The 512,739-nt window shown below is 39.8% G+C and overlaps 5 protein-coding genes, 2 long non-coding RNA genes and 1 pseudogene across 36 annotated transcripts; 3 read left to right on the top strand and 5 right to left on the bottom strand.

The window, feature by feature from the left end:
• Window positions 1-59,735: 59,735 nt before the first annotated feature.
• Window positions 59,736-69,963, bottom strand: LOC101122110 (60S ribosome subunit biogenesis protein NIP7 homolog; annotated as a pseudogene).
• A 54,225-nt stretch (window positions 69,964-124,188) lies between these two features.
• NFKB1 (nuclear factor kappa B subunit 1) lies at window positions 124,189-249,218 on the top strand. Of its 6 annotated transcripts, none has more exons than XM_012179609.5 (24): window positions 124,189-124,606; window positions 152,055-152,100; window positions 156,088-156,163; window positions 160,484-160,521; window positions 165,076-165,174; window positions 197,597-197,745; window positions 210,124-210,287; window positions 212,279-212,437; window positions 213,779-213,883; window positions 216,021-216,112; window positions 217,788-217,926; window positions 223,928-224,071; window positions 225,978-226,067; window positions 228,057-228,242; window positions 229,734-229,875; window positions 233,160-233,274; window positions 239,099-239,300; window positions 239,908-240,077; window positions 240,398-240,500; window positions 242,313-242,437; window positions 244,185-244,251; window positions 244,578-244,750; window positions 245,566-245,737; window positions 248,293-249,218. In XM_012179609.5, exons 2-24 carry the CDS (start codon window positions 152,062-152,064, stop codon window positions 248,448-248,450), a joined length of 2,907 nt encoding a protein of 968 aa, XP_012034999.2. In that variant the 5' UTR covers window positions 124,189-124,606; window positions 152,055-152,061; the 3' UTR covers window positions 248,451-249,218. The 6 variants fall into 6 exon arrangements, with proteins under 6 accessions (XP_012034999.2, XP_027826653.1, XP_042107135.1 ...); XM_027970852.3 differs by having other exon boundaries at window positions 160,481-160,521; XM_042251201.2 differs by lacking the exons at window positions 124,189-124,606; window positions 152,055-152,100; window positions 197,597-197,745.
• Window positions 237,713-248,293, bottom strand: LOC114115280 (uncharacterized). The gene is made up of 4 exons (XR_003589661.3): window positions 246,950-248,293; window positions 244,440-245,358; window positions 242,286-242,519; window positions 237,713-241,233 (listed from the first exon to the last, which is right to left on the bottom strand). It is a non-coding gene; the product is annotated as an uncharacterized LOC114115280 (long non-coding RNA).
• Window positions 249,219-264,310: 15,092 nt separating the features above from the next.
• MANBA (mannosidase beta) lies at window positions 264,311-382,447 on the bottom strand. The gene is made up of 17 exons (XM_004009666.5): window positions 382,186-382,447; window positions 371,552-371,646; window positions 368,878-368,983; window positions 366,712-366,882; window positions 362,006-362,129; window positions 350,307-350,482; window positions 349,133-349,243; window positions 329,115-329,266; window positions 325,281-325,398; window positions 323,367-323,453; window positions 319,713-319,880; window positions 301,631-301,849; window positions 295,748-295,912; window positions 279,098-279,242; window positions 270,603-270,745; window positions 269,491-269,748; window positions 264,311-265,663 (listed from the first exon to the last, which is right to left on the bottom strand). Exons 1-17 carry the CDS (start codon window positions 382,360-382,362, stop codon window positions 265,439-265,441), a joined length of 2,640 nt encoding a protein of 879 aa, XP_004009715.3. The 5' UTR covers window positions 382,363-382,447; the 3' UTR covers window positions 264,311-265,438.
• Window positions 382,448-405,890: 23,443 nt separating this feature from the next.
• Window positions 405,891-473,345, bottom strand: UBE2D3 (ubiquitin conjugating enzyme E2 D3). Of its 25 annotated transcripts, none has more exons than XM_060416835.1 (11): window positions 473,056-473,345; window positions 459,813-460,182; window positions 432,451-432,605; window positions 423,457-423,492; window positions 418,642-418,705; window positions 418,522-418,553; window positions 412,721-412,798; window positions 411,708-411,813; window positions 409,359-409,452; window positions 408,886-408,935; window positions 407,278-407,382 (listed from the first exon to the last, which is right to left on the bottom strand). In XM_060416835.1, the coding sequence occupies exons 3-10, from the start codon at window positions 432,472-432,474 to the stop codon at window positions 408,887-408,889; spliced, it is 483 nt and encodes a 160-aa protein (XP_060272818.1). In that variant the 5' UTR covers window positions 432,475-432,605; window positions 459,813-460,182; window positions 473,056-473,345; the 3' UTR covers window positions 407,278-407,382; window position 408,886. The 25 variants fall into 25 exon arrangements, with proteins under 25 accessions (XP_042107128.1, XP_060272825.1, XP_042107129.1 ...); XM_042251191.1 differs by lacking the exon at window positions 473,056-473,345 and adding an exon at window positions 472,832-472,974; XM_060416834.1 differs by lacking the exons at window positions 459,813-460,182; window positions 473,056-473,345 and adding an exon at window positions 433,546-433,953.
• Window positions 424,436-431,742, bottom strand: LOC132659929 (uncharacterized). The gene is made up of 2 exons (XR_009600993.1): window positions 429,942-431,742; window positions 424,436-426,099 (listed from the first exon to the last, which is right to left on the bottom strand). It is a non-coding gene; the product is annotated as an uncharacterized LOC132659929 (long non-coding RNA).
• Window positions 450,359-451,766, top strand: LOC121815996 (sterol carrier protein 2-like). Its single transcript, XM_027970848.3, has one exon. The coding sequence runs from the start codon at window positions 450,407-450,409 to the stop codon at window positions 450,827-450,829; it is 423 nt and encodes a 140-aa protein (XP_027826649.1). The 5' UTR covers window positions 450,359-450,406; the 3' UTR covers window positions 450,830-451,766.
• On the top strand, window positions 473,130-485,800 carry CISD2 (CDGSH iron sulfur domain 2). The gene is made up of 3 exons (XM_004009661.4): window positions 473,130-473,301; window positions 483,019-483,233; window positions 484,701-485,800. Exons 1-3 carry the CDS (start codon window positions 473,199-473,201, stop codon window positions 484,788-484,790), a joined length of 408 nt encoding a protein of 135 aa, XP_004009710.2. The 5' UTR covers window positions 473,130-473,198; the 3' UTR covers window positions 484,791-485,800.
• Window positions 485,801-512,739: the final 26,939 nt, after the last annotated feature.

The raw sequence follows: 512,739 nt of genomic DNA, 5'->3' as shown, positions 1-512,739 counted from the left end.
GAGCCTGGAACCCTCAGCATTTTCTAAGAGATTAGCCGGAATTGCTTTTTTGTCTTACTTCTTAACGTCAAGAGAAAAAGGAAACCCAATCTGGAGCGGTGGTGGCGAGCTCAGAGCCGGCACTGCTCTACCCGGCCCTTCCTGACGCCGCACGGGATATCCGCAGATCAGAGTGAATTGTTTGTTTGTTCAGATGAGAGTTCAAGAAAACCCGACTTAGGTGTAAGGTCAACAAGTTTGTGCAAAGTGAACGCGATGTTTGAGGGCAAAGGTTGTTTCTGGTAGCTACCACTGTCCAGAAATAAACTGAAACCACGATTCACTGTGACTGAAAGACGGAAAGAGGAATTCAGAGTGCTGTTCTTGTATTTCACGCGGGAGAGTGCATGGCTTCCTAAAACTGCACGTTTTAAAAGAGGCACTAAATCCAGTCAAGGGGCAGGCTATCTCATTTCCCACGAGGAACTTGGTGGAAGAATGAGACATGGAGAGAAAATTCCAGAAGGATGAGGATCTAGGGGGACATATCTGCAGGACTGTCCCTATGGAGAAAATTTTGTTGTTGTTTAGTCACTAAAGTTGTGTCCAACTCTTCTGTGACCCCATGAACTGTAGCCCACCAGGCTCTTCTATCCCTGGGCTTCCCAGGCAAGAGTCCTGAATAGGTTGCCATTGCCTGTTCCAGGGGATCTTCCCCAGGGATCAGAACTGCATCTCCTGCTTTGCAAGCATATTCTTTACCACTGAGCCACCAGGGAAGCCCACGAAGAAGGTTTGCCTGTGTTCTAACCACAGAGCACGGAAGGCAGCAGTAAGAGGAAAAAGTTACCAAGAGGAAGATTTCTGCAGAAAATAAGGCACAACTGCTTTGGGAGGTAGTGATTTCCGCGTGATTGAAAGTGATTCAAACTCATGGGTATATAGTAGGATTCCTGCCTTGGAGGAATATCAACCAAATGATCTTTATGGTGTGTCCCTTCCAATTATGAAATCTGTGTGTTTGCTGTTACTAATTTACAGAATTACATTGGTGCCAAAGGCCAAATATTTCACCAAGGGCCAGAAGTAGGTTCATATTACACTTAAGTTCTTAAATTACACAACTGACGGGAACACTTCAAGATTTTTCTTGGATCCTAACGTATAGTTTGTTGCCCGTTTTTCCTTTTGACCCCAATAACTCAAGGTGATTCTTGGAAATCAGTGAATGTTCTAAATGATTCACCTAAACCCAGCAAGTTGTTCATTCCTATTCGAACTGCAGCATTGATAAGATGTTGAACTTTCCACAAACGTGAATGGGTTTCAAGTAATACAAATTTTATATTGTGGATTTTTAAAATAAAATTTTATTCATCAGCTATTTGGCTCTCTCTATATATATATATATACATATATATATATATATATATATACACACACATATACATACATTTTGCTTGGATGGGCTGGATGAAGCACAAGCTAGAATCAAGATTGCCGGGAGAAATATCAATAACCCCACATATGCAGATGACACCACCTTATAGCAGAAAGCAAAGAAGAACTAAAGAGCCTCTTGATGGAAGTGAAAGAGGAGAGTGAAAAATGTGGCTTAAAGCTCAACATTCAGAAAACTAAGATCATGGCATCCAGTCCCATCATTTCATGGCAAATAGATGGGGAAACAATGGAAACAGTGGCAGACTTTATTTTGGGGGGCTCCAAAATCACTGCAGATGGTGATTGCAGCCATGAAATTAAAAGACGCTTGCTCCTTGAAAGAAAAGTTATGACCAACCGAGACAACATTAAAAAGCAGAGACATTACTTTGCCAACAAAGGTCTGTCTAGTCAAGGCTATGGTTTTTCCAGTAGTCATGTACGGATGTGAGAGTTGGACTGTGAAGAAAGCTGAGCGCCGAAGAATTGATGCTTTTGAACTGTGATGTTGGAGAAGACTCTTAGGAGTCCCTTGGACTGTAAGAAGATCCAACCAGTCCATCCTAAAGGAAATCAGTCCTGCATATACATTGGAAGAACTGATGTTGAAGCTGAAACTCCAATACTCTGGCCACCTGATGCAAAGAACTGACTCATTGGAAAAGACTCTGATGCTGGGAAAGATTGAAGGTGGGAGGAGAAGGGGACAACAGAGGATGAGATGGCTGGATGGCATCACCGAGTTTGAGTAAACTCCGGGAGTTGGTGATGGACAGAGAAGTCTGGCATGCTGTGGTCCATGGGGTCACAAAGAGTCGGACACGACTGAGCGACTGAACTGAACTGAACTGATATACATTTTGCCAAACCATTAGTCTTACATGATGATAAATAGTAAGATAAATAATCAACCTGCTTGGCATCTTTATCCAAAACAGTTAACATAGTGTAAGCATGCTATAAAACAGAGTATTCAAAAAATGTTACTAACAACCAAATTGGTGAGGCTAATTTCTAGATCTAATGAAATAAATAGTCACCAAAATACTACTTAATGTTTTAGGGCCTAAAATATAGCATTATATGAACAATATCATTATTGAAAAAAAAAAACCTCCAATTTAAAATATAAGGTATAATGTAAAAACTAATTTTTCTTAGAAATGTGCTGTAAAGCTCAAATAATTTTAAATGATAATAATGAAGAGAGAGTGCCAAGAACACTGGCCAGGATGTAGAAAATTGTCTGGGAAACCTGGGAGAGTCATTTGACGCTCCTCTGTCCATGGAATCCTCCAGGCAAGAATACAGGAGTCGGTTGCCATTTCCTACTCCAGAGGATCTTCCTGACCCAGGGATCAAACCCAAGTCTCTGGCATTGTAGGCAGATTCTTTACCATCTGAGCCACCAGGAAAGCCCCATTTGACCTCACTGGGTCTCAGTTCCCTCATCTATGAAACAATAAAATTGGGCTAGAAGCACAAATATTCACTCCAGCTTTTTCATTTCTAAATGTCTAATTTAGAAGTCATCTATCGGGGCTGGTGGGGGGGGGGGGGGGGGGGGGGACATGAAACACCTAGAAGAGAAATAAAAGTTCCATTCTCCAATGAAAAGGGCATCTAACTTCAAATCTTATTACATTTTTCTTAGGCCAAATCTTTTGTTACTATTGCAGAAGAAGCACATTGACCACTTTTAAACTTTTCCGTGCATTCCTTTCCCTCTAGAAGGCCTAATGAGCAAACCTGGGAAATGGTATGTCCTTTTCCTTCTTTCCCCTCCTTTCTCTTCTTCTGGAGAAGGAATTGGTAACCCACTCAAGTACTTTTGCCTGGGAAATCTCATGGACGGAGGGGCATAGTGGACTACAGTCCACGCGGCTGCAAAGAGTCGGACACGGACTGAGCAACTTCACTTTCACTTTCTCTTCTTCTCTCTTCCAGTCCTAGAGAAGTCATCCTCAGGAGCATAGCATAATAAATAATATCTGTATGGAGGGCAGTCACAGTGGCCCAAAGAAGAGTGTTGGAACTCAAACAAGGGAAGAAGGGTATCCTAGTGGGAGGGAAATTCAGCGTGTGCATTTAGAGCCCAAGCAGGGTGACAAGGTGTCAAGATTGGGGGAGGAAACTAGAAACCAGAGGATGCCTTCCTAAGGTGGTAAGAGCATATTCAAGTACCCCCACACAGTATGTCAGCACCCAAATATGATGAGTGAAGCATCCTTTCCAGTATGATTCATCAGAATCCAAGCTGGAAAGGAGGGCTTTGACAAAAAGCAGTGGCATGGTGTGAGGTATCAAGATCAGAGCAAGAGTTATACAGCACCCTTGGTCAGAGTCTAGGAGAAAGAGAAGCTGTTGAGTGTAGAGTCAGAGCCTGGGTGGGTGAGGAGGGCATTCCTGCACAGAATGGCTGAGGTGGACAAGGGTGAGGAGGGAGACCCTGCCAAGCAGCCACACCAGGGTACCAGGGTCTGTGCAGTGAAGAGGGCAGTCTGACGTGGGAGATGTGATAGTGTGATTTATAATCAGTTCAGTCACTCAGTCATGCGCGATTCTTTAAGATATCATGGACTGCAGCACACCAGGCTTCCCTGTCCATCACCAACTCCCGGAGCTTGCCCAAACTCATGTCCATTGAGTTGGTGATGCCCTGCAACCATCTTATCCTCTGTTGTCCCCTTCTCCTCCTGCCTTCTATCTTTCCTCATTGGTCTTTTCCAGTGAGTCAGTTCTTCACATCAGGGGGCCAAAGTGTTGGAGCTTCAGCTTCAGCATCAGACCTTCCATTGAATACTCAGGACTGATTTCCTTTACGATTGACTGGTTCGATCTCCTTGCAGTCCAAGGGACTCACAAGAGTCTTCTCCAGCACCACCGTTCAAAAGCATCAATTCTTTGGTGCTCAGCTTTCTTTATAGTCCAACTCTCACATCAATACATGATCACTGGAAAAGCCATAGCTTTGACTAGACAGACTTTTGTCGGTAAAGTAATGTCTATGCTTTTTAATATGCTGTCTGGGCTGGTTATAGCTTTTCTTCCAAGGACCAAGCGTCTTTTAATTTCATGGCTGCAGTCAACATCTGCAGTGATTTTGGAGCCCAAGAAAAGAAAGTCTATCACTGTTTCCATTGTTTCCCCATCTATTTGCCATGAAGTGATGGGACCAGATGCCGTGATCTTAGATTTTTGAATGTTGAGTTTTAAGCCAGCCTTTTCACTCTCCTCTTTCAGCACCCAAGAGGTGCTTCATCAAGAGGCTCTTAGTTCCTCTTTGCTTTCTGCCATAAGGGTGGTGTCATCTGCACATCTATCTGAGGTTATTAATATTTCTCCGTGCAATCTAGATTCCAGCTTGTGCTTCTTCCAGCCTGGCATTTTGCATGATGTACTCATAAGCAAGGTGACAATATACAGCCTTGACATGATGTATAATAAGAAAAACATATTTGTCTTCATTTCTCTTTCTGGCACCAAGCTCCTAAAACCCTTGGAATTTCCTAGGTGATGCAAGTGTTAAAAAGGTGACTTTTGGACCCCACCTAAGGATGAGAAGAAAACCAGCCATGTGATGAGAGGGTCTGCACTTTCAGTTTCACCCACTTAACTTCTTGGGAGAGGAGAGCAGCTGGAGGTTGACTCAGTCACTAATAGTAAGTGGTTAAATCAATCATGCCTATGTAAAGAAGCCTTTGTAAAAATCCAAAAGATTGGATTGGGAGAGACTGCAGGTTGTTAAACACGAGGAGATTCACAAAGAGTGGTGCATTCAGAGAGGGAAGAAGCTCCACCCACTTTCCACAGACCTTATCCCATGCATCTCTTCCAGCAGGCAGTTCCTGAGTTACTTTTTGTAATAAATGGGGGATGTGTTAAGTGTCAGTTGTTAGCCAACCTTTTGCAACCCCATGGACTGTAGCCTGCCAGCCTCCTCTGTCCATGGAATTTTCCAGGCAAGAATACTGGAGTGGGTTACCATTTCCTTCTCCAGAAACTGGGGATGAAGTAGGCAAGATGTTCTCTTAAGTTCTGTGAATCATTAGAACCTCTGGTCTATAACCACTTTATCAGAAGTACAGGTGGCAACCTGAACTTTGCGACTGACATGGGTGAGGTGACTGTCTTGTAAGACTGAGCCTTAAACTGTGGGTTCTGACACTCTCTCTAGCTAGATAGTGTTAGCATGGAGTTGAATTGGAGGACACAGTGGTGTCTGAGAATGAACTGGGTACATGTGGAAACCCACCTCCCATTTTCAAATTTGGAATTTCAGAATTGTGGAAGGAAAATCCGAGAAGGAGGGAATCAAGGGGGAAAGAGATGGCATCTCAAATAGATTAGTTATGTAAAAAGAAATCCATTAAATAAATATATTAAAGATAATAGCAACCAGTTTTCTCACTATCAGAGAAGGAACTTGCAAACATCAAGATGGAGAAAACTAGGATGAGCCCAGGATGAGGTGTTGGAGATGTCAGCGTTAATTTGTGGTTTTCAGTATATAAACAAATCAAAACAGATATTGTTGTAAATAATCCCCAGCTCTGTCCATCAGGAGGGGCTGGAAATGGTGACGCCCTAATAACAATAAGCAGACCCAAGGTCCTGAGCTTGGCTTCTAAAAACTACGCCCACCAGTAGAAATCAGAGCTCCTTAGGAAAAGGAGTTGGTTCCAGGACTGAGCAGGCCAAGACCAAGATAAACCTAGAATCTTTTTGCTATGCCTGAGAACAAGAAAATGGTCCCAAAATGTAGGAAATACACCAAACGCATGGAACATGGGCGCAGCAGCACACACTCAAATGGATGGGTGCAGGAGAGGAATCTCTGCACTGTACTTGCAACTTTTCTTTAAGCTTGTAGTTGTATCAAATTGTTAATAATAATAAAATAGTAAGTATAAATAAGGAAAGGAGAACATTCCTGCAACAAATTACACAGAAATTAATAGTAAAATTTGATAAAATCCCAACTTGGTAATATCCCATACAATTAACAAATTCACTCCATACATATTTCTAGCCTCTGCATCACAGTCCCTAATATCTGGGAAAAGAAAAGTGAAAACATGCATTTTGTTTTACCTTTAAGAAGCCTGAGGCTTCCCTGGTGGCTCAGACAGTAAAGCATCTGTCTGCAGTACAGGAGACCCAGGTTTGATCCCTGGGATGAGAAGATCCCCTGGAGAAGGAAATGGCAGCCCATTCCAGTACTCTTGCCTGGAAAAGTCCATGGACAGAGGAGTCTGGTAGGCTACAGTCCATGGAGTTGCAAAGAGTCCGACATGACTGAGGGAATTTATTTTCACTTTTCTGTGCTATGCTGTGCTTAGAAAAAAAAAAAAAAAGAAGAAGCCTGTAGTTAAGGTTAGACAGAAAGGAGATGGTTAGTGTTATGGAGATGTTAAAAGTTGCAGAGGAGAGAGACTGGAGGACTGATACTGAGCAAATAATTCACAGAGCAGGGGACACTTGAGCTTGAAAGATCAGTAGAGGTTTGACAGACAGGGAGTGGAAGCACATTCCAGGACGAAGAAATGCAAAGTAAAAAGCTCCAAGAAACCTGAAGAGCCAGGAGAACTGAAAGAGGGCCTTTGGACCTGAAAAGTCTAGAGTAGGAACTCAAAGTTCCAGGGGATCAAAGATGTCTTTAGTGATGCTCCAAAAGATTCCTTATGGTCATCTGTGGTAAGAGTTCTCCTCAGGGAATTTAAACCTTCTATTTCCTGTATTATGAGCATCAAATATTATTCCTTCCTTCTTATTACAAACATGCCACACATAAAATTCTCAAATGGGAGCAAGATAATGACTCTGTCCAGATTGACCATTCAACCATCAATGCCATAGGAAATGTAGGTAGTAGTCAGATTTCTGCAAGTTTTCTCTGAACTTAACTCTTAGTCTATAAAATGGGAATTAATATCTGCTCAATCTATGTCACTGAATGTGAAAATCAGATATGGTAAGGTGTATGAAAACCCTTTATATACTTAGAATGTTGGTATTATTATAAGCTTTTTAAAATGGTAAGGTAATCTGACCTGTGTAACCAGCCTAGTGAACTGCTTTTGGGAAATGGACAAAAACAACTGTGAGCCTTGAAACAAAGACTACATTATACCTAACTAAATTCTTAAGGTACTTTTTTTCCCCCAATGAAAGTAAAATGCTAATCAGAAATGGAAAGAATCATAGGTATCGTTGACTCTAATCTAGTCATTTTCAAGTAGAGAAAGAAAACCTCAGGAGAGTTGAGGGACATGGTTAAGTATTATAACAATCAGCCTAAGCCTGACTGTTTTCATTTTACCACCAAAAGCAAACACCAGGCAGTGTTTGGAGAGCGTTACCCATGTGACTTTAATTTGAATAAGCAAATGAAACTGGAAATTATATCAGCCTATGTTCTTCCTGGCTCTGCTTCCTTCTAATGGACCAATATCCCCAGGCCTTTTGCTCCCATTTAGCTTAGTGCATTTACCGTGACCTCACCATGGTTTGTGTGCTTTATAATTAATTCCATACAATTTTTTGAAGATATTCCTAGACTTTTTGGAAAATGTATATGCACACTCACAGAAAGATGCTGAGTAAATTAATTTAAAAGTTAAGAGCAGAATGCGCTGTAAAACAATATGAACAACAGTGTGTGTGTTTATGTGTGCAGGTGTGTGTGTTTACACTTACAACATCAAACATCTGCGGGTTTATGCACCAAGCTGTTTACGTCTTCCTCTTCAACAGTAGGTTTGAGAAGCAGGGGATTCTGAAGGAAGAATAACACCTTTCTCTGGAGGGAAGAATGAGAGAAATGTATCTTTTTTTTTTCTTTTCTTTTTTGCAGTATTATTGGGTTTGCTTTAGTTTTTACCTCTTTTTAATTGAATTAAAATTGCCTTACAGTGTTATGTTGGTTTCTGCTGTCCAACAAAATGAATCTGCTCCATGTATACATATATACCTTCCTTTTTGGACCTCCCTCCCCCTTATCCCCCACCCCCGGCCCATTCAGGTCACCGCAGAGCACCAAGCTGAGCTCCTGCACTAGACAGCAGCTTCATACTAGCTATCTGTTTCACACACGGCAGTGTACGTATGTCAGTCCCAGTCTCCCAGTTCATTCCTTCCCCTGTCCCTGCCCATGTCCACCCATCCATTTTTCTATGTCTGCCTCTCTATTCTTGCCCTGTAGATGGATTCATTTGTACCATTTTTCTAGATTCCATGTGCATGTGTTAATATACAGTGTTTATCTTTTTCTCTGTACACTATAGAGTTTGAATTTTTCAAAAGTTGTACTTCACTCTTATAATTAAAAGAATAAAAACTGTCAACATGTAGAACTTTAGGCAGCCTCTAATGTAGGGACTCGGAGTTAGAACCAATATGCCTCTGTGAGCCCAGGGAGGAGAATCCTGAGTGGCAGATGTGCAGATGCGCAGATGTACAGACGCCGATGCTTCATCATCACAGAAAGCTAACAAAAATAGCATGGGCTTACAACAACAGCCCTGAAAGGCATCCATCCGGGTATTTGAAGGGTAATGGAGTCAGCTGAACATCAGGCACGAATAATTCTCCTTGGACCCAGGGCTCCCCATATCTCAATTCTCCCAACACTTGAGAGTCAGGGGCCCAATGCTGGAGTGAAATGGAGCTGTAGGAAGTAGGATCATGTGAAAACAGTTATGAATTTTGTTTTCAAGATAAGATCTGAGTACAAAGTCTAGCCTCAGGCAAATTTTTGGAATGCAACTTTGAAAAGGACCTCTGAGTTCCCAATCTTAATAACTGGACTCCCATCCTCTTCCCTTGCCCTCCCTTCCTTCAGATATTCTGTTTTCCACTCACATCAAATATCTCTGTTAAAATATCAAAGATTAAGAATTAAAAAGTGATAGCTGACCCAGGCATTATTTGCAAACTTTTGTATGCCAATGGTATCACTGGCTTACCTGGTTCACAAAGCATTTTTAACTTAAGAAGAGTTCAGAAGAGCCTATTGGATGTGAAGAAGGAAACAGAGCAAGTGTTCTCTCTTCAGTGTATGTTGGCACTGTGCTAAACTGCTTCAATCATATCCAGCTCTTTGCAATCCTATGGACTGTAGCCTGTCCATACTGGAGTGAGTTGCCAAGAGGATCACCCAGGGACTGAACCCATGTTCTTTCCCACTAGCACCACCTGGAAGCCCAGTGTGTGCACTATGAGGAGCTTAAATCTACCTAAGAATCCTGTTGACCAGTTTCACTTCTAGTCTTTTCCCCAAGGCTCATTCAGACCATGGGGATTCTCCAGGCAAGAATACTGGAGTGGTTTGCTAACAATCAAAAGAAAGGTGGGAAGGGGAAGAAGACCTTCTTCGTCTTTCTTGAGTAGATATCATGTCTCCATTATAAGTTCCTCCTCCAAGTCGAGAAGGGGGGTTTTCTTTTCCTTATAAGGTCAAGCTAGATCTACAAATCATTGTTTTTTGTTTTCTAATGTGTGCAGAAGCATATCCTGGGATCACTGATTTACTGAGCTCACTGGGCAGTATGTGAGTCTCATGCCTCCATTGTTTTATGGTTTAGGGGCATGTCTCATGCTTCTGTTGCAAGTTTTTGTGGCTAAGCAACCTGCTTGGTTTTGTGGTTAAACAAACCTGCTCTCTTAAGTACTCATTAACTTACAGGGGTCTCCCGTGTGTTTCATACTTACAATCCCCTAGTTGGTATGCTAAGTCACTTCGGTTGTATCTGACTATTTGAGACCCAATGAACCATAGCCCACCAGGCTCCTCTGTCCATGGGGTTTTCCAGGCAAGAATACTGGAATGGGTTGCCATGCCCTCCTCCAGGGGATCTTCCCTGCCCAGGAATCAAAACTGCCTCTCTTACACCTCCTGCATTGGCAGGCAGATTCTTCACCACTAGTGCCATCTGGGAAGGCCCCCTCTCCCACCAGTGGAATTAACTGTTTAGTCACCTACTTTCTCTCTTTACTCTGTCCCTATCAAAGTTGTATGGTCTCTTAGGGGTGCATCATAAGCTAACTCACCCCAGGTCTCTTGGCAGCTCAGTACCGAGGGATGAACAATGAAATAAGAATCAGAAAACTTGAGTTCTCATTTTAATTGAAACCACGCGAACAACTTTGTCATCTGGGTGGCTTAAGTCCCTTAGTTCTTCTGGTACTTCACTGCGGTCTTTTGATAGTTCACCGAGATAAACATTAAAGCAGTTTATAATCAACAAAGCCAAGGAAAACTAAAATTTCAAACCAGCCAAACCAGACTGAGACGTCATTTTGAGCACAGTTGACAGCATTGTGACAACCACTTGTTTGTCTGACACACGTAACAGTATCAAACAGGCCAGGTAGCTCATCTTCTATAGACCGGAAAATTACTTGTCTGTAGGACATGGTCCACAGAGCCCATTTTCAAAAACACTTTTTTGTTTTTTTAACTTGGATGGAATTTGTCATTTAATCATAGAAACGTTAATTTTTTCAGTGTGATTTCTTATTCAGATGCTTTTTTTGGTATGTTTCAGAAGGAGGAAAATTACTCTTGGCGCTCAATGAAAAATCAAGCTTTGGTATCTGTGGCTTTATACTTAATATGATCCATTCTTATGGGAAAGTCTTAAAGTACATAAAAGTACTTGGAATAAAAATGGACACAAATATAAAGCAAAAGCAGGATAGATGTTACAAGTAAAGATACTGATTTGAAAACAACATACTCTAATGCCCTGGGAATTGTAGAGAACTGTTCAGCTTGAATTGGGTTGGCCAAAATGTTCGAGTTTTTCTGTAACATCTTCCATAACATCAATATTTGTGAAGGAAGAAATATTCCTCAGACATAAAGTCTGATGCCACTGAGGAAATGATGGATTTACTAATGTCCATGGTTTTTTATGTTCCATGCACAAGCTCTAGAAATGCCTCATCTGGTACCTGTGTATTTCTTAAAGTCTATGGACAACTAATAAACCTTGGGTCTCTTCTAGGAACCCAGCCTACTTCTTAATCCAAGTTACCCGAAACATACTGGTACTGCCTTACAAGTGAAAAATGGACTTTCCACTGCAGTTTGGGAACTAAATTAGATATGAAAAAAATTCACATTAAAAGAAGCTTAAATATTTACCCAGGCAAAAACACTATGAGTCTTTCTACAGTTGATACAAGCAGGAATAAGTAGGTGCTTTATTCCGAAGTCCCAGGATGATTGCCTAGGTTTCTGTCATGTAAAAAAAAGAGAAAGAATTGCTATAATGGAGTTAATTCCAGGAAAATACAGCATTCAGATGAATTTTCTTTATTTTTTTTATTATCTGTCATTTCCAAACTTGAGGGAAGTAAAAAGAAAGAAGAAGGATAGAAGGAAATGCTCTAAAGTGGCCTGAATTTGATGTGTCACATACTGAATTAGGCTTCCTCGTGGCTCAGTGGTCGGAGAAGGCAATGACACTCCACTCCAGTACTCTTGCCTGGAGGGTCCCATGGATGGAGGAGCCTGGTAGGCTGCAGTCCATGGGGTCGTGAAGAGTCGGACATGACTGAGCGACTTCACTTTCACTTTTCACTTTTCACTTTCATGCATTGGAGAAGGAAATGGCAACCCACTCCAGTGTTCTTGCCTGGAGAATCCCAGGGGTGGGGGAGCCTGGTGGGCTGCTGTCTCCGGGGTCACACAGAGTCAGACTCGACTGAAGTGACATAGCAGCAGCAGTGGCTCACTGGTAAAAATCTGCCCTCAGTGCAGGAGACACAGTTTCAATCCCTGGGTCAGGAAGATCCCCTGGAGGAGGAAATGGCAACCCACTGCAGGATTCTTGCCTGGAAAATTCCATGGACACAGGAGTTGGCAGGTAATCGGGTCACAAAGAGTCAGACTTGACTGAGCAGCAGCAACACACTGGAATAAGTTCATTTCTTTGACATTTCCCATTAGTTTTATCTTTGAAAATGAAATTGCAACTCCAAATTGTAATTTCCAAACTAACTTGAGGGTTTCTTATACATCTTAGCTCTCATCCTCTTACTGTAGTTGTTCTTTAAATACAGTTTTCATTGTTTTAAATGTCATGAAAAAAATGTTGCTGATAAAGTCATAATTTTTTAAAATGAGGTTAAATTCATTTTTGTAAGAAACTAAATAATAATAATAATGCATAAAGAAAAGAGTTAATGCACAAAATCAGCTTGATAATCTCTGGATTATCGAAAATGTGAAATTTTTATAATGTTTTATATTTTCTAAATCTTCTGAAAAATGATTTCACAATCAAGTTATTACTATTAATTTTAAAACAACAATGACAATAAAATCAAGTTAGAACGCTAAGTAGAATGAGGATGCAAACAGCTTTTCATTGAAAACCAGTGGTAAAATGTAGTGAGACTTTCTTGCTCTCAATTTCATGCTTGTGGGATTTCCTTTAATTTGAGGACAGAACCTTGCTTTTTCCTAGTCTCTATGGTTAATTACAGAGTCACAGTAAGAACAAGAATTAAGTCAGCAAGCTCAATATCTAGTAGGGGAAAAAAAGTCCCCCAAGGCCAGAATTTTTATGCTCCATGAAACTTTCCAAGTGCAATTATACCCTCCTACATAAAAGGCAGCTTAAAACCTTAAAATACAAATGATTAAAATACAGTAAATAGTGAAAAACATGCTGGGTAGCTACCACTTTGCAAGTTTTTATCTAAAACATAGCATAGGATTAATAATTATTTTAGAAGATTTTAAACTAAAATATTAGATATGCCAGCAAATTTGGAAAACTCAGCAGTGGCCACAGGACTGGAAAAGGTCCATTATCATTCCAATCCCAAAGAAAGACAATGCCAAAGAATGCTCAAATTACTGCACAATTGCACTCATCTCACACGCTAGTAAAGTAATGCTCAAACTTCTCCAAGCCAGGCTTCAGCAATACGTGAACCGTGAGCTTCCAGATGTTCAAGCTGGTTTTAGGAAAGGCAGAGGAACCAGAGATCAAATTGCCAACATCCGCTGGATCATCCAAAAAGCAAGAGAGTTCCAGAAAACATCTATTTCTGCTTTATTGACTATGCCAAAGCCTTTGACTGTGTGGATCACAATAAACTGCGGAAAATTCTGAAAGAGATGGGAATACCAGACCACCTGACCTGTCTCTTGAGAAACCTATATGCAGGTCAGGAAGCAACAGTTAGAACTGGACATAGAACAACAGACTGGTTCCAAATAGGAAAAGGAGTACATCAAGGCTGCATATTGTCACCCTACTTATTTAACTCCTATGCAGAGTACATCATGAGAAATGCTGGGCTGGAAGAAGCACAAGCTGGAATCAAGATTGCCGGGAGAAATATCAATAACCTCAGATATGCAGATGATACCACCCTTATGGCAGAAAGTGAAGAGGAACTAAAAAGCCTCTTGATGAAAGTGAAAGTGAAGAGTGAAAAAGTTGTTAAAGCTCAACATTCAGAAAACTGAGATCATGGCATCTGGTCCCATCACCTCATGGCAAATTGGAGAAACAGTGGAAACAGTGTCAGATTTTATGTTTGGGGGCTTCAAAATCACTGCAGATGGTGATTGCAGCCATGAAATTAAAAGACACTTACTCCTTGGAAGGAAAGTTATAACCAACCTAGATAGCATATTAAAAAGTAGAGACATTACCTTGCCAACAAAGGTCTGTCTAGTCAAGGCTGTGTTTTTTCCAGGAGTCATGTATGGATGTGAGAGTTGGACTGTGAAGAAAGTTGAGCGCTGACGAATTGATGCTTTTGAACTGTGGTGTTGGAGAAGACTCTTGCGAGTCCCTTGGACTGCAAGGAGATCCACCAGTCCATTCTAAAGGAGATCAGTCCTGGGTGTTCATTGGAAAGACTAATGCTAAAGCTGAAACTCCAATACTTTGGCCGCTTCATGTGAAGAGTTGACTCATTGAAAAGACTCTGATGCTGGGAGGGATTGGGGACAGGAGGAGAAGAGGACAGGACTACAGAGGATGAGATGGTTGGAATGCATCACCGACTCGATGGACATGAGTTTGGGTAAACTCCGGGAGTTGGTGGTGGACAGGGAGGCCTGGCGTGCTGCAATTCATGGAGTCACAAAGAGTCAGGCATGACTGAGTGACTGAACTGAACTGAACTGAATCTAAAATATTACTAAATAAATACTAAAGCACCTAAATAAAACTAAAAATTTAAGCTAAAAGAAAATTATCGAAGATATCCAAAATAGGAACAAGTGGCTTCTCTCAGTTATTTCTCCCTAGTTAATCCACTGAAAGTTAATACAATGCAAGTTTTGGTCAATATTATGTGTAAGTTTTCAATCTTTCAATTTAGAATTGTTTTCTATTAGGTTCCTGCCTATTTTATTCATCAACATTTTTATCATTCTAGGAAATGAATTTTTAAGGAAGGCTTGGAAAACTCTTAGGACAAACTTGGAGCCAAGATAAACTTATCACCCAGACAATTCAGACAGAAAGTTGTAGCTCATATAAACTCTAGTGTCCTTTCTGCTCCTTTATCTTGAGAGAGGTTCTTAATGCTCTGTACTGGCCAACATTGGAGAGTAGGATTAGCAAAATGACTGGGATTAGAAAAGAAGGTGTGTGTGTGTGTAGCATTACCATCCTCATGCCCTGCACCTGGATGTGCCACAGATTTAAAAATTAAAGAATAGAGTAGGGAGTCATCAAAGATCAGATCAAATCAAAACTGCTTCTAGTGTAGGTTCAAAGATGCCTGGCTTTCAAAATTATTCAGTTCAGTTCAGTTCAGTCACTCAGTCGTGTCCAACTCTTTACGACCCCATGAACCGCAGTATGCCAGGCCTCCCTGTCCATCACCAACTCCTGGAGTCCACCCAAACCCATGTCCATTGTGTCAGTGATGCCATCCAACCATTTCATCCTCTGTCGTCCCCTTCTCCTCCTGCTCTCCATCTTTCCCAGCATCAGGGTCTTTTCAAATGAGTCAGCTCTCCACATCGGGTGGCCAAAGTATTGGAATTTCAGCTTCAACATCAGTCCCTCCAATGAGCACCAAGGACTGATCTCCTTTAGGATGGACTGGTTGGATTTCCTTGCAGTCCAAGGGACTCTCAAGAGTCTTCTCCAACACCAAAGTTCAAAAGCATCAATTCTGCTGTGCTCAGCTTTCTCTATAGTCCAGCTTCCACATCCATACATGACCACTGGAAAAACCGTAGCCTTGACTAGATGGACCTTTGTTGGCAAAGTAATGTCTTTGCTTTTTAATATGTTGTCTAGGTTGGTCATAACTTTCCTTCCAAGGAGCAAGCGTCTTTTGATTTCATGGCTGCAATCACTATCTGCAATGATTTTGGAGCCCAGAAAAATAGTCTAACACTGTTTCCCCATCTATTTGCCAAGAAGTTATGGGACCAGATGCCATGATCTTAGTTTTCTGAATGTTGAGCTTTAAGCCAGATTTTTCACTCTCTTTTTTCACTTTCATCAAGAGGCTTTTAGTTCCTCTTCACTTTCTGCCATAAGGGTGGTGTCATCTGCATATCTGAGGTTATTGATATTTCTCCTGGCAATCTTGATTCCAGCTTGTGCTTCCTCCAGCCCAGTGTTTCTCATGATGTACTCTCCATATAAGTTAAATTAGAGAACATTTATATTACTGTCATTTTTTTTAATCTAACACTCTGCTGACACTATCGGATTCAACATTTATAACTGAAGGTCCAGTGCCATCAACAAAAATAATATCTGCAATTACTCTCTCTATTCCACACTGACTATAAAAACAGGATCTCTCTGGGGACAATTTGGTCTATAGGGTAGGTCTGGGGAAAGCCTACAACAAAGATAACAGCATTCTTGCTTTATCATCTAGATTAATATGTAGTTGTCTAAATGCCATCATTTTCTTACAGTGTTATTTTCTTCATATAACCTTTACTATCTGACATTTTAATTCTAGCGGGTGAACATTTGGAACATTAACTCATTGCCTTAATCAGACAAGAAAGTTTTACATACAGTTTATATTCTTAAATATTATAGAAGTGAAGATAAATCAAAGGTAGGTTAAATACAGAAAAGTAAACCAGTTTTTAAAATATTGACTCATTTGTAACAAAAGTAACATTAAAATAAAAAATATTATACATTTTAAGTTTAGAATCTTCTTTTGATATAAATACTTATAAGGATGGTAAGGACTACTACCTACTAACAAATTGATTTATATTTGAGAAACTAAAACATAAAGACAATGCCTCCTGGACTGGGCTTCTGGTCAAGAAGCTGCAGTGTTTGATCAGCACATAAAGTTAGTTATAAGGAACCCAAGTGTGCTTGTTCACAGTGCATTTCTACTTACAACTCTTAGAGCTGTCAACATTGGTTTGATTTATTTATTTGTTACCTATTTGGGAAGGTTGGCATTCCTTTTATCATCCTAGATTCTTCTTAATAGCTAATTATTATTAAATATATATATATATATATATATATGACAAAGAAGTAGTATGGAGTGCCCTAAAAGTTTTAAATGACAATAAAGAGATTTTGTTTGGTTTGGTCTTAGGTCTCTTTGTCCTGTTATTGCTAACACAAAACTGATTATTGATAAACAGTGGTGTTAATTAAATCACTTAGTTTAGGTAAATATTCACTAATTGATCTTTAATCTATACTCTATATTTTAATCTATTCAAAAATCTATATTTTAATCTATTAAAATTTTTTCAACTATTCTTCTCAGCTTTGTACTGATTGCATTGCAGCATTCAAAGGACCTATTGACAATGTGCTATTAGCTAACCTCTAGACTACTATGAGAGGATATTTAATACTTTAAACCTTAATGGTATGTAGAAAAAGAAATTCTTTTGCCAGAAAATTTCTTTGTCAAATGTTATGAGGATTAAAGTAAATGATATATGTAAAGTACCTAGCATAAAGACATAGGAATATGTTTGGGTGCATGTGTGTGTTTCAAGCACCACACTACTTTCACGTGGACTGCTGCTGCTAAGTCGCTTCAGTCGTGTCCAAGTCTGTGTGACCCCAGAGACGACAGCCCACTAGGCTCCCCCATCCCTGGGATTCTCCAGGCAAGAACACTGGAGTGGGTTGCCATTGCCTTCTCCAATGCATGAAAGTGAAAAGTGAGAGTGAAAGTGAAGTCGTGTCCGACTCCTAGCGACCCCGTGGACTGCAGCCCACCAGGCTCCTCTGTCCATGGGATTTTCCAGGCAAGAGTACTGGAGTGGGGTGCCATTGCCTTCTCACATGGACTACAATTCCCTAAAACAACACTAATTGTGATTATTATATTGATTCAAAGTTCAAGTCAGAAATATTTGTTTCTTTTTTCACTGAGAAAATATAAATACTCAAAGGAAATTTCTTTTCCTGCCATCAAATCTGTGGTCCACCCTCACCTGAATTCCTAAACTCTTCTCTCCTGTTAGGGCAAATGAACTTTTCATCCTTTTTTCCCAAGACCAGCCTCCACTGGTACAGTGGTTCCCATCCTCTCTTGCTTACTCAAGGTCTTTGTTCCCACAATTATACCTTCTCTCTCCTACAACGCCATCAGTTTTTCTCTCTGTGCTACAGCATTCCCAAGAACAGAAAACATTATTTCTAATGTCTGAAAAGATCCTTTCCTACTATGTATTTCTCAGGAAATCAGTATATTTTGTATAGGTTGTATCATATTCCTCAGGAAAAGGTATGTTGAAGTCCTCCTAATTCTCAGTAACTCAGGGTGTGATCTTGTTTGAAAATAAGGTCATTGCAGATGTAATTTAGCTGGAGATGGGTGGGTCCCAATCTGATATGATTGGCATCCTTCCTTGAAGGTGGACATGTGAAGACACAGAGAAGAACATCGTGGGACAATGAAGGCTGATAGTGGAGATATGCAGCAGCAAGGTGAGGAATGTCAAAGATTATCAGCAAACTACCAGAAGCTGGGAAGATGAAAGGACAATTCCCCCTCAAGGTTTCAGAGGGAGTGTAGCCCCGCCAACAACTTGTTTTCAGACTTCTAGCTTCCAGAACTGCATGTGGGACAATAAATGTTTGTTGTCTCAGCCACCCAATTTGTGGTACTTCATTATGGCAGCCCTAGAAACTAATACATCATTTGCACATTGCACTAAGTTATTCCTAATAAGCCGAAAATATTATCTCTTATCACTTAACAATTCCCTTGACCCTAAAGCTAGCACTCTATTCCTTTGCTTCATTTTTATAGCAAATATCTTTTAACAGTTACTTTTAATTGTTGTCATCACTCACCCCACTCCCCCTTTCTCTAACAGTCATATTCTGGTCAGGATCCTCACCCCTTCCACTAGTCCCCAAAACCACTTTTGTCAAAGTAACTTATTGTACTTTATTTTTCTTTGAAACAAATGATGTTTATTTCTTAATTTTGCTACTTCCCATCTTCCTCACTGAAATCTAAGTTCCAAAAAGATGAAGAATTGATGTATTTTTTCACTACAGTGCCTTTTCACTACAGTGTATTTTTCACTACAGTGCAGGTCCTGGCACTTGGCAGGTTCTTAATGAAATTTTGTGGAACCATGCAATTCACTTGCTTTTAGATTATTAATTACATGTGATACATAAAATTTCCACTTGGATATAAGCACTCTATTTATGGATGCTATAAATTTTACAAGTATTTTGTTAAAACTTTTCAAGTATTTAAAGATTATCAATAAAAAAGGTTTTTATGTTTTGTAAGCATACAGAACATAATTTTTAATGTTTTATCCTAATATTTATCCCAAGGTAAACTGTTATGTCTTTATTTTATTTTATACTTTCCAAAGCTATCAGAAGATAATAATCTTCATATTCAGCCTATGTATTAAGGAAAGGGTTTTTTTTTTTTAACTTTTATCTTGCACATTTAGAAACTAAATGATTTGAAAACCAAAAGTCCTTCCTGTGATATCTAAGTGGGTAAATGATAAAATGCAAACTTTGGTAAAAGCTTTTCACTATCACATAAGTTTAATTCTTGTATCACCAACTCTATCTTATAATTTTATTGACATTTAAGATTATTATCTTAATATATTAAATGAAAAAATAACTTCCTGCTGGATATAAAGGCAATTTACAGATGAGGAATATTAAATCAGAGATATTATGCAAATGATACAATGAATGAATATTCCTTGCTTAATTCAAGGCTCTGAGGAGCAGCAGAAGTTTTACACAATGAATTGAGTTGAAAGAGAAAATTAGGCAGCACTATTAAATGTGCTTATAGAATGCATTATCTAAACATGAACAAGAATATGATCACATTGGTCCATGATGTGACAGTACACAGTAATAAAACATCTATATCCACATAAACTTGTCTTCCCATTTTTCCATTGCTCTCCCTATCAGTAGTAAACAGTAGCTCAACAGCCAGATAAGGCAGCATATTAAACACATTGAAACTTTGCTAACTGCTGATATTGGGGCTACATTGTTTCACTTCTTGTCAAGTCCTCCATAGAAGAAGAGCACTATGTATTTTATTCAAGCTATTTTTAGGAATAGAGTAACATAACAATATTATTTAATCATCCATGTATGGACACAATAACAAAAATTGTATTAAAACTGTTTTATCTATGAAATAAACTCCTTGACAAATATGTCAGTGTTCTGATTTCAAGAAGAAAATGGATTCCAGAAATTTCAAGACCAAAAATGATACTAGACTGAACATAAAAATATTTATAAAAATACATCTACCTGCTGTTTTATGGAATCTTATTTCAACCCTTTGTTTAACTTGAACTATCTTCTCTCCCCCCAAACTCCTCCTTACTTTCCAATCATTTTTCCCACCACTTCTCCCCCACATCCTGGACAAATGGAAGCGCTGTCTCTGCACTTATCTAAGGCCAGTCCTGTACATGAACTATGAATCCTTTCCTCTTCCTCCACCTCAGTCATTGCTCACCTATCGCCTCCTCTCTCTCCTCTACCCCCAGCTCGTCTTCCTTGTTGGTTCTTCCCAGTAGCACTGAAACCCATCCATTTACGCCATGCTCCACTGGAGCTACTGCACTATTTCACTCTTCTCTCAGCCATAGTTTTGCAACTTCTCTTCAATGATCAACTCATGGGCTCAGCGACCTCATAGCTTCTCTCTTTTGCTGTGTCTCTGAGCAGCCTTTAGCATTGGCTGCTTACTCTTTTCTGGAAACAATCCAACCCCCTTCTTGCATGAAGCCACACTCTCCTGGTCTCCTCCTACTTTTCTAAACTCCTTATCAGTCTGTTTTGTTAGTATTAAAGGTTAGTCCTGTTTGTGCTTGTGTTAATCCTGTTAAATGATAGTATCCCTTCAAATCCTGTTCAAGAACCTTTCCTTATTCCTGCTTCTTAAACAAGCTTATCTGTTCCCTTCCTGTCTATTACTACCTATTGTATGAGATGAATTGTGTCCTGTCAAAATTCATATGCTGAAGTCCTAACCCCAGTACCTCAGATAAGACTACATGTGGCAAATACATAGGGTCTTTAAAAAGGTAATTCAGGAAACAGAAAGAGAAATTAAGGAAACAATTCCATTCACCATTGCAATGAAAAGAATAAAATACTTAGGAATATATCTACCTAAAGAAACTAAAGACCTATATATAGAAAACTATAAAACACTGATAAAAGAAATCAAAGATGACACAAATAGATGGAGAAATATACCATGTTCGTGGATTGGAAGAATCAATATATTGAAAATGAGGATACTACCCAAAGCAATCTATAGATTCAATGCAATCCCTATCAACCTAGCAATGGTTTCAGAGAACTAGAACAAATAATTTCACAATTTGGATAGAAATACAAAAAAAAACTCAAATAGCCAAAGCAATCTTGAGAAAGAAGAATGGAACTGGAGGAATCAACCTGCCTGACTTCAGACTATACTATAAAGCTACAGTCATCAAGACAGTATGGTACTGGCACAAAGACAGAAATATAGATCAATGGAACAAAAGAGAAAGCCCAGAGATAAATCCACACACCTATGGGCACCTTATTTTTGACAAAAGAGGTAAGAATATACAATGGAGAAAAGACAATCTCTTTAATAAGTGGTCCTGGGGAAACTGGTCAACCACTTGTAAAAGAATGAAACTCAAACTCTGTGGGAGAAAGCGAGGGTGGGATGATTTGAGAGAATAGCATTGAATCATGTATATCATCATATGTGAAGCAGATCACCAGTCCAGGTTCAATGCATGAGACAGTGCGCTCAGGGCTGGTGCACTGGGATGACCCTGAGGGATGGGATGGGGAGGGAGGTGAGAGGGGAGTTCAGGATGGGGGACACATGTACACCCATGGCTGATTCTTGTCAGTGTATGGCAAAAGCCATACAACATTGTAAAGTAATTAGCCTCCAATAAAATAATTTATAAAAAAAAAAGGTAATTCAAATGAGATCACAGGGGTGGACAGAAACCAACATAACTGATGTTCTTATAAGAAGAGGAGACTCTGGCACAGATAGACACAAAGGAAAGACCATGTGAAGATGCAGGGAGAGGATGGTCAAAGAGAGAAGCCACACAAGAAATCATTTCTGTTGACGCTGTGGTCTTGGACTTCTAACTTCCAGACCTATGAGAGTTCTGTTGTTTCAACCCCTCAGTCTGTAGAATCTGGCTTTGGCAGCTTAGCAAACTAATACAAGACCTGCGAATTGGCCTACAGCTCCTAAATTCACTGGGCTTTCCTGGTGACTCAGATTGTAAAGAATCTGCCTGCAATGCAGGAGACCCGGCTTTGATCTCTGGCACAGAAAGATTCCCATTACTGTGGTATCAGGTCTAACCACAAAATTATATCCTACTGCCTACTGAGTCTCGCCACACAGATGTCTCAAAAATATTTCAAGAACTATATGCTGTTGCATCTAGTTGCCTGAACATAAAACATCTTCACCGTAGTAGACTCTACTTGAGCTCCAAGTCAAATCTGCTGATCCCACCTCTAACTCCAGTTTCACCTCAAGCAGTTCTCTCAGATTTTCTGCCTCAGGGTTTTATCCAAATTTCTAAGAACTTGTTCAGCAGCTATGAGTTAATGTCTCTGGAGTCAACAAACTAAAGAGATAGGAGAACTGGGGACTAGAGGCCCAGTCTCCAGTTTTCCAGAGAGACCCTGCTGCAAGATTTCAGTATGGTTCCTCACAGGATCCCCCCACAAGACTGTGCTCCAGTTTCTGCAGCAATGAAGAGCTCAGTGGTACACACTTGATTGATTTTCCTCCTTCCTAGAATCAGCTTTTCTCCTTTCCTGACTAGGTCTCTCCATTTCCTCACTCTTACTTTCTAGGATCTCCTCTAAATTAAACTTCCTGAACCCCAGTCCTTGTCTCAGACTTGTGTGTAGAGGAACTCACACTAAGACTGTCAATGTCATTCTCTTAGATCTCTCCTTTATCCATTTTATCTGGCCACCAATTATTAAATTCTGGTGATTCTACCATGGCTTTCAGGTCAACCTACTCTCCCAGAATAAAAGCCCATTGCCTTTATTCTGGGTTCGGGCCATCATCAGCTATGATCTGGACAATGCTACAGTCTTCTAACCTCCTTGCCTTGTGAATCACCCCTCACCAAATGGTTCTCCAGGGGAAAGTCAGTGTGTGATTTCTAAATGGACTATCTGATCCTACTTACTCATAAAAACCTTCAAACATTTCCCATAATCTCTAACATAATGTACTTAACATGATTTGCAAGATCTTTTAGACTTAGTTTTCATCCCTAGTCTCATCTCTCATTTCTCACTTAAGCTAGTCTGATTAAGCTACTTTTAGATCTCTAATTAGCCATGCGATCTGTCACCTCAGGGCCTTTGCATACTCTGCTCCTGCCTCTTGAAACGTCCTTCTCCACTCCTCATACCACTATCACTCATCTTTACCCTTCCTAGTTTAGTCAGTATTTACTCTTGAAAACATCTGATGTTTATTTTATTTTTTGGTGAGTTGTTTTTAAAATATGTTATGCTATATTTTAATTGCCTGTTTATATATTCAGATCATACACTCAGTTACACTATTTGAGGGCTTTTCTCCCCCTGGGTATGAAGTACATCACATATTTTAAGTATTCAATAAGTACTGGTAAAATAAATTAATTAATAAATACAAGTAACATTGTTAAATAATGTTATAAAATATTTTTAATAACAAAAAACTGGCAAACAAGTTTTCAGATCATATAGAAAGTGTTGAAGCAAACCAGAAGGAAGATTAATAAATAGAAACTCTATAAAAATCTAGGACAAAAGTTCTATCTTCAGAAATCTTTGACACCATTATTGCTGTAACTGTGGATACATGCCTACTCAGATTCTTTTAATCTATTACTTAGAAAGCAATTTGAAAAGTTTGTAGGAGAAAGAAATGGCAGCCCACTCCAGTATTCTTGCCTGGAAAATCCCATGGATCACGGAGCCTGGTAGGCTGCAGTCCATGGGGTAGAAAAGAGTGGAACACAACTGAGCGACTTCACTTTCACTTTAACTATCCTAAAAAATCTAATACATAATTTTCAGCGATGTTGGGCTTATTCTTCGCTAATTAAAAAAGAAAAGAAAAGTTTGTAATACAAAGCAGGCATTTTCAAATGGAAATTTAAATCAATCCCGCAGATTAGTGAATTTTTAAATAACTTTAAATGACATGGCTTTAATTTATGACCTCACCCAATGAAACAATAAGGTGCTGAACAGGACTAGCCTTTCAGTAAAGCTGCTGCTGCTGCTAAGTTGCTTCAGTCTTGTCCAACTCTGTGCAACCCCAGAGATGGCAGCCAACTAGGCTCCTCTGTCCCTGGGATTCTCCAGGCAAGAATACTGGAGTGGGTTGCCATTTCCTTCTCCAACGCATGAAAGTGAAAAGTGAAAGTGAAGTCACTTAGTTGTCCTCAACTCTTAGTGACCCCATGGACTGCAACCTACCAGGCTCCTCCGTCCATGGGATTTTCCAGGCAAGAGTACTGGAGTGGGTTGCCATTGCCTTCTCCACAGTAAAGCTGAGAAAGAAGTAAAATCTGTTTCAGGCCTTGGACTCCATGACTTATTCTCTTGATGCTTCCACCTCAAGTCTTGCTCTAAAATCAGCAGCCTGCTGTGTCTGTTCACTACTCTGTCCCTTGGTGAATGTAAGAATCTTGGCAGGATGTCCTGGTGAACTGCCCTTTCCAGCTATCAACCTTCTAAACATCATATAATCATCACCACTCCCCGTCTCTTGGCCTTGCTGGACAAAAAAATGCCAGCGCTTGAAACCATGAGTAGGAATTTCCAGTCAGCTAAAATGGAGAGGCAGTTTTCTTGGCAACTACCAGTCACTCTGGGTAAGTGGTTCCCATCCAGAAGCATCAAAAAGCCCTTCCTAGCAGGTACCCTATTATCAGGGCATCATTGCAGCCACATAATCCAGCTAAAGTTCTCTGCCGGAGACAAAGCTTTATTTCTCATCAGCCTCTTAACAATAATGCTTAGTTTCTCTCAAGAGAGAGACAGGGCACCACTGAAAAACCCTCAGTTGTACATATACTGCCATCACTATTTGAAAAAACTGCTATAGTAATCCATTTCTTAAAAACACTATATTTGAGACTGCTCAATTATTTTGATCCTCAATTTAGCAGGCAATAACTTAGTCACCAAAACTAAGTGCAGAGTTGATTCTAAGGGGTAGTTAATGATATCATACAAATTTCAAAACTATAATTCTTTCATTTATTCAACAAAAGTTTTTTAAGAGTGCCTTTTTTGTGCCTGCCAGGCACTTTTCTATGTACTGAAGGATTGCCTGTTTAAAAAAAAAAAAAAGAGCAAAATACTTACTTTCTCAGAGTTCATATTTTACAAGAGGAAGAATGAAATAACACATATAATTCATTTTTAAAAACACTCATATAATGAGTCATGGTATAGTTATTAAATATCATCTTCCCCCAAAATAAAATTTTGATGATTTGAAAATATATATACATAATGGTAAGTGGGGGAAAAACAAAGATACAAAACTATATACACTATATATATATATATATATATAAATATATATATATATAAATACCAAAGTTTTTAAATAATTAATACAGGCATATATAGACATAGATATAGGTAGATACAGATTAGGTTTTATAAAGTATAAATATACACTAACAGTTACTAGTGTTATCTTTGGCATGAAATTACCAAGAATATTTATTTTTTATATTTCTGATATTTTCTAAAATCTCATAATGAATACTCTTTTAATAGTAGCAAATGAATATAATAAATATTTTTAAATGCAAAAATATAGATCAAGATGAAACTTTATTCATAATTGTTAAAAGTTGGAGGCAACCAAGATGCCCTTCAGTACATGAGTGGATAAACAAACTGTGGTCGATCTATACAATGGAATACTATTCAGTAATAAAAAGGAATGATCTATCAAGCAATAGAAGTCATAGATGAAACTTCAGTACATACTGATATATGAAAGAGGCCCTAATCTGAAAAGGCTACATATTTTATGATTCCAATTATATGATATTCTGGAAAGGGTGAAATAGTCTGGAGACAGTAAAAAGATCAGTGGTTTCCAGTGACTCAGGTAGAAGGAAAGACGACTAGGCAGAGCACAGAGGATTTTTAGGGCAATGAAATTGTATTGTATGATACCTCTAACGGTGGATACATGTCATTGAAAAGTGAAAGTGAAGTTGCTTAGTCATGTCCAACTCTTTGACCCCATGGACTGTAGCCAACCAGTCTCCTCCATCCATGGAGTTTTCCAGGAAAGAGTACAGGAGTGGGTCCCCTCCTTCTCCAGAGGATCTCCCCAACCCAAGGATCAAACCCGGGTCTCCTGCATTGCAGACAGACGCTTTACTGCTTTACTATCTGAGCTACCAGGGAAGCCCAAACACGTCGTTACATGTTGTCAAAACCCATAGAATTTGCAACACAAGTAGTTAACCTTTATGCAACCTATGGATTTTAGTTAATAATAATGAACCAATATTGACTTATCATTGTAACAGATGCACCTCACATTAAGGATAGAGAAAACTGGGGGAATGGGAGGGGAATTATGGAAATCTCTGTAATTTCCATTCATTTTTCTGTAAGCTATTTTTTTAAGATATAGTCTATAATGAACTTCATTTTGACCTTCCAGTGTACAAAACCCTATATAAAATAATGGTTCCCAGATCTTAGAACTTCAGAGGCCTGTAAAATTTCCCAAAAAGAGTCAGGAAGAGACAAAGAGTTTTCCACTTTCCTTCGCCAAATAAACACATTAAATCTACATGTGTATATGAAATACACACACACTCACTCTTTCCATAATATCCCTTACAAGGGAAGGATGTTTTATCACTCAGAATGTAATTTTTCTTTAAATGCAATAAATTTCATCTTATGAAAAACCCACTCCATTTTGTGACTTCTCTAATTTCACTGTGCCCTTGTGAACACCTGACCCACATGTGTTGGGAATCCTTGGTATATGACCCAACGTTTTATCCAACTACAATCCAGGAATGGAGAGGAATATGGTACAAAAATCAAGACTGTTCAGTCTGGACTTCTGCAGGATGGAGAATCCATCTCCTGAAGTCAGTTATTATTCAGCAGTTGGCTGGTTGCATGTTCTCCACTGTTCTTTCTTTCATCATGATTGTGAAATCATGCAAAATGTTCAAATGCTAATGTCTTACAGACAGTGAATTAGTGGTCATTTGATTTGTTCTTGTCCTTAAAGTTCTCACATCTATGCCTGTGAAACAGAACAAAAAGCGTATCTTCACAGAAGAAATCTTCTGATAAAACCTTTAGACTATGGTTCACTGCAGAATCAATGAAGTGATGATCACATAGTGCCAGAGGAGGCAGGTGTTTTACTCACCAGTGACCTCAAGTAGGTACTCACTGCTCCTCGACAAGAAGAGGCTCAGAACTTTCAGATCCAGTCCCATGGTCCACTACTTCTTCCACAAGCTCTCATCTCTGGCCCAGGCCAGCGCATCACAAGGTGTGATTTAGCTAGAATTTACCTCTATCTAGGACAGGGAGTAGCAAGTGAGGAGCATCTGCATTGAGAGACAGGAGTCACACCCACCTATTAGTTATGAGTCATTTTACACAATGATAGGAAATGGCAAAGTTTTCTTCAGGGCACAACGTGCAGGGATATTTCTGATCCCACTATCCAGCTAAATTCTTTTGCTACTAGAGTCAGGCAAGTGGCGAGCATGAACACTTGCTCAGTTGTGTCCAACTCTTTGGTGACTACATGGACTATAGCCCATATCTATGGGCTATAGAGCCAGGCTCCTCTGTCCATGATACTTACCAGGCAAGAATACTGGAGTGGGTTGCCATTTCCTACTCCAGAGGATCAGCCCAACCTAGGGATTGAACCTGCATCTCTTGTATTTCCTGCATTAGCAGGCAGATTCTTTACCACTGGTGCCACCCAAGGCCAGTGTGGACTTCTGGAGTTATGCGAGCCTTTAATGGCAAACTCACACACAGCCTTCCCCTCTTCTTCAATCTCAAGGCAGTGAGGACAAATCCACTTTCTTCCTCTCACACTCACAACAGTGACGGAGTTGGGCTTCTCCTCAGCACTTGATTGCTATTCTGGGAAGAAAGCAGTGTGGCCATATCCATTCATCTGACTCCTTCTTTGTAGACTGAGAAAAAGAAAATGGATGACCTCATCTGGCCATTCCAGTTCCACAGAATTTACTCCAAATTAAAGAGAATGTTCAGTTACAAATTGTGAGGATCAAGTTGCAGGTAATACTTAATGCCTCTATGAAGCAAGAGAAAACTGATCTTTGCTTTAGGCATCCTTTCAAAGACAGGGAGCGTCATGCAACTGATAAAAGAGATCAGATGGGCTATGATATAGTCTAATGCACCCATTGTGTTCTATTTAAATTATTTGACTTCACTCACTGACTACTGTCTCTGCTTAGTTAACGTCTCAGATTTGGGGGTAAAATGGCCATATTCTACATACTGACAAACTGACCTGGTGCATAATAACCCTGCAGTGTTAATAAATGAGCCTCAGCCCAGACAACTCACGGAAGTACAGAACATACCAACACAGCAAAATTCCAGCTGGCAATCTGGGACTCTCACAGCAAACTGGAACAAGTCCTTACTTCTCCATACTCACTAATGTAGGCTTATGCCCTAAATCCCTTTCCTGATATGATTATTTTTTTTCAGTCTTCAGAACCACCAGGAAAACACCAGTTGCTTGACTCCTCTGTACTCCTAGCAAAATCACTCAAGATCTTTGAGCCAGCTTTCTTAATTCCCTCCGCATTGATTTGTTCCAACAGATAATTCTAGTGGGACTGAGTTTTGGCAACAAAAGACAGAGGACCCAGACTAGGCATCTTGCCTAAACCCGAGGACCAGAGTCACTTTTATTATAGCATTGACACATCTTGCTTTAAAAAAGGGTAAACCCCATACTCTCCCACCTTTCCTATTCTGATAATCCCAAACCTCCCCCTTTCTGGTCTTCTGTCTTCCAGATATACTTGTTAATATCTTATCTACATTGCTAAGAATGATGTGTTACTGTCCTGTTTGCCAATCCCAGGTTAACCTCCTTTCCAAATTCTTTCTTCTTCTTTCAGAGAATGCGCTGCTCAGGTCTTATCATAGCAGTAAACATTAATTTTACTTTGTATTTATTGTAGTAACCTCTAGGTAAAATGGTAAAGTGAGTTTTCTTTCTCAGAACCTCTCTCAACTTTGGTCCCAGGCGCACACTTCAGACTTCCATGTTTTCTCTATTCTTCCCTCTAATATAATTAACTTTCCAGAAAATAAATCATTCACTCTATGATATAGGATTGGCAAAACTTATCCCCTCTCCAAAGATGTTCGCTTTAACAGAGAACCAAAATCTCAATTTCCAGCTCTACAAATACAACATCTGTAAGAGGTCTTGGGGAAAGATACCTTTAAATCATACCCTTTAGGACAGAGTATTCATACTGGCCATAACATCCTACTTCATGAGTTAATATCAGGTTTTTTATCAGATAAAAGAGAAGCAAATAAAAATATCAAGGTCAGAATCACTTACAGTAAAGGCAAATAATGTTTCTTAGAATTTTCATTCCTGTTATACATATGTATGTATAACATGTATGTGTATATGCTGCTGCTGCTAAGTCACTTCAGTCGTGTCCAACTCTGTGTGATCCCAGAGACGGCAGCCCACCAGACTCCCCCGTCCCTGGGATTCTCCAAGCAAGAACACTGGAGTGGGTTGCCATTTCCTTCTCCAATGCATGAAAGTGAAAAGTGAAAGTGAAGTTGCTCAGTCGTGTTGTATGTGTATATAATTATATATAAAAAGTATAAAGGCATTTTTATGGTGTTCATCACCAAAAAATGGAACTAACATGTCTGGCTTACACCTTTAACAGGTGCTTCTGAAACTATCAGTTGCATAAAACCAACATTTTTCAATTTCCAGTCTCAGACCAACACTTAAAAAAAAATACAATAAAAATAAATAACTAGCAGAATAATATTAACACACATAAAATTACACTGTTACATTCCTATCTTCCTATCTTAACCATCTTTTCTCAATTGCTGTATTTATTTCATAATAGGCTGGTTAAGAAACAGTTTGAGGGCTGGTGCTGGCCTGCAGCCTACACTTTGGAGAGCACCGCTTTAGGATACACATTCCTCAGGTGGGGAGCATGTTTTGGTCACCTGTGCACCTCCTCAGATAGCACAGAGTGGGCACAGTTAGCACAGATTGATTGCTGGTTAAGTTGAGTCAATTAACCTATTAACAGATGGCAGCTTTAGCAGTAAATAACTCATTTACCCAGTGAAAAGACTATTTTTTTGCATTCAGAACTCAGGCAATAGAAACTGGCTAAGATCAGCTCATCCTAATCAGTAGTCTATGGCAGACATGGTTCATAATGATGATGTTAATTATTCTTCTACATTAAATGGCAATTATGCTTTTTTTTTCCATATCAGCAGTTTACAACTTACCTTCATTAATTAGAATGACATCACTTACAAAGTAAATAACATATGATCAAAACAAAGCCAAAATTAGAGATAGAACCATTTTAGCTCTAAAATGACCAAGAACTTCAGTGTTGAACTTTGATACACGATTCACAGATAATTTACAGAAAGTAGTTAGTGGTGTTGCTAAGACTAGCTCTATTTTTTAACGCAGAGGGGAATTTGAAAAATATTTTTTAAGGTTCCCTTCATTGAAATGCAGATAAGTATGTAAGTTGCTACCGGAAGTCTTTATAAGGAAGAGATTGAGAGATGTCTGAGACGTGAAGTCTAAAACTGGGCTAGGGCACCACTGGAGATTCCATTAAACCTTTTCATTATTGCATAGCACATATAGAATAATGATTTCAAATCTCAACAAAACTATCAGCTAGCCTAAAGAGAGGACATCTAAAAGGTCCTGGGGAAAGGATTTTCCAGACTTACGTGTGTTCCTAATCGTAGCTGAGGCTTGAAAAAAAATGTATGCTGAATTTACTTAATTCCCTTTTTGCCAGTGGAGTGTAGACAAAGATGCCTATGGTGTCCCTCTTTAAAGACGTGGAACAGAGATATGCTGGCTGCAAATGAGTCACCAGTCTGGATGGGAGCTACAGCCACAGTGCCCAGATTAGGGCCATGACCCCATGTCCTAGAATGTCTGGCCACCAAAGGACAGCCTTGTCATGGAAGCATAGTACTTTTTTTTTTTGAAGGTGAAGCTATTCTACTTCTTTCATAAAAGAAATAAAGTAAGATTATGTGAGTCAGATCAACATTAGAGCCTCACATATTAACTCTTAATCAGGTAACGCTATGATTTCAACTTTCTTTTATCCTACAATATAATACTCTGTAAGAAAGAATGTGTGAAGTAAAATGGCTACTCAAAAAATTTTTTATATAAAGATAGAAATTTCCATAAAGATGGTGACAATGTGTATCATGTCATAGTACAGACATACAGTGGTCATTTGTCTTGCTTTACAGAAAGCATACTGTGTAGAAAATGAGAAGCGCTAGTTGTATTAGCCAAAATACAATTATTCACCAACATTTTTATTGTGCCAGTTTGTTTCTCCCATCACACATGCACACACATACACACAAACACACAATTAAATCACACAATATAAAACTTGACAAAACAGCTCTTCCGTTTGAATACTAGCACAATTGCTAGCATTCCAGGTAAGAGAATTTTTCAAAATGTTTTACAAATTCCCTCCTACTACACATTTATAAAACTAATCACTCACCTTCAGAGGATATTATGGAACCAATTCCAATATTTTACTTAATAACAGGTGAGTAAAGAGCACAAATCAAAACTTTATCCTGTCATTCCTCTCTGAACCATGGTGCTAGGTAACCAATAGGTGAAAGAAGCAGCTCAATAAAAATACTTTAGCTAATAAAAATACTTTAGCCAAATGATAGAGCACCAGCCTTTTTGTGACCCACAACAAATGATTTGAGGCAATTAGTGTCAAGGTCTGCTAAAAGTCAGAAACACAGTCAGATATAACGGGTCCATTGAACTAAATCTGAGTCTGACCAAGCTCCTGGATCCAGCTGCCAATGTTCAGGAAATATGGAGGATAAACATGTTGAACTTCACCGTGAGAATGCAATCAAAAAAGTCCAGGCTGCAAGACACTTGAGTGAAATAGCCTAGGTTCTTCAACAAACTATAAGGCAGAGACGAGAATGGAGGATAAACCTGTAGATTAAAAGAGACAAAAGATACCAGTTTTTAATAGGCAAAATCAGCTACAGTATGATAATACATACTTAAGTGACAAAATCAAAAAGAGGGAAGTGATTACCTTTGGAGAGAGCGGCAGGTGTATGGGACAGGTCACCTGGAGGGCTTTCTGGAGTGGTTGGCATAACTTTATATTTTGACACAGGTAGTAGTTAAAACAGTATTTGGCTTATAATAATTCAGAGTTATACTATTCTTTTGTGTGGTTTTTCTGGATCTGCATTTTATTTTACAATAAAAAAGGAAAAATATATAAACCTTGTGATAGGAAAAAAGAACAGATCTGTTTGACACCTCATCACTCACTTGGAAAATAGCACAGAAGCTCACAGGAATATCTTCCCTGCATGATTTACAAGTATTACCTTCTCTAAAATGAAGGACTCTTTCCCGTAAGTAGTGCTTGAGTTTTAAATTCCTCACATATTTCCAAAGTACACAGCTGAAACTAGCCCTGTGGTTAGCTATCACATCTGAGTCAGATATCAGCCTTACGAGCAATTAAAAATCACACAAATATTTTACAGAAAGTCTAGGTAAAACCTGCCCCTAGTTTCTGGCTATCAGCTATGATAATGGCTTCCCAGCTTGTGTTCCTGACCTCTTAAAATCCTCTCCACATTGCAGTAAGTATGCTTATTTTTTAAAACTAAATGAGAATGGTATGAGCACTTAAGGAAAAAGCCAAGTGTTTCTTGTAAAGCTATACCTCGTCTATGACCCATCAATTTCATTCCCAGGGATTTGCTCAAGAGAAATGAAATGCACCCTGTGCCCATGGGTGCAGGACTCACAGATGCAGAGGGTTGACTGTTGTATACCATTGTGCCTAAGGGTCTTGAGAATCCATGGATTTTGGAATCCACAGGGCTCCTTGACCCAATGTCCAGAGATACAAGGGGACAGCTATATATGATTACAAAAACATCTGTACATAAATTCTCTTCACAACTTTATTCATAATTGTCAAACATTCAAGACAACCCATCGTAAATTGTGGGATAACAATAGAATACAACCCCAAAATAAAAAGGAATAAGTTACTGATACATGTAACATGGATGAATTTCAAAGACTCTCTTCAATGAAAGACACTTTACACAAAAGAGCACATACTGTATGAATATATATATAATATATGAAAACTTCTACAACAGGCTACACTACTCTATAGTGGAAAAATTGAATATAGTAGTTTTCTCCGGGGCAGTGGGTATGAATATTAACTGGAAAAAACCACAAGGTTCTAGTGTGATGGTAGAAGCCTATATTTCAATAGGGATTTGAGGTACACAGATGAAAGAATTTGTTGATGTCAGCAATGTATGTATTTCATTATATGTAAAATTTCCATCAAAATAAAAGGAACCAAATTCTGTCATCTGGGTCTATTTCCTTTGTCTTCCACTGCTAACTGATATAACTATGCCTAATGTCTTTTTGCAGTAAAAGTTTGAGGCGTTCTTCAACAAAGTTTTCAGTACTGTATGTAATCCTATCTTTTTGCAAGATTTGGAATTTCACTTTGCTAATGACTTGCCTTTTATCCTGGCATCCAAAAGTTAGTCAGAGGGTGATAGAGAAGGCAATCTGCTGGCTTCAAAATCTGTTAAAGGAAGGAATGTGTAAGGGGAGATTAGTTGTAAGTAGAAGTTCATTAGTAAACATTTTCATGTTAAGAGGACTTTTGCTCCTCTATGCAAATTTGTAACTATACTTGGGGGACCCCCCTTAATGAAAACTTGGAGAGCAAGCAAGAACTCCCTACATGCTTATCCCAAGTTCCTTTAGTGAATGTTATGAAGACTAATTAATCCACTTGGCAGAACGTTGAATCATGATTCTATTTGAGCAAGCAAAACTATTAATCTCCTTTAACACATGTATCTTTTATTATCAAATAATTGCAACTCTTTATTCAAAGTCTACTGATTTATGTGTTTGTATCATCTAAAAAACACCTTCACAGAAACACTAGAAAATTGTTTGACCAAATATCTGGGTATAGTGCCCTAACAAAGTTGACACATATAATTAATCATCACTGTTATCACATAAAATGTAATGAAATTTAATACTGTTTGGAGGATCAAAGGAACTTACCTTGAGTGTTAGTTAAGCTTCAATAGAAATCCACCTCCTAAAATTGTGTTATCTTAGATAACAGGTTTCTGATTTCTTAAACTCTAACAATATAAAGTTTGCTCTCCTTAGTGAGATTATTGTGAGCATTAAATGAGTTAATTAATAGTGTTTAACATATCATTGACTGCTGAATATGTATTATCATCATGACTTTACTTAAAGTATATCAAAATTTCTTCATCTATATTTTATAATTGAGTTGCTAAGTAATAGTTATAATAAAATTTTTTGTCTGTTTTCCCCTCAAATCACGTTAACAAATGAGCATGCATTCTTTAAGCTCTTTTACTAGAAGAAATATTATAGTATATAAAACTATCTGTTAAGTCGGCTGTCTGTTTTCTTTTAGGCCCCAAACTTCAAAGAATAGGGGTTCCCTGGTGGCTCAGACAGTAAAGAATCTGCCTGCAATGCAGGAGATCTGGGCTTGATCCCCTTGAGAAGAGAATGGCAACCCACTCCAGTATTCTTGCCTGGAGAATTCCATGGACAGAGGAACCTGGCAGGCTATAGTCCATGAAGTCACAAAGAGTTGGACATGACTGAGTGACTAGCGCTTTCTATTAATAAGCAACCTTATTAAGTATAACTGGTTTTATATGTGTCACTCCACCATTCATATCCTACCCGTGTTTGGATCTACCTAGTTTGGAATAACTTTAACGAGGATGAACATTATGAAAATTGAGCAATCCATCAACCATTCCTCTTAAGAATGTTTCTATTTTTAAACTGAGCTCATAGAACCACCATTGTTTCACGATAGGATCATCTGTCTAGAAAGGTTAACTATTAAAAGCAAAGATATAACTCTGTTGAAAAAATGATGTGATTTACAACAGCGATCTATGCTGTTAAGTAATAATCTTCACCATTTTGGAACTTTACATAGGTGAAATTAGGGTTATTTAATTAAGTAAAGGAGAAATATCAATAACCTCAGATATGCAGATGACACCACCCTTATGGCAGAAAGTGAAGAGGAACTAAAAAGCCTCTTGATAGTGAAAGAGGAGAATGAAAAAGTTGGCTTAAAGCTCAACATTCAGAAAACGAAGATCATGGCATCCGGTCCCATCACTTCATGGGAAATAGATGGGGAAACAGTGGAAACAGTGTCACTGCAGATGGTGACTGCAGCCATGAAATTAAAAGATGCTTACTCCTTGGAAGGAAAGTTATGACCAACCTAGATAGCATATTGAAAAGCAGAGACGTTACTTTGCCAACAAAGGTCTGTCTAGTCAAGGCTATGGTTTTCCAGTAGTCATGTATGGATGTGAGAGTAGGACTGTGAAGAAGGCTGAGTACTGAAGAATTGATGCTTTTGAACTGTGCTGTTGGAGAAGACTCTTGAGAGTCCCTTGGACTGCAAGGAGATCCAACCAGTCCATTCTAAAGGAGATCAGCCCTGGGATTTCTTTGGAAGGAATGATGCTAAAGCTGAAACTCCAGTACTTTGGCCACTTTATGCAAAAAGTTGACTCACTGGGAAAGACTCTGATACTGGGAGGGATTGGGGGAAGGAGGAGAAGGGGACGACAGAGGATGAGATGGCTGGGTAGCATCACTGACTTGATGGGCGTGAATCTGAGTGAACTGCGGGAGTTGGTGATGGACAAGGGAGGCCTGGTGTGCTGCGATTCATGGGGTCGCAAAGAGTCGGACACAACTAAGTGACTGGACTGAACTGAACTGAACATGGTAATAATATATCTGATCAATAGATGTTAAATTGATAGGTGAAGGTGGGATAAGGACTGGGAAGGTGGATTCAGGTTTTACCTGATCTCAAGGTGTCACCCCACAAATATTTATTAATTAAAATGAAAAAAAGCAATACTATAATAGAAAAACCAGACAGATCCGTCGTGAAAAAGTGATCAATGTTAACTCCATCAGAAATGGGACAATTAGCCACAGTGTGTCACCTAATAGGGTACAAGGACAATTACTTGCCATAGAATTACTGTTTTGCCTTGTTCATGTATAAAATATTTCTGTACACGAATAGTGTCAATTACACATTTGTCCAAGTATCATTGAGCATTTTAGAGGTAAAAAGATAAGGAAATTAAGTGACACTTTCATATAAATTTTTCTCATTTTTAAAAATGTGGGCTGTGTGTGCTGAGTTGCTCAGTCACATCCGATCTTTGCAACCCCCATGGACTGTAGCCCACCAGCCGCCTCTGTCCATGGGATTCTCCAGACAAGTACACTGGAGTGGGTTGCCATGGCCTCCCCCAGGAGATCTTCCCAACCCAGGAATCGAACCCATGTCTCCCACATTGCAGGCAGATTCTTGACCATCTGAGCCACCAGGGAAGCCATTTTAAAAATAATATGTGGTTATCATAGAAAATTAGGAAAATACAGATAAGCATAAAGAAGAAAAGAATCACCAAATCTCTCTCAATTCCCACACTGCAGAACCTTAAATTAGAAGTTGCAAATAAAAGACCCAAGGTACAAAATATATCAGATATAAAATTGAGTTATGAGACAAACCACCAAAATGAAATTTCAAAGGGAATATTCAAGAATTACATACACATTGGGCCTTCTTCCTGGATCAAAAAGAGTTGAAGTGGAGAGAAACATGTGAGGAAGTTTGCTTTGGGAAGAGCTTCTCAGACAAAGGTCACAGTGAGTCCATTAGCAAAGGTCATTATTCAGAGCCCTGGCTTAAATCACTTTCTATATCCTCAGGCATATTGAAGGCCTTCAGGTAATCATGACCCATAATTATGTCCTCAAAACCAAATCCCTGGGTTTAGTAAACTTCCCCAGTTGAATAACCTGTCTGAGCCAGACTGAAAAATGATAACCACCTGACAGTGACAGCTACTCAGATGCTCACTATTTCATGAGTTTGTTTCTGTAATGTTCAGTCTTCATGGAGGTAAACTGTATACTCTCCAGTATAGGATTTTGCTTAGTTTGTTGTGTTTTATTTGGTTTTGTTTTCGTACTGTGCAACATGGGGAAAGAGACAAAGAGTAAGCAAAGCCTCTTTCCTTGACTTTTTTTTTTTCACTTTATTTATTTATTTTTTTTGGAGGCTAAGTACTATATAATATTGTATTAGTTTTGTCATATATCGACATGAATCTGCCACGGGTGTACATGTGTTCCCCATCCTGAGCTCCCCACCCACCTCCTTCCCCATCCCATCCCTCTGGTTCATCCCAGTGTACCAGCCCCGAGCACCTTGTATCATGCCTCAAATCTTCACTGGCGATCCATTTCACATACGATAATATACATGTTTCAATACCATTTTCCCAAACCATCCCACCCTCGCCCTCTCCCACAGAGTCCAAAAGACGTTTCTATACATCTGTGTCTCTTTTGCTGTCTCGCATACAGGGTTATCGTTACCATCTTTCTAAATTCCATATATATGTGTTAGTATACTGTATTGGTGTTTTTCTTTCTGGCTTACTTCACTCTGTATAATAGACTCTAGTTTTATCCACCTCATTAGAACTGATTCAAATGTATTAATTTTAATGGCTGAGTAATACTCCAAAATCACTGCAGATGGTGATTGCAGCCACGAAATTAAAAGACGCTTACTCCTTGGAAGAAAAGTTATGACCAACCTAGATAGTATATTCAAAAGCAGAGACATTACTTTGCCGACTAAGGTCCATCTAGTCAAGACCATGGTTTTTCCAGTAGTCATGTATGGATGTGAGAGTTGGACTGTGAAGAAGGCTGAGAGCCGAAGAATTGATGCTTTTGAACTGCGGTGTTGGAGAAGACTCTTGAGAGTCCCTTGGACTGCAAGGAGATCCAACCAGTCCATTCTAAAGGAGATCAGCCCTGGGATTTCTTTGGAAGGAATGATGCTAAAGCTGAAACTCCAGTACTTTGGCCACCTCATGCGAAGAGTTGACTCATTGAAAAAGACTCTGATGCTGGGAGGGATTGGGGGCAGGAGGAGAAGGGGACGACAGAGGATGAGATGGCTGGATAGCATCACTGACTCGATGGATGTGGGTCTGAGTGAACTCCGGGAGATGGTGATGGACAAGGAGGCCTGGTGTGCTGCGATTCATGGGGTCGCAAAGAGTCGGACACGACTGAGCAACTGAACTGAACTGAATACTCCATTGTGTATATGTACCACAGCTTTCTTATCCATTCATCTGCTGATGGACATCTAGGTTGCTTCCATGTCCTGGCTATTATAAACAGTGCTGCAATGAACACTGGGGTACACGTGTCTCTTTCAACTCTGGTTTCATCAGTGTGTATGCCCAACAGTCATAAGGCACTGTCATAAGGCAGTTCTATTTCCAGTTTTTTAAGGAATCTCCACACTCTTCTCCATAGTGGCTGTACTAGTTTGCATTCCCACCAACAGCGTAAGAGGGTTCCCTTTTCTCCACACCCTCTCCAGCATTTATTTCTTGTAGACTTTTGGATCGCAGCCATTTGGACTGGTGTGAAATGGTACCTCATTGTGGTTTTGATTTGCATTTCTCTGATAATGAGTGATGTTGAGCATCTTTTCATGTGTTTGTTAACCATCTGTATGTCTTCTTTGGAGAAATGTCTATTTAGTTCTTTGGCCCATTTTTTCTATTGGGTCGTTTATTTTTCTGGAATTGAGCTGCATGAGCTGCTTGTATATTTTTGAGATTAATTCTTTTTCAGTTGCTTCATTTGCTATTATTTTCTCCCATTGTGAAGGCTGTCTTTTCACCTTGCTTATAGTTTCCTTTATTGTGCAAAAGCTTTTAATTTTATTTAGGTGCCATTTGTTTATTTTTGCTTTTATTTCCAATATTCTGGGAAGTGGGTCATAGAGGATCCTGCTGTGATTTATGTCGGAGAGTGTTTTGCCTATATTTTCCTCTAGGAGTTTTATAGTTTCTGGCCTTACATTTAGATCTTTAATCCATTTTGAGTTTATTTTTGTGTATGGTGTTAGAAAGTGTTCTAGTTTCATCTTTGTACAAGTCATTGACCAGTTTTCCCAGCACCACTTGTTAAAAAGATTGTCTTTTCTCCATTGTATATTCTTGCCTCCTTTGTTGAAGATAAGGTGCCCATTGGTGTGTGGACTTATCTCTGGGCTTTCTCTTTTGTTCCATTGATCTATATTTCTGTCTTTGTGCCAGTACCATACTGTCTTGTTGACTGTAGCTTTGTAGTATAGTCTGAAGTCAGGCAGGTTGATTCCTCCAGTTCCATTCTTCTTTCTCAAGATTGCTTTGGCTATTTGAGATTTTTTGTATTTCCATACAAATTGTGAAGTTGTTTGTTCTAGGTCTGTGAAAAATACCACTGGTAGGTTGATAGGGATTGCATTGAATCTATAGATTGCTTTGGGTAGTATCCTCATTTTCACTATATTGATTCTTCTGATCCATGGACACGGTATATTTCACCATCTATTTGTGTCCTCTTTGATTTCTTTCACCAGTGTTTTATAGTTTTCTATATGTAGGTCTTTTGTTTCTTTAGGTAGACATATTCCTAAGTATTTTATTCTTTTCGTTGCAATGCTGAATGAAATTGTTTCCTTAATTTCTCTTTCTATTTTCTCATTGTTAGTGTATAGGAATGCAAGGGATTTCTGTGTGTTGATTTTATATCCTGCAACTTTACTATATTCATGAATCAGCTGTAGTAATTTTCTGGTGGAGTCTTTAGGGTTTTCTATGTAGAGGGTCATGTCATCTGCAAACAGTGAGAGTTTTACTTCTTTACCAATCTGGATTCCTTTTACTTCTTTTTCTGTTCTGATTGCTGTGACCAAAACTTCCAAATCTATGTGGAATAGTAGTGGTGAGAGTGGGCACCCTTGTCTTGTTCCTGACTTTGGGGAAAATGCTTTCAGTTTGTCACCATTGAGGATAATGTTTGCTGTGGGTTTGTCACATATAGCTTTTATTATGTTGAGGTATGTTCCTTCTATTCCTGCTTTCTGGAGGGTTTTATCATAAATGGATGCTGAATTTTGTCAAAGGCTTTCTCTGCTTCTATTGAGATAATTATATGGTTTTATATTTCAATTTGTTAATGTGGTGTATTACATTGGTTAATTTGTGGATATTGAAGAATCCTTGTATCCCTAGGATAAAGCCCACTTGGTCATGATGTATGATCTTTATAATATGTTGTTGGATTCTGATTGCTAGAATTTTGTTAAGGATTTTTGCATCTATGTTCATCAGCGATATTGGCCTGTAGTTTTCTTTTTTTGTGGCATCTTTGTCAGGTTTTGGTATTAGGGTGATAGCCTCATAGAATGAGTTTCGAAGTTTCCCTTCCTCTGCAATTTTCTGGAAGAGTTTGAATAGGATAGATGTTAGCTCTTCTCTAAATTTTTGGTTGGATTCAGCTGTGAAGCAATCTGGTCCTGAGCTTTTGTTTGCTGGAAGATTTCTGGTTACAGTTTCAATTTCCGTGCTTGCGATGGGTCTGTTAAGATTTTCTATTTCTTCCTGGTTCAGTTTTGGAAAGTTGTACTTTTCTAAGAATTTGTCCATGTCTTCCACGTTGTCCATTTTATTGGCATATAGTTGCTGATAGTAGTCTCTTATGATCCTTTGTATTTCTGTGTTGTCTGTTGTGATCTCTCCATTTTCATTTCTAATTTTGTTGATTTGATTTTTCTCCCTTTGTTTCTTGATGAGTCTGGCTAATGGTTTGTCAATTTTATTCACCTTCTCAAAGAACCAGCTTTTGGCTTTGTTGATTTTGCTGTGGTCTCTTTTGTTTCTTTTGCATTTATTTCTGCCCTAATTTTTAAGATTTCTTTCCTTCTACTAACCTTGGGGATCTTCATTTCTTCATTTTATAGTTCCTTTAGGTGTAGAGTTAGGTTATTTATTTGACTTTTTTCTTGTTTCTTGAGGTAAGCCTGTATTGCTATGAACCTTCCCCTTAGCACTGCTTTTACAGTGTCCCATAGGAGAAGGCAATGGCATCCCACTCCAGTACTCTTGCCTGGAAAATCCAATGGATGGAGGAGCCTGATGGGCTGCAGTCCATGGGGTTGCTAAGAGTCGGACACGACTGAGCGACTTCGCTTTCACTTTTCACTTTCATGCATTGGAGAAGGAAATGGCAACCCACTCCAGTGTTCTTGCCTGGAGAATCCCAGGGACAGGGGAGCCTGATGGGCTGCCGTCTATGGGGTCACACAGAGTCAGACATGACTGAAGCGACTTAGCAGCAGCAGCATAGGTTTTGGGTTGTTGTGTTTTCATTTTCATTCATTTCTATGCATATTTTAATTTCCTTTTAGTTTTCTTCTGTGATTTGTTGGTTATTCAGCAGCGTGTTGTTCAGCCTCCATATGTTGGAATTTTTAATAATTTTTCTTGTGTAATTGACATCTAATCTTACTGCATTGTGGTCAGAAAAGATGCTTGGAATGATTTCAATTTTTTTGAATTTACCAAGGCTAGATTTATGGCCCAGGATGTGATCTATCCTGGAGAAGGTTCCATGTGCACTTGAGAAAAAGGTGAAATTCATTCTTTTGGGGGTGAAATGTCCTATAGATATCAATTAGATCTATTGTATCATTTAAAGTTTGTTTTTTCCTTGTTAATTTTCTGTTTAGTTGATCTATCCATAGGTGTGAATGGGGTATTAAAGTCTGCCATTATTGTTGTGTTATTGTTAATTTCCCCTTTCATACTTGTTAGCATTTGTCTTACATACTGTGGTGCTCCTGTGTTGGGTGCATATATATTTATAATTGTTATATCTTTTGGATTGATCCTTTGAATCATTATGTAGTGTCCTTCTTTGTCTCTTTTCACAGCTTTTGTTTTAAAGTCTATTTTATCTGATATGAGTATTGCTACTCCTGCTTTCTTTTGGTCTCTATTTGCATGGAATATTTTCCCCAGCCCTTCACTTTCAGTCTGTATGTGTCCCCTGTTTCAAGGTGGGTCTCTTGTAGACAACATATATAGGGGTCTTGTTTTTGTATCCATTCAGCCAGTCTTTGTCTTTTGGTTGGGGCATCAACCCATTTACATTCAAGGTAATTATTGATAAGTATGATCCCGTTGCCATTTACTTGATTGTTTTGGGTTCGAGTTTATAGACCCTTTCTCTGTTTCCTGTCTAGAGAAGATCCTTTAGCATTTCTGGAGAGCTGATTTTGTGGTGCTGAATTCTCTCAGCTTTTGCTTGTCTGTAAAGCTTTTGATTTCTCCTTCATATTTGAATGAGATAACTTGCTGGGTACAGTAATCTGGGCTGTAGGTTATTTTCTTTCATCACTTTACATATGTCTTGCCATTCCCTTCTGGCCTGAAGAGCTTCTATTGAAAGATCAGCTCTTATCCTTATCAGAATCCCCTTGTGTGTTACTTCTTGTTTTTCCCTAGCTGCTTTTAATATTTGTTCTTTGTGTTTGATCTTTGTTAATTTGATTAGTATGTGTCTTGGGGTGTTTTGCCTTGGGTTTATCCTGTTTGGGACTCTCTGGGTTTTTTGGACTTGGGTAACTATTTCTTTCCCCATTTTAGGGAAATGTTCAACTATTATCTCCTCAAGTATTTTCTCATGGCCTGTCTTTCTGTCTTCTTCTTCTGGGACTCCTATGATTCAAATGTTGGGGCATTTAACATTGTCCTAGAGGTCTCTGAGGTTGTCCTCATTTCTTTTAATTCTTTTTTCTTTTTTCCTCTCTTTTTCATTTATTCCTACCATTCTATCTTCTACCTCACTTATCCTATCGTCTGCCTCTGTTATTCTACTGTTGGTTCCCTCCAGAGTGTTTTTTTTTTATCTCATTTATTGCATTATTCATTATATATTGGCTCTTTTTTATTTCTTCTAGGTCCTTGTTAAACGTTTCTTACATCTTGATCCTTGTCTCCAGGCTATTTATCTGTAACTCCATTTTGTTTTCAAGATTTTGGATCATTTTCACTATCATTATTTGGAATTCTTTATCAGGTAGATTCCCTATCTCTTCCTCTTTTGGGGGAGGGGGGCGGTGGTGGGAATTTATCCTGTTCTTTTACCTGCTATATATTTTTCTGCCTTTTCATCTTGTTTATATTGCTGTGTTTGGGGTGGTCTTTCCGTATTCTGGCAGTTTGTGGTTCTTCTTTACTATGGAGGTTCCTCACTATGGGTGGGGTTGGACAGGTGGCTTGTCGAGGTTTCCTGGTTAGGGAAGCTTGTATCGGTGTTCTGGTGGGTGGGGCTGGATCTCTTCTCTCTGGAGTGCACTGAAAGGTCCAGTAATGAGTTTTGAGATGTCAGTGGGTTTGGTATGACTTTGGGCAGCCTGTGTATTGAAGCTCAGGGCTATGTTCCTATGTTGCTGGAGAATTTGCATGGTATGTCTTTCTCTGGAACTTGTTGGCTGTTGGGTGGTGTTTGGTTTCAGTGTAGGTATGGAGGCATTTATGAGCTCCTATCGATTAATGTTCCCTGGAGTCAGGAGTTCTCTGGTGTTCTCAGGATATGGACTTAAGCCTCCTGCCTCTGGTTTTCAGTCTTATTCTTACAGTAGCCTCAAGACTTCTCCATCTATACAGCACCGATGATAAAACATCTAGGTTAATGATGAAAAGTTTCTCCACAGTGAGGGACACCCGGAGAGGTACACAGAGTTACATGGAGAAGAGAAGAGGGAGGAGGGAGACAGAGGTGGCCAGGAGGAGAAGACAGGGAATCAAACAGGGAGAGAGCAAGCTATCCAGTAATCACTTCCCTATGTGCTCTCCACAGTCTGGATCCCTTAGAGGTGTTCATGGAGTTATACAGAGAAGAGAAGAGGGAGGAAGGAGACAGAGGTGGCCAGGAGGATAAAAGGGGGAATCAAAAGGAGAGAGACTGATCCAGCCAGTAATCAGGTCCCTAGGTGTTCTCCACAACCTGGAACACACAAAGAGATTTACAGAGTTGGGTAGAGAAGAGAAGGAGGAGGGAAGAGATAGAGGTGACCTGGTGGAGAAAAAGGAGAGTCCAAAGGGGAGAGAGCAATCCAGCCAGTAATCTCAGTCCCAAGTAAAAATGGGTACTGAAGTTTGGATTCTTAAAGGTACGAAATTGATAACAAATACCAAAAAGCAAAGATTAAAAATCTAGAGTAGAGGTTAGAGCTCAAAAATACAATATTAAAGGAAAAAACAGAGTCACAAAAATTATATATATATGAAGTTTGCTTTTAAAATTGGGTCTTTTTTTTGCAAAGTTATAGGTAGGTTATAAAAATGAAAATTAAAGGAGTAACAGAGGACTTAAAAATAAAAGATTGTTTTAAAATTTAAAAAATGATAATAGTGAAAATATATCTAGGACTTTCTCTGGTGTTGTGGACAGTGTGCAGTCAGTTCATTTTCAGATAGTTCCTTGATCCGGCTTACACTTCTCAAGATCTACAGGCCCCTTCCTATATAGTCGGTGCTAACTGCAGGGTTTTAATCTATTGCACCTATCACTTCCAAAGCAGTTCCCTCTGTTCGTTTTGGCTTCTTCTGTTTGCTGGCCTTTCAGTGTCTAATTTCGACCCTGACACAAGGGGGCGGTGGTGGTCACTTTTTTAGGCTCACTTGTTCAATCATGCTGTGGGGAGGGGGGGACACTAAAAATAAATTTCACTGGCATCTGTGGGGGGTGCTCCCAGTGTCTCGGCCACACTGGGTTTGCTCCTGCTCACAGCGTGTGTGCTTTCCCAGTCTGCCCGGAACTGTGATGCTGGCTGTGGGTTGAGTGTACTTTCCAGGTCTAAGCCATTCAGGTTCAGGTTCTCGGGGACGCCGCAAAGATGTAGACTTGAATGGGCCTGTGTTTTGTGCCCTTCCCCGGTCCGAGCAGCTCAGGTGACCAGGTGCTTGGCAAGCATGGTCGCTGCGACTTATCACCTCCCCTGTCCCTGCCGCTCGGTTTTCTGGGTGTACAACTGGCACGTCTTCTTCAGGTGTGCCATGCCGTGTGTCTCTCCTGGGAGCTGATCTCTGGCTGCGACCCTCCCGTCGGATGTCAACAGTGCAGAATCCCAAGGAGTCTTGGTTAGCAATGAAGCCTGCTTGCAGTTTGGTAAATGATGCCTCTCTGGGGCCGCAATTGCCCCCTTCTGGCTATGGCTGCCCTTGCCTGCCTGTCTCTGGCGGGGGATGGGTGGGTCCACAGCGGGCTAGCTCTGCTCAGTGCTTTGTTCTGTGAGCGGGCCTGGCGGTGTCTTAGGTTTGGGCTTTTCACAGGATAGCTATCCCACAGTCTGGGTTGCTATCTCTAGTTAGTTCCCTCAGATTGCCCTCAGGGCATTCAGACCTGGTCCTTACTCTAAGCAATGCAGCCCCTAAGCAATGCAGCCCGCGCCTCCCTGTCCAGTCCCCGCTTGCTAGGGGCGGATGCAAGCATCTGTGCTGCTTCTCCGCTGGGAGTTGCCTTTAGGCACGTAATCTGTGGGTTTTAATTATTTATTTATTTTTCCTACCGGTTATGTTGCCCTCTGAGGTTCCAAGGCTCACCACAACTTGCCAGTGAGAGTGTTTCCTGGTGTTTGGAAACCTCTCTTTTTTAAGACTCCCTTCCCTGGATGGAGCTCCATCCCTACCTCTTTCGTCTCTCTTTTTATCTTTTATATTTTTTCCTACCTCCTTTTGAAGACATTGGGCTGCCTTTCTGGGTGCCTAATGTCCTCTGCCAGCATTCAGAAGTTGTTTTGTGGAATTTGCTTGGCGTTCATATGTTCTTTTGATGAATTTTTGGGGGAGAAAGTGGTCCCCCCATCCTATTCCTCTGTCATCTTATGACTGCTCCACCCCACCCCACCCCCACCTTTCCTTGATTTAGCAGGACTGACAGACCTCTGACAGAACTCTGAGCTGGAGTCTACATTAGTGTGCTGGCAAACACCAGGGAAAATTTTGTGTTTTATAAAACTCAGCTGTCATTCTGTCTGCTCATGCCCTGTGTTTTCCATTCAGTAAATGGGAACTGACATAGTCGCCTACAAGAAGCAAAGAAAGAAGCAAGAGTCTTTATTGAAAGCTTCTCTGGAAAGGTTCAGCTTCTAATTCACTCCCCAGTATAAATTTCTGGCATATATATGCAGTACATTTAACTATTCAACACCTAAACCAGGGTTCATTACCTGCCTTGCTTTTCTTTAACTATTAATTAATTTTCTTTCTAGTTTGACTATAGTTCAAAGTTCTCCTCAAAGAGAATATCAGTCAACACATCACCTCAGAATGATCAGGTCTAGACTACTGGGAAGATATGGTCAAAGGCCTTTCAGAGATTAGATACACATCATCATTATTGGTTGCTAAGTTACCCCACTGACCCAGAGGAAGCTTGCCTTATTACCATTTCCCTAGAAAATTTGTCCTTCAAATCAAAAACCTTGCCACATCAGTAAGACTCTGGCCTCCAAGTTTATGGTCTTTATGATGAAACTTTCATCTCCCAGCAGCCTGTTGAGGTCTTGTCCTGCAACACTCAGCTTATTCTGAATTCTCCAATGAAGAGGCTTTTCACATCAGCCACTTTCTGCTTCTCTTTGAACCCCATGAAAAGGCCCTCAGCCTACCCCTTTATATGTTGAACATGGTACCACAGATTCCATTGTATGTATGTTTCTTTCCCTAATCCTCAATTTTTAGGTTTCCTGTTATATCTATTCCCAAAGTACTATTAAAAAAAAATAGAAACTGATTGTCCCATAAATAAATGAAAACTAACTGATCCAGAGCTGAACATCTTGTCCAAGATTGATTGATCAGTGGGCTACTGCACCAACATGTACATTTTATTACAAACACTCCTATCTCACAAATGTGTGTACACACCCACACAGACACATGCATATATCTTAAAGATGGAAATAATCTTGACAAAGGCGAGGTGTTGGCACTTGAAGTTAAGGTCAAGAGGACTGACATCTGAAAAATACCTACAGTGTACCAGCATTACAAATGGCATGCAATTCTTGAATCCTCATGACAACACTAGGAGACAGAGCAGCATTATCAAGGCCAGGCTGTGGGACAAGAATAGGCTGTCGAGTCCAATAAGTCTGCTTTGAATCTTTATACCCTTTCTAGATGCAATTTGTAACCCAGTCATGACTGCAGCACTTTGCCCTTAGCTTCCCGTCAATTCATGGCCCTGGAGTCTCTCAAACCACTTGTACATTACCTACATTTTAAATCTATCACTGGATATGGATATGGATAAACATTGTCCATTGAACAAAATATCACTCTAACAAAAAGAATGAATCTATATTCTACAGCAGGGCAAGGTAGGGATAATAAGCCTCTAAGTTGGTGATGGACAGGGAAGCCTGGCACACAGCAGTCCATGGGGTTGCAAAGAGTCAGACATGACTGAGTGACTGAACTGAACTGAAGTCACTACTGAGCATTACAGATTATCCTTGAATAAAAGAATATTTGTTAGAAGTCTTAGAATAAAAACCTTTTCTATCCTTTCATCACCGACACAATGGACATGAGTTTGAGTAAACTCCAGGATCTGGTGATGGACAGGGAGGCCTGGCATGCTGTGGTCCATGGGGTTGCAAGGAGTTGGACACGAGTGAGTGACTGAACTGAATTGAACTGATTCTTTCATAAACTGGTTCATTTTTCTCATTACATGTTTCCTTTTTTTTTCTTCTTAAACCATTTAAGTTTAGAGAAATGTAATAGATGTTTACTAAAAAGGTCTGGACCATATTCAGAACTTGTGCAAGCCTCAAAATTCTTAGTTTATTCAGTATGTGGAGTTCCACTATTGCTTAATTGCCACACCCTTTTCAAATTCTTCAGAGATCTGCAAATCTGAAGCCAATCAGAGATGGTTAATTTATTTTATTCAGTCCCAAGTGCCCCAAATAAAATTTTTTCCTTCTTGGAAAATTCACTTTAGGCCAGGTCAACACAATAATCAATACCCAACACACACATGCTTGACAGGCCCCCACAATCCAACAATTTGCTTTACCAGACAGGCCTCCTGCTTCCCCTTCTAGTTCCCAGAAGTCTCTGCATAAACTGTGATGTCTGTCTCCTCAAAACAGAAAAGGCACCACTTGTAGGACTTCCCTGGTGCCCAGTGGCTAAAACTCTGTGTTCCCAATGAAGAGGACTTCCACATGCCTCAACTAAGACCCAACACAGACAAATAAATTAATTAATTTTTTAAAAGAAGCATCACTTGTAAAAGATAACACAAGCCTGACTTTACCTAGTGGGAAATTAACATAATCAATGTTTTAGAGCTAAATCCCAATTTGGACACATATGTGGCAATTAAAACACAAAGATTGACACAAATGTCACTTGTCCTCACAATTCTCAATACTCTTCCTTCTACCTCTCCACCACCCCTCTCTTCCCTCCCTTGCACCCACAGCTCCTTCACTTCATGCCCACACAGATGTAGCAACCAGATCTGCAGTATCAAATCAACTCTTAGAACACTGAGACTCATAGACATGAAATGAGCTGTCCAAGGTCAACTGTGTAGGTAGTTAGAGAATCAAGGTTTAAACCCTGATCAAATCTTTTGCTTATGGATTAAAAAGGAGAGAAAGAAGGAAGGAAGGAAGGGAGGAAGGGACAGGAAGTCTGTTCTGTGTCTGGACACACATAGGACCATGTTGTTCCAAGTTAGAGAAGCAAGTGCTGGTTACTTACAAAACACCAGCAAATTTCCCATGCTCTTTTTACATTCTCTCTGCATTGGTCTTGGCCCCTGGGGTGTAAAAACCTCACTCATCCATCATCCACCAGTCAATTGTTATGGTAAAGAAAAATATTAGCCCACAGTGGAGGTGATATTTAGTCTGAGTCTTAAAAAAAATGAGTCAATATTTATGAGGCAATTGGGAGAAAGACATTACAGACATAACACTTTCAGTTGGTAAAGCACCTTCTGAATGTTATTGCATTTAATACTAAGAAAAGGAAGAGAAAAAAATCTCATTGTGAGATATATGAGATTGTTATTATTATCCCCATTTTAAAAATTAGGGAACTGAGGATTAGGCTGGATGAGTTAACACACTTCACATCCTCATGACACACTCATGTGTATGTGGAACACATTGGAGGAGAAACTCTTTTTGTAGTGTTAAAAATGATCAAAGATCATTTAGGTAATAAAACAAATTTTAACATTTCATGAAGCAAGCAGTCTCCATTCCCAAGGGTCCAGAGAACTGCACAATGGAGCAGAAGACAAGAAACTTTTATAGGATAAAAAACAAGGAACAAGGAAGAAAAAAATAGTAAATGAATAAGAAAAGAGGAAATAAATAATCTATAGAATCCAGAGTTAGCTTGGCATTTGGGGATTGGCTAACTGCATATACTATGCTTCTGCTCAAATGGAGCATTTACAGGCACAAAAAGTTTTCTAAGTTGTGATGTGCTGACTAGGCACCCCAGCTGGGAGTAGTTCTATCTTGAGCCTAAAAATGTATTTCAGTGATAAGGTCATATGGGTGAATGCCTCAATTTGGTGGGACTGGTGTCCTCATAAGAAGAGAGACAGACACCAGAGTTACAAGGCACAGAGAACAGGCATATAAAGACTCAACAAGAAGGCAGCCGTTCACAAGCCAGGAAGAGAGGTCTCATCAGAAAACAACCCTGACAACTCCTTAATCTTGGGCTCTCAGCCTCTATAGCTGATAGGGAATACATTTCTGTTGTTTAATCCACCCAGTCTGTGGTATTTCGTTATGGTAGTCCTGCTGCTGCCACTGCTGCTGCTAAGTCACTTCAGTCGTGCCCGACTTTGTGCGACCCCATAGACGGCAGCCTACTAGCTCCTCTGTCCCTGGGATTCTCCAGGCAAGAATACTGGAGTGGATTGCCATTTCCTTCTCCAATGCATGCATGCATGCTAAGTCACTTCAGTCGTGTCCGACTCTGTGCGACCCCACGGACAGCAGCCCACCAGGCTCCTCTGTCCCCCGGATTCTCCAGGCAAGAATACTGGAGTGGGTTGCCATTTCCTTCTCCAATGGTAGTCCTAGAAGACTAAAATCCTAACAGTACCCAAAGCTAGCCTAGGACATGGAGCATCAGATCAACTGCAGATGCGAGATCCAAGGAGAAACCAGAGTAGGTAACAGTGACTCTCCTTGGCCCTGACCCTGGGGTATGGTCCTATTACTAGAGTTTATAGCAAAACTTTGGAAGACAACTGATGAATAAAGTTGATGGCAGCTCAGTTATTTAACTTGTATATATTGAGCTCCCACAATGAGTTAGATATGAGGAATCCAGGGTATATTTGGATGAGATGTACAGGTAAACAAACAAATGCGATGCCATGGAAGAGGGGCTGTAATGAAGGCAGAGTGGATAGAACATGGAATGGGACCAGGATCATCTGGTTTTGAATTCCAGCTCTACTGTTTACTCTAACATTATGAACTGGACATATTAAATTACCTAGCCTCTCTGTCTAAGCCTAGATTTTCTCATCTATAAAATGAGTTTGATATACACATGGCATTGGAGAAGGCAATGGCACCCCACTCCAGTACTTCTGCCTGGAAAATCCCATGGACGGAGGAGCCTGGTAGGCTGCAGTCCGTGGGGTTGCTAAGAATCGGACACAACTGAGCGACTTCACTTTCACTTTTCACTTTCATGCACTGGAGAAGGAAATGGCAACCCACTCCAGTGTTCTTGCCTGGAGAATCCCAGGGACAGGGGAGCCTGGTGGGCTGCCGTCTATGAGGTCATACAGAGTCGGACATGACTGAGGTGACTTAGCAGCAGCAGCAGCAGCATACACATGGCATAACACTACTGAGAGAATAAATGAGCTATTTTATGTAGAGCCCATTTAAAGTATGTGACACATAGTAGATACTCAATAAAGTATATATATTATTATTTTAATTACATACAAAGTCTATTGAAGGCAATCATAAAAGGATTATCACCTTTACATAGAAAAATCAAGGAAGATTTGCTTGAGAGAGAGCAATATTTTAAAAGAATCTTGAAAAATGAGAAGGAGTTTACTTGGCTCACAGGGAAAATATATTTGTAAATGCAGTTCAGGTCCAGGTAAAGGTAAGAAGACATTTTAAAACTACAATTGAAAGTTCAGGGAACTGTATTTAATTTAACCCAGTTGACCTAGAGGTTAAGGGGATAGGGAATTAGGATATGATACTAACTGCATGTGATAGGAGGCTTCCCAGGTGGTGCTAGTAGTAAGAACCCACCTGCCAATGCAGGAGATGTAAGAGGCACAGTTTTGATCCCTGGGTCAGGAAGATCCCATGGAGGCGGGCGCAGCAACCCACTCTAGTATTCTTACCTGGAGGATCCCATGGAGAAAGGAGCCTGGCAGGCTACAGTCCATAGCGTCACAGAGAGTTGGACATGACTGAAGCAACTTAGCACACAGGCACACTTTGTGTGGTAGAGACACAAAGTAACAGTGACTTAAAGCTGATTTGCCAACAAAGGTCCATCTAGTCAAGGCTATGGTTTTTCCTGTGGTCATGTATCGATGTGAGAGTTGGACTACGAAGAAAGCTGAGTGCTGAAGAATTGATGCTTGTGAACTGTGGTGTTGGAGAAGACTCTTGAGAGTCCCTTGGACTGCAAGGAGATCCAACCAGTCCATTCTGAAGGAGATCAGCCCTGGGATTTCTTTGGAGGGAATGATGCTGAAGCTGAAACTCCAGTACTTTGGCCACCTCATGCAAAGAGTTGACTCATTGAAAAAGACTCTGATGCTGGGAGGGATTGGGGGCAGGAGGAGAAGGGGACGACAGAGGATGAGATGGCTCGATAGCATCACTGACTCGATGGACGCAAGTCTGAGTGAACTCCGGGAGTTGGTGATGGACAGGGAGGCCTGGCGTGCTGCGATTCATGGGGGTCACAAAGAGTCGGACACGCCTGAGCGACTGAACTGAACTGAACTAAACTGAACTGAAAGCTGATAGTTTATTCCTCTCTCACATAAAAGTCTGAACAGGTATGGTAACTCTACTCTGTAGAATCATCAAGGTATCTAGTTATTCTTATCTTTATCTTCGTCTGCAACATCCACATTCCAATCAGTGGAAAGACAAACAGAGGGAAGAGGAAAGAATCCCCATTACTTTGAAGAACAGAAACTCGGCGGACTTCCCTGGTGGTCCAGTGGTTAAGACTCTGCCTTTCAGTGCACGGGGTTCAGGTTCCATCCCTGGTTGGAAAACTAAGATTCTACGTGCCGTGGGACGCAGCCAAAAAGTGAAAAAATAAAATAAAGAACAGAAACTCAAAGTTGCACACATGCCTTCTAATCATATCTTCTTAACCAAAAATTAGTCATGTGAACATACATACCAAGCTGCAAGGGAACCCAGAAAATGTGATTTGTGTTGAGAAACCATTTTCCTATGCCAAAGTCTTCCTTGAAAAATATTATACTTCGGATCTGAAACTGCTCAAAGTTCACTATAAGAACTATGTTAATCATCAGTATTTCTGAGGAGGTTGGTTATTTTCAATACACCACAAAGTGTCTGCCACTAACGCTGGCAGACCAGTTCTCCCCAAACTGGCTTCTTTCAACATTACTAGAGCTTGTCTCTGATGTGTACACTCAGTAGCCTGCCCCTGTGTGATCTCCAATCTCCCACTTACTGTAAGGAGAGGAGGATTTTATTTCATTTGAACTTGAGTGAGAAGAGTAAGTTCCAGACTGGGTGTCTGAACAAAAATGGACTCCCCACTGAAGAGAAACACAATGCCTTTGGGCTAAGTTCTTCTAAGTTCTTCTAAGGTCAAGAGTTTATCATGCTATGGTTTTGTATCCAATTTATGGGGCTTGAAATTTAATTTTAAACAGATGAAGTACATTAAGATAGATAATTCACTTGTACCATAATTAATTTATAAAACCTGTCTCAACTAAGAGATGCTGATTTCTAAAAATCAGGTTTTTCAAACTGAAAAAAATGACTTTGCCCATAAAAAGATGTGTCAGATTTCATCAAATAAAGTCAAGAATCCAAAAGCTATAAAGTCAAGAATCTATAAAGCTAAATATAGCAACAACTACATTCATTATTTCTCAAAGAAAAATGCCCCCAAAGTCTTTAAGATGTGACAGAAAATCAATTAATAAATGAAAGAATTGTCCTAATTTCATTGCAATGCAGAATATCATCTAATGATAATGAAGTAGGTAATTGAGCCTAATGGTAATATCATTAATTAAAGAAATGTTTAATCTAGTATACTCAAGACCCTGTGTCCCGTGTAGTTGCTGCTACGTTGTGTTGTGGTTAGCCTCTCAGGCACGTCTGACTCTGTGACCCTTTGGACTGTAGCCCGCCAGGTTCCTCTGTCCATGGAATTTCTCAGGTAAAAATACTGGAGTGGGCTGTCATTTCCTCATCCCGACCAGGGATTGAAACTGCATCTCCTGCGGTAGGTGCTATGAAGAGTAAAAGATTTTTTTAAAGTATGTGACTGTATACCATTTTCTCTGTACCAAGAAAATGCTGTTTTTTCTTTTTCATAACAGAATGTAGGCCTATCCACCTAACTTGATGGCTTTCGATCTGTTTGCTCCCGTGAATCACCTAATAAAATGAAAATTTCAAATTAAAAAGTAAAAGAAAGAAAACTTTAAAATATATACACCAACACCCAGGTCACACAATGAAAACAGACTTCCTGTAAATGGAGCCCAGCAATCCAAGTGATTCTTGTGTTCAGCCCTGGTAGGGAACCAGGGCCCTAACAGGACTGAGCTCCTTGAGAGAAAAAAGCATGTCCTCATCTCAGCTCCTGACACATACTCAAACTTTCTATAAGTCGCCAGATGGATGGATCGACAAACACATGAAAAGCTAGTGTTTCCTGCCCTGAAGGTACTTATTATCAAGTAAGAAAAATATAACTTATACACAGATAGTTGTGTAAATTACAAGCCAGTAGATGTGGCATGATTGCCACTGTATTTCAAAACAGAGATTCTGATCTGAAAGAAAGCCCAGTTAAATGCATATAATGGAGCACTTTCATTTAAGAGCCAAACAAGAAAGGCTTCAGTTATGCTGCTGATTAACATCGAATTTTTGAAAAGAAGGGAGTCATTTTACAGATTGTATCATTTAAAATAAATAAAAAAGAAAATAACAATGAGGTCAAGCAAAGACTAAATCTTGGAAGTGAATTTCAAGGCTCCCTTAAGCCTTGTCCCCATATCAGCTTCCCTAGGCAGACTAAATGTTTGGTTTGATTTAGTTTGGTTTGGTTTTAGGATAACTTTCCTCCCCGGTTATGATTATTCCCAGGTCACCTGACTACTATACTCTCTTTTAATCTACAAACAGTGCTTTCATCCAGCTAGATAATCTAGTATCAGGATATTAATCCTTCTAAGGCCCTCAGCCAGCATCATTCTGAACTAACTCTACCACACCCAATTAAGTGTCACTTAGTATCAAAACTGAATCCTTTGATGCCAAACACTACTCATAAGGGACTGTGCAAATTAAATGACTCATCTTTAACAATTGGAGCATTTATAATCTATATACTTCCCAATGGAAATTAAATGAACAGATAAACTGTGGAAGCAAATGATATTTAGGCAAAAGTCTTCCCATCCAGTCAACTTGCGTATTTATGTTTGATGAGGAAAGAGAAAATTCTTACCACTTTCTTGGGGAGGACATTTTCAGAACAATTTGAAACTTTTTTTCAGCATAAAATTGCATAACAGTTAACTCAAAAACATTTCTAGTACAATAGAAAACAAAAGTGATATTCAATCAAATGCATCAGGCAGATAAAATTCAGGCACAGAAATGGAAAAGCTGGTTTAGAATTAGAATGCTATTATCTCCTAAGAGGCAGATTATATCTCCCATGTTTCTCAGCTTTTGGAAAGTGGGGCACTAAGTTTCTAGGGTCCTCTTTTGCTTGAGAGTGAGACAAGCCTGGGAAGTGTTCTAACTCCATTCAGACTCCTGACATGCAAGAACCAAGAGTGAAGGCCTGAAACCATACAGGAGCACTTTGGATGCAAGCATCAGGGCGACATCCTAAGCAGCAGAGCTGACACCTGCCCTTTTTATACCTTCATCATCACATGTGCCAACACTTGACCCAGGCACACACAGAAATTTGGTCAATACCAACACAACACTACTCATCTACTTGACCTTTCCTCCCTTTCCAGGAGTCTAATCTTTGCTGCTTCTCCTCCTTATTCACTGATTTCACAATCTTTGTTTATTTTTTTTTTCTCCTTTCTCAAATATTTAACTTTCTTTCCGTTTACCTCTTCTATGGCTTCTCAAAAAATGAGTCTCTAGCCCATCTTCTCTCCCTCTTTAGACTCAGATCAAAGCCTCCAGCTGCCTCCTAAATACCATCACTTGAATAGCCAAGTATCCTAAACAAAACTTGGTGTTACCTTACTCATCAAATATGCTCTTCATTCTTCTTCCTCCATCTCAGACTCATGATCTTACTGTCCATCAGGTGTTCTGTGCTAATGAGTAGCTGAGCAGTCTTGATTCCTCCTTAAACCCCTATTGCAGAATTAACCTCTGTCCTCTCTTTTGATCTAGTCACCTGGTGCTCACACATTCTCATCTAGGCTAACACAACCATCTCCTAACTGGTCTCGCTGCTGCTTGTCTTTCCACCACTCTTGAGACCATCCTTCTGGGTTTGTCTTCTTAAAGTACAATAGATCTGATTTTGTCATGATTCTACTTCTAAATGTTTGCTGACTCTTCCTTTCCTGTGGGATTAAGTCCAAAAACCAGAAAGGGCATGCAAAGGCCTTCCAATTATGACCCCAACCACTTCTCTAGCTTCACTCTGATATGCCTCTCTACATTCTCAAATGAATCTCTCTTTATCTCCCAAATTGACCATGTTCTTCCTACTTTTTGCATGTGTTATGCCCTCTGCATGAAATGTCTGGCCCTCCCCCACTCTACCTCTACCCCAACCTGGAGAAAAACTTCTATTTTCTCAATAGAAAATAATAATAATAGATCAAATGTCACCCGGCTAGAAAGGCTTCCCTGAGTTTTTCAAAGCCTAAAACTAAGATCATGGCATCTGGTCCCATCACTTCATGTCAAACAGGAGGGGAAAAGTGGAAACAGTGACAGATTTTATTTTCTTGGGCTCCAAAATCACAGCAGACAATGACTTCTGTCATTAAATTAAAAGATGTTTGCTCTTTGGAAGGAAAGATATGACAAGTCTAGACAGCATGTGGAAAAGCACAGACATCACTTTGCCAACCAAGGTCCATCTAGTCAAAGCTATTGTTTTTCTGGTAGTCACGCACGGATGGGAGAGTTGGAGCATTAAAAGGCTGAGCATCAAAGAACTGATGCTTTCAAACTGAGGAGCTGGAGAAGACTCTTGAGAGCCCCTTGGACAGCGAAGAGATCACAGCAGTTAATCCGGAAGGAAATCAATCCTGAATATTCATTGGAAGGACTGAAGCTGAAGTTGAAGCTTCAATATTTCAGCCACCTGATGTGAAGAGCTGACTCATTGGAAAAGACCCTATTGCTGGGAAAGATTGAAGACAAGAGATGAAAGGGACGACAGAGGATGAGATGGTTTAATGGCATCGCCATCTCAATGGACATGAGTTTGAGCAAATGCAGGGAGATAGTGAAGGACAAGGAAGCCTGGCATGATGCAATCCATGGGGTTGCAAAGAGTCGGACATGACTTAGCAACTGAACAACAGCAACCCACCCCACATCTGACTAGGCCAGACATAATTTCAAGAATCTAGGAAGCATTGACTAGAAGGAAACTCCCTGCAACAGATAGGAATCTTATCTAACTGGCTCACCAGCATCTAATACTTTGCCCAGTAAAGAGTCACTGTTCAACATATTTTTTAATAAGTGAATCTTGTATCTTCAGGCTTTAGAAGACAGAGACAAATAAATAAACAGTGTTGAAACAAAGTATTGCAGGGAGGGAGAATATTAGGAAATGAAACCAAAAAAATCATAAAAGCCAAAAACCTAGGCAGAGGGAAAAACTGGGCTTGAAGTCTTTCAGGGAGACCTCCTAGAAGACCAAATAAGAGATAAGGTTCAAAGGTTCAGGTGTGGACAGAGAGGGAGTGGTTATAGGTGCTGGGTGTGAACACCCAGACAGGTTGATCTTCTCCCCCGATGGCACGTGGTTCACTTACAAGCAGTGCCTTGTGTTGCAATTTATCTGTTAACATACCTGAAACACCCACCAGACAGTGTGTTCTTTGAAGGCAGCCACGCTACCTCATTCACTGTTGTATCTGAGCACCTGGTACCATGGCCACCACTTAGTCATGGTTTTACTATAATTCTCGCTGCTTTATAAAAGCTTAGGTATAATAAATGATTGTGCAGGGCCTGAATCTCACTGTTGTAAACACTAATGCAAGTAGACTCAGGGATGGAGAATCCAATAGTAGTATTGTGTTGGGTGAGATCATGGAAGTCATGATACCTGAGAAGGTTGCTTTTCTTAGCTTTATTTTTAGGGCAATAATCATAAACTTTGTGACCCAGGCCTATTTCTACCTCAGTTCCAGGGAAGTTTTCACTTCTAGAAGAACTGATTAACAGCATAAGCTAAATAAAGTGCCTAAGAAAGAATTCTTGCCATGATTTTTCAAGGTCTTCTCTGATGGGTGACTTTGACACTTATAATCTCTACTGGCACTCTATCGGTCTTGTCTGGTTAGACTCAGAATACAGTCAGCTCTATTTTTAACAGAGCAACTGTTAAAGGAGCAAAACAAATTATCAGCCTATTAGCTTTTCCATATTCTACTTTGATAAAATGCAAATATGAATTTCTCAAATAAACATTTCATAGTATAACTCAGGAAGTGACCACAAATTCTGTATCCATCTTCCCATAGAGAGGTGAGAACATGTGCCCACCCCCTGATCTTATTGGGCTTGTGAGTCTGTCCACCAACAGGGTAGAGAGCACATAATACCATATGATTTCTTCTGTTTTTTAACTGAAAGATTTTAGAGATATCACCTTTGGCATTTAAACTAAGCAAAATATTCACTAAAGAAGTTGCTTAACAATTCAGGTAGTTTAAAATTTTTTTGTCTGTGCTATGTTTTTCATTAAAAATATTTTAATAATTTTGGAAGGCATGGGGGAAGGATGGAGGAGCTGAATTACTATTTCAGGGTCTCTGATTAATGCGTTTTTGTTCAGTTCAGTGGTAAGGTAAGATTTATAAGAATATATATATATATATGTATAATTGAATCACTTTGCTATATAACACCTGAAACTAAGACAACACTGTAAATCAACTATAATTCAAAACAAAATTTTAAGTAAAAAATAAAAGATTTATAAGAGAAATTACATTTTAGAAAATCAAGGTGATAAAAGTAATATTCAGCCTGGGATCATACTATTCAAGAAAATGAAAGATTAAAAAACGTTTATAAAAGTCAAGATAATAAAATTATATTCATAACATCCTACTCATAGTAGGAAATACTTAGTATAAACATTATAAAAATAATCCTTACCATTTATTCAACACCTATCATTTGCCAGGCAATCATGCTTTAATGTCATGATTTCTAATTCTAAAAACTATCCTTAGGAAGACAATTAAGTTGTTTTTTTGAAACAGAAAAAGAAAATAAAGCTTATTAAAGTTTAATGACTCATCTAAGGCCAAACAGCTAGTAGATGTTAGAACTAGTGTTTGAATGCAAGTTTTCCTTCCATACCACACAGCACCTACCATAAAGAAAATCAGCTGAATGAACTTCTCTTATTATTTTATCCAAATTTCATTTGTAAAGTCCCTGATACAGTCTATTATTCTGATATGGCAATATCTATCTTTCATAGTATTAATAATTAATTAAGAAAATCCATCATGTTCTTACCCTGTGTTTGGAAAACAGTGTTATCACAAATAATAAGCTATTCTTGTCCTCAGTTCCAACAATTTAGAACCTGTTACTCAAAACAAGAAGCCCTTGGATTCAAATATAAAACACAGTATTCTATTTAGACATTCTTCAAGATGGTTGGATGGCATCACTAATTCAGTGGATATGAGTTTGAGCAAGCTCCAGGAGACGGTGAAGGACAGGGAAGCCTGGTGTGCTGCGGTCCATTGGGTCGCAAAGAGTCGGGCACAACTGAGCGACTGAACAACCACAAATTCAATTTTGCCACAATTACAAAGATCCAAAACTCCATTTCTGCATAATAAAAATCTAGTCTGCATTTGTCCTTAACAGAGAGAATATTAAACTAAGAAGCCCCTGAAGACGTCAGAGTGTCGATAAAATTCAACATGATGGTGGAGCTCACACAGACAAAGGAAACAAAGCCAGGCCCTTCCACACAGCCATACATCCTCAGGATGATTTCATTTAAACTCAGTGTCTCTTCATGCCACACATATTCCCCAACGTCTACTAGATGAAATACCACAATTGCCATGGGTCTACTTTCCTGCAGTCTTGTGTAGACTTCACTGCCACCTCAAAACCCAAAGGGATGTCTGCCATGGAGTATACCAGGACTTCCTGGTACTGAGAAATATTTTCAGTGATTCCTCCAAGTCCAGATTTCACAAGGTTCCCATACAATAAGGAATGTTCTGCTCCAGGCCTTATCCACACTTTATATTTGGCATAGGGTGCTAGGGAATCCAGAATTATTCTGTTAAAACTTGTAGGTCTTGCATGTCCCCAAAACACCAGCTGTGCCATTGGAGATACTGGCAGCCAACTTCAAGATCATCTCATTCACATACTATACTCGGTCCTTGTGTAGCCTGAAATGAGGTGCCATAAAGCCTGTCGACCATAGCTGAAGTCTACCGGATGTATTCTACTATTTTCTCAAATACTACATGGATCTACTCTTCAATCAGTACTCTCCTTAGTGTCCAGAAGGAAAAGAGAGTCCAAGTCTAGGTCTGTGGAGAGAATAGAGCACCTGAATTCAAGACCCATGGAGTTTCATATGTGCTAGTTGGTTTGTGAATGAATGAGCATGTAGAAATGTGTAAAAGGATATGCACCAGATTGTTAACATTTGTTGCTTGTGAGGATCCAGGAGATGAGGAGGACCTAGGTGGCAGGGAGAGGAGGTGACAAAAAATATTAAATGTTCTTTTTTTCTCTTTATACTGTTTCACTTTCACTAAACACATATTGCTTTTGCAATTTTTGAAGAGAAATTAAAGGGGAAATGTTGGGGTTTTTTTTTTAAGCCTTAGAACATGCCAACTTTCTTTTTCCTTTATCCCTGCAGCCTCCCACAGTGATGTCTGTTGATCTACTTCTAGAATTCTATACGCTGCAGCACATGAGTTAAATTAGAAGTGCTAATAAGGAAAGTGTGAGGTCATTGGCAGAGGAAAGGAGCCATTTTAAGTGACTAAGTATGATTCATTATACACAGGTTCAGTCACAGAGAACCTCTAGAAAGCAAAGTTTTTGTGCATAGCTAGTAAGTGGAAATTTAGAAGGCTTCTGGGTATTTATTTTAATTATCCACCTTTCTTGGAGGTTATGTGGAAAAATCTGATATGTACAGTTTGTTAAGTGTTAGGCAAACACCTAGTTAACAGCAGTCTTATTAAGACTGTTAGTTGAAAGAGACTAAGCTCAACAATATAACCAAAGTATAATTCCCCTTGCTGGAAAAAAAAAAAAAGAAAAACCTGAAAAGAGAAATATTCTGTGATAATTCTGGCCTCAATACACAATATTCCTTCCATGTAATAATCAGAAAGAGTTCATTTAAGGTCAGTTGTCTCTAAACACAAATTTGTATTTCTGGCAGATGTCCTCCAAAGGTTTAATTGGTTAATATCCAACAACTCTAAACAGCATGTCAGTCATTTTTATTAGTATGCAGTGCATTTCACAAGTCATTTTCCCCAAAAGGGTCACTAGAAAGCTGTTAAATTCAGACATTTTACAAATGGATTTATGAAATTTTCCTATGGGTAACTCTACTTTGAAAATTTTCCAGGTTAAAATTGTCAAAGTCATGGTCTAAAGTGTAGAACTTTGGAACTTTGCTTATTGATTTGCCCTTATCCTGGAGCAGACTCAGAATTGTTTTCTGAGAAAAATCTTTTATACTTTCCACAGTGCTCTCAGACCTCCTCTCTGCAGAGGTAGGCCAGTGCCAACTCAATACAAAGTCTAAGTTAGGCACCTGAATTTTCATAAGAGGACATTCTCTTATGTCTCTTTACTCAGATGATTTTTAAAATATATACATTTTGAAGTATATGAGTTTTTAAAATATATGTATTTCAACTAGTAACACTAAATTACTCCAAAACATTTGTCAAATAATCAGATAATCACCACTGGCCAACTTTTATCAAAAATCAAAGTGCACGATAAGTGAAGTAAATCAAAAAGAGAAAGACAAATACATGATATCACTTATTTGTGAAATCTAAAATATGACACCAATGAACTGATCTATGAAGCAGAAATAGACTCACAGATGTAGAGAATAGACTTGTGGCATCCAAGAGATCAAGGAAGGAGTGGGGATAGGGGCTGGGAGTTTGGAGTTAGTAGTTGCAAACTATTACATGTAGAATGGATGGGTCAGCAGGGTCCTACTTTATAGCACAGAGAACTATATTCAGTGTCCTGGGATAAACCATAATGGAAAAGAATATTAAAAAGAATGTGTGTGTGTGTGTGTACATATGTCACTTTGCTGTATAGCAGAAATTAACACAACATTTTAGATCAACTATGCTTTGATTTTAAAAAAAGTCAAAGTACAAGAAATAATATCCATGAAGGACACATTAAAGGGCATGAAGTTCACCCAGCCCAATAAATAATTACAATATTTATCCCCAGACCAATCTAGACATTAAGAGAGGTTATTTCATTGTTTTGATTTTTTTGTACTGCCCACTTACAGAGAATTGCATTTGCTACATTGTACTTTGGCTTTATGCTCTCAATTTACATTGAAGGGCACTATAGAAACAAAACTAGTTATTTTGATTTTAAGACTATTGTTGATAATATTTTCCTTTCCATCATTCCTTGTCTCATTCCTAAGAATTCCATGTTCTATTTTTAAGCATTCAAAATATTAAATTGCAGAGAAAATTTTCTCAAATTTCATAGCCATAAAAACATTAGTTTATTAAGTTTTACCCACATTTATTATTTTTTATTACTATTATCATTAGGACAGTATGTGATAATATCATCCTTTTAGTTTTGGCTAATCAGAAGTTCAGAACTAAGTATAAATATGTAGTTGTCTTTTAAGAGTTTTGTGGGAACTTGTGGCATATGTTTCTGTGTATTATTAACTTTTTTCTTTAGTTATATCTCATCATTTTGTTTGTAAATATGTCTTTAATCTTCATGTTATTATACTTGTGCAAACCAGTAAGCTATCTCAAATATTTTTGAAAGAAAGTAGGTTATAATTCTTTCTTTGTAGCTTATCTGGTAAAGAATCCACTTGCAATGCAGGGAACCCCAGTTTGATTCCTGGGTTGGGACATTCCCCTGGAGAAGGGATAGGCTAGTCACTCCAGTATTCTTGGGCTTCCCTGGTGATAAAGAATCGGCCTGCAATACGGGAAACCTGGGTTCAATCCCTGGGTTGGGAAGATCCCGTGAAGGAGAGCATGGCAACCCACTCCAGTGTTCTTGCCTGGAGAATCCCCATGGACAGAGGAACCCAGTAGGCTACAGTCCATGGGGTCACAAAGAGTTGGACAGGACTCAGCGACTAAGCTCAGCACAGATTATAATTTAATAAGTAACCATAATCCTGTGACTCAAAAACTTTCTAAAGAGTCTATGGGTGGTAGGATTTGGTAAGAGGCAGAATAGAGAATGCTGGTAAAGACACTGCTGGGTTGTTTATAACAGAAATTCCTGAAGGTATCACATGTTTTTAAATAAATGAAAAATTGCTGACATCCATGATCTGGTTTATATAAAAATTATAATGTAGGATCTTAATCTTAGAAACCAATTTATAGTTTTAGAAAAATGTTTCTGTTGAAACATTTATTTTGAATAATAGTTATAAAATATTCTGAAAACCCTAGTATTGGCTTGCTCAGAATTGTTAAGTTTCATTACCAGAAATGTGACAAAGAAACATTAATCCTAAATGTGTTTCTAAACTATAGAAAGTAGAAGCGGATAGTTGAGTTGCAAATTTCATTCACACTGTATGTATCTGTTATTTTGCTTCAGTTTAAAATGGTCTTGTTGCCCAGGGCCACTGAATATGATACAAACAAATGGAAAGGTATTCTGTGCTCATAGATTGGAAATATGAATATTGTTAAAAATGACCATACTATCCAAGGCAATCTACAGATTCAGTCCAATTCCTATCAAAACACCAGCGGCATTTTTTATAGAACTAGGACCTGCAGCCCTAAAAATTGTACTATAACACAGAAGGTCTCAAATAGTGAAAACAATCTTAAGAAAGAAGAACAAAGCTGAAGATATCACACTCCCTAGTTCTAAACTATACTGCAAAATTACAGTTACCAAAACAATATGGTACTGCCATAAAAACAGACACATAAATCAATGGAATGGAATAGAGAGTCCAGAAACGAATCCACATTTACATGGTCAATTGCTGCTGCTGCTGCTGCTAAGTTGCTTCAGTCGTGTCTGACTCTGTGCGACCCCATAGATGGCAGCCCACCAGGCTCCCCCATCCCTGGGATTCTCCAGGCAAGAACACTGGAGTGAGTTGCCATTTCCTTCTCCAATGCATGAAAGTGAAAAGTGAAAGGGAAGTCACTCAGTCGTGTCCAACTCTTAGCAACCCCATGGACTGCAGCCTACCAGGCTCCTCCGTCCTTGGGATTTTCGAGGCAAGAGTACTGGAGTGGGGTGCCATCACCTTCTCCGACAATTAGTCTACAACAAAAGAAGTAAGGATATACAATGGGGAAAAGACAGCCTCTTCAGTAAATCCAGTTGGGAAAACTGGACAGCTACATGCAAAAGAATAAAATTGGATTACTTTCTCTAACCATATATAAAAATTAATTCAAAATGTTTTAAAGACCTAAAGGTAAGAGCTAGAGTCATAAAACTCCTAGAAGAAAACATAAGCAAAATACTCTTTGACATAAATTGTACCAATATATTTTTTTTAATCTGTCTCCTCAGATAAGAGGAACAAAAGCAAAAATAATCGAATGTTACCTCATCAAACTTGAAAACATTTGCACAGACAGAGGACACAATCAACGAAATGAAAGGGCAACCAACTGAATGAAAGAAGATATTTGCAAATCTTATTTTTGATAAGGGGCTAATATCCAAAATTACAAAGAACTCATACAATAACAACAAAATGGGCAGAGAGCCTAAACAGGCATTTTTCCAAAGAAGACATGCAGGTGACCAACTGACACATGAAAAGATGCTAATCACTAATCATCAGAGAAATGCAAATTAGAACTACAGTGAAATGTCACCTCACACCTGTCAGAATGGCTCTTATCGAAAGAGACAAGAAATAATGAGTGTTGGTGAGGATGTGGAGAAAAAAAATTCCTTATGCATTGTTGGTGGGAATGTAAATTGGTTCAGTCGCTATGGAAAACATTATGGAAGTTCCTCAAAAAATTAAAAATAGAATTAGCATGTTATCCAAAATACCATCCCTGGGTATTTTTCCAAAGAAAACAAAAACAGTAGCTTGGAAAGATAAATGCAGCCCTATGTTCATTGCAGCATTATTTACAACAACCAAGGTTATGGAAGCAACCACAGTATCTCTCCATAGATGAATGGATAAAGAAGATGTGAGATATATATGTGATAAGGACAAAAGAATTTGCAGCTACATGGATGGACAAAGAGGGTATTATGCTTAGAGAACTGTCAGACAAAGGAAGATAAATACTATTTGATTTCACTTATATGTGGAATCTAAAAAATAAAACATGAACAAACATAGTAAATAAAACAGACTAATAGTACAGAGAACAAATAGGTGTTGTTGGGGAGGGAAGAGAATGAGTAAAATAGATAAGGGGTTTATGAGATACAAACTACCAGTTACAAAATAAATGAATCACAAGGGTGAAATGTATAACAAGGGGAATATAGTCAATAATACTGTAATAATTGTGTATGGTATAATATTGTAATATACTGTAATATTGTATATTGTGTATGGTGCTGGAAGGTAACTAGACTTATGGTGATTATTTGTAATGTATAAAAATATTGAATCACTACATTCTAGTGAAACTAATATAAATGAAACTAATATAATAGTGTAAGTCAATTATACTAATAAATCCAGAAACTAGGAGGAAAAACTGTTTTTTCTGCCTTGGAGACCCTATCATAAAAATAAAACCTGCACCAAAATCCACCAAACTTGTCATATCTGTACCTGATTTGAATTATGTAAAAGTGATGTTCAAGCAATCTTTACTGAAATCTTAGAAGAAAACAAAGGAAAGGAAAATAAAAGACAACATATACTTCTTGTGATATAATAAGAAAAATACATTACCAACTTTTAACAATACTAAATTAATACTGAGATGGCAAACATTATCATATGTTTTTTTGAACTATGTTGATTTTAAAACACCATTTAGCTTTTTGTTAATAAAAAATTGCCACAGAAGGAAACAATGTATGAACTGGAACTTCAGAAAAACGCAATCATGTAGAATTAAAAGTACTTATGACTAGTTTGCTGAAAATTTTAAGGATGAAATCAGCCTCAGAAAATAAATAACACTTAAAATAACTAGTAAAGCTCTAAGAAATTTATCTTGTGTCACATCTCCTTAAACTAGATATAATGAAATTTCAATGCTTTGAGTATCAGTTTGTGCTAATACTCAGTGAAAGAAATATTTTAAATTTTCCATTAACAAGATACTCCATATTTCACATGCATGCTCAGTCGTGTCCAATTCTTGGTGACCCCATGGACTAAAAGCACGCCAGGCTCCTCCATCCATGGAATTTTCCAGGCAAGAATACTAGAGTGGGATGCCATTTCCTACTCCAGGGGATCTTTCTGACCCAGGGATCGAACCCACGTCTCTGGCATCTCCTGCATTGGCAGGTGGATTCTTACCACTAGCGCCACCTAAGAAGCCCATATTACAGTATTCTATAATTTTTCACTTCCAAAGTTTAGTAAGAATTTAAAATTAGAGGGGAAAACAATTATGTGCCTGGAGAAAGATATCAAACTGTCCAAGATCATTGAGCATAGGCAGATATTTACACTGGATTAACCTCTGAAGTGGTGAGACAATAGCACATCCCAGCTACATTCTATTGAAGTCTTTCATATCACTTAAACATAGATTATTTTATTTGATTCTTATAATAGCCCTGTTAGATAATTAAGGTAAAGATTATTATTCTCATTTTTAAGATGGGGAAAACTGATATACATGGTAATTAAATCTCTGGGGTCCAAAATTAAAGGAATGATTTAAGCAGTCAAGCGTGTTAGTCACTCAGTCAAGTCTGACTGTCTGTGACCTCATGGACTGCAGCCCACCAGGCTCCTCTGTCCATGGAATTCTCCAGGCAAGAAATATTGGAGTGAGTTGCCATTTCCTTCTCCAGTGTTATGTATCAGTTCAGTTCAGTCACTCAGTTGTGTCAGACTCTTTGCGACCCCACGGACTGCAGCACGCCAGGCTTCCCTGTCCATCACCAACTCCTGGAGCTTGCTCAAACTCATGTCCATCGCATTGGTGATGCCATCCAGCCATCTCATCCTGTGTCATCCCCTTCTCCTCCTGCCTTCAATGCTTCCCAGCATCAGGGTCTTTTCCAATGAGTCTGTTCTTCACATCAGGTGGCCAAAGTATTGCAGTTTCAGCTTCAACATCAGTACTTCCAATGAATATTCAGGGTTGATTTCCTTTATGATGCACTGGTTGGCCCTCCTTGTAGTCCAAGGGACTCTCAGGAGTCTTCTCCAATACCACAGTTCAAAAGCATCAATTCTTCGGCACTCAACTTTGGCACTTCCAGCTTCTTCAACTCTCACATGCATACATGACTACTGGAAGAACCATAGCTTTTAAAGCAGAATACATATAACAGTATTTATTGAGCAGCTTTCATAGCTACAGTTTTTCTACTTTTCTGTTGGTGCTAAAAGGCAGTCTAAAATCTTAACCAAAAGGTGAAAGTAATTTGCTGCTTGAAAAATGTATCTCTCTATCTAACAATAGATAATAGAAAAACCTTTTCTTCTTCTATGAAATAATATTGAACTACTTGATCGGAGATCATGACCATGCAGGATAATGAACAGATTCAGGACAAATTTCATCTGACCTGCAGAGTCTTGGCTCACAGAAGTTTTACCTTAAAAAAGCCAGATATTTCCACCACCTCTTGAAATCAGAAAAATTGGCCACCCTTGATTGTACATGGTAACAATCAAATGTGGCTTCTCCCGTGGCTCAGAGGTGGCTCTCCTGCCTGCCAATGCAGGAGACACAGGAGATACAGATTCAATCCTTGGGTTGGGAAGATCCCCTGGAGAAGGAAATAGAACCCACTTCAATATTCTTGCCTGAGAAAGCTCATGGACAGAGGAGACTGGTGGGCAACATGTAGTCCATAGGGGTCACAAGAGTTAAGCACAACTTAATAATAAAGAACAACTACGACAACTAAATGGAGTTAAGCCCAGGTTTCCCCTTTTGCGAAAGCATGTACTTCTCAATTTTCCATAACCATACCACTCCATATTACTTACCAAAGATGTTTCACTAACCTGCATTATTTATTGCGTGAATCCTGTACGTGTTTTACTTGATGACCCCTATTTAATATCACCCATTTTAGCTCATCCATCCAGTCACTCATTCATTTTATTCAACAAGCATTTACTAAACATAGCTTAAAAGGAAAAGATGACTAAAACAAAGCCCAGGAGCACCATGATCTCATCATTTGATGAGCACTGTTTGCTATCTAGTCACTAAGCTGTGTCCGTCTCTTTGCAACCCCACCGACTGTAGCCGACCAGACTCCTCTGTCCGTGGGATTTCCCAGGCAAGGATACTGGAGTGGACTGCCATTTCCTTCTCCAGGGGATCTTCCCAACTCAGAGAGCAAACCTGCGTCTCCTGCTTGGCAGGTGGGTTCTTTACCACTGAGCCACCTGGCGAGGATGCATATACATAAACACATTATTACTACACATGCCATGGGACTCAGTCTTTGGACCTATTCTCCTCTATCCTTGTTCGTTCACTTGGTACTCTCACTCAGTCTTACAGCTTTAAAAACCATCTCGATGCTGATGTGCATCTCAGTATGGCCCTGAATTCCAGTCTCATCTAGCTGAATGTCTAATCAATAACTTCACTCAGAAATCTAATAGTCATTCATACTCCATATGTCCAAAACTGAACCATAATTTTAGCCTATAAAGCCTCTGTTGTTCCTGTCTCAAAGAACAAAAATCCCATTATTCTAGTTCCTGAGGCCAAAACCTTGAATTCATTTCATTTCTTCCCCTTCTCATCCATTCCATCAGCTAATAGTGTTCGCCCAGAGAAGGAAGCCTTCAAGTCTTCATGAAGCGACACCCGAGGATGAATAGGACTTAGCTGGATGAAAGAGGAAGTGAAGTGACTTCCAGACAGAGGGGACCACATGAGCACAGGCATAGAAGTGAGAGATAACAGGACATCTAGTAGGAACACCAAGTAATTCAGTGAAACCGAAAGGATATGGGAAGAGAGAGGCTGGAGATGGTTGTAGAGAGATAGGTAGGTTTTGGACATGGAAGGCCTTGTTTCCCATTTATCCTATCACCACACAATGCTATGTCATCAAAGCATTTTAGGCAGGTAGGACACTGATACATAAAGCCAGAGGATCAGGACCTGAACTGAAGCAGCAGTAATTTGCATTTAAACTTGGTAGGATGGGAGATTGGTCCAATGTAGGAGAGCAAAGAAAACAGTGAAGACAATTCTCATAATATGGCCCATGAATGGAGAACATTGGAGAAGTGGATTAGGGAAAGAAGATAATAAGTCAACATGCAGAAATGTTGAATTTGACGGCCCATGGAGCATCCATGGAAATGACTTAAAGAGCCGCATTCGAAGCTTAGGAGATATAGGCTGGAGATGTGAGTTTGAAAATCATCAGTGAATAAATGGTAGTTAAAACTATGCCAACTTCGGTAATTATGTCTCCTCAGCCAAGTGCCTTAATCTCTCAATGCCTTAGTTTTCTAGTCTTTAAAGTGGCTATCACACTTACTTTATACAGTCATTTTGAAAGTTACTTAAGAAAATTATTATACTTGCATTTAATTAGGACTTGATGTATGTTACTAGCTTAAACTAAATCAATTACTAAGATTACCTTGGAAGACCACGGAAAGACATGAATGCCTTTAAGAAGGCTTCCTCACTAAACAGTTACACATAACCAAATACCCAAAAAATTCTGCGCACCATTTCCGAAGGTTTGTAGACCCCTGAAGAACCCCAGGCTTAAAAGTTCTTGATGCAGAGTTAGAAGAGAAAAAAGTTGAGAATCAAACAAAGGAAAAATCAACATTTAAGAAATGAGCAGATTAAGAGAAGAACAGAAGGGATTACAAGAAAGCTACAAAGAGAACATGGGATGGTTTCAAGAAGGAGGCTGCAATAAATTCTCTCAAATTTGTCAAATAGGTCCAATAAGAGTTAAAATGATCATTGGGGTATTTTGTCTCTTTGTTTTTGAAAGATTGGAAGGACTTTAGGTTTGTGGGCCCAGGATGAAGGCCAATAGGAAGATTAAGGTGGAAGATGGGGTGTGTGGGAATGATTGAAGAAGCGATGTTCATTCAGTGGAGATTGGGAAGGAAGAAGAGTCCAAGGACTCCAGGAGAGGGTTTGGCTTTGAGCAGGAAGAGGAGTGTTGAGGTCCTTTAATGGACCGGAACCTGGTGGTCCAGAGTCAACAGTAAGAAAACGAAAGAGAGAGAGAAAGAAAGCAAGAAAGAAAGACATGGGGACCCAAGCTCTGATGGAGCAAAGGTATTTTATTAGCAGAAATGCAGGCTTGTATATCTTGAGTAAGATGATTACTCAGCTATTACACAGGATGAAATTTTATCAACAGCCACAATATGGATAGACTAATACATACAAGGTTGCTGATGCTGAAAAGAGTCACTGCATGTCTCATCCTATGACCTCAGTTCTGAGAACTGCGTGCAGCTCTACTCATTCTCAGAATAGGAACTGATAAGGAACAGAGAATCCTTGAGAAATAGAAAACAGCATGCAGGAATCCTCCTGCTAAGTGTTCCCTGACAATTCCCCCTTATTTATTATATTTGTAAAAAGGGTCTTGACTAACTGAGTTTGTTTAGTTTTAACAATTTTTGCATAAAGGCAATGGTAAACAGCAAATATAATTGTAACAAAAGGAAGGGGAACACAAGCTTGTATGAAATATGATTGACTGTAATGAAAGAAATAGTTACTATGACTACGATTGGTCTCTATGAAATGTCCAGTCCAAGCTCTAGCTTCTTTGGTGTTCGCAGCAAGTTTCTAGATGTCTCATTGTTTAGGCCCAATCTGTTTATCGAGGATGATTCAAGGACAAGGGGGTGTCATTCCACCATCAAGCCAGCCAAGAAGTCTTTTGTCATAGTAATATTCCATCATAGTATTAGTAACTTTTCACACTACTTGAGTAGCATAGTCATACATAGTACTGTTAATATCATCTGAGAAGTTAGATAACCACATACCATGGGGTCCCCAATTGACAACTGTATGATTAGCCATAAACATTAATTTTCCTGGTTTTGGAAATCCTGATTTTGGATTTTGGTCCCTTTTGATACCCTGTTCATGTCTAACTGTCTACCTATTTCCCTTCTCAGGCATTTGGGAACCCAGTCTCAGGGGAAAAGGGGCAATGACTGCTCTGGCTTCTTCAGGCTGTACAGGGGTGTCGTGGGGTTTTGGGTTTCTTTTACCTGCTCTCTGTCAGGGTGCATTAGCAGAGGGAGATAAGAGTCTATGGAATAAGGTGACTCATTTCATCATTGTCTAGGTGTTGGTCAGGGAATATTCTTGTCATACTACCATTTGGAGATTTGTTGTATTCTGGAAGAAACAAACTTAACAAGAAAGTTAGAGGTACATGGCCCAAAGATTAATAGAAGTAGAAAAGCTGCTCAGGGGCTACCAGGAGAGCCAGGACCAGACATTGGTTCATGACGTTAGTGTTTCTCTAGGTGTGAGAAGATGCAAGAATTTGGGCTCATAAAATCTTTACCTGAAAACATCTGACTATCTGAAGGCTGGTTCTTCTGGGCTTTTCCCAGAGCACAGAGTGCCTTATTTCTGATCTCCACCCTGAACTCCTTTCAGGGGGTATTGAAGGTCGGCAGCTTGCAGTGGTCATGATGTAATCTTTGTAGAGGCAGCTGGCAAGTACCAACTTCCAGTCAGCAAGATCCCTTTATAGCCACATATTTGACCACGTTTGGGGGGCATTTCATGGCCATTGTGTCCCACGGTGCTGGGAAGGCTCATTCCCAGGTCTAGGGAAGATTCCACTGATAGGCCACTCCGTGGGCTGTTATTGGACCAGGACTTGCAAGTAGCGAAAGTCTCTGGACCACTGTCTTACTAGCCTCTTGGTCCAGGAAAATATTCACTCTTGTTGCTTCTTCGCATATCTACAGTTACATTATTACAATCATTGATCTCATATGGACCTGCATATCAGCATTATATCACAGGTTCAGTCACGTATTTGTTAATGTAAGAAATTCTTCCGAAACAAGTGACATAGAAAACAATATAGCTATCGCTAGCAGTTATTAGTAAAGTCATAAGTCTTAAGAAACTTGTATCATGCCTAAAACTCTTTTCTATTTGCCACAAACCATTTTTACAATTTCTGTATTCATCACTTAATTTGTCCATTCATAGAACAGCCATCTACAAGCCATACTTATTTTTCTCTTAATAAAATGTACCACATATAGAACTTTTTTCTTGGGTTTCACTTTCCACAAACCTTTTTTACACTTTCTGTATTCATCATTTTATTTGTCCATTCATAGAATAGCCATTTATAAGCCATAATTCCTTTTTCTGTTAATAAAATGTAATTCCATATACTATACCTTTTTTACTGAAAATATGCATCTTACTTTCTTTCAGAAACCATGAACTGTTGTTTAGCTCATTTATAAAAGAACCTCAGCAATATTATCCAGAGACAAAGACATACATTGAGACATACATATATATCCAGACAGACAGAGATCACATAGCTTTCTGCTTTAAGATTTTAAAGGTCTGTTTGTCCGCCCCTCCTCCTTTTTTTTTTGGCTTGAAGTTATACTAATCTGTCTAAGGCTGACATCGCAGGCAAAGTGGTTGTCTATTTCAATAATGTGATAAGAGTTAATTACAGGCTTTTGCCTAGGCATGCTTTTGTTATATCAAGGTTGGAGCTGTTGGGTCAGGAAGTCCTGTGGGAGAATAAAGAGAAGGGAGCAACAAATAATTTTAGAAGTAAATCTAGTCTGATGCGAGTAAGAAACTGTTTTTGTAATTTATTTTGCACTAAAGAGAGTTCCGCTTGTGTCTCTTGAGAAAGTGAATGAGGGCTATTTAAATTAGGATCTCCTTTCATTAACTTTTTTAAGGTCTGTTAAGACCTCCATCACTTCATGGGAAACAGTGTCAGACTTTATTTTGGGGGGCTCCAAAATCACTTCAGATGGTGACTTGCAGCCATGAAATTAAAAGATACTTACTCCTTGGAAGGAAAGTTATGACCAACCTAGATAGCAAATTCAAAAGCAGAGACATTACTTTGCCAACAAAGGTCCGTCTAGTCAAGGCTATGGTTTTTCCTGTGGTCACGTATGGATGTGAGAGTTGGACTGTGAAGAAAGCTGAGTGCTGAAGAATTGCTGCTTTTGAACTGTGGTGTTGGAGAAGACTCTTGAGAGTCCCTTGGACTGCAAGGAGATCCAACCAATCCATTCTGAAGGAGATCAGCCCTGGGATTTCTTTGGAGGGAATGATGCTCCAATAATTTGGCCACCTCATGTGAAGAGTTGACTCATTGGGAAAGACTCTGATGCTGGGAGGGATTGGGGGCAGGAGGAGAAGGGGACGACCCAGGATGAGATGGCTGGATGGCATCACTGACTCGATGGACATGAGTCTGAGTGAACTCCGGGAGTTGGTGTTGGACAGGGAGGCCTGGCATGCTGCGATTCATGGGGTCGCAAAGAGTCGGACACGACTGAGTGACTGAACTGAACTGAACTGAAGAGATGCCATTTGTCAGATTTCTTTTTTATAACAAAAATAGAATTCCAAGGAGAGCGAGCAAGTCTAGCAAAGGAGAGACTTTTGGATTTGTGCCCACTGGCAGAGGAGGAGCATTTGGAACAGCCGGGGTAGGATTAGGAGGAAAGTTCTGAAATATTTTATGTTGTTCTAATTGAGCCTTTTGTAAATTTCATCATTCATATTCATATTCATTCGTTCTCGGAATAGGAACTGATAAGGAACAGAGAATCCTTGAGAAATAGAAAACAGCACGCAGGAATCCTCCTGTTAAATGTTCCCTAACAGAGGAGTACATTGTTCTTGGAGTATGAGGAAAGGAAGGAGGGAAATGCTTATATATTAGCAAGTATGAGTACAGCTATCAGCTGACAGATGATCTCTGACAGTTACAGATGATCACAGCTTTCTCAGCTAAATAAGGCTTGGAGAACACTGTGAGGCAAATGTTGAGAAGAATGACGGTAGAATAGTACTTAGGAATAGAGACCAAAAGGGATGGCAAAGAAATCTAATCAAACAAGTAAAAAACTCTTGCTCCGTGATAAACTGTAAGAACTTTAAAATCTTAATCATTATTATCAGAACATACCAAAAAATAGGTTGGCAATTAGTCCTCCTGTTTCACTAGCAATAGTATTTTGATAGGATCATTATAATTATCTCTTTACCCAGTAATATATTAGACTTATAAAACTGCAAAAGCTATAGTAGACATTATGGATGTATATCCATATTACGGTTAGATACATAAATACATAGATATTACATGATACTAAGCACCAAAATTTTATTTGATGTTTTCATGTGCTTAGGGTACAATGGCCAGGGGTTATGTTTTTAAACCTTGATTTGTTTCATCCTTCTCTTCCTTGTGTAACCATAAAGAAAGTCAGCTTATTAGACCAATTTCTTCAAGAATCTGCCTTTTATAGGTAATAGAATGAATTCATTTCCCATTGCTACTACTACAAAATTTGATGGCATCAAAAAAAAAAAAAAAGGGACCAGAACTATGCTCATATAATGAATTACAAAAATTTTCATAGTATCATTCTTGATTTTTTTTGGACCCAAACCATGTGTCACTATATAATGAACCATTATATCAGGCAGATGTTTTTGTTAGGAGGTAGGCTTTTCCCACTGGATTAATGCTTCAAGCAGAAGTTACCTTCACGCCTAACACCATTCTTTCTAAATACAAAGAGCCCTTGTTATCAGATAGTTTCACTGGACTTGTTTTTCTTTCTTCTTTTGGATGATGTGGAAAATGTGTTGCATATTGTCTTTTACTAATGTTTTAAACCTCTCTCCCTATGTTGAAATTGGTTTGGATTACATTTATGTGGCTAAAGGGGAGAATAGAGAGGAAAAGAAATCTAGTGTGAACTATTTAAAGCTTTAAATCTTCAAAAACCAGAAATTAAATCTGAAGTTGAGGTTTCTTATCACTTATGAGAGTTTAGTTCCAAAAATATGCCAGATTTTCTTAGAAAATATAATATTGATAATCTGGAAAAGGCAATGTATTTGTCACATTTAACAAACGCTTATTCATAGAGATAGAACTAGTCCATAAATTGAAATTTGTGGCTTTAATGTACTTGTCCATAGTGCCACCAAGCGGTTCTATCAGTTTAAAAATATTTATTTCTAAGCATAGTTATTCTTAGAGTTAGACACCAGGTGGCAGTAGATTTCCTTTTAAAGAGGCTTTGAGAACTAAGTGGCTTCCCTGTTGGCTCAGTTGGTAATGAATCTGCCTGCAATGCAGGAGACCTGGGTTTGATCCCTGGGTTGGGAAGAACCCCTGGAGAAGAATGCTAGCCACTCCAGTATTCTGGCCTGGAGAATACCATGGACTCTATAGTCCATGGGGTCGCAAAGAGTCAGATGTGACTTTCACTTCACTTCTTTTGTGCCATTATGAATAATGCTAAGAACGTCCATGTAAAAATTGTGTGAGCATATGCCTAATTTCTCTTGGGTTTATACCTGGGAGTAGAAATGCTGGGTCATGTAGTAAAGCTGTGTTTAACATTTTGAGGAACTGTCAAACTTTTCCATGGTGGCTGCATCATTTTACAATCTAATTTAAATTTTTTGAAGTTTCTGCTTTCTCTCCTTCCTCCATAATGCTTCTTATGCTTTTTTCCTTCTTTTCCCCAGACTGGCTATCACAATGTCCTATCCCCTGGGTAGCCCAAATAATTTCATTTATGGTAGTTTTCAGCTCCAGAATTTTTAAAAATAATGTTTATCTTTTTTACTGATATTTCTTATTTGTGAGATGTTCTCATATTTCCATTTATTTTTTTAGATGCAGTTTTCTTGGTTCTTTGGACATACGTATAATATCTGCTTTAAACTCTTTAGTTAATTTCTATATTCTTTATTATACTTTTAATAATCACTTCATTCTCAAAAAAAGGCAAAATGTTGAAATAACTGCTTGTTTCCTATGTTAATATGCCCAACCTAAGTCAACAGAATCTCACCAATATTCTCTTTCCTTCTTCTTATGTTTAGAACAGAAGAAACTTTATATATAATTACCAAGTAGGATTTAGAGGCAGAAAAAACATGAGAAATCTGTGCTGCCATTTTGGGTAGAAAAAAGAATTAAATTATTGAATGAAGTTAATTAAACCTAAATTATCCCTTCCCTACCCTTATTCTAATTCAACCCTGGTAGGTAATTCCCCCAACAGCAAGGGGGAGGACCAGGCCCACACACACACACAGCCTGCTGTATGTGGCAGAGCCTCAAATACAGCACACGTTGTGAGAGTCTGGGCACTGCTACTGGGGCTTGGAGGCCTGAGCAGGCTTCCCTGTCGCTAAGTTTAGCACAAGAGAGGACATTCCAGGCAGATCCTCCCCACTGCGCAACACTGTAAGGGCAGGCAATGAAAAGGGATAGTGGCAACAACACAGACCCACATTATAGCTTTCCCTGGATCCCCTGGATTGAATAAGGCCCAGGGTTCCTATGCGATGCAGAGATGACAATTTATCAGTGTTGAACTTCTTGTCATCACTCAGAAATGGAGAGAAGAACCAGATAGAAAATGGGAAAACACAGCATTTTAAAATACTAAGTGGAGGCAGAGCAGAGTCAGTCCCTCACAGAGATGACAACACTTGCAGACTATGACGTCCGCTTCTGAAACCCAGCTTGACCTACATGCCAGCGCCTAAGTGCTTGTGCAGTGTCTCAGAACCCACCACCCACAAGCACAGGCCAGCGTCTCCTAGTTTATTCAGACTAAGAGATGAAGACCCAGCAGAGGAGGAGAATCCTTTCCTCCAACCAGTATCAGTCCAGTTCCAGTCTGAAAACCTCCTCTGCCCAGGAGGACTGACTGTCATCTTACCACCTCTTTGACAGGAGAGGAGTCCACCCACAGGGTGTGGCCTGCCAACCTCCACAAAGCCTCACAATAAAACTGACTAACCACCTTTGTTCACCTTTATTCACACAGGAGACATACAAAACCAGTATATAAATGTGTGCTTTTTTATATTACAAAATCCTGTTGATACTATGAAACACAGCACGATGATTACAAAATGTCTTCCTTTTCAGATGAACACTTCTTGTCCTGATCTTTAGTTTATCTGACAGTGGTTCTGGGGAACAGCAGTGGAAAGAGAAAATAAAGCTTCCGTTCCCCTCTCCAGCACTGTTGAAAACTGTGTTTTCAAGTTTGTCAGTTTCTGGAGGTGTGTTCAGATCTTGGAATCAATGCTTCTTGAATTTAACACAGAAATACAGGCAAGTATCCTGGAAATATAACAGCTCCCATTGACTGACTAAGCCTTGGAAGCTTATGACAAAACGACTTTGATCTCCCCAGGCACGCCAGGATCTTCCCAGAGAGTGGCCTTCCCACAAATAGAGGTCAGTTACTATTTCCTTTGGGTAATTTGAACACTGCACTCTAAAAGATGCCCTGTTCTCAGGATTCAGGTACTAAAGCCTTTTGTGAACTTGGGGAGTGGTTTTATTACTTCTGTGAGTTCTGGCTTAATTATAACAATTATTTTGTTCATCTATACAAAAGGTCAAATGTCATCTATCTGCTTAATCAGCATTTCAGGAAATGAAAAGCCATTGCCTTTGTCAGACTGACCTGATGAAATATCTTGGAGGCATTCCTCAGTACTAATTAAAATAATAGACATTGTCACACGGTGCAATTATTTTCCAGAAAACAGCTGACGTGTACACACTACGCTTGGCGAAAATCCTGGCCAGTTTCGCAAGAATGTTTATTCCAGACTGAGATCATCTCTAAAAAAAGAGAGAGACAGACAGACAGAGGAAACAGGGATGAAAGATTGATGGAAAGAAGGAAGAAAGGAAGGAGGATTTCTTAATAATCAAGAGAGAATTTTAGATTTAAAGTTGCCCTTCACATTCTGACTGTATACCTACGTAATTCTATAATAAAACTTGGTTAATTACAGAAAGGACATTTTAGTACAAATAAATTTTATTAATAGCTTGAAAATCTATGAAGTTCAAAGAGTTATCAATAGATCACTTATTTTACTTTTTTATTGATGTTATTAATTTACAATATTATATTAGTTTCAGGTGTGCAATATAATGATTCAATATCTTTACAGATTATACTCCATTTAAACGTATTATAAAATATTGACTATATTCTCTGTGCTATGCATTATATCCTTGCATCTTATTTATTTTATACATAGTAGTTTTAACTCTTAATCACATACTTGCCACTCCCCATCCCTCCCCCTGCTGCTGTTAACCACATTTGTTCTTCATATTGATGATTTTGCTTCTGTTTGTTTGTTCATTTGCTTTATGTAATTTATTTTAAATTCAAAATACAACATTTTGCTATTCATATTTAAACAAAAATGTGTAAAGCTTAAAAACCTTAGGAAGCATAACATGAAATCATGAAAATAATTACATATAGAATAAATTGTCTGAGAGGTGAAACATTTCATTTTTACCAGAGAGATTCATTAATTTAAAATCTTCTAACCTCAAATTCACATTGAAGAATCATAGCATTGCATTTTTTTCAGACTTTAATAATTTCTACAGTTAGCATAAGTGACTTTAAGGAAGATTAATCAAAATCAAGCTATATTCAGAAGGTTCACGGAAGGGAAAATACAGAGTGAACATTTGCAAATAAAGACAAGCATTATGGAAATGAAGAGTCATGATGTACTCCATTCCAGTTTTGCAGATGTGTAGAACACATCTGTGAATCATTCACTTAGCCTTCAAACTGTATGATCATTCACACACTCAGAAAATGCTGGGCATTATCAAGTTTGGAGGAAGCCAGTGCTGACATGTTGATCCCTTATCTGGGAAGAAGGAATTATAAAGTTTTCTTTCTTTCAGACTTAATTTGCTCCTGATTTCTGAGTCTTACTAAAAGGCAAGGAGGATAAATTGTTTTTCCTTCACTTTTGATTCAGTCTGGAACTTTTACTGAAAAAGAAATTTTTGTTTTATTCTTGCCAGTCGTCTAAGAAGGAAGGTTTATTTTGAGATTAAAATGTATTAGCTGGTAATGATTTGGTTTAATGACAATATTGGGATTTGGGGTTCTGAAGGGAAAGAATTTATAGCTTTTTTCAAAATTTATTGTAGTCCCCATAATATCATTATTAAAACATAGCCTCCTTTTTGTTTATCTGCATTATTTTTCTGGATGTTGGCTTGTAGAGAACTATATTTGAGTAAAACTTGATAGTCTCTTATCAACAGTATAATTATATAGTGAATATCCCATATATTGGCTACACAGTTCGATTTGAAAGATCATATATAATTTTTAAGATTTCACGTAAAGATTGCTTTAAATTCTCATTCAACAAACCATGTACAAGAAATTCAGAGACAATGTTGAATAGTTAGACAAAATTGTGGGTTACCTGAATTTCCCACTTTATAGTTTCTCTTTGAGAAAGCTTTTAAATGGACAGGAAAGAGGTATTACTATCCATATAAAGGTATTTAGTAGGTTATAAAATAAGCTTTTCTTTTGTGAGTTTCTAATCAATATGACCATAATTGCTCATGGGAACTCTCCTTTAGGACTAAGTAGAATAAAATATTATTGACATCATGACATTTTCTCTTTGCCGTATTTTCATTGTCTGTGTCTGTGTGTGTGTTCAGTTGTGTCTGACTCTTTGTAATCCCTTGGACTGTGGCCCACCAGGCTCTTCTGTCTGTGGAATTTTCCAGGCAAGAATACTGGAATGGGTTGCCATTTCCTCCTTCAGGAAATCTTCCTGACCCAGGGATGGAACCTGTGTCTCTTGCATCCCCTGCATTGGCAAGCAGATTCTTTACCTCTGTGCCACTGGGGAAGCCGTATTTTACATTTTTTTCTATGTAAGATATTTTCATTTTACATAGAAAAAATTATTTCCATCACATTAACTGCAGTTTAAATAATTTTTTTTGAAAATCAGCTTTATTTTATTACTATTTTTATTTTTAATATAAATTTATTTATTTTAATTGGAGGCTAATTACATTACAATATTGTACTGGTTTTGCCATACATCAACATGAATCCGCCACGGGTGTACACATGTTCCTCATCCTGAACCCCCCTCCCACCTCCCTCCCTATACCATCCCTCTGGGTCATCCCAGTGCACCAGCCCCAAGCATCCTGTATCCTGTATTGAACCTGGACCTGCGATTCATTTCATATATGATATTATACATGTTTCATTGCCATTCTCCCAAATCATCCCACCCTCTCCTTCTCCCACAGAGTCCAAAAGACTGTTCTATACATCTGTGTCTCTTTTGCTATCTTGCATACAGGGTTATTGTTACCATCTTTCTAAATTCCATATATATGTGTTAGTATACTGTATTGGTGTTTTTCTTTCTGGCTTACTTCACTCTGTATAATTGGCTCCAGTTTCATCCACCTCATTAGAACTGATTCAAATGTATTCTTTTTAATGGCTGAGTAATACTCCATTGTGTATATGTACCACGGCTTTCTTACCCATTCATCTGCTGATGGACATCTAGGTTGCTTCCATGTCCTGGCTATTATAAACAGTGCTGCGATGAACATTGGGGTACACGTGTCTCTTTCAATTCTGGTTTCCTTTGTGTGTATGCCCAGCAGTGGGATTGCTGGGTCATAAGGCAGTTCTATTTGCAGTTTTTTAAGGAATCTCCACACTGTTCTCCATAGTGGCTGTACTAGTTTGCATTCCCACCAACAGTGTAAGAGGATTCCGTTTTCTCCATACCCTCTCCAGCGTTTATTGCTTGTAGACTTTTGGATCGCAGCCATTCTGACTGGCGTAAAATTGTACCTCATTGTGGTTTTGATTTGCATGTCTCTGATACTGAGTGATGTTGAGCATCTTTTCATGTGTTTGTTAGCCATCTGTATGTCTTCTTGGAGAAATGTCTATTTAGTTCTTTGGCCCATTTTTTGATTGGGTCGTTTATTTTTCTAGAATTGAGCTGCATGAGCTGCTTGTATATTTTTGAGTTTAGTTTTTTGTCAGTTGCTTCATTTGCTATTATTTTCTCCCATCCCGAAGGCTGTCTTTTCTCCCATCCAGAAGGCTGTCTTTTCACCTGCTTATACTTTCCTTTGTTGTGCAAAAGCTTTTAATTTTATTTAGGTGCCATTTGTTTATTTTTGCTTTTATTTCCAATATTCTGGGAGGTGGGTCATAGAGGATCCTGCTGTGATGTATGTCGGAGAGTGTTTTGCCTACGTTCTCCTCTGGGAGTTTTATAGTCTCTGGCCTTGCATTTAGATATTTAATCCATTTTGAGTTTATTTTTGTGTTAGAAAGTGTTCAAGTTTCATTCTGTTACAAGTGGTTGACCAGTTTTCCCAGCACCACTTGTTAAAGAGATTGTCTTTTCTCCATCGTATATTCTTGCCTCCTTTGTCAAAGATAAGGTGTTCATAGGTGCATGGATTTATCTCTGGGCTTTCTCTTTTGTTCTATTGATCTATATTTCTGTCTTTGTGCCAGTACCACACTATCTTGATGACTGTAGCTTTGTAGTATAGTCTGAAGTCAGGCAGGTTGATTCCTCCAGTTCCATTCTTCTTTCCCAAGATTTCTTTGGCTACTCGAGGTTTTTTTGTATTTCCATATTTATTGTGAAATTATTTGTTCTAGCTCTGTGAAAAATACAGTTGGTAGCTTGATAAGGATTGCATTGAATTTATAGATTGCTTTGGGTAGTTCCTCATTTTCACTATATTGATTCTTCCGATCCATGAACATGGTATATTTCTCCATCTATTAGTGTTCTTTTTGATTTCTTTCACCAGTGTTTTATAGTTTTCTATATGTAGGTCTTTAGTTTCTTTAGGTAGATATATTCCTAAGTATTTTATTCTTTTCGTTGCAATGGTGAATGGAATTGTTTCCTTAATTTCTCTTTCTATTTTCTCATTGTTAGTGTATAGGAATGCAAGGGATTTCTGTGTGTTGATTTTATATCCTGCAACTTTACTATATTTATGAATCAGCTGTAGTAATTTTCTGGTGGAGTCTTTAGGGTTTTCTATGTAGAGGATCATGTCATCTGCAAACAGTGAGAGCTTTACTTCTTTTCCAATCTGGATTCCTTTTACTTCTTTTTCTGCTCTGATGGCTGTGGCCAAAACTTCCAAAACTATGTGGAATAGTAGTGGTGAGAGTGGGCACCCTTATCTTGTTCCTCACTTTAGGGGAAATGCTTTCAATTTTTCACCATTGAGGATAATGTTTGCTGTGGGTTTGTCATATATAGCTTTTATTATGTTGAAGTATGTTCCTTCTATTCCTGCTTTCTGGAGAGTTTTTATCATAAATGGATGTTGAATTTTGTCAAAGGCTTTCTCTGCATCTATTGAGATGATCACATGGCTTTTACTTTTCAATGTGTTAATGTGGTGTATTACATTGATTAATTTGCAGATATTGAAGAATCCTTGCATCCCTGGGATAGAGCCCACTTGGTCATGGTGTATGATCTTTTTAATGTGTTGTTGGATTCTGATTGCTAGGATTTTGTTAAGGATTTTTGCATTTGTGTTCATCAGTGATATTGGCCTGTAGTTTTCTTTTTTTTGTGGCATCTTTGTCAGGTTTTGGTATTAGGGTGATGGTGGCTTCATAGAATGAGTTTGGAAGTTTACCTTCCTCTGCAATTTCTGGAAGAGTTTGAGTAGGATAGGTGTTGGCTCTTCTTTAAATTTTCGGTGGAATTCAGCTGTGAAGCCATCTGGACCTGGGCTTTTGTTTGCTGGAAGATTTCTGATTATAGTTTCAATTTCCGTGCTTGTGATGGATCTGTTAAGATTTCCTATTTCTTCCTGGTTCAGTTTTGGAAAGTTGTACTTTTCTAAGAATTTGTCCATGTCTTCCATGCTGTCCATTTTATTGGCATATAACTGCTGATAGTAGTCTCTTATGATCCTTTGTATTTCTGTGTTGTCTGTTGTGATCTCTCCATTTTCATTTCTAATTTTGTTGATTTGATTTTTCTCTGTTTGTTTCTTGATGAGTCTGGCTAATGGCTTGTCAATTTTATTCAACTTCTCAAAGAACCAGCTTTTGGTTTTGTTGATTTTGCTATGGTCTCTTTTGTTTCTTTTGCATTTATTTCTGCCCTAATTTTTAAGATTTCTTTCCTTCTACTAACCCTGTGGTTCTTCATTTCTTCCTTTTCTAGTTACTTTAGGTGTAGAGTTAGGTTATTTATTTGACATTTTTCTTGTTTCTTGAGGTATGCCTATATTGCTATGAACCTTCCCCTTAGCATTGCTGTTACAGTGTCCCACAGGTTTGGGGTTGTTATGTTTTCATTTTCATTCGTTTCTATGCATATTTTGATTTCTTGTTTGATTTCTTCTATGATTTGTTGGTTAGTCAGCAGCGTGTTGTTCAGTAAATCAATCGATTACAACTAGACTTTTATTAAGCTTTTTCTTTTTTTTTTTTTTCACTGTGCATTGTGCAGGATGTTAGTTCTCTGACTAGGGATCAAACCAGTGCTCCCTGGAGCATGGAGTTTTAACTACTGGACCACAGGAAGTCCCCTTTATTGTCATTTTAGCCCTCTTATAGTTAAAAGGAAAAAATATCTATGAAGATATACTTTTGATTGAATAGTTTTAAATAATGTGAATTTTCCCATCTAACCATCCTCTTCTTTGCGAGTGTGTTTCATCAAATTTTCTTGTAAATTTTCATGTGTTTCTTGTCTGCACCAGAGAGGTTAACCCACTTATATTCTTTGAGAAAGTATTAATGAAGGGTAGGAGAACTGGGTGAAGAAAGTCAAAAAGAAAAAGAAGAAATTTAATGCTAAAAACCTATTTGAAATCACAGCTCAGTGGCCTATCTCGATGGATAGAAAATAAAATTATTGACAGTATTAAATAATATTAAGGAGAAAAAAATATAAAATGGTGTTTTTAAGACAAAGCAATAGACTGTAACTGCAGAATGTTTATATGCACAGATAAATTATTTTAAATAATAAAAAATGGTTTAATATTTTTTAAAAAATTGATAAAACCAGAAAGGATCAGTATTACAGATGCAAAGTTAATATTACAAATTTAGTCCTTCGATCCAACATTTCCTGAACTCCCTATTACATGTCACATGCTTTCTTAGCTGCTGGAGGTGCAAGAGGAATAAGATGCTCTGACCTCAGGAGGTGAGGGCTTCCCAAATGATGCTAGCTGTAAAGACCCTGCCTGCCAATGAAGGAGATGTGGAAGACATGGGTTCAATCTCTGAGTTCAGGAAGATCCCCTGAAGAAAGGAATGGCAACCCACACCAGTATTCTTGCCTGGAGAATTCCATGGCCAGAGGAGCCTGGAGGGCTACAGTCCATGGGGTTGCACTGACTCAAACATGACTGACCCAACAGCACCCATGCACAGGATGTGACGATTTACTGGAGAAGACACAAGCAATCAGAATACAGTGTGATCTCTATGATTGTGAAAGGACAGCAGTTGGAACTCTTTCATTGCAAGTGATTGAAAACATAATTCAAACTGGCTTACTCATCTCACATGCTAGTAAAGTAATGCTCAAAATTCTCCAAGCCAGACTTCAGCAATACGTGAACCGTGAACTCCCTGATGTTCAAGCTGGTTTTAGAAAAGGCAGAGGAACCAGAGATCAAATTGCCAACATCCGCTGGACATAGGAAAAAGCAAGAGATTTCCAGAAAAACATCTATTTCTGCTTTTTGACTATGCCAAAGCCTTTGACTGTGTGCATCACAATAAACTGTGGAAAATTCTGAAAGAGATGGGAATACCAGACCACCTAACCTGCCTCTTGAGAAATCTGTATGCTGGTCAGGAAGCAACAGTTAGAACTGGACATGGAACAACAGACTGGTTCCAAATAGGAAAAGGAGTACATCAAGGCTGTATATTGTCACCCTGCTTATTTAACTTATATACAGAGTACATCATGAGAAACGCTGGGCTGGAAGAAACACAAGCTGGAATCAAGATTGCTGGGAGAAATATCAATAACCTCAGATATGCAGATGACACCACCCTTATGGCAGAAAGTGAAGAGGAACTAAAAGCCTCTTGATGAAAGTGAAAGAGGAGAGTGAAAAAGTTGGCTTAAAGCTCAACATTCAGAAAACGAAGATCATGGCATCTGGTCCCATCACTTCATGGGAAATAGATGAGGAAACAGTAGAAACAGTGTCAGACTTTATTTTTGGGGGCTCCAAAATCAGTGCAGATGGTGACGGCAGCCATGAAATTAAAAGACACTTACTCCTTGGAAGAAAAGTTATGACCAACCTAGATAGTATATTAAAAAGCAGAGACATTACTTTGCCGACTAAGGTCCACCTAGTCAAGGCTATGGTTTTTCCTGTGGTCATGTATGGATGTGAGAGTTGGACTGTGAAGAAGGCTGAGCACCGAAGAACTGATGCGTTTGAATGGTTGTGTTGAAGAAGACTCTTGAGAGTCCCTTGGACTGCAAGGAGATCCAACCAATCCATTCTGAAGGAGATCAACCCTGGGATTTCTTTGGAAGGACTGATGCTAAAGCTGAAGCTCCAGTACTTTGGCCACCTCATGTGAAGAGTTGACTCATTGGAAAAGACTCTGATGCTGGGAGGGATTGGGGGCAGGAGGAGAAGGGGACGACCCAGGATGAGATGGCTGGATGGCATCACGGACTCAATGGACATGAGTCTGAGTGAACTCCGGGACATGGTGATGGACAGGGAGGCCTGGCGTGCTGTGATTCATGGGGTCGCAAAGAGTCGGACACGACTGAGCGACTGGACTGAACTGAACTAAGCAATAAAGTGAGTGAAGTCGCTCAGTTGTGTCCGACTCTTTGTGACCCCATGGACTGTAGCCTACCAGGCTCCTCTGTACATGGGATTTTCCAGGCAACAGTACTGGAGTGGATTGCTATTTCCTTCTCCAGGGGATCTTCCCGACCCAGAGATCAAGCCCAGCTCTCCCACATCGTAGAGAGATGCTTTACCATCTGAGCCACCAGGGAAGTCAAGGAACTTAAAATTGGTTCACATAACCAAAATTGAAAGAGACAGAGTGGTCCATAGAGCTGACATGTAGCACATTCCAATTAGAGGTGAAGTGATGTCACCAGGACTGGCATGTGCTCCTCCCTTAATCCTCTTCTGCTGCTGCTCTTAAGTCACTTCAGTTGTGGGTGACTCTGTGCGACCCCATAGACGGCAGCCCACCAGGCTCCGTCATCCCTGGGATTCTCCAGACAAGAGCACGGGAGTGGGTTGCCATTTCCTTCTCCAATGTGTGAAAGTGAAAAGTGAAAGTGAAGTCACTCAGTCGTGTCCGACTCTTCGAAACCCCATGGACTGCAGCCCACCAGGCTCTACGTCCATGGGATTTCCCACACAAGAGTACTGGAGTGGGGTGCCATTGCCTTCTCCACTTAACCCTCTTCCACCCTGCATTCTTCCACCCTGCATTTGTTCTCAAGCTCTAGTGATGGCTCCTGGTGATTCCCAGTTCATGTTTTACTATGAATTCTTTAGGTAAAGTGGCTTTTTATTACCCAGTATTAATGAAAGAGTAAGATTTGTGAATTTAATAAGATATCTGTATTTTGTCTTTCTCTCCTTCCCTATTGGTCCTGTACTCCTGCTTCCTGGGGTCATATTTCTGAGTAAACTTCATGTACATAAGCCTTCATCTTAGGCTCTGGTCTGAAGAGACTCAGGCTATTAGCCCAGCACACAGTGACCCTAACTGCCTCTGACCCTTTGCAGGAGACTTCCAGCTACCATGATTCCTTGTACTTCATAGTCACTGTCCTTTGGTCACAGGCAAACCTAAGGGCAGAAACCTAACAGCCAGGTGGGGCCTCTAAGAATCTTCCCCAGGAGTTTGAAAATGGATTGAGAGAAAGTTGTTCCCTCGATGCGGCAAACTGTACCTAATGAAGCTTGGTGGTTTCCTTCCTTCCTGTGGTGTGCTGGAGCACACTTGCAAGAGCTGATAGTTAATTTTGCCCAGCAGCCTGTTGAGACCTGGAAATATGCCATGGTGAGCACATTTCATTATAAAAGTCAGCAGTTCTATAGTCTGGCCTTTATTGCCCCACAGAGCCAGCTTACCGTCACACCACGGCTTCCTTCCTTATGTTTTCTAACATTTGAGAAATATTCTTAAGGATCCAATTAGAGGTGAAGAAATACAGACCAAGCATCAAGGTCAGGCAAAAGCAAGTAATTCCCAAACAAAGAATGCTGATAACTTGTGTTGGGAAACACAGTTTTCATCTGAGTGCTCTCCTAAAATGAAGACCCCTGGTCCCACAGAGCAGCTCCACTTGATATTCTCACCCATTAGCAGGCTTAGAGCTAAATTGGCCTACAGAGACAACCCTTGGCCTGGCCCGGTTATTACCAGGAGACACAGGGCAGGTGGCGACACAGGTCCACAAATTAACAAGCAACAAGAGAGACGGGCGACAATGCCGCCCACATTGTGGGCGCTGTGACCTCAGCGTATGTGTCATTGATCGATGTCACCAGTAAGATAAACCAGTCCTCCTCCTGTAAGGAAGAACATGCCACAGGAAGAAAACAAAGGATAAACCTGTTTCCTCCAGTACTGCTCCCTTCTGAGGAGGAAAGGAGAGAGGGGTCTGTTCCACAATAAGAAGGTGAGCAGCCATGCTGCAGCTGTGGTTTCTGCAGTGAGATCTGAGGAGCAGAGGAAGCCACAGCTGACAAGAAGATGGAGCCTAGGATGGAGAGCACTGAAGCTTTAGGCTCTTGCTGACTCAGTTCCTTTGGGAGATCTGGCAGATAAACCTCCTAGTATGACACAGATAACAATATCTTGTTAATGTTGGCCACTACTTACTTATTAATGCCAGCCTGCTACTTCAAAGATTATGTTTTAAAATTTAGTCACCACCCACTAGTAAATATTTAGGCTCCTTTCAGTTCTCTACTCTAGCAAATACGGACAGACAGAGTTAAAGAAAAATTATCTGACACTTGTTAGAGCAGTAAGGACAAATTTATCAAGACACCTGCAATAGTGAAGACCTTGTGCTCAATTCTGAATACAGTAAGGACAAGTGGGGATTCATGGCTGAGAAGCAGGGTGAGGGGTTGATGGATGGAAAAATTGCTAAGAGGAGACTTCAAGGGTAGGGGTATTCTTGCTAAACTCATCCAACAGATTTTTCCCTAAAGGCAGGTCAAGGGATTATACATCAAAGTTAGGGCGTGCAGAATCTGATCAGACATCACAGATGATTAGATATCAAGGATGAGGCAATTCTTGCCAAACAAGGCTGGACAGGAAGTTGACCTGCCATGTCCTTGGCCATGGAAGGCCAGGGTCAAAGCTTGGTTGAGAACAGGGTTCAGGGGAGCCTGACTGAAGCTTGATCAAAAAAGAGAGTATTTAGGAGACAGGGGAGAGATAATTTTTTTATTAAAACAAATTCCCAATAATGGACTTCAGTCAAAATACATGAATTTTTATGATTCTTGTTACACATTATCAATGGCTCTTTGAAAGAATTACACTTACAACTACCTGCTCATTTCTCAAAATTTTTAACAGCATTTTCTTTTGATCAATTCTTAATATATGTAAATATCTAAAATTCTTCAATCATCCTGGGAAAAAAAATCTATGGACAATCATCTCATTTTGTATTTTATTACTAAAATTTAATGTTTTCCCTTGTTAAACCTGCCTTTTGGAGTTGTGGTTGGCATCTCTATGACATCTCTATGACAGCGATCATGTTTTCTTTTTTTCTGAAGTACACACTGGAATTTATTTCAGATGAAATGGTTTCTACTTTCCAACCACTTATTCCATTAAATTCTTCCCTGGAGAATTCCAGGGACGGGGGAGCCTGGTGGGCTGCCCTCTATGGGGTTGCACAGAGTCGGACACGACTGAAGTGACTTAGTAGCAGCAGCAGCAGCATTCCATTAAAACCTAGATCACTTCTACACACAAAGAATAGCCTCTTAGTATCAATATTTGCATGACTTTTTTCTCTCTGAGTCAATCAGGAACAAGGTAACTTCTCAGCCACAGTCCATTGTTCAAGGGGGTTTTCTGCCCACTTAATTAAACCATTCACTAAGTATTTACTCAGCCATGTTCTTCATTGAGCTCTCTTCCATATGCCTTACATGTAAATCACCTTGAAGCAACATAGAGGATGCAGGTTTAGTAAGAGTTCTTAGTATCTTTATGGGCAATAACGTCTTTGAATCTTCTCTGTTAGAAAATACAAACAGTTGGGCGCACTAATGACCATGCCTTCTACCTACACAGACAAAACCAGCATTCCATTAGAGGGTTCCACTGGGAAGTTCTGCAGGATGGAAGAACAAGTTACCCTGTGCTTTTTACTGAAATACCTCCGCATTATCTCCTCACAGCTGAGAACTACTGACTGGGGCAAAGGACACGTGACTCATCGGAAAAGCTAATGACAGTAGGTTACATTTATTGAACCCTGTCCATATACCGTGCTCTGTTCTAAGTCCTTTTCATGTGCTTAGATTCAATGACTTCAAAATTAAATCAGTGAATGACCTCTAAACCTATGAAATTAGGGTCATAGTATCCCACTGTGCAATTATGGAAACTGAGGAACCGAGAGATTCAAAATATTGCCCATAGTCACATAACAAGAGGCAAAATTGAGATTCAAGCCAGGCCTGATTCCAGACATCAAGCTCTTGGATGTCCAACTCAACAGATAATTTTCCTCAGTGATACTAATATCTATGTTCATTGACTTTATTTAGACCTTTAAAAACAAATTCATGAATTCATCCCAATTGGTTCAGGTACTTCCACTAGTTTAGAATCCAATGTCCTAATTTTTTTGTTTGAGAAACTCTAAACACTTTAATTGGAGAAGGCAATGGCACCCCAATCCAGTACTCTTGCCCGGAAAATCCTATGGATGGAGGAGCCTGGTGGGCTGCAGCCCATGGGGTTGTGAAGAGTCGGACACAACTGAGCGACTTCACTTTCACTTTTCACCTTCGTGCATTGGAGAAGGAAATGGCAACCCACTCCAGTGTTCTTGCCTGGAGAATCCCAGGGATGGCAGAGCCTGGTGGGCTGCCGTCTATGGGGTCACACAGAGTTGGACACGACTGAAGCGACTTAGCGGCAGCGGCAGCAGCAGCAAACGCTTTAATTCTTTAAGCTTCAAAGTTATCTTAGGATTTGTTTACAAATTCAGCCATACATTTTGTAATTCTTAGATGTCAGGAAAATCCAGTCAGTTGTTCCTAGACTGAAGCACTCTCATTTGCTATGATGCTCTAACATAGCAGCTCTGCCATTCCTTTTTCATGTAATTCTTGGGCATTCCTCAATATCTTTATATATTTTTCTTAAGATGCATTGACTAGAGCCACAAAAAGTATTATAGACTTATACCTTAAAGGGATTTGTTGAAATGCAAGGGAGTTTTATTTTGTTTTTTTCTGTGTCTTTGATGATGAATCTTCTTGACCTTCTTGGCAATGGGGATCCATTTTAGCTCTTCTTGGAAATCCCTGTCTCCAAGATCATAATGGAACATGTAGAATTGTGGTGCAGCAGAAAGAACTCTAGCCTCTAGGTAGGCAGCTCACATCCAACTTCTTGCTTTGATCATTTGTAGAAGTGTAATTGGGGGAACTAGGTACCGTTGACCCTCGAACAGTGCAGTGGATTGGGGTGCCAACTCCCCAGGCACTCAGAAATTGATGAAAAATTTATAGCCACCCTGCCCTCCCTATCCTCCGTTCAGTTGTCTCTGTGGTTCTGCATAAGCAGATTCGCCACCCTCAGGTTGTATAGTCCTGTGTATCTACTATGGGGGGAAAAAAAATCTGTATAAGTGGACCCACACAGTTCTAACTCATGTTGTCCAAGGGTGGTGGTGGTTCAGTCACTCAGTCATATCTGACTCTTTGTGACCTGCAGCATACCAGGCTTCCCTCTGCTTCACTATCTCCCGGAGTTTGTTCAACCTCATGTCCATTGAGTCGATGATGCCATCCAACCATCTCATCCTCTGTTATCCTCTTCTCTTCATGTCCTCAGTCTTTCCCAGGATCCAAGCATCGGTTCTTCACATCAGGTGGCCAAAGTATTGGAGCTTCAGCTTTAGCATCAGTCCTTCCAATGAATATTCAAGGCTGATTTCCTTTAGATTGACTGGTTTGATCTCCTTGCTATCCAAGGAACTCTCAAGAGTCTTCTCCAGCACCACAGTTTGAAAGCATCAATTCTTCAGTGCTCAACCTTCTTTATGGTTCAACTCTTGCATCTATACATGCCTACTAGAAAAACCATAGCTTTGACTAGACAAGCGTTTGTTGGCGAAGTGATGTCTCTGCTTTTTAAAACACTGTCTAGGTTTGTCATAACTTTTCTTCTTTTAATTTTTCTTCTTTTAATTTTATGGCTGCAGTCACCATCCACAGTGATTTTGTCAATCTTCCCATTTAACTAGGATCTTACATGTGCGCTTAGTCACTCAGTCATGTCAGACTCTGTGACCACATGGACTGTAGCCCGCCAGGCTCCTCTGTCTGTGGAATTTTCCAGGCAAGAATACTGGAGTGGGTTTCCATTTCCTTCTCCAGGAGATCTTCGTGACCCAGGGATTGAACCATGTCTTTTGTGTCTCCTACCTTGGCAGGTAGATTCTTTACCACTTCACCACCTGGGAAGTCCTGTTCAAGGTGCTGCTGCTGCTGTTGCTGCTGCTGCTAAGTCACTTCAGTCATGCCCGACTGCGACCCCAGAGATGGCAGCCCAGAGCTGTATTATAACTTCAACTTCCTTTCTCATGAAATGGGACAATTGAGGAGCAACTTTATTATGGTGATTAAGAGCACATATATTAGAGCCAAACCACCTGGTTCAAAACCTAGACTGGTTCCCTATGAGCATGACCTTGGGCAGTGTACTCCACCCTCCTGTGTCTTAGTTTTCTCATATGGAAATGAAAATGATAACAGTCATACCTACTTTCAAGCATCAAATGGTTATCACAAACATCAGATATATGTAAACAACTTTGATCCTAGAACATCATCTAGGCCAATATATGCTAGTTACTGTTAATCACAGAATATTTTAAGGATTAAGTAGGAATAGGTAATGCCTGAACTGTTAGCAAGCACCTAGACATTATTTCATTCCTGTCCTCGGCTGCATTGAGCACTTACCACATGCAAGGTATCATAGGAGGCTGCATGCCAACCAGCAAAAAAAATCAACAAGTCACTGTCCTCGCTAATCATGTTCCATGACAAAATGAAACAATACACAATAAAATGAAAACTAGCATTTACTGGAAACCTACTATTGTGCTGGCCATCCTCTAGGCCAGGGAAGTATATACCTTAAAGACTAGTCGCTGTCCTCACGGAGCTCTCAATCTAGGATAACAAAGAGCACGTTATTTTCATTAAAACAGAGCTCAAACCTTTGCATTTAAAAAGTGATCACAGGTCTGAGGAGACCAGTGATGTCACAAGACTTGAATCTGTCTGCCTCCAAAGTCCCAAGCTCTTTCCAGGATCCTGTTTAAAACTGCTGACAAACAGATAATTTCTCCAAAAAGTGACTCGTACCAGGACAAGACCTGTGCATGTGTTGGCAATTTAATGTTGCCAAATGGATTCTCTTTCTCTGATCACAGACCCCAGACATTCATATGGCGAACGTCTTTGCTCAGGCAAAGGATTGCCTCACCCAAGCATATCTGCACCTGGCACTGACCCAAGCTGCTTTGTATGCTAAAGCTAACTTTGAAACTACATGTTTAAGATAAGCATCTCATTAAATTGAAAAGTAAAATAATAACTATTGTGACTGCTTCCCTATGCTAAAAATCTTAACAACTCTAGGCAAACTAAAAACAGCCAAAGTTGTCTTCTAATAAAAACTAAGCTGTTGAGTTAATGAAGTGAAAAGCAAATAACAATTAAATTAACAAGTAAAAAGTCCAACCCCCTCTAAAATTTGTACATGTAACTTCAGGAAAAAAAAATTTGAAGACCTGACTTGTGATCATTGTTTTCTCTTTCAGGAGTGGTTACAAATATTTTGTTGCTGGAAGTCTTCCCTTAAATTTGTGCCAGTCTGCAGCACACTGAACAAACATTATTTTAAAAGAAGAAAGCTGTTTAAGTTGCTCTATTTTAATAGACAACCATGAGTTCATTAATGTAAAGTTTTCAATCAGATGGCCCTAAAAGGGAGTTTCCCTTATAGAAAGCCCCCCTGATTCACAGTTCAGGAGAAGGACTTCACACAGTTTCTAAACTTGAGCAACTCTTAGACAAGAAAGAGGGAAATTAAGATGTGAAAACTTATTTTGCATAAAACTCAACTAGAAAGCAGTGTAAAGTCCAGTCATAGAATGATTTTATTTAGGTAAACAGAGACCTGTGGAAGAAAAGGGATTCTATAGCTACGTGGAAACAATAATGGGGAGTAAAGTGCTTTAAAAGCATTGCTTCCTGGACTCTAATATACATACATCTGAAGCACCTAAGGAATCTTGTTAAAATGCAAGGTCTGAGGTGGAGTCTGAGATTCAGCGCTTCTCTCAAGCTCCTCAGGTGTTGCCATCCATCCTGATCACCCAAGCACACTTCGACCCACAACGTGTACAGAATCTGCTTTTTGTAAAGGCCATATCCTCTGTTAAGTTTAAACAGAATCTTATAAATTAATCTGAAAAGTTCAGTGTGTGTGTGCTCAGTTGTGCACGACTCTTTGCGACCCCATGGACTATAGCCCTGCTGGGCCTTCTGTCCATGGGATTATCCAGGCAAGAATACTGGAGTGAGATGCCATTTACTCCAGGGGATCTTCCCAACGCTGGAATCGAACCCTCATCTCTTGCGTCTCCTGAATTGGCAAGTGGATTCTTTATCACTGTGCCACCTGGGAAGCTAAGAGTTCAGACACTTGTACAGATAAAAAGTTAGGAAGTAACCATTTATTCAGTCACCGTTATTGAGTTTTCTACATCCCAGGTCTTACGGTTGTTGTTGTTCAGTCACTAAATCGTGTCCAACTCTTTTGTGACCCCAGGGACTATAGCCCACCAGGCTCCTCTGTCCATAGGATTTTTCAGGCAAGAATACTGGAGTGGGTTGCCATTTCCTACTGCAGGGAATTTTCCCGACCCAACGATCAAACCCACATCTCACGCACTGAAGGCAGATTCTTTACCACTGAGCCACCTGGGAAGACCCAGCCCTTAGGGCAGGTCCTGGGAATTCAACAGTAACTAAATCCAGTGCCTTTAAACGTATTTCAGGAGACTGAATGCAAAAGCAGATATAAGCATCCAGTCATCCTCATTAAGTCAGACATTAAAGAGATAGCAAAATTGTAAAATATCTCACCAAATGTAGCTTTGTTTGGAAAATATACTTATTTTACATAAATGTTATTTATGTTACTGTGTAATAGGTTCATTTTTTGAATAAATAAGTGTGTTCTTAAATTTTTAAGTGTCTTTGACAAATCTACTTTTGACTGTTCCCCAGAAAGAACAAAAGGAATGTGGATTAAAAGACTTTTCATCAATCAATAAATAAATGACCTTTCATAATTCACAAGTCAAAATGAATCTATCCTGGTCCTTGTGTTAACTTTTTGTTGACATAATATTTTTAGGAATCCTGCCAGATTGTTTAGATGTCAGATGTTGAAAATAATTGGCAGTTTAATGCCATGAACTAGGATTGCTCTGTTTTGTATGAACTAGTAATATAAATTGCAAGGTGCTTGTATGCATGGCACAGGTTACTAGCAACTACATTATGGCAAGTTTGATAGATCATATCCATTAAAATTAAAGCAAATAAGTATAGTTATGTGGCAAGAAAATTTTTTACCTTAGTTTGGATTAATATGTGCAAGTGCTCCAGATTAAAGTCCTGGTTTCTGCCTCAATTTTGTCTGTACAGTATAAACAATAGGAAGGCTTGTACTCATCAAAGGCTTCACTGTTCTTTCATAAGCATCAGGTACTATGGCTGCTGCACGTTAAATGGCAAAATAGAACCACCAAGTAGGTTTTCAAATTCCATCAGGTTGAACATGTTAGAACAGATGACCTACCCAAACTCCTTCTGTTCTATCACAAGCAGCCAAAACTGGATGACTCTAAGCAAGAAGAGAATGGGCGGGTAAAGGGCCATGTCTGAGGAGTGCAGAGGCAAATAGCATGGGAACCAAGGGCAAGTCTTTGTTCATCAGGTTTCACCTCTTCAAAAGCTGCCAGCAGGTGGCAGCATTCGTCACAGCTGGTTGGATTGTACGAATTAAAGCAGTTTCCCAAAGGGAACCTGTGCTGCTGCATTAGATTTAGAGGGGCAGGGTGGTAATAAGGATAAAGCGACAGCAGTCTGTTTAGACTGAACAGGCTTGGGGACAATACGATAACGTAATTTTGTACTCAAAAGTGAAACAAACGTGGTGTCTTAGTTGTTTTTATTTTAATTAGTTAATTCATTTATTCTCAGATGCTCTGGGTCTTCATTGCTTCCCGCAAGCTTTCTCGAGTTGCGGGGAGTGAGGACTAGTCTTTGTTGCGGTGCGTGTGCTTCTCGTTTCAGCGGCCTCTCTTGTTGAGGAGCAACAAGGCTCTAGGCGCCAGGGCTCTAGTAGATGCAGCCCACGGGCTCAGTAGTTGCGGTTCACTGGCTCTAGGCACGCAGGCTCGGTAGTTGTGGCCGGCCCATGGGTTTTGTTGCTCTGTGACATGTGGCATCTTCCCCCACCAGGGCTCGATCACGTGTCCCCTGCGTTGGCAGGTGGATTCTTTACTGCTGAGCCACCAAGGAAGCTCTCCTTTTTTTTTTTTTTTTTTTTAACTGAAGTATAGTTGATTTACAATGTTGCAGGTGTATAGCAAACTGATTAATTTAAAAGTATATATATGTCAGATTATTTTCCATTATAGGTTATTACAAGATAGTCAATATAGTTCCCTGTGCTATAGTGGAGAAGGCAATGGCACCCCACTCCAGTACTCTTGCCTGGAAAATCCCATGGACAGAGGAGCCTGGTGGGCTGCAGTCCATGGAGTTGCGAAGAGTCGAACATGACTGAGTGACTTCCCTTTCACTTTTCACTTTCCACTTTCATGCATTGGAAAAGGAAATGGCAACCCACTCCAGTGTTCTTGCCTGGAGAATCTCAGGACGGGGGAGCCTGGTGGGCTGCCATCTATGGGGTCGCACAGAGTTGGACACAACTGAAGCGACTTAGCAGCAGCAGCGCTATAGAGTTGGTCCTTATATATCTAGTTCATATATGTGTGTGTGTGATAAATCACTTAGTTGTGTCCGACTCTTTGCAACCCCATGGACTGTAGCCTGCCAGGCTCCTCTGCCCATGCAATTTCCCAGGAAGGAATACTGTAGTCATTGCCATTTCCTTCTCCAGGGGATTTTCCCCACCCAGGGACCGAACCTGGGTCTCCTGTATGGCAGGTGGATTCTTTACCATCTGAGCCACCAGAGAAAGCCAGTTTATATATAGTAGTGTGTATATGCGGAGAAGGAAATGGCAACCCACTCCAGTGTTCTTGCCTGGAGAATCCCAGGGACGGTGGAGCCCGATGGGCTGCCATCTGTGGGGTCACACAGAGTTGGACACGACTGAAGCGACTTAGCAGCAGCAGCAGCAGCAGCAGTGTGTATATGTTCAGAGAAGGCAATGGCACCCCACTCCAGTACTCTTGCCTGGAAAATCTCATGGACGAAGGAGCCTGGTGGGCTGCAGTCCATCGGGTAGCAAAGAGTCGGACACGACTGAGCGACTTCCCTTTCACTTTTCATTTTCATACATTGGAGAAGGAAATGGCAACCCACTCCAGTGTTCTTGCCTGGAGAATCCCAGCGTCGGGGTTGCCTGGTGGGCTACCGTCTATGGGGTTGCACAGAGTCAGACACGACTGAAGCAACTTGGCAGCAGCAGCAGCAGTGTGTATATGTTAATCCCAGATTCCCAATTTATCCCTACCCTCCACTGTCCCGTTGGTAGCCAAAAGTTTGTTTTCTATGTCTGTGAGCCTATTTCTGTTTTGTAAGTTCATTTGTATCTTTTTTTTTTTTAGATTCCACATATAAATGATATGTGGAAAGATTCTTATCTTTCATAGGGTGTTCTTTTAGCAAAAATCTTGGCTAGTGGGAATAAACAGAAGTTGTTGAAATTTTCAAAGGAAAGGAAGAGGGACCCAGGTAGAGAATAGATTTGAACTGAAAGACATATGACTAAAGTGTAGTTCCAGAACTGTCTCCATGAACAATTTGTTTCATACGTTGTATTTGTAGAGGTTTCCCTTTGTGCCAAGCACAAAGTGAAAAACCTAAATATTAATTTCCTTTTCCTAATTTAGTCTCATTACCACAGGAGATTTACTCCAGAACACCATTCCTTCACCAGCCTTTAGGAGCTCTATTTTTTTTTTTTCTATTTTTGCTTTTATTTATTTATTTTTCTTTTAAATTTTAAAATCTTTAATTCTTACATGGGTTCCAAAACATGAACCCCCTCCCACCTCCCTCCCCATAACATATCTCTGGGTCATCCCCATGCACCAGCCCCAAGCATGCTGTATCCTGTGTCAGACATAGACTGGAAATTCAATTCTTACATGATAGTATACATGTTAGAATGCCATTCTCCCAAATCATCCCACCCTCTCCCTCTCCCTCTGAGTCCAAAAGTCTGCTATACACATCTGTGTCTTTTTTCCTGTCTTGCATACAGGGTTGTTATTGCCATCTTCCTAAATTCCATATATATGTGTTAGTATACTGTATTGGTGTTTTTCTTTCTGGCTTACTAGGAGCTCTATTTTTGCTTCTCATGCTTTTCCCATAGGAAAATCATTACAAATATAACGACCATGAATGTCTGGGAAACAGTAGCAGACAAACCTGGAAGACAGTCAGTAATGAAGTGCTTCTTGCTGAGCATGGTTTCAAGCCAACAATAACTCTACAGAACAATCACATTTATAATAATCATAAATGTAATTATTCTAGTTGCCACAGCCCCAGATCAATGTTCAATTTTAAAGGCTTCTCTTATCGTTAATTGGCCTCTTATGCTTCTATACAGAAAGATATTCACCATATGTATCCTTGCTTTAATTTCTGAACAGAGTAACTTAGAAAAAAGAAATTCTCAACTTAAAAAAGTGACCTGTGTTTATCTTGTTGAGATACACAGTTAAGACTTGAGGACATGTAGATTAGGGCCCTACTATTCTTCCCCTTATCATCTACCTTACCATTTATGTGTAATATTTTTATTCTAATAAAATAGACATCAAAACTTTAAAGACTAAAATTTATTCTGGGTTAATGTCTCCTTTTTTTGCAACTTATGAATCCTTCATCTAGAGTGAACTAAAAATGAACAAACAAGTGAATCATTCATGGTTTGGAATGACTCAGAATTCTGAAGAATAGACAGGTTAATTACTATATATTACTTCCCAGAACAAAAATGTGCAAGTTTGTGACCCAAATGGCTTTATAAAAATCCACCAAATTCTACTGACACTAAGGTTTCAAAAGGGAACTTTTGAGCTAGAGGGGAAATGTAGAGATAATGCAATCCAACATTTTTACATGGCAGATGAGACATTTTAAAAAGCGTAATCAAGAATATTTATATTTTTAAGTTTGAAGAATGTAATTTTGGAGTAGTCATGACTATATATATATATATATATATATATATATATGAAATTAAAGTAATTAGTTTTGAAGCCTTCCTTCTTTTAGGAAAAAAAGCCTTTGTTGCTAACCATGTAAACTATGAATTCCAAGCAGCCATGTGTTTCATTACATGAAATGGCTGTTTCATGAGATCTTATCTGGCTCAACCTGGCATACGTTTAACAATAACAAGCTTACAAAGAGAGAATACTAACATCAATGTACCTATGTAGTTTGAAAAGAGAATAAAATGCTTAGAGTGGTACAAGTATTTGGAAAAGAAAGGAGAAAAATATGGAAATGGAATAATATATGTTTGTGGCAACAGAAGTGCAAGTAGAACCCTCCTATGTCACTTATTAGAAATTAAATACTGATTCTAGTTATTAGATATTCAATATTAGAGATAGGGATGGCATTTTTCACATAATCAGAACAAATAATTCTAAAATTAGTATGAAAGCACAAAAGACCACAGATAGCCAAAACAATCTTAAGAAAGAAGAACAAAGTTGGAGGTACCATGCTCCCTGATTTCAAACTATACTACATAAGTATGATACTGACGCAAAACCAGACACATGGATCAAAGGAACCGAATACAGAGCCCAGAAAAGAACCCACACTTATATGGACAACTGATCTATGACAAAGGAGGCAAGGATGTACCGTGGAGAAAAGACAGCCTCTTCAGTTAACAGCATTAGGGAAACTGGACAGCCACACACAAGAAAATCAGACTAGATTATATGCACTATATACAAAAATAAACTAAAATGGATTAAAAATGTAAATGAAAGCCTTGAAACCATATAAGAAAACCTATAAGAAAACATTAGCAGTATGCTCTTTGACATCAGTCTTCGCAATATGTTTTTGGATCTGGATCCTCAGGCAAGGGCTTCCCTGGTAACTCAGCTGATAAAAAATCTGCCTGCAATGCTGGAGACCCTGGTTTGATTCCTGGGTTGGGAAGTTCCCCTAGAGAAGGTAATTGTTACCCAACCCAGTACTCTTGGGCTTCCTTGGTGGCTCAGACAGTAGACAATCTGCCTGGAATGCAGGAGACACAGATTGGATCCCTGGGTCAGGAAGATTCCCTGGAGAAGGAAATGGCAACAACTACAATATTCTTGCCTGGGAAATCCCATGGACAAAGGAGTCTGGTGAGCTACAGTCCATGGGGTCGCAAAGAGTCAGACACCACATAGCGACTAGGCTGCTAGGGATGTAATGCATAACATGGTAAACATAATTAACACTGCTGTATGTTACATATGAATGTTGTTAGGAGAATAAATCCTAACAGTTCTCATCACAAGAAAAATTTTTTCTTTTCTTTTGTATCCATGAAAGCAGATAGATGTTCACTGAATGTATCATGGTAATCATTTCATGATGTATGTAAGACAAACCATTATGCTGTACACCTTAAACTTATCCAGTGCTGTATGTCAATTATATCTCAATAAAACTAGAAGGAAAAAAGAAATTAGAGGGAAAAAAAAGTACTTGTGTGTTTTGTGGGTCACCAGAAGGAAGTTGAAGAGAGAATTTTTCTGGACTTTAAGAGGCAATTTCAATTTGCCTAATATGCTTCTTCCCAACTTTCCATTAACATACCCATGAATATAGTTGATTTTGTTTATAAACTCAAAGGAGTTCTATAAACACAGATGATCTTATTTCCCCCAAACAAGGGGTGCAATTTTTCCCTAAAGATAGTGAAGGGAGATGGGTTGCACTAGATAGCAAACTCACCCTCTGAACCCAAACCAAACATTCCTGAAGGGGATGGGGGTGTACTTCTGCTTCATACTCAAGCTAACTCCACCTCTCTTCAAAATATAGTAGCAGAACATGTGCCCATTCCTTATACCCATCAACGCAGAGTTGTCTGACACCCTCCTGCACAGGCTAGACCACAGTGAGAGAGTGGACCCCAAAGTGAGATACAAAAATACACATATTTAAGATAAAATGTATTTGTATGTTTTAAGGTATAATGTCTGTAAAAGGACAATTAGCATTTTCACATTATTAGTTAGCTTTTTCTCTTTAGAGTTACAGGACTTTCACCTTAGCATTCCCTAGTAACTATTTTGCTGGGTTACAAAAAAAAAAAAAACTTGGAGTAATAACAGCTTCAACCCAACATAGAATTTTATGGTAAGACAATAAACAGGTTTGTAAGTTAGTCACATCATAAGATTTTACATCCAAAAATGCAAAATTCTGAACCTGGGGGAAAAGGAGGAGAAAGAAAGGTAAAAGGAGCAAGATTATATTTATAAATATTGTCCTATAGCTAATAAATTGAATGCAAAAGCACAAAGAACCCTGGAAATCAAAATTGGATGTATTTCTAAAAATAGGGATAAATGTTAAACTAACTCCCTGAGCCCCAGTTTCATGAACAAAGACTGAATTTGGGGTTGGGGACTGGAGTTGAAGAAGAGAAGTTCTGCTTTCCCAAGCTCCTTTCAGCATGTCCCACAAGTGGGATAGAAAGCGAGTTTAAATTTTAGTCACAAACTCAAAGGTATCAGAAATCCAACCTGCTTTATTTTTACACAAATCAACTTCATGTTTATTTCAAGTTCCCATTCCACCAGGAGCCAGGTTGTTTATTGTAGCACCAAGGTAAGAGGCAGGGTATCTGCTCTTCAGTGTCAGCCATCCACGGGAGTAATCAGCTGAGACATCTATCATCCAACCTGGTCCTTAGGGCTTGATCATCATTAGTCCAAACAAAATGCCACTGAGATGTCACCCCATTCTATGGCAAGGGCGCTCGGCTCACTTTCTATGATCCCTGTCATCCTGGACTCATTGATCAGTCTTTCCTTCTCTCGGCTGTTGCCAGCTCCCAGAACTCTGCTTATAAGGCAGTATCCAAGGGCCCTGTACAGAGCTCCAGCGATGACGGCTCCTCCACTATTTCTCGCTCTCTTTCCAACTGTAGAAATATTTTTCTGTCCTCTATGGAGTTGGAGAAATACCGTCAGTGCCCAGATATCTTCTCTATATCTTAATATTTCTCTAACCACTCTAAGCTTTTCAAAGATAAGTTAAAGAACCATAAGAAATAAATTGCTTCTTTTTACACTGAGTCAAGTAATGCAAAGTGGTCTAGACCTTTGAAAGATTAACCAAAGAAAGAAAATGACAGAAAGTATGGGTCAGATGGAGGAACTGTCTCTAAAATTATATCCCCTTAGTACTAACATTTTGATTTTTTGTTCACTTTAGATTCTTTTTTATCCCTTTATCACTGGTGAAAGATTTCTAATTTCCATGTGGGACTTTGTATATCCTTAATCTTTTAAAGTTAATTTCTAGGACAGCTACATTTTAGAGGATGCTTTCTTTAAAAGTAATGTTTCAAGGACTGAAGTGAGGTTGTTGTATAACTAGTAAATTATCTATTTTTAAATGTGTACAACCCATCTCATTTCCAAAGATTATGCACTATTAATCTATTATTAATTTTATTATTCAAATTCTCTTATTCTTTAAATGCCTGAACTATGTTGTTAAGAATCTTTTCAATACAAAAAACAGAAACCCAATTCAAACTAGCATAATGCATTAAGAGAACTGGTGGGCTAATATAACTGGGATTTCTAAAATATAAACTTCTTGAGCAAAGGCTGGGTCTAGGGGTTGCAGTGATGGAATTGGTACTGTATTTCTTCATCCCTTGGCTTTGCTTGCCTGTTTTCATTTGTCAGGCCAGCTCTATCCATGGGGCAACGAGATAGCTCCTGGGAAGCTTATTGGTCCCTGTGTGCTGTAATCACAGGAACAGAGACTCTTTTTTTCTCCCAGCAGCATCAAGACAAGATAAAGGACTCTGATTCAGTTTAGGTAAGTTGCCCACTTAGGCCCAATCTTTAAGTCACACAGATAAACCACTCTGATCAATCAGTTTAGGTCACACATCATCTCAACTGGGATTTCACAGAGGCAAATCTGAGTCAGTAATTGCTTTGAGAGTAATTTATCAAGGACATGCTTCAGAGAGAACAGTAACAGCGGGGAAAGCCATATGGGAAGAGGAAGAACCCAACAATACCCAAAGCTTGATAAGCAAGCCCAAGATAAATTACACCTCAAAGTTTTTCCTCCTCCAATGAAGGAGTCAAAGTCTAGAGAGGCCGTGGAATGTTCAGGCACTTTCAGCTCTCCATGTAGACGAGGCAGCTCCAGTGCCCAGAAGCCCTTTTCTGAAGGGCAAAGCTTTAGCCACTAAGCTCATTAAAGCTGGGGAAGGGCTCACAGAACTGGTTTAACAAAAAAAGGCAGAGCAAGCCAAAAGAACCTGAGTGGGGCATCAGGCATTTGCTAAATGTGCCCAGTCCTGTGATAGCCAAGATATGGCCTCTTGACCAACACCACCAAAGCAATCTGACCAGTGTGAGCAGTTCCCAAAAGAAATGATGTGGGGCAGACACAATAAGTGACCGTGCTGTCTCACGAAGCCTGAGATAGCATTCAATTTCCCTGCAACTATAGTAGTTCCGTATATTCCTTTTTCTCCTAATAACTTTTGACATCAATGTTAATCCTGTTTCAGCCCACAGAGGATTAAGATTTTTTATAACCTGGTTGTGCAGTGTAGTGCTCATGATAAAAAATGACCTTCTTTTTAACCTTTTAATATTTTGACCATTGATGGCTACATCATCTGAAATTAATTACATCACTTTTTTCAGTCGCCTTATGAATCTTCGTTTATCCTCCTACTAAAATTTATGTTTTTGCATTAGAAATACTCCTTGGGAACAGCACAGAGATGCTGTTTTAATCTCCTTATTTGGCAAAACTTTATTTTAATTGGGGAGCATAACTCATTTAAGTTTGTTATCAGAATTAATATATTTCATATATCATTTCAAACTATCTTGGGTTGTATGTATTTTTTAGGCTTTTGTACCACTTCCTCTCTTTTCTGTCATTTGCTGTTTGGGTTGATTTTATCTTCTATAGATTTGGAAGGTTTCAGAGCCCGGTGGGCTGCAGTCTCTGGGGTTGCACAGAGTCGGACACGACTGAAGCAACTTAGCAGCAGCAGCAGCAGCAGCAATCATGTTGTAAGTTCTACTGATATTCGCTATCTAAAAGTCCTTTTCTATTCTTTACTTCTTTTCACTTACATTTTTTAAAAATTGAGTATTTCTTAACCTTCTCCAAGTTCACATTCTTCTAACTGAAGTTTTTATTTGTATTATCTGGACACTTAGTCTCACATTATTGTGATTTATTTTTATATAATTTTTATATAATTTTTACATTAATTTTCTTTAAGAAAAGCTTCTTACATTTGCATTCACTTTTTAATGACCAAACATATAACAATTATTTAAACTTAGTGTGATGGTTTAGTTTATGTGTCAACTTGACTGGATAACAGGGTGCCCACATATTTGGTTAAATTATTCTAGGCGGGTCTGTGAGGGTGCTTTAGATAAAATTAATATCTGAATCAGTAGACTGAGTAAAGCAGCATATTGTCACCAATGCAGAGAAGCCTCAACCAATGCACTAAAGACCTGAGCAAAGCAAAACGGTTAAGGGAAACTTCGCTCTCTACCTGACTGTCTTCAAACTGGGACATCAGTCTTCTCCTGCCTTAGGACTCAGACAGGGACTATGACTTGCACCATCAGCGTTCCTGCTTCTCAGGCCTTCACACTCAGGCAGGAACCATGCCATTGGCTTTCCTAGGTCTCCAGCTCTGACTGCAAGTCTTGGGACTTCTCAGCCTTCATAGTCGCATGAACCAGTTCCCCGTGATATACAGATACATTGTATGTATACATGATATACAAATACATCATGATATACAATGTATCTGTGTATCATGGGGAATACAACATATGTTATTGGCTTCCACCCACCCCCAGAATGTTTCTCTAACACATTTGGTCCCCCTATCTCTTTAGGCTAATTTGCATTCTCTTTTTCAGATTTATGTTGCTATTTCATAGAAACTAACTTTCTTGGCATTTTAATGACTCTGTTAAAGATTTTTCCAAACTTTCTCCTGGTTCTGGTAGTAAATCATTTTGAAAATATTCAACCCTTCTGTATCTTCAAGAGAAAAACAAATGGCTTCTTCTTGTCTTTATTTTCTTAAAAGCGCATATTAGGGGCCTTGCTAGTGGTCTAGTGGTTAATTTGCCTGCCAATGCAGGGGACACAGGTTCTATCCCTGGGCTGGGAAGATACCACATGCTGCAGAGCAGCTGAGCCCTTTGTACCACAGCTTGTGAGCCTGTGCTCCTCAAGGAAGAGTAGCCCTTGCTCAATGCAACTAGAAAAAGCCCGTAGGCCAGCAACAAAGACCCAGTGCCACCAAAAATAAAATAGATAAATAAATCCTTTTTTTTTAACACACATAATTTTTTTTCTTTTCCCTCTCTAATTCCATTGAAAGAGGAAATGCAATTTTCACTAGTCATTATAAATGCCAATTGTCAGAGTCCTACTCATTGATAATCCTACCTCAGTTTCTCCTTTGGGGTTAATCAAATTCCCTTCTTGGGGTGTTTCTGGGAAGCTGCTTGATATGCAAATATACTGTTTTTATTTTCTTATTTTACGGGTCTAAGTCAGGTCCTTCAGAGTACCAATTTCACTGACCCTCTCATCCCAGAGAACACACACAATCCACAGCTCACTGCTCTCCCAATATCTACCCTAACTACACTCATTTCCTTTCAGGACTACATTTCTCTGTGTACAATAAACCAGTACTATTCTCGCTGCTCCTCTGCCTGTAACAATCACCAGAACTCCACATATCCTGTCTCATTGTTTCCAAATGGACATGTAAAGGTTGCAGTTTCAGACTGGATGTATAAAGACAGGTACCAATGGGACAGGAAGGAGGTTGGGATCACGGTAGGAACAATGCTCCGAATGCCTCAAAAACAGCACCTGGGTTATAGAGGAACAGTCTTTTCCAACTTTTATCCATTGATACAGAACCTAATTTTTTTTTTTAATTTTGAGAGTGGAGCAGATGGTACTTTCAAGACAGTAGGTTTATTCCATCTCAAGAAAGAAAAAGAATAAAAAAGAGACAAACCAAAATCACCCACTTGACCATGAATTCTGAGCATGGCTAAATGATTGTCTCTTTGAAAAACCTTTAAAAAGCTGTCAGTTTTAGTTTTCATTTTTATGAGCTTTCATCCTTTTTCTATCTCTTCTTAAATGTTTCTGTGAGGAATTGAGAGAATTACTGAAACAGGACCTGCTAGTCAGATGTCATTTAAATTTAAAACTCTAGTTCATATTTAAGGCATTCCTGAGAAATTAATTTACTGTATTTCTTCTTCTCCTTATTATTGTTGTTTGTTGAAGAGCAATATTAATACCTACTGCTTATTGAGTTTTATTATCAGGCAGGCTCAACGGCAGGCACTTTAGATATCTAGTTCTCATGACACCATAATTACCAATAATCTCACTTTTCATAAAGAAATTGAAGGTCAGTGAGTATAAGTAACTTGCCCAAAGCTCACTGTTAACATCTTGTAACACAAAGTTTCATAGTCAGATGGCTTTGACTCCAAGCTCCATCCTCTTTCTTTAATTCACAATGCCTCATCTAGCAGAGGATCCTATGGTTATACGAACACAGCCACCACTGCAAAAACTGGGCTTTTTCCTGAATGTAAATTTTAGCATAAATAGTATAAAATTTTACAAATGGCCCACACAAATTGCGAACAAAGCTCACTAGTAAGATATCTATGGGGGAAAAAATGAGAAATCAATTGATGGTTCAACCAATTAAGGTAAATCAACACAAAATTTTTGATCTGGCAGTAATGGCTGCATAGAGAAATGTTTGACTTAAGTCTGTGATGCTGGTTCTGATGGTAGAGATAGTACTTTTTTAACATATCACGTCATTAAATGAGTTATTTCCTGTATTCGCTTCCTTCCTTCAGCAGGATTTAAGCTTGTTGATAAAAAAGATGCTAATTGTTTGAGAGAGTACAGCTTACTATTCACATACATTCAGTTAAAGCCCGGATTTAGAGTTATTGGGAATAAGTTATTGAGTCATCTCAGCAAAACCATAAAATAGGTTATTCTTTAAAACAGCTGATTTTTTTAAAAGCAGCTTTTAAACTCCTTACTACTTCTTTATTATTAGTTTTTAAAATCTTAACTCTAAAGAACCTCTAAAGTATTGTTGTAAAACTTTGAATTCCATCTTCAAATATTCCATTAGTGCTTTGTAAGGCAGGGGCGGGGCGATTGGAAATAAATATTCCACTTAAAATGAGTACAAACATATGTTGTTCTGAGTTACAGTTGCTTACAGTGTAGCAGATCTTCAGAGATTAAGGAATCTTGACTAGTTAAAACCTCTTATTTTACCCACGGCAAACTATAATCCAAAGGAGTCAAATAAAAGTATCAAAAATAAAACTGGGATATCATTACAGACTCTGAAGACATCAAAAGGGGATAAGGACACAACTCTACATACATAAATTTGACAACTTGATGAAATAGATCAACTCCTTGAAAAATGCAAATTACCTCAATTCACCTACCATGAAAACAGATAATTTGAATACCTGTATAATTATTAATGAAAAACTTTCAAAAGAGAAATCTCTAATCCCAAAGAATTTCTCTGGAGACTTCTACCAAAAGTTGAAAGAAGAACTAACATCAATGTTACACATTTTTTCCCCCCAGAAAATAGAAGAGGAATACTTTGTAATCTATTTTAAGAATCTAGTATTACCCTGGTACAAAAAAAAAAAAAAAAAAACAGACAAAAACAGTACAAAAAGGGAAAACTCTTTTTCATAAATGTAGAGAAGAAAATTTTACCAAAAAGATTCAGCAATATCTAAAGAGAGTTATATACCATCACAAAATGGGATTTATCCGTGGGATCCAAGTCTTCTTCAATATTTAAAAATCAATCAATGTAATCCACAATATAAAACTAAAGAAGAAAAATCACATGAATATCAACTGGTGCAGCAAACACATTGGGAGGGGCTTCCCTGGTGGCTCAGTGGTAAAGAACCCAACAGCCGGTGCAGGAGACACGGGTTTGATCCCTGATTCAGGAAGATGCCACATGCTGTATAGCTCTAGGGCCTTCGAGCCACTACTGAGCTCACATGCTGCAAGTACTGAAAACCAAGCGCCACTGCCTTGAACCCGTGCTCTGCAACAGGAGAAGCCGCCACAATGAGAAGGCAGAGCCTTGCCAAGAGAGGAGAGTCTGCTCACAGCAACTGGAGAGAAGCCTGTGTAGCAACAAAGACCCAGCCCTGCCAAAAGGAAAATAAATACATAAAAATTTAAAAAGCACTTGGAAAAATCTAACACCCATTAATGGCTTTTAAAAAACTCTCTGAAAAAAAAATAGGAATACAGAGAAGTTCCTCACAGTGTCAATCAAGAGAGTGATCAGTTAGTGTTCATCAGTGAGTGTTAATCAGTTAGTGACCAAGACGGTCAATAGGAAACCTGCAACTACCTTGATACTTGGTGAAAGATTAAATGCCTTCCTCCTAAGAGCAGGAGCAAGGCGAGGTCCCACTCTCAGCACTTTTATTCAACACAGTGCTTCAAGATCTAGCTGGTGCAATAGTTCGAAAACAAATAAAATGCAGGCCAAAAGGAAGAAATAAAATTGTCCCCATTTGCAGGTGACAGGATTGTTTACATAGAGAATTCAAATGAATCTACAAAACACTCCTAGCACTAAAAATGGAATTAGTAAAGCTGCAGGATACAAGACGTACTTTTAAAAGCCAACTGTATTTATAAATACTAGCAATGAACACATGGACATTGAAATTAAAAATATAATACCTTCTAAATCACTCGAAAAAGTGAAACACTTAGGTGTTAATCTAAAAAAAAATACATACAGGGCATGTATTCCTGAAACCAAAATGCTGGTGAAACAAATCAAAAAGCTATAAGTAAAAAGATATATCATGTTCATGGATTGGAATTCAACTGTATGTCAATTAACCCGAAATTAATATACAGGTTTAAAGTAATTCCTATCAAAATGTAAGCAAAAATTATCCTACAATATAATGAAAAGACAAGGAACTGAAATAGCAAAAATAAAAGGACAAAATATTGTCCTTTTAAAAATAACAAAATAAAAGTAAAAAAAACATATGTGGAAAGACAAAAGAATTAGAATAGTGAAAGTATACACAGTTTCAAGGTATTTTATAGCTAAAGTAACTAAGGTGATGAATTATTGGCAGTAGTGTAAGCACACAAGTCAATGGAACAGAGAACCCAGAAATAAATTCACAGAAATACGTCCAGCTGATTTTTGACAAAGGTGTGCAAGCAATTCAATAGAGGATAGACAGTCTTTTCAATAAATGGTGCGGGAACAATTTGACACGTACAAGCACAAAATGAACCTTGCCTTAAGTTAAAAATTAACTCAATATGGATCATGGACTTAAGTGTAAAATTTAAACTGTAAACTGTTTTTAAACATAGGTGAAAATCTTTGGGGATCCGAGAATAAGCAATGAGGTCTTAGACTTGACACCAAGAGCACAGTCTATGAAAGGAAAAAATAATACATTAGACTTCACTAAAATTAAACCCTTTTATTCTGTAAGACTCACTTAAGAATGCCTGGAAAAATATTTGCAGAACACACAGGCAACAAAAGATGACTGACTAGAATATATAAAGAACTCTCAAATCTCTAAGTAAACAAACAATCCAGTTAGAAAATAGACAAAAACATGAACAGGAACTCAACCAAAGAGGGTAGACAGATGGTAAGTAGGTATAATTTGAAAATACATTCAATTTCATTAGCTCTCAAAAATTTGTATCAACTGAAACCACAATGAAATATTGTAACACACCTATGAAAATGGCTAAAACAAAAAATTGTGACAACATCAAATGCTGGTGAGGGTGTGAAGAAATTGGATCACTCAGGTATTACTGGGTGGAATGTAAAATGTTCAGTCACTCTGGAAAGCAGTTCAGCAGTTTCTTAAAAAGTCAAACATGCAACTACCAGATGACCCAGTAATTACATTTGTGGGCATTTATCCCAGAGAAATGAAAATTTACTCTCACACAAATACTTATACAAGAATGTTTATAGAAGTTTTATTTGCAACAACCAAAAAGTGGAAGCAATGAGTAGACAAGCTGGAACATCCACACCATAGAATACCACTCAGCAAAACAAAGAAATGAATGATGGATACACACAGCCAGCTGTATAGTTCTCCAGGAAATTAGGCTGAGTGGAAAAAAGTAATTCCAAAAGGTTACATACCGTATGATTTCATGTATATAATGTCCTTGATGTAAGGACATTATAGAAATGGAGAACAAATTAGCAGTTCCCAGGGACGGTGGAGCCTGGTGGGCTGCCGTCTATGGGATTGCACAGAGTCGGACACCACTGAAGCGACTTAGCAGCAGCAGCAGGGGTTAAGAAGATACGGAGGAAGGAGAGAAGTGGATGTGGCTATTGAAGAGGAATATGAGGGATCCATATGATGGAAATGTTCTGTGTCTTGACTGTAAAATTACTATAATTTTGTAATATCATACTATAGTTTTGCAAAACATTACCATTGGGAGAAGCTGGTTTAATAAGTACATAAGATCTCCATACATTCTTTTTTTACAACTCCATGTGAATCTTCAGTTTTCTCAGAATAGGAAGTCAAATTTTTTAAAGAAAGATAATAAGGAAGTATTACAAACAACTTTATGATTATAAATTTAACAACTTAGGTAAAATGGCAAATTCTTTGCAAGACACTAAGTATCAAAGTGTAATAAATAACCTGAAGAATTCTCCGTCAATTAAAGAAATTGGATATGTAGTTTAAAGTCTTCCTAAATGAGAATTCTAGGTCCAGAAGTCTTAACTGATAAAGTTTATTAAGCATTACAAGAAGTACCAATTCTACACAAATATACAGAAAAAAAGAGAAGGGAATGTTTTTCAACTCATTCTGAACTGGTGTCATTGTCCTGAGTGAGAACCAGACAAGAAGACACTACAAGAAAAGAAAAAAACTATATACCAATATGGCTAATAAGCATAGATGCAAATATCCTATATAAAATTTTAGCAAATTGAATTTAGTATATATAAACAAGATAATATATAATAACTGAAATTCAAATGTAGGTTCATTTAACATTCAAAAATCAATCAATGTATTTCAATATATCACTAAACTAAAAAAGAAAAAATCATCATCTCCATTGATTCAGAAAAAGCATTTGATAAAACCCAATATTTATTCATGCTATAAAATATGCTCAGCAAAGTTGGAATAGAAAGGAACTTTCTTAAGATGTATTAGAGTATATCTGGAAAACCTATAGCAAACATCAGAAGTTGTAAAGGCAGTTCAGTGGAGGAATTAATCTTTTCAATGAATGATCCTGGAAAAATTGGGTATCCATTATATTTTTTAAAAGGACTATATGTGTAACTTAAATAACAGATCTAAAATTAAGGCTTCACACTACTAAAGTTCTGGAAGAAAACAAATGAAAGTCTAAGTCTGAATTAATCAGAGAGTTCTTTGATATAACACTGAAGCCACAATATAGTAAATGAATAAATAAATAAGACTTCAACACAATTATAAACTTCTGCTGTTCAACAGATGAAAAGATAAGCTTCCAAGTCTAGAAAGAAAGAAAACATGTATCTGATAATAGACTTTTATCTGGAATATAAAACAAATTCATAATTCAATAATAAAAAGCAACACAGTAAAAATGGACAGACTATTTGAACATTCATTACATCAAATGAAAAATAAGCATATGATAAGATACACTTTATAATTAGACATTAGAGTAATGCAAAGGAAATTTTAATGAGATAGTACCACACATAACATTTAGAATAGTTAAAACTAAAAAGACCAAGTTTATACCAAATGTTGCAAGAGTATTATTGAACTAGAATTCTCATAAGCTGCTGATGGGAATTTAAAATAATATAACTTTTTTTGGAGAACAGTTTGCAGCTTCTTAAAACTTTATACATATGCCAAACATATGCTCTAGCCATTTCATTCCTGGGTATTTACACATGAAAACAAAAACTATGTGTATATATCTACACCTGTAGTTATATACAATGTTTTAGCAACTTCATTTGTATAGCCCCAAACTGGAAGCAACCCAAATATCCATCAACAGAGGAGTGAATAAATAAGTTATGATATATCCATACAACAGAATCCTAGTCAACTATAAAGAGAAATTAACTACTAATAAACACAACAACATGGATAAATCTGAAACATGGATAAATCATCACCACTTGATTGTGGTGATGACTGTATAGTGTATACATATGTCAAAATTTATCAAATTGTATACTTTAAATATATGTAGTTTAGGTGCCTATGTAGTTAGTTGTGTCTAATGCTTTGTGACTCTTTGGACTGTAGCCCGCCAGGCTCCTCTGTCTATGGGGTTTTCCAGGCAAGAACACTGGAGCAGGTTGCCATTTCCTTCTCCAGGGGATCTTCCTGACCCAGGGACAGCACCTGCATCTCCTGTGTCTCCTGCACAGCAGGCAGATTCTTTATGGGTTAAGCCATCAGGAAAGCCCTTGTGTGATTTTACTGTATATAAATTATAACTCAGTAAAGCCATTAAAAAAGAAATATTTGCATTACCTAACTCTGGACAATGAGAATTAAAGAAAAACTTGCTGAAAGCTTCTGAGAAAATTATTTGATCTTAAGGAGCTATAAGATGTTTCTCTTTCACCCTCCCCCTCCCCACCCCCACCTCGATGGCTCAATGTGAAAAAGAAAGTATGTTGTCGATATTATAGCTAGAAGCCATCATTTGACCAAGAAGAAAGTCAGCGTGAGGAAATTGCTAACCCAGACACAGAAAAGCAGAAACAAATGCTTCTGAGAGGAACGGAAGAAAAATCGTGATTGCATTAAATCTGAAGTCCGTACCTAAGGATTTTCAACTATATGACCTAACAATATTCCATAATTGGTAAATTAGTTTTAGTCAGGATTCTATATCTTGCAATGAAAAACATCCTAACCAGGATAAGCATATTCTCATTTGAGAACCATATTAGCAATTAATAACAATGCAATCAGATGGAATTCTATTCTTGGTATTTAATTAAATTACCTATATATTTTAATAACCCTCAATATGTGTATCTACTGTGTGTAAGGTTTATAGGCCCTACAATATAGGAGATATCAGGTGTTTATATCCTCCCATCATAACTTTTTCCTCCTTTTGACAACAACACTCCAATTTTCCCTTAGCAAACTGCTTCTCTGGTGCTCTTAGTTCACATTTTTCAGGTGAGATAAATCCTCCTTGTCACTAACAGGAGACATGTGATTCAAATGCATTGTGAGAAAGACTGGCAGCTGAGCCCAAGTCCCCAAATTTCACCTCTCAACCCCCTCTCTCAACTATTTCTCCTAAGAAAAAATTGGAGCAGGTAAGTGGGAACACCTGAATAGGGTCCTTGAGGTCATACGCTCCAGGGTCCCAGAAAGGAAAGACACTCTCTTTCACCTGTTGGTTCTTGTTGTTCCCTGTTTAATCACCAAGTCATGTCCAACTCTTTATCAACCCTATGGACTGTAGCTCACCAGGCTCCTCTTTCAGTTCAGTTCAGTTGCTCAGTCGTGTCCGACTCTTTGCGACCCTATGAATCACAGCACGCCAAGCCTCCCTGTCCATCACCTACTCCCGGAGTTCATTCAGACTCGTGTCCATCGAATCAGTGATGCCATCGAGCCATCTCATCCTCTGTCATCCCCTTCTCCTCCTGCCCTCAATCTCTCCCAGCATCAGAGTCTTTTCCAATGAGTCAACTCTTCGCATGAGGTGGCCAAAGTACTGGAGTTTCAGCTTCAGCATCATTCCTTCCAAAGAAATCCCAGGGCTGATCTCCTTCAGAATGGACTGGTTGGATCTCCTTGCAGTCCAAGGGACTCTCAAGAGTCTTCTCCAACACCACAGTTCAAAAGCATCAATTCTTTGGCACTCAGCCTTCTTCACAGTCCAACTCTCACATCCATACATGACCACAGGGAAAACCATAGCCTTGACTAGATGGATCTTTTTTGGCAAAGTAATGTCTCTGCTTTTTAATATACTATCTAGATTGGTTATAACTTTTCTTCCAAGGAATAAGCGTCTTTTAATTTCATGGCTGCAATCACCATCTGCAGTGATTTTGGAGCCCCCAAAAATAAAGTCTGACACTGTTTCCACTGTTTCCCCATCTATTTCCCATGAAGTGATGGGACCGGATACCATGATCTTCGTTTTCTGAACGTTGAGCTTTAAGCCAACTTTTTCACTCTCCTCTTTCACTTTCATCAAGAGGCTTTTTAGTTCCTCTTCACTTTCTGCCATAAGGATGGTGTCATCTGGAGGTTATTGATATTTCTCCCAGCAATCTTGATTCCAGCTTTTGTTTCTTCCAGCCCAGCGTTTCTCATGATGTACTCTGCATAGCAGTTAAATAAGCAGGGTGACAATAGACAGCCTTGACGTACTCCTTTTCCTATTTGGAACCAGTCTGTTGTCCCATGTCCAGTTCTAACTGTTGCTTCCTGACCTGCATATAGGTTTCTCAAGAGGCACGTCAGGCGGGCTGGTATTCCCATCTCTTTCAGAATTTTCCACAGTTTATTGTGATCCACACAGTCAGAGGCTTTGGCATAGTCAATAAAGCAGAAACAGATGTTTTTCTGGAACTCTCTTGCTTTTTGGATGATCCAGCGGATGTTGCAATTTGATCTGTGGTTCCTCTGCCTTTTCTAAAACAAGCTTGAACATCTGGAATTCACGGTTCACATATTGCTGAAGCCTGGCTTGGAGAATTTTGAGCATTACTTTACTCACATGTGAGATGAGTGCAACTGTGCAGTCATTTGAGCATTCTTTGGCATTGCCTTTCTTTGGGATTGGAATGAAAACTGACCTTTTCCAGTCCTGTGGCCACTGCTGAGTTTTCCAAATTTGCTGGCATATGGAGTGCAGCACTTTCACAGCATCGTCTTTCAGGATTTGAAATAGCTCAACTGGAATTCCATCACCTCCACTAGCTTTGTTCGTAGTGATGCTTTCTAAGGCCTACTTGACTTCACATTCCAGGATGTCTGGCTCTAGGTGAGTGATCACACCATCGTGATTATCTTTACGGCATGCATAAAGACAAGTTCCCAGTTTCATGGTTTCCAATGAAAGACTGTAGCATGAAACCGATGAGTCCCTCTAGGAAACAGCTACACATTTCCAAAGCTTCAGCTAGATGTTAACAGATGGCCAGTGGATTCACCACCAGCCCACAAGAGCGGAAGCTTTTCCCTTTGTCAATCTGCCACTGTACAAAAGACCCTAATCATTTGACCCGTCAAATAGGTCAGTTCATGCAGAGCCTGAGGACTGAGCAGGAAATGGAAAATAAGATCTTGCCCTAGTAGTACCAGCAAGCCAGAGGAGAAAAACCAAGATAATGCTTCAAACAGGTGTTTCGTTGAAATAGAACTGTTGAAAGAGTCAGGTGAAATTTTTTTTTAAGTAATAAATTATTGAAGATATAATTAAAGGTTAAAAGATTAACAATTAAATACAGGATAGATGCCATAACTCAAGCAGAAAATCACTTTAAAATGTATAATAGCTACCTGTTGCTGTTCCTGATTGAAGTAACCAAAATGAAATAAGTGATGGAAATAACAGTGATATGCTGGTTAACATATTTTAAAAATCAATGCATTGCTGAAGTTTTGTGAAAGTCAGAAGCTCATACATTTCTTAAACTGAAAGCAGGAGGGAACAGCTGAAGAATTGCCTGGCTAGTCATTCTCCCTGTATAAAAAGAGAAGAATTCTCTCCTGAGAATTAATAACCACTCACACTGTAGGTAGTTGGTGGTCAAGAATACTTGAGTAGGGAATTTTAAGTGTTACCATGTTAATAGAAACGAATAACTCTTTGGAGTACTCAGCTTCAATTCAGCCTTCAAAGAATTTATTAAAATAAAGTTTCAAGAAATATAATTTATTATTTAAAACTCAGTTGATTTATTTAACATCATAGGAGATATATAGTTGAACAGGGAATTTGTGAACTTGAAGATAAATTTAAAGAAATTACCCAGAATTCAATTCAAAGATAAAGAAATGCTGAGTTACAGAAGTTAGAATAGTAAAATCTAACACATGCTTAATTAAATTTTCCAAAAGAAGAGACTAGAGAAAATGGAGGAGAGACAACGTTGCAAAAGATAATGGGGTCAGAATTTTCTAGAATTATTGAAAGATATTAAATATTTACTCAGATATTAAATCCTGAGATCCAGGAAGTGCTATTTAAAAAACAAAAACAAACAAAATCCAAGTGAGGCATATAAAAGCAGACCACAGCTACATCTGTCACAAGGAAACTGGGAAAAACAAAGAGGCCAGAAAAGCAGCAATTAGACTGATCCAAGCTGACTTCTGAAAAAGCAAGAATGAAATAAAAGTGGAATAACATCTGTAATGTAAAGAGGATGTGACTCCTAATCTAAATTACATAGGCAGTGAAATAGTCTCTTAAGACAATGACAAAATACAGATGCTGCTAAGTCACTTCAGTCGTGTCCGACTCTGTGCGACCCCAGAGACAGCAGCCCACCAGGCTCCCCTGTCCCTGGGATTCTCCAGGCAAGAACACTGGAGTGGGTTGCCATTTCCTTCTCCAATGCATGAAAGTGAAAAGTGAAAGGGAAGTCACTCAGTCGTGTCCAACTCTTAGCAACCCCACGGACTGAAGCCTACCAGGCTCCTCTGTCCATGGGATTTTCCAGGCAAGAGTACCGAAGTGGGGTGCCATCGCCTTCTCCGCAAAATACAAATATTTACCATCAAATGGTAATAAAGGTAATTCTGAATTATATGATTTGCTACTTGAGTATAGCCAAATGAGAAAAAGAGTGACTCAAATTGGCAGTGGTACTAACTTAGATAGAACTGCATCTCCATTCCAGAAGCTGAAGAACCAGTGTTGCTATTTTATAAGGTGACATTTGAGCAGAGGCTTGAAGGAAGGGAGGGGAGTAAACCATGTGGATATCCAAGGCTGTTCCAAGCATGGAAAAGAGTATTTGCATAAGCTCTGGGGCAGTAGGGGAGTCTGCTTGAGGTGTTCAAGGAGCAAGCAGACAGCGTTTCCTGGACCAGAGAGAGTAACCAGCAGAGTTGTAGGGGATGATCTCTGTAAGGATTCTGGTTATTTGTGCTGAGTCACCAAAGAAGCCACTGGAAATTTTCAACTGAGATAAGACTTGATCTAACCAGGTAGATAAAAAGCTTTAGAAACAATTTAGGTTCAAATCACCAAAAATTGTTCTTCTATGGACTAATGTAATCTGGTATTCAGGAGGCCTTCTGCTGATCCTGTTTGATGTAAGAATAGAATTTAAAATGGAGTAAATAGCACCCATGTGCTACAGAGTAGACACTCTTCCCTGTTTATAATTTCCTTCTAACAAGCTTTAAAAAAGAACTAGATTGCTGAGTGCCTAAGGTCACACTCTATGACAAAGATGGTAATGTGTTCTTTACAGCATTTCCATCCTATAAACAGGCAATGCATCATGCTATGCTCCACAGCCTCTCTTTGTCCCTGTCAGGATGGATTAACTACAGAAGGAGCTTACATGCCCCTTTAGAAACTGACCAGTTAAATTTTTTTATTTAAAAAAATATTTATTTATTTGCTTATTTGGCTGTACTGGGTCCTAGTTGCAGTACTCGGGGCCTTTGCTACATGTGAGATCTTTCGGTTGCAGCAGGTGAACTCCTAGGTGCAGCCTGGGAACTCCCGGTTGCGGTATGTGGGATCCAGTCCCCTGACCAGGGCTCAAATCTGGGCCCCCTGTACTGGAGGCGTGGAGTCTCAACCATTGGACCACGAGGGAAGTCCCTAAATTCTTTTAAAATAGTGGTGATTTTGGATTTGCATTTTGTCACTCTGCGCTTGTTCTCCAGTTCCACTCTCTACTTCCTGCCATCCTACTTTGTGATTCTGGCTTCCAGTGGGCGTCTCTTAATGGGAACCACTGGAGGCGTAAATGGTGGAGAGAGGGGTGGGGTAATGTACTCTCCTGGCCATGCGGGGACCTGTCTAGCTCATTTCTCTAGTGAAGTGCCCTGCCCTTTTCTAAAACTCCTCCTGTAGCTGCAATCTCTTCTTTGGTTCCAGGCACTGCTCTCCCTCCATGCCCCTTCAGGCCTGGGAGTGTAAAGACTCCCTGTTCTTGTTAGCCCTGGGATGCCATTCTTTGTTGGTTTCCCTTAACTCTGCTCCCACCCCTGAAAGTAATTCCTTCAGCAAAGTCTTGTTAATGACTTGTTGATGGTGCCATCTGTTTTCTGTCCATACAAATTGCTATATAGAATAAGTTCAACTAGTTATATTTATTACCATTGATTTTCCTTTTATATACTTTGCACTTTATGACAAATTTTGAAATTTTCACATTTTTTTAAACTTAAAATTAAACATTGACTCAAAAACCATTTACTTGATATCATACAATTCAATACAATGAACTAAATGCAATGACCCAGGAACTAGAGAAGCAAATAAGAAGAGTATCTTAGGCAACTTTGGGGTTCAGAAAAGATTGCACTGAGAAAGTGAGTAGGACTTGGTCACCACACAGCCTAGGGCTGCCCCTTTCTACTCAAGAATTGGGGGTCTCACTGCCCTATAACTTCAGGACCACCAGGGTTAGCTGCTCATAGTCTCACTCCAACCTCTCTTCAAGGTTCCCCTACTTTAGCAGTTCTAATGACATCTACCTATGACCATGTGGGCACATAGTCAGAAAAATTTAGATGTTAAGATTATGTAAGTGCTGCTATAATGATTTCTTTAATGAAAAGAATGTAATTCTAAAGCATACTGAATCTAAAACTTAAAAATAATTGTGAAATTGTCAACAGAGAAGCAGCATTGTTTGAATCTGTAATTCAGCAAGTCCTGATCCTGTTGTTGTTGTTTTAAGTATTGCTGCCAAAGTGATGAATGTTGATCTATTATAATGGGCATTATTATGACAATATCTTTCAGATTCCTATAAAAACTTGTCAGGAGATATACGTATTCAAAGGCATATTTATCCTATTAAAGATATATGTGTGTGTGTGTATATATATATGCATCAGATCGTTACTTATGAGTAGCTCTGACAGCCAGATATAGAACCTTCCAGAAGACAGAAACCCCTTCCATATAAACAAGTAATTGGCAGCAGTCTCAAATCAGCCAATCTGGTTTTATTCAAACCAATTTTGTAGGCTTCCAGGTGTCCTGACCAATCACCTTGGTTTACTGGAGACTGAGGGGTTCCTGAACAAAGTGCTTTCTGTGCTAAAACCACGATGGTACTGGGCAAACTGGGATGATTTGTTTCCTCTAGTTCTGTGTCCTCATGAAGGTCAGTAGAAGATATTTCTGTTTTGGGTTGAATTGTGTCTCCTGCCCACTCCCATAATTTGTATGTTGATGTCTTAACCTCCAGCAGCTCAGAATGTGACTGTGTTTGGGAAAGTCTTTAAAGAGCCAACTAAGTTTAAATGAGGTAGCTGGAGTGGGCCCTGATCCAATATGACTGGTGTTCGTACAATAAGGAGAGATTAGAACAGACATACTAAGGGACCCATGTGTAGACACAGCGAAAAAAAGTTCTCTCTAAACCAAGGAGAGAGGCCTTAGAAAGAATCAACCCAGCTGGTACCTTACTCTTGGATTTGTAGCCTCCAGAATCAGGAGAAAAACCAATTTCTATTGTTTAAGGAACATATTATATGGCAGCCCTAATTGAAATCACAGTCTAATAGTTATTTTTGACTGTGCATTTCGACTGACAGTTAGAACCTAATCTCCCCTTCCTGAGAGTTTCTCTTCTTCTCAGGCTTCCTCCTCACTGTTCACACAGGAAGACCTGTCCCCAGAAATTCCTTCACCTAGACTATGACCTCCACACTTCCCACTTCCCTTTTCTTCTAGCTCCTTGTTCCTTCATACTCCTCTTTTTTTTTTTTATTAACTCCATAACTCATTAAACTATTTATCAACCCTTCCAAACTTCCTTTAACCCTGGCACTCTGTAAGTATTAGTCACATACGTGAAAAATGACACTAGCTTCTCTTTCCGCCTTTCTTTATCCTCGCTCCAAATTCTTCTGCATTTATTGTTTTCCTGTCTCCATTTCCCACTCCCTCGTCAGCCCCCTATAACCTGGTTCCTGGCTCTCATGATTATATTGAAACTTTAAAGTAACCTAGACTGCAACCATGGGTATCAGTGCCATTTTGAAAATATTATAATGAGGTCTCCTTTCCTTCCAAACAAAGTAGAAGGTGGTTTCTTTCCTTAGCTGCATAAGCATTCCCTGAAGCCATGCTTGGAATTTCATAATTTCCCAGTAAACAGTTTCTTCTTAGTCTGACCTTTTAGGAACTGTCTGCAGTATCTTACACTGTTGAACACTCTCTGACCCTTGAAACTCTCTCTTCTCTGGTTTTCCAAGCCTTCTTCCTACCTTCAGTGGCACCTGCGGAGTCTTTAAGTGTCTCTGTCTTTGTCTCCTCTTGCTTGCTATACACACACACACCCACACACACCAACTCCAGAAATAGTTGCTCATCAAATTTCTGTTCTTGGTTCTCTTCTCTTCCAGCTCTCTTTGGTCACTAATGTTTTAGAAACACACTCATGACAACCACCACCACATCTTTGTAGTTATCTCTTGATTTAGATCACCAATCCTATGTCTCTCAGAGCACTGGGCTTGAATTTCCAACTGAATGTTAGTCACTGCCACATGGTCTCATAGAGCCTATTATGATTAACATGACGAAAACTGAACTCATGTTTCCACAGATTCTTTCTCAGTTATGATGTTACCATTCTAATTACTCAGACTAGAAAACTCAGAGCTATCTCAGTGTTTCTCCCACTTGACCTGCATGTATTATCTGTAAGCACATCCTATTGACCCTAGCTTCTAAAATCATTTAAATCCTTCTCCTTTTCATTACCTTGGATAGTTTAGTGCAGCGATTAAGAGCATGGATATCAGCAGCAAATCAACTGAATTTGAATCCTGATTCCCCTACTACTACCTAGGTATGAAACCTTAGGAAAATTATTTGATTCTTAGACTGTAAAAATAGGCATAAAAGGAACCTATTTCATATGATTGTTTGAGTTAAATAAGTTAATACATGTGTGTGCGTGCTAAGTCATTTGAGTTGTGTTCAACTCTTTGCAACCCTACGGACTGTAGCCTGCCAGGCTCCTCTGTTCGTAAGATTCTCCAGGCAAGAATACTGGAGTGGGTTGCCATGGCCTCCTCCAGGGGATCTTCTTGACTCTGGGATCGAACCCAAGTCTCCTGTGTCTCCTGCACTACAGGTGGATTCTTTACCCACTGAACCACCTGGGAAGCCCTCCCTAATACATGTGTAGCAAAGATTAATTGGGTGCTCACCCAACCTATTTCCTTTTCCTAAATACCCAGCAAAACTATTTCCTGGGTCCCTTGCGTTAAAGCGGGGCCATGGAATATGAGCAGAAGTGTTGTATCACTTTCAATCAAAGGGAGCTGAAAGAAGACATGCATTTCCTATGCTCCTTCTCTTCCTTCTCTGAGGCAAAAATTGGAAGCAACACATAATAATGGAGGAGTTAGATGATGGGAGGATTCTGAAGCGTTGAGTCCTGTCTGGAGGAGAGCTGTCCCTGTGTGCCACCACCCAGGAGCTTCTGCAGTAGATTGTGAGTGAGTGAGAAGTGACATTTTAAAGTTTTACTGCGCTGAATCCCTGAGATTTTGGTTTAAAAAAAAATCTGATAGTCTTATTCATCCCAAACATCACATAAATATGCTGGAAACAATGCCACAAATAATAAGCACTTGTTCTACTGCTACGATATGAGGTTGAGTCCAAATCATCTTTCACTTAGATTATGAGAGGATCTCATAAAATAACTTTCTAGCCTGAGTAGTTTGTTTATTTAAGGTATATTGTGCCATGGAAGTCTTTGTTTTGCCCAGTTACATTGTTGGTAAATTCCAAATGATTAATGTACAGAAGCAAAAGACTATTGTGTTCCCCATAAAGAGGTAAAGCAGTGATACTCCATTCCTTCTTTACTGCCTCAAAGAAAAGGATCTATGATGCCAGGACTTCTACAGCCTATTTTCCACAATTTGTCACTTCTCTCCCACCACCTGCATCTTAGCCTCCTAAAAGCAGAGGTCAAGTTACCTTGGGTCCAAACCCTGACTCTCCCATATTTTCTCCTTTTCAGGTCTCTCCATGTCTGGGATATACTCTTATGACCAATTCTTTGGTGAAACAATGTGTATAACATTTTAAAGAAAAGAATAATTAATCTTTAAAGACATTTACTATTTATGGAACAGATTTTATGCGCTGTGAATGTGCTTTAGAAAGGTGATGTTAGAGCTGAAGGAAAGTTGTTATGGTTGGTCCCAAGGTCACCGCAGATATTCACTCCAGACCCAAACAAATGGATCTCTACTCCTCTGCCAAACACTCCATCAAGAAGACTCTTTTCGTTTTCTTTAATGTTGAGTTTTTTAAAATTTGGTTGTGCTGGGTCTTAGTCGAGGCACATGGGATCTTCAATCTTTAGTTGTGGTATGTGGGACCTAGTGCCCTGATCAGGAATGGAACCCTACAGCCTTCCACCCTCCTCCCCCTCTTCCCCGCCCCTTTGGGGGGGGGGGCGGAGTCTTAGCCACTGGACCACCAGGAAAGTCCCAAGAAGATTCTTATAACCTGAGAGGGCAGGAGGGAAGGCAAGGAGTGGGCTCCAAGGGAATATTGCTGGTGCAATTTAATGCCATAGCAACGCTTGGCCTGGTGGTTCCCTGATTCGTGATGTTTTAAAGTTCAATTTACACGGTTATCACTAAATTCAGTAATGAGATAATTAGCTCTAAACTATTTCAGCTCAGTTTCTTGTTTGTCAGTTGAGGGGAACTAATCTACCCCAAGGGATTCCCTGCCCGCACGTAGCACAGGGCCTGGCACGTAAAGCTCAAAAGCTAGTGAATGGTGATCACTGGGAGGCCCCTCTGTGACTTCTATCATCGATCTCTCCAGAAGAAAAAAAGAGACAAATTTCCCATTTGCTGGATCAGTATTTCTTTATGAGCTTGTGAACCAAAACCATTTCTACCATCATCACTATAATTCCACCCACAGTGATTATCATAAAGGCCTGACTATGCCCTGTAATTGGAAGTTCTGAATAGCTGTCAAAACCAGGAGATTTGAGACCTCACCCAAAACCAATAGGTGTTCAGACTTTCCTGGACAGAAATCAGTTAGTTATGTTATAGACATTCCAGTTTAGTCTGTGAAGAGGTTTGAGAGTAACTGAGAGCACTTAAATGGAATATACCGATGAGATTTATTTTTATACACAGCATGCTTGGCCCCATGCCGACCCATCATCCCCTCCAGATGCTGGGGCCTGTCCTCAGGGGCTCTGGACCGCTCAACTCTGGACAGCCGCACGGCCGCCGCCTCCGCGCCTCCCGCTTCTCGGGAAGACTCGGCCCCGCAGGCGCTTGCAGGGGGCGTCCCCGTCCGCTTCTGCCCTCGGGGCTCCGGGAGCGCCGGCGGGGAGCCCGGGCGTCCCGCCCGCCGAGCGCGCGCCCCTCGCCTGCGCCCCGCAGCGGTTCAGGGGGCGCGCGCCGAGCGCGCAGGCGGGGCCGGGCCGGGGTCGCGCGGCCCCCGGGAGTGCGGGCTTTCCCCACCCCCGGCGGCGACCCCACCTCCCGCCCCCGCGCCTTGAGCGCGTGTGTCCGTCTGTCTGTCTTCTCTTTCGACGTCAGTGGGAATTTCCAGCCAGGAAGTGAGAGAGTGAGCGAGAGAGAAAGAGAGAGAAGTGCACCCGCGAGCCGGGGCAGGAAGAGGAGGTTTCGCCACCGGAGCGGCCCGGCGACGCGCTGACAGCTTCCCCTGCCCTTCCCGTCGGTCGGGCCTCGCCGCCGCCGCCGCCCTCGGCCTGCGCCCAGTCGCCGGCCCGGCCCCGAGCGCGCAGCGCAGCCCCGGCCGGAGCCGCCGCGGCCGGGAAGGCGGCGACGCCGCGGCCCCGCAGCCCCGCGCCCGGCGTTCCCTGCTCCCGCGCTGCGGCCATGGCGCGGCGCTGACCGGCCCGGCGCGACCGCGCGCCCGCCTGCCGGCCCGGACCCGAGCCGACCCGCCCGCCGCCCGGACCCGCTCCGGCCCCGGCCGGCCGCCGCCGCTCCGTCCCCCGGCCCCCAGGCCCGCGCCGCCCCGGAGCGGGAGCCCCAGGCTCAGGGAGGCCGACGCGGACCTGCCAGCAGGGTAAGCCAGACTCGGGCACGCGGGGGCCGCGCCGGCCCGGCTCCCGCCGCCCGCGCGCCCCGCACCCCTGCGGCCCCGCTCGGACTTCCTCATTCCTGCGCGAGCCGTCCGGCTAGACCGCAGGGGAGGGTTGACAGCGGTGGAGAGGCGCATGGGCTCGGCGAGCCGGGGGCCAGGCACATCCGGACCGAGCACGGGCCGGTCGGCCGGAGGGCCGCGGCTGCTCGCCCGGGCAGTCCCTTCTCTGTCCCTCCGCCGGGCGGGAACGGGAAGCGGAGGGGAACTCGGGGAAACTTTTGTTTATAGCCACCCTCACTCCCTGCCGGCGGGTGGCTTGAGGATTAGGGTGCGCTTGGGCGCGGAGGAGAGAGGGGGAAGGTGGTTGGTGCAGTGCCGAACCAGATTTCACCTAAGGGCGTTTCACGAAATGAAAGCAGAAGTGCATGTCAGTCCTTTCGGCTGGGAAAGCCCTCCCCGCTCCCCCAGATTGACCGGACAGCCTTATTCCAGAACTCCTACTTCCTAAAGAAGCCCCCAGTTCCCTCACACTCTCTCGCACACCACCCCCCCCCCCCCCCCCCCCAACCAGGATAGATTATATTCACCTACTATAGGACCTGTGTGTACCTTTCAAAAAATGAGGGCCTGGTACTGATCCTACAGGGACTAGCATTTGAAAGCGAAATACCCACTTAGGACGCTTTTGAGACAGTCTGATTATGTAAAACACTTGGACCATGTGTTGTGCATAACTTCTAAAACAAAAATGATATAAGCAAAGCTATTGTGACATTTTAAAATAATAAATTTTAAAAATAGCTGAGTTTTCGTATACAATTTTGAGGAAGAAGTCAAAATATTATCTTTCTCATCTTCAGAACTTGTCGGTAGACGCGCTGTTCTGAGCATACAGATGACTGCAGTAGACCGTGTGTCTGGAAATGCAGAGTATTTTAACCAATAGAGTAAATGTTCAGATTGTGTGCTTTTAGTCTATAGGTTGAACAGTAATGAAATTACCGGGAGTGTTGTATGAGAATCAATGCTAGGTAAAATTTCTCATTAATTTACTGTAGTAAATTAGGAGAGTTGCTTGTAGGATGATTGGTTGGTTGGTTGACCGTGTTGATTATCAAGATTTAAGATCTTTTCGTGGACTTTGTTAAGTAGGGTTTTTTAGCATTGCAGCTAACTAAATAACTATATTTAACTTAAGGGTTTTGTTATAAAGCCCGTAATCTGTGAAAATGACTATGGTATTACTAAAACATTTAATAACTCTGGCATAGAAATGGCTCCTCTACAAACTAGTGATCTTTAGTAAACACTGAAGCTTAGGATTGAGGTAGTCAGTGCTTATTTTTCTGGCAAAATACCTCAGTTGAATATTCCTGAGTAGTTTAAATTGCATTTGTGTTTGCTAGAACTTTTAAAAGGGGATCTGATTAAAATAAAGCCCTCAGCTGAAGCATGTTGTTTTCCTGATTTTAACATTGTGCTTTCTAGAGATGAGTCCTTTTACTGTTTGATGCGCTAAAGAAATCATATAAATAACTTAAAGCAAAGCATTTTTTTTGAGCTTATAAACTGCAGAAGATAGGAAATAAAGAGAGATTGATTTATCATGTAATTAAATTGCTAAAGTGAGAAGAAATAAAGCAAGCAGAGATCTCCTGAATTTACTTATCTGTATTGACATACCTGCAACTCCTCAAAGCCCTCTAGAGCTTATTTAGATAAAATGTCTTCCTAAGCCACGGCCTACTGGGCAAATGTGAACACAAAGAAAGACTCATTATGTGTAGATTTAATGCTGGCAGTGAAATACTGCTTGCTGTGAACAGAAAACCACTTCTAACTTTGAAAGACTTTTTCAGGAAAATGCCCTAATCACATTAGGGGTTGGTGGCATTTGAAAATCTGTTATCTTTGTTTTAAACTTTCAATTTTATCTTATGTCCTGCAGCTGGCATTTACATGGGCTAAATAAACGCCCCTGTTTTTCAAACTCGTTAGTAAATACTGGAGTATAGGTACAAAAATAGTTGTTCCCCTTTGTAAGCACTCCTTTGATCTTTGCACTTCCTTCTTCTACCTCTTAAACAAGATCGTCTGTAATGACTGATTTGCCCTTAATGAAAGCTCAGTTGGTCTGAAATAGGCAGAACTTTAGATTTAGTGATCACAGTCCTCATATTTCTCTTGTTAGGTTCCTTGGAACAAATTGACACTAGTTGAGAAACTGGTATCTATGGAGCTTGTTTTTACTACTGCTTTCAGACTTCCAGATAACTGATGAAGAAAGTTACTACCTTAACTTAACTTTCAGGGATTGCTCATTGTGGTAGATGGAAGGCCTTGATAAGGAATTGGCAGCTACAGGAATCTTGGACTATCATTCAATCAGCAAGCCCTTATTTTTACCTAATTTATGAGAGGTATTCCCCTGTTCAGAAGAGGTGAAAGTTCTGGCTTCTGGGGGAAGTGGTTACTTCATAACCTTCAATTAGTTTGAACTTGGGAGAAGTAAGAACAGTAGTTGATATTTTGAAACAATACATTTAAAAAATGATATCTGACTTTCTGTATAAATTTTTTATAAAGTAGTCAAAATATCTTTTTTCAGAACTTATTAGTAGAAGTGCTGTTCTGAGCACAGAAATGACTGCTGTAGAAAGTATATGTGGAAATGCAGAGTAGTTTAACCAGTAAGAGGGAATATTCAGGTTATACTCTTCTAGTCTACTATTAACTAGGAGTGGATGCTTAAGAATCAATGGCTATGCAAAATTTTTATTTCCCTTTTAGTAGGGAGGTTGTTTTGTTTGGCTGATTGGTTTTCTGTTCATACGATAAATTATATAAAGGTGGCATGATTTATGTTTTAGGAAGAGAAGGAGGAAGGGAAAGAACAGAATTTTCAGGCCAGGAGACACTTTGAAACGTGCTGCCGCTGTACCTATATATGTTCCATTCAGAGTTAATTGACGGCTGCTTCTTGATGACCAGAAAACCACATTGAAGCAGTTTACCCTGCGTTCTGGGAATGACTTCTCATTTGCTGTCTTGTATCTCCCATAAATACTAAATTCCCCTAGAGTATTCTTAGAGGTGAGCAAATAAGTCATCAGAAATATACCCAGTTGACCCTGTCACTGCTTAGGAGACTGAGAGTTTTTAAGACAGAGGCATTCATTCATGTTCAGAGAAAAAAGTTGGGACTTGCGACATAGTTCATCAAGTCAGTTTAGTTCCTTGAGCATGATTTTTGTTTTTTCCTTTTAAATCAAAAAAGATTAATATTTGCAACCAGATAATCTAGGGGAGTTAGTAGTTAACATAATATTACCAAGACACTTATCTTGGCAATATTTCATTAATTAGTATCCAGTGCCTCTCTGTTAGATGAAAAAAAGTAACATTCTTTGCACAATGATGACATTGTTTCATACCTTTGGTGTCTGTTGTTTTAGAGAGGGGTCCTGAATGCAAATTAACATGCTTTCATATTTTCAGATGAAGTTGGTAGACCTACTGTTGAACATCAACTAACAGCTTAGAAAATAAGTTGTGAAGTGAAATCTTATTGCTTGACTAAAATTAAACCTAAGCAGTTTTACACAACAGTGAGACACAGTATGATTTGTTAAAGAGTATAGACTCTTCAAGATTGTAGATTATGGGTGAAAATATTTGTTACATTTAGAATATTAATCCTAAAAAAAATCATTGTATTTTAAAATTTTAACATTGTATTTTAAATTTTAAAAATAAATTAGTTTATTATTCTCTTATATTTTTTACAGTAACTGATCAATTTAATTATCAGTAGTACAAGTTTCAGCTGCATTACTTTCTTGCCTATTTGATAGTAGAATAATGAAACAGATGGTTTAATTCCCCATTACAAATTGGCTTTTTACTTTTCATTTACATCTCATCATTAGGCCAAAAATCTTACAACCAGCTTTTATTCTGACCCATAAGGGGTACTTTTTAATAAATTATTGTTCTAGTGAATTTCAAATGCTCTTTGAATATGAATATGATATATAAGAAGTAAGAATTAGTTTTTTACTTCTTCCCAGAATGCAAGGTAAAATAGTATAATTTTTGTTCTTTGCAGAAAATGGCTGCCTTTTTTTTTAAAGAAACAAAACAGAGCAAAACTTATGGGATTCTTTCATTCAATAAATAGTTGTTGAGTGCTTTCTATGTACCAGCAAGTGCAAAGTGTCAGATATTTGCCAGTATAGATTGGATATAATTTCTTTTTAGTTGGAACTATGGGATTTTTATTTTCTCAGATAGTTATTTTCCTCTCCTTTTTAACGAATAAGACATAAAGAATTTTACAAAAGCTCCATCAGTCAGAATTTTTTTTTTTTTTCATAACTTCTGGGCATAACACACAGAGCTAAAATGTTGTCACAGTCTTCACTGTAGGAATCAAAAATTATATGGACAGTTCAAACATTTCCTACTGGAAAATAAAACTTTGAGTTTTTCTTAGATTTAAGCCTTTGGATACATGAGATTCATTGCATTAGTGCTTGTACATGAAATTTTTAGTTTTTTGCTAACTTGGACTAAAAAAACCCAAAATGTAAAGTTAAGCATTCATCTATAGTAAGAGTTTAATTAACATTAAGGAAATAATTGCTAAAATGAACTTTGTCAAAATAATTATTTTACAAAATTATCATTTTTATTATTATTAGTTATTGCGTAGTTTTACTAAACACATCAAACTATATTTCAGTGTCAGGGCAAATGTATCCTTCATTTTTATCTCCATAAATCAATTCTAATGATATTAAGCATGAAAGAATAAAAATTAAAAGTGATGACAGATTCGCTAATCTATTCGTTGGTTCTAGGTTCAAGCCTGCAGTTCATTTGAACAGTGAAAATAAATTGCTTAATTGTCTTGGAAAATATGTCTTCCAAGACAAGAATTTTAGGAATGGAGAAAATGACTCTTTTTTTTTTTAGTGTTTTAACCTGAATCCCTGACTCATGTTTTATTGATGTTTTAAGAACTTTGTCTATTAGTTCTTAACTTAGGTGTAGGTTTGTTTTCTAAATTAACCATTTATTGGTGTTTGATCATTAAGACTTACAAAGAATGTATTTTTCTTTAAATGGGGGCTAGGTGTGGTCCGATGGAGAAGGCAATGGCACCCCACTCCAGTACTCTTGCCTGGAAAATCCCATGGACGGAGGAGCCTCGTGGGCTACAGTCCATGGGGTCGCTACGAGTGGGAGACGACTGAGCGACTTCACTTTGACTTTTCACTTTCATGCATTGGAGAAGGAAATGGCAACCCACTCCAGTATTCTTGCCTGGAGAATCCCAGGGACGGTGGAGCTTGGTGGGCTGCCATCTATGGGGTCGCACAGAGTCGGACATGACTGAAGCGACTTAGTAGTAGTTAGTAGTAGTAGTAGGTATGGTCCTGAGATCAGAGGAAAAGAATCCCTAAAACTGTACAGCATCTGGTGTGATGCTGTTGATATAATATAAGCACCTGTGTGACTTACAAAGTTAGAGACAATATGGAAGGATGGAAGGCAGATGATTGGCTGTTCATATAGAGCACATTTAAAGCAGAGAGGAGAAAACATGAAGTTAATAGAAGTTAAATTTAATATTGAAAATTTTGGCCAAAACAAAGGATAAGGAAAGTATAGATAAAGTTTTGGGGAGAATCCTCTATGAAATTAGATCTTGAACTTTATTTTTTACTTAAATGTAAAAAATAAAAATAATCTAGAAAGTGAATCAGAATTCCAGAGAAAGGGATAAATTCTATATATTATGGATGAGAAGAGAAAGGTCAGAATGAAAGGAAGAAGGGAAAGGTTGTCCTTGAAGAGAACTTTTTTGTAGATATTTCGCTGTGGCTTATCCTCCTTTTGATTAATTGAAATCAGTGGTCATTTCTCCCACATTCTGAAGTCAGTTGTGTTAAGCAGACCTCAGTACATGTGAGACATTATAAGCAAAAGCATGGTTTTTGACAACAGTTAATGGTACTTCCTTGCTCCTGTGCTATGTCATACCATTCATTTGATATAACGCCTTTATGATTTCTCCATGTGTTTACCCAGTTTCCCATTTTAGACATTTAACTAAATGTAGCAAGCACAGTGGTCATGTATGGATGTGAAAATTGGACTGTGAAGAAAGCTGAGTGCTAAAGAATTGATGCTTTTGAACTGTGGTGTTGGAGAAGACGCTTGAGAGTCCCTTGGACTGCAAGGAGATCCAACCAGTCCATTCTGAAGGAGATCAGCCCTGGGATTTCTTTGGAAGGAATGATGCTAAAGCTGAAACTCCAATACTTTGGCCACCTCATGCGAAGAGTTGACTCATTGGAAAAGACTCTGATGCTGGGAGGGATTGGGGGCAGGAGGAGAAGGGGACAACAGAGGATGAGATGGCTGGATGGCATCACGGACTTGATGGACGTGAGTTTGAGTGAACTCCGGGAGTTGGTGATGGACAGGGAAATTCATGGGGTCGATTCATGGGGTCGCAAAGAGTCGGACATGACTGAGCAACTGAACTGAACAAGCACAGCTTGGAACATTTTAGTATTTCCTGACTATTTTAAAACATTGCCTTATCAGTCATTTACCTTGAAGTTCTTTTCCTTGATGGGCAGGGAAAGTTTCCAATTTCTCTTAGAAAATCTACCATGATGGTCAAATAGGAATTAGTCCAAGTTGAAATAGATTCCTAATGGGGGTGGTGCCACTTGGGGAGCACGTGGCAGTTGTGCTATTCTTACTAAGTATGTGTTAAACTGAAGGAGTCCATTCATTCAAGGCAGGCCGCAGAAAATAATTTTATTGCTAAGGGACTTAAGTATCATTACATGGATGTCCTCATCAATATGCCAATATCAAATTTATCATCATTTCCACCCACCAAATTGCTTTTCCCAGCACGTTAGGGAATGCAGTTGTTGGCCCACTATGGCCCACTCAGTAGGTTTCCCATGCCAGAAATCTAGGAACCCATTCTTCATGAACACTCACTTATTTCTTCCAGTACCTCACCAAATTCTATCAATTCAGACTCCTCTCCTCTCCGGAATCCATCCCTTCCTCACTGAATCTCTAGCTTTCGTTTTTGCATTGTCTCTTGATGCATAATCTTCTGCTTCTAGTCCATCCTTCATTTTAGCATAAAAGTCAGCTTTCTAAAGGGTGAGTCTCATCATATCTCAATCTTTGTATTTCTGAAATGAATCTCCATTGTCTTCACAAGCTGATTCCTGCACCCCTCACCTGAAAACTCTACTCCTCCTCCGTCCTCTGTTTCTCAAGTCATCCAGATCACTTTTCAGTTCCTGTCCACCATGTTTGCTCACTTTGGATGCCTCTGCATATGCATTCGCTGGGTGAGGAGTACCCTTTCCTTCCTAGCCACTGTACTCGCTACGCAGGCTTCAGGCATCATGTACACATCACCATTTCTCTGTGCCTTCTCTATCCATTCTCCCTGACCTCCCTATAAAGTCTTTGGTGCTCCCAGTCCATGGACTCTTGACTTCCTATACTTTCTAGGCAGAAGATACCTTGACAGCAGGGATTTCATCTTGCTTTTTATTTGCACAGCACCCGGTAAGTTTGCTGATTGAATAAGTAAATAACTAGCCAAATATTGGTAGACTGCTATTGACAAGCTGTGTGATTTGGGGCAAATTAATTTCTCTGGGCCTCATTTTCTCTCTTCAAAAGAAAAAAAAAAGGTTAGACTAAGCATCTCCTCCCTCAAATTATTTTTTTCTTGTAATAGTACTGTTGGAAGATTTCCAATTTTCTTGCTTTATTGAGATAGGTCAACTTAAGGAAGATGCATGTGAGAAGGTACAAAGACAATTCTTGATTATCATATGAGGATAATATGAGGAGCTCTCTATTTTTGTATTCTGAGTTATCATTTATGGTCCCAGTCCAGCTTTTTCCTGACATTCAGGTGTTCTGGAGTTGCATCTTTTTGTCGTTAATTATTCTTTACTCAATGTTCATATCACCAAAGAAATTGAAGGCAAAGGTGACACAGAAATTGAATGTAAAGTTCAGTATTTTGATTCTGAATTGGTTCAAGGTCTCACTAATTATAGCTATATTTGGAGGAAGAAGATAGGTAAGTGGTAGTGGTATGAGCTGAGTCCTCATCTTTCATAGCAAGAACACAATGTCTGAACTTGATCAACTAAGAAAAAAGATATAAGCACGGTGTTTGGAGATATGAAAAGAACACCCAGGAAAACCAAAAAGAGGAAGTTAAGAGCGTTGAAAAGTAATCACTCTGAAAAAGAACTTTTACGTTTTGTATAAGCTCTTCCACTTGTGTGATGTAGAATTTCTTTTTAACCATTAATTCTTTTGAATATATGTTGAGTCCTTCCTACGTGCCAGGTACACTGGGAATGTAATGTTGAACAAGACAAATACATGACTCCATGGAGCTTATTAGATCATGTAATGTTTTCATTAAAAAAAACTTTTTATAATAGTTTTTTAGAAATGGGAAAATCACATAACTAAGAAACTGCCCAAACCACAAAAGTATGGATTTAATGAATTATCTCAAAGTAAACACATTTAATGTTAAATAGAACATTACCAGCACCCAAAAGCCCCCTTTCTGCTCCTTCTTAGTCAAGATTCCTACCCTTCACTCTCATTTAAAAGGTTTCATTAATGACTGTTGGATTACATATATGTTGATTCCATGACTCATTCATCCACATACAGTTGAGAGTTGACTGAATGATTTCATTAATTCCAGGTGCTAACAGTGAGATTCACAAAAGTTGCGTTCTCTTATGGTTAAAAGCCCTATAGGCAGTTCATTTTAGATTTTCCTCACTAAACAAAACATATAAATAAAAACGTAAAGCAAATCACATTTTCACACTAATTTGTCATTTATGAGTTTGAGTAAATATTTTGTTTATTGCCATGTATTCAAGATCACTGACAGAGACATGAGAGAAAGAAATATTTGCATCAGATCTTTTCAGACATAGAAGAGAGGGTGGTTAACCTTTTTCCCCTCTGCTCACTTTATACACTGGCATCTGCATATATTGAAGGGTTTATCTACGGGAGTGGTCATTGTGAAAAGGCCTTCATATCAAGACTCTAGAAGTGAACAGTCCCCTGTATAAGGCCTGATTTTGGTGCCTGCAAGTCATTATGTGTATATATGATTTTTTTTCTTTGAGGAAACCATTTTCTCCCTCTAGGAATATGCAAAGAAGCATGTATTGCTGGTTCACATGATGAATCCTTGTCTCTTAAAACATAAGGGACATTTTTATTGATATTGGAGAATTAGTAAAAAATGAAAATCCAAACTAAAGTTATCAGATTTAAGAGAATGTGATCAGTTTCTCTATATTTGGTCAAAAGAATATTTTTAATGTCTTAGGAATTCCCTGGCGGTCCAGTGGTTAGGGCTCCATGCTTCCACTGCAGGGGGGCACAGGTTTGATCCCTTGTCTCACTAGTTGTGGGGCTAAGATCCCACATGCCACACAGCATGGCCAAAAAAATGAAAAAACAACATTAATCTCTAATTCGTAATCTGTGAAGTCTCCTCCTCCTCGATTTGCAAATGTAAATACTCCATAATAGTACTCAAGACAAAGGCCATACATGAAATTAAAATTTGGTCATACTCTATTTTTATTATAATTTTAGTTTTTTAGAGCAGTTTAAAGTTTACAGAAAAATTGAGGGGAAAAACAGGGATATACCATATACTGCCTGTCCCACACATGCATAGCTTCCCCCATAATCAGTGTTTCCTACCGCAGCAGTGTATTTGTTGCAACTGATGAACCAACATTAACATATCATAATCACACAAAGTCCAAAGTTTACATTATGGTTCATTCTTGGTGTGTGTGTTCTGTGGGTTTGGACAGGTGTATAATTACAAGTGTCCATTGTCATGGTACATACAAGAGTATATATTTCACTGTCCTAAGAAGCCTCTGTGCTCTGTAGAGACATGCATCCTGCACCCCCATCATACTCTAGTTTCAGGGAGGAAGAAATCTATAGAAATAGAAATGTGGAAGCAAAAAGTGCAGAACAAAGTCCAGTAAGTCAAATCCCTTTTTGATGCCGCTTGTATGAAAGACCTTAAACTTTGAGTAAGTATGTTCAGTTGGTTTTAATGTGGAAATGGTAGCAATATTTCATGAGTAACTTCGGTTATAACATGAAAGGTTTTAGATAATTTATGATAATTTTTAGAGAACTTCCCTAGCTACCCAAATTTATTTTCGCCAGATTTTATCCTGCTATAGTGCAAACAAAAAGAAATGTTACTAGAATGGAATCTGCCATTTGATATGTGCTTAGTCACTCAGTCGTGTCTGACACTTTTGCGACCCCATGGACTGCAGCCCGCCAGGCTGGAGTGGGTTGCCATGCCCTCCTCCAGCCATTTGATATACCTGACATTTAATTATAATATTCAAAAATGTCCAAAACATCTTTGATCCTATGCATTTCAGTCATTTATGATTAAGAAAACACCATAGGCAAAGATTTGTTTCTTACAGAAAGCGTTGGAATTCATTCTAGTCACTTCTCTCAGAAAATCCTTGTCCCCCATGATTGCAGTGGACAAGATACAGTGAGAATTTAGATGCTTCTTTCATACAGGGGAATGAGGTTGTATTTACTATGCTTATTGATTCTAAGGCACACCTCCAATATAACATCTTGAGTTAATCATATATATTTGAAGATTTTCTAGATATCTTTCTGTTCTTCGTTTTTAACTTAGTTTCATTGTGTTCGAATAATATATTTTGTGCGCTTTTGCTTCCTTGAAATTTACCGAGACTTATTTTATGATCCAGCATATAATTTATCAAGACTTGTTTTATGATCCAGCATACAGTCTTGGAGGAGGCAACGGCACCCCACTCCACTACTCTTGCCTGGAAAATCCCATGGACGGAGGAGCCTGGTGGGCTGCAATCCATGGGGTCGCGAAGAGTCGGACACGACTGAGCGACTTCACTTTCATTTTTCACTTTCATGCATTGGAGAAGGAAATGGCAACCCACTCCAGTGTTCTTGCCTGGAGAATCCCAGGGACGGGGGAGCCTGGTGGGCTGCTGTCTATGGGGTCGCACGGAGTCAGACACGACTGAAGCGACTTAGCAGCAGCAGCAGCATAGTCTTTCTTGGTGACTGTTCCGTGTGCACTTAAATGGGTATTCTGCAGTCATTTGTTGAATATTCTATATAGTATATGTATTTAGGTTAATTCAGCTCAAGATGGTGTTCCTAAATTATGAAAATTACTGATGTTCTCTTGATTTGCTTTTATCAGTTACGGAGAGAAGAGTGTTAGAAATCTTAACTATGATTGTAGATATTGCCACTTCTTTTAGTTCTGGCACTTTTTACTTCATGTATCTTGAAGCTCTGTGAATATGTACATATACCTTACAATATTACTTCCCAATGATGATCTGACTCTTCATTTTATGAAATATTCCTCTTTGTCCCTGGTAGTCATTCTTCTCTTGAAGTCTACTGTATATGATATTTTAATACAACCTGCTTTCTTGCATTTAGTATTTCCGTGGTGTAGCTGGCATAACTTTCCATCTTTGTACTTTTAAACTCAGTCTTTAATACTGAACTGTAATTCTTTTTAATTTTTTTAAGTTGGAGGGTAATTGCTTTTGCCATACAACAACATGAATCAGCCACAAGTACATGTATGTCTCCTCCCTCCTGAGCCTGCCCCCACCCCTCTCTCCAGCGCAGCCCTCTGGGTTGTCACAGAGCGCCAGGTTGAGCTCCCTGTGCCTATAGAGCAGCTTCCCGTTAGCTGTCTGTTTTACACATGGTCGTGTATATATGTTGGTGCTCTCAAGTCATCCCACCAGCCCCTTCCCCCACTGTGTCCAAAGTCTGTTCTCTGTGTCTGCATCCTACTTCTGTCCTGCACCTACGTTCATCAGTACCGTTTTTCTACATCCCATATTTATGTGTTAATACACGACATTTGTTTTTCTCTTTTTGACTTACTTCACGGTGTATAACAGGCTCTAGGTTCACCCACCTCACTAGAACTGACTCAAATGCATTCCTGTTTATGGCTGAGTAGTTCCATTCTGGTATACGTATACTACAGCTTCTTTATACATTCATCTGCTGGTGGACATCTAAGTTGCTTCCATGTCCTAGCTGTTGTAAAGCGTGCTGCTGTAATTCTTACGCAAACTTATACCTGAGTCTTGCTTTTGTGTCCAGCAGACAATCTCTGTTTTTGTATGGTTGACTCTCGTCTATTTCTATTTAATGTAATTTTTGATATGGTTGGGCTTGAGCCTATTGTCGAGGTTAATTGTTATCCATCTGTGCCAGCTGTTCTTTATTCTCTTTTTCCTCCTTTCCTACCGTCTTTTGAATAAATCAGGGTTACTTTTAAAGCTCCATTTTTATCTCCTTCATTGGCTATTTTTCAAGTGGTGGCTTTAGGGATGATAAGATGCATGCTTGAGTCTACCGTGAAGGAGTACTATAACATGTCACATATAATGTAAGAATTTGATAGTGGTTTACTTCCATTTGTCCCTCTTCCCTTCTATGTTGTTACACGGCTTCTGCAAAGGTTATAAACCCCAAAATGTAGTGCTTCTTTTGAGTAACAAACAAGAAAAAAGTCTCATCCTTATGCACCTATTATGTACATCTGGTGATTTTTATTCTCTCATGTAGGTCCAGGTTTCTATCTGGCACCATTTCCCCTTAGCATGAAGAACTTTCTTTAGCATATCTTTTAGCGGACCTGCTGACAACAGATTTTCTCAGCTCTTGTTTATTTGAAAAATGTCAATTTCACTTTTTATTTTTAAAGGATATTTTTGCTGAATGTAGAATTTTTCACTGATTTGGTTTTTTCCTTTCAGCACTTTCGTTATTGTTTCTGATGAGAAGTCAGCTATCATACTTACCATTGTTCCTTCTTGTTGTCCCTGTATACTTTTAGAATTTTTTGTATCATTAATTGTTAACAGTTTGGCTATAATATGACTGACCATGGTTTTGTCCATGGTTTTATCCAACATGGGGTTTTTTGAGATTCTTGAATTGTGGATTCATTTTTTAAAAATCAAGTTTGCAAAGCTCTCCACCATTATTCCAATATTTTTTCTCTTTTCTCATTCTGGGACTCTAAATTACATATATATGAGACCACTTCATGTTGTCTCATAAGTCAGTGAAAGTGTTTTTTTCTGCTTTTTTTCTCTGCTTCACTTTGACTAGTTTTTTACTGACCATTACTCAAGTTTATTGATTCTTCCTTCTACATTGCTCAATATTCTAATTCCACTTAGTGAGGTTTCATTTCAGTTTAGGATTTTATTGATCGTTTTTCTGTTTTAATAGTTTTAATTTCTGTGCCGAGGTCTCCTATTTATCCACTCTATCCATGTTTCCCTTTACATTTTTGAACATACTGCTATTGGCAGTTTTTAAGGCATTTGCTGCTAATTTCATCATTTGTGTCATTTTTCCTTCTGAGTCATATTTTCCTACTTTGCATATTTTGTCGTACATTGCCAACACCACATTGTAGAGAGTGTGGATCTTTGTTTTCATTTAAAGGTTGTTGAATTTTGTTGTAACAGGCAATAAATTTGCTCATGGATCACTGGGTTTTATTAAGATGCGTTTAGAGTAACTCTTATTCTAGGATATGTCCCTTACTCTCATTGCATGGTCTTATGAGGTCACAGCTGAATGTTAGATTGTTAAATGATATCTCTTTACCCTAGATGATTGGAGCTTCAGAGTCTCTCAGAAGTTCCAGGAACTTCTGGAATCCCAGTTCAGCTTATTCTTGTTTCCCTTGTCTGGATTTGGGTCTCCAGCAGCTGGTTTCTAGCAGACTTTGCAGAATCTTGTCCTGCACTCGCACAGTTTAGTATTTGGCTGATGCCCAGAAGTGACTCCTATGCAGATTTATGAGCCTCTTTCTCTGTGTATCTCTCCTTTCTGAAACTCTCCCCAGTGAGATTGCTGCCCTCTATTTGAGCTCTAGTTCCTCATGTCATAGTTTGGAACACACCCTCAGTCAAACCATGAATTTGGAGCACACCTCAAGTGTTTCCATTCTCTTACAGTATATTGTCTTATACTGTCTCTTGTCCAGTGTCTTAAATTATTGCTTTAGGTATTTTGTGTAGCTTTTACATTTGATTATGGCAACGGGGGAAAGTTTAGTAATTGTTTCTCTGTCATGACTGAAACCAAATGTTCACATTTGGACAAATCTGAAATTGCATTGTTTATTTCCATTAATGCAAACTTTATTTTTTAAAATATTTATTTACTAATTTGGCAATACAAAGAAGCAGAACTCTCATCTATTTTTGTTGTTGTTGTTGTTTAGTCACTAAGGCATGTTCGACTCTTGCAACCCCTTGGACTATAGCCCGCCAGGCTCCTCTGTCCATGGGATTTCCCAGGCAAAAATACTGGAGTGGGTTGCCATTTCCTTCTCCAGGGGATCTTTTCAACCCAGGGATCAAACCTTCTCCTGCATTGACACGTGGATTCTTTTACCACTGAGCCACTAGGGAAGCCCATATCTATTTTTAGGTATCTATTAAAAAAAAAATAGAATAGTATGTTGTCAAATGTGAAGTAATCAATACACAGACATATTATAGCCCTTAAACGTGCACTGTAGCACTGTAGGTTACAGGGGAAATACAGGGTTTCTTGGCAAAGGTTGTATTTGAGTAGAAGCTTGAGAAGTAGGTAATATTTAAGTAGGAAAGGAGGTATTTTAGGATGCAGGGCATACTGTGAATGAATAACACAAGATAAAAATGATCAAGGCATTTAAAATTTTTTTGGTAATTTTTTGGTTGTGCTAGGTCTTCGTTGCTCTGCGGGCTTTCTCTAGTTGCATTGAGCTGGGGGCGACTCTTCAATTGCTGTGCAAGGGCTGCTCATTGCAGTGGCTTCTCTTATTGTGGAGCAGGGGCTCTAGGGCACATGGGCTTCAGGAGCTGAGTTGTGGCTCCCAGGCTCTAGAGCACAGGCTTAATAGTTGTGGTTCACGGGCTTGGTTACTCCAAGGCATGTGGGATCTTCCTGACCAGGGATCAAACGCATATTGCCAGCACTGGAAGGTGATTCTTTACCACTGAGCCACCAGGGACACCCAACAAGGCATTCAAAAAAAATTTACTTATTTTTAATTGATTGATGGTTGTTTTATAATATTGCTTTGATTTCTGTCATACATCAACATGAATTAACTATAGGTGTACATATCCAGCAAGGCATTTTTGAATGATCAGTCTGCCCCTCATAGAAGGTTTTGGTTAGGATGTAGGGAAAACCCTCAATCACTCAGCATATTGTATGATAAGCATTACCTCTTAAGCATTAAGAATCTGTTAAGGTGATGCTTATAGTGTGATATGGTGAATGGCTGACTACTTTCGACTTTGTCTTTTAAGAAATAAGGCAATAATGTGAAAGATGCTTAAGGAAGAAAAAACAGCACAATAAAGGACAATAATGGAGGCTATCATTGTCATTCAGAGGTGAGGTGGTGAAAGTTTAACTGGAATGTAACACTGAAAGGAATGTGGAAAGGAGGGGCAGATGCAGGAAATAATACAGAAAAATCAACAGAAATTGATTATTAACTAGATATGTGTGAGATAGGCAGAGGGAAAAGGAGAAAAAGTTGATTGATTTTTGCCCCTGAGTGCGTGAGACAGTGATATATTGGTGAAAACTGGAAAGTCAGGCGGTGGGGCTCATTACCCTCAGTTCAGTTCAGTTCAGTGGCTCAGTCGTGTCGGACTCTTTGCGACCCCATGAATCACAGCATGCCAGGCCTCCCTGTCCATCACCAACTCCCAGAGTTCACTCAAACTCACGTCCATCGAGTCCGTGATGCCATCCAGCCATCTCATCCTCTGTCGTTCCCTTCTCCTCCTGCCCCCAATCCCTCCCAGCATCAGAGTCTTTTCCAATGAGTCAACTCTTCGCGTGAGGTGGTCAAAGTACTGGAGTTACAGCTTTAGCATCATTCCTTCCAAAGAAATCCCAGGGCTGATCTCCTTCAGAATGGACTGGTTGGATCTCCTTGCAGTCCAAGGGACTCTCAAGAGTCTTCTCCAACACCACAGTTCAAAAGCATCAATTCTTCGGCGCTCAGCTTTCTTCACAGTCCCAACTCTCACATCCATACATGACCACTGGAAAACCCATAGCCTTGACTAGATGGACCATTTTTGGCAAAGTAACGTCTCTGCTTCTGAATATGCTATCTAGGTTGGTCATAACTTTTCTTCCAAGGAGTAAGCGTCTTTTAATTTCATGGCTGCAGTCACCATCTGCAGTGAGTTTGGAGCCCCCCAAAATAAAGTCCGACACTGTTTCCACTGTTTCCCATCTATTTCCCATGAAGTGATGGGACCAGATGCCATGATCTTCGTTTTCTAAATGTTTCACTCTCCACTTTCACTTTCATCAAGAGGCTTTTTAGTTCCTCTTCACTTTCTGCCATAAGGTTGGTGTCATCTGCATATCAGAGCTTACTGATATTTCTCCCGGCAATCTTGATTCCAGCTTGTGCTTCTTCCAGCCCAGCGTTTCTCATGATGTACTCTGCATATAAGTTAAATAAGCAGGGTGACAATATACAGCCTTGACGTACTCCTTTTCCTATTTGGAACCAGTCTGTTGTTCCATGTCCAGTTCTAACTGTTGCTTCCTGACCTGCATATAGGTTTCTCAAGAGGCAGGTCAGGTGGTCTGGTATTCCCAACTCTTTCAGAATTTTCCACAGTTGATTGTGATCCACACAGTCAAAGGCTTTGGCATAGTCAATAAAGCAGAAATAGATGTTTTTCTGGAACTCTCTTGCTTTTCCATGATCCAGTGGATGTTGGCAATTTGATCTCTGGTTCCTCTGCCTTTTCTAAAACAAGCTTGAACATCTGGAAGTTCACAGTTCACATACTGCTGAAGCCTGGCTTGGAGAATTTTGAGCATTTACTAACATGAGATGAGTGCAATTGTGCAGTTGTTTGAGCTTTCTTTGGCATTGCCTTTCTTTGGGATTGGAATGAAAACTGACCTTTTCCAGTCCTGTGGCCACTGCTGAGTTTTCCAAATTTGCTGGCATATTGAGTGCAGCACTTTCACAGCATCATCTTTCAGGATTTGAAACAGCTCAACTGGAATTCCATCACCTTCACTAGCTTTGTTTGTAGTGATGCTTTCTAACGCCTACTTGACTTCACATTCCAGGATGTCTAGCTCTAGGTGAATGATCACACCATCGTGATTATCTGGGTCATGAAGATCTTTTTGTAGAGTTCTTCTGTGTTTTCTTGCCACCTGTTCTTAATATCTTCTGCTTCTATTAGTTCCATACTATTTCTGTCCTTTATCGAGCCCATCTTTGCATGAAATGTTCCCTTGGTGTCTCTAATTTTCTTGAAGAGATCTCTAGTCTTTCCCATTCTGTTGTTTTCCTCTATTTCTTTGCATTGATTGCTGAGGAAGGCTTTCTTATCTCTTCTTGCTATTCTTTGGAACTCTGCATTCAGATGCTTATATCTTTCCTTTTCTCCTTTGCTTTTCGCCTCTCTTCTTTTCACAGCTATTTGTAAGGCCTCCTCAGACAGCCATTTTGCTTTTTTGCATTTCTTTTCCATGGGGATGGTCTTGATCACTGTCTCCTGTACAGTGTCACGAACCTCTGTCCATAGTTCATCAGGCACTCTATCTATCAGATCTAGGCCCTTAAATCTATTTCTCACTTCCACTGTATAATCATAAGGTCATACCTAATGGTCTAGTGGTTTTCCCTACTTTCTTCAATTTAAGTCTGAATTTGGCCATTGCCTTCTCCCAGCCGTACCCTAGGAATGACAAATTTGGTGTTAAGTAGTAGAGAGTTCAGAGAAGGCAATGGCATCCCACTCCAGTACTCTTGCCTGGAAAATCCCATGGACAGAGGAGCCTTGTAGGCTGCAGTCCATGGGGTCGCTAAGAGTCAGACATGACTGAGCGACTTCACTTTCACTTTTCACTTTCATGCATTGGAAAAGGAAATGGCAGCCCACTTCAGTGTTCTTGCCTGGACAGTCCCAGTGATGGCGGAGCCTCGTGGGTTGCTGTCTATAGGGTCAGACAGAGTCGGGCACAACTGAAGCGACTTAGCAGTAGAGAGTTGGGCTTCCCCAGTGGCTGAGCAATAAAGAATCCACTTGCCAATGCACAGGATGTGGATTTGATCCCTGGGTCGGAAAAATCCCCTGGAGAAGGAAAGGGAAACCCACTCTAGTATTCATTCTTGCCTGAAAATCCCATGCACAGAGGAGCCTGATGGGCTACAGTCCATGGGGTTGCAATAGAGTCAGACACGACTTAGCAACTAAATAACAAGAAGTAGAGAGTTAAAAGGGTTAAAAACATTATTAATTTGTTTTATAATGGGTTCAGTCCCTTTTTTGTGAAGATCCCCTGGAGGAGAGCATGGCAACCCACTCCAATATTCTTGCCTGGAGAATCCCACAAACAGAGGAGCCTGGTGGTCTATACTCCATGGGGTTGCAAAGAGTCAGACACAACTGACGCGACTTGGCACATAATGGTATCTGCTTAAAGCTAGCACCAGTTTATTAATATTTATATTTTGAAGGTTTCAACAGTGCTAATTTTATTTCTGCTTATACTCTGTTGGTTTTGCCTATTGTCTTTGTTCCTTTTGTTCACTTGGAGACTGAATAGGCCAACAAGTAAAATGAGTACAAAGGGGGTGGTCTAAATAAGACCCTAACAAAGTGTAACTACCAAATTACCAAGATAATCTACCTAACCGATGCCCCACATGCGCTCCGTTTCCCATGACCTTAATGCTGCATTGCTTTTGCCTGCCCTCCAACTTACTAAACTGTTGCATTAGTTAGCCTTTGCTGCGTAAAAACAAAATATTACCACAAAGCTAAGATACAAGCATTTGCTATTTGTCTCAATCAGTGAGGCTGTCCAGGTCATCTGCGGATCTCTGGAAACTTTTGGCTGCTCTGCTGGTGCTGTGTGGTCTAGGGGTCCGCAGCCTGCATGTCCCCTCACTGCTCCCTGTGTGGTCTCTTCTCCTGCACTGGGAGGGCCCACGCTTACTCACAGGGCAGCTGTGTTTAAAGAGAGCAGGATGGTCATTGCAAGGCCTTGAAGTCTGCATTTACAGCTCACACTTCTGTCTACTCTGTCAGTCAGAGTAAGTAATAGACCTATCAAGATTCAAAGGATGGAGAAATAGATTTTTCTTTTTGTCAAGTGGAGTTGCAAAGAATTTTTGGTCATTGCTTTCAATCTGCCACAACTGTCAGCTCTCTGAGTACAAGCACCGCATCATTCTTGTGTACTTTGGTGTTTTTGGCAACTGACACATAGTAGGCCTGAATGTTTTTTTAATAAATGACTAAATTAATGTAGGGAGGAAGCATTCAAGGAGCATTTCAATGGACCTTAATTTTATACTTTCATCATACCATTAGTGAGAATGGTGTTTTCTATGGGCATGTTTCAGAGAGAATCTCTTTATTCTCCTTCTAGCCTTTGAACTTGATCAAAGAAGATGTTTAAAGCAAAACAAAGCAAAAGACAAATACCATTTACGTTAATGTTGTCTGGTATTTTTACCTTTACTTTTGTCTCGGAAGAACTCTCTAAAGTACTGTCTTGTCCCAATCCTGTTCCAGCCTTCAGGCTATACTAAGGGTAGACTGCCTCCAACCTGAACATTCGGGATACCTGGAGCTAAGATGCTGTATTAAAGTTGTGAGACCGGGAGGAAAATTACTTCTCCTGCTTAGAAAATGATTGAATCATGGTGGAGTCAGATTAGCTGGCGTTACTCTGTCCATCTAAGGGGATGCCTTCCTCTCTACAAACCTCAGTATTCCCATCTGGGACAGTATTTCTCAGAATTATTTTGAGAGTTACGTGAAATATGTGAAGCACTAGCTCTCATCCCTTACTCATGACAGGTGCTCAGTAAAGTTTAGTTCTTTCTTCATGTGAAGCAGCTCACTGTCATGACACAATGCCATGCATCTGGGTTTCTCATCCTTGGCACGGTTGACGTTTGGGGTTGGATATTTCTTTATTGTGAGGGGCTGTCCTGTGCATTAGAGGATGTTCAGCAGCATTTCTAATATCTACTCACTAGATACCAATAGGACCACCTGCCAGTTGTGATGGATGAACATGTCTACAGCTATTGCCAAATATCCCTGCAGGAAAAATGCAAACATTTTTTTCAGCAGTGATACGGATCAGGAGGGAATGTGGCAGTATATCCGTAAATGTAGGATGGGAAAAAAAATAAAAACACTTGTTTCTTCTCAGAGTGCCTAAAACTTTTACTGCCTGTTATTCCCATCATTTTTTATGAACATATTGTCTACTGCGCTACATAAAATGGCTAGCATTTGCTGTGTCACTGACTGTACTAGTAAGCTTTGCAGGCAGTAATAGTTGAATGTTGTGTCACACTGGCATTCCGTTGCGAACAAGGACCTTATCTTATACCAGCTCCAAGCATAATGCATTTGTACTTACTGGGTAGCTAGTCTGCATGTTAATTGGTCACATTGCATCTAACTCAAACAGTAGGGAGCTGAAAATGAAATAGAGGAGTGGAAAAATGTAGAAAATGAGTTTATATTTTCTGAAAATGTCAGTTCAGTTCAGTCACTCAGTCATGTCTGACTCTGCAACCCCATGGACTGCAGCACGCCAGGCTTCCCTGTCCATCACCAACTCCCGGAGCTCACTCAAACTCATGCCCATTGAGTCAGTGATGCTGTCCAACCATCTTATCCTCTGTTGTCCCCTTCTCCTCCCGCCTTCAATCTTTCCCCAGCATCAGGGTCTTTTCAAATGAGTCAGTTCTTCACATCAGGTGTCCAAAGTATCGGAGCTTGAGGTTCAGCTTCAGCATCAGTCCTTCCAATGAATATTCAGGACTGATTTCCTTTAGGATGGACTGTTTGGATCTCCTTGCAGTCCAAGGAAGTGCTCAGCTTTCTTTATAGTCCAACCCTCACATCCATACATGACTACTGGAAAAACCATAGCTTTAAGTAGGTGGACCTTTGTTGGCAAAGTAATGTCTCTGCTTTTTAATATGCTGTCTAATTTTGTCATAGCTTTTCTCCCAAGGAGCAAGTGTCTTTTAATTTCATTCGTACTTACTAGGAAGTTGTACTTACTAGGTAGCTATTCTACATGTTAATTGGTCCCATTGCACCTAATTCAAACAGTGAGTGAGTGAGTGAAGTCGCTCAGTCGTGTCTGACTCTTTGCGACCCTGTGAACTGTAGCCTACCGAGCTCCTCTGTCCATGGGATTCTCCAGGCAAGAGTACTGGAGTGGGTTGCCATTTCCTTCTCCAGGGGATCTTCCCGACCCAGGGATAGAACCCAGGTCTCCCGCATTGCAGGCAGACGCTTTAACCTCTGAGCCAGTAGGGAGCTAAAAATGAAATGGAGGAGTAGAAAAGCAGAAAATGAGTTTATACAAATTGAAATGTGGTAGGACACAAATATTTATTCTTTTTCAAAAACTCAAAAAATCAGCTATTCTGAGAAAAGTAAGCTCACCACTAACTTTCATCTTCACTATCAATATATGGTCAGAAGATATAAATAAGTAGCCCCTTTAAAGTTAATTTTTTTCTATTTATTATGAAGAAGAGTCCAGTAGTACTTAGTTTTTGATTCATTCATGTTTTATGTTTTATTCATTGTAATCATTAATTGTTAAAGATGTCAGAGTTAAACTTAAAATTCAGGACAGGGTTTTATTTTCCTTTTTTTTTTTGCTATTAAAATATGTATTTCCAACTACATAATTAAGTTAGAAAATTAAAACAGAAATTTATACTTAAGGAGTAAAAGTCTCTACATTGCTATGTATGGGTCTGAATTATCATTTTAGCAATTATGTAACATGTAACTGGATGAATGTAGCATAATTATAATTAACGATCTCCTATCAAAGGACATTTAAATTGTTTACAGTTCTTTGCTGCAGCTCAGATGGTAAAAAACCTGCCTGCAATGCGGGAGACCTGGGTTCAATCCCTGAGTTGGGAAGATCCGCTGGAGAGGGGAATGGCAACCCACTCCAGTATTCTGGCCTGGAGAATTCCATGGGCTGTACGGTCCATGGGGTCACAGACAGACATGACTGAGTGACTTTCACTTTCACTTCACTTCATAGTCTTGTAATCTTTTTTCACACTTGCCCATATGATTCTTTAGTGCACATTTCTGGAAGCGGAATTGCAGAGTGGATGTTGTTGTTCAGTCGCTAAGTCATGTTGGACTCTGGACTGCAGCCCCCAGTGGGTGATGCTGTCTGAGCATCTCATCCTCTGCTGCCCTCTTCTCCTTTGCCTTCGGTTTTTCCCTGCATCAGGGTCTTTTTTCAGTGAGTCGGCTCTTTGTATCAGCTGGCCAAATTATTGGAGCTTCCGCATCAGTCCTTCCAATGAATATTCAGGGAAGCTCTGATTTCCTTTAGGGTGGACTAGTTTGATCTCCTTGCAGTCCAAAGAGCACTCAAGAGTCTTCTCCAGCACAACAATACGAAAGCATCAATTAATTCTTTGGCGCTCAGCCTTTTTTTACGGTCCAACCCTCACAGCCATACATGACTACTGGAAAAAACCATAGCTTTGACCATATGGACCTTTGTTGACAAAATGATATCTTTGTTTTTTCATACACTGTCTGGGTTTGTCATAGCTTTTCTTCTAAGAAGCAAGCCTCTTCTGACTCTATGGCTGCAGTCACAGTCCACAGTGATTTTTGAGCCCAAGACAAGAAAATCTGTCGCTGCTTTTACTTTTTCCCCTTCTATTTGCGATGAAGTGATGGGACCGGATGCCGTGATCTTAGTTTTTATAATGTTGAGTTTGAAGCCAGCTTTTTCACTGTCCTGTTTCGCCTTCATTAAGAGGCTCTTTAGTTCCTCACTTTCTGCCATTAGAGTGGTATTATCTGCATATCTGAGGTTGTTGGTGTTTCTTCCTGCAATCTTAATTACAGCTTGTGCTTCATCCAGCCTGGCATTTTGCATGGTGTACTCTGCATATAAGTTAAATAAACAGGGTGACAGTATACAGCCTTTTCATACTCCTTTCCCAATTTTGAACCAGGCAGCTGTTCCATGTAAGGTTCTAACTGTTGCTTCTTGACCTTCCTACAGGTCTGTGGCATGAATAGACACTCTTATTTGAATATTTCACATTATATGTAGTACATATATAATGTTTCATATATGTAGTATTATATCTTGCAGCATGTTTCCTCCAAAAAATCCCTCCATGAAAAGAAGCTCCAGTATATTCTTTCTTTTTATTAATTAAGCATCCAACAGAGAGATGATGAAAAGTCACTCTTTTTCTTGTAATTTCATCCAAGATGAGGTAGTAAAATTACATCTCAATGGTGTCTATTATGACTGAAAATAAATTTGAAAGTGGAGTCACTTTCTATCTCTGATTCCCAACCACATCTTCTGAATGGCATCGAAGATTCCGTTTTTCAAACTGCAGATTGTGAAGTCATTTTAATGGATGTGAAAAATTGTCATTAATTTTTAATTAAATCAAATAGAATGTATTTTCTTACAGTGGGCTCTGGTCAAGGAGTGTGAATATATCTGATCCTGGAAAATCCCCCTGGTTACAAGGAAGGGAGTGCCACCAACTCTACCCTTAATGATCCAACCCTGTACCTTGGTTTTGCAGCCCTAAGAACTCCTTGTGCTAGCCTCTGATATCGGTGGTGGAATTGTCAGAGATGTGCAGAAAATAATCCATTAGGCCTTTCATGCAGAACTCACCACATATTCAGAACTTTACCAGTTATAACATTAGCCTCTCATGTGAGAAATACGAGCAGTTCACTGGGGGAGATATTTTATTTATTGCTAACCAGCTACATTTTCTATTTCCCTTTCCATGGTGTGAAAATGTTCCTGAAAGCTCGCTGTTGAGGGAGAGAGATGCAGTTTAGGCCCATCTTCTCACAGTCAGTTCAGTGTCTCCCTTTCTGTTTCAGAGTCCGTCCTCAAAAGCACAGAACTGTGTGCAAAGGGAAAGTGAGAGGAAGGGCTGGGGGAGCAGGAAGGAAGTAGGGACTTTCCCTGGTCTTTCCTAATCCTTCAGTTCCAAAGGCTTAGTTGGTGTTTCAGAATTTTGAAATAAAACCTGCTCTTACAATTAATGCAAATATTACTCAGTGATTCATCCTTTCCAAATAATTCTTGGTTTCATTTGACATTTTATTTTTAAATCATGAATTAACATTGACATCACTCTCAGGGTACTGTTACCTCAGCTCTTCACAGGGAACTGTCTTACAAAGGCCAAGTTCAGATTTTAACCATCATCCATATCTCTTGGGCTGCTTTTGGGCTTTTAAAACTATGATCTTTTGGTACAGGTTCGTACATAAATCATAGGGAGGATATTGGAGGGAGGACTCTTATGTAATTGGGTGTTTTTCCCAGTGATTTGATTTAGAGATCTTTGAGATTTTCACTACAGTGGTGATCATGATAATAACCCTGCGTCATTTCTAATCAAGTAGATTTAGTTGCATTTTTAGAATTAGGGTCAGGCCCACCTTACATTAAACCACCCACAGGTTTAAATATATATGTAAAATCAGTGTAATCGAGATTCTGAACAGGTTTTGTCAGTTTAACAAACCAGCAGCCTCCTTTTGCTTTTGAAGACTGTGGGCTAAGATTAGAGGATTCAGGTGATGAGCCCACATTAAAGGCAAAAAAAAAAAAAAAAAAAATTGGTCTTAATATTTTTCTTGGAAGCTAAGGCTTCTGTGGTGTTCTGAGAATAAGAATTTTTCACATGGAATGTTGTAACCAGTGTTAGCCATGTGTTTCAGTGTAAGGCTATTTGCAATCATTCTTTTCTTTTTAATATTTGTTTATTGAAACTCTTGGTTGCGCTGGGCTTCCCTTGTAGCTCAACTGGTAGAGAATCCGCTTGCAATGCGAGAGACCTGGCTGGGTGCGATCCCTGGGTTGGAAAGATCCCATGGAGAAGGGAATGGCTACTCACTCCAGTATTCTGGCCTGGAGAATTCCACGGACCGTGTGGTCCATGGGGTTGCAAAGAGTCGGACACGACTGAGCGACTTTCACATACTTGGTTGCTCTGGGTCTTGGTTGCAGGATCTTTAGTTGTGCCATGAGGGATCTTTTAGTTGTGCTGTGTGGGATTTAGTTCCCTGATGAGGGATTGAACGTGGGCCCCTACACTGGAGCATGAAATCTTAACCTCTGGACCACCAGGAAAGTCCCTAGTATTCTTTATGTAACTGAAAATCATGTTACTGAATCTTTAATTTGAATATATATGGAACTCCATATTAAAACTTCCCCACGTACGAAAAGAGTTCTGATGTAGGTGACTTGTTCTTTGAATAAGCATTTGTTAGCTAACTAAGATATTCCGAGCAGAATTCTATTTCTTTCAAAGGTCCATCCCCCATCACAATCTCTCATATTGCAGATAAGGAAACATAGGACACTGTAGGTTAGTTATATATCCACAGTCACACACCCAGCAGTGGCAAAACTCTTGAATTTCAAATGACTTAATTCTTCACTGTATCAGGTCAGTTTTCCTCCTTTTAGCTGGCCTTAATCAACTACAGCTGTTTGTAATTTGTTAGTTTCTTGTTTTCAACAAATATTTTTCCTGCAAATCTGTAGGAGTTCTTGCTGTGTAGAACTCAGAGCTGCTCTTTCCCCTTTGTTGAAGTTGGGCGTGTTCTGCATCCCACAAGGAGCCCTCCAGTGCCTCCTCGACCCCTGCCCAGTCACAGAGTGCTGTAGTAGGAGAGGATCTCATTGGAGATTGGAGTCCTCTTTCGGGGATTTTGGATTGTTGAATGATATATTCGTTAGAGTGCAGGCTAAACCATTTTAACAAAGAGACCCGACAGTAGACTGGGTTAAGCAACAGGGGAGCTGATTTCTTTTCTCACATCACCATCATTCAACTGCCGTTCATCATTATGTAGGTGGCAGAAGCCACAGTGGGAAAGAGAAGAAACAAAAACACGGAGGAAGGATGTCAAGAGCTTTAAGCCCAGACCTGGAAATGGCACACAGTAAATAGTTCTGACATGCCACTGGCAAGCGTTTCTTCAGATGACCGTCCCTAACTCCACAGGCATATGGGGTATACTCTGACTGAGTGTGTTTCCAGCTACAAGTCTATTACTGTGGGAAAGGAGAGGACAGATTCTAGTGGGCTGCAGACAGCTTTAGGGCAGTGCCCATCTCAAGTGCCCTTGAATGCTTTATAGACTTCATGAAGAAAAAGAGAAAAATTAGCCTCAAATTAATACTTACTTTCAACTGTGTGTTTTTAAATCTTCTAATTTTTTCAGGGAATATATGTAAAATTTGGTCTAAGTAATTTTAACTACAGTTAACTAAAGTTAACCTATACATGTTTAAAATAATGATGAGTACTTCTTACGAAAATCCAAAATGATGTGTGATTTTAAACACTTTTTAAATCTGGTCATGTGGCTCTTCATTTTTGTCAGGACCTTTGGGTAATAGAAGATGTCTAGGGCCTTTGATGTATTGACATCTGGCTGGGTTGAGTAAATCTGAGACTCTAGCCTTGATAATAAAGGCTCCTATGTTCATGCCTTTTGATTGCACACTTCATATCAGTGTTTCTGTACTGCTCTGACAGTGAGAGGAAGTGGCCTGAAACAGCAGAGAGTTCTAGAGGACAGCGCACTGCACACTGCGGCTGTCCTTCCCTCGTGCTGTACAAAGCACTGACCAGCCCTCCGACAGCCAAATGACTCCCTCTGAGTTTCTCAACTCAAGTGGCATGTAGAAAGTGGGGAGATAGTTCCAGGACCATGACAGAATTCATGAAGGGTTGGAAAATAACCTACACAAAGAGCTCAGTGAATCTTTGAAGTCTGGATGGTAACAAAAAGAAATGGCCTCTAAGAAATCTAATGGCATGATTTCTGTACCGAGGATGAAGGCTAGCTGTACCAAACTCCAGGACACTGTTGTGAGGTTGGCATAAGCGTTGTGGGTTATGCGTAAGTGGTAATTCCTTGATTATGCAATCTTTCTACTGTTAGACTTAGATTCCCAAGAGGAACTACACAGTATTTCCTCCTAAGGTCTTTAAAAAAAAGGGGTGGGGGGAAGGTTATATTTGGTCTTACTGAAATAATACAGTTTACTCCTTCATAGTGGAATTTTTAAGGTTTATTCCAGTCTTAACAGTTCGGTTTTGTATTCTTTTGATGCACAGCTCCAGAATGGCAGAAGACGACCCATATTTGGGAGGACATGAGCAAGTAAGTAGTATAATAATCTTGCTAATAATTTTACAACAACAGTATAAACAACAGTAACTATCAGCAAAACTCTTAAAAGAGGTAAAAAATTTCTTTTAAACTGTTTTTCTTGTCTATTTACATAAGGTCTTAGAGCATTTACATAAGGTCTTCGAGGACATGCCATGTAAAACAACAGTATCCCTGCTGTCACACTCTTGTAGCGTGAAAGTTATACATGCTACTGGTCAAATGATAGCTACTAAGTTTGTTGGGGCTGCTGTAACATTACCACAAACTGGGTGACTTAAAACAACAGATATATATTCCCTCTCAGTTCTGGAGGCAAGCAATTCAAAAGCAAGATGACAACAGGACTGGTTAGTTCTGGAAGTTCTGAAGGAGAACCTGTGCTTGTCTCCTAGCTTCTGGTGGTTACTGGAAGTCCTTGGCATTCCTTGGCTTGGAGCTGCTCCTCTCCAGCACATTCCTTCTTCTCTTTGTCTCCTCTGTATGGAGATTTGGGTATGGAGATACTCAAACCTCCCCGCTCTTTTCTCTTATAAAAGTATCAGGCAGTGGATCGAGGGCCCATTCTTCAGGATGACCTCATCTCAACTTGATCACATCTGCAAAGACCCTGTTTTTTAAGTAAGGTCACATCCACAGGTAGTAAGAGTTAGGACTTGAACATATCATTTTGGGGGGAGGCCAAAGTATTTATTTAAAACTCATCTTAAAAAAAATAAAATAAAACTCATCTAATGAGGAGGCAGATTGGTATAGTGAAAAGGAGTTAGAATTCAAAGATCTTAACTAAGTGCTGACTGCTCTTAAAACTTGAGGAATCACTTAGCATCCCCACCCCCACCACACCCCATGCTCACATACAGGGGTGTTTAAAAGACTTAATGGGCAGTGAATGTGCTTTGGGGACATGGAACTGTTCATTACAATTATATTAGCAATTATAAAAGGATACTAGTGTCATTTTTTTTTTCTCCTAATGTCATAACTTGAAAAATTTCAATTTCAAGCCTATAGAAATGTTGAATAGTCCAGCAAATCTTTATTGGTTGTTAATATTTTGCTCTATACATATATATATGTGTGTACACACACAGAAAGGAATTTATGTATAGTGTGTGTGTATGTGTGCATATATATATGTAATGAACCATTTGGAAGCAATTTTCAGACTCTAGGGTAATTGCAATGGCAATATTAAGGGTATTTAAAATAGTGCCATGTATTCACTCATGATCTATTTATTGAGACATCACTATGTACCAGAACACTGGCTAAGGAAGGGTACAAAAATGTGACGCATTTCAGGACGCTGCCGTTTTTCTAGTAGGAGGGACAGAGACATGAATAGTTTCCCTGTGGTGATGAACACTGTAGTAGTAGTCTGCGTGCAACAGGACACAGATGTCGAGAGGGAAGAAGGGCATGGTTATGCAGACGTTCCAAAGGCAGTCTGTGTAAGCAGATATTTGAAATGTGTAGTTTGCTAGGCTAGGCAAAGAGAGGGAGCAGTGGGTACCAGGACATCTGGTCCAAATTTCATAATCATTTCACACTTTAGCCACATTTAAAAAAAAAAGTATTTCCCAAATTTATGCATGCGAAGAATCAGTCAGAAAGCCAAAAGTGAAATATTTTTTGAGGGATCTAGTATTACTTCTTTAAATAAAATACTTATGTCACATTCATTACTCTTCATAATGTTCTCATTGATTTAGAAAGAATGAGTATGCATTGCTTTTCATATTAAGATGCTGCTTTTGAATTTTATTGTATAAATGATACAGATAAATCTAGCAGCGTTTTCTCTGATTACAGCATGACAAACATTTGGCTACTCATATTATCAAAAACCTGTGCTTTACCTTTCACTTTTAATATGCTGTCTCTAACAAAGGCAAACACTAACCAGCATTAGGGTTGGTTGGCTTGGTTTTAAACCATGCTTTCCTGTCTATGCACAGGAAATCCTATCAGCAAGAGACAGTCCTTTATGCCACACAAGAGTAAAACCTGCTGAAAATTGTAATTTCGAAAGCTTTTCTTTGTGGGCATTTTTGTCAGCACCAGAGGTGGGGACATGTTCTGATATTTCCATTTTTAAAGAGAGAGGTCCTTGAAGTTTGAGTTTTTTCCCCCTTGTCTCAAGATTAATAATTTATATTTCCTAAAGTTTATATGTCTTCAGTGAGATCCTCAGTATTTTAATGTGTTCGGGGGTTTACTCCCCACCCCTGACCTAATGCACATGTAAGCTGCAGCAGATACCCCTGCTTTGCTCTCCTTGTCTGAAGTGGGGCTGTGCTCTCCTGAGATCAGAGTTTTGCCCTTTAACCAGCCATTTCCCGCAGGACCACAGGAAAGGTTTTTGTTCTGCTAGATCATCTTTTCTGCTCTGAGACTGGTAAATTCTCGCTATAGGATGGGGCCCATTTTTATAACAACACGTTTTTTCATTCCTTTATTTCCCTTTCAGCAAACAGTGAATAGTGTAGATGAACTTTACTCCTGAGCATTGATGTGAAACACATTTATTGCTCCTCAGTTGAAAATTTGCATACCTCACGACTGGATCTGAAGTGTTCTTTGTTTAAACACTGTGTTTCTTAGTCTTGATTTTAACTAGACATACTATTGATAGATTCTTAGGTACCCAAGAATGTCCAACAATATACTAGTAAAGAAAAGGAGTGAAATGTTGGTGTTTATTTTTAATGCCTGATCCAGCACATTTACTGACTAACTAGTGTATTATAAAAACTAAAGTGTGTTTGATTTCTGTGCTGTCCGCAGACATTTCATAGATGACTTATTTAGACTGAAATACGAAACTCAGAAATACAAATTTTAAATCCTGAATGAACTAAGTAGGAAGGAAATGTTACTCTTGGGATAAGTCATTTTTAGTAACATTTCAAGATAGGTTATAATTCAATCACAATATGTTGTTTACCCACTGTATTGATTTTCTGGTGCTCCTGTAACCAATTGCCACAAATTTAGCAACTTAAAAAACACAAGTTAATTATCTTACAGTCTAGAGGTCAGAAGTCCATAATCAAGGTTTGGCAGAGCTGTATTCCTTCTGAAAGTTTTCCTTACCTTTTTGAACATCTAGAGGCTGCTTGCCTTTTTTGGCCTGTGACCCAACCCCTTCCATCACTTTAGCCTCCTATTTCCATTGTTACATCTCCTACCATTCACTTTGATCTCTTGCATCCCTCTATCAGGCCCGTCCTGGATAATTCAGACTAATCTTCCCATCTCTGTATTCATTTGTAAAATCCCTTTTGCTATAGGAGACAGCATTCCAGGTTCTAGGGGTTGGGATGTGGGTGTCCTTGGGGGAGCTGTTATTCAGCATATCAAACCCACTAAATTCCAGGTATTTTCATTATACTAGGTAAATAAAGATGAAAAAAAAAAGATGAGGGAGCTCAGTGCTCAGTTAATCTGCTTTTTGGACTAAGTTATATTCTGAATTTTTCTATAAATTGTTCCAAGGCTCTCACTGTCTGAATCTTTCAGGATTTGCAGTTGGATGCTAGAGGAGGAGTTTATTTTCCATTATAAAAGAAATACAGATTTCTAGGATTATATTCTCATGTTTATATTGCTAAGAGAGTAAAAGCTTTAAATCATTTATTCAACAAATATTTAAGTACCTACTCAAATATACACTGGACCCTGCAGATATACTAGTAAGCACACTACACTAGGTCCTTATCTCCATGGACTGCACATCTGGGTTGTTCTTCTGAAATCCCTTTGTCACACAACCATAGCCCAACCCCATGTAAAGTTCTATACACACGAGAACTTAGTTAGGTTTCCTGAGCATATTTTTAAAATTCTGCTTTGAAATATTTTCAGGTTTTTGTTTTTAGTTTTTGTTCCTATAATTAAGTTTTAGGTTTTTCAAGTTTTTAATACAGTGGTGGGAAAGTAATGATTGAAATATTTAAATTTTCCTTTTTGTAGATGTTTCATCTGGATCCTCTGAATCATACAATGTTTAGTCCAGAATTATTTCAACCGGAGATGCCACTGCCAACAGGTAAGAAAATTCTTCATCTCTTGCCTATCATTTTGCTTTTGCTTTTTCTAAAATTTGATTTTTTATACACTCTTTTATGAAGTCAGTGAGTTACCTAGAAAGGAAATGGTGATTTATGTTTTAAAAGTCAGTTTTCAGTATACTTTTTTGGACTACATTTGCACAAACATGTTTGATTCCAGTTACCCATTGTATCGGAGAAGGCAATGGCAACCCACTCCAATACTCTTGCCTGGAAAATCCCATGGACAGAGGAGCCTGGTAGGCTGTGGTCTGTGGGATTGCTAAGAATTGGACACGACGGAGCGACTTGACTTTCACTTTTCACTTTCATGCATTGGAGAAGGAAATGGCAACCCACTCCAGTGTTCTTGCCTGGAGAATCCCAGGGTTGGGGGAACCTGGTGGGCTGCCATCTATGGGGTCACATGGAGTCAGACACGAGTGAAGCAACTTAGCAGCAGCAGCAACCCATTGTATACTGATAATTGTTGCTAATATCTGCTAGCACAGCTCAAAAGGAACTTTTTTACTGTGTGGGATTTTTTTTCCTTTCACCCAATCTTGGTATCTCTGGGGTCTTTGTAACTCCTGTTTCCTTTGCCCCAGGCACATGAGGCAGTCTCAAGTCTCAGATGTATTCCCAAAACACTTACTTGAGTACCTATTGAGTGCCAGCTAATATACCACACACCGGGAACATAAATTGTACAAAAGTCATAAAAATCATCTTAGTAGAAAAATTATCTTTTTAAAAAAGTTCTTGCTTTATGTTCTGACCAGTTGGATAAACTCATAATAATCATCTATCCTCTTAACATGACTGTTAATTAGCCCCATCAAGAAGTTGATTTTTTTAAAAAAAATGAATGATTTTTTAAAAATCAGTCTCTGTTTTTATTGCTTTTTATGTAAGCTTGCTGTGATAGCTCTTTTTATGTATTCCTCACATCTCCAGAGGGACTTAACAGATGTTCAAAAGCTGTGTGAGTAAATTTTGGAAGTTGTATAAAAGAGAGTTTTGTAATTACTGAAGTACATCAGATATTCTATTTACCATGGACTTGCTTATCCTCAATGGGAGACTTTGTGCGGTTTGTATCATTGTCATTTAAAATTGCTGTTGTTACTTTGTACTTACTGTTCATTTTTTAAATCAGGTGTTTTTTTTTTTTTTTGCATTTTTACATCTATTATTTCTAGAAGTTCATGCAAGGGGAAAAAATAAATCTGCTAAATCTTCAGCTTCATTAGCTTCACTAAGTGTATTGCTGAGGCCTTTCTTTACCCCACAGATCATAGCTGAGATGTCCTCAGTTGTCCAAAATAAGCTCTAGATCAGCTTCCTGTGAACAACTAAATGTCTTGGTAGCTTCTGTGTTTTCTGTGAACTTCTTATTCTGGGGATCAAAGTCTTTTTCTTGGTTTTGATGCTTTATTGAAAACATAAAAGTTACTGCCTTCAGGAAACATATACTTTTCCATTTAATGGCTTATAGATGCCAAACAGTATCCTGATGCAAAAGATTTCCTAATGTTTTTATTTCCTCAAACTTATGGAGATAGAAATACGGTTATCAAAAGAACCAGCTCAGTAAATATTCTGTAGTCAAAGTTTCATGTTGTAGGAATTATTTAGCCATAACATTAGAAAAAGGCTTCCCAGGTGGCAGTCGGTGTAAAGAACTTGCCTGCCAATGCTGGTTCGATCCCTAGATCAGGAAGATCCCCTAGAGGAAGGCATGGCAACCCACTCCAGTATTCTTGCCTGGTTAATCCCATGAATAGAGGAGCCTGGCGGGCTACAGTCCATGGAATTGCAAAGAATCAGACATGACTGAAGCAACTTGGCATGCATACAACATTAGAAAAACTTATACAGCTATACCTCAAAATTGTATTCTCCAGTTATTACCTCATCATTTTTTATTGTCACATACACGTTCCCTCTGCATTGCAGTGGCAGAGTTCAGTTTTTTATAAACCAAGATTTGTGGAGGTTTTATTCACATTTTAAAGGAATAGAGAGGTTATATAAACCAATATTAACTTGTAATTTTCATATGAACTGTTTTATCTTCTCTATTTCTTGAAATCTAAAACCATGCTACTTGTTGAAAACTCTACGAGTTATGGCACAACTGCTAGGTCTGTAACATCATGCGGTAATTTAAATTACTCTACACAGTAGGGTGTCAATTCATGGCATGGAAATGCAGCCAAAGAAAATTGGCATTAAAGCAAATATTTGCATAGCAAATCTCATTTTCTAGTTGATTTAACGTTTGAGTGTATTTCCTGAAAGAGAAAAATGGTCCCTTTTCACTAATAGAATTACCAAGCCTTAGTATTTCATGTATTTAGAGGAAATTAAACCATACAGCAAAAATAATAACAAAATTTCAAGTATTTTTCGAAGAGTTACTAAGAAGGGAGAGACTTGAAGTCTGATATAAATGTGCTCCAATTCCTCTGTATTTTCCATGATATCCAAATGTTGCTTCATTTTTTTTTTGCTTAAGTATATTTGATTTACAGTGTTGTGTTAATTTCTGCTCTACAGCAAAGTGATTCAGTTATACATATGTATACATTTTTTCATATTCTTTTCCATTTTGGTTTATCACAGGATATTGAATGTAGTTCCCTATGCTATATAGTAGGACCTTGTTGTCAAATGCTGCTTTCTTAAAGACTTTTCTTCTTCATATGTTCATTTAGTTCTCTGGAGAGAATGTTTATGAGTAGATTTGTTGAAACGTTGTATAGACCTTATTAATGTGAAAATATTTATGTTTCTAATCAGTTTTATCTCCTTAGAAATTAAATTCTAGTCATTTTTTTTGGAATTTTAAAGTTCTAACAGTTTCTTTTCTAAAAAATAGTTGAATATGTCTAGGAACTAATTTCAGACAAAAAAAGGAAGATAATTTACCTAAATTCTATAGCATTGCTCAGTCCCTACCCTTTTTCTTTTCTTGTGTATGTTTCAGCTCAAATTCAGTTGTTTTTCAACTGACTTCCTTGTAAACTTATTGAATAATAACAGGAAATAATTATACCTTAGTTTCCTACAGTTCTCTGCCTTATCCTGATTCATCATAGTGCTGAAAATAAAAATAAATCATCTCAAGTTATAGTTTATTTTTAATTTCAACCTGAAAGTTTAGCTCTTCTTCGTAAATTTATTTATCTAAAATAATAAGTCTTGAACTTCTGGTCTAGAGACAGTGAAGATTGAAATGGACACAGAAGCATCCTCCTAGAATTTTTTTAGTACCATTTAAATTTACATTCAAACAAGTGAGAAACACTATGAGCCTCTGTGTATCACAGAGCCTATGGGTTATTATACTTTTAACATGACATACAAACCAGCTGGGAAGCTTAGGGACTTTATCATATTGAATAAATTTGTATTTATACTGTCAGAGGTTTTGATTTTTCTTTGAGTTTCTAAACTCAGGTATAGTCAGGCTATCATTAAGCTTCTAGTAATCTTCGTTCTTATTAGTTGGTATACATCCATCTAAATTATTTTCAGAATTTTATAAAATGCTTATTTTGGAACAGAGTTTATATGAAAGTACAATATTCAAAAATTTTACCCAGACATCAAAAGCTATGAGTTAATAAGAAGAATCTACCATGTCTGATGGACCAAATTAAACATGGGAGAGAGGAGGAACAAGCTAGCCAGTTAGGGAATGAGGGCAGCACTTGTGGATTCAGGTATTGACCGGGAACCCAAACTTGGTGTAAGGAAAAGCAGAGAGCCTGAGATCATCATCTGTGTGTTTCACACGTGTAGGTTGCCGGCTCAGCCTCTTGTAATTTCATATTAGGCACATTTTCTTGTGAATGGAAGTCAGTGTGATGATGTGATGGCAAAAGAAAATTTCACAGTGACCAGGAAGTGGTTGTTGCTTTTAATTGGTATTTGTGTCATTATTAAAAATGCTTTGTTAGTAGACATGATTGTGAAGGTTGTTGACGTCTTAATTCTTGCCAGACGTCACGCCTTTTGTTGCGTTCTGCGAGGTGCCATCACCACTGAACAGATGTCTAGATGGTATGGTTCTCTCTGATGGTGTAAAACTGTTACTAAATAAGGATAAATTTAATAGTCAAAAGAAGATATGCCTTGTGGAATTTTAGCTAAAACATTTATTTGAAGCCTCTGTTTAAAAACATAATCAATTTTTTTACTTGCTTTGTATATATATACACATATATATATATATATATTTTTTTTTTTTACCAAATTTGAGAAGCCTCACAGTTTCTTTTGGTTTCTGTTTGTTGTTTTGTTTTTAGCAGATGGCCCATACCTTCAAATATTAGAGCAACCTAAACAGGTAAGAAGATAAAAGGGGTGGGACTTTCTCTTTAATTGTTAGATCCATAAGTCTTAATAATACCTCCAGCACTGAATAAAATAGTAAATGAATTTTACAAAGGAAGTAGCTTATCTGGAAGATCAACAACCTGCCAAATTATGTAACAACTTTATCATCCGCTTTCCTCTTCTCTTAGTCATTGTTTAGAGTGTCCTGAACCTCAGTACATAGTTCTATAAAACTTAAGTATTGATCCATGGTATCCCATGATCTCCAACACTTTGACTTACCAGCCACTCCTAGAAGAGATGTAGGTTATCTCCACTTGTTTTCATGTGCGAGGAAATACACATACACACAATTCATATACACTGAGTCAGGTGCTTCCACCATGTCCCTGCACGTCAGTACTTCTGAGTCTTTCTCCATCCTTAGGAGCTACCGCCTTTGCTATTTGGCACATGTAACCTAAGATACTAAAAGTACCAGTGGAGTATAGATAAAGTCCTAGAATAGACAGTCAAGTTCTCTCGGGTGTTAACTTTAGATCTAGCCTCTTTGGAGTCAGGAGAGGAGCATTTTATTTTATCAGGCCCTTCCCTGGCGGCTCAGACAGTAAAGAACGTGCCTGCAATGTGGGAGACTAGAGTTTGATCCCTGGGTCAGAAAGATCCCCTGGAGGAGGGCATGGCAGTCCACTCCAGTATTCTTGCCTGGAGATTTCCATGGACAGAGGAGCCTGGTGGGCTACAGTCTGTGCGGTCGCTGGGATTTCACTTTCTTCTTATTACTGTTATTTATAGAGGATACCTGGGAATTGAAATGGCTTCCCTACCATGTCCCTGTGGGTAAATAAATATTTATTAGAAATTGGATGGGACCAGTGGTATGAAAGAGGCGGGAAGAGACTCTTTAATATCTTCCCATAGTCATTAGGGGATGAAGTAATGGTATAGTCCTCTGCAGAATGAGGACAAAGCTAGCAGATCTCTGACTGGATATGCATATTTTCACAAACGTGTGAGACTGAGGATGCGTGTGCCTGCTTTCTTGCAGCTATATTACCCAGTACTTTTCCTAAATGGTTTTAGTAGCTCAGGCTAGTAAGCGTAACATTTTTGTATTATGTAACACTTAACAAATACTAACTAGGTCAAGATCTTTAAGTATGCATGTGGTTACTGTAATCATGGTATTACATATGTATTTGGGTTTTGGTCAGAATATAAAGGATATCAGTATCTTATCTATGACCAAATAGACTACACTTACGAGGTTGACCTTTGATAAAAGTTTTTGGTGTGGGGACTGGAATACCATATGAGACTTTGGGACATTGTTTTCATGGCTCACAGGTGCCACACCCTGACTCCACAGGCTGCCGACATGACTTTGCTTTATGTCCATTCCCAATTCCCTATCAGTGAGTTCTCACAGGAGGCCACCAGTTTTCTCAAAGGACGCTCCCAGTGGAAGTTTATCCCCTAGCATCCTGTGCAGTGTTACCTGGCCTCCTGGGAAATTTCCGGATAATCCGTGAAACCAAGAAATCAGCTAAAATTTATTTGCATACTAGGCAAAATGTGTTTTTCAAATATTCATTTTCATAAGCATAGCACTACCATAAGGTTTTTAAAATGAAGTTTCTTACTATGGGTCAATAGTCATAAGGAAAAATTGACGTTTATGATTTATCTGAAGGATGAGTTATGTAGTTTCAAAATTTAATTCACTGTTGGTGGATGTGTTAAAGCTTATCTGAGTAAATCAATGTGCTTGCTTACCAAACTGTAATATTGTGATGTCTGACTCCAGTGAAAGTAAGAAGGTTGTATTGAAGTCAGACTTTCTGACCGGATGGATGGAGCCTTGCCTTTGAGGTTGATGACTCATTTTAAGCAAGTGGAGTTACTGAGATGAATGGCTGTGGATTGGTAAACCTTTAATCTCAAAATTTGAGAATCTGAAATGCATCCAGACTATGCATTTGAAGACATCCTAGTTTCCTTAAAAAAAAAAAAAAGATAATTTTCTATCTTCAGGTTATAAATTCCTTTGCATAGAAGTTTAGATACTTTTATCCAACTATGAATGATATATGTTGTTTTTCAAATGATAAGCAAGGTATTAAGACAGGTCTCTTTACTCATATTTTACTGAACACCACTCCCAATAAGATATAATAATAGTATAAGTATATATTTCTCCAACTGTCCTAAAGTAACTTTATGATTAAAGATAATGAATGACTTGATTGTTTTAAAAATAAAATCTAGAAAAATTTTCTTTTTTCTTTGGAGTCTCTGCCACAATTTTCCCTAGCTTTGACAGAAATGAGTCATAGCATAGACTACTACTAATCTTTAGGGTAGCTAGTTCTGTTGCATATTATTAAGTGCTAATTATCTAATATTGTTTAAAAGCTGAAGTTGTGTTTAAACCGATTAGCAGTCGAGTAATCCCTATTTTATGGTTAGCCAGTTCTGGAGGCTGACTGTTGCTTTTTCATGCTTTTAGAAATTTCATTTAATTATTGAAAATACACTAACAGCCTTTGACTATAAAAGGTATAGAGCTGAATTTGTAACTTATTTTTTAGTTCGAATTTTTGAGAAGCAAAACGAGGAGCTGCTGCTGCTAAGTCGCTTCAGTCATGTCCGACTCTGTGCGACCCCATAGACGGCAGCCCACCAGGCTTCCCAAAACAAGGAGAGTCACCTTCAAATCACTAATCTTACCTCAGAAGGCTTTCCAGGTGTTGATGTTTGGGGTCACCTAAGGACCCCTTTTCAAGAGTTTTTTTAGGTCCCACTTTAATGAGTTTGGAGAAGGCAATGGCAACCCACTCCAGTACTCCTGCCTGGAAAATCCCATGGATGGAGGAGCCTGGTAGGCTGCAGTCCATGGGGTCGCAAAGTCGGACACAACTGAGCGACTTCACTTTCACTTTTCACTTTCATGCATTGGAGAAGGAAATGGCAACCCACTTCAGTGTTCTTGCCTGGAGAATCCCAGGGACGGGGGACCCTGGTGGGCTGCCATCTATGGGGTCGCACAGAGTCGGACACGACTGAAGCGACTTAGCAGTAGCAGCAGCAGTTAATGAGTTGATCATATACCCCAGACCCATGTGTGACATAAGGTAGCTTCCTCCCCTAGGGAATTTACGTCTGGTCTCACTGGTCCTATAAAAGATACTTTAGACTGGTCCTCTTTGGAAATTAGAAAAGTCTCACAGAATTTAGAAACAATTCCAGGTGCTTTCCCTGAACCTCTCAGGCTGTTTTTCAAGACCCTACGGGGCATAGTGAAATGAAGTACAGTCTAAGGAGGGCAGAAATTTTACATTGATCCATTAGCTCAAAGCCGTCAAAACCTGTATATTCAGTGAGCTCCACTACCCAGTGTGCAAGATAGAAAGCCCCCACTAACAAGTAGTGGTGTGCGGAGCTTCTGAGGGCCTAAGGATCTAGCACTGTTTATATGAAGTCAGTCCCACAATAAAGTAAATGAAAGGTGAGAATGTTCCTTAAAGTATATTAACATATTCTTTTCGTTAAAGGGTGTATTTGAGAAACAGAAGACCATCTGGTCAAGAGACTGTATAAACTACTAACACTACCACAAATTGTTTGATATCTTTATAAAGCTGAGTCTTTCAGGAAAAATGTTGAAATCTCCCTTCATATGATGATGAGAGCCATTCTCATAAATGTCCTTGTTTTATTTTTGGTATGCAAATATGCACAATTACAACTGTTAGCTTCTTAAGTCATAAAATGTTAAAACTGGAATAGACCTTGAATGTGGTCTGATCTTCTTACTTGAATTAAAAAAAAATACATGGAACTCATATGTTTATCAGCCCACATAGTAAAGGCTTCTTGCTAATTCCTAGTTGATATTACTGTGTCTATAAAAATTCTTGAGTTAATATATAAAGGGACTCTCTGGGTTTGGATTCTTTCAGGTCAATTAATATATCCAGCTTGAACTTGATAGTATTAACAATCCTAAATCGAAACTTCTTACCATTTGAACTGTTGAGAGTTACTGATCAGATGTGCGGGCTTGCATAGGCGGTGTTCTGTAACCCTGATGGGGTATATTTAACAAGACATTTCTGTATTCCCTCCTGAACCAACTGTCATCAGAGTAGGTAAAGGAATGCCTTTAAATAAGAGTCAGAGAAGCTTAACTTTGAGTCATATGGCCAATTTCAGAGCTTGGCAGAAGCAATGTGAGATGAGGAAACTCTGATGCAGGCAAGCTGTAGCATGTCGAGTCCTTAGGCCTAAAGTCTGCAGCAGTTTACTCTCCACATAGCATAGGAGGAGAGCTTCTGCAGGGCCAGGGACCTGGCTTTTAAGCCACAGCTCAGGGCCCAAATATCAGTTAACACCAATATTCATGATAAGGTTATGGGGAGAAGTGGTTCTCATATACAGTCCTCTTTCACAGATTGTGTCTCCTCTAATACACACAATAATATAAAATTTGGGTGTAATTTTGTCCCCATAAGTTTTTAGTAAGTATTCCTCAGACTTGCTCACCTTGTGTTCACCTTTGCAGAGAGGATTTCGTTTCCGTTATGTGTGTGAAGGCCCCTCCCATGGAGGACTCCCTGGTGCATCTAGTGAAAAGAATAAGAAGTCCTACCCTCAGGTCAAAGTAAGTTTGTGATGTCTTTCCATGTGAATTCGGGAAGATTTGGTATCCTCAGAGCAAAAGAAAGGAATGCTTTAAATAACTACTGTATGTCTCTGCTTATAAGCTGAAATGTTCACATGATTATTTATAATATTTATGTAGAAATGTGTCTCGTAGCAATAGAAGTGACAGATTCTAAAACTGTTAATATTTCCACTTAGTACAAATTATCTCAACATTAACAAAACTTTTATTATTTCTTGGTTATCTTAAAAATTTGTTTAGTTGTATACTTCCTAAGACTTGTAAAATGCTTTGAAAGAGTGCTCAATTTCAGCTCTTTAGAGATCTAGCAAAAAAATAAGACTCAGATGACTGAGTGTGTGGATTATATAGTAGAATACCTCAGATCATGAATTCTGATCCAGACTCTGCTACCAGCTGTGTGCCTTTGACTGAGTTATCCAACACTTCTGAACCTCAGTACCTGGTTGTGCAAAATGCAGACTTGTTAAGGACCTGTGCTTTGTCGTCTTCTAAAGATTGAAAGAGAAAATGTATCTCAGTGGTCCAAAAGGGCCTCTGCTTGAGCAACTATTCGTCTGCACATGATGGTCCTTGGAACATACTGCTTCATGACATGCTGTGGTGGGCTTAGCTGAGCTTTTTCTACTTCTTCAGGTTCTTTTTCTTTCTTTGTATTTAATTGAGAATATCATCCGCTGAGGTAGCTTGGGTTTTTTATTTTTGTAATGTGATGTCATGTTTAATAGACTGATTGCTCACGGTTTTGCAGGTAAACCAGTCAAATATTGCAGTTTCATCTTTTGTAAACATTTTCATTTGTACAAGACAGACCTTTAGTAAAATTGTGATATCAAAGAAATTGGTCTTTGGTTTTGCCAGCTTTGCATTTTGTTTCCTCCGTCTCCTCATAGCCCACTTCTAGGCCCAGGCCTTTCTAATTTCTTACCTCTGGTCCAAAACAAAGCCCTTGATTCTTTACCTCTTGAGTAATATTGTAGTATTAGTCCTATCCATTGTGTTTGCATTTTAAGTCTCCTATCCGAGCTCTTGTGTGGAATGAAAGATGTGTTTCCTGTTCAGGATTATTAGTCAAGATAAATACAGGTTTAGCCACAGATTTATGGTCTCTGGTCCTTTAGAATCTGAATGAGGAAATAAGAACAGCAATAAAACAAGGGGATTAGCATTTATTAAGCACCAAAGATTTGCCAAGTGCTTTACATACATTTCGTCCTTGGAAGGAAAGTTATGACTGAATTAGACAGCATATTAAAAAGCAGACATTACTTTGTCAACAAAGGTCCGTCTAGTCAAGGCTATGGTTTTTCCAGTGGTCATGTATGGATGTGAGAGTTGGACTGTAAAGAAAGCTGAGTGCAGAAGAATTGATGCTTTTGAACTGTGGTGTTGGAAAAGACTCTTGAGAGTCCCTTGGACTGCAAGGAGATCCAACCAGTCCATCCTAAAGAAGATCAGTCCTGGGTGTTCATTGGAAGGACTGATGGTAAGGCTGAAACTCCAATATTTTGGCCACCTGATGCGAAGAGCTGACTCATTTGAAAAGACCCTGATGCTGGGAAAGATTGACGCTGGGAGAAGAAGGGGACGACAGAGGATGAGATGGTTGGATGGCATCACCGACTCAATGGACATGGGTTTGGGTGGACTCTGGGAGTTGGTGATGGACAGGGAGGCCTGGAGTGCTGCAGTTCATAGGGTCATAAAGAATTGGACACGACTGAGCAACTGAACTGAAACTTACATACATTATCTTTTCTATCCTCATAACAGCCCTGGTAAGTAAAAAGTCTTAATACCTGTGAGGAAACTGAGGCTCTTAAAAGGGAGCCTTGTGGTCCTCACAGGACTGGTGGCTTGTCGTCCTACAGCAGACTCTTGCTCATTGAACTGTCATGTGGAACATGTGCATTTGGGAGACTGGAAGCAGAGACCTAGGGAACAGGACATGGGAGGATGGCAGTAAGAGAAGACACAGAATTGTAACTCTGGGCAACAAGAGAGAGGAGCTCAGGAATAGTGGGTACTGATATCAGGGAGTCAAATCTAATACGTGTTTTTAACACGTGTCTGTGTCTCCTGTATAGAAATACTGTATGTGTTCATATGTGTGATACATATTATGGGCATTGACACTGATTATGATTGTAATTACTGAAGAATTAGCATTAAGAGTAAAACTGGGAGTTTTTTTCTGGACTGTCTCTGTACAAACAAATATAAATTACAATATTGTCAAGTGTTGACTTGTATTGCTGTAGTCTTTTGTAACTAAGTAACAGTTCTTGATACTAAAAGATACATAGTAGTAACTTTGTTATAGATATGTTACCCAGTGGAAAAACTTTATATATACTATTATGCTCAGCCTTTATACATCCTTCTCATGTAGTGGTTGATGCCTCACATTTACAAAATAGTCTAGAAATAAAACAACCTAGTGGATATTCGATGTTCTTCTCAAATCATAGTTTATATATCAAGGAGTTTAATACTTATTGGGAAATCTAGATATGTAAACAGCTAATACTAAGGAAGTCAAAATATAAATGTGTATGATTAGTCATTATTGACCTTCAGCTGCAGCTTCACTATTTCACCCAATTTTTTTTTAATTCACTAATTCAACATATATTTATTAAGCATTTAACTCAATTGGAAGAAAACATAGAGCAGTTCAGAGAGTCTGTTACAAACTATCATTGTTCTCTTAGCCTGTCATCATTCACTGAAAGTTTGTAATAGTTAAAGGAAGTAATCTTATTTATCATAGAAACTCTTAATCAGAAGAGCTGATATGGGGAGAAGAGAGAGTCAATCACGAGGTAGTTTTTCCAGAGCTCTTCTTCCAATATCACTTTTAATAATCTTTTTTACAAAGGATAGTTAGGGTGAACTTTTGGTTTACAAAGGGATATAAATACCTCCTACATGTAAAATTAAGGCAAAGGAAGGAATTTCTCTGTGTGTGTCTCTATCAGGAGGATCGTCACCATCATACATGTGTCTGCAGCAGTTCACTAAGCACCCGCTCCATGTGACGCTGCAAGAGAAGTTGTGTGACAGATGCAGCTCAATCAGGGTTTCTCACACTCATCACTACTAATGTTTTGGGTGGGAAGACTTCATGCTTTGGAAGGTTTCCTGGTTCATTGGAGGGTATTCAGCAGCATCCCTGACTTATACCCACTAGATGCCAATAGCAGCGGTATAGTTGTGACAACCAATGTCTCCAGACATCGCCATATGTCCTGGGGTGGGGGGCAGAATCACCCGGCTTGAGCACCACTGATCTAGATGCAAAGTCTAATCAACCTTAACCCTTCTTCTTTGCATACTTTTCTGCTATATAAGACAGTAGCTCATAGGTTATATGAGAGGACTTCCCTGATGGCTCAGATGGTAAAGTGCCTGTCTATAATGCGGGAGACCCGGGTTCTTGCCTAAGTCTATTATTTTGCAAACATATATACTTTTCCTGATTATTAGATGTTTATTTTCAAGATGATGATCATGGTGACTCTATAATTTCTTCTAGAATGTCTGAGTTAGTGTGCCTGGATATTAAGGAGAAAGAGAGAAAAGAGAAGAAAAAACATATCCTAAACATTCCGTATCCTATGGTAACTGCATACCCAACATAGGAGTTCTGTTGGTTCTCTGTTGTAAACTGTTACAGAAGAGAAAGTGAAAGTGGAGGTGGTGTCAGTCAAGGTTGTAAACCTGTGTAGCCGCTGTGTGAGAGCAATGAGAACATCTGTGCAGTGGTCCTCAGCCTCCCTTCCCATAGAGGCAGGTGTAATGGACAGTGCCCCCACACTCTTCCCCAAATCCCATTTCTGCAGGAACTTCAGAGGGAGAGCATTTACATCTGCAGGAAGGAAATGATACTTCTGAAATTTACATATGATACATGTTTATTAAAGTATATTTGTTCAGGCTGAAGAGTGGAATGTTCTAGGCTCTGCCTTTTCCTCCTCTGCAGGTTCTTAGCTTCCTCTCTCTCCTCCAGCCTCATTCTTTCTCTTCTCCTCATGCCTCTGGGAAACATACCACGTCCTGGAGAGGCCCCTGGAACACTGGTGGTTCGCATGCCCTCGGTCTTACATAGGAGCAGTGAAGTGCTGACGGCCAGCCCCAAAGCTATGGGGACTGGCTGTGGTTTGGGGGCTGCAGACCCCTAGCTGTGGTTTATAGAACTTGTAAACATATAACCTGCTTGGGTCTGTCTCTTGCTGATTGTCCAAATATGGTACCTAAAGTTAAACCATTTTAAAACCAACTCTAAGAGCCTACTCCAGTTCTCCATTTGCTACTGGAATTTTGTCCCATGCTTAAAACCCCATTTCCAGTAAGCTGGGTATAGGCTGGGCTTGGACACACTCTTACTATGTTGAGATTATTTCTAGGATTAGGGCTATTGAGCCATCCGGTGTTCTGCATGTTTCTTTCATGTCAGAGGATGCCATTTAGCTTATTTAGCTTTCAAGAGTTTTCACATTCTTTTTAAAACATTGTTTTAATTATAAAAAAATTACATGTGTATAGACCGTTTACAAATTGATGTAAAGGACACCATATACCACTACCTGATTTAATAGCGACAGTCATCACTCAGTATCCTGGAGGATTGTTTCTAGGATCCCCACAGATGCCATAATTCATGGACGCTCAAGTTCCTTTTATAAAATGCAGCAGTATTTGCATATAATCTATGCACATCCTTCTGTATGCTTTAAACCATCTCCAGATTATTTTAATGCCTCATACAATGTAAATACTATATAAATAGTTACCAGTGTGCAGCAAATTTATTTTACTTTTTGGAACTTTCTGGAATTTAAAACATATTTTTTCCATCTGCAGTTGGTTGAATAACGAATGTGGAACCTGAAGATACAGAGGGCCAACTGTATTAACATTTTACCATATTTGCTTCTGATCTCTTGCTAAAATAAAACATAGTTATTGCTGAAGCCCCACCCATTGATCACTTTTCCCTGTTCTTCATAGGTAAATCACTGCTGCTCTGAACTTTCCATCTCTGATAGAAATTTTTTCTGGTTTTAACTCAAATTTTCTATTATACCTGGTGGCTTTTTTTTTTTTTTTTTTCAGGACAAATAAGAGTTAAGACTGGGATCCATTGAAGATTAGTATTCACTTTAATTCTATTAGAAGCTCCCTTGGTGGTTCAGATGGTTAAGAATCTGCCTGCAATGTGGTAGACCCAGGTTCCATCCCTGGCGGGGGGAAGATCCCCTGGAGAAGGAAATGGCAACCCACTCCAGTATTCTTGCCTGGAGAATTCCATGGACAGAGGAGCCTGGTGGGCTACAGTTCTTGGGGTTGCAAAGGGTTGGACATGACTGAGTGACTAACACTTTCACTTTGATTCGATTGATTTCTTCTTTATTATTCAGATAAAATTTATCCATTGACAATGTGGAATTTATTCTGACTCCTACAGGAAGAAAATAATAATATTCAGAGAAAATCTAGGGAGAATATGCAGACTAACTTGCATAAATATGTGAAAATAGAGATGCGGAAACATGTATCTTGCCCCCTTTAAGGGAAAGCTTTCCTGTTGTTAAACATTTAATAATCTATTTTACAGTCCTACCAAGTTCTCCTTTAAAGTTTCCTCAGTTCTAATTTCATCGTGGAGCTCCAGATGGGAGAGGCTGGCAGAAAAGCACAAGTGCCTTCCTCGAGGCCAAGCCTGTCACTGCCTGTTTTTGACTCAGCAAGGAGTGCCAGGGAAGGCTCATTTCCCTCTTTCCCGAAAGTTATTCATGAGATTTTTTTTATTATTATTTTTTTTATTAACCAAACTACCTTCCTCTTCACAGAGGTGGAAAGTTGCCAAGAGGAACAGCCCCACGGGGCTTCAGAAACCCTCACTGATTCTCTTCCAGAGTGGCCAGAAAGCCCCCATCCTCAGCCGATGTGACATCCTCCAGCTTGGCCTACTCCAACCAGAAAGCTGTCAGTGACCTTGGTTCTAAAATACGAGTAGCTGACCAGTCGGTATTCTTATTTTCTCTTTAGTTATAAATATCAAATGCAGTGGACTACAACTTGAAACACAGCTGATGTAAGTGTAACTATTTTTAATCAAATGTTTTCTGAAAGCTGGTTCTCACATATGTTTTCTTTCCGGAGTGTTTCAGATTAAGCAGAAGGCAAGTATTGAAATGTTTAGATCAACAACAGACAATGTTTATTGTCTCCCTGACCCCCACGATTTTTTTTTTTTCCTTCTTAAGTCTCCACTCTCGGTGCCTCTCACTTTAAAATCCTAAATGTTAAGTTTCTGTCAAGGTCAGATGAAGACTGGCTGATCTCTTGTGGCATTTAGGGATATCATGTATCCTTGTGTAATCTCCCTTTCCTTTGTATGGACTTGTCTGGTTTAGGAGGTTTGCCATTTTAAGTATCTCTTTATAGTGCTAGTTTTGAATAATTTAATCTGACTCAGTTACTAAAAACAACAGGGACAAGGATCACCAATAGTCAATTAGGTTTGCACATAAAACTTCCTTCATAGCATTTATTAAAATTTCCATCAGTATCCCTAAGCTGTTCACTACTTGCATATGTTAAAAAGGAAAAATAACCGTATCCCCTAGACCAAGAGCCCTGTGCTCTGTATATTGAAGAAAAGCACTTTGTAACCTGGATCCCTTTTACTGGTTTCAGAGGGATTTGGAGCTTCTTAATTTATATGCAGAAATTTATTGGGTTGGCCAAAAAGGTTCATTCGGGTTTTTAAACCCCAAATGAACCTTTTTGGCCAACCGTGGGTGTGGGTGTGTGTGTGGGTAGGTGTGTGTGTGTGTGTACACACACACATTTCTGGGGAGATAAATATAACTTTCCATCAGATTTTCAAATGGAAGGATTCAAATACAGTTAAGAACCAGTGCTGCAGAGTACATATCACCTTAGCTTTCTGACAGTGGTTGATTTTAAAAATTGCTAATAAAAAAGATATATAGGCTGTCTTAAAAATTTTTTTTTTAGTTTTGTACTTTTTAAAAAGTACATTTTTGTATTTTTACCTGTTCTTAGTGAGTGAAAACAATTAAAGCTGGTCAACACAAGACCCAGGAAAGCCTCCCTTCACTTTGGGTATCAGGTGGAGAAGCGAGGACACACAGCAGCAATAGCCCTAAACGGGAGTAGGCGTCACTGCTTTTCCTTTCTTGCTCTTCCACAGAGATGCTGATTAAGCATGAAGTTAACCATTAGTGGTTGAAGCCAAAAGAGAGAAAACAGTTCATTTAACAAATATTTATTGAGCACTCTGTGTCAGGTCCTGTCTTGGCAAGCAGACAGAACTCCTTCCATGTGTAACCATAACCTAGACTTCTGGATATTTTTCTTTCAAAAGTTTTTCACTGGGCCTCCAGAACAAAATATTACCTTGTAGAATGTTTTTAAAACAGCCCTCTTGGAGAAGGAAACGGCAACCCACTCCAATATCCTTGCCTGGAGAATCCCATGGACGGAGGAGCCTGACAGGCTACAGTCCACGGGGTGGCAGAGTCGGACAGGACTGACGCGACTGAGCAGGCGTGCACGGAGCTCTAAGATGTTTCAGGATGTTGCATGATGACTGCTTTTAGGGTCTTTTTTAAAAAAATAAATATTCCTCGAATTATTAACAAAAAAATAAAAAATAAAACAGCCCTCTAAATTTATGGTATGTAGTCATAGTCTACATTATGAACTAGAGAAAGCTACTCATGAGAAGAAACTTCTAGCACAAATCATAGCTGTGAAACGTAACTATTAGGAGTACAGTAAAAATGTAACTATTAACCTAATAGGCTCATTGAATTTACAGACAGTGTGACCCTTAAGCTCTGTTTTGGTCCATCACCCCTTGGTGACCTTCCTTAGTTGGCTATTCCCATTTTTCTCTCATCCACTTTTCCTTAAATTCATGGTTGTTCCTGGGACCATTATTTAATCAGAAGCAAATCTCGGATGGCTTCTTCCAGCCCCAGGGGTTGAAGATTAGGTAGCCTTTTTTCATTACATTTAAGAATTCAGCTCTCATCAGGTCACATACTGGTAATTCTTCCTGATAAGGAAAGAACATACACAAGTACTATGGCCCCCAAAGGTGTAACACCTCCTCCTCCACAGACAAGCCGAGTTTCAACTTGTCAGCAGATCTAGAGCTGAGGCTGTGAACTACCGTGCTGTCACAACCTCTCACCCGCCAGGTGGATTTCAGGCCAGAGTCCTCTAGTCTCCATTCACCTCGCCGAGCTCTCGTGTGGGTGGACTGCAGACTTTCACAGATAATGCCTCTCACCCTTAGGTCCCCATCCACCCAGAAGAACGACGGTAAGGATGGCTTGCTGTGCTTATTTACATCATCTCATTCAGTCATCGCAGCCCACTGCAGTAGGTTCTGTGATCCTTATTTGGTAAATGAGGAAGCCAAAGTCCACAGAAGTTAAAAAGCTTACCCTGGTCTGAGGCATGGAGCCCAAGGTTTCAGTTCAGATAGTGTGATTTAATAGTCCAGACTCTTCACCATCATGGGAATACTATTAATTATAGGGGTTCTTTAAATCTGTGGTTCTCAACCATGGATATGCATCAGAATCACCCAAGAATATTTTAACTGCAGAGATGTCAGGGGCCCACTCCACTCATGCTAAATCACTGTGGGTCCATCAGTATGATAATTCTGTGATAATTTCTAAGGACTCATGTCATACAATGACAAGATACAACAACAGGTGAATGAATAGGTCAACATGGTGTAACCATGGAATAGAATACTGTTTAAAAAATCATGAGGATTGCACAACATGGGAAATACTTGAGACCTATTGTTAAGGGAAAAATCAGAATTCTAAATTAAAAATATCACTGAAGTGATTTAACTCAGTGAATGAGTTAAAGTTAAGATTAGAGACAGGAGAAAGAATTACCAAATTTAAAAACAGAACTGAAGTAATTTCCTGGACTGTAGCACAGAGAGAAGGAAAACTTGAAAGAAAGGGTGAGATACAGATTACAAAGAAAGAGTAAAGCTGTCTAATTGAAGTCCTGAAGGGAGATAAGAAAGCTGCACATTTCTGGTTCTGCACCTAGAGGTTCTCGTCTAGGGTAAAGTTCAGGCAGCTTATGGACCATACTTTTAGGTGTTTTTTAAGTATTGGCTCTGAAGTCAGTCAGTTCATAGCTGAAAAGATGTTGATTCCTAGCTTTGCCATCTATTGACAGTGTTATTGATATTTAACTTGGCCAAGCCTCAGTTTCTTCATTTGTAAAGTTGAGATAAGTAATACCTGCTTCATAGGATATAAGTATGAATTGAGTTGTTTAGTGTATGGCACAGAGTAAACACTTAAAAGTGATCGTCAGCTTCTATTTTTTGTATTCCAAAATACATTAATTTGAGTATTGAACGACAGTTTTGCTGATTGGTTTATGGAACCATGGAGCTACACAAAAGCTTCACCAGTCCACTAATTTATTTTCAGCACAACTTCACTAATTAATATTGCTTCCAGTCTATTTATGCCATGTCCTTCTTTCTAAAGTTAGGAAGGTGGGAGATTGAAAACAGATGCTATGTCAAAAGCTTGCTTTTAAATGTTATGCATGATTTCTTATGAAAATATTGATCGGTAGCAAGAGGCCAGAAAGGAATTTATCAAATTCTTTTTAGATTCTTTAACTGTGTTCTCTTAGGCATTATGCATCTGATAATTTGCACAAGTATTGTTTTAGTTTCCTAGAGCTGCCATAACAAATTATCACAAATTAGGTGGTTTAAAGCAATAGACATTTACTCTCTCACAGTTTTGGAAGCTAGAAGTCCAAAATCAAGTTGTCAGCAGGGCCAGGCTCCCTCTGAAGGCTCTGTGGAAGAAGCCTTCCTTGCCTCTGTAGCTTCTGGTGGTTGCTGGCAATCCTTGACATTCTTTGGCTTGTAGTGGTATCACTCCAGTTTCTGCCTCTGTCTTCCCCAGACTTCCCCTTTGTCTTTCTGTGTCTGAATCTCCTTTTCTCCCATAAAGACAATAGTCATTGTGTTTAGGCCCCACCGTAATCCAGTCTGATCTCATCTTAATTAATTATTTCTGTGAAGACCCCATTTCCAAATAAGACCACATTCTGAGGTTCTGGGTAGACTTGAATTTAGGGAGGATAATATTCAGCCCATTACAAGTGTCTTATGGCATTAAGCTTATAAAGCAGTGGCTCCGAAAGTCTGGGATAATGACCATTTTAGGCCCAGTATGTGCTGGGAGAGATATTCTTATGTATCCGCGGTATCTCTTGCGTGCACGGCTTCAGTCGTGTCTGCCTCTTGGCAATCCTATGGACTATGGAGCATATCCGGTTCCTCTGTCCATGGGATTCTCCAGGCACGAATGCAGGAGTGGGTTGCCATTCCCTTCTCCAGGGGATCTTCCCAACCCGGGGATCAAACCCACATCTCTTATGTCTCCCACATTTACAACTAGTACCACCTGGGATCATTATTATTAAAAATCTTTCAAGTTGCAAAGTTTGCCAGTATTTTGAATATTCTCTAACAATAATTCCTGTGATCTCTGTCCATTGAGTAAATGGTGGACCTTAAATACAGTTGTGCCCTAGTAAATGCTTAACAATTGACTGTCCAGGAAAAAAAAAGCAAATCGAAACAAAACCCTGATTTGTAGTATTTGTTAATTTTCTTGATGTAAATACTTACAGTGTGATCACTTTCAAGCTATCAACATAAAGTCAACTGGTTTGCAAATTTTCTGAAAATTTAACAGTTCTTGTGAGTTGGTCAAGCCAATTCTAGCATACCACTGCAAGATTTCATAAGCAAAGCAGATATGAGATCACATCCTGGATATTAACCTAATGAGCAATAGTCATATCGAGAGAAGATAATAAATCGCTTCATGTAAGATTCTTTATTCATGTGTTAGTTACATAATACCTAGGGACTTTGCAGAATCTGGGTAAACCCATTGAGTTGCTATATGACATCTGTCGTATGGTAGTTAAATAGAGCTGTGGTTTAGTGAGCAAAATAACATACTTGAAAGCAAAAGCTAGATTTTACTTGAGATTATATGATTTACAGATAGTGTGGCCTCCAACAAGTCACATAATCTCGTCAGACTTTATTTTCCTCATTTACAAAATGAAAATTAAAAATACCTACTTTGCAGAAATATGAATTGTATTAGGGTTAAGTGATTGTCATAAATAGCACCTAGCCCGGTCGTGGCACATCTATAGCATTAAGTGTTCATTCGGGACATTTTATATTTTTAAGAATAAATATGATTGCTAGCACCATGAAGGGAGGAGTTGTTGTTTTTTTTCCTGTTGTGTTTACTGCTGTATGTTCAGCACCTGGAATAATACGTAGTATATAGTAGGTAGCCAGTAATTATCTGTATAGTACGTGAATCGTCAATGCGCAGGAGATGCTAGAATTACCTTTCCCAGACTATCACTAGTACTATCATAATTCTGCTAAAGAAGAGACAAATAGTCTATTATATAGACATAATATTCACAGGTTGTTATTGGAATACAGTCTTCAACCAGCCTTCACAGCTCGCCTCCGCCTGCTCTTCCGTCTTGTTCTTCCTGTCTCACCAGCCTGCTTTTCCTTTTCCTCCCCCACTCACCTGACTTTGGAATCCCTCATCCCATGTCCCAGTCAGTGAGTTGGAACACTAGAACTTAGACCCTGGGCATGACACCAGACTTCGAGGTTGAAATGGGGCTTTGTCTGCCTCAGTTTCTCTATTGGAATCTTTCCATGGCTGTGAGAGAAAAATCAACGAAAACTAAGCAGCAGATGGTAACTTATTTGTTTAAAAAGTTGGAAAGTCCAAAGGAAAAGCTAGCTAGCTTCAGAGCCCCCTGGATTCAGAGCTGACACTGTCATTTGGCTTCTCTCTGCTGCTCAGCTCTGACTTCCGTTATTCAGATTTCCCTCTTCATCTCTGCAAGGCGGCCACAGCAGCTGTCTCAGGCTCACCTTGTTAGGGCACCAGGTCCTACAGCAGAAAGTGTGCTTTCCCGGAAGCTGAAACAGGTTTAAGGGGTCCCAAGTCAAAGGTTTCTAGGCCCTCATGGTCTGCCTTGTTTCATAGCCCATCCCTGGAGGTCACACCTGGGACAGAGAGAGTGAGGCAAGGTGATTGCATTAATAACCATTCGCAACCTCCACCCTCTGGATCTGGCAGCGGAGTTAGCTGCACCTCGGACATGTAGACAAGGTGGGAGGTGGATCCCCAAGCACGACATATGAGTACTGGTAAACTCCAAAGGGGGAACCAAAATAACAAATAGCAATCATTTCTCCCTGCCGTGAGCAAACTGAGACATCTAAACCTCCTTTATTCCGGAAATTGTGTGATCGAGTGTGCTCCCTCACTGGAGAATGTCTAGTCTGTGTGCCATTCCTGTTGTTTCATTTTTTAAGAAGTTTTTTATTTATTCATAAGTGTCACATAGAAATTAATAGAAATTCAAATAATACAAAGATACATAGAGTGAAAAGTAAGCGTCCCTTCTTGCTATGACCCCTCTCCTCCCCAGAGAGAAGCACTGCTTTGAATTTCTTTGGGTAAGCTTCCAAAAATATTCCATGCATACGCAAGTCTATGCGTATGTATGTTTATGTGTGTAAGCATGATGTGTATACGAATATTTGTAAACTATACAGCATATTCATCTATACACATGCCTATATTCTGTTAATCTATAAAACACTCTGCCCCTTGCTTTTCTCACTTAATGAGCTTGGTAGGACATTCCTCAGCAGCTGATAGATATCTAGGGAAGTGATAGAGTAAAATGATTAGTAGCAGACTCTAGAGCATGCTGCCTTGGGTTCAAATCCAACTCTGCCCCTTATTGTTTAATCTTGGACAACTTGGTTAACCTCTCTGCATCTGTAACAAGGGGAGGTTGAGAGTCCTTGCCTCCCAGGGTTGTTGGAAAGATTAAGATGAGTTCGTGTATGTAAAGAGCAGTGCCCAACGCATGGTAAGTGCTCTGTGAATGTTAGCTGTGGGAACCGACCTTATTCTTGGTGAGGCGTTCCATTCATCATACACTGCTTCTCACGCTGCCTTTGTGCATGTACCATCTTTTGTAGTCTATGAATCTGTCTGCTTTCCTTTCTTATGGTAAAGACAAGCTCAAAAACCTACCTGCCCTGATAATCCTACTTGATCCTGATTTTTCCCTGACTCCAGGGTCTTTCTATTTTTTAAATGTATTTTGTTATTAACTTGACTTTCAATAGCCATGAAGTTTTTTCTGAGAGTGTTCTTTATGAATTGTGGGGATGTTTTGTCCTGAATTTAATTTTATCTCTTTGGAATATTATTTCAGCTCCTTGTCATGTCATTTATTTCTTATGTAGTTTTCTGACACATTTATCAGCAATCACTCTTTCAGAAATCTGCTTGATTTGCCCTCACTTCTCCAGCTGAGTTAGTTGACCTCTGAGTGTTCCTCCGTAATCAGCCTGTGAAATCTTTGAATGCATCCACCACTGTTCCTCATATTCATTTACTTACTTGCTTACATGCCTGTCTCCCCACCTCTAGACCTTATTTCTTGAGGACAGGCACCACGTCTTATTTCTTCATGATATTCTTCTATTGGGAGATGTACAACAAATATTTACTGAATTAAACTGAGTTCTCTTTCGTTCTTTGGATAGTCCATTGTTGCTCACTGATTAGAAGCTTAATTAGAAATAGAAAGTTAGCTTGTTTAGTTAAAAAACGTTTAGTTAAAACTTGACCAAGAAGGGTTTCTTTCTCCATTGCCTCCATCTTATCCCTTTATATAATGTAGATATGCTGATGACTCTAAATTCTGTTATCTAGCCTAGACTTCTACTCTGAAATCTAGGCTCCAGGCTTAGATGCTTGATTGACATCATTTGGATATCTGATAGTGAACAAACTGAATTCTGAATCTTCCCTACCAATCTGCTGTTGCTGCTAAGTCGCTTCAGTCATGTCCGACTCTGGGCGACCCCAGAGACGGCAGCCCACCAGGTTCCCCCATCCCTGGGATTCTCCAGGCAAGAACCCTGGAGTGGGTTGCCATTTTCTTCTCCAATGCATGAAAGTGAAAAGTGAAAGTGAAGTCACTCAGTTGTGTCCAACTCTTGGCGACCCCATGGACTGCAGCCCACCAGGCTCCTCCATCCATGGGATTTTCCAGGCAAGAGTACTGGAGTGGGGTGCCATCGCCTTCTCCACCCTACCAATCTACTCCTCCTAATATCTCTCCTTTCTCAGGAAGTGGCAGCTCTATCCTTCCAATTGCTCAGGTCAGAAACCTTGGAGTTATCCTGAACTACTCTAACCCATTGGGTCATCCTGTTGGCAGTGCCTTCAAAACTTACCTAGAGTCTAATCACTTGTTACCACTGTAGCCACCCTGTACAAGCTACCATCCTTAACATCTCTTCCCAGTGGTCTTAGCTTCCATGGATGATTCTTTGGTGAATCGATTGTTATCAGTAGTTGATGATTACAAATTTGTGATTGTATATTTATATCACTTTGTTTCATTTTTGTTATAGAAATTTTGTTAGCTGAAATTCTCTGTTTAAAAAGAAATTGTGTTTTAAAAAAAACAAAAACAATCTCTGTTCTTCATATTCCTTTAAAAACTTTACTTAGCTTCTCTAGATACTGATGGATTTTTTGTTGTTGTTGTTTTTCAGTGTATTATAAGCCACTCCTGTCATTATTTATTTTGATGTTAGAATTGCCTGACTCTTAGCCAGTAGGAGTCTTTCATGCTAGCTTCTATATCCTTTTAACATGTCTCTGCTCGATTTTGAATATTTCCTTATTTATGAAGTAATATGATACTCTCAGTTCATCCTGTACTTTTTCTGCCCCAGTCCTGTAATCAGCCATCTCTCCAAGAAGCCCGGGTTCCTTTTATTGGAGAAATTTCTTCCAGTCTGTTTCATTAGGCAGAGCTCGAAAACTGTGTTTTTGTTTGTTTGTTTTTAATCTTGAATTCATACTGATACCTTTAAATTCCAGTCTGACATTGTGGGCTTCTTCCTTTCTTCCTCTGCTCCATATTTGTATTGCCTTTCTCCAATAATGAAAACCCTAGCTGCCAATGATATCCGCATACCCACGCAGTTTGCTCAGCCCTTTGATGCATACAGAATAGCTTCAGAATCGCTATACCAATATCAATTCTAGCTATGAACTTACTAAATATAGTATTTTTTTGAATAGTTCTTCTGACCTTCAAATATATTCAAGAGAGGGTAGTTAGAGTAATATGTTCAGAAACTATTAGGATAATTTTTTCCTTCTATGTAGCTACAGTGCCGTTAGAAATATAGTTAGTTAAATTTTTTGTTTTTGTTCAGTTTCAGGGATTTCCCATCTTACTGATTTAATTTTATTTTTTCAATATCAATATTTATCAGTCTCATATTTAAATGCGATTAACTAGACCCTTTAGAAGTCATTATAACGTCATTGTGTTATTACTTTTTAAAATAGTAACAAAGGAAAGGGATCGGTCAGAGCCTTGATTTAAATTGTACTCTGGATTGTTAGTTCAGAAACCTGAATGCATCTAAGCCTAGGACATTCCATCTATAGATTTTATAGCCGCCTTGACCTTCCGCCTTCCCCCATATTCGTGGAGCACATGTCCTGTGCCAGGCACAGTGCTGAGCTCTTTGGCCGCATGCTCGAATGTGGTCATCTCTGCCCCCGGACCTATGTGAACAGGCAGGGAGCAGTTCATACAGGCACATACAAGATGATGACACAAGTGTTACTCGGGACTCGCTGGAGGAGTGCCTCCTCAAAGGGCGTTCCGGGGTGTGTGGGTGGGTGGGTGGGTGTGGGTGTGGGTGTAGGGGTGTGTGTGTGTAGGGGTGTGTGTGGGTATAGGGGTGTGTGTGTGTGTGTAGGGGTGTGTGTGTGTAGGGCTGTGTGTAGGTGTGTAGGTGTGTGTGTAGGGCTAGGAGGCCTCCTCAAAGGATGTTCTGCAATGTGTGTGTGTGTGTGTGTGTGTGTAGGTATGTAGGGCTACACACTGTAGGGGAAGTGCACCTTTGCTTTGAGATCACCTCCTGGCTAGGTAGCCTCAACTTCTATTTTTGACAGAATGCTCATGGCATTTGAAAGATGTGTTTTCAAACTAGAGACCAGAGAGCTAGGTATCCATTTCAGGCACCTTAGTAGGAACAAATCACACCAGATACATCTCACTGTTTTCTTTAGCAGGGTTTCTGGGATGGTGTAATACTGAGATGTTGGAGATCTCTGGTTTGGTACTTAGGGGTTAACAGTATTTCTCATGTTGGTGACGTCAGCCTGGAGGGATATTTCTGGCCTCAGGGATCTTTCTGCAGCTACTTCAGTGTATTTTATCATTGTCTTCAATGGATGTTTTATCAAATTTGCAGTGACATGGAGTGATAGATAAATAATTTAAGTTCAAATTCATTTTGAAAAGCTGAGGCAAAGAGCTACATTCTTTTTTAATATAAAATTTATTACTTTTAAGTTTTAAAATTCAGAAATATATTTCAGCATCCATATCTCCATCAAAACAAGGCCTAACTTTCTTTTTGTTGTCATACCTCTTTTTTAAAAAAATTATTTTTAATTGAAGGATAATTGCTTTACAATATTGTGTTGGTTTCTGCCATACATCAGCATGAACATCAATAGGAATACGTATGTCCCCTCCCTCTTGGCCCACCTACCCCATCCCACTGAGCACCAGTTTGAGCTCCCTGAGCCATACAGCAAATTCCCACTGGCTGTCTGTTTTACATGTGGTTTATATGTTTCCATGTTACTCTCTCCATTCATCCCACCCTCTCCTAGGGCTAACTTCTTAGGCAATTAGGCTATTCTAAAAAGCTGAATGCCTCCAGAAAACAAACTACTCCAAGTACAGGGTGGGAGGGATATGCGCGCAAAGAAATCTAGAGGTTTTAGTTAATTCAACGTGAGCCAACAATGTGGTGTGACAGCCAAACAGGTAATTCTACGAAGGGTAGGTATTTAAGACCAAACAGCGATCTCACTCCTGTGCCAGGGAAGCTGTGGACCCTGCTTTGCGCCACCATTGTAGAGAAATACAAACCAACTTGAATGTGTTCAGAGCAGAATGGTGACCGAACCAAAACCTTCCTCAAAGTAAGGCAGTCACTGACCATGAGAATACTTAATAGCCTGGCAAATTTGATTGTCTTCAAGTATTTGGACAGCTGTCATAGGAGAGAAGGATGAGGTATGTCCCGTCTGTCCCAAGAAGATGTGATAAAAAGCACTGGGAGGAGCCCTGGGAGAGAGAGGATTCTGCTGTTACTGAGAGTCAGAGCTGCATGAGGATGGAATGTATAGCCTCAGGATGAAGTTCATTATCACTGGACTGGTTCAAAAACGAGCTAAAATACTACAGAGCAAGGAAGCACCTTATGTTAAGATGCTTAATGAGAAGTAGATTCCTTTTTTATACCTTTCAAAAGAGTTTTTACTTAATAAATTGTACTTCATGATAAGGGAAAAATGAAGATTTGATTATAGGGAAGTTATAATTTTTTGGCAAATCTGTAAAAGTAATAGAAATTAATTGCTTGCAGAATATTTTGTCTAAGTATAAAAGTATATGATTTATTTCATATACTTTGTGTTTTAGTCTGCATAGGCTGAACAATATAAAGTTACCGAATGGGAGGGTTTTTAGCAGGTTTAAAGTACAATCATTTTTCCAGATTGCTGGCTGATGTTATCCTCAACCATGTTAGAAATTTTGGTGTTTCTCCCTTCCTCCTTTTGCTTACATCATAGTATGTAGATGGTACAATATGTTGGTTAACCTCAGTCTGACACTTATATCGAGTTTTCTCTTTTGCCCCATCAGTGTCTGGGATGTAAATTAACCAATAAAGTGACAATAAGAAATCAGACAGAGAAAATTTCCCATTTCTACTCACTTGTAATTCTCCTAATTTTGTAGGGGTTTTCCACAGGAAATCACAGAAGAATAGCTGAAATGCTTTATCTTATGTACTTTTCTTCTGAAGGAGCAGTTAATTGTCTTCTTCGCAGAGTGGTCTAAATTCTCGTACCAGGCAGCTGTGTTTACTATAGTACAAATTAAATTCTCTGCTAAATGATGTCTCTAAGTACTTTCAATCATTAAGAGCCAAATTATTTAGTTACTTCTCTACCCAGTGGATTTCAGTGAAGGTGATATGATGGGTTTTCTAAGCAAGAAAAATATAACATGAGGATATTTATATGCCTTTAAACAGAAAGAAATCAGTGATATTTAATTCCAAGTAAATTTGAATATCACAGAGTCAGAGGATACTCTTAATTATCTCAAATTAGGTTTGTATCAAAGACTGTGCTGAGAGACTTTTGGCTATTTTAAAAGACTGTTTAGAACTTACGTTAATAATTTTTGTCTTCAAAGAATAAATCCCCCTATTAAAATCTTCATTTTGCACATACTTCAGCTATACCTTACATGTTATCTAATCCTCCTAGTTATTTTTATGTAGTTTGTAAGAATTAAAAAAAAAAAAAAACTTTAGTAGATTAAAATTTTTCATTCTGTCTTTGTTTGGCTTGTATATTTCTCTCCCACCCACTACTTGTGTAATCTAAGCATTTTTGACCTGTCCTCAGGAAAGTCAGTCCTTTATTACCAGGATTTAACTACCCAGGGCAGTGCCCTCCTTGGATTTACTGAAACTAAATGCTTTGATTACTCAATTTCAGTTTTAATGAGAAAAGTTGAAATCTTTGCCTAACATAAAGGTTTTCTTTGTCTCTAAATTTTGATTTTCATGCATTCAGAGGCCCCATTACAACAGGTAATTTGAGTGTTGATTGTATGTTTTCTCAGTTTGTAATTGTGTTAAATGTATCTAAAATGTTCACAGTTTTACAAATTAAGCTTACCATTAGGGTCCTTCCAACTCAGAAATTCTGTGGTTTTAAGCTTTTATTTTTTTTTGAAATGTGTTTGAAATATTTCAGTTAGAAAATGTGATCTTTGCTTGTTGTCCTGTGTGTCCTCTCCCATATGACTAGGAATCATAGAATTTTAGAGCTGGAAGATGTATTAAATGTTATCTTGTGATTCTACACATGAAGAGTTCAGAAGCCCAAAGAGGCTAGGGGACTAACACAAGGTCATAGCAGTAACTGGCAGCTGGAACTCTGGCCACTTACTGGAGCACTAAAAATTAACGCACATGTTTTTAATCTGAAAATGTTCAGACTTCTGGAGAATATTCTTCTACAAATTTAATAATTTGAGGTATTCTTTTACAAATTTAAGAATGTTGAGGCATTTATATTAAGCACAATTTATTACTAAATTCTATAAACAGTACTATCATGCCTATTGTTTTCTCCAAACCTGGAATCACACTTGAAAATAAATTACAACTTGGAATAGGTTAAAGAGTCTGGATTTTACACTCCTGGGGTGTTTTTCAGTGACTTAGAAGCATAAACTGATGCCGCCAAGTTAGGCCCGTTTTCAAGTGGAAGGATTGCTGATGGGGAAAGTTCCCCTCGTGCAGCTGCCCTGGCAGTTGAGCTGAGATGATGAATATGAGATCAGCTCTCCAGATTACCTGGGACCTATGGCCAAGACAGCAGTTCCCCTCCTCCCGGCCTTGTGTCTAGTTTACCTGGAACCAGCCCCTGATGGTTGTCTTCTGCCCATCCTGATGCCTTGGCCAAACCCCAGCACCGTTGTTGAATTGTATGGTAGGGTTAAATCCTCACTGAGAATTGAATGTATAAAAATTAAAGATGTTTTTGGGCTTCCCATGTAGGGCAGTGGTAAAGGATCTGCCTACCAGTGCAGGAGATACAAAAGACATGGGTTTGATCCCTGAGTCAAGAACATCCCTTGGAGAAGGGAATGGCTACCCACTTCAGTATTCTTGACTGTCCATGGGAAGTCCCATGGTCCCATGGACAGAGGAGCCTGGCGGCCTATGGCCCAAAGCATGCATGTATGTATGTGTGTGTGTGTGTGTATATGTGTGTGTGTGTGTGTATATATATGTGTGTGTGTGTGTGTGTATATATATATATATATGTGGCATATAGTCTGTATATGGAAGTTAGTTTTCTCAGGGGAGTACTTCAAAAAATAATCCTCTTAGAAATAAAAATAGTTTCAGGGTTAGGTCTTCCTGATTGTGGTTTCAAGCCAAGAAGTCAGAAGAATTTCCAAGTTAATCGACTCCACGCACTCACTTTTTGCGAGGGATTTTTAGAAACTTCTCAGGGTAATTCCTCACAGTTGTAGTAGAGAGATGAACTGTGTCATGTGACTGTAACCCTTCAGCAGATCTTAAGGCAGGACGGCCTGGTGGGCTCTGCTGTCAGCATCCTTACCTAGTATGGCCTGAGAGGTGTCAACCATTTGGTGTTCCCTCTTCTTCAGAGCAGCCTGGAGCCAGTGATGTGTTCAGTCATGAATTCTTTGAGCAAATACTGATTAGTTTCATCCTGGGGGTTGGGGAAATAGAAGAATCTGACAATGCCTTGATCCTAAAAAACCAGTCAGTTTAATGGAGGACCTAAGATATGGCCTTAAATATCTGAAATATGATAATATTGTTTTATTCACCATTACAGAACTAGCACCTATAGCTGCTGTGTAGGAATTGCTGAATAAAGCAGTATTTTTCAGATGAAAGAGTGAATGACCTCATAGCCTTAAGGTTGAAGTGGGCAGAGAAGACTTCAAGGCAGAGATTACATTTGGGGCAGGATCCTGAGGGAAAGGTAGAAACTTGAAAATGTGAATCTAATTAGGGAAAATAGCAGAGGCAGAAAAGTGAATGGCAAAGGCTCAAAAAGAGACATCGCTGAAGTTGGGAGGGAATGGTGAATAATTCTGCTGGAATGAAGAGTAACACGAAAGAGAAAGATGGGGATGAGGCTAGAGGTAAGATTGGACCAAACTGTGCAAGGCTCAGGAATTTAAACCACATTTTGTAGAAAGTGGGGAAATTGTACAAGTTTTAATATAGAAATGGTTTGCTATAATGAATACTGTGCTTTAGGAATGTAAATCTGGTAGAAGTCTCCTGAGGGATTGGAAGGGAAAGGCACAGCGACACCACTTGGGAAGAACTGCAGTGATTCCTCATGAGGTAAACTCGGATTCAGGGTGAGATAGATAAACTAGAGCAATGAGGATAGAGGGAAGGGGCAGAAACCAGAGATTTTCGAGCGAGCCACCTGGCTGAATCAGTTAATTCAGTAACTTATTAAATCTAGAAGACAGCAGATGATAGGAGAATTTTGGTGCAGTTGCTTAGAAGGTGGTGGTTTCACTTAATAGGAGGTGGAAAAAAAAAAAAAAAGGAGGTGGAGTAGGTTTCAGAAGGAAGGCCATTCATGGGTCTTCAGTTGTGGTCAAGTTGATTATAAGTTATGGACAGGAAGATGCCCTGCAAGCAGCTGGAAATGTTATAGGTGTTGAAAAAGAAAGGGCACATGGGATTTAAATTGAGGAGTCATCTGCATGGAGTAGGTAACTAAATCTAGGAGACTAACATAACCATGTGAAGAGAGTGATTATGGTAAAGATTAGAGATGGACCAACGGCATACCTCTGACAGATCTCCTTGTGAGGAGGAAGAATGCTTTAGCAGAAGTGTCTAATGCAGTGAGAAGGGAACATTTTGAGGAGGGAAGGTAACCCTTCAGAGAAGTCAAGTGGGATGAAGAACAAGAAATGGCTGATGAGTTTGGAAACATGGAGTAAATCATGACCTTTAGGCACTTATTTATTTGAGTCATAAAAGGATTAATTGCTAAAGGTAATACTACTATGTGGAAGACCTGGGTTGGGAAGATCCTCTGGAGAAGGAAATGGCAACCCACTCTAGTACTGTTGCCTGGAGAATTCCATGGACCAGAGGAGCCTGGTAGGCTACAGACCATGGGGTCGCAAAGAGTCGGACATGACTGAGCAACTTCACTTTCACTTTTCAAAGGTACTGCAGATTAAGTTGGAGTTTCAGCATTGGTGATTAGAGCTTTTCTTGCATACTTGATAAGAAAAAAGAATGGCACTCAAGCAGGGAACAGTACTTTTTAAGAACATGTCTTATTGAATTATGGAGAAGATCAAATGAAAGAATGGTTCTATAGCTGTAGGGCCTGGCCCATAGATTTCAGTAAATGCTAGCCTGTACAGTTGTCATCATGATTATCAGGAAATGCATTGTTCAGAATTAAGGGAGAAGAAAGTATATGGTTTGTGGACTAAGAGTAAGGGTCCTTTGGAGAGGGAAGAAGAAGTGTGATTTAAGGAGATCTTGAGTAAGTATGGTGTTAAGTGCAAAAGCAGAGTGGTTAAAACCTAGAAAAGGGAACAGACCTACACTTCTCTGAATTGGGAGCAGATAAGGAAAGTAATAGGGACATTTTGCTCCTGTGACAGACAGTGAGGAGAAGAGAGGTTGGAGAGCCTGCCATGCAATGCTGTCCACCTTCTTGTTAAATTCAGAGGAAGTCTCCACTGCGGATGTCTGCTTATGGCATGAAGGGACAGAGTCAGGGTCACTCTCATACGCTCTGCATCTGCTGGGAATCAGGTGCTGCATTAGATGCTGTAAACTGCTTCCTTTAATCCTTGTGAAAAGTCAGACATTAGGGATTTGTATTCACGTTTTACAGATGAGAAAACACGTCAAAAGGTCAAGTAACGTACCCAGGATGGCATAGCTAGGAGAGGGAGGAGCCAGGATTCAGAGCCCTGTCCTTCAGACTCCAGAGCCTGTGCTCTTCATTGAAAGGGAGCCCACTGGTTTGCTGTCTTGTAGATGCGGACCTGCACAGCTTTACGATAAGGTTCTGTAGGCTGTTTATTCCTGTCAGTCACCATAGTGAATATCAAAGAAAGGCCTTTCTTCTTTGGGGAGTGCATGACTGTGAAACTGGGGTGAACCAGAAATGTGAATCCTGGACCCCTGAGTGCCCTAGTATGGCGCGGAATAAAGTGTGTGAGTTTAGAATCCTCAGCACACCAGGTGCCAGCAGTTAGGGTGGGAGGAGGGGTGTCCAGGAGGGTGTGTTAGACTGTAAGAAGAGTGCTGCTACCCTTGATTTTCCAACAAGAGGATCAAAGAGTTACCTTCCCTTCTCTTTCCCACAGCTGCCCGTCCCTGCGCCTCAGCAGTCAGAGTCCTGTGACCACACTGCAGGCCCAGAGCCCACACCCCAACACCTTTCTATCTACTTAGGCTAATGTTCTGTCCTGATGTAAATAGTCACATTCTCATTTAAATAGCCTAATGAGAGGGTGCACCAGGATATAGCCAATTTGGGGGGAAGAGATAAAATAGAATATAGTTTCCCAATTTCCATCTGTCACCTAACACACTCTTGTTTTAACATCTCACCTTCCGTAGATAACATTTTAGGTCTCTTATTTAATCATGCATTCACTAAAGAATTATTTATTGAATTCCCACAATATAATAAACGTTATTGTAGGCACTGGGGATGTGGCACGGAAGAAACCATTGTCCCCACTCTTACACGGCCTCTGTTCTAATGGGGAAGTTAGGCAGTAGTCATGTAAGGTGTATATTCTATTAAATGGTAATTAGTACAGAGAGAAATGTAAAGCAGGGGAAGCAGCAAGGAATTCAGGAATGGGAGTGATAGACGTTTAGATAAGGGTAGGGTGAGCCATGGAAGCTCGCCAGAGAATGGCATTTCTGCAAATCCTGAAAAGAAGGATACAGGGAAGGAGTGTTCTAGGCAGAGGAGACCGCGAGTGCAGAAGCTCTCAGGTGGAAGCTGAGCTCGCAGCAGGTTATGTGACTGCCCAGAAGTAGTAACAAACCAGAGCAAAGAGGAAGTGGCTTCACATGGCCCAAGGACTGTGCGCTGTTGTAAAGGCTTGGGCTTTTCAGATGGAAAGCCTTTAGATGGTCTGGGCCTTTTGTTTTGTTTTGTTTTAATTTCTTGCCATGGAAAAATTTAATCATATATACACAAAATACTGTAACGAGTCCTGCTGACGACTCATTCAGCTTCAACAGTTTTCACTTTTGGAGAACTTTGAGCAGAGGTGTGTCAGGGTTTGGCATGACCTGACTTGAACAGGATCACCCAGAAGAACAGGCCGTGGGGAAGTGGGAGAGGCACAAGAAACATAGGAGCAAACCTTAGGAAACTAATCATAGTGGGCTGCTGCTGCTGCTGCTAAGTCGCTTCAGTCGTGTCCGACTCTGTGCGACCCTGTAGACGGCAGCCCACCAGGCCCCTCTGAGTGGGCTAGTCCTCCATGAAACCAGGGAATAGTGGAGACAGGAGAAGTGGTTAGTTTGGGGATATCTTTTAAAGATCTGACTACTGCTGCTAAGTCGAGTCAGTCACGTCTGACTCTGTGACTAGATACCATGTGTTTTATGCTTTGTTCAAAAAAAGAATTTGACACTGTACATAGTGCAGCAACAAGGGTAAGGAGATGTAGAAAAAAATAATACCAAAAGACGGCTATTTTAAATTTTATTTCCTATTTAGGAATAAACCAAATTTATAAGCCAAGCCAGCTTCCCCAAAAAACTGGCCTATAAATGAAAACACCTTGGAGACACAGTTCATCCATAAATTAAAAACTTTCTATTCTTCTCATATTATTTTGTAACCATGGATAATTGGGCTATGAAAAGGGTAAGCATTTATTTGTAATTTATTAATGAGGTAGTGACACCTATTGAGGCACAAATCCCCAACCATTTCTGGAGTTAGCAAGTGTCTGGATTTCCAAGTATGATTTATAACAACTATATCTGATGTAATGAAACTGAAAATTCAAATAAAACAAACAAGAAACCAGAGGTCAAAGTATGACCCAAAAAAAACCCCTCAAACTTTCTGAGTTTTGAATAGTGATTTTATTCTACTTCCCTTTGTAGTTGATGAAGCCCTCTTTGCCCATTTTGTTGTGTTTAATGGCCCAGTTTGCCCTTCTAATCTCAGGCAAACATCTAAGGGATGTATGCTGGTCAAACAAGTAGGGCAAATAAAAAAGGTGAACAAATGTGAATGAATTAATGCAAATCCAGTAGCACCACTCAGGAAACAGCCGTGTCATCAACAGTGAGTGGGGCAAAGAGGATATTTTCATGTCATTCAATCTTATACGAACACTACAGCTACATTCAGGAGAATCAGGATGAATTCCAAGGACCTCTGGGTCTTGATTCTCTGACCTTAGGTTATGTCACTCGTTAATCTCTCTAAATTTCTGTTTTCTTATCTGCAAAATGGGGATGATAGTGCCCAAGTCTGTTTACTTCATGAGGTCTTTGGGAAACCCAGGAGAGAAGCAGCCCCTTTTTATTGAAAAAAAAAAAAAAGAGAGAGAGAGAGAGAGAGAGATTGGTGCTTCCATGGGACCTGCCATATGCCAGACACTGTAGTTCTCACAAGAGCCCTCTGAGGGAGGTCCCATTATTGGCTCATTTGTAGGCACTTTCTGCTCAGAGAGGTTATTTAACTTGAGTAACCCCACAGAGCTGGAAGAAGAAAGAGCTGGAAGAAGAAAGAGCTGGAAGAAGAAAGAGCTGGGATTTGGTCCCAGATTGGATCAATGTGAAACCCCCTGGCTTAAAAAGAAGGAACTAACTTTACTAAGCATCTTCCTACTCTATGCCAGAAACTATTAGATATGGTTCTGTACTATCTGTTTGATGAAGTCTATTCTGTACTTCCTGTGTCATCAACATAGAATAAGTAATAACGAACAATAAAATCTAACTATTTTGCATTACTAAGAGGAGGTAATTATGAAAACAATATTCTTTTCTTTCCTCCTCCTGTTCTTCTTCTTCTCCCCTTCCTTTGCCTTCCTTCTCCTTTTTCTTGTTTATAATATGACTTGCACTCGAACAGAGGAGAATCAGTATGTGGTTTAGTAATGTCTGTGGCATGATTTTGTTTATGAAAAAAGGCTTACAAGGGGACAAGTGCACTTCTGCCGTCTCACAGCTGTCTCTGAGACCTTCTTTCCCACAATACACACCAACAAAACCAAAACAGGTTTTTCAGGGATAACTGTTGTGTAGCAACACTGTGCTACACAAAGAGATATAAAACATTGGGCTCACTAGACATATAGAGAAGAAAAAGCAATTAAGCCAAGTGGAAGCCAGTGTAATGGAAAATATGAATGGGCTTTGGAGGTGGACAGACCCAAGTTCAAAGGGCTGCCCAATTACCCCAGTTACAGGAATGGCGGCAGCTTATGTCACCTTAACGGGGCTCAGTTCCCGCGGCTGTGGAATGCGGTAGCACTACTGACCCCACGGGGCTGAAGTGAAGATTGGACGAGATAACAAGCCCCCTTCGCTTCCATAAAAACAGAAAGTGAGAAAGTATAGATGTATGTGCTCTGGGAACAAACAAGCGAGGTGAAACAGTAATTCTTCAGTTGCCAATAGATTTTATCATCTTCTTACTGCAATAAGCGATGTTTTCCTGCCCCATTCCATCACATTCCCCAATAAAGGACTAAAGTGGTGGAGTGTCATGGAAGATTCAGATTTCGGCTGGACCTTGGAAGAATGGGTGATTCTAGAGAGAGAAGAGAAGGAAGGGACATCCCATGTGATGGGAACCACGTGGAGGAAGCCCTGAGAAGTGGTAGCAATTATGACTGAGGAGCTGAGGGGCAGACTCTCATCCCAGAGCTTTCCTATGTGCCCTTCTTCCTGCCAGGAATGCTCTTCTCAACCCCTGCCCACCCCATCCCTTGTTACATTCTTACTCTTCTTTCAGAGTTTGGCCCTTACTACGCCCTCTCACCAGGTCAAATCTCTATTCCTTTGGAAGTGTTTCATAGTTATGTATTTATATTTATTTGTGAGAGTTTTTAATTCGTATCGGTCCTGCTCTTTAGCTTCCATAAGAACAGGGGTTGTGTCTGTTTTTTACTCAACTGTGTATCTTCCACTCCCTGACCTACTGCAGTGCATGGAGCATAGAAGGGGCTTAATAAATGCTCACTGAAACAATATATACATTTTGGCTATTGGTGAGGTAATAGGCTGGATAGGAGATAGGGTTTATTTTTGAGACTGCTAATCCTATTAGGTGCCAAGCTCTTAACTCATTTAATCCTTAAAAAGCAATCCTATGAAATCAGATGTATTGTTACTTTCCTTTTAAAGATGGAGAAGCTGATGTCCAGAGACCTTAACCATCCTTTCCCACTGGCCCAGCTAATAAGTGACAGCAGAGGGACTTTGCGCACAGCAGCCTTGCTTCAGAGCTCTTGGATTTAACCGCATTGCTCTGCTGCTCTAGCAGTAGAGGCCAAAGTTAGATACACGAGACAAGTCAGGGTAGGTTTCTCTTTTAAAAGTGTGGAATTTTCCCTCTTCCTCCTCTCCCTCAAGTATCATCATTATCACCACTTCATGAGAAAAACTCAGAAAAGAACTACATCATGCATGACATCTCACATTCATATTGACTCTACATTCTGCCAAAGTGATATGTCCAGATTAACTCAGTACATAAACTGGACCTTTTAAAATCTGATTCTTAGAAACTTGTAGACCACGTACCTTAATCGCTGTTAAAGAACCAGTATGTACTTTTCCAGAGCATGACAGAGTTAGTTGCTTTAAATGAAAGGAGGTGATTTGACTAAGTTGGGTATTATCTGAGACCCTTGGTTTCTGTTTCTTACTCAAAAAGCAGATCTAGCCTGTGGCCAGCAGTATGTATTGAGTCATAAAGCTTCTGGAAGAAAGGCTTGATTTCATCAAGGAAACCGAGGACTCCTGAGTACCTCCAAGAATGATAGCTGTTACTACAATAACATAGTTATTACTTTAAAAAAGCCCAACAAAATGTGTCACCCTGGGAAAAAAGACTTAGCCTAGAAATCGAAGTAGCTGGAATTGGTCATTTATTTAAGCCACCTGCCTTTAAACAGAATTTTTAAAAAATCACCTCACAGCAGTTGTACTATTTAAAGATCTCTGGGTAGAGGAATACATCACAATAATAAGATAGTGGTTAACACTTGGATACTGCTGTTACATACTAGGCAGAGGTCTTAAAGATTTTTATATGTGTCAATGTATATAATCCTCATAGCAAACCTGTGAGGTCCAATTATTATCCTCATTTTACAGATGAGGAGCTGGATGCTGCCCATGGTCACAGGGCTTGCAGATAGTGGCACTATCTTCAAACCTAGCTAGTCTGTTCATCAAGTACATGCTCTTGGAAGCTTTCCTCTAATTGAAATCTTAACTTGTATTTAAGCCATTCGTGTTTATTAAAAGCCTGCTATACTCAGACTCTCTGAAAAATAACTCATCCTTTCTGGCAGATACAGGTGCTTTGTATAAACTTAATTTTCAAGGGAACTACTATGCAAAGAAGTAGCAGACTGAATAAAAAGAATCAGATTCTCCCCAGAACAAATGGATTTCTGAGTCAGTTGAAATAGCTGTCAGTCACTGTGGCATTTTATGAAGTATTCCCTCCCCTAAGGTGGAATTCCATTGTCTTCATGTGCCACAGAGCCTGAAAATAGTATTTTTTTGTGTGTCCCCACACTTCAGCTCTCTTCTTTCAGTTGGCATTTTGGAAAGTCCACAAAACCCAGGGCCCTCCCTGTCATTGCCTTGTGGTCTGTGTAAAAAACCAGATGATGCCATGCTGGCTTGAGTTCTTTCAAATGGATCAAACAGCGCATTAGTCATTGGCAAATTTTTCAGGCCCTTTACCTCAGAGACTACCCAGTTCCTCATTCTTGCCACCCTTCAATCATGAAGTAATAGCAAGAAAAAGATGTGAGTACTTTTTGAGGACACCTCCCACCTCTTTCCTTCAGTGCCCATGACTGATTCCTTCATCATGGTAATGTTGAAGACATCCAAAGTGATAGGGCTTAAAAAAAAATTTTTTTTTAAATTATGAGAGTATGATAACACGTTTACAGGAGACTTGGAAAATACACAGCAAAGTTACATGTAGTTCCACTATATATTGCAATTATTTTTTAAGTAAATAAGATGTTTTTAGTTGGAGTTTTAATATCAAACTCTCAAAAATTAATAGGATGAATATACAGAGAAGTAGAAGGTTATAGTAGGCCTGAAAAGCACTGTGAATTCAACATAATTAAGATTTATACAACTTTTCACACAACGGCAGGATACAAATTCTATTCAAGTTCCCTTGGACTATAAACTAGGAGACCCAGGAACACATCCAGAGATATAAGACCAGGTGCAAACAGTTGATGGCCTAATGGTATTGAAATCATGCAGAGTCTGTTCTTTCATCACTGTGGGATTATATTAGAAATGAATATCAAAAGATATTTGTAAATAATCCCCATATTTTCTAGTGCAATTTGACTTTTACCAAGAGAGATCTTTGACTTAGCTATTGAAAGCCTCAATAAAGGTAGAAGATTGAAAAAAAAAAAAACAACAGAGGGTGATTGCAGAGATGAAAGATTTAAATGAGAAATTAATATCAAAATGAGAAATTTATATCAAAGATATGTTTAAAATCCCATGTATTTGGAAATGAAATGTCCACTTTTAAAGGACAGATGTATCTAAGAAGCCAAAACAAGGAAATAGAAAATATTTGTAATAGAATAAAGATGAAAAGAGAATTTACCAGGATTTGTTGCATGCAGCTGAAGCTGCTCAAGGCAATTAAATAGAATGTGGAGTCTTGAATAAGGTATGAAAACAATTAATGGGACACTAGCATAAAATTTTGTGAAATTTGAACAAAATCCGTACTTTAGATTGAGGGCAGGAGGAGAAGAGGCAATAGAGGATGAGATGGTTGAATGGCATCACTGACTCAATGGACATGGGGTTGAGCAAACTCCAGAAGATAGTGAAGGACAGGAAAGCCTGGCATGCTGCAGTCCATGGGGTTGCAAAGAGTTGTGGACATGACTTAGAGAGTGAACAACAAAAGTTAATAATACTGTATCACATGTTAATTTCATGGTTTTTTTTCTTTTACAACATAGTATTTCTTTATATTCTCAGAACTGGATTAGAGGTTTTAGCCTTGTTCAGATTTTTTTAAGATCAGTAAGATAATAAACTTTCCAGACTTTTAGCAGTAATACTAGATGCTAAAATACATGGAAGTTTATTGAAGTTTTGAGTGAATGTAAATTAGAATGTGTCGTTGTATTTGAACTAAGTTGTGATTGGGCTTTAATTGCTAGATCCCTTCTGTGTCCTGCTTAAGTGGCAAGCCTACCTGATTTCACCCAAGTGAAGCGTTTCGTCATGCCTTACACTGTTGCATTCCTGTGCTCAGTGCACTTAAAAGTGAAATTACATGGTCTATTTAATGCTCTTTCACTGTTCATTTACTGCTAAAGAAGTCCCTGTGGAATATGCCATCATAACAAAGGCTGATTTCAGATGTCGATACTAAGACACAGAACTGGCATCAGCAACCCAGGGAGTATGTAGGGACAGCAGCCAACTTTGGAGCAAACCCAGAACTCTTCATTCCCTCTATCGCCCCCAGGGTACTTTCTACCTGTTATAAAAGGGAAAGCACTGAGTTCATAATTGGTTTTATGCCCAGGGGGCTTATTTAAGTGCTTACCTGTTAAAGAAATTATTTATTTGTGCTTCAAGGGGGTAAAAACCTAATTAATCCTAAACATGCTTTGTGATTAGCTTGCTCTGCAAGGACTGGAGGCCTTTCTCGCAGATCGCCTTGCTCCTTGGAAAGGGTTGCAAAGCAAGATTTGCAGCACTTCTGAGCCAGGGTTCAGGCAGACAGGCCCTGTATTTCCAGTGGAGCTACACTACAGACCCACAGGCAGTCTGACCTTTGCTTAGAAAGGGAACTTCTTTCTCCCAGAAGCGTCTGGGGCATAATCCCAGCTCTAATCAACTTTTCCTCAACCCTGCAATGGGAGATTAGATTGGGAAAAAAAATCTGTACTGAAAAACTTCTAACAAAATCATGCCTCAAAGGAATGTAAATCTATGAGATGGTATTTATAGTAGAAATAGATGAGTTGAAAGGGATTTGGTCCTTTTCCAAGAAATTTTACTAGCAAGTATAGGTTCTTCCTCAAGTTTATATCAGAAAGACATCATTCAAGGACCCATGGCCACATGAGATTTGTGTCTCCTTAGCTTTTCATCTGAGCTAAGGGCTGCTTGTGCAGATTAAAATATTTCCAATAATTGCATAGTTGGGAGATCCTCACTTTCAGTCATATGCTTCCTTAAGAAGAGATAATATGAGTTAAAGAGATGGAGTGACCAGCTCTTCTCAATGTTAGACTGAAAGTCTTACACCCCAGGAAATGTTCTTGGTCCCAGGCAAACCAGGATGGCTGATCACCCTTTGAGGAAACAACGCATTTCCAAGTTTAGGTGAATTTATCCCAGGATTCTGACTTATAATATTCAAGAATGTAAAAATAAGGTCATTGATGTTTTCTGTTAGTATGATTTTAGTGTTGTGGTTGTCTCAAGGAAAGAATATGTGATCTACTGTAGGAGGCTGGAGGACCAGCTAGAGGAGAAATGGTGCCCAAGCTCTTGTTACTTAAAATGTCATCATCTCCATAGGATGTCCTTTCTGTTACTGTTGTCATCATTTTAAAGGTACAATAAAAATACAAATTACTTTAAATGGAGAAATCTGATTTTATAAAACAAGAGCTTAAACCGGTGTCAGATCTAAGGATTTGTACTTAGGGAGCACACTTTTTTTAAATTGAAGAGACAGATCACTGCAGGCCATGGGCTTGGGTGTCTATGGCCAACCCTTGTGGCCTGGTCCCTGGGTAAGACTCTCTCCTGCCTCATCTCATGGCAGATTAGGAAGGACTCTTTCCATGCAACTCTTTCCTTCTCTTGATTTCCATCCGTCAGTCACTCCCAGTACCGTTTTCATTGATCTTGTACTCAGCATTTATGACCTAAAATGCAGTGTGGGTGCAGATGAAAACGTGTTCTTGGTTAATGGGAAGAGGGTGCTTAATGGCTACACAGCATCCTCTGAGATGTGCTCTTCCTTTCAACTTTAACAAGATGTATGTATTTTAAATGGTCTGCTTCTTGAAGAGTATCTTTCACATCCAAAACAAATACCACTCGTGTTTTATTTCCATCCCATCATTTGTTCATCACATATGTTTTCACAACCAAGCTGTGGCTGTATACGTACAGATAGGCTAATTTGATATCATACTTTTTCTACTTCCTAGCTTGTCTTAGCGTTTTCCCATGTTGTGATATAGTCAGATATGCTAACTTTGAAATGTGCTTCTTATATAGATCTGCAACTATGTGGGACCTGCAAAAGTTATTGTTCAGTTGGTCACAAATGGAAAAAACATCCACCTGCACGCACACAGCCTGGTGGGAAAACATTGTGAGGATGGCGTCTGCACTGTGACAGCCGGGCCCAAGGACATGGTGGTCGGGTAAGTGAGGGTGTGTGTTGTTGTAGAAGGGAGGAGCAGATCGAACATGGCACCTGCGGACTTGGACCGGACAGGCCTTTTTCGTTAGGGGTCTTTTCAAGACCCTCAGAGAGTCTTAGAATATGAAAATCTGAGCTGTCACTTGCACTCCAGGAGTAAGCTACCCACTTGTCTGAGACTTTCCTGAGACATTTCACTTTATACCTGTTGTCCTGGCCTAATTATTTATAGCACCCTTTTTCATTCTCAAAAGTACCCCAGATTGGATGATGAATTATACAGTCAGTTGACCTATGAGGCATTTGTGCCACTTTTAGCAGTGTTTTCCTTCTAGAAATAAAGATATGGACAAATTAGAAGAAAACTAGCTATAGCAGAAATCAGTACTTTATGGATGATTTCATACCCTTGATGATTCATTTAATGAACTATTAACTATAGATTTGCATTGTGAACATTTTGTGCATACAGTGGGTTTTATTTCAGTTCTGTGCTGCTATAAAAAGTATTCCCAGAAATGATATGACACATAAGAACTTAATTTCCAAAATATACGAACAACTCATTCAACTCAACGTCAGAAAAAGCAAACAACCTGGTTGAAAAGATGGGCAGAAGACCTGATAGTTCTCCAAAGAAGACATGCAGATGGCCAACAAGCATCTGAAAAGATGCATGATCTGGCTAATTATCAGGGAAATGCAAAGCAGAACCACAGTGAAGTACTACTTGTACCTACAGAATGGCTATCATCAAAAAGAATACAAAAAACAAATGCTGGTGAGGATGTGGGAAAAAGGGTGAGAATGTAAGTTGGTACAGTCACCATGGGAAACAATATGGAAGTTTATCAAAAAACTAAAACTAGAACTGCCATATGACCCAGCAATTCCACTCCTGGGTTATGTAAAAACAAAAACACTAATTCAAAAAGAAACATGTATCCCAGGGTCCATGGCAGCATTATTTATAATTGCTAAGATATGGAAACAACATAACTATCCATCAGCAGATGAGTGGACTATGAAGATGTGCTGTGTACACACACACGCACACACAATGGAATGCTACCCAGCCATAGAAAAGGATGAACTTTTACCATTTGCATCAACATGGATAGACCTGGAAGGTATTATGCTAAGTGAAGTAAGTCAGACAAAGAAAGTCAAATACTGTGTGATATCACTCATATGCGGAATCTAAAAAATAAAATAAACTAGTAAGTACGACGGAGAAGGCAATGACATGCCACTCCAGTACTCTTGCCTGGAGAACCCCATGGACAGAGGAGCCTGGTGGGCTGCAGTCCATGGGGTCGCGAAGAGTCAGACACGACTGAGCGACTTCACTTTCACTTTTCACTTTCATGCATTGGAGAAGGAAATGGCAACCCACTCCAGAGTTCTTGCCTGGGGAATCCCAGGGACGAGGGAGCCTGGTGGGCTGCTGTCTATGGTGTTGCACAGAGTTGGACACGACTGAAGCGACTTAGCAGCAGCAGCAGCAATAAGTACAATGACAGAAAAACAGACTCACAGTTATAAGAGAACAAATAAGTGATTATCAGTGGGGAGAAGGAAGAAGACAAGAGGGAGGGACAGGATAGGGGTAGGTATAAAATAAGCTACAAGGATATATTGTAAAACATGGGGAACATAACCAGTATTTTATAATAACTGTAAGTGAGGGCTTCCCTTAAGGCTCAGATGGTAAAAAGTCCACCTGCAGTGTGGGAGACCTGGGTTCAGTCCCTGGGTTGGGAAGATCCCTTGGAGGAGGGCATGGCAATCCACTCCAGTATTCTTGCCTGGAGAATCCCACGGACAGAGGAGCCTGGTGGGCTACAGTCCATGGGGTCACAGAGAGTCAGACATAAGTGAGCAACTAACACACAACACACACACAACCTTAAAAAAATTTAATCACTATATTGTAGACCTATAACACATAATATTGCAACCATACTTCAATTTTTTGGAAAAGTGTGCACAACCAAGAATTACAAGTTTGCTTTGGCTTTCAGTAGACTTGAAATGTAAATACAAAGTGACATATCCACTTAAGATTGGTCAGACAGATAAAACAAGCCATTTTTTTCTTTTTTAAAACAGTCTTCTGGTGGGATCTTTCCAGACCATATATTGAACCTGTGTCTCCTGCATTGGCACGGAGATTTTTTATATTGAGCCACTTAGCGAAGCCCTGAAACAAGCCATTTTTAATGAATGAAGTATTACAGAAATAAATTCAATTTCAAAAGAAATTTTTAATTCAATTTGTGTAATTTCCAGGAATATCTTTCAGGGCTTCCTGATACTGGTTTAAATAGTTTATGTTAAAATCCCATTTAATCTTGACTATTCACTCAAAAGAAAAGAATTGTTTAAATGAACTGTAATTAAGCTCATGGTAACATTTCAGGCTTTGAATTCCGATCAGGTTTCAAGTTGGTTGGTATTGGGGAGGTTGAGCTTTCATGTTCCTGGGTATTTCTTTGTTTGACTGTTAAAATTTTCAAGTGTGAAAAACCTAGAGAGAGAGCTTTCTTTTAAGTCACTAAAATCTGATTCTTTTGATGTCAGGGAAAAAAAAGACTCTAGATTGGAGGAAGGAGCCTAAATTGATTTGAAAAATTCAACTGTGCTTTAAATGAACTTGTTTCAACATCCTCTTAAAAGACTGGTCTGTTTCCTGTAGTGTGTCACAGTTGGTTCATGGTCTGTTTTGGAATACCCTTACAGTTCCTGACTGACCTCTGGAGAGCTTTGAAACGCAGGGTAAATGTCAGAGTTTCAGACAAATCGGTCACTTAGTATCTCTGCAAATTTACTCCGATAGGCTATTGTCAGTTTGAAGTGTTTATTCTCTTTGGTCCTGTTTAATCTGTGTGATAATCATATGCTTCAGAGGAAATTATAGATGAAGTTCCCTACTAATAATGTTTGTTATTATAAATATTCCAGTATGTTGTCTGTAATTTGGTGTTTCTGTGGTTTGCCTTAGTAGTCTTTGAGGATTTTAGAAGAAACTAATACTTATTTAATTTGGGTCCTACAGCAGCAGTTAAAGTAAATTCTCTGTCTCCAAGCAAAGTGAGGAAATGCGTTACTTACTCTCTTTTAGTGCTGGCATAGCGGGTTTGATAGTTGGAAGAATTCATTCAACAAACAGTTTGAGCATCTGAACTTATAAATATGGTCATAGAGATGTCTGGTCATAGCTCTGTAGGATTTTTTTTAATACTGTGCAGTTTTACTAAAAATGAAATCAAGAGCAAATTCCCATTGGCTATCTGTTTTACATGTGGTATTATGTTTCCATGTTACTCTTTCCATACAGCTCACCCTCTGCCTCCTCCTCGCCCCCTGTGTCCGTAAGTCTGTTCTCTATGTCTGTTTCTCCATTGCTACCCTAAAAGTAAATCCATCAGTATCATCTTTCTAGATTACATATATATGCATTAGTATACAGTATTTATCTTTCTCTTTCTGACTCAGACAGGGGCTCTGTAACCATCTGGAGGGGTGGGGCAGGGAGGGAGATGGGAGGGAGGTTCAAAAGGGAGGGGACATATGTATACCTATGGCTGATACTTGTTGATGTTTGACAGAAACAACAAAATTCTGTAAAGCAATTATCCTTCAATTAAAAAATAAGTAAATTTAAAAAAATGTAATCAAGAGGATGCTATGAGAGTTACGTTAGATTAGGGTGGTGGTGGTGGTATTCAGTCACTCAGTTGTGTCCGATCCTTTGTGACCCCATGGAGTGCAACATGCCAGGCCTCCCTGTCCATCATCAACTCCTGGAGTTTACTCAGACTCATGTCCATTGAGTCGGTAATGCTATCCAACCATCTCACCCTCTGTTATCCCCTTCTCCTGCCTTCAGTCTTTCCCAGCATCAAGGTCTTTTTTAATGAGTCAGCTCTTCACACCAGGTGGCCAAAGTACTGGAGCTTCAGCTTCAGCATCAGTCCTTCCAATGACTGTTCAAAGTTGATTTCCTTTGGGATTGACTGATTTGATCTCCTTGCAGTCCAACAGACTCTCAAGAGTCTTTCTCCAGCACCATAATTCAAAACCATCAATTCTTTGGCTCTCAGCCTTCTTTATGGTCCAACTCTTACATCCATACATGACTACTGGAAAAACCATAGCTTTGACTATATAGACCTTTGTAGGCAAGGTAATATCTCTGCTTTTCAATACACTGTCTGGGTTTGTCATAGCTTTTCTTCCAAGGAGCAAGCGTCTTTTGAGTTCATGGCCGCAGTTGCCATCTGCAATGACTTTAGAGCCCAAGAAAATAAAGTCTGTCACTGTTTTCATTGTTTCCCCATCTATTTGTCATGAGGTGATGGGACCAGATGCCATGATGTTAGTTTTTTGAATGTTGAGTTTTAAGCCAGCTTTTTCAGTCTCCTCTTTCACCTTCATCAAGAGGCTCTTTAATTTCCTCTTCGCTTTCTGCCTTAAGGGTGGTGTCTTCTGCATATCTGAGGTTATTAACGTTTCTTCTGGCAATCTTGATTCCAGCTTGTGCTTCATCCAGCCCAGCATTTCAAATGATGTACTCCACATATAAGTTAAACAGGGTGACAATATACAGCCTTGACGTACTCCTTTCCCAATTTTGAAAACTCCTTTTCCAATTTTGAAACAGTCCATTGTTCTATGTTCCATGTAGATTCGGTAGCCTTTCCTGTTCAGCGTGCTGTGAAACCTTGGTACTCCTTTCATAATTTGACTTTTAACAGAGCAACTTTTGCTTAGAGTGTTTCCCAAAATACAGTGTTTCCTTCATGATTCATTTGTCTCACTTATTTTTTGTTAAGTTTCTAATATGAGAACCTGTCACATTTTAGTAGAAAGAGTCTCTAGTGGTCTGGAAACCAGAGTTCTGTTTGCAGTTCTGTCACTTTCCACTGCAGGACTAGGGGTAATATGTATGACCTCTTGGGGACATTAATTTCTTCTCTTATGCAGTCTGAGAGTTAGGCCACAGAATCTATCTCCAGGCGCTTAACATCCAAGGTCTATACTGAACTAACATTAGGTAGTCTTATGAAATAACATGAGCCGACTTGCACATGAGTATTTAAAGGATGTCATCGATTATTCTTATTTAGTTCTAACTTGTAGGTAAGAATAGCACATAGAGAAATTTAGGAAGATAGCCAGAGTTACTCCTCAGACTTGTCAATACTAGAAATGAAAACCCTGATAAGCTGTTTCCAGTGGAACAGTTTAGGTTAAAAGGATAGATTCATAAGCAGGACATCAATCCAACATAATCAAAAATGACATATGGAAAATGACCCTGGGAGGATAAATAACCTTTATTACCAAAACCAAATTATCAAAGCCAAAAGAATGACCTTTCCTTGGAGTGTTTCTCTTAACTCTCAGCCTGAGTTCTCAATAAAATTTAATTTCTGTGTTCAAAGGTATTTTGTTACCTATATTAAAATATTCATGTTTTAGATAACTAAGTCATATTATATGTTTGATTGCTTTAATGCGGAGGGGTGAGTAACTTTTTAAACTAACTTTGATTTTGACTTTTTGTCAATATTTCCTACTCCTTTAGTCAGCCCTTAGTGCTTATCCTCATAAAAATAATCTTAGTTTGGTGTTTTATTTTCAATCTTAAATATCAGCAGTTCATTTCAACAACATTTTCGTTCTCTGAAATATGCATTCAATGGAAACTGTTACTTGACTTTGCTTTAAGCCACCTTCCTCACCAATAATCACCACACCCTCTGCTTGCTTCCTGGCAGCCCTGATTTAGAGAGATGTGAAGTTTTTTTCTTTTTTTTTTAAACTAATATTTCCAGCATATACCAATGGCAAGCTCTCAAAGTAGATATATAGATATAAAACGCAGAAGAGAAATGAGGCGAAGTAAGGCAGACCACATTAAACTGCTGTTTTTGTAGATCCAGAAACAGTTGACTTGGCTGGTTCATATGGTTCAACCTTAATACACAGAAACGGAGCTATTTGGAGAAAATGGACAAGATCTAGACTGAGATTGGTAGTATCCAGTTTCCAAGCTTGGGTGTGTATTGTGAGTTGAGTTGGGCTGCTTTTAAGTCTCTGGCCTGCTGTGACATTATTTTAGAGGAAGAAAGGCCAGATGGAGGAGCTACTTTAGAATCCCAGTGCAAGGACTTGGGGATTTGATCCTAGCGAGAGGGCAGAGGCAGTTCCCAGATGATTATATTGATAGAAATGTCTGGCATAGTGCAGATTTCAAACTTGCCTGCTAAATAAAGTCACCTTTGATCACTTTTTACTGATGCCAAGCCCTGTGTTCAGAGATTCTGATCTCATTGCCTGGTCATCGTGCAGAGCAGTGGTTCACAAACTTTAGGGGCCATCAGAATCACCTGGAAGATTTCTTGAAACATAGATGGCTGAGGCTCACCCCTCAGAGTTTCTGGTTCAGTAGGCTTGGGATAAGGCCCAAGAATAAGCATTTTAATAAATTCTCAGGTAATGCTGCTGGTCTAGAGAGTACACTTTGAAAGCCATTTATGTATGGCATTTTGACTAAGAGGCAGGATTGTAGTTCTAGTCCAATTAGCAGTGATAACCTTTCTTCATTAAATTTTTGAAATTAAATATTGTAACATTCACTTTTTAAAGTGTACAGTTCTAATTTTGATAAATACTAGTGTAATCACAGTCAAGGTAGAGAATAGTTTCATCACCTCCTGAAAATCACTGTGTGACCTTTTAGAGTCAAATACTTCTCCAGCTCTAGGCCCTGGCAACCTCTGGTCTGTTTTCTACCCCTGTAATTTTGCCTTTTCCATGATGACATACAAATGCAATAATACAGTGTGTAGCCCTTTTGAATCTGGCCTATTTCACATAGCATAATGTATTTCAGATTCCTCTAGGTTGCTGTGTACATCAGTAGTTTATTCTTTTTAATTATTAGGTAGCATTACATTGTTGTGTTGTATTGGTATATCAGTTTGTTTATCTACCTGTTGAAGAATATTTGGTTTGTTTCTAGTTTTTCAGAACAAAGCCACTTTTTTGTGTGAACAGAAGTTGTAATTTTTCTTGGCTTGGGCAAATACTGAGGAATGGAATTGTAGGGACTTGTGCTAAGAGTTCACTTATCTTGATAAGAAACTCCCAAATTGCTTTCCAAAGTGACTGTACCATTTTGCGTTCTCATTTGTTAACATTTATGATCCTCTCAGTTTTTTCTCGGAGAAGGCAATGGCACCCCACTCTAGTACCCTTGCCTGGAAAATCCCGTGGACGGACGAGCCTGGTAGGCTGCAGTCCATGGGGTCGCTAAGAGTCGGGCACAACTGAGCGACTTCACTTTCACTTTTCACTTTCATGCATTGGAGAAGGAAATGGCAACCCACTCCAGTATTCTTGCCTGGAGAATCCCAGGGACAGAGGAGCCTAGCAGGCTGCCGTCTATGGGGTCGCACAGAGTTGGACACCACTGAAGCAACTTAGCAGTAGCAGTAGCAGCAGTAGCAGTTTTTTCTGTTTAATGAGCTAATAGTAATAGTATCTGATCTCATTTTTATTTTGCATTTTATTATAGAAATTTCCAAACATATACAAAAGTAGAAAGATTAGCATGATGAGCCTTCATTGTACCCATCACTCACCTTCAACAGTTAATTATTACATGGCCAGTCTTGATTTAAATACATTCTTACCTAGGTAGCTTGGTTATTGATGTCTGATTGGGTTCCACTGTGGTAAGAAAGTATTTGGTATGAGTTGACTCCTTTTAAATGTGTTGAAGCTTGTTTTTTGGATGGAATATGGTCTGTCTTGGTATATGTGTTCCTTGTGCACTTAAAAAGAGTGTTTAGCGTGATCACTTTGAATGCATGTTCTGTAAATATCAATTGGGTTGTTTGTTCAAGGCTTTTGTCTCTTTACTAATTTTCTCTCTACTGTTCTATCAATTATTAAGAGTATTGGAATCTCTGACTATATTCATAGATGCATCTGTTTCTCTTTTCAGTTCTATAAGATTGTGCTTCTTATGTTGTGAAGCTCTTATTCGATGTATTAATGTTTAGGATTCTTATGTCCTCTTAAGAATCAGTCCCATTATCATTATCCTTTTTTATTCCTGGTAATATTCTTTGCTCTGAAATCTACCTTGACTGAGACTAACATAGTTACTTCAGCTTTCTTTTGAATAATGTTAGCTTGAAACATTTTTCCTATCTGCTCAGTTCAGTGTTTTTGTGTCTTTATATTAAAAATAAATTTGCACTACATATAGTTGGGTCTTTTTATTCAGTCTGACACTCTGTGTCTTTTAGTGGGTGTTAAGTGATTTTTATTTAATATGATTACTGATATGGCTGTGTTTAAATCTACCATCTTGCTGTTTGTTTTCTGCTTATCACATCTTTTCTTTGTTCCTTTTTTCCTCTTTTTCTGTCTCTTAGATTACTTGATTATTTGTTATTTCATTTATCTCCTTTTAGGTTTATACCTATTTGCATTTGTTAGCAATCTTTTTATGTTTATACTATACATCTTTAACTTACTGTAGTCTACCTTCAAAAAGCACTATACCTCTTTACTTACAGCATGTTAACAGTATAACAGTATAACAGTATAACATTTTTCCTCTTTTGGCCTTCTTGCTATTATGTCATATATTTTATATCTGTATATGTTATTAATATAAATCCCACCATATATTGTTTTTTTATTTTTGCTTTAAGTTATCAATTACCTTTTAAAGAAACTTTTAAATAAGGAAAAAAATATTTTATACTTAACCATGTATTGACTTTTTTTCCATTTTTTTTTTTAACTACTGGTGTGCCGCGAAATTCTTTCAATTTGTACATCTTAAAGTCTTTATTTTGCCTTTGTTTTTCAAAGATATTTTTGAGGAGTGTAGAATTATAGGGTTTTCTTGCATGTCCTTAAAATACACTGCTCCACTGTTTTCTGGCTTTCCTTGTTTCCGAAAAGTCTCCTGTCATTCTTCCATCTTTATTCCTCCGTACATCATGTGTCAGGGTTTTTCTCTATCAGCTAGTTTTCAGCAATTTGATTATGTTAAACTTTAGTGTCATATTCTTCGTGTTTCTTGTTCTTTGTGATTTATTGAGATTCTTGAATCTCTGGGTTTCAATTTTTACTGAATTTTAAAACTTTTCAGCCATTATTTTTTAAATACTTTTCCCATACACTCCTGTTTTTTTCTCCTCTTCTAGAACATCAATCTCATGTATTTGGCCATTTAAAATTGTGCCGCAGCTCATGAATGATCTGTTCTTTTTCAGTTTTTTTCTGTTTCATTTCAGATAGTTCTATTACTGTGTCCTCAAGGTCACTAAACATTTTGTCTATGGTGTCTAAATTGTTCAGACAATGTCATCTAGTGTATTTTTCTTCCCAAACATTGTAATTTTCATCTCTACAGGCTTTTGGGGGAATCTTGCAAATATTTTTGAGCATTGGGATAAAGTTAAATTTGAGACTAATTTGGCCCTTTCTAGACTTACTTTTAAGCCTTTTTTAGGGAGACCAGAGCAGACTTTAATCTAGGGTTAACTTGAAACCATTACTAAGGCAATGTCTTTCTAACTGTCCACTCTAATCCTTCATGCTTCACGAGATTTCTTGGACCGTTCTAGCCCTGTGTGTGCCCCAGGAGGAGCCGCATCTGTGCTTTGATGGTTCCTTTCCCAGCTTTGGGTCATGTCCTTGCACTCATGCTCTAGGTGTCTCTCTGTGTGGAATTCTTTCCTCACTGGTGTCTGCCCGTGAATTCTATCCTCGTTGGTTTCCTGCCTCCTCAACTCAGGGAGATCAGCAGGCTTAAATAGAAAGCTGCCCCTCCCTATGCTGCAGCCTGGAAGCTCGCTCTAGGTATTAGTGCAGCATAATTTGCAGACTCACCTTGTTTGTCTTCCTTTCCTCTAGGTTCACTGTCCTAAGCCATCTATTGTCCAGGATATGAAAACTATTTTTTGTTGTTTAGAGTGAGAAGCTTAAATGGTCTTTGGTGCTCTACTGTAACCTAAAGCAGAAGACTGACTTCTGTATTATTTCATTTGTTACCAGAGTAAATCCATTTTTCATGTAATAATCCTGGAGAAGGAAATGGCAACCCACTCCAGTATTCTTGCCTAGAAGATTCCATGGACAGAGGAGCCTGGCTGGCTACAGTCTGTGGGGTCGCAAATAGTCGGACACGACTGAGTGACTAACACTTCATGTAGTAACAATGATGTCTTTTCCACGGGGATTAAATTAGATAATATACATGAAAAGCCCTTTATAGACGGTGAAGTGTAAAGTGGTACACCATCTTTGTCAGTGCTGTTACCTTGGCATTAGCCTTGTTTTGCTGTCGTTACAGATGTCCTGAATAGTAGTAAGGACTAACAGGCCAGAATATGGAGGCGCTCTTTCTGAGAATCTGACTGCTCCTCCTCACTTACCAGTTTGTCATAGTGCATGTTTTTCTGTGCTGGATTAATTCCTGCACTTACTCATCCAACAGACATTTATTAAATGCCCAGTGTCAAGCACTGTTCTTGGCACCAGATACCTCTGCTCTCCAGGAGGGTATATTTTGTATTTTCTTTTCTCTGTGTGTCTCCGCTGTCCTACATTTTTTCATCACTGTGTGGACCCCTGTCTCGTTTCGTATCTGAGCCTCTGTCTGAGTGTTCATCTCGTTCTGCCTTTACATCGTGTATTTTCTTTGTCTAGTTTATCTGGCTTCCAACATTATCTTATTCTTTATTTCATTTGATCCAGTTGTCATAATATTTCTATCTTTCCTTTACTAATATTTTTTTTCCCTTCCAAGTAAAAGCCAGAGAAAAAGAAGGGCCCTTACAGAAGCTTACAAGACTTTAAAAGATCTGTGCCCCGCTTATTTCTTTGAACTTCTCACATATAGCTGTATGTGCTCATGACTGCTTGCCTGTCTTAACTCCAGCCACAGTGGCCTCCTTGCCATTGTTGTCTCGTCGGCCAGCCATGGTCCTACTTCAGGGTCTTTGCACTTACTGTTCCTTCCATCTTAGACATGCTTTTTCTACATATCCATGTCCCAACCCACATTTCCTTGAAGTCTTGGCTCAGTTGACATCTTTTCAGTGAGGCCCTTTCTGGCCTCTCCCTATTTAAAAAAATATTTTTTTAATTTTTAGAAATATTCTTTTTATTTTTAGAAATATCCCTTTTATTTTTAGAAATATCAGTTTTGCTGTGTCCAGTCTTAGTTGCAGCATGTGAACTCTTAGTTAGGCATATGGGATCTAGTTCCCTGACTAGGGATAGAACCTGAGCCCCTGCATTGGGAACTCAAAGAGTCCTAGCCACCAGACCACCAGGGATGTCCTGTCTCCAAAATTTTAAGTGTTATGCCTTCTACTTCTATCCTTCCTGTTTCCCATTCCTTCTTCATGTTTCTTGGTAACACTTTTTACCTTTTAAATTATAAAACTTACTTGTTTGTTTTCTCTCTGTTGTTGCCCTGTTTTCTCTCTGTTGTTACAGCAACATATGAACTCTATGAAGTTAGGGATTCCTTGACTGTTGCCAGAAGCACCCAGGACACTGCCTGGCACTAGGGAGCAAAATAAATATTTGTTGAATGAGTCTCCTTGGTACAGTTTTTTTTTTTTTTTTTTACTTGTTATATTAGATTTATTGAACACACTTCTTTGTTTCATGTACTTTATTTTAAAAAGTGAATTACTTGCTGGAGCACTTCATATGTTTTCTTAAAAATCCCTTGGATTGCTTTAATGAGCGTATTTTGTTCTATAGATATGTAACCTTTGTCATATAAAAGCTTCTCTACCCTTGATTACAGGTGAACCTCAAGACTGAATGCATGTGGAGAGTAGACATTCTAGTGATCATAAATAATTCCAGCCTTAGAGATGGCCCAGAAGGAGATGGGGTTCTAGGTAGACTTTAAATCCCGTCAAGGCCCTAGGATGATCCACAAGGGAAAAATAATCTTCCAAATATAGTATTTCACATATTATTTTTTTAAAGTTTGTAAAGTTAGTATATCTGGAATTAAAATTTCCTTTTATACAACTCTCCTAGAAAATACTTTAAAATGAGTCTAGGTGAAACTTTCTTATTAAGGTATGTATACCCCATAATTTGCAAGTCTAATAAGCTTTGAAAACCAGAAGATTTTTCTGAGTTTACCACAGCCTGATTTGGTGGCAAAACCCAGCCTGACCTGACGTGCAGCTGGTGATAGTATGACTGAGGGTCTGTGCCTGTTTTCTCAATCCGCTTTGTTAAAGCAAAACAGGACTCTAGTCTCTGTCTGCCTAACTTTTGGATGTTGTTGCCGTTACTGTTTTTCCTCCAGCTTTGCAAACCTGGGTATACTTCATGTGACAAAGAAAAAAGTATTTGAAACACTGGAAGCACGAATGACAGACGCCTGTGTAAGGGGCTATAATCCCGGGCTTTTGGTGCATCCTGATCTTGCCTATTTGCAGGCAGAAGGTGGAGGAGACCGGCAGCTCACAGGTGAGTGTCCCTCCCAGCCTTGGTCCTTTGAGAGCTCTGGTTCTCCCCCTGGGTGTAGACCTGGAGCTCATCTCACCCTCAGTCTGTGCCCCAGGCTGCTCACACCCCGTCACCACTCAGAAACCTCTGATGGCATCTTGCTGCTTCTAGAATAACCTCTGTACTGCCATAGCCGAGCATACCAAGCCTGACTCCAGCCCCCTTTCCAGCTCTATCTCAGGTTCCACCTGGTACCCACCTCCTCCCATCACCCCCTCAAACACTGATGCACTCCTGCCTCTGCCTAAACTGCCACCTTTCCCTCTATAGCCTGTCAAAACCAGTTCAGAATTCAAGATTCAAAGAACGCCTCCTTTGTTTATAACTCCTCCAGCTCACCTGATCATGAGGAATCTTCCTTTCTTTGTGCTCTCAGGCACATTATAAGCTATCTTCTATCATAAAGAAATGCTGTGATTTTATACTTTCCTGCTGTTGCTTGTGTTTTTTCTTTCAACCCCAATCTTTGTCCCTCGACACGTGCCATTTTGCTTCTCTGTGTTGTCCTTCCATCGAGCCATCCTGCCACCAGTTCATACTCAGGTGCTCCAAAAGCAGGCATCCTCCTCCCATCAACATGTTCTGTCTTCTGATACTCATCCTTGAAACCTTCACGCCATCTTTGAGGCCCCCTCCTCACCTCTGCTGCCTCTTCATCCAGTGTGTGATCCGGCTCCTCTGTGCTCTGTGGGGTTCCATTCCTCATGGCAATTTTTTGTTGCCCTCTCTGTCCCTTGCTACTTCTAATCTGGTTTATGTCCTCTGACCAGACGGATCTTACTACAGCCTGCACATCACCACTATTCAGGGTCTCCCTGCTGCCTACAAAATCCAAATTCCGGACCCTGGCATTTTAGGCATCCTGAGAGCTGGCCCCAGTCTGCATTTCCAACTGTCTCCCACAACACTCCTTCTTGTCAAATTGAACCACTCCATACAAGCACCATGATTTCTCTCTTCCTCTCCTTGGCACATTCTTTCTCTTCCTGGGATGTCTTTATTCATTCTGTTCCTGAGTTCAAGTTCTGCCATCCTTTCAAGATTCAGGGCAATGACTCTTCTGCTCCAAAGCCTCTGGATTCTCCCCTCCTTTGAGGTTTTGTATCACTTAAACTGTAGCTCTTTTGTAGTAAGTACTCTTCACTTGAATTATCACCTCTTATGATATTATAAGTTATGTACAGTCATGTCCATCAACAAGAAAGCTCCATCAGGGGGAAGGAGCCAAACGCAGTTGAGTTACTCGGCTCCTTAACTGCACGTTTTGAGTCCTACTTGCTACTGTGGTGGGCACCATGGGATGAATACAGCTTTGGGGATATTTAATTTCCTTTGTAAATGTTTGTTTTATTTTTTAATTGGTGGAAAATTTCTTTACAGTTTTGTGTTGGTTTCTGCCGTACACCAGTGCAAATCAGTCATGATTATATACATAATCCCCTCCCTCCTGAGCCTGTCTCCCCTCCCTGGACCCTCACCCCTCTAGATTGTCACAGAGCACCAGGCTGGGCTCCCTGTGTTCTTTAGCAACTTCCCACTATCTGTTTTACCCATGATAGTGTATATATATTTATCAGTGCTGAAATATTTAATTTCACGTTCCTCAACACAACTGAGGCATAGTCAGCTTACTCCTCTCTATTTCCATCACACCCTTTGTGTCTTGGGAGAGGTCAGGGGATAATAGGAAAGGAATGAGGTCATTTGTCACATACAGGACAGTTTTCACTGTGATCCAGAGACAATGCAAGCCTTCTTCTGATGCCTTTATGTTTGGATGACATAGATAATTCTTAAAATTTTATTAGCAATATGAAGAATTTCAAAAGAGACAAATGACTTTTACTTTAAGTTGACATTCTTAATTGGGGCTTTATAAAAGCACTCAATCTAAAATGTTCATACTTAACGCCTTTCCCTGGACATGAACAGCCTGTCTTGTCTGGTCCTAGATCGGGAAAAAGAAATCATCCGCCAGGCAGCTCTTCAGCAGACGAAGGAGATGGACCTCAGCGTGGTACGGCTCATGTTTACAGCTTTCCTTCCAGACAGCACCGGCAGCTTCACGAGGCGTCTGGAACCCGTGGTGTCGGACGCCATCTATGACAGCAGTGAGTACTCGACTCCTGACCTGAGGCAGCTTGCTGCAAAGTCAGGAACAGACTTCCATCCCCTTCCTGGCAGTTACTGCCTAGCTCTGATTCCTGGGCAAGTAACTTAATCCCTTGGAGCCTCACATTTATCATCTGCAAGATAAGAATACAGAAATCTAGCTTTAAAAGTTGATGTCGAGATTAAAAGTGAAATATGGTGAGGTGCTCAAAAATCTCCTTCCTTGTGTTTGTTATAGTCTTTTACATGCAATGCCAAATTTCTTATTATTTATGAACTCTTTATAATGAGGATATATTGCTAGTACTCTTAGATGGGAAAAATAGTTGGGGCTCTGAAGAGAAGTTAATAAAAGATAACTCTTATACTTACCCATTTTCATTCTTACTTGTTACAGCTTTATCCATTTAGGAACTTCAAGTTAACTAAATGAGCAGTACAGATATTTTGATGTTTTGTGGCTTCAAAATTCTATTTCCATCTGTAGTTCCTGGAGTTTTTGAAGAGTTTTACAGTGGTCTTTGGCATTTGCCATGCAGATTTCTTATTTGGTATGCATGGGATTTATTAAACAGATAAATATTTCCAAACTGTCTGTAAGGGCAGTATTTAGGCTCATTAAAAGGTCATAGAGTTTAGTCTAAGAGAAAACTCCATGCCCCAAGTACAGCAACTAACTGATTTCTCTAATTTAAACAGGTTTAAAGGGAAGTGAAAGCTTTATAAAATATTGTAGGCTCCTATACCAAAGATCACTTTAAAATGCAGCTGTTAGAGTGAGAAAAAAAGGAAGCTTTTATACTATTACCACACAAAACTTTTATGTCTTAACCACACAAAATTCTAATTTAGGAAAAGGAAATATAATATCTTCATTTTTCTTTTCTGTAGAATAAAAATTAATAGTTTTAGAATACTGTACTTTTCCTAAATTTCTAGGACTCTTGTAAATGGTATATCAGTACCATGGATGTAAGTTTGGGGTTAAAGTCTTGACCTAACTGAAATTGCACACATCCTTTAGCTTGGAACTTCCTGAAACATCAGAAAAGTTCTTTCTCTTTCTCTATTAATGTCTCTTACTGTGTTCGTGGGAGAAATGAATACTGCTCCTTTCTGCCTTATCTATTTTGGGGATAATGAATGAGCCATGCCCAAGCAGTGCTCTGAGGATTTCAGAAGGCACTTGTTATCCATATTTTTGTAATAGCGATATGAGTGAAAGCATCTGTTTGAACTTTCTTTTGGTTAAGTATGCTTTGGTTAAGGTCCCTCACAGGAGGTCAGCATGTGCAGCTGAGGATAAATCATGACGTCTGTTGTTTTTCTCCTGTGAACAGAAGCCCCCAATGCATCTAACTTGAAAATAGTAAGAATGGACAGGACAGCTGGATGTGTAACTGGAGGGGAAGAGATTTATCTTCTCTGTGACAAGGTTCAGAAAGGTAAATACATGCTCTGATCTCAAGATGTGAAGTGTAATTCTGAGTGTGTTTGTGAGTCACTTTTTGGCAGGGAGCCCAGTAACATCTCTCTTCTGGCAAAGAACTCCTTTTAAAAATTTATACATTTCATCTCTTCCAAAATTAAGTTGTCCATAGTTATTTTTTAACCCAACTAATTCATTTAAAATTTTCAACAAAAGTGAAGTGAAAGTCAAAGTCACTTAGTCATGTCCGACTCTTTGCAATCCCATGAACTATACAGTCCATGGAATTTTCTAGGCCAGAATACTGGAGTGGGTAGCCTTTCCCTTCTCCAGGGGGTCTTCCCAACCCAGGGATTGAGCCCAGGTCTCCCTTATTGTAAAGAGAAATAAGAAAATAGTGATCATTGTAGTCAGTGATATTTCAGTGCTTTTATGCTTTAAACTTTGATATGTGAACTTTAAATTAATGAGTAATAGCCTATGCTTCACACACACACGCATGATGAATGTTTTACATAGTGTAAAATTGTTAATTTTTTTCTCTTACAGTGCTTTGTTGCAACACTGAGAGTTTCTCTGGATATCTTCACATGACACTATGATGTCATTTAAGAAAAAGAAAGAATAAGGGCCATAAGAAAAGTCTCAGAGCATATTTCTCTCATAATTTTCACTTTCAGAAAAGGTCTTGGCATTTATCTCTCACTAGATATGGCATAAGATTTATAAGTTAGGAAAAGCAGAAGGAGATTGTTATTTCTCAAGCTTTACTCATTTTTAAAATAAAACCATAAAAGGTATACCATAATAAAGATATACTCACTACAAGCAGTTACCCAGCTGCTTACTCTGATGAGCATTTTCAGAGTAAGCAGCTGTATAACTGGAAACTTACCTCCTATTTAAAGAACTATGGCTTTAAAAAAAGAAAATTGTCCTTTGAGGCCAAATGCTCTGAGATAAAAAGTCAGAAAAAATGAGATCAGATTTTAAGATAAAGGTGTATGTCTTTGTCCCCAAAATGTTTACACTTTCTCTGCAGATTCTGGTATCAGCTTTCTTTTAACCAATTCTATCCAAGTAATTATGCATTTCTAGATTCCTGGGTGTGCATACTATGAGTAAACACAATCTAAGTACCTTTATTTGTAAATGTGACTCTAAGTCATCATCATTACATTGAAATGGCTAATTAAGAGAAGTTTTATACCCAGCTTAAAGAATCTGAATAACTAGGTCCAGGGTGGTCCTATGAATGTCTTACCCAACCCTAATATTTCTAAAATTCTATTTAAATAGAAATATACATTTAGTTTTTACAAGTCAATAATGTATATGCCTCCCTGTGAATGAGGACGTGAAGCCAGGGAGATGCCAACCTGAGTTATATTGTCATATTTCTGCAGGAGTAGAATCCATGACTGAAGTGTGAAATTAAGACATTCTAATTTAACCCAAAGGGTCTAGACCAACACATAATTTAGCAGTTTCTCAACAGGGACTACTAGAATATTGTAGAGAGGTAGCATAGTAGGATGTTTAAGAGCCTGGGGTCTGAACCTTCAGTGTCCGTGTTCAAATCCTGGTCTCTCCCCTTACTAACTGTTCAGCCTTAGATAAGTTACTTAATCTCTTTGAACTCCAGTTTCTCTTCTGCAGAATGAGGATATTAATAGTACATTTGCATCACAGAGTTGAAGATGAAATCAGTTAATATATGCATATAAAATCACTTAGAACAGTGTCTGCCAAATAGTAAACTTTATATAAGTTAAATATTATGTAAATCTGCATCAAGGTGAACCGTCTTTTGGGATTCTGATATTCTTCACTATCTTTCATGTTCCTGGGGAGTGAATTGGTTTAGGGTTGGAGAAGTGGGAACGTCGAAGATTGATTAAGAGAAAACTCAGATTGAATAGGTAAATCTAGAATTCTGTCCTTGTAAATGAAACTTGGGGCCCATTACTATGGTGACAAAAAAATTTTACTCAAAATTTTAAATAAATTCAGAAGTCTATTTTATATGAATTACTTTCAAAAAAAGGTTAAGTACATAGTAGGTAGACTCTAGAACCAGCTTTATTTTTCATCACATTTACGAATGCTATTATAATGTGTGAAATTATACACCTGAACGTGACTGTTTACAGATGACATCCAGATTCGATTTTATGAAGAGGAGGAAAATGGTGGAATTTGGGAAGGATTTGGAGATTTTTCCCCCACAGATGTTCATAGACAAGTAAGTGGATGATGATGGTACGGAAGATGATACTATGTTTTCTGCTTTGTTGAAATTCAGTACTTGGATCCCAAGAATAAAAAAGGAAAAATGATAAGTATTTCTTTAACTTTCATCAAAGAGCACTATGTCTTGGAGTTGTTCCAGAAAAGCTACCTAGAATTATGGGTAAAGCTCTGTCAGGATCTGATCGCCTAGATGCAAGGCTGTGACCCTCAAATCCTTAAGTAGACATGTGTTATGTATTTCACCGGTCTGTTCAGACTAATAACAAAATATCATAGACTGAGTGAATAAAACAAAAGCAGTTTTTGCTTATGGTTCTGGAGCCCATAAGTCCCAGATCAAGGTCTGACAGGGTTGGCTCCTGATGAGGGCTCTCTCCTGAGTTGGCAGACAGCCACCTTCCTGTTATGTCCTAACATGGCAGAGAGAGAAGAAGCTCTCTGGTGTCGTGTCTTTTTATTTTTCTCTTTTTTTGCTGCTTCTCCTTTTAAGACCACTAATCCTATCCAATCAGGACCTTACCTTTGTGACATCTTTTAACCTTACTTATTTCCATAAAGGCCCTGTCTCCAAATACAGCCACACTGTTGGGGCTTCACCATATGACTTTGGAGGAAACACAGTTAGTCTGTAATGGTATTCTCCCAGAGTAACCTGAGGAGACTTGTTAAAAGGGTATTCTAATGAAAAGTGTTGACAGGAGGAGTCTTCTAGTTGAGGCTGATATCATCATGATAAATTAAGATCTCCCAGGAACATTTGAGTATATGACAAAGAGATGAAAATGCTGAATCCTCAGCTTAACAATTACTCTGAGTGATTGAGGAATACAGTTTTCACACACACACAAAATGGAAAAAATCCAAGTGCCCATCAGCTAGTGACCAGTTAAGTCAATGTGAGGGGATATTGTACAGTTATTAAGAAAGCATGAATACTCTACAGACTAACGGAAAGGTCTCAAAGATACAACACTGAAATTTTTTAAAAGATAGATATGAAACAAAGTGTATATAAAAAAAGATTCTGTGTTCATGTTTACATAGCATAAAGAAACTCTGGGAGGTTCTGTGCGTAACTGTTAGATTAAACGTTAATTTTGTGGATGAAATACAACTAAATCTGACTATTCTTATACTAGCAGATATCAAGGAGGCTGTCTTAGAGGTGTTACAGATGCCCTGTGTGTGTCTAGAGCCTCGACCATCCCCACCTCACAGTTGCTGACCCAGTCACAGTGTCTCCCTTAAGGGTTTAGTTTTTCGCTGTGGTTGTTGGCTGGCCATCCTCCTCTCTCTCCTTCCATTATGTCTTTATGATATTGCTGTAAATAATCTTGGAGGCTTTTAAGGCTAATTTGGAAAAGAGGATGTATGCAATATATTTTATTCACATGGTTATTTACACTGAAAGACATTTGAAACTTTAGACAAGTGAACTAATGAGGATTTGCAGTACATTGGCATAATCTTATATTTCAATTTCACATTGGCAATATAATAAAAATATATGGGTACAGAATTCCAAGGTTGTAACTTTCTCTAGGGTGTTGTATTTTTTTTTAAGACACTGTGTCTAAGCACTGGGCATAAAGAATGTGTTTAATGAGTACCACTGCTTTAAAAGAAATGTAGTCCTACTCCAACATTTGTATCTTTGTATCCTGCAGTTTGCCATTGTCTTCAAAACTCCAAAGTATAAAGATGTCAACATTACAAAACCAGCCTCTGTGTTCGTGCAGCTTCGGAGGAAATCTGATTTGGAAACTAGCGAACCAAAACCTTTCCTCTACTATCCTGAAATCAAAGGTAACTCGGTTATTTAAACACTTGCACTTGTTCCAACAAGAGGACAGGCTGTTGAGAAAAGGTCAGGCAGTCACCTCCTTTGACCAGCCTCCTAGTAACTGGTCCTTGGGTCCATGGTACTTCTTTTTAGAGAAGAAAGAAGTAATATATGATTTTAGGGTCATAGAATTAAGTCTAGCCTTTTAAAATAATGTTATTCCCACCGAGTTTTATATGAGGTTGAGCATTTAAAATTTCGCTTTGAATTTGAGAATCTATCATTTATTGAATAACTCGGGGGTTAGGCAGTTGAGATGAAAACGTAAGCCTTGCTGTATAGGAGAATCAGCCACTGGCCTCACTGAGTCACCGAAGACTCAGCCACCATGCAGTGCAGAGCTATAAAAATGGTAAGGCAGCTCTCTGTTCCTCACAAAGGATGCCTCAAGGAGAGAAAATAGTCTCCTTAAATTGCTATAATGCAAATTATTATTTTGGTAATTCTGAAAGTAAAACAGCCATGAAAATATAGGATAATGCCAAGGAGAGAGAACCCTAGATTTTGAAGAAGCCACAAGAAGAAAGCTTCTTCAAGGTCATGAAAGTTGGGCATGTCTTTCAGTAGTTGAGTGTGCCACCGAGAAGGAAAGGGTTTCCCTGGCTTAGGAACAGTTAGTGTGTGTTCAGAGAAAAGTGAGGCTAAGGTGCACCCAGATGGACTCCTGAAGGAAGGCAGGAAGGCAGGGCCAGGCTCTAGGGTGCTGTGATTGGAGCCTACAGAATTGTGCTTTGAAATGGGAAAGGGGAAGGACCAGGCCAGTTTAGATTTAGAATGATGCCTCTGCCTTCTCTACATAGACCCTGAAGACACTGTCTGGGCAGCAGTGAGTCAGAAGAATAATGCAAGAATCCAAGTAAGAAAGGGAGAGGTTAGTGAAGGTCTTAGTCAGTGATGATGTCAGGAGGACCCAGCTGTTGGTTGGGGTAAAAAGTGAAGGAGAAAATCAGGAGTCATGGATGGTTCTAGGAATCCTCGCCTGGGAAGATTGTGATGTGGATGAATTGATGAAGGATCAGCGGAGCAGAAGTAGATTTGGGTGGGCAAAGGCAGAGGTCAGTTTAAACCATGTTGCATTTTAGGTTCCTGTGGCAGATTCCAAATAGGCCGTTCAAAAGACAGGACTGGAATCCAAGCAGGCAGAGTGGGAAATTCAGCCATGAGAATCCTCTCAAAATGAGTATAACAGGCCCCACGAGTATTTGTTAACCTGGAGTTCACTGACTCCTCTGCAGGTCCATGGCAAGAAAAGTACTTTAAAACAACTGGGTTTCTTTATAATCCTATTCTGTATTTTAATACTGAAAATTATGATCCTAAGAAGAGATCGAGGCTGCAAAAGAAGCTGTGGCACAAACAAAATTAGCAGGCCTGGACTAGGGGAAGTGAGAGTGGGGAGGGCCGAGGCACCCAGGTCCCGGCTGAGGCTGGAAGCCGCAAGGTGCAGCGCAGCAGTGCACCGGCCTGCTGACCCTGTGATAACAGCATGTGGTGGCTGACCTTCTAAGAGGGCTTGCTTCTCCTAGAATTCATGTTGTGGTGGGAGCATTTAGAAAATGGCTCCGTGCATTCTTGTTTCTTTTCTGAGCTTGTGACACTGCCACAGATGGGTCAGGTTCATAGTGCATTTTGTTGATGGTTTGAAGACACTGTCAGCAGAGACGACTTTTTTATCTCCACATAAAATTTCGTGTGAAATTCCAGTGTATAAAGCTGAGCAGCTCTGTGTAAAATGAGGTGGCAAGCCCTGCCCACTTGGCTTCCCCAGGAGTGGTCACCTCTCCTTACTTCCCCGCTCTGGATTAACATCCTTCTATAAAAGTAGACACAAAACAGAAACAGGGCAAATTTTTTGGAGTTTCTGAGGGGGAAAAAAAAATAGGTTTCTTCCCTTACAACATGCTCAAATTAATGCCAATTTTTCCAGTACAGAGAATTAGTTAAATAAAGGCAACTCAGATTATCTACCCATATATGAGCCTAGAAATATTCAAAGCTGAACTTGGTTTCTAGGCTGCTTGAGTCTTTTTCCCAGTGGTATCTGTGCCTGGATACAGCAGGGGCACATCAGACTATTACTCTCATTGCTACTCTATTATAGTAGGAGCTATCTTGGGTTGGGGGTCTCCTGAAAGTTCAAAACTTCACCTCTATATGAGAAGCACTTACCTTCCAGGCTATCACTGACTAAAAACCCCATCTATACAAGTAGTATAAAAAGAACCACCTAGAAAAATGAGAGTTAATAGTTGAGCTCCACAGAAAGGCCAGCACGTACTGGGATTGAGTTGTGAAATTCTGTGCGTGGTCTAAGTCACTTGAGTCGTTTTCAACTCTTTAAAGACCCCATGCACTGTAGCCCGCCAGGCTCTTCTGTCCATGGAATTCTGCAGGCAAGAATACTGGAGTGGGTTGCCACGCCCTCCTGCAGGGGATCTTCCCAGCCCAGGGACTGAACCCACATCTCTTGTGTCTCCTGAATTGGCAGGGGGGTTCTTTACCACTACCACCACCTGGGAAGCCCTGTTGTGAGATTAGAACTGTTTTATTGAAGATAACAAATTACCTTAGTCTGTAATACCTTCTGAATTATAAAATCCCAGGTCGAAATAATCACAGGGGGAAATAATCACACCAGACCTGTGACTGGCCCGAAAAGTAGCAGGCAATTTAGCATCAGAGTAACTGTATGGAAATGAATCCAACTGTACAACCCAAAGAATCACTGTCTTCATTTCTCAGAAGTCATTCAACATACCTTCCACTGCTCCCAGCTCCTGGAGTCACTGCCTATCTCATTACCTCGTTTTATATTCTTCACTTATTTTTATCAATATGTAATATTATCTTACCTATTAATCTATGTGTCTGTTATTTGTACTTCTAGTAGGAAGAATGTTCTTGAGATCACAGATTTGGTCTTTCATATTTATTGCTGCATCTCAAACAATATATGTCACACAGAAGATGTTTATTAAATATCTGAGACCTAAGCTACTGATTGACCCACTAATTTGCCATCCTTATCCAAAACACTAGTAACTTGTTGGGTGCCACCAAGCAGGACAATAGACAAAGCAGTATGTAATACTTCTCGTTGCAGAGAATCATCCAGCCCTGAACTCCGCATCTTTTATGGCCACTGACATTGTGTCTCATTAAAGTGTCATGCAGATGGTTGGGTCCAAGGAAACAATCAAAATAATCATGAGAGGGATGGTTGGCAAGGGAAGAAGATAGTTGAGGAGCCGTTGTACAAAAGCAAAGAAAGACCGAAATGACTTCTCAGTCTGAAAAGATGGGGATTAGGAAGAAATAGGATCGTAACCTTTTAGTTACGAAAGGTATGGTCAGGGTAAATGCAGACATCTTTCTTTACTAGCAAACTAGGACCCAGAAAGCAAGAATGAGGTACTTTGAAGGCACATGCACAGCAAAAGGTGGTAGAGGCTAAAAGTTGTACCGACACTTTGTGAACTAAGCTGTTACCTTAAGCCATCCTTTATTACAGGAAGTGAGGATGTGTTAGAGTGTTTCCCAAAGAAGTGATGACATAATGGGCTGCTCAGTAGACGTCGTATCTGATCTGCACTCTGCCCTGACCTCTACAAGTCCCTTAACATCCTAGCTTTGGCTTCCTCTTCTGTAAAGAAGAGCTTGTATTGAGCCCTTTTAAAATAGGTTGATGTTTCATAGTACATCCCATGGTCCACCGTCAAAAACAGACCACAAGATTGAGTGAACCCAGTGTGAAAGTCCCTATGTTCAAGTCCATGGAAATTCAGACTGCAGGTTCTTTTATTTTAAAAAAGCTTGTTGTGGAGTTTCTTGTCCTTGACATCTTAATGACTGTAGCACAGTTAATATTTTTTAAATTGACTCTTAAAAGTTCCCATTTTACAATGATGTAACCAGTGACTGTCCCTGTTGAATACATAGCAAATACCAAATGATCTTTTTGCTAGAAAGCATGTCAGTGGATATTTATTTCTGAAGATGAATGTGTTGTCTGGTTTGCTCTTGTATTTCATATTACTGATGAACAAATATCTCATGTAAGATCAACAGTTTATAGGATGAGTAATAATTCTGTTAGTCATGATACAAATAAATTTTGTAAATCTGTCCAAAACCTTTTAATAAGGAAAATGTTCAAGTTTCTCCACTTTGAAGTCACCCTTTTCTAGTGGGAGCATGTTTTTGTCAAAGTTGACCCATGCTGGCTTTTGTTTTCCTGAGTCTGGACAGGATTTGTTTTTAAAAGATGATTTTTTAAGTATGCCTTGCTACCCTACTTTCCCCTGCTTCATCTTTCAACTGCCCTTAGATGTTCACAAGATAATCAGTAAACAACAGTATTCTTCCTAGCCCTGAGATGGCTGAAACAACCACAGAATTAGAAATTTTGAAGATCTTTCTGAACATAAACAACTACCAGAACTGACCTGAAGAACCAGAAATAGGACAATTGTTAAGTATTGCACTGCTGACTGAAAAAAAAAAAAAATACCCTATTAAACAAAATCCGAAAAGCTTCTTTTACTCCTTTGTTTCAAAAGAGAGAACGCAGGAGGAAAAAAAAAAAAAATATATATATATATATATATATATATATATATGTAGTGGGAAAATCAGAGAAGGTAAAGAAAGGGAAACAGAAAGAAGAAACAAGAATGCCGTGATAAAAAAAAAAAAAAAAAAAGAATGCCGTGATAGACCACAAAGGCGCTTGCAGAACTCAGGGGCCATGGGGCTGGTGAGGAGCGAGAGAGAAACAGAGCAATCACACAAGGAATGAGGGGGGTAGGGCTAAAGAGCATCTAGACCTGGACAGTCAGAAACCTCAGCGGGCATCACTGTATTTCAGTCAAGCAGTGGTCTTAAACTTTTTCGCCTCACGTATTTCATGAGTCACCAGTGGCGACAGATCCCTCTCTTGTTGTCTTTCTGGATCCACCCATTTTTATTCTCGTGGTGACCACCAAGGAGCAGCTGCTGTCACTTTCTGTGCGTGCTGTCTCTGCTTTTCACCTATGCACCGGTGCCAGACTGATCTTCCTAAAACACCACCCTGTCCACAGCGTCCCCAGTTCAGAAACAGTGCATGGCTCTCCTGCCTGTAAATTAAATCCCTTAGGTTCACAGTCTAAGTGCTTGACAGTGTGGTCCCATTCAACCCCGATTCTCACCAGTTCCTTGTAGAAAACTTCCACGTCAGCTAAACTGATGCCCTGTGTTCTCATAAGCGTGCAGCGTACATTGGTTCCTTTGTTTCTTTCTCTGTGCATCCCCTCCCCAGAGCATCTTCCCTTTGCCCCCTCCTAATGGGAGGTTGATTCTGGAAGCCTTTCCTGAATTTCCAGCTCATGGGTCCTCCCTCGAAGTCTTCCCATAAACTCCTGGAACCCTAGTTGGCACCATGAATTTAACGTACATAGTATTATGGTGTCCTCTCTGTCTTTCCCCTAAACCTTAAAATTATATTGGAGGATTCTTGACAGCAAGGGCATGATGTCATACTTCTCTTTATCCATAGCACTTAGCTCACTGTAGATGCATAATAAATGTTAGCTGATTAGTAACAGTTGTTTTGTATGACCATGTGAAAATGTTGTAATGTTGTAATGTAATGCAGTAATGTTTTTCTCATTCAGTTTTTTCAATATCTTCATCTTTTTTGGGGAGTCTAGTGTCTCACTAACTTGAATGACATGGGGCACTTAATCTATTCCAGAGAGAATTGGGTGTGTGCTGTTCTGTGGTCTCTCTGAGGCTAGTTCTTGGTCTTCGTATTCATTGGAATAAATATAATGCTTCTTGAAATTTGGCATCTCTTCCTCCTTGGGTGTTTTCTGTTTCCCTTTAAGATGTTTAAAAATACCATCAGAATCAATATTCTTTCTGTGGCTAGTAGTGGAACTGAATCAATCTCTTCTCCTTTGGTTTCTCTTCCTTTAAATACAGATAAAGAAGAAGTGCAAAGGAAACGACAGAAGCTCATGCCCAATTTCTCGGACAGTTTTGGCGGTGGTAGCGGTGCTGGAGCCGGAGGCGGGGGCATGTTTGGCAGCGGCGGTGGAGGTGGGGGTGCTGGAAGTACCGGCCCAGGTATGAACCGAGGCTGTTCTTTCACATCAGAGACGGTGGATTTCCTTCTAGATTTCCTTGTCTATGCATTGAGTATTTGTGACATTATTGAACATGATTGTTATTGTTTAGGGTCTGAGTCGTGTCCGACTCTTGTATGACCCTATGGACTGTAGCCCACAAGGCTCCTCTGTCCATGGGATTCAACCCAATGGGGTTGCCATTTCCTTCTCCAGGGGATCTTCCCGACCCAGGGATTGAACCCATGTCTCCTGCGTTGGCAGGCAGATTTCTTTACTGCTGAACCACCAGGGAACTCCACTGAACATGATGTATTAACATTCATTACACTTTCCTAGGACTTCTCTGGCAGTCCAGTGGGACTGGCCCTGCAGGAGGCATGGGTTTGACCCCTGGTCGGAGTAAAATCCTGCATGCAGTGCAGCATGGCCAAAAAAGAAAAATTTCCCAGTAAGCTTTTTTCAGAGAAACACATGTTGAATTTATAGTATGTAGATTGGTTCAGTTCAGTTGCTGAGTGGTGTCTAACTCTTTGCGAATATGTAGATAGATAATACCAAAGACTGTAAGAAGAAAAAAAAGTCATGAAGTCAGTTATCCAAAGAATACCTCTTAACATTTTGGTATGTTACCACCTCATGTTTTTTTGAGAGGCAGAGGAGGCGGATACGGTTGTCTTGGTATTCTTTGGAAACATTGAAAAGGTTTCATTTTATATTTATGCTATACTGCGGAGAAGGCGATGGCACCCCACTCCAGTACTCTTGCCTGGAAAATCCCATGGACGGAGGAGCCTGGTGGGCTACAGTCCATGGGGTCGCAAAAAGTTGGACATGACTGAGTGACTTCCCTTTCACTTTTCACTTTCATACATTGGAGAAGGAAATGGCAACCCACTTCAGTGTTCTTGCCTGGAGAATCCCAGAGATGGGGGAGCCTGGTGGGCTGCCGTCTATGGGGTCACACAGAGTCAGACATGACTGAAGTGACTTAGCAGAGATAGAAAGGTTGAAAACATATAAAGTCCTGCCATTATAGGTTAGCTATTTATTTTTTTGTATATATATTATATATTTATACATTTCTCCAAGCATAGCTGTGTTCCTCATTGTATATATTATTTTAATCCATTTAGTCATATGACCTATTCATTATTCTCACATGATTGTGTATAGAGTTATGTATGCTGTTTTTTCCTAACAGTTTAACATAAGCATTCTCCATGGTTATATAAATTTTACATAAGCATAAAAATTATGATTCATAATATTTCATAATGATTCATAATATTTCATCAAGTGAACAAACCATAGTATAACTTACTTGAACATTGTTTCCTAATTTTTTTAATATGAAATGCACTGAACTCCTCTATCCACATTGCTTTTCTTTTATTCCAGTTTATTTCTGTAAATTAAATTCTTTGAAGTAAAATTACTAAGTCACAGAGTATGACTGATGCCCACTGCCACCCCAAAGAGTTTTACCAGCTTATGCCTCCACCAAAAGATGCAGGAGAGTGACCAGTGGGGGCGTGTTTCTGTTGAGGAGTCAGTAGATGTATTTGGGTTGGTTCAGTTTTTTCTCTCCAGAGGTTAGTTCACCGTCTTCTGTGTCCACCAGTCTGAGTCTGGGTGGTAGCCCCTTGCCGTTAGGCTCTCCCCACCATGCGAGAGTGGGAGGCCTCAGATATGAACTCCTGCACACTGCCCAGAACCTGGCTTCTGGCCAGAATGGAATGTTCATGATCCCATGACCCCCCGTGACACGTCTTACTAACTCACAACAGAAGCGACGTGTCAGGCGCACGGAAGCCTGTGCTCACCGGATGGGGGGACACTAAGGTCTGCTGAGGCTTTTTTTTTTAATTGTCGTGAGGTTTCATTTGTTACATCTGCCATTTCAGGGTATGGCTTCCCCCACTATGGATTCCCCACGTATGGTGGAATTACCTTCCATCCTGGAACCACTAAATCTAATGCTGGGATGAAGCATGGTAAGTAGCACTTTTTTTTTTTCCAATCATTACTTACACAACATTGTCTTGAAAAAAACTGATAAATGCAAATAAGACAATAACTTCTTTCCCCCAAACTATTATTTCCTGTGGAGAGTAGAAATTATCTTCCTGATGCTCTATTTATATTTATATATTTACTTTGTACATGGCATGAACAGGGGAAAGAAAAGAACATTAGGAAGGAGCATAAACAGACTTACCTAAACAACAAACATAAAATCACCAAACTTACCGATTCTCCTTGTTTATCAAATACTACACTTTTGAAGACATTTAGAATTTTATAGGGGAAAAAAAAAAAGAATTTTATAGGGATGGTCTTTTCTCATCAAATGTGCCCGCTAATTAGCAGTTGTTCATGTGTTCATGCTTCACGTTGCCTGTCCATTCCAGTGTTGTTGCTGTTCATTCGCCCAGTCGTGTCAGACTCTTTGCAACCCCATTAACTGCAGCACACCAGGCCTCCTTGTCCCTCACCATCTCCCAAAATTTGCCCAAGTTCTTGTCAGTTGCATTGGTGATGCCATCCAGCCATCGCATCCTCTGACACCCTCTTCTTCTGCCCTCAATCTTTCCCAGCATCAGGGCCTTTTCCAATGAGTTGGCTGTTTGCATCAGATGACCAAAATACTGTAGTTTCAACTTCAACATCAGTCCCTCCGACAAGTATTCAGGGTTGATTTCCCTTAAGATTGACTGGTTGATCTCCTTGTAGTCCAAGGGGATCTCAGGAGTCTTCTGCAGCATCACAGATCAAAGGCATCAATTCTTTGATGCACAGTTTCAGTGTACCTATTGAAAAAAGAATACAAAAAGGTCTTTTTGTGTGTTCAACACCTGTTGGACATGTCAGATGCTTTTACATGTTTTAATCGTCTTCTTGATTCCACTGTAAAGAAAATATTAGTTTCCCCATTTTATAGAGAGAGCACATCAAGGTTCACAGATGACCATTCACTCACTGAAGGTACCTATTTGTTAGTGGCAGAACCAGAATTTGAACCAGGTCTGCCTGTAAAGCCTCAGTGCTCTCAAAGTAGCTGTCAGAGAGTATAGTAGGACCTGAATGAGGATGATCAGAAACTGCACAGGATAGCTCCCACAGTGAAGGATGTGAATTTAGACCACATCTTCATAATTTGCTTGAGCACGGGATGGGAAAAATAGCTGCTCTGCTTTCAAGAATTTTAAAAATGCCACTTCCTTGTAATTCCTAGAAGAGCTTTACTTCATTTTCCTCCTTTCCAAATAAACAGGATAAGATGTACATTTTTAGAAGTGTAAAAACATGTTTTTTAAGCTCTTAAAGTTCTCATCACAAGAAAAGAATTTGTAACTCTATATGCTGATAGATGTTAAACTAGACTTACTGTAATGATCATTTTGCAACAGATACAAATATTGAGTCATATTGTATATGTAAAATTATTACAATGTTATATGTCAATTACACCTCAATTTTAAAAAAGTTTTCCGGAAGTGACTTTAAAATAGCTTCAAACTGGGTTACTTATGACCATTTTTTAAACAATTTTTACCCATTATGATTTATTCTCTGCAATATTGTGTTAAAGGGTTCAGTGATTTGCACTCAGAAGTTATATAGCCAAGAGGCAACCAGGTATAATACAAAGAATGGCTCTTAAGTCTTTGCACTGAAGGCTATACAAAGTTTCTTTCTTCAGGAAAATAAGAATGAAAATAAACAAACAAAAAAAACAAATAGCTCCCTAGGTCCCACAATTTCAATAGAAAATAACATCAACAGTTAGTGAAATTGTAGGTGTTAACATATCCTGGAAAACAGATCATTTGAAAAGGAATTTTAAATTAACTGTTTTTCTTTTCCCTTGGCAGTAAACCTGCCTCTACCTTTGGCTGACCTTTGCTGAAACAGTGAATTATAACTGAGTAGATCTTACTGAGAAAAGGCTGATTTTTTTTTTTTTTTGGCTTTTATCTTAGGAACCATAGACACCCCATCTAAAAATGACCCTGAAAATTGTGGCAAGAGTGATGACAGAGAGGTGGTAAATCTCTCCGAGCAAGTAACAGAAACCACAGAACGAGATGGAGCATCCTGCACGGGGGGCACTGCCGCTAACCTGACGTGCTCGGTAGGAGTAAGAGAAGAGAACTGCAGCTTCCAGGGTGAGCGAGCTCGTGCAGGACGGAGGACCGCGTGGCACTGGCTGGCGAGGGCTGAGTCAGGTCTGGGTGGAGAACCTGTTCCCAGAAGACAGGTTTATCTTCTGTCGACCTGAAGACTAAAGATGACACGTCCACATCTGGTTCTGTGTGCTCTCCGGAGCCCTGTATGCCTTTTGAAAAGCCCGCCGGGTCACTTTATTCACTCTGGGGTTTCCATTTGCCCAGTGTTATCTCTGGCAATAAAGTACAGACATTTACATATGCTTCTCCCGTCATGTCATGCAGTTTTAGGGTATCAGGAGAGATAATCTAGATCATTTCCACCGCAGACAATAGAGAGCAGTTGGCCTAATTTTGACAGTCTCCCTTCTCTGCCTGTAGCTTGACTTGTCACACTGAGGTGGAACTGCCTGAAAATAGGAACTTTTCCCTTTATGCTACTGCCTTCTTTGGAGAATTAGGATTAGGAGGGACAGTGCCTATTTGGAACCAGTACCCATTAGGGTATGAGTCACGACTCTAGGTCATCCCAGATTATGCTTGGAAGACTTTTTCTATAAGAGAAAGATAGTGAATAAGTAGAATTGGGGGCTAATAGGGTTTCTGCTGCATATTCTTTTTTTCTTAAATGTACACACCATGCTTAGCTAGGGGGCCATAATAAACAGGCCACACACAGGATTTGGCCTGCAAGCCACAAGTTTCCTCCCACTGACCTTCAGGAAACAAAGTTTACAAGAACACCAGTGGCTGTAAAGCAACTACACCCCAATAAAAATTAATAAAACAAAGTCACAGACGATAAAAATAAAGACCTAACACACAAACACCAGTGGCTCAGAGAGAGTCTGTCTGTGGCAGAGACTGGTTTTTGACACTTCCTGCCCAACAAGAGAGTCATTTAAGATTCCAGTGAAGGATTATTTCCCCAGGAGATTGCTTCTTTACAATCGTGGCAAAATCCAGTGAGCATTATTTGGAGATTGATTATTCCCCTTAAAATACCAGACATTTCTGAATTTCTTTTCCCCAAAAAAATTGTAGACAGATTTTTTTGAGATCAACCTCTATATTTGTCAGTGAGCCAACATCCACTTGTGCTTTTTGCAGTGGACACAGTCCAAAAGCACTGAAAGGTGTGTGTGTGTGCACGTGCTTGCTCAGTCGCATCCGACTCTTTGCAACCCCATAGACTGTAGCCTGCCAGGCTCCTCTGCCCATGGGATTCTCCAGGAAAAAGTACTAGAGTGGATAGCCATTTCCACTGCCAGGGAATCTTCCCGGCCAAGGGATCGAACTTGTATCTCCTGGGTTGGCAGGTGGATTCTACCACTCGGACTACCAGGGAAGCCCCTGAAAGGAGCATTTTCCACTAAATCAATGTGTCTCAGGGTCTCAGAATGCTGATGCTGACGGTGTTGGCCTCAAGCATGCCATTCCTGTAGAGCAAGTACAGGAAACTCAACTGTGACTGTGATCATTGCTTTGCAGATAACCTCTTTCTGGAGAAGGCTATGCAGCTGGCCAAGCAGCACGCCAATGCCCTCTTTGACTATGCAGTGACAGGAGATGTGAAGATGCTGCTGGCCGTCCAGCGCCATCTCACTGCCGTGCAGGATGAGAACGGGGACAGGTAAGTCAGGACTTTTGTAAACAAGGTGTTTTAAAGGGACAAAGAGAAAAGAATTGTGTGCATGCTGGCTAGAGGTGAGACAAATTGATTGAAGTCACTGAATCCTGCTACTGAAGCATTCCCTCAAGAAAAAGAATGCACCAGTAAGGCTGAGTGGTGTCATCTGCTTCTCTATCCTGTGGTTCCCACCTGTTGAGTTCTAAAATAGCTGGTTACTCATCCAAGAGTACAGCACTCTGGGTTAGAAAACTAAGATGTGGGTGGCAAATGGTACTTTTTGAAAAGCCCTGCTTCATTTGTTGGAATAAGATTTAGAATACTATCTAATAAACATTTTGTTTATTGGAATATTTTTGTTTATTGGAATAATGTAATAAAGTTTGGTCTTACCACATGTCTAAAGTGCTTATTATCCCCACTGCATACCTGTGGTAACAGTAATCTCAAGGAAAAGCCCAACAGAGACCAGCACAAGAGCAACAATGACAAAATGATTGAGAGGCCATCATCATTCTCTCCTGGTGGGCAGCTCCTTCTCTACTGCCTGTGTTAATGGCCACCAGTCTGTGACTGGACCAGACTCTTCTGCTCTCACCCACGTGGTGTGGGAGTCCGCCATTCCACAACCATGCTTCCCCCTTCTGGTGTCGCAGGGCTCATAAGCGCAGGGACACCTGGCTTTTTTCTAAAACAGTTCTCCTCATCCTTTCACTGAGACATCTAAAATAATCTCAAAAGCCTATAAAAATAGCACGCGACAGCAGCTCTCAAGTCCAAGTCCAGTGGTTTGCTCAAAACCTTCCCCAAAATAGCATCAACAGTGAGAAATCCTTCTCTCTGGAAGAGCTCTTGGGTGCTGTGTCTTAAACCTAGTTTAAACACTGAAGCAAATGCTTTAGGAAAGTGCCAACCTCAGGGTTTCAAAGAGAGACCTTTGTTCTCATTCCTTGCAGTGTAACCAAGGATGTGGTGTAACCACTGGCCTTGTTATACAGTATGGGAGGAACCAGCACAGCCATCGCTGTGTAATGTCATCAACAGCAGAACGTGTTTTACAGGGTTAAACAATCCAGTTAGCATTCAGTAGCATATAACCACAAGAGAAAGCAGTTAACCAGGACAGGACAGCAGTACTTCAGATGACATTCTTAGGGACCAGCTGATGAGCCTAAGAAAGGTGAGCGCATGTTAAGTTAGAAAGGGACCGCGGGTGTCCGAAGGGAGGACTGTGCAAAGGGATACAGGCACACGCATTCAAGTGGGGGCATTGAGGCGAAGGTATGAACGGATGTGAGGACCTGGAAGTATATGGAGAGGCTGGGGACAGAGCCTTCCCTGCCCAGGCAGGAAGTGAATCCTTAGAGCCCCCTCCCAGGTCCCCAAACACTCTCATGCAAGCACGCCCTCCCTCCGGACTCCCCGCAGCTGGAAGCCAGACAGGTGAGACTGGGGAGGCCAAGGAAGAGTCCTCATAAGAGTGCAGACAGGAATAGCATTGAGTCTTCACAGCTCAGGTCCCTTGTTTTCACTGAGCGTACTGTATTCGGCTATTAATCTGAATCCTGTGGCCATTAGTCATCACAGAAAATACAATGAAAAAAAAAATTCTGGTACTGGGGAAATTCCCATAAGGGTGTGAAAATTTATGGGGGAGGGGGAATGTACTTCTGCTATGAAATGCTGAGCTACACATGGAAATTTTTAGGCAGTTTTTGAAGTACGACCTTTTTCTTGGTATACATACATCATGTCTGCATCAGACTTCAGGACCTTTTCATCCGTCGTCTTTCAGTCCTAAGTTTCAAAAGACAGTACTGAAACCCTGAGATAATTCATTTAAAAATCTCTCTCAAATCATGATGCCACTATGTCAGTGTTAATCCCACGTAATACACACTTGCTATTGCCAAGAAAGTGGCCTGAGGAAAATGACCCCTGCCATGTTTAGAGAAAATGCACCCTGTGCTCAAATCCCGTATGTGCTGCCACCACGGGATCCTCCGGGTGTGCGCTGCACCGGGATCTGTCCATACCTCGGAGGGTTCATCATCCGGGATGTTCACCACCACCCCACAGAGCAGCGCACACGTGCCCCTGAAGCAGGAGACCTTAAGGAATTGAGGGATGGCTTTGGAGCAAGACAGTCATGGACGTGATATATGACCTGGATTGAGTTCTCTTATACCCATAAGTCTCAGTTTCATCACCAAAAATAAGGATAATATTACCTACCTTGTAAGACTATGATTAATATGATAATGTATGTCAAATGCTTAGTGTAGTCTGGTATTCCTCTAAACAAACAGTAGCCATTTTTTATTCTTGTGTCATTTCCAATTAGTTTTAATAGTAATTTTTTTAAACAAATTTTGTTTTTAGGAGTGATGCTTGGCACCTGCCAATATTTGCAGCCTCATTACTGTAAGCCCTCAGTTTGTTCGGTCATCCTTATTTCAGTGTCTAAATTGTGTGCCAGGGCTGTAAGGCTGACCCAGAGAGAACCAGCCTCCAAGAGGCTCAGAAGACAGAGAGAGAGGACGTACAAAAAACTGTAGTTGCTCAACCAAACAGAAAACTTGAGTGGGGGACAGCTTGCTCTGCCTTGGAAACTGAGAAAGTCTTCTCCAAGGATGTGAGTTTTGGACTGGCGCATGAAGGATAAAGAGGCACTGTTGAGGCAGACAAGAGGAGCAAAACCATTCCAGGCAGAGGAGAGAATTCAGGGGAGAAATACAATCACATTGTTCCTCTGGAGGTTTGCTTCAAGGCTTCTTCCTATAGTTACAAGTCTAACTCCACTCTCCCCTCTTGGGATCTAGGAAGTTCTTCAAGAGCCACCACTTTGTATTTTGGAAGAGGGGGCAGGGCTAGGTGAGATAACTACGTTTTTCTGAACAAATCCTAGTTCAGGCATTTAACTCATCATCTGTGTGTCTGGGTAAGTCAGGGAAAAGTTAGAGAAGAAAATGCCCTGAAACCATAGCACAGAGGCAGGGCTAGGATTTGAACTTGGAGACTTCTCTGCCTCAAAGTCCAGGCTTCTTTACACATCAAGGAGTCTGAACTGAGCCCCCAGAGACCAGGCAGGCTCTGTAAGTGAGCAGGCAGTAACACACCCACCTCGGGTTCAGGATGTTTCATAGATTCCAGACATTTGCGCGCCAAAGGAAACTAGGTAGGAGAGCCAAATTCAGTTTACAAATCTAATCCTATCGTGGGAACCTGTTTTGTTTTTTTTTCCATTAACACTTTAGCTGATTATTGCCACTATATTTTTATTCCAGTGTCTTACACTTGGCAATCATCCACCTTCATAATCAGCTTGTGAGAGATCTGCTGGAAGTCACATCTGGCTTGATTTCTGATGAAATTATCAACATGAGAAATGATCTCTACCAGGTAAGCAGAAATATCTAGGAGAAGACTGAAGAAAAAGCCATGGTGTGTACCTGTGCTTGTGTGTATATTAATGGTAACATATAATGTTAATAGTAGCAAAAATAAAACAGTGTATCTCTGTACGTAATAGCAAAAAAGCCCATTACATAGGAATGTTCTTTTATGAATGAGGACCCTTTGATCTATGGGTATAATAGCAGTCACCCCACAGTGAAATTGAGCATCCTGCCGAGAGACTGCAAACTTGAAGCTTCAGAAACTTGCCAAAGCAGACAGTCTACTGCAGGATAAATACATCATCCGTGTCAAGAAAAAATAGAATTGAAAAAACTTTTCAGTTTGAAAAGCCAGTGATTTACAAGAAGTTTGAAGTGTGCTGAACAGGTTGACAGCATCTAGATTAAATGGTTGTCGAATGAAGGGGTGCTGAGTCAAGAATAAAGAAAACTAAAAAGGTTGCTTGAGAAGGAACAAGTGTCTTTCAAAAAACAGAAAATTCAAAATACAAAATAATAATAATAACATTCAAGGTGAAGTAAACAGGGAACACTAAAGAGATTTGCCCAAATCAGATTCACACAGAAATTAGGTAGACTTAAAAGCAGGCTGAGGAACTCTTGTTACAGAGGTCATCAAGTATCTCAGAGAGTAGAGCTGACTGGAGACCCAGTGAGGCTGCCTGGTGGGTACACGCAGATTTCCGGTGAGGGAAGGAGACTGCGGGCGTCAGAAGCAAAGCTGGGACGCTGGTGTAGGGAGCCGGCAGACCCTGGCCAGCCTCCCAGGCCAAGGGGCCACGCTGGGAGGAGGTGAGTGGGGTCTGCACCCTCCCTCTCCCCCGGTGCTCTCCCTTCCCGCTGCCTTTCCCCGGCCCCACCAGCCTTCTCTACAGCCTCCTGGTCTTGTGCCCTTCTCAGATTTTCTGTTTTCTCCTTCCCTTCAAGACTCAAAATGACTTCCCAGTCCTCCTGGGCCTCCACGGCATGCCCAGATGCCTGACTCAAGCCTATCCCTCCCTCTAAAAATACAGACACCCACCATGTACAGATATTTATACAGTAAAGGTGCTTGTTCCAGTTCTTAATTTTTAAAGCAGTGATGTGAGTCGTTATGTAAAAGCAATAGCACTGAAATGTTTACATGTAGCTCCCAGTAGATCTTTATCTGTGAATAGATGGATCAGGTTGATCTGTGTCTCCTGATAAGGGAAAGTAAGTTTCCCATTGGATATTAAGGCATTAGGCCACGTCTTTGGCTGTCATGCTTAAGATCGAAGGGAAAATGAAGCTGGGGAATTCTTCACTGACTCATAACTAGGAATGAGGTCTAATTTTAGGTATGTATTTAAAGGATAGCTTCTTCACATTTTCATACCAGTTTGGGTGTTGCTGGTATTTGGAAAGTCACTTGGCCCATAAAGCTTGAGTCTCTCAGGCTTTAGGACCGACTCTTCCTTTCACCATCACAAGAATACAGATAAAACTGGAAATGGGACCTTGTACTTCTCAGTCCCCCTTTCAAAGAGTGCTTAAGTTCAGTGCCTGTATGTCAGATTCAAGGAATTGTTTTTCTGTTTATAAATAGGACCTGCAAAGGACTCTGCACAACAGGCTTAGTAGTTATGATTTATTATGTGCCAAACTCCTCACTGTATCATTCGGGTACACCTATTGAGACTGTCCACTGTGCTGGGGACAGAACTCTGAAACCACCCCCTTTGATGCTTCCATGCCTTCTGATGTGGGGACTCTTGGGGGCATGCAGGTTCACTTCCTGCACCCGTTTACCATCATTTTCATTAATGGGCAATGATTTGGGACCCCCTGGCTGGCCTTTAAGGTGTCAAACACACACCCAGACTTTTATTTGGGAACTAGAAACCCACTAATATTTAAACTTTCATTTTTCTGTTGTAAAAGTTCTCTGTTAGCTATTCTTGATGGGAAATTATACAGTTCCCTAAATAATTTGGATTATTTGGCAATTGTCTGAAACATGCTCCCAAAATACCTTTCACTAATCTTAGTACATTTCTGTGGCCATCTGTCGTGACCAAATCTCTCTTCCACCCACCCTCTAGAGAAAGCTGCACTCAAAATAATATAAGTACATAGGGTTAAGATTTTTCTGAAAATATTTCTGAAATCTTTTCCTTTTAAACTATTTTCTCCCATTCCTCTGCTTGCAACATAAACAACCACTCTAGCTTGATACCAATTTTATTTGCATATGTTTCCTATAAAACCTGAGTGTGGGGTTTGTGCATGTATTTTTTGTTTTTAATTATCATATATATGTTTGCAGTTTTTAAAATAGTATGTAAGGCTATGCATTAGAGAATCAAAGTTACCCTGCCTAGCAGCATACAAGTTCTCAGTCCCACTCCCAAATATAAGTATTTCCCTAGGTATTTGCTACCTTAACATGCATACTTTAAAGTAGACAGATATTTCAATATACCTTTTCAAAATTTATTTTTAATTGGAGGGTAATTGCTTTACAGTGTTGTGTTGGTTTCTCGTGTATAAGAGCATGAGTCATCCGTAAGTATGCGTGTGGCCCCTCCCGCCCAGCCTTCTACATTGTCAGAGCACCAGGCGGAGCTCCGTTACCCCACAGCTTCCCAGTAGCCGTGGTTTACACATGGTGGTCTGTGTGTTTCAGTGCTGCTCTGTTCATCCCACCCTCTCCTTTCCCTGCCGTGTCCACAACTCTGCTCTCTGTTTGGGTCTCTCTTCCTGCCCTGCAAAGAGCTTCATCGTTACCATTGTTCTGGATTGCACATGGATGCATTAATATACAATATTTGTTTTTCTCTTTCTGATTTCACTCTGTACAACAGGCTCTAGGTTCATCCGTCTCGCTAGAACTGACTCAAATGTGATCATTTTTATGGCTGAGTAATAGTCCATTGTATATATGTACCACAGCTTCTTTACTCATTCATCTGTTGCTGGACATCTAGGCTGTTTCCGTGTCCTAGCTATTGTAAATAGTGCTGCAGTGAACACTGGAGTACGTGTGTCTCCATAGTGACTGTATCAGTTGTGCAGGAGCGTTCCCTTTTCTCCACACCCTCTCCAGCACTTACTGTTTGTAGATTTTTTTGGAGTACATGTGTCTCCGTAGTGGCTGTATCAGTTACATTTCCCCAGCAGTGCAGGAATGCTCCCTTTTCTCCACACCCTCTCCAGCACTTATTGTTTGTAGATTTTTTGATGATGGCCATTCTGACCAGTATGAGGCAGTACCTCATTGTAGTTTTGATTTGCGAGTGATGTTGAGCATCTTTTCATGTTTGTTGGCCATCTGTCTGTCTTCTTTGGAGAAATGTCTGTTTAGGTCTTTTGCCCGTTTTTTGATTGGGTGGTTTTTCTGGTATTGAGCTGTATGAGCTGCTTGCGTATTTTGAAGACTAGTCCTTTGTCAGTTGTTTCATTTGCAATTAGTTTCTCCCATTCTGAGGGTTGTCTTTTCATCTTATTTATAGTTTCCTTTGCTGTGCAAAAGCTTTTAAGTTTAATTAGGTCCCACTTGTTTATTTTTGTTTTTATTTCCAGTATTCTGGGAGGTGGGTCAAAGAGGATCTTGCTGTGATTTATGTCAAAGAGTGTTTGGCCTGTGTTTTCCTCTAAGAATTTAATAGTTTCTGGCCTTACATTTGAGTTTGTTTTTGTGTATGGTGTTAGGAAAGTTTTTTCTTACATGCAAACCATGGTGTATTATACATACTGCTTCTGCTTTGCAAAAAACTTCCTTAAATTTTTAATTTTAGATTCATAGGTGGTTGCAAAAAATGTACTAGGAGGTTGCATGTACCCTTTACCTGGTTTCCCCAGTGATAACATCTTGTATAACTCTAGTCCAGTATCAAAGCCAGGAAATTGATATAATCCACAGATCTCACTTGGGTTTTGCCAGTTTTACTTGCTCTCGGGTGTGTGTTCATACAGTTCTTCGTGCATGTATTTTTAAGTTGCATGGGTGGCTTTGTCCTACGTGTCACGATCTCTCTGCCTTCACTGTTTGTGGAATTTATCCATGCACCTCTGTATACAACTAGCTCATTGCTTCTACCCCTGAAGAGGATCCTGTTGTGTACATCTTCGATCTGTTCTGTACCTGTTTCCCAACAGTTGACACTTAGCCAGCCTCTCACTTCCTACCTCCAGACAGTACTTCGGTGAAGAGTCTCACTCACATGCCCTTGTGGATTTGTGTCCCTCAGGCAGGAATTGGGTTGCTGGGGTGTTTGTTTACTTGGCTCTGCAAAATGTCTGCCTAAGTCCACATGCCAGCAAGCATGGTATTAAAAGTTCCTAGATTCCTACATTGTATAATTACTTTAAGATATAATCCTGGGGTTTAGGATCTAAAATATCATAGAAAACCTTCCATAAGACCATAGAGAGAAAAAAACAACAACAACAACAACTTACCATTAGTAAAAAAAAAAAAAAAAAGTTTATTAAGAGATTTTTGTATGATATGAAAATTATATTAAAACTACAGATAATGTTAAATCTCTGAATGGTATAATGTGATTTCAGGTCTTTTTTCCAATCTCATTCTCTTTCCTTTCCTCATCTCCCCAAATGACATATCTGATTACTAAACACAGTTTATTTTTTATTTTGAGAGGAAAGCTCATGGCTATAATGTCTAAAGTTCCAAGGACATGATTCATTTCAAGCCAGGCTATAGTTCTAAACGATGAAAAAAAAAAGGGGGGGGGGGCGGGTAGGGCAAAAAGAGAGTAGAAATGTTGGGGAAAAAAATCCTGTTTTGTTTCTGTTATATTAAATAATCACTGTAATGACGCAGCACAGTATCTTTCATCCCATTCTCACCTCGTGTGCCCAACAAGGATGTTGGTGGTCCACCTGCTGTCACCACTACGGCCAGAAACTGCTTACTGAGAAGGAAAGTGTAGGCAAATTGTCCTTAGAGAGACTGGATTTCACAGGCTGCTGTGAAATAGACTGATCTGTATAAAAATATACTGCTGTTCTGGCAGTGACCTAAGTTCTTTGAAAGATACTTTCTTGAGTGTGTTTGTCTTACTCATCTCGAAAATGCAGTTTTCAAAACATCTCATTTGCATTCACTGAGGTGCCGCTTTGTGGGCAGGATAATCAAATGGACTACTTATGCACCTGTTACGTGTCAGCAACTTGGCTCGTTTGTCCATCTGAGCCTTCTTTGTGAGGTGGCTTTCTTGTTCTCTTATGCCTTTGAGAATCCTTTTATAAAGTGTGGTGGCAGAATCCTGTTGGTTGGTCTCATGGATCTTGTCCCTGGAACAATATTTTTTAATTTACTGATTTTTTTTGCATGTCATTATAGAATGACAGTGTCTTTGTCAATTGGTTTCTGCTGGGTAGTTTGTTTAAACATTTTCAGTAAAACCATAAGTTGATTTGGTTCGTTAACATATGATTTCTAAGGTGAAGTTAAGACTCCTACTAGAAATTCAAGAAAACCAAATTTACTAATAGGAGTTAACTGTCAAAAATCAATTGACTGCAGCCAGAAACAAAGCTATTAAGAATTGTAAAAAATAAAAACTTTTTAAAAAATAAAAAGAATTGTAAATATAAAAAGTAGTTTTGATAACTGACTAAATGTCAGTCCAATGTATATTTATCATTAGCATATGATATGGAATGGAGAGTAATTCATTTGCACAGGTGAGAACTTAATCTGGGAATGAGAAATGGGCCCTCAGTATGATGCCACCTGTCGCAGTCACAACTAAGCCAATGGATTACACGTGTCTGTGCCACTGACCAGTGTCACCTCCTGCCTCTCCTCCACTCCCTAGACACCCCTGCACTTGGCAGTGATCACCAGACAGGAAGCTGTGGTGGAGGACTTGCTGAGGGCGGGCGCTGACCTGAGCCTCCTGGACCGCTTGGGTAACTCTGTTTTGCACCTCGCTGCCAAAGAAGGACATGATAAAATTCTCGGTATTTTACTCAAGCACAAGAAGGCAGCACAACTTATTGACCACCCCAACGGGGAAGGTAAGAGACAATCACACATCGTGGTGTAACCTCTGTCTGCTTTCCAAACAATAAGTAGCTACCAGATAAATGTGCCTATTTGATCTGCACCCCAAAGTGCTTTCCTTAACCACTGGGAATTCATCGTCTCTCATGGAAATTTCCATTGCTGGCTGCAGCTAATTCCTTTAAAGATGATCTGGAATAGTTAGTAGGAGGGAAAAGCAAGACCTGAGCAAACACCATTCTGGATATGTATAAAAAGTATTAGCTGCTCAGTCATGTCTGACTATCTGCGATCCCATGGACTGTAGCCCGCCAGGCTACACATTCTCTAGGCAAGATACTGGAGTGGGTTATCATTCCTTTCTCCTGACCCAGGGATCAAACCTGGGTCTCCTGCATTGCAGGCAGATTCTTTACCACCAGGGAAGCCCCCTCAATATGTAGAAAGCATCCTTTATTCAGAGAATGTTTATGTGCTCTCATTGTCTCTAGAACACAAAAGGAGTCTGGGGTTTACATGCAGGACAGCTGACTTACAGCACCTATAAAGACTGGAGTAGAGACCCATGCTGACCCCCAACAGCCTTGCCTCCCCGTGACCATCCCTATGCTTGGGCCGTAGGTCTGAATGCCATACATGTAGCCATGATGAGCAACAGCTTGCCGTGTCTGCTGCTGCTGATGGCTGCGGGGGCCGACGTCAACGCCCAGGAGCGGAAGTCGGGGCGCACGGCCCTACACCTGGCTGTGGAGCATGACAACATCTCCTTGGCTGGCTGCCTGCTCCTGGAGGTGAGGGATGCACTTACCTGCCTTCTCATTCAATTCCCAAGGGTATCTGGGAAAATCTTTTCAAAGAACAACTTGGCTAACAGCTCATCTCCCTACCGTCGGCTCTACCTGTGTAGTATCTACTGGAGGCTTCAGAATAGCCGCTCAGGCCCTCCAGTATTCCCCTGCCCGGCATCTCTGAGGATCTCTGCACTGGCAGAGCCTGCCTAGAATACAGCTGGGCCTGTAGCATGACCTGGAGAGCCACGCATGCAGGGGAGGTGGGGACAGAAGGGCGAGAGGACCTTGAGCTAACCGTTTTCTGTGTGGGCGGATTTTAGGGTGATGCCCACGTGGACAGCACCACTTATGACGGAACTACACCCCTGCACATAGCAGCCGGGAGAGGGTCCACCAGGCTGGCGGCTCTTCTCAAAGCAGCAGGTAAGGCAGCCTGGTAGTCAGCCCTAGAGAATGTCATCAGGAAGGCAAACCCAGACTGCTAGAGCAGCCAGGCCGCCTCCTTAACCTACGGACGTGCTGCAGAAAGGCACAAATAAATAAAAGTGGCTGCAAATCCCACTTAGCAGCCATGAAGGCTCTGTTTGTATTAGTAACCCTGGGTGCCATGCTGATGGTCATGTTAGTTTTTACTCACCTGTTTTGGATTTGGATTAAGTTGAGTCCCATGACAGGAGATCCTAAGGTTGAACTGAATTCCTTGTAGAATTTGGAGCAGTATCAACCTTAAGGTCCCATCACAGGTCCTCAGAAGGAAGCGTTTATTGGTATAATAAAGCACTTGAAGACTTCCATTTGTAAGAAAGGTCTCTGAGAAGCCAAAATGATAGGGACAAACACATGGGCCGTGTGTCAAGTGCTGTCATGTACCAAACCCTAAAAACTGCTAGCTTCTGTTGGGCTAGGTATTTCACACTGTCTCATTTAATCTTACTTAATCTGCAGTGACCCTTTGAGACACATCCCATTACTATTCCCATTTTATAGCCAAGGAAACAGACTGGTGAGACTTTTGCATCCCAGTTCCTGGACCCCAGTAAGGGGCAGAGCTTGAGTCACATCTTGTCACCTTGAACTTCCAGACTCTTCTCTCTCTGTTTCTCTCCCCTGCTTGGCTCAAGGATGTAGAGTGTTATTCCAATTCAACCCTTTCATCCTGTGAGATAAAGGAAAATTATTCCTGCTCATCTTTGAATCTCCACTGCCTTCTACATTTAGAACCTCAAAAATGTTTAATTGTAATTGGTATCTCAAGCCTGTCCTGGCATATTTGATTTACTTACAAGGTTATTGTTTTTAGAAAATAAATGCCTCACCAATTCAAGAAAATAGCAGATTAAATACCTTCTTTAAAAAAAACACAACTGAGACTAGGAAAAATATAAGAACCTTTTCTTTGGCACCGTATTTTTCTGACATCATATCCCAAATAAGCAGCCTTCTCTTTTCTCCTTCATCAAGCTGAACATTCCCATGAACAAGAGACGGTGATTGTAGTGTTTATGGTTAGTTTGGGGAGTCACTGGTTATGATAATAAAATGCCTTCAGACTAGAAGCTATGACCTTTCAATAACTACACATCCTACCAGAAGGTCTTCTTGGTGCTTTGCATTTAAGGATCAGTGCCATAACCCAGGAATAAAACACAACAGGTTGGCACTAGACAGAAAGCAGCTTTGCTCTTTTGAGCAAACAGGTGAAGACACAGAAACACGAGGTGCCAGGCATCAAGTTGAACACATGGGGCCTTAAGCCTAAGGGTGTGCCCTTGTTGTTTAGTCGCTAAGTCATGTCCAACTCTTTGTGACCTCACGGACTGTAACCCACCAGGCTCCTCTGTCCGTGGGATTTCCCAGGCAAGAACACTGGAGTTGGCTGCCATTTCTTCTCCAGGGGGTCTTCCCGACCCAGGGTTGGAACCTTGTCTCCTGAGCCACCAGGTAGCCCCTATAAACCACCGTCCTCAGTCCTCAGGTTAAAGGTGCATCGCTCACAACTATCCTATGGGGTCAAATGTGAGCGTCAGTCCAAGTCTGTGTTTTTGACAGTATCCGTGGCTATACAGAGCTATCATTGGTCACCTTTACAGTCAAGATATATTAGAATTTAAAGGCAGGTTTCTGGATATTTTAGTGGAAATGTATTTTATATATTCATAGAATCTGACCCCTGTGGGAAGTGAGGAGCCGAGAAGATGTGGGTTTTACCTAATGCTGTGTGACTTGGCTCCACAGGAGCAGATCCCCTGGTGGAGAACTTCGAGCCTCTGTACGACCTGGATGACTCCTGGGATGAGGATGGAGAGGATGAAGGGGTCGTACCAGGAACCACTCCTCTGGACATGGCCTCCAGCTGGCAGGTGAGCCCCGCTCCACCAGCGTGTTGGCTGCCTCGGAGGCGGCAAGTGGTCTTCCTCAGTCTTTATTCCCCAAAGCCCGCACCTGGTATTTTTAAAAGACAGGCTGCTTGTCACGAGCTGTATTTATCTTGAAAAGCCTATCCGCTAAAGATCTAGGTCAGCAGAGTTCTGAACATAAAAGCGTATGCCTAATCAGATCAGAGTTAGATGAGAGAAACTCAGAATTCACAAAGCGTGTTGCCCATTCTGAACTCAGACCAGAATCCTTCCCATCTGAGTTTCTGAAGCCAGGATGCACGGCATGGTTGGCCTGAACTTCAGTAAGTAACTGCTGAACATGAGACGAAATGGGGATTCTTCTGGGGGGTTTTCATCAGTGGAAACAGAAAAGACTTAAAGCCTTCCTCAGAACTCTGCTGACCCAAGATCTGAAGGTGAAAGCGGTTACCAGGTCCTTGGGCTCAGGGAGGGGAGCCACAGGAGGAGGTGGGCAGCACACATCTCCAGCCCAACTAACTGAACTCCTGAGGGGCAGGCGCTGCTCCCTGGCAGAAACCGCCTCCCCAGGGCCCGTGTGGCGTGAGCTGAGTAACCCTGCAGAGAGCCCACTGCGTTGAGCGCCTGGTCTTCCCAGAAGCCTCACCACAGAACACAAAGATAAGCCACTGGGTGACCCGGCATGGTCCTCACCCGGGCCAGTCAGCCAAGTGACTGCAGGGAATGCAGGAAAGCCTCCATAGCTATGGAGGTTTCTTTTTCCTTTACATGTTAACTTTTATTGGGGGTATAGTTGATATACAGTGTTGTGTTAGTTTCAGCAAACTGAATCTGTTACACGTATGTCCACTTTTTTAGATTCTTTTCCCATGTGGTTCATTACAAAGTATTGAGTAGACGTCCCTGTGCTATACAGTAGGTTCTTATTATCTTTTATCCCAAGACTTTTTTGCCCCCTCAGTTAAAAGGTGAATGGTGGCACGAGGCTATCCTCAAGCCTTGTGAACATTTGTACACCTCAATCTGCTGCTGCTGCTGCTAAGTTCCTTCAGTCGTGTCTGACTCTGTGTGACCCCATAGACGGCAGCCTACCAGGCTCCCCCGTCCCTGGGATTCTCCAGGCAAGAACACTGGAGTGGGTTGCCATTTCCTTCTCCAATACATGAAGGTGAAAAATGAAAGTGAAGTCACTCAGTCGTGTCCAACTCTTAGCAACCCCATGGACTGCAGCCCCCCAGGCTCCTCCGTCCATGGGATTTTCCAGGCAAGAGTACTGGAGTGGGTTGCTATTGCCTTTTCCATCAATCTGAGCAAGCTTAAAAAACTGCTTCTCATGAGTCTTTTTACCAGGGAAGAGGGGCAGCCAGACAGTACAGCTTCATAGCACGACTTGGGGTCAGTTCTTGCCCTAACTCTCAGGGAAACGTCATTTACCATCGACTCTGACCAGCACGTGGCTGCTTGGGTGGCCTGGACCTCCTTTGTCCCTCAAAAGGGCTGTGGCCTGGTTCTTTGTGAGGCTGGGTGGGGTCTTCCTATGTGGCTCAGACAGCGCTTGTGGGGCACAGCCTCCTGGGCCCAGAGCCCCAGAGGGCAAACAAGTCTGCAGGCCAGGGCACCGACACCCCTTCCCACTCCATCTTAGTGGGGTACAAGCCCCTCCTGAGGAAGAAGGGCTGAGTTCCTTACCACAAAGCAGCTGATTTCCCTGGTGGTCCCTGTAACATCCCCATGTTTTTCTTCCCAACAGGTATTTGACATATTAAATGGGAAACCCTATGAGCCAGAGTTTACGCCTGATGATTTGCTGGCACAAGGTGAGCTATGGGAGGACCAGGTGCCCTGAGCCAGTGTCACCTCCATCCTGACCCTGAAAGGGGCTGAGGGAGAGCCGGCGTTACCCAGACTCTGCTGTGAAAGGCGGGGGCTTCTCTCAGAAGCAGGGGGTCCTACCACGGAGAAGGTCCAGCTGTGACCTACCACAGCGTGGGCTGTTCTTGCTCACCTGGGTGGCTGCTGACTCTCCGGTGCAAGAGCTCGACTGCTTCCCTGGGGTGGGAGGGGGAGCCGTGTGGCCGTGACCCGTCCCTGTGAGAGTCTCTGATCAGTTAGGATGGTCATGTTTCTTCTTGATCTCCTTTAGGAGACATGAAACAGCTGACTGAAGATGCAAAGCTGCAGCTCTACAAGCTGCTAGAAATTCCTGATCCAGACAAAAACTGGGCTACTCTGGCACAGAAATTAGGTCTGGGGATACTGAACAATGCTTTCCGGCTGAGTCCCGCTCCCTCCAAAACCCTCATGGACAACTACGAGGTAACGTATCACCTTACGTTGTCCCTGTAGTTCAGTCGCTAAGTCACGTCCAACTCTCTGCGACCCCCTTGGCTGTGTTTATCTGACTGTGTTAACATTACCGGCCAGAGCACAGCCCCTTCCCCTCTCCCTTAACTCTGAGCAATAAAAGCTTAGTCACTCCCCAAGTCCTGGGAGGGTGGCCCAGGCCAGGAGGAAACCCACCTTGGTTGTATTCAGATACTTTGAGGTGTGCTGCAGAAATGCTACTTGGAGGGTCAGGATGGTCACAGAACGCCGCTCTCCTGAACAAAAGACTGTGGCCCACATCCGTGCCCTCCTCCACCCCAGCACAGCCCTTGGTCTCATGTGAGCACATCCCGGAAGCAGCTCTCTGTGAGGTCACTCCTAGCAGAGCTGTTATCTGGTGATGCTTCTAATTTCTAAAATAAATGCTGAAAAACCGCAGGGTGAAGTTACTTTCCATTGAAAATTCCATCATTGCTCATCTCTCAGCGGTCTTCAGAGCTTCAGGGAGACTATAGGTTTCACTCTAGAGCTTTACTGCCTCGGCAGTCTCTCTGCTCACTATGAAGTGCTTCTCTGTGATTTCCTGAGTGGTCTCTGAGCTGAAACAGGAAACTTGATTCAAAGACCATGTTGAGGCTCCCTGCTTTCTTTTTAGAGGCTCTCCACCGACCTTCCATGCCCCCTGGCTATCTCAGTGGAGGAGGCAGCCTGGCAGGGGGACAGGGTGTGGTGTCGAGTTTACAGCCTGCCTGCTTATTTCCTGCACAGGCTGGAACATAGAAGCACACTCTTCCTTCATTTCTCAGGTCTCCGGGGGCACCATAAAGGAGCTGGTGGAGGCCCTGAGACAGATGGGCTACACCGAGGCCATTGACGTGATCCAGGCAGCCTTCTGCACCGCAGACACCAGCCCGGCCAAGACCACCTCCCAAGCCCACTCGCTGCCATTTGCCCCCGCCTCCACAAGGCCACAAATAGGTAACGAAAAACAGACAGAAAGCAGTTGAGACGTGCCTCTGGTCTCTGGGGGTGTGGCCTGTCCTTCTCACCATCACTCCTGAACACACTGTCCCCGCGTCCATGTCCCTCTCAGACCCCAGGTGCGTCATCCCCCCCCCCCCACCGCTACTGCTCAGGGAGGGGCTGTCCCCAGCACAGTCACCTTGACACACGAGTTACTGAGGTCCGCAACAGACGACAAAAACACCACGATACTGGTGGTGAAGGTAAGCTCAGTTTCTCTCACTTCTTAAATTTATGAGCGGGATGAGCAGACCAATGTCTGTGGAACCAGGACTAAGCGCCCCAGACTGTGGGCTAACACCCCGATGTTTCCATCAGCTGCTCAGCGTCCTCCCTCCAGGGGTCCCCTCATTCCTGCTCCCTCAGCTGCCTCCCCCGCCAACCTCCACAACACTGACCTGTCACCCTGCCTAAACACATAAGCACAAGAGTCCTCCATCTCGGCTTCTCCTTCCAAACTGCCAGCACATCTTCCTGCTCCTTACTCACCCAGTGTCCTCGCCTCACTGCACTGAGAACACAGAAAGAGCTGGAACTCTGGTTTTGCACCAGCAAACCCCCCAGCCCACCCCTCACCTGTCCAGACACTCCTGATTCTTGCCTCTCTCACGTGTCAGCCTTTTCTCCTTCCCGACCGGATCCCCTGGTAAGTAGGTATGGTTCCCCTCATCTTTTCAAAGTAAACAGAAAACAAACACTCCCTTGATCCCCAGCTGCAGACCAGTTTCTCTGATTGAACCAAGCTTCCTCAAGGTCTGTAGCTATTCTTCACACCGCATGACGTCCTTCCTTGACCCTCTGTGGTCAGTTCCGCCTGCCCCTGCGGCGGGAGTCCTCTCACCACGAGGACCCACGTCCACTCAGATCTGCTCACCACTCTTCTCAGCTGCCCCCGGGCACAGGTGACCACCGCCTCCTGCTTCAGGCCACCTGCCCCACGCCATGCCCACCCCCACCTTGTCTCAGCCTCCAGAGCCCCCTCCTCACGGCCCAGGGCTCAGACCCCCTCACGCCCAGACTCAGCACTGCCACGGCGCTCGTGGGCAAGGCAGTGCTCCAGGAGGCCGCGACGCCGTGAACACTCCCTGGTCCCAGCACCTCCCAGCGCTCCCTCCAGCCTCCTCCTCTCTGTGACCACCACCCTCGACCCGTGCCCCCATTTCTTACCTCATTTCTGCGGCAGCTCCCAGCTGGTTTCCAGTTTCCAGGCTGTTACTCTGTCAGCACCTACAGTCCATTCTCTACACACAGGGAGCGTGATTCCCTTTAAAAATGCCGTGGCTCTGGTTGTGTGCGCTCCTCTTCAGGCATCCACTCAGCCAGTCTCCGCTGAGCGCATCCTGCCTGCCCAGCACTGTTGCGGGCGGTGGCGGCCCCGGGCTTGTCTGTCCTCTCTTTCCTACGTGGTGTTCACACGCCCCCTCCTGCTCCCTGCCCTGTGTTCCTTCCGCTCCCCCAGCTCGCTGCACTGATCCAGGCCCAGGGCCTGTGAGCCTTCTCTTCCCCTTCCCCGCACAGGTCCTTACTTGGCGGGCTCCTTCTTGCCACGCGTTTCAACACCAGTGTCTCCTCGTCAGGGTGGCCGTCCTAAGGGAGTGAGGACAGGTGTTACACACCCTTTAGAAGAGAGCAGGGTACCCCCAGAAAACCACCCTCATCTCCTGTCCATGACCTGATGCTCCTTCCACACTAAGAAGTAGGTAAACACTTCTATTTTAAAAAGCATCAAGCCCTCATTTTATAGTTATTTTAAAAATACCTCACAGTTCCTAGCACACGACAGAAGCCCATAAAGACTGATCGGTTGAATAAATCCATCAGTAACCATGGCCTTTTCACTGCCGTGAAGGTCTTACTGTTTCAGTGCTGGAATTTAACATACAAGGAGCCCTCTGACTCGGGTATGGTAGACTTCTGTTTTCCCTGGTCACTCTCTCCCGACAGGAAATCATTCACACTCTTCAGCTCCCTAGAGACACTTCTCAAAGGGAAATCAGACCTACCTGCCTAGTAGAAGCACATTTTCACTTTTTGGTTTTTTTTTTTTTTTTGCTACCAAAATGTTCCTGAGGCAGTGTATGGTGTCGAATAGCATGTGCAGCCCAGAGGCTCATTTTTAGCTCCTACTTCTGTCACCAACTTATTTTGCTTACATTCAGCAATTTCCTCTGCTATACAATAGGTAGTAGGTGGAAAAATAACGCCTAATTTCTAAGAAAAAAAGTACACTTTGAGTCAAGAAAATTCAGAAAGGATTCTGACAAACACAAGGCTAGATTGTAAGAAAGAGAGGCAAAAACACTTGGCTGATTCTGATGGTTTCACAGCCTTTGTATCGCTCGGTGTCTTCTGCCCCACCCCACTGTGTGGGTTGTGGGGATGAGCGGAGGCCCACGACGCAGCCCACGAGCCTGCCTGACGCACGGGGAGCCCCGCTGGGGTGGAGGCACCCTGCAGGCCGGCCTGGCCACGTCGGGTGCAGCCCCGTGACCCATGCTTTCTCTCTGCAGACGAGCTCCAGGACGACAGCATCTGTGACAGTGGTGTGGAGACCTCCTTCCGCAAACTCAGCCTCGCCGAGTCTCTGACCAGCGGCACCTCCTTGCTAACTCTTAACAAAGTGCCCCATGACTACGGGCAGGAAGGACCTATAGAAGGCAAAATTTAGCCCGCTGGCAGTTTCCAACACCGAGGAAACCAAAGCTCGGAGACTCCGCCGTGTCGCCCGGAGGAAGGAGGCGCACTCAAGGGTGCTCCGAGGAACACAGGCTGGCCTGGAGCACCCTGGATATAGTTCCAGGCCTTTTACACGTGGGTTTCTTCTTTGGTTCTGAAATGAATTTTAGCTCAGCTGACGGTTGGGCTGATGCCCCGCCGGGAGAGCAGTAGCTTGTCAAGCTTTACCAGCCGCCTTCTGTTGCCATTGCTGCTGTCCCTCTGCTGCCCGCCCTCTCATTACAAGCTGTCACCCCCGCCTGGCCTGCCTTCCGGCTGCCCACAGCGCAGGTGTGCACTCAGATCAAGGCTTATGGAAAGGGATGTCACCTTGCACCTTGGTATGACTTTAAAAGACTCACTGCGACTTCCCTGGGGGGCCCAGTGGTTAGGACCTGGCGCTTCCACTGCAGGGGCACGGGTTCCATCCCTTCTTGGGGAACTATTGATAAGATCCTGCAAGCCAGGTGGCAAGAGAAAGGAAAAAAAAAAAAAAAGCTCACTGCTTTTTCTAATTGTGTCTGTGATTTGAAAAAGGAACATGTACATGGCAATATTTAAACATGATTACAATCAATGCTGAAAATGGTATTTCCTCCCTTTTCTGCATTTTGCTATTGTAAATATGTTTTTTAGATCAAATACTTTTAAAGGAAAAAATGTTGGATTTATAAATGCTATTTTTTATTTTACTTTTATAATAAAAGGAAAAGCAAATTAATGACCTCATCTTGTTTGATCTCTATAAATACTTTTCTAAGATTATACTTTATAATCACAGGATCACTGTTCTCAGATTCACAGCTCACTCTAGAATCAAGTTTTTGATCCAGAAATGAATAACAACAAAAATTATCAGAAGTGTTTCAACTGGAGATGAAAGCTTTCGGTTTGTCAAATCCTTGCTAGGCTAGTTTTATGTAGGCCATATCACCTCATCTTCCTCCATGTCAAGCACTGTTCTTCAAGCCTCTGTGTTCCCCATGCCTCTTGTGATGAAGTCCTGAGACATTAGCACAACAGAGGCCCTGCGACAGGAAGACTTCCAGCGAGAATTTACCTTATATCTTCTGGATCTCATATCTGCTGAACAACCCGCCGCAGCTTCTGTAGCCCTTGCTGTCTCACTTTGCACTTTTATGCCATGGAAATGCTTCTTTTCTTCAACGTCGTGAACCAACCTCTTCTAGCTTCAGACTTATTTTCTGCAGCTTGCCTCACCTCTCTCGTCTTTATAGAATTGGAGAGTTAGGGCCTCACTCTGGAACAGACTCTGGCTTAAGGAAATATTGTGGCTGGTTTGCTCGTCTACCCAGACCACTACAACTTTCTCCACATCCTTAATAAGGTTCTTTTCACTCTCATCATTTGGGTGTTCGCTGGAGCAGCATTTTTCATTTCCTTCAAGACCCTTCCCTCTGCATTCACAGTTTGGCTAGCTGGTGCGAAAGGCCTAGCTTCCAATCTGCCTTGGCTTTTGATGTGCCTTCCTAAGTTTGGTCATTTCTACCTTTTGATTTAAAAGGAGAGGCGTAACTTTTCACTTAAACACCTACAGGCCACTAAAGGGTTCCTAATTGGCCTGATTTCAGTATTTTGTGTCCCAGGGAATAGACAAGCCCTAGAAGAGACAGTGACAGGGAACGGCTGTTTGCCGGAGCAGTCGGCGCACACACACCATTTATCGAAGTTTACCAACTTGTATGGATTGCGTGCAAAGCAGGAAACCCAGGTTCGATCCCTGGGCGGGGAAGATCCCCTGGAGAAGGGAATGGCAACCCACTCCAGCATTCTTCCCATTGGCTATAGGGCATGGAATCGGAGTCAGACATGACTGAGTGACTGACCAACCAGCAGCACCACTGACTTGTAAGGACGTGGTTTGTGACACTTCAAGACAATTACAATAGTAACATCAAAGATCACTGACTACCATACCAAATATAGTAATAATGGAAAAGTTCACAATATTTCAAGAATTACCAAATTGTGACAGAGACATGAAGTAAACAAATACTGCTGTAAAAATGGTGCTTGATAGACTTGCTCCACACAGGGCTGCCACAAACCTTCAGTTTGTTAAAAAAAAAAAAAAAAAGAAGGAAATGCAATATTAGCAGAGCACAATAAAGAGAAGTACAATCAAATGAGGTATGCTTATATTCCAGTTTTGGGAAATTATTTTTCTAAAATAAAAATAGCTCTGAGTCTCCTTAACTCTCCAACACCAAGCATATGCCTCCATTCCTCCCCCAGTTCCATGCCCCTGTGACAGATAGTTCTTTTCCAAGTGGCCGTGACAAGGTCACCAGTTTTGCCGTATCATGCCGACACTCCTGAGAGGTGAGGCCTGTGTTCTGAGGGGCGAGGCCAACGTTGCTTCCCTGCATGTCTAGCCAGGCCTGTGACAACGGCAGAAGTGATGGTAAGTGACTCCTGAGGTTAGGTTAAGAAAATGCAATACAGCTTCTTCCCAGAATCTCAGGTCAGGTCTCATCCTGCTGGAAGCCAGTTAGCACGCATGCTCTGAGGGAGCCAAGTGGCCATGTGGGGAAACCACCAACAGAAATGGCAGACGTGTGCAGGAGTGAAGCTTTGAGAGGATCCCAGCCATCAATCAACCCTGAATATTCACTGGAAGGACTGATGCTGAAGCTGAAGTTCCAATACTTGGGCCACCTAATGCGAAGAGCCGACAACTCACTAGAAAAGACCCTGATGCTGGGAAAGACTGAGGGCAGGAGGAGACGAGGGTGACAGAGGATGAGATGGCTGGATGGCATCACCGACTCAATGGACATGAGTTTGGGTGGACTCCAGAAGCTGGTGATGGACAGGGAGGCCCGGCATGCTGCAGTCCATGGGTTCGCAAAGAGTCGGACTCTGTTGATTCAGATGACTGAGCAAAAGCAGCAGCAGTGGAGCCTTCACGCTGCCTCAGGCAATGCTGCCCGAAGAGCCCAGCCCCAGAGGCAGATTCACGAGTAAATGAAGCAACAAGCTGATGTTTTAAGCCTTAGGTGTGAGGTGCTTTTTACTGTTCCAACAATTCCCGTACCAGGAGGTCACGTTAAAGAAAAGCTGACTCCAGGAGGAACAACGAAGAAACACGCTGGAAGTGAAAATAGCATTTCCCTTCTTTAACAAGAAGCCCTATTTCTGTTCCGTTCCTTTCTTTCCTCCCAAATCACAGTGGTGTCTTGAGTGTGCGTGCTTGGACAAAAGGCCACCAGGGCCGCCTGTGCCTCTGAGGAAGGCGCGTGTCTCGTTCTGGCCCAGCAGATGGGGGTAAACAGCAGAAGCAATGCAGCAGACAGGCGGGGAGCTACAATGGGCCTGAAATGAACCTTCCCCAAAGCCCGTCTCTCAGCAGGAAGCCATTCAAAAATAGCTTCCTTAGAGGCTTCGTCATCTTCTCAGCCTTCTACACCCTGCAAGCACAGCCCAGATCTTTTCAGGATCTGCAGTCTTTGTCTTTTGGCAGCAGAAAGCCAGGCTGCTGCCCGTTCACCCGCCCGAGTCCCCTGTGGTACTTGGATGTGGTGAAGCTGTTCTTGGCACCACCATGGAGAATAGCCCCCACAAACCCACCTTCTGCTTCTTAGCCAGAATAAAGAGGCAAAGGAGACAAGCAGATTTGAGCATCTGTGATCCGTCAACCCCTTTGCTGTAACGAATTCTAGTCATAATTCTCAAGACATCCCTATGGGTTCATATTTAACCCCAATTTTACAATGAAGAAACAGATAATCTGAATATTAACTACTCACCCCAAATTCAAATCCAGGTATATCTGATTCCACAGGTTATTCTTTAGCCATATCTGAGTCTGAAGTATTTTGAAGTCCTATATTTAAAAAAGGAAAAAATACTTACAAGTACGTATAAAAACAATGGAATCATAATGTCGTACCCCAGCCAACATGCAAAATGAACCTAGAGTACCCCTAAAAAGATATGTTGATTAAATGTTCACATGATTTCATTCGCCCCATAATAATAGGCTAAACTGCTTAAATATGAATTATTCATTGGTGGGAGGTCCCTGGGTTGCATATCTTTCTCCTCATTTTGTGAGTTCTTGGGGGACTTCTTTCTGAACTGTGCTTTCCCAGGTAATGGATTTAAGGAGGCATTGGAGTCAAAAGAAGATGTAACTATAATTCTTTCATTTTCTCAAGGCTGGACAATATCTTGACGATCACCTAAGTAAATTATCCAAATTGCCATCTTTTTAAAATCCCTATGATGTGATAGCACTTCCTTCCTATAATCCTCAATATGGCTGCTGCTGCATTTCAACACCAATTCCCAAGGCTACATGTTCCCAACCATTGGTTTTCTAGGTTCACTCGTTAGCACAGGGGTTGGGGGAGATACTGAGGAAGGGCTCATCTTAACCCGAAAGCAACATCCCCATCTCCTTCCTAAGCCCCAGCCCCTGCATCCCCCCCGCCCCATCACCACCTGGGCCCTAGCACCAGGGGCCACGTTACCGTTCCCACTGGTGGGGATGTACACACTCATGTGCTCATGGACCACTGGGCAAGTCAGCCCAATGCCAAAGCAGCCCTTGGCTGTCTTCTCCTTCCCAGTTTTGCTCTGGGAAGGTCAAAGCCATCACTTGGCCTTGACTGCTTTCCTGCCTTGCCAAAAGCACATCTTGAATGATGATCTACACAGGCACACAGCAAATGCGCTGGGGGCCATTGTGGTTCTGAAAGGCAAAGAGACTCCAAGTTTAAAATTTCAAGGAGGAATGTGTGGTACATCTGAAACTAATACAACATTGTAAATCAACTACACTCCAATAAAAATTAACAAAGAAAGAAGTGTGGGCAGTAAGTCACACGCGCCCACACGTCCACCCCTCTTCAACAGAAGCAGCTGTGCTGGACCAGGGAAGACCCGCCCTTGCTCCCTCCATCACCAGAAGGTTGGCCCTTTCTTCAAGTCATGCAGTAATGTTGTTTCGGTCTTCATCACTCTCTGCTACTGTGCCGTTTAAGAGCTCATCTGACTTCGCTCCCAGCAATCAGCTACTCTGGGGGCTTTGTGCCAAGTTTCCATAGATCCATAGCAGTTCAATTATGATGAAAAATCATTGAGATGCCACCCGTTTGCCAAGGTAGCAACAATGAAGGGAAATGAAATAGACTGAAAAACAGCAGGAAGGGTCACCCTGCAGGTCTGACCCTGGAGATGAGTCTCTTGGATGCCCTGCCTCTGAGCCCTGGAGCCAGAGGAGCTTCAACAAGGCTGCTCTGTTCTTTCTTCCGCGATCCCTCCCTCCTCCCCGCTTTCTCTCTCTATTCATCCTTCTTTCTGCTTCTCTCCCTCCCTCCTCTCTCTCTCTCAGCAAAGCCTCCAGCACTCCAGGGCACTGGCAGCTGGTTCTGTGAAGGCTGGACAGGGGACGGGGTGAGAGCAGAGGGCCACAAGCCCTCCCTGCCTTACTCTGGGGAAGCCTCCAGGAAACCAGCATCCTGACCCAGGGTCCCCCTCCAGCCACCACCAGCTTCATTTCCTGTGCACAAGAGGCCTCTGCTGGAAGAAACAGAACTTTGCATGATCACCCAACAGCTGGCACGCCTCCTGCTACTCAACTTTTTTTGTGTCAGTAAAACTGGAAAGAGGCTTACCAAAAGAAGGAAATTTAGAAACGTCTTCAGTTTACTGCCTGTTGATTTCTCCTCCAGTTCGGGTCACAGAAGTCTGATGATTACTTTCCCTTGGTAGAGGAGACTTGAACTGTTCTTTTTCTTTCATCCCCCAGGCCTGATCATTCTTTGAGGAATAATTATCTTAAGCCAGCATTTATGACTCACGTACCCATCCTAGGCATTGTACATCCTTTATTTTTTGTAATCATCACAACTCTATAAAACAGTAATTACTGCTAACCTCATCTTAAAGATAAGGAAACCAAGGTTTAGAAGTTAAGTGGTCTGTCCAAGTTCAGTACACGTTAGAGCCAGACTCGCATCCTGAAGGTTTAACTTCAGAGCAAGAGCCCACACTGCCCTGCCCATAGGCCCACCTGCGCCTCACCCCCAAGCTCTCCTTTGTCCACAAGAATGCTTTTGATGATAAAATCAGAACACCTGACTACAAGTGGATTCAACAAACAGGGGCTTTCTTTTTAAAAAAAAAAATATCATAGTAAAAAAAAAAAAAATCATAGATCAGAGTTCTACATTTTACATGGAATCTTGTCTTTTTTAATTTAGTAAGTAATTCAACTTTGTAAAAAACATTGCGTGGGCCTGCAAAATCATCCGCTGGCCATGTACAACTTGTGCATGGCCCAAACCACACTTTCTGCAATTGTGCCTTCAAGATGATCAGGCGGGGTGATGAGCTGCCAGTTCTGAGGAGGAATCAAGGTATTCACATCTCTTCTCTTCCAGGTGCCACTTCCGCCCCCTCACTCCCTCGGGCTCCCCTCCTCAATGATGCTGTTCCCAATGCCTGAGCAGGTGCCCATTTTGCCCACCTCCAAAGGCTTTCTTTGATGACTTAACATAGAGGCAATGATAATGATAAAAACATTTGTTGACTAGCTATTGTGTGCTCTCAGTATCTATACATCATCTCGTTTAGCCCTCACAATGAACCCAAGTAGTCTGATTATTATTACCCCGTGTGTACAGAAAGACCCAGTAACTTATATGCAACGTCAAACAGTCCACTAACGGTAGATCTGGAACTCAAACATATGTACGTGTAATTTCAGAGCCCATAACCTTTAACTGTTGCAACAACTAGGATGCTTTTGATTAAAACTCAGAATACCTGACTACAGCTAGATGAAACAAATAGGCCTTATACTTTTTAATAAGACCAGAGTGAGATGATTACAAGGATAGTTCAACATCTCAGACATTCCCTCTGTGTCAACCGTAATCACTGGGACTTCCCTGGCGGTCCAGAGGTTGAGAGTCCGCCTACCAATGTGGGCGACAGGGGTTCAGTCCCTGGCCCTGCAGGATTCGACACGCTGCAGGGTAGCTAAGCCGACGCACCACAACTACTGAAGCCCGTACACTCTAGAGCCCGTGCTCTGCAAAAAGAGAAGCCACCACAATGAGAAGCCTACACACCACAACTAGAGAAGAGCCCCTGCTTGCCGCAATCAGAGGAAGCCCGGGCACAGCAAAGGACACCCAGTGCAGCCAACAATAAATAAATAAACATTTTAAACATATTATTTCCTCAAGGACACAAAAAGGTTGCAGAAGCTCCAAGTATCAGGTCCTCACACAGCAGCTTCTCAGTTTCAGCAACAGCCAAGGATTCCTGCACAGGTCTCTTTCTTATCAGCCAGGAAACCTTGCCCGCCCCAACTCCCCCCCCCCAAGCCCCACATTAAGTATCACTTTATGTTTCATTTGCCAGAATTAAGTCACATGCCTAACCCTAGGTGAATCACTGGCAAACGAGAATAGGATTAGTATAACCAGTTATGACTCAGTCCCTGGGGCTGGACGTGTAGCCACCTCTATTAGTAGAGAAGAGGACGCAGCTGCAGAATGGCCTGCCAATAACGTCTGCTCCAACTACAGGGAGCATGTGAACTGTCTCTCAGGATCCAGTAAATTTTGCAAAAGCCGTAACAAGTAACCATGACAGAATAAGAACAGAGGGTTGTTCCCACATACATTACGAGACAGGAAGGAGTAGTAGCTTTCAACCGGAAATTTCCATGATCCCGACATCCCATTTCCCCAGATTTCTAGGCCACTTTGGTGGTGGTGTCATCCTTTGTACTCACTCATTGCATACATGGCACAAGCTGGTGCTCAATAATCCTGTGCAAATATTAAAGCCTGACCTAAGGAATTCAGCTGCATCACTGTTGCAAACTTTTATTTCCCATGGCAGGATTCAGTAACCCACGTCTAAAGAAAAAGAGGAGAGACAGTTATAAAACATAATACAGTGATGTGATGCCCTTATTTCTGCAAAGCCTGTTCCCTGTTTGGCCCCTACGCTGAGAGATGTCATGGCGGCCAAGCTCCCTTCAGCTTCTTGATCACAAACTTAAGAGACCCGCCTAATGGACCACCTAGTCCTGCGTTTCTTCCTTCCTTGTGCATTAATTACAGTGACAATCTTGTAAGACTCCTTTCTCAACTGACATTTTTTTCATTTTTTTTAATTTGCTTTTTTAAAAATTTTTATTTAATTGGAGGATAATTATTTTATGATATTCTGATGGTTTGTGCCACACACCAATACGAATCGGCCATAGGCAGACGTGTCCCCTCCCTCCTGAGCCCCCTCCCTCCCTTCCCACCCCACCCCTTCAGGTTGTCACAGATCACGGGCTTAGGGTGCCCTGCGTCATACATCAAAATCCCACAGGCTATCTGTTTTACATACAGTAGTATAGAAGTTTCAATGCTATTATGACAAACTTTCAAAAAACTTTCCTTAAGTATGGAACAAGACGGCCTTATCCAACATGCTCCTCCATCAGGGTCGTGTTAACCTTAAATGAATTGTCACCAGCTGAAATGACCTTATCTCTTTACTTGCTTCTTGTCTGTCCCCCGTTACAAGGACAGTCCATGACAGTCCAGACTTTCCTGCTTTTTTCATTGCAATATCCCTGAGGACAAGGTCAATGCCTGCTCAGTGTTTCTTAATAAGGGCTTGGTAAATGAATGAACTGAAGGAGGGCATGGCAACCCACTCCAGTATTCTTGCCTGGAGAATTCCCAAGGACAGAGGAGCCTGGTGGGTGGATACATTAAGTTAAACAGTCTTTACAGTCAGAATATAAATGTGTCTTAACAGTGGTTTGGTCTGTGGCTTTAACAGTTTTGTACCACATCACTCTGGTACCTTCCAATAAGTCAATTAGAAAACAGGCTATCTTCTCTTCACTTGAAAAAGTTACAAAATGCCATTTCTGCCTAAAGCTTTTAAATTTATGCTCTTACTGAACTGATAAGACTGTGTGAACAGTCAAGGCAGACTCGGGAATATTTTGAAATGCATTGAATTTCCCACACAAACAATGCTGCCTTGTTTCTCTCCCTAAATCTTACCAAGTTGGAGGATAAGTTTCAAATCTGGGAGCCAGAGATAGTCTCAGAGAATATTCTGTCTCAAGTCAGTGTCAGTTTAGGAATGCTTGGGAAATATATCTATTTCTCCTGAAGTCCAGTACACTTTCATTCCAATAGCAAACAAACTCTTCCTATTTCTTTTCCAAAGCCAAGTAAGTGGAAAAAAAACAAAAAACAAAAAACTGAGAAGAGTTACAGTGAGTGTGATTGAGAAAATTATCATTTTTATTGTTTTCTTCACTTTAAAATGGGAAGATGGAACCCCATGAGCTGACTGCTCTCCACCTTGCTCCCTGGAATGTGCTCTGCAACCACAGAGCAGAAGGATCTGAGCCTGGTCTTCCCATTCCATTAACACTTGCAAATCCACCAACAGAAGAGGCTTCTCAGAGATCCAAAGCCCAGAGTAAGTACCTCCAATTCTATTTCAGCAAATGTGGCAAAACAAATCTACTAAAATGGTAGAAACAACTGACCTCAGTGCTGCACATGAACTGTGGAAGAACACTGTGGACATAGCTATTTTCTTACAGAAACGGTATGTATACACATTCCAGCACATTTCTCTCCTCTTATAAACCATTGTTGGCAAATATTTATGTCTATTCATTCATTTATTCTTCCTTGATAAATTCATTCATTTCTGATATCTTACCCCTATCTTCTTAAAAAAATTTTTTTAAGACATTTGCCTTGAGAGAGGGATTAAGATGGTGAAGTGGGGGGACCTGGAGCTTACCTCCTCCAACAAACACGTCAAAAATACATCTACGTGTGGAACTCACAGAAAACTGGGAACTGGCTGAAGAAATCCTTTACAACCAAAGCTGCTAGAAAAATCTCCATGTAACTGGGCAGGACAGAAAGGAGCATCAGGCCAGGACGTGTGCTCCCGGGAGATCTGTCCGGAGGAGAAGGCGCGCGTGGCAGGACCGTTGCCCTGAGGAGTGAGCGGGTTGGCTCACTACCTGGGCACCCCAGTCCTGGGCTCCTGCACAGAGGAGACAAGCTCTCTCGCCCATCAGGAAATGTGCTGAGACAGACAGAAGGGCTGGAGCAGCCTAGACTTTACTTGTGAGGAATGCACGCATGTGCAGACCTGCTTGCGATCAGGGCAGAGAGAGCCTTGGCCTGCAGGTTGCCACCTCACCACACATCCCAGCATGAAGGGTCAGATGACATGCCCACTCCATACCACAACCTGGCATGCGATCCGGGCAAAGATTGAGTCTAGATACACAGAGACAGGCTAGGGCGCCTGCAGCATGAGCCAGGTAGAATCACCAAGACCACCGTCAGCCTGCACTCCGGGGTGACGGGTGCAGCCACGACAGCAGCAGCTACGCTCTGAATCTTGGGCAGACAGGCCCAAGGAGCACGCAGGAGTCGTTTCCCAGAGAGAGCACCCTGGTTCCACCCACTTCACCCCGTGGCTTAGCACTAGACCTGGGGCGGACAGGTCCGGGGAGAAGTCTGCCACAGGGGCAGCCCTCAGGTAGAGCACACTCACCTCAATTCCATTCCTGTAGACGGAACCCCCCGACTCCCAGCCCCAGTTTACTCCTCAGCACAGCCTAGCGCTAGACCTGGGACAAACGCAACAGAGAAGGAGAGGTGACCTTGGGTCGCTTTTAAGCAGAACCATGGATGCCTGCACAGGCGGCACGTGGGGCCCCTGTGAGCACACAGGCCTTGCTGCAGCAGGCATCTTCAGGGCAGGGCACACACAGGGGAGCCTCAGGGAACCAAGCCTCAGGGCTTTGATTGCAACAATCATTATATGCCAATAAACTGAACAACCTAGAAGAAATGGACAAGTTTCTAGAAACTTCAGTTCAGTCGCTCAGTCATGTCCGACTCTTTGCAACCCCATGAATCGCAGCACGCCAGGCCTCCCTGTCCATCACCAACTCCCAGAGTTCACTCAGACTCAACGTCCATCGAGTCAGGGATGCCATCCAGCCATCTCATCCTCTGTTGTCCCCTTCTCCTCCTGCCCCCAATCCCTCCCAGCATCAGAGTCTTTTCCAATGAGTCAGCTCTTCGCATGAGGTGGCTGAAGTACTGGAGTTTCAGCTTTAGCATCATTCCTTCCAAAGAAATCCCAGGGCTGATCTCCTTTGGGTCTAGAAACTTACATCCTGCCAAAACTGAGTCAAAAATAATTTGAACACACTGATAACTAGAAGTGAAACAATCTGTAATTTAAAAAACAAAACAAAAAACCCCATCCCTCCAAACAAAAGTCCAGTGCCGGACAGCTTTACTGTGGTATCCTACCAAATAAACAAAGAAAAACTTATACCTATCCTACTCAAACTGTTCCAAAAATCTGAAGAGGAAGGTTCTTGTTGTTCAGTTGCTCAGCAGTGTCCAACACTTTGTGACCCCATGGACTCCATTATGCCAGGCTTCCCTGTCCTTTACTAGCTCCTAGAGGTTGCTCAAACTCATGTTCATTGAATCACTTATGCCATCCAACCATCTCATTATCTTGGCCCCTTTTCCTCCTGCCTTCTATCTTTCCCAGCATCAGCGTCTTTTCCAATGAGTCAGTTCTTTGCATCAGGTAACCAAAGTACTGGAGCTTCAGCATCAGTCTTTCCAAAGAATATTCAGGACTGGTTTCCTTTAGGATTGACTGGTTTGATCTCCTTGCAGTCCAAGGGATTCTTAAGAGTCTTCTCTAGCATCACAGTTCAAAAACATCAGTTCTTCAGTGCTCGACCTTCTTTATGGTCTAACTCTCACATCCATACATGACTATTGGAAAAACGACAGCTTTGACTATATGGACTTTTGTTGGCAAAGTGATGTATCTGCTTTTTAAAATGCTGTCTAGGTTTGTCACAGCTTTTCTTCCAAGGAGCAAGTGTCTTTTAATTTTATGGCTGCAGTCACCATCTGCAGAGATTTTGGAGCCCAAGAAAATAAAGTGTCACTGTTTAGAACACTCCCAAATTCATTCTATGAAGCTACTATCACTATGACACCAAAACCAAAGACATTACAAAAAGAAAACTAAAGCCAATATCTTTGAGGAATATAGACACAAAAATCCTCCACAAAATATCAGCAAACCAAATCCAACAATACATACGAAGGATCATAAACCACGATCAAGTTGGATTTGACAAAATTCAACATCCATCCCTGATAAAAAAAAACTTTCACCAAAGTAGGAGGGGAGAAATTTCAACATAATAAAAGCCATTTACAACAATCCCAGAGCCATCATAATATTTAACGGTGAAAACCTGAGAGCCTTCCCACTAAGTTCAGGGACAAGACAAGGATATCTACTCTTACCACTACTACTTAGCAAAATAAGGTAAGCCCTAGCTACATCAATCAGACAAGGAAAAAAAAAGGGCATCAAAATTGGAAGGGAAGAGGTAAAATTGCCACTATTTGTAGGTCACATAATACTCTATGTTGTTGTTCAATTGCTCAGTCATGTCCAACTCCCTGCGACCCCATGGACTGCACAATGCCAGGCTTCCCTGTCCTTCACCATCTCCCAGAGCTTGCTCAAACTCATGCCCATTGAGTCAGTGATGCCATACTCTATGTAGAGAACCCTAAATTCTTCTAACAAAGACTATTAAATGAATTCAGCAAGGTAGCAGGATACAAGATTAACATACAGAAATCTGTTGCATTTCTTCACACTAATAACGAAATATTAGAAAGAGAAAGTTAAAAAAAATACCATTTAATATCCTGTCATAATATCAAAAATATCAAAATCCAAAATACCTAGGAATAAACTTAATCAAGGATGTAAAAAACCTATACACTGAAAATTATAAAATATTGATAATGAAAACTGATGGTGATTCAAATAAATGGAAAGATAATCCATGATCTTGGATTGGAGGAATTAATACTGTTAAAATGGCCATACTACCCAAAGCAATCTACAAATTTAATGCAATCCCTATCAAAATACTCATGATATTTTCCACAGAATCAGAAGAAATCCTAAAATTTATATGGAATCACAAGAGATCCTGAATTGTCAAAGCAATCCTGAAGGAAAAAAAAGCTGAAGGCATAACCCTTCCGCACTTCATACTGTACTACAAAGCTACAAAACAGCATGGATTTGCCACAAAAACAGACATACAGGTCAATGGAATAGAACAGACAGCCCATAAATAAATCCATGCACCTATAGTCAACTAATCTATTAACACAAAAGGAGTAATAATATAAAACGGAGAAAAGAATGTCCTCAAAAAGTGGCGTTGGAAAGCTGGAAAGCTACATATAAATCAATTAAAATTAGAACACACCCTCACACCATATACAAAAATAAAATCATTTAAAGATCTAAATATAAGACATAATACCATAAAACACGTAGAAAGGAACTAAGATTGGTTCCCTAAGCAAGGCAAAAGAAATAAAAGCAAAAATGAACAAACGGAACCTAGTGAAACTTAGATTTTGCACAGCAAAGGAAATGAACAAAATGAAAAGATAACCCACTTAATAGGAGAAAATATTTGCAAGTAATATGACCAATAACTGGCTAATATACAAAATATATAAACAGCCCACAGAACTCAATATCAAATAACTGTCCAACCAAAAACAAGAAGACCTAAACAGACATTTCTCCAAAGAAGACATACAGATGCCAAAAACCACACACACACACACACACACACACACAAATGCTCCACATCACTAAGCATTAGAGAAAGGCAAATCAAAACTACAATGAGATTCTCACTTCACACAAGTCAGAATGGCCATCATTAAAAAGTCTACAAATAACAAATGCTGGAGAGCATGTGGAGAAGAGGGACCCCTCCTACATTTTTGGTGGAAACATAAATTGGTCCAGCCACTATGAAAAAAAATATGGAGATTTATTTTAAAAACTAAAAATAGAGTTGCCGTACGATCCAACAAATTTTACTCCTGGGCATATATCTGGCAAAAACTCTTAACTGAAAAGATGCACTCACCCCAATGTTCACAGCAGCACTATTTACAATAGCTAAGACATGGAAGCCACCTAAATGCATATTGACAGGTGCACAGATAAAGATGTGGTATGTTTATATTGGGTTGGCCAAATGTTCACTCAGGTTTTCCTACAACATCTTACAGAAAAACCCGAATGAACTTCTTGGCTAATCAGATACAATTAAATATTACTTGATCATAAAAAAAGAATGAAATAATGCCATTTGAAGCAACGTGGATTGACCCAGAGATTATCACACTTAGTGAAGTAAGCCAGAGAAAGACAAATATTATATCCTATTACTTCTTCTGGCATCTTAAAAAAATAATTGAATCTATGTACAAAACAGGAACAGACTCACAGACATAGAAAACAAACTTGTGGTTAGCAAAGGGGGATAGGAGAGGGAAGGACAAAGCAGGATGTGGGATTAACAGATACACATTGTTATATATAAAACAGATAAGCAACAAGGATTTACTGTATAGCACAAGGAATTATATTCAATATCTTATAATAATCTATAGCAGAAAATAACTGAGTATATATATGTGTGTGTCAATCACTTTGTAGTACACCTGAAACTAATGCGATATTGCATTAACTATATGTCAAAGTAAAAAAAGAAAGAAAAAGAATCTGCCTTCATTTGCTTCATTTTCACCCTTGCTTCACGTACTAACTGGGTGATAACGATGTTTTAAAAGTACAACCATCACTTAGCATTTATTTTGTTCCAGACCATATCTGTTTAATCTTTACAACTACCTTTGAAGGTCAGAGATAATCATCTCCACCTAACAGATGAGAGAACTAAAATCTAAAAGAACAAGTGGTTGCCCAAGGTCACAGAGCCAATAAGCCTCAGAACCTGGATTCCAGCTCAAGGCAGGGTGGCTGGAAGCCCCGCCCTCTCTAGACAACAGGTCGCACCCAAGATGGTGCTTCCATTCACAGAGCCTTCACTAAGTGTCCGTACTGGGCCAAGCCCTTGAGCCACAGTTTAAATTTATTCTTCAAAACACACTTACAAGGTGAGGGTAATTATTCCTATTTCACCACAAGAGGACCGAATATCGAGGTTAAATTACTTGAGTAAGGCTACAGAGCCAGAAAGGGCAGAACTGCAATGTAAATTCTGCCCATCAGCTTCAAAGCCCAACTCACAGGGCACCTGGAACAGGAAAATGCTCCAGTTAATGGAGAGGAGGGTGCCCCCTGCCCACCCAGCAACAGTGACAAGAACGTGATATAATATTTACCAAGTAAGAATCTTCTGGGTTACAGTCCTAAGTCCCAGTCTTTCATACAGCTTAAAAGCTATATGAAATATATTATATATATATATATATATATATATATATGAAAAGCTGTATATAAATATATATTTTGAAATAACACATAAAACGAGGGAACTCTTAGATACTGAAGGAGAGGAGTAGGTTGTCTGCATTTATTTTCTTCTTAGTCTCTGAACCCTGGCCAAAAGTTTTTTAGCTTTAAAACCAAAATATTACCTATTTAGTCTTGATTCTAAAGCCAAACTCTCACCTCCAGTAAATTCCATAACCAATTACTTGATTCTTCATCTAGAAGACCCTTCAAATATCCTGGTCTAGATTCTTCAAACTCTCCCAGTTTATCAAGTGGACTAAAAACCTGACCAGCACTAAATGGAAATTAATGCCTTGCGTGATACTGGGCACAACTGAATGTTCATGGAATGGGGAAATAAGTCACAGACGGAACACCAAATTGTCAATGCAATTTATATAATCTTAAATTTTTATATATTTCAAATTTACAGAAAAGTTGCAAAAGCGGAACAAAAAAATTCCTATACACCTTTACTCAAATTGACTACTTATTAACATTGTGCCCCTTGCTTCACTATCAATGTAATTTTATAAACAGGATGATGATAACAAAATGATTTCATAAGCAATTATAATTAGTCAGTGTTTTTTAAAATGGTTCAATCTCAAGTTAAGCGGAATACCACTTTGCTGCCAGGCTTATCACATGCAAGTCAAACCATAGCCTTGAACTGGAAAGTTCACTGGACTTAACCAAATCTGAGGCCCATACTTAATACAGGTGACCACTTACGTCAGGACACCCAAAAGTTTCCAACGTGATCAAGGTGATGTCCATTTCAATGTGAGTTTTTTTCCCAAAGAAGAATCACTAATTGCCATTGAAAAAATAAATTATTATTGTTAAAACAAATATTTTATTTTAAAAAAAAACTCACAAATGAAAAAAGACTCCTACTCAAAAAGTAATTGAATGGCAACAGTCAATCCCACCAAACTTTCCAGCATCAACAACCAATACGGCTACCATCCAGACATCTCTTTCTGTTGCAGCATCTGAATCTCTATTTCCTCTGGAAATAATGACAAAGCAGTTTCATTTCAATCGTTTGGTTATTTCTCAAAGCTAACCCGAGGGGCCAACATGCCCTCACAACCTTCCACATATGATTCCACAGATACCACAATGGTTATTACTGTGATTCCTTTAAGGGCTACCTGGGAGTATACCTGTAATTCTCTTAAAGGGCTACCTGGTCATGTTCCTGTGATTCCCTTAAAGGACTGCATGTAGACAGGACCTCCTTTGGGGGTAGGAGAGACAGTTAGGTTAGAACTGATTCATGTGGTGCGAAAGGTGCGAAAGGAAGAGCTAAAGACAGAGCCCTGGTGCAGACGGAACAGCACCCAGGCACAGCTTTGTTGACAACATCTCCTGAATACACACAGCCTTCCCTGGGAGAACCAAGTGGCTAACTAGACACCTGACAGCAAGCAGATGCATTTCCTGGCTTCTTCAATTTGTTTCTAGTTGCCTTCAGCTCTCGAAAATACAACCTGGATTCCCTCAGTAAGTATCAGCCAGTGAAGTCACATGAAAAGATTGCTCCAATTCACTCTCGCTGGTGGGTTTCCAAGGGTAAAAGAATACAGTCCGTGTCTTCTCAGTCATGAGGAAACCATTGTCACTGAATCTCCCTGGGATGCTTCCTACATCCAACCAAACAAAGGGAGCAACAGCTGAGGTTTTCAGATCAAAAACAAATGTGTTCCCTTGCTGCGAGATGGTGGCCTGAAAGAAAAAGATAAATGAAGTGAAGATGGACAGCAGAGCTCTCTGTTCTACGTGGCTAACACAGAGTGTACTGCCTTCAACTTTGGTTCTATTACTGCTAAAGTCATATATTCCATGCACTGTGTCAGATGCTAAAAAAAAAAAAAAAAAATGGAAATTTACTGAAGGCTGTGGAAAATCACCAAATTGTAATCTCAAATCGGGGTAGAAACATGTGATCTCCTAAGATTCAGGAGAATATTTCACAGGAAGCTCAGAGCTTTGTAGCTGTTTATCTTTTCCTCAGGGTCTCATCAAGAGAGGCACATTTCTGCAGCAGGACTGGTGATTTTAATGACTTGCTCCAAGATCTGTCCAGAGCTGACTGTGGAGCACAGCCCTGGCACCCACCTTTTGGTCTTATGAGGAGACCCTGTGGTCCAGACAGCAGCCAGCCAGGCATCTCCAGAAGCTATCCCACAAGAGCTGGTGCTCTTAATGCATCGTGGGTAAAGTCACTTTATTAGCACCTCAAACATGTGTGAATCCCACAAAGTATAGCAAAAGAGAGTGCAGCGTAAGTCTTGTCACCCATCAGCCTCTTGGCACAGGCTGACAGTGAGGACAGCTGCCCCTTGGAAAGTGGGGTTTGTGAGCCTCTCTCACTGGGAGTACACAGCTGAGTGCCTGGTAATCAGGCCATGCATTGGTCACAAACAGAACTCTTCAACATGCATACATGCCATGCCATGGGCTTGACATTATAGGCGACATGTGACAGAGGGCACATTTTACTATCTATAACTTAGCCTGCTACATCACGCAGGGCTCTGCATTATCAACAAGAAATCCCACATTGGTAGGCTTTCCCTAGAGGCTTAGCCAGTAAACAATCTGTCTGCAATGCAGGAGACCTGGGTTCCATGCCTGGGTCGGGAAGATTCCCTGGAGAAGAAGATGGCAACCGACTCCAGTATTCTTGCCTGGAGAATCCCCATGGACAGAGGAACCTGGAGGGCTATAGTCCATGGGGTGACAAAGAGTCGGATGTGACTTAACGACTCTATCACCCCCACCATCACTACTTTAGTAGAAACAAGAAATTTAGAGAGAGCCACCTAATACACTTTAAGTTTCTTTTCTTGCTTCTACCAAAGTAGTGATGGTGTCAAATTCCCAAATCATGTTGCCCACTCATTCCAATGAAGACCCTAAAGCAGCCACAGGCACACAGTTCATGTGGCTGGCCCTGGCCGCTACCAAGGCTGCAGGACGGCCTCAGCTACTCTGTTTCAAGGGCAAGGCCAGAAGGGACATTGGCACCCACTCACTCTTGTTGGTGCCTTCTTCTAATTGGAAATTTCACTTCTGCATTACCTGACAGCAGGGCATGGAGCTCAAGCTTATACTCTGGCTCAAGGTCCCTGGAGATGCCCTAGGGGATAGAGTTAATGCCTGGCTATGTTAACCCTGTGACAATGTGAACTATCATTACTATTATCGTTGCTACTGTTATTACATCTCTTTAGGATGTAATAAGGATCCCTTTAGGATGCGAAGTATCACTGAAATACAACTGAGATAGGACAGAGAAAGAAGGCCTGCTCCTTTCCCACTCCCAGCTGTCTCAAGGTAATGGAGACCTAGATGAGAAAAGAAGAGATTTCAAAATCTTGTCTAGAGGCTACAAAATTGTCCAGTAATAGTTTTGTACTTTTTTCTGGAAAGAAGCCATGTAAATGTATGTCATTTCCTTCATACCTGCTCTACAAATAAGTTAGATTTCATTAAGGGAACATTTTACTATTAACTAGGAAGGAAGCTATGTTTTCATTTCAAGGACTGAGTTTTGATATTTCTAAACCAAATGTAAAAAAATCCTCTCAAGTCTTTACAGTGAAGTCTAAAATAAACTTATAATTGGTTAAAAATAGAGAATGAAACTTTCTAGAAACATATTTTCAATCACCATGTGGGGGTGGGGGAAGGAAGGAAAGGTTTTCAATCAACTAGATAGATTCCATATTTTCTGGCTACACAATTTTTATAACACAGCCTATCCTGATCATCCTATTTTTTTTTCTTGACAATGATAAAGAGATCTGGTGATTAAGCAACTTGAAAGTAATAAATCAGACTGGAGAGTGAAATTTTTTTACATTTATAGACTCTCCTTAAAAATGCAAAATGAAAGGTGCTTTTAGTATGGCTGAGTCCCTTTGCTGTCCACCTGAAACCATCACAACATTGTTAATCGGGTATACTCGAATATAAAATTTAAAAGTTAAAAAAAAAGACACGGAGAAGATTTAAATGCATGTTGTTAAGTAAAAAAATCAGCCAATCTGAAAGAACTACATACTGTATGGTTCCAACGATATGACATTCTGGGAAAAATAAAAATATGTAAACTGCCAAAAGATCAGTGTTTCCTGGGGACTGAGGGGAGGGAAAGATAAAGGAAGGCTTTCCAGGTGGCTCAGCAGTAAAGAACCTCCCTGCCAATGCAGGAGACATGGGTTGGATCCCTGGGTCAGGAAGATCCCCTGGAGAAGGGAACGGCAACCCACTCCAGTATTCTTGCCTGGAGAATCCCACGGACAGAGGAGCCTGGTGGGGTTGCAAAGAGTCAGACACGACTGAGTGACTGGGCACAAGCAAAGATAAAGGAGGCAGAAAGCAATGGACTGTCGAGCAGTGAAAGTACTCTGTATGATACAGTAACAGTTGTTACATGTCACTGTCATTCAGCCACTCAGTTGTGAGGAAGAGGGGGTTGCCATTTCCCTCTCCAGGGAATCTTCCTGACCCAGGGATCAAACCCATGTCTCCGGCGTGGCAGATGGATTCTTTACCACTGAGGCCCACATGTCACTGTACATTTGTCAAAACCCACAGAACACACAACAGAATGCGTGTGCCCTAGTGTAAATTATGAGCAGCGGCGACTCTCTGGTTGCAATGTGAGAGCCTCTCACTGGAGCGACCAGACCCCACTTGCTGCAACTACAGAAAAGCCCGTGCAGAAACAAAGACCCAGCCCAGCCAAACGATGAATAAACAAACAGCTAAAATTAAAAAAGTATTAAGTGAAAGTGTCAAAGCTATCACACATTGTTAATCAACTATACTCCAATATAAAATAGAAAGTTAAAAAGAGAGAGAGAAGAAACCATTTGTTAAATTAAAAAAAAAAAAAAAAAAGAGTGCTTTTACTAGGCTCTAACACTTCCTGGCTACAGACTGAACAGTTACTTGGGCCCACTGAACAGGCTAGTGAAGGAGTGCCCAGTCATGTCCAACTCTTTGTGACCCCATGGAGTGTAGCCTGCCAGGCTCCTCTGTTCATGGGATTCTTCAGGCAAGAATACTGGAGTGGGTTGCCATTTTCTTCTCCAGGGGATATTCCTGACTCAGGCATCAAACCCATGTCTCTTGTACCTCCTGCCTCGGCAGGCAGATTCTTTACCACTGAGCCACTTGAGAAGCCCCCAAATGGGCTTTCTCACTTACAAGTGCAGGTGGTAATACTTCAGGGCTGGTGCAGTAAAGCGCCCAGGTCAGAGCCTGGAACCCAGCTCAGGGGCAGTCTGTAGGGAGGATCCTGCTGCCCCGCCCTCCGCTGCACCAGCCTGACAAGGAGAGGTGATGGAACCACCGGTGTCACAGGCATCGTAAACTTTGACAAATGCTGAATTTGAAAAAAAATTATTTGCTCTTTGCTTCCAGTGGGAAGGGGAATCAATCTTCCCCAGGTCCCAAATAAACTCAGTACCAAGGGGAAATTTTGCAAAACAGCAGGATAGCCCTCAAAGCCACAGCAACCCCAGACCACTGGTGCTTACAGTGATATTTGCCTTGTGGAGCCCCTTGGCATTCTTCAGTGAGGACAGGAAGTGATAGTTGATTGGGCTCAAGAGTTCCCCGTCAGTTGACAGGTAAAAGGAAACCACACAGCTTTGTCTCGTACATCCGGGACATCCTTTTAACAACTCAGGCACTGGCTTACTATAGAGGACAACAGACTCCCCAGCTTTCATCACAAAAGGGTTCGTCAGCTCAGAGCATACGAGCTCCAGGGAACTCCAAGTGTGGACTCTCACCTGGGGAGAAACAAGACAGAGGAAAACCAGACATTCTTAGTTCCTAACTTTTTTTAGAGAATAAGAGTAGTAATAATAGATGGAAGTCACAAGAGCAGAACTGATTAAGAGACTGTGAAACCTGAGTTTAACCTCAGCTCTGCCAAGTACTAGTTATGTAACTAAGATGTGAATTCAACTGCTCAAAGTATCCATTTCTTTATACATAAAGTGAGAACAACAAATAATAAAAAGCAGTAACTTCACCGGCGGTTGTGAGAATTAAATAATCTATGGAAGGCATAGGAGCTCAGCCATTGTAATTATTCCAAAAACTTGACCTATTCTCAATGTCCTCCCAATGGTAGCCACCTAAGACTTCAAGTTTCCATCCTCTCTTTTTACCTAACTTTGTTTCAAATACAACTTCACTTTCCCACATTTACATTTTGTATAATTTTACTGATTTCCACTTTAATATACTGTTTTAAATGATTTCTTTTTATAAAGTTTAGGCTTTTTCCAGCTTCTCATGATTATAAATAATCTTTGATTTAAGTGTCATTTTACAGTTTACAATTCACACTCATCTAATCATTGTATTCACTATCCACAGAAATCCTCTAAAAAGGCACCTTGGTGTCATTTTACAGATGAGAAAACCGAACCAAGACATTAAGGTCATAGACTAAACAGCAGGATTTTGTCCTGAATATAGATTTTCAGATTTTAAAAACAGCCCATTTTCTGCTACAGACATTAGAAACACTTTGAAACAAATTTCTCTTTTTTCCAAAAATAACAGAACCAAATAATGAAAACAATCTAAAATTCTCCCTCTACCACAGAAAGAAAGAAAAGTCCAAGCAACTTACAGTGAGCATCATCTGATGGTCTGAGGGAAGGTCTGACACGCCATAGATGAAAAGCACATCTTTATCCTCAAAACCCACCGGTAACAGAGGGGCGAAGAAACGCCGAGCAAAGTAATGAAGCATTTTCCACTTTCCTCCATACTCTAAAAATAATCAGGTGGGTTAGGAGACGGGCAGGGTCAAGCAGTGAGAGTCACGTCCACATGGCCCAGGCATGCGACCTGTCACATTCTGGGCATTGAGCGTGGAAGAAAGCTGAAAGCAGAAAGAACCCGTTTTGTGGAGCGCAGGGAGCAGTTTGGACATCACCTCATGTCAGCCTCAAATCTGGAGGAGGCAGCCATTACCATCACACCCTTCCAATGAGGAAATGGAAGCTCAAGCACTTAAGTCACACATGTGATTCCTGGCTGGCACTTGCTCATTTGCAGTTCTGCTCCCAGGAGATCACGGCACCAACATTCCTTTCTCCTACTTACACATGAAAAAGGGAATCAGGAGCATTGGCAGTGAACATCTGTTACAACTCTTCATTTATAAGAATTACTTAGAGGAAGTACTATTGGAGAGGCTGGACAAGACGGTGGAGTAGGAAGACCCTGCGCTCACCTCCTCCCGTGAGCACACTACAATCACAGCTATTTAGAGTGCAACTCTTTATGAGAAAGACAAAATCTAGCGGAAGAGATCATTGACCACTAAAGATATAAGAAGGGACCATAAGATGCGCAGGAGGGCATAAGTTACGTAGTCAAGACCCACACCTCAGGGGTGGGCGAACCACAAGTGTAAGAATAACTACACTTGCTCCTCAAGGAGTCTGAGTCCCACATAGGGCTCCCCAGCCCATGGACCCTGCCCTGGGAAGACAAGTGCCTGGAAAGCTTGGCTTTGAAGGACTGCAGGGATTAATTTCAGGAGTCACAGAGGGTTGGGGGAAACAGAGACACCACTCTTAGAGGGCACACACAAAATTTCACACCCTCTGGAACCCAGGGCAGAAGTGGTCACTTGAAAAGAGCCCAGGTCAGACTCATTTGCTGATCTTGGAGGGTCTCCTGAAGAGGCAAGAAGCAACAGGACTCACCTTGGAGGCAAAGGCACTGGCAAGTGCCATTTGGAATCCTCCTTCTAGAGAATTAGCACCAGGATCCAGCCCCACCCACCAACTTGTCTGCACCAGTGCTGGGACACCTCAGGCCAAGCAACTGGCTGGACAAGGACACAGCCTCACCCTAAGGCAGACAGACTGCCTTAAGACCTCCTGGGCCCAAGGCTCCTAAGGTCACAGTCCTGTTCACCAGAGGGCTCAGGCCCCAGTGCTATCAGCAGTGTACAAGCACTAGCCCCCCAGGGACATGCAGCCAGAAATCTGGAGACCCACGTTCCAGCCACAAGCCAGCCAGAACCAGCCCCCAAATATTCTGGGCCTTGGCATCACCTACTGGCCCCAACTTCACCCAGCAAGGGGCAGACACCAGCCCCGGGACCACTGCAGCCCTGCAGCCTACCTTGCTGGGACATAACCAACACGGCAGATTGGCACCAGCCCAAGAGCAGACCAAAGCAGCTCTGAGAAACCTTAGAGTCCTCAGCCAGCTGCCCTGGGACCCAGCCCCCCTCAGTTAGCTGGTGGGTCAGCTGGTGCTGGCCCATTTGGGATACCCTAGAACCTGTGCCAGCCATATTAGGAACTGGCTCCAGCTACCAGTAGGGGAAGACTAGACCCATGAGCCCCAGCCCTGTAACCACTCCCCTGAGAAGCCGGCTCTGACCATTCGTGAGCAAGCAGTAGTGCAGGATCCTCCAGGGTTCTGCAGCCAGCAGCCTCATGACCTGGCCCCACCAACAAGCACAGGGCAGGGCCTGGCAACCAACTGGGCCAAGGGCCAGCCACATCTCTCAGACCACGACAGTAGTGGGTCCACCACACAGAAAGACCCATGCACCCCACATAGGGGTACCCCTAGAGCATATAGCACCAATGACCAGAGAGCAGTGAGCTGCTGGGACACACAATATATCTCCTACAAAAGGCCACCTCTCCAAGGTCAGGAAATGTAACCAACCCACCAGATGCAGAGAAATAAAAAGAGCCAGTTAGGCAAAAGGAGGTAACCAAGGGACATGTTTCAAACAAAGGGAGGAGATAAAACCCCAGAAGAAGAACCAACTGAAGCGCAGATAGGCAAACTACTTGAGAAAGAGTTCAGGGTAATGATCACAATGATGATCAAAGAATATGGGAGAAGAATGGATGAACACGGTGAGAAGTTTAACATAGAGTTAGAAGATATGAAGAACTAAGCAGAGATGAAAAATACAACTGATATGAAAAATACGTTAGAAGAAATCAACAGTAGATTAAATGATACAGACGAATGGATCAGAGAGATGGAAGACAGAGTAGAGGAAATCACTGACGCTAAACAGAAAAAGAAAAGATTAAAAAGAAAATAGAGTGTAAGAGATCTCTGGTACAACATCAAGGGCACGAATATTCACATTATATGGTCCCAGAAGAAGAGAGAAACGGACAGAGAACGTATTTGAAGACCCAATAGTTGAAAATTTCCTTAACTTGGGAAGAGATGTAGACATTAGGTCCTGGAACATAGGTAGGATCAACCCATAGAGGTCCACATCAAGATACACCATAACTAAAATGGAAAAAATTAAAGTTAAAGAAGGAATATTAAAAAACAAGGGGAAAGCAACAAGGTATATACAAATGAACTCCAGTGAGGCCATCAACTGACTTCCAGCAGCTCTGCAGGCCAGATAGGAGTGTACAATAAATTTTAAGTGATGAAAGGGGAAAACCTACAAACAAGAATACTCTACTCAGCAAGACTTTCATTCAGATTTGATAAAGAAGCCCCAAGGTTTGCAGAGAAGCAAAAGCTAAAAGGAGTTGAGCACCAGCAAACCAGCTTCATAAGAAATGGTAAAGGGATTTCTCTAAGTGAAAAAGAAAAGGCCACAAACAGAAACTTGAAAATTATGAAAGGAAAAAGCTCATTAACAAAGGCAAATATTAGGTAGTAAATCAACCATTTTCAAAGCTATCAGGAAAGTTAAAAGAGAAAAGCGGTAAAAATCATCTATATTCATCATCAGTTAAGAGATACACAAAAAGATGCAAAATATGAAACTAAAGACAATAATCATGACAAGGGTGGGGGAGTAAAAATGCAGGTTGTTAAAAATGCTTAAAATTAAGAGATCATCAACTTAAAATAATCACATAAACTGCTTTACACTATATACAGATTGCTATATATAAGTTGCATGGTAATCACAAACCAGAAATCTACAATTGACAAACATCAAAAATAAGGGAATCCAAACATAACTAAAGATAGTCATCAAATCAACAGGGAAGGGAAGAGGACAGGAACTAAAACGAACTACAAAAATCACCCTCAAACAATGAACAAAATAGAAGTACATACCTATCAGTAATTAAATGTTAATGGACTAAATGCTCCAATCAATAAATGCAGAGTGGCTGAATGGACACAAAAACAAAACCCATATGCTACCTCTAGGAGATACACTTCAGATCTAAAGACATACACAGAACTGAAAGTGAGGGGATTGAAAAAACATATTCCATGCAAATATAAATTAAAAAAAGCCAGGACGCCAATATTTATTAATATATCAGACAAGATAAGACATTAAAACAAAGACGTGATAAGTGACAAAGAAGGATGTGATATGATGATTAAGGGATAAATCTAAGAATATGTAACAACTGTAAAAGGATATGCACCTATATATAAAAGAGTGCTATATACATAAAGTAAATATTAACAGACATAAAGGGAGAAATTGACAGTAACATAATAAGAGTAGGGGAATTTAACACCCCACTCATATCAGTGGACAGATCATCCAGATAGAAAATCAGTCAGGAAACACATTAGATCAAATGGACGGATACAGAAAATTCCATCCAAATCAGCAGAATACATATTTGATACAAATGTACAAGGAACATTTTCTAGGATGAGCCACATGATGTACTACAAAACAATATTCAATAAATTTAAGAAAAATGAAACCATATCAAGCATGTTTTTCAACCACAATCCTACCAGACTCTTAGAACCCAACCACAAGGGAAAAAAAAAAAACTGGCAAAAACACTAACATGGAAGCTAAGCAACATGTTACTAAACAACCAATGGGTCACCAAAGAAACTCAAAGGATCATCAAAATACTTGGAAACAAATGAGAACCAAAACACAATGACCCAAAATCCATTGGATGCAGCAAAAGCAGTTCTAAGAGGGAAATTTTAGTGACACAAACTTAGCTTAGAAAACAAGAAAAATTACAAATAAACAACCAGACCCTACACCTAAAGGAACTTAGAAAAAGAACAGCAGGGACTTCCCTGGTGGTCCAGTGGCTAAGACTCTGTGCTTCCAACGCAGGAAGCCCAGGTTCAATCCCTGGACTGGGAACTAGATCCCACTTGCCTCAATTAAGATCCAGAGTAACCAAAGTAATAAATAAATATTAAAAAAAAAAAACAGCAAACAAAACCCAAACTTAGTAGAGGGAAAAATGTAATAGAGACTTTAAAAAATAGAAATGATCAAGGAAACCAAGATCTGGTTCTTTGAAAAGATAAACAAAATTGATAAAATTACAGCCAGACTTATCATCAGAAAAAGAGGTCTAATCAATAAAGTCAGAAATGAAAGAGACACTACAACTAAAACTAAAGAATTACAAAGCATAAGAGACTAGTATGAACATCTCTACACCAACAAATTGGACAAGCTAGAAGAAATGGATAAATTCTTGGAAACATATAACCTTCCAAGACTGAATCATGAAAAGATTAAAAAAAAAAAAAAAATCTGAACAGATCAATCACTTCTAAGGAGACTGAATCAATAACCAAAAACCTCCAAAAAATGAAAGTCCAGGACCAGATGGCTTCACTGGTGAATTCTACCAAACACTCAAAGAAAAATTAATACAAATCCTTCTCATTTTTTTCCAGAAAATGAAAGAAGAAGGAATCCTTCTGAACTCATCCATGCGGCCAGCATCAACGTGATTCCAAAACCAGGGGAAAAACCTTATGATCATCTCCATGTATGCAGAAAAGTTTCTGAAACAATTCAACATCCTCTTATGATTGAAACAAAAACAAACAAATTCACAAAGTGGGTGCAGAGGGAACATGCTTCAACATAACAAAGGCTATATATAAGCAGACAGCTAACACCATACTCAGCAGTAAAAAACTCAAAGCACCTCCTCTAAGATCAACAAGACAAGGATGCCCAGTTTTATTCAACATAATACTGAAAGTTCTAGCCACAGCAGACCAAAAGAAAAAGAATTCAAACTGGAAAGGAAGGAAAACTGTGACTCTTTGCAGATGACGTGATTAAGAAAATCCTAAAGACACTATTAAAATCTAGTAGAGCTCATCAATGACCTTGGTAAAGATGCAGAATACAAAACTGACCTACAGAAACTTGTTGAATTTCTATATACCAACAACAAACTACAAGAGAGAAATTAAGGATGCAACCCCATCTACCTTCACATCAAAAAGAATAAAACGAAAGTGAAAGTATTAGTCGCCCAGTTGTGTCTGACTCTTTGTGACCACATAGTCTGGCCATGGGATTCTCCAGAAGAGAATACTGGAGTGCGTTGCCATTCCCTTTTCCAAGGGATCTTCCCGGCCCAGGGATCGAACCTGGGTGTCTTGCATTGCAGGCAGATTCTTTACCATCTGAGCTATCAGGGAAGCCACATCAAAAAGAATAAAATACCCAGGAATAAATCTAAGGAGGGAAAAGACCTGTACCCAGAAAACTATAAGACACTGATGAAGCCAACTGCAGACAACACAAACAAATGCAGGGATAGTCTGCTCAGGGACAGGACTCACGCTGTTAGAATGGCCATCTACTCAAGGCAATCCACAGAGTCAATGCAATCGTATCAAAATACTACTGGCATATTTCACAAAGCTACAACAAATATTCCTAAAATTTGTATGGAAACACAAGACAAATCAAGATCGACGGGAGAAATATCAATAACCTCAGATATGCAGATGACACCACCCTTATGGCAGAAAGTGAAGACGAACTAAAAAGCCTCTTGATGAAAGTGAAAGAGGAGAGTGAAAAAGTTGGCTTAAAGCTCAACATTCAGAAAACGAAGATCATGGCATCTGGTCCCATCACTTCATGGGAAATAGATGGAGAAACAGTGAAAACAGTGTCAGACTTTATTTTTTGGGCTCCAAAATCAGTGCAGATGGTGACTGTAGCCATGAAATTAAAAGACGCTTACTCCTTGGAAGGAAAGTTATGACTAACCTAGATAGCATTTTCAAAAGCAGAGACATTACTTTTCCAACAAAGGTCCGTCTAGTCAAGGCTATGGTTTTTCCAGTGGTCGTGTATGGATGTGAGAGTTGGACTGTGAAGAAAGCTGAGTGTCGAAGAATTGATGCTTTTGAACTGTGGTGTTGGAGAAGAGTCTTGAGAGTCCCTTGGACTGCAAGGAGATCCAGCCAGCCCATTCTAAAGGAGATCAGTCCTAGGTGTTCTTTGGAAGGAATGATGCTAAAGCTGAAACTGCAGTACTTTGGCCACCTCATGTGAAAGTTGACTCATTGGAAAAGACTGGGAGGGATTGGGAGCAGGAGGGAAAGGGGATGACAGAGGATGAGATGGCTCAATGGCAATTACAGACTTGATGGACGTGAGTGTGAGTGAACTCCAGAAGCTGGTGATAGACAGGGAGGCCTGGCGTGCTGCAATTCATGGGGTTTCAAAGAGTCGGACACGACTGAGCAACTGAACTGAACTGAAGATCATACTCTTATACCCTTTTTGAAAAACACAGAGTTATTTAAGGGAAGAGTTATAAGCCCGAGCTCTCCCATTTCCTGAACTGAATTCAACTTTAGAAGACACCACCTCATTCACAGACATGAAGCAGAGTCAGGCTCCTATTGTCTCTGAAAAATATCTCTCTGTCCAGTTTAAGCATCCCAGAGAGGCTATTGCGCTAGCATCTACCCCTGCTGCTGCTGCTGCTAAGTCGCTTCAGTCGTGTCCGACTCTGTATGACGCCATAAATGGCAGCCCACCAGGCTCCCCCATCCCTGGGATGCTCCAGGCAAGAACACTGGAGTGGGTTGCCATTTCCTTCTCCAAGGCATGAAAGTGAAAAGTGAAAGTGAAGTCACTCAGTTGTGTCCGACTCTTCGCGACCCCATGGACTGGAGCCTACCAGGCTCCTCCGTCCATGGGATTTTCCAGGTGAGAGTACTGGAGTGGTTTGCCATTGCCTTCTCCGATCTACCCCTGATTCTCATTTAACACCCTTTCTCTGGTTGATGTTGATAAAGAGGCTGATCAGGGAAACCTGACCAAGATTGCAGTTCCCCCGCAGGAGACGATGAGCATTCACTGAAACATGTGCGGAAGAAACCCCATGATCTGTGTTCACGGCTCAAGAGCCTCACCCAGCGAAACCACCCTTTTATTTTATGACTTTGCCTCATTTTCGACCCAAAACTTGTGTTCATATCATTAACTGAACTTGGCTTCAATCACCTCTGGTGATTCATTACTACGCCTTAATTTTTTTAATGCACCAAAATAGACAAAATAATTCAAACTGCAAGTACCATGTCAGTCATCTCACCTGTTGCTCAACTAAACAGGTCCAACTGACAACCCTTCCTACTTGTACTTCTGACTCGTCTCCCCTTCCCCTCAAGAGACAAACACGGCAAAATAAACATGATCGGGTGAACTTAGAAGGGAAATCAGTAGTAAAGGGACATTTTTAACACTGAGCTGGGTCAGACTTTCCCACAGTTGAATTCTCCTAAATAGAAGAAGAGGTGTTTATGTCAATCTCCTTTTGTCCTGGGAAGTCCTCTTAAATCAATTCAAAATTCTAAGCAACAATTAGAAGACACGTGGCTGAGAGTGGGGCTTCCCAGGTGGCACTAATGGTAAAGAACCCACCTGCCCATGCAGGAGATGTAAGAGACACGGGTTCGATCCCTGGGTAGGGAAGATCCCCTGGAGGAGGGCATGGCAACCCACTCCAGGATTCTTGTCTGGAGAATCCCACGGACAGAGGAGCCTAGCGGGCTACAATCTATAGCGCCATACAGAGTCGGACATGAGTGAAGCAACTGAGCACGCACACACGTGGCTGAGATGTTCATGCACGAATCTATCCCCTCGTTTGCCTGCTTTTGTGACCGCACAGAACAGCACTCACAGTGAGGCTGCCTCTCGGGCTCCCCAAAGATTGTGAAGGTGGGAGAGGTGGCTGAAGGTCAGAGGCTGGCAGCTGAACAGCCTCTCCTGTGCGGAGTCCTGCTTGGGTTCACTGGACCCTCCAGCTCTGTGCTGTCTCAGCGCCTCTCCCCACAGGTTTGGCTTCTTTTCTCACACACACACAATGCTAAAACACTCACCTAGAGAAGACCAGGAAGGAGCCTGCCAGATGTCATTCAGCTGCCAATAAAGCGCCCCCATGGTGTGCCCTTTTCCATCCACTATCTCGTTGCGACTGCGACGGTAGAATTCAGTTTCTGTTTTGACACACTGGGCCTGCATCACCTGATTCAAGGGAAAATGGTAAAACACAGGTGTTTTCCAATGAACTCATCTATGGAACAGAAGCAGACTCACAGATACAGAGAACCGACCTGTGGCTGCCAAGGGGCGGGGGTAGGGCTGAATTGGGAGTTTGGAGTTAGTAGATGCAAACGATTACATTTAGAATGGATTTAAAAACAAAAAAGCCCTACTGTATAGCACAGGGGGCTTCCCTGGTTGCTCAGACAGTAAAGAACTTGCTTGTAATGCAGGGGACCCAAGTTCAATCCCTGGGTCATGAAGGTCTGCTGGAGAAGGGAATACCTACCCACGTCAGTATTCTTGCCTGGAGAATTCCATGGACAGAGGAGCCCAGCAGGCTACAGTCCAATAGAGTCACAAAGAGTTGGACACAACTGAGCAACTAACACAACAATAACAAGCACAGGGAACTATATTCAATATCCTGTGATAAGTCATAACAAACTATGAAAAAACATATATATGTATAACTGAATGACTTTGCTATACAGCAGATACCCACAACATTGTAAATCAACTACAACTCGATTAAAAAAAAATTATTCAAAAAGAGAAGCTTAATTCATTGCCAGACAAAAACAAAATCTACACGTGTTTTTGTTTGAGGTAGGCTGTCTCGATCTGAGAAAATAAGAGGCTTGAAAAAATTGGGGAATTTAATTGGCATTCTATATACCATTATTATACTAGATCTGGGACCAACCCTATGAGAAGCTCTTATCTATAATGGCTAGGTTTGGGGGGCGGAGAAGGCAATGGCACCCCACTCCAGTACTCTCGCCTGGAAAATCCCATGGACGGAGGAGCCTGGTGGGCTGCAGTCTATGGGGTCGCTAAGAGTCAGACACAACTGAGCGACTTCACTTTCACTTTTCACCTTCATGCATTGGAGAAGGAAATGGCAACCCACTCCAGTGTTCTTGCCTGGAGAATCCCAGGGACGGGGGAGACTGGTGGGCTGCCGTCCATGGGGTCGCACAGAGTCAGACAGGACTGAAGCAACATAGCAGCATAGCAGCAGGTTTGGGGGGAAGCATGGTGTTTGGTTTATCATAACTATGGGTAATCATGGAAACAGGATGGTGTAAAAGTTCTCTGCCACTGATAGTGGGGGCAATGACAGAAAACAAAACAGAAAAAATGGAGCAAATGCTTTATGTAGTCAGACACTAAGTTTCAGGCAGTGAGCAGTTTTACTAACACGTTTGTGGCTATTGGGAAAGGCTAGCCACTCCAGTATTCTGGCCTGGAGAATTCCATGGACTGTATAGTCCATAGAGTCACAAAGAGTCGGACACAACTGAGCAACTTTCACTTTCACTTTGTGACTATTAATACTTCGTTTAAAAAAAAAAAATCTGTAGGAAAAAAACTTTATTATGACGGATATTATCAAATTCCTAACCCCTTTTTGCTAGTCAAGCAACTGTTTTTATATCATGACTTTGATCATGTAAAACTTATGAGTGCAAGTCCTTCGTCATAGCAGAACAGATGGTAACACTGCAACAGAGAGACGAGTAAATTTAGTTCTTGTTTAAGAGGCACAAAGAGCTTCATATAGAAGCCTTAATCACTGTCATCATCACTGAAAACCCAGTCTCCTTTACTGCTGCTGTTACGGACACTGCAAGTATCACATCTCTTAGCTTGGAGCTGCAGTTCGGATGGGCTCACAAAGAGAAGGTCAGCAGGCTCAGAGGCGAGGTCACCAAGGAGAGCCTGGACAGAGAGAGCTTCGAGGAAAAGGACAGTCTTAGAGTAGGGCCTGGGATTTCACAGAAGAGGAAAAAGAGGGATGCACATGTGGCCACTGGAAGACTAAGCTCAGAGGCCTTCCTAAAAAATGAGAAAAGCTCCAGTGAGGGTAACACCCTTAGACAGAGGAGGGCTGGCTAGGGAGGAAGTCACAGATGAAGTCAGAATTTACATGAGGCAGAGCTGTAACACTCCAGAAGCGTAAAGCAAAGAGAAACCCAATGGCTATTCAATAAATATCTAATAAGTACCTACATTACATGTTACATGCTGCTAATGGTAACCCACTCACCCAGCAAAAAGAAACAGCCCACCCTCCTGGAGCTTACTGACTTGTATAGGAGACAGGCCTTACCCAAAGAATCACACAACTATATGGAAACTTTGAACAGTCATGAAGGCTAAGAAAGAGAGGTACACGATCTTAGGAGCCTGAACAGGAGGGGAAATGGGTCTAGCTGAGCAGTGGAACTGGCCTCACAGGAGAAAGAAAAAGAAAGGGGGCAGAATTCTGCAGCCGGAGGGGACACGCATGATGAAAGGAGGATGCACAGCAAAGAACTGAAAGACAGCAAGGCAGCCTGAGCCCAGAAAGCTGGGAGCAATGGAAGCAAGCCTAGTGGGGTGCAGGGGCCAGAGCTGGGAAGGTTTGGAATGCATCCTGAAGGCCAATGGAAGTCACAGAAAGCTTTTAAGCTAAAGGGTGAAGTGATCAGACCTGCACTTCCAGCAGGTGACTCTGATCACTGAAAGCAGTCAAGAGACTAAAGTAGATTAGGGAGATAATTTAGAAATCTATTACCAGCTTCTAGGCAAGAGATGATACTGGCTGTGAGCAGATAAAGAAAGGCCTTTCCCACTCAGGAAGCATACCATTGGGAGCACAGCGATGATAACAGGCAAAGAACACTCCAGAGAGAGTAAGAATCTCACAAAGAGAAGGGGGAGGGTACCAGCTCAAAAGGACCACAGGATACTATCTGAGCATATCAGTCTATCACTAAGTCAAGGAGTGAAATAGGAAAATAGGCTGAAGGGCTATGGTCTATGACGGTCAAGTTATTCTGCAATTATGAGCTAGGCTGGGACCTGGGACCCTTTCCTGGAGTACTGGCTCCTGAACAAATGTCTTCTCAAGCAGAAGAATACAAAGAAACAATAAGGGACTAAAACCTACCTCACACATGCACAGCTGGGGCAAATCGTGAACAATAAGATACAAAAAGGCCACCAACCAACTATCGTTTCTGAGATGCTGGGAGGAAAAGCAGGGTACCACACATGATCTCTGCACACAGCACCACCACGGGGGTGGGCAGACCACCTAAACGATGCCTCCCGCCCAACTCACCAATCGGCCTCCATCCTCACCCACATTTTCGGAGCCAGGGAATCAAGGGCACCTGTTCCTGTTTTCCCCTCCCTCATGCTGCAGCACAAATCCCAAGAGAGCCTTGCCTGAATTCTCATCCGACCCCATCAATTTCTAGTGATTAAAGAGTTCATACCCAGGTGAATAACAGCTAGACTTAGGATGTCTGTACAAGTTCCTTATAAAAAATAAGGATCTTATCTGAGCTAAACTAAAGAAGACAGAGTTACCTACATCGAGGCCTGGAAAGTTAGGCACAGAGAAATCAAGTTCCTTCATTAAATGTCCACATGTTTGTTGAGTTATCAGAATCACTGTTGCAGAAAAATTTTTAGAAAGGTCAGTGAAAATAAAGCAGGCAAATGAAATCTCAGTAGAAATAGGGCCGCACCAATTATAATCCATGCCCCCTACACATCTTACATCATCACATCAGTATGGAGAGCAATCTTGGTATTTGTTTTTAAAATTTGATAATATCTTACTTGGACCCCCAAATAATGTCCCCACCAACCAAGTGAAAATTGTTCCCCTGGGCACAAAATCAACCAGCCCCTGCCCTGCAGCATGCACACCCGAGGCTCTGAAAGAGCAGCTTCTTGTTCTCCTCCTGAGATTCCTGAGCAATCGTCAGAGGCTTTATGGATGGTGTGTGAAGGGATCATGGGAAAACATAAGGAAGGCTTCATCACACCAAAGAGTAACACGTAGAGAGAGGTAGTCTGGCCACCAGACAGTCCAGAAGTTCTGGCCTAGCCCCGACAGGCTGAGCGCAAGCATCAAATGGCAACCGTGGTTACTTTGCTTTGGGTGCTGGCCTACAATTCTGGAACCCCCAGGACCTGAAGTATCTTCAAAGTGGGGCCATTCCTGATACACCAAGGGAGCCAAAGAACTTGCAATATTCTGCTATGGGACTTCATTCCACGTGGACTCATGAGCAGAAGGGAAGGAGGCGTGTCATTCAAGAAGTTTGGGACTAGAATCTCTTTCCTTGCATCCAGGTTTATAAAACAGGGTGAACAGGAGAAAAGTGAAAACCAGAATTTTGAGGTGGGAAACAAAACATCAGTGTATACGAGTAGGAAATCAGGTCATCTCTTTCAGGCAAAAATACAAGCTTTGAAGACAAAGCCATACTCATTGAGACAGTCATGCTCATGCTTAGTTAGACCTGATCCAAAGGACGATTAGATGCTTTACTGATGGCTTTGGTAGAGGCGACCTGCATTTTCTTCAAGGTGAATTTAAGCTTCTTTTCAGCGGGGGAGGGGGAATGCAAAGAGCAACAATTTTTTTTTGTTTTTACAACAATCCAAATTCCTTCCTGATCTTTGTTAACATGTATTGTAACTCATTATATTGTAACATATTGTAACATATATTGTAATACTTTGGCCACCTGATGTGAAGAACTGACTCATTGGAAAAGACCCTGATGCTGGGAAAGATTGAAGGTGGGAGGAGAAGGGGACGATGGGGGATGAGATGGTTGAATGGCATCACCGACTCGATGGACATGAGTTTGAGTAAGCTCTGGGAGTTAGTGATGGACAGGGAAGCCTGGCGTGCTGCAGCCCATGGGGTCGCAAAGAGTCTGACATGACTAAGCGACTGAACTGAACTGATTGTAACTCATATGCATTTACAGTTTTGTATTCTACTCAGTTAATTTTCATCTATGTACACTTCCATGATACACACTGGCATTTTCTATATATCTCTGTGCTTTAAAAGGTTATATAGTTATAGCTTGAGGAATCATTCTCCAGTGATTAATAGGCATTTGAATGGTTTGCAGCTTTTTCTTTAAATACAAGAACATTTTATGTTCAAATTAATCTCTTTGCTTCTTGTGTTGTCAATATATGACAATATAATGTCATATAACATGTCACTATATGACAAAATAATACGACAATACAATGTCAATATCATGTGTCAATATATGACACATTTTAAAGTCCTGGTTGCATGCTGCTCTATTATGTTCCAATTGAAAGATCGCCATAAGTTGGTAGCCTGCAGTCAGGGCTCAGCCCACACAGGTTTTAACTGGCTCACAGAGCAGGTGCTTCTTGTGTCTCATTGTTGTCGGTATTATAGTTTAGTGTCTTAAGTCAGGGCCTGTATGCTCCATTTTGCCATAATCCCCAATATTCACACTCTCATCCATTTAAGTTACCTGCCGGGCTCCTACAAACATTTGAGTTTTCAGTCCCTAAATTACTCCAACTCTCAGAATCAGCTGCAAAATATATTTACTTCTGTATATCTAACCATTTCCGAGCTGTCATTTACCTTGTCTGGCTTAATAGGTAAGTATTAGCAATCCTTTTATACTTAGAAAAAAATTTTAATGCAAGCAGACTCCGAAGCCTTGCTAGGAATGATAGGAAAAGAGCACTGGGCAAGCCCTACCTCATGGCCGATCACACCAGAACTTGATGCGAGAGTGACAACCAAGGCTCTTCCGGGCCCCGGGTTCTGTCCTATGCGCCCTGGAGCACCCTCCACAGACAGCTGGTGCCGTGCCTGGAGCACGGATCTGGGTTTACCCATACCAGCGGGTGCCAGTTAGGGCTAATGAATGACACCTTTGTTCATAAAAATGCCAAAGACCATTGCCCACTGTCCCTCTTAAAGGGAAAATGTACAATCCTACTTGCCTGGAGAAAAATCACTGCAACTGCCTCTTTCCCTTCAAAAATTGTACCCGTATTTATACATTCGTGCATTTTTCTCCTAAAGAAAACAGTCTTTACACATAAGAAGGATAAATGCTTAGTCATTTCGTAGGTTACTCAGTCCCACTGTTAGCAGACAAATCTTATTTTAGTTTTAGAAATATGCCTATTTTCAGCAGCTCGCTTGATTACACTTGTGAAATCGTTCTCCTCAGAGAAACACGGCATGGGGAAAAGGAACGGGACCAGGACACCAAGACCTAGGTTCCAATTTCAGCTATGCCACTGTGAAAAAGGTTGCTGTGTATAAAACCCCGTTCTCCCCTTCCTCCAGATTGGTAGGGTTATACCTGGGTTACATGCTCAGAACCACACCTCTGCCTTTGGAACTAGGAGTAGCCATGTGACAGGTTCTCCTGATACAACGGTCTTTATATACTGTATTTACTTAAAGTTATCTTGACCATAACAATCTTCTTATAAAGCCACTTTTAAACTGGATATAACTCATGCCACACAACTTACTCTTTTACGGTTTACAATTCATTGGCTTTTAGTATAGTCACATGCTGCGCAAATCTCACCACTACATAATTTCAGAATATTTTCATTATCCTCCCCCACAAAACTCTGTGCTGGTTAATACAAGTGTTATTCCCGTATTATACTGCTCATTCTTCCCTCTCCTCTACTTCTGGAAACCACTCATCCACTCTCTGTCTCTATACATTTGTCTATTCTGGACATTTCATGTAAGTGGTATAACACAATATGTAAGATACAATTTGTGACTGACTTCCTTCAGTTAGCCTAAAGTTCCCAAGGTTCACCCACGCTGGACTAGGTACCAGTACTTCAAACCTTTTTATTCTGCTGGATACTATTTCATTGCATGGATATGCCACACTTTGTATATCCACTTACTGGTAAACATTTAGACTGTTTTAACTTTTCAGCTATTATGAACTTTGAGGCAAAGCTTTTCGGGTGAATAGGTTTTCCATTTTCTTGGATACATCCCTACAAGTAGAATTTCTGAGTCCTATGGTAATTGTTTTAACTTTTGGGACACTGAGAAACTTTTTTACAGTAGCTGTACCATTTTATTAATACATCCCCACTATCAAACCATTTGAGGTTTCTAATTTCTCTAATGGTTATAACTTTATGTGTGAATCTGACTGGGTTAGGGGATGCCTACTCAGGTCACAAAGGGTCGGACTGAGCGCACACACACACACACACACAGAGACACACACACAGAGACACACACACAGCTGGTAAACACTATTTTCCATAGACGAAGAAGCTTGTCCTCACGAATGCGGGTGAGTGTCATCACAGGCGGCTGATGGCCTGAACAGAACAAAAGAGTAGAGGAAGGTACATTCTCTCTCTTGAGCTGAGGCAGTTTCTCTAACTCTCCAACACTGGAGTTCCTGGTGATTGGACGCTGAGACTCCAGATCTTACTGCAACGGCGCCTCAGTTCTCAGACCTCAAGCTGAATTATACCATAGGCTTTCCTGGTTTTCCTTCATGCAGATGGCAGACTGCAAGACTTTTTGGCCTCCGTAATCATCTGAGGCAATTCCTGTAATAAATTTCCTCTTTTATATATCTATGTGCTAAGTCGCTTCAGTTCTGTCCAACTGTTTGCGACCATATGGACCCACCAGGCTCTTCTGCCCATGGGATTCTCCAGGCAAGAGTACTGTCGAGGACTGCCATGCCCTCCTCCTGGGGATCCTCCTGACCCAGGGATCAGACTCAAGTCTCTTATGTCTCCTGCATTGGCACATGGGTTCTTTACCAGTAGGGCTACCTGGGAAGCCTCTATCTATCTCTATGTATCTATTTGGTCTGTTTCTCTAGAAACACTGACCAATATACTTAACCAATATTTGTCTCTTTTTTCTTTTTTTTTAAATTGCAGATATCCTAGTGGATATGAGTGGTATCTCATGTGGTTTTGATTTGCATTTTCCAATGGCACCCCACTCCAGTACTCTTGCCTGGAGGATCCCGTGGGTGGAGGAGCCTGATGGGCTGCAGTCCATCAGGTCACTAAGAGTCAGACACGATTGAGCGACTTCACTTTCACTTTTCACTTTCCTGCACTGGAGAAGGAAATGGCAACCCACTCCAGTGTTCTTGCCTGGAGAATCCCAGGGACGGGGGAGCCTGGTGGGCTGCCGTCTCTGGGGTCGCACAGAGTCGGACACGACTGAAGCGACTTAGCAGCAGCAGCAGCGCCATACTGTGCATCTCCTCATGTACCTACTGGTCATGTTCACTGGACAAATGTCTACTCAAATATTTCACTCATTTGTATATTAGGTTGTCTTCTTCATTACTGTGTTGTAAGAGTTCTTAATATGTTCTGGACATTAGACCCTTATTAGATACATGACTTATAAATTTTCCCTCCCATTTCATGGATTATCTTTTCACTTCTGTGATAGTATCCTCTGACACACAAGTTTTTAATTTTGATGAAGTCCAATTTAACTTTTTCTTCAGTTGCTTCTGCTTTGATGTTATATCTAAGAAACTGTTACATAATCAAAATTCACAAAGATTCATGTGTATATTTTCTTCTAAGAGTTTCATACATTTGGATCTTTAATCCATTTTAAGTTCATTTTTGTATATGGTGTGAGGTAGAAGTCTAAATTCATTCTTTGACATGTGGTTATTCAGTTATTTAAGCACCATTTGTTCAAAGCACTATTCTTTCTCCATTTTATCATCTTAGCATCCTTGTAGAAAATCAATTGACCACAGATGTGCTGATTTTTGGACTCTCAAGTCTATTTAATCAATCTATGTGTTCGTCCTTTGTCAGTACCATAGTGCCTTGATTACAACGGTTTTGTAGTAAGTTTTAAAAGCAGGAAGTGTGTCTTCCAAATTTGTTCTTTTTCAAGATTGTTTTGACTATTCTGAGTGCCTTGCATTTATATATAAATCTTAGTATCACTTTGCCCATTTTTCCAAAGTTGGTAGCATAAGTTTTGATAGAAGTTATGCTAAATCTGTAGATCAGTTTGTGGAGTTCTTAACAGTATTAAGTCTACCAATCCATTAACACAAAATATCCTTCCATTTCCTTAATTTCCATCACTAATGTTTTATAGTTTTCAGTGTGCAAGTCTTATATCTCTTCAGTTAAATATATTCCAAAATATTTTATTCTTTCTGATACTGTTGTAGATGGTACTGTTTAATTTCACTTTCAAACTGCTTATTGCTTAAAATACAACTGATATTTGTATATTGATACTATATCCTGCAGAGTGGCTAATTTACTGGTTCTAGTAGATTTTAGGTAGTTTTTATGGTTTTCTATATATAAGATCATGCATCTGCAGATACAGTTTTTACTTCTTTCTTTCCAATTTGGATGCCTTTATTTCATTTTCTGGCCTAATTGTGCTGACTAGATCTCCAGTACAATGTTGAACAGAAGGGACAAGGGAAAGCTTCTCTGTCTTATTCCTCATTTTAGGGAGAAAGCATTCTTTCCTCCACTATTAAATTTGATATTAGCTACGGGTTCTTCATAGATGGCTCTTTCTCAGGTTGAGGGAGCTCCTTTCTATTTCTAGTTTGTTGAATTTTTTTATCATGAAAGGGTGTTACATTTTGTCTAGTGCTTTTTCTTCATCTATTGAGATTATCATTATAGAGTTGTTTTTTCTTCCTTCTATTAACATAGTGTATTATATTGGTTGACTTTCATATGTTGAACAAGTCTTCCATTCCTGAGATAACTCCCACTTATGACATATTAACCTTTTCTATGTTGCTGGATTTGAATTACCACTATTTTGTTGATTTTTTTTTCTGTCTACACTCATCTCTAGTGTTAGTCGCTCAGTCATGTCTGACTCTTTGCAATCTCATGGACTCTATGTAGCCTGCCAGGCTCCTCTGTCCATGGAATTCTCCAGGCAAGAATATTGGAGTGGGTGGCCATTTCCTTCTCCAGGGGATCTTCCTGACCCAGGGATCCATCCCTGCATTGCAAGCAGATTCTTCACCATCTGAGCCACCAGAGAAGCCCATAAGGGTACTCATTGGCACACACTTTTCTTGGTATGTCTTTGTCCAGTTTTGGTATCAGGAGAACAATGTCTTCACAGAAAGAGTTTAGGAAGTGACTTTGCCTCTTCTATTTTGGGGGAAATTTTTGTGAAGGGTTGTGTTAATTCTTCCTTATGTATTTTTTAGAATTCACTTGTGAAGCCATCTTTAAGAGAAGCCCTTTAAGTACTAACTCAACTTCTTTAGTTGTTAAAGGTCTATTCACAGTTTTTTCTTAAGTAAGTTTTCATAGTTTGTGCATTTCTATGGATTTGCCCATTTCATTTAGGATATAAGACTTGTTGTCATACAGCTGTTTATAATATTCCATTATCACCCCCCTTTTTTTTCTCCAGTAAGGTTAATAGTAATGTTCCCTCTTTCAGTCCTGATTTAGTAAATTGAGTCTTCTCTCCCATCTTCATGACCAGGCTAGCTAAATGTTTTTCAATTTTATTGATCTTTTCAAACAATTAACTTTTGATTTTGTTCCTTTTCTCTATTGTTCCAATAAGGGCTTTTTTAATATGTTAAATGTCTGATGTCCGCTTTACTTAACTGCTGAAAATTTGACATGATAATTCAACTAAACATCTCAGTAGTTACAGAATTTCCCATATCTCAGCTGTAGAGAGATTTGATAGTGTAGTTTAAAAAGCAGAAACCCTGCTTCATTCATTGCCCTGAAAACTTGGGAAAAATACTTAACTGTTCTGAGCCTCTGTTTCCTCATGTGTAAAAGGAAAACAGTAACAGAGATGTCTGGAGACGTTGTTCAAATTACATGAGAAGGTATACAAAGCAGCTTATGCCTCAGGGTCAAGTATTTCAGTAGACATGCAAAGAAGCTGATTGTCTGCTTGATTGTTAAATTACATGATGCATATAAATACAACATACTAGTGTGTGATACGCGGTTAGTAATCTTACCTTCATTCCCTTTCTTTACCCACCCTACCCCTAACTTTAGAGTTCAGCATGTTCTGGATCCCCACACCACATTTGCTTACGAAAAAGGAAACTGTTTCAGAGTAGCAGGTATCATCAACCCCTGGACCTATGGCATAGGCTGTTTTTTACCCCCACCTTTGTTCTTATGATCAAGTCACTTGCAACGTAGTAGATAAAATGGATCCCTAAAGTACATCCCCAAACTTCTAGCGCTCATTACATGCTCAATAAATACGTGAAGAATAAACGAAAACACTAGAGGGGGCTATAAGCTAAGGGGTTAGTGAAGACAGCCCACAGGCCAGCTTCTTCCCTAGCTGGCTAGCAAGAAACCATGGTGGTCGAGTAAGTCACCTAACAGATTTGTTAGTGTAGACAGTCCCCAGACTAAGCAGCGAGGTCTGTGTGACACAGCTTAAGAGAGTGTGCCTAGGTGTGTAGGTTATTTGGAATACAACAGGTTAAAGTAGGAGAATGAAAAGTAGGGCAAGATTATTATGGAACATTAAAAGAATTAAAGAGGTAAGAGCCTAAGGGATGCCTTTGTGGTTGCAAGATAAAGAGAAGCCAGGGAAGGATCTAAATGTAAAGAAACTTATTGCACAGCTTTCTCAGCCAAGAGTTTTCTGAAAGTTGCATACAAAATAAATTCCTTAATAGAATGTCTTAAAAATTGGCACGCAGGCAAGTACCCTGGTTCTTCAGAACAGTATAACGGATTATGAGAATAAGAGCAAGAGGTGGGAGCAGGAACAGAGAAAATGGACCAAAGAAAGATTTACTTTTTGTACCTACACTAAAGATGACTGTTCTAATATGAAAATGATAAGGAAAGAGAAACTTGTTAACAACATTTCCTAACATTTCCTGTCTATACTCAGTCGAGAAAGTCCAACACTAAGGACAAACAAAAAAAAAATCATAATTCTGATTTCTTTCATCTCAGATCCATCAAGTGTCAGAAAGTCTCAAGGTAGAACCAACAAGTCCAGTTCCCAGCCAATGCCTGATAGGAAGCTCATACTTACAGGATCAGACAAAAGTCATCACCAAGAAGAACCACCAACACATAATCCCACTGGTGGCTCAGTGGTAAAGAATCCACCTGCCAATTCAGGAGAGACTGGAGACGTGGGTTTGATCCCTGGGTCAGAAAGATCCTCTGAAGAAGGGAATGGCTACACACTCAAGTATTCTTGCCTGGAAAATTCCATGGACAGAAGAGCCTGGCAGGCTATCCATGGGGTCACCAGGAGTCAGACACAACTGAATGACTGAAAACACACTCACACCCCAGCCCCCAACTGTGTACCTCCAATGCTCATGAGTTTGGAAATAACAATTATTTCTGTTAGTTCTTTGAATGTGTTTTGAGGAAACAGAATAAAGTAACCACAGTAAAATGAACAGCTGGGAGGGGGAAAACCAGCATGAAAACAACAGCTGAAAAGGTTCACACATAACACACATGCACAGGAATAGGGACCATCCTATTTCAAATATCAAAACTGAGATAGTTTTATAGAATATTGGCTATGAGAAATTAATAAGGATGAACTACGCCGCTTTAAAAGGGACAAATATCTGTACCACAACTTCTTTATCCATTCATCCATCAATAGTCATCTAGGTTGCTTCCAGGTCCTAGCTATTGTATATAATGCTACAATGAACACTGGGGTACATGTGTCTTTTTGAATTATGCTTTTCTGGGTAAGTCAGAAAGAGAAAAACAAATATTGTATATTAACACATATATATGGAATCTAGAAAAAAATGTTCCTGATGAACATATTTGGAAGGCAGGAATAGAGACGCAGACTTGTGGAAACAGTGCAGGAGAGTGTGGGATGAACTGACAAAGCAGCGTTGAAACGTGCATCACCATGTGTGAAACAGACGGCTGGTGGGGAGCTGCCGTGGAACACAGGGAGCGCAAGCAGCGCTCTGACAGCCCAGAGGAGAGCGATGAGGGCGAGGGCCGCAAGGCAGGGAACACGTGTATACTTAACGGCTGATCACACTGATGTACGGCAGAAACCCACACAACATTGAAAGCGATTATCCTCTAATTAAAAATGTTTACAAAAGGAGAGGGTATATATGTATACTTACAGCTGATTCATGTTGTTGAACAGCAGAAACTCACGCAACATTGTAATTATCCTCCAATTAAATAAACAAAACTATCACCAAAAAAGGGACAAATATCAACAGAGTCCTTAAACTTGTGTTCTGTGAAGTAAGTTTATAAATTAAATATCACATGAGCAAAACTTCTTGAACTGATAACAGTTGAAAAGTTAAAATTCTCTTCATCAGTTTGTTCCAAAAAAGAGTATTGTTTTGGCTGCCAGTTTTTTGTTTCAACTTCCATCCAGGGTTTTGTGTTTTTATACAGGAGAAAACTGATGAGAATAAGCTTGAATAAAAATTGGAACATCCTTAGATGCTGACATGCAAAAATTAAAATGTTGAATACATTACTTCAGATCAACTCATATGATTGTGATTAGGTTCTTCCCTTCTCTCTCAGAACTTGAAACAAGTTTAGCAGAAATATCAGATAAATAAGCAGTTGCTTTCAAATAGTCTTACACGGTTCATTCACAGGTTCATAAAGTAAAATAGGCAAATGTAAATATTAAGATGAAAATATTGTCTATGTATACCCGTGGCAGAGTCATGTCAATGTATGACAAAACAAATACAATCTTGTAAAGTAATTAGCCTCCAATTAAAATAAATAAATTTATATTAAAAAATATTGTCTAAAATCCAGGTTGTTCTTTTCTTTAGGAATTAAACATAACACGGATGTAGACAGCAGACACGAGGAAGTGGGTGGGAAGAAGGGGGTGGTGGGATGAACCAGGAGATTAGGTTTGACGTTTATACACTGCTACTGCTAAGTAGCTTCAGTCGTGTCCGACTCTGTGCGACCCCACAGTGTGTGTAAAACAGCTAGCTAGTGGGAACCTGCTGTATAGTACAGAGAGCTCGGCTTGGTGCTTTGTGACGACCTAGAGGGGTGGGATGAAGGCGGAGGGAGGTTCACAAGGGAAGGGATATATGTATACACACAGCTGATTCACTTCATTGTACAGCAGAGACTAACAGCATAAACCAATTATACTCCAAAAAGAGTCAAACATAAATTTATCACATAACTCAGCAAGTTTACTCATATATTTCTACTCAAGATAAATGAAAATATAGGTACAAAGATGTGTATGCAAATATTCATATTAGTATCACTCATAATAGTTAAAAATGGAAAATAACCCAAATGTATATCAACTGATGAATGAACAAATAAAACATGATCTCCATACAACAGGCTATTATTCAGCAAGAAAGAGAAATGAAGTACAGATACACGCTATAACATGGAAGAACTTCAAAAACATGCTCGGTGAAAGAAGCCACGTACCAAAGAGAGGTATTATACAGTTCCAGCTATACGAAATGTTGAGAAAATAAAATCTACCAAGACAGAAAGCAAATTAATGTTTGCTGAAGACTGGAAGTGAGAAAGGAGAGTGATCACAAATGGGTAAGATGGATCTTTCTGGAGTGTCAGAAATGTTCTAAAATTGGATTATGGTGATGGTCACATGACTTAACAAATATACCAAAAATCACTTAACTGTACACTTAAAACAGCGAACTTTATGGTATGTCAATTTATATCTCAACAGAGCCATTGGGAAAAAAATCTAGTAAGGTGCATAATATAATATGAACAGATTTTCAGCGTATAACTCGGTGAATTTTAACATATGTATACACCCATGTAACCAACACCCAGAGAAAGACACAAAACTTTTTTAGCATTCCAGAAAGTTTCCTTGTACCCTTTCCTAATCATAAGGTACCAACTTCCTCCACAAAAGCAGTTACCACTAATTTGCTGTATATCACCTTGATTCATTGTCCACAGTGAAATTTCAATGTTTCTTCTGCACAACATAACCTCTGTGAGATTTATCTGAGTTGAAGCTGGTATCAGTAGTTTATTCTTTTTTTATTGCTGAGGAGCCCTGATACCTCACAGTTAGTAAAGAATCCGCCTGCACTGCAGGAGACCCCGATTTGATTCCTGGGTCGGGAAGATCCCCTGAAGAAGGGAAAAGCTACCCACTCCAGTATTCTGACCCGAAGAATTCCACGGACTGTGTAATCCGTGAGGTCACAAAGAGTCGGACACAAGTGAGCGACTTTCATTCCACTGTATAAATATTTCACAATTTGTTTGTAAGTTCTTCTGTTCAAGAACATTTTGGTTGTTTCCAGTTTGGGGGAATTATGAATAAACATGTAATGAACATTATTTTAGATGTCTGTGACAGACATATGCACTTGTTTTTCTTGGGTACACAACTATAAGCAGAAATGCTGATTCAAGGAGGAAGCAAATGTTTAGCTTGGGTACAAACTGCCTTAAAATTTCCAAAACTGTTTAGACAAATTTCCAGTCCTACCAACAATGTCTGAAAGTTCCAGCTGTCCCACCTCCTCACCAACAGTTGGTATTGTCAATCTTTCTAACTTTAGCCATTGCGCTAAAATTACATCGTGTACACAGTGTGTAGGAGTATCCTGGCATGGCTCTAATTTGCATCTCCTTAATTAAGAATGAAATTGAGCGCATTTGCATATACTTTCTGACCATCTGGTTATCTTGAAGTGCCTGATCAAGAACTGTGTCCATTTTTAACAGGTTACCTTTTTCTTATTGCTTTACAGAAGTGCTTTATTCTAAATATAAATCCTTTATCAGATATATGTACTGTAAACATTGTTCCCCAATCTGTGGCTTGCATTTTCTCTCTCTTGATGGTGGCTTTAATACACAAGTGTATAATTTTAACGAAGTCCAATTTATCATTATTTTCCTTCATAGTGTTTTTTATGTTCTGTTTAAGAAACTGTTTGCCTATGCCAAGGTCATGAAGATAATCTGCGGTCTCTCCCAGAAGCTTTACGGTACTACTTTTCCCAGTTGAGTGATCATTAATTAATTTTTGTATATGGGGGTCGTAGCTCATTTGTTTCCCATAAAGGTAGCCACTTGATACAGTACTGTTTGTTGATAAGACTATCTTTTCCCACAGATTACAGTGGCATATTGCACCATTAGTCAGATGGCTGTATCGTACATGAGTCTGTTTTTGGTCTCTCCTGTGTTCCATTTTCCCATTTTATCCTTGGCAACTGCTGCTGCTGCTGCTGCTAAGTTGCTTCAGTCGTGTCCGACTCTGTGCGACCCCATAGACGGCAGCCCACCAGGCTCCCCCATCCCTGGGATTCTCCAGGCGAGAATACCGGAGTACTTTAGACTTAATTATGGAACCTTGATAGTAATCTTGGACTAGGGAATACTTGAATACATAATTTGTTATAGAATTCTGTGAGCTGTTCTTGTAAGAAAGACAAATGCCAAAATTTTTACTATTTCAGGTTTTACCTGTCATCATATCTCTATTTTGAAGAAGATAATTTTTTTTTTAAATCAGCAAGATGAAAAACCCTGAATATTTTTAATCACAAAAGGCCTACAAACTCTACAGGATCTCTTACGTTAAGTGCAGGTAGCTGTTGAAGCCCAGAATGAAAATGGCTTACCTGAGTAAGATAAAGAGTGTCTTTGAACCTGCGTAGTTGATCTGCACTGTTTGGGAGCTTGAAGTGAAGTTCAATCTGCTGAAGCATTTCACTGTTACCATTAATCAAATGTTGCCGATGAAGTGCAAAGCTGCTTTCATAAGACCAGTCCTCTTCTGAGGAAACCTTTCGAGTAAAGAATAAGAGATTCAAACTGGGAAGTTAGAGGAGTGAAACTACCCTTTTCCAAATTCCTGGCAAACTTGAAAATGATACACACTGGAAAAGAGCTCTGGGACCAACCTCACATTTTAGGCATCATATTTGTTATTAGTGCAAGAGTAGCCCTATTCTATTTGCTATTTCTATCAAAAGGCTTCTCTCATCAAAACGTTTGGGTTTTTTTTTAATATTCTTTATGTACGTTTTAAAATGTCATCTCATCAAAGCATAGAAACTGTCAAAACTGAATAATAAACTGAAAATAACATTCTTTTAAAACTGTCAATTCTTTAACAATAATAAAATATCACCAGTAAGATGATAATTGCTCAGCATATACTCATTTGTTTCTCACTAAATATATTATTTGATACATACACATTTAATTTTGATATAGTTGAAGATACAAACCAAACAATGATACTTTTTTCCCCTAATAATAAAACTTTTTTTTTAACTTATAGAATCTTTCTTTTCCTTTGAGAAGCTATCATCAGATCAAGTAAAAAGACAAAAACAAATACCACACATTAGTAATGTACCTTTTACGGAAAAAAAAAGCAATAGTTCTGGCTTCTAGGCCTGTGATTTAATGAACTGTTAGCATGTGACAAAGATGTAAGACAACTGGTGGCTACATCTGAAAATATCAGAACTTAATTTTAACCCAAGCTATACAGAGACTGAAAAAACATGTTCTGCTCCACCCTGAAGACACCCTGAAATTTAGAACACTTAATAATCCCCGTTCATCAGATGACTTATGATTCCCAGTGATCATGCAATGCACAGACCAATCCACTTGAAAAGGAAATAGTTATTCTTTAGGAATTTATTTATACCAAAATACATGCAATGTACACTGGCCATACTTTAAGGAGGGTGTTTTTCCAAATTGAATTAATTTTTGGAAAGTGTTACCACCAGGCAGTTTAGAGAACACTCATCACTCCTATTACTTATTTGAGACAGCGGTATTAGCATTTACAGTCATCCTGTACACATCTGAGATGCACAAGGCTTTACCAGCAGTAGCTTTTCCTTCTTTTTATACTTCCTCCTTTTCAAAGTCGGAAATTTCTCCAGGCCTTTCATCCCTCTGACTGCTAATAATCTGAATATATTCCATAATCATAAATCGGATCTGTTATGTGGGAAGCTTTCTACCTTCTGGTGGCTATGCTTTGAAATTCTTGTAAATTTTATCTGTAACGATGCTACAGCCAGAAAACAAGCCTTTACTGCCTCAGTTTCTGTGGGTCAGGAATCTGGGCTCAGCCTAGCACGGTGCCTCTGCCTCTTCCAGAGGCTGCCTTCATCTCAAGGCTCCACTGGGATGGAGGTGGGGAATACTGCCTGGAGGACTGATCGATCTATCTGACTGATATTCTAAAGTTCTGAGCACATGGTGGATAAGCAGTTACTTATTCAGTGAATATCCAGAGTAGCGGTTCTCAATTCTAGCTGCACATCAGAACCCTAGGAGAGTTAAAATAAGGAAAGAAAAGCTCACCCGACACCTTAGAACAAGTGAATCCAAGTTTGGGACAGGGGGTGGTATAGGCCAGGCGTTAGTTTTTTAAAAACGAAACAAACCAAAGAAAAACATCTGAGAGTGATTCTAATGTATATTCAGGGTCTACATCTAGGGCAAAAGTGTCAGATACGCCTCTAACTGCTTTCAAAATATTAACTCACTTAATCATAACAACCCTATGAGTAAGTACTATTATCACCCTGTTTTACAGAATGAGAAAACCAGGCACAGAAAGATTAAGTTACTTGCCCAAGATCCAAAGCTAGTTAGTGTAGTCTAGCTCCAACTTTCATTTAAACCATATGGCTAGCGTTGACTGTATGAATAGTAACAAGAGCTTACATTTTAAGAGCTCATCACTATGTATCAAGAACTGTGCTGTGTTTCAGTGTATTGATTTAGTGTTTACACACAATCACACAGCACGCATGCAAATCTGAATGTGCGCACACACAAAAAACAAACACTCCTTGAAGTATCTACTACCATTAACCCCAATTTACAGAGGAGAACATTGAAATTCAAAAAGAATGAATGATCTGTTCAAGGCAATATACAAGTATAGAAGTTCTAATATACAAATGCTGATCAGTTCACTACAAAACCCAGGATTAGATCTGATAGAGTGCCTGAAGAACTATGGATGGAGGTTCGTAACACTGTACAGGAGGCCATGATCAAAACCATCCCCAAGAAAAAGAAATGCAAAAAGGTAAAATGGTTGTCTGAGGAGGCCTTACAAATAGCTGAGAAAAGAAAAGTGAAAGGCAAAGGAGAAAAGGAAAGATACCTCCATCTGAATGTAGAGTTCCAAAGAACAGTGAGGAGAGATAAGATAGCTTTCCTAAGTGATCAATGCAAACAAACAGAGGAAAAAATAGACTGGAAAAGACTAGAGAGCTCTTCAAGAAAATTGGAGATACCAAGGGAACATTTCATGCAAGTTCAGTTCAGTCGCTCAGCCATGGCCAACTGTTTGCAAACCCATGGACTGCAGCACAGCAGGCTTCCCGGTCCATCACCAACTCCCAGAGCTTGCTCAGACTCATGCCCATCGAGTTAGTGATGCCATCCAACCATCTCATCCTCTGTCATCCCCTTCTCCTTCTGCCTTCAATATTTCCCAGCATCAGGGTCTTTTCCAGTGAGTCAGTTCTTTGCATCAGGTGGCCAAAGTATTGGATCTTCAGCATCAGTCCTTCCAATGAATATTCAGGACTGATTTCCTTTAGGATTGACTGATTTGAGGACAGAAGATGAGATGGTTGGATGGCATCATCGACTCAAAGGACATGAGTTTAAGTAAGCTCCGGGAGTTGGTAATGGACAGGGAAGCCTGGTGTGCTGCAGTCCATGGGGTCGCAAAGACTGGACATGACTGAGCGACTGAACCGATCTGATCTGATCTCCTTGCAGTCCAAGGGACTCTCACCCGTGGCAGATTCATGTTGATGTATGGCAAAACCAATACAATAATGTAAAGTAATTAGCCTCCAATTAAAATAAATAAATTTAAATTTTTAAAAAAAAGAGTTTTCTCCAACACCACAGTTCAAAAGCCTCAATTCTTCGGTGCTCAGCTTCCTTTATAGTCCAACTCTCATGTGCATACATAACTAATGGAAAAACCATAGCTTTGACTAGACAGACTTTTGTTGGCAGAGTAACATCTTTGCTTTTTCATATGCTGTCTAGGTTGGTCATAGTTTTTCTTCCAAGGAGCAAGCATCTTTTAATTTGCAGTGATTTTGGAGCCCCCCCAAAATAAAGTCTCTCACTGTTTCCATTGTTTCCCCATCTATTTGCCATAAATTGATGCGACCTGATGCCATGATCTTAGTTTTCTGAATGTTGAGTTTTAAGCCAACTTTTCCACTCTTCTCTTTCACTTTCATCAAGAGGCTCTTTAGTTCTTCACTTTCTGCCATAAGAGTGGTGTCATCTGCGTATCTGAAGTTATTGATATTTCTCCTGGCAATCTTGATTCCACCTTGTGCTTCATCCAGGCTGGCATTTCTCATGATGTACTCTATATATAAGCTAAATAGGCAGGATGACAATATACAGCCTTGACGTACTCCTTTCCCGATTTGGAACCAGTCTGTTGTTTCATGTCCAGTTCTAGCTGTTACTTCTTGACCTGCATACAGGTTTTTCAGGAGGCAGGTTCTCTTTCAGAATTTTTCACAGTCCATTGTGATCCACACAAAGGCTTTGGTGTAGTCAATAAAGCAGAAGTAGATGTTTTTCTGGAATTCTCTTGCTTTTTCGATGATTCAGTGTATGTTGGCAATTTGATCTCTGGTTCCTCTGCCTTTGCTAAATCCAGCTTGAACATCTGGAAGTTCACGGTTCGCATACTGTGGAAGCCTGGCTTGGAGAATTTTGAGCATTACTTTGCTAGAGTGTGAAATGAGTGTAATTGGGTGGTAGTTTGAACATTGTTTGGCATTGCCCTTCTTTGAGATTGTAATGAAAACTGACCTTTTCCAGTCCTGTGACCACTACTGAGTTTTTCAAATTTGCTGACATATTGAGTGCAGCACTTTCACAGCATCAAGTTTTTTCATGCAAAGACGGGCACAATAAAGGACAGAAATGGTATGGACCTAACAGAAGCAGAAAATATTAAGAAGAGACGGCAAGAATACACAGAAGAAGTATATAAAGAAGATCTTAATGACCCAGATAACCACAATGGTGTGATGACTCACCTAGAGACAGACATCTTGGAGTGAGAAATCAAATGGGCCTTAGGAAGCATCACTAGAAATAAAGCTAGTGGAGGTGATGGAATTCCAACTATTTCAAACATGGAAACTTATATTACCATGGGGGGGTGGGGGGGGGGGGACAATGGTGGGACTGCTGAGAATAGCTGCCACCCAGACCTCACTGCCTTGTACAGCATTGTGGCTGTGTTCCCCAGGCCCCTGGCGGCTCAGAATGCCTCCCTTCACTTCAACAAACTTAAGTGGCCAAAAAGAACTATGACCTGAGGATCCTAGAGCAAGCCAGATCCCAATAAATGGAAAAGAGAAGGGACCATCATGGCAGTGGTCGGGGCAAGGTGGAGGGGGTCGAGGGGCCCTGTCAGACCACAGACAGAGGCAGAAAGTAAGATAAAGTCCACAGACAGACACTGAACTGGAGCCTAAGGCAGTGGGGATGAAGATGGAAACAGACACACCAGCACTGGACTTTTTCCCACTCCCCTGCCAAGGGTCCCTCCTTTTCCCTGGTTGGCCCATGTCTGCTTCCCCCTCTTTCCTATCCTCTTCTATCATTTTTTATCTCTTCTTGCACCATGACATTAATTCATATTTTGGATTCATAGGGGAGGGTCCCATACTCCCCCATTCTCCTATTTCCCTTACCATTCCAAGCTCCCTTTTCTTTTTTGGTCTTTATAAATATATTTATATGGACAGAATTAAGAAAAATTGATTTCCCCTCTCATCGTATCTTGTCTCCCCAAGCCCCACAGAGCTTGAACTTGGGCCTCCTTCCACACCCCCAGAACACTTGTATGTTGTTTGAGGTTTGTGCTGCATTAACAGACACAGTATTCAGTTTCACATACAGATGTTTGCTGGGTGTATTCACTGTAACTTTTTTATTTAATCTGATTTTTTGTTCCTTGGTGGGTTCTTTGGGAGGCGGTTGATTTTGTTTTTAAATATAAAAAAATTTTCTGTCGTTGGAAAAAAAAAGGAATGCTACAACATAATAACATCAGACAAAGGCTTACTTACTCATTTCTCTTACTATAGCAAACTATCCAGTTCTGAGTATCCATAGATAATAAAAACAGTTGTAGGACACATAGAAAGTAGTAAGTGAAAGTAATTTTTGCATATTTCACATAACAAATAAGGCTTAAGTAATCACTGGCTTCCCGTTAAATTTTTAAATGCTCTCGAAAGAATGTAAATAAAAGCAATATGAAAAAGTTATAATCTACAAAATGATGACTATAACAGTTTAGTGCCCCAAAAGTTAAGGATAACTTTTCTATTATCTTCTTCCTAAACTTCTGTTTAAACAAGAAGTAGACTTCATTTGACTTTCTGAACCATGGTGACGAAGTGGCATATGCCCATAGTCTACACTTCTGAATCCCTGGGAAATCAAAGATGGCTTACCTTTTCTAACGTACTGAAGGAAGGCCAGGACTGATATCCATACTCAGATACAAATCGAGCTTTGGGGAAAGTTCTCCAATCCCAGCAGTCACTCATATAATCATAAAAATGTATGTCCCCATAATTCAGGTCATAGGGGTTTGGAGAGAGCCAACCTTCTGCAGTGGTTTTCACCCCATTTGTAGGACTGGATACGATAAAAGGACGAGTCTGGTCTCCCTGAATTCAGAAATAAAATGGTTTAAAAGACAATATTTTAACCCAGTAAAGTGCAGATCACTTACTTCTTTAAAAGTATTATCAGGTCCCCGAGATGCCAAGTTGTTGTCCTTTAGCCAAGTAGCTAATGGAAAAATGATGGAGCCACCTACATTCTTTTGCATTTGACAGCCACCAGCACATTTCTGCTCTGTGCCAATCCTCCATATCTCTCTTTTGTTTCAATTTAGCTGCACAGAATCTTAGTTGTGGTATTCAGGCTCTAATTCTCTGATCAAGCATTGAATCCGAGCCTCCCTCGAGCTCAGTCTTAACCACTGGACACCAAGGAAGTCCCCCTTCATAACCTTTCATAATACTGCTGCTGCTGCCAAGTCGCTTGCTTCAGTCGTGTCCGACTCTGTGCGACCGCATAGACAGCAGCCCACCAGGTTCCCCCATCCTTGGGATTCTCCAGGCAAGAACACTGGAGTGGGTTGCCATTTCCTTCTCCAATGCATGAAAGTGAAAGTGAAGTTGCTGAGTCGTGTCCGATCCTTAGCGACCCATGGACTGCAGCCTACCAGGCTCCTCCGTCCATGGGAGTTTCCAGGCAAGAGTACTGGAGTGGGGTGCCATTGCCTTCTCCGTTTCATAATGAATTATAGCTTATACCTCACAGCAGCTGTTCCTAATCTTTTCCAATCATGTCTTACCTATACCTGACCTTCCCCATCATGGGTAGTATACAGTCTGGTACAGAATTCTGGCACTAGTGACATTTTGAGCCTAATAAGTTTTTGTTTTGTGTGTGTATGCTGTGAGTGGGGGAGGTTTTATATCAATACACTCTAAGATGTTGAGCAGCATACCTGACCTCTACCTACTAGACACCAGAAATACCTAACCCCCACTCCCCCCTAAAAATTCTACAGACATTGCCAAATGTTCTCCTGTATCTTGGGAACAAAATCACTTCCACTTGAGAAGCAAAGGTCTAATGGTTTAGAATGGGCTATTGATTGCTTCCTAGCCTTTTGGCTATAATTAAGTGTAGAATGGAATACGGAATCAGAGGAGCATGAGTTTAAATCTCAGATTAGAATCATATTGTTTGGGGACAGGTCTAAGCCTCAGTTGTCCTATCTGTAAAATGGGGATAATAAATAGTACTTCCGTCATCCGGCTATTGTAAAATGGTAAAAAAAAAAAAAAGGAAATGCGTGGAAAAGATGGCGAAGGGTCCACTGAAATCCATGTTTCCACTTCTGTAATTTGGAGCTGCCTGTAGGAAATTGTGACGGCACAGGAGCAGCCTAGAGGAGCTACCCCACGCCCGAGGTCGGGGCGGTGGCTGAGAGGAGCTACCCTACATCCAAGGAGCAGTGGCTGCGCAGGGGCAGGAGGGCCGACAGGAGCTACTCCACGTTCAAGGTCAGGAGGGGCGGCCCTGAGGAGATACCCCACGTCCAAGATAAGAGAAACCCAAGTAAGACGGTAGGTGCTGCGAGAGAGCTTCAGAGGGCAGAAAGCATAATCACAGAAACCATATCACTGAATCCATAATCACAGAAAACTAGCCAATCTGATCACATGGACTAATGCCTTATCTAACTCAATGAAACTAAGCCATGCCCTGTGGGGCCACCCCGGATGGGCGGGTCATGGTGGAGAGGTCTGACAGAATGTGGTCCACTAGAGAAGTATTCTTGACTTGAGAACCCCATGAACAGTATGAAAAGGTAAAATGATAGGATACTGAAAGAGGAACTCCCCAGATCAGTAGGTGCCAAATATGCTACTGGAGATCACTGGAGAAATAACTCCAGAAAGAATGAAGGGATGGAGCCAAAGCAAAAACAATACCCAGCTGTGGATGTGACTGGTGATAGAAGCAAGATCCGATGCTGGAAAGAGCAATATTGCATAGGAACCTGGAATGTCAGGTCCATGAATCAAGGCAAATTGGAAGTGGTCAAACAGGAGACGGCAAGACTGAACGTTGACATTCTAGGAATCAGTGAAGTAAAATGGACTGGATGGGTGAATTTAACTCAGATGACCATTATATCTACTACTGCGGGCAGGAATCCCTCAGAAGAAATGGAGTGGCCATCATGGTCAACAAGAGTCTGAAATGCAGTACTTGGATGCAGTCCCAGAAACAACAGAATGATCTCTGTTCGTCTCCAAGGCAAACCATTCAGTATCACAGTTATCCAAGTCTATGCCCCAACCAGTAACGCTGAAGAAGCTGAAGTTGAGTGGTTTTATGAAGAAGACCTTTTAGAACTAACACCCAAAAAAGACGTCCTTTTCATTATAGGGGACCGGAATGCAAAAGTAGGAAGTCAAGAAACACCTACAGTAACAGGCAAATTTGGCCTTGGAGTACAGAATGAAGCAGGGCAAAGGCTAACAGAGTTTTGCCAAGAGAATGCACTGGTCATAGCAAACACCCTCTTCCAACAACACAAGAGAAGACTCTATACATGGACATCACCAGATGGTCAACACCGAAATCAGATTGATTATATTCTTTGCAGCCAAAGAAGGAGAAGCTCTATACAGTCAGCAAAAACAAGACGGGAAGCTGACTGTGGCTCCAATCATGAACTCCTTATTGCCAAATTCAGACTTAAATTGAAGAAAGTAGGGAAAACCACTAGACCATTCAGGTATGACCTAAATCAAATCCCTTATGATTGTACAGTGGAAGTGAGAAATAGATTTAAGGGACTAGATCTGATAGACAGAGTGCCTGATGAACTATGGATGGAGGTTCGTGACACTACAGGAGACAGGGATCAAGACCATCCCCATGGAAAAGAAATGCAAAAAAGCAAAATGGCTGTCTGGGGAGACCTTACAAATAGCTGTGAAAAGAAAAGAAGCAAAAAGCAAAGGAGAAAAGGAAAGACATAAGCATCTGAATGCAGAGTTCCAAAAGAATAGCAAGGAGAGATAAGAAAGCCTTCCTCAGCGATCAATGCAAAGAAATAGAGGAAAAATAATAAACAATGGGAAAGACTAGAGATCTCTTCAAGAAAATTAGAGATACCAAGGGAACATGTCATGCAAAGATGGGCTTGATAAAGGACAGAAATGGTATGGACCTAAGAGAAGATAAAGATATTAAGAAGAGGTGGCAAGAATACACAGAAGATCTGTACAAAAAAGAGCTTCACGACCAAGATAATCACAATGGTGTGATCACTCACCTAGAACCAGACATCCTGGAATGTGAAGTCAAGTGGGCCTTAGAAAGCATCACTACGAACAAAGCTAGTGGAGGTGATGGAATTCCAGTGGAGCTGTTTCAAATCCTGAAAGATGATGCTGTGAGAGTGTTGCACTCAATATGCCAGCAAATTTGGAAAACTCAGCAGTTGCCACAGGACTGGAAAAGGTCAGTTTTCATTCCAATCCCAAAGAAAGGCAATGCCAAAGAATGCTCAAACTACCGCACAATTGCACTCATCTCACATGCTAGTAAAGTAATGCTCAAAATTCTCCAAGCCAGGCTTCAGCAGTACATGAATCATGAACTTCCAGATGTTCAAGCTGGTTTTAGAAAAGGCAGAGGAACCAGAGATCAAATTGCCAACATCTGCTGGATCATGGAAAAGCAAGAGAGTTCCAGAAAAACATCTTATTTCTGCTTTATTGACTATGCCAAAGCCTTTGACTGTGTGGATCACAATCAACTGTGGAAAATTCTGAAAGAGATGGGAATACAGACCACCTGACCTGCCTCTTGAGAAATCTGTATGCAGGTCAGGAAGCAACAGTTACAACTGGACATGGAACAACAGACTGGTTCCAAATAGGAAAGGGAGTACGTCAAGGCTGTATATTGTCACCCTGCTTATTTAACTTATATGCAGAGTACATCATGAGAAACGTTGGGCTGGAAGAAGCACAAGCTGGAATCAAGATTGCCAGGAAAAATATCAATAACTTCAGATATGCAGATGACACCACCCTTACGGCAGAAAGTGAAGAGGAACTCAAAAGCCTCTTGATGAAAGTGAAAGAGGAGAGTGAGAAAGTTGGCTTAAAACTCAACATTCAGAAAACTAAGTTCATGGCATCTGGTCCCATCACTTCATGGGAAATAGATGGGGAAACAGTGGAAACAGTGTCAGCCTTTATTTTGGGGGGCTCCAAAATCACTGCAGATGGTGATTGCAGCCATGAAATTAAAAGATGCTTATTCTTTGGAAGGAAAATTACAACCAACCTAGACAGCATAGTAAAAAGCAGAGACATTACTTTGCCAACAAAGGTCTATCTAGTCAAGGCTATGGTTTTTCCAGTAGTCATATATGGATGCAAGAGTTGGACTGTGAAGAAAGTGAGTGCTGAAGAATTGATGGTTTTGACCTGTGGTGTTGGAGAAGACTCTTGAGAGTCCCTTGGACTTCAAGGAGATCCAACCAGTCCATCCTAAAGGAGATCAATCCTGGGTGTTCATTGGAAGGAATGATGCTAAAGCTGAAACTCCAATACTTTGGCCACCTCATGCTTAGAGTTGACTCATTGGAAAAGACTCTGATGCTGGGAGGGACTGGGGGCAGGAGGAAAAGGGGACGATAGAGGATGAGATGGTTGGATGGCATCACCGACTCGATGGACATGAGTTTGAGTGAACTCTGGGAGTTGGTGATGGACAGGGAGGCCTGGCATGCTGCGACTCATGGGGTCGCAAAGTGTCAGACACAACTGAGCAACTGAACTGTAGGAAGTGGCTTCCTAACCTATTTGAAGTCTGTGAGACTACATTCTCATTCTCTTCCCCAGTTCACAGGCAAACGCCTAGGAGATGGTGATGGAAGGAGTCTGGGTCTTGAAAAACAGGAGAGCTGCCTGCCCATTAGAAACAGCCATTCTTCAGTGTTACTGAGTAAAAAAGAATCTTTTATTACATAACCCACTAAAATGCTGCAGTTTGTTATAGCAGCCAGGATTTAATTATTTAATCCAGTGTCTAGAGCTCCAAATGTTTTAATTATTGTCTCACCTAATGAACTGACCTCCTATTTCAGTGAGAAGAATCATTCACTTAGCAAGTCTCTCTCAAATGTTTACTGTGAGTCAGGCTGTTTTCAGCAAGAAAGAGAGAATCTATGGCAATGTCAAGTCTGAACGCATCAAATCTCTGCTGAGCATTTACCATGCACCAGGCATGCAGTTTTTGTGATATACTGGAAGTTCAGCAAGGACCAAAACAGACATGCTGACTGCCCTCTTTTTAAAGAGTAGGCTGAGGGGGCGGTCCTAAGACAGCAGACGAATAGGACGGGGAGACCACTTTCTCCCCCACAAATTCATCGAAAGATCATTTGAATGCTGAGAAAATTCCATGAAACAACTTCTGAATGCTGGTGGAGGACACCAGGCACCCAGAAAGGAAGCCCATTGTCTTCAAAAAGTTGTAGGGCAAAATATAAAAGAGAAAAAGAGACACAAAAGAGTTAGGGATGGACACCCATCCCAGGGAGGGAGTCGTAAAATAGGAGAAGTTTCCAAACACCAGGAAACCCTCTCACTGGCAGGTCTGTGGGGAGTTTTGGAATATCAGAGGGCAATATAACCGGAAGGAAAATAAATAAATAAATAAAACCCACAGATTATGCACCTAACCACAACTCCCAGTGGAGAAGTAGTCCAGACGCTCGCATCCGCCACCAGCAAGTGGAGCCTGAACTGGGAGGTGCTGTCTGCATTGCTTAGAGGACTGGGCCTGAATGCCCTGAGGACAATCTGAGGGAGCTAAGGTGAGATAGCAACCCAGATAGCCAGAGAGAGACGAAAAAAAAAAAAAAAAAAAAAAGAAAGCCAGAGAGAGAGAGAGAGAGAGAGAGAACTTTCCCGCAAAAAGCTCTAACCTAAGGCACTGCCACTCACAGAACAAAGGACTGAGCGAATACCAGAGGAGAGCTAGCCGCAGCAGACCAGCCCATCCCCCACGGGAGGCAGGGAGGCAGGGAGGCAGGTGGGCGACAGCCAGAGCCGGAGGGCAAGGGGCAAATCGGCCCCAGAGAGGGCATCCTCTACTGTGAGCAGGCTCCCAGTTGCTACCCAAGTCTTCCTGGGATCCTGGACGGTTGACATCCGCCAGAGGGGGTGCAGCCATAGATCAGCTCCCCAGAGGAGACACACCGCACACCCGAGACAGCGCTCCCACTGCGCACCCAGGAAGCCCAAGAGGCTGGGATGGGGGAGGTGATTAGATGCACCGCCCACCTGGGGACTGTGTGATCACCAAGCACTGATCTCCTGAGCTGCTCAGACCTGGGAAGGGCACAAAACGCAGGCCCAACTGAGTCTGTGCCTTTGTGGAGTACCCAAGAACCTGAACCTGAGCATCTTAGACCTGGGAAGTGCACACAACCCACGGCCCACTTTAGGAAGTTCCCCTGCTGAGCAACCTGGAGCCTGAGCAGTGTAGACCAGGAAAACACACATGCCATGAGCGGGGGCAAACCCAGTATGGCCCAGACACTGTGAGCACTCCCTACACACACCAGTGATATTTGTTTGCAGTGTTCCTCCCTCCCCGCAGCACAGTTGAACAAGTGAGCCTAAATAAATGACCACCTTTGCATCCTTGTGTTGGGGCGGAAATTAGACACTAAAGAGACTTGCAAACAGAGGAAGTCAAAATAAACAAAGAAGAGGGAACTGCTTTGGAAATGACAGGTGCAAGAGATTAAAACCCTGTAGTTAGCATTGACTACATTGGAAGAGGCCTATAGACCTTGAGAACAAGTATAAGCTAGAACAAGGAACTGTCTGAAACTGAACTGACCCCACACTGCCCTCAACAGCTCCAGAGAAATTCCTAGATATATTTTACCATTATCATTAAAAAAAAATTTTTTAAGTTCTTTATCACTCCTTTAATTTTCATTTTTAAAACTTACCATTATCTTGAAAATAAAAGGACTCTATTTCTAAAGCAAATTTCATATATATATATTTTATAATTTTTGCAATTTTTTTTAATATTGTATTTTTTAGAGTCTAACCTCTACTCTAGGTTTTTAATCTTTGCTTTTTGGTATTTGTTATCAATTTTGTACCTTTAAGAATCCAATCTTCAGTACCTATTTTTACTTAGGAGTGTGATTATTGGCTTGATTGCTCTCTCCCCTTTTGACTCTCCTTTTTCTCCCCCAGGTCACGTCTATCTCCTCCCTCCACTTCTCTTCTCTGCTTAACTCTGTGAATCTCTTTGGGTGTTCCAGAACATGGAGAACACCTAGGAAACTGATTACTGGCTAGACTGGTCTCTCTCCTTGTGACTCCCCCTCCTCTCCTCCTGGTCACCTTTATCTCCTTCTTCCCTCTTCTCTTCTCTGTGTAACTCCGTGAACCTCTCTGAGTGTTCCAGACTGTGGAGAGCAAATAGGGAATTGATTACTGACTAGGTTGCTCTCTCCCCTTTTGAATCCCCCTTGTCTCCTCCTGGTCACCTCTATTTCCCTCCTCCCTCTTCTCTTCTCCATGTAACTCTGTGAACCTCTCTGGGTGTCCCTCATTATGGAGAATCTTTTCACGATTAACCTAGATGTTTTATCATTGGTGCTGATGGAGAATTCTTGAGGCTACTGTAAGCAGAAGACTGTAAACCAGAGGCATAAGGCTTAAATCCAAAACTTGAGAACACCAGAGAACTCCTGCCTCCAAGGAACACTAATTGACAAGAGCTCAGCCAAAAGCCTCCATATCTACACTGAAACCAAGCTCCACCCAAGAGCCAACAAGTTGCAGAGCAAGAAATACCAAGCTAATTCTCCAATAACACAGGAACATAACCCTGAGTATTAAAATACAGGTGGCCAAAAGTCACAACAAACCCACAGACACCTCAAAACTCGCTACTGGACATTTCATTGCACTCCAGAGAGAAGAGATCCAGCTCCACCCACCAGAACATCGACACAAGCTTCCCTAACCAGGAAATCTTGACAAGCCACTTGTCCAACCCCATCCACAGGGAAGAAACGCCACAATAAAGAGGAACCACAAAATTCCAGCATACAGAAAGGCCACCCCAAACACAGCAATATAAACAAGATGAAAAGGCAGAGAAATATTCAGTAGGTAAAGGAACATGATAAAAGTCCACCACACCAAACAAAAGAGGAGGAGATAGGGAGTCTACCTGAAAAGGAATTCAGAATAGTGATAGTAAAAATGATCCAAAATCTTGAAAACAAAATGGAGTTACAGATAAATAGTCTGGAGACAAGGATTGAGAAGATGCAAGAAAAGTTTAACAAGGACCTAGAAGAAATAAAAAAGAGTCAATATATAATGAATAATGCAATAACTGAGATCAAAAGCACTCTGGAGGGAACCAACAGTATAATAACTGAGGCAGAAGATAGGATAAGTGATGTGGAAGATAGAATGGTAGAAATAAATGAAGCAGAGAGGAAAAAAAGAAAAAAGAATTAAAAGAAATGAGGACTAGGTCAGAGACCTCTGGGACAATGTTAAACGCCCCAACATTCAAATTATAGGAGTCCCAGAAGAAGAAGACAAAAAGAAAGACCATGAGAAAATACTTGAGGAGATAATAGTTGAAAACTTCCCTAAAATGGGGAAGCAAATAATCACCCAAGTCCAAGAAACCCAGAGAGTCCCAAACAGGATAAACCCTAGGCGAAACACCCCAAGACACATATTAATCAAATTAACAAAGATCAAACACAAAGAACAAATATTAAAAGCAGCAAGGGAAAAACAACAAATAACACACAAGGGGATTCCCATAAGGATAACAGCTGATCTTTCAATAGAAACTCTTCAGGCCAGGAGGGAATGGCAAGACATACTTAAAGTGATGAAAGAAAATAACCTACAGCCCAGATTACTGTACCCAGCAAGGATCTCATTCAAATATGAAGAAGAAATCAAAAGCTTTACAGACAAGCAAAAGCTGAGAGAATTCAGCACCACCAAACCAGCTCTCCAACAAATGCTAAAGGATCCTTTCTAGACAGGAAACACAGAAAAGGTTTATAAACTTGAACTCAAAACAACAAAGTAAATGGCAATGGGATCAAACTTTTCAATAATTACCTTAAATCAATAATTACGTTAAATATAAATGGGTTGAACGCCACAACCAAAAGACAAAGACTGGCTGAACGGATACAAAAACAAGACCCCTATAGATGCTGTCTACAAGAGACCCACCTCAAAACAAGGGACACATACAGACTGAAAGTGAAGGGCTGGAAGAAGATATTTCACGCAAATGGAGACCAAAAGAAAGCAGCAGTAACAATACTCATATCAGATAAAATAGACTTTGAAATAAAGGCCATGAAAAGAGACAAAGAAGGACACTACATAATGATCAAAGGATCAATCCAAGAAGAAGATACAACAATTATAAATATATATGCACCCAACATAGGAGCACGACAATATGTAAGACAAATGCTAACAAGTATGAATGGGGAAATTAATAGTAACACAATAATTGTGGGAGACTTTAATACCCCATTCACACCTATGGATAGATCAACCAAACAGAAAATTAGCAAGGAAACACAAACTTTAAATGATACAATGGACCAGTTAGACCTAATTGATATCTATAGGACATTTCACCCCAAAACAATTAATTTCACCTTTTTCTCAAGTGCACACGGAACCTTCTCCAGGTTAGATCACATCCTGGACCATAAATCTAGCCTTGGTAAATTAAAAATTTGAAATCATCTCAAGCATATTTTCTGATCACAATGCAGTAAGATTAGATGTCAACTACAGGAAAAAAAACTATTAAAAATACAAACATATGGAGGCTAAACAACACACTTGAATAACCAACAAATCACAGAAGAAATTAAAATATGCATAGAAACAAATGAAAATGAAAACACAACAACCCAAAACCTATGGGATTCAGTAAAAGCAGTGCTAAGGGGAAGGTTCATAGCAGTACAAGCATACCTCAAGAAACAGGAGAAAAATCAAATAAATAACCTAACTCTATACCTAAAGCAACTAGAAAAGGAAGAAATGAAGAACCCCAGGGTTAGTAGAAGGAAAAGAAATCATAAAAATTATGGCAGAAATAAATGCAAAAGAAACAAAGGAGACCATAGCAAAAATCAAAAACTAAAAGCTGGTTCTTTGAGAAGATAAATAAAATAGATAAACCATTAGGCAGATTCATCAAGAAAAAAAGGGAGAAGAATCAAATCAACAAAATTAGAAAGGAAAATGGAGAAATCACAACAGACAACACAGAAATACAAAGGATCCTAAGAGACTACTATTAGTAACTATATGCCAATAAAATGGACAACTTGGAAGAAATGGACAAATTCTTAGAAAAGTATAACTTTCCAAAACTGAACCAGGAAGAAATAGAAAATCTTAACAGATGGACTCCAAGCATGGAAATTGAAACTGTAATCAGAAATCTTCCAACAAACAAAAGCCCAGGACCAGATGGCTTCACAGCTGAATTCTACCAAAAGTTTAGAGAAGAGCTAAGACCTATCCTACTCAAACTCTTCCAGAAAATTGCAGAGGAAGGTAAACTTCCAAACTCATTCTATGAGGCCACCATCACCCTAATACCAAAACCGGACAAAGATGCCACAAAAAAAGAAAACTATAGGCCAATATCACTGATGAACATAGATGAAAAAGTCCTTAACAAAATTTCAGCAAACAGAATCCAACAACATATTAAAAAGATCATACATCATGACCAAGTGGGCTTTATCCCAGGGATGCAAGGATTCTTCAATATTTGCAAATCAATCAGTGTGACACACCACATTAACAAACTGAAAGATAAAAACCACATTATTATCTCAATAGATGCAGAGAAAGCCTTTGACAAAATTCAACATCCATTTATGATAAAAATCCTCCAAGAAGTAGGCATAGAAGTAGGTCATAGAAGTCAGGAACAAGACAAGGATGCCCACTCTCACCACTACTATTCAACATAGATTTTCAAGTTTTAGCCACAGCAATCAGAGAAGAGAAAGAAATAAAAGGAATCCAGATTGGAAAAGAAGTAAAACTCTCACTGTTTGGAGATGACATGATCCTCTACATAGAAAACCCTAAAGACTCCACCAGAAAATTACCAGAGCTAGCCATGAAATTAAAAGATGCTTACTTCTTGGAAGAAAAGTTATGACCAACCTAGATAGCATGTTGAAAAGCGGAGACATTACTTTGCCAACAAAGGTCCAGCTAATCAAGGCTATGGTTTTTCCAGTGGTCATGTATGGATGTGAGAGTTGGACTATAAAGAAAGCTGAGCACCAAAGAATTGATGCTTTTGAACTGTGGTGTTGGAAAAGAGTCTTGAGAGTCCCTTGGACTGCAAGGAGATCCAACCAGTCCATTCTGAAGGAGTCAGCCCTGGGTGTTCATAGGAAGGTATGATGCTAAAGCTGAAATTCCAATATTTTGGCCACCTCATGAGAAGAGTTGACTCATTGGAAAAGACCCTGATGCTGGGAGGGATTGGGGGCAGGAGGAGAAGGGGACGACAGAGGATGAGATGGCTGGATGGCATCACCGGCTCAATGGACATGAGTTTGGGTGGACTCCGGCAGTTGGTGTTGGACAGGGAGGCCTGGCGTGCTGCAGCTCATGAGGTTGCAAAGAGTCGGACATGACTGAGCGACTGAATGGAACTGAATAATTATGTTTAGATAACATTTTTAATACTGAATATAAATGTTATGAGACCCAACATCCATTCTCCTATTACTACAGTCCCCTCGTCTTTCTTTGTGAACCTCATCTACTTGATTCAATTTTGAAAAACAAATTTGGCTGCTCTAGGAATGAGTTAACCCAATTCTACTCCTGGGCAACAGGTGGTAGTTTAATTGCTCAGTTGTGTCTGACTCTTCGTGACCCCTTGGACTGTAAACTTCCAGGCTCCTCTGACCATGCAGTTTTCCAGGCAAGAATACTGGAGTGGGTTGCCATTTCCTTCTCCAGTGCATCTTCCTGACCCAGGGATTGAACCTGCATCTCTTGTGTCTCCTGCATTGCAGGCAGATTCTTTACTCACTGAGCTATCAGGGACCAATTTTACTTGGGAATATAAAATTTAAAATCCTACCAAAATCTTAGCAAATCAAATTCAGCAGGGAAAAAGAACAAGGTGTTATAACTAAATAGAGCTTGACTTATGACTAGCTTATCATTAGAAAATTAATTCTCAGTAGTCACTATATTGGGGCTTCCCAGGTGGCACTATTGGTAAAGAAACTGCCTGTTAATGCAGGAGACATAAGAGATGCAGCTTTGATCCCTGGGTCGGGAAGATCCCCTGGAGGAGGGCATGGCAACCCACTCCAGTACTCTTGCCTAGAGAATCCCATGGACAGAGGAGCCTGGTGGGCTACAGTCCACAGGGTCCCAAAGAGTTGGGCATGACTGAGGTAACTTGGCACATGCACAGTCAGTATATTAGTATCTTAAAGAACTAAAAGGCGGGGGCAGGGAAAGAAGCAGTGTGTCAATTAAGTCATCTAATACAGACATTCTCAGCTTTGGGGATCCATGAATAGGCTCCAAAGAGTTCATGACAGCCTGTGATTCAAAGTGCAATATTGGTGTACATGTGGTAAGTTTCACAGACGGGTTAATTCTCAAAGAAGTCAATTCATGAATCCTTTCATATGTTGCAGCATTACTAGGCTGCACTAAAAAAAAAAAGTACAGAAAAATACACATCAATATTCAAACTCTTGCGTTTTTAAAATAGATTCTTAAAATTCTACTTCATTAAAAAGCATGACAGTGTTTCCCTGATGGCTCAGTGGTGGAGCGCCTGTCTGCCAGTGTGAGGGACATGGGTTTCATCCCTGATCTGGGAAGATCTTACCTACCTCGGAGCAACTAAGCCTGTGCACCACAAGTACTAAGCCTGTGGTCTAGAGCCTGAGGGTCGCAAATGCTGAGCCCACATGCCCTAGATCATGTGCTCAGCAACAAAAGAAGCCACCACACTGAGAAACCTGTGCACCCCAAGGAAGAGTAGCCCCCACTTTCCACAACTAGAGAAAGCCCTCAGAGCAAAGACCCAGCACAGCCAATAATGAGTAAACAATTAAAAAAAAAAGCATGACAGGCACACCATTTTTACTAGGAACCTAGAGGTTATCATACTAAATGGAATAAGTCAGAAAGAGAGAGACAAATATCATTATATCACGAGTATGTGGAATCTAAAATACAAATGGATGTATCTATGAAACAGAAACAGACTCACAGATATAGAGAGTAGACTTGTGGTTGCCAGGTGGGAGGGGAGGTAGGAGAGGAAAGGAACAGGAGTTTGAGATTAGCAAACTATTATATATAGGATGGATAAACAATAATGTCCTACTGCATAACCTGGGAACTATATTCAAGACCCTATGACAATCCATATGGAAGAGAATATGAAAAGTCATAAATATTATAGATATAACTGAGTTGTCTTGATACATGGAAGAAATCAACACAACACTGTAAACCACTATACTTCAATAAAATTTTTTAAAATATCCAACAAGTGGAAATAAGACAAATGCCCATCAACTAATGGATAAACAAATATGGGATACCCATATAATAAAATGCTATTTGACAATAAAAAAGGAATGAAGTACTGATACATGCTACAACATGGATGAAACTAAAATATTTTGCTAAGTGAAAGGAGCCAGCCACAAAAGACTGCCTATTGTGTGACTTTACTTATACGAAACATCCAGATAGGCACCTCCATAGGGAAAGAAAGCAGATTAACATTTGCCTGGGAGAAGGCGGAGCAGAAATCGGGAATCAGTGTTAACAGATACAGTATATTTTAGATAGCGATGATAGTTGCAAATACTGAAAATATACTAAAAACTACAGTCGAGTTCATGTTATGTGATAAAAAGCAAAACCTTTCTGCCAGTGACATGGAGCATATGGAAGAATTGAGTTTCATTGTTCTGAGCCATGGAAATTTGGGGTTGTTGTGTTATCACAGAATACATTAGCCTACTTTAATAATGTAGCCAATAAATAGACATTTCCTCTATCTACCTACAAATTAAGTCAGAAAACCCATGCCCTCTCGAAATCTCTAGAAAAATTCCATCATCCTACATTCATCAGGTTATAGGCCTCTGTATCAAAGCAAACTTGGTTGGATATGAATCTCTATATGTGACCGAACATTACTATTTCAAAGTGTCATGAAACTCAGTGAGGGCCTTAAAACCTTAAAGTACACAGTAGATATAGGAATATAAAACTGCAAATATTTGTTAAATGTTTCCAAACATTTGGTTTTATTTTCTATGATTTTACTTTGTCCTCCTATTAGACAACAAAAAAGGGAAGATTAAATGCTGGGTAATTGCATTCTTATATGTCAAAAAAATTTCTTTTGCTATTTTGAAAATTAAACATCATTCAAAGAATTATAATGCCCTTAATACTAGTGTATAAGCATCAGTACATCACATTTAAAGTGAATTAAACAATGATCCAACTTAAAATTACACAGGGTGGTAGAGGATATATTGTATATATATCTGCCAAATCACTTTATCATAAAGTGATTTCCAAATGCATCATTTCTTCTACTTTCAAAAATCCTATCCATCGAAAAGTTCTATTATCACATCTTTCATTCAGATTTTCCTAATTATTATCATGGATGTTTTGTTAATTGTGTGACCTTACATGTGATCATTCTATGTCTTATTTTTTTCCTTCTAAAGCTCACAGGAAGATTTCTTCTTAGACTGTATGTAGGTAGTCAAGGACCTTAGGCTTACAGAAATTATATCTTAGAAAACCAATATCATGTCTCAGATTTTGAATGTCTTGAAATATCCATGCCAGTGTTATAATTGTCATTCCCACCAAATATTGGGATTCTCTATATTTTCCATTGCTAATCTACTAATTGTTGTGGTAGTCCTTCGGTGGCAAAGCAAATCTAATGGGATATTTAAGTGTATAAATTTTTTAAAAAGGCAGGACAGGCCCCCCATTTTTACTACAATTGAAGGTTTGGGGCAACTGTGCCTCCAGCAAGTCTATCGGTGCCATTTCCCAACAGCATCTGCCCATTTTGTATCTGTGTCACCTTTTGGTAATTTATACAATAACTCCAACTTTTAAACTATTATTATGCTTGTTATAGTGATCTGTAATCAGTCATCTTTGATGTTATTACTGTAATTGTTTTGGGACGCCACGAACCCCACCCACATAAGATGGCAAACGTAATCCTTAAGTGTTGTGGGTGTTCTGACTCTCCACTGGCCAGCCATTCCCCCACGAGGGACTGAAGAAACCAGCCATTCTCTTCAGGCCTCCCTGTTCCCTAAGACACAACAATACTGAAATTAGGCCAAGTAAGTGTTCAAGTGAAATCAAGAGAACATGCCGAAATCAAAAGCTAGAAATGATTCAAGTTAGCGAGGAAGGCATGTCAAAATGCAAGACAGGCCAAAAGTCAGGCCCCTTTCACCTGAGGCCTATTCACTTCTATTCACCAGCCAAGCTGTGAATGCAAAGGAAAACTTGAAGAAAATTAAAAGTGCTACTTCAGTGAAAACATGAATGATAAGAAAATGAAACAGTCTTATTGCTGATATGGAGAAGTTCTGGATAGATCAAAACAGCCACATACTCTCTTAAGCCAAAGCCTATTCCAGAGCTGGGCCCTAATTCTCTTCAATTCTATGAAGGCTGAGAGTGAGAGAGGTGAGGAAGCTGCAGAAGAGCCTGAAGCCAGCAGAGGTTGGTTCGTGAGACTTAAGGAAAGGAGCCATTTCCATAACATAAGAGCGCAAAGCGAGGCAACAAGTGCTTGATGTAGAAGCTGCAGCAAGTTACCTAGATCTAGCTAAGATCATTTTTAAAAGTGGCTACATTAAACAACAAATGCTCAAGGTAGATCAAACAGCCTTCTACTGGATGGAAATGCCATCTGAGACTTTAACAGCTAGAGAGCAGAAGTTAATGCTGGCTTCAAAGCTTCAAGAGACAAGACGACTCTTTTGTTGGGAGCTACTGTACCTGGTGGCTTTAAGTTGAAACCAGTGGGTGGTGCAGTGGTAAAGAATCTGCCTGCCGATGCAGGAGACACAAGAGTCTCAAGTTGGGAAGATCCCCTGGAGTAGGAAATGGCAACCCACTCCAGCGTTCTTGCCTGGAAGTTTCCATGGACAGAGGAGCCTGGTGGGCTACAGTCCATAGTGTCACAAAGGGTCAGACACGATTGAGCACACACTTGCGAGCTCACACACAAACACACAATGCTCACTTACCATTCCAAAAATCTGAGGTCCCTTTAGGATGACATTCAATCTACTGTATGCTGTGCTCTATCAACGGCACAACAAAGTGTGGATGATAGCACATCTGTTTACAACATGGTTTCCTGAATATGTTAAGCCCACTGTTGAGGCCTACTGCCAGGAAAGAAAGATTCCTACTCACTGACAACACACCTGGCCACCCAAGCGCTCTGATGGAGATGTGCAATGAGATTAGTGTTGTCTTCATGCCTGCTAATACAACACCCATTCTGCAGCCATGGATCAAGAAGTAATTTTGACTTTCAAGTCTTCTTATTTAGGAAATACCCTTTGTAAGGCTAGAGATAGAAATTCTTCAGACAGATCTGGGTAAGCTCAATTGAAAACCTTCTGGGAAGGATTCATCATTCTAGATGACATGAAAGAACATATATAAATCATGGGAAGAAGTCAAAATGTCAACATTCCGATGAGAGTTTGGAGGAAGTTGATTCCAGCCCTCATGAAAGACTCGGGTTCAAGACTTCAGTGGAGGAAGGAACTGCAGATGTGGTGGAAATAGCAAGAGAATCAGAATTAGAAGTGGAGCCTCAAGATGTGACGGAATGGCTTCAATCTTGTGATAAAACGTAAGCGGACAAGGAGTTGCTTCCTATGGATGAGCAAAGAAGTTGGTTTCTTGAGACGGAACTTACTCCTAGTGAAGATGCTATAGAGACAATTGAAATGATAACAAAGGATTTAGAATATCACATAAGCTTAGATGATAAAGCAATGGCAGAGTTTCAGAGGATTGATTCCAATTTTGAAAGTTTTACTTGTGGGTAAAATGCTATCAAACAGCTTTATGTGCTGTGGAAAAACAATTCCTAAAAGGCAGAAATCAATTGATGTGGGAAACCTGATTGTTTCATTTTCAAAAACTGCCACAATCACACAATCTTCAGCAACCACCATCCTGATTAGCTGGCAGTCATCAACATCAAGGCAAGACCCTCCACCTGCAAAGAAATTAGAGCTTGCTGAAGGCCCAGGTGATTGTTATCATTTTTTACCAAGAACGTATTGTTTTATTAAGTTCTGTACATTGATTCTTAAGACATAATGCTATGACACACTTCATAGACCACTGTATGAACATAACTTTTACACGCACTAGGAAACCAAAAATTCATGTGACTAGGTTTACTGCAGTACTCTCTTTATTGTGGTATAGGGAACCAAATCCACAGTATCTCTGAGCTATGTCTGAATTTTTTTTTCTTTGAAGATTTTATTACTTCTGGCATGGCAAGCATGAGCACAGCATTGTATCGATTCTTTCTCCCCAATATCCCGGTTCCTACTGGGATGACACAGAAGGATTCATTGAGTGCTACACATGTACTAAGCTGTGTTACACTGAGTTTGGGACTCCACTGCTTTTTTAAAAATTGTTTTTGGTCACACTGAGAGGCATATAGAATCTCAGCTCCCCGGCCAGGGATCCAACATGCAGCCCCTGCACTAGAAGCATGGAATCTTAATGATTGGACCACCAGGGAAGTCCATGAACTTACTTCTAAGACGATCGTTCGGATGTTTTTCACGTACAGCGTCACGTAGTCCTTGATGTAGGTATGCAAGTAGCCGGGCTTTGTATCATACCAACCCATCATTAGTGCCGCTTCATTTTCATTATTCCCACTCCACGTGATGATGGAGGGATGAGATTTCAGTCTCCGGACCTAAAATTGAAGCAAACATAAAACAATTTTCAAATGCTCAACATTAAAAGGCTCAGAGTTATAATTATTCATAAAATTATAGCCATTGCCTTTCTGCCTGTATATTTTTACATGTCAGAAAACTCATCAGAAAATGAGCAGTAATGTTACATGTGGGAAGACATTTTAAGAAACCTCTGACATTCTTTTTATCTGCATTTTATAAACATTGATAAAATACGGTTCTTCTTCTCTTTTATAAAAACTGATGAAAATATAATCCCTGTTACTAAAAGAGAAAAATAAATCAACTCATGATTATCTGACTCACCACAAAAAGGTTCTAAGAAATACAAAGGGCAAGAGACATTACATTACAGAGGTTAGTTTCTCAAAGGCAAGTTGGAGTTTTTGAGGAAGAAACAAATAAGACAGAACAAGCACTACTGCTGAGAGAGGGACCGAAGTCCCACACAGTCTGCAGCAAGATCAGAAAACCATCAGGACAGGCAGAGAGGGCTTTACAAAGCAAGTGAGTCCCACAAGAGAAGCTGGAATTTACAAAGACATGAACATTCTAAAGGAAAAAAGATTAAGACATCAAGAGTCTGTCCTCTGAAAACTGTGTCATATCTTAAGACTGTAGCCACTTGATGGGAAGAGCTGACTCATTGGAAAAGACCCTGATGCTGGGAGGGATTGGGGGCAGGAGGAGAAGGGGACGACAGAGGATGAGATGGCTGGATGGCATCACTGATTTGATGGACATGAGGTTGGGTGAACTCCGGGAGTTGGTGATGGACAGGGAGGCCTGGCATGCTGCAGTCCATGGGGTTGCAAAGTGTTGGACGTGACTTAGTGGATGAACAGCAATGTCTTAAGAAATCAACTAAGGTTAAGTCACTGAATATATCTAAATACAGAAAAAGAAACTGAGGAATCTGAAAACCCTTCATGATCTGGGCTCACTGTAGGCCAGCCCTTCCTAGAGGTGAAAGGATTCAGTTCTTCTGACCCACTGGAAAATAAGCCCAGCAGAAGAGGGCAATTAAATCTCTTTGAGAACAACAGAGTGAGTCAATGGTCAAGAGAAATTCTTTTGGAACACGTTTTAGCAATATAACCTCATTGGTATTCATAGCTTCTCTTGCACTGGAATGGATGATTACATGATGCGTTTCGGATGATGTTCTCACTGTGGTCTCCACTCAATATGCTAAGTAATCCGCATGTGAAATAGAGATGTATTAAGAATACCTTAAAGCGATATATATCATTTAAAAAATGAAAGTTTGTGTTTTTTCTAAACTAATCTTATAAACAGTATTTCCCTGTTTGCCTCTGGAAATACTGTTTATAAGGTAGCTTCCCTGATAGCTCAGTTAGTAAAGAATCTGCCTGCAATGCAGGAGACCCCGGTTCAATTCCTGAGTCAGAAAGATTGCTGGAGAAGGGATGGGCTACCCACTCCAGTATTCTTGGGCTTCCCTGGTGGCTCAGCTGGTAAAGAATCCACCTGAAATGCAAGAGACCTGGTTCGATCCCTGGGTTGAGAAGATCCCTGGGAGAAGGGAAAGGCTACCCACTCCAGTATTCTGGCCTGGAGAATACCATGGACTGAATAGTCCATGGGGTCACAAAGAGTCAGACACAATTGAGCAATTTTCACTTTCACTTTTCATATACAGGTAAAAGAGGGCTATGACCAACTGTGACAGGCATGCTTTTGGTACTGATGAAAATACAAATACTGAAGAGACAAAAAACTTCAGTGACTCTATGCTGCACACACCCTTCAAACTGACCTAGAATTTTATGGTGAGCTTTACTTTAAAATTTTAATAAACGCTGCACAAAAAGTTCTCTTTAATAATACATAAAAGAACTGAAAACGCTTAGATATATTTTCATTGTGTGAAAGAAAATTAAAAATAAAACTGAAATGTTTATAACCTATATAACTACAATTAATATTTTAAAAGTTATTCATTCATCATCCACCTATACATTGGATGAATAATACAGCTGGGTCATGGGGGAACTTGCCCTAAGCCTCAGGGAGATTACAACCTTGATGGAGTGACAAAACATTGAACAAGTAATTTCAAGTGTGATGTATGTCACAAAGGGAAAATGACCTAACCTAGACTTGCAGACATAGAAAGTTTCTTCCCAGAGAGTCATGCCCAAGGTAAGACGAGTCAGAAAAAGAACAACTGAGATCATCACAGGGGAGGGTAATAGGCAAGGCATTCCAGGTCAGGGAAAGCACGGGGAATATGGTATCTAACAAGGCTGGGGAGACAGGCAGAGACAAGACAGAGCGTGGTGAGGATCTTTAACTGTATCTAGAGGGCTCTGAGTAAGGGATGATTCAATGCCCACTTGCTAAACTTAAGAAAAAACAGGCACAGAAAACAAACTATGACACAGTGAATTATTATTATAAGGCAATCACACTTGCAACATCATCCCGACTAAGGAAACTTCACCACACCCCAGGCGCCCTCACGTACCCCTTCCTAATCCTAGTCCTTCTTTCCTTCCAAAAGTAACCACTAACTTGAGTGTCATAATATTTTTTGCATTTCTTTTGGTTTTCCCCACAAATATACATTCACAGACACCAATAATGAACTTACAGATTTTAACATACTCGGTGGATTTCGATCCACTGACATTCTTATCCTTACTGAATTTCAAATTGTCCCACTTTTGGTCGGTCAGTCTCATCAACGTTCTTTTCACATTTCTTTAATAGCTTCCTTGTTATTTGTATGCCAAAATATTCCAGCATCATCTAGTATATCTCCTGTTCCAGACCTGGAACCAGCCATTTCTCTAAGAACCCTTCTCTCAGCTGGAAAGACTATTTCAATACAAGGATGCTCAATCTGACTAGGCTGTTCACTGTTTTTAAGATTTTTCAGTGAATAGAGTTAGGATACAATCATTTCTTTTCATTTATAGATCTATAAATATAAGGTATTTATATGTGGAATGCAACAGAAATCAAGGAGTTAAGAATCAAAATTTTTGGCCTGAGAAATTCAAAGACTGGTATTGCCATTTATTGAGGTGGGGAACCCAGCAAGAAAAGCAAGTCTGGGGAAGGTAATATAAGTTTGGTTTAGACATGTTACATTTGAGATTCCTATTACACCTCCAGGTAGGGGTACCAAGCAGGGAGCTGGATAATAAGAACCAGGAATCCAGCAGAGAACTCAGGGCCAGGAATAAATCTGACAGTCATCCACCAATAAGTGGAATTAGAACCATGAGACTGACTCTTTGAGCGATTCCATCCAATCACCTGGCTGATTTTTTTCCCCCACAGGATTTAATAAAGAGAACAAAAAGAAACAAAGAGAAGAAATTAAACACAGCATTGTAAATCAGCTATACTTCAATGGAATTTAAAACAAGAAAAACAAGGACAGGTTTAACAAAAGGCAAAACTGAAACGTAAGGCTTTACTTCTTCTTGGAATATTATGTAATCACATACCTGGTGAGTGACTTCTTCTCTCACGGAGTCCATGAAATCCTGATCGGTTGGGTAAAGCGCACAGGCAAACATAAAATCCTGCCAAATCTAGCAAAATGAGAGGCAATACAGTACTTCCATAGATTTCACTGCACAGAAGGAAATTCTTTGTCCTAAATCTTGGGCATTATCTTTCATGTAAAGGAAAATCAACTTAGCCTGATGTGTGTGACCATTTTAGCAGCACAAGGCGTGACGCACTAGGAAACCACTTTACAAAATCACCAGAACTGTAGGGAAATCTGAGAAGAGAAGATGTTACGTGGGCAGAAAAGTGAAAAAAAAAAAAAAAAAAAGGAATTCAAATAAGGAAATACTGCTTGTGTTGTGGAGAATATGAAATTCAGTAAACATTTCTCCCAACCTCTCATTTCTAATTCATTCTAATTTTCACCAGGAATTTGGTTTTGAGAAATGGCCCAGACTGTTAAGAAACGTACTTTTTTTAAAAAAATCAAAGAATTAACTTTTCATGGCCACAGGGATCACTTTATGGACATTTTAGAGAGGAAACCACGTAAGTACAACTGGGTTTCCCAGGTGGGGCTAGTGGTAAAGAATTCAGCTGCTCATGCAGGAGATGGTAAGAGAAATGAGTTCAATCCCTGGGTTGGGAGGATCCCCTGGAGTAGGAAATTACAACATACGCCAGTATTCTTGCCTGGAGAATCCCATGGACAGAGGAGCTTGGTGGACTACAGTCCACAGGTTGCAAAGTACCAGGCAGGACTCAGGATGCACCCTTCAGGGAGGCCACAAGGAGCATGGTTTAGAGCACAGCACCATATCTTTTGGCCTGAGTCAGAACTTCAGTTCCACCATATACCCACTGTGTGAGTTTGGGAAAGTTAACCTCTCCACATGCCAGTAAAAGGGGGATAGAGAACAGCAGTAATTACCTCATATGGTGGGCATGAAGATGAAATAAAATAATAAATGCAGAGCACTGAGAACAATGTCTGGAATATTACAGAATATTGACACATCATGACCATCGGCATTATCAATATTATTAAAATTACTACTCTTCTATGAAGTGCTTTATATTTTAGAACTGTAAGACTCGAATTAAAAGAACATATTTCCTTTGCTTAACCCTCACCAATGCAAACTATGTTCAGAGGTACTTAATGACAGTATTAAGCACATCTTTTAAAATGTAATCATTTTCTTCTCTCTGGGTCTTGTTAGATCTCCTTAAAGTTAAAATTTTTTAATATTTTACTTTCCTTTCTATGCTTAACCTCTTATCACAAAGAGAGTTACAAAGAAAATACAGATATATGCTTAGATATAATCAATATGCAGAATGTCTATTATTTTAAAATAATCAAATAATTATGATATTTGCTATCAATTATGGCTCTGGGTTTGCTAGATGGCATTTATTTCTCTGCCAAAAAAAAAAAAAAGTGGAGCATCATTCTTGGCTCTGAGAAAAGAAGGAATGGGCTATGATACCACTTATATGTGGAATCTAAAGTATGACACAAATGAATTTATGAAAGAGAAACACAGACATAGAAAGCAAACTTATGGTTATCAAAGGGGAAGGAGGTGGGGAGGGATAAATTAGGAGTTTAGGATTAGCAAATACAAACTATTACATATCAAATAGATAACAAGGACCTACTGCATAACAAAGGGAACTTTATTCAATATCCTGTAATAAACCGAAATGGAGAAGAATATACATATAAATGTATAACTGAATCACTTTGTTGTATACTTGAAACTAGCACGATATTGTAAATAAACTGCACCACAACAACAAAAAAAACAAAGGAATGGGCAATATCACCCACTTAGAACACTGGAGGTCAAACTGAGGATACGGTAACATATCAACAAAATGGTGAGCTGTCAGCTACGTACCATTATTCCTAGTTCATCACAGAGTTCATAGAATTCATCCTGCTCATAAATTCCTCCTCCCCAAACCCGGAGAGCATTCATGTTAGCATCCACAACAGACTGCAAAAGGAGCCGTAACCTACAGAAAAAAATTTTAAAACAAATGCTAATTTAAAATCTTGGGAACATTAAAAAAAAGAACAAAATTTTAAGAAATATGCTGTGGTTGATAAACACATTTCAAATAACTGTTAGAAGAACACATTTTAATTATGATGGTTTGGATACAATACACCGTGAAGAAAATGAGACAAAATTTTATACACATTAACTGTAATTGTAATTGACTTCCCTTATAGCTCAGATCATAGAGAATCCATTTACAATGCAGGACATCCAGGTTTAAGCCCTGGGTTGGGAAGATACCCTGGATAAGGGAATGGCATCCCACTCCAGTATTCTTGTCTGGAGAATTCCATGGACAGAGGCTCCTGCAGGCTACAGTCCATGCAGTCACAATGAGTTGGACATGACTGAGCGACTAACACTTTCACTTCACTTTCTAACTGTAACCACATAAAAATAAACATAGAAAAATTACGAGTGATATCTTTTCTTTGCCTGCTCAATTTTCAGTCACGCTATTACACTGTTTTTAAAATTAAACTTTTGTCTTCAAGTTATTCCTGTTGTAAACCTTAGAAACTATGTGTTCATTTTATACAACCATTTCAAACTGTAAGACAAAAATCAGAGTTTGAATATTAGTTTCTAAACAGTGGAAACAGTGTCAGACTTTATTTTTCTGGGCTCCAAAATCACCACAGATGGTGACTGCAGCCATGAAATTAAAAGACACTTACTCCTTGGAAGAAAAGTTATGAGCAACCTAGATAGCATAGTCAAAAGCAGGGACATTACTTTGCCAACTAAGGTCCATCTAGTCAAGGCTATGGTTTTTCCTGTGGTCATGTATGGATGTGACAGTTGGACTGTGAAGAAAGCTGAGCACTGAAGAATTGATGCTTTCGAACTGTGCTGTTGGAGAAGACTCCTGAGAGTCCCCTGGACTTCAAGGAGATCCAACCAGTCCATTCTGAAGGAGATCAATCCTGGGATTTCTTTGGAAGGAATGATGCTAAAGCTGAAGCTCCAGTCCTTTGGCCACCTCATGCGAAATGCGAAGAGTTGACTCATTGGAAAAGACTATGATGCTGGGAGGGATTGGGGGCAGGAGGAGAAGAGGACGACTGAGGATGGGATGGCTGGATGGCATCACGGACTCGATGGACATGAGTCTGAGTGAACTCCCGGAGATGGTGATGGACAGGGAGGCCTGGCGTGCTGCGATTCATGGGGTCGCAAAGAGTCGGATACGACTGAGCGACTGAATTGAACTGAACTGAGCTCACCCTCATCCTTTTTTTTTTTTTTTTAAATAATTCCTCCAGTCCAGTACCCCCTTATCTAGTAAATTTCCTTCCTGCTCTAATTCCTATTTACATCACCTTCAGGAAAGCTGAGAAATTTGCATCCACCTTGACAGCATGTACCTTCCATTTCCAGAACAGCACCCAGAAGGGAAGGAAAAAGTCCAATAACAGTCCAATGGGCCCAGAGCACTGTGCTCCTAGCAAAGACGCCCATTGCAAGTTCACTAACTGACCCGGTTGTGCTGTACAGTCACCACCAAAACCTACCGGGAGCGGAGTGAAAGTGTTAGTCGCTCAGTCGTGTCTGACTCTTTGCAACCCCATGGACTATAGCCCACCAGGCTCCTCTGTCCATGGGATTCTCCAGGCAAGAATATTGAAGTGGGTTGCCATTTCCTACTGCAGGAGAGCTTCCCAGGTGGTGCTAGTGGTAAAGAACCCTCTGCCAATGCAGGAAATGAAAGAGACAATCCCTGGGTTAGAAAGATCCTCTGGAGAAGGGCATTGCAGTCCCTTCCAGTATTCTTGCCTGGAGAATTCCATGGACAGAGGAGCCTGGTGTGCTACAGTCCATGGGGTCACAAAGAGACTGAAGTGACTTAGCATGCATGCACTCCAGGGGGTCTTCCCAACACAGGGATCAAACCTGGGCCTCTTGCATTGTAGGTAAATGCATTTGAGCCACCAGGGTGGACAGGAGACAGCAAATTTTCCATGCCCTATCTGGAGAATGATTTTATTTTCATATGAAATTCAAAAATATTACACATTTTAAAGTAAAAGGATATTACTATAAATACAACTTTTGGCAAAATTAGAGTTTACTTATACCAACCACATCTACATTCTAAACATGATATACCTCAATGCATATTTGTATAATATAAGTAAGTCCATCAATTCATGGCAAATAGATGGGGAAACAGTGGAAACAGTGGCAGACTTTATTTTGGGGGGCTCTAAAATCACAAGGACTTCCCTTGTGGCTCAGACAGTAAAGCGTCTGCCTACAATGCGGGAGATCTGGGTTCAATCCCTGGGTCGGTAAGATCCTCTGGAGAAAGAAATGGCCACTCACTCCAGTACTCTTGCCTGGAAAATCCCATGGATGGAGGAGCCTGGTAGGCTACAGTCCATGGGGTGGCAAAGAGTCAAACACGACTGAGTGACTACACTTCACTTCACTTCACTTCAAAATCACTGCAGATGTGATTGCAGCCATGAAATTAAAAGACACATACTCTTGGAAGGAAAGTTATGACCAACCTAGACAGCATATTTTAAAACAGAGACATTACTTTGCCAACAAAGGTCCAGCTAGTCAAGGCTATGGTTTTTCTAGTAGTCATGTATGGATGTGAGAGTTGGACTATAAAGAAAGCTGAGCACTGAAGAATTGATGGTTTTGAACTGTGGTGTTGGAGAAGACTCTTGAGAGTCCCTTGGACTGCAAGATCCAACCAGTCCATTCTAAAGGAGATCAGTCCTGGGTGTTCACTGGAAGGGCTGATGTTGAAGCTGAAACTCCAATACTTTGGCCACCTGATTCGAAGAGCTGACTCATTGGAAAAGACCCTGATGCTGGGAAAGATTAAGGGCAGGAGGAGAAGGGGATGACACAGGATAAGATGGCTGGATGGCATCACCAGCTCAATGGACATGAGTTTGGGTGGACTCTGGGAGTTGGTGATGGACAGGGAGGCCTGGCGTGCTGTAGTCCAGGGGTCGCAGAGTCAGACACGACCCAGCGACTAAACTGAAGTGAACTGAAATGTGTTTATTTTCACCTAACAAAGCTTATTTTTACTATTACAAAGATTGCAGTTTATAAATCTAATCAGGAAATATTTTCTTGTTAACTTCTATTCTCAGAGCTTCAGAAAAATGCTTTGACGATTTCTTTAGTTCTTTTCATTAAAGTATAATAAACGTGAAGAATGTGTAAATATCTTAGCATGAAGAAGTAAATAGTTTTGATAAAGCATTGCATTACCAAATTTACCTTTTTTTTTTTTTTTTTTTACCATTTTTTTTGGTAAAGCATACCAAACAAACAAACAAAAAAAACCCCACGGTATTCTTAAAAAAAATTTTTTTAAGTCAACATTAATCATTTTTTTTTCACAGAGGCTAACTATCCAAGATGCACATAGCCATTTTCTTGTTCCTCTACAAACAATTTGTAAAAATTAGATAGTTTCCTCAGTCTCAAATAGTTTAGCTATAAGATGGCCTATAGCTCATAAGAATGAAATGACTTAAAAATTTTTTCCATTCTAGAGTTTTCATCATCCTAGAATTATATGTTACCTCTTGGTTCCTTCCACCCGAACAACAACAACAAAAATTAAAATGAGTAGCTCTTAAGCTCTGCGGGATTGATAATAATAAGAGGAACAAGAAATAAAAGATGATAACTTACATGTCAGAGGTTACTCTATCCTGGAATGAATCTGCAGGGATCCAATTCGAGCCTTTCAGAAATATGGGCAGTCCATTAATTTTGAAGTAGAAACTCAGACCAGGAGAATTTCGTATGGGCTCTTCTACAAGTTCCACTGTCCTAAAATAAACCTATTGTTAACAGAATTAAATAATGAATATAAAATTTAAAACATAAGCATATGCCAAAACCAAACTATATTATTTACTATAGCCTTAAAAAACTAAGAGTTTTTTTTTTAAAGTAAACTTCCGAGCAGTTTATATGAACATAATTTAGTGTTAATTTTCTATCCGTTTGAAGCACTTTGAAAGAGCATTTTTAAGAAAAAATATATATAAATTATTGCCAGATTCTGTTATTTCTCTTTGAAAAGAAAAACACAAAAACCATTAAAGAGTGAAAATATATTGTAGTCTTTCCCATGAAGTAGCATTTGCAATAACTTCAAAAAATATATATTTGAGATAACATTTCAAAATTAAAAGAAAAATTGATACTACTTCACAAAAGTGGGGGAGAAAATTCATCAGTTAAGCAGATACACCTTTGAAAAACACATTCCCATTTCAGTGCTGCTAAAATCTGCCAAAATGTGCACCTTAGAATCAAAGAAAGACAGCACAAGGTATTTCATTATTCAACAATTTTCCATCTTTGGAGCTCAATATTATAAAAACCATTTTGTTTAATGGACAATTTAATCCTAACTAATTATCCATCAAACTCAGTGTCTGAGAGAGCACAAGTAGAGAGACTGGAAATGTAAGTGATGTTTCAACTGGAAGAAGGGACGGAAGCACAAAGTCCAGTTATCATTGCTGCATGAGAAGCAGCTAAGATCTTTGCCCCAGAGACAGTCCAGCCAGGTTTCTCCACAGTTAAGCATGAGCAGCAAACTAGAAAATATTGCATTCTTATCCAAATCTTCATTCTTTCCAGCCATAAACTGGATCAAGGAATGCGGGAGATAGTTCCATACCAGTAAAACCTCATCTTGAAAACAAAGATTATGCATTTCTTCTCTAACTAAAAATAATAATAGATCAGCTTATTTCATGTGGTAAAAGTGCCCACTGTTCTTCCACTTTCTGACACTTACCCTAATTAATATGACATAACAAAAGATACCAGAGTTAACTTTGTAAGAAGACACAGAACAAGGCCTTGATGAGGATGATCTTGACATAGAATTACCACATTTGCTTTAGGATGCAAAGATGTTCTTTTAAAAAATGGTTATTTTCAGAGGTAACTTTAAAACATCTTGATGGTAGTTTCAAACATCTAGAACAACAGTTATTTAAGTGTGACTAAGGAACTGGCAACCCACTCCAGTGTTCCTGCCTGGAGAATCCCAGGGACGGGGGAGCCGGTGGGCTGCCATCTATGGGGTTGCACAGAGTCGGACACGACTGAAGCAACTCAGCAGCAGCAGCAGGGGACCATACGGGATCCCTGGGAACCTTTCAAGGTGATCTCTGAGTTCAAAACTATCTTCACAATAAAGCTAAAACATTGTGTGCCTTTTTCACTCTTACTCTTTTGAGGGGACAGTGGAATTTTCCAGAAGCTACAAAATGTGTGACAACATCATTCTGACAGCTAATGGAATGCATGTTTGCATATTCCGGCGTGTTCTATAGCAGAGGTTGAGGGTAAAAAGAGGTGCGTTTTCAGAGATTAGCTCAATGTGTTCTCAGTACTAGTCTGCTCTTACCAGCAGCTGGTGGTTATTCCTGCTATAATCTCTGTAGCCTCATTACTGTTCAATAAATTCTTATTTTTAAAGCCAAAGTTTTCCCTGCAACTTATACAGAAACACAAAAGGACAAGGTACCTTTTGTTAACTTGTTCAAGTAATAATTTTTAAATTTTCAAATAAAAAGAAATTTTGATTTTTGAGACTCATTTAATATATTTCATCTCATTCTAAAAGAAAACTTATTTATAAGGTTTTCCTAATTATTATCTTAAATTATTGTCTTAAAATGGGACTGGAAGATTAACATTCTCACCTACCACCACACTGTCTACATTTAAAAGTACTGGAAAAAATAAAACTGACTTATCAGAGAGTCTTCTGACTCAAGGAAGGGAGGAATCTACTCCAAAGAAACTGAGAAAAATAATAAATAAGAAACGAGATTGTGATGAAAGCCATAGTCCCTTCAACTTTATAGATGTTAATAATTTATCTTACAGTGCATTACGCAATTGGAGAAGGAAATGGCAACCCACTCCAGTACTCTTGGCTGGAGAATCCCATGGACAGAAGAGCCTGGCGGGCTACAGTCCATGGAGCTGCAAAGAGCTGGACACAACTGAAGCGACTTAGCACGCACACATTACACAATAGAACATTTAAATAATAATAATATTTATGGTGCCAGTTACATTGTAGTATCATTTTGAGACCAATCAATCTAAGTATAAAGAAAAAGAAATTGAATATTTTAAACTTAGAAGTGATAAGCTCTTCTAAAGGCTAATAAGACATTCTTTACTACACTGTAGTACACTGAAAAATATTATAATATGACATAAACAAACTAGAAATGAAAAAAGCCACTAGTACATCTCATCGGGTTGGTTATCACACTGCATTTGCTAGAGAAGCGCACGTGCTAGCTAAGAGGGTTTTACAGAGGGTAACATTGCTGGTGCCTTGGCAGAAACCAAGGCAGTGTCTCCAGGTTGTGCTGGTAGTCATTTTCCTCACCTTCATGCATTTATTGGTGGGAGAAGCCAGTTTCACTTAAGCACATCCTTGATACAGCAACAAAAAATCATTAATTCTATTAAATCCCAATCTTGAATACACATCATTGTAGTAGTCTGTGTGATGAAGAGATGAAATGGGAACTATGTATAAAGCATCATGCAGGATGGATGTCTTGAGGAAAAGCATCTGGGCCGCAGTTTGAGTTGTAAGCTGAATTAGCCATCTGGTTCATAAAGCTTTATTTTAACTTGAAAGAACCACCAGACAAACTACGTTTATTCAGATTGGTGACTTGCTAGACATTTTCTTGAAAATGACTAACTGAGCCTTGTCATTTCAAGGCAAATAACAGTTAAAAATTAGGATTTAGGAAAACTTGTACCCCCTACCAAGAGCTTGAGAACTTCCCAATACTTGAAAACATTTCAGAAGTTATTGACTGTGATATTAACAAATGTGAATGTGATTTTATATATTGAAATGATTTAACATCTGGAAACATTTAAAAATCTCCAGACATCAACATTTTTCAAATAACCCATGCATTATATTACAATATCATACATGCATAAAAGACCCATCACAACACAAGCCCAGAAATAAACTCACGCGCCCATGGTCAGTTACTCTTTGACAAAGAAGGCAAGAATATACAACGGGAAAAAGTCTCTTCAGCAAGTGGTGCTGGGAAAGCTGTCAATCAGTGCCCGTAAACCAGTGAAGTTAGAACACACCCTGGCACAATACACAAAAATAAACTCAAAATGGCTTAAAGACCTAAACAGAAGACCTAACACCATAAAACTCCTAGCAGAGAACACAGGCAAAACATCCTTTGACACAAATCACACCAAAATTCTCTTAGGCTGGTCTCCCAAGGCAATAGAAATAAAAGCTAAAATAAACAAATGGGATCTAATCAAATTTACAACTTTTTGCATAGCAAAGGAAACCACAACCATAAACAAAACAAAAAGAACCTATGGACTGGGAGGGGGGGAATGTTTGCAAATCATGCGACTGACAAGGGATTAATCTCCAAAATTTACCAACAGCTTAGGCTTCCAGGGCTTCCCTGGTGGCTCAGACGGTAAAGCATCAGCCTGCAATGCGGGAGACCTGGGTTCAATCCCTGGGTTGGGAAGATCCCCTGGAGAAGGCAATGGCAACCCACTCCAGTACTCTTGCCTGGAAAATCCCATGGACAGAGGAGCCTGGTAGGCTACAGTCCATGGGGTCGCAAAGAGTCAGACACACTGAGCAACTTCACTTAGTACTTCATGCAGCTCAATATAAAAAAAACCAAGTAACCCAATCAAAAGATAGCCAGAAGACCTAAATAGGCATTTCTCCAAAGAACAGATTCAGATGGCCAACAGGCACAGGAAAAGATGCTCAACGTTGCTAATTATTGGAGAAGTGCAAATCAAAACTACAATAAGATAACACCTCATGTCAGTCAGAACGGTCATTGTTAAAAAGTCTAAAAATAACAAATGCTAGAGAAGGTATGGGGAAAGGGAACTCTCCTACACTGTTGGTGGGAGAGTAAGTTGATGCAGTCACTATGGAAAACAGTATAGAGTTGCCATATGATCCAGCAATCCCATTCCTAGCGATATATCCAAATAAAACTATAATTCAAAACGATACACGCAACTCTGTGTTCCTAACAGCACTATTCACAATAGCCAAGATACAGAAACAACCTAAATGTCCAACAGAGAAATGGATACAGTAGATGTGGTATATATACAATATGGAATACTACTGGAATGAGAAAAGCTACTCACTGATGCAGTGAGTCTGTTTCATAGATAAGTTCATTTGCATCACATTTAAGATTCCACATACAAGTGATATCGCATGGTATTTGTCTTTCTGACTTACTTCATTTAGTATGATAATCTCTGTCTATCCATGTTGCTTAGTACTTCATGCAGCTCAAACAAGCCTCCAGTTCTTGGTGAAAATGGTTGGGACAGTCAACCTCACTATTTTGATTTCTTCAGGCAATGTAAGATCAGCATTTCTTGTTGCTTCTCCGGGGACTCTTCTTCAAACTTGGGAGTTTTCTTTTCCTATGTAAATGTTCATTTCTTCACAGTTTGTTTTTGCAAAATAGCCTTCAAATTTTTTAAGAGTTTTAAAAGCTTGGAATTTCAACGTACATTGTTTAAAGCATACATATTTGTATCTGATTAACATCATCTAAAATTCTACACTAAGGACGGAAAAAAATTCAGAAGAGAAAAGCCATACTTAGCAGAGGACACAAATGAGCTGATTCATACATGTCCACATTTTCTTTGACTCACACGGGACTTCAAAGCCGAGATTAACTTTTCAAAATTCAGCCTTCTGGTGCCCTAGCTTCGTAACGAGCATTCTTTTTGTCGAGGAAAGACTTTCTGCAGCTTTTGTCAATGATGCATTGAGATTAAAAAGAATGAATAAAAGTTTTCCAAATTTCCAGAAAACTTCACAGATGAAGAGATATTTCTGGGCTTTCCTGATGGCTCAGTGGTAAAGACTCCACCTGCCAATGCAGGAGACGTGGGTTTTGGTCCAGGAAGATCCCCATGCCTCAAAGCAACTAAGCCTGTGAGCCACAACTACTGAACCGGTGCTCTAGAGCTGCAAGCCACAGCTACTGCAGCCTGCGTGCCCTAGAGCCTGTGCTCCCCAACAGGAGAAGCCACCACAATCAGGAGCCCACGCCCTGCAGCTAGAGAGGAGCCCCTGTTTGCGAGGACTCGAGAAAAGCTGATGCGGCAATGAAGACCCAGCACAGACAAAAATTAGTAATTTTTTTAAAAAAGAGATGTTTCCAAAAGAGCCAATTCTGCAAGTTGCAAAGAATGATTTTCAGGAGGCAGAAGTAAACTTTGGGATTAACCTCCTTGATTTTTGTATGAACTCCACTGTCGATACTGGCCACACATGCAGTACTCTTATGGAGCTAACCACGATGGAGGGTTATAAAAAACGATCCAGGTGTTTTAAGATACCTGTTAGTACACAAGCAGTCTTTCCATAAATAGAAGACTACTTCTTTATTTCAGCTCTATCACCTTCTCTATGGACATAGCTGATTAATTCACACATTTGATCTCTGTATGGAGCATCTGGAGTGCTACCAAAAAGAATTCCAAGTTACTTTGGGGTTTTTTTAAAAACTGCCACCACTGATGTCACGTTTTACTATGATTCCTTAGTTTTAAAACAATTATCTAGTAAAAAAAAATTTCAATTCTAAAGATATTAAAATTAGTAAAACATCTCTCTCATACGCACTCAGTCGCTTCAGTCATGTCCGACCCTTTGGGACCCTGTGGACTATAGTCCACCCGGCTCCTCTGTCCATGGGATTCTTAAGGCAAGAATTCTGGAGTGGGTTGCCATTCCCTTCTCCAAGGGATCTTTCTGACCCAGGGATCAAACCCACGTCTCTTTCGTCTCCTGCATTGCAGGCAGATTCTTTATCCAACGAGTCACCTGGGAAGCCAACATTTCATATATGAACCCAAATATGCACTTACCAAGCAAAATATTATATATTACACATCATATTTCACACTTTTGTCTATTTCATGTTTTTTTTTTTTTTAAGAAAAGACGTAAGTTTTTCAGAACAGTTTAAGACTCACAACAAAATTGAGAGGAAGGCACAAAGCTTATCCCCTGATCCCATACATGAATATCTACCCCCATTATCAACATCCTCCACCACAGTGGCACATTTGTTACAACTGATCAACCCATACTGATACCTCATAATCACCCAAAGTCTATAGTTTACATTAGGGTTCACTCACAATGTTGTACATTCTATGAGTTTGGACAAATGCATAATGCATGTATCCATCACTATTACGGTGTTAGACAGAGTGGTTTCACTGTACCAAAAAGCCTCTGTGCTCTACCTATTCATCTCTCCCTCCACCTCCCAATCTGTAGCAATACCACTGATCTTTTAACTGTCTCCATAGTTTTGTCTTTTCCAGAATATCACATAATTGGAGTGATTTCAGATTAGCTTCTTTCACTTAGTAACATGACTCTCATTCTAAGGTTCCTCTTGAAATAACTTGCTTGACAGACTTTATAATATCCCAACACTTACTTTAATTTTTGTAATTTATTTGAAGTATTCATTAATTTTGCCTCATATTATCTCCCATCATACTAAAACTATTTGCTCCAAAGTTACTCCTTTTAACAACAACAAATTTCAGATAAGATATTCTTTCCTGTCCAAAAGAAATACAGTCAGCACTTTCCCTTCCCCACAATGCCTGCATTCTTTTTAAGACCCAGTGCATCTCTGCTACATGGGCTACAACCAAAATCTGTAACTTCCCCAAGGCATTCTGAATGAGACTGTGCTGCTGTCTTGTGACCTGTCCAGTAAACATAAAAATTAAAATGCATATGTCTAAAGTCGATGGAAGACAAGCAAGAAAGACATAAGCCTAACAATATGGATTTCAATGAGATACTTTAAAAATATGAAAATATTTTTGCATAAAGCAAGCCCAGGATAACAATGAAATCATCAGGAAACATGAACAATAATAGAGAGCCAATAAGGGAGGGCCGGAAAGCCGGGGATGAGGGGAAAATTCCTCTCTGACACAGTACTGAGTGTTAACAAGCATGTGAGCATGCTGAGTAAAGGTGAAATACAAACACTGTGGAATACAGTTTAGCACTCTCTGTAAAAGCTATACCCACGCATACCCTAGCATTCAGCAATCTCACTGCCAGCAGAAATTCTGGTGGGGGAATACGTGCTCCGAGGGTCATACAGTAATGTTCATAGCAACATTATTCAGAAAAGCCAAAAATGGAAACTACCAAATCTCAACAGCAGAAAGTGTAACACAATGAAATATTACAAAACAGAGTGAGTACACAAACTAGGGTTACACACCACAACATATCTAAATGTCACAAATATAATGTTGAGCCAAGTTAGCCAGTCACAAAAGCATACAAATGATTTAGTTCCATGGAAACAAAACTGAAAACCAGGCAAAAATAAATTATAGTGTTAGAAGCCAGTTGTGGATCCACAAAAAGGAAAGAGGGTAGTAATCAGGGAAGCTGGCTAGAGCCGGGAACCTCTGAGGTGCTAGTAATGCTCTTGTTCCTTGGTCAGGATGACAGCTACATGGGTGTTCAACTTCTGATCATTCATTAAGCATTTTACTTATGTTCCGTTTCTTTTCTCTTGTGTGTTATACTCTGCAATAAATAAACACAGATCCCAGTCTGACACATTCCCACCAAATAAAGGCTGGAAAGAACTCAGACTAAGAGACTCCTGCCAGGAAACAGATTATGATAGCAAGTAGCAGTCACATCTCTTCACTTGCTAAAATACTGGCAAGTTTGAAAACATTAAGAAATTTGGGACTGGCAAGAAACTGAATTCCCTGGAAGAACTACTCTAGAAGGAAACAAGGTGAATTAGGTATCAGCTCTCTTAACCACATTTGGCAATAATTTATACTTTTAATCTATATTTCAGATGCCAATATTGATTTCTGAAATTTGCAAAACAGCTCAAATTTTTACATCATTCTGATTTCCTCTTGTGAGCAATTATGGAAGTGTGGGAAGGCATTAAGAAATCATTCAACTCAACTTCTACCACCCCAGTCAAATGGTCATAAACACTCTTTAAAGTTCCCTGCAAATGAGTTTGGAGTTGCTCTTCAGTTACTCATTCTAGCATAAACAGCCTTGACTCTGGTACAGCCTCTCCTGGGAGTAACCTCGACCTCAAACACTCCACTTCAAGCTCTCGTCTTCCCTCAGGTCGGTCCTATTACAGCTGAATGAAAAAATACCATAAATAACAAATGAAAGAATCATCTCGCCTTCCAGTTACATTATCTCTTTCCTTTATCCTTTCCTCCTCTAATCACCTTCACAGCTCTCTTCTGAATCTAAGGAGCAAAATTACAAAACTGATTAAAGTGTTATTGTTATGATTTTAATGAGCTAAATAAAATAGTACCTTGACTCCTACATGACACAGAATTATCATTCCCCTAACATTTCAGAATAAGAAGATAACTTCAAAAATCACAGAAGAGAAATATACTGAGTTTTGGATTCAAGTCTCACCTAAACTTTAAAGTATTGCTCAAATATAAATATAATTAGCATGTATAAAATCAGGGTAGGCAGAGGGTTCAGAAAACTATTTTAAACCTACCACATACCTATAGTGAAAGTGAAGTCGCTCAGTTGTGTCCAGCTCTCTGCGACCCCATGGACGGTAGCCTACCAGGATCCTCCGTCCATGGGATTTTCCAGGCAAGAGTACTGGAGTGGGTTGCTGTTTCCTTCTCCAGGGGATCTTCCCAACCCAGGGATCAAACCAGGGTCTCCCGCATTGTAGCCAGACGCTTTACTGTCTCAGCCACCAGGGAAGTCCGTACCACATACCTATAATGGCTTGCAAAACACCACCAAACCAGCCTAAAATGTCACCATCAGAAATCGGTAGTTCTAGGATAGAAAACACAGAGATACGCCCATGCACTTTATGGTCAATTATTCTATGACAAAGCAGGAAAGACTAAATGATGTTGGAAAGACAGTCTCTTTGACAAATGGTGCTGGGAAAACTTGACAGCCACGTGTAAAAAAGTGAAATTAGATCATTCCTTAACTCCATACACAAAAATAAGCTCAAAATGGATTAAAGACCTAAATGTGAAACCAGACAAAATAAAACTCCAAGAGGAAAACATAGGTAGAATACTGACATAAATCACAGCAACATCTTTTTTGATCCATCTCCCAGAATAATGGAAATAAAGGCAAAAATAAACAAATGAGACCTACTTAAACTCAAAAGCTCTTGCACATGAAAGGAAACAATGATCAAAATAAAAAGACAACCCAGATTGGGAGAAAATATTTGCAAATGATGTGACCAATAAGGCATTAGTCTCCAAAATTTACAAACAGCTTATGATGCTTAATAGCATCAAAACAACCCACTCAAAAAAAAAAAAAAAAAAAAGGCAGAATACCTGAATAGACTTTTCTCCAAAGAGGACATGCAGATAGCCAGTAGACACATGAGAAGATGTTCAACATTGCTAAATGCAAATCAAAACTAAATGCTAAACGCAAATGCAAAATGAGATATCACCTCACATGGGTCAGAATGGCTATCATCAAAAAATCCACAAACAGCAAATGCTGGAGAGGGTGTGGAGAGAAGGAACCCTCCTGCACTGCTGGCGGGAATAGGCAAACTGATACAGCTACTATGGTGAACAATATAGAGGTTCCTTCAAAAGCTAAAAATAGAGCTGCCATATGACTCTGCAATCCCACTCTTGGGCATTATCTGGAGAAAAACATGGCCCGAAGAGAGATCTGCACCCCAGTGTTGGTTGCAGCACTGTTTACAGTAGCCAAGACATGGAAGCAGCCTAAATGTCTACCAACAAAGGGATGGATAGAGGAGAGACTGTGCATATATGCAGAAGGAAATGGCAACCCCCTCCAGTGTTCCTGCCTGGGAAATTCCACAGACAGAGGAGCCTGGCAAGCTACAGCCCATGGGGGCACAAAGGGTCAGACGCAACTGCGTGACTAAGCAACCACAGCACACTCAGGAGATGCACCATCGCAAGTTTAGCTGCGTAATGATCAAGGGGTGAACGTGTCCAGGAAGCAGGTGGAGGAAGAGAAAGGAGAGCAGCCTTTTCATGCCCCTGCCCTGTCACTACCCATCTCTCTTCCCCAAAGGTAACAATTAACCCGGGTGCTATCATATGACAGATTTTTTTTTTTAAGGTAAACTTTCATTTTCTTAAATTCAACATAATTTATTGGGCAATCATAATATGCCTGGTGCTGAGGAGACAGGTAGTGAAAGAGGAATCCTGCTCGTGGAGCTCACACTCTGCTGAGAAAAACAGAGCAATTCAGTAAATCAGTAGTTACAAGTGTTCACCGTGCTGAGTGTTATGAGAGCAGAGGAATGAGGCTATGGGAGCTGACATCAGGGCACCCTGGAAACCAGTCACTGGGCTTCGGGATACAGTGAGGGGAAAGGGCAAACAGTGCAAATGTCCTATGGATCAGAGTGCCAATTAGGGCTTTGCTTTCAGCTGTATAAACATTAGGGCCACTTCATTCTTCCCGAAGTTAAGAAGTATATGGGATGTGTGATGCAGAGGGGAATATACTCTCACTGGAGCTGACTCCAAGTTACCAAACTGTGTATGAGGCTCCAGCTAACTGAGAGGAAAGACATGTGAAGTGAACATACTGAAAACATTGCAAAATAAAATTTCTCTCTACAAGAGAAAAAAATAAAGATATAGTACATATAAACAGTGGAATTACTCAGCCATTAAAAGAGAATGAAATAATGCCATTTGCAGCAACATGTATGGACCTAGAGAGTGTCATACTGAGTGAAGTAAGTCAGACAGAGAAGGAGAAATACCATACAATATCCCTTATATGTGGAATCTAGAAAGAAATGATACAAATGAACTTACTTACAAAACAGAAAAAGACTCGCAGACTTAGAAAATGAACTTAGGGTTGCCAGGGAAGGGATAGTTAGGGGCTTTGGGAAGGTCATGCACACACTGCTGTATTTAAAACAGATAACCAACAAAGACCTATTGTACAGCACATGGAACTCTGCTCATTGTTATGTGCCAGCCTGCATGGGAGAGGGGTTTGGGGGAGAATGGAAACATGGATATGTATGGCTGAGTCCCTCTGCTGTTCACCTGAAAATACCACAACATTGTTAATCAGCTATATCTCAATATGAAATGTTTTTGGTGTTAAAAAATTAAAATTAAAAAAAGAAATCAATAATTCTTTCAAAGTGAAGATACTGTGACTCTCAGAAAAGAGACGCACAGTTTTCAACCCCAGTGCTGCCTCACAGTCCTATCACAGTGCCTTAGCTCTCTCCAGCCTTTTCTTAAGTCTTCGCTTTCCTCAAATATCTAGCTTGGCCTCCATTACTTGAGTAACTTAAGTAGTTCATTCCCTGACGATGGCTAAAATTATCTATATTCCGTTGACTTTCTGTATCTTTAACCTAGATCTAATTCTTAAACTCTAGACACACATAATGAAGTGCTCATCAAATATTATTGTGGGGATATCTCTCAATCACTCCACACAAAACACCTGTAACACAGAAATAATTTTCATTTCATCTCATCTTCCAAATGTGTTCTTCATTCTGAGTCTTTAACAGAACTGCCACCTGACATTCAGGTGCACAAACCAGCAAATTAAGAATCATTCATAAATCATCCTCTCCTATCTCTATACATCATTAAGCCTCCTAAATTTCTCTCAAATTTTACCTCCTAATCTCTCTCAAATCTAACTCCTCAGCAGTAGTCATCTTGTGCCTGAGTTACCACCATAATCTTCTGACTGGCCTCCTAATCCTGTCATTCTTCCAATCTTATCTACATAATCTACATAAAACAAGTATGATCACTGCTCTCCCCTTCAGTTCAGTTCAGTTCAGTCGCTCAGTCATATCCGACTCTTTGCGACCCCATGAATCGCAGCACGCCAGGCCTCCCCGTCCATCACCAACTCCTGGAGTTCACCCAGACTCACGTCCATCGAGTCCGTGATGCCATCCAGCCATCTCATCCTCTGTTGTCCCCTTCTTCTCCTGCCCCCAATCCCTCCCAGCATCAGAGTCTTTTCCAATGAGTCAGCTCTTCGCATGAGGTGGCCAAAGTACTGGAGTTTCAGCTTTAGCATCATTCCTTCCAAAGAAATCCCAGGGCTGACTCCTTCAGAATGGACTGGTTGGATCTCCTTGCAGTCCAAGGGACGCTCAAGAGTCTTCTCCAACACCACAGGTCAAAAGCATCAATTCTTCGGCACTCAGCCTTCTTCACAATCCAACTGTCACATCCATACATGACCACTGGAAAAACCACAGCCTTGACTAGACGGATCTTTGTTGGCAAAGTAATGTCTCTGCTTTTGAATACGCTATCTAGGTTGGTCATAACTTTACTTCCAAGAAGTAAGTGTCTTTTAATTTCATGGCTGCAGTCACCATCTGCAGTGATTTTCGAGCCCCCAAAAATAAAGCCTGACACTGTTTCCACTGTTTCCCCATCTATTTCCCATGAAGTGATGGGACCGGATGCCATGATCTTCGTTTTCTGAATGTTGAGCTTTAAGCCAACTTTTTCACTCTCCTCTTTCACTTTCATCAAGAGGCCTTTTAGTTCCTCTTCACTTTCTGCCATAAGGGTGGTGTCATCTGCATATCTGAGGTTATTGATATTTCTCCCGGCAATCTTGATTCCAGCTTGTGCTTCTTCCAGCCCAGCGTTTCTCATGATGTACTCTGCATAGAAGTTAAATAAGCAGGGTGACAACATACAGCCTTGATGTACTCCTTTTCCTATTTGGAACCAGTCTGTTGTTCCATGCCCAGATCTAACTGTTGCTTCCTGACCTGCATACAGATTAATTCCCATCTCTTTCAGAATTTTCCACAATTTATTGTGATCCACACAGTCAAAGGTTTTGGCATAGTCAATAAAGCAGAAATAGATGTTTTTCTGGAACTCTCTTGCTTTTTTGATGATACAACGGATGTTGGCAATTTGATCTCTGGTTCCTCTGCCTTTTCTAGAACCAGCTTGAACATCAGGAAGTTCACGGTTCATGTATTGCTGAAGCCTGGCTTGGAGAACTTTGAGCATTACTTTACTAGAGTGTGAGATGAGTGCAATTGTGCGGTCGTTTGAGCATTCTTTGGCTCTCCCCTTAAAACCCTTCAAAAATCCCCAATGTCCTCAGGACAGTCTAATTCCTTCATATGGCTTACTAGGCTCCATGGAATCTTGCCCCAGCCTACCTTTATATCATCATCCTATTCTACCTCAGACTCAAACACAGCCACACTGAAATTTCTTTCACCTCCACAAACACACAATATTCCTTCAAGACCCTGGGTTTGACATACTCTTGCCCTCTGCCTCTTTGCTGTACTGCACAGTTGAATTCTACTGTTCCCTCAGGGCACAGATCACCTTCTCTGCAAGTCTGTCCATGGTGGCCCTGCCCTGTGCTCACACAGTGCTCTATATTTCTCCAGAGTGCTTATCGTACTTTATTGCAATTGCTTGTTTAAATATTTAATTTCCCAGCTGAATTATTAGTTTTACTAAAATCTCAGAAAGAAATGGACAGGGTGTCTTATTCACTGTTCTATCGTCAGAGCCTATCAAAGTGGCAGGAACACAGTAGATGATCCCTAAGTACTGAGTGAATGAATGAGCTTCAAAAATACTCTACAGCAGCCCCAGCGAACAGGCACACTGCACAAACATGCATTAACACAAGGAGTGAGGCAATACTTATTCCTTTACTCCTGTAGCTCATCAGTTGAAAGTGGCATCTTTATATTAATAAACAATAATGCAACCATATTAGCCTGAACTGAAATAGACTTATATCCAACACACACAACAACTCAGAAGTTCCTTTTCTTTTTCTTTGGTAAGGTGGAATGACTCATTCTTTTCTACCCTTTCATAAAGATAACTCACAAGAAACTCAACATGGGAGAGCACACATGTCTTCTGTCAAGACAGAATGAGAGGGAAAGTCTTGGCTCTTTAGGTAACTCTAGGACATGCTTCCTGTAGATATTATGGACACACACACACACACTCACAGTGCCTCAGATAATATAGAGCATAACTAAACAATCACAAAACAGAAAAGGAGCTCCTGAAGGGTAGAGCTCCAAACTGAGCTTGGTATCTGGCCCACAGAAGAGGTAATACATGTTGATGTATAAAACCAATACAATATTGTAAAGTAAAATAAATAAATTTATATTAAAAAAAAAATGGGAGGTGACACCAGAGGACAACCACAGCCAATGCCAGTCGCAAACACCAAAGGCTGATGTCAGGGGAAAGAGAAAATCTATGGGAGTAATTAACACCACTTACTATACACTATCCCAAGCCACACTGAAGTTACCTCATCTTTATTGTCCCAGCATACATGCATGAAAATGGCATTTGAAGGACAATAAGTAGTCTGAAGCTAATAAATACCAAGCAATCCCTAGTCCTGGCAGGACCTAGTCATTTCTTTAGACCAAAGTCAAATTGCGTCCTTCAATATCCTCTATCTGAGGTTACCATACGACTTATTTAAAGATTTGGAGGCAAAATAGATGGTTATTCCTCCAGAGGAAAACACTTTTATTGCATTTTTTATTTATTTATTTTTAATTGAACGATAATTGCTTTACAATAATGGTTCGATCTCTGCCATACAGCAGTATGAATTGCATTTTGCTTTAAATTCCGGTCCCAGCTATATTTGGAGCAGGGTAAGATTGATCCTTCTCGAGAGGTACTTCAACAGCATTACTTTAAAGTGCAAGGGCTGTTTATCCCCACTGTCTTCTCTAGACAGCTCCATGCCCAATCTCAACTCAATTTTCGAATATTTAAAGTAACATGAAGATGCATTTTATGCATAATGACTTAGAAGTTTTAATCCCAAAGCAGAACTGAAACATGTTACTTTGGAGGAGGGATCCTGAAGTTCACCTATCATTTTGCCAGTCAACATCAGAGAGGTTTGCTTTGCAACCGAAGATGGAGAAGCTCTATACAGTCAGCAAAAACAAGACCGGGAGTTGACTGTGGCTCAGATCATGAACTCCTTATTGCAAAATTCAAACTTATATTGAAGAAAGTAGGGAAAACCAATAGGCCATTAAGGTATGACCTAAGTCAAGTCCCTTATGATTATACAGTGGAAGTGACAAACAAATTCAAGGGATTAGATCTGATAGACAGAGTGTCTGAAGAACTCTGGACGGAGGTTTGTGACATTGTACTGGAGAAAGTGATCAAAACCATCCCCAAGAAAAAGAAATGCAAAAAGGCAAAATGGCTGTCTAAGTGTTAAAAATAGCTGAAAAAAGAAGAGAAGCTTTTCTTTTTGAATTCCAGGAAAAAAGGAAAGATATACCCATTTGAATGCAGAGTTCCAAAGAATAGCAAGGAGAGATAAGAAAGCCTTCCTCAGTGATCAATGCAAAGAAATAGAGAAAAACAATGGAAGGGGAAAGACTAGACGTCTCATGAAAATTAGAGCTACCAAGGAAACATTTTATGCAAAGATGGGCGCAATAAAGGACAGATATCGTAAGGACCTACAGGAAGCAGAAGATATTAAGAAGAGGTGGCAAGAATACCCACAAGAACTAAACAAAACAGATATTAATGATCCAGGTAACCACAATGGTGTGATCACTCACCGTGAGCCAGACATCCTGGAATGTGAAATCAAATGGGCCTTAGGAAGCATTACTATGAACAAAGCTAGTGGAGGTGATGGAATTCCAGTTGAGCTATTTCAAATCCTAAAAGATGATGCTGTGAAAGTGCTGCACTCAATACGCCAGCAAATTTGGAAGACTCAACAGTGGCCACAAGACTGGAAAAGGTCAGTTTTCATTTCAATTGCAAAGAAAAGCAATGCCAAAGAATGTTCAAATTACCACACAATTGCACTCATCTCACACGCTAGCAAAGTAATGCTCAAAATTCTCCAAGCGAGACTTCAACCATAGGTGAACCATGAACTACCAAATGTTCAAGGTGGGTTTAGAAAAGGCAGAGGAACCAGAGATCAAATTGCCAACATCCACTGGATCATCAAAAAGGCAAGAGAGTTCCAGAAAAAAATCTACTCTGCTTCATTGACTACAGTAAAGCCTTTGACTGTGTGGATCACAACAAACTGTGGAAAATTCTTAAAGAGATGCAATACCAGACCACCTTACCTAACTCCTGAGAAACCTGTATGAAGGTCAAGAATCAACACTTAGAACCAGACATGGAATAACAAACTGGTTCCAAATTGGGAAAGGAGGAGGTCAAGGCTGTATATTGTCACCCTGCTTATTTAACTTATATGCAGAGTACATTATGAGAAACGCTGGGCTGGATGAAGCACAAACTGGAATCAAGATTGCCCAGAGAAATATCAATAACCTCAGATATGCAGATGTCACCACCCTTATGGCAGAAAGTATAGAGGAACTAAAGAGCCTCTTGATGAATGTAAAAGGGGAGAGTGAAAAAGTTGGCTTAAAACTCAACATTCAGAAAACTAAGATCATGGCATCCAGTCCCATCACTTCATGGGAAATAGATGGGGAAACAATGGAAACAGTGAGAGACTTTACTTTTTTGGACTCCAAAATCACTGCAGATGGGACTGTAGCCATGAAATTATCAGACTCTTGCCTCCTGGAAGAAAAGCTATAACAAATCTATACAGCGTATTAAAAAGCAGAGACATTACTTTGCTGACAAAGGTCCATATGGTCAATGCTATGGTTTTCCAGTGGTCATGTATAGATTTGAGAGTTGGACTATAAAGAAGGCTGAACACTGAAGAATTGATGCTTTTGAACTGTGGTGTTGGAGAAGACTCTTGAGAGTCCCTTGGATTGCAAAGAGATCAAACCCAGTCAATCCTAAAGGAAATCAGTTCTGAACATTCATTGGAAGGACTGATGCTGAAGCTAAAGCTCCAATACACTGGACAGCCGATGCGAAGATCTGACTCATTGGAAAAGACCACGATGCTGAGAAATATTGAAGGCAGGAGGAGAAGGGGGTGACAGAGGATGAGATGGTTGGATGGCGTCACTGACTTAATGGACATGAGTTTGAGCAAGCTCTGGGAGAGGGAATCCCGGCATGCGGCAGTCCATGGGGTCGCAAACAGTCAGACACGACTGAGCAACTGAGAAGCTCAGAGAGGCTTGAGGATACAAAGCACATCATGAGAGGGGGGTGGCCTGATGAAACTACATTTGACGGTCAGAAGCTTAATCCCCTCCTGCCACTAGACTCTTTGAATGATAACAACCAGTTTTATATTCCCCAGACACAAGACTGGAGAATGTCCTCACTGGCAAAGCTAAACACACAGATACAGACACACAGACACACACACAGAAGATCTATACACACATGGGCATCACCACATGATAAAGCTGAATTTCCACCTCAATACTGAACACTGAGGCTCACACAGGTCTTCTCGTCTGCATTTTTGTGATTTAATCTTCAGAATAAATCCATAGCAAGAATAACTGACACTCCAGGAAAGTCTCTAAGATAAAAGAGCCTAAAACAAGTAAAGAAATAAAGGAATGTGGAAAACAAAAATGCAAAGAAAACTTCAAAACTAATAATTAAAATTCTCAGAGAAATAAGAAGATACTATAACCGTGAAATATAAATATGATGCATTTTTAAAATATCAAAACTGTTTAGAAATAGTTAAAGTGATAACAAAATATATGTAATTTTAAAACATAAGATAATCCTACTGTGTAGCACAGGGAACTCTGCTCAACATTATGTGTCAGCATGGAAGGAAGGGGAGTTGGGGGGAGAGTGAATACATGTATATGTATGGTTGAGTCCCTCTGCTGTCTACCTGAAATTATCACAACATTGTAAATCAGCTATACTCCAACATAAAATGAGAAGTTTTAAAAAATTAAGATAAAATCAAGTAAATTTCCCAGAACACAGAATAAGACAAGATGGGATAAAGAAGGGGATATCTAAGAATAATTCTCACTCTAGGAGGTCCATTCTGATTAATAGCTGTATCAGAAATATAAAACAAAACCAGACTGAGTTTCAGGATCAGAAGAGCCCACAAGACAACCAGCACAACAAAAACAAAAATCCACTCATTTTCGAATTTTCAAATACTAGATAATCAAAGATAACAAAATCCTAAAAGCTTCCAGAAGTAAACACAAACAGATCTATATAAGAAAACAGAGATTAGAATGTAATTACACTTTATCTACAACACATTCTCAGGAATCTACTGAAGAAAGTGTTTTAACATAAGTGGAGGGTCAAAAAAAAAAAAAAGAGAGAGAGAAAGAAACATGGGTCTAAAGAATCAGGATTCTATTTTTAATCTAAGAGAAAGATGAAGGAAATACTCAGAACTCCTAGAAGACAGATGAAGGGAATTTCTAGAATGATAATAAAAGGAAGTTGCAGTTAAATAGAAGGTCTAGACAGTAAATAAGCAAGATCAGGGAGACGAGAAAATGGCTCTAGGAGACAGAGTTTCAAAATATAACAAAATTTAAAAAAATAATAATAATAATGAACAATAAATAGATTACCAGTGAGTGTGACTAAATTTAAAAGGTATATTCGAGAGTTTGTACATGATTTAAAGGAAGTAAAAAAGAAAAAACAAAAACTGGAAACATGAGGCAATTATTTACTGTTAGGAAAACAGAAAATTGCACAAGAAAGAAAATATAATTCCAGGACACCATGTGGTTCAAGTTTGAAGAGAGTTTTCATAACATAATAGTATAAACACTGAAAACTGAGTTAACAAACAATGGGCATATGACTACATTGGGAGGGAGACGGAGGCAAGATGGTATATTGGGGGCCAAGGGGGGTCATCAGAGAGAATCATATAGGTTCCTCATCCTCTAGGTCTGAAGTCCATAGATAACATACCAAACTGAAAAATTAGGAAATACTGGTAGAAGCAGGTTATTTGAGGAAATGAAAGTAATCAGCAGAATATACAAGTAAAAGTTAAAAAGTATTGATTCTGAGGAGTAGGAAACAGAAATAGAAAGGGTTGGATGGACAAGGGATTCTATTTTTCACATGAAACTTATAGTTAATATTTGAGCTGTAAAATTATGTATGGCTTCCCTGTGACTCAGCAATAAAGAACCCACCTGCCAATGCAGGAGACATGGGTTCGATCCCTGGGTCGGGAAGATCCCCTGGAAAAAGAAATGGCAACCCACTCCAGTATTCTTGCCTGGAGAACATCATGGACAGAGAAGCCTGGCGGGCTACAGTCCATGGGGTTGCACTGAGTAAGCAACAACAATAAAATTACATATATCTATTATGTTGGCATAAAGCACAATTTAAAGCACAGTAGAATATAAAGAAAACAACGTGCAATGTCTGGCCCATTAAAAAGACAAATACACATATATTAGAAGCTTTTAAATGCATATGACTATTAGTAGCAACTATCTCCAAGTGGTGGGGTTACAGAAGTTTTGTTGTTTTCTTCTGTTTCTATAAAGATCTGTATTGCTATTTTAACAACAAAAAAAAATACTTTTTTCACAAAATATCTTAAAGTATTTGCTTACCTTAGCTGATTTTTCAAAACGTAAGCCTCCATCCAGCTCAAAAGTAACTGTCATGTTGTACCCAGTCTGGTTTCCATGTCCATGAGGCCACCAAGTTTCTACAATAACAGCCTTTTAAAGAAAAATATTAAGTTCGTCTAAGTAATCTGTGGCATATTTTCAGCAAAATAATACAGTAATTCAGAGCATCACAGCAACTTCTCATAGTCAAGCACAGAGCAATATCAATCTCCCTCCCTGTTTCATGTCAAATTATACCAATCCATAGATAACAAACATTTAAAAAACATGACATGCTGGGAGTTTAGCATGGATTAATTTATATCAAAAGGGAGGAGAAAGAACGAAAAGAACAAAATAATGTGGGCATTCAGAAAAACAAGTCTTCCCATCCCAACACTCAGTTCAGTTCAGTCACTCAGTCGTGTCCGACTGCGACGCCATGAATCGCAGCATGCCAGGCCTCCCTGTCCATCACCAACTCCAGGAGTCCACCCAAACCCATGTCCATTGAGCCGGTGATGCCATCCAACCATCTCATCCTCATTCCAACACTCAGTTGACATTTATTCTACATTCTTAACATTTAGAATTGGACTTTGAGGTGAACTCTTCTTTCAAGCCCACGACTAGAAAAGTGTTTTGAGTTCTTACTTTATCTGAACAGACACTGAATGCTGATTTGCTCCATCCTTTTCAGCTCACAATTGTCAATTGCAAGAAAAGAAAATGAAAAAGAGAAAGTAAAATCCAGTCCATTTCTACTCATGAAAGATTATAAACTGAGAATTAGAATTCTGTATTCAGAATAAGCACCAATATTCAAAATAGTTTACCAGTACCAAAAATAATCACAGCATTCAAATATGATGGTTAGGATGCATTTTGGATTTAAGATACTGCAAATACTGCAGAAAAAATAAACTATAACACACCTGACTTCTTGAGAGGAGAGGATGCCAAATTAATCACATAACCTCCATTGTATTATTCTTAAAATTGGAAGAAATCATTCCTTAGCTAGCACACACAAAAAATATATAACAGGTTAAAAGTAAAGGAGAAAATGGAAAAGGCACATTTTCCCTTAACATTCAGTTCCTTTTTTCTAAGCATTTCTTTTGAACAATATTGCTTTCCATCTTGTAGCCTCTCAGAAAGTGCTGGCATTCACCTTGTCGATTTTCACAAAGAGCTTAACAGTCCTTTCCCCATGTCGAAGTTCAATGTTGTTTCTCTGCTGTATGTTTAATTCAGGGATGGCTACAATCGCTTCACCAGAAACCAGCTTTGAACTGACAACATCAAAAGAAGACTCTATTTTAAGATTCCATGTCTCCATATAGTTATCTAAGGTATAAAAAGAAAAAATATATACATTATGTAGAATTCTTTGAAAAAAGACCAAAGCAGCTTCTAAACTGTAAGTGCTCCACAAATGCAATCATGATCAAGAGTTCAGTGAAAACTGTTTTAATGTTTAATCTTTCATTCTAAAGAAGAATAACCAAAGTTATATTTTTTGTATATACTTCTACTCAAAACTATTACAATCGTAAGTCACAAAAACTTTATAAACAAGGCATAAGTAGAAAATCATAAGTGAAAAGATAGTATAAATCTTTCAAGATTGATAAACTCTTGCTTTTTCCTTTTTGTAAAGTAAAAATACTAAGGGTTTTTAAGCCATATAATAAGTTATAAACTTAGTTGTATTAGAATTAATCAGATGTGCAAAAAATAAAGATGTATTTTAAATGTAGATTATTAATCCAAGAAATAGAACCATCTATATGCCATGTACTTTGCTGAGTGATAGGACTTAAATAGCAACCAGGGTAAACAAACATGGCCCCTGCACCTATGAGCTAAGAGAATAACGGGATATGGATAAGCACAAAAGTGTGATAATGCAAGAACAGGAGAACTGAAAGGTTATCCAGAAAAGTATTCATATTCCCTTTACCACATTTGAATCATTTTTAAATGGAAGCACGCACTCCAATCTGATCCAAAGCTATTTATTTTCTAAAATATCCCTAAATCTTTGACACTTGCCTCACCTTTAGCTCCTAATCATATTGCCTCTGGCTTCCCTTGTGTGCATACTAAGTCACATCAGTCATGTCTGACTCTGAGCAACCCTATGGACTGTAGCCCACCAGGCTCCTCTGTCCATGGGATTCTCTAGACAAGAATACTGGGGTGGGTGGTCATGCCCTTCTCCAGGGGATCTTCCAACCCAGGGACTGAACCCACATCTCTTACATCTCCTGCACTGGCAGGCACGTACTTTACCACTAGTGCCACCTGGGAAGCCCTTCAGTTCAGTTCAGTCGCTCAGTCGTATCCAACGCTTTGCGACCCCATGAATCGCAGCATGCCAGGCCTCCCTGTCCATCACCAATTCCCGGAGTTCACTCAGACTCACGTCCATCAAGTCCATGATGCCATCCAGCCATCTCATCCTCTGTCGTCCCTTCTCCTCCTGCCCCCAATCCCTCCCAGCATCAGAGTCTTTTCCAATGAGTCAACACTTTGCATGAGGTGGCCAAAGTACTGGAGCTTCAGCTTTAGCATCATTCCTTCCAAAGAAATCCCAGGGCTGATCTCCTTGCAGTCCAAGGGACTCTCAACAGTCTTCTCCAACACCACAGTTCAAAAGCATCAATTCTTCGGTGCTCAGCCTGCTTCACAGTCCAACTCTCACATCCATACATGACCACAGGAAAAACCAAAGCCTTGACTAGATGGACCTTAGTCGGCAAAGTAATGTCTCTGCTTTTGAATATGCTATTTAGGTTGGTCATAACTTTTCTTCCAAGGAGTAAGCGTCTTTTAATTTCATGACTGCAGTCACCATCTGCAGTGATTTTGGAGCCCCCCAAAATAAAGTCTGACACTGTTTCCACTGTTTTCCCATCTATTTCCCATGAAGTGATGGGACCGGATGCCATGATCTTCGTTTTCTGAATGTTGAGCTTTAAGCCAACTTTTTCACTCTCCTCTTTCACTTTCATCAAGAGGCTTTTTAGTTCCTCTTCACTTTCTGCCAGTAAGAAAGCCCTTACTATCTCTTATTTCAAGAAATAACAACATTTACTAAGAACATACTATGACCTAGGCATTGCATTATGACCCCAACATGTATTAACTTATTTAAGCATCACACTATTGCTATAAGGTAAATTCCACTATTACCATGTTATAAATGAGAAACCCGATTCAGAGAAGTTAAATAACTTACCCAAGGTCCCACAGCTAGTAAGCAGCACAACTTGGATGTGAACCAAGACAGTCTAAAACTAGAGACTGCACACTTAACCTTTAAATGTGGCCACTCTCACCCAAATAATTTCACCCGAACCATATCTTAGTGGTGTTCAGGATTTCTACAGTGGGGAGAGGGTTTTATTATATAGAAGAACATGATGGCAAGCTATGCCAGACATCAAATATGTCCTCTGGCTGAGTCTTTGACCAAAACAGCACACATTTGCAAAACTGCTGAAGTGTGCTGCCAGATCACCTAGACTACTTTCTAATGTGTTTCATTTCTCCAGACCACAGGCTGCCAAACTACAGTCTGTGGGCCAAACCTGGACTACCTCCTGTTTCTACAGATAAAATTCCATTGGAACACAGCTGCTATGGGTTGAATTGTATCATTTCTCCCACCCAGACTCCATGTGTTGAAGCTCTAACCCTTAATGTGATTCTATCTGGAGACAGGGTCTTTCAGGAGGTAATTATGTTAAATGAATTAATAAGGCTGGAGGTCCTATTCCGATAGGAAGGTAGCCTTACAAGAGGAGAAAAAGAGCAATTTCTCTCTCTCCCTCTCCCCCTCCCTCCTTCCCTGCCTCCCCCGCTTCATGTCTCTCACCCCCTTCCCTTTTGCTGTCTCTCTCCCCTTCCATGTCCTTCCCTCTGTGTGTCTCCCCCCCATCCATGGCTCTCTGTCTCCCACTCTCTCCCTCTCCCTCCCCCTTCCTGTCTCTCCCTCCCCGTCTCTCTCCCCCTCCATCTCGCTCCTCTCCCCGTCTCTCCCTCCATCTCCCCCCTTCCCTCTCCCCCACCACCACAGGAGAACATAACTAGGAAGTTTACCATCTACAAGCCGGGGAGCAGGCTGTCGCCACAAACCAAATTGGCCAGCACCTTCATCTTTGACTTTCCAGCTTCCAGAAGCACGAGAAATCAGTTTCTGTGGCTGAAGCTGCCCAGTCTTCAGTATTTTGTTCCAGCAGCCCAGACAGCACCCATGCTCCATGCTCGCTGCTCACAAACTGCTCTCAGTTGCCTTCATGCCACAAAGGCAGAGGTGAGTAAAAGCAACAAAGGCCACATGAACCTAAACACTAAAATATTCACTACCTGACCCTTTACAGAAAAGCTTGCTGCTCTCTCTCCTAAAATATATCCCCCCAAATGCCATTCTAATCTTTCTTTAACATGTGTAATGACAAAAATTCCCGCCTCCCTTTTTTCAGGCCTTGACTAGTAGTGAAGCACAAGCTGGAATGAAGATTGCCAGGAGAAATATCAACAGCCTCAAATATGCAGATGGCACCACCCTTATGGAAGAAAGCAAAGAGGAACCAAAGGGTCTCTTGATGAAAGTGAAAGAGAGTGAAAAAGCTGGCTTAAAACTCAACATTCAAAAAACTAAGATCATGGCACCCAGTCCCATCACTTCATGGCAAATAGATGGGGAAACAATGGAAACAGTGAGAGACTTTACTTTTTTGGCCTCCAAAATCACTGCAGATGGTGACTGCAGTGATGAAATTAAAAGATTGCTTGCTCCTTGGAAGAAAAGCTATGACCAATGTATACAACATATTAAAAAGCAGAGATATTACTTCGCCAACAAACGTCCACTGAGTCAAAGCTATGGTTTTCCAGTGGTCACATATGGATGTGAGAGTTGGACTATAAAGAAGGCTGAACACTGAAGAACTGATGCTTTTGAACTGTGGTGTTGGAGAATTCTCGAGAGTCCCTTGGACTACAAGGAGATCCAACCAGTCTATCCTAAAGGAGATCACTCCTGAATTTTCACTGGAAGGACTGATTCTGAAGCTGAAACTCCAATACTTTGGCCACCTCATGCGAAGAGCTGACTCACTGGAAAAGACCCTGATGCTGGGTAGTATTGGGGGCAGGAGGAGAAGGGGACGACAGAGGATGAGATGGCTGGATGGCATCACCAACTCAATGGACATGAGTTGACTAAGCGCTGGGAGTTGGTGATGGACAGGGAAGCCTGGCGTGCTGCAGTCCATGGGGTCGCAAAGAGTCAGACAGGACTGAGCAACTGAACTGACCGACTGACTAGTGGAGTCATTCTCTACACTGATCTCAAATCCACTTTTCCTTCCACCTACGGGTTTCAGTTCTGCCCTCTAGGCCCCTCCTACCAATCTATAACCACTAAGGTCAAGCAGGCTCTTCAGCTGTTTTCTATCACTTCTTCAACAGGGAATCTGCTGCTTGTAACTGCTTCCAGCTGTAACAGTAACTCCCAAAGGTTACTGTCAAAATTGCCCAGTGTCTACTGCTTCTAACACAGAAAGTTCTAAAATAAACCAACACACCTCTGGAGCTCATCCCATTATTTTCCTTGAGTGCCACGAAATGAAAAAACTAAGGCTGAGAAATTAAAAACCCAACATGAAGAGTTACAAGCCTCTCGTCATTACCAAACCCTACACCAACACATTTTGCTCTCATCTTCCAAATGGAGTACCACCCGTCCCACCAGAAGTCATGGAAAATTTCAGTAGTTTAGGTTCACAGAGCACACTTAAACAATAATTTTCTGTTATCACCCGGTCTCTTCTTTCCACGGGCTAATTTTATAATGTATAATCTTACATCTAGTTAAGGAACGCTCCCTCTTATAAATCAAGACCCATTTCTAGAACACAACTTTCTAGCATATCTCTTGTAACTAACAAATTATCCTTCCCTATAGAATACCTATCACCCCCAGCTCTCCTGAATCTGAATGCAAGATCATTTCAAAACTGGACAAAGTACTAGATGGAATAAAGAAGAAAGGTTAGTACATGATTCAAAATCCCCTCCCAGGTCTCCTTCTCAGTTACATCAAGTTTTGCATCGTTCCTCACCCTGACTAATCAACCCTGGGCCCAAACAGGACAGGAACTCATCATCCGAACAGGGTGGAGAACAAGCCAGCATGCCCGCTCTCTACAACCAAGGCCTTCCCTGGCCTGCAGCCTCAGCAGTGTCCTAGCGGATGTTCCGTTCCCCGCACAAGACACTGCAGTTAACAGTTTGCTCCACACAAACTCAACCAGACAGGCGACCCAAGACATGGCAGAGAACACGTTTCTGGCCAGTGAATCATTCTCAAGTTCTTCAAAGGCTGATTCAGTGTGAGGTTTCTTAAAACAACGAACCAACCAAATCAGCATGAGTCTGACTTGAACAGGAATTTGCAGAAAGGGTGACCAACCACACAGCCCAGATTAATGTACGCTGCTGCTGCATACAAGCAATCTTCAGGACAACTCCAGTGCGTGCAGTTGTGGCCGATACACTAGCCTTTGAAGCTGTTTATGGGATTTCCTTGATGGTCCAATGGTTAAGAATCCAACTTGCAATGCAGAGAATGTGAGTTCAATCCCTGGTTAGGGAAATAAAATCTCACATGCCACAGAGCAACTAAGCCCGTGAGCTGCAACTACTGAACCTTTGCACTCCGGAGCCCACGTGCCACAACTTGAGAGTCCACAACAAAGACCCCCCATGTCGCAACTAAGACCCACTGCAGCTAAATAAATATAGCCATATATATATACATATATATATATATATGTATATACTTAAAAGTCTAAAATGTGCCAGCTCCTTTTACACTCCATGTAGTACACTTTTTTGTCAAGATGTGGTCAGGGGAAAAAAAGCTTTATTGGGTTGTCTAAGAGGAAAAAAAAAGAAAACAAGTCATGGAAGTAGAAAAATAGGAAGATGGCTGAATTACCTTAATTCAAACAGACAGAAGAGTCTAGTGAGTGACAGTCCATGGGTCGCAAAGAGTCAGACATGACTCAGCAACTGAACACACACACACACACAAGTGCATCTATAAGGACCAGAAAGACACTCTCTGAACTACACCTGAAGTCTTGCTTCAACTGATTGTAATTAAGCCTCAAGTATCAACATCTTCATTTAATCATGTATCTAGCTTCAAAAAACCTGAGTTCTTCCACACATAAGCCCTCACTGGGTTATAAAGAGAGCTGTAATTTACAAACATGGGGAAAGAACCTGTGAAATGCTAGAGGCAGAGGAAACACGCTGATCTACTAGTCACTTTGCAGACATGGTATCTGAGGCCTTGACTGCAGAATTAGCTCAAAGTTCCTGAGCCAGTGGACAGGACGAGGGCCCAGGTTTCCTGACCCCAGTGCTCTCCATTTTGCATGCCTCTCCCACAGAGGTGCCTATCAAAGAGAAGCACACTAGCACCCTCGCATGCACACACAGAAAGGAACTGAACAATGAGGAAAAACAAAAGCAAATGTGCTTTTTGCCCTTCAGAGGCCTAAGTCCTAATAGTAAATATGTGACATGGGAAAAAAAGCACTTCAGGGTGTATAATAGAATGTTAGCCTCTGAATATGAGAGTCTTTGTTAAAAAAAAAAAAAAAAAGGAAAAACACTGAAATCTACAAACATAAAGGCTGTGTCTGACCCTCCACCAAGTGCATAATTACATGGTGCTCAGATCCTGTATTTGTCAGAATACCATCTTTGTAATCTAAACCACGTGACAAAGGCATGACACTAGTTATGTGGGCATATCTGCTGAACAGTGGAAATATACTTCTTGAATAATTACTGTCTGTGAATCTTGACAGGCACTATAAATTACACTCCAAACACAAAGAGCAAAAATGTTGGATCTACCCAAAGAAACAAAATATACGCAAAGGGTCTGGGTTAAGAATACAGGATGGCATCTGGGAGGGTTAAGAACCAGTAGGGACATGGAAGCACGCTCAAGTTAGCATGGGATGGATCAGCAAACGTTGGTAGATTGCTTATGTAAAATGAAAAAGATGCTTAATCTCACTGAGGAGGAAGCTCCTCAAAGATGGCTGCATTCGTTAGCCCTGCTGAGCTCCTCCCAGCTTCTCTCCACCTGTGAGCTGCACCTTGCATCTTTCATAGGTGATGCAGAGCTGCAGTGAACAGGTAGTCTTGTGCACCTGAAGGAACACCAGTGACAACAAGCCTCAGAATGTTTAACTTCAGACATAGGATATTTTCCCATCCTTCTGCTGGTATTACAGGACAGACTTCAGTAGCTGCTTTTCCAAGAGCTATACAGCTTGTATTCCCCAAAAAGCAGGCTTACGTAGTTACAATAGTTGTTTTCCCCTTCTTTGCCAAGCAGCAAGATCTCCTTGCCTACTCAGCAGGACAAAATCCTCAAAGATGATATCAAGACAAAACAGGCACAAAGCAACATCTTCCCCCACCCCAACACCAAACAAGGATAAACTGGTAAGTTCTAGAGAAGAAAAAAATTGACTTACCCAGCAAACATCAGAGGAGGTTATTCAAACAACCTACCTACCCATAAATATATTTCAAGGCTAAATACTGTCATTTTATGGGTAATGAAAAGTGATTCAAAATGAACGCAAGAAAACACATGCTTGCATTCGAAAATGTATGCTTTAAACAAGGCACTAAGCAAGCCTGACAGGTTTCTCAGCTTGGTCAGTGGTAAAGAATTCACCTGCCAGTGCATGAGATGTGGGTTTGATCCCTGGGTCAGGAAGATCCACTGGAAAAGAAAATGGCAACCCACGCCAGTACTATTGCCTGAGAAATCCCATGGACAGGGGAGCTTGGCAGGCTACATAGCCCATGGGGTGGCAAAGAGTGGGACACAACTTACCTACTAAACAACAACAGAGCACGATGGACGAATCTTTGCTACACTGTAATATTATATGCTCTGGAGAAAGCTGTAAGCAAAGGGCAGCAGTGACCTTCGATACAGGCCTCTGTTAGGCAGGCTAGAGCCTAGCTAGGAGCTGGGCCCACTCCTCCAATGCAAAGGCTAGGTCTTCAAGAAAGAAGAGATGGGGTGTGGTAGGCTGAGGCAACAAGTAAATGTGGATAGGTTTGGGAAGACAGTGTCTCTGAGGAATGGAAGTGCCCAAGCACAGGTCAAAGACCCACAGCTCACCTCAGCTCCAGAGGAAGACTTACATGTGCAAAAAAAATCTCTGCACTATTTTTTTCTAACTGTGGTAACAAAAGATTAAACAATGAAGTGTTTCATGAGAACATTATATATTTGGACTTAAAATGTCTACATAACCTTATGGAAAGTTCATAAAAGCAAACAACCATCCCTCCCTAATAAATTTTAGGGCCTAATAGTCGGGAAGATCCCCTGGAGAAGGAAATGGCAACCCACTCCAGTATTCTTGCCTGGAGAATCCCATGGACGGAGGAGCTTGGTGGGCTACAGTCCACAGGTCACAAAGAGTCGGACACGACTGAACGACTTCACTTCACTTTATGAACAATTTACATCAGGTCACAAATATGAGATGATCAATATATGAATATATGTCTCTGTCTCTCTCACACACATATATATGTATTCAAATAAATATTTTCTAATAAAGTTTTAAAGAAAATCATATCAATACATCAGTATCTCTTCAAAACTAGATAAATAAGAGCCTAAGAGACAATGAGAGCAACTCTTGTTTCCCTTTGACCTCAGTGTTTTTTTAAATACAAATTTGTTTTTATTGCCTTAAACATTAAGAATACTTGAAAATCATTTAGGAAGCTGAGGGAAATCAAACAAATGACCAAAAAAGTGCACTAAGATCAAAAAATTAAGAATGTAGAAAGATACAAAAATATATATGTGTGTGTGTATATATATATATACATAAAGAAAATTAATTAACAAAAATTTCAAGTTAATTTTTAAAGTCTAATAGCTTTTTTCTGTCATACTTGATACAATTAAATTGGAGAACTATGGTTGGTCATTTTATCTTTAAGGGTAAGCACACTAATTTTAAATAAAGAAATAAATTGAATATTTGGAAAAGCAAAAAGTTATTTTCATCTAGCTGCAACAGGCAGAGAGCAGAAAGTGCCACAAAGTCAAAGTAGTTTAGCCTTTCATAATAAATTGACTGAAATTACTAGATATTAGTTTATTTGCTTTCTTCCCTTATTATAGAGACAATATAAGCTCAATATATACATTTATAAGAATTAAATAGAAACTATCTGTAGTATTAGTATATAGAGTATATAATTAGTATACAGATTAGTCACTGCTTGCATTAGTTTTGATTAATTTCATTTCACACTTCAATTTTAAAAACGAATACGGTATTTGATTTTAAATAAAAATGATGTGTATATACTTTAGATTCTGAATTACTCCTGTTAAAAAATGTTTGGTAACTCTCACAATCCTGCTTCAAAGTGTGTACAAAATAAATGCAAGAAGTATCCAAAATATATTAGTTTATTCTCTATTATTTTTCAACTTTTAAATTTCTATTGATTTCAGTGATGATCGCTATCTTCCAAATACAAACTGAAAAAAAAAATTCTGGAAAAACTCCTAATGGAAGTTTCTCTCCTAATGCTTTGTAAGTTTATGCTTCCATTTTCTCTATTACATCAAGCAACCAAATTGAAATCTATTAAATTTATCAAAAACATAAGGATTACTGCTTAATATGCATAGGACACATCTTCTGAACAGGAAACATACTTTTCTCTTTGTTAAGTACAAAATATAGTATAGTCATAAGACATCAAAAATGTACTTGATATGAATAATTAATTACAGTGAGTCTAAATTAAATTTTAAGCATCACTTAAATTGATTTAATTCAAATAAAATTCATCCTAGTCACTAATGGCTAAAAAACTGAACCTTAATGACTCACAATCAGAAAGAAATATTTAGGTTCATATTCAAGCTTTTAAATTAAACTAGAGCAGTGCTATTCAAATTTTTTCAGATATCAGAATACCAGAGCTCAAAGCAATTTTTCTAACCACCCAAACGCTGATTAAACTTTAAAACTATTGAATAAATAACTTTTGGGAAAATCAGGCCCCCTCTTACAGTAGGTTTATTATATATACCTGAGAAAAATTATGGATGGGGGTTGGGGAGAGTGAACCATTATGTATTTGATTTTATAGCAAGGCTCAGTTTGGGTTGAGTCTCTGAAGAATAGTTTGAGAAACACTAAACTGGAAAGCTCTAAATAGCCACATTTATTTGTACAATTTACATCAGGGCCTCTAATGCCTTTTTGACATTTAATAATGCCAGCAGCACCTAATAGCCTCCGCAATTAACCATCTCTGATGTGCTTTCACCTTCTGCCTTCAGAAAACACAGATTTGGCTCCATGTGGAGCAATCTAGGGTCAACGGGCCCTAAGACACCAGAATGCTTGATGTCACATCACATCCTTGGATATAAACGACGTCCAGTTAGGCCTGCAGTGAACTGGACTGAGCATCATGAGCTACCATTTAAAATCCCATTTGCCTCCACCTTCACCCTGACTTCTCTAACTCCTCAAATCTTGTGATCTCTGATTTTCCAAACTACTGGGGTTGCCATCCTGAAGACTGCAACACAATCTAATTTGGTTTGATCATTGTTTATCTCTCCCCTCCACACCACAACCAACTTGCAGTGTCAGTAAACACATTATACTTCTTTTCTAAGCCAAACATACACAGTGCTGAGCAAAGAGCTCAACAAATATTTGACCAGCACTCAACCAATTTGTTGACATCTGTGAGATTTCTGAGGTTTTTTTCAATGCTCTTTTCAAAAGAAAAAGCAGCATTCTTTACCTTACCAGAGTTTCTTTAATGCCTTGTTTGCCTTCCAGTTTACTTTCAACTCTTAACAAGGCTGGTATATCATGGCCTTCAGGAGAGAAAATGTGCAGTGATAGAAAGTCAGCCCAGTGATTTAAGCAAACCAAGAACTCAGCACCATGGGGTTCTGAAAGTGATTACAGGGGCAGCAAAAAGGAGTGCAAGCCAGCAGACTAAGCCTGGTGGGCTATAGTCTGTGGGGTCGCAGAGTCGGACATGACTGAGTGACTCACACAGTATCATTTTTGGACAACATTAAGGGTGTATGAAAGAATACATAGCTAGGGAAAGAAAGAATTAAGAAAGAATACATAGCGAGGGAAAACAGAGTTCCTTCCTTCCGTCTTTCCTTCCCTCCTCACCTCCCTCTCTTCTCCTTCCTTTCTTCCTCTCTTTTTTTTTATTTTTTATTTTTCAGAATATATGAAAAGGTAGCTACCCACCTACTTACCTGTTTTATATATTGGGTTGGCCAATAAAGTTCGTTTGGGTTTTTCCATGGAAAATGAATTTTCATGACAGATCAGTTTGTATATATTTTTCACTTTTCTAAACTTAATATGCCATAAAAATTTTTTAAAAAGTAAGTCTCTGAAAAGTACACTTGTTCCTCATTAACCACAACAGATTGGTTCCAGGACCTGCTGGAGGACCAGGACCAAAATCCAGGACCAAAATCTACTGATGCTCAAAGTCAGCCCTCCATATCTGCAGTTCTGAATCATAGATTCAACAGACCTTAGATCATGCAGGCCTGTAGTATTCATTAAAACAAACTCATTAAAACATATGAGTGGACCTGCACAGTTCAAACCCATTTTGTTCAAAGGTCAACTGTATATTTGCATATTCAAATTATAAAGCCAACGTTTATAATACAGAGGAGGCTCAGAAAAGAAAAACAAAAAATCACACCTCTTAGCTTACCATAGATGGGGGTAAACATGAAGTAGTTCAGATGACAAATATTATAAGCTTCAATTCTAACATCTTTCCATATGCCCTGGGTAGGAAAAGAAGGTCCCCAGTCCCAACCAAAGGAACACTGCATCTGTAATTTCAAGGGAAAAAAAGAAGATAGACTCTAATTACCATGAGACTTGAACATTATGAAAAACCTTTTCTTTTAAAATAGTACGTATATATTGGGTTGCCAGGGCTGCCATAACAAAATACCACAAACTGGGTGACTTTAACAACAGAATTTAAGTTTTGCACAGTTCGAGGGGCGAGGAAGTACAAGATCAAGGTGCTGGCAGGTTTGGTTTCCTGGGCTTACAGATGGCCACCTTCTCACAGTGCCCTTAACAGCCTCTTCTGTAAACACACACATACACCCTTAATGTTGTCCAAATTTCCTCTTCTGATAAGGACATCAATGATACTGTGCGAGTCACTCAGTCATGTCCGACTCTTTGCGACCCCACGGACTATAGCCCACCAGGCTTCTCTGTCCATGGAATTCTCCAGGCAAGAATACTGGAGTGGATTGCTATTCCCTTCTCCAGAGGAACTTCCCAACCCAGGGATCGAACCCTGGTCTCCTGCATGGCAGGCAGAGCTACAGGGAAGGATACTGGATTAGGACTAATCCTAATGGTCTGATTTAACTTAATCACCTCTTTAAAGTTCTCACCTCCGAACAGGGAGACATTTTGATCTTATCAGGGGTCAGCACTTCAATATATAAATTTGGGGGCGGGGGCACAGAATTCAGTCCATGATAGTGTGCGTGTGTCCCATTCACGGTATCTAAAATGACCCACAATGCACCGCTCCTGGTATTCACAGCCTAGTGTAACCTCCTTCCCTTGAGTATGACATGACCTAATGAATCACTTTTAACCAGCAGAATACAGCAGCAATGAGAGCATGTCCAAAAGTAGGTTATAGAAGACTGTACCTTCTCTCTTAGGCGCTCACTCAGCTCTCTCTTGGCCAAGAGAGAAGTTGGCTGCCATGCTGTGAGGCAATTCTGGAAGAGGCCCACATGAGTGAGCCTGGAGGCCCATCTCCGGCCCACCAATAAGCACATGGTGGAGCTAAGGCAGGCCTCACCCAGGCCTAAAATGACTGCAGCCCTGGTCCAGAGTTTGTCAGTAACCTCATGACTGACCTTGAGCCAGAAGTACCCAGCTAAGACACACCTGCATTCCTGACAGAAACTGTGATAACAAATGTTGTTTTAAGCTGATAAGTTTTGGAATAATTGTTACACAGCAATAGATAACTTAATACAATAACTAATCTATCAACCTAGGCAACATAGTTAAATTTGGTAAAAAAGTTCTAAGACTATAAAATTTAATTATGTACATTTATCCTTCAAAAGCATATTACTCTGAAGAAACACAATAGATAATTTTTATATTTCTTTGAAATATCTCTGAACCTACTACTATTCAATTCAGTTTAGTTCAGTTCAGTCGCTCAGTCATGTCCGACTCTTTGCAACCCCATGAACTGCAGCACACCAGGCCTCCCTGTCCATCACCAACTATTGGAGTTCACTCAAACTCATGTCCATCGAGTCGGTGATGCCATCCAGCCATCTCATCTTCTATCGTCCCCTTTTCCTCCTGCCCCAAGTCCCTCCCAGCATCAGAGTCTTTTCCAATGAGTCAACTCTAAGCATGAGGTGGCCAAAGTATTGGAGTTTCAGCTTTAGCATCAGTCCTTCCAATGAACACCCAGGACTGATCTCCTTTAGAATGGACTGGTTGGATCTCCTTGCAGTCCAAGGGACTCTCAACAGTCTTCTCCAACACCACAGTTCAAAACCATCAATTCTTCAGCGCTCAGCTTTCTTCACAGTCCAACCTTCACATCCATAAATGACCACTGGAAATACCACAGCCTTGACTAGATGGACGTTTGTTGGCAAAGTAATGTCTCTGCTCTTCAATATGCTGTCTAGGTTGGTCATAACTTTCCTTCTAACTATAAAAAATGAGGAAACATACTGAAAGATAAAAATACGCATAAACAGACTTAAGAAACTCTTGCTAGACTTGCAAACCCCTATTTCCTCCAGGATGAATTCACAAGTCCTAGGTTCTGAACTTACATCCCAGAAATAATAAGTTCAGAATTTATACACCTATTGCAATTACCCTTCAATTAAAAATAAATAAATTTTTAAAAGTAGAAAAAAACAAAACATCAAGAAAAATGAAAAAAAAAAAAAAACCCTCAACATTCAAAAACTAAAATCATGGCATCCAGTCTCATCCCTTAATAAAAAAAGAAAAAAAGAAAAAAAAGACTTAAGACATTGACACAGGTAACCAGAGCAGAATTTTTCTAACTTCCACTTCATAAAAGAAAAGAAAAAAATTTCCAAAACACAGTCAATTAAAACATGTGAGGCTGAGTTAAGCTTTTAAAGGAGAACAAGCACCACAGGAAGTAGAGATCTTCCTGAAGGGAGCACTTGCAGAATAGAGCCCAAGGATCTGGCCACACTGTTCTCATTTAAGCATTTGATATTATTTCCTAAGTTCTGTACTTATCTGTAACAGAGAAAATTCAGTTTCCATTACAGAGAAAAACAAAGAACTAAAACCATTTCACAGCATCTGTATCCGCATAAAATCAGGACTTAAAGATCACATGTTCAAAATGAAGACCATCTTGGGGATAGTTACTGTAGGGCTTTTAAGTTCAGATTTGTAATTATTTTATTAGGGATACAGAGAAAGAGGAGGGCAAAAATATTTAACATCTTCTAAGGCAGATTATTTTCCCCAGCAAGGGTTACAAATCACTCTAATTCATATAATCTCTCCAAATAAAAGTTTTCACTTCTTCAAAAATATTTGTGGAGTGCTCTCTCTGTTTCAGCCTGGGAGTATATTAACATACCAGACAGAAACAGTCCTTCTGCCTACAGCACTCACAGTATATAGCAAGAGATTCAGGCATTGTATGAAGTCCTCAAGATGCTAGAGAACATGGTGCATTCCAGGAAATGAAAACAGTGGGAAGAGACAAGCAGAAGACTAGAACAGTGGGCACGTGGGCCAAACTTAGCAAAGAACTTTGGGCTTTAGCCTAAAAGCAATGATAAACTGTTGAAGAGTTTCAAGGGGGGCAGGTGGGGGTGCCACGATGATTTTTATCTAAAAGGAACACTCTGGCTGTTCCTTGGGCAAATTAATTGGAGTGAGGCAAATGAGGTCACTGGGTACCAGCTGTGCAACCAGAGCAATACCTGATACAAGAAATGGTAACAGATAGAACCCAAGTGTGGGAGTAGAGATGAAGCATGAGCAGATTCAGTAACTACTAAAAAGGTAACATCCGCATCATCAAAAAGACTTCTGAATCTCTTTTTAAAAAGAGACAGGGAGGTATCAAAAATAACTCTGAGGTTTCTGGCTTGAGCAACTGCTGCAAATGGTGCTCCATTCAATGAGACAGAGAGCCCTGGGAGCAGGGTTCAGATCCCAAGTGCAGTGTTGGACACAATGAGCTTTAGGCTCCCATGGTATGTATAGACAATGGAATATTAGTCAGCCCTAAAAAAGGAAGGAAATTCTGGCACGTGCTACAATATAGATGAACCTTGCAGACATTTTATTGCTATCTGAGTATGATATGACCCAACGAATCACTTTTAACTTACAGAATAGAGCAGAGATGAGAGCACATCCAAAATTAGGTTATAAAAGATTGTTTACGTGAACTAAGTCAGTCACAAATAGACAAATATTGTATCATTCTACTGGTATGAACTATCTAGAGGATTAAAACTCATAGAATCTGAAAGATGGTGATTGCCAGGGGCTGAGAGTTGGGGAAAAGTGGGGAGTTGTTTTTTTAATGAGTACAGAGTATGCTTTGCAAGATGAAACAGTTCTACAGATTTCACACAATGTGAATATATTTAATACTACTGAATGTACACCTAAAAGAATTAAGATGGTAAATATTGTGTTATGTGTATTTGACCACAATTAAACTTTTTTAAAATAAAAATAAAATTAAAAACTAAGTGTGACATAATATACTAATTCATCCCTGTATTAGTCATCTAGATTGAGAACAGACTCAAAGGAAATTAATCACCTGTGGCTTTGTTATCTTTTGTTAGATGTTATGAGAACCTGGCAGGAAAATATCACACATCAACAAATACATGAACAGTTGCAGAAGGCTAGTAATAACTATTGCTCGTAAATATGAACCTACAGTCTGATGTAAAGCTTGATAAACTTAAGTGCTTTTAAAAAAATTGAAAAGGGGGAATTCCCTGGCAGTCCAGTAGTCAGCATTCTGGCCTTCCACTGCAAGGGGCATGGGTTTGATCCCTGGTCAGGACACAAAGATCCTGCAAGCCTCGTGGTATAGCCAAAATAAAAATTGTAAAGGTGCATTATCAGTCACCTATGTTTCTTCTTTTTCCAATGTTATCTAAGTTCTTAGGTACTCCTCAAGAAGGGAACCTAGAAAGAAATGTTCTCCTCAAAAATTCATATAACTTTTGGTTCTTCTAATTTCACTATAAATCCCACTAAGGGGCAAGAGAGAGATGCCCATCTTCTGAAATACAACTGGAGTCTTCAAACAAGCATTTCATATACCATCATCCCATCCTTAAGACCAAAGCCCCTCCACTGTGAGACCTTTACCTTGCGAATAAAGTTGACATGGCATTCACCATCCTGCACGGGTGGAGGGCAGTTGGGGGGCACCCAGTAGGCAGTGTGACGTTCACTTCTCTGGTTCGCATATATCACTGGTGACTGGAAACGCACCTCAATGATGTTCATTGCTTTGACCGTATGTGTAATATCAAAGCTCTAAATTAAACAGAAAGAACAAATATGAAAGCATCCTCATGTATAAAATTTTAGACATAGGCAGAATGTATGAAAGATGCATAAAATAATTGATATCTTTAGGTCTAGCCTTTTTGCTGAAGAAAGAACTTCAAGATAGTATAACTTCAGTTCAGTTCAGTTGCTCAGTCATGTTTGACTTTCTGACTCTTTGTGACCCCATGGACTGCAGCACGCCAGGCTTCACTGTCCATCACTGACTCCCGGAGCTTACTCAAACTCATGTCCATCAAGTCGGTGATGCCATCCAACTATCTCATCCTCTGTCATCCCCTTGTCCTCCTGCCTTCAATGTTTCCCAGCATCAGGGTCTTTTCCAATGAGTCAACTCTTTGCATGAAGTGGCCAAAGTATTGGAGTTTCAGCTTTAGCATCAGTCCTTCCAATGAATACCCAGGATTGATCTCCTTTAGAATGGACTGGTTGGATCTCCTTGCAGTCCAAGGGACTCTCAAGAGTCTTCTCCAACGCCACAGTTCAAAACCATCAATTCTTCGGTGCTCAGCTTTCTTTATAGTCCAACTCTCACATCCATACATGACCACTGGAAAAATCATAGCCTTGACTAGATGGACCTTTGTTGGCAAAGTAATGTCTCTGCTTTTGAATATGCTATCTACATTGGTCACAGCTTTTCTTCCAAGGAGCAAGCATCTTTTAATTTCATGGCTACAGTCACCATCTGCAATGATTTTCGAGCCCAAGAAAATAAAGGCTGACACTGTTTCCACTGTTTCCCCATCTATTTGCCATGAAGTGATGGGACTGGATGCCATGATCTTCGTTTTCTGAATGAAGAGCTTTAAGCCAACTTTTTCACTGTCCTCTTTCACTTTCATCAAGAGGCTCTTTTAGTTCCTCTCCACTTTCTGCCATAAGGGTGCTGTCATCTGCATACCTGAGGTTACTGATATTTCTCCCAGCAATCTTGATTCTATCTTGTGCTTCATCCAGCCTGGCATTTCTCATGATGTACTCTTCATATAAGGTAAATCAGCAGGGTGACAATATACAGCCTTGACGTACTCCTTTTCCTATTTGGAACCAGTCTGTTGTTCCATGTCCAGTTCTAACTGTTGCTTCTTGACCTGCATACAGATTTCTCAAGAGGCAGGTCAAGTGGTCTGGTATTCCCATCTCTTTCAGAATTGTCCACAGTTTGTTGTGATCCACACAGTCAAAGGATTTGATGTAGTCAATAAAGCAGAAGTAGATGTTTCTCTGGAACTCTCTTGCTTTTTCTATGATCCAGCGGATGTCAGCAATTTGACTGCTGGTTCCTCTGCCTTTCCTAAATCCAGCTTGTATAACTTAGTTGCCAACTTTTAGTTATAACTGATCACATTCTCCTACCCAGACGTAGATTTCTAGGTTTTCTCCTGCTATTTTTACTGAGAGATGATGGTACTAGGCCAACAGTGCTAACAGAGACTATGTTTAGTCCTGGAAAGTCTGCTCTTGCTATTTACATATGGCTTTGAGTTGCCAAGTATTTCCTAGATACTTCATACTGACCTGACCCTCTGGTATGCATAGCATGTATTTCTAAGTCATAAGTTATTTTTGTTTTGAAAAGTCTACCCTTGACAGGGAAGGGAGAACAGGATACAATCTCTTAAGGTAACACTTCCAGAAAGGAAGGAACACTTCCTTTTTAAAATGGCTTGTAAGCTGTCATTTCCCTTGAAACTCTGGATTCCAAACAACAGAGAAGGGAACAGCATTTTCAAACATTTCCTATGTGCCAAAAACTGAACCAATCATTTCATACAATTAACTCATTAAATCCTCACAATAATTTTATAGGGCTTGAGTGTCTTCATCATTCAACAAATATGGCAACTGAGAGATAAAGTAACTTACCCATTGCATCAAAGGACTTGTTCTCACTCGTGATAACAATGAACACAAATACAAACAGTGGTTCTTTTTAACCTGATGTCATTATGTACTTACGTATCTTCTGAACATGTTGTCTGTTTTGCCAATGGGAACACTGTTGAGCAGGACTACTGCAACTGTATCGATACCCTCAAAAACCAAATTTACTTTATTCCATTCACTAAAAAAAGAGATTTTTTAAAACAAGATGAATAAAACATTAACTTAGGTAACTAATCTTTTTTTATTAAGAATGAAAGGAATAAATATTTCAGAGAAAATATACATTCTTGGAAGGTAATTTTCAATAAAATTTTCAGAAATACTGCTTTAGTACATTTTTATGTTGAGTGACCCAGTTTAACTTTCTTGATAACAATTCAATCGTTATCAAATCATGACTGTGACTTCTAATTTCCATGCATTGACTTTTTCCCTAGAATTTCACAAAGTTCTCATTTGAATCAAGTTCAATATTGATAACAGACACAAAACATTTTCACAAACTATTACATTTACTGACAGTAAGAGAACATATTTACCAACTAGCAAGTATCTATGAGTAAATATTATGTGCCCAGTACTCTGCTAAGCCTTACAGAGAACTAAAACAGTCTCTGAATTTAAGGAATCTGAAATCTGTTTAGCATTCAAGCCTAAAACACAGGAAACAAAGAGAAAGCTTTCAATCTCTTCTACTTTGTGAGATAGTCTTGATGAATAGACTACAAGTGATATCAGAGTTTATGTTGTAAGGAAGGACTTCAAGAAGGAAACAAGAGTTTAAAGAACAAAATAAATAAAATGCGGCATATCCATACCATAGAATAGTACTCAGCAATAAAAAGAAAGGAAGTACTGGTGGGCATGACAACACAGAGGAGCTTGAAAACATCATTATGCTAAGTGAAATTAGCCAGTCACAAAGGAGGTATATATTGAACACATCCATTTCTTTGAGATTTCCAGAAGAGAAAAATGCATAGAGATGAAAAATAAATAAGCAGTTGCCTAGGACTGGGAGAGGAATAGGGGATGGGGATGCAGGAAGTGGTACGGGATTTGCAACAGTAAACAGCATTTTCACAGATAAGCAGAGAAGGTTAAACTTGATCTGCCAATCAAAAGGAAGACACTCTCATTCTTAAGCGAGAATATCATGGTAAAATAAACATTTGGGGGCTTTCCTGGAGGTCGAGTGGTTAAGAATTCGCCTAGCTGGTTCAATCCCTGGTCTAGGAAGATCCCATATGCCTCGGGGCGTCTAAGCCCGTGTACCACAACTGCTGAAGCCCAGGGCCCGTGATCTGCAACAAAAGAAGGTTGGCAATGAGGAGCCTGCACACCGAACTAGAGAGTAACTCCCACAGCAATAACGAAAGCCTGAGCACAGCAACAGAGACCCAGAGCAGCCACAAAATGAAATAAATAAGAATTTGGAAGAGCTGAATCTAATGTTTCTACATACAGAAGACTAGAGAATACAAAGATAAAGCAAGAAATCTTAGTAGGTAGCACAGGCCTAATGCCAGGTATTAAGGCCTAGGCAAAGATATAAAGGCCAGGTATAAAGGCCTAGGCAACGGTGGAAACTTAGAAATGAGGAGGCAGGGGCTGAATCAAGAGAAATGATAGGCAAAAATTAACAGGATTCAGAAACAGGCCAAATTCAGGAAGATGAAGAAAAGATATGATAAGCCAAAAACTCCTTGGGCATGGGAGATTGGGAAGATGATATTATATTAAGAGAAACAATGAGGTGGTTGGAATCTAATGCAAGCTTTAAGTCCGACAGTCAATTGGCTAACTAAACGTTGAGTTCAGAATGAAAGAGGACCCCCTATTGGAGATATTTTAAGTATTAGCTGGAAATAAGAGTCTGGAACACTGTAACTCCATGATATTGAGCACTATTTTCTGGCTTTATTTCTCTTTTAAGAAGCTAGTGATTAATTACGCCCCACCCCACCCCAAAAAAAGGTCATATTAAAAGGACAGAGGGGTTTTTTTTTTAACAATAATGATGGTAGATATTAATATAATTAGGTTGAAGCTTCCAAGGTGGCTCAGTGGTAAAGAATCTGTCTGCCAATGCAGGAGATGCAGGTTCAGCCTATAGGTCAGGAAGATCCCCTGGAGTAGGGAATAGCAACTCACTCCAGTATTCTTGCCTGGAAAATTCCACGGACAGAGGAGCCTGGCAGGCTACAGTCCATGGCATTGCAAAGAGATGGACACAACTGAGCAACTCAGCACACGCACACATAATTGGGTTACATTCTGCTACATAGGACATTACTGAAAACTATACCATATCTTTCCTCATGTCCTCATGATATAATATAAGGCCAATACCACAGTTTCTGTGGCTGGTTAACACTATATCAAACAAATGATGTATATCTAAGCCTATTTGACAATATTGTAAATATATACACTTTATGGATTACTGGGAGAGCAGGGAAAAGTAAAGGCAGGTAAAAGAACTAAGTCTAGGTGATGCCATTATAACCACTGGAAAAAAATGACTGAATAAGAGATAATTCTGTGACTGATGATCAGCAGCACAATCCTCACACACAAATCAAAACATAAAGCATATTTTCACTTTTACAGTTCAGGCTTTAGTATGATAATGTAATCTAAACAAACAAAAGATTACTGCAAACAGAAAAAGAAGTTCAAATAATAATAATAATAAATGAATAAACAGACATAGATATAAATATAGATATACACACATATGTACCTCATATCAGAGTGGAGTTTAAATTTCTTGATATAAGTCCAGTTATCCAAGGCGATCCATCTGTAGTCAAGGTTGTTAAATCTGTAGTAAGGATCCTGTTGATAAAAAATACAGTAGGTGATTAAATATGCAAAAATAATTAATTAAATAAACTAGTAATGATAATTATTTATTATCTAAAAATCATTGAACTCTTGGCCTAGGATTGCAAGCATTTCATATGCTGGCCCATCCCATCCTCATGGCTAAAGCTCCATCTGTTTAAGAGACCATTACCTTTCAAAGTTCCCATGTCATTAGCATCCTAAAAATACTAAAAATATTTTTAAATGTAAAAGTCTAACAAGATACCTGAGATGAAAGCACAATGAGCTGTAACTATTACTGTTTCATTAGGGCCTCCATGTTGGCTCAGATGGCAAAGAATCTGCCTGCAGTACCAAAGACCTGAATTCAATCCCTGGGTCAGGAAGATCCCCTGGAGTAGGGCATGGCAACACACTCCAGTATTCTTACCTGGAGAATCCCACGGACAGAGGAGCCTGGTGGGCTACAGTCCATGGGGTTACAAAGAGTCAGACATGACTAAGGGACTAACACACACATAGTTTCATTATCAAAGAAATACGTGGAGGTGTGGAGATGAAGACTGGGTTCTCCAAACATGTGGAGATGAAGATTGAGTTCCCCTGTTAAAACCAAACACAGAGTCTGCAAGGTCACAGCAGAAAATGGACGGCAGCACGTTCAACAGTGTGACGCCATCAGGCACTCACTGCTCTCTGCTCCTCACTTTGCATTTTGCTGCCACTATCCCAGCTGGCTTACGCAGGGGGATGCTTCCTCTCTGTTGCCCAAAGATCAGCCAAACTCCCCACTCCTTGGATTTACTCTGCATTTATGAAGTTATTTTTCACTCAGCTTTACTGTAAGTGTGTGCATGCTAGGTCCCTTCAGCCATGTCCAAGTCTTTGCAACCCTACGGACTGTAGCCCACTAGGCTGCTCTGTCCATGGGATTCTCCAGGTGACAATACTGGAGTGGGTTGTCATGCCCTCCTCCAAGGGATATTCCCAACCCAGGGATCGAACCCGTGTCTCTTACCTCTTACATCTTCTGCACTGGCAGGTGGGTTCTTCACCACTAGCACCACCTGGGCAGCCCTCAGCTTTACTATGCTATGCTTAGTTGGTCAGTCGTATCCGACTCTGTGACCGCATGGACTGTAGCCCGTCAGGCTCCTCTGTCTATGGGGATTCTCCAGACAAGAATACTGGTGTGGGTTGCGATCTTCTCCTCCAGGGGATCTTCCCAACCCAGGGGTCAAACCCAGGTCTTCCACATTGCAGGTGGATTCTTTACCATCTGAGCCATCAGGAAAGCCCAAGAATACTGGAGTGGGTCACCTATCCCTTCTCAAATCAGGGTCTCCTGCATTGCAGATGGATTCTTTACCATCGGAGCCATCAGGGAAGTCCTCAGCTTTACTAAGTGAGCACAAAAAGTATCTCTCCAGAGAACATGCAGGCAGCATAGATACTGTCAAACTCACAGGCTTCATGTTTCTTGTACTAGCCTAGACCAGGTCTGCAAAGTACAACCCATAGGCCTACTGCAGCTCACTATCTGTTTTTGGCTGGCCAGTGAACTAAGAACGGACATGTATCAGTAAAGTTTTACAGGAGCACAGACAGGTCCATTCCTTTGTAAATTACATACAGCATTTTTCATGCTATAATAGCAAAGCGGAGTAGACATGATGGAGACCAAATGACGCCTAAAACAGTACTAATAATATCTGGCCCTTCATCAGCCTCTGCCATGGGTGACTGGCCTGCTGGGTGTTCACAGATGCTATTCTTTCTGAGGGTCCAGCCCCAATTCCTCCTGTCCATAATACTTACGTCTTTCTTCCCTTTCTCCTTTTCTACCCTTTACCTTCCTGATGAGGGCTCCCAGGCAGGAGGCAGAATGGTACAAGAAGCTTTTCAGTTCATCTGTCTGTGAACAACACCACAGCTACACAGAGGGACACCGGGCAGGCTCAGAGGGCTTCTCATCTCTGACTGGGCCAGGGCCAAGGGCAATTTCCTCAGGAACTCCAAGGTGAGAGGGAAAAGCCAGCTTTATCTACATTCCACAGAGGTAAGGGCTGACTGACCGCTGACAACAGCCCGTTGGGCACCTGCCCAGGGCACAAAATGTAAGAGGCACTATAAAATCACTGGGTGTGTATCAAGATGGAAAGAAAACTGTCAACCAGAAACTGCTCCTGACTGGAAGAAACATTTTGATATCACAGAGGCGATCAGCAGTTGACCAGATTTAACAACAACCAATAATCACCAAACTGACTTTTAAGGTCTGGTTAACCCGTGAGCTTTTTATTCTGCTAAATGGGGTGCGCCAGGCCCAGCCCACTTGCTTGCTTTTCTTCTCTTCCCCCACACATGGTGCCCAGGACTTTCCACTGAACTAACGTGAAGTAAATAGTTAAGGACACAGGTTTGAAGGGGCACCTAAATATAAGCCTGCCCATGTATCTCCACCCTGCCCTATTTATAACTCTACACTACGGACTCAATCCAATATAGTTAAAAATATCAGGAGAAGGAAGGTGTGAAGGCTAATGTAGTTGCAACACTTCAACTTGTTAAAGTTCAATCTGCTAACATCCTCAGGGATGGCTGCCAGGGCAAAAGACTGCTTCCTATCTCCCAGATCCTTGAAGGAACCGGGATATTGAGCTCCAGGGGGTAATCGCTTAAGATAAACTTTTTCTAGAAAAGGAGAATTTAGATGTTAAATATTTTCTATTTCTTGAAACAAGCAAATCTGGAAAGGCTAGAGACTCAGTTCAGTTCAGTTCAGTTCAGTCGCTCAGTGGTGTCCGACTCTTTGCAACCCCATGAACCGCAGCATGCCAGGCCTCCCTGTCCATCACCATCTCCCGGAGCCAGAGTTCACTCAAACTTATATCCATTGAGTCGGTGATACCATCCAGCCATCTCATCCTCTGTTGTCCCCTTCTCCTCCTGCCCCCAGTCCCTCCCAGCATCAGGGTCTTTTCAAATGAGTCAACTCTTCGCATGAGGTGGCCAAAGTATTGGGGTTTCAGCTTCAACATCAGTCCTTCGAATGAACACCCAGGATTGGTCTCCTTTAGGATGGACTGGTTGTATCTCCTTGCAGTCCAAGGGACTCTCAACAGCCTTCTCCAACACCACAGTTCAAAACCATCAATTCTTCAGTGCTCAGCTTTCTTTATAGTCCAACTCTCACATCCATACATGACCACTGGAAAAACCATAGCCTCGACTAGACGGACCTTTGTTGACAACGTTTGTCATAACTTTCCTTCCAAGGAGTAAGCATCTTTTAATTTCACGGCTGCAATCACCATCAGCAGTGATTCTGGAGCCCCCAGATATAAAGTCTATCACTGTTTCCATTGTTTCCCCCTCTATTTGTAATGAAGTGATGGGACCAGATGCCACGATCTTAGTTTTTTGAATGTTGAGTTTTAAGCCAACTTTTTCACTGTCCTCTTTCACCCTCATCAAGAGGCTCTTTAGTTCCTCTATACTTTCTGCCATAAGGGTGCTGTCATCTGCATATCTGAGGTTATTGATATTTCTCCCGGCAATCTTGATTCCAGCTTGTGCTTCTTCCAGCCCAGCACTTCTCATGATGTACTCTTCATATAAGTTAAATAAGCAGGGTGACAATATACAGCCTTGACGTACTCCTTTTCCTATTTGGAACCAGTCTGTTGTTTCATGTCCAGTTCTAACTGTTGCTTCCTGACCTGTATACAGATTTCTCAAGAGGCAGGTTAGGTGGTCTGGTATTCCCATCTCTTTCAGAATTGTCCACAGTTGATTGTGATCCACACAGTCAAAGGCTTTGGCATATAAAGTAGAAACAGATGTTTTTCTGGAACTCTCTTGCTTTTTCCACGATCCAATGGATGCTGGCAATTTGATCTCTGGTTCCTCTGCCTTTTCTAAAACCAGCTTGAACATCTGAAAGTTCACGGTTCACGTATTGCTAAAGCCTGGCTTGGAGAATTTTGAGCATTACTTTACTAGCATGTGAGATGAGTGCAACTGTGTGGTCGTTTGAGCATTCTTTGGCATTGCCTTTCTTTGGGATTGGAATGAAAACGGACCTTTTCCAGTCCTGTGGCCACTGCTGAGTTTTCCAAATGTGCTGGCATATTGAGTGTAGCACTTTCACAGCATCATCTTTCAGGATTTGAAATAGCTCAACTGGAATTCCATCACCTCCACTAGCTTTGTTCATAGTGATGCTTTCTAAGGCCCATTTGACTTCACATTCCAGGATGTCTGGCTCTAGGTGAGTGATCACACCGTCGCGATTATCTTGGTCGTGAAGATCTTTTTTGTACAGTTCTTCTGTGTATTCCTGCCACCTCTTCTTAATATCTTCTGCTTCTATTAGGTCCCTACCATTTCTGTCCTTTATTGTGCCCATCTTTGCATGAAATGTTCCCTTGGTATCTCTAATTTTGTTGAAGAGATCTCTAGTCTTTCCCATTCTATTGTTTGCCTCTATTTCTTTGCATTGATCACTGAAGAAGGCTTTCTTATCTCTCCTTGCTATTCTTTGGAACTCTGCATTCAAATGGGTATATCTTTCCTTTTCTCCTTTGCTTTTCGCTTCCCTTCTTTTCACAGCTATTCATAAGGCCTCCTCAGACAGCCATTTTGCTTTTTTGCATTTCTTTTTCTTGGGGATGGTCTTGATTCCTGTCTCCTGTACAATGTCATGAACCTCCGTCCATAGTTCATCAGGCACTCTGGCTACAGACTATATGATGCCAATTATATGATGTTCTGGAAAGGCAATGCTATGGAGACACTAAAAGCATCAGTTTCTACCAGAGATAAAGGAGGAGAGAAGGATGAATAGGTAGAGAACAGAGGATCTTTAGGGCAGTGAAACTATTCTAAATGATACTATGATGGTGGGCACACATCATTATATATTTGTCAAAATCCATAGAATGAATGGTAATATAAACTATGGACTTCCAGGAATAACAATGTGTCACTGTAAGGTTCACTGATGGTAACAAATGTACCACTCTGACAGGAGGTGTTGGTAGTAGGGCAGCTGTTCATGTGTGGGGGACATATGGGAACTGTCTGTGTTTTCCATTTAATTTTGCAGAGAACCTAAAATTGCCCCCCCAAAAAATACATAAAACCTATTAAAACACTACTCTAAGGGCAAATACCTTACTCTCTCTAAAATAAAAGTTGTGGAGGCTCACATTACATTTATAATACATATTGCATATGCTAAGCAACCAACTTAATTTGGTTCCGGAGTGGTCTGATCTCCTCTGCTCCTATTAAAATTGTGAGTCTTGTTTAAAGCAAACAGCAGCTCAGCATTACCTCTGATGAGTAAGGACCCCAGTAAGTAACGAGTTGTTAAAACAAAGCCATGAACCCTTAAAACAGTAAGAGTATCACTTGTTGACCATTTACTTTATATTAGCCTCCAAGATAGAGAAGGCAATGGCACCCCACTCCAGTACTCTTGCCTGGAAAATCCCACGGACAGAGGAGCCTGGTAGGCTGCAGTCCATGGGGTTGCACACAACTGAGCGACTTTACTTTCACTTTTCACTTTCATGCATTGGAGAAGGAAATGGCAACCCACTCCAGTGTTCTTGCCTGGAGAATCCCAGGGATGGGGGAGCCTGGTGAGCTGCCGTCTTTTGGGTCACACAGAGTCGGACACGACTGAAGCGACTTAGCAGCAGCAGCAGCAGCAGCAGCCTCCGCCTCCAAGATAGTCACTCATTTACTCTAATCCTCATAACAAAGATGTGCAGTAAATACCATTTTATAGTGGAAGAAACTAAAGCTCCAAAGGGTGAACTGTCTTTCCTGAGGTCCCATGACAAAGCAGAAGTACATCCAGGGATGAAATAAACTTAGCCCAACACCGAAGTCTGCATTTTTTCAACTGAACTACAGGGCTTCATTCCCGATTTACCCACACTTTTATGCCATCTGGTACCAACCATTGTATCTGGTACCTACCCTTTTTGGTAGTGTATGTGTATTTACAATATATTTTCAATATGTGCTTCTGCTCAGTTGCTCGGTCGTTTACAACTCTTTGCAATCAATATATTTTCTTATATTTTTAAGTGTAGATTTGAGTAGGAAAATCTTTATAATGGAGTCTATGCAGTTATTAAAATTTTTTGAAGACTATATTTATAGACATTTATAGATACAAAGAGATATTCATCATATATTTTAAATGAAGTAGCTTACAAAACCATCTCAGGGATTGACTTTGTATTTTATATTTCTCTGCATCATTTTTGTACAATAAGTATTGAACATTTATTATTCTTTTAAAAAGAATTTTAATGTAGAGAATAAGAAAATTGTATCAATATATGAGAACTCTGTGCATGATAAAAGTAATGTTTTATTAGTGGACAAAAGAGAAACTGTTCAAATCATGGGATATAAAAAATTGCTTAATTATTTGAAAAAACTCAAATGGATCAAAATTTTGAATACAAACATACAAAAGAGGAAAAATAAAAATACTAAAAGGAAAAAATACAGGTAAATATTTATTTAATTAGGAGAGAGAAAATTACTTACAAAACATAATACCAAGACAGCAACAATCATAAAAGAAAAAACTTTATAAGATTTCAACATATAAAACTTTAAAATATCTATATAATAATATATATCATTAATACATGGGAAATTTTGAAAATATATAAAAAGAGATCTAACAAATCTATATTTTAAAAGACAGTCAATAGAAAAATAGATTACAAATAAGAATAAGTAATCCCGAATCACAAATAACATAAACATATAAAAATTATTAACCTCACTAGAAAGTAAATTGTTTCTATTTTTGTTTTTTAAATCTAGCACTTAAAATAAGCACTCTAATAAAGTCACGACAGGAGCATAAAACCAGTACAACTTTTATGGAGAACAATTTAGATGTATATAGTAAAAGAAAAAAATGCATATTCTTTTCAATCAGCAATTACACTTCTAAAAATTTGTCTAAGAAAATAAGAATGTATACTAACTAAAATTTAGCTAAAAAATTTCCCCATCATTGCAGAATAAAATCCAAAGTTTTTCGCAATGGCCTATGAGTCTTTCATGATCTACCCTAGAGGCCTACTTTGAACTTATCCACCTGCCCTGGAGGTCACAGGGTTATAGCCACACTTGCCTTTTGGCTATTTCTGGAGCTCACCAAGCATGTTCCTGTCTCAAGGCCTCTCCTCTCCCCACTGCCATCTTTTCTTCCTTTTTTTTGCTGCAAGTGCACTTTGGCTTAAAACTGATCTCCTCAGAAGATCTTTATCAAAATGGCTATCTTTAACCACTTTTTAAAAAATAGACCTTTTCCAATCAGCCTTCATTCTCTCTTCCTTTAACCTGCCTTATTTTTTCTTTCAGTGTACCAGCTGTCACTATATTATCTATTAATATCTGTTTATTATTTATCTCCTCCACTAGGATGTCTATTGGGACAAAACCTGTTTTCTTCACCACTTGATTCTGAGAGGCAACTCCTGGGTAGGTTGATCAGAAGTCCAGGGTCCTCCAGGAGGAGAAAGGGGTCCAGAGTCCTGGAGAAGGAGCAAGGGGTCTGGGGCTCTCAAGGAGAAAAAGACAAACTTATTTTCTACATTGCTTTGTTTTAGTCAGTATAACAATGTGTCTGGCGCGAGGACATGTTTCTCCTTAACAAGAAGGTTTTCTGACTAACCTTGTTATCTCAAGACTTTGTGGGAGTAGGTCTGGTAAGACCTTTCTATTGTTAGTTCTAATCTTGTTAATTTAAGATATATATTGTGGGAGTGGGTGGTGTGGGGCTCTCTAGATGATAGGGGTCTGGAGTTCTCAAGAAGGAGAAAAGGACAAATATTTTTTTCTTTAAGTCCAGAGCAGATGATTGAACAACAAAACAATTCATCTTGCTCAAGGATATGTTTTCCCTTAAACTCTGTACCAATGATTATATGACAATAATGTATCCTTCTTGAGGACTTTCCTCCTTCTTGAGAACCTTCCGACTAATCCTGTCATCTTAAAAATGTATATTATGAAAAAAAAATGTATATTATGGGAGTGGGTCTGGTAAGATCTTTCTGTTGTTAGTTCTAATCCTGTTATCTTAAAAGTATATTGTAGGAGTTGGTCTACAACCTTGAAACATTCTTTTGGTTTACTGTAATGACCAAGTGAAAAAAGTATATAACTCCCCTTCTAAGACTAGCCAGCAGGGCTCTCAGTCCCCTTCTGATGTTTATGTCAGAGGTTTTCTCTGTCCCTTTTTCACTCTGCTACACAAAAGCTCCTGAGTGATCAAGCTTGGTCCCTGGTCCCGAAGCTAAATCTTCTTCGGAGATCATGAATCCATGGTTCACCATAAGCTACCAATTCCAAGCACCTAGAATAATGGAGGTACCAAATAAATATTTATGAGACAATTAGGTGAATGAGTTCAAGAAGGTATGTTCAAGTTCTCACATAAACACCATATGTAGGCCAGCATCTGCTCTAAGCTATAGAATATTTTCTGAGGTCATCACCAAAAATGGATGTTATAATAAAGCAGGTAGAATAACATCATATTACTCAACATGATACTTGATGTAGGTTATTATCAATAGTCCTGGAGTTCCCCAATAGCCAAAAGCTCCCCATCTCTCATCTATCATTTAAGACCTACATTCGCTTTGTTGTTGTTTAGTCACTAAATTGTGTCTGACTCTTTTGCCACCCCAAGGATTGCAGCTCACCAGGCTCCTCTGTCCATGGGATCCTCCAGGCAAGAAAACTGCAGTGGGTAGCCATTTCCTTCTCCAGGGGACCTTTCCAACCCAGTGTCTCCTGCACTGTGGATAGATTCTTTACCACTGAGCCCTTCAGGGAAGCCCACATCTACCTTATTGAAACTTAAAGTTTTCCTAAGAATTTACTAACAGATCTAACAGACATTGTACATTGTTCCCATGAGGAAAAGTCAGTTGTTTCAGTCTATGAGCACATTGTTCACTTTAACGAGTAATAACAGGTTTCTTGGTATGCAGCCCTGTAACATGGATCAGCATGCTGATTTACTACAGCCACTAGTGATTTCCCATTGCCTTATTTTAATCAGGAAAATGAGGCAGGAGAGACACTGCAATATAAGCACAAGCATCCTCACAGTATGAGTTAGTAAAACCTTAGGGTACCAAGGTCCATGTCATAAGCAGTTTGTTAACTAAAAATAGTTTAAATACTTAAGTTTGAGAATGACTTACTAAAAAAAAATAATAAACAGGACCATGGTCAGTTACATTTACATTTGTCTTTTCTGATACACATTCTTGAAAAAGAGCTAATGATACCAGATCAGAAATCTGCATAACCTGTCAATTGTCCTGTCATTTCAGTAAACTTTGAATTATATTCGTGACAGTTAACTCCAGTGCTTTAAAAATACATGATTTTTCAAACCACCAGGGGAAGTGTCATACAATACAGAAGGCCTTGAAGTCAGGCCAGGCTGATTTAGAATTCCCTTTCTGTCACTCAAAGTTGCTGTGTGATCTTGGGTACATTCTCTAACTTCTCTGGGCTCCATAACTCATATCATCCATAACATGCAGATAAGAAGACTTATTCTTTAGAGTGGCAGAAATGGAATTCTAACCCAGCCTGGCCTGACTTCATAGCCTCCTATACCGTGTGACACTTACCCTGGAGTTTTTAGGAGGATCAGAACAATGTGTGCCAACCACTTATCAAGGACATCTTGTCCCAGGCAAAGCCATTAAAGACGTGCAGCAGATGGAAGGGAAAAACAGTGGGAAGTGGCAATCTGTTTGCAAACCTCTACCCACAGGCAGCCGAACAGGAAAACGTCCTCCATAAGAAGTCTACAAACTGAAGCATCTATTGGGACACACACACCATATCACATGCACTGCAAGGAAACAGCATCTTTCTTCATATCCTACCAACCAGCCTTAGCAGTTATTTAGCCTTTACACTAGCACTGACAATCATAACCTTACACTTGCGGGTCTCCTCCTCAGCCTATGTGCTGCAGTATCAATTCCAAATCTGACCCTAGAAGCTAAAATGAAAAACTAAGGCATCATTTAATATAGTTAACACTTGGCAAAACACTATCGTCCCCTGCAGTGTTCGGGTAGTTGAAACACTTATCCTCCGCCTTAGGCTCCGTCAGTGGCATGTCCTTTCAAATCCACGCTTCAGCGGAGAACCATGGCAATAACGTTGCCAGTATAACTGCCTGAAGCTCCTCTTTCCTGAGTTACTGCGGCCCGAGTGTGAGGGTGGCTCAGTCTCCATCTAGCCCGGACCCCAAGGGTGCTCTTCGCCAAGAGTAGATACACTGTCTCGCCACCCTGCCCCCGCCTCACGCCCAACCCCCTGGAGACCACAAGAAGCATAGCGGAAGTTAGTGCCAAACCCAGGAGAACACCGCCGGGCTCGGGGGCGGCCAGGCTGTTCCTGGGCCCCTCTCACGGCGCAAGGGACCTGGGCGCAGATTCCTGGCGGGGCTCCCGCACACAGTACCTTGATGATCCTCTTGTTGAACAAGGCGCTGTGCACGCAACCGGGAACCGCCGCGGGCAGCTGCAGCGAACCGTTCCCGTTGTGGATCTTCCAGTTTCCCCGCAAGCTGATGCTGACCACCGCGGTAGCGAAGCCCGCACCGCACGGCGCAAGAAGCAGGAGCAGGCGGAGGAGCATGGTGTTGGCCGGTACCCGACACACGCACAGGGCAAAAAACCGAGGGATGCGGTGGGCAGCGGAAGCCACCCTCGGCTTGAGCTCTGGATGTCCCCGCCCCGGGGCCCGCCCCGGTCCCGCCCCCGGTCCCGCCCCGGTCCCGCCCCCGCCCCCGATTCGCGGTCACGCCCCCAGGTCAGCTGAGCTATAGGCAACTCAGCGGATCTCCAGGTCCGCAGGCGGGGTGGCAGCGCGGAAATCGCGCGGTTTGACGGAAGCCTGAGGTTGCGAGAGCGGGAGCCGCTGCACCTGTGCTCCGCTCCGGGCTCGGATAGCTCTGGACTCGGACTGCCGCGGTCTGCGTCCTCCTCTGCGCTTATTCCAACTGCTTCGGCGTCTGAACGGAAGGCGAGAGCCATGCACGGTAATTGGGACACACGAATCTCTGGGCGCAAAGTGGCGCGCAGCCTCGGGGAGCTCAGGGACAGACAGTAGTGTGAGGCGAATACAGCCAGAGACGCTCCAAAGAACAGAAAACCAAGACACCCCATCACTTCAGTTTCCCCCAGTTTCCCCAGACCCTCGTCCGTGCTGCAGGGGTCTCCCCGGCGCGGGTAACGCGCATCTTTTGCTGCTCTACAGGTTGGCCTCAAGAATAGTCTGCGCAGTAAACAAGTATAAATACTAAAGTACCTATTCGTAGGGTTGTGAGAGCTGAGAAAATTCGTGTACAGCGTGCAACATAGGGCCCAGCCAGAGAAAATAAAGTACGTTGGCCTGATGTTCGTGGACTACAACCTTCTGTTTTGTAAAGTCACGCAGAGGAGGTTCCTGACGTTCGGGAAACCTGAACTAAAATGCACAGGCAAATTTAAAATCCTCTGTCGCTCACTAGCTGTGGGACTCAGGCAAGCCACGAAATTTCTAATACCCCTGTTCTTTGAACTCGAAAATGGAGACAGTACTCTTTTTTCCGGGTTGTGATCAGCATACAATGAGTTAACATATTTGGCTGTCCTAGGAATGCCAAGGTACCCAAAAAATACCACAGGTTTATGTCAAGTCTCATGGCGGTGCAGTGTACCTGAGTCCCAATTTTGCAGCTGGATGTAACTGTGATCTGGGAAGTTAAGAAGGAATTTCACATTGCATAAAATAGACTGACATATGACTGTGTTGATGTTATCTGCCTTATTTCTATATTTAAGCAAAAGTCTTTGAAGAGAAGTTCTCCCTTCATCATATCCAACCTTTGTTTTGCCTTATGATGGCCTTGGAGTTGCCTGATTCTGTAGACACAGGATGGTGTTTTATTTTTTTACAGTCAGCGTTTTCAAAAGCCTAGCATCTTGGCTTTTAGGGACATTTGGATTATCCAGCCCAAGCCTCTGGCTTTACAGCTGAGCGAACAAGGTCCAAAGAAGTCAGGTGACCGCCTGTCAGACGGTTAGAAAGGACCCAAACTCACCTTTCCCAGCTCTCATCTCCTTGCAGTGGGGCCCATTGATGTTAAGGGGGAAAAGCTCTGGCTGGTTCAAAGGCTTCTTCACTCCAGAAGCATTTTTACTTCTAATAGGAACGGAGCTCTAAACTCAAATTATATTCCCTGATTCATGACATTAAATGGCCAGCCCTAGTCTGTTCAGAACTGATAACAAGACTGCTGGCAGCAAGGGTGGCAAAGGGGTGTTTGTTTTTGTTTGTAAATCCCAGAGAGCCCATTAAGCCAAGTCAAAGGAAAATCCATCTCATCCCTGTGAATATGTTTGGATATATTCTGTTATTCTATTATAAGCATTTTAGGGCATCTATTTAAAAAACAAGAATAGAGACTTAGCATTCCTCCTTTCAGCCCAAGACACAAATATGACATCATTAGGATTACTTCACTTTGAAAACACATTGATCCAAATTCATATAATGTACACCACCATGAGTGAACCGTAAAACTAATGTAAGCTTTAGACTTTGGGTGATAATAATGTGTCAAGCTCGGTTCATGGATGATAATAAATGTACCATTCTAGTGGGGGATGTTGATAATGGGGTAGAGGCTGTGCATGTATGGGGGCAGGGCGTATATGGGATGTCTGTATTTTCTATTCAGTTTTGATGTTAATATAAAATTGCTCCAAATATATATATATATACACATATATATGTATATATACACACACACATACATATATATCCATGGGTCAAAGACATAAAAGACTTTCAGTTACTGTTTTATCATGTCAGGAGCTTAAAAGTCATCACTGTATCCTTAAAAACAAGTAAAAAGTTGAACAAACTGAACATCACCAGCTTTTGTTAGATCTGTCAGAGACTTCAGGGTAAACTGCTGCCCCCGAAATTGGAGAAAAAGACAGGTGTTTACAGAGAATCACAACTTACCAGAGCAGAAACCCATGAGTAGAAAACTCTGTGAAAAGCAGCACTAGGGAAGGAAAATCTAAACTCTTAATTACTGAGTTGCTGGAGGCTCAGTGTGGACAAATCTGAGAGTTTAAAAACTCCACAGGAACTCAGCCTTTGTGGGTCTCCTAGGATTTTGTGTTTTGTTTCCAGATCTATCAGTTGTCACACTGAAGATTCTCGGGTATTTTCCTCAAACTTCCAGCAGGGGGACAGGGGAAAGGAACTTGTGAAATACGTGAAGCATTCTGAAGGGCTACCTCAAGAGAAATTATTTTATCAGAGCCTTACCTGATGGAGTTTTATCAGAGCTTAACACAGAAGAAGGGAAATACCCCCTAGCCTTCTTGCCCTAACTAAGGGGCTGTAAAAAACACGAGAAACACTTAGGAAATTCACAGCCCAGGGCTCAAGTTCACTAAAAGACTAAGGCCTAATCACAGCACTATAAAAAACTTCCTCTATAGGCTTCCTCTCTCCTCATGCCCTCCCGCTAAATCACTGAAGGCCTCTTTGCCACTGTTCCTTTCACCCCATACATTATGTATGGCTTTCAACAAAAAAATTACAAGGCAAAAACAGAGCAAGCCCTTGAACCAGACTCATGTATAGCAGGGATGTTCAGTTGTCAGGACAAGAATTTAAAATATTAGGCCAGCATTGGCCTGATACCAACACCAGACAAAGACCTTACAGTAAAGAGAACTACAGACCAATATCTCTCATGAACATAAATGAAAGCATCCCTAACAAAACATTAGCAACCGGAACCTAACAATATATTTTTAAAGTGTGTGTATGTAAATATATATATATATATATATATATATATATATATATATATACCATAAACAAGCAGGATTTACTCTGGGTATGCATGGCTGGCTCAACGTTCAATCAATTAATGTAATTCATTACAGTAATAGGTTAAAAAATAAAAATTACAGAATCTTATCAATAGATCAAAAAAAAAAGATAACTTGACAAAATCCAAAACCATTCATGATAAAAACTCTGCACACATTAGGAATAAAGGGAACTTATTCATCTTGATAAATAACATTCACAAAGAACTAACATTATACTAAATCATGAGAAACCAGAAGTTTTTCTGCTTAGATTAGGAATAAGGCAAGAATGACTCTTCTTGTCACTCCTTTCCCACTTCATATTGGAAGTCATAACTAATGTAATCAGAAAAGAAAAGGAAATAAATAGTATACAGTCTAGGAAGATATAAAACTATCTTGGTGGATGCCATGATTGCCTGTGTAGAAAATCAATAACAATAACAAAACTGGAAATAATAAATAAGCAATGTATAGCAAGGTTGCTGCTGCTGCTGCTGAGTCACTTCAGTCGTGTCTGACTCTGTGTGACCCCATAGACGGCAGCCCACCAGGCTCCCCCGTCCCTGGGATTCTCCAGGCAAGAACACTGGAGTGGGTTGCCATTTCCTTCTCCAATGCATGAAAGTGAAAAATGAAAGTGAAGTCGCTCATCATGTCCGACCCTCAGCCACCCCATGGACTGCAGCCTTCCAGGCTCCTCCATCCATGGGAGTTTCCAGGCAAGAGTACTGGAGTGGGGTGCCATTGCCTTCTCCGATAGCAAGGTTACAGGATATACAACGATACTGGATACAATATCAAGGTTATAGGATATAATATGCAAAAGTCTGTCATTTTCCTAGATACCAACAAGGAACAATAGGAATTTGAAATTAAAAATGTAACACTATTTACATTAGCACCCCTCAAAATAAAATAGTTAAGTATGGGACCTCCCTGGGGGTCCAGTGGCTAAGACTCCTTGCTCCAAAGCAGGAGGTCTTGGTTCGATCCCTGGTCAGGGAACTAGATCCCACATGTTGCAACTAAGAGTTTACATGACTTGCTGAAGAGTTTTTTTGCCACAGCTAAAAATCCCACGTGCTGCAATTATGACCCAGTGCAACCAAACAAAAATAAGTATTATAAACAAATTCCTCAAAAATTAAGAAACACTTAAGTATAAATATAACAAAAATGTGTAAAATCTATATGAGGAAAACTACAAAACTCTGGTGAAAATAATCAAAGAGGAACTAAATAAATGGAGAGATGCTCCATGTTCATGAATAGGAAGACTCAATATTGTCAAGATGTCAGTTCTTCCCAACATGATCTATAGTCAATGTGATCCCAATCAAAATCCCAGCCAGTTATCTTGAGGATTCTGACAGACTGATTCTAAAGCTTATAAGAGAGGTGAAAGACCCAGAATAACCCACACAGTATTGAAGAACAAAGTTGGAGGATTACCGCTACCCTATGAGGGACTCAGCTGAACTAGGAGAACTGAGCCGTTAGGCGTCAGAACAGCCGATTAAAGCAAGGGGCCTGGCTGAAAGTAACAGTGAAGCTGTTAATCACTTATATGCAAGGGAGAAGATGCCAACTCACTCCTGCCTCATTCCCCCATAAAATGGCATACCAGTCAAGGGTCAGGTGGATCAGCACAGATGTGGCGGTTGTCTCACATAGAGGGAGCCCTGAAACAAAAGGCACTGGATGTTTTATGGGCCCTGAATAGGGGAGGGGAGAGAGGGGGAAGGGCTAGGAGCGGACAATTGCTGGGTACTGAGTTTGAGTAGGAATAAATACCTTCAAGGTTTCCCACTTCTCCTCCCCAATAAGGAGATATTAGTACAGTCACCTGAACAAGACCTCTGGCTAAGGCCTCAGATAAAGAGAACTAGGAAGGAAGTCACTGAAACTAGGTCTGTAAATATGCGAGGAGCATAAACAGTCAGAGGGGCAATAATAGGTCCTCACTGTGACTGTACACCAAGTCTAGTTGGGGAGGACACCTTTCCCTCATGAAACCCGTCAAGTAAAGTCTTTGTAATTGCCTGTGGGCACGCCTGAAAAACCATACTTATATCTTGTGGTCCATTAGGTGTGATAGTGGTAGAGCTATCGATGGAGGATATATTGAGTTTGGGGCAAGCTCTAATAGAAGAGTCACAGTGTAGACACTTATAATCTGGAGCAAGGCTGTATACTTCACCATAAAGAACTGATCTGGTTGGAAAAAATAGGTGCAGCTGTACTGCTGGATCTTAATAGACACCAAACATCTGACCATAGTACACCAAATGACTCTGCAGCCTGACCTGAGGATTTTCAGATGAGTTCAGTTCAGTCACTCAGTCGTGTCCGACTCTTTGTGACCCCATGAACTACAGCACGCCAGGCTTCCCTATCCATCACCGACTCCCGGAGTCCACCCAAACCCATGTCCATTGAGTCAGTGATGCCATCCAACCATCTCATCCTCTGTCGTCCCCTTCTCCTCCTGCCCTCAATCTTTCCCAGGATCAGGGTCTTTTCAAATGAGTCAGCTCTTCGCATCAGGTGGCCAAAGTATTGGAGTTTAAGCTTCAGCATCAGTCCTTCCAATGACCACCCAGGACTGATCTCCTTTAGGATGGACTGGTTGGATCTCCTTGCAATCCAAGGGACTCCCAAGAGTCTTCTCCAACACCACATATCAAAAGCATCAATTCTTCAGTGCTCTGCTTTCTTTACAGTCCAACTCACATCCATACATGACTACTGGAAAAACCATAGCCTTGACTAGATGGACCTTTGTTGGCAAAGTAATGTCTGTGCTTTTTAATATGCTGTCTCAGTTCAGTTCAGTTCAGTCGCACAGTTGTGTTCTACTCTTTGCGACCCCAAGATCCCAGCACGCCAGGCCTCCCTGTCCATCACCAACTCCTGGAGTTCACTCAGACTCAAATCCATCAAGTCAGTGATGCCATCCAGCCATCTCATCCTCTGTCATCCCGCCATCTCATCCTCTGTCATCCCCTTCTACTCCTGCCCCCAATCCCTCCCAGCATCAGAGTCTTTTCCAATGAGTCAACTCTTTGCATTTCGCATGAGGTGGCCAAAGTACTGGAGTTTCAGCTTTAGCATCATTCCTTCCAAAGAAATCCCAGGGCTGACTCCTTCGGAATGGACTGGTTGGATCTCCTTGCAGTCCAAGGGACTCTAAGACTCTTCTCCAACACCACAGTTCAAAATCATCAATTCTTTGGCGCTCAGCCTTCTTCACAGTCCAACTCTCACATCCATACATGACCACAGGAAAAACCATAGCCTTGACTAGACAGACCTTAGTCAGCAAAGTAATGTCTCTGCTTTTGAATATGCTATCTAGGTTGATCATAACTTCTCTTCCAAGGAGTAAGCGTCTTTTAATTTCATGGCTGCAGTCACCATCTGCAGTGATTTTGGAGCCCCCCAAAAATAAAGTCTGACACTGTTTCCACTGTTTCCCATCTATTTCCCATGAAGTGATGGGACCAGATGCCATGATTTTCGTTTTCTGAAAGTTGAGCTTTAAGCCAACTTTTTCACTCTCCTCTTTCACTTTCATCAAGAGGCTTTTAGTTCCTCTTCACTCTCTGCCATAAGGGTGGTGTCATCTGCATATCTGAGGTTATTGATATTTCTCCTGGCAATCTTGATTCCAGCTTGTGCTTCTTCCAGCCCAGCGTTTCTCATGATGTACTCTGCATAGAAGTTAAATAAGCAGGCTGACAATATACAGCCTTGACATATTCCTTTTCCTATTTGGAACCAGTCTGTTGTTCCATGTCCAGTTCTAACTGTTACTTCCTGACCTGCATACAGATTTCTCAAGAGGCAGGTCAGGTGGTCTGGTATGTGCATCTCTCTCAGAATTTTCCAGAGTTTATTGTGATCCACACAGTCAAAGGCTTTGGCATAGTCAATAAAGCAGAAATAGATGTTTTTCTGGAACTCTTGCTTTTTCCTATGTCCAGTGGATGCTGGCAATTTTACCTCTGGTTCCTCTGCCTTTTCTAAAACCAGCTTGAACATCTGGAAGTTCACGGTTCACGTATTGCTGAAGCCTGGCTTGGAGAATTTTGAGCATTACTTTACTAGCGTGTGAGATGAGTGCAACTGTGTGGTCGTTTGAGCATTCTTTGGCGTTGCCTTTCTTTGGGATTGGAATGAAAACGGACCTTTTCCAGTCCTCTGGCCACTGCTGAGTTTTCCAAATTTGCTGGCATATTGAGTGCAGCACTTTCACAGCATCATCTTTCAGGATTTGAAATAGCTCAACTGGAATTCCATCACCTCCACTAGCTTTGTTCGTAGTGATGCTTCCTAAGGCCCACTTGACTTCCCATTCCAGGATATCTGGCTCTAGGTGAGTGATCACACCATCATGATTATCTGGGTCATGAAGATCTTTTTTGTACAGTTCTTGTGTGTATTCTTGCCACCTCTTCTTAATATCTTCTGATTCTCTTAGGTCCATTCCATTTCTGTCCTCTATCGAGCCCATCTTTGCATGAAATGTTCCCTTGGTATCTCTAATTTTCTTGAAGAGATCTCTAGTCTTTCCCATTCTGTTCTTTTCCTCTATTTCTTTGCATTGATCACTGAAGAAGGCTTTCTTATCTCTTCTTGCTATTCTTTGGAACTCTGCATTCAGATGCTTATATCTTTCCTTTTCTCCTTTGCTTTTCACCTCTCTTCTTTTCACAGCTATTTGTGAAGCCTCCCCAGACAGCCATTTTGCTTTTTTGCATTTCTTTTCCATGGGGATGGTCTTGATCCCTGTCTCCTGTAGTGTCACGAACCTCCATCCATAGTTCATCAGGCACTCTGTCTATCAGATCTAGGCCCTTAAATCTATTTCTCATTTCCATTGTATAATCATAAGGGATTTGATTTAAGTCATACCTGAATGGTCTAGTGGTTTTCCCTACTTTCTTCAATTTAAGTCTGAATTTGGTAATAAGGAGTTCATGATCTGAGCCACAGTCAGCTCCTGGTCTTGTTTTTGTTGACTGTATAGAGCTTCTCCAACTTTGGCTGCAAAGAATATAATCAGTCTGATTTCGGTGTTGACCATCTGGTGATGTCCATGTATAGAGTCTTCTCTTGTGTTGTTCGAAGAGGGTGTTTACTATAACTGGTGCATTTACTTGGCAAAACTCTGTTAGTCTTTGCCCTGCTTCATCCACATTCCAAGGCCAAATTTGCCTGTTACTCCAGGTGGTTCTTGAGTTCCTACTTTTGCATTCCAGTTCCCTATAATGAAAAGGACCTCTTTTGGGGGTGTCACTTCTAAAAGATCTTGTAGGTCTTCATAGAACCGTTCAACTTCAGCTTCTTCAGGGTTACTAGTTGGGGCATCGACTTGGATTACTGTGATATTGAATGGTTTGCCTTGGAAAGGAACAGAGATCATTCTGTTGTTTTTGAGATTGCATCCAAGTACTGCATTTTGGACTCTTGTTGACCATGATGGCTACTCCATTTCTACTGAGGGATTCCTGCCCACAGTAGTAGATATAATGGTCATCTGAGTTAAATTCACCCATTCAAGTCCATTTTAGTTCGCTGATTCCTAGACTGTTGACATTCACTCTTGCCATCTCTTGTTTGACCACTTCCAATTTGCCTTGATTCATGGACCTGACATCCCAGGTTCCTATGCAATATTGCTCTTTACAGCATCAGACCTTGCTTCTATCACCAGTCACATCTACAGCTGGGTATTGTTTTTGCTTTGGCTCCATCCCTTCTTCTTTCTGGAGTTATTTCTCCACTGATCTCCAGTAGCGTGTTGGGCACTTACTGACCTGGGGAGTTCCTCTTTCAGTATCCTACCAATTTGCCTTTTCATACTGTTCATGGGGTTCACAAGGCAAGAATACTGAAGTGGTTTGCCATTCCCTTCCCCAGTGGACCACATTCTGTCAGCCCTCTCCACCATGACGCGCCTGTCTTGGGTTGCCCCGCCAGCATGGCTTAGTTTCATTGAGTTAGAAAATGCTGGTTTTAGAAAAGGCAGAGGAACCAGAGATCAAATTGCCAGCATCCATTGGATCATGGAAAAAGCAAGAGAGTTCCAGAAAAACATCTATTTCTGCTTTATTGACTATGCCAAAGCCTTTGACTGTGTGGATCACAATAAACTCTGAAAAATTCTGAAAGAGATGCACATACCAGACCACCTGACCTGCCTCTTGAGAAATCTGTATGCAGGTCAGGAAGCAACAGTTAGAACTGGACATGGAACAACAGACTGGTTCCAAATAGGAAAAGGAATATGTCAAGGCTGTATATTGTCAGCCTGCTTATTTAACTTCTATGCAGTGTACATCATGAGAAACGCTGGGCTGGAAGAAGCACAAGCTGGAATCAAGATTGCCAGGAGAAATATCAATAACCTCAGATATGCAGATGACACCACCCTTATGGCAGAACGTGAAGAGGAACTAAAAAGCCTCTTGATGAAAGTGAAAGAGGAGAGTGAAAAAGTTGACTTAAAACTCAACATTCAGAAAACGAAAATCATGGCATCTGGTCCCATCACTTCATGGGAAATAGATGGGGAAACAGTGGAAACAGTGTCAGACTTTATTTTTGGGGGGCTCCAAAATCACTGCAGATGGTGACTGCAGCCATGAAATTAAAAGACGCTTACTCCTTGGAAGAGAAGTTATGATCAACCTAGATAGCATATTCAAAAGCAGAGACATTACTTTGCTGACTAAGGTCTGTCTAGTCAAGGCTATGGTTTTTCCTGTGGTCATGTATGGATGTGAGAGTTGGACTGTGAAGAAGTCTGAGTGCTGAAGAATCGATGCTTTTGAACTGTGATGTTGGAGAAGACTCTTGACAGTCCCTTGGACTGCAAGGAGATCCAACCAGTCCATTCCGAAGGAGTCAGCCCTGGGATTTCTTTGGAAGGAATGATGCTAAAGCTGAAACTCCAGTACTTTGGCCACCTCATGTGAAGAGTTGACTCATTGGAAAAGACTCTGATGCTGGGAGGGATTGGGGGCAGGAGTAGAAGGGGATGACAGAGGATGAGATGGCTGGATGGCATCACTGACTCAATGGATGTGAGTCTGAGTGAACTCCGGGGTTGATGATGGACAGGGAGGCCTGGCGTGCTGTGATTCATGGGGTTTCAAAGAGTCGGACACAACTGAGCAATTGAACTGAACTGTGGTCCTACTGTGATTAGATTGACTAGTTTTCTGTGAGTATGGTTTCAGTGTGTCTGCCCTCTGATGCCCTCTTGCAACACCTACCATCTTACTTGGGTTTCTCTTACCTTGGGCTTGGGGTATCTCTTCACAGCTGCTCCAGCAAAGCGCAGCGGCTGCTCCTTACCTTGGACGAAGGGTATCTCCTCACCGCTCCCCTTCCTGACTTTCAACGTGGGATAGCTCCTCTAGGCCCTCCTGCACCCGCACAGCCACAGCTCCTTGGACGTGCGGTTGCTCCTCCCGGCCGCCGCCCCTGACCTCGGACATGGGGTGGCTCCTCCTGGCCGCCCTTGGCCTCAGACGCAGGGTAGCTCCTCTCGGCTGTTCCTGCGCTGTCGCAGCCTGGCACTCTCGGCCCTGCCCCTGACCTCAGACGTGGGGTAGCTCCTCTCACCCGCGCTTAGTGCGCCGGTCTAGGTTGGTCATAATTTTCTGTCTAGGTTGGTCATAACTTTCCTTCCAAGGAGTAAGCGTCTTTTAATTTCATGGCTGCAGTCACCATCTGCACTGATTTTGGAGCCCAGAAAAATGCAGTCTGACACTGTTTCCACTGTTTCCCCATCTATTTGCCATGAAGTGATGGGACCGGATGCCATGATCTTCGTTTTCTGAATGTTGAGCTTTAAGCCAACTTTTTCAATCTCCTCTTTCACTTACATCAAGAAGCTCTTAAGTTCCTCACTTTCTGCCATAAGGGTGGTGTCATCTGCATATCTGAGGTTATTGATATTTCTCCTGGCAATCTTGACTCCAGCTTCTGCTTCCTGCAGCCCAGCATTTCTCATGATGTACTCTGCATAGAAGTTAAATAAGCAGGCTGACAATATACAGCCTTGATGTACTCCTTTTCCTATTTGGAACCAGTCTGTTGTTCCATGTCCATTCGAACCGTTGCTTCCTGACCTGCATACAGATTTCTCAAGAGGCAGGTCAGGTGGTCTGGTATTCCCGTCTCTTTCAGAATTTTCCAGTTTATTGTGATTCACACAGTCAAAGGCTTTGGCATAGTCAATAAATCAACCAAGCCATAAAGCTGGGTAGGGCTGCAGTGTTCCACTGTGTGTAGAAGTGATACATCCAGAGTTAAAACAGAAATTACATGACTTGCACTGATGATGACACTAATGACCTCAAGGGTGGTTCCTTATGCCTGACTGATAGGCCTGATACTTACCTGGGCTGATGCAATATGTGTTAGAGCTGGCCAGAAAAGGACTGCTGCCACTTACAGTCCTACTTAGGAGTGGCCCTGAATGACACTGGTGAAGGGAAATCTGCCCAGTGCACAGACTTGTGAACTCCATGTTTATTTTTCACTTCGTGTGAAAGGAGAGGTGGTTTGAGGCATAGTTATATACTGACATTTGGGCGTAGCCAAAAGTCTTGTTTGGTTCATCATGGCCTTAAGAAAATAAAACTAGAATACAGAGGATGTGGAGGTCTGGGTAGATAATATATACATGGACCCTGACATTCACAGGAGAACATGTGCAGAGCGGGCTCTTGACAACTAGGTACACAGAAAGACAGTCCTGTGAAGTTCAGCTGGCCTCTCTGTTCACTGTTTCTGTACTTGATATTGGGCTCATGAAGAGACTGGCCCTTGTAACAGAGATGAAGGCTATGCATGAACCCAACAATATGGGCTTTCTCTCACCAAGGATATCTTACTGTCTCTTCTGATTGCCCAACCACCGGGTAGCAGAGACTAATTCTGAGCCCTAGATAAGGGTACTGTTCCTTAGGAGAACCAAGCAGCCACCTGTTGGCACATTAATTACATTGGACCTCCTTGATTGGGGCATCAAATTGATGTACTGGAATTAACATGGATTCTGTATATGTTCTGCCTTAAATGACTGCAGTATTTCCACTAATACCATCTGAGACTTTACAGAATTATTTACCTCTTAAAATGATATCCCCGCAGCATTGCCTTAGAAAACAGGCATACCTGAGTAAAAGGAGATGTGAAGACAGGCAGGTGAACTCACGACCTTGAGAATCACTTATTTTACCAAGTGCCCTATCACAGGAGCAGACAACTTCCTCTCAAAAACTAACAAAAACCAGTGGAATGGCCTGTGGCAGTCTCAGCCTGAGGACAGACAGCACCTCACGAGGTTGCAGCACTTTACTTCAGGATGTGGGATATGCACTGAACTATGGTCAGTATGCTTCCCTGCTGGCTCAGTGGTAAAGAACCCGCCCACCAATGCAGGAGACACGATTCGACCCCTGCATTGGAAAGATCCCCTGGAGAAGGAGATGGCAACCCACTCCAGCATTCTTGCCTGGAGAATCCCATGGACAAAGTAGCCTGGTGGGCTACAGTGCATGGGGTCACGAAAGAGTCGGACACAACTTAGTGACAGAACAACGACAAAATGGTCAATGTATGGTGCTATGTCTCCCCAGAACTAGAATCCACAGGTGTAAAAACCAGGATGTAAAAGCAGAAGTAGGCTCTCTCATCATCACTGTCAGTGACTCACTAATGGAATTTATTTCTCCTGTTCCTGAAACTGTTGACTCTGTTAGGTCAGAAGTCTTGGATGCAGGGTTGGAGAAGGATGCAGGCTTCCACCCATTTGGAAGTTGTGACTAATACTGTGGAGTCACTTGGGGTTTCTTGTTCTAGTGAACAAGCAGGTAAAGAATGAGCTAATGTACTGACTGGGGTAATGAACTGATTATCAAATGAAGCTAGAGTTGCTACAACCCAGTGAGAACAGAACCTAGGAGAGGCACTGGAACATCTCTTACTATTTCCATGTCCACTGTTAAATATCAATGGGAAATTACAGGTACCATAACCCAACAGACACAAGACAACCCACCATGACAAGATCCTTAGTCGCCCTAGGATCCAAGGCCTAAACCAATCAGTCCCTTGGAGATGGTGGCTTCTGTCATCGTTTGTAATCTCCAGTGAGGCACCAAGCCACAGAACATGGGATCAGGCTTCCCCAGCAATTACCCAAAGGGGTTTTTCCTTCTTCCTCTGTCTTAATTCCTTTTGCCTACACTCTCTCTATTCCAGGACTGTACCTCACAAAAATAAATAAATACATTTTAAAAGATAAGTAATTAAGGTATGCCTCAGTCACTGATTGCTAGGATACTCAGGTAAAGACAGTATTCTCTCTCAATTTATATTCATTAGGCTATTCAATCATTTTAGGGCTGTCCAATAAAAATGAGACATCCAGAGCAGTCCAATATAAATATTGTGTAATAACCCAAAGTAATTTAAAAAATATCTGGAATCCAACTCTTTGCGACCCCGTGGACTGTAGCCCACCAGGCTCCTCCACCCATGGGATTCTCCAGGCAAGAATACTGGAGTGGGTTGCCATTTCCTTCTCCAGGGAATCTTCCGGACGCAGGGACGGAACCCAGGTCTCATCTCCCGCGTTGCAGGCAGACGCTTTAACCTCTGAGCCACCAGGGAAGCCCAATTAAAAAATATCTAGTAGTCACATTTTAAAAAGTAAAAAGAGAGCTTCCCTGGCGGTCCAGTGGTTAAGAATCTGCCTTGCAACGCAGGGGACACTGGTTTGATCCCTGGTCCGGGAAGATCCTACATGGCACGAGGCAACTAAGCTCGTGTGCCACAACTACTGAGCCTGGAGTCTGGAGCGCAAGAGCCACAGCTACCAAAGCGCATGTACCTAAAGCCTGTGCCCGGCAACAAAAGAAGCCACTGCAAAGAGAAGCCCGTGCACCGCACCAGAGAGTAGCCCCTGCACGCCACAGCTAAAGCCCATGCACAGCCGCAAAGACCCAGCGCAGTCAAAAATAAATGTAAATGTTTTTTAAAAGTAAAAAGGAAACAGGTGACATTTTCATAATCTTATATAAACTAATACAGTAAAATATTATTTTAACGTATTCAATATGCTGTGATTATTGAGTATTTTACATTCTTTTTTCACACTCAGACTTCAAAATCTATCGTAAATTTTATACTTACAGCATATCTCACTTTGTAAAAAATATTTACTTTATTTATTTGACTGTGCCAGGTCTTAGTAGCATGCACCGCACAAGATCTGGTTCCCCAACCAGGGACTGAATCTGAGCCCCCTGCATTGGGAGTCTGGAATCTTAGTCACTGGATCCCCAGGGAAGTTCCTCACCCATCTCAGCTTTGATCTATATTCAATTTCATAAATTTTTCAGTGAAAAGATTCACATACCAAATTTGTTTTGGAATATTGGATGATAATTCTCTGATATTTCTGAACATATTGTGAATAGTGGCACTTGATTTTTTTTCTCCCAATCTTTTCATAAAGGATGTTTGTATATCAAACAGCTCTGGAAGAACACCCATGTTCTAACTTGTGTAGTTAGTCAGAGAGCAAATTATTTCTTTTTCTTCGTTTTGCTTAGGCCCTCAATGAATTGGATGATGTCAGTTCAGTTCAGGGAGGACAGTCTGATTTACTGAGTCTACAGATTCAAATGCTGATTGCTTTTGCAAAGACCCTCATCAAATCACCCAGATATAATGTTTAACCAGTTACCTGGGCATCCTATGCCGCATAAAATTAACCATCACAGTGCACAGTTCAGTGAGTTTTGGCAAACATACATACTTGTGTAATCACACCCTGATTAAGATACAGAACATTTCATTCTAGAAAGTTCTCTTGTGCTTCTCTCCAAATTCTTCCCATTCCAGGTGATGGCTGCTCCATTTCTAGAGCCATCGTTTAATTTTGTGTCTTCTTGGATGTCATGCAGATAGAATCACACAGTTTTTCTTTTTTTTAAATTTCTTTTGATCAACACTGTTTTTCAGACTTATCCATGTTACTCACCCTTATTCTTGAAGGATATTTTCCTTGGTATAGAATTCTAGGGTGATAAATATTTCTTCTCAGCATATTGAAGTTAATATTACACTATCTTCTGTTTCCACTGTTGACAAATCTTCCATTTTTACTCTTCAGTCAATCTACCTGTTGATGTGTGTGTGTGTGCGCACACACACACACTTTATTTGCAGAGGAAATGGCAGCTCTGTATGGACCCCTGGACTGCAGGTGGGCTATACACAGCCCTCCAGGCTGTTCAGGTGTGTAACCCTCCAGGCCACAAAAAGCAAACCATGTAGGATCTTTGATTTCCATGTCAAGGGGACTGCAAAAAGTTTATCACCTGGCCAAGGCTGCAAGGTCACAGATGAAATTTGAGTTACTTTATTTTTAAAAATTTCTGGAAGCACTGCTTTTGGTTATTTTTCAAATATGATTTGTCATTTTTTATAGTCTCTTGCTCTTTATTCATGTTTGAAACTTTTATTTCTGGCACAATGGTTAAGAGGAAAGACTGGAATTTCATTACCTGGACTAAAATCCTAACTTCTGCCATTAACCTTGGGTAAGTCATTTATCCTCTTTGTTCTTCAGTTTCCTCATCTGTAAAGCAGAGATAATCATGTAAGAATATGTTTGTTAATAAGTATATAAATTTGTTGATAATAAACATGTGTAAGTAATAAGTATATGCTTGTAATGAGAATTAGAAGTTAAGAATTCAGAACAGTTCTTGGCACCTAAAAAGTATTACATGAGTGTTGGCTTCTGCTTTTTGTGGCTGATTATTTTGACAGGAAATTCATATAACATGAGATTAACTATTTAAAAATGTATAATTCAGTGGCATTTAGTGTGTTCACAATGGTGTACAATCATCACCTCTAAGTTCCAAGGTACTGTACTTTTATCATTCACAAGGGAGACCTCATACCCATTAAGCAGTCAGTCCTCATTCTTTTCCATGACCCCCACCCCCATCCGTGGCACACATAAATCTGACTTTTGTCAGATTTATTAATAAATTTAACTATTCTAGATATTCATAGAAATATAATCATACAATATATTTCCTTTTATGTCTGGCTTCTTTCATTTAGTGACATGTTTTAAGATTCACCTATGTTGTAACATGTATCAGCACAACACTCCTTTTTATGGCTGAATAATGTCACTGGATCGTTATATCACAATTTGTTTATTCATTCATCCGTTGTTTCCATCTTTATTGTGAATAATGCTATGAACATTCATGTATAAATATTTATTTGAATATGTTTTTAATTCTTTTGGGTATATATTTGGAGTGGAATTGCTAGGTCATATGGTTATTCTGTGTTTAATTTTTTTAGAAATTAGCAAACTGCTTTCCATAGAAGCTCTATCATCTTACATTCCCACCAGCAATGTACAAATGGCTCCAGAGTCTCCAAATCCTCAAGAACACTAATTTTCCATATTTAAAAAGTTATAGCTATCCCAGTGTGAAGTGGTACCTGATTATGGTTTTGATTTGCATTTCTCTAATAACCAATGATGTTGAGCATCTTTTACACATTTGCTGGCCACTTTTGTTTGGAGAACTCTTCTATTCAAATCTTTTGCCCATTTTTATATTGGATTACTTACCTTTTGGTTGAGTTTTAAGGATTCTTTATGTATTCTGGATATTAGACACTTACCAGATATGTCATTTGCAAATACTTTCTCCTATCCTTTAAGTTGTCTTTTTATTTTGATAGTATACTTTGATACACAGAAGTTTAAAATTTGGGGCAAGTCCAATTTATCTATTCTTTTTCATTGCTTGTGCTTTTGGTATCATTTCTAAGAATTTATTGCTCAATCCAAACTAAAAAAAGTGTATTCCTTTTTTGTTCCAAGAGTTTTATGTAATTTTAGGTCTTTCACTAAGGACTTTGATCCATTTTGTTAATTTCTGTATATAATGTAAGGTAGGAGCCCAAATTTGTTTTTTTACATGTTAATATTCAGTTGTCTCAGCACCATTTGTTGAAGAGACTCTTCATTCCTCATGAGACTATTCACCACGAGTGGTCTTGGCATCCTGTTGACCACAAGATGTATATGAGTTTATTTCTGAATTCTCAATTATATTCCATTGTCCTATAAGTTTATCTTCATGCTAGTATCATACTGCTTTGATTTCTGTAGCTTTGTAATAAATTTTGAAATTAGGAAGTATGAGTCCTCTTTTTTTTTCACATTTTTTGTACTCCTTTGTAATTCTGTATGAATTTTTTTGTATCTTCCATTTCTGTAAAAACAATCACTGGGGTTTTGATAGGGATTGCATTGAATCTGTAGATTGCTTTGGGGATCATTGCCATCTTAACAATAACAAATCTTATAATCCATGAACAAAGATGTTGTTGTTTAGTTGCTGAATCATGTCTGACTCTTTGTAACCCCCTGGGCTGCAGCATGCCAGGCTTCCCTGTCTTTCACTGTCTCCCAGGGTTTGCTGAAATTCATGTGCATTGAGTTGGTGATGCTGTCAAACCATTTCATCCTCTGCCTTCTCCTTTTGACTTTAATCTTTCCCAGCATCAGTCTTTTCCAATGTGTCTGCTCTTCACATCAGGTGACCAAAGTTTTGGAGCTTCAGCATCAGTCCTTCCAGTGAATATTCAGGGTTGATTTCCTATAGGATTGACTGGTTTGATCTTGATGCCCAAGAGACTATCAAGAGTCCTCTCCAGCACCACAATTCAAAAGCATCAATTCTGCACTCAGCCTTCTTTATGCTCCAACTCTCACATCCATACATGAGGACTGGAAAAACCATAGCTTTGACTAGACTGACCTTTGTCGGCAAAGTAACGTCTCTGCTTTTTAATATGCTGTCTAGGTTGGTCATAGCTTTTCTTCTGAGGAGCAAGTGTCTTTTAATTTCATGGCTGCAGTCAACTATCTGCAGTGGTTTTGGAGCCCAAGAAAATAAAATGTCACTGCTTCCACTTTCCCCCCTTCCATTTGCCATGAAGTGATGGGACCAGATACCATGATCTTCATTTATTAAATGTTGAGTTTTAAACAGCTTTTCACTTTCTTCTTACACCCTCAAGAGGCTCTTTAGTTCATCTTCACTTTCTGTCATTAGAGTGTTATCATCTTCATACCTATCCTACCTATCAAGGTTGTTGGTATTTCTCTTGTTGATCTTGATTCCAGCTTGTGCTTTATCCAGCTCAGCATTTCGCATGATGTGCTCTGCATATAAGTTAAATAAGCAGAGTGACAATATACAGCCTTGTCCTACGTACTCCTTTCCCAAGTTTGAATCAGTAGGTTGTTCTGTGTCTGGTTCTAATTGTTGCTTCTTGACCTGTATACCTGAACACTGGATGTCTTTCCATTTATTTAGGACTTTAATTTTTTTAGAAATATTTTGTAGTTTGCAGTATACAAGTTTTGCTGCTTCCTTGGTTAAATTTATTCCTAAGTATTTTATTCTCTGTTATAAATGGAATTATTAATTTCATTTTGTAATTCTTCATTGCTACTTATAGTAGAAATACAACTGGGTTTCCTGGTGGCTTAATGGTTAGGATTTCAGGCTTTCGCTGCCAAGGCCTAGGTTCCACCCCTGGTTGGGGAACTGAGATCATGCAAGCTGCACAGCTCAGTCAGAAAAAAAATACAACTAATTTGTGTTGATTTTGTATCCTATAATTTTGCTGAATTATTAGCTCTAATAATTTATATTAAGATTTTTCTGTCATCTGGAAGAAAATTTTACTTTCAATTTGTATGATCTGATGTTTTTAATGTCTGAAACTTTTGCACATCAGTTCCATGGTGCAGTACTAAGTTCTGTTGTACTTTCTTTTCTGGCTTTTAACTGTGAGCTATTATTGAGTCCCTACAGAGTATTTGTTTACTTCCACCAGCACCAGGTTGCTGATTTGGAACAACTTTAAAAAATGTTCTGCTTGGGTTTTCAGACTATCCACGTAGTAAGATTTAGAGTGGCAAATTTTCACAAAGTCAAACTATTATTACATATTCTAAGAGAATATTCTTCTGCCACAAAGAAAGAAGATTCAAGACATGCAGACTCATTGTCTGTATTTGGGTTTATCCTAATTGACACCACTCTTTGGATGTATTCTGGGCTTTGCCAGGGTCATGAAAATGAAAATATACTTCATTTGATTCTTCAAGTGTTCTCAAGATGCTAGCTAGTTTCTCATTATAGCCTGCTTCTTTTGGGTTCCTGGTTTCAATTTGGTTTGGGCTTGAGATTAAGAACATTATTTTTTTTTAAAAGTGCTTCCCCCTCAGCATGTTTAGTTGCTTTTTCACGTAAAGAGTTGGTCAGTGTAATCATCTATACTGACAGAAATGGAAATGTCCAACCACTCACTGAGATACTTAAAGAGTCAAGAAGCATCCATCAATTATAGCCTGCCAGGCTCCTCTGTCCATAAACATTTTCAGGCAATATTAGTTGGGTTAGTTTCCTTCTCCAGGGTATCCTCCCAACCCAGGGATCAAACCCACATCTTCTGCATTGCAGGTGGATTCTTCACCTGCTAAGCCATTGGGGAAGCCTCCATGTTAGGGTGGTTATTACTTAACACTGCCATGGTGCACTCTACTGTGGCAGTGCTGTTGGTATTTTATGTAGAATAGTTGAGAAAAATCACTGATAGGTTGACATTTGAAACCTAACGATTAAGGAAGAGCGAGCCATATTTTATCTTTGATAATCCCAGGTAAAAGGGAAGAATGATGGCAAACATCTTGAGGTAAGAAAAAGCCCACTGTGTTCAAGCCTCAGCAGAGGCCTGTGTGACTGAGCTGAGGAAGCTGGTGGGGAAGTTATTAGGGATGAAGTGGTGAGAAAAGTCACTTCCAGCCTGTAAACTGCTTTTAGGATTTGGCCTTTATTCTTAATGAGATGAGAAAACATTAGGTTTGGAGCAAAGTGATGATGTGACCCAATGTGCTTTTAAAGGAATATGCCTGGTGTTGCATGGATGATAAATTGCTACGAAATGAAAAGGGAGACCACTTAGGCTTTTGCAATAACTCAAGAAACAATATAGATTTAGACCACATAGACCATCATGGCAGCAGTGAAATGTGGTAAACAGGTAGATTCTGAAAAAAAAATGTAGGTAGAACTGACAGAGATGTTTAATTTGCAAGTTTAAGAAACGATGCCTAGGTTTGGGGCAAATGCAACTGAAATGTTTACACTTGCAGAGGCCAAGAGGTAGAAATGTGTGTCTGTGTACAAAAGTCCATCATTCTTTAGAAAGTGAGGTGGATGATGAATAGGAAGCTACGCAAGTGTTAAGAACAATGGCTGGTAATCATATGGTAATGTTTAACTGTTCTTAAGCAACTAGGGATATCAAAGTATTTCATTGTTTGACCCTACTTGATAATATTCAAATTTGACAGGGTAAACAAGGAACCAAGTTTACACAGAGGCTCAGACACTAGTAAGAATGAAAAGTAGTTATTTCACAAAACCATTTTCTACAATACAGAAAAAAATTAAAGAGGGCTCTTAAAAAACATTATTTCATCCAGAACGTCCACAACCTGGAGAGAGAATTAACAATGGAATGTTAAATAACATATTCCATGTAATAAAGCAACTATCAGGAACACTGTGTATCAGAATCATTAGAATTTTTTTCAAAATGAGGCCAAGAAAGGAATGAGTAGTTAGCAGGGTTGTAGAAAAGGATGTGAAACAGTGATTTACTGGGAACCTGGAGGTGGGGGTGGGGACAGCCAACAGCAAGCTTCCTAGCCTTTTGTGAACTTTTTCATTTTTTAACATAGAATACTTCGGGAGTGGGAGAGGCTGTCACCTTTCAAAATTCTGGTCCAAATACCTTTACCATTTATTTTTCCTTTACAGCAGGGGATTACAAAAAGTTTTAATTGTTACCTTACAGTATGTTTAGTATCTGTAATTCAGTGAAGACACCAAATACCCTTAATGTGACATCTTACCTTTCAACCCTCTCATTCTCCCAAAAGTTGCTTCAGCCAGAGTATGACCAGGGCTCAAATCCATGTTCAGCTATCTATCTAGCCAACACTTAGCAGAAAACTAGCACCTGGTTACTCTTTTTAAACACTTCTTGGCTTTTAGTTGAATCACATTTCTTAGAATAAAGTCCTATCTGTTAAGACTGCTACTTAAAATTAGTTCATTATGGGATGTTAATACATTAAGTAAACATGTAAATCAACCTATGGCGTAATTCAAATATGAAGTATGTTAGAAATTTAACACTTGGGCATGTATGTTCTTACAACCATGAAAGAAGAGTAAAATAATCATAGGGTCAAAGTATTACTGCTGAAGTCTATTACAAGGGAGAGCAAAGAACAGACCTTCCAAGACCACTTTAATGGCTTCTTCAAACTGGCCACTGTGTCATTCATTTCCGAATCAGTAGGCCTGGAGTGGGATTTGATCATTTCCATTTTAAAGAACTTCTCAAATGATAGTGATATTGCTCATCTTTGAGAATCCTAAATCCTTTACAGACCACAGTTTTTGTTACAACTGTAAGTTCAAAACAGAACTCACACACAACATTAAGTGTGAATTTCATGTTAGCTGGAATTACCAAGTTAAGACCAGAGTGTCTTTAAACACAGACTTTAATGGTAACAATTCTTTAAGCTCAGTTAAACCTTAGCTATTACAAGTGTTATGCTGATGTCACTATTAGACAATATTTAGTGACTTGCACTGGGTTCCTCATAAAATAGAGACAAATTCACTTAAAACTATAAGCAACAATCATTTAACAGTTTTGTTACGCCAACACAAAACATGGCTAATCTGATCACTTCCAAAATCACTAACACAGGATGGTCAATATCTGAATTATGTCAACTAAACCATTAAAAAAAAAAGTGAGTGTTTCACTACCCCTGAGACCACCAGTTAACTGTGGTTCATACTTTTAAAAAATTGTGAGTACACCCACACAAGAAAGCCAAGTAGTTTCTTTTAAATCTGATTATCACATTGCAAACTTGCCCAGGAATGAGTCACTTAGAATGTAATTTTATCATTACGTCAACTGGACTATAATCCTCACAGGTTAAGATAAACAACATAATTTAAAACTGAATTATGCATTAAAAGATGTAAGAAACAGGAAGAACCAAAATCAATTTTTAATGTTAATAATCACTTCAGTGCTATACATGGCACTATTAGTATATATGGGGGAAAGGGCAAATTCTTGGATTCTTTTGAAGGTTTCACTGCAGATGATCTCAAGTCCAGTGTTCATACATTCAAAAATGTTGGTTTTCCAGGTACTTTTACTGTTCTGTTAAACCTGGAGAAGCCTTTATGGCTTGTTCCCTTAGAAGTGACATAGGAAATATAGAAAGCATCAAGTCAAAGATACAGAGAACTGGACACATCTATTAATCATTATGACAGTAGCTTCAGGAAGTCATCTCTATAAAAACTTAAGGGTTATCTGTAGCTAAAAAGGTCAATTTGAAAGCCAAGTAGAATCCAGCTCTGACAAATGTTTTATTCGTGGCTGGTTTTCAAGAAATGATATGCCTACTATAAAAGCTATTATTTTGAGGGAATCTTGTTAATTATCCTAAAAATAGAGCCAAAAAGTTTCTTACCTTGAGGAGGTATCTTACTTATTTGTACTTTGAATCCAACACAGTTTTAACAGTATAATATGTACCCTTGAGTTATTTTTAAAGCAAAGATAGAATAAAATATTCACTCATTGCAAAATGGTATAACTGGATTGATATTTCTCAATGAAATGCTTATTACAGAATTAACAAAGCCAAAACATTTTCGGAAGGCATGCATTTCACTTTCAGTTTAAAGAACCTTAATTCAATAAATCATGTCCAAACTACATATTAAAATGTTTATAAAAATCAAGCTTTAACATTTATTTTATATCTAGCTTTCCACATCTGTGTGCAGACAAGGAGTAAGATTGCACATAAGTGTAAGCAGTGCAAATATGTGTAAGTGGAGAAAAGTCACAGATGTGCTAGAAGTTGAATACAGGACCATAAGAAAGCAATGGACAAATCAAAGAAACCAGGAAAAAATAATAAAACTATAGGGTCAGAATTAGATAGGGTGAAGAATGATAATGCCCTTGTTACTACAGAAGTTACATAAGTGGCACAGATTGCACTTGTCAAACAAAAAATAATCCAATAGCATTGACTTTTATTCATTCATGTTAAGTCACCTGAAATGGTATCTGTTGCATTTAAATGCTCATTAATGTAAATGGCTGAACAAATCCATTTTAATGGATATTCAATCCATTAAAAAACTCAATATCCCACATAGTCACTTCAACATAGCCTCATGACAACTCCCACACCAAAACAGTATTTTATTTTGTAAATTTTGACCCATTATTACTCCCATGTTATGGTCTTTTCAGCTGTCAAGCGTACAAGGTGAAGAAAAAATTTAGTTAGATGGGGGTTGCACCTGGAAAATAAATTTCTTAAACTCCATATACATGTTTCAAATCTGCTGGGTCCCAAGTCCATCTATGAACTCCCAGGCTGCCAGTATCATATGCAGCATACTAAAGCTACACTATCTGAATAGCAAATTCTGCATAAATCAGGTCAACCAATGTCAACCTGTAACAGACTGCATACTTTTAACTGAACATGGCAAAATATTCACTCTCTTGAACTTTACATCATCTCTGATGTCAAACAATGAGGCAAATCCCAACAGTATATACAAAAAACAGCTTTGCGTTTACAAAAGATTGTTTCCCATACTGATTAATCCAGGCAGCTAACTCATTGGTTTATGCAACTTTATTGAAGAAAAATAAATCAATTACTAGCAGAGCTATTAGTTGATCACTCATCCATTGACAACTTGCATCATTTATTCAGTGCTATATTAAACAGTGTATTGGAAGATAGATTAACTAATAGCTCCAAGCCTCCTAACAATTTAAATGAAAATTACAAAATGTTTTGAGACCCTATTTTGGAATACAAAGGGTGTTTGACTTCCAATTTCCATTCTCTGTAGAACAAGAACAGGTCATTCCTTTATTGACATGCATAAAATACATCACATTTTCTGTTCTGCTGATGCTATAAATTCAATACCAATTCTCCAGCCATATCAGTTATGAGCATAAAGTATATCATGTAACCTCAAATCTCTAACGGTGGAAGGCTTAAACAAGAATGGATGCTGCTAGAATAATGCTGCTTCCTTTGATGTGACAACTCAGCATCCATCTCCCTCCCTCTCAGATGATTCTTCAGCATGTTAGAGCAGTGAGGAATGGTTTTAGTCTCATAACCAAGTTAGAGTGAAGACATTGGCCACATAATACACATGCTCCATTTTTTTTTTAAAAATTCTGAATCTTGGGCAACTGTTCTCTTGTAACTACTTTACAGTTTCTAAAAGCAGTTATTGTCCAAAGCTGGAAGAACTTAAGTCTTCTCAGATGAGCATGTGAATGAATGGAGGGAGGTAAACAAAAAATAAAATTAAAAAAGATGAGGTCTGATAGGGGAGCAGCCGGATAAGAAAATCAAAAAAGGAACAGTAATTTAAAGTTTATTCCAGCTATAATGCAGGTTATTCTGACTTTAAGGTAGCATCACATGGCATACTTCTGAGTCCATTCCCGAGATATTCTGTTGTACCTGTAAATAAAAAAGATGTTATTTAAAAATTTAAAATAATTCTTAATACTTAAAAGGTAAGGAAAGAGTATTTTACTTCTAGACTTATCATGGAGTCATCTTCAATGGCTACAATTAGGATAAAGTCAACAAGGAAGAAAAAGCACTGGTACTCAAAGCACTGTAGGAAACAAGACCATTATGCTTCAATACAGTGTCCTAATCAAAGTAATACTTTCATAAACATACGGATAGGCTAGCAAAAATCAAAGACCTTTTTTCTCTCCTACTACTGACCTAATGGTCTATTAGAAATTTTACAATTAGTATACATTCCAACAAAGGTTAACCTTTTTTTACAATTTGCCATGGACCTATTATCAGAATAGTGCACTTATCTGTAGATCTATAGAAACTCCCATGAAAGCCAGACTGAGCATTTTTATCTGAATCCTGGACTTCATGATAATTTACTTCACCCTGGATATTACCTAAAAGAAAATGCCTTTGAGACTTCAGCACAGGTAGATTAAGACACTGGGGAAGATGATAAAAAAGCAGTAATTTTCAAGAGGAGGTGGGCTGTGAGTTATATGTGCTAATCAAAATCACCTGTTACTTTTAAAGGGTAGTGACTGGCAATTAACAAACCCCACCGAGACCTGATGGATGAAACTAGTAAGGAGTACAAGTGGGGGCATCTTTGTTTAAAATGATCAACAGGTAATTCATACACAAGCAAGGATATTTACTACTGAGGAAGATCACTAATATTGATAAAACGCTATCAATTTCTCCCTGTATTACTACCATGTCATAGACTACTTACCAGAACAAAAATTATAGTGATAACCTTAAGAAAGGAATATCTAAAAGGACATAGGAGAACTGATTTATATTTACAGTTTGACCTCTATAAAAATATTAACTTCATTTCAAACCAAGAACTAAACATAGTTCAACCGTTTTTCTAACTTTAAGTTCTTTCTCTACCAATTCGTGGTTACCTCATTCAAGGATACCTCTCAGAAAGCCAGCACTTTAAAACAAAGGTTTCATTTAGCATACAGGTAGCCACAAAGTATAGCTGACACTAATGCATGCTTGTCAGTAATGAACATTTAGTACAGATAGTGAGGCTTAAAAAAGTGTTTATCCCTTACATTATTATCTCTTGGCAAAATTTTAACTAAGTCACCACATTCCATATAGTATTGAAGTTTAAAATATACCAATTTTAAAAGTTAAAATTTAAATTCTATAGTAATTTGAAAAAGATACTAAAATTTTCATTTCTTACTGGTGCTATATAAACTCTGTTTTGCCATGCAAAAATACTCTCAAGCAATAATGACTGCTGGGTATACTTTCACGCTAAACAAGAGATCAAGCAGTTAAGTGTACAGTTTTCAGAAACTGCCACATCAGTTACCTTTGTTAGTTAATACAGTGCCTTAACGCATGCAGCACTCATGTGCTGGCAGTACCATGAATAAGCGCACCATATTGTGCAGATCCTCTTACCCTACAACATAGCGTATTTCTCTGTCCACTCTCTTGCTAACCTATTGTACCTAATTGAACAAGTATACTGAGCGTTAATTATAACATAAGGAAATTATAATGGTAAAGTTGTACATAAAGAATTCAATATATAAAATATTTAGACCAAATTTTTACAACAGTACCAATATTTTTCTCTTGTTTTAAATGTGATTGGGGTCAAGAAAAAATACCTTTCTTCCTCAAACTTAAAAGTGACAAACTGCTGAACATGTTAGAAAAAGAAAACATAACCTAGTAAATTAAAAAACAACAACAACAAAAAGCCAATCACATTTAAGTAACTAGCTTCTGCACATTTCAACTACCATCTTACCGGAAATAAGCATCAAGTCTCCTTGGCATCATGCCACAACTTACAGCAAAGTATATAATACTAACTCATTAAGAAAAGCCACTTTTTATGTTGTTTTCTCAAATTACTACATACTTACTTATCTCTGTCTGTTTTATAGATCCGTGCAATCTCTGGCACTAGGGGGTCATCTGGGTTTGGATCACATAGCAGTGAACAAATGGATAAAAGAACTGGAAGAAAACAAATGTCTGTTACCCACAACTGGGAATTTGGTTGAATAAAAGTATTTAAAAACAAGTATTATAATATAAACCTCAATCCTCAAAAGAGGATTAGTTTCTATCTTAATTTCCATAAGACAAAGCTTTACAGAGATTTTGATTCATACAAGACAAGCTCCTGGTAGTTAAGAGATCCTAAAAATAGGTATTTGTTAGCTAGTTTACTGACTAGATACAAAAATCTGCCAAATTCAGAAGTTCTGAGATAGTGAAATGCTACTGTATTAATTTATATTACTTTTTCTTTTGCTATGCCACGTTGAATGCGGGAACTCCTGACCAGGGACCGAACCTGTATCCTCTACAGTGAAGTGTGGAGTCCTAACCACTGGACCACCAAGGACTTCTCTCTATGAACCTTCTGAAATAGTCAAGTGGAGTTTCTTGGTAATGGCTGGAGGGAGGTGGGGGTGGGGACTTTGAATAAGAGTACAGCTATGCAATATATGCTTAGCTGTTTAGCTTGATAAAATAATCCATTTTCTGTCCTACTCTCGGGGGAGTTTCACAAAAACACCCAACTGCCCCAATGACTACAGGTTTTATCTCCCAGAATTTATAAGGTAGAGACCATATCCAAGAATTCTGGTTAAATTAAAAAAAAAAAAAAAAAAAACAAAACAACCCACCAAGATCTACTACTGAGTAGTTCTTCAGCTACAGCTCTCACACTGACCTATTCAAAACATTAACTTAAAAGATGTAAAGCATCATTAGGAATATGTATCTAATTCATTGTGAATACGAATTATGTGCCACTGTGCAAAGTTTTATAAAAAGTTTACGACATAAAAGCTTAATGTGGTTATGACAATCCTTGAAGATAATAGCAATACCATGAAAAAAAAATACATTATCATAGAAAATAGAACTTTAAACTCAAGTGCAGGATCAGAAATAAAACTAAATCTGCATTTACAGAAACAGTGTTCAGTATTGCAGTGCATTCCCAATGATGGTAAAACCAAACAAACCTGGAAAATAGTATTAAAGTCTTCTTCATACCAGGTGCCTGGTGTTAAGAGAAAAGAAAAGACCTGAAAAGAAACTTGAATGTATCCAGGGGGGTAAAAAATGGGCCTAAAACAATGCTGCACCTAAAAGAACGACAGCAGCATTTACCCAAATTGTCCCCACTCCCCACACAAAAGTGTTTCTGATTAATCAAAAACAATTCTGGGAATGCTAGACAGTCCCTTCAGAGAGATTCAAATGCACTGTACAAGGACACAAAAGGCTTGATGTCCTGACTTAACAAACGAATGAACAAACAAAACCTGTTTCACTTTGCATTTACCACACTTCTAAATATAAAACTTCTTGTAAAACACTACTAACTATTTCAGGAAATAATCTGGGGAATGCTACATTAAGTATTCAGCCAAAAAATGAGAATGCTTCAAGTTAGCTGCTATCCTCAAATATCTGAAATTCAGTCATAATTAGCAACATTAAAAACTCATTTTGTGTACTAAGGAATGCTAATAAGCCAGCATCAAAAACTGAATATCACTAAAAGGCAGACTTCCTTCTCATTAAGTAGCTGTGTGGTAGGTGATTTTTATTTGTGGGGTAAAAGTGACATAAAAGCCACCAGAGTTGTTTCAAAGAGATGGAGAGATATTCCATCTGGAACATCAATGTGGAAACTAGACAACCTATTAAAAATGCCACACAACAGATCGCTTTTAAAGTAGAAGAGCAGAATTTATCTAGAGACCTTTCCCAAGACTATGCATTTTAGACTATTATTAGATAGGAAACAACCTACCATGATACATGAAAACTTAACTAAAGGTTTCTTAAAAAGATTTTTTATCTAAAAAATAAGAAACACAGGAAAATGAAATCAGAATTTTCCCATAAGAAACCTCAAGTTCAAAAGCTCTTTTAACTTTAGGTGTACCATTTTTGCTAAATGGCAACAAATGAGTGAGATGTACAAGTGGCTTGGGATTGAAAAATATACTAAGAAAGCTATTAAATGCTGCTATTGATATTTGCAAATACTGCCCCCTCCATCTGAATGTTAACTTCTTCCCAAAAAATCTTTAATCAATACTGCTAAGAGCAAAAAGGATGTAACTTCTTATTCCTTTTCCCATCTTTATTAAAAAGCTGGCATTATAAAAATACTTAGGTAAGTCAGCTCAAAAATGAAACTCCTTTAACTATTAGAAAAATCAAAGCCGCTAGTATTTTACCTTTAGAAATAGTTAAAGCAGGAGACCACTGTGATCTTAGAATATCGAGACAAATGCTGCCATTACTGTTAATATTTGGATGATAAATTCTTGTTGTAAATGCAACCTAAAATAAAAAAACAACTTTATTTTTCCCAAATAAAAACAAGCATTGTAAACTTTGGCAAAAAACTATAGCTACACTTAAAATAGTTAAAAATTTTAAAAATCTAATAGCTAAAGTTATACACATAAAAATATCTATATTCTGACCAAGATCCTTCAGGGGCTTCTTTTTAATTAAAATGGAAAATATAACCATGTGGCAAAAATTTTATTATCAGTGATATGGTGGGTTGTTCTGAAGGTAAACTTTGGCCCTACCATAGCATGAGTATCAAAGGAGCAACTTGAAGGGAATTTAGGATTCACTAACAAATTAGAAACTTTCTGAGGTAGACCAAAGCATACAGATTAGCTCATTTAAGGCATCAAGGTACAAAAGCATGTATTAGAATCTCCATTTCCAACTGTACATAAAACACGCATTTGAATATCATAAAAGTATTTTCATTTAAAGGCCAAAATATACTGTAGTCTTAAATCCCAACACAAATAATGGTATATTTTTTAGCAACGTGTGAAAACGCACAATGAAGGTTAGTGTTTGGAACGCTAGTATTTAAGACACTAGAGTTACTGATCCAAATCTGTATACGCACAATAAAGTGAGAAAAATGCTTCCACATGGTATAGTTGAGCCTTGCAACGTAAAGGATAAGGCAATTCTTAACTCCAGTTACAAAGTTCAAATCCAGGTTTAGCTCTTCTTTTAACTAAGGCTAACAGTCAGCATTCAACATCAGTGATTTAATTCAGTATATACATTCAAGCCCCAATTATTCTTATTCATTATACACTCACAGTAGTTTAGCCTTAACTTATGCAGAACCCTAATGTCTAGGAATGTTCTATTCTTCTGAATAAAATACAAATCTTTACTCACAGACTTGGGGGTGGCAGGGAATACTTGCCTTAGGTGGTTTGAAGGGGTAGTCTGTAGGAAAATGAATTGTCAAAAAGAATACACCGCCTTGATATGGGCTGTCATTCTGTGAAAAGAAAAATATGCTTAACTCTGCTATTTAAAATGACTGCTAAATAATTCATGTCAACATTTATTTGCTAAGCATTTCTCTAATATGAAGCAAAATTACCTATTTACACAAAAATAGTCTAAATTATTCCATGATAAAGTTCTTATTAGTGAAAAACCATAATATTTACTATAGAATAAGGAATCATAATTTAGATCCTATTTTACATGCAGTCAAAGAATTTTAGAAAAACTATTCAGAAACACAAGGTTCGAGATCCTAGTTCTCATCAAGTACAGGTAAGAATGAAGTCTACATAATAATGCATCTAATTATCATCTGAAAATAAAGCTTATATCTGTTTGTTGAGCATTTCTTCTAATGACAGTCATATATACACAAACAACTTTGTACCTTAACAGGCTATTCTGGTCACTGGCAAACCAGAAATTTATCCCTTGTAGGTAAACATAACTCCCTTCAATAGGGGAAGTAGAATAGAAACAAAGAAGTTTCTAAGAAGTTTAGTTCCCAATTGGCCCCTCAAAATTCTCATTTAATAAAACCATGACAGCTTTTTCTTCAAAATTACACCACAAAATTCTTTATAGTAAGTCAATACATAAAACTACTAGATTTGGAAAAGCTGGGATGTTTGCTTTGCACACTTGAAACAGAAGATACAAAATTTCAAGCTACAGCAGTACTTTTTCTCCTTAAATGTTTTGCTCACTGTAATTTGAGTATGAAAAACTCCTCAGTAAATAAATAGCATATAACATTAGTATGAAGTAACATTTGGGAGAAACTTACTAGTATTCCACATTTAATTTAACCAATACCAAGAAAAAGATGCAACTGTTGCCATTTCATGAGTAAATGAAATAGGACTTAAACATACCAAAGAATGAAAAGATGATGATGTAGTCAAGGATTTTAAGGTCAAAGAGTTTTTTTAAAAAAATGGAATTGCATAACTGCCTCTGGATATGCAGTCAACCTGGAAATATGTTTGAAAATCTGCAGTAACTGAATTATTGTCAATACCCATTCCTCTCCATTTGAGTGAGGATGTATACAGTGCTATCATGAACCTTGTATCATACTATGCCCACTTCTTATTCGAGGCAAATAACCTTCACAGGGCTGACACTGTAGTACAGCTCATTTAATCCCACCCCTCTGTAAAACTACTAAACATTAATTACTAACTCCATTCTACTTACTAGGTAGTGAAAAGGGACACAGAATAATTTCTCATCTTGCTAAATCTACAGTCTGGTAGACATATAGTGAAATTTTATAGCTATTATAAAGAAATGAAAAAGGGTATATACCTGGGGTTTAAAGGAGAATGGTAAGTATACTGATGATCAAGTTAAAAGATACATATGATTTAATGGGAGAGCTACTATTTAAATGTCTTTCCTACTTCCAAGTCCCTCTGCTTCATAATGCCTACAAAACTCTAATTCAAGAAAATTAAGACTGCAAAATAGCATCTGCTAAGTACAGACAAATCAGACACAAGAATGTGACCCAAATTTATTAAATTAACATATCATTGTTAAATAATGACTATTAATTGGAAATAGATGCTTCAAATAGTTTACACTTTTATAAAATAGGCTCATGGAAGATATGTTTTTACCGAGTACAGTTAACAATTTAAGGGTAAACTGTTTTAATGAAAACATGTTTTCATTAAGCTTTAATTTCAAAAATTCTGCTTAAGCTTTCATTCCAAGTTTCATACAATCAAGCTCTACATCTGACTGCTTCTTAAAGGCAGTCTAACAATAGATTTAGTCAAAATCAAATTTCATCTCACTTGTTCAAGAAAAAAAAACCTTATAGAATGAAAATATTTCAATGTTACAAATTAACACCAAAACTCCAGCAAAGAGGAGAAACTGGTAAAAACAATACATGATCTAAAGGTAATCAAAATATGTCACCTAAAAACTAAGGCTCTACATTTGAATTTACCATAAATCAAATAAATATACCAAGAAAAACAAAAAGGAATACTTTGATAGACAAACCGAGCCAATCTTAGAAATGAAGAATTCATAACAGATCTCTTCTTTAGAAACATTCTACCCTAATTTTGCTACAATTAGTCCAAACTCCAAACTGCTCCTCCCTCAGTGTCTGTCTGTACTCTTCCCCTAAGGCAACTATGATATTCTGCTTCTATCTCCTGTCCCACACTTATTTTGGTAATTCTAGGATCTATCTTTAGTGTAGTTATTCCTTCTAAGACATATATTCAAATGCTTATTGAATATGTTCTACTCGGATGTCTCAAAAACTGAAACCACAATAGTCAAGCCACAAACTAGGATCTCATCATTGATTCTTTCCCATCTTACTCATAGTAGATACCGAATCTCAAAAATCCTTAATAAGTCTTCTAAACTGGATTCCTCTCCTTTGTATCCACTGCTTTAGCTCAAAATCTTACTAACTTTTATCTATATTATGGAAATGGTTTACTACTGGTATTCCTGCCTTCACTCTGGTTTTTCCCTCCAATTTATGCCTCAACCTAATGCTGAAGTGGTCTTTTCAAGATAAAAGTTAACTCCGGCTTGAAATCAAACACAGCTTGCCAAGACTGAAGCTCAAATTCCTATGCTTTAATGATCTGGTTTCCAACAATCTAGTATCATCTTTCACCTCCTCTCCAGAATACATTTCTTACTGCTCAGTAAATAATGCTTCACATTTCCTTTTTCTCATATTTCTTTCCCCTACACTTGGAATATTCTCCCTTACCCACAGGATCCTACCTATACTGTACGGTCCATCTTAGGCTTAAATGTTTTTTAAAATTTAAATAATACAGTCCTCCCTTGAGTCCAAACTGCTGGCTGCCCTTTTAAAATACCTTGCTCTGTATAGTTATTATTAAACAAAAATTTAACATTTAATTTTCCTCTTACACTATACAGCTCCTTAAAGAGTAAGGTACTAAAGGTGAGTTTTCATGTATTATTAGCCTTTGCCAGGAAAACGTAGTAATAGTCAACATAAACTGAAAAATTCACCCCTGTATGACAATAAAACATTTCATATGGACCAAATATTTTACTTCAGATAGTTTTTGTAGCTGATTCTGCTCAGGCTGCCAAAAATCACATTATTCACATACACAGTATGTGAATAGCTATTTATCTTAGTTTAGGTGGAATGGAAGTTAGTGTGGTTCTCAAAATAATTTCAAAATTCCTTGTAACAGCTCCATTTCCAATTTTAAAAAGCAAGCACAGAAATATCAGAAATAGGTAAGGAAATTAAGCTTCTTCTCACTGCACCAATTTGTTACAGAAATTTCCCTTAGTACAAAATAACCAACAAAATTTAAACACCACGTAACTAGCAATGGTCTGCCAATTCTTTCAAAGCTTTATTTTTTATCAGCATATCTGATCTAAAGTATCTTGTCTTCAGAAAGAATAAGGTAGCATACAGGTTTTAAGAATCATGCATTTTTGCTCAATCATCAAGAGCACTTCCTTACTATAATCCACCAAAATCCAACAGTAACTCTAATAACAAAATAAAATTATCTAATCAAACTGTGATGTTTTGTCACAAAGATGCAGTCAAAAGTCAAAGCAACATGGTTTGTTTCATTGATATACTTAATAGTAAGGGTAATTGTTAACCATGTACAAGCTGACATTGAAACTTAGGTGCTTACTTATGAAGCACAATTAAGATCTGCATTTTGGGTGAGTTTTTATAACTTTTGACTCATTCCTGAAATTGTCCAACAATGAGAATTAACTTCTGTAGAAAACCAGTAAATCTAAAAGGCTAATGTTACTAAAGCAGAACTATGCTATTATGGTATAAATATAATTTTTGTTCTTGTTAATCAGGGGTAGAGTTCTGAAAATAAAATATTTGTTTTTGAAAGAAGAAAATCGCTATCCTTTATATTAACAGGTTGCTGGAAAAAAAATTAGCAAAGAATAGCTATAATCTGAAATACATATATGAAATAAATAAAAAATGTTTCCTGAAAATAAAAGCAAATTAAACAGCCAAAAATTTTTTCAGGATAAGCAATCTCCTATTCTATGGAAGACTACTATTGAGCTCAATTATGCTTCACTTTGATTTATTAAAAATGAACTTTTGGAAGGGAATAATAAAAAAGCAGTTTCGTAAGTCAAGCAGAAAAACGTTAACACTGGTTTAAAACAACTGGTTTATTACACACACCATCCAATCACAAGTCCTGACTACCAATTCTTTCATGCTTTATTAGTACTGACAACTCATTTTCATGAGAGTATCTTAAAGCACCTCTGAATCAAAGATGAGTTTTACTTGGTTCAGATATGGCAAGGCATTGTATTGAATCCTGTGCTTTGAAAACTGGTGATCTATAATGGAAAAATTCTACAAGTTGCAAATTTAAGTGCTGAAGTGGACTTGGTAGAAACTGTTGGCAGATACACACATCTCATCTGAAAAAAAGGAAGCAGTTGCTAGTCCATCCTAAGCCTAGTCAGGAGGTTTTTATGCAAAGACTGTCAACTTTTAAAACATTGTGTGGGTCAGGAATTCTCTGGTTGTTCAGTGGTAAGACACAGTACTTGCACTGCAGTGAGGCACAGGTTCAATCCCTAGCTGAGGAAATCATAAAATCCCACAAGTCATGAGGTGTGGATAAAAAATAAAAAACACTGTCAAACTGGGTCAGCCGTGAGTCAAATAAATATGTATATTTAACGGGGGTGGGAAGCAAAGAGCAGTGGCAGATCACAGTTTTGTCACCCATTAGACAAAAGCAAGCACTTAAAACAGTAAAAATATACCTGGAGGTAACTGGAAACAATCCTGACTCTGTAGTTTTCATTAGGATAATCCAGACATACTTTAAACTATTAAAAATATCCCCTTCCATCTTATTTATAATCAGAACTGTTAAATAAACATGTGCTAATCCAACCCGCCCTCTGGCTAACTTTTCAAGGGTATTTCCTCTTTTATAATTATGTACTACTATTATCACACCTAGTACATTATTGCCATTTCTATTGAAATTAAAATACCAAAAGGGGTAAGAAAGCAGAAAATTCAGTAACAAACACACAACTCAGAACAGAAATCCTCACGTGCCTTCCAAGTTAAAAAAACGTTAAGTATTGTGCAAGATACAGTCTTACCCCAAGATGTTTTACTGCGCTCTAATTCTGTGAAATTCTTAGATGGTATCCATAATTCTGAATATTCAATTATCCAGCAATACAGTTTCTTATCTACCCAGGATAGAAAGGAATTTTGCTGTATTCAAAATATCACTTTCTACCTAAAAATATTCAAATTTTATATGAAACTAAAGTTCTAGAAAAACTCAAAATATCAAAATAATACAATTAAGCTAGATTTTAGGCAGTTACACATTCAGAGTGAGTAACACCATGATATGGTCAAAAAACTGGCTCTGTAAATCAGGAAGCTCTGTGACAATACTTTACACTGCTATGAGGGAAAATTAGAAGAGATATTTGACAGGTCACAGAAATGCTAAACATAGAACCCAGGGAATACTGTACTTAACAAATGACTAGTTTCTTTCAAAAGCAATACAATTACGGCATATCCTAAATAGAATTACAATGTAATGAAATAAAGCTATAAAGAGTTAGTTAAAAATTACAAACTAGATTAATGCTGTGTTTTTAATTAAATCTTTGCTTTTAATTATCAGTACTTACAGGTCCCATAATTGTGGCTTGCCAATGAAACACTAGAAAAAGAAAATACTCTTGTTATTGTCTAAAAATACACAAGCTTTTTTGAAACTAATGATAAAAATCAACTTGAAAATTACTTACTATCATCCCCAACTGGACCTGCAGAACATTGTGCTGGAGGGTCACGGGCCAAATCACTAAGTTCCTAAACCAAGATAGAAAATACTGGGTCATAAGACCATAACAGAAAGAGTCATCTGCTTTGTTATTTTCACACCATTCTTTAAGGGACATATAATCACAATTTACATCAACAATACATTCCGTAAGAAAAGAAAACATAACCCACCCTAGTCCAGTTCCTGGGACACACTAGGCATAGTTATTTTATGGACACATACCAGAACAATCATCTTGGCTAAGGGTTCATGAAAGCACACACACACAGATATGAATTTTCATCACAGGCATACCTTGTTTCGTTGCATGTCATGGATACTGCGTGGGGGTTGGGAGGGTGCTTTGTTTTTTTAACAAACTGAAGGTTTGTGGCTATCTGGGCCCTTTTTCTAAAAGCACTTGCTCATTTTCTGTCTTTGAACCATATTTTGATAATTTCTTGCACTATTTCAAACCCTCTGTCAGTTAAAAAAAAAAGATTACAACTTGCTCAAGGTTCAGATGATTAGTGTTTTTCAGTAATACAGTACATTTTTAAAGACATAATGCTTACTATACACTTAACAGACTACAGTAAACATAACTATGTGCAATGGGAAACCAAAAATAAAAAATGTGTGACTTGCTTTATTGTGATATTCGCTTTATTTTAGTCATCTGGAACCAAATCTTTTTTCTTCAAGGTGTGCCTGTATATGAACAAAAGCTGTCCTACAAAATGAAAATGTTGTAATCCGATACTTCCCTAGGTTAAAAACTTAGGGCCGTTTTCAACATTCACATTATTGCTGAACTTTCAGACCATCTCACAGGTTCTATCTTAATCACTATCTACTTTCTTAAATACTGTTCTTTCTGAACCACACTACCCAATGATCTCATTTTCTCCTTAAAATCTCTCATAGGGCTAGGTAAGTATCCTTTTTGGTTTGATCTCCTTATCCCTATACTCAACACCTTGTCTTTCACTCAACATTGAGTGTAACTCTGGAACAATCCATCTTTCTAGGTAGAAAAGTGGTTTGCACATAGCAAAACAGAGTTCCCACAATTCCATTTGACCTTAATTTCCAAAGTGTATCTGGCCCTTCTGTGACTTGTATATAACCCATACGGATAATCTTGTAAGAAAACAAAGCTGCTTCTTTACAAGTTTTTTAAAAATTTATGATACAGTCTTATCTCTATACACCAGTATGTAAATTTCTACAGCACAGGGATTTATAGACCCTGTAAGATCCCCTGGAGGAGGAAAAATGGCAACTCACTTCAGTATTCCTGCCTGAGAAATTCCATGCACAGAGAAGCCTGGCAAGCTACAGTCTGTGGGGTCACAAGGAGTAGGACACGACTTAGTGACTGAACACATGAAACAATAATGGACTTCAAAGAAAAAGGCAGGGAGTACATTTTAAGAAGATAACGAGACATATTTGCCTTTACTACATGGTCAAAATAATGCATTTCAGAAAACAGTCAACTGTTTAGAAATGTGAGTTTAGATTCACTCCAGTTAAAAAAAAAAGTATCAATACAGAATTGTCTTTAGGAGTGATCATTTTGCACTGTACATGTCAAATTATTGTGCTGTACATCTATTATGTTATACAAAAAAGTCCCTTGACACACACTTTGCCAATCTGCTTCTGAAACTTAAACTACAACTACTTTTAAGTTTATCAGACAGCCAAGGAATGCCAGGAGTCAATTTTAAGATGATGGACGAGAAGTTCAGATCAGACCTCTACGGTTGCCTATGTAAATTTACTTCGTATGTTCAACCAATTTGAGAAAATTAACTCTAAACACTTTGATTCTGAAGGGTAGGAACCACAGAAGCTCAATAGCTAAAACAAGACAAAACAAAAAAACCCACAAGTGAAACTAAGCATGGAAAGAGGAGCCTAGTGGGCTATACAGTCAACTGGTCGAAGAGTCAGACACAACCGAGTACACGCGCACACACTCCCCTTTAGCTTAGAAGTGAATCATAGTTTTTTTGAGAAAAGTAAATAATGCTGGCAACTTGAACTAATCAACTATCCAGATGACTCTGTCATAGGCCAGATTAACTCCCATAAAGCATTTGCTGTAACTCCCATTAAGCACTGTAGTTAAGAATAGAGTATAGTCTGTGATATGAAGAGAATTTTTTTCCATGTCTCAAACTTCTGTAACAAGTTCTTTTAACTGGTTAAACGAAAAAAAGATAAATCAGAAACTTATGCAGTTTGAGTTCCTCTTAAAGAACATAAGTGTCCAAAAAAGTCTATTTTAAGGTTAAAAATGTACCTATTCTGAACCACCCTCACTGCTTTCCTATATGACAATAAATTAACACAAATATGCTACTAAAACCAAATACAAACTTGTGCATACAACTCAAATGCTCAAACATAGCAACATGACATAAGGACAAGGATTATGTTCCTCTCTCAACATGATCACAGTGGAGTCTCACTTTTAATCCAATTTAGACCCACTATGTCCTAGCGTTATTTCCTCACTCTAAAATAGAAATGCCTATTTTACAGAAGTTTTGAAGGGATGAATGAGATAAAGTACTCTAGCACACTATCTGGTATTTAACGTATTAGGTACTTAGCAAGCAGACTACCCATCTGGAAGGCAAGATTTCTTGGATAGGTGCTCAACTCATTTATTAAACAAAATAAATCTGCTTTATAAATAGTCTACATTATTACAGCCTTAGCTCATTTAAATCTTTTGCCTGTGTGATTATGCTTAGTTGTCTATAACATAATCATCTAGCAACTGTCTGGCTCATGCTACAATATACATTACTAATAACTGGTCAACAATTCAGGGACTATTTGTGGATGGGGTTTTAAAGAAACCATTTTACCAGACTGTGTGCGTGTGTGCTAAGTCACTTCAGTTGTGTCTGATTCTTTGTGACCCATGAACTGTAGCCTGCCAGGCTCCACTGTCCACGGGGATTCTCCAGGAAAGATACTGGAGTGAGCTGCCATTTCCTTCTCCAGGGGATCTTCTCGACCCAGAGGATCGAACCCACGGTTTCTTATGCCTCTTGCACTGGCAGTCAGATTCTTTACTGCTATTGCCACCTGGGAAGCCCAGGTTGAATCGCACGAAATTGTTAATACTTGACCTTTTCTGAACTACAGAAACTGCAATTTCATGCAGTTCTATCTAAAAATGTCTAGTATTCATTTGAGCTCAAATATTACTAACATTAGTTTCTTACACAGATCTACCCCAAATCATGTACTTTTATGTACTTAAACACATTACTGAAGTGATGCTAAAAACCACTTCATAATAAAGGTCAGGGATCTACAGCTGACCTGGAATATATCTATATCTTGTTAAAAGTTGCACATTTTATGAAAAAAGCCTAAGAAGATATTTTGAAACAGTTTTCCTACACAGGGACATCTTTGAATCACCAAGCCTTTATATGTTAGTATTCACTCCTTTAGAGTGAATAAACAATTTCAGGAAAAGTTAGCACTGAATTTCAGCTCTTCACTCCCATAATTTCAGGATAGTCTTCCCCTCAGATAATTTGTAAATGCCTTATTTTCCAAGTTCTCCATAACTAAGACACCTCTTAATACTCAAACATCTATTATTTGGCCAATTAACTTATGTACCAAAATCTACTTTAAAGTAACACCCTAACTTTAAGGATCAAAATACCTTTCACATAAATACAAGGACTTACTTCAAAGATACCAAATAATTCTCATGACATTAAAACATAAAAATATCTGAGCAGTGAAAAAACATGAGAAAAGCTTAAGAAGTCAGATGCTCTTTCTATGCAGCATTTTGTCAGACGCTCAAACCACCTTCCCTTTCTGGAAATGTTTTTCTCTTACTCTAAATGTATGATTGTAGTGTTGGGTGATTGTTAGTTACCATTAACCAACTATTCAGAAAGGATAATCATAGAATTTCGTACCTTCAGCTTCAGTGGTTAGCTCAGAGTTGGAAATAACGCAAGCTAGAACCTGATCCTACCATAGATTTTTCAAATTGAAGCTAAAAACTGGAAAGGTCATTTCCTTCCTTCTCTAATCAGGAGCTGTGGGGATGTGACCCAGAGCTATTGGCAAGCACAAGCCCTGAAATTACATGATGAATCCGAAGAAAAAGAGGCCACATTGGGCAGCCGAGATTAAAAAAAAAACTAATTTGGCATACAAATACGCAATTTCAGTTCCTAAGGCTGTAGCTTGCTCTAATTCCTACAGTTACTGCTTTGATTGTTAACTACTCCAGTTTTCTCCTAACAAATCCAATAAGTAGGGGGACAAAAAAATAGAGATAACCATCTTAAAGCAGAGTGCTACCTGGGCTCTACTACTATTATACACGTTTATCCCACGAAAAGACAATGTACTGCTTTAATCTGGCTGTAACATGTATAAGAAACATAAATGAAGCAAAGTTGAAAAACCAAACTAGAGAACCAGGAAGAAATCATGTGTCTTATCTAGTAAACAGCTAAACTTTCAGTGACAGAAGCTTAAGTGAAATCTATTTCTAAAATGAAAAGCGTAATATTAGCACATTTCACCAAAGCATTTATTTATTTATATGGAGATTGCCTTTTTGGTGTCAAGCATATTACATCTGAAAATAACAAGATAGACCATGAATGCCTTCCCCCAATAGATTAATAGAAAGCAGACATAACATAAAAAAATTAAAAATTACGTTTCAAACAATCTGAATACTTAAAAGGCATTCAACTGCTTTGTGAATTTTGAAACGGTTATCACTAACCTTGCCTGAGTTTAAACCAGTGACATTGAGCTCGGTCTTGATAGAGGGATAAGCGTTCAAGATAGAGAAATTAAAATCCAGGGGAGTGAAAGAAAACAGGATGTTAAAAAACTCTTGTAGTTTGGTATACCAGACATACAATGGGGTACAGGTAGCAGGTATGGCTAGAAAGGTTTATCAGGGCTGGATCTTTGGAGTCTTGAATACTATGGCAAAGACTATTCCACAGGCAATGGGAAGCCACTGACCACTTTCTGAGCAAGACAAATGGTTGAATTTTTTGATGTACTAGCGATAGTATACTAGAAACAAACGACTGACTTTCTAGATCCTTTTACCATACTCTTTCAGATTTTAAGTGTTGCAGATCTTTTATGTACTCCCCACATACCCTTCCCTTTCCCTGACAAGTGAACAAGGCTATTGTAAATTTTTTTGACCATCCTAAATTTGGTTTCTCTCGTTTCTTCACATTTTCATACACTCCTAGCTATGTACATGACACTATTTGTGACAAAGATAAGGAATTCTAATAATCTGATGAACTGCTGTCCCTCTATCCCTAATACAGATGCCCACACAATAACTTTCCCTTAACTTACGGGATATCAAAGACCATCCTCATCCACCATACTGTAGGAATTCCTGCTACACAGGATAGATGAATAGATAACTACCTTAGGAACAAAAACTTAAGTCACCAGGGACGAAAATTATCTTAACACACTGATCACTTTACCTTTACAATCTTATGGAAATAGGTCTTCTATCCATTCTACATTAGTGCCCCTTTAAGAGGGGGAAGGAAAGACTGAATCAAATCAAATGTAAGGGATGTTGAACTTCAGGACTGGTTGGAGAGCAAAGTACTGTTATCTACTAGACAACCTAAAAAATAGGTCCAGAGATACATTTAAGGCTACTTTCTCAAGTGTCCTTCACCAAAAGATGTATTTAAGTTAACGACTTTGACACGGTATTTTGCAAACTGGAGACAAAAATTTCAATCTCACCAACCCAACTCTTCATTTTACTCAAGGAATAAATGCCAAAAATTAAACATGACACAGAAAATTGGTGTTGTCTTGTTTCTCCTTATTCATCGTCGGTTTGTATCTCACTATACTCAGACTGAGCCTAGGTAACCCATTTTTCAAGTTATGTGGACTTTAAAATCAAGTAAGAAAACTATTGTGGCACTGCAAAAACTATATTTATTAGATTTGAGATCAGTTTCCAGTGTAGCATCTATTCAAAGAACTTTCAAAAGCTATTTTGTCTTTGTTCACCTTATAAAATGACTTAAGAAACTAAAGGTTTCACAGGCTTTAGAGACAAAAACAATTTATAAAATTATTTGAACAACTTCAATTGTCAGCTCTTCGCTTCTTAGTAGTTTAAGAGGAACAGTGGCAAGAATCAGAAAGAACAGCTCATATATAGAACCAACAACGTCTTCGCACTCTGACCATAACTCCCAATCATAGAGAAAAGCATTACTTAGGTGGGTTCTTTACCAACTATCAAGACCACTGAAATAGAAAATTGGGGGCAGGGGAGTTTGGCACACACTAGCTAAAGGCTCCATTCACCTTGAAAGGACTAAGATGGATGAACAACATATTAACTACGTGTGCTTACATGTGTGTACTCAGCTGCCTTCAACTCTGAGACCCCATAGACCGCAGCCTGTCAGGCTCTTGTCTGTGGAATTTTCCAGGCAAGAAAACTGGAGTGGGTTGCCGTCTCCTACTCCAGGGGATCTTCCCGACCCAGGAATCGAACTGGCATCTCATGCATCTCCTGCATCGGCAGGCAGATTCTTTACCACTATGCCACCTGGGAAGCCCCTAATATAACTAGGGCACGATGCTGAAAGCTGTATTGTCCATTAAAAAAAAAAAAGTTAGACACTGCTTTGCCATGATGTGCTCTTGTGGGGAAATCTTCTTTGAATATCATTTCTCTGAATTGCTTCTCCTGAGACCTCCTGAACACCTGGCAGTGTGAGAATCCAGGCCTTCTCCCACTGGGAGAATATGCTTCTCCTTCCCCTTAAAAGCCTAAATAGACCCATTAAAAAAAAAAAAATGAATTTTCTCTAAAAGCCAACCAACAGGTATAGCTTAAGCCAGTGAGTGAACAGTAATGAGTTTGACCATTCTTTATGTGGGACTCAAAAGCCTACAGTTTATTTTGAGGAAGATCTTTGCTTCTATCATCACGGGACACAATATTTTTGACAACTGACTATTAGAGGTAAAACATGAGAAAGATGACAGATACTGGGTAAGAGCAGAAGTCTAAACATAATGCTAAATATTTGCTTTTTGTGTCTCTAGCTTATAAATTGAAAAAATAAATTATGAATAATAAAATTATAGAGCAGACATATGGGTGGATGAGTTACTAGTAAGATCCAAAACCTCCAATAACTATTATTTATGCATTCTGCTAAACATTCTTTTAATGACCACTACTACTTATTCATTAAAGCAACATAACCAAAGCCAACATTTACAAAAACAAAGTTCCAATTTAATCAATTCTGCTGTTGAGGTGTAACTTCCTAAATAACCTCTTCTAGTTTGTCTAGTTCCATCATTCTCTCAAGGACTTGGCAAAATTTAACTCAGATGACTACTGTGGTTAAGGTCAAGTACAATAATTATGATATTAAGTATAATAATTACCACCAAATTCCACAATCATGTTATTCCAATCTCTGCCATCCATTTTGCATCAAAGTCATAATGACTAAAGTAGCACAGACACATTTTGTATCATCAATTTGGGGAAAACTTAAAGTTCATTCCCTTAGTATAAGCTATTTCTTGTATTTTATTTAAGAGCCAATTTCTTTCAAAACTTTCACTTGAAGATTTGTATGACCATGGGAATCCACACAATAAAGACAGACCTTGCCTCTTAAACCTATACTGACCAACATAAAATATTACCCTAGGAGATGGGTAAGATGAGGGCATGATGTAGGAAGAAAAAAAATAAGTGCCTTAAGAAATTTTGAGGTAAGAGTCACCCTCAAAGAGGCTTTACAATCTAGCAAATATAAAGGTATATCCTCAGACCAATGATAAAGGTCAACATGCAGTATTAATTGCCCAACTAGTAAGACAAAAATTGCTCTAATTCTTATAAACATCAAGTCTGCTATGAAGTAAACAAAAAAATTTTAAACTTCAATGTTGTGAAATTTAAATACCATACGTAGAAACAAACAGTAAGGAAGAAAAACAAATACCTCAGAAATGCATGGCTACTGGAAGTGATTTCAAAATAAGGAAGTTTGGCAAAAAGATTTTGAGGTCTGAACAATTTCATATATGGAAGGAATAGCCCCTTTAACAGTCAGTTTAGTTTGGGATTTGTAACTTCTGAGAAATTCTGAAAGTTTCTTTTACTTTAAGGATTAAGAGATAAGTGCTGCATACATGTCTCATTACATCACTGACAAGAAATTAACTTCCTGTTTAGCTATGAGACAAGTATGCTTATTCATTGACAAAGTACAAAGTATGGCTTGAGTGAATAATACTTTAATTTTCTTTCTTTCAATCGCCATTAAAGTAACTCACTTAAGATTACTCAAAGCTATTCTTTTCTAAGCATTATCTCTAAATGGGGGTGAAGACACAGAACCAAATCTAGTTTCTAAGCTTTGAACCAAGAAAGCAAATAAGGCATTTTAAAGATAGGGAAGACAAAATTAACAGCAGTCCACTAGTTGAAAACATTCAGTTATATATTAGCCATGAAATTATAACAAGACTAGAATTAATGTGAAGTATTGCATGAACAAGTAACCAAGGAGTGGTAAAAAACAAGGAGACCCAAAGGTTAAAAACAACAAATTTAAACAAAGCTGGTTGGAGGTCTCTAAATGACACATTATGTTCAAAGTATAGTTGGAGATAAAAATCAGATGTTTGAGCAAGTATAAAATACTTCTTTGAACTTTTACCCTCCCCACATAACAGGGCCAAGGGTATCATTTTGAGACCAAACCTCATGTAACATAGACTGGCAAATAACAAACTCCCTAAACACATCCATTCTTAGTTACACTATACAACTGGATAGCAAAACTAGATTAAGAGCACAAAATTTCCAGTGAAATAAAATTAATTTAATTTTGTCAATACTAGCTTGTCTCTGGAAGGGGGGACTAAAGTAGTTATAAATGAAAAAACACACTCTTAAAACAATAACAAAATATAGTGGAGAAAGATATTTAGACAAATCTAGCTTTAATAATGGATAAATCAGACATTTAAATAACAATTCCCCTTATCTTAAATGTTTGTTGATTTATAGTAACTTAAGTTATACAGGGTGACAAATATCAATATATGTTATTTATATGCTTGCTTCCTTCCCTCAGAACAGAGAGTCCCACAGGTAATAACAGGTTTACCTGTATTTTGTCCCCTGGGACTAGACTACCGTGCCAACATTAAGAACTCAGTAAGATTAAATGATTATTTCTTATGTCTTAGGGCTTCCCAGGTGGTGCAGTGGTAAAGAATCTGCCTGCCAATGCAGGGACACCAGAGCCATGGGTTTGAACCTTGGGTCGGGAAGATCCTCTGGAAAAGGAAATGGCAATCCACTCCAGTATTCTTGCCTGGAAAATCCAGACAGAGCCGCCTGGTGGGCTATCGTCCATGGGGTCACAAAGACACATGACCAAAAACACACACATTCCCGTTTATATCTGAGGCTCTTAACCAGAGGCGGCTTTAGAGTCACCTAGGGGACATTTCAAAATTATGCCTGATCCCAGAGAAATGATTCATGATTCAGTAAGTCTGCTAAGACCTCGTGTACTTATACTCTCTAAAAACTGTTTTTAACATTCTAATACATAAATGTAACCCATGTCAAAATCCACATACATAGTATGTAATAGAATGCAAAACCTAATTTAGGATTTGATTAACAACCTCAGTTCTAGGAATCTGGTATCTGTCTTCTTTAATAAATAGATTATAGTGAAATGCTTTGGAAAATCCTCAAGAATTGAGGTATCAAAGGACACCTGAACCCACGAGTTAACATACAATATGATAGAGATAAGCCAGTGATGCTTTTCCCCAGAGCTAAAGCAAGAGTATTCAACTTCCCTTTTAACTATCAGAATTAACACTGCAGAGGATAATGATGAAACCAAAGCAAGTATCAGCTAACCTTATTCAAACAAGTAAAATAAAAACAGGTAATTTTATGATCGGCATTTCTCTCAACGAATGCCCTGCAAACTTAGCTGGTTATAGACAAGCCTTGACACATGGCGTATACAGCCTGTACATTCACTGGAAACCAGTTTATGATTCCCCTAGTGATTAGTCAGCAACCTGCATAGTAGTTCCCTTAGTCCTTGAAGATACTAACCAAAAAAGAAATTCACTTCTACTTCCAAAACTTGTATTAGTTCAGATCTAAACTCAAGAATTAGCTATAACCTAAAGATAAAGTTAAATTCCAATTATCTACACGTTCAGTGAGGAGACGAGCAGTTATTTCAGGAAGCAAAATTAAATTTAGGAATTGAAATTGTTCAAAGTAGGAGTTCACAATGAGTTTAGAAGTCTGAATTCTTGAAGCAGACTAGTTTGAATTTCAGTCCCTTCCTAGCCATCTGAGCATAAGACAAGTAACTTACTCCATGCCCATTTCCTGATATGTAAAATGGAATGGTAAGAGCATCCATCTCATATGTTGTTGTGAGAATAAAATGAGTAGATACTCATAAAGGGCTTAGAAACAGTGTTTAATACACAGTAGATGCTAAAACCTAGCTATTAGCAAAAAGATACATGCAAAAGAAACCTTTTTGAATACCAACCCCCTAAAAAGATAACACGAAAATGTAGTGGTTAAGAGCACACACTTTGGAGTCCAACAGCCTAGGTTCTAATCTTAACTTTGCCGTGCTATGACCCTAGGTGGATTTTTAAAATCTCTGTGCCTCAGGTTTACTAATCTCAAAAATGGAGGTAACAATTATACCTACTTCCTTGGACTGTCTTAAAATTAAATGAGTTAATACAAGTGCTTCAAACAGTCCTGACACATTGCAAACACTCAAAGCATGAGCTTTTCAGGTTTGGTTCATATTATATTTTATGCAAAGGTCTCTTTATACTTCCTCAAAATACTTGGACAGTGGTTATTTTGTTTAATGAGATCAGTAAAATTGCCTATGGCCCCCTAAAACACCACCAACCAACGTGGGAGTTTCCATTTTTTGCTTCTTGTTTAACAGCCTTGTAAGATCACATTGTGTCCAAACAAAGAATACAAGAGGAAAAATAAAAGAGTTGACTGATAAGGTTGCTTGGTCCAAGAAATAAAATTGTAACATAAGCTTCAGGAAAGAAATTAAAACACTTAATCAAATGAACTACTACTGATTAAAAATATACCCAAAATAAGCATTTCAATAAAATATCAACAAAGGATACAGATCGATCAACATTTAAAATCTGGGCAGCTGCAGGAAAAAAAAAATTTAAAAATAAAAAAGGTGCCTAAAATAAAGAGCATCTCCCATCAGAGCTGTCCATTTGCTAAAATTGTTTGAATCTGAGTTTTTGGTTTTTTAAGTTTGATCATGTGATTCTGACACTAAATAGCTGAAAACCAAACCACAACACAACTTTTCTATAGACTGAATCAATAATGTCCCACATAAACATTTTTCCAGTTTTGGAAAGGATTACGTCTAGTTTCTGTATTATACAGACCTTCTAAGCATTTATAAAAGGAGACAGTCTGGTATTGATGAAGAGTACTAGACTAGAAAAGTCCTTTAATAAAAGCTCTTGAAAATTAAAAAAAGTAATATTAAAGTTGCAGTAATAGTATGAGTACCAGGTGCTAGGGATCTGTTCAAAGCCACACATGAACTGATTTAATCCTAAAAAAAAAAAAAACAAACCCAAAAACCTTGGGGACTCTATTTGTTTTGCTCCCTCATGCATCCTTAGTGTGATCTAGAATAGTGCCTGGTACATACTAAACACTCAATTATTCACAGCTCATACACAACATAGAGGCACACAGATAACAACTTGCTCAGTCTTAAAATTCTAACTGGAGCATTTTTTTGCTCCAAACTTTACACCCTTAACCATTATATTGCCTCTCTAGAGCTTTTAAATGATTAAAGTGGTGTCACAGCAGCTGGGTATCACCTGTAAAAGAAAAAAAACCAGTGAGACCTTCCTTTAAAGTATTCTGTTCCACATGCATAAAAATCTATGGATCTGAAATCATTCCATATTTTAGTGGGCTGGATGAATTCCCATAGAAAAAAGGTGTTGACTTGCAATGGATGCTATGTTTTGTAATAACTATACTGCAAAACATAACTATGCTTCTCCAGTGTGTTGCTGGCCTTCAAAGTGGTCACAGAAACAGGTATGATAATCCTTTTTACTTTAAGCCTTAACTCCTAAACTCCTTTCCCATTGTCTCAAAAATAAAAAATTTATATTTCACATACACCCACAATGACAATGATGGCCTGAAATAAAATTCACCATTTCAACATCAATACATTGAAGCTCTAAACTTCTATCTTTCATAAAACAGCAGTTTGCCAAATATATTCCAAAGTCACACATTAAATGTAAAATTAAGCAGAATCAGGTCTATTTTTAGTAAAGCCAAGTCCTAGCCATTCCTTCCATGTAAACTCTTTTAAAAGAAGTAAGCTAGCAAAACCAAAGTTTGCAACCCACAACCTTCTGTCTCCTAGTTTTAGTAAGACTGAATTTACTCCACAGCATTTTTTTCAAATAAGCTGGAAATACTCCACCCTCCTTGATTGTGCAAGAACCAAACACATCACACACACACACGTTACAAAAAAGGGAAATAAAGTCTGAGAGTTTGAATATAGCTAAGTCTTAAGTAGGAGGTCTCAGAGCAGTGTAGAGTCTGATATAAAAGATAACATTAAACAAAGATATTATTTCATATTACAAGAAGAGATGCCGGAAAGAGCCTGAACCAGTTAAAGCAGCCGCCATCTTAAAATGCGGGATAGAAGTTAGAGCAAGAAAATGAGACTAAACTACCGGAGGTAGAGGTTCCGTTCACCCCCGAACCTCAAAAAACACTATTTTTTTCAACTTGGAGCCACAGTTGAGCATCAAACCTCGTTGCATATGGCGAAGCAATTTCCCCAGAGAATGTTATTAAATGGACAGAGGCAAAAACAGGTACTAGCCTCCTCGTGCTGCCATCTCACTCTTTACCCTCCCCCCCTTCCCATGCCAAAGAAAAACGGAGCTTCCAGAAGGCTTTCACATCAGTTCCCGGTGTGCCTCTGATAAATAGCTTCGGGTGAAAAGCCCCGACTACAAAACATAGGAAGTGGCAACACTGTTGTCAGCCCATCTCCTCCCAACCCAACTCAGGCTTGTGTAACCTGCCCAGAATCGACGATCACTTTCTGATTAGACTCACTCACTACTCTTAGCTGCCAAGACTTCTACCCTGACCCCTTTATCAAGTTTGGGCCCTGCCGATTTCTTAGATTTTCTCTCCTCTGAGTTTTCCACGTTTCTTCCTCCAGAAGGCTCAGAGCCTTCACATAACAACAAAGTTTTCAAGCAATGAGAACAGGAATGCCATGACATCTGCGGGAGCGTCTCTGGCCAAGTCTGACTCCCAGAGGGGACTAACACTTCTTACAGAAGAATCGAGGCGCCTGAAATCACTCTCCATCCCGAATTTGCACCGATTCCATTGAAACATACTCAAGACAACACTCCTCACTTGCCAGAAGCGTTCTGTTCTTTGCAAACTGCATTCTTCAAAAAGTATATCCGCATTCCCCATCCCCCAATGGAAGTAACCCAAGGAGGGATATTTCCATATTATACTGCCCCCCCCCCAAGGCTTTCCTCCAGGCTGAGCCTCCCTTTCATCCCACGACCCCATTCCCCTCAGCCCCAGGGATACCTTATTAATCCGTTTCAGCGCCATAGTCTGTGCTTTTCGTCTGGCTCCTCACTATCTCGGTGTGTGCTCGAAGGTCCGGCCAAAACTCTTGATTTTCCCGGCGGCTGGGAAGGATTGTCTCTTCGTCTCACACCGGCTCTGCCAGACACAGGCGCCTTTTGCAAAAACGGAGCAAATCAGCACTCGCACAGGCCCCGCAGAGACCCTGACGAATCCAAGTCCCTCAGAAACGGTCGCGATCCGAGGTGGGTGGGGTGGCAGAGCCACTGCCAGCCTCTATGCCGTGCTCCGGCCCGAGGAGGGGGCCAGGGTGACGGGAAGAGCGGAGGGGTGGCTACAAGTTTGACTTCCCGGCCTCTAGAAAGGAAGAGACCCGGGTGGGAAAGGAAGAGGCGGAGGAGAAAGGGGTGGGTGCGGGGCAGGGTCCGGGGCGCAGCAGAGGAGGAGCCGGGGCCTAGTCGGCGCTATGCCGGCGTCAGTAGGGCAAAGAAAGGCAAGGGGGGAGGGGGGAACGGGAGCCTCCGGACTGACGCCCAGCTCCTTTCGGTTTCTGCTCAAAGGTGCGCCCGGGAAGGGGAAGCAAACAGAGAGGCTTGAAGTGTGCCGCTGTCCCCGCAGCTAGAGCTATTCTGTGTCGCCCCTGACGCCACCGTACACTCCGCCTTCCAGCGCGCTCCCGCGCGCGCCCGCCCAGCCACCGCCAGCCCCCACGCGCCCGAGCTGCCCCTGAGGCTCCGGCTTAGGCGCGAGGACGCGCCCATTCCCCCTCCCTCTTAAGCAGAAGAGGCCCCGGCTTCTCCAGCCTTCCCACCCTACCCCACCCAACAGGCTGGTCACTGAAGCCACCGAAGGCCTGCATTTCCCCTTACCCGGCCGGCCAGTGGGCCAGCCTCCCTTCCCTTCCCCTAGCCGCCCACACCCACGCGTACAGAGGGGCCGGGGCCTCCCTCACGCTGCGGCCTCGGCCTCCTCCCCGCGCGGCAGCTGGTGCCTCCCCGGCCCTACGGGGCTCACGCGCACGACACAGCCACAAGATGTCCGCTCTGACGGAACTACTGCCAGCTGCCACGCTCCGCCCCTCCCCCCTCCTCCTGCCTCTTCACCGCCGCGTATCAGTCCGCCAACGCCGCCGTCGCGAGCACAGGACGAATCTAAGGCTGAAGGCGGACGGTTTCCTCCCCACGACACGGGCCGAGCGGATCTGTGCCAACCCCTTTCTCCTTTTCGGAACAGCACCTTCTTATTAAACAGATCGGAGGTTGGACTTGGAGGGCGGGGGCCGGAGGCGGGTCATGGGCTGGGGGGGAAGGGTAGACGACCGGCGGAAACCCTCAGACTCAGAGAAGCATCGAGAACCGGAAGGAGACCATGGCAGGAAGGTAATGGAAACGGCAGCTGCGCGGTCGCGCCCCACGCCCCTCCCGAAAGTGTCCCCCGATTTCCTCACTTGGTATTGAGGAGGCGGATCTCGCGAGAACCTCGAGGCTGGTTAACAGGAGCTGTAGCGCTGCAATGACTTAAGGGCAGTTTTGTGCACTCTTCCTGGTAGGGGCCCGCCCCCAAATCCACAAATTCTCGCGAGATGCCGATGGGCCACAGGCTCGAGCTGGGGCGGGCCGTCGACCGGGAAGCACCGCCCCTGAATGCTTATACTGGTGGGAGGGAGAGGAAATGGAATTCCCCGGACTGGTAAGAGCGCGAGCCGACACATCCCTCTCTCACGCGCCCAATCAGGAATGTGCGGTGGGAGGAACTATGCGTTAATTACTGGATACCTTTAGTCTAGATTGAGTCTGCGTTTGAAGTTTCCTGTGGAGCAGGTGAGCGACATTGGCTCCCCTGCCGGCCAGGACTGATTAACCTCTGGGAGGAGTCGCCCCTCAAAATGGGAACAGTTATTTTAAATAGAAACTGGCAGGTCACTGATCAGCGCTCCCACGTGCGGAAAGTTAGTGCTGTTCTGACCCAGGGCCTAGAGGATCAACGCTGAGAAGAGAGTGCCGATTGACCAGTCCCCGAATTAGAGCAGCCTAGAAATTAAGCTCAATTGTGAATTATTAGGATGGAGAATAGGGATTGGGGCAAGCTGTTTACTTGCCTTTGTAATCAATGGTCACCATCGCCAAGGTTTATGATGGAAGTAGGCCTAATACCTTTTTCTCCCTGTTGCTCTGTTCCAATCCCTAGAGCCAGAAAGTTACAAAACTCATTCAAGAAATCAGAGTTTGGAGTCCGAGAAACTGAATACTTACTGAAAGTATCTGAAATATCCAGGGGGAGAAATGTAAGGTTTTATTCTGCCGGTGAAAACAAAGTACGGGTGGTTTTGCTTTCCAGTATATCATGCCTCAGGCAAAGGGTAACAAGACTCTAATTTTTAAAAGGAATTGAAAGATAAACACGGACCTGCTTAAAGTTTTCTAACGCTCCTTAATGGTCTCACTTAGAGTATGAAGGTTTTTAAGAATTAAATGGATATAAAAATTTGTTTTCAATTTTTAAGTTTTAAAAAAGGAAAGCAGTAAGCTAGAGTATTACTTAATAAAAACTTCTTCAGTTCAGTTCAGTCGCTCAGTCGTGTCCGACTCTTTGCGACCCCATGAATCGAAGCACGCCAGGCCTCCCTGTCCATCACCAACTCCGGGAGTTCACTCAGACTCACATCCATCGAGTCGGTGATGCCATCCAGCCATCTCATCCTCTGTCGTCCCCTTCTCCTCCTGCCCCCAATCCCTCCCAGCATCAGAGTCTTTTCCAATGAGTCACCTCTTCGCATGAGGTGGCCAAAGTTCTGGAGTTTCAGCTTTAGCATTATTCCTTCAAATGTATATTATTCAAGTGATCATAATAGCATCACTAGAGCAATTAGTGAAACTGCTTTTCAAACTAGTATCTTCAATCACTAGGGAATTGTTCAAAAATGCTGATTTTGATTCAGCAGGCCAGGGTGGAGCCTGAGATTCTGTAATTCTAACACTGTCCTAGGTGATACAGATTACTCAGAGGACCACCGTGTGAGTTCCAGAGCACCAAAGTGCTTACCTCATGGCCTGCTGACACCTCTGCCCCCTCCCTCTTCCCTGAATAAAGCTTTCTTTTGTTCTCTCTCGTAACCAGTCTAATGTGGTAGATACAGAGGATTTGGCAGTTGGAGTGAGAGAAGAAATCCAGGTTTGAGTTCTTGTTCCTTTGCTTCCTATTTGTGTGATATTGGTGAGGTTACTTGTCTCAGTTCCTTCAGCACTAAAGTAGGTGTAATAATAGCTGTCCTTTCTCACAGGGTTATTATGTGCTTCAGATGTCATAATGCATGTGAAAGGGCACTGTAGAGTACAGTGCTGTATAAATGTTATTAATTGCTCAAACATTAACTGGCCATAGGGTGAAACAAATCTATAACAATAAGTATACTTATGGAACATTTATAATGTACCAGGTACAGTGCTTATTAACCTCCTTTTACAAATAGACTGATGCACAGAGAGATTAAGTTACTGTCCCAAGGTCACAGAGCTGATAAATAGAAGTAGAATTTGAACCCATGCAGTTAATGCCAGAGTAAATTATTGAATGGAGTATTTATTGTCTCTTAATTTAGAAAGTGGAAGAGTAGAATGTTTTATATTTCTACTTTCAGTGTATCTGAAGCTACTTTTATTTAACTTATTTCTCCCTCTTATTTGTTTTGCTCTTTCAGAAGCCAAGGTACAAGGCAGGAAATATTCCTACCTACTCAGTGGGAACGCATGATATCCGAGAGGTCCACGAAGAAAAGTCTGAGAGAAGCTAATTTGTACTACCCTAATCTAAACAAACTTTGGTATGAAAATATAATGGACCATGTTAATGTTCTAAATTAACAGAGCACAGCAGACTGGGACGAATTTGAGGTCAGCTTTCTTATCTTTTTTGAGCCACAAACTACTTTAGTGGTCTGGTGAAACCATGGACTCTTCTTACATTTATGCTTTTAAATGTATAAAACAGAATTCATAGCATTACAAAATAAAACAATTTGAAACAAAATCTCAAAATATTAAAGTAAAACAAACTTTCATTTATTTGTGTGTGCCAGGTCTTAATTGTGGCATGCAGAATTTTTACTTGCATCACACAAACTCCTAAATATAGTATGTGGGATCCAGCTACCTGATCAGGGATCAAACCGGGGCCCCTGTATTGGGAGCAGAGCCTGGACCTTCAGGGAAGTCCCAAGAAAAACAAACTTTTGATATGGGAATATATGTCCTTTATTATTAACACAGTAAGATCTACTGACGGCTCTAATAAAGATCAAATTTTTGAGATAATAATAAACATAAAATTTCCAGAGTTTGCAACAGTTGTAATGTGATACAAAGCATCTGTGATTCCTGTTGGAGATACATATGTAGGTACAGCTGTTTGCTGCTTTCATTCATAATTGAAGGAAATGCTAATTTTCCCTTGAGAGATTTAGTGAATATAAAGATGTAATTTTTTTAATTCAATTTCACACACTCCCTGAATTCTATTCATTGACTTAATGTTAACAAATCCTTGGGTGGAATCAAACAGGCATATTCCTGTTGGTAAGCTTTTAAGAGATTGTGAAGTTTTAACATAGAAATATAATTGATATTCATAATAATAGTGATTTATTAAGAAAAAGTTTACCACTGGTATACTCCTGTTTAGAAGACATGGAAGCATGTTATAGGGTAGGAAATAAATTTATTCCATTTGTTTTATTTTTTGATGCCTACAGATGTATTCTTTGGGTTTCTCAAGCATTCCAGATAATTTAGGTTTTACTGTATCACTCTTAATTATTACACGCCTTTACACATAAGTCATGGTGGAAGAATTGCAAAATGAAAATAATAACCAAAGATGAAAGATATTAAAAGTAATATATATTTAAAATTCTTAATAATACTTAACAATTATTTGAAGTACTATGTGCTGGGCCCTTGAATTCTTTATCTCATCAAATCCCCATTGCACAGATGAAACATTCAAGGTCTTACAGTTACTAAGTAATAAAGCCAGGATTTAAACCTAGGCAGTCTGATCTCCAAGCTCTTTTTTTTTTTTTAACTTAAAATATAGTTGAAAAGCTCTCACTCTCAGCTACTAAGGTGTTTATTTTTTTACCCTTCGACTGTTAGCCAACTTTAATTTGCCCACTAGTGTAACAAATACACATTCACTGCCTCAAAATGCTTTCACTGGTATATAGCTGATTTACAATGTTGTGTTAAAAAAGGAATTTTCTAAATTCTCCCTTTGCTGTGATACTGCTTATATCCAACACTACCTTTAAAATAAGTGGGCTATCGGTTGAGGCTAGAATATAGTTTGTTTTAGAGAAATTTTTATAATGGGATTTTGCTTAGAAGATGAAGAAATCCACTCATGTCTTTCCATGCCCTACATACTTTACTATCTGAAATTTAACCTCTGTATTATAATGGTGCTACTGTATTTTTTATATTGACTACTATCAGGGTTGTAGCCAGGAAATTATTGCATGTAAATAAATCCTAATATATGAAGTTCTAGATTATCCATGCTTAATGGAGAGAAGTGATTACATAATCCCAAATTCATTTTTTATTTGGCATTAGAGTAAATTTATTGGCTGATTATGCTTTCTATTTGTATTTACACTAGCAAACATATTTCTACTCAGTTTTGTTAAGGTTAAAATTTAAAAGACCATGGCTTACAAGTATTTTGATGTTTTAGGAAGCAGTTTAGGAGTAGCTCAGATTTTAAAACACCATTCGCATATCTGGTAATATACAGAACCCACTTGACAGTTGCATTTAACCTATTTGAGTTACAATGATGGAAATGTCCCCATCTGACAAAAAGAAAATAATCATTTTTTATATTGTAGTGTGCAATGTGCTAAAAAAGATTATAGTTTTATATATTGAAATAGTTACATTCAGAAATTAAAAAAACCAAAAATACTGAAGGGCTGATACAATCTCTTCCTTCTTAATGAATATTATATTGAAATCTTTCTAATTATGATAGATCAGATTTTCTTGCAAGAAGTAGCATAAAACAGGAAAATATAAAGAATGAAGAAAATTAGCATAAAAATGGCAACAGAATAACTAATCCAAATTATGGAGTCCTAATATGAATTTGTCAGTGTAGCCACATTATTGTAATAATGTGAGTACAGGGGTTAGTTAAAATGTAGTTAACACAGACTAGTACATATACTTAACGTTGTTAATACTATTAATATTATGTCTATATTTTCAGATCTTTGTAACTTTGTCACAGAATTTTTTTTTCCTTACTGAAGTATACTTGATTTACAGTGTTAGTTTATGGTGCACAGTAAAGTGATTCAGTTATACGTATACTTAGATACTCTTCTTCATCATGGTTTATTAGGTATTTGTCTCTAACTTACTTAGTATGATAATCTCTAGGTCCATCCTTGTTGCTGCAAATGGCATTATTTCATCCATTTTTACAACTGAAGAGTATTCCATCATGTACATATACTACATCTTTATCCATTCATCTGTTGATGGACATTTAGGTTGCTTCCATGTCTTGGCTATTGTAAACAGTGCTGCTGTGAACACTGAGTTGTATCTTTTCAAATTAGTTTTCTCTGAATATATGCCCAGCAGTGGGATTGCTGGATCATATGGCATGTCTATTTTTACCTTTTTAAGGAACCTCTATAATGTCTTCCAGTGGCTGGGTCAATTTGCATTCCTACCAGCAGTGCAGGAGGGTTCCCTTTTCTCTATACCCTCTGCAGCATTTGTTATTTGCAAATTTCTTAATGATGGCCATTCTGACTTATGTTGTCACAGTTTTATAGCTTGCTAAGGACACTGGCTCTAACACAGTTTATGCCATTTTATTGATTAAATTATAAGTGTTATGGTCCAGATTTAATATAAAGTTATGCATATGTAAACTGGATGTTTCCAAATTCTACTTGGAATAGGTAATATGGACCTCAACTCAAATGTTATTTGATATTTTTTGCATAAAAATCAAATTAGACTTTATATCTTTCCAGTTCTGAATTTTATTTTGTAATCAAGACAAGTTAGTGTGGTTTAGGAGACTTATTTTCATGCTGAGAACATCGTTTGACCTTAAAATAAGATGGTTTTTGGCACATAATGAACCATGCTCAAATGTAAAGCTAAAAATTAAATTTGAGCACTTTGCATGTAAAGAGTTGTATACATGAATCTTCAGAGTAGTATTCATAGCTGCCAAAAAGTGGAAACAGCCCAAATGTCCATCAGCTAATAAATGCATAAATAAAATATGGTGTATCAATATGATGGAATCTTATTAGTTAATAAGAAAGAACAAAACACTGATATTGCTACAACATGTATCTAGAAGCTTGAAAACATTCTGCTAAATGAAAAAAGGCAGACATGAAAGGCCATGTACTGTATGGTTCCATTCATATGAAATGACTAGTAGATGACTAGGGGCAGGGAGAATGGGGAGTGGCAGCTTATGAGTATGTGGTCTTTTGGTGTTGGAGAAGACTCTTGAGAGTCCCTTGGACTGCAAGGAGATCAACCCTGGGATTTCTTTGGAAGGAACGATGCTAAAGCTGAAACGCCAGTACTTTGGCCAACTCGTGAGAAGAGTTGACTCATTGGAAAAGACTTTGATGCTGGGAGGGATTGGGGGCAGGAGGAGAAGGGGACGACAGGATGAGATGACTGGATGGCATCACTGACTTGATGGATGTGAGTCTGAGTGAACTCTGGGAGTTGGTGATGGACAGGGAGGCCTGGTGTGCTGCGACTCATGGGGTCGCAGAGTCAGACACGACTGAGCGACTGAACTGATGAAAGTTAGATGATGATGATGATTACATAACTGAATATTCTGAAATTCACTAAACTGTACACTTTAAAAAGACGGCATTATGGTATGTGAATTACCTCAATGTAGATTTTTTAAAACTAATGAATTAGAACAAAAATATGAGATCAGTCTGAAATAAGAATCAGTCTGAAATAAGAATATTCTTATTACTGAATATTGTCAGTATCTCACTTCTCAGGTTATTGATGATAAATGGCATCCTTGTAAAATGTAAAAAATTTTCATCCAGTAAGAGATTTTTCCTTCAATACAAACAACAATGTAATTTAGATTTGGTTTTAATATAATAATCATTTGCTGTCAGTCTTAAGTTTGGAGGTATTTTTATCAGTATTTGCATAAAACATAGTGATTAACATTAATTTTAAATAGCATATTTTATTGAAAGTTAAAGTTCATGATTATGATCAGAAATAGAATACATCTGATTTTGGTATACTCTAAATATAGAAATCTTTAAAATTTCAAATAAAATCAAGTAGTTGAAAATTGGGGGTAAATCATCTAGATAAGAAATTTGAGGATTAGGTGCTATCAAATGACAAAATTAAAACAACTTAGTAATGAGTTTGATGTCCTTTATTCAAGGAGAAACAATCTATAGATTGAGGGTGTAAGCAGTGGAACACTCTTTCCCTTCGCCAGGGATTTTAGGCAAGAGGGAGTTTTATAGATCATTAGAAGCAACAACACCGAAACGGAGCCCGGTGGCCTCAGAGGGCAGGGGTTTTCTTGTAAGGCCAGCAGGTCCTGTTTTCTAGGTCAGGTGAGCTATTTAAGCTGAGCTGGAAGTCTGTGGTTGGTGTATGTTGGGTTTCTAAGGTGTTCCATGTAAGTGCAGGCTGACTGACTAGGTTTGTGGCATGGGCTGAAGCCACTGGGGTGGCCGCTGTAATTTTGGGTTCCAAAATACAAATTAACTTTAAACACACTTAACTAAAAGTAAGGAATTCAAATTAGAATTACTTCCCAACATTAATGACAGTGTTTCTTGTTTCAGTTAACAGTCTACAAAATCTAAACACAGATGTGTTGTAATTTAGAGCAAAATGATCATTTTACCGATACTGAATTTGATTATTTAAATATATAGGTGAGAATATATAAGACAGTGATGATAAATGTAAAATTCTTCCATTAGAGAATTTTAAATTAGGTGTGATTATGGGAATGTTGTACTGTGTGGTTCTAAACAATCGATATATATAGTATCTGAGTGGCTTAATGGAGCCACATATGGGAGGCTTTTAGTTTTTAATACTATCTAGTACCTGTTGATTTTTTTCATTGCAGGGAAGTAATGATTTAACACATGGCACAGTAAGAAAGAGTGAAACTTACTAAGAAACATTCTACTACATCTAAATAATAAAAACTTTTTAAGAATTTAGCTCATTTGATGTTGAAGTATGATAATTTCAGAGATATCCCATCATAAAATATATTAAATCTCAATGATTAAGTAATAATGTGAATGGGCTTTATCATATATGCCCAGTAAGAACAGCATGATACCATGATACACGTTCCCCATCTTACAAAAAGACCTATATAAGAAAGAACGTCATTGCTACAATGCTTGATCAGTTCTCCAACAGTAATTTAGACACGAAGGCCAAGAGTTAAGATATAACTAGATATTTGAAGGTTTATATGAATTTAGCCATTCCTTGTTTCTATTCTGCACAAATGGAGAGAAGGGGAAGATTACCCTGGAGTATTTTCAGGGTAGGGCTAAATGGGTACCCCTGGCTTGGACAGGGCTGTAATTAGGGACAAAAGGGACACTGGGGACTAGATGGAGAGATTTACAGAAGTAGGAAGGAAACTGTCAAAGGTAGACGTCCCTTGAGGGAACTGGAAGTGAAGAGGCAACCTCTTGCTCTTCACTCAAGCACTACAAGGTCTCCTACTCCAGCTGGAAGAACAGAATTCAGGGTGCCACTGTTACAGTGGTTCAGTTTTACATAACTTAGTTGCCTTTTTTTTGTATTAATACTTGCTTTAAAATCTGGTCAGTATAACATGTTCATATATAATTGTTTTGCCTTCCCCCCAAAATTCCTTATTTACAGTTTTAAAAATGTGGAATTATAAAATGGGACTGCTTTTGAGGTGAGTTGAGTTGTCAATCAATGATACTTAGGATGTCCCTGGTGGTGCACTGGATAAGAATCTGCCTGCCAATGCAGGGGACACGGGTTTGATCCCTGGTTCGGGAAGATTCCACATGTCTCGGAGCAGTGAAGCCTGTGGCCAAAATTCCTGAGCCTGTGCTCTACAGCGCATGAACTGCAACTGCTGAGCTCACACGCTGCAACTGCTGAAGCCCACAGATTATAGCCGTTGCTCTGCCGCTAGAGAAGCCATCACAACAAGAAGCGGCACACTGTGATGAAGAGCAGCCCCATTCACGGCTACTGGAGAAAGCCCACACAAAGCAACAACCAACCAGCGCAGCCAAAAGTTAAAACATTCTTCAAAAAAAAAAAAACAAAACCCTGATATTTGGGTCTGAGTATGCTAGGTGGTGTCTTCAGATTTAGGCTGAAGGATGTTAATGTAACAGATTTGTTGATAATCACTCCCATCTTAAGTGTTCATTTAAAAAAAAATTGAGTGCCTGTTATATGCTAGGCACTGAGCTAGATGTTGAAGATACACAGATGAAAGCCAGCTGTCACCTTTAGGAAAAATTTTTATGTAGGGAGCCCATTAACTATGAGATCACCAATAGGGTGTATACAATACTATAAGCACATATATAGAGTAATATTGTGCTCACTTAGCCATGTCTGACCGGAGAAGGCGGTGGCACCCCATTCCAGTACTCTCGCCTGGAAAATCCCATGGACATGCTCCGTCCATGGGGTCGCTAAGAGTCGGACACGACTGAGCGACTTCCCTTTCACTTTTCACTTGCATGCATTGGACAAGGAAATGGCAACCCACTCCAGTGTTCTTGCCTGGAGAATCCCAGGGACGGGGGAGCCTGGTGGGCTTCTGTCTACGGGGTTGCACAGAGTCGGACACAACTGAAGTGACTTAGCAGAAGCAGTCATGTCTGACTCTTTGCGACCCCATGGATCGTAGCCCACCAGGCTCCTCTGTCTGTGGATTTTCCCAGGCAAGAATAATGAAGTAGGTTGCCATTTCCTTCTCCAGGGGATCTTCCTGACAGGGATTAAACCTGAGTCTCTTGTGTCTCCTGCAGTGGCAGGAAGATTCTTTACCACTGTGCCACCTGGGATTATAGAGTAATACTGATATACCCAATCCAGCTGGAGATGGGGAGGCTATCTTCAGAAGGGAGTTGTATTTAAACAAATAAAAAGAAGGTCATGCCAGGAGGAGAAAAAAAGCAATGCTCCTAGGCAGAGGGAACATCATGCAAAACAATCAAGAGAACTTGGCCTGATAAGTTTTGGGAATTACAAGTTTCTAAAACTTTGGAAAGTAAGTTTCCAAGGTACTTTGGTAGTTTAGAAAGTACTTTGACTACAGGAAGAATAGTGATGGTGTGTGTAGGGGTGGGAGGGATGAATGAGCGAAGATGAAAAGAGACAAAACTTTGCCAAGACAAGCCTGGATATCTTGAGGGCCTTATAAGCCATGTTAATGAGCTCAGATTTAATTGTGAAGGGTATGGGATGAGGGAATTAAATTTTTAGCATAAAGTCATGATCATATTTTAATCAGGAGAAGATAACTATGATAGTAATGTGAAAGATACAGCAAAAGTGTATGTTAGGATGGAGATTAGAGGTAAAGAGACCAATTGAGATGGTATTGAAATCTAGATGAGTTGTGATTGTGAGAAAGACCTAAAATAGTTGTAATAATTGCTGTTAAAGTGCTGCACTCAATATGCCAGCAAATTTGGAAAACTCAGCAGTGGCCACAGGACTGGAAAAAGTCAGTTTTCATTCCAATCCCAAAGAAAAGCAATGCCATAGAATGTTCCCACAAATGCACTTATCTCACACACTAGCAAAGAAATGCTCACAATTCTCCAAGCCAGGCTTCCACAGTATGTGAACTGTGAACTTCCAGATGTTTAAGCTGGATTTAGAAAAGGCAGAGGAACCAGAGATCAAATTGCCAACATTCGTTGGATCATCGAAAAAGGAAGAGAGTTCCAGAAAAACATCTACATCTGCTTTATTGACTATGCCAAAGCCTTTGACTTTGTGGATCACAGCAAACTGTGGAAAATTCTTCAAGAGATGGGAATACCAGATCACCTTACCTGCCTCCTGAGAAATCCATATGCAGGTCAAGAAGCAACAGTCAGAACCAGACGTGGAACAACAGACCAATTCCAAATTGGGAAAGGAGTACGTCAGGGCTGTATACTGTCACCCTGCTTGTTTAACTTATCATGCGAAATGCCAGGGTGGATGAAGCACAAGCTGGAATCTAGATTGCCAGAAATATCAATAACCTCAGATATGCAGATACACAGGACTTCCCTGGTGGCTCAGACAGTAAAGCATCTGCCTACAATGCAGGAGACCTGGGTTCAATCCCTGGGTTGGGAAGATCTTCTGAAGAAGGAGATGGGAACCCACTCCAGTATTCTTGCCTGGAAAATCCCATGAATGGAGGAGCCTGGTAGGCTACAGTCCATGGGGTTGCAAAGAGTCAGGCGTGACTGAGCGAATTCACTCACTCATGCAGATGACACCACCCTTATGGCAGAAAGCAAAGAACTAAAGAGCCTCTTGATGAAAATGAAAGAGGAGAGTGAAAAAGTTGGCTTAAAACTCAACATTCAAAAAACTAAGATCATGGCATCTAGTCCCATTACTTCATGGGAAATAGATGGGGAAAGAATGGAAACAGTGAGATTCTTTATTTTCGGGCTCCGAAATCACTGCAGATGGTGACAGCAGCCATGAAATTAAAAGACACTTGCTCCTTTAAAGAAAAGCTATGACCAACCTAGACAGCATATTAAAAAGCAGAGACATAACTTTGCTGACAAAGGTCCATCTAGTCAAAGCTATGGTTTTTCCAGTAGTCATTTATGACATAATGTGAGAGTAGCTGAGTCATGAAGAATTGATGCTTTTGAACTGTGGTGTTGGAGAAGACTCTTGAGAGTCCTGTGGATTGCAAGGAGATAAACCAGTCCATCCTAAAGGAAATCAGACCGGAATATTCATTGGAAGGACTGATGCTGAAGCTGAAACTAATATTTGGCCACCTGATGCAAAGAACTCTCTCACTGGAAAAAGACCCTGATGCTGGGAAAGGCTGAAGTCAGGAGAAGGGGACGACAGAGGATGAGATGGTTGGATGGCATCACCAACTCAATGGACATTGAGATTCGGCAAGCTCTGGGAGTTGGTGACAGGGAAGCCTGGAGTGCAGCAGGCCATGGTGTCTCAAAGAGTCAGACGAGACTGAGTGACTTAACTGAACTAAACTGCAGTAAAGACACACAGTACAGGGTATTTAATGGGTAGAGCTGACCTTAAGAAAAAATGTTTGAGGTTTCCCCTTCAGTTATTTATTAGAATGTAATAATAAAGTCATATATATATATACACATATACACACACACAAATATATAAGATGACAAATAATACTATAATACTATAATAAAAACAAAATACTTGATATAAACTTTATGCTCTTAAGTTTACATATTAAATGTGGGAAAATGTAAACTAATAAAATTAATATTTATGTGCTACTTGATTTTTATTCTTTACAAATTAAATCACCCCTTGAAACAAATATAGAGCTGACTGCTACAATTTAGGTTCTTTTATATCTGGCATAACTAACTGCTGTGTTCTATATATAGCGACCAGCTTTGTCTACTAGAAACTTTAGGAGACCTTGTTCATTCTTTCACTGATGTCATTTCACTGATGGCCAGAAATAAGCAACTGTAATCTATGTCTGTTCTCATTTGCTTAAAACAAAGTACTGTTTCATGGTACTAACAAGATCATAGACCTAACATGACACAGGCTCTGGAATCACATGGTAGTACTCGGTTGTAAGTGGGATCAAGGTGATCTAGACAATATTTACTTTCTGTAGATTAATGAAATAAATCACAACATGAGGGAAAGTATCTGGTAAAGAAGTCAAATACTCTAGTTTGAGAAACACTGATATAGAGGTTATAAAAATCCTTTTGTCACATACCTAATGTTGGATTTGTTGAGTTTGACCTTGTGACTTTTTCCTCCACAGATTCCAGTTTATTCATCTAAAAACTATTTGACCACCTACTCAAAATATCAAGTGTCACATGGTAGAGAAGTTTCATCTACACTATGGATTCGAAATTTTTCAACTAAGATTTGTCACTGAGTGAAGTGGTGTTGGGAACTGAATGGTAAGAGAAAAAGTGGAGAGCTTGGCCACGACTGGAAATTAGAAATAGGGTATTAGGTAAGAGGAACTCAGGATCAAAGGTGGTTTTTGTTGTTATTCAGTCACTAAGTCATGTCTGACTCTTTGTGACCCCATGGGCTGCAGCTAGACTTCCCTCTCCTTCACTCTCTCCTGGAGTTTGCTCAAATTCTTGTCAATTGAATTGGTGATGCATCCAACCATCTCATCCTCTGTTACCTCCATCTCCTCCTCCCATCAGTCTTTCCCAGCATCAGGGTCTTTTCCAATGAGACAGAACAGAATGGTGAGATTAACTGATGGAGCCAGTTTCTTCACAAGACATGATAGGAGGTCAAACAGTATTTGACTCTGTAAAAGAGATGAATGTATCTGGGCTTCCCAGATGGTGCTAGTGGTAAAGAATCCACCTACCAAAGCAGCAGATGCAAGAGATGCGGGTTTGATCCCTGGGTCAGGAAGATCCTCTGGAAAAGGGAATGGCAACGACTCCAGTATTCTGGCCTGAAAAATCCCATGGACAGACGTATCTGGTGGGTTATAGTCTATGGGGTTGCAAAGAGTTGGACAAGACTTAGCACTGCAAACCTATCAGGGACTACAGGCAAGAAGATTAGAATGGGTAAAAATGAAGATAAATTTTAGGTGTGAGGAGGCAGGAGGTTGGCCTTTAATAATCAATGTTGGCTTTCTCGGTAAAATAGGAAGGAGAGCTAGCTCTGTGGTGACTGAATTGGGCATGAGAAAAGGAGGTAAGTGTGGGATCACTGAAAAGGGAAACTAAAGAACTAACAGAAGAAAGGAAAAAAGGCCTCCTTAAGGGCCTAAGGTAGAAGATCATGAATTTATTAGGGAAGTTTTCCATGTTGTTGTATAATTGTTTTTGAAGTGTAAAATCAACAGTTCTTCTCAAAAATTAATGTTCATTCTCATCTCAAAAAACTCAAATGACAGAATAAAACATTTTATGCCAAATTGAGAAAGAGGGTGTGTAGGAAGGAGGGAGAGGCAGTTTACATTTAATCAAAATTCATTTAGAGGATATTTACTGAACATCTACTATGCATCAAGCTCTGAGCTTGGCTTGTAAAATTTACATAGTTTTCATATTTTGTTTTATTTTTCCTCCCCAGTAGTCCTTAAGTCTGCAAAACTAAGAAGGTGCCTGGGTTGAAATCTGAAGCCTTGTCCATTCAGATTATCACTTTCTTTCCATCTTCACTCCCCATTTCCACTCAAGATACCTCAGATGGTTCTGTGGGTATCCCTAATGTTCATTAAACATGGTCTGAAAAACCAAAGATCTAATGAATATTAATACTAAAGCCTCATTATAACAGTTACATGTAAAACAAATAATGCAGGAGACGTGGGTTTGATCCCCAGATCAGCAAGATCCCCTGGATAAGGAAATGTCAACCCACTCCAGTATTCTTGCCTGGGAAGTCCCATGAACAGAGGAACCTGGCAGGTTACACAGTTGATGGGTCACAAAAGAGTCAGACACGACTTAGTGACTCAACAACAACAACAACAATATGAAGTTTATTAGAGAGAAATGTAAAGACAGGCACTCAGATGCAGAGAATCTGGCCTAACAGCATGTGATACAGACAACAGCAACATGCTTAGGGCTGCCCCAAGGACCTATACATTTTTACCATGAAAGATGTAACTAAGTTATGCACAACAAAGCAGTTTACTTTTTTTGATCATCTCTCCTGGTCATATGAGAGTAGATTGTGTTTTTTAATAGCTTTATTGAAATATAAACTAAGCTGCATATAAAGTGTGCAGTTTGATAAGTTGACCTATGTATACACCTGTGAAATTATCACCAAAATCAAAATGATGAATGTATCCATCACTGCAAGGGTCCTTGTACTCCTGTGTAAACTCTCTTGCTCATTCTTCCTATCCCTCATCCACAGGAAACCACTGGTCTGTTTTCTGCCACTACTGATTATTTTCTAGAATTTTATTTAAATACAGTCATAGAGTATGCCCTATTCTCTTCTCTGGCTTTTTACACTTGGCATAATTGTTTTGAGATTTATCTCTGCTGTGTCTCTTAATAGTTCATTTTTTTAAAAGTTGCTGAGTAGTAGTCATTCCATTTTATGGATATGCCACAATTATTTTATCCATTCACCTGTGGACATTTGGGTTGTTTCCAGTTTTTGTCTATTACAAATACAACTGCTATGAACATTCTTGTATGATTGTTCATATGGACGTGTGCTTTCATTTCTCTTGAGTAAATAGAGGTGGAATTGCTGGATCATATGGTAGGCATATGTTTAACTTTTTAAGAATCTGCTACACTTTCTCAGGTGACTATACCTTTTTACATTCCTTCCTGCTGTGTATGAGAGTTCCAGTTCCTCCTGACTTCTTATGATTTGTCTTCAATCTTAGTCATTCTAACAGGTATGTAGTAGTAGCTCATTGTCCTTTTAATTTGCATTTCCCTGGTGACTGACAATGTTCAGCATCCTTTCATGTGCTGCTCTGCCATTCACATACCTTCTTTGAAGAAATGTCTATTTGCATTTTTTGCCCACTGCTTGTTGGGTTCCTTTAGTCAGTATTTATTTACAGGCAACACAGATTAAACATTTACAGCAGCCAAGATTTTAAGAAGTAACCAAGTCACAACAAGGCTGCACATACGTGAAGAATATGAAAAAGACTTTATTTTTAATACTTTGTGTGACAGTGGACTTTAAGGGTTCACTATATAAATCTGAGGATTGAATCTGTTTTAGCTTTAGCTAGCAGAACCACTTTAACTCATATTGGTCAGTCCTTGTCACTTTACAACTAAGAGCATCGACAACAGTGTGCTAGCGCTGGCTCACGCTGCCTTATGAGTGCTGATTTAGAAAGTTTTAAAGCCTATGGCTGATTCATGCTGATGTTTGGTAGAAACCAACATGATACTGTGAAGCAATTATCCTTCAGTTTAAAAATAAATGAATTTTAAAAAATTTAAAAAGTTTTAAGAATTCTTCAGAATTTAAACACAGCCATTATCAGAAATTTTATAAACTGAAAGTTTATAGTAAAATCCAATATTACTGAATAATACTCAAAACTCATTTTCTTAGTTATTTTACTATTTCATTATTATCCATGTTTTTATGATTATGTCTGTTGTGTGCACATGAGGGAAATCTTATAATCTGATAGTCTACACCTCTTTCCAACTCTGTGTTCAGTGATGTCCTGTGTTAGCTTGAAGTGAGAGTCACAGTGGGAGTACTGAACCCCACTGGGATTAGCAAACATCACAATCAGAACTTTTTTTTTAACCCTGGAGAGCCTAGTTGTTAAACTTACAGCATACTGGTAAAGACCCTTCAAACGACACTAACTTACTGTCCATAATGAATAATGAAGCTTCAGTTACATGGAGAATTCACCTTTCTGAAACAATTCCTCAAGAACAGATCAATATTTTTGTTACAGAACAAAGCTTACAACACCTATTTTCCTTGCTGCTCAGTTTTTGTCTTAAACTTCCAAGTTCCCTAAGGTTGAGAATGCCAAAGTTTGAGTAATGGGTAAGGAAGGGTGCTAATGTATTATTTTCGTGATCTGAAATAAAAAAAATACATAAAATATTTTTTGTAGAAGAATTACTACAGAGCATAATCTAGGCATCGGAGGAGCTGCCGTTGTTACGCTGTACAAGATGGGCTTTCCTGAAGCTGCCAGAACTCATCAAATTGAGGCTGCTCCAACCAGCTCTGCAGTTGATGGATTTAAGGCAAACCTTGTCTTTAAGGAGATTGAGAAGAAGCTTGAAGATGAAGGAGAGCAGTTTGTGAAGAAAATCGGTGGTATTTTTGCCTTTAAGGTAAAGGATGGCCCTGGGGGTAAAGAAGCCACCTGGGTGGTGGACGTGAAGAACGGCAAAGGATCAGTGCTCCCTAACTCAGATAAGAAGGCTGACTGCACAATTACAATGGCTGACTCGGACTTACTGGCTTTGATGACTGGTAAAATGAATCCTCAGACGGCCTTCTTTCAAGGCAAACTGAAAATCAATGGCAACATGGGTCTGGCTATGAAGTTGCAAAATCTCCAGCTTCAGCCTGGCAAAGCTAAGCTGTGAACTCCCTTTGCCTCCTTTGAAAATCAAGATGAGATATATAGATATATATCCATATATTTCATTGTCAGAACTTAGATTGAAACTATACATTGGGAAATAGCATGAGATTTGTTTTTAAATGGGTGTGATCAATTCTGTTTTTTCTAAATGGTGGGTGAATAGAACCTGATGGCTTACTACTGCTTTGCTGAGTTGCAAACAACTGTGCATTACAAAGTTAATACGGTAATTATGGTTTGGGGTAAGATTGAGTTTTAGAATAAAGTTAGAAATAGCAAAATACAAAAAGTATGTAAACAGAAGCTCTCATTTTGCTAATAATGTATATTTGAAGATTATTCTGCTGAAATTTCAAGTTTTCCTTGGGAGAATGAGGGATGAAACAGAATATCATTATTAGCTGACCAGTAATTAATGTTGTGCATTTAATGACCTTAATATATTCCCCAGTGATAATTTTTAAAATTCTGTACTGGGATTTTTGTTTTTTAAAACATAAACTTTAAAATTTTGAATTTCGTGCCATCAAAGTGGCATTTTCTTCCCAAATCAAAGAAATGTGATCAAAGCTTGGGAGTAAAAATCTATCACTGAACCCAGGCCTATTTTTTAAAATAAAAATATTTTAAAATGAAATTTGTTCTTGAAAAAAATTAGTGTATAAGAGTCACAAAATGCTGTTTTGAAAGTAATTCAATGAATAGAGTTTGCTCTGAGATGCACAGTTTTCAAATTATAATCTTGTATTAATTTAAATTTGTAACACTCTTAATTATAATTTTCCTTTTTCATATGTTAGTTTAACCACATTTATCTTCCTAGTTTTTCTAATGCTAATGGTATTTCTAATTACTCAGTAAAATGTGGGGTAAAATAATGTTTTTGGAAGAATATTTAATATCAGAATTAAAATAGTTCATTCTCAAAAAAAAAAAAAGAATTACTACAAAGGATGTTAAATACAGAAAATTATAATGGGCAAAAAATAGGAAAGGTAAACAGCTCTATATTACCAAATTTCTATTCATGTAGGAATAGAGGAAACTAGGCTAAAATGAGAAGGCGCAAACCATGATACAAGAGGAAGTTCAAACTTAACCAAGATTCTGGATGCCATCAGAAATTTAAAGTTACAGATTTGGTAACAGTACAGCAGTCTAGAGATGTCAAACTGGGCAGAAGAGGCAAATTCTTAAAGCACAAAAGATAATAAGTGACTGATACAGTTGAGTGTTCATTACAATTTATTTTTTTTAAAGTTCTAGAGGGAAAAATAGATCGATATACATACATTATACTATGTATAAAATAGGGCTTCCCAGGTGGTGCCAGTGGTAAACAACATGCCTGCCAATGCAGGAGACAGATGCAGGTTCAATCCCTGCCTGGGTCAGGAAGATCCCTTGGAGAGCATGGCAACCCCTTCCACTATTCTTGCCTGGAGAATCCCATGGACAGAGGAGCCTGGCGGGCTTCAGTCCATAGGGTTGCACAGAGTTAGACATGAGTGAGACAACTTAGCACGCATGCATACAACATGGGTGTATAAAATAGATAACTGATAAGGACCTACTGTATAGCCCAGGGAATTCAGTGCTGTGTAATGGCCTACATGTGGGAAAAGAATCTAAAAAACAGTGAATATATGTATTTATATAACTGACTCACTCTGCAGGACAACTGAAGCTGACACAACATTATAAATCAACTATACCCCAACTTACAGTATTAAGAGAAACGAAGGATTTCAGAAGGAATAGAAACCATCTTAAATTTCAGGATCCACATGAAAAGCATATACATTTAAAATATAAAAGAAACATATACACATGACTTCCACTAAGACATTTTTATGTCTCACATGGAATTCAAATAGAGGTTAAAGAAACTGTTAGCCTGGATTATGGTAAGGTACTAGCATGACAACTTTGTAGAGTGAGGTACATAAAGAGTTACAGTTTGGTATTAAACTGAAAGGACCAAACAATCTTTAAACCAGTCAATGCCCTATATAATCACTTTACCAATGAATTGGACAAAATAAATCAAACTTTATCAAATTAGCTGGTAGGTGCAAACTTTTTTTGAAGTTAAAAATGAAGAGGAATACAAATTCCCAGGGAAATAACTTCTTTCTCTCTCTAGGAACTTAAAAATTTATCAAGGAGACTGAATGAAATGATCTCACATGAAAAATACCTAATAATACCTGAAACTAGTAAATGTCACCAACAACTACCTGCTGAACATTTCCACAATTAAGTAAATCACTATTTTTTCACTAACCCTTTTCCTGATTTCCAAAATCAGCTCCTCTTCTAACTGACGTATTTAGATGAATGTATTTTATAGTCTCAGATTCAGTATTGGGACTAATTTTTTTCTTTTACCTTTCTTTTATCAGTCTCTGTGTTGGGCCTTCAAATGCATACATTTTAATATACATTTTAAAATATCTTCATCATTATATTTGCATAACCACTCTGTGAGTAACGCAGAAGTTATAAACATTTCATCATTCTGTTGAAGGGCCTAACAAGGTGACTGGCATGTAAACAGGAAGCAGAGTAAGAAGTTAAATTACTTGCCTAAGTTGACAGGACCAGTAATTACAAGTCCTATGATCCTAATGTCAACATTCTTTTCATTACACTATGGTGCCTCTCATCAACTCATATTTGGTCCATTACTCTAGATTTCTAGTGATTTTCTCTGCCTTTACTCCTTACCCCTATCTTGCATATCAGTATCAGATAAAACTTAGCTTTTATTGAAAGATATCTCAATAAAGAAGCTGCCAATGGTTTCCTATTATACAGACAATAAAGATCAGAATCTTTGTTTCATACGTGAAATCTCTAATCATACTGGGCTTCTCTTGTTCCTTTGAACATAACATTTAACTTTCCTGAGACTGCCTTTGCTTTTAGCAGTGTTTCCCTTCTCTGAGTTACATATCCCTGAGTACAGGGACCTGAACATTTATTATATATATATGTATTATTTATATATAGTTTATAGACTAAGTATATGTATAACTACTACCTTGTATGTTTTGATGGAGAGGGGGCAGGGAGCACCGGTAAAATTTTTGACATTAAAAAAAGTCTTCGCAACCAAAATGTCCATCAGTGAATGAATGGTTAAAGAAGATGTGATATATATATACACTGGAATGCTATTCATCCATAAAAAGAATGAAATCTTGCCATCTGCAAACAACACGGTGGGACTTGGAGGGTACTACGCTCATAAAATGGGCCAGAGACAAATACTGTATGATCTCACGTATATGTTGAATATAAAAAATAAACTAGTGAATATAACAAGACAGACTCGCAGGTACAAAGAACAAACTAGTGGTTACCAAAGGGGACAGGGGTGGGGGAAGGGGCAAAATAGGAGTAGAGGATCAAGAGATACAAACAACTAGGCATAAAATGAATCAGTTACAAGGATGTATTGTACAGCACAGGGAATATGGTTATTTTATTTATAACCATAAATTGACTATAACCTTTAAAAATTGTACATCGTTATGTTGTATATCTGAAACTGATACAATATTGTGCATCAACTATACCACAATTAAAAAAGAAAAATGAGACCACTGCAGTCCCACATCTGGTAATGAAGGACTGTGGTTTTGATCATGTTTCTGCTGAGAACTAGGAAAGCTGAGACAAAACAAAGAAATGTATCTGTTTGAAGGCACTGGAAAGCTCTCAAAAGGATTTCACAGCTAAGACCTAGTAGAGTCAGACAGGTTGGAGAGGCGCTTACAGCCTCTCTGCTGGAGGCATCTGTCTCTTCCAGAAGCAACTAAGAACAAAGCCTTTTGCAAGGTTACAGACCTAGGTGGGGGTAGAAGAGAAAAACTAGAGTTGGGCTCACCAAGAAAGAGACAAGCACCTCAGTCTTTCTGTTGAGATTCTAACATGCTGCACCCTACAAGTCAGAGTGAACCAAAAATAGATTGGAATTGAATCATCTCTGTTCTCAACTAGATTGCAGTGATCTGACGATGCTAATGGCCCTCGCTACCTAACAGAAGTAAAAAAAAATCCTCTCTAGAAGAAAGTCATGCTATCCCAAGCCCTAAAATATCTCTACAATTGTTTATATACAATATCCAGCACACATAAAACAATAATCAGGTATATGAGATGACATGACAAGACAGAGAACCAACCACAGAAACAGGACTCACGGGGATTATGAAATGAAGACTGGAAAACTGTAATTAGGGAGTTCCCTGGTGGTCCACTGGATAGGACTCAGGGCTTTTACTGAGGTGGCCCAGGTTCAATCCCTGGTTGGGGAGAACTAAGACCCCACAAGACATGTGGCACAGCCCTCCCCAGAATTCCCCAAAATACTATGATTCATCTGTTCAGGAACTTAAAATATGAGTAAGAATGTGGAGAATGGAAACACAACCAAATGGAATTCTATTATTGAAAGATACAAGAAAAACCCAGTGAGTGGATTTAATAGCCAGTTATACAGAGTCGAAGACAAAATTACAGAACTGGAAGAAAATTCAGAAGAAACTGTGGACAGATTAACAAAAAGACTAAAAGATGACAAATGGAAAAACTTAGAAGGTAGGAGATACAGAATTTTTTAAAAAGTCCAATATAGGTATATAATTAAAACCCAGAAGGAGAAGCATGAGGGACTGTAACAAAGCAATACTGAAAGAGATGTCTCAAATAAACAAAAATCATCATGCTTTAGATTCAAGAAGCATTATAAACCTTTAAGGAAAAGGCAAAGAAAATAACACCTAAGCACTTCATATTAAAAGTGAACTATGCTAACTATGCTAAAAGTGAAAAATGTTAACTGCTGATATTCAAAGAGGGGGAAATGTTGAGCATCCGTAGGTAAGAAAATTATTCTATCAAATGAATGACAATAAGACAGCGCCTTTGCAACCAAATGATGCTATCTTTAGAGTACTAAAAACAGAATTCAAATTCAGATAATGTAACTTTCAAAAGTTAAGACACTATAAAGCTATTTTCAAACAAACAGAAACTGAAAATTGGGATTCTCTGGTGGCTCAGCTGATAAAGAATCTACATTGCAGGAGACCTGGGTTCAGTCCCTTGGTTGGGAAGATCGCCTGGAGAAGGGAACAGCTACCCACTCCAGTATTCTGGCCTGAAGAATTCCATGGACTGTATGGGGTCACAAAGAATTGGACACAACTGACAGACTTTCACTTTTGCACCTCTGCCTTGGAGGAAAGAGTAACCTTTGAGTAGAGAGAAATGTTCTCAGATGGAAGTTCTTACATTTTGAAAGCGATGAAGAACAGTAAAGAAAATATATGGGTAAATCTCAACAAATAATTACTTTTACAAAACAATGCTGACTTATTGTGGAGAAGGCAGTGGCAACCCACGCCAGTACTCTTGCCTGGAAAATCCCAAGGATGAGGGAGCCTGGTGGGCTGCTGTCTATGGGGTCACACAGAGTCGGACACGACTGAAGCGACTTAGCAGCAGCAGCAGCAGCTGACTTATTGTGTTTAAAACATACAGATTTTAACTCTAACAACACATAAATTGAGAAGAGGGGATAAAGTGGTCAAGGGTATTCACATCGTCCAGGAGGTGGATAAAGTACTAACATATACTAGACTTACATATATATATTTTATTTATTTATTTATTTGGCTGTGCTGGGTCTTAGTTGCGGCATGCGAACTCCTAGTTTCGCAAGTGGGATCTAGTTCCCTGACCAGGGATCAAACCTGGGTCCCCAGCATTGCTCCTGTACCAGATCAGCATTGATAAGTGCTGTTATCATTGATCCTGTACAGCAGTGAAGTCTGTACCACTGGACTACCAGAAAAGTCCCTATACTAGACTTTTGGATGTCAAGGATGCACAGTCTAATTTCCAGAGCAACTAAACTATAGTAAAAAGACATGTAGGCCTCTTTGGTGGCTCAGCGGTAAAGAATCTGGCTGCCAGTGTAGGAGACGCAGGTTTGATCCCTGGGTCAGGAAGATCCCCTGGAAGGAAATGCCAACCCACTCCAGTATTCTTGCTTGTGAAATCCCATGGACAGAAGAGCCTGGTGGATTACAGTCCATGGGGCTACAAAGAGTCAGACATGACTTAGCGACTAAACAACAGCAACAAAAAAACATAACTAAAAGGAAAAGGGGAATAAATACACCTGACGTATCACAAAGGATGAAGAAAGAAGAGAAAGAAGAGTGAAGAGCACGGGAGACAAGGAACAGTAGGATAGCAGCTTTAAAGCCTCATGTATCAGTAATAACATTAAACTTAAATTGACTATCCCAATTAAAAGATAAGACTGCTGCCTTGGATTTATAAAGATATGCCTTTAACCTGTTTTCAAGAGGTAAATATTAGAATACAGAATAGTTTAAAGTGAAGAGATATGCAAAAACTAAAAGACTGGCTATGCTTATATCCAAGACACAGTACAAGAGATATAAAGCTCATATGTCAAAAGCCCTAACAGGAAACAAGTGATACACTCAGGATTGTTTGTTTTCAACAGAGGGACTAACTACAAATGTGTGTATAGGGTATAAGAGAATTACAAGGATAGTTCTGTAATTCAGGGCTGACAACAGGGGAACTGGACCTCTCTTAAGCTCCAAGAGACAGAAGAAATTAACCAAAGTCTTAAGGGAAGAGAGAACTGTCAAAAGAGTTCGAGGTGAGAGAGGCAATGATCTTTGGTCAAGGTACACATTCAGTTCAGGGCAACCGCTAATGGAGGGAGCCAAGGGGAATATAAGCACTTATCTCAACTCTTTTCCACCATACACTCTCCTTCTATCAGCTACTGATCATGGGGTGGTATCAATTCAGTCACACTCTCATCTGAAGCCAAAACCATTATCCACCCCAGACTTCCTCATATATGGTAAGGGAGAAAAGAAATAGTAACAAAACATGATTTATAGTTTCATAAAACCAGTGTTTTAGCTGGTCATGAAGACTAGGTTCATGAGCATAGTTGCTTTCTATCACCACCCATCTAGGTTTCTCTCACTCCTTGCTTGCACCTAAGCTGAATGGAATTCTTTACCAGGTAAAAGTGAAGTCACTCAGTCGTGTCTGACTCTTTGCGACCCCATGGACTGCAGCCCACCAGGCTCCTCCGTCCATGGAATTTTCCAGGCAAGAGTACTGGAGTGGGTTGCCATTTCCTTCTCCAGGGGATCTTCCCGACCCGCGGATCAAACCCGGGTCTCCCGTATTGCAGGCAGATGCTTTACCGTCTGAGCCAGGTAGGGTGATCCAAACATTCATTCTTATAAGATGAAACCAAGTGGAGGTCCTTTTTGGGTTACCTTAGTTTTTTCATTGACTGTTGGCCAAGAGAATACTGGTGAATATCATACATTCCATGTAAAGTCCTACTCACTCCACTATGCAACAGCAATCAAAGTTCCCCTTTTTAAAAGGAATCTTTCTCCCTTGTCAGTAGTGTTCCCCCGCACCACCCGCCCATTGGTTAATGATAGGAAAAAGTCCTGCCAGCAGGCCATGTCCACTTCTAATTCACTGAAACCATGTTTCTTAGGAATCATTCCTCCCTTGAGTAGTAAAACCTCCAAAGCACTGAGACTGATGCTTCAGGGACCAAAAAATTCCTCCAGTGGTTTACTAGGCATAATAAGAGAATGCAACACAAATGCATACGTGTGAACACCAAAAGACATACACAACAATGTTCAGAGAAGCTCTCCTAATAGCGAAAGAGTGGAAACATCTCTAATATCTATCAACAATAGAATGGATAAATAAATGTGGTATAAAGTAGAATACTGAATACTGTATAGCAATGAAAATGAATGAATGTATGTTACCTGCTGCACGTAACAACATGGATAAATCTTACAATGTTAGATAAAAGAAGCCAGAAACTAAACATACATTATGTATTCAATTTATATAAAGGTTAACCGCTATCAAACCTAATCTTTGGTGTTAGAATTCAGGATGGTGATTACCCTTGGGAAGGATGAAGAGTAATGACTAGGAAGGAACACAGTTATTGATGTGGGTGGTGACTATAGTTCCTCCATTTTGTGATGTCATGCTAAACAGCTATATTTGTGTTTTTCTATACATATGTTTGGAGAAGGCAATGGCACCCCACTCCAGTACTCTTGCCTGGAAAATCCCATGGACAGAGGAGCCTGGTGGGCTGCAGTCCACGGGGTCTCGAAGAGTCTGACACGACTGAGCAACTTCACTTTCACTTTTCACTTTCATGCATTGGAGAAGGAAATGGGCAACCCACTCCAGTGTTCTTGCCTGGAGAATCCCAGGGACGGGGGAGCCTGGTGGGCTGCCGTCTATGGGATCACAGAGTCGGACACAACTAACGTGACTTAGCAGCAGCATACATATGTTATGCTTCCATTAAAAAGCTTCTTTAAAAAAAAATACAACTGTCATCTTGCATATAATGTATAATTTCTCTGGATGCTTTTGTTTTTCTGTATTTTTCAGCTTGACTATAACATGCGTAGGTGTGACTTTCACTGTAACTTTTCTGCTTGTGATTTACTGAGCTTTGTGGATCTATAGTTCTATGCTTTTCACCAAACTTGGAAAACATGCCACCTGATTTTTTTTTTTTTTTACAAAATTAGTCATACTGAAAAATAGAGGGACTACTCTCATCTCCACTCTATATGCCTTCTGGGGAAGGCAGCACCATATACTGATTATGGATTCTAAGCATATACTTTATTGTTTAGGCCAGCATCCCTAATTTGCAGGTTATTGTATCATAACTGGCCAGTTTTCCAATTTGTTCTGAGTTCTCGTCTAGCCTGTCAACTCATAAGCCAGTGACAACGAACCAGTATATACCCTTACCTCAGGCCATGTTTCCTAAAGTTATTCTCTATGGAAAGATTTCCCTTTACCATCAAGTGTTAGGGCCACTAATGAGTGGTGGTTTTACTGACCATTCACATCCAGCTGTGGCCAGCTCACTGCAGATTCTTTCAAGAATGAACAGGACCCACACTTTTTTCTCTTCCATTAACTGGTCAGCAGGAACTCCTCCTGAAGCCAGTTGATATGGGTTGGGGGAGAAATGCTGAAGGAGCAGGGTCAGGGACTACAGGAGTCTGAGTCACCTGCTCATTTAGTTTAGTTGTAGCCAGTTCCCAGTCTTACAGGGAGTAGACTGCTTCTGTGCTCATCCAGCTGTATGGTTTGGTGAATCAGATGAGATCAGTTCACGACGGGTGGTTCGATTATTCATGCAGTCACTTGAGGTCCCATGGTCACGTGTTCCATCCTACCAGGTAGCAGGAGCAAATCTGGAGCTGCCTTTCAAAGAAACGAAACAAAATGTTGTTGGCTGAGGAAGATATGTCCTTATTCCCAAACCAAAGGGTCTGTGTTGTAATTCCCCTATGGGAACTTACCTAAGCCTTCATTTAATATCTCTTACCACGTGAACTTCCAGTACCAGTGGACCCCTGCCTAATCACAACCGCCCACCCTGCCCGGCTCAAAACTTGCAGTCTTACGGTTACCCAGAAAACAGGTTAGAGCAGGTCACCCAAATGTGCTTTATTTGGTTGCCCCCAGAACCCCCCCAAATTCTGCTATACCTTTTTTCCTTTCTCTTTGTTGTAGTGGTAGGAAACACGACTACCCATCACTTATTTGAATGGATGCTCAAACACGTCTCCGGCCACTGCAACCCTAAAAACTTGGGGCAGTCCTGGGCTTATTGCTGCATCTTCTGGCAGGTATGTGTCTTTATCAAATCATGCAGAATGCTTGCTACTCCTTTCTCATTAGGTTCATTTAACATAATTTCATTGCTACAATAGACTAGTATGATATTCTGTGGCACAGTGATATGGTCAAGGTCCCTTTACACCACAGAAACAAGAGTGATGTTGACATAGCCCTGAGACAAGACAGTTAGGGTTTACTGTTGTCCCTGTCATTTAAGTGCAATATGCTTTTGCCTTTCTTTACTGATTAGAAAGGAGGTGGGAGTGGGGGGCAGGGCACATTTCCAGATCAATACCTATGTATCATGTCAAAGTCTGTATTTCTTCCAATGAAGATACCACAGCTGGAACAACAGCAGTTGCCCCCCACCTCCACCCCACACCTGATTAAGCTCTGCAATAATCCACTGTCATCTTTCACTACCCATCTGTTTTTTACCTTGTCATCTCCATGATCCATCTGGTGATCACACAGGGAATTTATTTATTTATTTTTTAATTTTTTAAACTTTTTTAGTTTTTTTATTTTTTAAATTTTAAAATCTTTAATTCTTACATGCGTTCCCAAACATGAACCCCCCCTCCCACCTCCCTCCCTATAACATCTCTCTGGGTCATCCCCATGCACCAGCCCCAAGCATGCTGTATCCTGCGTCAGACATAGACTGGCGATTCAATTCTTACATGATAGTATACATGTTAGAATGCCATTCTCCCAAATCATCCCACCCTCTCCCTCTCCCTCTGAGTCCAAAAGTCCGTTATACACAGCTGTGTCTTTTTTCCTGTCTTGCATACAGGGTCGTCATTGCCATCTTCCTAAATTCCATATATATGTGTTAGTATACTGTACTGAACACAGGGAATTTAAATGGGAATATGCTATCAGTTGCCATGCCAGCACGGGGGCACTAATTCTGTACTGCTTTACTTTTACTGTCTTGAGAGGGAGTGGTAACGATCAGTTCTGAACTTCTATCTAGTCCTACCTACCATAACAACACTCACTCCATTGGTCAGGAAATGAAAACGAAGATTGCTTCAGTTATTAAAATGTATTTATTCTTACCTCACATCTGGGGTTGGAGAAGTAACCAGTATGGCGCTCTCTGGGCTGTTAGCCAGACTCAGGCCAGGACTCCATCTGTCACTCGACTTTCTTGGGGGCCCCTATTCTAACCAATAAGTAGCCACTGAAGAAGGATTAGGGCAATGATTCCCTAACTTGCTCGCCAGAATTACTGGGGGAGCTTAAGAAAGGCCTGTCTCTCACCCCCAGAAATTATGAGTTAACTGGCCTGGGGTGTATCCTTGGCTTTAGAATTCTAAGGTGCTCTTATGTCCAGACAAGTTTGGGGACCACTGGGTCTGGAGAAGATCAATGGTTATACCGCTGTGGCTGCATTGCAGGGTTCTTCCTTGAAGGGATCAAATCTCTCCCCATCAAGAAACACCAAGTCTGTGACTTGGATGAGATGCTTCAAATTTAACTCCTCGGGTTCTCACTGGTCAAAACAGCAAGATCTTTAATTCTTCTGTAGGTTATCACTTGCCAGAGCAAGCTGCATACTCCTCTGATGGGGAAGCTATGTCAGGATTTGCCTGGAGGAACTGGGAGGTGGTGAGGGTAAATTCTGAGGACAGTAGGAATCAACTTAGGAGACAGCTGCCCCAAAGCTTCATTCTTATCTGCCCAACTGTCCCCATCCGATGTCTCAAGGCCCCACTCCTTTCTCATCAATGCTAACCTCAGTGTAAGAAAACTGAAGAACTGAGGATTTAACTGGTACTACAAATCTACTTTATCTGCCCACTGCCCATAGGGTCGCACAGAGTTGGTCATAACTGAAGCAACTTAGCACACATGCACGCACACACAGCCCCAAAGTAGAAACAACTCAAATAGCTACAATAGAATGGACAGAGACAGCCTATCCACAAGCGGAATATGACAACGAACACGAACAAACTACTTCTACAAGCAACTTAGATAAACCTTACAAATGTAGTGGTTGAAATACACGTATAATTTCATTCATGTATGAGTCAAAACGGGATCTACAGTTGTAAGTTGGTATGAGTGGTTACATCTGGGGAAGAGGTTGGGCAGTATAATTACTGGGCTGTCACATAAAAGGTTTCTATGTAATATTCTATTTCTTGGGTGGTGGATAGAGGGATATTTTTACTTATGATAGATACTGATTTATGCAGTATGCTGTATTTCAGTTTTTCAAAAGGGTAGCCCTAATAAGACTGCGAACTGCCAGTTATGCCTACTTGCCCCTCGCCATCAATTCAAACACTTCCTTGAAGGCCTGGTTCAGATTCCACAACTAACTTGAAGCCCAAGCACTTCAGCTAGAAATGACTTATCTTTCTGCTTGGTTTTCATTACATCTCCTGGGAGATAGTGTAATACAGGAGAAATGGTACAGGCCAAGGGGCTGGGGCTTTAATCTGTAAAGCAATAATAAGTAAGAGAGTGATGTGGTCATATTTGTCATATCTGGACACCATGAATTTGCTTAACTATACTTATGTATATTTCTTTGACTGTGGACAAACAAAAACTTACATATACGTGTAAGTATAAAACTGTCATATGCTTGTTACAATATTTGTTCCAGTGTATCATGCCTCTGTTGTTTGTGCCTCTTGGCAATGTGCCTTTGCCACTTTCACTATCAAAAGGTACTTTATTTCCCCACTTCTTGAATCTAGGCTAGCCTTCCTTGTGACTGACTTTGACCACCGAATGCAGCAGCTGTGACTTAGTGCAACTTCTGTGGATGGGGCCTAGAGAGGCTCTACAGCTTCTTTTGTTACCTTCTGGAACACTGCCCTGGGCCTCTATGCTGTGAATAAGTCTGGAATGAAAGACCATGTGAAGAGAGCCACGTGAATGAGCCCAGAAGAAACGACAGAAAAACTTTCTAGTCAAAACACAGAATGGTGAGAAATAATAAATCATTCTTGACTTTAGCCATTAAATTTGTGGTTGACTTGTAGTGCAGGAAGATAATCTAGTCTGCTGTGGCAGAGACTGCTGTTGTCTCTCAATGTCCTTTTTTCTTCTCTTCCTTTAGTATTACAACTCCCAAGTTTTGACTTAGTACTTCGCCACACAGGCAAGGACTATATTTCCTAGCCTCCCTTGGAGGTCTGGCCATGCAACTACATTTTGGCCAAAAGAGGAAATGATGGCTGCAACTTCTGTGACATGCCCTTAAAAAAAAGAGGTATACTGTTTTTCCATTTCCCATTCTCAGATACATCTTGGCAGGAGGTGAATCAACCATCTTAGGCCATGAAATAGAAGCCACATATTGAGTATAGCAGATTAACAAGCTAGAATGAGGGTGGATCCCTAACACCTGATGCTGCTGTATCAATTGTGAACTGATTATCTCTGAAATGTTACAAGAGAAAAAAATAAACTTTCATCTTAAGTTATTATTATGTTGGCCTTTAAGCAACCAAACCTATATCCCAAGTAATACGTATTTTCCATTATTCCCCCATATAGTTATATACAAATACACGTGTGTGTATATATATATACATATCTACAAATATAAATATTTTGAGTGTAAACATACACACACACAAATATGTAAACATTTATGTGTGCTGCTGCTGCTGACTTATAGACTGGGATCACATTATACACACTTTTCTTCATCTCGCTTTTTCTCATTTAGTAGTAGTATCTTGTGGAAATCACAATTCAATTCATACTGCTTTAATTTATTCCTTTTGTTGGATACAAAAACTAATTCACTCAACCATTTTCCTAATAATGAGCTTTCACTTTGCTACTTGTTTTTAGATACTATGGATGATGCTACAATGAATATTCTTATAGACAGATCCTTACACATTTTAAGGGCTTCCCTTGTAGCTCAGCTGGTGAAGAATCTGCCTGCAATGCAGAAGACCCTGGTTTGATTCCTGGGTTGGGAAGATCTGCTGCAGAAGGGATAGGATACCCACTTCAGCATTCTTAGATTCCCTGGTGGCTCAGCTGGCAAGAATCTGCCCACAATGCGGGAGACTTGGGTTTGATCCCTGGCTTGGGAAGATCCCCTGGAGAAGGGAATGGCTACCCACTCCAGTATTCTGGCCTAGACAATTCCATGGACTATATATCCATGCAGTCACAAAGAGTAGGACACAACTGAGTGACTTTCACTTACATATTTTATACCTACTGGACAGATTCCCAAGAAAGATATAGCTAGGACAAAAGATATTTCTAGTTTAAAACATTTTAATACAGGTTCCCAGACTGTTTTGCAAACAGGTTGAAAAAGTTCACATTTATACTAGTATGCATGCATGCTAAGTCACTCCAGTCATGTCCTTCTCTTTTCGACCCTATGGACTGTGGCCCGCCAGGCTCCTGTGTCCATGGGGATTCTCCAGGCAAGAATACTGGAGTGGTTTGCCATTTCCTTCTCCAGTATTTACTTTTAAATTATAATCTTTGCCTAGTCAATGACTGCAAAAGTGGCATCTCAATACACACTCATAGATTCTATTATAGGATAGAAAGCGTTTTTTCCAAGTTCACTCTACCATGTCTCTGGGAATTTTCTATTAGGCGCTTGTGTATATTGTTTGTTTTAAGCAACACAAGTATTACGGAAAATGATCTTTAAAGTTTTACCGGTTGTTATTAATTTTAAAATACCAGTTTTGTTTCTCTAGTTTTGCTTTTATTTCCAGTTTGCTGCATTTCCTCTTCCTCTTAACGCTGTGGGTAAGGCAGGGCAGTTAAAACGTGGTTCCTCAAAAAAAGGGGGAAGTATAAAAATGCCACACACCAAAATCAAAATCCTCTTTTAAAAAAAGTTTTGTTTATCCTTAAAATTTTTCTCAACACATAAACTGACAGACTTAAATAATTTTTTTAAAAAGACTTGCTTAGTTGTTCATGTAATAATCATTGATTTGAGCCCAGGAGGGTAAGCCCCCTTTCAATCTACTCAAACATTATTAGGTATCCCATTAATTTCATCTTATGGTTCCAGTCTGTCAATCTGCAATCCCTTTTCCTTTTCTTTTACTTTGGGCTTATTTCCTTGATCACATGTCCTACTTCTTCTTGGTTGTCATGTAAGTGGTACACATCCTTCATTGGTTTCTTTAGAAAGGATGTGTGAACTGCATATTTGAGACATTTTAGGATTGAAAATAATTTCTTTTAGCCTTGTATCTGAGTAACAGCATGGCCTGTACAAAACTCTAAATTATAAGTAATTTTCCTTCAGAATTTTGGAGCATTTCTCCATTACCCTTTTGCTTCCAGAGTTGTTACTGAGAAGTCTAACACATTCATCTCTGTATGCATCACATGAAATCTGTTTTTTCTGTCTATAAACTTGAACAATCTAGTCTTTGTCTCTCTACTTGTTATCTTTACAGAGTAGAGAAAGGCAGGAGAAACACAGGAAAAAAGCTCCAGAAATCAGCATGGGGTCCCCTTAAGCATTTTATACTTCAGTTCAGTTCAGTTCAGTCGCTCAGTCGTGCCTGACTCTTTCTGACCACATGAATCGCAGCACGCCAGGCCTCCCTATCCATCACCAACTCCCAGAGTTCACCCAAATTCATGTCCATCGAGTCAGTGATGCCATACAGCCATCTCATCCTCTGTCGTCCCCTTCTCCTCCTGCCCCCAATCCCTCCCAGCATCAGAGTTTTTTCCAATGAGTCAACTCTTCGCATGAGGTGGCCAGAGTACCGGAGTTTCAGCTTTAGCATCATTCCTTCCAAAGAAATCCCAGGACTGATCTCCTTCAGAATGTACTGGTTGGATCTCCTTGCATTCCAAGGGACTCTCAAGAGTCTTCTCCAACACCACACTTCAAAAGCATCAATTCTTCGGCACTCAGCCTTCCTCACAGTCCAACTCTCACATCCATATAGGACCACTGGAAAAACCATAGCCTTGACTAGATGGACCTTAGTTGGCAAAGTAATATCTCTGCTTTTGAATATGCTATCTAGGTTGGTCATAACTTTTCTTCCAAGGAGTAAGTATCTTTTAATTTCATGGCTGCAATCACCATCTGCAGTGGTTCTGGAGCCCAAAAAATAAAGTCTGACACTGTTTCCACCGTTTCCCCATCTATTTCCCATGAAGTGATGGGACTGGATGCCATGATCTTCGTTTTCTGAATGTTGAGCTTTAAGCCAACTTTTTCACTCTCCACTTTTACTTTCATCAAGAGGCATTTTAGTTCCTCTTCACTTTCTGCCATAAGGGTGGTGTCATCTGCATATCTGAGGTTATTGATATTTCTCCCGGCAATCTTGATTCCAGCTTGTGTTTCTTCCAGTCCAGTGTTTCTCATGATGTACTCTGCATATAAGTTAAAAAAGCAGGATGACAATATACAGCCTTGACGTACTCCTTTTCCTATTTGGAACCAGTCTGTTGTTCCATGTCTAGTTCTAACTGTTGCTTCCTGACTTGCACACAGATTTCTCAAGAGGCAGGTCAGGTGGTCTGGCAAGAATACACAAAAGAACTGTACAAAAAGGATCTTCACGACCCAGATAATCACAATGGTGTGATCACTCATCTAGAGCCAGACATCCTGGAATGTGAAGTCAAGTGGGCCTTAGAAAGCATCACTATGAACAAAGCTAGTGAAGGTGATAAAATTCCAGTTGAGCTATTTCAAATCCTGAAAGATGATGCTGTGAAAGTGCTGCACTCAATACGCCAGCAAATTTGGAAAACTCAGCAGTGGCCACAGGACTGGAAAAGGTCAGTGTTCATTCCAATCCCAAAGAAAGGCAATGCCTAAAGAATGCTCAAACTACCGCACAATTGCACTCATCTCACATGTCAGTAAAGTAATGCTCAAAATTCTCCAAGCCAGGCTTCAGCAACACGTGAACCATGAACTTCCTGATGTTCAAGCTGGTTTAACCAGAGATCAAATTGCCAACATCTGCTGGATCATGGAAAAAGCAAGAGAGTTCCAGAAAAACATCTATTTCTGCTTTATTGACTATGCCAAAGCCTTTGACTGTATGGCTCACAATAAACTGTGGAAAATTCTGAAAGAGACGGGAATTTTATACTTAGAGCAATCTTAATTACCCACCCCCGCCACAAGAGCTGCATGTGATTAGCATTGGCACACTGCACTAACATACACACTGTGCAGCCCTTGAGCAACCGCTGTAAAAAACAAAATAAGACGCAGCTACAAGAAAAAAAGATGTGTTGATGGTGATGTAAAAATGATAATTATGATGAAGATAAATGCTAATACTATTGTGCATGTCTATGTGCCAGGGACTGTTTCAGTTGCCTTGTACATATTAACTCACTGAATTAGTATATACCATACAACCTTAAGAGGTTAAGTATTATCTTCATTTTATAGGTTACATAATCTACCCTGGCACAGCCAGCATTCTAGTCCAAATAGTCTAGCTCCAGAATCTTCTGATCTTATCTATTATGCTATACGACATTCTGGTAGTAGATGCTAATCAGTTTTTGCTGTTTATTATACTGTTTTTTTTTTTTTTTTTTTAGTTTTTTATTTTTTTAATTTTAAAATCTTTAATTCTTACATGCGTTCCCAAACATGAACCCCCCTCCCACCTCCCTCCCCAGAACATCTCTCTGGGTCATCCCCATGCACCAGCCCCAAGCATGCTGTATCCTGCGTCAGACATAGACTGGCGATTCAATTCTTACATGATAGTATACATGTTAGAATGCCATTCTCCCAAATCATCCCACCCTCTCCCTCTCCCTCTGAGTCCAAAAGAATTGGAGAAGGCAATGGCACCCCACTCCAGCACTCTTGCCTGGAAAATCCCATGGACGGAGGAGCCTGGTGGGCTGCAGTCCGTGGGGTCGCTAAGAGTCGGACATGACTGAGCGAATTCACTTTCCCTTTTCACTTTCAAGCATTGGAGAAGGAAACGGCAACCCACTCCAGTGTTCTTGCCTTGAGAATCCCAGGGACAGGGGAGCCTGATGGACTGCCGTCTATGGGGCTGCACAGAGTCGGACACGAGTGAAGCGACTTAGCAGTAGCGGCAGCGTGATGTTTTAAAATATCTTTTCTTGACAAAATAAAACGTTGGCAAATGCATGTTTACTTCCTTAATTTAAAAATGTATTGGTTGGTGAAATGTGAAAACCTGGAAATCACCAATTTATAGGACCAGTAGAGAGAAAGAAAATGAAAATTTGAGGGAAGATAATTGATGGAACAAGATCTTAGAGGGTCAGTTCTAGAACATAGGGAGCTGGTAGACCTGAAGGACTGGGAAGATGCTAAGTACAGGAGGAGTTATAGCCACATTAGAGATGATGGTGAGGAAAAAATCTCCAGTAACTAAAAATCAAGGTCATCTGAGCACAAAATAAGACTGGTAGTATCAACTTAGAAGGCTTAATAAGTAAATAATAAAGAATGGTGAAGATTTGGAGCAACTTTTGTGAGGAATGGGAAAAAAAAAAAAAAAAGCCAGGAATAAACTGACAGCTAGAAAAACAGAAATGGTTTCAACACTAAATATATCGAAGAAGTCAAAGAATAAGGTTAGAGGTAGTAACGGAGTGGACAATGTATAAACAAATATAGCAAGTTGTGGTTAGAAGACAAATTTAAGATCTCAAAGCCAGAATAAATGCTCGTTCATTGATGATGATGATACTGATGATAATAACCATTTATTAAGCACACACACTGAAAAAATTAATTAAATCTAGTCATAACAAGCATTACTATCAGCATATTACAGCAGAGAAACTGAGGTCCTAGTGAATTTTCAGTAACATTCAAGTTTTTCATAAAACTTAATAAAATGACTCTGAAATTCATATACAGGAGGAAAGAATCTGGCATTTCCAAGGAAATAAGTGACTATTAACCATTGTTAATATCTTGCTGGGTATTAACACTTATAATAAAGCTGTAGCAATTATGACAGTGTGATAATATAATAGAGGTCACACAAATTAACCAATGGAAAAGAAAAAACAGTCCACGGATGTGTGCAAATCTGATTTGGAATCAATGACATTACAAACTGTAAAAGAAAAGTCACACTATTTAATAGTTGCTGCTAGAACAATTAGTTGTTTATATATATAATAAATAAATTAGAGCTCTACGTTATGCACAAAAATAGTAGATTGAGTTAAAAAAAGAATAAAACATGAAGAATAAAAGTTTATAATTTTTAGCAAAAAGATGAATATCTTTGTCATTCTGAGGTAGGAAATGACTTCTTTTCTTTAGGACAGGATTTCTTAAATCAGACACCCAAAGCAAAAAATACACAGGAAAAGATGAATAAATCTGATTACATTCAAACTAAATTTCAATGTAAAAAAAGACACCATAACAAACACCAGAGAAAAGGCATGGACTGGAAGATGACAGGCAACTAATACAACCTACAATGTATTATTATCCAGAAAACATAAATCAATGAAAAAGATGAGCAAAGCAATAGAAAAATGGACAAAGATGCCCAAAGATGTCCTGGAGGCATCTGGGATTAGTATTAGAGAATCTGGGCTGGAAATAGAGATTTGGGCTGTATCAGCTTACTTATCATATATAAATTCACAGAACCAGATGAGTTTCTAGGAAAGATGTAAGGCAAGTAGAAATTTGGGCCTAGCTAGGACATAAAGCAACCAAAGGATTACCAATCCTCATTCTTCCCCTATCCAACCTGGGGCTGTACAGCATAAGGGATCTCAGTTCCCCAACCAGAGATGGAACCCATTCCCCCTGCAGTGGAAGCACAGAGTCTCAGCCACTGGACCACCAGGGAAGTCTGCTCACTCAAATTCTTAATCCTAATCACTGCTTTAACCTTATCCACATACTATTTTATCTGGCTTTTTCTGATCATAACTTTAAGTCATTTAAAGATGAGGTCTAAATGTAAGAAATAAACACTTATAATAAAACCAGATTTTGGGACGTCCCTGGTGGTCCAGTGGTTAAGACTCCAACCTTCTGTAGGGGGTGTGGGTCTCATCTCTGGTTGGGGTCCCTCACACCATGTGACATGGCCAAATTAATTAATTTTTGAAACCCCACATTTTGTTGGGTATTACATCAGAAGATGATACTGGGGAAGATTTAAGAGCAGGAGGCGAATGGGGCAACAGAGGATGAGATGGTTGGATGGCATCACCGGCTCAATGGAGATGAGTTTGAGCAAACTCCAGGAGATAGTGAAGGACAGGAAAGCCTGGTGTGTTGTAGTCCACGGGGTCACAGAGTTGGAGGTGACTTAGAAACTTAACAACAACATCAGAAGGTGGTCAGACAAGCCTGCCACTTCTGTTTGTAACAATTACCTTCAGCTCCTCTACTTTACGTTCTGCCAAGAAAGTAGGGTGGTAGAAATGAAGTGGAAATTAAAAAATACAGCAAAACACGACTTAAAATTTAAAGCAAAGGGAATGTAAGAAAATGTTCCCTAAAATGCACAATAAGGGTTTTTTTTTAATTGGTGGGGTTAGGAACTATCTCCTTTTATACATTGTATATATACATATATATAATTACTTAGTGGATCAGAAATAGCTAATGTATGTCTACACATCTTGAAATTTTAAGACAAAAAAAAGAAAAATGTTTCATCCATATAGACTTCTATTCACTGCATTTCTTCTACTTGGATAGCAAAACAGCTATCCACTGCTCAAAGAAGTCAGTCACAAAAGAACTACATAGAGGATAACTTAACTACATAGAGGATAATTTCTTTTATATGATGTAAGAACATGTAAAGGAAGAATGGTGCTGGTGGTGGTAAGGGGATGTGATTAGCAGGGACATAGAGAGACTCCATGGTGTGTTTGGTGTATTCTGTATATGTGGATCTGGGTGTTGGTTACACACTTGAGCATTTTATTATATATCTCTTAACTGAGGTATGTATCTCTTAATCCTTTAAAGAAAAACTTCTTAGAGGCCTTAGGAATCTCACTTAACACAGCTTGCTTTGCTCCTGTCAAGACAACAAAGCCTCTAAATAAGAAACGAATCTTTAGTGGCCTCTCTACGCTTTCTTCCCCTAATGGCCCCACTCCCGCAAACCACCCTGCCTCAACCACCTCCCAAAACAACAGTCTTAAGGACAAGGCAGTTGAGCTCATCATTTTCAGGATAAACAAGCTCCAGGATCCTTCTTCCACTAAATCAAAAGTAAGCTCCCAGGAGTAAACTGAAAGGAATCTGAATGTAAACACCAACCTTTCAATCATCATTTCTACCCTAGCTCATGAACATGAATCTGTATCTAAACATCTTGGTAGAAATTTCCATTATAATTTTACTTGCACAATTTTGACCAGGGTAAAATGACAGAAAATCAATTTATCTAGATTTCAATTAATTCTCTTACTGAGGATTATTTTTTTAGTGAAGGACGATAACAAATATTAAACAGTCCAGAGAATGAAAAGTTGCTTTAAAAACATTCCTTTTCACTTTAGGATGAAATACCAAGAAAAAAATTTTTTAAAACTTACATATTAACAATTGGTTGTTACATTTTAAGTCATACAAGGTGAAATACTGGCCCTTGTGCAGTTCATTGTTCTATGCTGTCGGTCAAGCAGGGTTCAGAAAGGAAATAAGGCTGGGTTATTAAGATACAAATACACAACGTGCAATCAGCAAGTGCATTACTTCGGATACTTTAAAAACATGAAACAAAGTCATGTCAAGGAAGGTGCTTCAAGGGACTGAAGCTATCTCCTTTCTATTTTTTCGGTGTTAATAAACCTAAATAAAAATTAAAGCTCTCCAAGGATACTTTAGTTTGCAGCAGAAGCCCTACAACATGAAATAAGGGAAACCCTAAATCTTCATATTCTTTCACCACTTTCCCAGTTTTAGTTAACCGGAAAAAAAAAATTTGATCTACAGAAGAAGAATTATCTACTGAAAACAGATATCTAACTAAGGACTCTAACGGGTCTGGTCTGAGTCAAGGTCTCGGAGCAGTTTGGCTAAACAGCCTAGGAGCAAGGTTGTGAGCAGTGCCTAGTTTAGGTATCTTCTTTCTTAAAAAAAAAAAAAAAGAAGCCAGATTTGTAGAGGGGAGAGAGCGAAATTAGGCGCTGCGGGGTTCGGCGGAAAGGGTGCTCTAAGGAGAATTTGCAATTCTGGGGTCGTGGCCCGAGGTAAAAAGCGACGCCCGGAGAAACTCACTTTTGAAAGGCACCTTCCGGTTACACAGTACTCTCACGTGCTTTACCTCCTCGGACACAGTATCGTTTCCTGGGCCTCCGGACGTGAAAGGCCCACCGTGAAGGCCCTCTTCCACCTCAAGACGCACAGGCGGGCCTCGCTGCCCCACGGCCGCCCGCGCCCCTTCGGCCTCCGCGGGGCGCGCACGTCACCGGCCCGCTGCCAATCGGCGCCGGGCAGCTCACCTCTCCGCGCTGGGGCCCCCAGCCCCGCCCCGGCCTGGTCCCGGCAGAGAGCGCCGGTCGGCCGCTTCCGCTCTGGGCGCAGGCGCAGCAGCTCCGCCGGAGAGCCGCGGGAGTCGGGCGAGGAGCGGACGCCGCCGGCCAGGATGGTGCTGGAGAGCGTGGCCCGCATCGTAAAGGTGCAGCTCCCCGCGTATCTGAAGCGGCTTCCAGTGCCCGAGAGTATTACCGGGTTCGCCCGACTCACAGGTAATCCGAGCCTTCAGCCGGTCCCCATCCTTGCGAGCTTCCCCAGGCGGAGGGTGGGGGCGGGCATCTGAAAGACCTCGGCCGAGGGGCGGGGCGGAGCCTGGCGGGTGGCGCGTGACCTGGGATCCCACTCCAGTATTCTTGCCTGGAGAATCCCGTGGACAGAGGAGGCTGGTGAGCTACAGTCTGTGGTTTCGCAAGGAGTCGGACAGGACTGAGCACAGCACCCCACTACCATTCTCACTGCAGTCGCGGAGTAGGTGGGCACGCGCAGGCCCTGCATCCTCGGAGTGTATGTGAGGCCGCATCTTGGGACTTGGCGGCCCCCTGAGCTTATCTTCATGTCTGTCTGCAGTGTCTCTCCGTGTTGAGAGACCAGGTTTTTGCAGAGAAGGTGCTGAGTTGGGAACAGGCCCATTTTTTTCATCTCCGTCGCTCCCTGCAACGTTGCTGGTTTATTTTAAAGCAGGAAAAGTCGTTATCCAAGGCTCAAAGTCTCTGTGTATCAGGCTGTCCCAGCTCTTGGCTGAGTTTGACCCACATAGTGTGGGTGTGTCTGTGTGAGAGAGAAACACACATACACATGTATTTGGTGGTTTTATTTACTAACAAAATTAGACAATTCCAGTTCCAAGGGGGAGTGTCAACCTGTTACGGGGTCATTTGAGGTCATCACCGTATCACGGGCCTGGAAGCAATTTAGTTTACTCGAGTTGGAGGAAAGATACTTTTGCTGGTATGACAGACCAAAAATTAGAAAGTGAAATTTACTGATGACATGTAACATTTGCACTTAAGTTCCCTCCTTTACAAAATAGAACCCACAGCGCGGGATTTCATATCTAAAAGATGAACATTTCCAGAATGCTGCCAACACTTGGAAGATTTTGTTGGGTTCTGAGCCTTACAATCCAAGTGAGATATGGGTAAGCCAGACTCAGGGACTGATTAGGATGATGGTGGGGGGAGGAGGGTGGGGAAGGCGGTTATTGATAAAGCAATCATTGAACTCATATGTTCTGACTGATTACCAGGGAATGTAAGCATGAGTTAAGATAATTTTGAGGTAAATAGGGCTGCTTCTGGAGCAGTTTAGACATCTGTGGTAGCTGACTTAAAATGCAGTATTTGGAAGGCTGACAGGTAGAAGAAAAGATGCATTTTGTGTAGACCAGAAGACAACTAGGGCCAAGTTAGTGATAGTTATTTGAACATGGATTTTAGTTGCATGTTAAAGGAATTCTTTTTTTTTTTTTTTAATTAGAGAATACTTTACCTTAATAGGGTGCTTTGAGAGCTATCCCCTCTCAGAGATTTTAAAAAAAAACAAAAGGCGGTGTCTGGTGGTGGATAGGCAAGATGTGGTAAACTAGATCTAAATCTAGTCTAAATCTAGAGATTCTTTAAATAATAATCACAGACATTTGCTTTGTTGACAAACGGATTATGAAAATTTAACATTTTTAGGTGTTAAAAGGTTTGACAGAAAGCATGTAATTGAATAGAAAGAGTGGTAACTGAGTAATAAACACTAAAAAACAATCTACACATAAGTAGTAACATAAAAGTAACAAGATGAAAAAGTTTTCAGATCAAGTGTTTGTAAACATCTTAGTTCTCTTTTGATTTTACTAGTTTATTCTGATAGATTACAGCAATTATGTAAAATTTTGACTTTTTCTCCCCTTATTTTTTTACATCACAGTAGTAACCATTTCCCTGCAGCTGGAAGTTTTGAATGTTTTTAATATATATATTTTATTCATAATGTTCAGTGGGTAAGTAGCCCTATACCAATTTTTTTCCCTCTTTAAATTATACCTTTAAATGTATTCATTAAATGGTAGTAATACATCAAAAGGATACAGTCATTTTGTGACATTTGTTCCCAGTTGCCAACTTACTTTCTTAATAATCTGTGTAAATTAACTGATGAGTTTTTAGCAGTCAAGAAAGAAAGAAAAAAAAAAATCCCCTTACTCCCATGCCAACCTGTGCATGCTAAGTCAACTCTTTGCCACTCTATGGACTGTAGCCTGCCAGGCTTCTCTGTCTGTGGGATTCTCCAGGCAAGAGTGCGTTGCCATTTCCTTCTCCAGGGGATCTTTCCAACCCAGGGATCAAACCCAGGTTTCCTGCAGCTCCTGCACTGCAGGTCGATTCTTTACCCTGAGCCACGAGGGTGAACCCAGTTTAACCTTAATTATGTGTGTTGATTCTGATTGTGGCTGGTTTTCTATTAAAGTTTTCCATAAATAGACTGTAGATGAAGGAGACTGGAAGGTATGATATTTAACTTAATGATGAAGACTTTCAAACTTTTTTTTCCCCTCTCAAGAAATTCTGTCCTATTAAGGCATTAAGGAAACTCGACCTAAACCTTTTCCCTCTTGAGTAAATAATATATAGTAGTTTCTTCTTTGACGCTCTTCAATACTTAATGTGAAGAATGATTCTCAGAAATAGACAACTCTGATAAATATCTTTATAGTGCATATTTAACCTGTCGCATTACAGTGTGTCTACATTTTAGTTCTCATTGTAATGTCCATTTGTTTAGGAAATGATGTTTGTAATAATTACTTTACAAAAACGAGACAGTCTGCTTTGCACTGAACAATGATAATATAACAGTTGCAGAATCTATTTTGGAGCACTATGGAAGAAAAACTTCAATGACCAATTTCCTCTCTGAGCTGTGTCTCTTGATTAGATTGTATTAGCTAATGACATTTGGATGTCTTGAAGGAACTACTTTTAGAATCCATCTTAGACCTTTTTTTTTTGTTGAAATAAAAACCTGGAAGATAACTTTTCAAAATAAATTATTTAAAAGGTCTACCAGCTCAAAAATATTTTCATTTCTTCTCTATGATAATTAGAGCAAAAAAAAAGTTACAGTTCACATTATTGCTGCCTGTTTTTCTGTCCCTGTTTAGATCGAGTGGTGTTTTAAAGCAATCGACTCTCTCATGATGACTCTGCATTCTTAGTAAACACTGGGAGATCCTTAATTACTGTACAGTATTTATAGACAGCCCTTACCTGTCAAAACAACTTTGTCAAAAACCTGTCTTTGTTTAGGTTACATTGTTGACAATGAGGCTTTTAAGGTAAATTAGTATAATTCCCCCTTTGAAAGTATATTGTAATCAAATATATTAACCTTTAAAAAAGCTTTCCCTGTCATACAACCTTTTAAAATAGAATAACAAGAAGCTTCCCATTCAAAAATCAAAAAGTTTACTTATAGATTGAAAAGCTAGTTGTGAAACTTGGAATGTACTAGTTCTTCCCCACTTAAAAAGCTAGTTTCTTTGAAATGTAATGGTTTAACTCTTAAAGCAATGAATCCTTGGACTGTAATATTTTTCCCAGAGTAAGACAAATATGTCAGAGCTGACACTTTCAAGAGGATTAGCTCTAGAAAGGACCAGTTTTAAGTAAAGAATTAAAGAAGTGGAACAGAATTGAAAACATATCCACAGAAAGACTTATACAAGCATGTTTATAGCAGCCATATTCATCATAATCCCAAGTTGGAAGCAGCCCAGGTACCCACCATCAGGAGAGTGGATACACAAATTATGGTATATTCATGGAATGGAGTACTGATTAGTAATAAAAAAGAATGATTTACTGATTTACTGCATGAATCTCAAAAATTTTATAAAAAGCCTTTGTCCATAGGAATCAGTGGTGGGGAGATAGACTGGAAGGGGGCTGTGTGCTGTGCATAGTCGCTCAGTTGTGTCTGACCCTTTGTGACTCCATGGACTGTAGCCTGCCAGGCGCCTCTATCCATGGGGATTCTCCAGGCAAGAATACTGGAGTGGGTTGCCATTTCCTCCTCTAGGGGATCTTCCCGACCCAGGGATCGAACCCAGGTCTCCCACATGGTGGGTGACTTCTTTACGGTCTGAGCCACCAGGGAAGCCCAAGAAAATTTGAGTAGAGTGGGTAGCCTACACCTTCTCCAGGGGAACTTCCCAACCCAGAAACTGAACTGGGGTCTCCAGCATTGGAGGCGGAGTTTTTACCAGCTGAGTCGGTAAAGCCCAAACCCACTCCAGTATTCTTGCCTGGAGAATCCCATGGACAGAGGAGCCTGGCAAGCTACAGTCCATAAGGTCCCAAAGAGTTGGACGTGACTGAAGCAACTGGTTGGGATCAAATGCTTATGTCTCCTGCATTGGCGGGCAGGATCTTTACCACTAGCGCCACTTCGGAAGCCCCTCAGTGGAGGCTACAACAGTGTCTTTGGTTGTCGCAGCTCAGAGCTAAACACCTGAGATCTGTTTGTTTTATTGTATGTAAATTTACCTCATTTTTTTTTAAAAGAAATGGAACAAAAGATGAATTTTCTTAATGAAAGTGTAAGAAATGATTAAGTTCAAGCTAAAGAGCTGCATTTATTAACATGTAAATAATAAAGTTTATTTTTTAAAGATTAAAGAATTTTATTTCAGAAAACTTATTTTTGAGAATTTGGGAAAATATTTATATACTGTAAGTTGTAAGTTTTTTCCCCTCTTCCGAGGTAGACCAACTAAATTTAAAAGTCAGTGTAATTAAAAAGCTTTTATGGAGAACAATTTTGATGTCATTTAAAACATTTTCTTCCATGTAACCTCTCTGCAATTTAGAATTCCTCATGTCATCTAGTATTTGTTGAGCACTTACTGTGGGACAGGCAATGTTCTAGATACTGGGACACTGTTCTGTTTATAGCAGTGAGTGGAAAAATTGATTATTAATTTCATTTTATTGGCCCTTTGGTCCTAAGTAGTCTTTAAGTGGTAATAGTAAAGCCATCCATTAAAAATATTTTATTTTCATTTTTCTATAGTTAGAAGTGAAGTCATTTCTATGTTTTACCCATATTGATATATTAGAAAATAATTATGAAATTATCAGCAATCAAGTTACCAGTGTTATTTTTATGGGATCATTCTATGCAGCCTTTTGAAAAGGAAGAATAAACAGAGCAAAATAGAAATGAACAATGTTACCAACTCTTGACTGGTGGGATTACAAGTTATTTTATTTTTTATACTTTTTAAAATTTTCAGATTTTATAAATTAAATGCTATTTCTGATAATCCTTAAACAATTTTAGAATGTACTGTACAAAATACACATTAAACCTAACAATTAATAGGTAGTAGATTTCCCTTTTGGAGAAGGCAATGGCACCCCACTTCAGTACTCTTGCCTGGAAAATCCCATGGACGGAGGAGCCTGGTAGGCTGCAGTCCATGGGGTTGCAAAGAGTTGGACACGACTGAGCGACTTCTTTCACTTTTCACTTTCCTGCACTGGTGAAGGAAATGGCAACCCACTCCAGTGTTCTTGCCTGGAGAATCCCAGGGATGGCGAAGCCTGGTGGGCTGCCATCTCTGGGGTCGCATAGAGTTGAACACGACTGAAGCGACTTAGCAGCAGCAGCAGCAGATTTCCCTTTACAGTACCTAATATATCTGCCGTAGCTCAATATATATCAAACAGGTTCATAAGAGATAGCCAATCTTAAATTTTTTTTAAAAATTTGTTTATTCTGTATTTCATATTTACCAAAAATCAGCTCTAACATATAATTTAAATGATTTAATTGAGCTTTATAGGCTGTATTATTTTCCTTTATAATTTTTCCTGTACTTAAATTGAAGTTTGTCATCTTTAAAAGTAAATTTTCCTACACAACACTGTTGTTTAAGTTATTTTGTTGTAGGAAATAATAGTACCTTTCATCACTGTATTACTACGATGTTTTACCAAGGAATTAAGTGTTGAAAGAGCAACATTTTCTGAAGTAAATTTTAAAATAGCATTCTATTTATTCCCTGAAATTTGTAGGTTAAGATAGGGAATGTTAAACTTAAGAATCTAAGTTAAGGTTATCATCTTTACATGTTCATTCTTTTAACTTTTTGACTTTGATTTACTCAACCTCTTGAGACTTTTAAATTTTGTAGTATACATAATAATACTTAATGTTATACTACATTCAAAAACATTTATTGAATAAGTACTGGTTCAAAATACTATACTGGATGTTGGGGCCAATAACAATCTAAGACATTTATTGCCTGATCTGGAAGATAAGTGTAAATAAATAATTACAGTCCAGTGTGAGTGAGAAAGGGACTGACATTTACACTCTAAATGTCATTTATTCATTCATTAAGTTAAGTCACTTAAATTCATTCATTTGTTAAGTCACTCATAAAACATTTATGAGGTTCTACTTTGTGCCAGGAAGTAGAGCTCCTTTTCCTATAGGATTATGGAGGAATCAACTTTGTAAACAGAGAACAGTAGTATGATAAAAGAAACTGAGGAAAAGGGGCTTGAAAGCAGAGGAAGGAGCGATTAATTTGCTTTGTGAAATTGAGAAAGATTTCCCTGGTGGCTCAGATGGTAAAGCGTCTGTCTACAATGTAGGAGACCTGGGTTCTATCCCTGGGTTGGGAAGATCCCCTGAAGAAGGAAATGGCAATCCACTCCAGTACTATTGCCTGGAAAATCCCATGGATGGAGGAGCCTTGTAGGCTACAGTCCATGGGGTCCCAAAAGAGTCAGACAGGACTGAGCGACTTCACTTTCATTTTCTGGAGGAAGCAGTATTTGACCCTAGTTTTAAAGGGTCTACATAAATGAGTCAGGTAGACTACAAGTAGAAAGGCATGGCAGACAGAAGGAATCCCTTATGCAAAGGACACAGGAAACCTGCCACTAGGTAAGTAGCTTTGGCTGGCTCTAAGTACAAGAGGGATGGGATATTTGTGGGTGTTGAAACTGTCATAATAGCCTTCCCATGTCATAGACATGGTACTTTGTGGAAACTGTTGGTCTACAGCAGCACCATCCAAAAGCCTTTTTGTGATGATGGAAATGTTTTCTGTGCTGTCAAACATAGTAGCCACTAGCCACACATAATAGCTCTGGAGCTATTAAAATGTGACTAGTGTGTCTTAGAAATTAATTTATGAATTCTACTTAACTTTATTTAAATAGCCAATGTATTAATCATGTTTTTTTATGTTCTATTTTTTATGATTGGACATCTTGGGGCCCTTGCTGGCCAGGGAGGTTTGCCCCCTCCCCGGACTAGCTGATGCCAAGAGATAGTAAACTGTTTGCTTGTGAGCATATTTTTCATATGCAAACCAACCAATCCAAAGCCTACACTTCAAACACCTTTATCTAACTCTCACTTACCAAGCAGTATTTACCTGCCCTAAATCACCCAACGGAGAAGGCGATGGCACCCCACTCCAGTACTTTCGCCTGGAAAATCCCATGGACAGAGGAGCCTGGTAGGCTACAGTCCATGGGGTCACAAAGAGCGGGACATGACTGAGTGACTTCCCTTTCACTTCTCACTTTCATGCATTGGAGAAGGAAATGGCAACCCACTCCAGAGTTCTTGCCTGGAGAATCCCAGGGACGGGGGAGCCTGGTGGGCTGCCGTCTATGGGGTCACACAGAGTTGGACACGACTGAAGTGACTTTGCAGAAATCACCCAAGGCCAGATATGAGACAATTAAGGACCACCTCTATAGCCCAAAGCCCACTGAAATTATTCAGGCTAGCCAATACTAAACTGTTTACTGTGCCTTACCTTGCCTTTTCTGTAAACCACAATAAAGGCTTGTGCCCTTTTCTCTCACCTTGCTCCTGACCAAGCCTCATACTTATCTATATGGTCATAGGTGGCCTGTTGTGCTCCCTCGTCTTGTGAATCGTAAGTAAACTTTTCTTTCAAGGTAGTTGTCTCCATGTCTGTCATCTTACCATATCTGATTATAACAAAATCCTGGGTCCAAACAAAACAGTATGGCTAGTGGTTACTGTCTTGGACAGCAAAGATCTATAGATAGACCCTTCACCCCAGGAAACAGTTCTTTGTCATTTTCAGAATGTTAATTCATTCAGAGTGTTTCTGTGGAGTGTCTCCACTTTTGTTAAGAGACTAGAACAGATCAGCCTGACTGGCAAGATCTTACCCTTACGGAATTTCATTCTGGTGACTGAAAGATTATATCCCCAAAGATTTCTGCCATGTAGTATTGTCAGGTTGAGTCGGCAAAATGTTTTTTCAGAGGAGCTGCTTCCAATCTTCAGAATCTTAATAAAAACTACCATTCACTTTTATCTTCTCTGTGCCAAGCACTCTTATAGGTGCTGCACATAATGTAAATAGGTTGTTTCATCTAGAGCTCATTACAAACCTTTGGCATGGTGGTGTATCAAAAATAGCTTTGTTTTTGAAGAGTTAGTATTAAGCCAGCCTTTTAATAGTTGAATAGTAAGAACAGTTATTTCTGGAGAGTAGTTTTACTGAGAGAAGAACAGATAAAATTTTGGCTCTGTTGAATTTCATTCATAGTGACTGAGAATAGCCTTTGTACTTAATTTCCTGGGCTAAACCTGCTTAAGCTCCAGTTTACCCGCATGAAAAATGGGAATAATAATGGTGCCTACTAAATTCAGTTAACACAATGTTAACTGAGGTGTTACAATTGCACTCTTAGCATAATCTGTTCGTTTATTATTAAGATTTATTAGCATGCCTTAGCATATGACCTTCAATTTTTCTTTTTCTCCGTTAAGCTCTAGTGTTTATTAGCAAGGTGTCAGGTTAGCACTCAGTGAATGATGATAAGTGATAACTCTTAAGGTCAGAAGGGATTCCCTATGGAACCCAGCAGAGGCAGCATACTAGCCAACATTTGATAAATGCATACTGAAATATAAATATTTAGGCTCCTTGGTGTGTTTCTCTGTGCAGACGTAGGGAACATATCATTTATGTCACTTATATTCCCTGTCCCCCAGTCAGTGCTGAGTACTACAAAAGGCTTTAATGAATACTTATGAAGTAAGATGTATCTAATAATGAGATTATTTACTATGTGAAAATTTCACCTAGCTCTTTAAAATAGCTTTTACACAACACAACATTTAGGTTTTTCTATAGGAATCACACTATGCCTTACCAAAAATGTCAAAATTAAAGCATTGAAGACATATTCTGTCTGAAATTATAAATCAGTGGTAAATAGTTTATAGGAAATTCTGTTGTATGATTTTAGACATGGTGGAAATGTTTTCTAAACATATAAAATTGAGTTTTATGTATAATTATGGTGATTGTAATTCCTGAAATAAAACTAAACACAAATATACTAAGTGAAGATAATGAGATAGGGTATTGGATAGAGGATTTATTTCTGAAAACTTTGTTTTCCAGTTTCAAAAGTCTCAGGGCAGGCCACAAATAAAATAAAGTGGTCCTAGGTACTGGTTCCTTGATATTTATTCACAGTTTTACAGATAAGGTAAGAAATTAAAGTGAGAAGTAAAGAATAAGCTGAAGGGTGAGACATGCTATTTAAGTTCTTTTTAATTTTTTTAAAAAATTTATTTACAGTAGGTCCTTTTTTTGGGGGGAATCAATGAAAGTTCATTAATTTATCATTAGCAATTGGAATAAGCAGTTATTTGGTATTTGTACCCAACAGGTATTGACCTAGGTAATTTACATGTATTATTTAATTTTAAAATCTTTATGTTTCATTTTTAACTAGACTACAGTAGGTCCTTGCTGGTCATCTGTTTTAAACATAGCAGTCTGTACATATCAGCCCCAAACTCCCAGTCCATCCCTATTTGAGTCCTTTTTCAGACTCGTAACAAATCTGTATTTTTAGTTTCAGAATGGCTTCGGTTATTGCCGTTCCTTGGCGTACTCGCACTACTTGGCTACCTTGCGGTTCGTCCGTTCCTCCCAAAGAAAAAGCAACAGAAGGATAGCTTGATTAATCTTAAAATACAAAAGGAAAATCCCAAAGTGGTGAATGAAATAAACATCGAAGATTTGTGCCTTACTAAAGCGGCTTATTGTAGGTGTTGGCGCTCTAAGACGGTAAGCTATCCATTTACACATACACTAAAACTTGTGCAATTAACATGCTTTTGCTTCTTAAATCCTCAGTTTTGAGGTTCTGTGAGATGAGAGACTTTTCCATAGTATTCAGCATTGAAAGTCTGTTCTAAATTAAAGTTTGCCTCTTCTGAGGCAATATACTTCCTACATTAGAAAAGTTAGAGCACCACAGAAACTTAATTGAGCAAGTTACTTAATCCTTAATCTCTGTCAGTTTTTTAAAATCTGATAATATCACAAATTTTTGAGGATTTAGTGAGATGATGTATGTATAGTACAGTGCCTTCTATGTAGTATGAGCTAGTGAATGGCAGCTGTAGTTATCGATGATTTTGAATATGGAAATTAAAAAGGAATTTGGTAGATGCAACTAGATTATCATATGATGTGAATTAAGTCAGACAGAAAAATACCATATAATATCATATATGGAATCTAAAATAAGACACAGATGAACCTACTTATGAAACAGAAACAGAATCAAGGCAGAGAACAGACTGGTGATTGCCAAGGGGGGTGGGGTTGGGGAAGGGTGGAGTGGGAGGTTGGGGTTAACAGATAAAGATTTTATATATAGAATGGATAAATGACAAGGTCCTACTGTACAGCATAGAAGACTATTCAGTATCCTATGATAAACCATAATGGAAAATAATATTTTTAAAAAAATGTATATATGTGTATAACTGAATCACTTTGCTATACATCAGTATTTAAGACAATTTGTAAATCAATTATATTTCAATTAAGAACAAATAAATAGACAAGGAGGAGGAGTTTGGAATGATACATTATAAGTAGTTGATGAGATCTGTTTTCTTCTGCTACTTTGGTTATACGCTATTTGAGACTTTAAGTACAATAATGTTAATCATAGCATCATTTATAATAACAAAATCTTAGAAACAATCTAGATATCTGATAATAGAGGAATGATTAAAGTATGGTATAATACAAGAGTGCACATAGTAAATAGAGGAAAAAAAAGATACCAAATTGTTATTTATTACTTATGAGTAAGTTTTTAAAAATATATTTTAAAATGTTTTTTAAAGTATTATAATGTGCATGAGTTTTATAGTGAGAAGACATGAAAGAATTTAATTTGAATTTAAATTACATCCTTTAAAAATTTAAAATAATTGAAAAGGTGAGCTCAGAGTTAGAGCTGTATAAAAAATAGGAGCTTATTTAAGACTATCATATTGACTTGTATGGAATCATCCAAAGCTTTTAAAATCTGCCAAATAATGAAATATTTAAATGTTAGGTTTGTCATAATATTGGAAGGTAGTTAGCTATAGAATATATCTGTTGCTCAGAAAAGCTATCTAATGTGTTTTTTTCCCTCCCAAAGTAATGGACTTTCTTTATAAGAGCATGTCAAAAATATTTCTACTTACTGACTCATTTGAAAAATAACATCTGCAATTTTTTCCTTTCTAGTTTCCTGCCTGTGATGGTTCACATAATAAGCACAATGAATTGACAGGAGATAATGTGGGTCCACTAATACTGAAGAAGAAAGAAGTGTGATAGTAATGAATTAGGATGGAATTCAATTCTGTGCTGTAAAAAGTTATAACAATATTTTTGCATTCTTTGTTTATAGAAGATCTTTCAAATGGTGGTCTTAATTATTGCTACTGGTCGAATAATTATTTCTGCCAATTTATTTTCTTTTTACACTACTGTTTATATTTGATACTTTGTATATTCAAGCAGTCTTTATATAGAAATTACAGTTCTTCATTCTGACTTCAAAGAATTAATGTATCTTCCTACAAGAAAAAAATCAACATTTTTAATTTTAATTAATTGAGAAAGTTTTGGCAATGAGTGCAAAGCTGTTTGAACATCAATATTTTCAACAGAATCTATACTTTAAAAATATCTCCCTCCACTATTAAATATGTATATATTTAGTACCCTTCTGTTTTGATCATTTGCAGTGATTTTTTTCCCCCTTCCATATTTCATTCTTTTTAGATCAGTAAGAAAAATGTTACTGTCAGAATTGCTTGAGTTTTCAGAGAAAAACTCTTTGCTTTTTAAATATTGTTCTCTATAAATGTGAATATTCGAATTTCAGAAAAAAACAGGAACTGGGTATAAAAAGTTTCAACAAGGAACAATTATTTACATTATAAAAGACTTGTTTATAAAAGGTTTGTTTGTATCTGTTTACATGTGTTGTGTGTGTATATGTCAGAGCCGTCTGACTCCGTGACAAAGTCAGGTAGGATGGCAAGAATCCTTAGAGCTAAACTCACGAGCTGCTGCAGTTTGAAGGTCAGTTAAAAATAAAGTAAATCTGGTACGGCTGGGTCCCTTTGCTGTTCACCTGAAATTATCACAGCATTGTTTGCTAATCGGCTGAACCCCAATATGAAATAGTTTTTAAAAATCTGAATTTATATTAATGTGATAATAGTTCAGTGTTCAAAATTGTATCTGTATAAACATTTTTCTCTTTATTACAGTGTAAACCAGTAAAACAAAATACAAAAGGTTTGCAAAATAAACTTATTGGAGAATCTTTAAAACTTTTGTAGTTTTTTAGCCTGAGTCAATTTAATTTCATATTACAGTTCTTATATTAATAGCTATCAGTCAGTCCACTGTGCTTTCTTTATATATGAAGATGGTTCAGGAGGCAGTCATACTTAATTCTTCCAATAACCATCAAAGCTAATAGTTACTGTGCACTTATGTAACAACACTGCACTAAGCATGCTACCTGGATTTTTATGAATAGTTTATTGCATGTAATATCAAAGCTATTGATTTAGGTGATCTTGAGTTTCTCGTGAACATAAGTTAGGGTTAGAAATGTAGGTATGGTTTTGAGAAGTTTTATAAGGTGTATGTACAAAATTGTTGCTCTTCTGCTGTGAGTAGGAAGAAATACAACATTGCTCTCACTTTTGGTTTTTTTTTCCCTAAGACCTTTTTCTTCAACACCCTTCTGAGGCTTCAACTGTCAGATTAACCAGTTATTTTTCCACAGTTGATCACAAGACTTGGGGAAAACGCTCCTCACCGAGACTTTGCATAGCCTGGTCCATAATGCTTTTCTAGAAAAGCGTTCACTGCAGATCAGAGCAACATGGTTTTGTACATGTTCCAGTAGTTGTCATTCTTAGATCTTACAAGAGAAGGTCAAATTTTCTCCAAATGTGGAGATTAGAATGAAACTGCCAATGTTAAACTTGTTAGGTAGGAACATTTTAAAAAATTGAAAACTTTTTTCATCTCATAAAAGGTAATTCTAATACACCAAAAATAAGGTTACACTCTTGAATAAGATTTTTTTCCTATCTACATTTTCAGTTGTTAAAATTGGTATTTCTTTCTTTAACCAATTTTAACAACTGAAAATGTGGAGAAGAAAAAAAAGAATACTCTTGAGTATGGTTTTTTTCTCCCCACACTTGCACGCAAATATTTTCCCACATGTGCAGCTCCTTCAGAAGCCCTGGGCTGGTAGTAAGCTGTTATTTTAATTACCTCTTTATGTAAGCAGTGTTACCAATTGCTATCACTTCTTTTTGTAAGTTCACAGAATTCTATCATGTCTGTCTTAAAAAATTGACATCTAATTGAAATCTAATTGCATGTAAATTGATACAATGGAGGATATGAAATACATATCTTGGGTTCCTAGAACATTCTAGAAACAGCCATATTGTTACTGTCACATTATAATCATTTTGAGGACTGCTGCTCCCTACCCAGGGAACTAGTCAGTCATTGCCTTACTCAGACGTGAGCACCACCATTACATAAATAAGTATCCAAAACTGTCGAGCAGGACTTGAGGTATTAGTGATTCATTCTTACAGGTAATTAAGCAAGTTACATTATGAAAAGCACATTACAATTCAGTTTTGAGTTCAGTGTTTCATATGATGATTCATTACATTGCTTATGTATTTTGTAACCTAATTTGTTAATAAGTTTATGGCAAGCTAATTAAGCCAGCTGCTGATCTATATAGTTCTGTCTTCCTTACTGTAATCCTACAGTCTTACATTAGAAACCTGCTATTACCTTGCAAAAAGAGTTTTAAATGTTTTTAAACAGGGTTCTTAAATTATGATAGATATTTTATTTACTACTTACCAGAAACATCTAACTGCCTTTACTTGTTTAGAATTCAGTTGTGGAGCATTACCAATCCTGAGAAGACCAGGAGAGCTCTTACTGAGGCTTATAGACTTTGTTTAGAAGTGCTCGCAGATCCCCATCTTCAGCGTCTGCTTGTTCTTGTGCTGTCCTAAGTCACTCAGTCATGTCTGACTCTTTGCAGCTCCATGGACTGTAGCCCACCAGGCTGCTCTGTCCATGGGATTCTCCTGGCAAGAATACTGGAGTGGGTTGCCATGCCTTCCTCCAGGGGATCTTCTGGATCCAGGTATCAAACTCACATTTCCCACGCTGGCAGGCAGGTTCTTTACCACTAGCGCCACCTGGGAAGCCCCGACTTGTTATTACTTCACCCCTAATTCTGACAAGTTTGTTTATCTGGTTTCTGCTCCTGAACAAATCACAAGTATCGACAGGGTCCTTCTAGAGTCAGGTAAATAATAAAATGTGACAGCTAACAGCAGGGGAGGGAACCAATGTGAACAGTAAAAGTGTAGCAACTTGAGAAAACTTAGAGTCCTCCACAACACAGTGCCTAAGAGCATCACTGTGGTCCAATTATACAAGTGATGTTTAATGATGAATTTGTATCAAGATGGTGGTCATCTGCATATCTGAGGTTATTGATATTTCTCCCAGCAATCTTGATTCCAGCTTGTGCTTCCTCCAGAACAGCATTTCTCATGATGTACTCTGTGTATAAGTTAAATAAGCAGGGTGACAATATACAGCCTTGACATACCCGTTTCTTATTTGGAACCAGTCTGTTGTTCCATGTCCAGTTCGAACTGTTGCTTCCTGACCTGCATACAGATTTCTCAGGAGGCAGGTCAGGTGGTCTGGTATTCCCATCTCTTTCAGAATTTTCCACAGTTTATTGTGATCAACACAGTCAAAGGCTTTGGCATAGTCAATAAAGCAGAAATAGATGTTTTTCTGGAACTCTCTCACTTTTTCCATGATCCAGCGGATGTTGGCAACTGGGGAAACAATGGAAACAGTGGCTGACTTTTATTTTTCTGGGCTCCAAAATCACTGCAAATGGTGATTACAGCCATGAAATTAAAAGACGCTTACTCCTTGGAAGGAAAGTTATGACCAACCTAGACAGCATATTAAAAAGCAGAGACATTACTTTGCCAACAAAGGTCTGTCTAGTCAAGGCTATGGTTTTTCCAGTGGTCATGTGTGGATGTGAGAGTTGGACTGTAAAGAAAGCTAAGCGCCGAAGAATTGATGCTTTTGAACTGTGGTGTTGGAGAAGTCTCTTGAGAGTCCCTTGGACTGCAAGGAGATCAGTCCTGGGTGTTCATTGGAAGGACTGATGTTGAAGCTGAAACTTGAATACTTTGGCCACCTGATTGAAGATCTGACTCATTGGAAAAGACCCTGATGCTGGGAAAGATTGAGGGCAGGAGGAGAAGGGGACGACAGAGGATGAGATGGCTAGATGGCATCACTGACTCAATGGACATGAGTTTAAGTGAACTCCGGGAGTTGGTGATGCACAGGGAGGCCTGGCATGCTGTGGTTCATGGGGTGGCAAAGAGTCAGACATGACTGAGCAACTGAACTGGATTGAAGTAGTTTAAAGTATGTAAGAAGGTAGGATTTGTGTTTTGTTTGGTGATACCAATTTCCACTTCATATGGTTAAAAGCTGAGTGCTTAAAGTGGTATCCAGGTGGAAAGTTTATGCAGGAAATACCTTGACTCATTCCTTGATATTTAGAGGATTTCTCATAGGCAGTTTTTCATTCAGGTGAAACATTTTTCAGGTTTAATGATTAATTCACTACATAATTTAATTTGCTAAAATATGAGAAAAACTAAAGGAAAAGTGATTTAAACCACATAAATCAAGTTAGATGATCTCCTCCACCTTAGGGAGGATGACAAGTCATGTTTAAAGTCATTCAGCTGTAGTTCCGTGACTGCCTTACTGACCACGCAGTCCCTTAGCACCAGAGAGAGGACTGTCGAAGACTCTCAGGGCTGTTGCTCTGTTTTAGCTATGCTGCATCATCTGAGGTTATGGTTTAGTTGTCGCAGTAACTTTTTACTGGAAGCTCATGGCATCACGTTCAGAGAGTCCATTATCTTTTGCAGAAATCCAATTTGTTTGGAGGTTATCTTAAAGCAAGCATTAGTTTTATATAAAAAGTAGACCATATTACTTACTAGCAATACCATTGTGTAATTTTCTACTAGGTTTATATATATACATATATATATATGTGTGTGTGTGTGTGTGTGTGTGTATTTTTTTTTTTTTTTGGCCATGTGGCATACAGGATCTTAGTTCCCTGACCAGGGATTGAACCCATGACCCCCACAGGGGAAGTACAGAGTCGTAACCACTGGACCTCCAGGGAATTCCATTTATGGTCTTGAAGGACACTGAAAATCTGTTCAGAGAGACATTATCTCTGTCAGAAAGGACATCACTTTCTAAGTTTCCTTTGCTTTGAATCCTTGATTCTTGCTTACAAAAAGTATATTCTGTGACTCTGTTCTCTTAAAACACTGTTGTCAAGTCAGCCACAATATTTACAAGTTACTGATGTCTATTATAAAGCTGTAATTTTCCAAAATAATATAGAAATGGAAAAAGTATTAAATTGCATAATTACAGAGATGAACCTTGTAATTGAAAATAAAAATGTCAACATTCACTAAAATCTCAAATTTCCTGTAATTTTCCATTAGTATCCATCATAAATTCCTCTGCATTAATCACACTAAAGATAAGAATCAGTAACATCCCTTCAATAAATTTAAGACAGAAGTACAGTGTCTTCAACAAGATGCTGCTGCCATTAAGTGAAATAAGATGAACGTAGAAGTACATTCACTTTAGAATTTTGCATCCAACTGTGTAGCAACACACTGAAAAGTCTACAGGAAATGGGTAATTTTCTAGTAAAACATAAAAGATCAAAAGCAACCCAAGATAAAATTTTACATGTTAATAGACCAATTTTCAGATATGAATGAAAAAAGCGAATTTTAAAATCCTAATTTTAAAAGTTCTAGGGTTGCAAACTGAGCGACTTCACTTTCACTTTTTACTTTCATGCATTGGAGAAGGAAATGGCAACCCACTCCAGTGTTCTTGCCTAGAGTGCCAGGGACGGGGGAGCCTGGTGGACTGCCATCTATAGGGTCGCACAGAGTCGGACACGACTGAAGTGACTTAGCAGCAGTAGTAGCAGCAGCAGGGTTGCAAAGGAGATGATTCTAATGTGATTTAAAGTATCCCAAATTTCTTCAAAAAGGAAAAACTCTTCAACTCATTTCATACTGCTGTAGCTGCTGCTAAGTTGCTTCAGTTGTATCCGACTCTGTGCGACCCCATAGACAGCAGCCCACCAGGCTCCCCTGTCCACAGGATTCTCTAGGCAAGAATACTGGAGTGGGCTGCCATTTCCTTCTCCAATTCATACAGCTAGTGTGATATTAATATAAAAACTTGGTAAAGAAACAGAAGGCAAAAAAAAGAAAAAAGACCAATCTCATCTATACATACGGATGAAAATTCTAAATAAAAGTGTGCTGTGCTCAGTTGTGTCTGACTTTTTGCCACCCCATGGACTGTAGCCCACCTGGCTCCTCTGTCCATGGGAATTCTCCAGGCAAGAATACTGTAGAGGGTTGCCATGCCCTCCTCCAGGGGATCTTCCCAACCCAGGGATCAAACCCAGGTCTCCTGCACTGCAGGTGGATTCTTTACCAGCTGAGCTACTAGGGAAGCCCAAATAAAAGTGTAGCACTGTTAAAAAAAAAAAAAAAATCACTATGGCAAAAAGGGTTGTATTCCAGGAATTCAAGAGTGTTTTGATTTCAGCACATCTATTAATACAATCTTGCCACTTCTTTTTAATCTCTTCTGCTTTTGTTAGGTTCTTAATGTTTCTGTTCTTTATTGTGCCCATCCTTGGGTGAAATGTTCCCTTGATACCTCCAATTTTCTTAAAGAGATCTCTAATCTTTCCCATTCTATTGCTTTCCTCTATTTCTTTGCATTGTTCATTGAAGAAGGCCTTTTTATCTCTCCTTGCTATTCTCTGGAACTCTGCATTCAGTTGGGTATATCTTTCCCCTTCTTCTTTGCCTTTTTGCTTGTCTTCTTTCCTCAGACAACTACTTGCCTTCTTGCACTTCTTTTTCTTTGGGATGGTTTTGGTCACTCACTGCCTCCTGAACAATGTTATGAACCTCTGTCCATAGTTTTTCAGGTACTCTGTCTACCAGATCAAATCCTCAGAATCTATTTGTTCTAATGACCGAGATAACCAGGATAGTGTGGTCACTCACCTAGAGCCAGACATCCTTGAGTGTGAAGTCAAATGGGCCTTAGGAAGCATTACTACAAACAAAGCTAGTGGAGGTGACAGAATTCCAGCTGAGCTATTTCAAATCCTAAAACATGATGCTGTGAAAGTACTGCACTCAATATGTCAGCAAATTTGGAAAATTGAGCAGTGTTCACAGGACTGGAAGAGATCAGTTTTCATTCCAATCCCAAAGGAGGACAGTGCCAAAGAATGTTAAAACTACCAGACAATTTTGCTCATTTTGCATGCTAGTAAGGTTATGCTCAAAATCCTTCAAGCTAGGCTTCAGCAGTATGTGAACCAAGAACTTCTAGGTGCACAAGTTGGGTTTTGAAAAGGCAGAGGAACCAGAGATTGAATTGCCAACATACGTTGGATCATAGAGAAAGCAAAGGGGTTTCAGAAAAATACACAGTTTTGCATCATTGATTATTCTAAAGCCTTTGACTGTATGGATCACAACAAACTATGGAAAATTCTTAAAGAGATGGGAATACCAGGCCACCTTACCTGTCTCCTGAAATATCTGTATGCAGGTCAAGAAGCAACAGTTAGAATCTTACATGGAACGATGGACTGGTTCAAAATCAGGAAAGGAGTAAGTACATCAAGGCCGTATACTGTCATCCTGCTTATTTAATTTATATGCAGAGTACATCATGAGAAATCCTGGGCTAGATGAACACATAAGCTGGAATGAAGATTGCCAGGGAAGTATCAAGAAACTCAGACATGCAGATGATATCACTCTAATGGCAGAAAATGAAGAGGAACTAAAGAGCCTCTTGATGAGGGCGAAAGAGTGAAAAAGCTGGCTTAAAATTCAACATTCAAAAATGTAAGATCATGGCATCCATTTCCATCACTTCATGGCAAATAGAAAGGGAAAACAGAGGAAGCAGTGACAGATTGTATTTTCTTGAGCCCCAAAATCCCTGTGGATAGTGACTGCGGCCATAATTAAAAGACACTTGCTCCTTGGAAGGAAAGCTATAACAAACCTAGACAGCATATTAAAAAGCAGAGATATTACTTTGCTGACAAAGCTGGTTTCCTAGAAGTCATGAATAGATGTTAGGGTTGGACCATAAAGAAAGCTGAGCACCAAAGAATTGATGCTTTTGAATCGTGGTGCTGGGGAAGACTCTTGAGAGTTCCCTGGACTGCAAGGAATTTCAACCAGTCAATCCTAAAGGAAATTAACCTTGAATATTCATTGAAAGGACTGACGCTGAAGCTGGAGCTCCAGTACTTTAGCCACCTGATGTGAAGAGCAGAATCCCTGGAAAAGACCCCGATGCTGGGAAAGACTGAAGGCAAAAGGAGAAAGGGGTGGCAGGGGATGAGATGGTTAGATACTATCACTGACTCAATGGATGTGAATTTGAGCAAACTCCAGGAGATAGTGAAGGTCACAGAAGCCTGGTATGCACAGTCCATGGGGTCGCAGAGAATCGGACCCGACTTAGCAACTGAACAACAATTAACAGAAACGGTTACCCAGATGATTAAAGAAGCGAAAACATGATCATATTTGTTGTTGTTCAGTCACTCAGCCATGTCTGACTCTTTGCGACCCCATGGAACCAGGTTTCCCTGTCCTTCACCAACTCCCGGAGCTTCCTCAAACTCATGTCCATTGAGTCGGTGATACCATCCAAACATCTCGTCCTCTACCATGCCCTTCTCCTGCCTTCAATCTTTCTTAGCATCAGTGTCTTTTCCAATGAGTTGGCTCTTTGCATCAGGTGGCCCTAGTACTGAAGCTTTAGCTCCATGACATATCCATAGATGGTGAAAGGCACATTACTAAGATTTAGTAGCCATTCCTAATGAAGATTCTTGAGTAAAACAGAAATTGAAGGAAACTGCGTAAAACAATGAAGAGTACTTAATGAAAACTGCAAGTATTTAAAATTATAAGCTGTTTCAATTAAAATCAGGAAATAACTGGCATGGTTACAGTCAATTATTATTAAAGAGTATTTTGGAGGATCCAGTGACTGTTGATATGATTTTACATGCCTAGGAAATGACAGAGCTTGGAAAAGACAGAATTAGAGAGGGATTTTGAGTAAAGTACTTGGAAACCAGATGAATACAAAATTTGACAGCAATAAGCACTCTGAAGTGCTAATGGGAGAAATACTTCATTCATGATAGTGAAAAAACCCAAAAAGATAGAATAAGTTTGCTCAGAAAGGTACAATACTTATAAGAAAAAAATAACCTATAAAAATGTTACTATAAGATACTGAACAAAATTTAAACATATTAGAAAACACTATTGTAAAAATACAAATCTCTTAAAGTTAATTGACTAGAACACATTAGAATTATGAGTATTTTTAAATTGGATTAAACTATCTTAAGATTCATTTGGAATAGTCAGAAAATTCTACAAAAACAAACAATATGAGAGAAACTTTACTCACCAGATATCAGCATATACTACAGTCACTGGAATCAAGTCAATATGGTAAGAAAAGTAACTGCATTAAATAAGAATAAACTAGATTGGTAGAAAAGAATTGAGGTGAAAATTTAACATATGATGAATATGTACTTTAATTCACACAGAAAACAAGATTGGACTCCTAATTTTCATTAAAAGCACTGATATGATATAAAGTTATTTTCAAAATAATTATTGGGAATTACCTGGCAGTCCAGGGGTGAGAACTCAGTGCTCTCACTGCCAGAGCCCCTAGCTCGACCCCTGGTTGGGGAACTAAGATCTCATAAGCCAGAGGGCATGGCCAAAAAAAAATTTTTTTTAATTATTTTAGAAAGAGAGTTGAGGGTGGGGAAGAAGAAAAGAGACTAAAGATAGGGAAACCTACGTGGCAAAAATTAACAATTTTTTGTGACAAAGAGATAAAGTCAAATATCAATTATACACAATAAACATGGAGGAAACTGAATGTAGGTTACAAAGAGTTAATATCTATATTAGTCTGGATTATGTAATATGTAATGATAACATGTATTATAGAGCACTTAAAAATGGGCCAAAAAAAAAAAAAGGCAAACAAAACCATGGGCAAATATAAAGATATAACCATAGAAGAATAAGTCCAAATGACCAAGATATATAAAATTATGCTCAAACTCACTAGTGATCAGGAAAATACATATGAAGCTCTAGAAGACTGTCATTTTATACCCCACTAGATAGGTAGTCACATGTAAAGAGGAGCAATACCCATCGCTGGTGGGAATTTTCCAAGAGGGACCAAGTGTGCTCATATATGAGCAGTAAGAAATACAGATTGTGACAGTCCTTCGGGATGAAATATATTCTTTGTTACAGCAATCCTACAGAAATAAAATCAGTATATTTGTCCATATATATTTTATTGCAACATTGATCTTAAGGGAAAATACATATTAGAGCTATATTAGTTGATGTAGTATTTCTATGCAGTAGTGATGGGATATATATTAACATATATATTATATACTCTTATTTTGGGTTGTATGTGTATGTATATATGTTTGCATATGATTTATAAGCATGAAGAAAAATGAAAATGATATATGAAAACAGAGGGATTACTTTACCAACAAAGGTCCGTCTAGTCAAAGCTATGGTTTTCCAGTAGTCATTTATGGATGTGAGAGTTGGACCATAAAGAAAGTTGAACACTGAAGAACTGATGCTTTTGAACTGTGGTGTTGGAGAAGATACTTGAGAGTCCCTTGGACTACAAGGAGATCCAACCAGTCAATCCTAAAGGAAATCAGTCCTGAATATTCATTGGAAGGACTGATGCTGAAGCTGAAGCTCCAATACTTTGGCCACCTGATGCAAAGAACTGACTCATTAAAAATGACCCTGATGCTGGGAAAGATTGAAGGTAGGAGGAGAAGGGGACAACGGAAGGTAAGATGGTTGGATGGCACCAGCGGCTCAATGGATGTGAGTTTGAATAAGTTCTGGGAGTTGGTGATGGACAGGTGCTGCAGTCCATGGGGTTGCAGAGAATCAGACAGGTCTGAGCGACTGAACTGAACTGAAAGTAGATGATATCATTTATCTAGAGAGGGTAGATAAAGATGAGAATTTGGGTGGGAAAGGGAAGAGGAGAGAGGAAAGAATAAGCAAACAGAAAAAAAAATTCCATGTATGAGATCCCATTGTCAAATTATATCAATTAAACATGTGCATATAAAATAAAGCTTATAAAGTTTTAAAACATTAATTGGATTTGATATCATGAAGGTCATTTTATGACCTTACCCAGAGAAGTTTTGGGTACGTGGAAGCAAAGAATAAAGTAAAATTCTTATTAGAGCAGTTTGAATAATAAGTAAATAGTAAGATAGCAGACCATTATAAACAAACTTTGCAAAATAATATAATACTAATAAAAAAGTAAAATACAATAAACAATGATAAGCAAAAAAGGGATAAAGAAAGCTATCATATGTTATGTTTACAAAGCAAAGGGGGCCTCTGTATATTGGCCCAGGGGTGGTTTATTTCTTCAGAGCAGGTTGTGACCCATTAGCTCAAAAGCCACTGGCACTAAACCAAAAGTTCACCCGTCTACTTGTTTTAAACATAATCCAAACAAACAGAATTTTTAGCCATTTAGAGCTTGCCTGCTTTTTATAACCTGTGCAACTGTCCAAAATCTGCTTGCCACAGATGAAATAAGCCTTTGGGCAATAAAGACTCTAAGCTGCTTGCCTTGCTTTAGAACTCTCTAACTCAGAGACTCCTGACATGCTGCTGAGTAACATAATACATAAGCCCCCTAGACAAAAAACCTGTCTCTGATGCCTCTTTCCCCCAGTATGCTCGCCCTCCTTCCCTTCTTGATGGAGGCCTGATGCCTTAAAGCTCTGGGTGGTGCTAGGGCCTTTCCCAACTTGCAGACCTATCGAGTAGTGCCAAAACAGAGCTCATGTGCAGCTACTGCCACCTCATGGCCATAACGTTATCTTTGCTCAGCCCCAAAGTGCTCAAACTCACTCCCTTATACTGCTGCTGCTAAGTCACTTCAGTCGTGTCCGACTCTGTGAGACCCCATAGACAGCAGCCCACCAGGCTCCCCTGTCCCTGGGATTCTCCAGGCAAGAACACTGGAGTGGGTTGCCATTTCCTTCTCCAATGCATGAAAGTAAAAAGTGAAAGTGAAGTCGCTCAGTCATGTCTGACTCTTGTGACCCCATGGACTGCAGCCCACCAGGCTTCTCTGTCCATGGGATTTTCCAGGCAAGAATATGAGTGGGGTACCATTGCCTTCTCCGTCCCTTATACTACATAACATAAAAGTAAAAATTCACCAGGAAGATACATCAGTTCAGAAACTGTAGACACCTGATAAAGCCTCAAAATAAATAAATCCAAAATGAATAAAATTACAAAGAATAATTGACAAGCTCACAAACACAGTGAGAGATTCTAACACATCACTTTCAGTAATTGACTAAATGGACAAAAAATTAGGAAGCCTATATAGATTTTATAGAACTCAAATCAGCAGTTAAAGAATACCCATTGTTTTCAAGCATACTTAAAATATTTACAAAAACTGAACAAATATTAGGCTTAAAGGAGAAGGCAATGGCACCCCACGCCAGTACTCTTGCCTGGAAAATCCCATGGACAGAGGAGCTTGGTGGGCTGCAGTCCATGGGGTCGCACAGAGTCGGACACAACTGAGCCACTTCACTTTCACTTTTCACTTCCATGCATTGGAGAAGGAAATGGCAACCCACTCCAGTGTTCTTGCCTGGAGAATCCCAGGAACGGGGGAGCCTGGTGGGCTGCCGTCTCTGGGGTTGCACAGTGTCGGACACGACTGAAGCAACTTAGCAGCAGCAGCAGCAGCAGCAGCAAAGGTATCAAACTATTAAACTGATATGGAGACCACAAAGTACTACTATTATCAATAATAAAATATTACCCAAAAGAGATTGTAAAATTTTAGAAATTAAAAATATTCTTCCAAATAATTCATGGAACTGAGAAGTAATTAAAATAAAAAATTAGAACATATTTAAAATTGGGTGAAGATGAAAAGATTATATACCAATAGATACGTAATAGCTGAAGAAGTATTTAGAGGGAAAAAGCAGTACTTAGATGCAATTTCAAAAACAACAGAATGATCCCTGTTCATTTCCAAGGTAAACCACTCAGTATCACAGTAATCCACGTCTATGTCCCAGCCAGAAATGTTGAAAAAGCTGAAGTTGAATGGTTCTATGAAGACCTACAAAACCTTCTAGAACCAACACCCAGAAAAGACATCCTTTTCATTATAAGGTACTAGAATGCAAAAGTAGGAAGCCAAGAGATACCTGGAATAACAGGCAAATTTCGCCTTGGAGTACAAAATGAAGCAGGGCAAAGACTAACAGAGTTTTGCCAGGAGAATGCACTGATCATAGGAAAACCCTCTTCGAATAACACAAGAAAAGACTATATGTGGACATCACCAAATGGTCAATACCAAAATCAGACTGATTATATTCTTTGCAGTCAAAGATGGAGAAGCTGTATACAGTCAGCAAAAACAAGACCGGGAGCTGACTATGGCACAGATCATGAACTCCTTATTGCCAAATTCAGACTTAAATTGAAGAAAGTAGGGAAAACCACTAGACCATTCAGGTATGACCTAAATCAAATCCCTTACTATTATACAGTGGAACTGACAAATAGATTCAAGGGATTCGATCTGATAGATAGAGTGCTTGAAGAACTATGGACAGAGGTTTGTAATATTGTACATGAGGCAGTGATCAAGACCATCCCCAAGAAAAAGAAATGCAAAAAGGCAAAATGGTTGTCTGAGGAGGCCTTATAAATAGCTAAGAAAAGAAGAGAAATTAAAGGCAAAGGAGACAGGGAAGATATACCCATTTGAATGTAGAGTTCAGCATGGAGAGATAAGAAAGTCTTCCTCAGTGATCAATGCAAAGAAATAGAGGAAAACAAGAGAATGGGAAAGACTAGAGATCTCTTCAAGAAAATTAGAGATACCAAGGGAACATTTCATGCAAAGATGGGTACAATAAAGGACAGAAATGGTATGGACCTAACAGAAGCAGAAGATATTAAGAACAGGTGGCAACAATACAAAGAAGAACTGTAGAAAAAATATCTCCATGACCCAGATAACCATGGTGCTGTGATCACTCACCTAGAGTGAGACATCCTGGAATGTGAAGTCAACTGGCCCTCAGGAAGCATCACTATGAACAAAGCTAGTGGAGGTGATGGAATTCAGTTGAGTTATTTCAAATCCTGAAAGATGATGCTGTGAAAGTGCTGCATGCAATATGCCAGCAAATTTGGAAAACTCAGCAGTGGCCACAGGACTGGAAAAGTTCAGTTTTCATTCCAATCCCAAAGAAAGGCAATGCCAAAGAATGCTCAAACTACCGCACAATTGCATTCATCTTACATGCTAGCAAAATAGTGCTCAAAATTCTCCAAGCCAGGGTTCAAAAGTATGTGAACTGTAAACTTCCAGATCTCCAAGCTTAATTTAGAAAGGCAGAGGAACCAGAGATCAAATTTCCAACAGTCGTTGGATCATTGATAAAGCAAGAGAATTCCAGAAAAACATCTACTTTTGCTTCATTGACTACACCAAAGCCTTTGACTGTGTGGACCACAACAAACTGTGGAAAATTCTTCAGGAGATGGGAATACCAAACCACCTTACCTGCCTCCTGAGAAATCTGTATGCAGGTTAAGAAGCAACAATTAGAACTAGACATGAAACAACAGACTGATTCCAAATTGGGAAAGGAGTACGTCAAGGCTGTATATTGTCACCCTGCTTATTTAACTTATATGCAGAGTACATCATGAGAAATGCTGGACTGGATGAAGCACAAGCTGGAATCAAAATTACCAGGAGAAATATCAATAACCTCAGATATGCAGATGACACCACCCTTATGGCAGAAAGAGAAGAAGAACTCAAGAGGCTCTTGATGAAAGTGAAAGAGGAGAGTGAAAAATTTGGCTTAAAGCTCAACATTCTAAGAAAACTAAGGTCATGGCATCCAGTCCCATCACTTCATGGCAAATAGATGGGGAAACAATGGAAACAGTGACAGACACTAGTTTTTTGGGCTCCAAGATCACTGCATATGGTGACTCCAGCCATGAAATTAAAAGACGCTTGCTCTTTGGAAGAAAGCTATGACCAACAGACAGCATACTAAAAAACAGAGACATTACTTTGCCAACATAGGTCTATCTAGTCAAAGCTATGTGTTTTTTTCCAGTGGTCATGTATGGATGTGAGAGTCGAACTATAAAGGAAGCTGAGTGCTGAAGAATTGATGCTTTTGAACTGTGGTGTTGAAGAAGACTCCTGAGAGTCTCTTGGACTGCAAGGAGATCCAAACAGTCAATCTTAAAGGAAATCGGTCCTGAATATTCTTTGGATGGACTGATGTTGAAGGTGAGGCTCCAATACTGTGGCTACCTGATGCCAAATGCCTGATAGAAAAGACCCTGATCCTGGGAAAGATTGAAGGTGGGAGGATAAGGGGATGACAGAGGATGAGATGGTTGGATGGCATCACCGACTCGATGGACATGAGTTTGAGTAAGCTCCGGGAGTTGGTGATGGACAGGGAAGCCTGCTGTGCTATAGTCCATGGTGTGGCAAAGAGTTGGACACGACTGAGCTACTGAACTGAACTTCACTTTCATGGGAAGGACGACAGCTTACACTGACAGTCTGTCCAGTCTATATTGGCTTTTCTACTCGATGTCATAAATTAATCCAAAGAAACCTGGGCGACCTGGACATTCTATAGAATATCATATATGTTCGCTTATTGATCAGTTCAAACAGTCTAACTAAGAAGTAGTAAGTATGCTGGACATCTGTGACATATACATCCCTGAGAATAAGAAAAAACTCTTTAAAGATTAAGGGAGCTGCCACATCAGTAACAATTTTAGTGGGAGCCAATAGTCTGGAGTAGGTTTAAAACAAAGGACAAATTATTGCATGTCATATTCCCACCACAAAGAAGGAAGTACAATACCTCACAGGCCTCTTTGGGTTTGGGAGGCAGCATTTTCTGTAGTTAGGAATACTGTAGGAAGTGCCTCAGACAAAAGAAACTATGTGGTCCAAATTATACTCCACCCAGAGGGCAGTACATATCCAATGACTACTTGACTGGAATTCATATTAATCGTTGCCAACAGAATTTTAAGTAATATGCTGTTAGGGAAAGAAGAATAAAACTTGGAGACAAGCAGATACAGTGTGAAGGCTGTTGGTGAGAGGACAGAAAACCCTGATGATGCCGCCACTGAGGGCCACTGAAGTTCAGAGGGTTATCTGAGTAGAAAGCAGCTGAGAGAGCTGGATCTGAGGCCCAGACTGGGGCACCGGTGCTAATGATATATCTGGACTTCAGTTTTTCCATCTGGAAGAGGAATGAGGTCAGACAAAATTATCATCACATATCTTCCAGTTCCTGTACTCTGGCATTCTAAAGGCCTCTGTAAAACATACATACAGCACTGAGGGACAATGCTTTAAATCTGCAACTGGCTTACTAATGGAAGATTATTCTTCAATACAGTGCTACATACAATTATCATAACCTAGAGAGTCCTACATGGTAAATAATTCTTATCTGTAAATTTCAGTTCACAGTAACTCATATGAAGAAGCACAATAAAAACTTAATATTTAGCTTGTATTAAAAAATAATATGGCATTAACAACAATGCTCTTACCAATGGAGTATAATGTATAAATTAACACAGTAGCAATAGTATTAAATGTAATAGTCATTCCTTCCCTGATACAACTGAACATCACCTCGTCCATTCCTTCATGAAAAGCATTTGGTTTCCTTGATCCACACACTCCTTCCATATGTCTTTCCTTCTGCAGTGGATGTTGGATTGAGTAGTATACACTGCTATACTCAAGATGCAAGCAGAGTAACATGCCAGAGTTATGTTCTGGATCTAAACAGTTCATCTCAAAATTCACAAGGAAAATAATCAAGTAAAGTACTAGGGGGAAAAAGGCACTGAGGGTAGCTGGCTCAACCAGATATTAAAACATACTATACAAACGATAATTAAACAATACATTAAAAAGACATACACCATGATCAACTGGGATTTATTCCAGGGATGAAAGGATGGTTCAATATCTGCAAATCAATCAAGGTGATATACCACATTAACAAACTGAAGAATAAAAATTATACGATCATCTCAATAAATGCAGAAAAGGGTTTTCACAAAACTCAATATTTAAGATAAAACTCTCCAGAAAGTGACAATAGAGGAAACATAACTCAATATTAAAAATGCCATATATGAAAGGAGCCTGGCAGGCCAAGTCCACAGAGTTGCAAAGAGTCAGACATGACTTAGTGACTAAACAACAACAACAATGATAAATCCATAGCTAATATCATACTTAAGAATGAAAAGTTGAGTTTGGGAATAGCAACAAACAGTACTACATATAAAATAGATAAACAACAAGGATCTAATAAATAGCACAGGGAACTATAATCATAGTATTGTAGTTAATAATCATAGGCTATTTTATAATAACCTATAAGGGAAATAAATGTATATACATATATATATACATTCTGATATAAATAAATATATATATATACACATGCATGCATATATGCTAAGTTGCTTCAGTCATGTCTGACTCTTTGTGAGACTGCAGCCTGCCAAACTTCTCTGTACTTTCTTAAATATAATAAATAAATATACATATATATATATTATTTTCCCTTACAGGTTATTATAAAATATTGATTGTAGTTAAATAAATATAAACAGGACCTGGAGTTGAATGTGGCTTAGATCATGAGCTCCTTATTGTAAAATTCAGGCTTAAACTGAGGCCAGTAGGGAAAACCACTAGGCTATTCAGGTATGACCTAAGTCAAATCCCTTATGATTATACAGTGGAGGTGAGGAATAGATTCAAGGGATTAGATCTGGTAGACATAGTCCCTGAAGAATTATGGATGAAGGTTCATAACATCGTACAGGAGGCAATGACCAAAACCATCCCCAAGAAAAGAAATGCAAGAAGGCAAAATGTTTGTCTGAGGAGGCCTTTCAAATAGCTGAGGAAAGAAGAGAAGCAAAAGGCAAAGGAGAAAAGGAAAGATAAACCCAACTGAATGCAGAATTCCAGAGAGTAACAAGGAGAGATAAAAAGGCCTTCTTAAATGAACAATGCAAAGAAACAGAGGGAAACAACAGGATGGGAAAGGCTAGAGATCTCTTTAAGAAAACCAGAGATATCAAGGGAACATTTCATGCAAGGATGGGCACGAAAAAGGACAAAAATGGTAAGGAAGAAGTAACAGAAGCAGAAGAGATTGAGAAGAGGTGGCAAGAATACATAGACAAACTATACAAAAAGGTCTTAATGACCTGGATAACCATGATGGTGTGGTTACTCACCTAGAGCCAGACTTTCTGGAATATGAAGTCAAGTGGGCCTTTGGAAGCATTACTATGAACTAAACGAGTAGAGGTGATAGAATTCCAGCTGAGCTATTTCAAATCCTAAAACATGATGCTGTGCAAGTGCTGCATTCAATATGTCAGCAAATTTGGAAGACTCAGCAGTGGCCACAGGACTGGAAAAGGTCAACTTTCATTCCAATCCCAAATAATGGCAGTGCCAAACGATGTTCAAACTGCCGGACAATTTTGCTCATTTTGCATGCTAGTAAGGTTATGATCAAAATCCTTCAAGCTAGCCTCCAGCTGTACATAAACTGAGAAGTTCCAGATATACTGGGTTTTGAAAAGGCAGAGGAACCAGAGATCAAATTGCCAACATTCTTTGGCTCATAGAGAAAGCAAGGGAATTTCAGAAAAATATATAGTTTTGCTTCATTGACTATTCTAAAGCCTTGACTGTGTGGATCACAACAAACTGTGGTAAATTCTTGAAGAGATGGGAATACTAGGCCACCTTTCCTGTATCCTGAGAAACCTGTGTGAGAGTCAAGAAGCAACAGTTAGAATCTTACATGGAACAACAGACTGGTTCAAAATTGGGAAAGGAGTACATCAAGGCTGTATATTGTCACCCTGCTTATTTAATTTACATGCAGAGTACATCATGAAAAATGCCCGGCTGGATGAAACTGGAATGAAGATTGCCAGGGAAATATCAGCGAACTCAGATATGCAAATGATATCACTCTAATGGCAGAAAGTGAAGAGGAACCTTTTGACAATGGTAAACGAGAATGAAAAAGTGGCTTGAAACTCAACATTTAAGAAACTTAAGTTCATGGCATCTAGCGACATCACTTCATGGCAAATAGAAGCAGAAAATGTTGAAGCAGTGACTGATTTTACTTTCTTGAGCTCCAAAATCACTGTAGATGGTGTCTGCAGCCATGAAATTAAAGACACTCCTTGGAAGGAAAGCTATGACAAATCTAGACAGAATATTAAAAAGTAGAGACATCACTTTGCTGACAAAGGTCTGTATAGTCAAAGCTATGTTTTTTTCCAGGAGTCATGTACAGATGTGAGAGCTGGACTGAAAATAAGGCTGAGCACTAAGAATTTATGCTTTCGAATTGTGGTGCTGGAAGAGACTCTTGAGAGTCCCTTGGACGGCAAGATCAAACCAGTCAATCCTAAAGGAGATCAATGGGCATGAATCTGAACAAACTCCAAGAGACAGGAGGACAGGGGAGCTTGGCATGCTGTAGTCCACGGGGTCGCAAAGAGTCTGACACGTCAGAATTAGTGACTGAACAACAGCTATATGTATAAATATACATATGTAAATAAAACAATTATTTTCCTATATACATAAAACACAATATTGTAAATTAACTATATTTGTATTGTAAAAAAGTGGTTCCAAGAAAACTGGATAGCTACATTACTTTGCTGACTAAGGTCTGTCTAGTCAAGGCTATGGTTTTTCCTGTGGTCATGCATGGATGTGAGAGTTGGACTGTGAAGAACGCTGAGCCCCGAAGAATTGATGCTTTTGAACTGTGGTGTTGGAGAAGACTCTTGAGAGTCCCTTGGACTGCAAGGAGGTCCAACCAGTCCATTCTGAAGGAGATCAGCCCTGGGATTTCTTTTGGAAGGAATGATGCTAAAGCTGAAACTCCAGTACTTTGGCCACCTCATGTGAAGAGTTGACTCATTGGAAAAGACTCTGATGCTGGGAGGGATTGGGGGCAGGAGGAGAAGGGGACGACAGAGGATGAGATGGCTGGATGGCATCACTGACTCGATGGACGTGAGTCTGAGTGAACTCCGGGAGTTGGTGATGGACAGGGAGGCCTGGTGTGCTGAGATTCATGGAGTCACAAAGAGTTGGACACAACTGAGTGAGTGAACTGAACTGAACATGTAAAAAAATGAAATTAGAATATTTTCGCACAGCATGTACACAATAAATGAAAACTGATTAAAGACCTAAATGTAAGGCCAGAACCATAAAACCCCTAGAGGAAAACATAGGCAGAACATTCTTAACATAAATTGTAGGCGTGCTTTTCTGGATCTGCCTCCTATGGCAAAGGAAGCAAAAGCAAAAATAAATAACGGGACCTAACTGAAAAGCTTTTGCACAGCAAAGGAAACGATTGATTAAACAAAAAGACAACCTACTGACTGGGAGAAAATACTTGCAAATGATATGACTGATAAGGGGTTAATATTAAAAATACATAAACAGCTCATGCAACATGTGGGCAGGAGACCTAAACAGACATTTTTCCAAAGATGTAGATGTAGATGGCCAAAAGGCACATGAAAATATGGTCAACATAACTAATCACCAGAGAAATGCAAATCAAAACCACAGTGAAATATTACCTCATACCTGTCAGAACAGCTATCATAATAAAGACCACAAATAACACATGTTGAATAGGATATGGAGAAAAGAGAACAGATGTACATGGTTGGTGGGAAGGTAAATTGGTGCAGCCACTGTGGAAAACAGTATGGAGGCCCCTCAAAAATCTAAAAATAGAGCTATCATACATATAACCCAGCAATTCCACTCCTGCGTATATGCCTGAAGAAAACGAAAACACTAACTTGAACACTACCCCGGTGTTCACAGCAGTATTATTTATAACAGCCAAGATAGAGAAGCAACCTAAGTGTCTACCAACAGATGAAGAGATAAAGAAACTGTACATACATGCAATGGGGCACTACTCAGCCATGAAAGAATGAAAATTTTCCACCTACAACAACATGGATGGACCTGGATGGTATTATGCTAAGAAGTCAAGAAGAGAAAGACAAATACTGTACATTATCATGTATATGTGGAATTAAAAAAATAAACTAGTGAATATAACAAGAAAGTAAGTAACAGACTCACAAAGAGCACAAACTAGTGGTTATCAGTGGGGAGAAGAAAGCAGAGAGGAGCAAGATAGGGATATGGGATTAAGAGGTTCAAACAACTATGTATAAAATAAGTGTGCTACAAGGATTATTGTACAGCACAGTGAATATAGCCAACATTTTATAATCATTATACATGGAGTGTTAGCTTTAAAGTTTTGAATCGCTATGCTGTATATCTGAAACAAATACTGTAAATCAACTGTGCCTGAATAATAAAAAAAAAGAAATGCTGGAAAACTATATTCCAAAGAAAAGAAAATGTAATATCTCTTAAAAACTCATTTTAATTTTTGTCCCTTTTCTTTTCAGACACTAAAGCTAACACCCTATCCATGGGATGTATGTAGGAATTTAGGGAGGCTACCCTTGGCAGTGGAAACAGTGTCAGACTTTATTTTTTTGGGCTCCAAAATCACTGCAGATGGTGATTGCAGCCATGAAATTAAAAGACACTTACTCCTTGGAAGGAAAGTTATGACCAACCTAGATAGCATATTAAAAAGCAGAGATATTACTTTGGCAACAAAGGTCCGTCTAGTCAAGGCTATTGTTTTTCCAGAGGTCATGTGTGGATGCGAGAGTTGGACTGTGAAGAAAGCTGAGCACCAAAGAATTGATGCTTTTGAACTGTGGTGTTGGGGAAGACTCTTGAGAGTCCCCTGGACTGCAAGGAGATCCAACCAGTCCATCCTAAAGGAAATCAGTCCTGAATATTCATTGGAAGGACTGATGCTGAAGCTGAAACTCCAATACTTTGGCCACCTCATCTGAAGAGTTGACTCATTGGAAAAGACTCTGATGCTGGGAGGAGTTGGGGGCAGGAGAAGAAGGGGACAACAGAGGATGAGATGGCTGAATGGCATCATCAACTTGATGGACACGAGTTTGAGTGAACTCCGAGAGTTGGTGATGGACAGGGAGGCCTGGCGTGCTGTGATTCATGGGGTCGCAAAGAGTCAGACATGACTGAGTGACTGAACTGAACCCTTGGCAGTGTGGTGGGAGAATACTTCAGACAGCCCTCAGGATGTCAGGAGGAAATAAAAGCAACTTCTAGGGTCAAGAAGAAATAGAACAGGGCCCCCAAGGAGAGGAAGGAGGGAAGAATGCTTCTTACAAGGTTAGGATTCAATGTACGATGCAGTCCCAGCTCAGAACTATGGCAAAGACACTACTTGTGTCTCCTGTTTGACACAGAACTGTTTCCTCCACAAGCATACATTTGAGTCAGAACAGCTGTGTCTTGCCTCAGAGTCTTGCCCAGCAATGACCCAGCCATCATATTAAGGGGAATCTGCACGGTCAGTGCTCTGAGCCTTCACATGTCAAACTGTTTGGTCTCTAGGAAAGATGCTATCAAATCCCAAGTCCCACAGGTGGTGCCTAAGGAGACCACTAGGCACCAGAGGGATTGCCTGAGAGAAGACCCCTGCATTGGAACTTTGGGGCTGAACTGGGGCACTCTACAGTACCTGGAACTGGGGACAGAGGGAAGCAAACATTTTTGTTATGAAAGAGACCAAGGTGAGGTGAGGTGAGGTGAAGTCGCTCAGTCGTGTCCGACTCTTTGTGACCCTGTGGACTGTAACCTACTAGGCTTCTCCGTCCATGGGATTCTCCAGGCAAGAATACTGGAGTGGGTTGCCATTTCCTTCTCCAGGGGATCTTCCTGACCCAGGGATCGAACCCGGGTCTCCTGCATTGGAGGCAGATGCTTCAACTTCTGAGCCACGAGGGAAACCCGAAAGAGACCAAACTGATATCAAAGGTCTTCACTACACATGGAAAACTAGGATTAAAAAAATTCATGAAGTGAAGTCATATAAGAAGATGGAAAGAAATGAATATTTGTTATTTTATATTTAAAAAGAAATGACAAATCATGAAAAAGTTTGTTTTAGCTTATATTTGGAGTAAGCTGCAAATGTAACTCTTTTTAAACCCTTTGAACAAAGAATAAATCAAATGTTAAGTTGGCAGGCATAATTTTACTGAATAGATTGTTTAATTGTGTGATATAATGTCTTTGATTTTGCTTTTGACTTTCATGGCACAATCATTAAGAGGACATTTTTGCAAAAAAAAAAGGACTATAAAACTACTAAAAATATTCTGGCATTAGTAGATAAATAAATAAATCAATGGAGTAGAATAGAACTCCAGAAAAAGACTCATGTATATATGGAAATTTAACATTAATATATGATAAAAAAAGAAGATATCTCAAGTCACAGGCAGAAAGGGGTATTTTAATAAATGGTACTTATTATGGTTGAATTGTGTCCCCCCAAGAGATGTGTTAAATCCTAACCCTCAGTGTCTCAGAACATGACCTTATTTGGAAACAGGGTTATGGCAAATAAGAAAAGATTCATATATTCAACTGTATGAAAGAAAACTCTTTTGCTTAACAACAACAAAAGGCACCATTAGCAAAAGATAAAAAAAACAAACCTGGAAAAATATCTGTAATTTATATCACAGACAGTTGGTTATTTTCTCCATGTAAAGATCTTTTAAAATAGAAAAGAGCATTTGCTCAGAGTCTGATGAATGGACACAGGAAATGAACAGATAGTTTACCAAAAAAGGAAAGGCAAACAGCCTTTGAACCTATGAAATGATGCCCATTCATAACCAGAGACTTAAAGTTATACTGAAATATCATCTGTCATTTATCAGATTGGCAAAAATCTCAAAGTTTGAAAATAAATGCTCTTGGTATGACCTCAGAAAAGATTGCCCAAGTGTACGTGGGTGCGCGTGCGCACACACACACACACACACACACACACACACACATGCATATATGCTTGTATTCATTCATTGTGGGATTATTTATAATAGCAAAAGACTGGAAAGAACTACCATCAGTAGAGGGCTCCTTAAACCAATTATGACCAAGTCACAGTGCAGTTCTATTTAGCGGTAAATAGAAATGAGGATAATTTCTATGTACTGATGTGGGACAGAAAAGTATGCTGCCATTTGTATAATAAGAGGGGGATATATTTCAAAGATAAATACATATTTGTTTATATTTGATGAAATACTGGAAGAAGAAACCAAAAACTAAATAAATGAAATATAGTGGAATTCTTAAGGATAGGAAAAGAAGCAAGAGTTCTCCCAAAAAGCCTATTTAGACAGTTTTGACTTTTTAAACCATATATTCCAAAACTGCATTTAAATTTTGTTTAAAAGGAAATCTTAGAACAGGAAGCAAATGGAGATAAATGAATCAAAGTGTGTGTGTATATATATATATATATATATATACACACACCTATACATACACTTTCTTTTGGAGAAGGCGATGGCACCCCACTCTTTAGGAATTACATCAAATGATTTTAAAATACAGTACTCTTACTGAGTATCTTTGATGAGATATAGTCCAGGAAAGGAACAAGATAAACTACAAAATATCTTAAACTTCATTCATGATTTTATTATAAGTAATAATAATATTGTAATTTTGAAAAATTTTAATAACATGAAACTAATTAATATTATGTTAATATTATTAAAAATCAAGATATTCAGTATAAGAGAAAAAAGATAAGTTAGGCAAAAGCCCTTATAAAGGTACATTTGAATTAGAAATATCAAACTGATCTCTTTTATAGCTTTATTTTTTTTTAATGATTTGAAACTATGATGACAGGAAACATTAACATATCTAGTCATCTTATGGGACTTATGTCCTATGTATGCTAGCCACATGTGCAGGCATGCTAGGTCACTTCAGTCATGTCTGATTCTTTGCGACCCTATGGGCTATAGCCTACCAGGCTCCTCTGTCCATGGGATTCTCCAGGCAAGAAAACTGGGTTGCCATGCCCTCCTCCAGGGAATCTTCCCAATCCAGCAATAGAAGCTGAGTCTCTTGCACTGAAGGCAGATTCTTTACCATCTGAGCCATGCCTGACTCAGGTCTATGTCCTAGAATTATATATATATATATTTAATTTTTATTTTTACTTTATTTTACTTTACAATACTGTATTGGGTTTGCCATACATTGACATGAATCTGCCACGGGTGTACATGAGTTCCCAATCATGAACCCCCCCTCCCACCTCCCACCCCATATCATTCCTCTGGATCATCCCTGTACACCAGTCGCAAGCATCCTGTATCCTGTATCAAACATAGACTGGCGATTCATTTCTTACATGATAGTATACATGTTTCAGTGCCATTCTCCCAAATCATCCCACCCTCTCCCTCAGAGTCCAAAAGTCTGTTCTACACATCTGTGTCTCTTTTGCTGTCTCGCATACAGGGTCATCATTACCATCTTTCTAAATTCCATTAACCAGTATTGAAAGGATTTTGACTAAATATAACCAGTGCTATGAACTATATTCTAAAATCATCAATAATATTAAAAAAACACTATTATTCTATAGTTCATATTAAAAGTATAATGATTTCTAAAACATATATTCCTTAGCATTGTTTACTGTGGAGGTCTAGATGCAATGATACTCTAGTAATAGTGAACATCTTTGGTCTCCAGACTTTTGTTTTTCAACTTTACCCATCCTCATGGAAAGACACCAGTGTCTTTTGGAGAATAGTTGACTCCAGGTCTGGAGTAGGGAAAATGCAATATAAATCTAGACAGATTGTTATGCCTGAAAGGAAGAAAGCATTCAAACATTATGGTACCATGTCTTAAGAGTGCAGAAACAAGTGTGAAGGGACCCAAGGACCATTATTTGGGACAATTTGAAAATAAAAAAATAATGATGGGATGAATGAAACACACTGCATATTTAAAAATTGCGAGTTGACATGAAAAGAATACAGGGGACTTCTGGCTCCAGTGATGATGATATAGCAGCAAGTGCCAAACAATCATCAGCCACACCTGCATCGAAAGGAAATCTAGAAAAGAGAGGATATACACATACGTACAGCTTAAGGTCCGTCTAGTCAAGGCTGTGGTTTTTCCAGTGGTCATGTATGGATGTGAGAGTTGGACTGTGAAGAAAGCTGAGAGCCGAAGAATTGATGCTGTTGAACTGTGGTGTTGGAGAAGACTCTTGAGAGTCCCTTGGACTGCAAGGAGATCCAACCAGTCCATCCTAAAGGAGATCAGTCCTGGGTATTCATTGGAAGGACTGACGTTGAAGTTGAAACTCCAATACTTTGGCCACCTGATGCGAAGAGCTGACTCATTGGAAAAGACTCTGGTACTGGGAAAGATTGAGGGCAGGAGGAGAAGGGGACAACAGAAGATGAGATGGTTGGATGGCATCACCGACTTAATGGACATGGGTTTTGGTGGACTCCGGGAGTTGGTGATGGACAGGGATGTCTGGCGTGCTGTGGTTCATGGGGTTGCAAAAAGTCAGACACAACTGAGCGACTGAACTGAACTGAACAGCTGATTCACTTCACAGTACAGTACAAGCTAACACAACATTGTAAATGTTATCATTGGATATCCCAATAAAAATTAAAACAAAAACAACAAAACCCCCCAAACACTCATCAGCCACAAACACACACAAAACTGGGAAAGAAATTAGCAAAATATAAAAACAAGTGAATGTTCTATAAAACCCTGGGAGAAATAATTTTCAGCAACACATAAAATTTTAAGCATTCCTCTAATTTTATAATTTTTTTACTGTGAAATAGTTGCTTCTGTTTTAAATAACAGAATTGATGATGAAGCAAGGAAATGTAATTTGGATGAAAAAATTCTTTAAATTTAATAAAAATTCCTTAAACAGCAAAAAAAAATTAATGAATAAACAAAAATACTGTAAATCTATAAGGAACAATATTCTTATATTTATATAAACAATAATGTGTACATGGTTAACTGGTTGCAACTTTTAAATGACATTAATAAAGTCATTTTTTATTTTTCTAAATGGAAAATTTTAAATTCAAATTATATATGAATATCTTCAAGATTGTCTTAAAAAGTAGAATGTTTTGGTCTAATGAACATATAAAACACATGATACACTAAATCTATAGAAAAACCTATCAATCAAAAAATGACAGTTTTCCCCTTAATTAAAAACATGTTCTCATTCTGAAAGTGTTTTATTATATCTTTATTTTTTACTAAGGTCAACTTTCTATTTTAAAGTCTAATTTTCATATAAATATAAAATACTATCTTATGGATATATTTGCATTTTCTTACTAGTAAAAATGATATGCCCTCATGATTTAAACATTAATCAAAATACTGGTGCAGTTTACATTTTTAAAATGTTACTACTAGAATTACTTCCCTGGTGGCTCAGACGGTAAAGCGTCTGCCTACAATGTGGGAGACCTGGGTTCAGTCCCTGGGTCGGGAAGATCTCCTGGAGAAGGAAATGGCAACCCACTCCAGTACTCTTGCCTGAAAAATCCCATGGACAGAGGAGCCTGGAAAGCTACAGTCCATGGGGTTACGAAGAATTGGACATGACTGAGCAACTTCACTTCACTTCTTCACTAGAATTAAAAAAATTAAAAATGAGGCATGGAGTCATAAGTGTGCTAACATGCCAAAGTATAGAAGATGCTACTAGAACAGTAGCTATTATCTTCTCCCAAAATTATCTGGGTGTGTT

This window comes from Ovis aries, chromosome 6, assembly GCF_016772045.2.
Source record: "Ovis aries strain OAR_USU_Benz2616 breed Rambouillet chromosome 6, ARS-UI_Ramb_v3.0, whole genome shotgun sequence".
Lineage (NCBI taxonomy): Eukaryota > Metazoa > Chordata > Mammalia > Artiodactyla > Bovidae > Ovis > Ovis aries.
Note: the sequence above shows the minus strand (reverse complement) of the source record. Positions and strands in the feature narration are given on the sequence as shown.

Bases quoted from the DNA above. Each gene is read 5' to 3' on its own strand.
- CISD2 (XM_004009661.4), top strand. From the start codon at position 473,199: ATGGTGCTGGAGAGCGTGGCCCGCATCGTAAAGGTGCAGCTCCCCGCG. The intron at 473,302-483,018 runs GTAATCCGAGCC...CTGTATTTTTAG, and splicing joins CGGGTTCGCCCGACTCACAG to TTTCAGAATGGCTTCGGTTA. The intron at 483,234-484,700 runs GTAAGCTATCCA...TTTCCTTTCTAG, and splicing joins GGTGTTGGCGCTCTAAGACG to TTTCCTGCCTGTGATGGTTC.
- UBE2D3 (XM_060416835.1), bottom strand. From the start codon at position 432,474: ATGGCGCTGAAACGGATTAATAAG. The intron at 423,493-432,450 runs GTATCCCTGGGG...CCCTCTATCAAG, and splicing joins CGCTGAAACGGATTAATAAG to ACCGAGCTCAATGTCACTGG. The intron at 418,706-423,456 runs GTTAGTGATAAC...ATCTTGGTTTAG, and splicing joins CTGGTTTAAACTCAGGCAAG to GAACTTAGTGATTTGGCCCG.
- MANBA (XM_004009666.5), bottom strand. From the start codon at position 382,362: ATGCTCCTCCGCCTGCTCCTGCTTCTTGCGCCGTGCGGTGCGGGCTTC. The intron at 329,267-349,132 runs GTAAGCAAATAC...TGTTAACAATAG, and splicing joins GTTTTGAAAAATCAGCTAAG to GTTTATTTTAGGACAGTGGA. The intron at 269,749-270,602 runs GTAAGTTGCTTG...GTTTCTCCCCAG, and splicing joins ACCATCAGATGATGCTCACT to GTGAGAGTCCACACTTGGAG.
- NFKB1 (XM_027970852.3), top strand. From the start codon at position 152,062: ATGGCAGAAGACGACCCATATTTGGGAGGACATGAGCAA. The intron at 156,164-160,480 runs GTAAGAAAATTC...TTTTGTTTTTAG, and splicing joins GGAGATGCCACTGCCAACAG to CAGATGGCCCATACCTTCAA. The intron at 226,068-228,056 runs GTAAGTAGCACT...CTTTTATCTTAG, and splicing joins TAATGCTGGGATGAAGCATG to GAACCATAGACACCCCATCT.
- LOC121815996 (XM_027970848.3), top strand. From the start codon at position 450,407: ATGGGCTTTCCTGAAGCTGCCAGAACTCATCAAATTGAGGCTGCTCCA.